Below are 477,500 nucleotides of genomic sequence, written 5' to 3'. Positions count from 1 at the left end.
TATTACACAGCAATTTGTCTATAAGTGTGTTAATCGTAATGAAATCACGTTGTTTTAGAAAGTATAAGATTGTACTTCAGGGCACTCCTTTTTTCCTATACAGGTGTTTAAGTAATAATGTATACATGATTAAGGATCTATTTGATTGACAACTTATATATATATCGAAAAGAAATCCGACTATACAATATTTTCTGATTCTTTGGAGGTATCAGTTTTAGGGAGAGTAGCCGATAAATACACAATACGAGTGTTTATGAATATCTTAACCGACGATCTAACGAATTTATTTACCTTTAGGCCTACTCCCATTCAAGGACAGAATACATTTGTTTATACAGGCTGAGTCAAGATTCGTGAATCAATTAAGTGCTGATTGTCAAAAGAGCACCAAGTCTTACACTCTTAGAATAATAGGTCCAACTTTAAACTGATGTTGTTACAATGGGAGCACATTAATGAATGCAACTTTGCATCCTTTCCATTCATTTCATTTCATTTTTTTTTCATTCTCATTTTTCTTCCAACAAAACATAACACAAAGTAAATCAAAAATTCAATCATAAGCACATTATATACATTACAAAGTATGACAATCAAAGTCCATGAATATCTTAAAAGACAATCTAACGAATTTATTTACCTTTAGGCCTACTCCTATTCGAGGACAGAATACATTGGGAGCACATTAATGAATGCAACTTTGCATCCTTTCCATTCATTTCATTTCACTTAACACAAAGTAAATCAAAAATTCAATCATAAGCAGTGGCGGATCCAGAGGGGGGCGCAACCGGCGCACGCCCCCCTTTATTTTTCGTAAAAAACAAAAGAAATAAAAAGAAAAACAATGAAATGAAACCCGGAAGTGCCACCAGAAATATTAGTCACGCCCCCCCCCCCCCCCCTTTACAGAATTCCTGGATCCGCCCCTGATAAGCATACATACATTACAAAGTATGACAATCAACGTTAATCAACAAACTAATAAAGACATGCACACATACTGGAATTACAAAGTTATGTTTGGAGGGTAAAAATGAGAACTGAGAGGTCCACTAAAAAGCATTGCTTGTAGATTGTGGAACACTCAATCCTTCTTTCCGATCCTTCCGTTCTAAAAGGTTCAAAGTTGCAACCGTAAAACTAGGTGCTCTAGTATAACATTAGTATAAGGGCGCAAAGTTGAACCTATTTTACCTCGAGTGTTGGGTCCCTTGAAGCGATGACTCCCTCATCCTTAACGTCGAGCGACTTCAGTCCAGGAAATAACGTTCTATATTTGAACGTACCAAATCAAATACTCTTCCCGAACCTTATTTACCATGCGCATTTATAATCCACACCGCATAACGCACACACCATCTCAATGAGAGATATTATTCATCTAAATGATGTCAAAGTTTATTGAGACTTTAATATATATATATATATTTCAAGCCATCACTTGTCTCTAAAGTTTAATGACATGGAGTATCATCTGAACCCCCGATTCTGATTTGAAAAAAAAAGAAAGAAAGAAAATTAATTCTTAAAGGAATGGAGGAGGCCTTCTTTTGGTCTAGCTTGGACACTAATTTTTGTTTTTGTTTTTCCTTTTTTCCCCGAATTGGAATCTATAATGCTGAGTTAAAGATGTTGTAATGCATGCATATGCCTAATGAACTATGAGGCAATTCCGTTCGATTTTCAGAGGCTACCTGTACTAAAAAAAACCGTCATTCGTTTCTCCAGCGCTAGCTGGCAGTGCAACTAAAAAAAAAGTACGTTTGATCTCCTTTCAAAATTGTGCTTTAGATTAAGCGGTAGTATTTTTTGTAAAATAGAAAATAAAGCAGTGTAGTTCTTGTTTTACTTTGTGCCTGAGAGTTGAATTGTGAGTGGAGTAGCAGAGAGTCTATCAAGCTATACCTTGACTTTGTTGTGAATCTTGTAAATCTTTAAGAAAGAGGGTCAACGCGTGCGAGTGTGTTACACTGAACAATAAGAAAAGGCAGAGCTCAAAAAATGTTCTTGTCACTTTTCATATTTCCACTCCGGGATTCGTCCTCTGCAGCCGACACAACTGAAACAACCTTCGTATTTACACTGGAGCCCCGCGATACTCCGGATGCTCTGATTCCGCTCTCCTTCCTAAAACATCGTAGCAACTGCTGTCGGAATTCCTTGAGGCGAAACCAATAGATGAGTGGGTTCACCACAGAGTTGAGGGACAGCAGGATAAGACTGGCATCAAGCAGTGGCCGGAAGTATTTCGAAACGAGGTGAGGAGCAAAGAACACAATTAGAAGGACGCAGGGAGTGAGGGACCATGCTGCAAATGTTGTCCCGATCACGAGACCAAACGTGAGAAGGATTCTTTTGTTCTGTTCAGCGCGCCTCGCCTGCGCCTCGGAGGACAGCCCAACCTGCTTCGAAACTGTGGCCACCTGTTGGTATATCACCACGTAGGATAACGTCGTGATAAGCAGGAAAACAAAGGTGACCGTGGATACCGGAAGTATTCCGGAGAAAACCAAGCCAACATTGTTTTCTAATAGCTCTGGCAGTGCGATATAGCCGAAGAGGACGACGAACCAGGCAATCATGCACACCGCCACGGACCTCGAAGCCGTGACGAGATGGCGATTGCCGAACGGGTCGAGACGGATGACGACGAGCCGATGGAAGGCGATAGCGAGAGTGCTGAATATGGACATGATCATTGCTGGGGCCTGCAGCGCTCCAACAATTGGTGTGCGCTGAAATGACAAACAGATGAAAACACGTTAAGAACCTCGTCTGCTTTCGTTTGTATCTAAACCAGTATTCGCATCTTCCATTTGCTGCAGGCCACCACGAGACCATAGTGTTACAGGGCATGGTGAGTAAAGCAGCTCTCTCTTAGAAACAGTTTTAGAAATGGCTCTACCTTCAGAGCTACCATGTCTCACGCATTCTGAGTGAGACTCAAGCATTTAGGGGTCGTCTCACGATCTCACGCATGGCACCCATTTTTCTCACGCATCGGGCAAAGTCAGCAATTTGGGCAACTAATAATGAGCATAGCTCAAATTGAAGGTATATTTTCCTTTTGTCTTTCAAAATAAGTAAAATATAGTCACTTAAGTATGCACCTGACCGCACCATTAAGAGCTGAAAATCGAAAAATCTCCCTACCGTGGGAGGCCACGGGGGGGGGGGGGGGGGGGGGGGGCGGGGGGCGGGTGTTGGACCCCTCCTACACCCTCGCTTACGTGCACATTCGCTCGTTGAGATTCCGAGTAATGAAAATCTCACTCATAAAGTTGTTTTGAACTTGGCATCCCTGCTACCTTTACAGATGATTCTAACTGTGATTCTACACAGAAAGCCATGGCTAACCGAGTTTGAGGACCTACGCTGTGCAAATACATGTTGACCTGTGTTGATTCAAATGATACCCTAGATATCACTCTTGTGGCGACAGGAATATTCTAATATCTTCAATATATTCGATGATAATTTTCTATTTGTTTTTCTTCACATGACTTAGATACGTCCACAGAAAACAACCTCTAAACCAAGATGCTCGTGATATCATCTGTCAACCATTGCGAAAGTACTGGTATGATATAATAGGCAAAATACATTGGAAGCACCTTCCATTACACCTGACCACAACTTGCAGGTTTCCCTGTAATGTCACTTGTTAATCACATTATAGAAACACGGAAGCATTTATGTAAGTTACGTTCAGTCGAGTGGAAGGTGCATTCCTACTTTTTACAGCATATTAGAACTTAAGCAATAATTGACAGCAGATGTCAGAATCCTGGTTTGGAAGGTATTTCTGAGCGTATCTAAGTAATCTGAAGAAAAATAGAAAAAATACTCGAATTATAATTATTATTATCATTATATTTACGATTATCATAAGTAATGGAATAGGAAATAAAAAACCAGACATGCCTGTAAAAGAGACATTGGTCGGGAATTTCTTGGACCTTCTTGGATAATGGCATTGATGACTTTGTGTTAATTGAAAGAGTTTTTGAAACCAAAGAAAGAACCCAAGCACCTGTATCGGTCTTTTCAAACTTATCATAATGAAAATTTCAAGAAACAATCACGAGATTAAACAGTTCATATCTGAAATTATGACAATCCACAGCGAATGTATTATGACAATTTATTAAAATGAATGTATATTACATCCACTCTTAAAGGCTGTGGTTTTAACATTACATTATACGTGTTTCTTAGAAATGTAATTTATCATAATCATACGCTCTTAAAATCCTCAGGTAGTCCGTTTCAATGGAAATTAAAAGCAAACTGAAAAAAAATTCTGCTACTTTACTTGAACGTGATAATGACACATTTCTCTCACATGTGGCTTGTTCTTTTTTTTTATGCGACACTCAGCTCCCTGATTTGTTTAAAGATATGGATATTTCAAATTATAGTATTCATTCATATCCTACCCGTCATGCAACAGATTATCATTTGGAAAACCCTAAACTCATTGTATAGCTCAAAATTCTATATGACATCATGGTTCAGATGTCACTGGATGTATGGAACTCATTGAATGATTACCTTAAACGCGGTTCTTCTTTACAATGTTTAAAATCATCTTATAAAAATATTCTTCTCGCAATTTACCACTCCAATGAGAAATTACGCTTTTGTCTTATAGTTCCCAACTCCTGAAAACTGTATCTCCTCGTTTTTCATCTCTTCTCTCTATCCTCTACTCTTCCTACTCGGGTACCTTATTCTCGGGCTTTGTGTTATTTTGTTTTGTTTTGTCCTTCGTTCGTCTTTATACATTCCACCTTGTGTTGTCCTATTTCGTTAAATGACATTTAAAATACTTTAAACATTTACTCTATTTGTTCTACGTGTGTATAATTGTTCCGTTCCTTCCTTTAGTTAAATAAAAACATTGTTATAAGGCATGTTATGTTCAGAGGCCGTTGTTCAAGTCAAGCGTTTTGCTTATTGATAACGGTCTCCTCCATCTGTACACTTAAAGATCTGAAATGATATCTATGCATAATTTTACAGGATTATATATTTGTAATGCGACATTTTGTTTATATTTTCATGACTTGTGAATAATATGTTCGATGTTGTCATACTTATCTTCTGTCACGTACAAGTGGAAAAATAAAGCTTACTGAAACTGAAACTGAAACAATGTAGCGTGCATCGCTTTAATAACAATACGCAGTGATGGCGGATGTGTTGATTGGCTTTTATGTTTTCCTGACTACGCAATGCTGAGGAACTTTCTTTGAGTTGGTGGATGCTCTACACAGCCTTCTATAAGCAGAAAATGTCTGATGTAAACTTATTAGCATTGGCGTATTTTGTCTAAATTGTAAATTAGTAAAGCATCATCAGTCTCTAGTAAATACACTGCTGTTATATTACTCGTTTTATTTAGAAGAAAATATATGAGAAAAGAAATGATGTTTCGGATTTTTTTTTTTTTTTTTTTGCTCGTGAATCGCGATCATGACAAAGTGTGTCCCATCCAACACGCATTAAAAGAATAGAGGCACACGTCACTTTTACTATTTTGTCCTGTTATTTTTTCCTATCAAAATAGTCTCCCTTGCGTTTAGAGTTTTGGAAACAGATTCCTCTAGCACTTTGCAAATATTCTCAAAGTGAAATGAGCGCTAAAACAATGACAGATCAATTGTCAATATGTGGCATTAATCTCACAGATGAAGTTATGATCATTTCCTTCGACATAGATGGCAATTTTCGGTAAGATTCTAGACTGGTATTGTTCTTCGTTTGTTGATGTCGAAAACAGTCATGTCGAAGACACTAATTTCCCAAATATCTGATGCAATTGTTGTTATTGGATGCACTATAAACATGATAAAGATGAGTGTAAACATGACTAATTTTACTCTATGAATTCAAATCCTTTAATGACTCCTGCAGGTTGCTGTGGGTGAGTGTTTATCTTCTTTCTTTTCTTTTTTTTTTTGTTCTTCAATATACCTAGGTATCGAAAATAGTAGGCGAAACTTATTCCCATCATGGACCTGTTTCTTAACATCACAAGAACCCATTTGTGTTGCTCCTTTGCCCATGAGAACACTATGGGGATTTCCGTTTTCAAGGTGAAGTATGATATTACTTAAAGGGGTAATCAAGTCCAAATATAAGTTAGTCTGATAAGAAGGAGTAAAATATTACGAGTTCAACGGTAAAATTTTGGTCGCAATCGGATGAAAAATGAGGAAGTTATGACATTTATAAGTTTCACTTATTTTTGAGGGAACAGTTCTTGAAAGGTCAATATTAATATGCCAATGGCAAAGTGACATGTCATCCCTTACAACTTGCCATATAGTTTTTACATCAAATCTTGAAATTTCCAGTTTTCCATTCAAGCGCAATTATGCCCGATGCTCAAATCGTGATATTTGGATCTGATCACTATTCTGAAGTTATTTAACCAGGAATAACATCATATTGCAGACTTCAACAATAGAAACATTGAATTTGGTTAATTTTGCACACGATCAATGGAAAATTGTGAGGGTATGACATGGTCAGCTCACTCATTAGCATATTCATATCGACTGTACAAGAATTGTTTTGCAGAAGTTAGCAAAACTTCAAAATTACATAACTTCCTTATTTTTCATCTGATTTCAGTCAAATTTATACAGTTGAACTCGTAAGATATTACTCTCTTTTATCAAACTAACTTATCTTTGGACTGACTTTCCTCTATCACGCTGAAGTGTAACTGATAAACACAGAATATTCGTCACATGCGGTACTCACAGTTCCGTTCTGCACGTCTCCTACTTGGCCTATGAGAGACACGGCTTGGGCCAGGTCAGAGAGTGCCAGATTGAAAGTAAAGATGTTCTGCTCCCGTCGCAAGGCGGGGATTCCAAGGATGGCAAAGAGGGTGAAGAGGTTGCATAGCGCAGCAGTGGAGCAGATCGTTAGGAGCACGGAATCAAAGTAGATGTTCCCAGTAGGTGCTGTGCTACTGTCATTCATGGTTCTGCAGCGACGTTGTAATAAAGAGAAAGACTTTAACGACGATATCGGTTAGGTTCACAATGTCCGGTTAAATGACGCAGAGGATTGAGAACGACGAGGCTGTTTTGGATTTTGTAATTTGTGAGACGTGGCTCTTGAAAATCCGAAAAACAGTGCTGAATTGACAGTGGATGTCTCTGTCCAGGAGTTTTTATACACCAACACGCACTGACACAAACACACACACATACAAGCAAACACATCTGTTGTGAAGAGTAACTTAGTATACTTGGTACCACGAGTTTCCACAGGACAATCGTACATGAAACTCCGGCGCAATGCTTCGGAATCATTCTAATCGAGATTCGGACAATACTGTTAAGTCATGCCATTTACCATTAAACGTTGAATGAAAAAAAAAGCACGCATGCGCGCAACAATTACGAGCGAGGTAAAAATCGCACTCAAAAGTATTCAAATATTGATTCATGCAGCGAAATTAGGCGTGCTATTTTTCTCATATTTGGACACTCCTTGATCTCGTTGCAAATTACGCTACAAGCTTTTTCCCTTTTGTCCCCTTACTCTGATAATAGAAGGCCGGAAAATCTCGCGTATGCCGAAGACGAGATGAAGTTTGCCATAAAGGTCTTTTCGGTTTTATTTGAAGAAGAGCAGCGGCATTGGCAATCAAGTCGTTGGAAATTGCTATTTCGGCGTGAGGAGAAAGCGTAAGTCTTCAGATTATTCCGCACCGATTTAAAAAGCGGGAGGGAAAATGCATATTTGCTATTATTACCGATCAGATCGGAAGGTCTTACCTCGCTTACAATCAGTAATCCTCGAAAAATGAGACAGAGATCACTTAACTGGTGACTCTGAACGAAATTGGAAAAAGAAAGGTATACGCTGTCATGTCGTAAATTTTCTTTGATACTTTCTGCAAAGATCTAAAAATGTTAGTGAGATTTCTCTGTTTTGAAGAGCTTTACAGTATTTGCTTGAATGTGAATAACTGGTTGCTGTTGTTTTTTCAAAAAATAAAAACCCTGCTACCCACGATGGTATTTCATTTCATTTTTCATTTCATTTTATTTCATTCTCCTTTTTCCAACAGAACACAACACAGTATAAATTAGGAATCATATCACAATCGTATACATACAACTTGCAAATGATATCAAATGATAAAATAATAAAGTTACATATAGATGCATGTATACGCAAAATAATACAAGGCTATGTTTCGTGCAAAATCTTGAAATTTATGCAAGTCGGTGATTTAAACTATTTTCTACACAAGTCTATAAGTTTATCTGCAGGCATACAACCCTAAACGTAATTTTGACGCCGATTAGACATCATTGAAATGAGTGTGTGTACATTATACGCATATATAGTATTGACAAAGTAATAGAATTTGAACTATTATTTTTAATGTCATCTGATATGAGAAGTATGGAATAAATTAAAATTGAATTGAAACTGAAAATAGACCTCTTTCTTGATGTGACACCTATTTTAAACAAACGGCTAACACAAACACACACACACACACACACACACACACACACACACACACACACACGCATACACGTTTACACTTAGACCTATCAAATCTTCTAAACCAGAGGACCTCGATGGGTATTTCTGAGTCTTCTCGTTAATTTCCGCAGTCTGAGAAGCCCTGCACTGGTGCATCACGAGCCAAACTTACCGTCCACATTCTAAGGTCATCAACACATCGTTGAATCAATTAATAATCAATTAATCAATTAGAGAGGACCCCATCTTTGAGCAAACAGAAACAAAAACAAGGGGTTAGCATAGAATTCATCAGATATGAAATGTCCTCTCATTCTATCTATCTTGTTTTGTCACTTTTTCCGAAGTTTAGCTCCACTACTTTTGGTATCAGGTTTGCAGATACTACAAGGAATTTGATATTAATACTGACTACAAAGGACGCAAGCAAATTCGTGTAGAATAGTGATTGTTCTGTGTACATGATTGAAAGGAAATTCAGTATAGCTTATGAAATGTTTTCCGCTGTCATAATGACGGTAAAGATATTATGATTGATTGATTGATTGATTGATTGATTGATTGATTGATTGATTGATTGATTGATTGATTGATTGATTGATTGATATAATTTCTGCATTTATTTCTCATACATGAATTTCATGCAGATTCATTTAATTAAACTAATGTGCATATACAATACTATTTTAATCTAATAGTTGAAACAGGTAAGTGAATCAAGTACACGACATTATTCCATAATCATGCGAAATGATAGCGAACAGGTGTTATTTTATGCATATAATGCAAGCTTGAGAATCACGTTTACCAGCCGTTCAAAGGGATACTAAAGCAACTCTGACTATGACCAAAATGCAAGATACCATCGTTTCGTGTTATTTGAATGTAAAACAAACCACATGAAATATCTGAAGGATTTCTTTTTGATTTTTCTTTTATTTTGTTAAAGGTATATTCGTGGGCGTTTATTTACATGTGCAATATATGTCAAGTGCGTGGGCTACATGCAAATATGAGAGCAATAGAAATCTGAGCAGGATGCTTGGGGTAAAGAGATAATGGCAAATAGTGTCAAAATGAGCCCACATTATCAAGATTGCCTCTTAATCCTTGTTAAATGCAATGCTTTCATAAGACCATTAATCGTTTGTTTGTCAGGGAAGTGTTTCCCATTTCGGGTTTTTTTTTTCATCACGTTGTATGCAAATTTCCAAATGTTTTGAAATGAAAGTGTCAGTATCTATCACACAGTCAGACCTAATTAAGATACCTTCAAATGATGCACCGTGTGGTATGAAATTCTTCTTGTGGTGATTGTCATGATGAGAATAAAATAGTTTATTTCATGTCTATTCCACATTCTCGCCTCGTTTGCTTTGTGCATCAACAATGATTCCTCTTTTTTTAAAGCCAAATATGTGGATCTATTGTGTGTGTTTTTAACCTTCGGGAATATTACATTATGCTATATAGCAAACATAATATACTGGTAGCTGATTAAGGAGCTTGAAAATAAATGGAAAAAATCGTACGACTTCTTTTTCTGCTCCGGTGTAAAACGGATGCATTATTGAAATCTGCCCGAGTAAAGTATAATGACGAACTAAACCCAAATTTTAGTATTCATGGAACTGATTACGATTACACACAAACGCATGCGCACACATACACACAGGCGCGAGGGCGCACGCATGTACACGCATACCCACACATGTATGATTACTGATTTCGAGGTTGTTTATCCGAAAATGAGAAAAGGCGATGTTTTGAAGGTTAGGTAGTACCCATCTTCTTTTCACATTCGGATTAACGAACCTTTAAAAAAATTGATAAACCTTGGAATAATGAATACTATTTATATCTACATTTATAATAATGAAGAAGCGAACTGGTTATGCATTTTTGGCCAATAAAGCATGAGTTTATTCGACTCAAATTTTCAAACAGCCATTTGCGTAAATAAGGATACTTTCAACATCAAAGATGACTCATAGAGATTGTAATACATTTACGATCTGAAAAAAAAATCAATCGTGTGTGGGAATACTATGAACCTATGTAATCTAACGCCGGAACTCTAATTTTTCACATGTTTTTGTTTGTTTGTTTGTTTGTTTGTTTGTTTGTTTGTTTCAGCAACATTGCATGACAGTACAATTATTGTTATATGAAAAAATAGACATTGCATGCTAATGCCATTCCTGTTCGTTAATGTGTTGGTAAATAAAAAAATAAGAATATTCATAGATTGTGTATGAAGGTTGTCGAGACTGTTTAAATTCGTTGCAGTTTGCCCTTTACATTACTGTCGCTTTGAGTGCTGTTATTCGTGGTCGTTACTTGATCCCTACGGGAATCTCCGTATGCGACTATTCAAAGTACACTTATTAAGAGAATGTATAATAGAGTTGCATGAAGGGAACACTTTTCCCACAATACAAAATCACCAGGGGTCCGTTTCATGAAAGTCTTATGAGAGACCGTTTCCCTTTTAACACACACTCATGAGAGACTTCACAAAATGAATTTAAAAGTCTCATGTATGAGCGACTTTGACCATTCTGAGATTTACGTAAAGACTTTGATGTGATGACCTCATGAAACTGATCCCGTATTTTACTAGAATGTGTTGTAAGAACTATGAACATGGCAATATGTGTCACTCTAATTACAACGGAACAGAAAGAGAATAATGAGGATATTGTTTTCGCTTTACTTGCATATTTTTGTCCGACTTCAATTATATCATCCACTCTTCTTATTTTGTGATCTCTTAATTAGCGCCAAAATAATGATGAGATGAAGTTTCACTTTACTAAATCTACTGCAAGGTTTCACTAAGACTGTCTTGTGCGATGAATGGCGCCACGACGACAATACGTTGACTTATGATACATGTGCACGCAGTGAAAAGGAGTGTTCTGTGTATGCTCTTCCCAAAGACTGCAACAAGCATATTCTGTGCACGGTACAACCAATGACAACCAATTAGTCTATAGAACAATGCTACGAATTACTCAAACCTGAGAATCACGTTCTTATACTTCTACTTCTACTTTTGGAGTTTTATAGAGAAACTATCAACATATTGTCTTTACGAGGACTACAAAAAATAATGGTGTGGAACAATTGAAAAGGAGATATAATTATTCTTGGCATGAGGTTTCTCGTGGGTGCGAAAGATATGAGGTTGTCAAAATTCCTTGACATTTCCTAATGAACTTGCATGGATTCCGTGGCAATGTCTGCAACTGAAAGTGAATAATAGATTCGATGGGATCCTGACGTTTGTTGGGTTATAGAGACTGCCTAGATCAGATACATCTTTAAAAAAAGCATTTTGATATTTGGGAGTAAGTATTAAAGCATGGGATAGTGAAATAAGAGGTCGAAATATTGAGTTTCTGTCAAATGAGCGCAAATTGGAGAAAGTGTTCAGCGGAAGAGTGATATTTTATCAGAAATAACGAATTTGATTAAGTTATCAGTTGTCTGGCATTACGTATAGGTTAAGAACACAAGCTTAATATTCAGACAAAACACACACATATTCCTCGAGACATTTGTTACGATTCTGAACTGAATCAGATCGTCGCATGCTGTGTAAAATGGTATTTAAACGTATGTGCAGTATTATTTCTCACGGACGTTCGCTGCTCTAGACATGGCAAACTTCCGCGGCGAATAAAAATTTATATATGATATAGATGATACCGAACAGAATGCCTTTGAAATATTTTCCGCAGACCGATCAAATAGATAGAAAAAAGGGTGGGCCCGCCAACAGAGCCTTGAGGTACACCACAGCCTAATGGCTTTGAAGACGATGTGACACCATTCAAAAGAACAGACTGTGAATGGTGTGATAGGTATGATTTAAACCATTCGAGAGCTTGTCCCTGGATACCCAAACTTCTAAGTGTATTGACAAGAATTCTGTGATCTACAGTGTCGAAGGCCGAAGACAGATCCAACAAAACCATTGCTGTGACGGATCCGGAATCCATTTCCCTTAAAATATAACTAGAAACATTTATCAAAAGGGTCTCCACACTATGGTGAGGGCGACAAGTTTTTGTATCTTTTCCACCACATCAAATCCAAGCATCTCATGCACTGCGCTGTCTAGAAAATTGCATCATTGATATTGATGCTTGGATGAGGTCTAACTCATTGTTTCTAAACCACAGCAAGTGTGAATTTATCCTTTTTGGTTCTAAATCTCACTTGAATAAGTTGGATATTAATTGTATTTCGATTGTAGGTAATGATATTCCTCTGTCAAAGTTATGTCGCAATCTGGGTGTTATGTTTGACTCTCACATGGCTATGTCCGATCAAATCACCAACATTTCTAAATCAGTCCGTTATCAATTGCGCAATATTGGTTTTATTCGCAAGTATTTGACTCGCTCTGCCACGGAAAAACTTGTTCATGCACTTATTTCTTCACGCCTTGATTTCGGTAATGGTTTGTTTTTCAATCTACCAAACTCGCAAATTGCCCAATTACAAAAGCTACAAAATGCCGCTGCACGTATTGTTTCTTTGTCAAGTAAACGCAGTCATATCACACCTATCCTGAAGAGTCTTCATTGGTTGCCTGTACAGGAGCGTATTCGGTTTAAGATACTTCTTTTGGTTTATCATGTTATTGAGGGAACAGCTCCTGATTACAATGTTTGTTTGTTTCGTCAATACCAACCTTCACGAACTCTTCGATCCTCAACTTCAGGTCTCTTACATATTCCGTTTTCTAGGAAATCTTGGGGGGAACGAGCTTTCGCTCACGCTGGACCAACACTGTGGAATTCACTTCCTCGTGAGCTGAAAGACTCGAGCTCTATAACATCTTTCAGGAGTAATTTAAAATCCTATCTGTTTAGCAGTGCATTTTGAAGACCAGTGTCTTTTGAAGACAGACTTTCATGTCTTTTTTTTCTGCTTCTTCATCCTTCTTCTATTACTGTGATTTACTTGTATTTTCAATCTGTTTGCTTTGATGTACAATTGTAAAGCGCCTTGAGCATTTAATCAAAGTGGAGAACGGCGCTATAGAAATTGTATGTATTATTATTATTATTATTATTATATAATTGTTCCTCTGGGAAGATCCTAGTATAATCGGGTTCATATCAAAGGTTGAATTATACTCGTTCGGGTATGATAATGATTTTGAGTAATTCCTATTTTTAGATTTGGTGTTGTTTTGGCTCAATTGTACATCGTTCAAAATTCTGACCCATATATATATATATGTATATATATATATATATATATATATATATATATATATATATATATATTATGTATGAGATTCTGCATTGAATCTGAGAGATCGCATTGAAACGGTCAAGCAATTGTATACACATTGTGGTTGCTATGACAGCAAATAAGGTGAGCAGTCTAGCAAACTAACACAACATACAGCAAATCTTCATTGCTTTCACTCCATCAAATCTGGACAACGAGCTCTGGAAATTGACTCTATGTTACTATACCGTGTGAGAATTAAACCTCTTCCGTAAACACTATACATATCATGCATAATGCTTCTATCTGCCTTTATATATCACATCAACGTTTTATAAGGAGAGGTGGCATTCAGAGCACCTCACGTCATGTCATCTAATAATGGCGATCAGTGATCCAAATTCTACGGTCACTGAACAATTTTAAAGAAGAGATGATAGGATTCTCCCTTTCACAAGCAAGTATTAGTCCATCTCGTAAGATAATTTGCCTTCAAATCAGGAAAGTTTGCGAAATGAGCCAGTATACTCACAGAAATGGACTCGCACAAAAGGGCACACAATATCAAAGAGAAGACTTTTAGATATACAGCCCCTGGATAAACTGAAAATGACGTTTTTAATATACAGGGAAAAGTTAGAATTTCGTTATGTAACGCGAGAACAGCAATCTTCTCAGGTTTTTTTTTTCTTTTAAATCTAGTAGCATTGCATGATAATGCATGAATGTCATGATGATTACAATTTTATATTGTGATTATATTCCTCCTATCGGCGTTTTGATTCCACGATCCATAGTCTCCATTTCATTTCATTTCATTCATTTATTTAAGCACGGCAACATACTTCAGTCCGAAGACTGATCTTCCGCAGGTCCGTGCGGATGAAATACAACATAAATGTACAGAAATGAAAACAAAACTCATACATAAAAAACAACAAAACATAGAAAACAGAAAAACATGGAGATGAATTGCCCATCGAATTTGTCTCCCCCCCCCCTCTTGATTTCGTGAAATATCTATCTGAATTTCACATTTATTTCACTTCTCTCTTCTGTTTATGGTTTTTTAACCTGCAACTTTTCCCTTCCCTCCCTTCCTTTCTGCTTCATATTTTTTTCCTCTCAACGATTTCCGAACCCTTCATCTGATTTTCACTTTATTCTCTCTTACGACATCTCTCTGTCACCTATTCTCGCTTCTCTGCTATAGTTCAACTTCAACTTCCAGCTCACTCACTCTTTGCTTTCCTTATGTTCTCCCTATGTCTCTTCTCTCCTCTTCTCTCCTCTCTTCTTCAGTCAAGTAACAGCCTATGCAAGGACTGTGCACACGCACAGTGTCAACGAAAATCTGTCTGCCTCCTTCCACAATTACCTGGGGCCACAATTTACCTGGGGCCATCTTCCTCGTCAAGCTTAGCTTATGATGATGGTCCCCTGCATTTCATTTTTATCATTTCCTATTGCTTCCTTTCATATATGATATTCGTTCTTGAAAAAAAAAAGAAAATGTATGTAAGATCCAAACGTTACGAATATTAGCTGTGTAGATGACTATGTAAGTATTTTGTTGATTTGTTGATTTGTATTGATTTTGAAATGCAGAAATAGAAACTGAACTGAACTGAACTGAACAATTATAATATTGCTACACAACATCGACTTTGCATGTGAATGTCATTGAATGTCATTAATTTGTTCTAAAATTGGCATTAAAAGTACCAATGAATCACGACGGAGGAAAGACATTGTAACTAAATCATTCTTATGGATGAGACTACCAAAATTCATCACAGTCTGACACACACACACACAAACAACCTGTCAATTTCTGATTTTTGAAATCATTTTTGTCAATATTAGTTAGACTGCAATATGTCATACACGTTGTGAACATGAATACAGAATTATGTGTAACCATCATGACAACGGAAAAGAAAGTTAAAATGAGGATGCCGTTACTCCTTTACTCTCTAATTTGGGTCCGATTTTAAAGGTATTTCCACATTTCTTGGCATGTGATCTATTTGTTAAAGCCAACATCACTGTTAGATGAATTTTCATTTTATTCATTGCATTTTTCGGATAGTTTCAATGACTACCGTGCAGTGAATGGCGCCATCGCAGCCATGCGTTGACTTATATACAATGTACGTCTGCACGCAGTGAAAAGCATGGTCTTATTACAGTACTTTCTTCTCAAAGACTTCAATAATTGCATATGTTTACAGGAAAGAGACAAGAAATGAGTGTGTAACCTTGATAATGACGCTAATGATCGCTTCAAAACGGGAATCGCGTTCCATTCCTGGAGTTTAGAATAAGTGATAATCTCGTGAAAAGGAATTATTGGCGCGTTTTCACGATGACTGTAACTGTTGGAATGGCAGAACTTGCTTTCACGAACTTTCTCGTTGGTAAAAGGAATGTGACGGGCAAATTTCTTGACTTTTATGTTTTGCTTAGGTAAACTTTCGTGTCTACTTTGACAATGGCTGCAAAGAAACGTGAATGCTGGATACGATAAGATTTTTGGATTGGTCAAAGACAGGAGCACAGGAATGGAGCTGGTACATTTAAGAATACTTTTACTAATATAGAGGGATTTTTCGGTCAGCTTGCCTGAGGAATACACTTAATTTCTCAGAAACTCTAATAAAAGGACTGTTTCTAACAGAGGAAACAACAACCACTGATCTGAATCGTTGTATAGCTAGTAAATATTTGATGTTAAACATTTGTCCTTTGATTTTTAACGTCACCTAGAATTAAACGACGTAAAATTCGTACAATCCTTGCTTGTCCAGATAAGTTTACATGTGCCCTTCACGTTTAGCTGTACATAGTGCGTCCATAATCTTGGTAAGTTCAACAAATTTTGTTTTACTATGATGAAGTAAAAGCGAATTGCAATCGCAATCAGTCATATTGCGCTGACTTCCTTGTACATCTTACAAACTTTTCGAGTGTACGACAAAGCTATATGTTGTTTGCGATATCCGAACTTCTTCCTACAACTGTTGTCTCTGTAACAGAGGCGGCCTTGTTATTCTCCGTCTCTTCCTTGGATGTCTTGGGCGTTGCCGATCCACTTCTTTTCCCTCTTTTTCTGAAACACCTTATCAGCTGCTGTCGAAACTCGACGAGTCGAAACCAGTAGATAGTAGGGTTACCAACCAGGTTAAGGGCGAGCAAGATGAGACTAGCGTCAACCAGCGGTCGGAAATACTTCGAAATAAGATGTGGAGCAAAGAACACAATCAGAAGGACGCAAGGGAACATTGCCCATGCGACGAATGTCGTCCCCACGACGAGACCAAACGTGAGGAGGATTCTCCGGTTCTGATCAGCGCGCCTTGCCTTCACGTCGGAGGGCAGTCCAACTTGGAGGGACACTGTTGCCACCTGTTTGTAAATCACTACGTAGCATAATGTCGTAATGAGCAAAAATATGAACGTGACGGAAGCTACTGGAGCAATTCCTGTGGACACCAAGTCTCCACTGGTCTCTATCAGTTCTGGCATTACGATATAGCCGAAGAGGACGATGATCCACACAATCACACATGCCGCCACGGACCTTGGAGCAGTGACAAGATTACGATTACCGAACGGGTCAAGACGGATGACAACGAACCGCTGGAAGGCGATGGCGAGAGTGCTGAATATCGACATGATCATTGCCGGGGCCTGTAAGTCTCCAATGATAGGCGTGAACTGTAACGGGGTATAAAATGTAATGTAAACTCTTATTGCAATTCCTGATCGATTTCTTACTGAATTGTCTTGGAGCACGAAGGAAGAAATGCGATTAGTCACTACATTATGACAACATCCAAACATGTAATTTTGACATAACAGGAGCCCCTCTTTCAGTTTAAGTTATGAAGCACTGATGTTCATGAGAGTGAAATGTATGTATTTGAAATTATACTTAGGGACCTTTTTCTTTTCAAAATCTGAAAATGTCATCACGATTTTTCATTACTCGGCAGCACTGTCTTCGTATTCAAAATCTGCAGATCTCAACGATGATATTAGCGTGTGTAGGAGAGCTTCGATCACAGGTTAACAACTTATAAAAGTACATACGGCGGGTAGGAATCTGACTAATAGTTTATTACCGATGTAAAACTAGTATTAACTTTCCTACTAGGTCTTCCAATGACCAAAACTACTTACATCAATAATGTTATTAATCATTTAAGCTTCTGGGTTTTTTTTTTTCATATTTCATATACGGGACCTGTTCAATGGAACGACTTGCCAAATGTGATAAAGCTGTCTAATAGACTTTCAATATTTAAAAGAAGATACAAATCATTCCTTGTTCATAAAGATATATTATAAATTTGAAGTTTTATGCAGTGTACAAGCACCACACTTTGATTACTCTTGCCTTCTTATATGTATTGTGCACTTTTTGTAGTATAGTTTTTCTACTGTGTATTGCATCAATGTAACTATTCTTTGCTGTAACATTTGGGATCAGCCATAGAAAGACCAACGGTCTATGTTGATCCCCCCACAAACTGAAATAGCTGCTTTTATGTTGTGTTTGTCTGTTGTAAAATCCTTGTAAGTTGGACCTGTTTTTCTTGTATTGTTGCAATGTCCTACTGTGTATGTATCGTTCCTGTATTTTTTTTGTAAATGCTTTTTACCAGGATGTGGAAAATAAATGAAATGAAATGAAATATTTTGGTTTTACTTTTCGTATCGGCCAGCGTCTGTTATTGTTTCGTCCATGGTTTTTTTTTCTTTTTTTTTTGTTTTGTTTGGATGGTTATAATTGTAGTGCCCGATCCCAATCAAGATCATTGCCTAAGAATGTAATGACCATGTTGTATAAAACACTCTCCACCCCATGTCAACTATTGCTTAACTTAGGGAATTTAGTCATGATCCGATTTCCGATCCATGTCCGATTTGTCCTTGAAATTGATTTTCAATCTATATCCATGTCAATCAAATTTAAGATATTGTCGTTCATATAGGTTTTCAATTTTCATACTTTTGTAATACCTATTCATGAATGTGCATTCAAATTCACACAGCGCAAGCACGCGAAAATATTTGGGCATTCAAATTCAGAATCGATTTCATTTATGTGAGCTCTAAATCGTTCACGCATGTGCCTTCAATTTCCAATTAAGAGCATTGAATATCCGATTCGTGCATTCAAATTCACGCGATAGTCTCAATGAGCTTGTTTCTGGCCCCCAATTTCAGTTTCAGGTGATCAATATCCTACTTCTTGCACTCTGTTTGATAAAGTAGATAAGAATGGAGAGAGTCAGCTTTACGAAGAAGGGGTAATTGGGTGAGGATTGGGGACCGAGGAAATTCTGTCACCGGCATGAAATTAATTTGAATGCTCACTGCTGAAATGCCTGCTCCTATCTTAGATGTGAATGACGCAAATGAACAATTGATTGCTTCGATAGTGACCGACCAGATTTTAGATTTGATTGCTGATTCAGTGCTGCGAGTCGCATAGAGTGTGTAAAATTGATGCTCGGACTATGAACTTGAATGATTACTAAATTGACCGGGAACGCCTATAGTAGAATACGTCGGCAAAGTTTGAGGAAAATCGAACACTCCGTTCAATAGTCCTGAGGTTTGTTTGTTTGTTTGTTTGTTTGTTTGTTTTTTCTAAGTTTTGGTGCCGCCTTTGCTGGCTGAGAAGAGCCGAACATTTCGTGATGTCACTCATGGACAACGGTTACAGTTATTTATTCCGAAGTTTCATTAATCTGAAAATGAAATAAGGGTCTGTAGCAAGTAACTTCTGTTTATTTCCGGACTAACGAACCTTGAGGAATTTGTGTTCCAAAATAACGAACCATAGGAATGACGAACCTAATCCCATATTAAGAAGAAAGACAAATAGGAATACAGAACATCACCCTGGACAACGATATTAAGAAAATATAAAGAGAATCCAACATATTTTCATTTCATAGCATAATGACGAAAAATAACATAAAAAACATCTCTATCTTTTAACGTGACTGTTTCCTCCTCCTCAAAGCATAATTTGCACCAGTATTTAAATCTTAACATAAACTCAAACAGATCCGGGCCTTGTTAAAGATTCTTTGATTTTTATATGCCTTAATCGCTGGAGTGATTTTCGTTACGCCGAAGATCTGTTAATCTGAAAATGTACTAAGGTTCCATATTCCGAAACATACAAATTCCGTATACCTTAATGTGCGGTAGTCCGAAAATGAAATAGGGTTTGTTAATTGCAGCATTGTGGCATTATTCCAAAAGTTCGTTAGTCCGAAGGTTCGTTGTTCCGAAAATGAAATAAGGTTCGCCATTAGAGAACGTTCATCAGTACGAAAATGAAATAAGGTTAGTTCTTGCTAAGATTCGACAGACCGAAGATGAATGTAGGCTAGCTAATCCCAAGCTTAAAAGAACTAATATAACAAAATACAAGCCTTCTAATGAACTATCCCGTTTTCACATAAAACAGACCTTCACATGAACAACGCATTTTTTTTTTTTTTCATTTGCGAAATAACGAAACTTCCGATTGATGAATTGTAACCAACCACTGTGACGGGATCAAGGAACAGATTTTTCTAACGCTAGTAATGGACACCAAGTGAAATTAATCATTTGGCTCTACTTGTAGACGGCACTTTGGAACTCACCGTTCCGTTCTGCACGTCGCCGACTTGGCATGTCAGGGCAACGGCTTGGGTCAGGTCCGAGAGCGCCAGATTGAAGGTAAAGATGTTCTGCTCTCGTCTCAAGGCGGCGATTCCAAGGATGGCGAAGAGAGTGAGAAGATTACACAGCATTGCTGTCACACAAATTGCAAGAAGAGTCGATTCGAAATAGATGTTCCCTGAGGGTGCGGTACCATTCCTATCCATGCTGCCACAAAGCTATGAAACGGCAGCAACAATAACTGTCAGAATAACGGCTACAGCATGCGTTAAGATATTGTAATGTCAGGGTTGGCAGCCGACGCTGATAGGGCTGTTGGAATATTGAGAACTTTTTCAGACAGAGAAAACCTAATAAATCCAGAAGTGCCCTTACCTGCCGATGCTTTTATCAAACTGGAGGAAACTTGCATTCGCCTCCAATTTCTTTCTTGGAAGACCATTTGTTGGAGTCGCTTACACTGCTGAGAAATCACTCTTTTCGGTAAATTGAATTATAACAATGAAATCAGTTTGGCAACTATCAGTGGCGTTTGGTATCGGAAGTGCGCATGCGGCTTACACAACAATGCAAACCGCTCTGTATGATTAAAGGGATGATGTCGTATTGGCGGAGATGTGGATTGAGCTTTTAACTTTTTGCGATCGGGAGCCTAAGAAACCACATATAAAATTTTACAGAGCATACCATTTATGATGAATTCAATGATTATTTGATATAAATCGAATTGGCTTAGACGTTGATAAAAAAAACAAAGTAAAACAAAGTGCTCCTAATAAAAGGTAGGTCTCACCTTTTATTAGGATCACTTTGTTTTGGATATCTCAGCCATTTCACAACCAATCTTTATTAACTAAACGTTCATTTCCCCTTGTGGTTTCATGCTCTTTCATATTACGTAAAAGGTTTCTCACTCTCTCATCAAAAAGGTTAGACATCTGAAGCCCCATTTCAACCAAAACTTTACCATCCCTTTAAAAGTGTGATATAGAGAGCACACGGATACATAGATCTAAAAGAATATGAAGAACTACCGGAGTGAGGGGCCAAGGTTCTATCGATTTTGTTTGCATTGGATGCAATTGATCGCAGTACCATCGCTGGCAAAATTGAACACAGGTGAACATGGAAGCTGCCCCTCCCCCCCCCCCCCCCCCTCCTCCCTCCCTGAACAAATAAAGAAGAGACAGGTTTTAGAAATATTATGTTAAAGAATTCGAAGATGTGTTGAAGTGAGGGGTCAGGACTCTATCGATTTGATTGCAAAAGAAATAATTGGCAAAATTGACCACAGTATAAAAACAAACACACACACACACACACACACACACACGTCGTGACAGTTAGATGAAATCACATACACTACGATTTGTTTATACTGAAAAATGAAAAATCAACTTTAACTCTCTTTCAAGGTAAGTTTGTTGACTCGTGGTGGTTTTTTTTTTCTTTTTCGAGGATATTCACTACTCTCTATCATGATGAAAGCTGAGTGAGGAGCTAGAGATATGATTGTATTAAAGGTCCTATTTTCGTCTGATGTGCTACGAGACATCAACAGAATATACTATATGCCGTATACAAAAATGCTGGCATGAGTTTGAGTTTGAATTTCAGCTTATTTATAACAACAACATTATAAGAAAGATTGAATGAGTGTGTATACATCAACATTAATACAAAGCACACATGAAATTTACTGTCTAAACGAGCTAAAAACATATCGAATATATAATGGATAAATAACTGAATAATCCAAAACTATTCATCCAAAAAACAGCTACAATATGGCAATAATGTACTCAATGAGGTTGCTTAAAAAACTAAGAGGTAGCACAGGTGCTAGCAGGTGTTGGTCCTTAAACATGTGTCACATAATGAAGAAATGAAATACGTATACTGTTATGACGTTATTAGCCAAAACAGGTGCACTAAGTCTAACTGAGGGAATGATTAGCTAAATCTGACTTTCAGTAGTCTTGGCCCATCACGCAACGCGCAGTACACGCACACACACATACACATACACATACACAAACGTGTACTTAGGGATATACAATATGCACATATTGATGTGTATGTGTGTGAATGTGTGTGTTAATACATATTTGTATCATTATGTACGTAGACCTATGTATATCACCTTTGTAAAGAGGGACGATTGAATTGTCACCTTAAAATTATGTTTCTTGTAACATATTCATACATATAAGATATCGTATAAATCTGTGCATCAGAGTTGGTGGAGATATGGAAAATGGCGAGTAGTCGATGTTTTATTACCTTCACTGTCTTGGAATGATAGGCCAACTAAAATAACTAAGTTTACAGTTGGGGTAGGATTGATTTTTCAACTTTGTTGTCTGTGGATGACAAATACAGTTTCTTTGAAGCAGAAGAGTGTAACAACGTTGAACTCTATATACATAAAAGAAAATTCAAGTCCCCGTAGGGTAGAATGTGGCAGTGATTACGTTGCTAAGTTTGTGTCCCTATATTAAATGCTGTTGGTCTGGAGCATGGTGAGTGAAAGTATCAAGTATCTTCTCAGGCAAAAGTAGACTCTGCCAGTTCATTTTCCGTTTTTACCTTTCACCTTGCCTACGAAAGGGAGGTCCTACTTCCCCTGTAAATTGTTGCCAGCAGTTGGTGAATCACTACGAATAATATTCTTGTGACTTTGTGATAAGGAAGAAGACGAATGTGACGGAACTACAGGTATTCCATGGGAAACCCAATGCTGCTTTTCTTTTCCTTTTTTTTTTTCACCTCTGGATATGTGATATATATGCATGAGCTGTGATGTTACGTTAATTCCTAGCATATTTTAGGATAATGAACGAGACAGCATCAAACTGCAGGAATATTTAAAAGTGATCTAAAGTACATTTTGTATTTGCTTTCTCGGTGTTTGTGGAAGCCAAAGTTTGTCATATTTATGAAATTCTTCCGTCGAGATGCTTTCATTGCAACTGATTGACAAATTGCCCTATATCGACGTAAACAAGCACTGATCAATTCAGTCCTTATTTACGTCCATGTATGGCAATTTGTCAATAATTCAGTGCTTATTTTCGTCGACGCCGGGCAATTTGTCAATCAGTTGCAAAGAAAAAGTTTTGTTGTAAGAAATGCGAGCACTGTACGATTTCAGCGCACTGATCCCAATTATGCCAACAATAGAACAATGGCGAATAGTCGTATCCTTGTCCTTCATGTAAAATCATGAGTCCAAATTTTATTCCGAGTCAGAGTCCACATCTATCCATAAGTACGTCTCCACACCCATGATATAAACTCACAAATAGGAGTGGTGTTAATGAAAATATACCTTTCTTCATATAAATGAATAAGCATAGTTGACCTTCCGAGTAGGAGCGGTACCAATATCAACCATGAGATTGCAATGATTTTTTTTTTTTTTTTTTTTTTGGGGGGGGGGGTAAAAATTTAGACTACGACGACGATGGCTATGCAGACAAAACAATGAGGTTTGTAAGAAATGGTGCTTTTGATATGAATATCTGAATTATACCCAGAATATTGTCCTTTATAATCACTTCACAATATTAATAAGAAAATTGCATTTTTTTTTCTTTTTTTATCCCTTTTTTCCGGTTGAATATCGCTGTACCGAAGACTATATTCTTTGACTTACCTTTCGGAGAAGTTTGTTGCTTATTGATTATCGAACGGTGAAGCTGTCTCATTGACAAGGAAATGTTATAATTTCCTATTTCTCTCACTATTTTCATCGAGTGAAATTATCATCAATTGCCGAAATAAACATGTGAAATATCGTAGACAATTATTTCGTGAAGTTACAAATACCCCATTATATTATAATATGTACACAAATTCTAAAAAGTGGTTTTAGTCACTAATTAACCAGCCGCACCTATTTAGTTTTTAAGTTGCCGTTGAAACATAACATAGATGTTTTCCTTGTTTTTTAATTTGTAATACAAATTACATCGAAGATATGTGTGTACATTACTAATTTCATAAGCTAATACCAATTGTCTACATCGATCTAATTACTGCCATATACGTAAAAGCTTACAATTAGCTTTCCTCCCTTGCTGTATACACTTTATATAACCTAATGACTTTTGATTTCACTCTATTCATTTAATACAAATGAAAATGTTCATGTTTATGTTACAGAAAGTGTGAAAGTACAAGCCAGCCACTGCACACACACACACACACACACACACACACACACACACGCACACATGCAAATGCTTCAAATGATAAACGGCTCAGTAAAATGAAGAACATCTCAAATTAACATAAGGATTGTTAAACGCACACTCGTCAGTCACTGTGTCATATTAGAGTGATATCAGTTTTATAATCTGCTCAGCTTCCCTATGTTACTTTTTTCTGCCTATTTTAGCTCTTCAAGTAATCCAAACATTGAATGAGCTTAACCAAATGCAAAATGTCAGAATTTCTACAGCGGTATAATATATAAACGAGCATTTGTGTTTATTCTTTCAGTCTTCATGAACAACAACAACAACAACAACAATTGAGAAAAGACAAACTTTCAAATTATTACATTTACTGGCCAGTGTCAATGAGCCCTGTACAATGACTGGCGTCACCGCGGTTGACTTTTCTAGACAAGGGTGCAATGCAAAGACTTGTGAAGATGACTGTAACTGTTGGAATAGCAGAAAAGAGTCGATATAGCTACTTGTTACAGGGTTACAGCTCGTTATTCCGAAGGTTCGTTATTCCAAAGGCTCTTTAATCCGAAGATTCGTTATTCCGAAGGTTCATTTTTCCGAATTTCATTTTTCGGATTAAGGAATCTTCGGAATAACGAACCTTCGGAATAACGCCACAAATGTTCGGATTAACGAACCCTTTTTCATTTTCGGATTAACGAACCTCTAGGTATAGGGAATTTGTGTGTTTCGGATTAACGACCCTTCGGAATAACGAACCTTCGGAATAACGAACCTTCGGAATAGCGAACCTTCGGAATAACGAACAGCACCCTGCAAAAGGAACGTGACGGGCAAATTTCTTGACTTTTATGTTTTGATTAGGCAAACTTAAATGCCCACTTTGACAATGGCTGCAAAGAAACGTGAGTGCTGGATACAGTGAGATGTTTGGATTGGTCAAAGACAGGAGCACAGGTATGGTGCTGGTACATTTAGGAATAGGCCTACTTTTACTAATCTAGGGGGATTTTTTCGGTCAACTGGTCTGGGGAATACACTTAATTTCTCTCATACTTTAAAGGAACTATTTTCTAAGATAAAACAACAACCACTGATTTATATCATTGTCTAGCTAGTAGGCCTAAATATTTGAGGAATGTACGGGGGCTGCACGCAAATAGAGCCACCCTTATGCTGTAGCCCCACTGTATTATTCATTGTTGTATGTTTGTTGCACGTTTTGCTGTACATTGGGCAAAGGCAATGAAGAAAAAATATTCTGTGAACAACTTATATTTAGGTTTGAGTTTCTTCAGTTTGTCTCCCTCTACAAATGAAAATTTGTTAAGATCGCAACTGCTGATCTGTAAATTAACAAACATGTCGGAAAAAAGGAACCAGTGGGACTCGAACCTGTCATCTACTGCTTTCCGGGCAGTGACACTACCTGAGCCTCTCCAGATAAGTTAACATGTTGGTAAGATTTTAGTATTCTTTTGATGCAAAACTTAAACAAATTTAGTTTTACTATGATGAATTAAAAGCGTATTATATTGCGTTAACTTTCTTGTACATCTTGCCAAATTTTCGAGTGTACGACCAAGTTATATGTTGTTGGCGAAATTCGAACTCCTTCCTATAGCTGTTGTCTCCGTAACTGAGGCGGCCTTGTTATTCCCCGTTTCTTCCTTTGATGTCTTGTGCATTGCCGATCCACTTCTTTTCTCTTTTTTTCTGAAACACCTCAGTAACTGCTGTCGAAACTCGACGAGGCGAAACCAGTAGATAGTAGGGTTACCAACCAGGTTCAGGGCGAGCAAGATGAGACTAGCGTCAACCATCGGTCGGAAATACTTCGAAATAAGATGTGGAGCAAAGAACACGATCAGAAGGACACAAGGGGTCATTGCCCATGCGACGAATGTCGTCCCCACGACGAGACCAAACGTGAGCAGAATTCTCCGGTTCTGATCAGCGCGCCTTGCCTTCACGTCGGAGGGCAGTCCAACTTGGAGGGACACTGTTGCCACCTGTTTGTAAATCACTACGTAGCATAATGTCGTGATGAGCAAAAATATGAAAGTGACTGAAGCTACTGGAGCAATTCCGGTAGAAACAAAGTCTCCACTGGTCTCTATCAGTTCTGGTATGACGATGTAGCCGAAGAGGACAATGAACCAGACAATCACACACGCCGCCACGGACCTTGGAGCAGTGACAAGATTACGACTGCCGAACGGGTCGAGACGGATGACAACGAACCGCTGGAAGGCGATGGCGAGAGTGCTGAAAATGGACATGATCATTGCCGGGGCCTGTAAGTCTCCAATGATAGGCGTGAACTGTAAGAGAGTATAAAATGTAACGTAAAATCTTATTGCAATTCCTGATAGATCGATCCTGAATTGTCTTCAAGCATGAAGGAGTATTATTATAAATAAATGCCCGTAGTCACTATATTATAAGAACATCAAAACATATACTTTTTGACATAACAGGAACTACCACTTTCGGTTTAAGTTATGAAGCACTGATGTTCATGTGAGTAAAATGTATGTATTTGAAATTACCTAGGGGACCTTTTTCTTTTCAAAAACTGACTATGTCATCACGATTTTTCATTACTCGACAGCACTATCGTCGTATTCGATACCTGCAGATCTCTACTTTTAGCGTGTGCAGGAGAGCTTATATCACAGGCTGACAACTAATAGAAGTAGATATATGTCGGCTAGGAATCTGACTAATACTTCATTACCAATGTAAAACTAGTATTAACTTTCCTACTAGATGTCTTCTAATGACCAAATTTATTTACATTACTAATGTGAATAATCAGTTCAGTTTTTCGGGTTTTTTTTCATATTCTGTTTTTACTTTTCATATAGGCCAGCGTCTGTTAATGTTTCGCACATATTTGTTGATGGTTATAATTGGAGTGCCTGGGCCCAATCAAGATCATTGCCCAGAAATGCAAGAACCATGTTGCATAAAGCATTCTACACCCCATATCATCTGTTGCTTAACTTCATTGATCAGTAGTGCTGAACGAAATATGAATGGATTGTGGAAATTAGATATCACAAAGCGTGTTATATTTAATTGCGGCATATGCTCGTACTAGGCCAATATTCGGTTTTTGTTTGTTTTTTTAACATTTATGATGTACATACCTTCCACATTTTGTGTCATAGAGAACCTCTTCCTTATTTCTCTACCTAAACATTTCAATTTAAATAGGTCCATTCATATTTAACAAGAAACTCTACATTATTTTCTCTCTCACTATGTACTTCTGTTCTACAGGTTTCTGTGGTCTACTTCGTAAGTTCGTCAGTCAAATTGGTATTGCGATCATCTAATTTCGGGGGTTTTAGTCACGCGCAGTTGATTTTTTGTTCAAATTAATTTTCAGTCAGTCTTATCTGTATTCAAGTTAATCAAATTTAAAATGTTGTCGTTCATGTAGGTTTTCCCGGTCAATTTCATACTTTTGTAATTCCAATTCATGAATGTGCATTGAAATTCACACAGCGTACCCAAGCAAAACTATTCGGGCATTCAAATTCAGAATCCGATCGATTTCATTTATGTGAGCTCTTATTCATTTCTGTCTAATCAAATTCACGCATGTGCTTTCAAATTCCAAATGCAAGCATTGAATTGCCGACTCGTGCAATCAAATTCATGCGATAGTCCCGATGAGCTAGTTTCGGGCGTTCAATTTCAGTTTCAGGTAATCAATTTCCTACTTCTTGCAATCAATTTGATAAAGCAGACGGAGTAGATTTTTAAAGAAGATGTAATGGGATGAGGATGAGGGAAGTAATGTGCGAACGTCCCCCCCCCAAAAAAAAAAAAATACAACGAGACCCTCCGCAATGATAACTGTGATAATAATGAATCAATCCAAATACAATTTCAGGTATGAAACTATAATTATTATCTATAACCCACATCTTCCAGAAAACCCCATCCGATTTCCTTCTGTGGTCAAAGAGAAATGAGGTGTTTTGTAGAACATGTCAAGAATCCCTTCCCTCTAAGTTCTGTCCATTGTGTTCACACATTAATATTCTGTTCCAAGAGCATTCAAGTGCTAAAATTGGAAGAAACAGACCCATGACATGCTTTACGTCGATTCACATTTCTCTGTGACCATTTAACAAAATTGAATGGGGTTTTCTGCAAAATATAGCTAAGATGTTATATCTAAAGACACTGAAGTAGCATATAAACAGTTTAATCATATTGACAGTTATCAATGCCGATTGCATTTTGTGTTTTGTTTTGTTGTTGTTGCTTTGTTGTTGTTGTTTTGGGGTTTTTTGTTGTTGTTGTTGTTGTTGTTGTTGGTTTGTTTTTTTTTTTGGGGGGGGGGGCATACTGTACATGCTCATTATATAGTCCACGATGTGCTTGAACACTGAAAATAGCGTCCGCGTTAGCCGGCATTTTAACCTCATGAGGTTACAATTTGAAAATGAACAGGTAAAACTATACCGCAAAATAGTTAATCTTCATCAAGTCCAGTCTATTCAAAACCAAGTTAAAAAAAAGGAAAAAAAAAGACGCATATACTTGGCCCCAAGATAACTAAATACAAACTTCTTTTATACTGAATGAATGTATACTTGGAACGGTGTTGCCTTTTCAGGGAATTGAATGACAGAGGAAATTCCGTCACCGGTTTGAAATTGATTTGAATGTTCACTGCTGAAATGCATGCTTCTATCAGTCTATCTTCAAATTCAGCAATAAATTGATTGAGTCGACAGTGAATTTGCATGACCGAATTTTACATTTCATTGCTGATTCAGTGCTGTGAGCCGCATGTAATGCGTGAAATTGAATGTTCGAACTATGAATTTGAATGTCAGAATTATGAACTTGACCCGAAAAACCAATGATAGAACACGTCATTAAAGTTTGACGAAAATCGAACAATCCGTTCAAAAGTTCTGAGGTGTGTGTGTGTGTGTGTGTGTGTGTGTGTGTGTGTGTGTTTAGGTTTCGGTGACTCCTTCGTTGGACACAGGGGACATTTTGTTATTTCAAAGTTTGATTAATCCGAAAACGAAATAGGCATTATAAGGGTCTTAGGTATAGGCCTTCTGTTCGTTTCCGGATTAACGACCCTTCGAATTAACGAACTCATATGGAATTTGTGTGCTTCAAAATAACGAACCATCGGAATAACAAACTTCATTCTATATTGGAAACAAAGAACATTGGTAACACCGAATATCACCCTGGACAACGATATCGAGAAAATATAAAGAGAATCCAACATATTTTCATTTTACAGCATAATCAAGAAAAAATGGCATCAAAAAGAAACACTGTTTTACTCATCTCTATCGTTTAAGGTAACTCTGCTTCGTCATCCTCAAAACATGGATTTGCATCAGTATTTATATCTTGACATAAACTTTTAGAAAAATCGTGGCCTTGTTAGAGATTCTTAAGATTTTAATGTGCCTTAATCGCTAGAAGGATTTCCGTTACGCCGAAGATCCGTTAATCTGACAATGAAATAAGGTTCGATATTCCGAAACATACAAATTCCGTATACCTTGATGTGCGGTAGCCCGAAAATGAAATAGGGTTTGTTAATATTGCAGCATTGTGGTGTGATTCCAAACGTTTGTTAGTCCGAAGGTTCGTTGTTCCGAAAATGAAATAAGGTTCGCCATTAGAGAACGTTCATCAGTACGAAAATAGAATAAGGTAAGTTATTGCTACAGATTCGACAGACCGTAAATGAATGTAGGCTAGTTAATCCTAAACTTAAAAGAACTGATACAACAAAATGTAAACCTTCTAACGAACTATTCCGTTTTCCCATAAAACAGACCTTCTGTATAACGCACCTCTTTATTTTTCATTTGCGGAATAACGAAACTTCCGATTTACGAACTGTAACCAACCACTGTGCCGGGATCAAGGAGCAGATTTTCTAAACACTAGTAATGAACAGCAAGTTAAATCAATTGTTCCGCCGTGACAGACGGTACTTTGGAACTCACCGTCCCGTTCTGCACGTCGCCGACTTGGCATGTCAGGGCAACGGCTTGGGTCAGGTCCGAGAGCGCCAGATTGAAGGTAAAGATGTTCTGCTCTCGTCTCAAGGCGGGAATTCCAAGGATGGCGAAGAGAGTGAGAAGATTACACAGCATTGCTGTCACACAGATTGCTAGAAGAGTCGAGTCAAAGTAGATGTTCCCTGAGGGTGCGGTACCGTTCCTATCCATCCTGCCACACAACTACGAAGTGGCAGCAACAATAACTGTCAGAATGACGGCTACACCAAGCGTTGAGATATTGTAATTACAGGGTTGGCAGCCGACGCTGTTAGGGCTATTGGAATATTGATAACTTTTTCAGACAGAGAAAACCCTGCTTAATAATTCCAGAATTGGCCTTACCTGCCGATGCCTTTTATCAAACTGGAGGAATTTTGCATTCGCCTCCAATTTTCTTTCTTGGAAGTCCATTTGTTGGAGTCTCTTACACTGCTGAGGAATCACTCTTTTCGGTAAATTGAATTATAACAATGAAATCAGTTTGGCAACTATCATTGGCGTTTGGTATCCGATGTGCGCATGCGGCTTACACAACAATGCAACCGCTCTGTATGATTAAAGGGATGGGGTCGTATTAGCGGAGATGTGTATTGAGCTTTTAAGCTTTTGCGATCGGGAACCTAAGAAACCACATATGACATGTTGCAGAGCATACCATTTATGAGGAATTCAAAGATTATCTGATAAAAAACGAAACGGCTTAGACGTCCAAAAACAAAGTAAAACAATGTGCTCCCAATAAAAGGTAGGTCTCACCTTTTATTAGGATCGCTTTGTTTTGGATATCTCAGCCATTTATCAACCAATCTTTCATCAAATAAACGTTGATTTCCCCATGGAGTTACATGCTCTTGCATATTTCGTAAGAAGTTATTCACTATCTCATCAAAAAGGTTAGAAACCTGAAGTTCCATCTTAACCAAAACTTTACCATCCCTTTAAAAGTATGATATAGAGAGCACACGGATACATAGATCTAAAAGAATATGAAGAACTGCCGGAGTGAGGGGCCAAGGTTCTATCGATTTTGTTTGCATCGGATGCAATTGATAGCAGTACCATCGCTGGCAAAATTGAACACAGGTGAACATGGAAGCTGCCCCTCCCCCCCCCCCCCCCCCCCTCCCTCCCTGAACAAATAAAGAAGAGACAGGCTTTAGAAATATTATGTTAAAGAATTCGAAGATGTGTTGAAGTGAGGGGTCAGGACTCTATCGATTTGATTGCAAAAGAAATAATTAGTACAAACCCCATCCCTGGCAAAATTGACCACAGTATAAAAACAAACACACACACACACCGTGACAGTTAGATGAAATCACATACACTACGATTTGTTTATACTGAAATGATTGATGAAGAATTCCAATGTTGTTTTTTTTTTGGGGGGGGGGGGAGAGGAGGTACTTTTGCATTTTCTTTTTGAATGAAAAATTAACTTTAACTCTCTTTCAAGGCAAGTTTGTTGACTCGTGTTTTGTTTTCTTCTGCGAGGATATTCACTACTCTCTATCATGATGAAAGCTGAGTGAGGAGCTTGAGATATGATTGTAGGAAAGGTCCTATTTTCGTCTGATGTGCTACGAGACATCAACAGAATATACTATGCCGTAAATAAAAATGCTGGCAGTTTGAGTTTGAATTTGAGTTTATTTGTAACAACAACATATGTCCAAGAAAGTTTGAATACATGAGTGTGTATACATCAATATTAATACAAAGCACATATGAAATTTACTGTCTAAACGATCTAAAAACATATCGAATACATAATGGATAAATAACTAAATAATCCAAAACTATTCATCCAAAAAACAGCTACAATATGGCAATAATGTACTCAATGAGGTTGCTTAAAAAACAAAAAGGTAGCACAGATGCTAGTAGGTGTTGGTCCTTAAACATGTGTTACATAATGAAGAAATGAAATATGTATAAAATACTGTTATAAACGTTATTAGCCAAAACAGGTGCACTAAGTCTACCTGAGGGAATGACGAGCTAAATCTGACTTTCAGTAGTCTTGGCCCATCACGCAACGCACACGCACACGCACACACACATACACATACACAAACGTGTACTTAGGGGTATACAATATGCACATATTAATGTGAATGTGTGTATGAATACATATTTGTATTATTATGTACATAGATCTATGTATATCACCTTTGTAAAGAGGGACACCTATGTATATCACCTTTGTAAAGAGGGACGATTGAATTGTCACCTTAAAATTATGAAACCGCGTCGATATCGACTTCTTAATTCGTACACGTCATATTTCTTGTAACATATTCATACATATAAGATATCGTATAAATCTGTGCATCAGAGTTGGTGGAGATATGGAAAATGGCCAGTAGTCGATGTTTCATTGCCTTCACTGTCTTGAAATGATAGGCCAACTTAAAATAACTAAGTTTACATTTGGGGTAGGATTGATTTTTCAACTTTGTTGTCTGTGGATGACAAATACATTTTCTTTGAAGCAGAAGAGTGTAACAACGTTGAACTCTATATACAGAAAAGAAAAATCAAGTCCCCGTCGGGTAGAATGTGGCAGTTATTGCGTTGCTAAGTTTGTGTCCCTATATTAAATGCTGTTGGTCTGGAGCATGGTGAGTGAAAGTATCAAGTATCTTCTCAGGCAAAATTAGACTTTGCCAGTTCATTTTCTGTTTTTACCTTTCACCTTGCCGAAGAAAGGGAGGTCCTACTTCCCTTGTAAATTGTGGCCAGCAGTTGGTAAATCACTACGAATAATATTCTTGTGACTTTGTGATAAGGAAGAAGACGAATGTTACGGAACTACAGGTATTCCGTGGGAAACTCAATGCTGCTTTTCTTTTCCTTTTTTTTTCACCTCTGGATATGTAATATATATGCATGAGCTGTGATGTTACGTTAATTACTAGCATATTATAGGACAATGAACGAGACAGCATCAAAGTGCAGGAATATTTGACAGTGATCTAAAATACATTTTGTTCTTGCTTTCTCGGTGTTTGTGGAAGCCAAAGTCTGTCATATTTATGAAATTCTTCCGTCGAGATGCTTTCATTGCAACTGATTGACAATTTGCCCGACATCGACGTAAATAAGCACTGATCAATTCAGTCCTTATTTACGTCCATGTATGGCAATTTGTCAATAATTCAGTGCTTATTTTCGTCGATGCCGGGCAATTTCTCAATCAGTTGCAAAGAAAAAGTTTTGTTGTAAGAAATGCGAGCACTGTGCGATTTCAGCGCACTGATCCCAATTATGCCAGTTATAGAACAATGTCGAATAGTCGTATCCTTGTCCTTCATGTAAAATTTTATTCCGAGTCAGAGTCCACATTATCCATAAGTACGTCTCCACACCCATGATATAAACTCACAAATAGGAGTGGTGTTAATGAAAATATACCTGTCTTCATATAAATGAATAAGCACAGTTGACCTTCCGAGTAGGAGCGGTACCAATGTCAACCATGAGACCGCAATGATTTTTTTTTTTTTTTTTTTGGGGGGGGGGGGTAAAAATTTAGACTACGACGACGATGGCTATGCAGACAAAACAATGAGGTTTGTAAGAAATGGTGCTTTTGATATGAATACCTAAATTATACCCAGAATATTGTCCTTTATAATCACTTCACAATATCAATAAGAAAATTGCACTTTTTTTTTTCTTTTTTTATCCTTTTTTTCCTGTTGAATATCGCTGTACCGAAGACTATACTCTTTGACTAACCTTTCGGAGAAGTTTGTTGCTTATTGATTATCAAACGGTGAAGCTGTCTCATTATTTTCATCGAGTAAAATGATCATTATTGGCAGAAATAAACATGTGAAATATCGTAGACAATTATTTCGTGAAGTTACAAATACCCCATTATACTATAATATGTACACAAATTCTAAGAAGTGGTTTTAGTCACTAATTAACCAGCCGCACCTATTTAGTTTGTAAGTTTCCGTTGCAACATAACATAGATGTTTTCCTTGTCTTAATTTGACGTTGTAATACAAATTACATGGAAGATATGTGTGTACATTACTAATTTCATAAACTAATATCAATTGTCTACGTCGATCTAATTACTGCCATATACGTAAAAGCTTACAATTAGCTTTCCTCCCTTGCTGTATACACTTTATATAATCTAATGACTTTTGATTTCACTCTGTTCATTTGATACAAATGAAAATGTTCACTCTTTATGTTACAGAAAGTGTAAAAGTACAAGCCAGCCACTGCACAAACACACACACACACACACACACACACACACACACGCACACATGCAAATGCTTCAAATGATAAACGGCTCAGTAAAATGAAGAACATCTCAAATTAACATAAGGATTGTTAAACGCCCACTCGTTAGTGACTGTGTCATATTACAATGATATCAGTGTTACTTTCTGCTCAGCTTTCCCTATGCAACTTTTTTCTGCCTATTTTAGCTCCCCAAGTAATCCAAACATTGAATGAGCTTAACCGAATGTACAATGTCAGAATTATTTCTACAGCGAAATAACCTATAAACGAGCATTTGTGTTTATTCTTTCAGTCTTCATGAACAACAACAACAATTGAGAAAAGACAAACTTTCAAATTATTACATTTACTGGCCAGATTCAATGAGCCCTGTACAATGACTGGCGTCACCCCGGTTGACTTCTCTAGATAAGGGTGCAATGCAAAGACTTGTGAATTTTTCCCTAAAGACTTAAACAAACATCCGCTCTCAGGAGGTGACAAGAATTGAGAAAATGATTTTCTTTATTTTTTTTATGGCAATCACGTTCTTCCAGTTCTAGAGTTGAAAAAAAGTGGTAAACTTTTCAAATTGAATTAGTGACGTGTGTTCGCAATAATCATGTTCCTCCAATTATGTTCATATAGGGAACAAATCAAAATGATAACTGAACTTTCTTTTCGCATATAATTATTGAAACTTCTATACTATACTGATAACAGGAAACGCGACAATCAAAGTTCAGCAGACTTCACTATCACTTTTTACTAAATCGCCTGGAAACAGGCCAATTGACTGTTGAGGAGATTGTGTAATGGATACGATGAGCTATTAGGATTGATCAGGGGCAATGACTGTTATAGTTGCAGCGCTGGTGCATTTAGGATATGTTCTAGGGTGTATTTCTTTGGTAGTATTCGTCATTTCAAATGTTTGATCATCCGAATAAGAAATAAGGTTTGTTATTTCGAGGGTTCATTCTTCTAAAACACAAAAACTCTTATACCTAGATGTACGGAAATCCAGAAATTTAACAGGTCTTTTTTTTTTGTTAATCCCAACAATTGTGGATTTAATCCAAAGATTCGTTATTTCGAAGGTTTGTTAATCCGAATGTGTTCGTTAATCCGAAAAATTACATACGCTTCGTTATTCCGAAGGTTAAACATTCAGAAACATACAAATGATTATAGCCAGATATAACGTTAATCTGAAGATGAAATTTGGTTAGTTAATCATAATGTGTCCAAAGGTTCGGTTGTCGGAAAAAGAAATACGGTTTGTTATTCCGAAGGTTTCAATTTCGAAAATCAAAATAAGATTCGTCAATCCAAAGGTTTGTCATTCCCCAGGTTCGTTTTCCAAAGGCGCCCTAAGCCGAAAGCGTCATTCCGAAGGTTCGTTAATCCGAAAATAAATAGGGTTCCTTAATCCGAAATGTACAGATAATCTGTGGTGACGTCGAAAGGGAAAGGGAAGAGAATCATCTTCTCTGTCGAGTAGTTATGAAAGCAGGAAGGGGTTGATTTATCATGGTCAGGGGCTTAGATATGAAGGATTTTTTTTTCAAAGGTGATGATCTGTACACGTATAGGTATTATTTTTCTTGTTTTCTTTTCTTCCCTATTGAGTCGTCCCTTATAATAATTACGTCATGCATGGCTCTTCCTGATGATGATGTAAACGAGGGGAGCATACGAAAGAGGGGAAGAACATACCGGTACTTCTTTTTAATCAATAATACAATTATAAGTTACGTCGACGTCGATACAATACAATTATAAGTTACAATTGTATGCTATTTATATTATACTTCTCCAATAAGTGTATGTTTCATGTGTGTTTGTCAGTGTTTTTTTTTATACGTAACTGTGGTGTGTTTTTGTGCGTTGGCGGGTGTGTGCGTATATGTATAGGTGTGTGTGAGAGAGTTTTCACTAACTTAAAAAAAAACCACACCGAATCTTTCCACCTAATGCCCCAGTCACATAGACATCCCGGATCACCCCGGACCACCCCGGATCTGATCCGGGGAGAGATCCGTGTTGACGCCGGGAGGCCAACACGGCAACTTTTGTAGGTCAAAAACATCCGGCGTCATCCGGGGATTGCCGTGTTGGCAGAGCAATCCGGGGTGGTCCGTGTGGCTGCCGTGTAGCTGCCGTGTTGATCCGTGTAGATGCCGTGTTTGTCCGTGTAGACGCCGCGCTCTTCCGGCTTTATCCGTGTAGCTGCCCAGGATCACCGTGTAGATCCTTGAGCATCCGTGCTTTTATATGTGACTGGGGCATTAAGAAGTTTATCTTACGATTAAACGTATGGACCTTATTTCCTTTTTCAAATTAACAAAACTTACAAACAACAAACCTTGTTCTATTTTCGGATAGAGAAACCTTTGGAATAACAAACCTTATTTCCTTTCGGAATTGCAAACCTTCGGAATAACTATATAACCTTCGAAATAAATTATTTTAACCGTATTTCTTTCCGGTTTTCATGGCCTAAGCATCAGCAATCCGTTTGGTGAAACACTTTATGTCGTGCAAACATACGCCAACAAAAAAGGGACTCTTAAAAAAATCTACCCGCTGGTCATTGTTATGGTGATTTTTATCATTGTGCCGCTAGTAATAATTTGATCATAGAAACATTTATAGAATTTTCATGTCGATTTTAATTCATAGCAACAAACTTTCGAAAAAAATAACTTTCTTGCCCAAATAAGTGTGTATGTGTCCTTTACGTTCAGCTGTACCTATTGTCTTCATAATGTTCGCAAGTATAGTATGACCTACGTAAGAGGCATACAATTATAAGATCTTGGTATTCTTCCGATGAAGAACTTTTACTATGATGAAATAAAAGCAATAAACAAATCGCAATCAGGCGCAATATTTCGTTGACGTCGCTTAAAAATTTTCTACCTAATTGTCTACGCACAATTAAATGATGATTTGTGTTCCGTATAAGATGAAGTCATGTTGTTGGCGATATCCAAACTTCTACCTACAGCTGTTGTCTCGGTAACAGAGTTAGCCTTACTCTTCCGGGTATCTTCCTTTGATATCTTATGCAACACTGAATCACTTCGTTCTCTTCTTTTTCTGAAACACCTCATTAGTTGCTGTCGAAACTCGACAAGGCGAAACCAGTAGATTGTAGGGTTCCCAACCAGGTTAAGGGCGAGCACGATGAGACTAGCGTCAAGCAGCGGTCGATAATACTTGGAAGCAAGATGCGGCGCAAAGAACACAATCAGAATAACGCAAGGGAGCATTGCCCATGCGACGAATGTCGTCCCGACCACGAGACCGAACGTGAGAAGAATTTTCCGGTTCTGATCAGCGCGCCTTGCCTTCACGTCGGAGGGTAGTCCAACTTTCAGGGAAACTTTCGCCACCTGTTTGTAAATCACTACGTAGCACAACGCTGTGATGAGCAAAAATATTAAAGTGACGGAAGCGATCGGAACCATATTAGTGGACACAAAGTTGTCATTGGTCTTCATCAGTTTCGGCATTGCAATATAGCCGAAGAGGACGATGAACCAGAAGATCACGCACACTGCTATGGATCTTGGAGCAGTGACAAGATTACGACTGCCGAACGGGTCGAGACGGATGACAACGAACCGCTGGAAGGCAATGGCGAGAGTGCTGAAAATGGACATGATCATTGCCGGGGACTGTAACTCTTCAATGATAGGCGTGACCTGTGAGAGAGTATAAAGTCGCAACATATTACATTAGCATGGTATTTGTATTTATTGCAAGTCCCGATGATGAATTTTAGCCATAATCTATTGTCTTTTTTACTAACCTGACGGAATATTGTGCTAGAGGTGTAATATGTCACTACATTATCATATCCATTTGAGTTCTTAGTGTGATACAGGCCCCTCCCCCTCTCCATGTTTTGTTTGTTGGTGTTGTTCTTTTTTCATAATACTCCGGAAATGGCACCAGGAATATATTATCAAAAATGTCTCTCCGCTCTATCCTCTGTATGAAGCGACCTTCTCCCATAAACGTTGCCTCTCACTTTTAAAAATGTACGGCCGGCCCCATGATGTGATAAGGGTACCTCTAGCGGTATAACGCTGTTAAGCATTACCGTTGTAATCGTGTGAAGTCATCGTCGGTGTTTTGTTTCGGGAAAATTCGATTTGCCAGTATGACTTTTCATTTCTCAGTCACAGCACTAGTTTTGCGTTCAAAACCCCTACATCTCATCGATGATATTGGCGAGTGCATGAAATGTTATCTCACAACCTGACGACCCCTTAGAATTGTATAGTGACACAAAGAATGATACTGTCATTTCATTAACAAAGTTTACAAGATTCACGTTAACTCTCCTACTACAGTCCTTCATGACCAACATTCTATAATCACCAGTGTCATTCGTCACGGCTTTGATTTTTTCTCGGTTTCATATCCTTTTATCTTTCTTTATGTATGTGTCATTTTACTTTCATATCTTTCTGTTGGTTATAATTGGAGACCCGGTCTCAGTTTAGACCACTACCTAGATATGTAATAATCATGTCGTATGATATACGCTGAACCCTATACACCAATTTTTGTGTAATTTTAGAGCCAGTAATATTTAATACTGCTCAACGATAATTGACATTATTGTTATAATGATACATGTTGCAACACGTGCTATATTCAAACATGGTGTACTTACGCTGTAACAAATGTTTACTTTTAAAAACTTTTGAATATCTATGGACATACTTTCAGAATTGCTGTTTGTACGTTCTAGTGTTTGAATAACTTCCACCCAACATATTAATAAAAACATTTTCACTTTAAATGGTCCACTCACAAGAATTTAACGATAACTTTGTTTTTCCGTCATTGCATCTCCTTATTATCTCCTTCTATTCTACAAAGTACTAATGCTCATTTTCTTTAGAGGTCCTTTGATATGAAATGAAATGCTACGAGAGTAAACGCTCTACCATCACTTAATATTTCAAAGAAGAGATACAAGTCTTACGTATTAGCCATACATGATACCATGTATAACCTTGTTACTTGCCAAGCATGGTGTGTAAAGTTAAATACACTCAACAAAAAAAGGAAGTAAATACTTTTTAAAGTTTATATTTCTCATAGAATATTTGGCTAAAAGTTAATGTACTATATGCCATATTAAAGGTTATTTTATTGGCTATCAAATGGTAGGTCATTAAGGAGGGGAACTTTACACATGAGGGAACACCTCTGTTTTTCTCTTCCAAGACACAAAAGTAAAAATTACAAAAATGAACAACTTGTCATTCGTGCGTAAGTGCTCTTCCAAATAACAATAAGAACAAAGGACATATTTAACACAATTAGATACATAGATTAAGTTGAAAAAATAAACCTTTGATTTCTATAACATCTTTGAAGCGCAACATATCAATAAAGGCCAGAAATAAGGGAGAAAAATGAAGAATTTTGGGTCAAATCCAAATTCAAATGAAGTAAGAGAAGAAGCTATGTTAACAAAAATGGTAGGAACTTCAATTTGTTTTCGTATAATAAAATTGTATAGATAATATTTGTTTTTTGAATTCATCTCATGAATCCTTAGATTACTAAATAAAAAGAGTGAAACAAAAAAAAGATACTTATTTGATCATCTTTATGCTATTACTACCTATGTCGTTTGAAGTTTAAGCTGACCGGAAATTCTCGTTTTCCCCCTTTAGTTTCCCACTTTGTTTTTGCTTGAGGTTACAAAGAGATAGAAAGAATAAAAACTTGTTTTTGCTATTTCATTCATGTCTCTCATTGTGTTAAAATGTGTGTTTTTTGGCATTGTTATCTTGAAGGGGATTGCCAAATTAAAGTCAACTTGTCAAATTTTGCAATTTTTACTTTTGTGCCTTGGAGGGCAAAACTGAAAGTGTTCACTCAAGCGTAATGTTTCCCATTGTATTAACCTACTAGTTTGATAGCCAATTGAATTATCTTTAATATGGTACATAATACATTGACTTTCATCAAAATCTTCTATGAAAAATATGAACTCGAAAAAGTGTTTACTTTCTTGTTTTGCTGAGTGTAGTAATGTGTGAGGGACTGTGTGTATGTGTATGTGTATGTGTAGGATGTATATAAATATGTGAATCTGACTGACTTGAAAATAGGTGAAAGCTTTACATCAGGCAATCAACCTTCCTGTTCGAGCAATAAACTGGTTATGATTCTCTCTCCCTGTTGTCTTGGCTCACCTGAGCTCACCTGAGCCAAAAGACTATTGCGATCATTCATTGCTCGGCGTCCGGAGAGTCTAAATCACAACAGGATCACAATTTGTTAAAATTGGCGCTCTCCAATTGCTTTCAGCCTCTATATCCTTCATTTGCCCAAAATGCAGCATGATGTTCGTTTACAGTCGAGAACTGTAGGGCAAAATGGAAGCCACTGAGGCTGAAAGTAGTTTAAGTGTGTCAATATAATCATCATATTCTTTGTGCATCTTGGTTTAAAATAGCAATAAGGAGTAGGAGCCTACTATTCATGCGATCAGAGCGTGTAGAATTCATCTCTAACTGTATAATACAGCTGCTTCTTCCTCCTGTGATGTAAATTTGTATCAATAACCGTAGTATAAACTTAAAGCAAATCTTCGTCTCATTGAAAATGCTTCTTTAGCTATAGCGCCTCAACGGATCTGTTAAAGATGCACGTTTCAATATTACTTATGGACACTTATTGCAATATAATCCTTCCGGCCTGCCACACAGTTTCTGGAACTCACCGTTCCCCTCTGCACGTTTGCAACTTGGCCTATCATCGACACGGCTTGGACCAGGTCCGAGAGCGCCAGATTGAAGGTAAAGATGTTCTGCTCTCGTCTCAAGGCGGGGATTCCAAGGATGGCGAAGAGAGTGAGAAGATTGCACAGCATTGCTGTCACACAGATTGCCAGCAGAGTCGATTCGAAATAGATGTTCCCCGAGGGTGCGGTAGCATTCCTATCCATTCTGCCACAAAACTAAAAAGTAGCAGCAACAATGACTTTCCGAATTATTGCAGCGTCTGAAATATTATGTCAGTGGTGGTAGAAGACCCTGCTCGTGATGGCGGGGTCTAGAAGAATATGGAGCAAAAAGCTGAACTTTGTCGGCGAGTGAAACCCTGTTTGACAATCCCAGAAGTTCCCTCATCTGCCGATGCGTTTTATCAAACTGGAGGAAACTTGCATTCGCCTCCAATTTTCTTTCTTGGGCGACCATTTGTTGGAGTCGCGTACACTGCTTAGGAATCACTCTTGTCGATTCATTACATTATAACAAAAAAATCAGTTTGACAACTATCATTGGCTTTTGGTATCGGAGGTGCGCATGCGGCTTACACAACACTGCAAACCGCTCTGTATGATTAAAGGGATAGAGTCGTATTGGCGGAGATGGGGATTGAGCTTTAAACCTTTTGCGAGAACCCAAGAAACCTCGTGTGAAATGTTACAGAACATAACATTTATGAGGAATTCAAAGATTATCTGAAAAATATCGAAATGACTGACCTGTCCAAAGACGAAGTAAAATAAGGTGATCCTAATAAAAGTTAGGTCTTACCTTTTATGAGGATCGCTTTGTTTTTGATATCTCAGCCATTTCACAACCAATTTTCCAATAACCAATAAACATCGATTTTCTCTTGGAGTTACAGGCTCTTTAATATTTTACAAGAAGTTCCTCAATATGTAATCGAAAAGTTCAGAAACCTGAAACCCCATTTCAACCAAAACTTTACGATGCCTTTAAAAGCATGATAGTATAGAGAGTGCAGGTTTTACTGATTTGTATAGATGTTAAAGAATATGAATGAAGAACTGCTTGAGTAAGGAGTTAAGGTTCTATCGATTTTACTTGCAACGAAAACAACTGGTAGCACCACCAGCGCTCGCAAAAAAAAAGGATCACGGGTATACGTGGAAGCTGCCTCTTAACTCCCCTCCCCCTCCCTCTGAAAATTAAGAATAGATGAGTTTTAGAGATATTATATTACAGAATACGAAGATGTGTTGAATTGAGGGGTCAGGGCTCTATCGATTTGATTACAAAAGAAACAATGAGTACAAGCCCCATCCCTGGCAAAATCGACCACAGTAAACACACACACACACACACACACACACACACATACACGCCGTGACAGCTAGATGAAATCACATACACTACTATCAAATGATTGATAAAGAATTCCACTGTGTTGTTCTTTTTTTTTAGGGGGTTGCTTTTTGCACTTTCTTTTTAAATGAAAAATCAACTTTAACTCTCTTTCAACGTAAGTTTGTTGACTCCTCTGTTATTTTGTCTCTTCGAGGATGTTCATTACTCTCTAACTGATGAAAACTGATGGAGGAACTTGAGGAATAAAAGGCCCTATTTTCATCTGCTGTAGTACGAGTTTTGAATTGATGCATTTGAATATCAGAAGTTTGAATAGTAATTTTGATAATTTACAAATATTATTAGATAATTCTACCCAGTCTTCATTTTCTGTTATCGGGCTTACTGAGACATGGCTTGCTCAAAGTTCCTCAAATTCTTTTGCGCTTCCTGGTTATGATTTTATCACAAATAATAGAATCAATAAGGTAGGAGGAGGGGTCGCTTTTAATATCAAACACGGCCTGGATTATTTTGTTCATACTGAACTCAACTCTATGAATGATATTATTGAATCTCTTATCATTGAAATAAACATTCCAGATTCCAGGAATATTTTGATCGCGATTATGTACAGACCTCCTAATTCCAACAGTAATTTGATTTTTAGAGTATTTGCAGGATTTAACTCATAATCCAACTTTCATTAATAAAGATTGTTTATAATTGGGGACCTTAACAAAGACATCTCTAAATGTAATACGTTAAACGCCCCACAGGAATTTCTTGATATTATGCTCTCTGCCTCTTTCTTGCCACTTATAACTAAACCAACCCGGGTTACAAATAATACAGCTTCTTTGATTGGTAATATATTTTGTAATATTATGCCTACTCCTAAATCAAATACTATTTTGTCTGATATACCAGATCATTTCCCAATTGTTACTGTTGTCCCGAATATCCCTGAACCCATTATTAGTTCCACTAAAAAAAAAAAAACATTTAGGAAAACAACACCTGAAAATTTACAAAGTGTGAAGAATAGTTTACAAGAAGAAAATTGGACTGAAGTGTATGATTCTCAAGATACTGATTTATCGTTTGATGTATTCATGGCAATTTTGAAATCTCATTTAGATAAGCATGTTCCATTGGTGAAATTTAAACGGTCTGGTTATAAAAAAAAAAAATCCCAGACTTCCATGGATAACAAAATCTCTTTTACGATCCATAAATCGAAAAAAAATAATTTATATTACGCGGACAGAATTAAACGCACTGAACAATCTCATCGTAAATACACTCTGTATAAAAATATTCTCACAAGATTATTGCGTAATGAAAAAAAAGAGTATTATATGGATCAGATATCTTTTTTTCAAACATGATGTGAATAAAACCTGGAAATTAATTAACAGCGCCATTTATAAAAAATAATGATAAACCCAGAGTAACAAGAAATGAATTGGATGATGTTGAAATAAGAGACCCTGTGTTGATAGCAGATACATTTAATCATTATTTTTCCCAGGTTGGATATGACCTCGCTAAAAATATACCCACATCTCAAACGAATTTCCATGAATTTCTTGCATACCCAATTTCAACTCACTTTTTTTTTATCCTGTCACTAGTTTAGAAATAAAAGACTTTATTATGAATTTGGAAAATAAAAAAAGCCCTGGACCGGATGGTATTGATAATATTATCTTAAAGAATATTAGTGAGAGTGTTGTCGAACCATTAACTCATATTTTTAATTTATCATTAAGTAATGGTGTTGTTCCATTGAAAATGAAAATCGCTAAAGTAATTCCAATTTATAACAGAGGTAATAAAGAAGATATTTGTAATTACAGACCAATTTCTCTGTTGTCTTCGATTTCTAAATTGTTAGAAAACATTGTACATTTTAGACTCCTTAAATTTTTTGATTTGCATAATATTATATCTAATTTTCAATTTGGATTTCGTAAAGAGCACAACACATCTCATGCTATTCTCTCCTTTGTTGAAAAAGTTGCTAAAGCCGTAGACCAACATCACCATACAGTGAGGGTTTTCCTGGACTTCTCCAAGGCCTTCGATACCATCGATCACGAAATACTTCTTTATAAATTATGTCACTATGGTGTCCGTGGGAAGGCCTTGGAGTGGTTCAGGAGCTACCTTACTGATCGCAAACAATTCGTATCTCTATCCGGTCACAGTTTCACAAAGAAATCTGTTACTTGCGGTGTTCTTCAAGGAAGTTTATTGGGACCTCTTTTGTTTATGACGTATATAAACGATATAATAAATGTTTCTCGTTCTGCTGTTCGCAGACGATTCAAATGTATTTTTTTCACATCCGGATCCCCACATTTTGGTGGATACCTTAAATTCAGAACTTAAAAAGTTGCTTTATTAGATAAGATCCAACAAATTGTCTTTGAACCTTCTTAAAACCAAATGTATGTTGTTTAGTAATTCTTTGGATAGTCTTCCCAATAATATTGTATTAGATGATACTGTTATAGGTGTAGTTTCATCGATTAAATTTCTAGGATTGATAATTGATAATAAACTTTCGTGGAAGACACATACTAATAATATTTGTCACATAATATCTTGTAATATTGGTGTTATAAACAAAGTAAAGTTTTATTTTCCCATTCCCACCCTCCTAATGTTATATTCAACTTTGATTTTGCCTTATCTTAATTACGGTATTATGGCTTAGGGAAATACTAATTCAGTGCATCTTGAAAGAGTGCTACGTCTCCAGAAAAAAAGCCCTTCGTATAATTTGCAATATATCTTGGAGATCCCATACTGACGTTTTATTTTTTGTGATTAAGTGATCTTTATAATCATCTTGGTCAATTTATGTATAAATTTAGTAATAATTCATTACCTCTCACTTTTACGGGGACGTTTGTGAAGAACAATTCTTTCCACAGATACCCAACTCGTCATTCTAACGAATTTCATTTGCCTTTAACCAGGACCATTATTCACTCAATCCACATTTACTTTTGTTGGACCAAAATTTTGGAATAACCTTAGTGATAATATGAAAACGGCCCTAAGTTTCAATTGTTTTAAAGTTAAGTTCAAGAATTTCCTTTTAGACAATTATAAGAATTCATTTGAACGTCATCATTGAAAATATATTGATTTTCACTTTATGCATATGACTTTAAATAGCGGCTCCGTTCACCCATCACTTTTCGTCTTCTCAATCGACATTGTCTTTTCTTCCTATTTTCCAACCATATTATCAGTTCTTCTTCATCTTTCTGTCTTACTTTTCCTGTTCTAGTTTCTGCGTTTCTGCATGACAGCGACTTAGTGGATTTGTCTTGGTGTTTGTCTAGGGGTAGTTGGGTCTTTATCTGTAGTTTGTGTAATTCTTTTTGTAAATTTAGTCTCATGTGTTAAGTAGAAAATCAATGATATAAGATGTTATTATATGTTTGGGGGGAATGCACCCTACAAGCTTTGCTTCTTCAGCATTCCTCCCCATCTCCTGCATTTCGTAATTTCAGAATGGTTTGTGTGTGTGTGTGCTTTTTTTTTCACCTTGTCATTTGTATATCTATAAATTCCACTTATCACATTTTGTAATATTCACATATATATGTATTTGTATTTCATGTGGAAGGAAAAATGAATTTACAAGTTCTGTTGGAGATGGAAAAAATAAATGAAAATGAAAAAAATTAAAAATGAGACATCATCAGATACACTATACCGTTAATAAAGATTCTAGCATGATATAAAGCCATAACAGGTGCACAAAGTCTGCCTGATGGAATGATGAGCTAACTTTCTGTAGTGTAGTCTTAGAATATCACCCAACGCGCCCGCACACACGCACACCCACACACACACACACAAATACTCACGCGTATACGTGTACATACGTGTGTATTCGTATTATGCTTATATGCACTGAAGATTTTAGATAGATAGAAAGATAGATGACAGGAATACCAGGTGTATTATTGTATAAATAAGCCAACAAATATCATGATTTCAAAGAGAAACGATTGTAACCTTGAAGTTATGAAAGATTCTACGTCGATATTGACTTCTTTAATAATTTTTTTCGTGTCATTTTCCGTGAACCAATGCATAATTACTGTATGAACCTGCTGTAGTGGAGATATCAAAAGAGTATGTTTTTGCTTTCACTTTGAATAAGAGGTCATCTTGAAATAGCTAACCTTAAGAGGGTAGGACTGACTTTTCAGTTTTGATATCTGTGGTGACACATATAGTGGGGCAGATATGTAGCAAAATTGATCGAGATGCTCACATCCGGCGAAAAGTATGAAATTTTGAATATAGGGATATTTTGGGGCTCTGATTTCAAGAATTGCCGGAATGTTTGAAAGTGATCTAAAATAAATCTGGTTCTTGCTTTCTCGGTGTTTGTAGAAGCCAAAGTTTGTCAAATTTATGAAATTCTTTCGTCGAGATGCTTTCATTGGAACTGCATTTTACAATAGGTTAATCTCATTCAATGTTGGATTACTTCAGGAGCTAAAATAGGCCGAAATGTGACATAGGGATGCTGAGCAGATTATAAAACTGGCATCACTCTAATATGACACAGTCACTGACGACTGTGCGTTTTACAATTCGTAACTTAATTTGAGCTGTTCTTCATTTTACTGAGCAGTTTATCGTTTGAGATTGTGTGTGTGTGTGTGTGTGTGTGTGTGTGTGTAGTGGCTGGTTTGTCCTTTTCAAACTTTCTGTAACATAAAGAGTAAACATTTTCATTTGTATCAAATGAAAAGAGTGAAATCAAAAGGTTATAATGCGATAAAGTGTATACAGGTAGGGAGGAAAGCTAATCGTGAGCTTTTACGTACATTATGGCAGTAGTTTGATGGATGAATACAATTGATATTAGTTTTTGAAATTAGTAATCTACACATACATCTTCCCTGTAATTGGTATTGTAACGTCAAACAAAAACAAGGAAAACATCTATGTTGTGTTGCAGTGGAAACTTAACAAGGAAAGAGGTGCGGCTCTTAATTAGTGACCGAAAGCAGTTTTTAGGATTTGTGTACATATCTTGTTCTTGCAATGTGTACATAATGGAATGGCCGTCGAATCTTCAAGCTATATGCTTTTTTGTCGACAGTCTTCTGCATTTACACTCTCAATACAGGTGCCATGATTCAGTCTGATTATTTGATTCACTTTATCCGAGTGGTTCCTAATTGACGTGTTCTCTTACTCTTTTCTTGAATGTGTACACGTAAATATCTCAGCTTTATATACGGGTGTACACATTGTATGTTCTATTGTCTTGTAGACAAATAAAAAAAAATGTCTGTATTTAATTTGTAATGTATATTTGATGTAGAAAATTCCTAATAAATTCATTTGAATTTGAAAATTCTAATTTGAATTGAGTATTTGTAACTTCACGAAATAATTGCCTACGCTATTTCACATGTTTATTTCTGCCAATAATGATAATTTTACTCGATGAAAATAATGAGGGAAATAGAAAATTATGATATTTCCTTGAGAATGAGACAGCTTCATCGTTCCAAAAAAAAAAATAATAAACTTCTCCGAAAAGTTGGTCAAAGAATAGCATCCGGTACAGTAAAATTTGAACTCTGATTTACATGAAGGACAAAGATACTACTATTAGCCATTGTTCTATTATTGGCGTGGTCAGTTGCTGAAATCGCACAGTGCTTGCATTTCTTACAATAAAACTTTGGCTTTGCAACTGATTGACAAATTGCCCTACATCGACGTAAATAAGCACTGAATTATCGACAAATTGCCCTGCATCGACGTAAATAAGCACTGAATTATTGGCGAATTGCCCTACATCGACGAAAATAAGGATTAAATTGATCAGTGCTTATTTACGTCGATATAGGGCAATTGGTCAATCAGTTGCAATGAAAGCATCTCGACGGAAGAATTTCATAAGTTTGACAAACTTTGGCTTCCACAAACACCGAGAAAGCAAGAACAAAATGTATTTTAGGTCACTTTCAAAATATATTCCTGCAGTGTGATGCTGTTTTGTTCATTGTCTTTTCACCTATAATCTGTTAATACTAGTAATTACCGTATTATCACAGCTCCTGCATATACATCACATATCCAGAGATGAAAAAAAGAGAAAAGCAGCGCTTGGATTTCCATGGAATACCGTTGACTTATCTATAGACATGAGTGCAGTGCAAAGTCTTCTGTATTTTCCCCCAAAGACTTGAACAAACATCCGCCCTCAGGATAGGTGATAAGATGTGAGAAAAAATATGTTTTTTTAATTTTTGCATATAGAAGTTATTAAAGTTGTGGAGGATTTATCAAAATGAATTAATGACGTGTGTTCGCGATAATCATGTTCCTCCAATTTTGTTCCTCTACGGAACAAACGAAATGAAAGCTGAACTTTCTTTTCGCATATAGTGACTTTTTTCTCTATCCACTGATAGCAGGAAACACGACAGTCAAATTTCCACAGACTATTTTTTTTTATTAAATCGCCTTGATGCAGGCCAATTGGCTGCTATGGAGATTGAGTAATAGATGCGATGAGATATTAGGATTGTTCAGGGGCAATGACTGTTAGTTGCAGCGCTGGTGCATTTAGGAGCTGGTCTAGGGGTGTTTCTTTGGTAATATTCGTTCTTCCGAATGTTTGTTCATCCGAATGTGAAATAAGGTTCGCTATTCCAAGAGCTCATTCTTCCGAAATACAAAAGCTCCCATATCTAGATGTACGGAAATCTAGAAATTAAACAGTTTTTTGTTATTCCAAACAATTGTGACTTCATTCCAAATGTGCATTATTTCGAAGGTTTATTAATACATTCCGTTATTCCGAAGGTTAAACATTCGAAAACATACAAATGCTTATACCAAGATGTAACGTTAATCTGAAGATGAAATTTGGTTTGTTAATTAGAACGTGTCTAAAGGCTATTAATCCGAAAAAGAAATACGATTTGTTATCCCGAAGGTTGGAATTTTCGAAAATCAAAAAGAGTTTCGTCATTCAAAAGGTTTGTCATTCCGAAGGTTCGGGGCTTTTTTTTTCCGAAGGCGCGCTATAAGCCTAAAGCGAAATGAAATTAGTCATTCCGAAGGTTTGTTAAGCCGAAAAATTAATAGGGTTCCTTAATCCGAAAACTATTACAGATAATCTGTGGTGAGGACGGAAAGGAAACTGAGGGAAGAGGATCGTTGCTTCTGTCAAGTAATGATAGTTGGAAGGGTTTGACCAATCATGACCAGGAGTTAAAATATGACGGGGTTTTTCAAAGGGGATAATCTGTACACGGATGTGGAATTTTTTTTTTTTTTTTTGAGTAGCCCCTGATAATAATTGTCCCTACGTCATGCGTGGCTCATCCTGAAGATAAGGTAAACGAGGGGAGCATACGAAAGAGGGGAAGAACATACCGGTACTTCTTTTTAATCAATAATACAATTATAAGTTACGATTGTGTTCTACTTCTCCAATAAGTGTATGTTCATGTGTGTTTGTCAGTCTTTATATATATATATATATATATATATATATATATATGTATATACGTGAGTGTGGGCTCCCGTCTGTATTTGTCTGTGTGGGTTGGTGGGTTCGTGCGCGTATGAGTGTGAGAGAAACAGTTTTCATTAAATTTCAAAAATATACAAAAATCACTGTATCTTCACACTAAAAGAAGTTTATTTCATTTTACGATTAACATTATGGACCTTATTTCCTTTTTCGAATTTACAAATCTCACAAACAACGAACCTTTTTCTAATTTTGGATAGAAAAACCTTTGGAATAACAAATCCTATTTCATTTCGGAATTGCAAATCTTCGGAATAACTAACCTTCAAAATAACGCATTGTAACCATATTTCTTTCCCGTCTTCATGATCTAAGCATCAGCAATCCGTTTGGTGAAACACTTCATGTCGTGCAAACGTACGAAAAAAGGGAAGTCTTAAAAAATGGAAATCTATCCTCTGATCATTATCATGATCATTTTTATCATTGTGCAACTAGTAATAGTTTGATAATAGAAACATTTGTAGGATTTTCATGTCGACTTGAATTCATAGCAACAAACTTTCGCAAAAAAAAAAAAAAAAAAAACTTTCTTGCCCAAATAAGTGTGTATGTGTCCTTTACGTTCAGCTGTACCTGTTGCGTTCATAATGCTCGCAAGTATAGTTTGACCTACGTAGTATGCATACGATTCTAAGATCTTGGTATTCTTCCGATGCAGAACTTTAACAAATTTTCTTTTTACTATAATAATTAAAAGCGATAAACAAATTGCAATCAGGCGCAATTTTGCGTTGACTTCGCTGTAGATCTTGCTACCTAATTGTCTACGCACAATTAAATGATGATTTGTGCTCCGTATAAGATGAAATCATATGTTGTTGGCAATATCCGAACTTCTCCCTACAGCTGTTGTCTCGGTAACAGAGGCAGCCTTACTCTTCCGGGTATCTTTCTTTGGTGTATTATGCGACACTAATCCACTTCGTTCTCTTCTTTTTTTGAAACACCTCATTAGCTGCCGTCGAAATTCGACAAGGCGAAACCAGTAGATTGTAGGGTTCACAACCAGGTTAAGGGCGAGTAAGATGAGACTAACGTTAACCAGCGGTCGGAAATACTTCGAAGTAAGATGTGGAGCAATGAACACCATCAGAAGGACGCAAGGGAGTATTGCCCATGCGACGAATGTCGTCCCGACCACGAGACCAAACGTTAGCAGGATTTTCTGGTTCTGATCAGCGCGCCTTGCTTTTGCGTCGGAGGGCAGTCCAGCTTGCAGGGACACTCGTGTCACCTGTTGGTAAATCACTACGTAGCACAACGATGTGATAAGCAAAAATATGAAAGTGACTGAAGCTACCGGAACTATTTCCGAGGACACCAAGTCACCATTTGTCTCTATCAGTTCCGGTAATGCAATATAGCCAAACAGGACGATGAGCCAAATGATCACGCACGCTGTTATGGATCTTGGAGCAGTGACAAGGTTGCGATTCCCGAATGGGTCGAGACGGATGACGACAAAACGCTGGAAGGCGATTGCAAGAGTGCTGAATATCGACATGAGCATTGCTGGGGACTGTAAATCTCCAATGATAGGCGTGACCTGTTAAGAGAGCACAGATATGATAAAAATAGCGTAATTTTTTATTGGTATCTTTGTTAAATAATTGCAATTACGTTAAAAGGAATTTCAGCCATAATTTATCGCCTTTTCTACAAGCCTGAAGGAATATCGCATTCAGAGGTGTAAAATTTAACTACAATAGTACATCCATTTGAATACTTTGTGATGTGATTTGATGTATAATGGTGCATTTTGCGGTATAACGTTATAAAGCATTGCTATTAGTACGAGTAAATGTATTCGTGTAAAGTCATCGTCGATGTTATGTTTGGGAGAATTTGAATTGTTATCACGACTTTTCATTGCTCAGGAGCACTAGCTTCGGATTCAAAATCTGTATACCCCATTCGTAACACTGGCGAATGTAGGAGAGGTTAGTTCTCAGGCTCACGACCCGTTTGGAGCGGTTAGTGATACAATGAATTACACTGTCATTTCATAACACATGCAGAACTGGTATTGACTTTCCTACTAAGCGTCTTCTATACTGTCCAACATTCTGTAAACAACCAATATCAAAGTTTATTTTTATTTTGAATGTCTTTGGACATACTTTCCAAATTGTTGTTGTTGTTTTTTACCTTTTCGAGTTTGAATAACTTCCACCCAGCATTTTTTTTTTCAAAAACACCTTTTCTTTAAATTGGTCCATTCACAAACATTTGACGAGAACACTTTTATCATGATCATCTTACTATCTATTTTTTTAGCTGGTCATTTGATATGGAATATAATGCCACAAAAGAGTAAATGCTCTCCAATCACTTATAATATTTTCAAGAAGAGATACAAGTCTTACCTGTAATGACTATCATCTTTACGTAATACCATACTGCAGTGTACCTTGTTTGTTATACTTGCCAAGCACTGCTTCACATATGTATGTGAATGAGTGTGTATAATGTTTATGTGTGTATGTGTATACGAAACTGATTGATTTTTAGTAACTATAGGAGCCAGTTTTACAAAAGGCAATGTGCCTTCATGTTTTAATAGGGCAATAACCGAGCTATAATTCTCTCTCCTTTTATTTTAGCTCACCTGAACCAAAGGAGTATTGTGATCATTCATTATCCGGCGTCCGGCGTGCCTATAAAAAAACTTGGATCTCAATGTGTTCAAGTGAGTACTATCAGCCTCTCTATTCTAATTCATTATCCCAACAAGATGCGTGTTCGTTTAAGGTCCCCCTCCCCAGGCCTCGAGTCGAGAATTGTAGCGCAAAATGAAAGACAGATGCGCTGAGAGCAGTTTAGAGTATCAATATTGTGACATTATTCTTTGCTCATCTTGGTTTAAAATAACAAAAATATCATCTTGGTTTAAAATCGTGGTTTAAAATGACAATATAAGCAGAAAGAGTGTCAATATTGTGACATTATTCTTTGCTCATCTTGGTTTGAAATAGCCGGATTAATAGAAACGAAGAGTGCTATTGTGCGATCAAAAAGCATGATAGTGGAAAATAAAACCGCTTTACACTCATCTCTTTCTTGATAAAATATGACTGCTTCGTCCCCCTGGGACGTAATTTGTATCAGTTACCTTGGTGTAAACTCTAAAAACAATTCTTAGCCCTATCAAATGCTGCTGTAGCTATCAATGCGCCTTAACATCTGTTAAGGGGGCACGTATGCATTTCACTTTAGGATACTTATTGCAATAATCTTTCCGGCCTGCCAGACAATTTTGGAACTCACCGTTCCGCTCTGCACGTCTGCAACCTGGCCTATCAGTGACACGGCCTGGACCAGATCCGAGAGCGCCAGGTTGAAGGTAAAAATGTTCTGCTCTCGTCGCAAGGCGGGGATTCCAAGGATGGCGAAGAGAGTGAGCAGATTACACAGCATTGCTGTCATGCAGATTGCTAGAAGAGTCGAGTCAAAGTAGATGTTTTTTGAGGGTGCGGTACCGTTCCTATCCATTCTGCAAAGTGACAGGAGCAATAACTATCAGAATAATGGGTACAGCGTCTGAGATATCTATTATGTGAGTGTTATATCACTAGCCTTGATAGACGATGCAATTAGGGATGTTGGAATGAAGAAGAGTATGGTGCAAAAAGCTAAACTTTGTCGGTGACCGAAAACCCAGTTTAACCATCCCATAAGTTTACTCGTCCATCGATGCGTGTTATCAAAGTGAAGGAAACTTGCATTCGTCTCCAACTTACTTTCTTCGACGACCATTTGTGGGAGTCTCATACACTGCTGAGGTATTATTCTTGCTGCTAATATATAACATTGCAACAAAGAAGTCAATCTGGCCAATCTGTCATTGGCGTTTGGTATCGCAAGTACGCATGCGCGCAAATTGCACTGTCTGATCAAAGGTAAGAGCTATAAAGTGCAGGATTTACAAAGATATAAAATGGTATGAAGACGTGCCGAAGTGGGGGACAAGGCACCATCGATTCGTTTGTAAACAATCCTTTAGTAGCGATACAATCGCTTGCAAAATCAATCGTAGTTGAACGATGAATGTGCCCCTCCCCCCACCCCCCCCCCCTTCACCGAACAACTATACAGGCAGATGTATGATATGACAAATGATAGCTTCAAATCAGAGAAACAGAGCAACACAGCAATGGCGAATCAGCAAAATTTAACTGATAACCGCTAAAGTCTGTGGTCTGTCTGAAGCTGTGTTCTGTGATGAGGCCCTTTAGATCATTATGGCACAGTTTTCCACACCTCTTGGTGGCATGTGTATCACCCCTAAATGTAATATCAACATGTAATATCGACCCTAAATGTAATACAACTTAACCTTTAATATAATAACAACCCTAATGTTATACATTTTAACGCCAAATGTAATAATCGAGTCGACCCTATATAATACATTTTTACCCTAAATGTAATAACCGGAGACAACCCTAAATGTAATACATGTCAACCCTAAATGTAATAACAACCCTAAATGTAATACATGTCATCCTTAAATGTAATACTTTTTTAAACCCTAAATGTAATATCGACCCTAAATGTAATACATCTTAACCCTAAATGTAATAGAGCATGTCAACCTTAAATGTAATAACAACTCTAAATGTAATACATTTTAACCCTTAATGTAATAACGACGCTAAATGTAATATACCTTAACCCTAAGTGTAATACATTTCAACGCTAAATTTGATAACCTGAAACAACCCTAAATGTAATAACCGGAGACATCCCTAAATGTAAATCATGTTAACCCTAAATGTAATAACAACCCCAAATGTAATACATTGTACACCTTAACGATAAATGTAATAACAAGTAAATGTAATATCGACCCTAGATTTAATACTTTTTAACCCTAAATGTAATATCGACCCTTAGATGTAATACATTTTAACGCTAAATATAATAACTACCCTAAATATAACACATTTTAAAGCGAAATGTAATAACGACCCTAAATGTAATTCATGCCAACCCTATTAAATTTAATACATTTCAACGGTAAATGTAATTACGACGCTATATTTAATACACCTTAACCCATTTAAAATGTAATAACACCCCCTAAATGAATACATTTTAACGATAAGTGTAATAATCGAGTGAACCCAAACTGTAATAACCGGAGATAACCTTATGAAAATGTAAAGCATGTCAACCCTAAATGTAATACTTATTGACCCCTCAATTTGGTAGATTGTTGCAGCATGATAAGACTGACAACCACTAAAGCTCCTTTAATATAAATCATTCAAAATCCTAGAGTGTCATGTATCCACCCCTTTTCTGTATGACACTCTAGGATTTTGAATGATTTATATTTAAGGAGCTTTAGTGGTCGTCAGTCTTATCATGCTGCAATAGGCAATGGCACGAGCATTTTGAATTTATTCTTGGTTTTCTCGTACAGCTTTTTCGGCCTTCTAAATTGCAGCATAACATGTATCCATTGCTTTACGTTGTGCAATTGATATCATTATCTAGTCAACAGTTCAGACTTCGCTCAAAGTCATTTTGCCTTACTCATACATTCATATATCATAGGAAAGTCGATGATACAAATGGTGACTCAAAGATGGTAAAAAAGACATCAATTTCCTTTTGCTTTACGGGCAACTTTTAATTTATTTCGTGTACCCTCCCCACGACCAATTGCCCCAGTTTCGTGTCACTTAGTATAGTGATTGCCAGGAGTAGTGAACAATGTCATGAGGCTAATATTTCGGACAGTGATTTGCTGCCCTGTCAATGTGTGACAGATATTTCGTTATTGAAACACTATATAGATAATGATTGTTCGTAAATTTTGCGAAATCTTTCTAAATCTTTCTAATTTCTACATATTGTCTAAATCTACTCGCTCTATCATCCCGTTTCATCAGTAGGCATATGTGTATTTCTTGATTCTGAATATCAGTAGAAAATGTCATGCCTTTCTTATTATCTGTAATCAATCTTCAACATCATATCTATGGAATGATGCGTGTAGCGCAGATGTCATTTTAAATATAGAGCATTATATTTTGGATCAAAAATTTGTCTTTCATTGATTGGTTAGAAGAGCTTCACGTGATTATAAGTATTTTAAGCTATTTTAGAATGTTGGTGTGTTTACTATTTGCAAAATGACGTCACTTTTATGACGACATTTTGCAAATAGTATACTATTTGCAAAATGATGTCACAATCACCCTTCTTTACAATCAAGTGTACCCGTCCGGTTCCGAATTCTAGCGTTCAGGTTTGCAGCGGCCATACGATCGCTTGGATACATGCGACGGCCAACTCTAGCGGTGTCACGGCTATACATTTTTCAATTTCCGATCTCTCGCACTGTTGCGTATTGAAGGCGCTGCGCTGCCGCCTCAATGTGGCTAAGCCTAGTATAATTTTCACTTTTTATTCAAATTTTTGATCCAAAATATAAAACAAATATACTTTGCCTAGTTTCGAGTTTCTTGTTAAAACTATGTGCCTCGGTGACTCCAAAATAGTACTATTCACTTAGGGGCTGCGCCCCCCTCAGTAAATAGTACTATTTTGGAGTCACCTCTGCCCATAGTTTTAACAAGAAACTCTCAAGGCCAAGTATATTTGTATACTATTATGTCATGTATTTGGAATCAGTTAATCTTTATCTTTGTGAATGAAATAATGGTATCCTGAAAGTTCAAATTTTACTAAACGTAAAAGTTCCTGTACAAGGAAAGCGCTATGCTTAAAGGACATTTGAGAAAATACAGTAGAATTTAAGAGGAGCAACAAAATTAGTTTTTTTGTCTCTCTCTTTCTCTCGCTGTTCTTTGGCATGTTTGGTAACAACCATTTGTTAATGTTGTTTTGCAAGATGTGCGAACAACTGGTGTGATATAAAAATAAAAAATAAATGGAAAAAAAATAAAATCCAGTCCAAATATAAGTTAGTCTGATAAAAAGAGAAACAAGAATCTCACGAGTTCATAGGTAAAAATTTGGCTGAAATCGGATAAAATAAATTTTGCTAATTTCTGCAAAACAGTTCTTGTACGGTGGATATGAATATGCAAATGAGTGAGCTAACCATGTCATACCCTCACAATTTTCCATTGATCGTGTTAAAAAAAAAAATGACGAAAATTCATTGTTCCTCTCATTGACGTCTGAAACATGATGCTATTCCTGGTTCAGGGCCGGCGCACTGTTTTCAAAAGTGTGGGGGCCCGCTTCCGGGTTTCATGAGCTAACAAGCAAAAAAAAAAAAAAAAAAAAAAAAAGGTCCTCAGCTCATCTCTCACCGTCCACTTCCGGGTTTCTTCAGCTGACAAGCCAAAAACAAAAAACAAACAAAAAAAAAAGGTCCTCAGCACATTCTCTCCCCTCCCATTTTAGTGCCACTTACGTACTTCCGGGTTGAAAAAAGTGTGGGGGCCCAAAGTGATGACACGTTATGTATTCCTTTCCATGGTGCACAAAAAGTGTGGGGGCCCGAGTCCCCACGGCCCCCACGGCTGCGCCGCCCCTGTGGTTGAATAACTTCAGAATAGTGATCCGTTAGATATACCAGAATTTGAGCCGGGTATAATTGCGTTTGAATGAAATACTGGATATTTCAAAATTTTATGTACAAACTATATTGTGAGGGAATGACATGCTCACTTTTTCCATTTGCATATTCATTTTTACTGTTCAAGAACCTATATTGTTCCCCCAAAAATAGCGAAACTTTAAAATGTCATGTAACTTTCCTATTTTTCATCAAATTTCGATCAAATTTATACCGTTGAATTCGTAATATTTTACTTTTTCTTATCAGACAACGTCAGACGAACATATGTTTGGACTGAATCAAATCTAATTGTCACTATTTGTCTTCTTTACACTCTCCCTGTGTCGCTTAATTCCTCCTTCATGTCATTGAAGTCATAAATTTGTTTAAAATTGGCATTAAAAGTATCAATGAGGATAAGTAATATGTAGGGATAAAGACCGTACAAATGAGTCACCGTTATAGATGACACTATTAAAATTCTTCAGTCTGCCCCCCCCCCCCCCCACACACACACACACACTCACACACTGTTAATTTCTGATTTTTGTAATCATTTATCATGTTGTGAACATGAATACAGAATTATGTGTAAATATTATAACAAAGAAATAGAAATGAGAAAATTCCTTTACTTTCTGATGTAGCTCCGATTCTAAAGACGTTTCCACAGTTCTAGTTGTGTGATCTTTTTGTTAACACCGACATCACTATTACGAGAATAAACATGTTATTGTATCTACAGGACATCAGTTTCAATGAGTGCTTTGCAGTGAATGGAGCCACAGCGACCATGAGTTGACTTATAATACGTGCACAAAGTGGAAAGCGATGTCTTAAAGGGGCATTCCAGACGATTTGTATAATTTCATATCATGCAGTATACAAATCAACAGCTCCACGTATAGATTTGTGAAATTTTGTTGTGGTTCTTGAGCAGAGAAACAATACTTTCAAAACCTTAAACAAATTACACTGAACAAGGATGATGACATAGGAGGCTCACATATTTCAGAAATGTAGCGGTGTAATTCCATTACAATACCGCTTGCTTGCAAGTTCACCTGTGTATCATCTAATTATGCATGCTTTCTTCTTTTGTTCTGCTTTCTTGATTGCATTCTTATGGTGACCCTGCCAGGTCATCATCCTTGTTCATTGCAATTTGTTATAAATTTCGAAAATATTCTTATTCTTCATCCCAATAATATAATAAATTCCGAAATTGTGTCCTCAGTATAACTAATTTATAGTTGTTAAAATGTAAAAATCTGAGAATCTTTCGGAAGTCTCCTTTAAGTACTTTCCTGGTCAAAGACATTAGTACAGTGTGGCGCTGGTGTATATATTCAGGAATGGTCTTTCTAATTGAGGGTTGTTTTTTTCGAAGAAAGTAATGAAAGTAACTGGTCTTGGGAATGCACTTAATATCTCTAGTATGTTGATAAAGGAAAAGTTTTCCTTTTTTAAGAGCGACAGCCAGTTAGTATTTTTATTTTGTCATTAACTGCTGGTGAAAATTTGATTTTAAAAACATTTGTAGATTGATTTTTAAGGTACCTGTCAAGTCACAAACGACTCGTAAGATCCTGAGTTGACCAAATAAGTTTACATGTGTCCTTTTACGTTTAGCTCTAGGCCTAGTTAGTGCGTTTATGATCTTCGCAAAATCTTGGTTTACTTTTGATGCAGAACATTTTTTTTTTACTATGATGAAGTAAAAGTGACAAACGGAATCAGAAAAAAAAATTGCGCTGACTCTTTTGTACATCGTGCTAAACTTTCGAGTAAACGACAAAGTTATATGTTGTGGCCAATATCCGCACATCTCCCTTCAGCCGTTGCCTCGGTATGAACGGAGTCAGCTTTGTACTTCCGGGTATCTTCCCTTGATGCCGTGTGCATTGCCGATCCACTTCTTTTCCCTCTTTTTTCTGAAACACCTCATTAGCTGCTGTCGAAAGTCGACGAGGCGAAACCAGTAGATAGTAAAGTTCCCAACCAGGTTCAGGGCGAGCAGGATGAGACTGGCATCAACCAGCGGTCGATGATACTTCGAAGTAATTGAGATGTGGAGCAAAGGACACAATCAGAAGGACACAAGGGAACATTGCCCATGCGACGAATGTCGTCCCGACCACGAGACCAAACGTGAGAAGTATTTTTCGGTTCTGATCAGCGCACCTTGCCTGCACGTCGGAGGGTAGTCCAACTTGCAGGGACACTCGTGTCACCTGTTGGTAAATCACTACGTAGCACAACGATGTGACAAGTAAAAATATGAAAGTGACGGAAGCTACCGGAACTATTTCCGAGGACACCAAGTCGCCATTTGTCTCTATCAGTTCCGGTAATGCAATACTGTATAGCCAAACAGGACGATGAACCAAATGATCACGCACACTGCCATGGATCTTGGAGCAGTGACAAGGTTACGGTTCCCGAATGGGTCGAGACGGATGACAACGAACCGCTGGAAGGCGATGGCGAGAGTGCTGAATATCGACATGATCATTGCTGGGGACTGCAAATCTCCAATGATAGGCGTGACCTGTAAAAGAGTAATACATTATTATGGCATCTTTATTTATTGCAATTTCCGACCATGAATTTTAACCATAAGTCATCGTCTTTTCTATACTATCTTGACGGAATATTGTACTCAGAGGTGCAACACCAATGTCAATACATTAGTTTATCCCTTTGAGTCTCTAGTGCGATACAGCCCCCCCCCCCCCCATTTTTTGTTTTGATGATATTCCGGAAGTGGCACCAGGAATATGTTTCTACAAAATGTCCTTCCCCCTCCATCATCAATGAATCGACGACCCTGTTTCAATAAACTGGGCCCCTCACTTCTAAAAATGAAGTGCCGGTTCTGTGATGTGATAAGGGTAGGTTTCCTACCTTTTGCGGTATAACGTTGTTAAGCATTGTCAGTAATATTTAACACTGCTCAACGAAATTTGACATTAATGTTAGAATAATACATATTGCAATACGTGCTATATTCAAACATGGTGTACATACGCTGTAACAAATATTTACTTTGGGCGGTGAGTTGGCTCAGTCGGTAGCGCGTCTGCCTCACGATCACGCGGCCCGGGTTCGAACCCGAGTCTGGACTGAGCAATGTTGTGTGTAAACATACCGTCCCCTCTAGCAAGAGGCAAAACACTCTGTCCCTCGGATAGGACATAAAATGGAGGTCCCGTGTATGAGAGAGTCACAGCTCATGCACGTAAAAGATCCCGCTTCATTCATTCATCGCAAAGAGCAGGGTGTCTAACCCGGTGAAGTGGTCCTACCCCACATCCAACTGGACCCCATGGAAGACCAGCTTAGTGTAGCTGAATATGGGCTATCCAGCCATCTTCACAGATGGAAAATGAACAACAACAACAACAACTTTAAAACACGTTTGAATATCTGTGGACATACTTTCAGAATTGCTGTTCATATGTTCTTGTGTTTGGATAACTTCCATCCAACATATTAATCAACATATTTTCACTCTAAATTGGTCCATTCAGAAAAATTTGACGATAACTATGTTTGTTTGGGTTTTTTTTTTTTTCGTCATTGTATCTCCTTGTTATCCTCTTCTATTCTACAAAGTACTAGCAATGAATGTTCAATTTCTTTAGAGGTCCTTTGATATGGGATGAAATACCAAAATTGAGTAAACGCTCTACCATCACGTGATATTTTAGAGAAGAGATACAAGTCTTACTTATTTTTAATAGCCGTACATGATACCATTATAACCATGTTACTTGCCAAGCATGGAGTTAAAGTTAAACAGTAATAAGTGAGTGAATGTATGTATGAGTATGTGAATCTGACTGACTTGAAAGTAGGGCCAAGCTTTACATGAGGAAATCAGCCTTCCTGTTCGAGCAATAAACTAGCTATGATTCTCTCACCTGAGCTCATCTGTCCAAAGCAATGCTTGTGGAGAAAAAAAAAGAACAACAACAAATGCATATCACGTCTTAATGATAGCTGTAAACCAAGAGTAACACTTTACTGAATTCCAGTATACATCGTCTCCCGTGGAGTCCTTTAAATATCTATTACAGTGTTCCATACTTTAGGTCCTGTCGCACAGAAGTATGGTAACTTTGTGTTAAAGAATAACTCTGTAATTTAAAAAAAATAGTGTTGCTAGTGCATTTATCATCGAGTGCAGAATGACTGGTACTTGTAAAGTTTTCATATAATAGTATGCAACGGGACCTGTTGTTGGTATAAAATGTGGTTTCATGTTGCCTCAAAGAAAAGCTGCATGATCCTGACAAGAAACAGTTCTTTAGAAACAAAGAAAATAACTTTGTCTATGTTTGTAAAGACAATTAAATGAACAAATAAATTAGATGCATTTATCTATCTATGTATTTATATGCTACTTGCTGGTTTAATGCAATAGATATTACCCCCTCCCCCTATTGTAGGTAACCATGTATGCCATGGTTTGCCAAGTTCTTCAAATTTTGGTTGTGTCCGGTAAAGAATAATAAGACTCAAATCCCATTCTATAGCATACGTGAAGGGACCTTCTACAACCTGGCTTTTGTTTTTACCCCAGTAAAAACTTTCGGTGTGACATACTGATGAATGTACAGCAAGATATATCAAATGTTGTCAAATTTGTTGTTGTTTTTTTGTTATTGTCTTATATGTAACGTTCATTCAAGTTCTTGGTATTTCCATTTTTACTTCTTCGGTATTTAAGTTATGCACATATATTATTCGCATGTGTATCCAAATCAAGTCTTAGAATGCACCATTATGATGGTTCAATTAAGTGTGTTGATATCTCCAACGGTATGGGCTCCCTGAACAGACAGTACTGTATTTGGATGTTTCATGTTGTTTGATTTTGATTTGATTTGATTTATCTATTCACCGTAAGGCGTCATTTACATTTTTTATCAACATAATCAAACATAATATACGCAAGTACGATACTCATTATAGCTAGTTTCTGCAATTTCAACCATTTTGATTACACATACATCTCTGATATAATTACAGTATATATTGTGTTATGAATTTCTATGGTCTGGAAATGAAGGAGTTAACCCATTCCGTACGGGAGCCTGGTGGTCTGCAGTATTAAGTCTATGGGCATCTCAGAATTCAGTGTGGAACGGGTTAAAAGGACAACCCAGGTAATAGTCTACGTCTATACTTAATTTGATAAGCATAACAATATAATGCGGCACATTTTTTCTTTGTGTGGCCGAGGGACCAAAAAATCAGTTCTTAATGTCACGCAGCTGAAAAGGGATTTCTCAATAAAAATATTAAAAAAGGAACGTTCACGTCAACAATTTAAGAATTAAAAAATCGTGTGCATGACTCTACCTTTGTAAAGGAAAGCAGAATATAACCGGATCTATTTTCTCATTTTGAAAAGAAGACTAATAAAATGCATGAGATGTAGTTTCTATCGCTTGCCTTTGGCTGGTTTAAAGTCCTTTTTTTCCTATCTAAAAAAAAGAAGAAATGACGTTCACATCATCAGTATTATTGTTTACCTTGGTTAATGAAGGGAACGTGCTGGAAATCAGTCTAAAAACGTCTGCAAGGAAAGTTTTATCAAAAGATATAAAATTCGATTGTCTGCATGCACGTGAACAAATGTTTTCTGTATTTACTATATTCGCAGACGCAGTTTTGTACTAGCTCTTTAACAGTACTAGCTTTATTTAGTGAGAGATGAAATACAAATTAGACTTTGTCTTTCACTCTCTCTCTCTCTCTCTCTCTCTCTCCCTCTCTTTCCTCTCTCTCTTTCTCTCTCTCTCTCTCTCTCTTATCTCCCTTTCTTTACTTATCTTTCATTCACTCACTCTTTCTAAGTATTGGGGAAAATTTTTGTTGTTCTTGTTGACATAAAAGAAAAAAAACGAAATTGGCTGTCAGGTATGTTCCTCCATTGTGATGTACTTTTCCAATAACCTTTCAATCACTCTTTAAGGATACCGTTTCCATGAGAACGAATCTTGCGGTTGCTCTTTCCACCGGTAGAAGAGAGAGAGGGGGAAAAATCCACGTTGTTTGCCGCCAACAAAATATCTATCATAAAGCTGATTTCATATTTGTAGAAATCCTGCTCTCTACTGGCAATCTTACGGATGAATCAATTCTAAAAGCAAGAAATGTAATTGGACAGAAGACATTATATCTATTCAGAGGTCGGTAAATCATTCCACATGGCGGCACTTCGGAGTAAGTCGTCTTTGTCAAGTTGTAGACACTCACTATCACTAATGGTTTCTTTTGCTGCGTTCACAAATGTGAATGGCACTGTTGATATGTCATACAAAAAGCCATCAAGAAAATGATATCAAGATATAACAAGTTTGCTGTGCATGTGTGTGTGCGATTTCTTCTTCTTCATTGAGAGTGCAACGCCGCCCCGTGATTCAGATTGACTTTTATAAGCAGAGTAATAGCATTTAAATAAAACAAAAATCTTTCGCTAAGTTCTCATATAACATCAGAGAAAACTGCATTTTTTTATTTGACAAGTTTTCATGAAACAGGAGATTAGTTGTAACCACATGAGCGAATTGACTGAAGTGATCGTCTCCCTTGTCTTTCTTTTGATATAAGTAATATTTTCCCTAATTCTTATGATTGAATAATATGTTCCCTAATTCTTATATTTGAATTAATTCGAAAGTAGTAACTTCAATCATTCGCTTCTTCATGATTTGCGCCTAGCAATAAAGACCTAATAAGTATGCATTGAAAGAGGTTTTAGAATTTGCAATCCCGACCGACAAATCATGATTTACTTGATAAACCAAGTATAAAGTTATAAAGCTATGACGTCATTGCTTATTTACAAAAGTTCTCTATATCATTGCGCCTGAAAGTTTTGGGTTTTTTGTGGGGTTTTTTTAATGAATACACGGGACATTTTCAAATTCCACAATTTCGCTATCTATATCAATTTGTAATGAAACTTTCACTAATCTGTCAATTGTTTTTTATTCTAGGTGATGATGTTCATGAGGTAGCAATGCGATTCCCATAGGAGACATCATTGAATTTTAACATTAGTGTCTAATAATCTTGATAACGGTCTAAAGACGTTCTTAATTTGCTTCGTCAGTTCCTTTTGTTTTCTGCTGCCAGAACGCCAGTGTCCTGTTACGATATCTTCATAAAGGCATTATAATATGGACGTATCACGCAGTTGATTCGATGACTTCTCGGGCCAACAAAACTTTTTTGTAGTGTTATTTAACAAGTGTCGAAACATATTCAAGAGAGACGTAAGAAAAATCATCTGCTTGTTACATCCAAAAAACAAGCATATTGTTATTGCCTCTGACGTAATTTCAGTATTACATATCATATTGTATACAACCACACCGACTGCATAATTTTGTCTCTCCGTGTATTAAACTGCTTAATCTTCAAGAAGGATGTAATTCGTAGCCTTTTTTTGTCTCTCGTTTTCAGTCATTACCTGTCTCTTCACCTGCACCCGTCTTCGTGATAGAGCGGTTATACAGTATGTTATTAGTATAAGCTGTAAGCATCATGTATGTATGCATGCCTTCATTCAATATATTTACTGGTCGGGATTTTCAGCACAAAATTTTGAGCGCAGCTTTGATCGGTGTTTGTTTATATTCTGAGTAGGTACATAACATATATCTACAATATTATTATTCAAACGTAAGTGGTATGCTTCGCATGAATATACAGTATTATAATCAAAAATAAAACTGAAACCAAGTTCATGCTGTATATAGTCACCAACACGTGGACAACTTTAATATCATGTACTCATGTAAGCGTTGTATGTTTATTACTTTGTATTACTTTATATGGAAATAAGATCATGTTGAATTTTTGAATTGAACTTACTCAATATATATATATATATATATATATATATATATATATATACATTAATAGTAATAGTAATGTCATGACAGAGGAATGCATTAAATGCCAATTGGTTTTTATTCAAAATCCAAATCTTCGAAGATTCGTATTTTGAATAAAAACTAATTGACATTTAATGCATTCCTCTATCGTTACATTGCTTTATTATTAGTAGTACTGCCAATACGCGGATCAAATAAAATGTTTAAAACAAGATCAAATATTTATCTATACATAATAAATGATACATATTATGTACATGTCTCCTTAATTTCTTGTATCAGGTGTTTACTTTCAGTCTCACTGTGACAAATGTCTCTGACCGCAACGTCTGACCAAATTGTTGGTTCTTGCTGTGTTTTTATTTCACTCTCATTTCTTCAAGATATAGGCCTACAATGTACGTACATAATTATACAGTATGGTCATATTAATACATCGTGTGTATGTGTGTATGTGTGTGTGTGTGTGTGTTATAATGTGCATCAATAAATAAACATGTACAACCATGTACGTGTTTGTTTGTAAATACAGTGTACATGTAATCATTATGCGACACAAATTCTTACACGAATGGAAGGACACAAAAATACATCAAATTACAAAATCCGATAAGAGAAGAAAGTATGGACCTGTACTGGCGTATGACAATGTAAAAGAAAAAAGAAACAGACATATTCAGAGATACTTAAACATTGTTACCTACGGAGCAGTTTATACACTCACACTTAACGACAAACATAAATAAAAATCTGTTACGAAAGCCTTCGGATACAAACGTGTTTATTTGTCGAGAAGACAGCCACAGAACAGAAACAATGCACACAGTATGTACATACTGATGTTGTGAGTTTACACACATCACACATTTTGAAACAGAATTATACATAAACTGATGCACGGTTATGTACAAATGCCTTGAAAGATGCGATCGATGATTGCATAAGTGTGATTCTCGTACTGACAGGGAGGATGGATGTACCCAGCCTTTATAATGCTCTATTGCAATTAAGATGCATGAGGAGGCCAGCGAAACTACTACAGTGTAGTATGCGGATAGATCTTTAGCCTCAAATACTAGTAATCGTCGGACACGATACTTTGTCTTAAATGGATATATTATAGTACTGAACATCGTTTACGTTCAGCCAATTTTGAAAAATAACAAAATATGTAGCATAAAGTTTGTAATCAAAACTTATCTTTGATAAAATATGATATCATCATAAGAACACAGTATATTAGAACAGCCAACAATGCACCCGTCAAACGGAAATAAGCGACTCTTGAACTACAACGTTTACACGAATTTCTATTAAAGCATGCTATTCATACATCAGCCGAGTACAATGTTATGTACGTATGTCATTTACATATACCAATAGTCATCAAAATGGCATTTCATGATTTTACTACACGTATTACAAAGTACAAATGTATGTATCTAAAGTCTAATCGATTTTAAAAAGCAAGAGTAAACTTTACCTGCATGTAATTATCAGATGCATCAAATGTGATCCCATAAAAGTTGAAGACTTTTTAGAAAGTGTATTCTGCAGTGAAGACATAATTATTTAACATTACGTAAATGCGTTTAACACAATCGAAACAATGCTCGTAACTTTGACTTGCAAGGAACAATCCCCACAGTTCTGATCGATGACGGCGTAGATATTCATTGGGTATTGTAACTGGCAAGGTAACGCGAAGACTATATAGCAGGACTGGAATGGGATAAAATCAACAGGTTCATACGTGAGGCGGCTCAAGTTGCTTTTAAACGCACTATCTCTGCTGCTAATCACAATTCATATTTTCCCCTCAAATATGATCACTGCAAAATACGAAAAATATAGCTCAACTTATCGCGCATTGCATAATGAAGTTTCAATTTGATTTCAAAAATCAACACAGATAAAAAATGTTTGTAGATAAAAACAACACATGATTGAAAGAAATGTAGATCACTAAAAACAAACAATGCTGTACAAATTCATTCGATATGAGATTTAAGGAAATCCTCCAACGTATTTTTTGAAACATAAAATCATTGTACAACGATTCTAGACTCATGTAACAGAAAATGTCTTTACCCTGTATCTCAACTTGAACATTGTCGTCATCATCATAAACTAAAAATAAATGTTTCACACATTCATGATGAATAATAATTGACGAATATCAATATGCTTTGTTGAGTCGCAATTTTCATTCCATGATCAATAAGTACGAAAATACTTTAGAAATTGAATATTCAATTCATCATCACCAATTGACAAGACACTTGTGTAGGGAATGAAAGAACTATCAAAGTTAACGAGCACAGGATGTCTACAACTAAGCTGAAAAAGTAAGAGTCTCAATAATTTTACACGTTAAACAGAGAAACCATACTTTGCATCATAGAAACACATCACTAAAATTTGACCGCAATTGTTAAAAAACTTTCCAAAAATCAATAACATCTGATTAGTGATTCCTTCTGTGTTACTGATATCTCATCAAATAGTCTACATGATTACTCTGCAGTGCATGTGTATAGAAAACGCCACATATTTCCTTCTTGGGGGGGGGGGGTAGGGTTGAATACAAATACTCAAGTTACAGAAAAAACTCTGAAACAGAGTCAAATGGGAAATAGCACCATAAAATGCACTTCTTCATTCTGTCATCAGTAAAATAATGGCAGGCAGGACGTGAACACCTTTCTAATTGTGTATGATAGAACATCGAGACAGGGACAATAAAATGGACACATTACATTATTTACAATAAAATGGTTGCATCACTATGGGTGAAGAAAAACTAAAAGCTGAAGTTGAACTCAATTGTGTTTGTATTTGAATCACATTTATAAAACATATTCTTTTCTTTTTTACTTTGCAGGTCTAACACATGCACGTACTGTATCATCTTCAGCACAGAAGAAGAAGGAGAAGAAGAAGAAAACAAATAAGTTGAAGTTTTAACGTTTTACTACGCACTGCATATCAGGCTCTTGTGTCAAAATGTTCCAGAAACTCAATGAACACTCTAATTACAACAACATACTTACTACTTCATAAAACAAGTACCATCGGCAGTGTTGATTAAACATGACTCCCTAATCACAATCCTTTGTGTTTCGCATACATACTATGCACCAAAGAGGAAAAAAAAAACATCTGATGCTCCCTTACATATGTGAAAAAATGTATTATTTCTTACTCGTCGTTGATATTCAAGACTCATAAACCTCAACTCTTTGTAGAAAATATATTTTCTTGTTCTAGATATGCACTTTTTAAACACATTACATATTTGTCTGAACGTGGCAGACATCCGACAGAGAACCCTTCTGTACATTATTTTTTTCTAAATATCTACTTGTGTGACCATTCACTTTATGCTAAACTGACTGGATTTCACAAAATTCATCCTGTCGAATTTTGTAAATTATTGCGTACGGTGATTGAGCACCATTACTGCAATTACACGCGATTTTGGAATCCCCACCCCCACATGCCATATGAAATAAGGAAAACAAGGAAAGAAAGAAACAAAGATGTGTCAATTTACTAATATGCCACACAAGTACAATTCTACCTCTATATCCTCTCAAATTGTATTAAAAATAATCACAATGACCCATGATTCTAGTACGCATTTCAAACATAAATCAAAACTAATTTGAAATATTGCTATACATAATGCACAAATTCATGGCACAATTGACTATGGCTACTTATAAAAGCTTTGATCCAAAAAGCACAAACCACCGGACCTTTGTAGGTGATGGATTCAATAGAATAAAGAGAAAAGAAAATCACGCTGACATATACAATTGTATTACCCATCACAAGATACTCAATGCACAATAGAAGTTCAGTTCTGTTGTCATACAATAAAAAAAATACATCTCATGAAGGAGAAAGAAACATCCGGGAAGAATTCCTTCATACTACTTCACTCTCAGAAAATCACAAGACATATAAAAAAAAAGGAAGAAAAGAGATAGAAAAATGACACAATATTTCAAAGGCCCTGGATACAGGCTGTTCCCTGCAGTAATTCCTGAAAGATCTTCTCATCATCCACAAGGGTCTGCCACGATGTAGTTCCATCCAACAAAGTTCTCGACTCGCTCTATGACTGTGTGGGAAGGGAGCAAGGGAGGTAAAGATGAAGTATAAAATGAGTCGGGCACGGGACAGAGAAAAGGACAGTGGGAGAGGGAGATATGAGAATGAAATTTCACAAAAGACATGGACAGATGTATCAATAAGTGCAGGCTGCACCTATCAACAGTTTGTGACCACACCTTCCAGGTCTACATCTTTCAAACTGTCCTCTGAACTACTGATAGAGAGCACAACTCATGCACTGTATGTTGTTCATAGAGTTTGCAAAGTTTTGATTCAACATTGTACCACCATGTAGAAATGATGTACTCACAACATAAACACTGCATCTTAATTACTCCAATGAAACTTTTGTTCACGACCTTAGGAGAAAAATAAGTAGACAATTATTTAGAATAAGCATTTCAGTCATATCATTACAAAAGAACTCTGGTGGATATAATTGCTGGTAGAATATGGGGTAAAATTAGAAATGGAAATATTCCCAATAGGGTTGCTTTTTAAAGAAGACCATTTGATGGTAATGACATATTAATCAATAATAAATATGTTCACAAAAATTATCATTTAATGTACAGAACGAAGTACAAATGCATATTGTATCTGCATTTGGTATGGCACGCTGATTCTATCTGTAAGTTAAGAGTAATGTAGACACTAGGGAACTAACACATTATTTTAATTTTGCATTCAAAGAAGTGTGATCAATTGCTACTTTGAGCATATCTTACAAGCAAATTACAGATCTATCTATGTGCATGTTAGTGGGAAAAGCTCGATTTTTCCTTCATTGAAACTATCATGAATGAAGCTCTTTTCTATGGTGCTAGGGTTTGCGCTAGCCAGAAATCACACATTAGTGTAATACACTTCTAACTCAATCTATAAGACGATGCACTGTGACTAAAACCTGTCCAAATACACAGCATACAGTAACTAAGCAAACTACATAGAAAAAAAAAAAGGTTCAACTGTAATGCATATATATGAGAATCCTAAGGATCTCAAAAAAAATTAAATCAACAAACTTAAATGAAAGGAAATGTCAACTTTGATGTTAATACAGTATTTACAAGAGAAATAATGTTTGAGTTAATGAAAAAAGAAATGTAACAGATCTTTGTTAAATGGAGGAACAACGTGACCATTCCCAAAGGTTGTACAATGACAGAGTAATGGTCCTACGGGAGAGTATGGTTACCTCACATCTCCCATCTCGGTGATTCAATTATGATACCTGAGAATTATGCCTCCGCATCTGCACAGCAAACAAAATACTCCCCGTCAAAATTAATACCAAAAGAAGCAATTATTTCTTTAATAATCATACTGGAGATGAAACATAAGTTTTGTTCCAGCATATATTTAGTTGCCATCCTCCGTAGTACTTTCATATCTATGCTTTCTTTAATAGGCCCAAATGAAAAAGAGAAGAGGTATTCTGTTGTTATTTCAATCAAAGAAGTAAATTTCATAACACCCAACTTTATATGACAACCCCCAAACAGATGCACTTCTGCAAAAGTTATTGATGTTCAAAGACTGATAACTTTTCTAGAGAGAAATTTCAACTATATTAAACTTTGCATTTGTCTCATTTTAAACATCCTTGTCAAGTTGACATTTCCCTTCAAAAACATTCACTTCATACACACTCACTTTCATTCAGTGTTAGTATCTCCATTGTTGGCCTCTGTGGATGGTGAAGGGGGTGTTGGTTCAGCCGGTTCGGGCTAAAAGGTCAAGGGGTCACCGGTGAGTGGTGGGAGGAGTGAACGGAGGAATGAAATGGTGACATGGTTACAGTGTTGTGATGAAAAGATCACATCTAGTGATTTCGTGACAACAGTGATAATGAAAAGAAATCATATTCTGTCCCATATGCTTTACAGAGAACCACATCAACATCATGGAATATAGAAACAACTATTTTTCAAAATCACGACTATTCTTCTTTCCTAGAATATTCAGAACAAAATGGTCACTTTTGTGTAACAGTTCACAAGCAAACAAATGTTATAGCAACAACTTTTTGCAGAGCTGACTGAGTTGTAGCAAAATTATTTTAAAAGAAAAGACTGAAACTAGATAGATTGGAAAAAAATGGACATCTAATAGTCTGTTTCAAACTTCAGTACATATCCATGTGCACTATTGAAGGTGGTTTTTGTTTGTCTGTTTATTTCCGTATGATAAAAATCAACATATTCCATGCATTGAATCATGAAGAAAATTATATGTGTACTTTTAAAAGGTGGTTATGAGTTGGCAAAGGACAAACATTGTCATCTACAATGTAATTTTTGATAAGCAAAACTGTAAGGTGAATGACATTTCATGTTCACCAAATGTTATAACTGAAGACCACAATGAAATCTATCTCTGCTTGATATCACCCACAAATGTTTTTTAAGTTTGAGAACTTCTTTTTGCTCCTTTCTATGCAGCTTATGGAATAAATATATATATAGAAAACTTTCAGAGTTTGGCATATCTTTAGTTAAAGTGTTTTAATCATCTTTCAAACAATATAAGACAGACATTTTAAAAGAGTGCACATTCCAGCTAGGTCTTTTATTTGTTTGTTGATTTTACATTTTGGGCAGGGGGTTGTCTCTTTTGCTTGCAAAATCACTTTGAAATAAAAGTGCAAAGCAAAAAGAAATCCAATAAATATGGGGGGAAAATGTGTATTGCCAAGTTACTTTTATTTTTACACTAGTAAAATATTGCCATACTCTCTCTCTCTCTCATTATGCCATTCCTATGCGTATTTTTTCTCAGCAAACCATCCAATGCAACTCTTGAAGAATCTCAATTACATTCACTAAAATAAATGCTATGAAAGCAAAATGTTAATCAACTTTGCTATGTCTGAAGAAGAGCACAACTGTGCATGAAACCATCTGGACTAAAGCGCAATAATACCAAGTAAATGTCAAGACATCAGTGCTTTGTTCTCTTTCTTTTTGATACGGATAAATTCATGAAACTTTGTAAACCAGTTAGAATTACACAAGATTTTGTAAATAAACTTTTGAAAACAATAAAAACGTATTTAGACAATTGTGGGTTCCCCCCCCCCCCCCCCCCAGTTGCATGCATGACTTCCCTTTTCTCTAACTTTTACAAAGTTCCCTGAATTCTGAGAAGTGAGTGGTCCAATTAGCTGCTGCACACAACTCACTTCAGGTTGGCACACATCGTCGGAGGATGGGGGAGGGGCTTGTGCAACAGGCTCTGATTCAGCTGCTACGGGCTACCATGGTGAGATTAAATGTGTGGCAGAAACAAAAGCATGATGGTTTCATTGGACGGAGAACACAAAAACAACAGAGTGGTGTGTGCAAAGTTAAACACAATAAAGAAACGATTAAATATGTGATATGTAGGTAGTAGATTTCTTGCTGGGTATACTTAGGGGATGAGATGAGAGTTGAAGACAAAACTTAAAATATCAAAACTATTATCCAACTACACTCAAGGAAAATCAATCTGGATTGCTTTGCATATTTGATATACATGTATCAAAGGCAAGAAAAAAAAGTTTGATATTCATACTGCAGTTTTACTTTCCCATCATTTATTTTATTCATATAATGTCATTAACATTAAAGAAAATTGTCATGATATAATATCATCCAAACAGAATGATAATGATATCTTTACTTTTACTACCCAGATATCTAACAGACTATTAAACTTTCTGCATGAAAAGGCTTGACTGGCGAAAGCAAACTGTGCCTCAGTGTCGCAGGGATGAGATCCTAGGCAACACAATCGCATTCTTCTCAGTTAGAGGAGATGAGCAAAGGGAGAAGGAAGGTGGAAAATAATTGAACATTCTATGGCGGACGGACAGCGAAATATCAAATCTGTCTGACGTTGGTAGATTCACTTCAGTTGTGTTTCGTTTTTATTCAGATAACCTATAAATATACTTTGTCTTTATCTACATGTAAATACTCCTATCAAGAATTAGTTGCACCCACAATACAGCAAGTTTGATATATAAAACAACATTGTGTTCGTGATCATAATCGTCATGATAGGCAAGTGACAAAGGACATAATGCCAGTGATACCCATTATTTGTTGTCATTATTACTGTTAATTATGATTATAGTCGAAATCATTACTTTAAAATTGTTACTGTCATTATAATCACTATTCCAAAAATTATGTTGCTTGGAAAATACCATGCCTAAAATATTTTTAAAAATTCAATTACATTGTACATCTCTAACAGCAGTTTTCCTGTAAAGTCAATTAATATCACTGTATTTCTACCAGTCATTTGTATATCACACATTGATAATACATCCCCCCACAAGTTTCCCTTAAATTTTAAAAGGTTCCCTTCTTGGGCACCATGCTGAACTCACTTCAGACTTCACCTCCTCAGCAGCGGATGGGGGAGGGGCTTGTGTGAGGGGCACAGACTCAGGGGCTACGGGCTACCATTCGGGGGAGAACAAATACGCCATGATGAATATAGCGGTAACGGGATAACATGATACAGTGTAAAACAATTTGGTGATGGGTGAAAAGGTGTATAAGCAGACAAATTTTGACTGCATGACATTTGCTTTGCATTTTTCTTTGATGTCGCAGCAAGGATTTCTCATGTGTGCAAGTGCAATCAACACAATTTCTTATTGCAGGAGAGGGAAATATCCCACCAACCATCATTTAAATCTATTTGCAAAAAAAAAAGAGAGAAACAAAACAGACATAAAAAAAAGAAGAAAGGAAATGATAAACAATATGTAAAATGATGATTAAGAATCATCGATGCAAAACAGTACACAAATTGGTAATTATACAGTGAGTGCAGTGGGTATGCTAAAGGGAGATTTTGAAGCAATTTTAGGGAGGTTTATAGGAGTATTCTCACGTAAAAGGGAAAACGTTACACTAACATTGAGCAAATGTCAATGCAAAAATTGCCACATACATCCACACATTATTTCTGCCAGGCCCAATGTAACCGACAAAAATCTTCTTATTTGAGAATGATGGATGTTTAATGAAGGTTATCTAGACTTTACTAATGAGATGTCAGACCATGAAACTATATATATAAATCCACCTAAATGAGAGAAACACAATTTGTGTATGTGCATATATGCAATGACATAATGCAGATTTCACAAAAGGATGTCAAACATGGCAGAGACAGTTACAAAATGAACAACATGAAGCTCAGATAAACAATGAAAAAAAAATCAGGACATTTTTTGTACTTCTATCTATGGAACACCCTGCACACACAGAGTACACATACACATACTAAAGTCAGTTTCTAACATCAAAATGGGAACTAGAAACTAATGAGCACTTAAAATGCAATACAATGTGTAATCACACCTCACAATTGAAAATGAAATATTAAGTACAATGTACAAAGTGTTTCTGGAGCCAAGACTAGACTTACAGCAGGTTTGGCAGAGTCAGGCTGGTCCTCTGCATCGGAAGGAACAGACTTCATGGAAGCATGGCAGGTGGGATAGAATAAGAATGCATTTAAAGCCACTGCATGAAACCAATGTCTAATGATATGAAAATAATTTTTTGTTGTTGTGGTTGTTTTTTTCTGGTATAATTAAAGCATATTTGCATGAGTAGGGCAGCTCTAGCTCTGTTAGACTATCTACCAATAATTCATTGTTTTCTTTTTTCTTTCTTTCAATCGGCACACCAGTTAAAGAACCGGTCGCATGGGGAGACAATAGATTCCCTGCCAAACAGGACACAAATAATGCATGTTAGTGAATATGTGCATCAGAGCAAGAGCATATGCTTTTTTGTAGTAGTTGACTCCAGTAAAGATTGTTCAGCTGTTTGTGAACTTACATAGAGATCAGTGAGAATGCATTACACAATGTGTTACAGAGATTCTCAAATATATCTGAGCCAGGCCAGCCTTACCACTCCATGGTACAATCCCATGCTACCGGGTTTCAACATACAATTGTATTTGTCTCTCAGCTCCAAACTTTATATCACACAGACATATACTCACACACACATATACATGAAAACAGGCCGTATTGTCCTAATTCCAGCAGATTGAAATAGAAATACAGCATTTGGAGCAAAAGCAATCAGTGACAAGAACATATCATCGCTGGGGCAACAAGACCTCGTATCTACAAAATGTCAAATGTTCAGGAGAGCAAAAAAACATGGCGGCCAAAGCACTGTGGTGAATGGGATTGCCTTTCCTTTGACATGCCGTGGTGGCTTCATTTTTGGAGTATTAAGACAGTTGGGATTTGGACAGGACATCACTTAACCCATTATTTGACCATTAATCCAAAAACATTATTTTCACCAAAATTACAGATACAAGGTCTTGTCACCCCAACGACGATATGTAGCATGATCAGCTAAAATTCTTTAGTAGCCTCCTGAAAATGGAAAAATTTATTTTATCATCACAGGTTATTTTTCCCCCTATCTATTTCCACTAAAAATCTTATTGCTGCTTTCTTGTATTTCCCTGTGGAGCATTCTGAATACAAGCATTATGATACCTCAATTGCACCAGCACCAGCTATATATGCATAGATTGTTTGATAGACAGTTATGTTGGAAAGCCACTTATTGCAAACATTAACTATGTGTGCACACTCACAATCAAATAGTGATAAAAAAATGACTCTTGCTAATTTTGTACAGCTTATATAGTCTACATCATATAAAAGAAACTTTATTTGTGCATGCTTGCTTTTGAACAAAGAAGAGTATACTGCAATATCATAAAAAAAAGAAGTACAGTCATATTCACTAACAATGTCAACTTTATATGGCAATGAATGCTTATAGCCAATACAAATGTTTTTGATGCATACTGAAAAAGAAAGAGGAAGTGTATGCATACATAAAAATATACAATCAGAACAAAAACATGAAAAGGTTACTGCACCATGATAACTTTTAAATGTGAGATGAATACATATATGTAATGTAAGCATGCAAGCACATTCATTTACAGATAGTGTCCAAACAATGTTCAGTTCTGGTTAGGTGTTTGTGCATCTTCACATTTTTGATAAAACAATGCCTAAAGGGGTTGAATATCCAGTCAACAAAAATGCTCATCAGCAAACATATTTGAAGAATTATAAAACAATTTGCTATGAAGGATACATGCTTTGATATATGCATATAGACATATGAATCATTTCAAGGTTAAAAAAGGACATCAATAAGTTGTTTTCTGATGGTTACGTTGAACCTTTACTTTCAAATCTGAATTTACCTAATAAAATTAATGTTTGTAGTTATAAAAGGATTTTTTAAACTGATATTCAAACATGAAACATTTGTACAAGTTTGTAAAAGTTTTGGGGGCAATTTCAAATGACTCTGGAAGGGTCTTAAAGGGATATATCAGGCACTCACAGGAGGGGGCTTCGCATGAGTCTCTGGCTGCTCCTCTGTCGGAACCCTGACGTGTTTCTTCTTCTTCTTCTCCATGCCATCGATGGCATCACTACTGTTGTTCACAAATTCCTGAGATGCGGGGAAAAGTGATTTAATCATGATCCCAGACTCAAAAAATGAATAAAGTTTATTGCTTCTACAATAGGTACATTCAGCAAAATTGCATTCTAGTCTCTAAGGGGGTCATATGCCCCAACACACACTCACAAGACTACATGTACCTAACATTTCACAGCCAACTTTAATAGTATAAACCCAAAACCTTCAGCCAACTGGATCTACAACAAGTGCTTGACATCTAAAAGAATAAAACATGTTTTATTTAAGGTGCGAGTTTCTTCACTTTGTCTCCCTCTACAAATTAAATTTGTAGACAAAGTGAAGAAACTCGCACCTGAACCTTAACCCCTCTGAATAATATCTTTCTTTCGTGTTTTATTTCACTACACAAACATTCACCAACACACATAAAGCACATACAAACAAAATAGTTTATGGAGTTCTGGTGTTCAGGCAATCGAAGTTGTCATCTGTTTGAACAAGCTGTATTTTTGTCATTATTTGCAACATTCTGGGCAAGTTTTTGTGAGTACTCAACAGTTTATTAAGTGACCAATTATACACAAAATCAATCTCAAGATAAATGTATAATTTGCACGGTAACAACCTAAGACTAAATAACTTTAACAAATGAAATGCTACAAAAAATTACAATATCAAATTGATTATACTGTAAAAGCGGATATTTTCGCATGACTAATTTTTCGCGCTTGTCCCGGTCAGAAGAGTTTTGCGCGCTTTTAATTTCGCGGAATCGAGACATCACGCACAGGAACATATGGCAAGCAAAAATATCAGCGTGCTTTTATTTTCACACTAGTTTCTGGTTGTGCGAAATGCGCAAAAATTTCAACACCCCGAAAATTTCCACTTTTACAGTATTTCATTCAGTCATACCAGTAGATCACTGTCCATAAAGTACGGTTTCTCTGCGGAGCCATCGTTGATACGTGAATCTTCACAAAAGCACAAGAGAAGTGTGTCTACTGCCATCTAGAGTTGAGATTTGCGCAATGTAGATTAGCTTTCTTCTCTTTTTGTTGGAACAGGGGGTTTTGTCAGTGCAAGTAGTTAAAATTTGTCACATATTAAATTGACATTCAATCACGCATCATCACTACAAAATCAAATATTCCTGAAATATGGTAAATCATTTCTACTGGTTTCAATTTGCAATCATGGTAAGGATTTCATGCAAATAATTAATACCAGTTTATCACATGATCTAAAGTCAAATATCAACACTGTTTAGACAAGTGGAGAAGTCCAGAAGATATTGAGGACAGAAAATGAATCAAATCAAATCAAACATTTAGTCAGCTAAAGTGTCAGAACGAAAACAGTTTGTCTACAATAATAAGTCAACAACATTTCCTTTCCTATGAAATGACAAATGTGTTTGGTCTGAATTGGTTTCATCTAAATCAAACTCTTTCCATGAAAATCTCTGAACAAGATGTTAACATAATCGTAAAATCACATCTCCAGAACAAAAAAATAGTGCAAACTTGAACATACAAAAGGCACAACTCAGAACAAATTGATTCATATCTTGTTTGAAGACGTTACCAGACAATACAATTTAAATATATTTTTCAAATTGAATATGTTATACAACTGACCATTAAATGAATATTACTCATTGACAAAGGGGCATTTCAGGATTAAATCAAGTGGGATGTTCATCCAAGTACATTTCACATGTTGCCATTATAGCATATTCAATACTCACCTCGTACACTAACAGAAAACAGCTGGCAATTAAGTACGAAAAAATGCAGACGATTAACGCCGCTATGGCGTAGAACAGCAGGCTCTGGTTGGTCTACGGTGGAAATGGAACGGGTGGAGGGGGGACAAATCGGGAATCAAAGATACGTCATGAATATTCATTAGGTCCTGCATTTAAACGTTGTGTTTAAAACTTGGCATGGACCAGACCAGGATTGACCTCGTGACACTGATGGGTGGGGGGAACTAATTCTACCAGGCAGGGAACACAATGCTGGGTGCAGTGTTGGCTGGGTGTGTGGGTCTGTGCACTGGGAAGGAGAGAGGGCCTTCTCCATATGCGCGAAAGCCTAATTGCAAACTTTTTATGTTCAATGTGCTCAAAATGAGTGATCAATGTGAACATGGTTTGTGGACTACTGAGCAAAGTGCATTTTATAGAGGCAGAAACAGAATTTGAAAAGAATAATTTTTTTTTTTTTAAATTTAGGGCCCACATAATATTCCTAAAGTGGGGAAATACAAGATAGAGAGCAGCATATGCTTGAAAAATGACTTGCTTTCTTGCATTCTTGTGCCTGTGTTTGCTTTAGGTGTTCACAGTGCAGGGATGAGGGCAAGTTTCTAATACACAGGTGAAGAGTGGAAGTGAAATGACACAAATGCGATTCCTCCTGCCCCACATAGAAAAGCTCCATTTTGTAGGAATTCCCTAGAAAATTAAACTGGTACATCTAAGCAGGCAAATTTTATACCAGATCTTTTATTTATTCATGCATCTACTAATTTTTTGCCATTCAAGGGTTGACTCTCTCGGCTACTAAAGGATTTTGATATTGTTTGCAAGCGCACATCCTCCGCCATTCTAAGCAGCACATCACCACACACCTCAGTCTCTAAGGCATAGTGCCACTTCATTGCCTGGCATGCCTGCATTTCAGTCTCATTTCCCTCGAGTTTTTGGGGGAGGGAGTTTATATCTTCTGCTTTCTTCTTCCTTTACCTCGTAAATACTCATCATGGTACCAGACACGATGTAGGAAAAGATGCAGGCCACAACGACAGGAACGGCATAGAAGCTTAGCTGAGGCATGGTCTGAGTCACATGATGACCACGATGCAAACAAAGTGCAGGTTTCGTTTGTGTGCGTGTATTTGTGTGTGTGTGTGCGTGTGTGCATGTTTTTGTTTTTGTTTTTGAGGAGAAGAGTTTGATTTTTGTTAGCAAAGGACGGGAACAGGAGAGAAACAGAGAAATACATTGAAGAGAAGTAGTAAGAGATCGAAAGACATGGAGACTTCTTCCACTTCCACAAAACAGTGGTCTGCACATGGCATATACTTACTCTTCATTTTCATTTTTTTCTTAATGGCTTTGCTTCTGCATTTGGAAGTGGATGATGACTTAGTTTTGCTTTTGAAAGCTGTGCACAGAACACTTATTCAACCCAGAATTATTTGGTGAAAATGATGTTTGGCAGATCTTTGGGAGATTGGTTTTTGACACCAATGAACCTTGCACCGACTCTGTCTTCAATTTCTCACAGCAAAAGCATCAAAACCAAGATGAAATCAGAATGGAATTCTTTCCTCGATGTACGCAGACATGATGAAACTGTGAATGTTTATGCAATCAGAATTTACAGACTCCAAAAGCTGAACATGACTGACTTGCAGCACAGCACTGATAAATTGATATGACTGAGTTGAAGCAATGAAAGACTGTGTCTTTTCAAACTAGTCTAAAAACAGACCAGATATCATTCACATAACTATCAGTAAACTCTGACACAGAATTAACTTTGTAACTACGACTATTTCCAAAATTGGAACTTTTTCATTTGCAGTAAAAATTCTCAATCAATTTGCTTTGATTTCACTATGAGAGTTTTCCAAATGCAGTACAGTCAGGAAGTGGCATAGACCAATGTTTTTGGTAAGATTTCACAAAGTTCACAAACAGTAACAACTATATCAACATATTACGTGGATGAAGTAGAGACAAACAGAGAAAAAAAATAATATCATGACAAGATGAAAATCACTGACAAAATTATATGACCAAACAATGAACACAGGCTAAGCTTTCTTGAATGAACAATGCAGTATGTGCTGCCTATTACAAACAATCATACAACATGTATGTTGCCTATCTTGCTTTGCATTTTGATAACTGAGACCTAGGCTAATAATTATCCTCCAAGACCATATTAGTGCATTGATGTCAATTTTAATTACAGTGGTGAAATTCATGTCATTACACTTTAGTAAGTTAAATGTTGCCTAAAAAGAAGTTGATGAAGAAGAAATTGCTGACTTCAAGTAATATCTGCACATCCCAGTTCATATACGTAATATACTTTTATACATGTATACATCCCCCCCCCAAAAAAAAAGGTATTTAAAAAAAAAAGTGCTACATGCACATCAAATAAATTATTATATTCATTACAGTTGTTATCAGCCAGCCAAAATGCAAAGTCTGTATGCACAATTGACTCCTAGCCCTTACTCCCATACATAACCATGGGAAAAGTTATGCTTAAAAAAATACACAATGAAATAGATTCAAAACATGGTGAAGATTGCACGTAGTGAGCAAATGAGGACAGCAAACAGATGATACAAGAGCAAAGGTGTTAAATTTTGTGAATGGGAAAAGGGCAAGCGTGCAATCGCATGCAAACATTGCACTAAAAACTTGTTTTATGCAATTGTCCACTTGCACATTATTGGCTTGGGGGGGGGGGGGGTCACTGTGCACTTAATACACATGCAATGCTACTAATCTACACAATGCAAGCTTTCATGCAGTACATCGTCAAAAGGTCAAGTCCAGGTTAGATCATCATCTTATAAGTATCATCCATTACAATGAACTCAGGAATGCAGATAAAAATTCATTGGTGTCAGGGAAATTATAATCATATTTGATAAGGGAAAATAAGACAACCATATCATCTCTTGATTTTGTATCCATGTTGGCATTTGAAATCTGATGAAATCAACTGCCTGTAATGAACTCACAGAAAAATATCAATATTCTATTAAATGACAAATCGACACAAATATAATATTCATTTGGGCACTCAAGCTGACCTGGAAATGTTGGGAGCATGATTGTGAAATTGAAATCATATCATTATTCATGTGGTCAGATTTTCCTTAACAGAAACAGAAATATCCACATAAGCAGTGGATGCTCAAGTCTGGATATTTGAAGTACACGGTCAAAGTGAACATGGCTGTTTTATATTATTTCAAAGAAAATTTACAAACGTTGGGGGAAGATTTTTACTACTGTTGGTCTATTTTACAGAAAGATAGGCAATAATCATCATTATAATGAGAAACATACAGATTAATGCCAAAAATGTCTACAGCTGTATTAAAACATCAATACACTCCATCAAAATCATCAAAAACATTGTAATGCATTATCATAAAGCCTGATATTGTCTTAGCTTTTAAATATTCAGCTCTTGGCTGCTTGTCTGCCTAACTATTACACACAATTTCCTTTTTACATCACTGTATTATTTCTTACACAATTTATCATCTTCTTTACATTTAGTTCAGGTTTATGAATTACTGAGCATGTCATAGATATAAAAGCCATTTCACTGCAAATACATTGCAACCTTATTACAACATGCACAGGGTATATATTTTGCATCATTAATCAAGCAACAGTCTTTATCAATCAAGCAAAATATAAATAAAAGAAAATACTTGGCTTGCTAAAGTTAGATACTACGGTAAACTCATCTTACATAGTCCACAGTTAGGCGTAAAGCATCAGTTCATTGAAATTCAAAATTCTACCTTTTATTACACCAAATATGTCATATAAGTTGTGAGAAATGGTACTTGTTTTATTTCTTTTTGCAAATTGATATATGTATATATATATATATATTTATGAATATGAACATATTATTATAGATGTGGCCGAAATTTGGGTAGAAGTGAGGAAAGCATGGCGACTTACCCCCATTATGGCCACCCCAATGACCGCGGTCAGTGCCACTACCATCAGCTTGCCCAGGAAGAGGACAAAGTCGCCCACGCAGTTGATGGCTGCGACACGCAGGGCGTTGGAGAGGAGTACTGTGAATGCCTGGCATGTCCAACCAATGAGAGAAGGGAGGAGGAAGAAGAGACATTTAATGGTTTGATAAAATTTTATTGAAGACAGCAAACATACACAGCTTCAATTTCAAAAGAAAAAAATTCTTCCACACACAACTGCCATTCTTTCACTGCCATTGAAACTAACAGTATATCTGTCATTTTAATACTGATCGGACAGCAATCTAGACCCCTGCTACACATGGGAAAAGGCAGACATGAGGCAGAAGTTGACACATTCATATGTCACCTTTTAGCAGTTAATAGTTCACATTAAAACCATTGGGGGTGTGAGAGTGCTTGCAGAAAAAACTTCAAAAAAAAAAAAATCTGAAACTCATCAAAAAAAAGAAGAAGTCTGAAGCTCATCAAACTGTGAACAGTTCAGTGTATTTGAATTGCCAAAAAGTCCAAGTGGGTTTGGGGTAGAGTAAAAGAGTCTGAAATCAGATTAACTCTGAACTCTCACATCCCTGTATCACCTCTCCAGCAAACACAGATGCTGACAGTACAATAATACCATAGGCAAAGATAGAAGATGAAAACAGTCATAAAAGCAACATCGATAGAAACTGCTATCACGGTCATAATAATAACATCAATAGTAACTGCTATCAAAGTCATAATCGTGATAAACATGTCTATATTGGTGATAAAACATTCAGTGTGTATCTTGCATGAATTGTAAATTACCTTTCCTGCTGAACTGCAGAAGCCATCGCCTTCAATAGCTGCAAACACAACAGTAAAGACAAAGCTGCCAGTAACATTAAGAAAATATCTTCAAGTATTCTGAGATTGTGCAGAAGATTCCTATTTCATTACTCTGATGAAAGACCTAAATTACCGACTTCTCCAACATATCAGCCTGTGAAAGGAATCTAACTTTCAGGATTACAAAAGGAACACATAAACTTTAAAGATGTCAAGATGTTGAAATGTCTTGGACTAAAGACTTTGTAAAGAATGGCATCAGAGCACAGAACTTCAGGCTTTCAGCAAAGCAACTTCTGTTGTTTGGCAATCAGTCTCATTGAACGCTAACTTTCTCACTATTACACACACACACACACACACACACACAAATATATATATATATCAGACAGTGAAGAAGGGGGGCATTTCATGAAGCGCTTTGTGAGATATTTCGTCTAACAAACTGTTAAAAGCTACAAAAATCCTTGCATCTGATTGGCTGCAAGCAAATCTGTCTGACAAAATTGTTGGACAAAATGCTTCATGAGATGCCCCCCACCCCCCCCCCCCCCTCCCCCATCATGTTTTGCAGGAATAAGATGAGGAGATGGATAGATCAACAGAGTACCAAAGTGTGACATCATAGTCATTCATTGTCATAGCAATTCATCCCCATGGACACTTGCTCTAAACAACCTCACATAGTCCATATATGTCTGTAATCACACAATGGTTGCTAAACATGCTTGTACTGGGATCCAACCCACTGTCCAGAGCCTTTTGCAAGGATATCTAGTTTGGAACCAGCAATATACAAAAGATTGCAACATTATCACTTCCTGATAGAAAGAAGAATGAGGGAGAGAAAGAGTGAAATATGGACCAGTGGATGAAATGATAAAAGAAATACAGAAAATGAGAGAAAATGAAGAGGAATGTGGGAGGAACAGTACTGCATCCTTACCAATGACGATGTAGGCATGCTCGTTGAGGAATTTGAGGAATTTTTCCAGACACCAGAGGCAACAGATGAGGCATTTTAGGATGAACTGTGCCACCGGGTTCTGGCTATCCTTGAGTCTGCCGATGAGATGGGGGAAAAGGATTGTACACAAGTCTTTATTTCAAACCTGTTCATCTTTCCTTACTCTTATTTCTACCAGATGTGTCATTTCTAGATGAGCTAAGCCAACAAGGCCCTGTTACATAAAAGTTGAGATCAAGCACAAGTCAGAATATCAAACATAAGTCACTGAATACTCAATTCTGATTGGCTGATAGCCGACTTGTGTTTGATTTTATGACTTATGTCTGATTGCATCTTTTTATGCAACAGGACCCTGGTTTATATCCTTCTTGTTCCTGCCAACAGAATGGAAAGTACAAATTCTGTATGGTTATTCTGGTTTGGGATACCGTTTTTCCTTTAAAAGTCTTTCATTTTTAAAAAAATGAACCAACCATTCACATCATATAATACAATGAAACCCGTTTCTAAAGAACATCCCAAATAAGACAACAAAACAGTCTTAGCAGGCAAGCGGTCTTTCTAGACCGGTTTGCTTATATGTAAGATGCTCTGGAGGTACAGGCAACTCCCATTATAACACAGCCCTTGGCAGTTTTCTTTTGCTATATTGAAAGTTTGCTATAGCCAAACAAATAAAGTATCAAAAGAGATACACACGATAATTTGGGGACCTGAATTTTTACTAGGTTGTAACAAAATTTCATCATAACCACATCCATCTTAAAGGGAGTGCATTGTCCACACATTTTGTGGCCTTAGTGGACAAGTGGCCACTAAACACAGGTTTGACTGCAATGTGAATCTCTATGGCTATGCTCACAACCCTCTGCACAGGGATGCAAGACTTTGAACTCACTTGTACTGGATGTACATGAGGATGGCTCTGGGCAGCTTCACCAGCAGAATGATGAAGGAACCAAAGACCATGGAGCCAATGTGGTAGCGTAGGAGGCGGCCGACGGAGCGGAGAATCGGGGAACTGAAGTTCTTCTTGTCTCTGAGCATGAACGAACAAACGAAATAGGCGCGGTAGTTGATGTGATATCAATACATTCACTTTGTTCAAGATATGTTAGGGGTGGTATACATCCATGACCGTTACATTGTGTGCCAAGTATAAAAGCATACCAGGTATGGTGCAATTGTTACATTCATATGGTTGAATTCAGCTGGCGATAATAGTGTTGACGCTACCGAGACTACAAATGAGACAGAACTGGGGGAAGGTCCACTACATGTTCACAGCTCAATGTACTGCATTCAAAACTTACTCAAAGTTAGCAAGAATTATTTTGAGCATTTTAAAAACAATGCATACAGGAGATATGCCCAAAAGTATAACACTCACCTCAACTACTGTACAGTGGTAAGAAAAAACAGTTCGTGAAACAGCTTATGAAACAGAATACACTGTATGGAAAATTTAATGTGGAGAATATGAGCAGTGAATGTGGATCACTACACTGACTATCTTGGGAGCTGGTGATCCTTTTCTCACCTAGTAAAGTACCAGTCCACTACACAGGCAGCGATGACAAACTGGTGACAGGCAAGGATGAACTCCCCGGTCCAGATGAAGCCGATGACATGGTACCACCACATGTACCTCACTGGTTGGGGAGGGTTGTAGGTGACATAGCCATTTGGCTCAGTCACCAAGGGGTAGCCTGCAGAATATCATACACAATGTAAGTGTGCACTTGTTTGGAATAATCCAATATACTTTAATATACACATAATGTTTTTAGCAGCCTTCTGAAGACGACAACATCAATAAATCGGTAGTAATTTTCTAGATTATTTTTAATGTTTAGAATTTATGATAGGAAGCAACAAAGTAATATTCATCTATTGCCATAATGCCTATACATTTTTAGTTTGATACAAATAAACTGATTGAGATGGTCACCAACATAACTGCTGTTATCAACATCTTTATCCTACACATACCACTGTCAGTCCACCAAATTTTATGTTTTCTTTGAGATTGTCTTTGGAGAAGTGATTGATTAATAAATGCTACAACAATGACTTCCCACTTAGTAGAATTTCAAAATGCTCAAGCCATTCCGTGTAGACAATTTGATGTTTTACAGGTACAGGTTAGAACCAACAATGAGATGAAGTGATAGGAGTAATGGGAGGTTCATCCACTTTCAGAACAAGTAAGCCACTGAGTTGGGGGGGGGGGGAGGGGGGGGTGTGGTTCTTTGCTCAGAATGATGATGTAGCAACAAAGCACGTATGGACTGCACAATACACAATGCCAGGTGAAACACTGGACAGCCACACCCCCTTTGTTTCCCCCCTCGCAGGCTCTCATCCCCGGCCTCCTCTACCTCTATGCCCTCACCTGTGGCCGAGATGGCGATGAAGACGATGGTGATGTAGACAAAGAAGACGAGGAGGATGAGGAACGTCCAGAAGGGCTGGAGCAGGAGGAGGGGCATGGCGCGGATGGCCTTGCCCGCCTGGGCAAAGAGCTCCACGGTGAAGGCCACCCGCTTCCGCATCACGAGGATGACGAGGAAGAGGATTACCTGGTGATGGATGCGGGGGATGGGGATGAGATGGGGTGTGTGACATGTGTGGATGGATGGATGGAGAGATGGTACATGATGCACTCCTTGTTCAGGAGGTGACGTTGCCATGGCAATCACAATGTTCAGATATCACCACAATACACCTTCTGACAGATTTCTAATAGCAAATTTCACCTGTTGCCTTTATAGAGGGAGTCAGCATTTTGCTTGGAATACAAGATCACACCTCCAAACCCTTCAAACTGAAAAACAGGGATTTGGCTCAGAGCTAGGAAAGAAAGAGCAGTTCCCATAGAAATGTGTAGTAAAATTATCAAGAAAAATTAACTTCCATTGAAATAAGAGCCAGGAATGGTCAAAATTCGGATTCTTTTCTTCAAAATTCAGAATGGTGGGGAGGTCTGCAAGGTATTCTACAAAAGCTTTGTGTGTTTTCGGGGCTTATCTTGAGCACTGCAAAAATGAAAGGATAGTCCAAACACCCTGGAATGGAACTACAACATGCAAACAAATTCAGTGTCCCCACTGCAGGCAAATACCATTAAGAGACTAATAAAAGAGATGACAGTTATTTTCACTAATACCAGTGCCATAATTATTTAAAAAAAAATTAATATGCTCCAGCAAACCCTCCAAAATTCAAGCACAGGCAACATGCACCACTGTTTATCTTTAAAAAAAGGGGGGGAAATCCTTACATTATTTCTGTATTACACAGAGGATTCTTCAACAAGTTCATAACCTAGTCTATCAAATGATACCAAGAATAAATGTTGCTAAACACTACACATTACTCAGATTACATTACATGACTTCCTAAATGCACGAGATGGAAAAACCATGGTCCCTGAAAGCAAACATATATCACCACACAAATGATACAGATATGCATGTGTGTATGCAACAACATGGGGACGAGTACTGGAGGTAAATCACACACACAGGAGGACATAGTGTCATTTTTAGACAGAATGGGAATGTGTCTCAAAGACCCCCTCTTTGACTCTTTACAAGGAATATAGAATACCAGTACTAGAAATCTAAACACTCATATTACCCCAAAAAGACACACAAAAAGTATTGAAGGAGACTCTAAGCCACAGAATAATTTACAGTTCATATTCTATAAACTGCTAAGCTATAAACTGAACAATAACTCAGACTGTTGGATTATTGGAATGTCAAGTAAAGTCATCTTACATCACTGTGCTTGATGAGGAGTGTGAAGAAATTATTGAAATTGTATGCTCAAAATATACAGTACAAGCTCAGAACTGAAGTCTGGCCATCCGTTTTGTGCATAAAATGACAAAAATGTATACGTAATACTTTTTGTGCATACATGTGTAATTCCACTGCAGGGTCCTGTTTTATGAAGAGTTAAAACTGATTATAAAGTTGATTTCTAGCATACAAGAGATAAGTCTATGGCAGCCTGTGTGTTAAAGAAATGTAAAATTGATTATATCTTTTGATAAAACAGGGCTCAGGGCCCTGTTTTATGAAGAGTTATAATTGATCATATACATAGTAGTTGATTTCTATGGTAAGTCTATGGCAGCCTGTGTGGTAAGGAAATTTATAATCAATTATATATTTTGATAAAATGAGGCCCTTATGTAGTCTTGATCAAAAGAAAATACACTAAGTTGACTCCTATATAAGAACTGGATAACATCATAAAATGGTATGGGGCTTTTTACATGCAGAATCCTCCAGTCACATGATCATAATAGATATTTTGAGGTCATATTTTGACCTAATGATAGACGATCTGTCCTCACTGGAAGGTAAATACACTTTCTCACTTTCTCATAACTCACATGTTACACGTTGTAAAGCTATGTAACACTGCTTGAGTTTTGCGTATCACATGAGATTTTAGATCACGTTTTATCAAGGAATGCCATCTGCCAAAGACCCGACCTGGCTGTCTATCCCCAGGACTCTTATTCTGACAGGATACTAATCCTTCCCGGCTGATGCCCCACACATATGAAATCAGCTCCCCCAGAGTATCCGCGAATCACTATCTCTGGCAATTTTCCAAAAATCCTCTCAAGACTTTCGTTTTCAATAATTGAAAGATTAATTACGTTTATTCTGTCATTCTCATTATGCATATTTTGTCAATTTCCCCATCTCCTTTCTAATATAACTTTGATATTTTTTTTTGTGAAGTGCTGTGATACATGTTCACTGGTTGTAAAGAACGCTACATGAGCATCTATATTGTACTGCATTGTATTTTATCTGGAGAGGGTCAGCCACCTAACTCACCGTGAAGACGGTGGCAGCAATGGAGAAACCAAGGAAGGCAGTCACATTCCTCTGGTCTGCATCGAGGCGCAAATCCATGGGTGTGGCATCCAGAGCCTTCTTCTTACTGGCGTACGTCCACCACAGGACTGCAGTACCAGCTACAATTCAAATAATAGCATCAAGCATATCAAAATACAAGTATATCCAAGTGCACTTGGGCATGACAACAGATGAGACTGATTTCATAAAGACTGATGAGCAATGCAATTTTTACAAGTGACAATGAGTGCAATCATCTGCTTCCATATTCTCATCTACTTTGCTACCCTTTGCAAGGATATAGAAGTGAATATTCCATCACAAATTCTATTTAATTCCATTTACTTCTACTTAAAGGGGAATTTGTATATGCAAACCGAGTGAAGGCAGCAATAGTTTACATATTGATGGCGATTCTTAACTTCAAGTTAAGCTAACTTCACGGGGGGGTCCCTACTCAGTGTTAAGCATCATGCGGACACGAAAATCAACCAACTTGAAGGTAAGCATGACCTCTCCACAAACGTTCACTCCCTTTCGCTTCCAGGTTGACCTCCCAAATATAAATACAGTGCTCCTTGTACTGGCCATCGCAAAACTTCTGGTCCTGTGGCTTTATCTTCGAGTGCGATTCGCTCGAGTTACGGGGGCAGGAGCTTATCATCAATGATAAGATCCCTTTGATGATAAGCTTTGTTAAAGGACAAGTTCACCTTCATAAACATAAGGATTGAGAGAATGCAACAATATTAGTAGAACACATCAGTGAAAGTTTGAGGAAAATTGGACAATTGTTGCAAAAGTTATGAATTTTTAAAATTTTTGTGTTGGAACCGCTGGATGAGGAGACTACTACAGCTTGTGAGTCATATGCGTACAACAGTATAAAGAAAATGTAACAAAAATTCAACATATTTTCACTTTTTTCGCATAATAAAAGAGCTCGTGACTTGCCTCTTTCTAAAGGCAGGGGGAATAATATTACCAATAACATTTGTCGGTAACGAGTCTGGGGGAATGTGTACTTTTTTCAAAAGATGGCATTTTGTGAAATTCTCTTTATATTTTCCTTATATTGTTGTACGCATGTGACATCTAAGTTATTCATACACTGGAGTAGTCTTCTCATCCAGCGGTTACTGCACAAAAACTTCGAAAATTCATAACTTTTGAACGGATTGTCTGATTTTCCTCAAACTTTCAATGATGTGTTCTACTAATATTGCTACATTCTCTCAATCCTTATGTATATGAAGGTGAACTTGTCCTTTAAGGGGACAAGAGCTTAATATTCTCAAAGTTAGCTTAACTTATATTAAGGATCACTGTCATAATGTAACTAACATTAGTAGAGCACAGCAGTGAAGTTTGCACAACATCAGACACTCTGTTCGAAAGTTCTGGTGCCACCATTGCTAAATAAGAAGATTACAAGAATTTAAATTCTTACCGATGGATCCAACAACAGAGACGATGTAGATGATCCAGACAATGACCTGGGCTATCAGGTGAATCAGTACTACCATGATGAAGGACAGCACTGCACGTGGGAAGTCATAAAAAGAATACAACACATCAACTTTCACATGGCACTGTACACTGCACTGGCACATTAAACAGTAGTTCCACTTTGTTTGTATGGATTGGTAATATACAGTAGGACCAACAATTTCTCTGTTACCTCACAACAAAGAGTGACTCTCTGTCCAGAATTCAGATTGGTCGTTGGATTCAATCCTTGGGTTATACAAATTTTGTATGCGAAAATGGACATGACAGCTCATGTACAATGTACAAGTACATGTATGCCAACAGACATCCACTGAAGAATGCACAGTCGTGTGTGAAAGGTTTACCTACTATGTACATGCATTTTTTCACTTATCACAATTCATGGACTCAATTTAAAGTATGGATTTGCTTCATACAGGTCTACTTTTGTGGGTTCTAGCCACTTTGTAACATTGTAGGTGGGATGTGTGAAAATACAGCATTCTGAAGATAAAGGTCTGTCAAATAAAATTTGTATATTAATCCACTAAAGATTATGTTTGCTTATGGGATATGCCTATCATAGCAAAATCAGCTCATTCTCAATGGGTTAAACTTCATGGAGGTACAACGTCACTTGAGTAATACTCTCGCTAGGGCTGAAGAGCAGCAAATTTTGTCATTGGCTTCACATACAAGCAGTGACTTTCTAATAAAGTAACAATTAATTTGAAAAAGACAAATAATATGATTATAAAAAGTAGAAAATGGGAAGTTACTGTAAAAGGAACAATGAAACTATCAGATAATGTCATTAGTAGAGTGAATGAGGCATCTTTTGTTGGAATATGCATTGATAGTCATTTGACTTGGAAAAGTCACATACAAGCTGTCTTATATAGGAGTGAAACTGTGGAATGCTTTGCCAAAAAAGTTAAGGAGTATTAATACCAGGAAAAATTTCCGAAGTATTTTAGCAAAACACATTAAATCTGTATAGACAATGGTACTACAAACCAATAATGTTATAACAGTAGTTTTAAATGTATCTCAATAGTTCATTATGTAATACGTGTTTAAAAGGACCAACACCTACTAGCACCTGTGCTACCTCTTGGTTCTTTTAGCAACCTCATTGTGTACAACATTGCCATATTGTAGCTCTTTTTTAGATTAATAGTTTTAGATTACATAATCATTTATCAATTATATATTATAGAGTATATTCAATATGTTTTGTTTAGATCATTTAGACAATTACATGTGCTATGTATTAATATTGATGTACAAACATGTATTCAAACTTTACTGTACATATGTTGTTGTTAAATAAACTCAAAACTCAAACTCAAACTCTATGTCTTGGAGGCTGCATACAAATGCAATATCCTTCATGAATGGTGAGTTGAGTTACCATGGGAATGTCTCTCTTAAAGAAAATAAGTGACATGAATGAAATTTCACTACATGTATGTGGTAAGGGAGAACTAATTTGCAAATGGCATCATGGTCATGTGACCTGGGTCATGTGACCCAGAGATAACAAAAAGGTGAGGAGGCCTACGAAAAGTCATGTACAGTTGAACCTCTCGTATCCGGACAAGTCAGGACCGGGGCTCATCCGGAAAAGGGATTTGGCCGGATACGAGAGACTCAATGCTTTATACATGTACATACATATACATGTACTGATGTAGCCCATTGTAGTACCACATGTAGTAATGTGTATACCGCAACCTTTTCATTGTTACATTTGGGGATGTTTGGGGATGTTAAAATGTCTGAGGGTAAGCAATTTGGAAGGAAATTTGATGTAATGTATGTTAATCATGTTGGAAGTAATATGTAATTCATGTGTGTTTGTGTAGGAGTTCTCAAGGAGTTGGGCAAAATCACGGCGAGATTGCGTCCGTATAATAGAGAGATCCGGATAAAGGGAGGCCGGATAATAGAGGTTCAACTGTATTCAGTTAGGTCACAGCTATTTCAACTTGGTCAGCACTACAATTTGTCTGCATTCCGTAAAACTTTCATTCAAAAAAACATTCTCACCCCTATTGCATTAAAAAGGTGCAAACAAAAAAGTCAGGAAAGCAAACTCAAGTCAGTTATCAGCCAATCAGAACTGAGTATTGAGAGGCTTTCTTGACTTCATTTTGGGTGTCAACTTTTATGCAACCGGGCCCAATTGTTTTCTTCCTATTCTCCAGGCAATTATCTTTTCTCTGAAATCTACCCTTGTGAGAGTGGGATTTTTAACAACCCGTGGAGTTCTCTGTGTCTGCTCACCCAATGAAATGGCACAGAGGCCCAGGATGATGAAGCGGGCCATGTAGAGATCCACCAGAGCCTTGGAGAGCAGCTCGGAGGCGTTGAGGAAGGAGATGATGTTCTCCAGGTAGGCCTGGGCGATGGTGAAGAGATTCTGAGGCACGCAGCGGTGGATGATGGGCTCACTGCAGACAAACAGCAGTAAAATTTTCATCAATTAGAACAACTCATGTACTTAACTGCTATAAATGGAATCCTTACAATATGACGACCATCTGCATCAGCATACTGTAAAACATGATATCGGTATTTTAGCGGCATGAAATTTTAACAAATTTGAGCCGATGGCCTTTTTCACTGAATGAAATTTTCTCGAAGTGCCTCTGGCATTCAATGCATATAGCGCAGACAAGAGCCTTCGCATGCTTTTTAATTTTGCAAATCTTGGCTCTTGTGAAATTCGCGAAATTAAAATGCATGCGAACATTCCTCGTTTTACAGTATAAAATAAGATGTAGGATTTTGCATGTGCATAATGTCGCTTGCAGAAAAAAAAATAAAGCATTTTTTAGTGATCCTGGCTTCTTTAATAGTTTGGATGTTGTAAGGAAGCAGCAATGACATCTGTGACATCATATTCTACAGGGTAGGTTAACCCTTGGTGAGGCTTTGAGTGACAATTGGCAGAGAAAACCTCATAGTGTCATAACACATACTGTCCAAAGTCCCTGATAGCATTCAAAGGCTTAATATCCCACCTGGCAAAGACAATCTCAGGACACGGTCCATGGAGCCCCCTTGCAGCTGTGTCATAATCTGCCACCTCTGTGTTGTAGGAGCAGAGCTTAGACATGGATTCCTCCGCAAAGGCCTGGATGTCGGCCGAGGAGTTCAGCATCCGGTCGGGGCACTGGCTGACGCAGACCTCCAGCGAGTCTGTAGGCCGGCGGACATCCATGAAGAACACGTACCTGAATGGACAACAAGGTTACATGAAAAATTGGGCCTGTCGCACTTCTCAAACAGTGGGCCACACAGCTCTAAGGTGGGCTGCGATATCAGCCAAAAATAGAATAAAAATATTCTATTTCATTTTATAAGCTACACCTAACTGGGCCTAAAAAAAGAAAAAATGTGGGAGCCAAAATGGGCCTTGAGTTGAAAAATGTTGAGAAGCATGGCTTCAAGGCATTAAAAGGCACAAACCAGCGTGAATGGAGATGTTACGTAGTGATGCACATATCGAGCTTGAAATATAGATAATAAAGACTGATGATTACAAACCATAGGAGTAATACTGATATCAATATATACTGTACAATATAATACTAAAACAAAGGTACTGTATTCACTGTACAATCTGTCCCCAAAAAAAATTACAATCAGATTTTCGCATTGATAACACCCAAACTGATTAAACTGTCTATTAAAATGCTACTTCAAGGTCTTAAAATATAACATCTTAGCTCTATTTTGTGGATACAGAAAACCCCATTCAATTTGGTTAAGCGGTCACAGAGAAAAGTGGATTGTTGTAAAGCATGTCATGAGCCTGATTCTTCCAAGTTTAGCACTTCGATGCTCTTGTGTGTGAATACAGTAGACAAAACTTGGAGAAGAGATTCCTGACATCCTCTACAAAATTTCTCTTTGACCACTGAAGCAAATCGAATGGGGTTTTCTGTAAGATGTGGGCAATGAGTTATAGAACTTCATACCCTGAATTTGTATTTAGATTGATTCACTATTTTTAAAGATATGATCATTGCGGAGCTCCTGTTGTAATTTTTTTTGGGACATACAGTAGAATTACAGTTATGAATGGATGCAGCAAAATTCATGTAATGCTTGCCTGACTGACATTGCAATTACCTCCATCCTATCATACTGTCACAATAATGTGCATTTTTTGTTTCTCACACTATTTACGCTGACTCTGATAACAGCATTCTGGGGAAATATCAAAATAGAAACTGCACATCATTTGGTCATCTCATGAATCTTAAAGCATACTTGGACGTAAATGTAAACAGACATAAAATCACTCTGCACATCAACACTTTAAGCATTGATTGTTTGCAATATAAACATGTACAAGTTGTCATACACTTTGAGGCTTTCTGAAATGGTGCTACATGTACCCTACATGTGAATCTCAATCAATTCAAACAGAGTTCATTTCATCCTCTTACGGTCTGCCTGTCATGTCCATTCCGGAAAGGGACACATTCTCGATGGGACTGTTTTTCTGACCACAGATGTTTCCATAGCTGTCATAGCCGAAGACAAGGCGTAGCACATTTCCGAATACTATGGAATATCCAGCAATCAGAAACTGGAGATAAAAGTCGAAGAGACAAAATCTGCATCTATGAGTACAAGCACCTACAAAATCCACAGGACTTACTGAATATAAGTACAGTGTACTGCATGTATTATGAATATTTGTGAAGCCTAACAAACCAATCATTTCTATCCCCAAACATTCCATATCAAGGACTCATCAGTTGCTTTGACAAGACTAGCTCAGCAACACACTTGGTTCATATCTGCATTTTAGTACACAGCACCCTAATGGGATATAAACACATTGCAACCACTCTACACAAATCAGTTTGTACTCTGCATTCCTAATAAAATTTCCAAACAATTGTTATTACCAAACAAAAGTATGAACTGAATTGAACTGAATTGAACTGAACTGACCATGATGTAGTTTCTATCTGATAACCATATGAACACACCTACAGAAAGAAGCCTCCCCTACAAGAAGAAAAAACAAAAATCGCATGACCATGGGGTACCGGTACATAATTGTATACTCGTATCTACAGAGTGAATACTATTGGTATGTGGACATTTGAGACTGCACTGTTTACTATGCATTGTAGTCTTTATAAATTCTACATCTTTATTGAGCTTCATCCATACGATCTTCTCTTGGCCTTCACCTTTTCACAGCATTGTGAAATCACGCATCACATGATGTGTAGTATCATCACTGGAGAGTCAGAAGGATGTTAATTCCACACAAAGTCTCATGCATTTATGCTCTTCTGCTTCCCAATCTTTATTGCTAACCACATGAATCCTTACACATGACAACCGTGTGTTTCCTTTTTGGGTAGGTCTGATTTCTTTTTTAGCTGAGAACCACTGTCCTTATTTGTGGCATAAAGTCATTCATGCTTTTATCGAGAATGTCCCGAATCACTTCCTCTTTTGCTTTCATTGGTAAAGCTCATTTATCAAATATTTTGCAACTTTGTAAAATCGCCCAAAATATAGTATGACAATGAAATACAGTGTATCAAATACTAAATTTTACAAAAATCAATCAGCAAATGTGACGGGAAGAGCAGGTCTCAGAAGTTGCCTTTAAAGGATCAGGACTGTTGCAGTATGGAATAAGAGCTACAAACAGAAAGAAACAATGCAAAGCACTGTGGAACAGTGCGAACAGTGCGACACAATCTAAGTTCTTAGGATGACTTGCACATACTCTGAGCTATTTACTTTTGCGCCATACATTCAGGGCTGCCAACTCCTGTAGATCAAAAGGCATTAACTGATGCACAGTAAAAACATATTTTGATGGCATAAATCATACTTTGGTTTAAAATGGAAAAACTGCACACACTATAAATAACTCAGATGTCTGTGAAACATATTATTCATCATAAAAACAAAAAGCATATATTTCTGTGTAAATTTGGTATAAAACACACACTTAAAGGGATGGTTCAGTTTCCATTGAAATGGGGTTTGGTGTTTCAAATTTTTTAGGATGATTTTTGAGATAGTGAGAAACCTATTATGAAAAAAGAAAGAGCATATAATTCTAAGAAGAATTCAAAGTTTATTTGACGATGAAAATTGGTTTTGAAATAGCCAAGATATCTAAAACACAACAATCTTTAATAAACTGTGGAACCCATCTTTTATTAGGATCTCTTGGTTTTACTTTGTTTTCGGATATCTTAGCCATTTCAAAACCAATCTTTATCAAATAAACTTTGAATTCCTCTTGGAATTGTATACTTCTTAACATTTCATAAAGTGGTTTCGAAATATCTCGAAAAACGTTAAAAACTGAATTCTCACCTCAACTAATGCTTAATATCATCCATTTTTGATAATCATTCTAGCTGGCAGCTCTGTATATTTTACATCCTTGGTGAAAGTGAATGCACCTTGATACATATTCTTGAGGTGTTGTCCTGTATCATACGAGTCAAACCTAATCTCCTGTTTATCATGATGAATTCTTATCAAGACATGGCCCACATCAAACTGGATCATACAACTGAATAGGAAGCAGCCAGACTACACACGGTACTCTGTCCGCACCATGCCAAGATGGGCATGTTTGCGCCATCCTCGGAGGTCAATAGGAGATTGCCTGAACAACAGGAATCTCCTTGCAATTTACGGAAGATAAAGAGAAAGTCAGAACGCAGCCCTCTGCAAGGGGGATTACAGTAAATGTTCGTATCATGGTCACAGCAATTACAGACATGTTTTTACTCTAAGGCAGACAATGCCAATGAGACAAGGGATGGTCCAAGACATTTCTGAGGCTCTTATAATGAAAGAAAAAGAGACAACAGACGAAATAACACACTGTATAATGCATGCCAGAATTCATCCAGATTACCCACTCAACTCCCAGCCATAGCGTTATGCAGAATTACTACAGTGCTGAAGATAATTTTACACAATGAGAAGTCACAATGTAACTTTAAACTTACCTGTAAAGTCAGATGTTGGCTGGAGGAGATATGTAGTTCGTTGTTAAAGTAATGTTAGTCATCATTTTCTCTCTTACAAATGTAAAAGTAGGGATACTGGTAGACTACCTACACATATATGAATATTATAAAATGTTTGTGGATTAGTTTTGCACCCTTTGAAACATGCAATCCCACTGCCACTGAACTCACCATGCCAATCCAGAAGGCGATGAAGATGATGGTACACAAGATGTCTGTGCAGTGCCTCTTTTTATCCGGCCTCAGACTGCCCGAATCGGGCTCCTGCCATTAAAGGAAAGAAACATTTTAAAGAGGAAAACATAAAAAACAGAACATCACTTTAAATCTGAGTGAATAGCGGTATTACAATATCCATACACTGTATATCTGCAGGTTCTGCCTGTAGTGACTGCACAAGGTCAAAACTATTAAAGGTAATTATTCCATTTATACAATGTACTGTAACAAAGGGAGTCACAAGGTGAATTGACCATAGAATAGAAGTCATTTGATACACTCTAATACAGGGTTGACAGATTGCAAGGCGGGGAGCACCAAGTGAACGAGTACGGCCGGTGTATCAAATTTCAACTAAAAACTATTAATACAAATGTATTAAAGTCCATTCTGCATTGTATGTGTGTTGTATAATTTGTAAAATAATGATCCACTCAAGTGTATAAAGTGCATGGTATCATTATACATAGGAACTGTATACGCCACATATTTTACAAGCATTTGATAACTCTTTGCAGATTAGGACTTGCTCAACACATTCATGAGTGGCTGAATACACAATTAAGAACAATGAGAAGGAAGTGTTTAGAGAACTTTTAGATTTTCCTCCTTGGAGGCTATTATACAATGCATTTGCGTTTACAGTTCTGAGGCAATATTTTAACAAGTTGTTAGTCTCACACCTTTCGGTCAACTCATGAAATTCAGAACATAAGACACCATGAAATATTCTGCATTCATGTCCATCACTCACAAATACACACACACAGACAGACACACACACACACACACACACACACTCATATACATCTAAACCACAGACACTTCGATCTCTTACAAGAGCACCTACAAGTTTGTACATATAAGCTCCACAACTCCTACACAATGTGTTTAAATACAAAATTGTACTCCACTGGGGGATGAAAAGATGCAGAAAAGCATTGCACAGACTACAACCTGGCAAGTGGCAGTCAAATGTTCACATCCCTTCACTCTAGGAAATACATCCTACATGTACAATACATGAGCACTGGGTTTGCTGTCAAGCATCAATTGGCAGTGTTGAATCTGTGACTGAATCTCTACAAAATATACGAGTATGAAAGACACCGCACTGTGAAATAAACCCATAAATACGATGCATTATATTTACAACAGAAAAACAAACAAACAATTGGTGCATCAAGATGCAATTAAAACTTTTATTAAAAAATGAAAATTAACAATAAGGAACATGCTAACACTTACATTTGAGCAACAATTCCAAGCCATGCTGAAAGCTCTTTAGCTACCACTCCCTCCGAGCCAGTACTTGAAACTAACTGTCATTTGCTAGATCACCTTATGTACAGTGTACAAGCCTTCAGCACAGTTAAATACACAGCTACAATGTAGTCTGGGTTTCATTTTTATTTGCTGTATGCATGAATATCAAGCTCAAAATTCACCCACTGAGGAGAGAAGAAATTCTTCTATGCAGTGAAGGACATATCAAGTGAACCATATGATTTTTGTTTTTTGTTAGCCTGAACCATTTCGCTTTGTAATCTGACAACAACAACAAAAAAAAACTACCTACATTTGTCTATAAAAGAGATTTAGAGCAGCAACCTGTGTGTGGTCTTTTAAACTTGTCAAACAAGTGCAAGGAATCTATTAAACAGAAACAAAATAACACTAACAAAAAGACATTATATAGCATTTGAGAAGAAAATCAGGCTTTGCGGTCATAAACATGGCTTGAGTTTGAAATGTAAAACAACCACAAGAACATCTTTTTCTCTGTGTTCTCATTCTTGTTTTCTGCTGTTAACAAAGTCGCTGAAAGAAAGAATGAAACAACAACACCCTCAACACCCACATAAACTGGAAAGTAAATCAAATCCATTTTATACAAAGTTTAACAAGCTCAATAAAGGACACCCCCTCAAACGTGGGCTAAGAGTAAACAGAGCCGACACTCAAACCTACAGTAGTATGTCATTTCCAGACGGGGAAAATGTAACAACGGGTACATAGCATGGTATGAGAAAAAAGAGAACAGCACCTGAATATTGACAAAGGCTTGGATTGTGTATGAATGGAAGAGCAGCATAGGCCAAAAGAATCATGAATACGTTAGCACAGCTCACACTGAATATCCTATAGAAAGCATAATTTTGATCATATCATTTTGATACCGCCATTAACCACTGGTCTACTCTTGTCAACACAATACTGTAGGCCTACTGTACTATGTAAGAGTGCACTTCACTGCAGCTTTTTTTGATACAGCACACAATGTACAAGGTGATGACTACATGTACCTGGATATGAATGCTACGTAGTATGTATGCTCAATGTATTTTGGTGGAAACATCTTTAATGAGAGAGCATAGGTGTACGTATTCTGGATTAACATGGACATAGCATGTTCATTGTCCATACACCTGTAATATACAGTTAGGTATGAGGTACATATTAGATGAATCTTGAATGAGACATCTTTATTCATAGAACCACTCATGGTAGGCTTAACAGTATCAAATATCACTTCTTTCATTTTAATAGCCTTTGCATGATTTTTATCCCACTTGCTCTTTCCAGGTTTGTGGATGTACACTTATACAAAAGGTCCTTAATGTAAATACATTATTTCCATTTTTCCCCATTCACTCTCTGTCATTTTGTGTATTAGGTAGAGATCATTAGTGGGCAAATGCATGCATTATACTAAGAATTGGGAAATAAATGCAACACTACACTGTGCACAGAGATTCAAAGATAAAGGCAGGAGGGGTGCTGCACATACAGTATCTGGCACACACACACACACACACACACACACACACACACACCCACACACACACATGAACATAATATGTATAACAGCAAGCATACAAATGCGGAAATTGGTCACACTGAAATTGTGACGTGCATGTAACCAAGGAGTTACATACATATTAATACACTATTTAAACTCCATGATGTACGTATGTACACTGTAACTTACATCTGTTGGGGAACCAAGACATGCACATCCCATGGTGCAATTGTGCTTCCTGTCAAGGACAACAGCTGATGAGGGCACTGAAGTAGCTCAGGAAAAATCAGGTCTGAAAGAAAAAATAGACACAAAAAAAGAGAGAGAGAAAGTTTACTTTTTAACAATTCTCCATTATATTTTCATTTGATGTGTCTTTGCCAAATGTGCCATCATTGACAATGTCACACTATGAATGATCTTCAGTGCCAACGGAGCCTAACCAACATGTTCTTTCTTTGGTCACTCTCAGCTGATCTTATCGCCAAAACTGACATTTCAACAGTCAATGCTTCAACGAGTTTGGTACCAGCTTACACATGAGAGACCACACTAATATCCCATTTCCATGGTAGCCAATATTTGGAGCCTCGTCGAACCGTTTCGTAAACCCTTTTGGAAAATTGATCTCTTGTCCATTTATGCTACTCGGGCCACCCACCCAAAGCAGGCCCTGACTGGCTCCATGTCCATGGTAACCGAGTCCCCCTCCGATAAATGGCATGCACTTTTGAACACAACAATAAGTGTCACGTTATATAACCGCAAATAACTGCAAACCTGTAAAGGTTAAATACTGCAGCTGAGGCTCTTCGAGGCTGCTAGAAGATTAATAGCTGAAACCACCCCCTGTTGTAGGTGGTTTCAGAACCAGATCAGATCAGATCGCCTCTGCCATCTTCTGTCCGATTAAAATACAAGGCTAAAAGGCTCCTTGAGGCTGCTTGAGGAGGATTCAGAACCCAATTTTTGCTTCATGGAATATAATATTCTTTTAATCCTGCTCCCGGCTCAAGTACAAACTGGTTAAGAGCATTACATCTTTGACTCTGACTTGTAATGATTTCAATAATTACTTAGATTTCATAACTTGGTTTTACAGACTGCTGAAAAGGTGGAGGCAAAAAAGAGAAATGGAAAGTGAATAATGATGAATGCATTCTGAGTTCAATTTCTACAATGTTCACAGAATTTTAAAATACCTAACTGTAGCCTACCAGGCTTCTAGACAAATTTTACCACTGATCTCTACACTACATGTCTGCATTTATGTGCTTACTTAGATATTGCCTCTTTGTACATACCATATCAATGAGAACCACTGGAATTCTTAAGTTAGGTTTACATGTATCACAGGTTTCTGGCATTTGACTATTTCCTACCGTACAAACATATCAAATGCACTACTTGGGTCAACAGACTAATTTTTATTTTTGAAGAAGAAAAGAAAAATGAAATAAATGAATTTGATCAAACAGCTACCAGCAATTATCAGAAGCAGAGCTCTGCCTATTTTCTCTACACAAAAATCTACCAAGTGCTGTGTACTGGTATACATAACTCTGCAGTGCAACAGCTGAAGCAAAAAAAAAATGAATGAATAAATAGAACACAATAAAACAATGCTGTGCAAGTCCGCTTTTGTTTAATAGTGTTACTGTACGTAAGTCAACCAATTAGTAAACTACAAATACCAGGGTTTTGAGTTCACACAGACAAGTTACCATTATTTATACAGCTACTGTACATCAGGACTTCACTACCTCATACAGCATCTCAAGTGTGTCATTCCCTTGTCACTGTTTGGATGTGTTCTGATTTTAAAATTATCTGAAACACTACAGCAGGATACCCTGTATAAACTTCATACTCACTGCCAGGTGTGTACATGTATGTCATATTTCTTCACACTAGAAATGGGTGTGTGTAACCATTTGTGGTAATATCGGTATTACGATGTAGTACAACAAGCCACAAGGTGATATTACATTGTATCTTGTACTGACAAACTACATACACTTGTACTGTACCTACGTGTACTGTACACTAATCACTCAGGTCAAAATGCATTTTTACAGGAAAATGTGAAGTTTATGAGATGTTTTACACTCCATGACTAGAGTGCAACAAAGGCAACAAATCCAATGATAGTTTGAGCATAATGAGCAGATTTCACGTTTGAACAATAGTGATGATGGCTATTTGAATGTTGAGACCCAAACAAGAAGCTGTGATTTTCATTTTACAGTACTTGTAAAATTCTCACTGTTGCTGCTAGACCCATAAAGTGTCCTTCTACATTTTCATAGGACATGCATGTACATTGTAGCTGTGTATTGATAATGATTCTTTCACACATCTGCTCGAGATGCATCAAGGACATTATAGTCTATTACATCCTACCTGATACGGAAATTGATCTGATTCACAGATATGAGAACTGGGTCACGTTTTAGGTACCGGTAATCTTTAGAACAAAATCTGAATTATTTCTATGTACATGAATTCACAGCTATAATAATGACCAAGACAGCAATTTTGGGTTCTTTTAAGCAGGGCTGCACATTAACCCATTTTTTTCTTATGGTCTGACCTGTCTGTCAGACCACTAAGTTACAGTGTGTGTACCGGTACCCATTTTTTTTTTTTTTCATTTTTTACTGGTCCATTCTACAAAAAGTTACTGGTCCGACAGTGATTTTTACTGGTCCTGGACCATCAGACCAGTGCCAGTGTGCAGCCTTGCTTTATTAAGACACAACACACAATGCATGATGTACACAAATTCAGATCATTTCACTTTTAAACCTTTCCTTTCACTTCCAGCTCTTCTGAACTTTTGTTTTTTTTCTAAACTAAGGCATTATTTTCTTCCTTTTAACCACACGAATAACATCTACAGCAAATACAAATCTGAAATTTCCTGCTTGACTTCTATGAAGTGTTACTCAAGATAATTCTGTATCAAACACATTTTTTTTTTTCAAAAAAATAATGCAGTACTGAAAATTCAATACAAGGCCTCATTTGTGTTTGTGCACTGTGACTGAGAGCACAAACTTTCAGAATAGTTCATCAATAGTTCATCTTACATTGACAAAGACTTTATTGCGCTATCAGGAAGTTTAATGAAGATGGCCTTTCAGGGTTTAGTACAGTGTACGTCATCCATAGGCCCAACTCTCAGTGTCATACACGGAGCAGTAGGCCTATGTATTCAAACAAGTCAATTGAAGGCATCACAATTCTGCAAGAAATATTACTAGTGTTTTTTTTTTTGTGTGTGTGTTTTTTTCTTTGAAGGCAACAAGCAAATTAAATACTGTACGGGCAGCATTAAATTTTGTTCACTGATTGGCACGAAGGCTGGAGTGTTTTCTTTGCCAATTGGCACTGATGTCTGGAATTGAATTGTTGCTGAATGTATGTACCTATTTCCCTTTAACATAATACTTATTGTGTCAATATAGCCTTCCATGTTGGACTACAGCACATTGTTACACCTATTAAGTAGGCTTGTTCATGTATGAAACCAAGTCAGATTTGGATGAATTACTGAAAGTTGATGAAAAAGCCTGGCAATCTAAGCTATTAGTGCCTGGCTGCATAAAGGGTTTTGAAAAACAAAGATACTGTGGTAAGTTTTTTATGTTCAACTTCATTAGCCCTTAGAAAGTACAGAGTGAAATACAAGTGTATGACACAAATCATATTGTGGTTTACGGAAGTCCAGTTGCATAGGTGTACATAGGAATGGGGTAGGGGGGAACAAACAAAAAAGGTTTACAAAATATTTCTTTCAAATTCAAGCAAACCTTGAGTGAAGAAACAATTATTTTGACTTTATGTATTTTGAGTGATGTGTGGAACTACATAATGTACATACATGTAGTTCTTACAGCATCACCAAGTCTGTTGATGTCAAGTTGCTTTCAGGTCTCAATCATGCGTTGAACGTCCATAAATCACTTGCACTGTCATTTTCAGTCATTTCAAAACTTATTTCAAAACTTCATGCCACTTCACATCCACCTTGGAATTCTCTGCCGAATGTAAGGATGGGCTCCTTCCTTTACGAGTTGGTGCCAACAAGCAATGTACATGGTATGTATGTCAAAGAGTTTCCTTCCCCAAACTGGTTCCCCTTTTATTTTTCTTTGTGTGTGTGTGTGTGTGTGTGTGCATGTGTGCTGTTTTATCATTTTTTTCCTCCCAAGGAGTGTGTCAGTCATCGCATTGGCCTTAACAAATACAGTGTCACTGTGCAATTGCTCAATATCCTCTTGCCTTCGTTGCCGAAACATGTATCATGGGCACTGCGGGATGGACAGGAAATGGGCAATCAACCACGAACATCACTACCTGGTACACTTTGTACTTCACACAAGTCAGAACATGTCCTCTGACAAGACTTGCAATGAACGTATTACCTGCCTCAGATCACGGACAACTTTAAACTGTACACCTATCGAGGGCATTGTCTCATACAAGCTGTACATAGAATCCAAACCAGAAATGTTCTCACCATACCTACAGCATATTCTGCACTCCTTTTAAGCTGAACATACACTGTAACAACACCTTGCCTTTAATTCCCATCACAACATTACATGTCCTTCAAAAGTTCTTGTACTGCATGGACTTGTATGTATGTGACCCTGTATCACAAAACCAACAAAAAGTCGCCAGACATGGATTTTTAGTTGAGAGCAGATTCTGAGAGCAGACTTTTAAAAATTGTGGATAACTCAATTCAAATGGACTCTCCTAACCTGTCTAAATATTCGAAAGAAAGCACACACTCTGGAGTGTGTAATGAGAAAAGAGGATCTAAAGTTTATAGGGCCTATTCAAGTGCCTAATCTGACTGTGAGCTGAGCTGTGTGCAATGAATGTGATGAAAAACAGCATGTCAACTTCAGAGCAACAACAATGAAGGGATTATCAGATTAAGTTGAAATTGATCATGCTCTATCAACACATTCTATCCATGACTAATACCAACATTCAAAGCAGTAGCATCATCCTTTCAAAAGTTATCAGAGTTGAAAGTAAAGAGTGTGTAAAAGGTTTTCAAGACATAAAAAGGGAACTCACATCTAATCACACTATTCTCAAAAAAAGTGTTATTTGTACAAAACTGCTAAAAACACTCCCATTTGTTTTATGATTCCAAACTTTAGCATAATGCAGAAGAAGACTTGCTCTTTCAGAAAACATGAAAAACTAAATTGATCTGTTTCACCTACAGTGTATTTTGAGTCCTCATGTAAAATCAGTGTGTGCGACTTTTAATTGGTTTTGTGATGCACGGTCACATATCATCAAATTATTGTTACCGAGTAATCATACAGGGCACCACAAAAGAATTAGCCATCTGATGAGGCCAGGGTATCACACTGATGACATTGAGAATATTAAACAGACATGATCTGATTTCATCATTGCAGTGGTTACCGGTACCCAGAAATTTAGGAATCTACAATTTTCAAAGGCAACAAACAAACAAATTCAGAGCCAGGCATTACAGACTTTAATCAATAAATGTAGAGCTAGAGGAAAACTGTTGATCTATCATTAAATGCATTTGATAGAATTATTTTCAAATTTGTCATATCAGAGATCCGTATTGAAATTGGCATTGCTGTAAATGAATTTTTCCTGCAATGATGCAAGTAATTTGCAAGACTTATCAAATCAAATCTGGAAAGCAGCCAAGCTCTCCTATATATACAATGTATGATTTTCAATTTGTAATCATGCATTTCCTTTAAAAAACCAACTTCATCTTGAAATGTATGTTTGATAGGTCTAGAAGAAAGGTCAGGTCTAGGTCAGAAAGTTGAATTTAGAATCTTAGATGTACTCTTAGAAGATTAAATACTTGAAAAAAGAAAAGACATCCTGACTCAAGAAATCACCTGCAGATGGATTTGTAGAAATGGTAATTAAGTTGTTCTTGGTTAAGAAAAACCAATTTCAGTAAGTTTGGCTTGAATTGTCTTCAAGGTACATTTGAAACACCATACACATATGCCATCTGTAGTCCATTTTTTTCTTTTCTTTTTACAAGTATTCTTCTTTTCTGGCTGGCAGATAAACCTTTGGGAAATTTCTCATCAAGGTGATTTCCAACATTTGCTATGAAATTCTACCTTTTTCTTCCATATGAATTTATAGTGTGTATCCTTGAGGCTCACCTGTGATTTCGGTAGTAAATAAAACAAAACTATACTATATAGTAAAAACCAAAGTTTTAAGATCAATCACATCTGACACGACAGATGTCAAGACTGCTTCTAAACTTGTGTGTAGCAAACATCTTAGGTTCAGCATCAACAATAACAACCTGTGAATTAGTGTCGTTACCAAAACAACTGACAACTTTTTGAATAGCACACACTTCTATCCTAGGCTATCCTCTATGAAAATGAGCCTACAGTACAGAAATATCGGTACAATTAATGTTGCCTAACTTTTGATATCAGGTTAAATTCAAGACTATACAGCTGTTGTACCGTATACAATCATAATGCAAACTATTGCCACGATTAATTGCATTGCCTTGCATCGGCCATGACCTTGGTTGGTTGGTGCTAAACTTAGAAAGTTAGAATGTTCTAATGTTATAGGCAATGCTGCACATTTGCACTGGTCCGATGCCGATGGTCCCTGTCCCTGACCTGTAAAAATTAACTAAAATTTGAATAACTTAGGCCTACTGTCAACGACTGTCGGACCAGTATGCAGTAACTTTTTCAGGAATGGACCAGTAGAAGATGGAAAAACTGTGCAGTTGCACTTACTGATACTGGTCTGACAGACAGGTTGGACCAGGCAGTGGCAGTACCTATAGGCCTACCTTGAAAATTTTCATGACAATCTCTCATTCTGCTTGCCATTTAATTGAAGAAGTATAATTTTAGGTGACATTCTAGTCCAACTAGTCTAGACTAGTATCAATAATAAGTTGTCCCTATCCTATGTGCTATGACGAATATCTATGGTATGTGCACAAGCATGACAAGTGCAAATCCAGGCCTAAGTTAGAGTGATTACCATTGCGACAGGTGGATGATGAGTGCTACTGGCAACTACTGCTATAGTGACTGACTGGTGCTGGATTGATTTGGTGAGTAAAATGTATCATCACTCGTACAAATTTAGCAATAGATGGGACTGAGAAAACCAGCCTCGCACAGCGAGATGTTCTTTGTAACTCTTGTTTCACGCAGACTTACCGACATACCAGGGTAGTTGGAATGTAAAACAACCTAGGATCATAAAACACAAGCTGGCCCCGATCATTCTCACCTTTCGAAGAAACGACACGATCCCTAGCCTTCCCGCCTGAGCTTTTTGGATCCTACGCAGCTAGTGTGGACGGAGAATCACAACATCTACGTCTCAGGCAGCTGCCGACTGACTGTGAGCAGCTGCGCTTGTCGCGGACGCGCCCATTTGCTCTATGGTATGGCAGCAATAATCCGCCCCAAGTGTAGAAAGCGAGGATATGAACGCGCCAGCGAAAAACGAGTGATAATATCTGCCCTTTGCCCCCGCACAATAACGACACTTCATTTATTTTTCTTTCATATTATTGGGCCCTGGATAGAGTGTACTTTTGTATGAAATGAGCAACCCATGCGAACATTTCGTCATGTTCTGATCTTTCACTATGAGATACTAGTAGTGTATAATATTTCTTGGATTTCTTCATCGATCGCCCTCGGCTAATTCTATGGTCGAGAATTCTCTGCATAAAACCCAAATAAAATTTTCAATTAACCTGTCTTTATCTCTCCAAATTTCATTTGCACCATCTTTCAGGAAAGTCTGCTTCAGATTCTGGCAGAGGATCAATGTGTTATTATTTATGATATATGTGTTTATAATTTTGTGAAGTTCTCTTTTTTATTGTTATATTGTATTGTAGGACCCTATTACCGGTAATCATTATTGTTATATACCATCATAATAGGTATCATCATCATCATCATCATCATTGCTGCTACTGATGTGATTTTTTTTTTTTTTTTATTGCATGCGATGATACCTCCCCTTTTTCATTGTTTTTCTTAATGTCATTTTCTAGCAATAAGACAAAGATTTGTAAAGAAAACACTTTTTTTTTTTGGACAAGACCAAACAATAAAGTGACAGGATCGATTGGTTTCAGCAGATATGTCTTATAATTTTGCTGGAAAACACTATCCAGAAATTCAGATTTATTTGGAGCAGATCAACTTGACTCTTTGCAATCTCAAGGGCATCGCATGACATTGATACTTCACTAAAAGCTTGATTTCCCCGAGACAGATATGTTACATAGAAATTTTTTGTACCAGCAACATTTGCAGGTGGAAGCAATGTACAATGTACCGTAGTAATTATGCTTACAACAGGCTGGCAGTATACATGAGCTCTATTTGTTGAGAATTGCCATATGATCCGCTTTCTGTTCCTGTGGATTTACATTACCGGTAAGTGAGTATAGCCACTCTCAATTACACCACACACTCAATGAGCATCCGTTCATTCATGAGTGCAACTAGGGAGTGCTATTTCATTTGCCTTTGCTTTATTCATTTGAGGGGAATGAAGCCTGTCAAATATAGGCCTACATGTGGATAGAGGGATTATGCTGCAATATTTGTATAAGACATCAGGAAAGTTTGAGGAAAATTGGGGAGTCAATCAAAAAATGCTGGAATTGTAAAGTTTTGTTGCAGCCATCCCTGGATGAAAAGTCTGCAACACTTTGTGATGTCATGCATGGAAAATAATAGGTCTATAGAGAATTTCACAAATTTACATCTTTCTATGAAAAGTACACATTCCTTTGACTTGTTACAGACATATGTTATGGGTAATATCACTCCCCCTGCTTTCTGAAACAAGAGACCCGCGGGTCTAGCGCTCACCTGAGTAGGTAGTACCTATCGCAAGTTCACCTTTCACGCAGTCACTAATCTAAATTATTCACAGCTCTACCAAAATTTGACCAGGCATTCTGAAGTAGAAGATGAAAATGTACAATAAGGGCCCAAATTTTTAAAGATTCCTTAATTTGGGGAATTGGGGGCCCCCTGGGGCCCTCTGGGTGGGGCATGGTGCCCATTTTGATAAATTGAGATCCTGACCCCCTAAGGATGCTACCTGCCAAGTTTGACGAAAATCTATCATGAGGTTTTCAGGAAGAAGATGACAATGTACGATTCAGGCCCCCATTTGGACCTTCCTAACCAACCCCCCACCCCTGCCCCCAAGAGGGGCACCCCTGGATCTCCTATGAACAAACTCGAAACTACAGTCATTAATGTACTCACTCATAGTATTATCTTAGCTGTATAACTTCTGATTCTAGAGAAAATTTTTAACGATTCCTTCATTTGGGGGGTTTGGGCCCCCCTGGGGGCCCCCTGGGTGGGACATGGTGCCCATTTTAACAAATTGAGATCCTAACCCCTTAGGGATGCTACCTGCCAAGTTTGGTGAACATGGGTCATGGGGTTCTAAAAAAGAAGATAAAAATGTACAATTTAGGCCCCATTAGGACCCCTCCTCACCTCCCTCCCCTGAGTCCCAAGGGGGGCACCCCTGATTCTGCCATGAACAAACTTGAAACTGCAGTCATCAATGTACTAACTCATAGTATTAACTTAGCTCCATCACTTCTGGTTCTAGAGAAGAAGATTTTTAAAGATTCCTTAATTTTGGGGGATTTGGGCCCCCTGGGGGTCCCCTGGGGGCCCCCTGGGTGGGGCATGGTGCCCATTTTAACAAATTGAGTTCCTAACCCCCTAGGGATGCTACCTGCCAAGTTTGGTGAAAATGGGTCATGGGGTTCTAAAAAAGAAGATGAAAATATACAATTTAGGCCCCATTAGAACCCCTCCCCACCCCCCTCCCCTGGGTCCCAAGGGGGGCATCCCTGATTCTGCCATGAACAAACTTGAAACTACAGTCATCAATGAACTAACTCATAGTATTAACTTAGCTCTATCACTTCTGGTTCTAGAGAAGAAGATTTTTAAAGATTCCTTAATTTTGGGGGGTTTGGGCCCCCCTGGGGGCCCCCTGGGTGGGTCATGGTGCCCATTTTAACAAATTGAGTTCCTAACCCCCTAGGGATGCTACCTGCCAAGTTTGATGAAAATCGGTCTTGGGGTTTTCAAGAAGAAGATGAAAATGTAAAAAGTTTACGCACGACGCACGACGGACGACGGACGACGGACGACGCACGACGCACGACGCACGACGGACGCCGGACGAAGGGCGATCGCAATAGCTCACTTGAGCCTTTGGCTCAGGTGAGCTAAAAAAAGGTAAATCAAGTGCTCTTTCACTATGCCAGAAAAGAGAAAAATCAAAATATGTGAAATTTTCTTTAATAAATATCAATTTCCATGTGACATCACAGTGCTGGAGTCTTCTTATCCAGCGATGGCTAAAGTTTTTAATGGATTGTCTGATTTTCCTGAAACTTTGCTGACATGTTCTTCTAATATTGCTGCATTCCCTCAATTCACAAAATATATTTGGGTTTCATTCTCCTTCAAGAAAGAGTTTCCTTTCATTAGGAATTACACACATTTTTTGGTATAATCTTTCAATTGATGTTGCCCTTTTTGGAACATCACTTGGCCTATACCTATCAGATAGGCTCAGCATAAGTTTGTCTTGGTGTTCACATGACAGAGGATACAACTAACTGGCCATGGAGCAATGGGGGGTAGCTGGAAAAAAAATGGGGGGAAACGAAGAAAAATGAAGAAAGCCCATTGCTTTGGAGGGTCCCAAGAACTGTAAGGAACTGGAATTCCTTGTCGTCAGAAATTGTTTCAGCGCCATCTGTGGGATCATTTCGAAACCGTCTAACGGTTGATCACAGTGGCTAGTTATTTTCGTCAAATTTTCTATGTGCTTGTAAATATCTGTAAATAAATTGTATTATCATGTAAATAGCACCAGTCTGCAAGAATCTTCAGTCTATTGAAGGAGGCAGACTTAATCAGAAGAAGAAGAAGAGATTTGCATTGAAAGGGGGGGGGGAGGAGCATTGACCCTTGAACCAACCAACCATGAACACCTATCCCCCTCCCCCCCCCCACCCCTGCAAATGTATGACATGAGAATGAAATTCTTAAAGACTGAAATAAATTGTGCTGAGTAAAAGATATTAATTCTGATAGATGTACATTGTACTGTAATCACTGACAGATAACTTTTTTGTATGTTTCATTATTGACAAAATGAAAAATAACATAAAGAAAAAGGTCTAATCAAGTTTTCTTTCAACCAACCACCACCCCTCTGCTACACATATCTAAATTATATAATTGTTCTTGCAATGGCAATTCAACATGTTGAAACAATGTTGGTGTAAATGCCAGAGAATATTAAGTAGAGGGGTGAAGGTTGAGGTGTGAGTTTTCTTCAATTTGTCTCCTTCTAATAAATGAAATTTGTAAGATCGCAACTGCTGATCTGTAACGATCTGTCTGTTACAGATCAGCAGTCGCAATCTTACAAATTTCATTTGTTAGAGGGAGACAAATTGAAGAAAATTCACACCTCAATGTTGGTGTAATTTATCATTATCATTATTATTACTGCTATAAATAGTATCCATTGCATTACTACTATCATTATTATCATAACACTGGGTAATTGTGAACATTTTCAATCAGCTGCTGCAAATTTATCTTAACAACTTTGTCCTTGAGATAAATTCCCCTTCGGTACACAACCAACTGCTCTGACACTTGAAAAGAAAACAGGCAATCGACAAGGAGTATTTGCTGTGAATGAGTGAAATTCTTCACTTCTTATTTTCGTTTATTTTGTACGCAGTAGCGACGTGTACTGACACACGACTTCATAGTTGGTCTCCGGTGCCATGTACAAATGAAAACAAGCAATGCTGACATACCCTTGATTCAGCATCGCCTCTGGCCAACATGACAAAGAGTTTCTGCTCTGCACATCCGCTTCACATTTCACATTCATAATTAGAATAATGGTAGCAAAAAGTTCATAGGGGTAGGTTTTCCGGTACAATGTACTTTTTATGTATTCGCATTGCAATCATCAAACAGGATTGCTAACATTCATGCATCAAAAATCAAGGAAGTTCTGAAAGTGCAATCAGGGAGAAGAGATTTTTTGCATGTTGCATGCATCTCATTAGGCAAGCACATGTAGTCATTCCCTACATCAGGAAGGTCTCGATGTATACTATTCTCTTGTCAAGACTCAAAAGGATTATCAGATTTTTCAAGGGGTCTCCTGTATAATCAAAGAGAGACTTGGCAGTTGTCCATTGAACAGCCAGACATGGACTGAAGAAGTTTCTGCAATGTTATTGTTGCTTCATATCTTTAAAGGTCCTATAAGAATATCACAAATCATCAACATTTTGCCATCAAGTGTGTGTATAAAAAACAAAGCACATTATTAGGTTTGACTTCTTGGTATGAAATAACTTTTGCTGTGTTGGGGGGGGGGGACAGAAAACATTATAGATTATATCCTGTATTGCTTATACATGAGAAGTTACAGGATTTCAACAAAATCTGCAGAACCTATTGATATCTTACAACACGCAAAAAGGGTGATAAAACAACCTTTTTGTCATCACCAGAACCTCAGCAAGATGGATACCAGGGATCTTGCAGATTTTACTTACAGACATCCACATTCAAAAAGAAATGATGTCCTACATTCTTTCCAAAAATAGCATACTAAACTTTTTTTAAAAATGACACAGGTCTATGGCATTGAATGGAAAGGAACATAAGTTTTTCTTGTTGATGACACAAATACCTACAACTTTAACACAGCCACTAAAGACTCCTGTGAGATGCTTACCTAAACAAGAGGGTTGATACCATATGAAATATGAAATAAATAAGCACAAAAAAGCCTTCTTGTTTGCAATACCCTGACTGACTCATACATTCCTGCGTATACAGGCACCCACATCATAATCATTGAGTAAAACCATGAATACAAACACAATCTACTGGAATGAATACAGGTGTGAATGAAATGGGTAAAAAATAATCCATCGTGAAAAGTACCAGAATGTCTTATTTCTAGAATTAGAATACACTTAAGAATGCATCTTTCAAGTCTGAAGAATTTTCCCTTTTACAGGTATGCTGAAACTGATTATAAACAGTGTTCTCAGAATCATCTATTTTAGCACCATACAAAGAGAGAGCAATTACTGAGAATGTTGATTCTGAAATAATGGAGAATGAACGTTTCAAAGGAAGGACAATTCTTTTTCAAAGAAAAAACTCTTTTAACTGACAAATATTACAGGTCCGTCATATTCTTGTCTGATGTATGGAATGCATTTGCTGCTAATTTGAATCAAGTTTACAACTGTATGATGATGTTGTTCTGGTTCGAAACTTCATGCAAATTTGACTTATACTGAAAGAACCTTTTCTCTCTCTTTTTTTTTTGGGGGGGGGGGTGTAGACTGGATGTAAGGAATCCATGTTTTTCATCCAAACAATACTGTGGAAAGAGCTTCTAGTTCAGGTTAATCATGTCATAAAAATGGAATAACAAGGTGGATTTTGACTGGCAGTCATTGCTTCTGTTAGTTTGCTGTTGTTTCACGCAATAATAATCAAAACTGAACAAAAAGAAATTTGCACTGCTGTATAAAATTACATGCCAGTAGTTGAAGCTAACATCTGCTTATGTGTCTACAATTTCCTCATCACCAGGAAAATACAAATAATCTAAGAGTAATCTGAAGTCATTCTCACAGTACTGGCACAAACAATTTTATGAGGTACTGTACAAAAAAAAAAGCAATACAGTAGTAAATATTACAATACAATCTTCTTTTCAAAAGAAGTGAATTTGCGTACGACATGTGAATTCATTCCATTTGCGTCATCATAATCACACAAACTCATAATCAGCTCGTTCTCGTAGTCACTTATCTTCAAGTTCATATGGGTGAACGCAAACTTGGTAAACATTACGCAAGAAACAGGAGACAATGTATTAAGACTGAAATACCCTGGGAGGAGGAGGGGGTTACTCTGCCATTCAATAGTACTGGTAGAAACTCTTTACATCATACTTATCCCTACATGGCAGAACACTACATCAATTAATGGAAACGGGACAGTTTCTCCAAAGGATGTACTCTTTTCTACGTTTCTTTTTTTTTCTATTTTTTCTTAAACAAGCATTGATCCAAATAGAAAAGAGACACCTACATGTAGGTACAAGTATCTGTAGATGGATGGTGTACTTGTATACCATACAACATCATCTCATAAATCAATCATTACACCCTCCCTTTCTGCCCTCCACTCTTCATTGGAGATGAGGAAACTGTTTGCCCCTCTGTCAAAGTCTCAGTGTACAGCATACAGGATAAGAAAATCAAGTAACAAACAGACATAAATTTGGCAAATCAGCATATAAACAAAGGATTGGCCTATACTGCAAGAAATCATGGCACATTATATTTTTTTGTCACTTATGTATTTAAACAAGGAGGGGAAATAACATCACCACCCTTTCCTTTGGACGATGTATCTCAAATGAATTTCAGTCAGAAAACTATTATTGTGACTTCAAACAGAAATGATAGTAGGTTTGCATGAAAAGCAAAACAGACACCTGGAAAAAAAAATAACAGTACCACAGAATGCATAGCAAATTTGGAAGCATTGAGGTGTGCAGAACTTATGAACATACCACAGCAACGATAACAATTAAGGGAAGCAATACTTTTTCTTTGTGATGGAACTGCTCTTTTCAGATTGAATACAAAATAATAAATACAGTTTGATAGACAGAAAAATAAAACAAAAAATATCGCTTAGTTTGGCAATGAATTGAATTCTTACAAGAGAAATCGAGAAGTTAGAGCAGTTTTCTAGCAAGATTTCACAAGAACAACTTTCAAAATAAAACTTCCATCAAAAATAAGTTACGGAGAATTAGTTTTACAATGTCATAAATGTGAAGGCAATTCATCATGGCAGAATTTTGATCCAAATATGTGTCATAAAATAGCGTTAAAAGTTTTCTGCATGATAATGCAAGAAGTCGTATTTATCTCGGTCATTATTTTTTTTTTCTCCCCATTCATGCCTGATCCCTTGACAAAATTCTGCAAGACCTATGCAATTTTGAGCAAAATCACTGAAGAACCTTGCATACACACATGCTAATATACACCCACACAGACACACTGTTTGTCTTTCTTATAGCAAATGAGCAACAAAACACTGCTATCTAATTTCCACCTATGATCAGACCAGGTAAATCACACTACAGTGTGATGGCAATGATAAAGAAAGATCACGTAAACATTCAGTACAACAAAAAAAAAGACAATCATAACAAATGGGTTAAAAAAAACATACATTTCATGATTATTCGAAAATTTAGACATAAAAAAGATAACAAAATTGTTGCAATAAATAGCATATTGCTCTGACAAGGAAAAATGCAGACTGTTGTTGTGTACAGGTCTGTCTATGTATTTGTTTGTAAGCACTGCAGTACTGAGCTGTTGGATATAAAATTCCACTTTGCCACAAAACAAAAACCCAAAATTGATGTTATACATGTACTTTCAAAAAAGGACAACTCTGGACATTCATTCATTGAGCATGGAGTGAAGTCATTGTGCGGCGATACGACCTCTTTGACTGCAAGTAGACGATATAGGGAAAATTTCAATATATTAAATATAAATAAAGAAAAGTTATGGTTTATGTGAAAGAACATATCTTTCATATGTGTGCATGTAAGGTCAAGACATGTTGTACCACACACTGCATATCATTTGCAGTTGATGGGGGGGGGGGGGGGATTTTAAAAAAAGACATGGAGTCTTACATACTGATGTCCATGTCAATAGTTTCAAAATACAAAGTTTTCAGCAAACTTGTACAATCATTTTCAATTTTTCCAGGTCCACATGATCAACATTGTTTCACTTACTCAAATATCTTATCAAAATTTCTTCAGGTTCTCTTTGAATACCATCTCTTCACAAATGTTACAATTCTTATGTTAGTGAATTTGCTAGGCTAGAAGATTTCTTTGCAAATGCGTTCATATTCATACCACTTAAAGATTGGCAATCTACTCACATGAAACATAGAGTCATTCCACACTGCATCAATAAGTTGATACATAAAACTCTGGGGGATACAACTTACATTTCATATTTACAAACACGGAACTCCTGTTCGGCTAAAAATACTTAATTTTCAGTACAGCTTTACCACACAAGGTTCTCTAGCAAGTACTTTAATAAGCAGTACCTATGAATACAGTCTATGGCCAGAGTCTAGCGTATCTAGTGATCCAGATTTCACACAATGTCATTACCATCATCCTCACAAAAAAAAAAACCTTCTTGCAAAATGAGAAAAAATTTGCGACTTCTGATCCTCCTCACCAACACGGAAGTTCGGGTGGAAATTCCAGAACGAAGAAAGAGTTTCCAGGTGGGATTACGATGAGGTAACCGGATGACTCTCCAAAGACTCTCCACGCACAGACAGCAAACTCTACAAGCTCTAAATTCGCGGCGGGATTACATAGTGGACTCATATCATCTAAAGGTGTTCTTTCTTGAATACCTCTGTGCATCATAATGAACTACTTTAAAGGTAATCTCCTTCATCTGGCACAACAGCTCTCTCTGCTCATCTAACTTTGATCCTCTGAATATCAGTACAAAATAATACTTTGGCAGTTGTATGCTCCACTGGTAGGTGGGTTTTGCTATGTACAAACGTCTGAGATAAATATACAATAATACCTATACTCTCCAATAATTACAAGTCTAGGTTGTCGTTGTTTTGCTTGTGCGGCACACTTCAGCAAAAAAGCTGAGAAGGTCTGCATGAGAATGTCTTCGTTAGCATGTCGTGTCGACAGAATGCACCTGCGCCCTCGTCCGCATGTGGTGCGACCGTCGGGGCAGCACGGTCTGCGGCGGGGGGTCGATTTTTGGCACGATTGAGGGCGCCAGAGGGTTGTCACAAGAGGGCGGGCTACTGCCTCTTGTTATGAGTGCAGTCCTACATGTTACTGTCGGCAATTCCATCGGTCCATCTACGTGGAGCATTCCCGGGGGCGGATCGACGATGTTACGCTCAGGCGACGCAACAACCGGTTCCGGTTCCACATATTGGTACTCGCTATCCTCGTGAGGCGTCATCGTGCTGTAGCCGTGATCGCTCTCGCTGGGCGCTTGCCCGTGGCGGCGCCAGATGCGAATGCCATGCCGGATTCTCTGATGGTAGGGGCTCGGATGGTGAAGAGCTGCCAAGATGACATTTCCTTGACCATCTACAAGAAAAGAAGGAAGAGATAAAAAGATGTTTGAATAGTGCATCAGAAGAAAATTGACAGAATACTAACACGTGGATGGCAAGGGAGATCATCACCATGGATATTTATTTCTACAACGTAGTCTAATCTTGACAAATACGAAACAGTTAACCTATTCCTTTGGATGGATATTGAAGTGTCCTAACGAAATATGGTCTTGCAAAGAAAGAATTTTAAATGCCTGCCTCACCATTACAAACTATTTTCATTTCATAAACTACAATTTTATTGCCATTAATCAGAACTTCACTACCTACAGGTATCCTATAAATCATTTTGTCTATTATCAATCTATCCACAGATGCAACATCATCCATCATCCATCCATCCATCTATCCATCCATCCACCCACCCATCCATTTATCCATCCATCCATCCATCCATCCATCCATCCATCCATCCATCCATCCATCCATCCATCTATCCATCCATCCATCCATCCATCTATCTATCCATCCATCCATCCATCCATCCATCCATCCATCTATCCATCCATCCACCCACCCATCCATTTATCCATCCATCCATCCATCCATCTATCCATCCATCCACCCATCTATTTATCCATCCATCATCCATCCATCCATCTATCTATCCATCCATCCATCCATCCATCCATCCATCCATCCATCCATCTATCCATCCATCCACCCACCCATCCATTTATCCATCCATCCATCCATCCATCCATCCATCCATCCATCCATCCATCCATCCATCTATCCATCCATCCATCTATCTATCCATCCATCCATCCATCCATCCATCCATCCATCCATCTATCTATTTATCCATCCATCATCCATCCATCCATCTATCCATCCATCCTCCCTTCCTCCTTCCTTCCTTCCTTCCTTCCCTCCACATGTTGCACTTTTAATATGTACACTCTCAAAATCTCAACTCAAAACATCTGATGGTCAGACTTACATGCACCAGGAGGAGGCTGGTTATCGGGGGAGTTGCTCCCGGCTCCACCAGGGTCCGTGGCGTCGGCTGCATCTGCATCTCCCTGGGTCATCCGGACAGAGGTGTCGGAGCCGTTCTGGGCCATCTCCCGCCGCCGCCGCTCCTGGTTGTGGACGTGGTGTCGGTAGATGTAGATGACCAGTGCGAGCGAGAGGATCACACCCAAGAGGGCGCCGGCCACGGGCCCAACGTGGGCATTGGCATCGGTCTCAAAGATGAATGACCGATGTGCCACTACTAGAGAAAAAATATAAATGCATATGTATACAAGGGAGTACTATCATTTACCATAATCTTGAATGTTCTACGATGGAGTATATTCCTTTATGCAGTGTACTCTTTGGTACCAGATGTATGTGTAATACATTAAATATACAGATAGATACATGATATACAGATAGAATGATATTTTACTATTTTTGTACTAGTATTTTGGCATAATCATCCTTCCATATAGCATGCTTCTGTGTACAAAATCTTGTCTCTCCTAAAGAGAAGATTAAAGAAGGCACAAGAAAGAAATCTACATGTAAATGTTATCTTATGATGTTATCCGTTACACCACATTCATTTTTCAGACAGGCACTTCAACTGTTGCATTTTCGGCATTACCAGTAAAACTCACTACCCTAAACTTTAAGCATCCCTTTCGCCATCATGGAGATAAAACTTCCAAGTGTTCCTCACTTCATTAGTCGCATGTTGGAATAATGACCAATATTCACCCAACTGATATTTATATAGGCCACTCGATACATTCTCATAACTTACCAATTTGGTCCTGGTATGGAGTGGGAGCACCCAGCACTCCTCCAAAGCATTCTCGCTGAGTGGCGCAGTATGGATCTTTGAGCAATGTGCTGCCATCTTGGTTGTACTCGCACCACTCACAGTCCAGTACTCCACGGCATGTCCTGTAAGTCAATGGGGGGGGGGGGGGGGGGGGGGAGAGCAGATGAATCTCTAGTAACAATAAACCAAGGTAAATTGATAAAGCCTTATACTACCAGTGTTTGTTACATTTATTCAAAATATCACATGAGACATGTGTTTTGACATACAGATTGCTCATCTGAAGCAGAGTTAATTTGCACAAAGAAAGAAAACCATGTGGAATGTAACCAAAAGACAAGAAAAACTTTCAGACACTGGCCACAGTTATTAATTGTTAAAGTATCTCTGGCTGGTAGTAAGCTGTCAAAAATGTGACATAACATGCCTTTGCCCCTCTCCACAAAGTTCGTGAAATTTTATTTTACTAATATGTATCTCACATTTTTATTTAACACTCCGGGATAGCTAAACTTGACAAAGAAATATTTCTTCCTGTTTTGCTGACCAGTTGCAATATTATAAACTGAACTTTTCAGTTGAGGTCTTTCATATGGTCTCCTTTCAGCAGTTAGATAATGATATATTTCTTTGGCACAATATACTCAACATCACACGTTAACTCTTTTAGTCTCGGCAACAAGTTATACACAATGTCAAAGGCATTTTGAGGATTTGATCGTACAGAGGGTTTAAATTATAATCACACAAGCACCAGTGCACCTGTCCCACTGAGGCAAAATGAAAGAGGTTCAAAAGATTTAAAGTAGAAGCCAAACTGACCCCATGGTTGCTCTCTGATCACACTGGAAGTCGTAACACTGCGGTAGGTCAGCCACGATGGACTCGTCCACGGCCGGGAGGCTGGTGTCCTCTTCCATCCCTGGGCAGCTCGGATTCCTGAGAAAATGGCAGACGGTGATACGAAGAAATATGATTCGTAAGTGTTCTGTCTATTCATCTTGAGGGGTTTTGCAATAGAAACACAACAGACACAAGTCATCTGGAAGAGAAGATTTGTGAGCTACGGTTTAGGAGGCGAGAATGTTAATGAGGATTATGGGGACAAATAAAATTTAAAGATACAGCAGGGCTGGTGCAAAGGGGTTTAGCAGATGAGACCGGTGAGACCCTCATCTTAATGAAGACCAAGTGAGGAGAGAATCATCTGAACATGAAGAAGAAAGACTGAGAGTAAAGAGAAATTAAAAAAGATTAAGAAGGTATTGTGGGGATGTAGGCATAAGTGACATTACTGGGATGGAAGAATGTTACAGAAGGAAAATGGAATTGTTGGAAAAGGGTTGAAAAAAGGAACTCAAAATAGCACATTTCAAAAAGGGCATTTCATATGGTAGAGAAGGCTCCATGACATTTGCTCCTGCCACAATTGCTCCCATGAAATATCTTGTGCGCCATTAAGCGAAACATAAATTCTACCCACAAACACAACCCTAACCCTAATCCTAATCTTCACATCACACTAAACCTAAAACCCTATCACAACCCTAACCCTAACCATTAAGTCCTTGGAGAAAATAAGACCAGAGCAATTCTGGCAGGAGCAAATGTCGTGTCATCGGTAGAGAGAGAGAGAGAGAGAGAGAGACAGGCACACAGACAGACAGATACAGACAGAGTGAGAGAGGGGGAGAGAAGAGAGAGATAACTTACCCATCATCATCGAGGTTCATAATGTCCCCGGTGCAAGGGTCAAGCTCAAGACCGCACTCGCATGGACACTCACACTCCTCCTGCTCCATCCGGTGACAATTCAGACACAGCCGGTCAGTCTGGAGAAAAAAAAAAGTATCACCAAAACATGATCAAAGAACCAGAACACAGGAAAATCATTTCCTCATAGATCAAAAAAATCAAATGTCTTCTATTACTACTGTTTAAAAACAAATACAAGAATGACCACTTATAAGATTTAAATCCAAAGCAGTCTATCCTGTTGTCAAGGAAGACTATATAAGATGGCAGCTATCATCACAGTTTCCAATGGCACCCTTTTGATCCCAGCTCCATGTACATTTGAAAACCCCCAAACTGCCCACTGCCAGCTGTGAGAAAGCAAAGTCACTGGAGGGAAGGCTCCCACCACTCACCATGCTGCATGGACAGAAGGCGGTGATGAACTCGCAGGTTTCGTTGACCACACCCACAAAGGTGTTGCTGAAGGGGATGGGCATCATCTTGTACTGGATGCAGTGCTCGCTGTGGAACTTGTTGGCGACCACGCCCTGGTAGCTGGTGTTGAAGGAGTAGTAGCGCTGCACCGTCCGGTTGCCGAAGCGGTTGCAGCGCAGCTTCTGCACAAACTCGTCGTGGTAGAGCACATCATTGGAGATGAGTATTTCCTGAAAGAGAAGAAATGAAGAAAAAAAAACAACTTTGTACAGAAGTCTACTTATAATGTCCAGCTGGTAAAAAACAAGCTGTAAGTAGACCTAAGAAACCAAAAAAAGTATCAGCCCATCAAAAATTTCAAGATATGTGTGCAATGCCTGGGAAATTTTACTTGTTTTTCTAACATCATACAATGGACATTCTGTGGTCACATTACAATGTATTTATTGCCTGGTGTTGAAAAGAGTACCAAGGTGATGATGTCTCAGTCTTTTGGTATAGCTTGGGTTGGAACCAGGTGCTTGCATAAACACTCGGGCCAGGTGATGAGGTTGTTTAGAACCAATTTCTGTGGTAGTGAATGGCTATGACATAACACTTTGGTACTCTATATGAGTTAATGCATATCAGGCTTTCATCCACACCACTGCATTCACAGGTATGCATATGTGGGTTTATTCTGAGCGTGTTCAAATTTGTAATGTTCACCATAGGTGGAGTTAACATAATTAAATGAAATTCAAGAGACTCAAACTAACCTGATGGGTGATGTGCTGCTTCTCCATTGGTCCTCTGCCCAGAGGTTCCACAAAGTATGGATGGGCAACCAGGTATCCCCTCTCATCCATTACAAAGCATCTGAGGAATACAGAGGCAAGAAAATCATGGAGGATGTGATGTAAAAACACTGGTCTATCAATTTGACTAGCTCTTTTGACAAAAGGGAAATGTATCTTGTTGTAGTTGTGCAACTCTGCTGTTTCAGGTTTGAAATGTAATAACTAGATGATTGGCATCACATCAACATATGGGTGGCATGTACATACAGTCAAGCCTGTCTATAGAGGTCATCCACAGGAGACAATTTAAAAATAGTGGATGTTATAGACAGGTGGCCGCTATAGACAGATTGTTTAACATGCTTTTTCTCTCTGAGGGAATTAATTTTAGTGGTCGCAAACGCCAGGTGTCCGCTAAAGACAGGTGGTCACTAAGACAGGTTTGCTGTATTAGCGTAAACTTGCACCTCAGCTCTTACCTATATATCCGGGTTCAAACTTTTTTTAAATCTGGCGTCAAATGAGACATTCTGACATCTTTGGTTATTGGTAGCAGAGGGTTGTTACTAATAAAGAAAGAAGCAATCAAATTCAGGGCCCTAGCAAGTTTGAAAGCTGGCTTGATGAGTTCGCCTTCTTCGCAACATGATAGATTTCAGTGAGTATTGCTGCAGTTCCTTAGTGATTTTACACACCATAAAATGTGTGGTATGTAAGCATTGTGAGATCCATAATGAACCACACAAACTCCCAAGGTACACGCTCTCAAACAAAACACCTTGAGAGGCAAGTTTCCCATAGACTAGACAATTGAAGGATGACAAAGATCTTGCATATTGTGTCAAGTATTATGAAAGGTCATCAGCAAATACTTGTACCTGAATTTTTGATGTTATACGGGAAATCTTTAGAAAACTTTTTCAACCATTCATTCAATAATTTTTTTTGTTTTGCCAGAGTTGAAAGCTTTCACATCACAGTGGATTATAATGCAAAGGGTGAGATTTCAAGTATTTCTATCGCTGGTATCACATACCTGATGTGCTTTTCTGTACAGACCGGCAGGGTGTCGGTCAAGAGCTGGTAGAAGTACGGCAGGGTGATGTCAATCCCCATGACAGCCACAACGTGGTCAGTTTCCGTGTGGTAGCCATTCGATCTGGAGGACAACCAAGAACATGAAAAACATACAATCAGGGGTTAATGCCAATTATAAAATGGTAATATGAACCCTTTTCAAATGATTGACTGAAAGCTTACATGCAACCAATACAATGTATTTGTCTAAATTCCCAAATTCACTTTTCACCGGGTGTTGGTATGCTATTAAATGACAGCACTACTAACAACTGCCAGTCTGCACTCAGTTGCACTGTCCATGTATTTTGCATCCATTGCACTTGTTCGTGTGTGTGGTTCAGTTAGCTTGGAGCTGGAGCTGGCCTTGGAATCTTGCAAAAGTGGCTACAACAGAATTTAATTCATGACCACTATCTCAGAAAACAAGTAATGCATGTTACTTGGTCAGGCATAAGTAAACATCTCCTTCTTCTGCTTTTGAACAGTCCAAAACGCACTCTGCCTTGACTCATGTATTTCAGATACATGGCAAAATGAAAAGTAGACGTTATTTTTGCAAAACAGCGACTGATCTAATAACAAACACTCCAAATTTTACTTGCAAGTATCAAATTAATCTTTACGGATTTTGTTTCAAGTAAAAGGACTGGCAACATCAATAATTCAGTTCCTTCACTGAAATCGGATCTTTAAAACAGATCACATCATTTGCTGTGAATGCAAATAGCTGTGCAGCACAACATACATTTGTTACTTGTTGTGATGATCCTAAACTGCAACTCCTTTGAAGCTCTATAAAAACACACAAAAGTTACTAGACAAATTTCAGTATCCACAACCCATCATACCCCATGCATGGCATCTCTTTATTGTGTTTCATCTTGTTTTGAACACTCACCTTCCCTCAAATATGACACGGCTGAGCGTTACAATGTAACCAGCGCCACCAGCGTCCAGGTAGGGAGAGGAGAGAGTGATCTTGCCCGGGTTGTCCAGTGCCCTCTTGTACCTGGGGGTTGGGAAAGCGTTTTTAACCATCACTGACTGTTGTCCAGACTTTGTGCCAATATTTGAAGCTTTAGCAGTGTCATGCATAGACTTGATGTGTGCATACACTCTTCACATCGAGAACAAGGATTCCTGTACCTAACTTACAACTACAAAATAAGACATAGATAGCAAAGCATGATATACATGACTGTGATAAATTTGTGCGTGTATCATCACTATCTACAAAACAGCTAGCCTGTGAATCAATACCAAAACATTGAATACACACAAAAATATGTACATGAATCGAATAGAATTTCTCACCCATGTACATGTGCATTGTATATTGTAACTTCTATTTGATATGCTATGAATATGCAAGGGGCACAACCACATCTTAAGATTTTTTTTTCACCATGAAATATGTAGCAGACATGAATCCATTCAATTTTCCCTTTAACATGGTAAAGTGTACATACCAAGGTCGCCTGGCAGGGTCAAAGGTCTTTGACATCAGCGTCCCTGGATACATCCAGACAGCTCCACTGGTGGTTGCAACATACCTGCCATTCAAAATTGAACAATGGAAGATGCATATATTATGTTCATCAAGAAAAGTGATCATAATGGGTGTTCTTGACACACTGATGCATAATAAGTTTTAGCAGACTTGAGGTTTTAAGAAACAACAAATGGCAAATGGACATCTACGGTACATAGACTTGGTTAGAAAAATGCTAGGCTCTGCATTCAAGCTGAAAGTTGAGATAAGTAAATCTGTTCATGAGATCGAAGCAAAACTTTGAATGAAAGAACTTTGTCCTTCAACGACTGCTGCATTTGGGTGTTTTTAATGCGTTCCTAAACAATATCTGCCAAGGTAACATTTTCTCTATTTTAAAAACAATTCAAATTCACTCATACAGTACATTACAGTTGAGCAGACACTTGTAGCAGGCAGGATTCGGCAGGCAATATACAGCTGTAAGTACAAGCAGCTGTTCGATACATTCCTAGCAATTACCATGTACTACACAGAACTGCAACTGACCATGTAAAGTTAGCAATGACCATGTACTAATACAGAACTGCGATGTACTGTAAGGCGCTTTTAATCCACCTTTAGGCAGCGCTGTTGATTGATAGGGAGACTATGACAGCATGCAAACTTTGTGAGGCAGTGCCCAACTTTTATCCCATCATTAATCATTTGATACAAAGAATCCTCCAGTTTTCCTCACCTCCGGACGATGTATTCGGTGTTGTCGCTGTTCAGAATCTGCTTCATCCACGTCTTCTCGATTTGTCGCGTGACTGCAACATCATTTTTTATGGTTGACTGAAGGGAGAGAGAAGACAGACGAAACTTTCATATTGACATCATGTGAATTCAATAGGAATGAATTAAAAATGTAGCAACAACGACGATGGCAATGAGATAAATAGCAACATATGTGTAATTACAGTGGCAAAAAAATATGCAAAATATGTTATTATTGTACATTTGTGAGATACAAATTAAATACTCTGCTAGCTTCATGGACTACGAGCACTATCACTACCACTTCTACCCCTACCATCACCACCAACTTCTACCACTACCACTATCATCACCAACTTCTATTACCACCATAACCACCACCTCCACCATCACCATTACCTCCTACCACTACCACCTTCTACAAATACTATCATCATCACCTCCTACCACTACCAACATCACTACCACCTTCTACCACTACCATCTTCTACCACTACCACCAACACCATCACTACCACCACCATCACCACCACCACCACCACTAGAAGGACGATGATGGTGACACATTGTACCTTGAGGCCTGGGTTGGCGATGAGTCGCGTGTTGTCGCTGAGGTAAGCCATGTAGGCCTGGACCACCAATTTGGTCTCCTCCTGGCTAAGGTGCTCGTACGGCGAGGCGAAGCTACTGGCCGAGAGCAGCAGACTGCTCCCATCTGCACATACAAGAATGAATGAATCGAAATGTTGATTTGTTACTAACCCTTTCTGTGCCAGGGACTTCGGACAGTGCATACAATTCAATGGAGTTTTCTGGGCTAACCGGCACTCAAAGCTCACAAAGGGTTAAAGTAGGATTGAGAGTGTGAGATGTGCTGCTGAAACATAAAACACAAGCACTCATGAAGTATGTGCACACAATTTTCTACCCCATTCTGCAGCGCTACCTAGATCACTCTGTTTGAATTTTAGCCACATTTCCACAATTCTCTCAATGGTATTCCTCTGAAAGATACACAGCAAATTCAAAATCATTTGATGTGGATCTTTGGAAGATGACAGAAAACAAGCCAATGAATCAAAAGTGTGAGATGAATGATGGAACCAAAAAAGAAATGCCTTGTTTATCTACTGCAAATACGGATGTGTACATTCCTTCAGACTTTTAATCATCTGTTACTTTTATGGCATTGGCTTTCATTATAACTATATGTCACTTTAGATTGTTAAGAGACTGATTGCTCAAATGCCCAACCAAGGCAGGTGCAAAAAGAAAGTTTGAAGTGATTGTTGTTTCGGTTACTTATGTTTGCAAGGAACACCCTCGTGGAGCAGGTATCCAAAAGAATGGTAGCACTGTCATATAAACAATAAGTTTTCATCTGTGGAAAATACATGTACTTGTTTTAAATACAAATAAAACACATTTCATCCTTACAGAATCAGCGCAAATGCCTAAACCATAATTCTGATGACTTAACCCAATATCATAACAATGTACAATTGTAATATAACAAATCTTGCCATTTGTATCACATTTGAATTGACCTCTTTACACCATCAGGTGAGAATGAGAAGGGCGATAAGTTGCCAATAAAGCCATAGTGGTCGAGGCACCTTAACACCCTTCTCATTCTCACCCCACAACATGGAGTTAGCGAAATATAAACAAAACAAGGGGAGACTGAGATCTCATTCACTGGGGTGGCACACCCTGCCCTCTGGCCTCCCTACTTTCCCTCTCACCTAGAGTGGCTAGCTGCTTGAGGTGCATACACATGACGCTGGAAGGCAGGAGGTCCAGGCGGTGGTACATCAGGCTCTCACCGGATGAGACTGCAGGGGAAGAAATATCACATGTTTCAATTCCAAACTCATCAAGCTTCGTCATGTCTTTCACATGCACAACAAAGACATCCCTATCACGACGTCTTTCCCCATCTCCCCTGCCACACCCCCCCCCCCCCCCCCCATCGCGACCTCTATTCCTAATATCCTGTCCCCTCCTCACACTATCATACAGATATTGGCTTTTTTTTTAAAATGCAATATGACACTTGACACCCTCACAGGAGTTATATTTTCCGCAAGGGATTTCAATATATTGCCTCAAGGGGAGAATATAAGCAAAAAGGGACTGTCAAGTATATATTACAATGGCAGACAAGGCAATATTTGTTATATCATATGGTCTACATATGACTAGTCATTTCAATCCAGCCCCATCAGCAGCAAAATTCTTAAAGGGTATCATTTGACGTGACGTCACTGCTTGCAATAAAGTGATTTCAACCTCGCTGCAATAGTCACATGACTGCATTATGACCAATCATTGACCAGTATTTTTGTAGATTATCAAATATTACCAGTGTGATAACATACCTCACAAGAAAGAGCGTTGATATGCTGAGCAGTATGTGTAAACATTTTCAGTGTAGCTGATTGCTTTGAAAATATGACAAAGTAAACACTATCAACTCAACTTACAGAATCAGATTTCCAGAAACTAAAATTATATTCATCCTAGAATATACATGTACTATGCCCAAAAATTGTTCATGTCACTTCCCTGTCCAATCAAATACTTATTGAAGACTACTGGCTACTGAGGTGTACCATATGCCTGTATAAGGTATACGAAGATATATATTACTGTATCATTTAAACTCAGTTTTCACGTTCCCATATGTTCAGGTATACCCTGATTTGTTGCTGTTGTTGCTGTTACACATTGTATTGTTAAACCAAGAAATAAGCAATGAAAACAAAAATACTTTATGAAGCTGACTGACATCTATGCAGGGCCAGCTTTAATTGATCTCGTGCATATATTGTTTGTTCATTAATACAATTTAAGAATAAAATGATATTGCTTTGTACTCTTCTACAGGTGGATATTTTGGAATATAACCCAAATGGACTTACCTTTTGTGTGTCTTAGATTTAAAATGTCCTTTATTTCTGTCAGTACAACTGCAACCACTGTGAATGGAGTTCCATCAACCTGTGAATAACAACATTTGCAGCAGGTCAAATCAAAATGACAATTTTCTAATAATGTCTACGGTCAAACTCATACAAACATGCACATGAAAGATCAGAGGAATTTGACACACATAGTTTTAGAATTGGCAATAATGCAATCTCCAATAAAAACACACAAACACAGACACACAGAAAAATATCATCACCCCATCATAAAACTGAATTCGCTCCTTTTTGTAGTCAACATTAGTAAGCAGCAGAAGATACACGTATGGTGTGACTAAAGCTTCTAATACCTCCTTTACATCACATTCATATGCACCTGATTCGCATATGTATTGGCTCATTCCATTCTTCCCCTATGCTGTTAAAACAATCGGGAGACCATTCTCAATGCATTTGTAGCAAATTCTAAATTTTACGGAGAATGTTTCATTCTCTACAGGCCTTTACCTGCAGAGTTAAGTGCATGTATTACTTTCTTTACCAGCTTTACCGAGGTCAAAGTTCAACACTACATTTCAATGCTACCCTTGTACTATTCAGAAGAGTTTGTTTAAATTTCCTGTACAGAATGTAAGGAGGTCACAAACCTGACACACATGCACTACAAAAAAAAAAAATATATATATATATATATATTTATATATGAAGAGTTTGTTCGCAAAAACCGATAAGTCCATATTTGCCAAATGGAGATATTTGCGATTAAAGGTCGAAAAAAATAAAGAGAATAATAAGAACATTTTTGCTTCTTTTGACCATAACTTCAAAAATGTACCTTTATATGTAGTGACCAATATATCACTTAAAAGGTATTATTTTGTACTTTATGACAGAGATCGTACTTCAAAATCTTCAAAAATGGACTTATCGGTTTTTGCAAACAAACTCTTCATATATATATATTTTATATACAGAATATCTTCTCGTAGACCCTAAGCTGTGTCTCATGCAAAAATCATATCTATGACATCTAGTATTACAGGAAACAATAAGATTGATATTCATATACTGCCCTATTTGCAACATGCCACGAAAACAAAGCTGGAGCTGGAAAAAAAAAATGACCTCATCTACTTACATGTTTCCAGGAGTACCTGGCTTCTATTGTCTCATTCATAGAGACTCGCAGAACATCACTCCCAGACTTTTCCCTGCACGATAATTGAAACATGAAATTTGTATGGTAATACATCAAAACAAGTCAACCTTGCCTTGGGCATCATCATGTTATCAAAATATCATAAAAACAAAAGATTGTTTTTTGTTCTTGTTTTGTTTTGTTTTTTGTTTTTTGTTTTTGTTGCGAATATCACAGCAAATTATACACACCATAATGTCTGAACTTGTTTATTCTTTCCTATTTTAAGAATATCAAGTCTGTAATATATACTGGTAGACCATAAACATCATATGTAATATGTTCTGATCAAGTTTGCATTACTCACGACAAAGTACGTTAAACTACACATATGACAAAATAAATTGCCATGGTTCATATCATTTACATGTGATTATTGCAATACTGTGTGAATGCACTATTAAAGGGTGATCGACCCATTCTTTCTTTCTTTTTCTTTTTCTTTTCTTTTTTACCTGAGAACAATCTCTTGAAGCTTGTCAAAGCCCACAGACTGCTCAAAGTGTCTGATGCTGGTGAAGATGGGTTGCTCGACAACCAGAGACGGCTTGGGCAGGGAAGGATGCATGATGGTCAGACCTGAAGAGCAGAGCAATATAAAAACACTTGGCGGAGTCACAAGGAGAGATAAATACACAATTCACATTCTCCCTACCATCTGTGTCAATTTCTGAAATACCAGTGTGTATCCCAAAAGAATTTCTGAGATATAATATATCATGGTTTGTCGTAAAGTATACCAGTGAGATGTACACTATACACACACTCTCTATAATCTATGTCAATTTTTCTAAAATATTTCCACAATGTATTTCTGAGATATAGCATGACATAAAGTAAGAAATACATTACAAGTGAAATAAGCAATTTTGCTACTCTTATATTTCTTTGCAGCTTTTGTCAATCTACACAAATATCGGTAAATCATGATAACTGTGACTGCTAAACTGTAAAAGTGGAAATATTCATGTATTTCGCACAACCAGAAACCAGAGTGAAAATAAAAACATGCAAATTTCTTTGCACGTTATATGTTCCACTAATAACTAACTTGATTCCGCGGAATTAAAAACATGCGAAATTCATCTTAACCAGCCGAGCACGTAAAAAACTACTTGTGTGAAAATAACCACTTTTACAGTACATGAAACTGTGTCTACCTGTACATGCATTGAATTGCCCCTTATCACCCTCACAAACAATATGGATCAAATACTTTCCGATCGATATCTAACTATTATATGTCTCATCTTTTACACTGCAAATTCACGACAATGGCGACGTCTATTTCTATTCCCCTCTGGTCTTACCCTGGTCGTCAATCATGAATGCATAGGACTGGTCGCCTTCCTCAAAATAGGTCACATCCTCCAAAATATCCGCCATGTTGATGTCCAGTCCCACGATGCCGAACACTTGGTCGTTGGCGTAGCACGGCCGCGTCAGACTCATGATCAAACCTGTGTCACGACAGATTAGGATATGCAACAGCATTCACGATTACTTCATCATTTCCTTTCCCACAATACTTCCATATGGACAATAAACTCTATACACATCACATAATGGTAGTTTCTAATAATTGATGTATGCTCATTGTATTGGTGTTTCCTGTAAGGTAAACGCAGTGGTTTTCTTGCTTGGGTAAACAAAGTTTGTCATGCAGAGCTTTAACATTATTTAGAAAGCTTTCAAGAGCAATTTTTTGATGTTATAAGGTGAGAATTCATTGAAATCAGGGAAAGGGAAACATACATGTGTCCATAATTTTACACAAGACAGAGTTAAGAAACAGAACAAGCTTACTACATACAATGTCCTGATGGAAATGTAGCAGTGGAAACAATATGTCAATTTCATAATGTACTTAATAATGCAGGTCATCTTTTCTTTTAAACACAAAGTCTTTCCAGTGTCTCAGTGCAGTATTTATGGAGCAGACATACAAATGTAATACAAATATAAAACTAAGCTATCACGATGCACTACTCCAAATATTGAGATGGGAGAAAAACTGTTCATCTTTCATATGGTCGCAGAACATCGGACACAAGAGATGTGCTGTGCCACTGATATGAGGTCAGAAACAGCTCATTCTATATGTACATTTGTACATCACAAGCAAATATTCCTTGAGACTTATGCGCAATGCCTCGGAGATACCATCCATGAAGATTTCATGGACATTCGCTGTTGTGCATAAATGAATGAAGGAGAGCACAGGCAGTGTTTGCAGGCGTTTACCTGTCCCCGTGGAATCCATGTACGGCAGGGAGAAGGAGACAGGTGCCTGGCTTGGTTGCCGTGGCAACACGGTGTAGAAGGTGCCCATGGTTGACGGGATGTGGCTGATTGGGTTCAGCACTGTCATGACTCCCATCTGTAGAATCATAGAAAAAAAGGGGAATGTGCAGGGATGAGCTACATAAAGCATGTGAGAACATATTTCTCCTGATTATTCTATTAAGTCATAACAAACAAAATGTCCCCATAAATTTCAATATAATGATAACCAGGTATTCACTGCTACCAAAAGGAGAGATAATAAATGCTACAAATGACCATGTTAGCAGATTTTTTTTTTCCTATGAAATTTTCCTCATTATGTATAATTAATGCTAGTAATGCATTTGTCACAGCACTTGCCAAAAATTTCTTTCCAACTCATGATTGTGTCTGCAATCCTGTTGATATCAGTTACTTCCTATACTGTTACTGATCACAACTTGTGTGAGATTTCTTTTCCAACCCATACTGTGCGTCATTGCTCCTAGCATTTCACTGCTACACAATGACCAAAGCACTGTAAAAAAAAAAATTTCCTACCGGAACTGGTGCCTGCTGAGGACCTGCCGCTGCAGCCCTGTATGTTCCATTGTCCTGCTCCGCCAGGTCTCGTAGGAAAGACAGCTCTTCCAATTCAGTCCTTCCTTCTGTAGGGGATTAGATGGGGAGTGAAAAATAACATCTTTATATTGCGTGACATGTGACTGGTTGGCTGAGCGCTATGAGACATCCATTGTTCTTCTCAACAGCTCACTGTCATTGTCATGCACATTCTCCAAATGTCAACAGCAACATTACTAAACTAAATCTGGATAGGAAGTTTTGCTTTCATAATGTTTCGCTATTACTAGTACCGTAATAGTACACTGCATTTACTCTTTTCATTTCACAACATATCCTTGCATATTTTCTTTTTATATACAAAACCTGCATGTATGTCATTATATTTTGTCAAAACATAAAAATAAATATTCAAATTATTTGAAAATTATGACAAGTTTTCAGACGAGATGACAAATCCAGAAGAAAGAATGATAGTTGGAATGGTTTTAAAACAGCATCACAAACTCACGTTCCACCAGGGGGTAGGTCATGATGACCACACGGTTGTTGAGTCGCCTGTTCTCCGAGATGGCAAGGTTGATGACTGACCGGACCTCTTGCTGATTGCTGGCGTGGCCGGTGCTGATGTAGAGGATTACGGAGTCTGTCGCAAGAAAGGATAACGCACAAGTCGAGATTAACAACATAAGCTAACATGTGTGGGACTAAGCAATTGTACATTAACTCTGGGATGATTTCTGTTGCAAGAGTGGATTACACATAAGACGAGATTAATAACATGAGCAGCACATGTGTGAGACTAAGCAATTGTACATTAACTCAGGGATAATTTCTTTTGCAAGAGTAGATAACACGCAACACGAGATTAATAACATGGAATGTACATGTGTGGGACTGAGCAATTGTGCATTAACTCCGCGATGATTTTACTGCACGTCACAAAGCACAGGGCATCTGTCTGCACATTGTATACATACAATGTGGACCCTACCTGGTGTGGAGCCATTGGACTGCTGTGGGGAGGTGGACCTCTGTATAAGCTCAAAGGCTATTCCCAATGCTGCTGTATGATTGGATGGACCTGCAAAGGAGAATTAAATAACAATGCAGTAGTAGTGGTGGTAGTAGTAAAGTAGTAGTAGCAGTAGGAGCAGAAAAAAAAGATGATTATAATCATCATCATCATCATCATCATAATCCTCATCATCATAATCAATCATAACGATGAAGGAATAAATAATATAACCACTACCTCAAACTACACAATCATATTCTCAAATACGAGTCCACAAAAGCTTTGGAACAAGTAAATCCAGCATCCATTCATTTTCAGATCCATACCACTGAAGAAAACAGAAAACAAAACTCTGGTCACACTAGATGAGGTTATTACAAACTGTGTTTAATCAAATGATTTCACAAACAGGGCCTACAATGTAATCATAACAGTACTAACATAACTTCAGATTGCTAAAGCACTAACCAGCAATAAAAACACAAGTGTAGCCTGTTCATACCCCCACGAACACATGCACAACACAACCACACGCAAAGTCAACAATGCATCAGCTTCCCAGGAGAACGCAGCATAACAAGTTGTGGTAAACCAAACGACAAACAACGGCGCAGTCAGAAAAGACCGCACACAAGCAAGTCCAATGAAGTCCTAGCCTCTTCCTTCTACATATTGTACAGCTCCTTACAGACATTACATATTGAGCAGGAGATGGGTTAGAAGCAAATTTAAAAAAAAAAAAGAATGCAGGAACAGAATCCATCAACTTACCGTCAATCGCCTTGATGCCGTTAATAAACGTGATCAGATGCTCTTTGACTTTCGCCGATGCTGGTGCCAGGCTGTTGTCATAGCAACTGCCGGGCTGACTGACGTGCACATCGGATCCCATGCTCAGGACAGCGACCTTTGGTTTTGTTTTTTGGGAGGGGAGAGTTATTTTCATCAGTAAAAATATAACTTTTCAAATGCAAAAAGATCACAGCGCAATGATATTTGAAGAAGAGCAAGAAATATGAAGCCTAGATACTTCATACACATTGAACCATTGACAAAGCACAAGAAATATCCGTAGATTGCTGTGATGAAAATACACCCCTACAAAAATTTAGAATTGCAAAATGAAAAAATACTCAACATTTCATCATCTACATTGAATGCTCTCTGATCAAATGTCTTTAAAGGGATGGTATAGTTTTGGTTGAGATTGGGCTTCGGGTTTCCAACTTTTTTTGTGAAATAATTAGAAACCACTTAGGAAACATTTCAGAGCATATAATTTTATGAGGTATTCAAAGTTTATATGATGAAAATTGATTTTGAAATGGCTGAGATAGACCAAAAAAAGTAGTCCTAATACAAGGTGGGACCCACCTTTTATTAGGACCACTTTGTTTTTCTTTATTTTTGGATGTCTCAGCCATTTCAAAACCAATTTTGATCACATAAACTTTGAATACCTCATAGAATTATAAGCTCTGAATTACCTCATATAAAAGTGGTTTCTGATTATCTTCCAAAAAAAAATTAAAATGCGAATCCCCAATCTCAACCAAAATTATATCATCCCTTTAAACAACCTCCCCCCCCCCCCCCCAAAAAAAAAAAAAAAAAAAAATTCTCTTATCCGGGCATGAAAGAGATATATTGAAATTTTCATGAAGCCCTCTGCAGCATCAAGGACACTTGCCAGCTCCAAATACAATTCTGTATGCACAATGTAGAAAGAAGGTTTTTTGTCAATGAAAAATAAAATGAAGTCGCCGGAAGCTACTTCTGTTTATTTCCCTGGTCATTTTCCACAATGTAAAATCCTAAATGCAGGCAGACATACTGCTCTAAATACAATTCTGTATGCACAATGTAGAAAGAAGGTTTGGTAATGAAAATTCAAATGAAGTTGTCGGAAGTTACTTCCGTATATTTCCCCGGTCAGTTTCTAAAATGTACAATCCTAAATGCAGGCAGACGTATGGCAATGATACAGATATCAACCTTTCTGTTTCACTAGCTAGACATAAAAAATGAGGGGGCAAATTTCGCATGAAATAAACTCCACCTAGCTCATCACCAATTCCCTAACCCGTAGAAGACGAGATGATTTTGCTATGTCACACATTTCCCATTCACATCTGCTGGGACTGGTCTTCAGTGGGTTAATTAATCTACAGGTTTTAAAATGCCCTATGAAGGGGAGCGACTCCCTGGAAATCTTCACCACTAATTAGCTATCCAAGCACTTCGGGTTGGTTAATGATTAACTAGCGTATAGGGAACAAACGATACCTTGTCCTTCCGCGAGAGGGCGCCGAGTGCAATCTTGGCAGCCTTCTGGGCAATCTCCAGGGAAACGGGGCTGATGGAGGATCCCCTGTCGATGATGATCACCACGTTGGTGGCTGTCGGCCTCACCGTGGAGGCATACAGACTCCTGATGAAGGTAAAACAAAAACAAAACAAAACAACTAAATAGGGGGAGTTGTGGTATGAGTGTCAAACATTTACTGATTGTATCATCACAGTACAGACCGAGGAGTGATTCCTGGCATGAAATGACTCTTTTTGTGGTAAGTGTGGTCAGAGTGGTGGAACGGGTATCTTGATCTCTGACTAGAATGCCCCCTTTGGGTTACTTAATACAGTACATGGCATGTTAGATTTAAAATGCTGCGATTACTCTAGGTGATGCCACCAGTTTCTTTGTCTGCTGGAATGTTTGTTAACTGGCTTGTGTGTCTGTGCATCTGTCTGTCTGTCTGTGCCTGTGTATGTCTGTGTGTGTGAGAAAGCGAGTTTGCTTTGTTGAAAATGTCACAGGTTGTGTGTGTGTATGTATTTGTTATGTGATACAGCAGCAGAAGTGAGAAGAATACAGCAGCTTATTTCTGTTGAATTTCATTGTGAAAATGAGCCTGATATTTAATAAAATTCAAATAAACAATATCACAACAACAGTGTATACATTATGCATAATTTGTATGTACCGGTATGCCAATATACAGTGTACGTGTCAACAGATCTTCATCACACATTCATTAAACTTCATACTTATCCCTATCAAAAAGAAATGTTATTTCAGCTTATATTTCAGATAAGTCATCATACAACTGCAGATCTTCTTTTGAAATCATAAGAGAATTTGATGCTAGAACGTACAAAAGTCATTATAAGATCATCTTCTCACTAATGTGCAGTTGGTTGCTTTTCTTCTTGTAGACTGACTAGAAAATATACCCGGAGACACACAACAATATCACTGCAGCAAAAACGAGGATATTTTCCACACTCTAAAGAAAGTGCAATTGAAGGTGGCTGTCACTCCAGCTCAAAGATATTCAGTATTGAGGGATGATGCACAGCGATTCTAATATCAAATGTCACTAAATCATTGAAGGTCCCCCTGGGAGAATAACCATATAACTTTATTGACAGCTACAAACATAATGCATGTAAAGGGCAAGGGTACTTTTTTTTTTTTAGGTACGGCATATGTACAATTTCATCACAACAAGATGTTGTTGTTGTTCTTTTTTTCAAAATCTGTATTTGATGGATGATTTTGTTGTCATCAACACCCTTGCATAATGCATTTCCCTTAATACAGCAGTAAAAAAAATACATATACAACATCAAACATTGAGCATCTTGAAGAAGAAGATCTACATTGTACGAGGTATCTGACAAACCAAGCATTATTGGCATACATGATACATGACTATACTAAGGCATTCTTTAAATGCTCTGTAACTGAGATTATAATTGGTCAACACTATCAAAATCAATCTTCTTCTATAATTGCACACATTTTATGTATAATGAATTAATTTGGTACAATAATTTCATACAGTTGGTGCAAAATGGGATCAATCAATGCTTTGAAAAAATAATCAATCAAAATCGGTTGGTGAATAATGAATAAATGTCAATGGAAATAATATTGCTCTCACTTGTTCTTAATTATTCAGAATACAATAATTAATCATTCAGACCCAGAAAGGTTTGATGACTGATGGAAAACCGGAAAGAGAGGCCAGATAAATGGCTCAAAATGATTTCACACATACAGTCCTACATGATATGAATCTTATCAAATAACTACCAATCAAACTTTACAAACAAGAACATCTTCCTGAACCATGTACAATTGTAGGATGCAAGTATCAGGGATCTCGCCAGCGTATATCACCCTTGTCGGCCCCGACAAGCGTGCGGTTTGAAGAAGCAATTGCCGACAAGGGTAAAACTTGCCGACAAGGGTAACACCACGCGTGAACTTGCCGACAAGGGTAACTTGCTTGACGAGCTAAGTTCGGACCAATTTCTCGCCTTTTTCAGTCTTTATTATCTGGCTAGAAAAGAAGCTAGATGTTGAAAGCAGCTGCAGTTTACATACTTATACAAGCGCAAAAATTTACCCATGCAGTCACCGCACCGATCACAACAACGCGGCTCAACAGAGCGACGTACTAGCTGATACCAGGGAGGTCTCACCTCCCTGCTGATACACAACACATCACACACTTGCTCACTCACATGCGCTCTGATTTGGGATCCACACACACATGCACAAGCACCCAGCCGGCCGGCCACTTATCCAGCCGCCTGCGTGTACAACGCTAATGTGTATTGTGAGAGGGAGAGAGAGGACGGGAAGAGAGGGTCGGAGGCCGAGCGAGGCTGAGGAAAGCTGACACGTGCTCGCTTGTTGTCACGCTCGTTGTCGGGTTACGCAAAAACAAACGATATGAAATGCATGCCCCCTCCGCCAAAGGTTGTATTTTTTTTTTTTGGCTGCTTTGGTTTGTTTGTTAGTTTGTCTGCCTGTCTGTCTCTCTATTTGCAAAATAAGTCAAAATTTGGGAACAGATTAGGATGAAATTTTCAGGAACAGTTGGTTGGTAAAATGGCGCAAGGAACAGATGATTAAATTTTGATAGTGAGCAGGATTTATAATACCACCGAAATTCACCGCCAGGATCCAGGATCTTTAGACTGTTTCGTATATTTGAAAGGATTCGTATCAATTCTTTAGGAAGCTGGCCATCGGCAATGACGCAAAATTAGATGCGTTCAAAGCATTGCCGCAGACAGAAAATTAACTCCATTTTTCGTTAAAAAAAAGAAAAGAAAAAAAGAATGTGCGATGGAGTAAGCAAATGCAAATTGTTATTTAGGTTTTGGTAGTTTCAGTGGGTTATTTTTTTTAATCTAAAAAGCCATGCGTTCCATTTTAGCCTTTTCAATTTCTATGGATTTGTCAACGTCATTCGTGAATATTCCATTTTCCTTCTCCGGGCCGAAATTTATAGTAATTCTGTCATGATGGTCTTTCAAGTTCAACGTATACGTAATGCTCCACGTGCTTCTGGCTTGGTTTGTTAAAAGGTGGGTTAGGGGGCCTTCATGGGCAGAAAATAAATGATGATCATTCATCAATGTTCCCAGTTGGTTTACATGCTATGTACACGCTGTTTACGACCACTGAAGCAAGGTGGCAGTACGCGCGACATTCTTTATCTGACACCTGGCTTTCGTGGAAATATCATGGAAATTTCCACAAGCCATGATATCAAGTTTCCCCACTGCTTGAGGTCGTGCTTTTTTTTTTTTATTCTTCATTACGAACATCAATTTGTTCAACTTGAAAAGTGTAGATAATTTGCTTTGAGGGAGTGTTTCTTTCTTTTTCTTTTTTTTCATTGCAGCATCGGTAACATTTTGTTTTGTTCATCGTCCGTGCATGGCAGGGGTTCATGGGAGGAGAACGATAGGAATGACTGGGGAGAAAATAAACTGCAAAGAAGGAAGCATCTTTTGAGCGAGCTGTCTTTGTTTTTCTCTACACCAGCATCAGTTATCGCCACCAGGATTCATTTTTTTCGTTACTCCGCCAGATTAATGATAAAATGATGCTAGATTCTTTATTCTGAAGGTTCGCTAATCCAAGAATGATTAAGAAAAAATGTCCGTTCATTTCACGACGAAATCAGTTTTGTCATTTCGAACGTTCTGCCAGTGAAATTTCGGAATAAAACGACGGCACAAAACAGCTGTTTTCGTATTCTAAGGGTCTGTTATTCCGACAGAAGTAGTAATGATGAAATAATAAATTGTAGATTCTTTATTCTGAAAGTTCATTAACCGAAAATTGAATAAAGAAAAAAGTCCGTAAATTTCAAAACGAAATCAGTGCGTCATTTCAAACGTTTTGCCAGTGAAATTTTGGAATAAAACGACTGCCCCAAAACAGTTGCAGTTTTCTTACTCTGAGGGTTCGTTACTCCGACAGATTAATGATAAAATAATGCTAGATTCCCTATTCTGAAGGTTCGTTAATCCAAAAAAATGATTAGAAAAAATGTCCGTTCATTTCACAACGAAATCAGTTTTGTTATTTCGAACGGTTCTGTCAGTGAAATTTCGGAATCAAACGACGGCACAAAACAGCGTGTTTTCGTACTCTATAAGGGTCTGTTATTCCGACAGAAGTAGTAATGATGAAATAATAATAGATTCTTTATTCTGAAGGTTCGTTAACCGAAAATTGAATAAAGAAAAATGTCCGTAAATTTCAAAACGAAATCAGTGCGTCATTTCGAACGTTTTGCCAGTGAAATTTGGAATAAAACTGCAAAAAAAAAACAGTTGCACTTTTCTTACTCTTAGGGTTCGTTACTCCGACAGATTAATGAAAAAATAATACTATATTCCTTATTCTGAAGGTTCGTTAATCCAAAAATGATTTTAAAAAATGTCCGTTCATTTCACAATGAAATCAGTTTTGTTATTTCGAACGTTTCCGTCATTGAAATTTCAGAATAAAACGACGGCCCCAAAACGGTTACAGTTTTCTTTTACTCTGAAGGTTCGTTACTGCGAAAGAATAACGATATAATACTTTAGATTCTTAATTCTGAACGATCGTTAATCGGAAAACGATAAAGAAGAAATGAAAACGGTTACAGTTTTCTTACCCTCAGGGTTCGCTACTCCGAAAGAATAATGGCAAAATAATACTCTACATTCTTAATTCTGAATGATCGTTAATAGAAAAATTATAAAGGAGAAAATATTCGTTTATATCCAAACGAAATCAGTTTTGTTATTTCGAATGTTCTGCCAGTATAATTTCGGAATACAACAACGGCCCCAAAAGGGTGTTTTCTTATTCTGAAGGTTTGTTATTCTGAAACAATAACGATGATAGATGATAGATTCCTTTCTGAAGGTTCGTTGATCGGAAAATAATAAAGAAAAAATGCTTGTTAATCTTCGAACGAAATCAGTTTTATTTTGAACATTCATCTGTAGTACCGACCTTTGGTGTTGTTGTTGTTTTCGATTACAAACCTTCGAAGTACTCAGTAATGAATCGTTTCATTTTATGATTAAACAAACCTTCGGAATAATGACCATCATTACATTTTTGTATGATATCTCTTTGATGTCACGGCCAAACTACCGCAGTATACCCAGAAATGAAAGTGCAACGATGTCCCGAAAGTTCTCGATCGCTTCTCGCGCATCTGCATGCAATAGGCCTACCACGTGGTCGAGCAGACGGCGAGAAAGCAACACGGCGCGCGTTGTTGCGATGCAGAGGCGGCTAATTATTATAACAGTGAAACAGGAAAGGCCTAAAAGAAATCGGAACCTCCACCATCGGCACCTACTTCTCTTTCATTTATTATTTAGGAACTGCCGCTAACAAAAGGTATGGAGTTTCTGCATTGTTTCTGTGAGAATATGCCCCTCACAACGTTCATTACATCTCCGTGAAAATGTCGCATTTAGTGGCATTTTAGCGGCGATTTATCTGTGTTGTATTGAGCATTAGCGAAGGCTTCCGCGCTTCGCGCGGGAGGGGGAACCCCCCTCCCGTACCCACCCCCAGAACAGCGCGCATAAATGCCGACAAGCGTGAAGAAATTCCTGGTGAGAACCCTGAAGTATGTAACATTTTGGAGGAGATCCTAAAAACCAATACTGTAAAAGTGAATATTTTCGCTTGAATAATTTTTCGCACTCAGCCCGGTAAGAAGAGTTTCACGTGTTTTTAATTAGTGGAATCAAGGCAGTAAGTACGGGAACATATGGCAAGCAAAAATATTCAAGTGCTTTTATTTTCGCGCTAGCTTCTGGTTGCGCGAAATGCACGAAAATTTCCACTTTACAGTAGCCAACAAGCTTCTGCCTAAGACTTTTGCAATGTGATACACAATACATTACTCCTGATTTTATCCCCCCCCCCCCCAAAAAAAAATGAACATTACACAGTCCCTTTTTTGTTTTATTTGGAAATCTGTTATTCCTAATGTGAAAGCCCCCTCTCTTCTACCCCCCCCCCCCTTACAATACAAAAAAAAATCAAATAGTGGAACAAACATCATGCTATTAGATTGAGCTTCATATATGACTAGAAATGTCGCTATGGCGACTGGTATGCCTCCGCCATAATGCATGGTTCTCCAAATAGGTCTACAGCACAATGTCTTGACAATGTGTGATGACAGCTTCACATAACTGGCAAAATATTAAAATGGCAGGTTTGTCACAAATGGATTGAGTGTTCACTATCCTTGAACTAGGTTTATTTGGATGAATGGCTATACTGTCTAAGAGTGAAGGTATTTGGGGATTTGAGGATTTGTACCCAACTTTTGACCCTTCTATAAGTTTAAAGAAGAAGTAAAATTTAGCACTTTCACTTGACCTTTGACCTTTTGACCTTTGACCTTTAGGCAAGAAACTTCCAAGAGAATCTGTATTGGGTAATATATGCATACACTAAGTTTCAAGAAAAAATCCTGTGGGAATTACATCTAGATAAGAGAGAAATAATAGACATTTTGATGAGTTGACCTTGACCTTTCAACCCCGACCTTTGACCCATGACCCCTAAATTCCCTACATGATCACTGCCAGTCAGTACATGCATATATACAAAGTTCCATGAAGATACCTTGAAATATTTGTGAGATAATGGAGAAAAAAAGTGAAATTTTAACATTTTCACTTGACTTTTGACCCTTGACCTTTGACCTTATGACCCAAAGCTCTCTCTGGGGAATCTTTATTTGGTATTCATGTATACACCAAGTTTCAATAAAATACCTTCAGGCATTGCATAGATATAGGGGAAATAGTGAAATTTTGAGCATTACACCTTGACCTTTGACCTTGAGCATGTGCACTCAAAAGTTGATAGGCACAATTTCGCCCACTCATACATATACAGTTTTTTAGATACGCTGTCCACAAAACTGATTACGGATGGAAGGACGGAAGGACGGACGGACAGACGGACGGACAGACGGACGGACAACCCGAAAACATAATGCCTCCTGCGACACTTCGTGGCGGAGGCATAAAAACAAAATTACTCGTTCAGAACAAACATTTTCATGTGCTTCAATCTGACCTATTTTAAGATTCCTGTTTGGACATGAGACAATATCTTGAAAATGAATACCCAGTATGATATTCTGTGGGGATCATCACTTCGATAATTTGACCAAACTCGCGCAAAGGTAAGAAAAACATTTCCCATCTCTTCCCAAATATCAATACTGGCATGAGGCGGGAAATACTAATTGATACGCAAATACAAGATACATTACATCAGAATCAGTTTACACAAATATATTGAGAACATCTCCTACACTAGGAACCGACTTACAGATGCATAAACATGCACTCAGTAGCAACTGTTATTTTAGGCACACATTTATATTATGCTTCCCTTAAAATGAACTCTCTAGAGACGGTTTTTTTTCCCTCCCATCACCATGGAAACATCTTTTTTCATTTTTTTGGAGGCACTCTAACACTAATAAGCATTGCTCCAGTTTCTTGTTTCTCTGTGGAGCATTCTGTTTTCTCCCCCCCCCCCCCTCTCTCTGCAGTTCTCCTGTTTTTCGGCAATATTACTCGGCACACGCTTTTTCATCATTGCGTGCGAGGGCGCAATGAGTTACGCAGCCGCGGCACACGCCAGATTGCCTCGCTGTTTCGCCACGCTGCCAGATTGAAAACCCACGCGGCCGATGATGCGCAAATTAGCCGAGAATGTCAGCGGACGGGGAAGCCTGCAAAGCTCATCAGAACCATGACAGCAAGAAACGCAGTAGATGAAAATTAACCCCCCTCCCCCACCCCCCCCCCCCCCACCGCCAACGTAACATGCATTTTCCAAGCCGCTGTACAAGGAAGACAGGTGATAATTAGATGTGCTGTCGATAAAACCCGATGCGCAGCAGATTGATACTTTATCACGTACCGTGCACCTGAAAATTGGGAGAGCATTGCCTGTAATAACTTACAAGTAGTTTACGCTGCACTACAAATAATCCAAGCAGGGATACATCCTCCTGCCATATAAACTGCCTACCATGTATTCCCATCAAGCTTACCCCTTCCTACAGTACCTATATGGGTCTTCGTACACCACTCTGTGCTACACAAAAACCCTTCTTGACTCTTGTTGAGAGCTAGTGTTTTGTTCAATTGTCAGAGAACCAATATTGCAAAATTGTCCCCCCCCCCCCCAATCAATAATTATACTGACAAATAAGGCTTGATAGACATGAAAATCAATGTTTTCCCACATACGCTTTGTTGGTATTGACATAACCACAGGTGAAGAATACTAGTCAACTATTAATTTTCCACATGTGCATGGTTTTTATATATTTGTCATTCTTTTCCTATTTTGAGTTACAGGTACACATACAAGTGTACATGCTATCAAGAAAAAAAAACCAGGAATTGAACAAACAAGTATTTTTCACAAAATCCTAATTGTTTCTTTTGAAACTATTGAAGTATGAATATAGTGAGTCTGTTTCATGATCTTGTTGGGATTAAGTAATTGCTGCTGCTGTTTGCAATGTGTATGTATGAAAAAATGTTGTCAGCATATACACATACACAAACACAAACACAAACAAACAAACAATAGGCAAAAGTATGTACTACAACAACAGGGATGTATCTGCTGCTCTTACTACACAGTTAAAATGAGATTTTAGTATGTTACCATCTAACAGAGATCTTATGGTATTCTCTCCCATTACAAAGAAAAGGCTTCAAGTAAGAAAGAATCCCACATGTACCTATTGCATATATACAGGCCATGCATTGCCAATGAAGAAAGATGCTGATAAGTGATATGCAAACATACAAAATACATTTATAGATAAATTCATACAATCATATACACGATATATGATAAAGTTGTGTTGCTTTCATCACAGTATTTGGATGTCTACACACAAAAAATTTCCTCTCAACCGGCAGAAAGATGCTGATAAGTGATATGCAAACATACAAAATACATTTATAGATAAATTCATACAATCATATACACGATATATGATAAAGTTGTGTTGCTTTCATCACAGTATTTGGATGTCTACACACAAAAAATTTCCTCTCAACCGGCAGCCTCTCACATATGGTGCTATATACACCATATATATTTCAAAAGGTTTTCATTTTCACGAATTTCACGAGTCGCGTGTTTTTCGCAAATTCAAGAACACATGAAAATATCAACTCTGAACCCAACATGACTGCAATGTGCACGCATACACTTCTCCGTTAAAGGACAAGTCCACCTTCATATACATAAGGATTGAGAGAATGCAGCAATATTAGTAGAACACATCAGTGAAAGTTTGAAGAAAATTGGACAATCCGTTTAAAAGTGACGAATATTTTAAGTATCTGCGCAGTCACTGCTGGAAGAGAAGACTACTACAGTGTATGATGTCACATGCGTACAACTATATAAGGAAAATAAAAAGAGAATTTCACAAAACTTTACGTTTTGAATAAAGTGCACAGTTCTTCGACTAGCTACTGACATATGTGTTAAGGGTAATACTATTCCCCCTGCCTTCTGAAAGAGAGAAGTCAAGTGTTCTTTTGTTATGGGAGAAAAATGGAAATATGTTGAATTTTCTTTATTCTTTCTTTATGCCGTTGTACTCATGTGACATCACAAGCTATAGTAGTCTTTTCATCTAGCCGTGACTGAGCAGAAACTTCAAAAATTCATAACTTTTTAACGAATTGTCCAATTTTGCTCAAATTCTCACTGATGTGTTCTACTAATATTGCTGCATTCACTCAACTCACATGTCTATGAAGGTAAACTTGCCCTTTAAGTACTGTGCTCCCTGATCGCGAATTTGACCACTTGCAACATTTTCTAGAAGTCCAGATTCGATGAAAAATTAGCTCGCCTAGTACCTCCTTGGTTTATATGGCGTATAACAGTTATTCCCCATACAGCCAATGTACACACTGTACGGCACACTTACATGTAGTTCATGCGAGCAAAGGCTAAGCTGGCCATTTCATGAGTTCTAGGATTTCATTACAAAGATTTTGTAATATTTTCATGGGCAGTAACTACATGTATGCTGTTATAACAATTTCCTTCTGCTGCTAAGTGACAGAAGGGCGGACTTACTTGGTGCGGATGTCGACGGTGCAGGCGTCGGCAAACTTGTGCTGGGCCACGAACGGGGTGGCAGGGTAGATGGCGTGGACCCCATCCTCCGAGCTAAAGTACTGCCACTTGAGGGTGGGGTTGCTAAGCAACTGTCGCTTGAAAGCTGGGCGAAGATTGGAAGAGGAGAAGAGGGAGGGGGAACAGGAACACAATCAGAAGAAATCGATACAACATGTAATGTGTGTCATTCACAAGGCACAGTACCTACTGTAGTACACTGGTCTATTGAATGTGAGAGAAAATTCAAATCACACATTGTACAGTCGTATGTATTGAAAGCAGAAACAATTTACTGAATAGATAATTATCATTGAGTACCAAAGTGATGATGTCACAGTCTTTTGAGCAGGGTTAGCAACCGTTGTGTTCACAGATCTATATTCAGGCTACGTGAGGTTTGTTTAGAGCCAGTTTCCATGGCAATGAATGGCTATGACATCACACTTTGGTACTCTATTTACACACAATTGACACACCTCTTTTAAAACTCACATGTGAGTCCTACAAGACTATTTAAAAGCAAAAACAAAAACAAATAGGTTTTGTAGTCATAAGGTTGGCACACTGTTATCAGTATTCTATTTGACCACACATGAAGCAAACCCACTTTTGTGAGGGATCAACAGAGGCACAATTTAAAGCCACTTCTCAACACAGAAGATAATTCCATACACTGTACAAAAGAACACTTGCTAACAGATCCTGGCAACCCACATAATCAGGGTCAATCCATTCATCTCAGATTTGATAAAGAAAAAGTCATAATTGTGGTCATTATGCACACACTCAAAACAATGAAGAGTGGTGCAAATGTCTCATCACAGATGGCTGATTTCAAGTACAGTTGAACATCTCGTATCCGGACAAGTCGGACTGAGGCTCATCCGGATAAGAGATTTGGCCGGATACGGGAGACTCAATGCCTTTATACATGTACACATTTGTACATATACATACACATGTACAATGTACTGATGTAGCCCATTGTAGTACCACATGTAGTAATGTGTATACTGCAACCTTTTCATTGTTACACTCAGTAACAGACCCAAAAATAGAGGTTCGTGTTTGCAAGAATTTGGAAGGAAATTTGATGTAATGTAAGTTAATCATGTTGGAAGTAATACGTAATTCATGTGTGTTTGTGTAGGAGTTCTCAAGGAGTTGGGAATCCCCCTTTCCTCCCATAATTATAAAAAAAAAAAATCATGGCGATATTGCGTCCGTATAATGGAGAGATCCGGATAAAGGGAGGCCGGATAAGAGAGGTTCAACTGTATTCAAAAGAAGAAAAAAACCCACACTGTTGGAATGAAAGGTTTGTGACAGGTGAAAGAATGGAATCCCTAGAATTGGTTTGGGAATAAAAAAGAATAGAGAATTGAAATCATCAATATAATGATTGTATTTTGCAGAATGTCATCATACAGTGGATGTGCTATCCAATCAAATTCAATGTATGGGACAAGAGATTAAATAAAATGTGTTGAGATTCATTCATGAGTGGTCTCTCACAGTTCAGGCAAAACATTTTCTTAAATTGTGTGATGCAACATCTAAAAGCAAAGAGAAAATCAAGCACTGAATGAGCATTTAAAAGACTGCCAATTCAACAGACATTATATAACTACACAAAGCCTTGTTTCTCATTTAAAGGTTACCCTTTATGCACCGTTATTTTTTTTCTTTGTCTAAACCCCATTAAAGTTCCTCCAATTCTTGCACCTCCTGAGCCTGCGTTTATTTCCTTTCACTCGCAAGCCACACTCTCTGCCATAAATCCTGCAGCATAAGTGTGAAAATATTGGTTTGTTTGAAAGTCCGCGCAGATTTATGCCCGCTTCGGAGGCGACCGTGTTCGTTGCCAGCCATACCAATGCCCATGGCTTTCGCACAATAAACAAACGTCCAACACTATACTTCATCCATCATTCACGCCCAGAGGTGACGCACGTTCAAATTGTGTATCTGGCTCAGCTAAAACATGCACAGTGTCAAGTGCAGCCTAAAAGAAGCCTAACAGAAGAGATGTCATTTTTTTATATTAAAAAACCTACAGACAGTTATCCATGTTTACACATACATATGTTGATCCAATATTAGGCATCAGACTGTGTTCTCTTTTCTACTATCCTCCTCTCTACATGCCTGACAATGAGCACACACAAAAAAAGAAAACAAACAAGCAGTGATTCATTTTATGGTCTACTAGACTACTCAGAGTAGTTGGTAGGAAGATGGGGGGGGGGGGGGGGGGGTAAAACTTTTAGTTTGATGCAGTGCATGATGGGTACAGTATAAAGCCATTCAGTCAATTCCAGTTAACCATTTCGCTGTGATATTATTGGTCGTTGTAAAATTACTGCAAGGTCAGTAAAGCTTTAAAAAACTCTGGGATGGCACCAGCGATCTGTCTGACATTGATTGAGCTTCCAGGAACCTCACTGGGACAGAGGGGTTTCATGCGGTGAATGACCTCCCCCAAGTTAAAATTCCTTCTCCCATATTATGAGCCCCCCCCCCCCCCCATAAAATGGATCTCAGCCAGTCCATGCCTTTTCATACCAAGGTCGATATTATCCATCTTCAATTTGACATCATGGTAACAAAAGAAATAAGCTACATGTATTAGGGAAACACAACACACACACACACACATGCAAAGGACACTACTTTCCTCACAATTTGGGTTACCCACAATACTCCTTTGGCTGTACAATGACAGTCTTTTACAAATCTGTGGCATGTTGACATATGTGATTTATCTGTAGCGTGCTGCCGTATAAATTCAATTCCAGTCTTTTAATTCTCAAGTTCAGAAAGCAGTTCAGACGAGGAGTAGTCAAAACTGTCACATTCATGCCATCTATAGGGCTTTTTACACTTGTGTTTCTTAACCCCGGACTTTCTCTGACCCAGGACTATCGTTAGTCCCGTACCAATTTTTTCAGCTTTTTACACTGGCCAATTAGTCCCGTACTATCTCTTGTCCGGGGCTAAGGAGAAAACTGACCTTTTTACACTCGTATTTCTTAGCCCCGGACTTTCCAAACCACATGAATATTCATAATTACGCTGTGTACTGTACACGTACACGCACGCACCGGCAGCACTTGATTGCCTCGTTTCTGATTGGTCAGTGAGGGTCGGACTTCGTCTCCGTCGCTTAGCCCAGGATTATCTTTTCGTTCTGTTTACACTCACTTGCTTGGCACCGCAATTGCGGTGCTAGCACCGCAATTGCGGTGCTAACCCCTGCTATTTTGCAGGGCCAGATAGTACCGTACTATCGGTGGGGCTAGCCCACTTTGGCAAAAACGAGTGTAAACAGAAAGTGGGCTAAGGATAGTCCCGTACCAACGGTGGGGCTAAGGCCCCCCCTTAGCCCCACCGATAGTCCGGGGCTAAGCAAAAATTTACAAGTGTAAAAAGCCCTTTCGCTATTTTGGCCCACAGGGAAGATACCTGGTGGAAAATAAAGTGTAGTTCTAATGACTTGTACTGTCTGTTTGGAATTGCAATCCTTTGAATAACTTGATATTTATTTGTTGGCATGCACTATACTTAAGAAAGAATGGATAGGGTACTCTTGAAAACAAAAAATAATAATTATTATTATATGTAGAGTGTGTACACAAAAGTGCAATGCATCCATCTGTAAATAATACCAGCTGGGTCATTTATCACATGTAAGTCAAATCATATTACATGACAAATTCATCAATTCTGACACTTGTTCTTTTTCTTTTTCTCCCTAGAAGGTTTCATGATGTACATAGAATGTATAAGACTAGAGTGCACATCTAAAATTGTAATGAGTATGGCAACTGATACACCTTCTACCTCATATCCAAAGGATAGCATGCATTGAACATAAAACAACAACAACCAAAAAACACAGACAGAAAGGCCATCCAGCTTCAAACACACTCTATTTCCAGGGGCCTGTTACAAATTTAAAAGTTATGTTTGATTATATGTGCAAACATGAAGCCAAACATAGTTCTTGAAAATACTTTGTTCCAACTGGCTGAAAATGAGTTCCACTCTATTTTCATGTTTGATATCAGATGTACTTTTCTTATGCAACATACCCAGGTTCCAACAGAGAATTCTGTGTCATTTCTTGCACTTGCCTAAATGAGCATTTACGTACATGTGACGGTCATACACTGTATAATGTACTTTCCTCAGCAACTGCTCATTCACGCTTTCAGAGCTACCAAGTCTCACGCATTCTGAGTAAGACTCAAGCATTTAGGGGCCATCTCACGATCTCATGCATGGCACCCATTTTTCTCATGCATCAGGCAAAGTCTGCAACTTGGGCCTATAATAATCAGCATAGCTCAAAAGATTAAAGTGATAGTTGCAATTGAAGGTATATTTCCCTTTTGTTTTTCAAAATAGGTAAAAAGTAGTCACTTAAGTATGCACCTGATTGCACCATTAAGAGCTAAAAATTGAAAAAGCTCCCTACCGTGGGAGGCCACAGGGGGAAAAAAAACCTCTCACACTGGGTACACCCTCGCTCGCGCGCACATTCGCGCTCCGAGATGTTGAGTCATGAAAATCTCACTCATAAAATTTTTTTGAACTTGGCATCCCTGCGCTTTTCATTTTTGCCCGACAGTACGTGTAAGTTTTAGTTGCCCCAAGCAAAGCAGGGAAGTGTGAAGGGAGAGTCCAGTTTGAAAATAGTTTGTTTGTTTCATTTCCATCTGAGAAGATGGCTGGATAGTCCATATTCAGCTGCAATAGCTGGTCTTCCATGCAGTCCAGTTGGATGTAAGGCGGGACCACTTCACCGGGTTAAAACCCTGCTCTTCGTGATGAATAAATGAAGCGGGATCTTTCACGTGCATGAGTTGTGACTCTCTCCCGCACGAGACCTCTCTGTCCTATCCATAGGACAGAGTGTTTTGCCTCTTACTAGAGGGAACAGCATGATTGCACACAACATTGCTTATGGGACTCGGGGATTGAACCAGGGTCCTTTGGATCGTGAGGCAGACACGCTACCGACTGAACTAACTCACTGCAACCGTATACAACTCCACGAAAAGCTGAAGTCATCAAAACAAATGTCACTTTCTTTCTACTCTTGCCAAATAACAACTTTAATGGCAATTAGATTGCTGAGTGAATATTACCTGTCCCTCACTCAGCATTTGTAAAACACAATAAAGCAGAACAGAAACTGTGCTGACAATTAGCATAGCTTGAAGCTTCAAGTTTGACACATTCATCTGCCTTAGCTGGGGCAAAGAGGCATCACACAGTCTAGTCAACCCATCATGCTTTTGCAAATGTGTCTTAAAGTTTGCAAGGAACTGTCGGTATACAAATTTGCACATTTGTTTGGCTTCATTTCCCCTCCCTTTTATTCGTAGCATGCTGGCACATGCAAATCAATACTCCAGCAATAAACATCACTGCAGGTCCCTCATGACCTACACACTGTACGTTGAAAGTTAAAATGCCCCTCCTATCCCCCTGACAAAAATAGACTCTCAGCACCGTCCCAGAAAATATATGGATCTTCTTGCATGCATCCAATCAATTTGAATGAGGGTATTGAGATCATTCCCGCACATTCGGAGGGGGAAGTTTGTCCAAATAAATTCCCTCATATTATGTCAGTCTGCACTTGACTGTGAGTGGCAGAAGTGAAGTGTATTTTCTCACACATACCTCAGGGTTAAAGACATGCTCTTCCAAGGATCTTGGAATGTTTCCCTCACAGGTAAAGACAAACCAAGACCTCAGCAAAGTACTTGACTCTAGCACCACCCCACAGTGGCTCAGTTTTCCCTAAACATGCAAAACGGGAGCCTCGGCTTCCTAACAGCCAATCGCACGCCTCGATGTGATCGAAGGCGGCTTGAATGTCATGGAAATGCTCACAATGCATGAAGCGTTCTGACTAAACATGGATATGATGTGATGACATGACGATGTCACTCTCTTTTATATGTACTCACACAGACAAAGATGTATACACATGTACTCATACACAACTAAATCTATCTTTTGGAAAATACCTAGATATATCTTGTACCAGTACTCAGCTTGTACTGTATGTATGGCTTGCTCCCATTCATAGACATGTTAACATATAAACAGACATATAGAATGCATACAGTGGCATATCAGGTATTTTGCATGCTGTTTTTTTTTTTTTTTCATTTTGTTTTGTGGGGTTGGTACCTAAAGCACACACATGCAAGCACACACACACACAAGGCCTTTTTTATCTACCAGTCAATACAATTAGAGAACACACACCAACACATTCATATTTTATGGACACTCTTGGAGATAATAAAGTATGACATTGTAGACACTCAAGTTTAATAACTAATGTCATACTATAACCTATACATATATATTAGCCAAATTCCAAATGATGACATCAAATAGCTATTAGATTCTGAAGATATTGATACTATAGTGGCATATGATGTAATACTGAACAAAAAGGAAGTGATTCATCATCTGCATGTTTAAATTGTCACACTGGATGACTATAGAATTATCGTCCATACATTTCCTACATCACAACATCATAAGAGCAAGCTGGCTCTTATTGGAATGGAATGTAGTATGAGAGAGAGAGAGAAGAGAGACAGGAAGACACAGGGAGAAAGACAGAAAGACAGACCGACAGAGATTAAAACAAAACCAAAAACAAACAAAACACAACAGCGACCTAACCCACCAAGGCCTCTGATGAATTAATCATTAGGGCTGAGGGAGATGTCAAGTTTATCTCGTCGTCTGCAGGAAACTGCAGGCGGGGGCAAGCCTCCTTTAGAGAGATACGACAGCAGCCGGAAGATGGCGATGTAAAGCTGACAGGGGATGGCTACGGGCTGATGCCTGCCCGGAACCAGACACCCCAAAAGTCCTCCCCGCATCCAACCTGCACTGTTCATCCTCACTCATCCCTACTCTCTGCAGTGTTTGGTCAGTTGATCGCCAGGAGGACATCAAACTGTCATGGTTCGTGTTCTGGACGTTGCACCAAGGGTGAGATCCTCTGCTACCTTGAAATCTTAACCAATCATCCCGTTATAAGGCGCAAGAAACAAACACTGGTTCTGTGCTAAGTTTCCATCACTGCTTCACAGCTTTACGAGCATTACAAACCCTTTGGGACAACGAAGTATGTTTTCAAGAGAAATTCAACACCAAGACTTGTTGCAAACGACTGACTATGCTGTAAGATCAAGCTCCCATGATTTCTATGATATGATAAGACAAGCCGGGAGAAAAAAACTTCTATAACACAAGAACACACTCACAATCATGAACCCTACCAAAAAAAAAATACAAACAAACAAACACAAAAATAAGCAGGTGGAACATACATGACCTTGAAAGGTTGATTTCATTTGTGAAAAAAAAAACAAACAAAAACATATATTATAGGCCTAGTTGTTTCAGTACCAAGATTTGGCCTGGAGCAGCTTCTGGTGAAACCTTATCTCTACAGACCTGCACATGTTTACACCGTATATGATGTCTACGAAGAACAAATGAAAAAATGAAGAAACTACTCAGCAGTTTCGAGGTGGTCTCTTTCAAAATAGCAAGGTGTTGAACCCATGCACATCCCCCGACATTCTTTTTTTAGCGATGCAGTGGCTAATGTTCAAAACACAAAAATAAATTCCCTTTCCCTGCAGGGGAAAACCTTGGATCCAACTCTCAATTTTGCAAATTGATGATACCACTGGAATTGTTTTATAGCCTCCTTTATATCGCAATAAAAAAACCCTCTTCACTTTATTTCTCATTTTTCTTTGCCAGTCCAATAACCTCCCCTAAAAATTAATCCCTTCAATCAATTTTCCAATTCACCACAGAGACCAGACAAGAAAACCATTTCCCATGATAGCACTGAAATATTCCTTGCACTTTGAAGTATTTATATTCCAATCAGTGGAGGTTACAACCCCATATTCATTCGTTTTTTGGCGGATGAAATGAAGAAGTGAGTACATGTATGATGTGACTCCATCATATTTTACACAGACAAAAACAGTCTTTGTTCGACCGGACACTTGATATGTTCAAACTTTTGACCCATACAATTACGTGGATCAATTCTCTGTTTGAAATATCTTCACAACACACAGAATGCACCAAGATCTACATATAAAAATGAATATAGACGTCACTCAATCAGTTTTGACAGCATCGCAGAATTCTTATTTGGATGACGCGGAGCAAAATCTTACCTTGTGTGATATTTTTTGTTGGTATGAAGGCACTGGGGGGAGTTGACAAGGAAGAGATCTCACATGACGTATCTCGCGAGATATTTGTGCCGAATAATGAGTCGTATCTGGATATAAAAGATATAAAACACAATCGCGCAGGGGACTTTATGAACCTGTAAGATGCAAAGACCTCAAACAACTTCATTATAGCATCAATGGCTGTGGCAAATCGATATAGTTATCAATTTGATGGAGAATTTATTTGATACTATGTTGCTCTTCCATTTCCGTAGTCCCTAGCAAACGCAGAGCTTCCAGAACAACAGAATATAGTTTCATATTTTGGATTCCTACTTGACAAAGTGAAGTATATATGAACCATGTCCACTGTACCCGGTAATCTAAAATTTTGCAATACTGTAAACGTACCTTACTTCGGATTTTCAATTCAATTGCATCTAAAAATGGGAATACTGTCATAATGTGGTGTACCCTCGTGAAAAAAAAAGTAGATATTGAAATATGTTTCAAATATTGTCTCATTTAGGAAGTTTTCTGTCCTCCATTTATCCTCTTCTTAATTTCTCAGACATCTCATAATTGCCACAAAAAGTTATATGTCTACTAACAATATCTTTTCACATAATGATCATACATTAGAGTAGAATGTCACATTTGCTCAGATGTGTAATACTCACATTTCGTAAGCATGTTTCCATTGCAGGTGTTGCTTTTGGTTGTGTTTGGTTTTGTAGGGCCAAATGTGCCTAGTTGGTGGTGGTTCATTATCATGATTTTGTATTTAACATTTAAGAGGGTAGGGATGATATCGGCCTGAAACTCACCTGTGCTTGGTTCTGGCCAGCGTACAGCAGTCCACACTGTTTGAGATGGGAGTGGAGCGGTGCTGGCGGTACAATGATTCCACTGTTCGTCGGTTCGTGTTGAGGACGTTCTGGAATTTCCTCAGCTTGGCCCGGACTTTGGATGCTATCTGGAACAGTCAGAAGAAAAAAGAGGGACAAAAAGAGTCAGAAAAAAAATGAGATGATACTGTAAAATATGGGTTGTGAATTAGACCTAGACAGGTTAGAACGAGGAGAAAAGGGACAGTTTTCTTTGGCTTATCAAATATAGGCAAAACTGCATGTCAACCTCTAAGATGTATTAATGATAGATGTCAACAAAGGACAAACAAACAGATCAAAGCATTATGAAGTTATATTCTGTCATAAGTCACCTTCATGCATGTTCATTTCACTTATATCAATTATATTTCTCACATAGGCTGTATGAAGCTCTTTCAATCTCTGTAGAAATAATTTAGATTTACATTCTTGCAATGCATCACATTAATTTTGGCAGAACAATTACTTTGGTAAGGAAACAAATTTCAGATCCACCATAAAATTCCTGGTGAGAACCTCACAATACTTTCTTTCCAAATAGGCAGCAGGGTGAAACTTGTAAATTTTCAAATTGTCAGGTTTCCATATGGTTTGGTAAAAATATGTAGCAAATTTTTTTTTTTTGTTCTTCTGCTTCTTTCTTTTTCTTCTTTCTTTTTCTTTTTTCTTCTTCCTCTTTTCTTCTTCTTCCTGATCTTTTTCTTTTTCTTCTCCTTTTTCTTTTCCTTCTTCTTCTCCTTCATCTTCCTGTTCTTCTTCCTCTTCTGTCTCTTTCCCCTCTCTTGTTATTACAGGATCATTTTGGTCCTCTTCCCGCTCAATGTTTCAATCTCTTCCTCAAACTTTCTAGTTTTAAGTTAACCTCCATCTCACCCTCTATCTCTCCATTTCCTACTTCTGAGATAGCTATTTAATAAGATCTTACTCTTCCTCCTAAAATTATCCCCCTCTCTTCCCTTGCCCCTCCTCCTTCTTTCACCCCTCCCAGTTCTCAAAGATTTTGTCGCTCCTTTCTGTGAAATTCTGTCTCTCCCTCTCCCTCTCTCTCTCCTCCCCAAATGTAACTTGGCACTGACATACACACACAACTCAATGTCAGCCACTGACATGTGCTAATGCAAATGGATGCAAGTGATAACAGAGAAGTGGGATCGCATCCCAGGGGCTGAATGTGGAAGTGAAGTGGGGCGCATCTGATTGCATAGCTGCCTGAGCAGGAGCGGGGTTAGGGTGCGGGAGGAAGAACTCACCAAAAGTGGAAGGGGGAATCAGAAGGGGTGTAAAAATCTGCCCCTCACCCTTTACCCAAGCACTAACCTACTCCTGCCCATCCAACCTTACCCCCCTCACACTTCCTCTCAACATCCCACCCGACCATTTCCTCTCATCAGCTAATGATGAGATCATCAAAGAAATTCTTCCTTGATTCATGATACTCTGTGACTAGAATCCAAACTGAGGGATTTATGGGATCATCAGCCAATGGATGGAATGGCACAGGGACACTAGGGAAGCATGCCTGCCTGTCTGACCAACCGGCCAAGTTTTATGGGGCACCTCAGGGATCCCGCAAATGTACCTCTTTCCATGGGTATGAGGCTCAATGAACACAACTGTCTTTGGACAGTTGCTACCATGATTGACAATGGAAGAGCCATGGCAGCATCCCGGCTTAGGGATGTTATTTTCAACTACCCTTTATAGGAGCAGCAGCTGAGACAGAGTAATATGTCCAGCCCCAGGGTATGAGTGCAAATGTACTGAGGAAGGACTTAGACTTTACTCAAGACCAATGTGAATGCTTACTGGATTTAAATGAACATTGTATCAGGTATAAGAGAGCTAAAATACAGGGGTTTTTTTTAAATATATCAACAACAACAAAAAAGACAGAGACAACTTAAAGAGCAAGATTTTACCCTCTAAAAGAAGAGAAATATAGTAGAATGAGTATTTTCTACCACTACTGGTATTAATGATCCTAGATTACTCAGTACCTGTTTCCAATGGTCAGTACATCCACATTATCAGGACTGTGTGGGAATTTGCATGTGATACATTCAAGCACTCTTACACAATAAACATACCCTATTCCTCTGAAAAAATTTTTTTTTGCTTTATAACCAAGTATACAAAGGTGCTTTTGCCCAGGACTGAGTTTAAAGATGCTCCACATATATAGACATTCACCGTGAGAAGCAGTCCAGTCACAGCCTGGAAGCAAGACTAGTGGAGGAAATCATCTGGGATGCCATCCCTACTCCTGTGTAGGCAGCAGCATCACTCCATCCCCCTCATCCTGCCCTTCTCCTTCCACCACACCACATAGGGCACTTCCTTCCGACCTACATTGTACATGCCCGTTTCTTTTTTCCAGTCAATGATCCTTGGAAGCCCAGTTCCATTTCTCTTTCCTACCCCACCCCCCCCCCCCTCTTCCCCAAAGAAGTTAATGTTCAAAATTTCCTTCGCCAAATTACTTTCTACTTCGGCTGACATTTATAGTCAGAAGTCCACACAGTTGAAAGCAGTGACAGATGGCTTCAATGATCTTTAATCCGCCGTTAATGTACGCTCTCCTTCATCCATTACGGCCACAGACATTGAGATAATGAGCTGCATAATTGAGAGTGCAAAGGAAATCCACAAGGCTCCAATTCTCATTTTTAATCTCAGGGAAATGTTTTGCATTTCCGCAGCACGAGAGGGCTACGAAACGCTGAAGTGCATTTGATAATCTTTGAGGGTTTGCACAATGGAGAGCATGAAAGAAGTCAGATCCTGTGCGTTTCTCGCATACAGCAGTCTTCAAATTAAACATGAGGATATTCTCTACATCTATACACTTTCGTAATAGCATGAATAGATACATAATCAAAAGCACACTAAAATGGAGATAGAACAAGAGACCCGCGGGTCACGCGCTCACCTGAGTATCGCAATTTCACCTTCCATGCATTCTTGCACACTCTTACAGTCTGTACCTGAGAACATTGGAAACTTACATAGGTCTGCATATGGATCCCCCCCCCCCCCTCCCCTCAACTCCAGGGAGTGGGGGGCAGGCAGCCCTGGATCTGCAATGAACAAACTTGGAACTACAGTCATCAATGTACAAACTCATGTTATTAACTTTGCTTTATCATTCCTTGTTCTAGAGTAGAAGATTTTAAATATTCCTATAATGTGGGGGGGGGGGCCTCTAGGGGCCCCCCAAGAGGGACATGGTGCCCATTTGAAGTAATCGAGATTCTATCCCCCTAGAGATGCTACCTGCTAAGTTTGGTCAAAATTCATCATGAGGTTTTCAAGAAGAAGATGAACATGTACAATTCAGACCCCATTAGGACCCATCCCACTCCCCTCTCCTGGGTCCCAAGGGGGGGGGGGGGTACCCCTGATCCTTGAAAAGACAGTCATCAATGTACTAACTCATAGTATTATCTAAGCCCTATCACTTCTGGTTCTAGAGAAGATTTTTAAATATTCCTTAATTTTAGGGGGTTTGGGGCCCCCCTGGGGTCCCCCCAGGTGGGCCATGGTGCCCATTTGAAGTAATTGAGATCCTATCCCCCTAGGGATGCTACCTACCAAGTTTGGTGAAAATCAGACATGGGGATCTCAAAGTGAAGATGAAAATGTACAATTTAGGCCCCATTAGGACCCTTCTAAAGCCCCCTCCCCTGGGTCCCAAGGGGGGCACCCCTGATTCCCCCATGAACAAACTTGAAACTACAGTCATCCATGTACTAACTCATAGTATTAACTAAGCCCTATCACTTCTGGTTCTAGAGAAGAAGATTTTTAAAGATTCCTTAATTTTAGGGGGTTTGGGCCCCCCTGGGGCCCCCCAGGTGGGCCATGGTGCCCATTTGAACAAATTGAGATCCTATCCCCCTAGGGATGCTACCTGCCAAGTTTGGTGAAAATCGGTCATGGGGTTCTCAAGAAGAAGATGAAAATGTAAAAAGTTTACGCACGACGCACGACGGACGACGGACGCCGGACGACGCACGACGGACGCCGGACGACGCACGACGGACGCCGGACGAAGAGCGATCGCAATAGCTCACTTGAGCCTTCGGCTCAGGTGAGCTAAAAATTAATAAATGAACAAATGTGAATAAATGCCTGAACAAATGAATAGGTATTAAAATATAACCATAATCATATGAATTAATGAAAATAAATATAAAGGAATGAACTTAAATAGATAAATACTTTATAAATGAAAGGAAGTAGATGGCATTGGCGGTCTTGACACAGTTTCATGAGTGGGAAAGCATGTTTTGCATTGACCATAGCTACTTAATGTTCCCCAGCCAATTACATGTCCTGTATGACGTAGGTAATGATAGCGTACAAGGCACAATGAGGAGCAGACAGGTGCAAGGAAAAGGGAAATGGGGTAGAATGGAAGGAGCGGTTGGGGAGATGCTCTACGAGACGTAAAGTGAACCCTTCGGTGCATCCCAACTTCCTCTCTCACAGTCCAGAATTTCACTCTTGCTCGCCCCTCCACCTCAATTATGAGAGTAGCCCCATTTGTGCCCTCTTTAATGCATTTTGCGCGGTCGGAAGAAAGAGGGAGAGGGGGACGGCGAGGGAGAGATAGAGAGAAGGAGTTATGACAGAACCAAAAGATGGAGTGAAGAGGATGAAGAGTTTAAAAGGCACATTCCATTTTACTTCAAAGGTTCCTCTCTCGCTGCCCATCAACTACTCTTCCAGCCAAACCCCAGCAACACCTTCATCCACTCGGCTATGATATGGATGCGGCTATGATATGGATGCGGTATCATTTTCACCTGAATGGCCCCATCTTCTCACATTTTTCTGCCCCCCTTGGGAGGCCTTCCCTCATTCTTAACGATCATCAACAGGATCTCCTGCTCTCCTGTAATGTTCAGTTGACTGCCAGACCTGATGCCACCTCTCCATCCACTATCCCCACCCCCGATAAATATTTCGATCAGATTTCACCTCTGGCTCATAAACTCATTACAATATCTCATTCTCACCTGTTCTGCTTAGTCAAGTGCCTGCACCCATCTGGACCCCTCCTCTTTCAACCCCCCCCCCCCCCAATATTTCAATTAGATTTCACGTTTGGTCCATTAGATCTTCACAGTATCTCAGTTTCACCTGTCACATTCATTTAACTTTCAGGACCATCCTTGTCTCCCTATCTCTCCCCCCCCCCCCCCCCTACTTTCATATTGATCAAATGTCACTTTTTGCTTTAGTATAGTAACTTCTTCCAATGTGTTATCTTCCGTTGACTTCCAGCACCTCTAGCTTAATACTCCTGTCCTCCTTTCCACACCCTACAAGCCTCCTGTGTGTATGTTGATCAGATTTCACTCTACACTCATCCCAGCACCTCATTCACCCCTGTCATGTTCAATGAACTTCTAGTACCAAACTTGTCCTCCTCATCCCCCTCTCCCTCCCACATCACTTCCTTCCCCTCCACCAACCATCATAAGACATCCAACCAGGGAGATGATTCTTCTCACCTCCCTGATCCAACCAAGTTTTGGCTTTTCAATCAGATTGCACTCTTCGGATACAGAGATTACTCCAACCATCATATTTCTCATCCGGTATGTTCACTTGGTTCACAATAGCAAGTGAGCTGCCATCCCCCCCCCCCCCCCCCCATTCCCTAAACCTTTGCGCCGATATTTCAATCACATTTCGCTTTGCATGCTCACAAGATCATCAGCCTGTCATGTTCTTTCCAGGTATGTTCAGCTCACATCCAGGTCTGGCACCAACCACCTAGTGTCCCTCCCCCCCCCCCCCCCCACGCAAAAATCAATCAGATTTCACATTCTTCATAAGAATATGAGAGTATCTTCTGTTCACCTGTTGCATTCGTTGGCCTCCTGGAGAGACCGACCCTCCCTCCCCCCTCCCCCCACACTCTCCATCTCTTGATCAGATTTCGTTTGGTATGATTTCATTTAGAGAATTGCTGAATCCAATGGTTCCCATGCAAGTACATGGTATACTCCAATATCCAACACAGTGGAAGAAAGACCTTGTACAGCCACAGAGGTCAAATCCCATTTCAGACTGACTGTGACAACTGCGATCACCATGGCAACTGCCAATCAGCATTGAGTACCGGTATATGAATTTCTGACATCGCCACAGTAGACAGCATTAGGCTACAATTACAAGCGACAATTGCTGTTATAAATTACGCCCCTGGTAAAACTGCTAGAAGTCTGCATGGCAGCCATCAATCGTACAGACATGGTCAAATTTTGTTAACAAAAAAATGATTACACATGAATGAGAAATGATTCTTAGAAAACTCAACACTATCAACAGAACAATTAGGCCTACATGGTGATCTACAAGGTTATAATGAAGAGACTCCAACTCTCCTGCTTTCAACGGGAGATGTCCCGCCGAAAGCCCATTTTTACAAAATCTCCCGTTCTCCCGCTTGAGATTTAATTTCTCCCACCCTGGCTCTGTTTCTCCCACTTGAAATGATTTCTTACTTAGTGTCATCGTATGTTGAAAAATAGGCCTTAGATAGCACGAGAGAGCATCGAGAACCCTAGAGCTTCCAGGGCCCTTGAGCGAGCCCTGGGCCCCGGCCGCAAGGAACTTCGCACTCGCGCACATCAAGTTGGAGTCTCCCGTTTGCTAGGGGTTTCAGGCGGGAGGTGCTTGGGGTTGGACTCTCTGTATCATGCACTAATGTATACACAAAATGGATTTTATAAACACAACATGCATGTTGTACACGTTGTTTACATATCATGGATCCACCTTTGCCACAATTTCGAAGCCTGTGACTAATATGTAGTCCAACATATGCATATTCCTGTGAGTGCATTGCATTCTGTTTTCTTCCAGTCTAGTGGGAGCTTCCATCACACTGAAAACATTGTGAAAGTCATGTATCTTTGTAGCACTTACTCTCTGCACCTGGTACTCATCGCTGGATGTCTGATCTGCGCGCTGGTAGTTCTGGGCATCATAGATTTTCTGAAAAGAGCAAATTAAGAATTACAACTGATAAATCATTTGATGAACCGTAATGATAGAAACGTTATAAATGATCACATTGAAATACACACTGTGAAATTGTCAATTCTCATTGGTACACCAAAGATCCATCATTGAGATGCACATAATGAGAGTAAACATCCATTTTTTTCCCCTTAATGGCCAATGGTACAATATTTCTGATGAGGAAATTGATGTTGCTGAAGATATGAAGTCAAAATGAAAACACATGCAAAATTAGTGCATTACTTCGAAGCTCAGGGCTCAACATTAGTGGTGGCCTAGTGGCCCGGGGGCCCCTGAAATTGATTTTGGGCCAACAAATTTCTTTAAAAAAACCAACTTTTGGTGGCCCAATTGGGCATTTAAGATTCAAAATTGATTGTTATGTTCCAGTTTAATACAGGCCACTACATTTCTTTTTCAGGCCACCAAAATTTCAGAATTACAGATTTTAGAGGCCCGACTGGGCTCCCAGATATTCGAGCCTTGGAAACTGTTCATTAAAACACACACACACACACACACACACACACACACACACACACACACACACACACAATGCAGCAGCCAATACTGGGATCATCACAACTAATTTCATTAGTGGTCCTGATGATGTCGGCAGGAAAAGGAAGTGCATGCTACATCTGATCATCTGCTAGCGAAAAGAGAGAAAAAAAAGAAGAAGAAGAAAGGTGGATACGGATCTATCTTTTCACCAGGTTCCAATTTCTCCTCCCAGGGTCTCAAGTCTGCTCCGATACACATCTCCTGGCAATATCTCAGGGTACTTGCTATACGCACTCAGATCTTCTCTTGTATGAGAGATGAAGATAAAGTGAATCCATCTCATTCCTCACTACACGTTGTATCTGTCCTTTCTTTCCCATCCACCATTCTCAACCATACATCATTCTATCCCTCCCCCCCCCAAAAAAAAAAAAAAAAAAAAATAAAATCTTTCTTCCCTCTCTTCCTTTCAGTCCTCCTCAACCCATCTCTCTCTCTCTCTCTCTCTGTTTCCTTTTCTTTGTCTTCTTCTTTTCTTCTTCTTCTTCTTTCTTTTCTTTGATCATGTTTAACCCTTTGCATACTTTGAGTGGCAGTTTGCACAGAAAACTCTGTAACATGGTACACACCGTCTAACATCCACGGCACAGAAAGGGTTAAAGGTCCTGTTTACCTTGGAAGCAGTGATTCCTGTTTACCTTTGGAAGCAGTGATTCCTGTTTACCTTTGGAAGCAGTGATTCCTGTTTACCTTTGGAAGCAGTGATTTCAAAAATGTTCAAGATATCACATTTGATGCATATGTGTAGGTCTGTTGTATCACAAAACATCCTACCATTTATAGGGCTTTTTACACTTGTAAAATTTTGCTTAGCCCCGGACCAACGGTGGGGCTAAGGGGGGGGCCTTAGCCCCACCGTTGGTACGGGACTATCCTTAGCCCACTTTCTGTTAACACTCGTTTTTGCCAAAGTGGGCTAGCCCCACCGATAGTACGGTACTATCTGGCCCTGCAAAATAGCAGGGGTTAGCACCGCAATTGCGGTGCCAAGCAAGTAAGTGTAAACAGAACGAAAAAATAATCCTGGGCTAAGCGACGGAGACGAAGTCCGACCCTCACTGACCAATCAGAAACGAGGTAATCAAGTGCTGCCGGTGCGTGCGTGTACGTGTACAGTACACAGCGTAATTATGAATATTCATGTGGTTTGGAAAGTCCGGGGCTAAGAAATACGAGTGTAAAAAGGTCAGTTTTCTCCTTAGCCCCGGACAAGAGATAGTACGGGACTAACTGGCGAGTGTAAAAAACTGAAAAAAATGGTACGGGACTAACGATAGTCCTGGGTCAGAGAAAGTCCGGGGTTAAGAAACACAAGTGTAAAAAGCCCTTAAGATTGTTGCAATAAAGCCTAAAATATAAGGAGATATCAGTGTTTTTCTCAATATACTGTAACTGTAGATGCTTTAGTCTGTAAACACTTTTATTATAACTATTGTTCACATTTTGTGTATTTAACAACACGTTCACTGTAACATCGATTATTCAGATTGAAATTTTTACAGAGGTTGTTTCTATCCCTGACTCACATTTTAGAACTATTTTAAAGCAGCAATGCTGGGTTTTTGTTTCATCTGCAAATGGTAAATTATGTCTTTAACATGGCATTGCAAAGCACACTATTTTTCCCACCTGCCAGAAGGGATATCCAGGGCAAGGGCACCATACTATGACAGAGGCACATGCCAACTTATGTCACTTGTCCCATGGCAACAGTATTAAAGTCATTGGGCCCATTCATACTTATGGTGTAACACCACAGAAAGAAAAAAAAAAATCATAATGTGAGCACAAATACACTGTGAAAAACTGTGGGTAATTAGGGTGATTTACATCAAACTTGGTTACAAATCCATTGTAGGCATGAGAGCTTTGAGTGTGAATGTGTCATCAAATACTACCCACTGCACTGCGATGTATCCCTCAAGTGACCTGGCATACTTACTATCTTCTCCTTATACGAGATATGCACATGCATAGTGCTTACCTTGGAGAGGTGTAATTTGGAGCCAGAAATACCACAGTATTTCATGCATGAGAGGGATACCAATTGAAATATCTTGGTACACTTGTATCTAATGCCATGGTATTTCACTTCAACGAGAATGGCAACAAAAATTACAGTGGTAATTAATACCGAAGTAATTCTCATGTAAATGTACCTATAGTTGCCCCAGCAAGCGAGCAGTAGATCTGTAGCATCTTGCTGTATCTTTTTCTCTGCCACACACAATCTCCCCACATTCTGTAGTAGTAACACATACACAACACACATAATGTATTAAGTCATATTGTGATACACTTGCACAGAAAACACCTGTTCATCTTGATGTTTATTCTGCAAAAACACACACAAAACAGGTTTATTTTAACTTCTTGACTCTAGTCATAATTATTTGATATGTCAACTCTTGTCTCTGGTCATCGACATGTTTAAACATCTTGACTCTTGGTCGTCATTTCAATCTTTTTGTTGTTGGTTGTTTTTTTTTCACTGCATGCGATTTTTTCTTTTATAGCTCCACATTCTCATTACTTTACAGATTATACACTCTTGTTGAGATATATTGCTTTCTCATTTCTGCTTTCTTCTCATTCTTCGGCCCTCTGTACTAACAAAACACATAATATGATCATACAAATCCTTTTCCTATTTCCTTTTTTCCCAGGGTTTCATTCCAAACCTCTGCTCAATCATGTACTTCAATCTGCAAACCCCTCCCCAGGCTAACTTTCTCAAATTCCATCTGAGCTCCTCTTTCCAGCTTTTTCTCTGCCTTCATCCCTCCTTCCCCTCTCACCCACCCCCCCCCCCCTTCTTTCTTTCATCCTACATGTCATATGCACATTCTTTGCCCATCCCCCTTCAGGATACGTGACTCATTCGGTCAGACAGGAACCATCAGGGGAGATAAATGCAATAAAAAACTCCCCAAACATGTACCCAAATCACATCTCTATGATTTCTCCCCCTGCATTCGTTCGTTCATCCCGCCGACAGAGGCAGACTCTTGGCCGACCACTGTGCCAACCAGCTCGCCGACATGAAACGCCAAAGAGAGGAACGGGAGTCCCTACCCTTTCCTCCAAATGCGCACATAAACAATGCGGCATGCATAATCGCGGGCGAGAAGTCAATCGCATGTATACATGAAGGCAACAGTCATCGAAGACCAGATATTCATGATTTTCATGTACTCCACTCCAAAGTAGAGCCGGGTAGGTGAAGTTTATGATAGCGTGTGAAAAGCTTTATCTATATTCAAGAGAGGTAGAAGATTAGCCACATATTTTTAATGCCAAAAGCTACGCTTCTGTGGTTTGGTGCAGTGTGCCTTTTCTCCCACAGGCAATTTCTTCTATGTATTGTTAGTGTTCCTGAAGTTTCCATGTTAGCATTCCATGAATATTTAAAATCAAGAAATTTTCATTCACTTGAGCCCTTTGTCATAATTACACAACAGTTTCAGTTTCAGTTGCAGGCTTTTCAAAAGTTTCTTTATTGCTAAATCCAATATCTCTGTTTTAAATTGGCAACACATTTGAGAAAAAAATCATGTTTCTTTCTCAATGGGCAAATATCCAAAAATTTCTTCCTAATTCCACGCAAGATGACTGAATTATGCTTTCCCCATCAACTTCATCACTGATGGCAAAACTGGCATTTAGGTCCATGTTTTGTACTAGAAAAGAAGTGACACACAAAATTAAACAACATTTATCAGATTATGTATCCAAGGGGATGATATTTAATAAGCAAATGTATTGTGTCAATGCCAAATGGAAGCACATCACCAGCCTTGTTTGTTGAAACAAATCCAACACCACAAGGTTCAAATACCTGACACTGTTAAGCACTGCATAAAGAGGCTGTACCAGGAGACTACGGGTGCATACAGTGTGCGTCCAGATAGCTGTGAAAATGACAGAAGGTTCCGGCATACCGGGTGTTCCGATTGACACCGCCGCCTCACCGAGGTGCGAGAATAAGCTCCGCACCGGCCAGTCGCGGGGTGATAATCTGCCAGATTCTATTCTCTTGCCCAGGACGCGAGGTACGACATTCGCCACACCATCCAAGCATCGGCCCATTGCGGCAAATCTTCACAGAAAAAGGGTGACTTGTCAAGAGACCATTTCAATGCTCCCCAATGCTCCTCCGTTGGGAACAATTTTCATTATACATGATTTTTCCCCTCTTTTTTTTACGTAATCTCAGTGACCTCCGACACAATTTTCCCCACTCTGTGATCATTAAACTGACAAATGGTGTACTCGCAGCTAAAGACACCCTCTTGTTAAATAACACACACTGTTGAGGTTTCAACAATAATGGCCCGCATATTACTCCCCGATACCTTGTTAATGTTCAATTGACGAGATGTGCTGTTAGTTGTTGTTGTTTTCTCACTTGCCTAATGATTGACAGTAATTGGCAAAGCAGACGCTGCAATCCTTTGGGCCTTGTTCTTTGTGAAAGGGAAGGAGAAATCATGCCAAAACTGCAAAGAGAGTGGTGGTAACCACATTCTGTCTTTAATCATGATTACGCACACAGATCACACTTTACGTGTCACGACACAAAATGGTACTCCCGCACCCCATCTGAATACACAATGGTGAAACAAGGTCACCAGAACCCCCTAAGGGAATCCTATTTCTATGATCCAAACATCAATCAGTGCAATGCTGATGATCACCCCGAATGAACAACCGACCAATAGGGAGGCAGCTTTTGGTTCAATCATGTATCTCTGTAATTGCTCATTGATTCCTGAATTCATCAAAATGGGGCACCTCTCTACATACAATGTCGTATGTGGGCCTACACAAGACAGGGAAATATGTAATTAATTTGATCTCCCTTAAATGTTCTGGATTCATCATATTTGTCTGACTTAAAGCTGTGAACAGCTACAAGGGAAAATCTAACATGCAAATTGACTGTATTCACCCAAAGTTTAAAGATTACACCGTGTTATATACAGACAGAATTCAGATGCTGACAAAATGAGAGGCTGTAGATAAACATTATTATAAAATGGGTTCAAGAATGTAGCCAATTGGAAGCGCTGAAATGAGTCACGTGTGCGTGCATTAATTTCTCACTAACATGTACGGCCTGACGTCACAATGTTTACACTAGCAGTGCGCACTCAATCAGTTGTTACAAGTGCGTCGCGCGCTACTATATGCGCTGTCAATCCTGTAAACAACTTCTAGTTTGGGCTGCCAGCCGGCCTTTCTTGTGCATAACATGTGGCGTACGTATACGTACAGTACTTATATGTGCTGGATTTCCGAGTGCGACGTGCGTAAATGTTTGGGACGAACATCTTCGGACATCTTGACTTTTTGACTTGAGCGAGTGCTACATGTAGCTGACTGGTATTGACCTACACAGGTACGTGCAAAATGCTGTTAGTTTTCGACCCATTTTATAAAACATATGATGCACAGGATTATTTCGTGGAGTTAGTGGAGATGCAGCGCACTTGAGGGTATTTACAATTGTGAAACATGCACGAGGCGAATTTGTATACTAACAGCTCCTTTTATGACACTTACATTAAGTCTTCCAATCTTCTGTTCTACCATACCATATAATACACAAAGCTTATGGAACGTCCCCTTGTATGACCAGGCAATCACATGTGGTCATGAACAACTTTCCTCCTACTTGCCTGTTATGTTTTTTGTTCTTTTTGGTCATTGTTGCATTCTATTTTGATTCATCTTTCAGTGAACATCATGTACATGTTCACTATTGTCTATGAAGATACAGTTCAACTGGACTTCTCTGTGGTATGAAACTGCAATTATAAACTAGAAATGTTGCTATGGCGACTGGTATGCCTCCGCCATAATGCATGATTCTCCTAATAGGTCTATAGTACATGTGGACAATGTGTGATTACATTTTCACAAAATTGGCAAAATATTAAAATGATATGTTTGTCACAAATATATCGAATGTTCACCTTCCTTGACCTAAGTTTAATTGGATGAATAGGAGAGCATGTATTTGGGGATTTAAGAACTTTAACTTCGACTTTGACCCTTTCATAAGTTTACGCACTTGAGTAATTTTCAAGGTATGGAAAAAAAGTGCAATTTCTGTATTGAACAGTAAATTGTTATCATTTTCATCTGGCCTTTGATTTGTAAGAGAATCACTGTCAGGCAGGTATACATAAATATATACTAAGTTTAAAGATAACTTGAGCCACTACCGAGATATGGAGAAAGAAGTAAGTTCAGCGCTTTCACTTGATCTTTGACATTTTGACCTTTGACCTTCTTGGCAAAAAAAAAATCCCAGAGAATCTCTAGTGGGTTATACATGCATACATCAAGTTTTAAAAAAATAATCCTGCTGGCACTGCATAAATATAAGGAAAATAGTAAAATTTTGAAGTATTGCCCTTGACCTTTGACCCCTGACCTTTGAGCCCATGAACCCCAAATTCCCTAGATAACCACTGCCAGTCAGTACATGTATATATATATTGTTCCATAAAGATACCTCGAACAATTTCCAAGATAAAGAGAAAAAGTGAAATTTTAACATTTTACTTGACCTTTTGACCTTTGACCTTTTGACCTCATGACCCCAAACTTTCACCAGAGAATCTTAATTGGGTAATACATGTATACACTAAGTTTTAAGAAAATATCTTTGAGCATTGCATAGATATGGGGGAAATAGTGAAATTTTAAGCATTTGACCTTGAACTTTTGACCTTTGACCTTGAGCATGTGCACCCAAAAGTTGATAGGCACAACTTCACCCCCTAATACACATACATGCCAAGTTTCATTAGGATACCTCAGAAGGTTTTGATAGTTACCTGTCCACAAAATTCATTACAGACGGACGGACGGACGGACGGACGGACGGACGGAAGGACGGACGGACGGACAACCCGAAAACATTATGCCTCCAGCACCACTTCATGGCGGAGGCATAAAAAGCAAATCAGCATCCAATAATACTTTAACTAGAATGTATTGGATGGTAATCGTAAAGGACAAGTCCACCTTCATATATACATAAGGATTGAGAGAATGCAGTAATATTAGTAGAACACATCAGAGAAAGTTTGAGGAAAATTGGACAATCCGTTCAAAAGTTATGAATACTTTAAGTATCTGCGCAGTCACTGCTGGAAGAGAAGACTACTACAGTGTATGATGTCACATGCGTACAACTATATAAAGAAAATAAAAAGAGAATTTCACAAAACTTTACTTTTTTGATAAAGTGCACATTTCTTTGACTTGCTACTGACGTATGTTAAGGGTAATATTATTCCCCCTGCCTTCTGAAAGAGAGAAGTCGAGTGTTCTTTTGTTATGCGAGAAAAATGGAAATATGTTGAATTTTCTTTATTCTTTCTTTATATCGTTGTACTCATGTGACATCACAAGCTATAGTAGTCTTTTCATCCAGCCGTGACTGAGCAGAAACTTCAAAAAATCATAACTTTTTAACGGATTGTCCGATTTTGCTCAAACTCTCACTGATGTGTTCTACTAATGTTGCTGCATTCACTCAACCCACATGTCTATGAAGGTGAACTTGTCCTTTAAGAAGGAATCTCTCACTTTCTTCTGTTGTGGTCCAAATCAGAGGCTCCGCAGGAAAACACTACTGTATATGCTGTTATTTTCGCGTAGGCCTACAGATAATTTCATAACCGAGGAGGTCACTGACATTTTCGTGAGATGATGTTTTCGAGAATTGACACAGAGGCCTTCATAAGCGCACTGTTACCTATAGAGTACATGGTGACCTTTTTGATGTGTTTTTAAATTCCCAGTCCAACTGTGATTTGTGAAATTCGTGAAAATTATTAAAACCCTTGTGAAAATAACAGCTTATACAGTATATATATAAAGTGATTCAAAGATTCTGAAATGTCTGTTCCTGCGCTCTGCTCAATTTCTGTTTTCATGATCGTTTTTAGTGGTACAAAACATCTCATCTCGACACTGCAGTCATAATGGCCAAAATTCTGCAACAACAGAACCATTATACATTAATTTCTCTTAAAGTTTTGGTCCTTCACTGAAAAGAAAAAATGGCTTCACTAAAGAAAGCAAAATAAATGAATAAATAAATATACATGTAACTAGACCATGAAACTCTGGATGATCATTGTGTATAAATTGTGAGATATGTTCCTTTGTCTATCCTGTTTACATGATATTACTGCAGCAGTTACCTCAGGGAACAGTCCAGGTTCTGTCTTAAAGCCAATGGGAATAATAGAATTTTCTGGAGTCACCGGGTCAGCACTTGTTTTCAAGCAAGTCAACATTCCTCACTCCATATCCATGCTCAAATGTTCTTTTCCTTCTAGCTTTCTTCCATATCTCATTTCTTTGAAAAAAAAAATGATGCACAGCATATGAATCAGGAACACATGAAAGTAGTATAACTAAGAAGTGGCGTATTATGATTAAAAAACAAAATGTTTGCATATCCTCTGCAACATGATTTACTTTTTTGTATCCATCTATACTAAATGAAAAGTTATTTTTAAAGGAAACCAAAACCCAAAGAAAAATGTGGATTGAGTGAAAGCAGCAACATTAGTAGAACACACCAGTGAAAGTTTGAGGAAAATCAGACAATCGATGCAAAAGTTATGAGTTTTTAAAGTTTTGGTGTTGCAACTGCTGGATAAGGAGACTACTAGAGGTTTATGATGTCACGTGTGGACAACAATATAAAGGAACAAAGTTTTTTGAGGCCCAGTTACATGAGTAGATCAAACTACAAATGTACAAACTTGTTTTATTTTTTGTTTTGGGAAGACTTTGTGGCCATCCTGCGAGAACTTCGCAGCCCACTGGTTGAGAGACACTGCGCTATAATACTCTCACTTCACCTCGTTCTATTAACCCTTTCAAAACCTCCAGACCAAAATCACATTGACTTTGCACACAAACATGTTGCTGATGAAATTGAAAAGCTAATAAAAGTAGATTAGATATGTACACAAAGCACTCCCACTAGGGAACTACAAAGCAATATTGAAGAAAACACTTTGCAGACATGTCACAAATCACTCCCTCACTCTTTCAACCCCCCCCCCCCTTTCTTATCAATGTACCTTGCCTAATTGAAAAAGAATGTGTGCATATGCTGGATGAAAATGTCAAGTAGGATCAGTAATGGCTTTGTAATGACACCGTTATCAAAATGCCATGATATTATCTGATTAGCGTGTGTCACGAGCGTACACTGCCATACAGCATATCCACTCTCAACTCCCATGCGACGTGAGGTTAGATACATGCATATGAGGCGGGGGCTGCAGGCACATAATAAACCATCGCCCAGTGCGTTATTGCGATATTTTTTGATCCTGTCAGACAAAAAGACCTCATATCAATCTACAGCAGTTAAAATCCCTTCTTTCTATGGGAAAGGATAAGGGCCAAGAATGCTTGAGAGCGTCATTTCTCACCGGTCCAGGAGATATTACACAAAATGGGGCCCTCTACGTATATCTACAGCCAGCTACCCCCCCCCCCCCCCTCCCCATCCTCCAGCCAAATACCTCCCTATATTTTCCTTTGCAACTACCCTGATAACTATAAGAAAAAGCAATGATAATGATAATCAGTAAATAATAAAATACACATTAGCAAGTTTAAAACCTTTAGATCAAACTAAATTATGAATAGATAACCAGATAAACAAGAAAACACCCCAGATTTATTGTAAAAGCCTAGATTTCTTAACAATCTAAAGTACATTCTACCAGACAGTTGCATGTACAGTACATGTGACGGAAGGGTGCAATCCCCTAGTATCATTTCATTTTTCTTTTCATTTCAATTCATTTATTTCAATAACATCATATCTTACGTACAAGATTTCTTCTTTGGGGTAACGATAAGCTTGTGGAGACTGTGAGAAGGGATGACCCATCCTCACTGACTAAACTGCCAGATGGCATTCGAGGCCGTATGGTTCATTAAACTCCGCCCTCGTCGGCACATGAACTTTCCACTCGCGAGCCATCAATGACAAGGAGAAGGTGCACCAAATTATTCATCTGGCAGGTGTGCAACATCTACTCGAGACTAAACAGGGTGTTCAGACGCAAAATGTTTATACTGGAACGGTATAGCTATACAATGAATTTATATGTCTGAACGCTGACTAATGAAACGACGTATAGCGAAAGGACGCATAGCCAAACGACAGTCAGAGCATCGTTTCGAACTAGAACTCGTTATAAAATGGGTTCAAGAATGTAGCCAATTGGAAGCGCTGAAATGAGTCACGTGTGCGTGCATTAATTTCTTCAGGTATGCACTAAGAAGAGTCTCTCTTCCACCTCCCTGGCCTGACGTACGTCACAATGTTTACACTAGCAGTGCGCACTCAATCAGTTGTTACAAGTGCGTCACGCGCTACTATACGCGCTGTCAATCCTGTAAACAACTTCTACGTGTGTAGTTCGGGCCGCGGGCTGCCACAACAGCCGGCGGCCTTTCTTGTGCATAACAGTACGTGGCGTACGTATACTCTTATACGTACGTACAGTACTTATGTGCGGGATTTCCGAGTGCGACGTGCGTAAATGTTTGGGACGAACATCTTCGGACATCTTTACTTTTGAGCGAGTGCTACATGTAGCTGACTGGTATTGACCCACAAAGGTACGTGAATAATGCTGTTAGTTTTCGACCCATTTTATAAAACAAATGATGCACAGGATTATTTCGTGGCGTTAGTGAAGGTGCGGCTCACTCTCGAGTATTGACAACGGTTGCAAACATGCACTCGGCTGCGCCTCGTGCATGTCGCACCATTGTCAATACTCTCGAGCGCGCCGCACCTTCACTAACACACTCTATCCTGTGCATCATTTGTATAATAACGAATCAGCATTCCATCGTGTCCATTGTTCGTCTGAACGTATGGCGACCATAGAACGGTATAACTGGGAGGGGCTTAATGGGAGCGAGCACGAAAGGTGACTTTGTACTTGTCACTCATGACCACAACAACATGCGCAGTGAGAAACTGCACATCTATACGACCTTTTTCCAGAATGGTCGAAATTAGCGTCTGAACGGTCTGTCGGCTATATGATGATTCTTTATACGTCGTTTCTTTATCGAGTTTTCAGTTTTGGTATAAACTGGCTTGCGTCTGAACAGGGGGGAAAAGTGAGCAGGGGAGGAGTGAGGGGCAAAGCAACCATCTGATAACCAAACACATGGCCACACCTGTCTGCTCTGGACATGGCAAAGACACTTTTAAGCCCAATTATAAATACGGAATATAAAGTACAAGTATTAACACGTTTCACATACTATGTTACAAATAAAAACAGGAAATATAGTGCAACAGGAGAGTGTTTTGTTTGCTATCAAAGTTTGTACCAATGGAACTTATGCTGTCACTATTTTCAAAATATTAAAAGCCTAAAATAAATCTTAATCGATCTTGTATGAAAAATTACGGGAAAATCTAAATTTTCACTGCAATATGGGTACACGTATATCACTAGTGAATGTTAAATCATCTTATAAACATATACTATTAAATGTATCATTTTGTATCATGGTGAATGCCATGTGCATGTAAATCTCAATAGTTAAAGGGGCATTCCAGACAATTCAAATATAATTTCCATCATGTAGTATATAAATAGATAGTGCCATTTAGTTTTGTGGAACTCATTGTAGTCCTTGAGCAGATAAACCAATTTTTGGAAAAAGAAACAAAACATAATACACTGAAAAAAAAGGATGGTGACATCGGAGGCTCACATACCAGTAATTGTAATGCCATTATAATATCATTTGCTTAAATTCACCTGTACAGAATTTTGCATGATTCCTTCTTTTGTTCCGCTTCCTTAAGCACCTAATCATGCATTCTTACACAAAGCTGCTGTATCATCATCCTTGTTCATTTTGATTTATTATGAATCTGGAAACATTCTTACTCCTCATCCCAATAACTAAACATTTTGAAACTCTGAATACCGTATAACCAATCTGTAGATGTTCAAATGCAAAAGTCTGAAATTGTTTTGATGCCTCCTTTAAAGTGTTGAGGCTGGCATGAAGGGCTGCTACTCACATACAGAAATCACACTTCAAATGACATTATGAGCAGATATAAATGCAATGCATTTGAAGCATAAATACATTTTATGAATTCATATTGCAAGTCATGAAGTGATATCAATGGTGACTGTCACTATACAGTACAAGTGTAATATTGGAAATTGGGCAAGGACTATTACGATATCGGAAAGATGTTATTGTAGTCTGTGTGATAAAGAGCACTGTCCAGAAGATCACTAGGAGGCAACCATGATCTTCTGCTTGAGCTTTCATCATGTGGAGATAGTGCACATTCAGCAGCACATCTGACCAGACTGGCAAACCTCACCTTCCCTTAAAGGTCCAATTTACCTTTGGGAGCAGTGATTTAAAAAATTCAAGATATCACTTTTGATGCATACAAATGTGTATGTGTAGGTCAGTTATATCACAAAACATCCCATCATATGAATTTTTTGCAATAAAGCCTAAAATATAAGGAGATATCACTATTTTTTCTCATTAAACCAGAACTGTAGACGGTTTAGTCTGGAAACATTTTCAGGGGTCGCACTTAACTTTTTTTTAAACTAGCCAGGCGGACTAGCTACTTAGAATCAATTTTGACACTGAAGCAATATTTTGGCTAGCCAGACGGACTAGTAACTTCAGAATTTTATGATTTTTAGCAAGTCCGACATGATTTTGGGTGGCCAATGGCCAGCGGACCATCGCCAATTTCGAACCCTGATTTTTATTATAACTATTGATCACATTTTGTATATTTAACAATACTTAACATTGATTATACTAGTTCAAATTTTTACACTGGTTGTTTCTATCCCTAACTCACATTTTAAAACTATTTTGAAGCACTAATGCTGGGTTTTTGTTTCATAATTTGCAAATGGTAAATTATGCCTTTAATCCAACAAAGCGTGCAGACAGGGCATTTTATTTTTGGGTTTGTTTGTTTGTGTATTTTTTCTCAACCCTAACTGCCGCCAAATCAATGCACCCTAGCTAATTGAAATTTATCTGCAGCATGCATGTGCGAGAGGGGAAATGGAGGTGGGGGGGGGGGAATGTCGGTGTGATCAATAATGGGAGTTTAATGACAAACACATACACACACACACAAACGCACATACACACACACACATACACGCCAAAGTGTCGCAGCCGTATTCCGACGTTTTTGCCAGGTTTTCTATCTACCTGACTGTAGGCCCATCAAAAAGGGGATTCCAGCGCCTGCATTCATCAATGCCAATTTGATTTCCATGTCTGCCCAGCATTGCGGATAAATTATTGATGCAGCGCTGCCAGTCCTTGGAATGATTTTACATTCAATACTCATATTCAATAGTGGTGCAGCCAAGCACATACAAATATGTATGAAAGCAACGCTGAAACAGACAGGCTACTGAAGTAGAAATCTCTATCATTCATCCTTCACTCGTCTTCACATTTTTTTTTTTTTACTAGTTCTGGGGGAAAAAAATATCTGGCATAGCAAAAGCACATCTAATTTTGATAACAACAACTCTGAGTTGCACAACTGAAACATATTGCATGAATGGCAATAATGAAAAGGCAGATATCTTACATACAATATAAAAGCAAATTTATCAACTTCTCACTATACCCACTTTTACTACTACTATTACTACTACTACTACTGCCACTACCACAGTTGCAACTTTAATTTTTCCCTCTTCTACATGTTATTCATCTTCTTATAGTACGATTTATGTATGGTTTCATAGAGGTGTTTCTCTCTTTCCTGAATGTAATAAATTACCATCATTAGTGTCTTGCTAGGAAAATAATAAAATACAAAACTTATCTCAAACCTTATTCAGTGTGCCTACAAGTTTGAAACCTCTAGATAGTAGTACTGGAGTAATCCATCTGGGTCATCAGGTAATTTTTTTCCTGCAGAAATTATTCTATCTCTAATTCTATCTCATAATCATTAAATTGGCAACTCTGCATTTCACCTCATATTTTCGACATTTGAAAAAGATTTCATCTATGGAATTGGATCCATCAACTAATCTGCACCATATCAGAAAAAAAAATACACAAAAAATAGAATTTGCAACAGAGACATTAACTTTTCTCTTCATACAATGTCTTGCCAATTGAAGGATCAATTAAGATTATAGTGATTTAGAAGCTACGTTGGCAACCAAAATTAACAAAGGTATGTGACCAAAATACAGCTCAAATGAAAGAGAAGCTTTTATTCTATCTTTGATATTAGATACTCAAAATGAATGATAAAAAAATATCATAAAAATACAGCAAAAAAATGGCAGTACTCGGACTTCTTGGACATGATGAATTAATAAAAGAAAAATATTCCACACACACCCAAAAAAAAATTGCTCACAGATTGTGTTCTGTGTGGCAGCATTGCTTGATTTAATCCATGTTCACGGGACACAGCGGTGACCAGACACCGCAACAACTTTGCTGGAGACTACCAAGTGTCAATAACTGCTTACCCATGCTAGCCTCGTTACAAGCACCATCGTCTGCTTCTTTACAATCCCATGTCTTCATGGGCCATTCAAAACTTGGTGCAGATGCAATCTTCTGTTAATACCTGTCAGAACCTTATGTACAGTACATATCAATACTCAGCTATGAATACCTTCTTTCAACTGATTATTCAAAAGGAAAAAAAAAAACACTGCTGTATTGCTGAACTCTGCTGATTGTATTTCACAAGAAATTTGTTCATTTTTTAACTTTACTTATAAATGCTTTAATGTGAGAATATACGGCAATCAAAATTTGAACGATGTCAGCAGGTGCATTTTAGAAGGCACTGATTTGCTTGAATTGAGAGCAGAAAGAGGAGAGGGAAAAAGGGGTGGAAAAACCTCCACACAACTACATGCATTCCAAGTCTGCCAACTAGTGCATTCCAAATCTGCCAACTACTGGTTATTTTCAGAGAACAAATTTCTTTTGTTTTGATCACACCCACAGAAACCAGTTTGCTCCTGAGAGAGAAAGTGGGAGAGGAAAGTCTTCCGACAAAATTGATGACACCTTGTGCAGATGCTGTCATAACTCCAGCAGCAAAAATATGATGCGTATTAAAGCTCTCGCCGCACTCTGGAATTGCACCCTCTGTGTATGGTAGGGTACTTGACTAGTCTGCATCCACGACCAAACTTCGTCTAATATCCCACCTTCTGTTTCTAATATATACACATGATGTCATTCTACGAGCAATTGCAAACAAACACACACACACACACACACACACTCACACACACACAAAGTTAATCACCACCATTTGTGTCCATACATTTGAAGAGCATTGATTAACATACTTAACACACAGACCTTCATCTCAGTGACAATCAATTACACAGAAAGCAGATTTACTCTTTCTACAATGCATACTATACATTACAAATGGATATCAGTCAAAATTGCACCGGACAATTGAAATCGCAAACATGAGAATGCTCAGAAACTCTGCATAATTAGGTGATCCGAGTATCCTCTCGGATCACCTTCTGTATCTGTACGGATTCTTTCTTCTTCTTCTTCTTCTTCTTTCTTTATTTCTCCCCAAAAGTTGTGCAGAGGTTAGCTCAGAAAGTGCTATGCCTATCAAGTTCAAACTTACACCATGTATGTATCGTGTCCCAAAGACGGCAATCGAACTAAAATCAAAGTGATCAGTTGACCGTGACGTCACTATGACGTCATTATATGAAAACACATTCTCAATCATATCTCATTAATGGAATGGAGTTTTTCAATGAAATTTACGTCACATAAAGTTCAAATCAAACGCATTCTGCTCATATTCTCAAAATTCATCTATACCTTAAAACGTGCGCGTACGCGCGCGTTGAAATATTTGTATGCTCAAATCGAGCTCAAAATTTTTTTTGCACACGTTTCAGACCATTTGGAGCATTTTTTGAAAAATTGAAAAAATCGGACAGACGCGTACGCGCGCGCGCATATGCGCACGCACAGCTCATATGCAATAGAAATTTCCAATTTTTTTCACACGGATCGGATGTCTGAAATGTCAAGGTGTATTTCTACCAAGTTTCAAGTCAATCCGACTCAATATGACGTCATACGGGCCCGTCAAAGTTGAAATTCCGCGCGCGCGTCAATGGCGATATGCAGTGCAACTATGCCAAAAAACCGATGATTTTAAATCCGATTTTACTCGTCAGGATGAACGGTGACCCCCCATTTTCTTTACATATTTTGAAAGCTGATGAGTTGTACATGTCATTTCATGGGCTGGCTATGCTGACAAAATGATTAAAAGATATCAAATTTCTTCATAAAGTAAAAAAAGTAAATTGTCTAAATGACGTCATCAAATTTCAAATTCACTCGAGTGTATCTCACTTTAATTTCGCCAATTTTCACCCAGATTTCAGCGTGTTGTAGCTTATGAAATGTTCTTTCATTAATGTAAAAACAACATTTTGATTGGATAACGTCATCACCTCGTAAAAATGGATTGAAAGTATCCTTGTAAAATTTGACCAGTTTACGTGTTATCTCCACGGGAGAGCAGTTTTTCTGGCAGTGAAAATTGACATGACTATCTTTTTCGAGCACTAGCTCACTTATGCTTCGGTGAATTCTTCCCAGATTTTAGTATGTTGTAGCTGAGACTTTGGGCTATCGGAAGTGTGCCCTCCATTTTCCCATACGACGTCGGCATCACGTCGAAAAACTTGGTTGAAAAATGGCACGTGGCTTCGATGTAACGTCATTTTGCTTAATACACAGGGCCTATGGAGCATGAAATAGGTCATTGCATAGCGCATCCGACTCGTAATCCTAAGGTCCCTGGTTCGATGCTCACCCCTGCCAATATTTTTTTTTAATTTTTAAACACTTTTTTTTCTTCTTTTTCTTTAGTTAGTCTTAATCTCCTTTCCTAACTTTATCTTTTTCTGATTTTTTCATGCTTCTCCTTCAAATTTCTATAACAATAACATAATTTTTTCTTTATTTTTCTTTTTTTCTACTACTTTCTGTGCAATAGACGAACAACAACAATGACTATTAATCCCATATTTTGCACATGTTTTGTTCATGTCACGTACATTATTTCATAAGATAACAATTACTTGATCGGACACCATCTTGGGTATGTTAATTGGGGTCAAAGGTCATAATTGTTTCATCCTGTATCTTGGTGAATACACGTCCTATCTCTCCCATATTTTGCACACGCAAAGACCATGTTATAAGAATCATTTCACAAAATAATCACTTTTTGCTCAGATGCCATCTTGTCTGTGCAAATTGGGGTCAAAGGTCATATGTACTTCTTTCTTCATCTTCGTTATGACGTGTTATCTCTATGGGAGGGAATTTTTTTAAATGTGACAATTCACATGATTGTCTTTATCGAGCACTAGCTCACTTACCCTTCAGTGAATTTCTCCCAGATTTTAATATGTTGTAGCTGAGACTTTACGCTATCGAGAATGAGCCTTCGATTTTTCATACAATGTCGGGATCATGTTAAAAACTTGGTTGAAATTAAAGCTTATCTTCGATGTATTGAGATATTTCTTTCTTTGTGCAACTTTCTTTGCAATAACTCAAGAAAAACAGCCCCTACCACCTCCATGTTTTGCACCTGTTTAGTTCATGTCACGTACATTATTTCATAAAATTACAACTACTTGGTCGGACACCATCATGGGTATGTAAAATAGGGTCAAAGGTCACAAATGTTTCATCTTGTATCTTGGTGAATACATGTCCTATCTTTCCCATATTTTGCACACGCAAAGACCATATTGTGAGAATCATTTCACAAATTAACCACTTTTTCCTCAGATGTCATCTTGGGAGTGTAAAGGTGGGTCAAAGGTCATATGTATTTGTTGCTGTATCTTCGTTATCTAGTGTATACAGAATTAGTACCAAAGATGGCAGACATGACTCCCTTTTCTAAATGAGAATCCAAACATGACACGGCCAATGTCTCTAAACACAGATGAAACCTGTATGGTCATGCCTATTGCGATCATGATTCGAATCATTGATTTAAAAAAAATCGGATCACCTTAATTTGTCAGTAATGACAAATTACAATCTCTAGTTAGTACTTCAGGATTGTATGACAGAGTTGTGGGGTTGTGGGTGGCGGGAGGGGTACAATTTCTCTGAACTATCTCAAACCACATTCATATTACTGCAGATTATATCCCATACATAATATTTTGTGCAAGTACAGTTGTATGCCCTGACTGAGTTAATGAAACATGCAAAAATGAAGAAAGCACACAATACACAAGAGTAAATCAATAATTACACAATTCTAAAAGGCATGTCTCACTGCATACTGTTGAAGACTGTATCACTGAGACTAGAGTCTTGCACTGGGAGAATACTGCCATCCCAAGGCACAAATCCAGCCAGAAATCAGCTCCATATTTTTGCTGGGCTCCCGTTTCACCCCATGAGATATGCCGGCTGCACGAGGACCATTTTTCAATCAAATCTACCATCCAGACTGAATTAATTTCAATTCTGGTGTCTTTATTCTGCTTCTCTGGGCTGTCAGGCTGGGGGAAATGGGGCTACATCATTACCAGGGCTAATGTAACAGGGACTGTATCCTTGTCTACATTCCAGCAATAACTAGGGTCTAATCTCACAGTCAGCAAACTTTTATACAGACAATATCCTGCAACAATAACAACAACAAATGATAATAATAATAAACCTTAAAAAAAAAAAACTTCGACAGGGGCAATGCCACCAGAGAGATCTGTTACACTGTAAAATGTAATGTATACTTCCTGTTGAAATCTTCCCAGCATAGACACTACATCACCCTCTCAGCTAATCCTGGCAATAAATAACTGATGTACATGTAAATACAGGTCCTACATGCAAAGATGAACACTACCAACTGATTCAGAATGAATAGAGGACTATGTGCCACGTTATACAGAATCTACAATAACTGAAAATGTGTGTAACAAATCGAGAATGCTGCTTGCATTATTAGCAGAAATCCTCCACAATTAAATGAACCCTGTGAGTTATTATGATGACCTAATATCAACTTTGGAACCCTTCATGGTCAGTCATAAAGTAAAGTAATTTACACTATTAAAACACAATGATTTTTATGGAAAATTAAATGCTTGCTGGGCTAGTGTGTGAAATGCACATTCTATTGTTCTCCACACTAATTGTATCTACAAATGTTTTGTGTGTAGACAATTAATTCCAGTGTTACGTTTTATCTATAAAAGCTGGGGGGATGTTATTCAATTGTCATGCTGAGCACATTTTACCAAAGTTAGCACTGCTGTTTTCAAGAAGTTATTGTAATTTGACACAGGGATAAATATTGCCATCAATGTCCACGAAAGGTCAATCATATGATGCTATTTTTGGGGGGTTTCATTTACCTCATAATTATACTGTTGATTCCCATTCATATTACAACATTCTCAGTACCACTTATGATTAGTCTCCAGTCAAGACTGATCATTTTTAGCAATTTGGTGGCAAAACAAATTGACAAAAGAACATGGTTGGGGGAAATAAATGGTACAATAGAGTTCTGGTCAGGCTGAAATTAAAGAGTTTATGGCTTGTGTTGTGTGCATTTCTGTGGACGTGAGTGTGTGTGTGAGAGAAAGAAACCCTTGTGTATGCATGACTCCATGAGTGTGTGTGTGTGTGTGTGGGGGGGGGGGGGGTATTGTTCACCATCACCACTACCCCACGGGAATTTTGTTCATTAAAGTTCTGTCTAGCCATCCATTTACAGAGCCATCCACGCAGTAATGATTTATCAAATCACTGCTCACATTTTCTCTCTCCCATCTCTACCTCCCTACCGATCTTCGGGGTGGGGCATTAAGAGCCAAAAAGGATTAGTGCCGCAAAGGTAGAGGAAGAGATAAACACAAGCGGGGGAAATATGAAAACCATGAAAAATTGGAGCCACACGGAGGTCAGCCAAATTGGAATGTACTTTGGGGAATTCCTGTAAATTGACTTTTTACGACAAGCACGGAGGGGCTCATTCATAACATAAGTGACTCTATGATATATTTCAATATTGAAGTATTGCCAGTACACATTATATTTGTCATGCAGCAACCGTAACTTCCTTTGTAGTGCATGCGCATCTTTGTTGACGAGAGTGAGATGTCGCCGATGAGATCACATGGGTAAACGGCGAAATGCAACTGTACGGATCAAACCCTTATAGCCACACTCGAGATTCACCAGAGTCGACTGGAGAGTTGTTTCTATGCCTATCATATGCTATCATTATGTATCGGCTATACAAGGCAGCCTATCATCAAGTTACATACTATTATATTTCCCATACCAACAAAGCTCATTTATCATACGTTAAAAAAGAACATGCCCATTAAAGGCGACCCAAGCCTATATCTCAAACTTCATACGTAAAGAAGGCCTTAATAAATAAAATTTAAAAAAAAAAAATAACTCAATCATGAATAAAATGCTGCCAAATGATACAAAGTTACATTATTCCAACATTCTTAAACGCTATCCATATCTTATGAAGATGCAACTATCAAAAGGGTCATACATGTACTTGTCACTATGGAAGTTTCAAATCCTTTATTTTTTACTAAACCTCATTTCCTCCGTGTGAAATCGGTGTTTGATATCATAATGATTTTTATATGCAAAATTAAACCCACACAAGCGAACATAATTGTGTGTAAGTCAGGATTGAAAATGCCATTTGTTGTTCTTTCTCCCATTTCCTTTGAATGCTTAAAGCTTTCTTCAAGTTGTCATCATAATCCAAAAGCCAGGGTCTGTTTTAGTATGGATTCACAACATTTGTATTAATCGATGTACACAGTGCCATCACAAATTCAGTGACCCTGTGAGGTACCTTGCCCTTAAAGAGTCATTCTGTAATGGCCTTACAATATGTCTTGAGATATGGCGTATGTAAGGGCAAATGCATACTACGTAAATGTCTCAAGGTAGTTACGACAGGGATATGATTAGCACCTTTAAAATTTGACACACAAACATACATACATACCTTACTATGAAAGGGAAGAGGTACAGTGGATTGGGGCTGCCACTGTGTACATACATACATGCACGTAATGTACAACAGAGGGGTGAATTTCTATTTTTCATTCTTAGGGGCTTGGCAGGAGAAGATTTGAGTAAACAGAGGGAGAGATCTACCTCTCCAGCGGCACCTCAATCAGCGGACTTTTCTCCCCGCTCCATCCCCAGGTATTAGCTGGAGACATGAAACCAATCGGCAGCGGGCCGCGGGAAGAGCTACACGTGCCTGCCTGCTGATGCTCACCTTAATCCCTGCAAGGCATCTTACCAGAGTGAGAGAGGGGAGAGATGGAAGAAAGAAGGGCAAACTCTAGAAATGAAGGATAAGGAGGGAGAGGAAAATTAGGGGGCAGAATTTGGAGAGGGAGGAGAGGGGAGCAGAAAGTGGAAGTACTAAGAGGAAACATTTAAAGGGAAAGTTTATCCAAATATATAGTATGTGGATTGAGTGAATAATACAGTGCTCAATATCAATAGAACACGAGTACAGTCAAAGTTTGAGGAAATCGGAATATCCGTTCAAAAGTTATGACATTTTAAAGTTTTAGTGCATTACAGCTGGATGAGAAGGCTTCAACATTTTGTTACATCACACCAGAAAAACGATATAAAGAAGACATAAAGCAAACTTCACAAAATTTCATTATTCTACCATAATGAAAGAGCAATTGACTTTAATACCTCTTTTAGAAAGCAGGGGGAATAATATTACCCTTAATAAATGTCAACAATAAGTAAAAGAAATGTGTACTTTTCATTAAAAAATCAAATCATGTGAAATTCTCTTTAAATCTTCTTTGTATCGTTGTTCCAGTGTAATGTCACAAACTGTTGTAGCCTTCTCATCCAGAAGTAGCTGCGCTAAAACTTCAAAATGTCATAACTTTTGAATAAATTATCCTATTTTCCTCAAACTTTCACTGATGTGTTCTACTATAAATACTGCTGCACATTCACTCAATCCATACTTACATGTATATAAGGGTAAAACTTCCCCTTTACAAGCTGTAAGTACTTAATGGAGGAAAAGGAAAGTTCTAATCCAAAGAAGGAGGAAGAGGGAATAGAATTAAAGACCCAGTCGTGTGGAGAGACATGGGTGGCTAAAATGAATTGATCTTCATTCGCTGCTCACCAGGGTACATCAAAAAACTACAAACAGCGCCCATCAGCAAAATAGGCCTATGTGCAATAATGTATATGCCCATTGGTATCACCGTATTAACAGTCGACTGCAGTCATCACGATTCTTTGGCTGTGTATGTAATGACATAGAGATCAGTGATAGGGCTGTACACAATTTGTTATAAAATGAGGATTCTCAAATATATCCAAACAGGGCCAGCCTCCCCACGCTATGGTATCCTCAAGCTACCAAGTCTTTTGAAAAGAGGGGTAGGAGAAGAATGACAGGATAAAGACATGGGAAAGAAGGAGAGGTGAAGAGGAGAAGGAAGGAAAATAGAAGGAAGATTAAAGGAGGTGGAAAAAAAGAATAATGTGAGGACATGGGAAGAGGGAGATGGTGTAGAGAAAGATAGAAACAACAAGGAATGATGGAGAAAGAGAACATTAGGGAAGGGCAAAGACAGAGGAAGAGACAGAGGAAGAGGAAGAGGATGAAGAGGAAGTTAAGGATGACGAAGATGAAAACATGGAAGGGACCAGAAAGGACGAGGGAAGATGAACACAAGAGGGACATGCAAGATGCTTGTCAAGATTTCTGTCTCCAGTGTTTCATATCCTGAGATGGATGCCTTGAATACACTTCAGTGCTTCATTAAAGTGAAGCCAACCAGACCGCTGCAAGAGCTCATACCACTGCCAGGGAACAGAATGATCTCCTACCATGTAGGTAATGTCAAAATTGCCGCTACCTCACAACAGCTAGGATATCCTTTTTACAAATTGTGCATCCAGACGGTGACCCTGTTCACCATCGAAATCTTTGACCAGGTCCTTGATTCATTTCAGACTTCTCATAGAAATGCAGATATGTCATGGCAAGCACTTCATGACTTTCTGCACTGTGTCACTGATAGATAAACAAATACTATCTGCAAGGGGGAAAACACAATTTGCCCAGCAGAAAAAAAAAAATTGTTTCATTTGGTCACAAAAGAAATAACTGAAACAAAAAGATAGAGATCCTTATATCATATGAGTGAGTGGAACCTCCCTTCACATTATTCCTATCTATACAGCTCAGTTCGTTCAGAGCAATTCCAAAATGCCAACACAAAAGCAATGAGTCATGCAATATGCAAGAATGTTGTTCAGATGAACAGCTACCAGAATACAGAATACAGTGCCTTCTTAAAGCATTCGCCATCTAATCCTGCATGAGGAAAATTGATTCGAGTTTTCCCAGGATGAGAAACTGCTCAGGCACATGCACAATGTCTTAAAGTTCATATTAAGTATTAATCTGCAACTGCCTTTGAAAGTTAGGCACAGAAATTCCTAGACCACCTGAGAAATGGTCTAATTCTCAACGTGAAAGGATCTATGCCACACAAAAACAGCTTCAGCAAAGTCTATGAAAAAGGGTTTGAGATGCAAGCAGAGGCATGATATTACTAAGCTAGTCAAAAGTTAATCCCACTTCCCCCTCCTCCCCCCCCCCATGCTATTAGTGAGTTCAATGGTGGTTCACACTGAAAACTTCATCCGATGGATATGTGTAATATCAGTGAAATCGCTCACGCTGCCACATGGCAAGGCACATGCCACCATACTGCCGATACTGTTGAAGAGACGCTCCCATACAACTGGCTTTTTCCATAGTTTATTTTCATCTTCTTTCATCTCCCATTTTTCCTACAAGGTAAATCCACCACTGCTACACATCAGAAGTCTTCCACGAAATTATTCAAAGATTCCAATGGAACCAACGGGTCTACATGAAGTTGGTCTGCAGTAGATGTGAAGGGTATAACCATGCAGGGAGGTGGAAAGAGAACAAAGTATGGGCTATTTGACTTCAAACAAACTGGGTCTGTCTTTTCTCTCCTGAGAATGTTTCTCCTCTGAGTATCTTCCCACTGGGGGTAGGAGTGTGGTCAGGACTCCCTGTCATCCTCAAGACCCACATGACAGGACCGGTAGGCAAGCCACGTCTAGGAACAGTGGGAGGTCGCGGGCTGTCCAATTTAACAACCAGCAGTTGCCCTCCACATACTCTCTGGCTTCATCTACTTATCATATTAGATACCCTTGGCCATCTCCCCCTCCCATCTCCCTGCCCCCCCCCCCCCCTCCCTCTTCCCTCTCCCATCACCACCAATTGAAGAAAATGCTATCATCTCTAGATCTACACATTTTCCTTTCTCTGTCATCTGGAAATTGAATAACAACTAAAATGTTCATGCACTACAAGTCTAAGATGCAGTGAGCAGTACATGCACATCATCAGATTCAGGAGAAATCTTGTGGTTTGTAGTACAATGTAAGCATCCATGTGTGTACATGTATGCATGCATGTGTTGATAATTGCTGTTAGACAGAGTCAGTGAATTTCTCATTATTGCACATACATTTGAATGCAAATCAGTCTACAAATGCACCAGTTATAATCCTGTATTCAATTATGCTGGACTTTGCTGAAAATGGAAAGGCAGCAATGGTTGTGATTATGATGATGATGATGGTAATGATGATGGTGATAATAATTGTGATAACAATGATAATAGCAATAGCAGTAAAAGTAGTAAAAAAGTAAAATGATTTTACGATAATAGTCACAATCAATAAAACAATATTCTTAAATATTTCATACAATGCAATATATCTATTTGTGGAAATGATAACCATGTAAACGCAGATAATGAAATATAAGATAACAGTATCTTCTGCATTAACCATCATGAAACAAAAGGAACGGCCTATTAAATCTATGTTTTGTTGATGATTTCTCAAAACTACACCCTGTTTTAATAGCAGGGGGAAAAAGAAATAAATCTCCTCGATAAAGGATCAGGTCTGGGTATAGCATGTATTGTTCCACTCATCACCAACCAAAGCCTTTCATCCAGCGAGTGCTGTAATCTGCCTTTTGGGATGCAGCCATGCAACGGGAAACCAGGTGTTTTCATAAGATGGGACTCTCATTTTCTGCCTCTTTCCTAAATCCTGCAAGTTCAAGTTGCGGGTCAGTCATGCTGTTTTGACAGAATGCAGGGCGAGAAAACTGCAGACCCTTTTTTTTTTCTTTCCATCCCGTTCTCTCTTCATCTCTCTCTCTCCTCTATGTTTCTTTTCTTTCTATCTTTCTCTCTCTCCTGGTATATTCCTGGACTTGTTCATATCTAGCTTTCTGTTTCTCTCACCCTCCCCATGCCTGTGATCTACTTATCTCTCTCTTTCCACAATTGAATTTTGTAATCCTTTTTTCCCTTTCTCTACTATAATTGTTAAATTTACATATCTTTCATTCTTCATATAACATTTCTATATATATTCCTCAATATAGCCATGCCCAGTTTGTATTTCTCAACCTGTCATGTCCAATCTCAATCATAGATCTTCTGTCTCATTCTGTCCATCCATCTCTTTAAAAAAAAAAAAAAAAAAAAAATGCTTTCTCACTAGTCCTTTGTTAACACCAAATGCTGACTCTGCAGTATTAAAGAAGGAATGACTTGGAGACAGAAATTCAAATTTGTCATACTGCCTATTTTCCTCCCTTGTCTGATTTCTTTCACTCTTTTTTTTTCACGAGCTATAAAGCCCATGCTGATATGGAGCAGTAAATTTTGTGTTATATGTACATCTCCCTACTCAAATTCATTACAGCACACACACACACAAATACACACACACAAATTTGATGTAAGTATCAAATATGTACTGCATGTATACTTACAGTATAGTTTGTTTACATTGTATGCATAAAAAATACGGAGAATATGGCATTATCTTCTCCAATTTGAACTGGAATGAGGGTGGTTTTTTTCTTCTCCTCCTTTTCATTTGATAAATTTACCATCTACCATCACAGTTCACCCCAAAAAGGAGGGGAATCCAGCCAGCTAATACCATTTTCTCTTTCCCAGTAGCCCTGACATGCCCTTTCACGTGATAATTATTTCTTACCCGTAAGAAGGTCATTCATTACAGCCAGGACCCCCATCACAATACAAAGGATCCTTTCCTATTCCCCCCCCCCCCCCCCCCCCCCGCCATCAAAAGGAGAAAATCCACACATTCACTCACACACACACACACACACACACACACACACACACACACACACAATGTATGAGGGCACAATTGGACCATGTTAGTAAAAGAGATCAAAGACTAAGCAATTGAACCTTTTGTTGGGGCCAGGACCCCTTCTCTTCCTCCGCTCTGCCTCACCCTTATTTTCCTATCACCGCTTCATCTTCTTCCTTTATTCATTCATTCTCTTTCTTTCAATCATTCCTTCTTTTTGGACTATTATCAATCTTGTACTAGTATCTTTATTTTTCATGCAAGAAATTTCCCTTACATTTGCATCTCTAACCTTTTGCAGAATATCTTTACCACATGCTTGTTGTTTTTGTTTTTTCATTTCAAGTAGGCCTACATTACATACAGTACCTTGTATAACATACAAGTCATATGATTCAGCTATGTGTACCGTAAAGTTTAATATCTATCGCATTTAAATACACATGTATTTATGCAATGTACTGAATCACTCTCTTTCTTCCTAATAATCTAAACATCAAAATGGCAGCATATCTATCAGCTGTACTTTTCTTTATCATTCTATCCTACTTATCTTTTCTTCCACTGCATTTCTTCTTCCTTCCCCCACTCTCTTCCACTCCATCTCTCCCTCTCCTTCTCCTTCTCCTCTTCTAAATCCCTTTTTTCTGCTTCTTCCTACACCCCCCCCCCCCACCCCCACCCCCCTCCATCCTCTACTTTCTCATAATATTATAGCCTCATGTATGCTTGGTGCTGGTTGTAGGAAGAACAATTACTCGGGGAGATTGAACGCTTTGTGTGGAATGGCACTGCCTCCCGGTGTATTGGCCTAGTCTCATGCCCAGTGCCTTTACGCATTTAACACTCCTCACAATACATAGGGTTAACCATTTAATTGCTTTGGCTACACTGGGGAAAGGAGACTGGGTGTTTTGTCCGCTCAATTCCCCAAGCTGTTGGGCATCACATCAAAATTTGTTGCTGTTGTTGGTATTGTTACTGTTTCAATTCAATTCTCTCTTTAATTATCTTGCATGATACAGTGTAGTAATACTAAATGTATAATATTGATTGCTGTATGCCTTTTTATTTCATCGGGGGTCATCCGAAGTGTCGTAATATGCAATTTTAGCATAAGAATGATATTTCGAGATAATCAAGTTTGAAGTTTACCCATTTTTCAATCACGATTGCTACAGTTTTAGGTCTGGCATTTCCAATTATTTTTGTAATATGTCAGTCATTAATTCTTACTCTAACGTGTGATGTTTTCGGCGAATTATATTGTTAGGAATTATGCGGAAAATTGAAAGAGAGCTACATGCATGTCTTTTTTTTGGGGGGAAAGACCGTTTTCCTTTACCATGTGTAAGACAGTTTTGTTGACCACGTGCACAGTCCTTGTGGTCTCTGAACCATCGTATATCACTATCAACATTACGTGCAAAGTCAATGCGCCCGATATACAACGGTTTGATTGACCGTGCGGACTGTGTTTGCAGTCATCCAAACGGTGTTATATGAGAGAGGATGGCATATTGCTGTTTTTAACACGCGCACCTTTGGGGAAACGACAAGACTCTATGTAAAAGTGATTACTAAAAGTTATATCAAATTAGAAACTGAGAATTTCACAATATAATGAAATGTCCACTATGAAATGACTGAAAATCTCGAAATCAAAAATATGAGCGAAAATTGGGATATACAACGGTTTGGATGACCACGGATGTTACAATGTATATAAATTTAAGGATTCCTAGAATACACCTGCATCATACAAAGTCATAAGAATTGATCAACCAGCAGCCTTCAGAGAAAAATAGGTAAAAGAAAAACAAACACATCTCTTCAAATTATTATAAATCTAGAATAATGACCAAGATACAGTGGATGAAAGGGTCAACAACCTACATGTACATGTATGCTGCAGGGATGTCGTCCAATTTTACTGGCAATGTACAGTGTGCACACAACTCACACTATTAAAAACAACATGCACTGAAATCTACGTACAATGTAGGCCTACAGTTGTAGGCCCTATAAGCTCACTTTTCACTTGTAAAATTATAATACCCATTGGAAGAAAGGGCATGGGCTACTAACACTTCACATTGAACTATTTTGTAATATTTTCACACAAAGATTTCTGGTATCTGCATTCATATATTTTCAATATGAGTGGGAAAATATGGAGAAGTCTTTCCCCGGCCAAAATGATGGTTCATAACATGATCTGATAACCTCATAAAAAGGCACTAGGGGCACACAAAGCCAATATCATGGGGCCGTAGATCAAGCATAGTAATGTAATTATTTCAATGTACTGAATGGGAAGAACAGTAGACTCCCTGCCAACATGGATATTAGGGTCCATGAAAGTGCACAGTGGCATCAAACAAAGGGGTCTCCCCATTGGCACTATATTGCACCTGCAACAGCTCCAAACACAATTCCCAGTAGGTGGGACTGATATGCAGACTACAAGTGTACAGGCCATCTATGCTAATCACAGCCAATGTAACCTGGCTAAAGGCTAGTAAAGGTATCCACTGGCCTTTGCCGCACACTGAATGCTGTAAATTACCTGAACAGAAACCGACGGGGGAAAGCATCCCCGCAAAATTGATGGAGCGTGCGCGGCCAATAGATGGCCCACGAAAGCACCTTAACTGCTTTACCTTGTCAAAGCAGGCAAAAGGGGAAAAGGGGGGCAGCTTCGGAAGCAGAGATGCTGAAGAAAGCAGACATTTACATTGTACAATGTACCTCACTCTGCAATGCACAGGGAGTTATAGCCCAAAACCAGGGACATCCTGTGGTAACGGGAAAGTCATGTAAATATGACATAGGCCTACTTTATATAAAAGCGCTAGAGCCCAATTCCTTGTTTGTCCGTATGTGAACAGTTATAGTTTCATTTTTTTTTAAAGGACAGTGTATACTCCGCCAAGAAATGAGTATTCCATGCACATTGTAAAATACATGCAATACTTGTGAAAATGCAAAAATTTAAAAAATAAGCAGAAAACCAGAATGCTCATAAATCATTCATGACATGTCTATATCAATGTAGTTATCTCAAATATATTTGTCCATGACATGTTTTGAGTGTGAAATTAACCAATTTTCAAATTAAACCGGGATGCAAAGTCCCAAGGGATAACTCCTGGAAACATACTGTACAAGGATGTGGTCATTTAAGAACCCCCTGCTTCACAACATAAACACTTGATTCCTTTGTTCAATTGACTGAAAAAATGCACTATCAATCACACTCAGCAAATAGCACACTTTGAATGGGTGATGTCACTGACACATACAGTTCCAAACAGGACTATCATTGTATGTGCATATTGGTCCCACTGGCAGCCATGTTACAATAACTTTTGAAAAGATGTTAATAACTTGTTGAGCTTGAGGATGGACTGAATTTTGCTACAACATGCATTTCCCATAAACACTTGCCCGAGTATACTCGGGACTCGTCCTCAACGGGGTAAGAATAATGTCACTTTATATTGTACTTGACATTGGATTTGATCATTTCACTAGATTCATTTGAAATTACATTTCTAGCCATGACATACATTCGCTTTTAATAAAACATGAGCATACTACATACCATTCATAACATAATGCAGCATACATATATGTACAGATCAAACATTACACTGTATACAACAATGGAAGTACAAATCTGTTGACATAGCCAATTTTGTTTATTAAATGCATGTGATATGTATATCTAACATGAAGATATTGCATCAGACATACACGTCAATCCTTACGGAAAATAAACAACTCAACTTGTATTCCCATGGTTTCAATGAAGAAGAAAAATTCTCCTCCCTCTGTATTTTGTTTTATACTCTTTGTTTTGGTACACAATATATTTTGCAATCTTTGTAAGTTATCCCTATCCCTGAGTCATCCCCAATTCCATCTCTGCATTTCTTTTTTCCTCTCAGCCAATCTAGAGTTTTCTAAACAAAATAAATGGAAAAATCAACTTGAGTATTATTTCACAATCCTGAGATAACTTTCATGTGAGGGCAGCTCTTCTTTCGATCACAGGAAAACAAATATCTTTGAATCTTAACTTCTTTTCTTTGCTGTTTTTCTGCACTTTTGGCATATAGTACATACTTGCAACAATATGTGGCACTGCCACTTTGATCAACCTAAAAACATATCCACAAAGCGCGTGCTTAAAGTTTGAGTGCAAGTTACCTCTGCAATGTGCACAGACATGTTCCGTGCATTTCCTGTACACGCAATGCAGTTGCTTTCCTGCCGGCTGTGCTCCCAAGCAAACACAAAATTGCATTAATTCAGATATATATCGAGATGGCGGCAGTATTTTTCTTCTTTGATTGAAATAAAATCAATGACCTTTCTGACTCTGGTCTTGTGTCGCTTTTAGCCCGAACATGTCATAAATTCGAGGCAATTTTCTGTCAGCTTTTATTGTGGTTTTTACTGCTGAAAGCCCATCGCCATTAAACCAAGTTGTCCAGTTCCATTTATTTTTGCAAGCGCATGAAAATATGCAAGGTGCAGGAAAAGAGGGGAGGTTTTTTTTTCTTTCTTTCTTCTTCCTTTTCGGAGGAGCTTGTTTCAAAATCTAACATTTGGGGAGGCTTGAGACACTGAATAGCTAGAAGCCATAAGAATTTACACTTGCTACATCATACACTCCTGTTCATTTCATTCTTTTCCTTGGAAGAAGTAGCAAAAAAGCTAACAACAAAAACAAATCCATCCACCTCCAGTATTCATCCGAAAATGTCAAACTTGGTTGCAGACATGCAAACCATGCATTTCAAGAGTCCTTGTAATAAATAACCACCACTAAAACAACAGAGTTATTTTCCTGTGTTACTCCTTGAGGCATCATTCAACTGGTACACATCTGCAGTGTTTATTCCTTGCAAAAGATATGACTACCGTGATGTTACAAATCTCAGTTTATGAAAATCTCTGATCAAAAAAAAAAAAAGAAGTTCTATCTACTCCGCATTTAATTGCTTTTTTGCTGTTCAATCTCTGCTACTCAGATATGAGAAAAGTTGGAAAATGGCGATCATGTTTACATTTTGCTCAAATTACTCTAATTTTTGGGAATTAAAACCACTTCATGACAGCAGGAAGATAAGCGAATTTAAAACAAGGTTTTGAAAGCATGGAGCTTCATGGTAATAAATAGAAAAGACAATCTCTGTAATTTGTAATAAAATAGCAGTTTCAGGAATGTTCTCCCTATGAGAGTCCAGTATGAAATAGGACATGCCAACAAGGAAGTTGAAAAAAAAATATCAAAATTACAAGAAAGAGGGGTTTAATTTGAAATACTGCTTGCAGGCATTATTTGTAGCATTACTCCCCAAGCAAAAAGAATAAATGTCATCACCCTAAAAGGCCTAAACCTTTCAGAGTCCAGATTTTTTACTCAGCACTCTCTCTTGGGATAATATGGAAAATTAAGCAAAAGAGGCAGCATCAAATTCTGACTCCCGATTGAATATAAATGAAGTGGTCCATGTAGATGGAGGGATGGGTCAACTTTAAGCCTTTCAATGTAATGAAAATAATGCAGCATGTATTCTATACCTCCCTAAGTTTTTGGCAATAGAAAACTCTCTACACAGCATGGCTTCCATGCACATCATGCCTGTATGCCAGTGTACAATAGGAAAACATTTTGAATACTCACATCCACTATTGTACACAGCCATATAAATTGTTTAGGTGCATGTGAAATATCAAACCACACAGACCTTGGAAAACACCTTTAGATATCATCGAAGATCAAGTGTGCGGAAGAAAAGGGGATCAAACAATGGCTCACGATAAAACGCAAGGCATGATTCAAGAATTGGGATGAAGGGAACAATTTCTTATTCACACATATTTCTAGCATTCCCTTTTCCATCTCTCTCCCTCTCTCACCCCCTCCATCTCTCTTTCCTTCTATCTCTCTCTCTCTTTCTTTCCGAAGGGAGGAAAGAAGTTGTGGCTTATAGCGGGTAAGGAGTTTGCAGCCTATCTGGGTCTATAATCACTACGGCAAACAGGTTTATCTTGATTTTATATTTACCGTTTATGTAGATGAATGGTGGTGGTGCTCGGGTATGTGTGAAAGGGGGGGGGGGTAAAGAACGGAGGGCATTTCTATGCATTAACTGAGACTGAATCATATCAAATGATACAATCCACATGAAAGATGGATAGATCCAAACAGTTTTGTTTTCAATGCTCCTTGGGCAGTGTAAACGACAGAGAATGGAACTATACCTCAGAAATACAAAGCTCTATCTCCAACCATCTGTTCAGGAAACATATAAAGGAATCATATTACAAAAGAAGACATTCTTACTTGAACAGTGGTGACAAAGGAATTTTTCTAAGGTTACATGCGAACGTTTTTTGATGTACACAAAAGTGTCCAGATAAAATGGGTAAACTTTGTTCTGAAAGCTTTTCTTGCAGTATCCTAAAATATATCCTTTCAATCACTGATCCTTTAGGCCTATATGTTTCATCTTATGACTCAGAATTCTAATTTAATGAAAAGATGTGAATGAAATATGTGCGTTACTGAACGGTAATGTTTTATCATGGTAAAGCCCATCAACCCGGTTTGGGAGGCTGAAAATACTGTGCTCAACTACCTACATTTTATTTTAAAATATGCTCAAAATTCTGCAAGCAAAACACAGTTTATGCAAGCTCACATACAACACACACACATGTACAGATAGTACCAAAAACTGTGGCCACATCTCCTTTTTGCGGTGTACACCGCATCCAGCGTGCACACAACAATAGTCCCACCACACAGTAAACAGAGGGATGTTTATGGGGCCCTGGCACCACAAAAGCAGTTAGGAGCCGGCAAATATGGACTCAGGAAAGTCAAAGTCGCGCAACATCAGATCAAACACTCGCCTGCATAATAAGTCTAAGAGGCGACTCGTCCTTGCATGACTAAAAAGGCAGCTCCTCCTGCCTTGTGTGGTAGTCTAGTCGTCTTTCCATGCTCTCTTCACCAGCATCTATACAATATATTGGTATTTTTGAGAGGGCTGCAGCATGATAATGGACTACAGGTGTATATGAAGTGACAGATAACAGGCTACATACATGTACAATACACATGAGGATACAATGTAGCTTCAACCACACAATAATGGCATTATTAAGCACTATACAATGCATAGAATGCAATGCAGTTTAAACAACGGTATCACTTTCTTCATAATTACCAAAATAACATTCACAGCATCGATAAAATCTGTGTGATATCATGTCTTCCTTGAACATTCTTGTGTTTTCTGTGATGGAAATGTTTTTTTCTGTCACACAGAGATATGTTAAAATGTTGCTGTAGTTTAACTAATTCATTAAACAAATGGCAATCTACTGCAGACATGGATATTTCACTGCATGAAGTTCTTTGTGCATGTCACATCAAAATTTAAAAAAAAATGCCCTTTAAAATGAAGGTATATTAGCAGCAATATTCTCTACAATATCTGGTCTGCATAAATTTGTACTGTTTTAATACAATGTACTTGTAGAAATGTAGGGCCTATGCCCAGTCAAAGAAACTGTCAACACATGTATAGCCGCAGGCCTAATTCATTTCACTTGACTACAATGTAGGACCATGCTTTATAATTATATGAAAATTGTCACTTTTACAGCACACCCAAAAACAATTCTGCAAGTAAAAAAGTTTCAACAACAGCAGTTATTAATGAACTATGCCTATTTTACAATAGGTACTGAGTAGGCCCTATAGAGTTTCAGAATTTATATTGATTGGGATTTTATGAGGAATAAGAATGTTTTCAGTTATAACAAATTGCAATTTGAACAAGGGTAATGACATGGCAGCCTCACCATAAGAATGCATGAGTTGGGGCTCGCGGAAGCAAAACAAAAGAAGGAGGCATGCATAGATTATACACAGGTGAACTAGAAGCAAGTGGTCTAAGGTTCTATTGTAATGCAATTACACTGCTACCTTGTACATTTTTTAGTCTCCTATGTCATCAACATTGTTCAGTGTAATTTGTGGAAAAGTTTTTTAAGAGTATTGGTTTCTCAGAGGACTATAAAGTCTATCTATCCACAAGTCTATACATGAATCTGTCAGTTTATGTACTACATTATGTGAAATTATGAAAATTGTCCAGAATGCCCCTTTAAAATAAAATCATATTAGAAATTATATAAGTAAGTTGTTTCCCTCATTCAAACATGATCCTTCCCTGGGGATATGTTATTCCATCAGTAGAATTGACCGCATAATAACTGTGTGCAACTGCTCAATACATAAGAAGGGTTGGAAAGAGAGGGGGGCATTCCATTGATGCAGCTGAGATGTACACCTGATAACTTAACAAAAAAACCTTGAGAAAAAAAAAATCTTTATTCCTTCAAAGGTATTCCTCCACCAAACTATCAAAAACAGGTCCTGCTCGCATATATTTTTCCTGCCTATTTCTCCCTTTTTTCTATTTTCATTCTTCTTCTTTTTCTTCCTTTTTATTTTTTCTGCCATAAACCCCTGTTTGCCAAGTCTCTAATGGCTCTGCCCGGAGTGATAAAACCGAGCTTTAACGAGGTCACTGCGAGGAGAAGGCCAGTGCTGTTGAGGAGAGTTGCTCTTTTTGTGCAAACAGCCCATTGCATTGTCCAAGACTAGTCATAATTTTGTGGGCACGCTGGCTGCTCGGACTCACTCACGTTAAGTTAAGTGGCCGGGGAACAAGAGAAATATCCCTCTCTGAGTGGTTGTAAGGACACCTCCTGACAAGAATTCTTCTTGACTCATCAAGAGGGATGAAGACTTGTAAACTCTGATGTTTGAGTGGCCTACGAAGCATTCCTGAGCTTGTCTTTTCTCTTCTATACATGTAGGCCCATATTCGTATGTGTGTGTTGTTGTTGTTGTTGTGAGTGTGTTGTATGAGATTGCCCCCCCCCCCCCACTTAAAAGTACTAATTTCAATTCAGTGTGAATGTGGAAACAATTCAGTTTAAGATGTTTAAAGTCTGAATGTGTTCGTGCTGAAACATTCTTATCTTCGATTGACTTGCATAGGATAGATTTGATAAATGCAAAGATCATGCACTATATACTACTGTCCAAACAGTCAAACATTGATGCCTGTATCTGAGCATAGCCTGTGCACAGCATGTCCATAGCTGACCCTACCAACCTTTAAAATCTAAAATTGGTATGAAGACTTCATCAACGCAGCAAAGCGTTACCAACATTCATACTGCACGATTGAGAGTCATCATTCATTTTGTACACATTAACTTCCATTGCTACAAATGTATGTACATACAGGCTACTGTAAAACAAGGAATGTTCGCATGCATTTTAATTTCGCAAATTTTGCGAGAGCCAAGATTTGCAAAAGTAAAATGCATGTGAAAGTTCTTGACTATACTACACGCATTGAATGTTAGAGATAACTCGCGAAAATTTCATGCCGTGAAAAATGCTGTCGGCTCCAATTTGCCATCATTTCATGCTGCGAAACTATTATGTTTTACAGTATTCGTTCAAAAGCAGGGCATACAGTCTGAACGCACTTTGAACAATTGTTGTGACACAGCAGTGAGTCTGAATGCTCTAACATTTTTTTTTAATCATCACACATCTGAATGCCATGACTTCACAGATACTCAATATGATGTCAATAGAAAGATAGAGCACCTCGACATCCATAGAAATAAATGTTTTACAAAGGCATTAGCAAAGGGTAGGCACCTACCTACATCCCAACCCCAATCAATACAATGCTGTCAATCTCAAAAGAGCAAAGTTTACAGCATATTTTTTTCCCCCGACACATATCAACAAAAGTATCCATAGTGTTGCGCCGGTTCACCTGTACTTCTTTCTGAAGGGGTAGCTTTGACTTATTAAAAGTGCAGTGCAAACGTGGGCCAACTCCTCCTATCACAATCAATAAGACAGGAAAAACACATTTTCTTTCTAAAAATATGCATTATAATCCCTGACAATCGGAGTTGCCCCACATGAGTTTTATGAATCATGTTATGAAACATTTAACACTCTTCACTGAGATTTAACTTCTTAAAAAGAACTTGTGTAAGACAGACATTGCAAATGTACATGTAAGAATTTTGGATATACATTGTATGGGCCTTGAAAGAAAAACAGTCTTTTGAATAAATGAAGGGTGAAAAAAAGAATAAAGTACTGCAAGAAGGATATCATTATTTGTCTGACACCAGTGACTCATTGATTAGAAAACATGACCAAAAACGGACCTTTTTTGGTCATGTTGATCATTGTGATATCACTTCATGCATAGGCCTACAGGTTGTACATTTCATACATCAATTTAATGTACATGTAATTGAATACCTTCACGGCATTAGAACTTTACATTACCATACTGGTGATAGATAACTTACTTGTAGGGTATCAGAATCTTACCCAAATGTACGCGTCATAACTGGTAAATGTTTTGGAGGTAAAATACTTTTTTTTTGTATAATAAAGCTTGTATAAAAGACTCAAATGTGAGACATGTCATAATGAATCCCATGGCTGCTTTGAGTAGGCCCCAATACCTGTTTAGGCATAAAGTACACGAATTATAAAAAACAAATATATATTCCAAACAAAAATATATAATCCCCCCCCCCCTTCACACACATTCACACACACATACACACACACACACACACACACACAATCAAAAATGGGGAATGGAAAATAAAAGAAAAGAGAAACTGCTTTATAATTTTCTATATCAGAAGAAAGGAAAGGACACTTACACTAGCCTACCAAATGATGCAGAAAATGGGATGAGTTTTGTTCTGCTACACCGAGCAGAACATAATCCCCGCCCTGCATCAATTTGAGGGGAAAATGGATATTTTACACCATGTGAGCAAATATGTCACAACACATTTAATATGTCACTGAGCAAACTTGAAAGAGTACTAATACGCTGACAAATGAAATTTTGCAAACATACAGTGTAAATCTACACAGGTTTATCACAGCCCACAAGAAAAAGATAAATAAATACACCCTTTAAAGTCACAATAATTGAGCCGATTACGAGAAACAACAAAATAAGTGTTCCAATAAAAAGTGATAAATTGGGCATAAAGGGATAATTCATCTTCCAGCACCTGTGCACCTGTGTTATGTTTGAGATTACACTGTACTCAACAATATGCAATTATTTGTATTGAGGAAATACATGGTGTACCCCAATTTCATTGTAGATCATATGTTTTATACAGTCTTATAAAAGGGCTTCTAATTTTACCTCACTGCCTATCACATAACAACTTTATGTATCTTTAGTTCAGCATCATTTCAGTGGCATAAACAAACACTTTTTCTCAACAAATTAGAGTTAATGAGCAAGAAGATACCATCTTCATCTCCCGCATTAACCCAGTATTGGACAATACACCTGTACATTGCAAAACAGGTGAGGTCACACCAAGAACCCATCATCAGACCTTTAATGGGCTTCTTTCTGGGTGGCACTGGCATAGGTACAAGTCATATTCCCTGTCCGTATGCACATGCCTCCCCTCCACCTCTTTAATCCCGAAACTTAATGGCTTGTGGCAGGCGATCACGGCCCAATGAATGGTGTTTAATACACCCAGAAAAGGGGGGAAGCCAAGGTGCTTTGTTGTTCCCTAGCTCCAAAAGGAGTCCCATTCACCGGTATCTCGCAAAGACTGCCATTGTTCACGCAGATTGCATTTTACACTCTATGCGCTAGTCTCTCTTGCCCAGACTTCAGAGTAAAGCGGATCCAGAATTTGAAGGATATTGAGTGTTTGCATCATACATCATGCATTTTAATACTGATCACAAAGAAAAAAAGAAATTGTCCTGACTATCACTTGGTTCCAGACACCCCTGACATCATTCTGTGAGTTGTAGTTCCAGGACATGGTGGCAGCTCACAATTTCCCCACAAGCAGTGAAGTACATACACTGTACATACATTGTACAATGTACAGTTGGGCCACCTGCATCAGGTGTATCATCCCCTGGACTTGGCAACATTCTCTCTTTGAAGAAACACTGAAGAAAACTCACATCTCAACATTCTCTCTTTTCAAAACATTCATACCTGGCCTGTACACTCAACCCAGGAGTAAATATTCCCAGCTGCTATGGCAGCCTGGTCTACTTTCAGATCGCTAATATCATATCAAAGCATGTCTCATAACATTACTCTCTTGCTAGCTGACTAAAAGTAGAGTTGCACCAATCTTCTACCAAGCACATTGTCCATTCCAGTTGTTCTTGGGTCACGTTGGGTGCATTGTACTGTATCAACTCACTTCTGTTGGAGAGTTAAGGTTTCCAAACAACACTTGCATGGAGTTTTGGGCAGTTGATAAACACAATGCTGTTTTGATTATAGGCCTATGGGGTTAGAAACAAGCCTCTAAAATGGCAACAAAAGTGTGATCACAAATGAGTTTGAGCCAGAAACATGTTTGTGTAGAGTTGATAAATGCAAAGCTGTTTTGAAACACATTTACAGCTCAGATTAGATCACTCTTAGATTAGATTAGATTAGATTAGATTAGATTAGATTTTATTAGATTAGATCACAAATTGAAATACAGTCAACCTTACTCAAGTCGACCTCGCATACAATGTAAGTCGAATAATCGTCTAAAGTTAAAGGTCTTTTCAAGTCCTCTTCTCTTTATATCCTACTGATTTTAATCCTTCATTACTAAGTCAAATTTTCTCTTAAAGGTCCTGTCTACCTTTGGGAGCAGTGATTTTAAAAATGTTCAAGATACATGTATCACATTTGATGCACTTGTATTGGTCAATTGTATCACAAAACATCCTACCATCTAAGAATTTTGCAATAGAACCTAAAATATAAGGAAATATCACTATTTTATAAACAAACCATAACTGTAGATGGATTAGTCTGGAAAAATTTTCATTATTCACATTTTGTGTATTTAACATACAAAAATGATTCAAATTTCTACATTACACTTGTAGTTGTTTCTATCCCTAACTCACATTTTGGAAGTATTTTGAAGCATTAATGCTGGGTTTTTATTTCATCTGCAGATGGTAAATTATGCCTTTACAAGGTTAAGTCGAAGCTACATGTATTTCTCGTAGTCCAAACAGATTCAACTTTTCATAGGCAAGGTTGACTGTACATATGTGAGTAAAGTCAACTTTCCTACATTTTTGACAATACATTGTTTTGCCATCTCAAGGCCAACTTGAGATCAGCTGATTCAGATAGAAATATGTAGACCTGATGAGATTTGTTTGCTATCTTAATAGTGTCTTTTCAATAGGTCATCCTACTTTCACTCACGACAGCAGACACTAGAAAATGTCATTGTGAAAGACCTGCGTCGCAAACCTGCTTCTTTTCTTAATTCTAAACTTATTGCTGTCAAATTATGAACCTGAATAAGAAATTCAGATATGAAAAATACATTCCCTCACACACAATGTCTAATTCTCATCTCTCAAAGCATCATACTATAAGCCCTAAATAGAGAAGCGTGATTATGAAGTTCTGATGGAACATACACACACACACACACACACACACACACACACACACACACACACACAAATTATTCCAAAAGAAAAAATTAGGATATGCACACACAGTTGCTCCCGTCTAATAACAATCTGCTTCAACTGCTCAGGCACAAACATGTCGCTGTAATCCCGACCAGGTTGAGGGGAGGACTGCAGCCAAAAATTCAATCCAGTTCTCTAATCCCATTACAGTACCAATATGACCTGCAACAGGGATTTAAAATCTCTCCCCCTACTGCCAGATCTACTCTCCCTGTCAAAAGCTTGCTTTACCCCTCCAGAGGTGACCCCATTACAAGGCCAAGGCTGGACTCAGTTACCCCTAGACCAAGATGCCTGGCATGAAATCCTTCTTTCTTTCTCCCTCTTCTCTATTCCACTCAGAAAGATTTGCATTTTGTGGGTCTCTCTTGCATGCAACTTACATGACAGACACTCACACAGTAAAGAGTGAGGAAAACAAGTTTTATTTCTGCTGACCATACTCATATCTGTTTGGTTGCTCCTCAATATACCAGAACAATGACAAACATACTCTTTATTTTTTTACTCCATGGTTTATTGACTTCTTTATCTAAAACCTGTGTTTTTGCATTAAAATCCCCTCTTGACGTAAAGTAGAAAGTCACAAACTATGGATCAATGTTTTCTTCTCGAAGCTAGACCGTTTGTTTCCTCCACCACCAATGAAAGTAAGCGTTTAAAGATCATTACATGTACGTTCAGTTCAGTTCTGTCTTTATGCATTATCTTGCATAATCATTAAAAACTTGGTGGGAAATAAGGCAAATTACATAAGAATGGATTGTAGATGACAGATTATTCTTCATCCTTTTGTTTCAATAATTCCATCAAATTTCACTTTCTGTTCAGATCTCACTCTTCCATTTGAGCTGCTATGATCAAAATAAGATCATTTGAGCCTATGATAGATACAATTTGTACCTGGTTGGGTTTGCCTTTGGCTATCCTTTTCAAAAGCTCACTGATAATTTCAGATTGAGGTTTAGTACGCTTTTCATTATTTTTTTTGTTCTCTTCATTTTTCTATAGCACAACTCGATGGTAAACACTAACTTGTTTTTGTTTTGTTTTTTTCCTCTGATGGCCTATTTGGACCATTATGGCACTAAAATCTTCAAATCTGACAATTTGGTGGCCCAAAAAAGAAATGTAATGGCCCCAAATAAATGCAAACATGATAATCCATTTTGAATCCAAAGTGCCTGATTGGGTCACCAAAAGATTTTTACTACTTGTCTGAGCCATTGGACCACCGGACCATCGCTAATGTCAAGCCCTGCTATACAATTGTCAATATGTTACCATGGTTACATGGCATGATACTGCAGTGGACAAACACTAAATACTAAAATAGATTTGAGTGTTAATATTCAAAGGCAGCAAAGCATATAAATTCATGATCTACTGATGGCCACACTACAGTAAATTGAGATGTTCAAGTTCTGTATTTCTGCACATGAGGAAGTATCAGTATCATCAAAATTTCAAAAACAACAACTCCACAACAACACAGTCAACAGATTCAACAACTCCACAACTACTGTCAACACAACAGATTCGGTTTGTGAAATTTATCCTTTTTCTTCACATCGGCATCAATTGAATTGTACAATACACAAACATTCCAAATCCAAGCACAAGACGTCCAGTCATGGAATGTAGAGGCTAGTAGTATTATTAGGGACCTGGTTAGTGGTAGTGGTAGGAGTAGTAGTCGGGTGGTTGGCCTGGCTATATCGATGTGAATGACTCAGTTAGATCATGGTTTATTCAGTTTTATCGCCGACATTTTTATACACTTAGAAACTCTAGAAAATCACGAAAAAAAAAATTACCTGCATAGAAGTGTATCCCAGTTCCTCTTCAACAATTTGAGAAAATTTCTTGGCCAAAGTTTGTGCTTCGCTTATGAGACTCGTCGTTACTCCAGACCTAAACTCGGCTTCAACAACGGCATAGCTTTGCCGCTTGTTAGCGGCCGGTGGGCGAGCGTTGCCCGTCAATCCTTTCAACAAATCTGGGTTATTGAACTTGATGACTCCGTTTGGAAATTCTGGTAGCTTTTTCTTAGAGTTTGCAGTATCTTCTTTTTCGGGACCTTCTGGGCCAGTTTGCTGTGGTTCTGTAGACTGGTTCGTCTTCTCAGCTTCGATACGAGAGAAAATAAGTAATAGCCACAGCGCTGAAGCCGCAAACACGACGAGCTTACGGCCTGTTGTTCCCGACGCCATGTTCTCCCCCTTCAACTGTCTTCGCTCGCCGCTGGGTTATAGCTGCAGCTACACGTCCGACGTAAGCGTCAATGCGATGCCCAAACGATAAAGTATGTCCGGGAAATTATCCATGGACAGTTCTGTCGTGTGTTCTCTTAACTTTCAAGAGGAAAAATAACGTTCAGTTTCTTTTCCATAATGTTAGCACTGAATAAAACTGCGAATAACGACTGCAGCAAATTTCCCGACCTCCCGATGCCGTACCTTCGAGCGGCTGAACGCCGTAGTCGCAGCATGCATACGTATACGGGTACTAGCATAGAACGTCTTCGTACACTTACACACTGCTGCTATGCTATCCTCGTCCGTGCCGTTGTCCGATCCTGATAGCACGCACGATGCGTGGATAGTGCGCAGTGCTAGTGCAGTGTGTGTACTAGTATTGTTTTGTTTCGGGATGCAAGAAGGACTAGTGTGCATAGACTCCCCCGATCGCACATACACAGGCTATGCACGCTATATGCTATGTAAGCATTGCTCTGTGGATGTTGTGCTTGCATGCCGAAGCCAACACGACTGCAATCGAAATCGAGGGTTTTGCATGCAACCGTCAGAGAAGACACGTGAGGGCGTATATTATTTTGGCGAGAGTGGATTGACGAAAATAAATGCAACGGTGTACTAACATCTAAAACACAAAACCACTAACAAATACTCAGTACACTGTACCAAATGAAGTTATTATTCACAAGTTGATAAAACATGCATGTCATTAAAAACCAAAACAAACAAGAAGATTGAAATAAAAATACCAGTAGAGTGTGACATCATCTTACGGTGCTTCCTTGTTTCTTCTTCTTCTTCTTCTTCTTCTTCTTCTTCTTCTTCTTCTTATTATTATTATTATTATTATTATTATTATTATTATTATTATTATTATTATTATTATTATTATTATTATTATTATTATTATTATTATTATTATTATTATTATTATTATTATTATTATTATTATTATTTTGCCTGTATAAAGAGTTTATTCATTATTGTGAGTTGTTGGTTTGAGTCCGCTTAAAAGGTTTTCGTGAGCGCAGGTGTGCCGGCCTCATATTTGGATATAGTGACAAATATTCAATTTTATTCATTTTTTAATAACTCTAAATAGTGTGCAAAATAGGCCTATATCTATCGACATGTACTCCTCCTCTTCTTCTTCTTGTTTTCTTCGTGTAGGCCTATAACTGGGCAAGAAATGGGCATGCCAAACTAATATCAACTTCCTGGCTAAGGCTATCATAATATAGTGTTCGTCATGTTCGTGTTTGCTGTGAGATTCAACATAAAGCAACAAACAAACACGCAAACATGTCATGGAATTTGGAGAGAATTTGAAATCAAAGCTCTTTCGAGCAAAGGACGATCACAACCACCAAAATAAAACGAACAATATGAAAACGGAAAGAGAAATAAAATGGAAACAGACATGCCGTACGAAAAGATATAGCACAAAAAAAAAACCCAGCAAGGACGACAACCGTATGAAATGAAAATAAAAATTTTGCCGTTCTACTTGATAGGATGATACTCGATGAGTTAATCCCTCTTGCCATAGCTCCCAGAAGCTATTAAGTATGAACAGTTACTATGCACGTGTCGTGAGGAGGTGCCGCGGTAATGATATCTTATAGGATATCTACTTATCAATTTTTATACAATAAAAGAACGTGCGCTGTGCTTGCAAAATCTGAATACATCTTGAAGAATAAGAGATCCAGCAGATGGCTGCAAAATAATGTATAGAGGGTATAGAGCATGCCTCTCTGCACATTGTCAGGGTGGTGGCATGCTCAGCATCACAGACCTGAAAAAACCAAACAATCAAACATAACTTAGGCAATTGAGCAGGGGACCAGCAAAGAAACAAACCGGGAAAGAAATAGGTCCTGTCTTCATTGTCCAACTCCTATGAGTTAAGATGAACCCATAAGCTGATGAAAAACAAAGCCCCTCTCCCATTCCCCCTCCACCCCCCCCAAAAGAAAATACATATTCGACAATATATAAAGATCGTGACCATTATTTTGACATCACCTCTGAGCTTTCTATACATTCTCTCATTTTCATTTGTTGAAAGAGGCGAAGAGGAACTTCATGTTTTCTGTTATGAATTTCCAATACACTGTACATGGAATCGACTATTATATTTGCTTGGCTGATCAGTACCTTTGCGTGACACTTTAGTCTTGAAGGAGTTCGAGAGCAGCGTCAGGCAAGCCAGAAGCGGATCTAGAGGGGGGGGGGGGGGGGGGGGGGGTTGCAACCCCCCCCCCCCCCTCAAAAAAAAAAAAATTACATATATATATATATATAAAATCCGGGGACCATTTTTTAAAAAATCTTATCTTTTTTTTTAACTTGTAATTTTTAATTTGGCAATGACCTCTATACCAAAAATAGTGGTGTTTTAGATGCAAGAAAACGCCATTTTCACACACAGATTTTCAAAAATTCTCCCTACTGTGGGAGGGGGGGACACCCTCTGACTTGTAAAGATCTTTCCCAGAACTTTGTTGTCCCAAACAATAGGCCTACACAAACAATCACTGATCTCTACATCCGCATATCCGTAGAACCGTTTCCACAGCACTTGAGCCTTCAAGCTCTGCGTTTCCAAGAGCTCTAGCGCCATCTGTCGGTTTGTAAACTACATCAGCTGACTCGGTAGATGACAAAGATTCTGAATCAGATTATTTTATAGATATGAAACCATTCATCTGTATCATCTAAAAAAAGAAAGAAAAATACCATTAAAATTTAGAAACCTGTTCCCATCCCCCCCCCCCCAACGCCCAGAAAAAAAGAATTTCCTGAATAGAAGTATGCCTATAAATACGACTGAATAAAGACTAATTAGTGGAAACAACATGGCGACACCCATGAGGCAAGTTTTGCTGAGTTTTCGTAACAATATCTTTTCGTCAATTCTACGAGGAACACTCACTCGACCGAAACGAAATGGCTCGAATTTCCATTTAACATCAAGGAAATGCGACCAAACTCAGAGGGTGAGGCATATACATACTTCTGTCGGTAAGTATTAATGTCCAAGCGAGCCTCTACTACTAGTCTAGACAACGACATTGCGTGTGAACTATATAATAGTCCCAGCTATAGTGAAAAGTGTTAGTTACAATGTATCTTTGATTCACAATGACTGCACTGTGCTTTTTAATTTTAGTTAAAATTTTGGTAAAAATTTTCCTCCACCAGGCCCAACCAAGGAGGGGGTACGGTCACGCTTTTGTCGGGGTTGTTTTTGTTTGTTTGTTTGTTGTTGTTTTTGTTAATTTGTTTGTCTTTATATGCAGAGCTGCCAACTCTCATTCATCAGTGTTCATTGACTGATTGAGAGTGAGACTCACTCATTTTGGTCCTTTCTCTATAAAACATTTCATTTGCTTGCATTTCTATTGATCTCACTCATTTTGACCCCTAAATTATAGCATTGGCCTATGGGAGTCTCTCTCTCAACTAGTTTCCATAGTGTTGGCAGCCCTGTATATGTCTGTTTTCAAAGTACAGGCATGAGATTTCTCCGCGGATCCGCGGATTTCCGCGGATTTTGAAATTCTGGTTAGAAAATACACAGTCGGGAAAATTTCCGTGATTTTCCTCTTTTTCTTTTTTTTTTTTTTTGCAGCCACCATATCTCGCCGTGTGTGAATGGTGATGAGTGCATTTTGTCAGCGGGCAGCTGTGCGATGTTGCATGTTTCATGCGTGAAATGGATGTGAAACGTGCGTGTCGATCAACTTGTTGTAGCTACTATACTAGTGTAGCTTGCAGTGTGGTGTGATATGATGCACGGGCACACGTGAGGCTGTAACTGCGTATTACGTGTATCATTACTATCAAGGAGCTTCGGCATGCATGCTGCCGCAGCATTCAGCGCGATGCATTGACCGAAAGATGGGTCTGTATCTGTCCGTCGGGCGGGGAATGTTCCGCGGAGACTGCGTCTGGCTTCACGGATCTCCGTATACGGAGGACAGCGTTATGGCAAAATATGAAAGAGTCCTCCGGACAGACGGATCTTTCTGTCTACGCGATGCGTAGACCTCCGTAGGGATCCGTGAAGCCAGACGCAGTCTCCGCGGAACATTCCCCGACGGACAGATACAGACCGATCTTTCGGTCAACGCGATGCGCTGCTTTTGTATCCCGCTGATTACGTTGGCGTGACCTAACGTTACATTTGTCATCGTGATTTTGTGGACCGGTGAGAATATTTCTTTCTTCAATGAGAAAATGTTTATGGACTTAACCGGGTCTACAAATTTTTGTACCTCCTGTAAGGTATAATAGGCAGTCTAAGTTAGCTGTTGCATGGACGTAGAGACGGTCAACAGTGCTGAGCTGCATGTATGATTCATTTTCAGCTCTCTTACATACCATGGTACATGATTCTCTACTAGAATACATGGACCAAGTACAAGATCAGCAATACTTTGCCTGGTCTGCGCACTGTAAACTGTTAATGGACTGAGGTAAAGACAGCCAACAATGGCAATGCTAAGCTGTGATTTTTTTTTTTGTACCTGTATGAACTGAATCCAGCAAGACGTCACCTGGGTGTACATTACTGTGATTTATTATGGCCTCACATTTGAGTAGGTCCTAGGTATTCAACAGTTAAGCATACTATTCCTTCCTTTAGATTTTGCAAGTGTCATTTATGAGTTCAATTATCACAATGTTTCTCTGTAAAATGTACCTCATAACAATAGTAAATTTCAGTTGTAAAATGCATTAAAATGAGTTTTTTCGTACCTTGAATTTCAAAAAGTCCTCACCGCGGGAGGGGGGACACCCCCCTCCCACACCCTCCCCCCGCTCGGTCGCTACGCTCCCTCGCAAACTCTTCTCCTCTTTTTTCAACTTTTCTCTGTCTCATGCCTGAAAGTAACACGAAAAGTTGTGGACGGATTTCAATGAAACTAGAAACTTAATCTGTTGATATATGAGCATTCCTACAAGAATCCTAGTTTTAAAGGACAAGTTCACCTTCAGACATGTGAATTGAATTAATGCAGCAGTATTAATAATAGAACCCATCAGCAAGAGTTTGAGGAAAATTGGACAATCCGTGTAAGAGTTATTAATTTCTGAAATTTCTGCTTAGTCACTGCTTGATGAGACTACCACTAGAGTAACTGCGTCAGTAAGCGGCCGTGCAGCCGTTCGCGGCAGGTACAACATACACGGTACTATACCGCTAAACACTGCATTGCACTGTTACATGCACACTACACATATACTAACACACTAGCAATCAACAAAAACCAACCGATAAAATGGGCACGATCTCTGATGAAAGTGAAATTTTCTCACCTAAATGACAACATATCGCATCCAAAATGGAATTTTCGTTACTTCTTAACATAATAGTTAAGAAACAATGGTCCAAGAAACTTGATTTTTTGTCGTTTTCTCGATGTTGTGGATTTTGAAAACATAAACACGTAAAATAGAACTTTCGCGAGCGGATGTGGGCCGCCATTTTTTTCGGAAAGTGGATGTTACCATCGAAAAAAATGAGAAAAACACGAGAAAGACATCAACAACACCGCCAGAATTGCGATCTTGTTTGCGGCCAATGCATGTGCGCCCGCTATTTTCACGTGCTTTCGCAATGGGAATTGGTGCTTACGCAATGTTCGCGAGACATGTGAAGGCGTTCAGCTAAAGATCGCAGAGCACACGCGTATTGTATAGGTATTGTACATCGTGCCGCAAGCAGAAATACTACGTCGCATATCGCCCTTATCGGCGAAAATTGTGCCGGGTTTTGCCCTGGTAAATCATGAAAACTGCGTTGGTCAATGGTAAATTTCTTTTATGAAAACAATTGCGTTAATGAATAATCTTGTCTATGATATATGAAATGGTTGAAAATAATTTGCCTGATTTGTTTACAAGTTGGAAAAACTCTTAACAATGCTTAAACTGCTGCAAACGGGATATTTTACTCTAGTACTACTAGTCTACTAGACAGCTTGTGATATCACATACAAACAGTATGTACAATGATATAAAGAAAATATAAAGAAAATTCAACATATTTTCACTTTTCTGGCATAATAAAAGAACACTGGACTTCCCTCTTTCAGAAGTCAATTCAAGGGGGAATCATTTTACCCTTAACATACGTCAGTGATGAGTTGAGGAAATGTACACTTTTTTTTTCACAAAGTAACATTTTATTAGTGGAAAAGTGAGCAAAGAAAATGGGATTCCATCGGGATCCATCCCGATGGAATCCCATTTTCTTTGCTCACTTTTCCACTAATAATTTATATTCTTTCTGGTCAGTTTATTCTGTCTTTATTTGTTACAAAGTAACATTTTGTGAAATTCTCTTTACAATTTCCTTACAGCGTTGTATGCATGTGACATCTGAACACATAGTCCGATTTCCCCCAAACTTTCAATGATGTGTTCTACTATTATTGCTGCATTCACTCAATCCACATGTATATGAAGATGGACTTGTCCTTTAAGTAAGTGTGAGGATCGAGGATGTGGCCATGTTCAATAACAACAATTGTCTGGAGTATTCAAGCTTTTTTTTCTTTCTTTTAATAGCCTGCAGATAGGGGTCAACTTGTAAAATGCAATGTTGTTAGATTATCATTGATGTGTTGATGGACATGCACATTCTACAATGTATTCCACAGGTGGTGGTCTCAGGCATGGAGACTATGAATGGCAAGATCCAAAATCTCCAGATGAAGTGTGAGTATCACGATATCGGCACCTGCACCAAGGTTCGACTGTGCATAAAAGCGGGCGACAAGACCTCGTATCTACAAAATATCAAATGTTCAGGAGAGCCAAAAAACATGGCGGCCAAAGCACTGTGGCGAATGGGCTAACCTTTCCTTTGACATGCTGTGGTGGCTTCATTGTTGGAGTAAGCCAGTTGGGATTTGGACAGGACATCATTTAACCCATTATTTGACCATTAATCCAAAAAAGTCATTTTCACCAAAATTGCAGATACAAGGTCTTGTCACCCCGGCGACGTATAGTCTACATGTAGCTGGCGATTGAATTTTGGATGGTGTTATGGTTGAATTATGGGCTGCTTGCATTTAAGAAACTTAGGACACATTTTCAATTTCCAAAAGGAATATTCTGTTTAAAAGAAAGGTCTGTAAATTGTATCTTGGGATTTGTTTCAATTAGGTTAGGCTGGTATGCAATGGTAAATGTTATAAGTGGACCAGTTCAGTGTAGAGGATCCCCAGTGTAGAATGTTGACCTATGATATGTAAAATATGGCACAACTGACCTGCTGTGCATTAGTCATTGCAGTCATGATTGTTCATGTTTTTGTAAATTTTCTTTTTATTTTCCTTTGTCTATTATTGAAAGAACTTCCTTTTTATTTTAAAAGTCCAGTTTTGCTTACAGTTTCATGATGTATTTCAGTAACACTCTGTGCTGTGGGATGTGGTTGTTCAACTCTTTGAGAGATATGTCGTGTACGTATGGTTTGATGTAAATATTCCTGCCTAGCTGCCCAATGGGATGCACGTGCCAAACAGATTGATTAATAAACTATGGTCAGATTAGTTATGAGGGCAATGCACTATGCAAATCATGTTGCATGCACTGATGCAGTTTCTACGCAAAGTGAGAATACTTTGAAGAGTCTTGTGGGCAAACTTACTCTCCCCACCCAGGTGTTATGCTTGCAGATGATTATGACGCTTAACAGATAACTAGAGCTCCTATGAAACTGTGAAGAATACCTTACATTGATCATAACACATTTTAATGTTCTTTTGGAATATTCCATGCATGGTTAATATACCTTCTCTTGGGTTATTGTAGTACAAAATATAAATAAAGTGGATTGCCTGTAGCCTTGAATAAGTCAATCCTCTTTATTGATTAAAGTAGTCAGTAAATCCATAAATCAACAATAACTGTATAGCTATTAATTCATCAAGCCACTAGTGGTAGAGGCAATCATTAAATCAGAGCCAAATGTTTCTGTTGTTGTTTTTCCTCACAGTGTCAACATAACATACGTAACCAAGGACGATGAGAGGATAGAGGTGGCAGGAAAGGTTGGTGATAATGTGATGTACTTGGCACATCGATATGGCATTGAAATTGAAGGTGAGTGCTGTGTAACTTTTGATTCTTTCATGGCCACTTGTTTGTCCATGAAGTTATGAAAGGGGTTTTGATATTGCAGCTTTTTTTCTTTTTTTTCTTTTTTCATGACTGACTCAGGAGGCACTCTCATGAGTATGGAGTTAGTCTGCATGGAAAGGAAATCTTTAGCAAAGTTGATGTGAATGAAGAATGGGGAGAAGGTTTTTGTTTTTTTGTTTTTGTTTTTGTTTTACGTAGTTTTCATTATGAATGTACACAGGAATTTCTTTTGATTGTGAAAATCTTGGATGAATCCAGAAATGATAGTAGATGAAATCGGCAAACTGATTATCTGGGATGAGTGGATTTTGTAGACTGTGCTAATAGAGCAGATATTGACAATGTATTGTACTAACAGAGCAGATATTGAAAATGTATTGTACTAACAGAGCAGATATTGAAAATGTATTTCCATTTGGTTGCTTTATATGGTATATCCAATGAGATGGCAAATCTTGTCTTACAAGTAAACTAAGTCATAATCAATCTCTATTACCCCCCCCCCCCCCAGTTTGCTTACATCAAATTTATACCTATGTTGTTTGAAATTTGGATTGAAAGTAAACATGCATTCTGACAACACTGTGTTCATCAAGCTTAGAGTGACTTATTTCGTTTTGAATTTCTTTTGTTTCTTACTTGAAGGTGCTTGCGAAGCGTCATTAGCATGCTGTACTTGTCACGTCATCTTGCCAGACTCTTACTTTGACCTTCTGCCAGAGGCCACAGAGGAGTAAGTAACGATTTCTGGCCTTTCTGCAAATAATCCTTTAGTCAGGAGTGGGTGGAAATACCGGTATGTGTGTAAAAATTGCTTGTATCATTTCTCACAGCTCTGCTGAGAATCTCATCCAGATATGTGTCTTTTGCATCTTGTGCCATTCCAATATCATTGCACTGCAAGTTTACCCTGGCATTACTGTCTACTGTGGAAAGGTCAAATCTGTTTGGACAAGGAGAGATTTTCATTCTCATAGACTTAAAGCATGAGAGGAGTCAGTTGTTTGGACCTTGCCAGGCATGTGATGTTTAAGAGAGAGGCCAGTGTTTTGTCTTCTGTAGTGTTTCCATCCGTGACATTAATGATATCCACACATATAGTTATGTTCAAGACCTGGACTATTTCTTTTTATTTTTGAAATATTTTGATTACAAGTAAGCACATCTTCGTTTTGTTTGTCGTACAAAAGAGACCTGTATTCAGTATTATTGTATATTTGTATATGCACATTATGTTTCATTCTGACATGAAATGCAGTAATTCAGGCATTACAATCCTACTTATTTCAATCTTATTCCAGCATATTATCCAAATCAACAATCATATTAGGCATTGAAAAAAAAGATAACAATTCATTGATCTATACAGAGAATGTTATGATTAAGCAGGTTTGTATTTGAGTGCGATTCTGAGCCAATTAAGATGAAGAATGAAATCATTGTTGCTCAGTCATGATAGTACACCATGTACGAAGACTGAAGAGAAGACATCAGTTGTCAAACTGACATTGAGGTAGCTTTGTATGTATGACTGTTGTAAAGGAAAGAGATTGTAACAAAGAAACACAAGCAGTAATATTTTTTTTAAATGTCTTCTTTTCTTTCTTTCTTTCTTTCTTTTTTTTTTTGCCTTACAGGGAAGAAGATATGCTGGACCTTGCACCATTTCTCACAGCAACGTCGAGGCTAAGTAAGTAAAAGATATTATTCATCATCAGCCCAACAAATATTTTGCAGTTACTTTATGAATTTTGAAAGTTATAGAAATATATACATTAGTAGAACAACTTTATAGAAAGTGATTAGATGAATGTATTCATTTTGTATAGCCAAATTCAGAAGTGGATCAAAATATGACGCATTATGCTTTGATGTGCTTTTTTTTCAGATTATTGAGAGTGCTACTTTTGAATTTAAGATTTCCTCATGGCATTTAGAAAGAAAAAGATGTAGATGTGGAAGTCTGAAGTCATCTCAGAGTTAGGCTTATGTGTTCCTTCGCTTAACTACACCCTCCTTTCATAGGCTGCCAAATCATTCTTAGTAAGGAGCTGGATGGGATGGAGATAAACCTGCCGAAGGCAACGCGCAACTTCTACGTCGATGGCCACATACCGCAGCCACACTGACACAGCGCAAGTGAAAACTCCCTTTCGTGAAGCGGGCTTCCAGCACTGATGTGAATACCAGACCATTTTGCCATGTCAAATGGATGAGGGTGCTGGGCACCCCAATGCATGGTGGGTTGGGATGTATTGATACATGCAGTCCCATTGGTGATCTAGGTACTGTGCTGTGGGGTGAAGGAAGATCGCAAGGTTTTGTGTGCTTGGTTTTGTTTATTTGTGCTGTTGGTGCCATTTCGACTGCTTAACCAACATGCCACCTTTTCTCAGTTGGCATTGGAAGCTGGGTCTGTGTCCATTTCTTTCCCTGACAGATTAGCGAGGTGGATTGGCAGGCAATGAAACATTTAGGAAGGTTGGCACAAGGGAGATTTAACTGGAATAATCATGGTATCTGGTGATAAAAGTAATAGAATGGTGAGTCAGAAGGCTTTTCACTTGGCCATGGGATCTTGCGTGTAACTCCGTTTTTGCGTGGCGTTTTGTAATCATGTTAACAGATATCGTCTGTTCTCACAGGCCGCAAACTATGGCGAGCCAGTGAGTAATACAGCTCTTCAAACACATATGTAAAAATAGTGTGCAAAAAAAAAATGTATACTGTAAGAAGTATATGCTTTGTTGAAATCGTCTGAATCTTCTGAACTGTTTGTTGGAGGTGAAGCTGTTAAGGTGGTAAATGCCTGCATTGATAGTGGAAAACTGGATGTGAAAAAAAATCTCTGGGCCATAATTTGCTAAGTCTAGTCTAAAGAACATGATTACAAAAACTAATTCTTATAGTTCTCAGACACACAAGAAAACCCTGTTTTACAACATCATGGTTTCTAAAGGTGTTTAGAAACTTTATCTATTTGCTAAGTGAAAAGCCTTCAGGATCCTTATTAGTAAAACATTCATCAACTTTTATGTTGTTTTGAACTCACACCAGATAATGTGTGGAACAGCCTGTATGCAAAACAGCATTGGGTATGAAGAGATGTTTGAAACAGAAAATATTGATGTAGCAGCTGGTTTTAACAAGCCACAAGTATGGTACCCAGTGGTATGATACTTTGGCGAGCCTTAGATCTGCTACGCGAACATTAAGATGATGCAATTAGGCAAAAAATGGTGCTCTGCACATGCGGGAAACAGCTATTTCCATTGTCCAACCCTTGGAGAGGCATCGTCTTAGCATTCACATCACAGATCTAAAGCTCGTTGTTGGTATTAGTGATAACTCAACAATATGCAAGTACATGTTCGAGATGAAATAGATTGAGTGTATGTTTGTTGTATGATTGTAAGAATTAGTGGGTTGTACATGTAGATCAACGAGTCTTCGACGTGGAAGGGAATCTGTTTGTGATAATATACTTTAGTCAAATCCATGGCTACAGTTCGCCATGAAATGATGTCGTAATGCTTTCATTTTCATTCATTCATTTATTTTTCATTTCCAACAAAAACATATAAATATATTACAAAAATTGAATACAGTGCATAAATTTCATCATACAAAGTAAAGGATAAATTTACAGAAAACTTGTAGGTATAGGAAAATGTTGGAAATGGGGAGGAATGCTAAAAAGCTCTCGGCTTGCATTATCTCACATTCTTTTGTATCATTCAAGCTTTATGATTTACCCATGACATACTTTGCCAGAAATATTGTTGTTTTTTTCCTGGGTTTGTCACCTTATGTATAAAGAACAACATTATGATATGCAATAAACTTTCTTGTATAAAGAACAACATTATGATATGCAATAAACTTAAGTATGTGTGACAACTTTTGCAACGCAACATGATCTTAAAAAGCACCTTGTGGTTCCTCTGAAGGATGTTGCTGTTGTGAACGTCACTCAAAGTCAAATTTTAGACACCAAAGAAAGGCCTTGGGCTGTCCTGTTATTCAACTATTTATTATGTGGAGCATAAGTCCAATATTAACACAGAACATGGTCTTGGACAATCAGTTTCACCGAGTATTCACCATAATTAAAGTTGATGGGGGTAAAGCTGATTCCATCTTAATCTATCCATACTTTGAAGAAATCCACCTCAAACTGATGTTGATGTGTGGAATGCTTTGACTTGAATAGTCCCTGCACAGAATTATTATTTCTTTTTATGCCTCCGCCACGAAGTGGTGCCGGAGGCATTATGTTTTTGGGTTGTCCGTCCGTCCGTCCGTCCGTCCGTCCGTCCGTCCGTCCGTCCGTCCGTCCGTCCGTCCGTCCGTCCTTCCGTCCTTCCGTCCGTCCATAACGAATTTTGTGGACAAGGTAACTATCAAAACCTTTTGGGGTATCCTAATGAAACTTGGCATGTATGTGTATTAGGGAGCGAAGTTGTGCCTATCAACTTTTGGGTGCACATGCTCAAGGTCAAAGGTCAAAAGGTCAAGGTCAAATACATAAAATGTTACTATTTCCACCATATCTATGCAATGCCTGAAGATATTTTCTTGAAACTTAGTGCATACATGTATTACCCGATTAAGATTCTCGGGTGAAAGTTTGGGTTATGAGGTCAAAGGTCAAAGGTCAAAAGGTCAAGTAAAAATATTAAAACTTCACCTTTTTTCTCTGAACCTTGAAAATTGTTCAAGGTATCTTCATAGAACATACACTGTAATATATATGCATGTACTGACTGGCAGTGATTATCTAGAGAATTTAGGGTTCATGGGGTCAAAGGTCAGGGGTCAAAGGTCAAGGGCAACACTTCAAAATATCACTATTTCCCTCATGTTTATGCAATGCCAGCATGATTTTTTTTTTACACTTGGTGTATGCATGTATAACCTATTAGAGATTCTCTGGAAAGTTTTTTTTTTCTTTTGTTTTTGCCTCAAAGGTCAAAAAGTCAAAGATCAAGTGAAAGTGCTGAACTAATTTTTTCCTCCATATCTCGGAAGTGGCTCAAGTTATCTTTAAATGTACTACATATTTATGCTTTTTCTGCCTGACAGTGATTATCTTATGAATTTTGCGGTCAAAGTCCAGATGAAAATGGTAATAATTTACTATTCAATACAGAAATTGCACTTTTTCTCCATACCTTGAAAATTGCTCCATGCATAAACGTATGAATGGGTCAAAGTCGAGTTAAAGTCCTTAAATCCCAAATACATGCTCTCCTATTCATCCAATTAAACCTAGGTCATGGAAGGTGAACATTCAACACATTTGTGACAAACTTGTCATTTTAATATTTTGCCAATTTTGTGAAAAGTAATCACACATTGTCCACATGTACTATCTAGACCTGTTAGGAGAATCATGCATTATGGCGGAGGCATACCAGTTGCCATAGCGACATTTCTAGTTTCTTCATAGGAAGGTCTTTCAGCCTCCAGCATACGTTTGCCTTGCCCTCCCCTGTTGGCTATATGAGAAGGTATTGGCAGTATATTTTGCAGTGTTTTTATTTTCCCAAATTTTGCAAAATGACATATATTTGCAAAATTAACAACTTATTCCTACCTGTAAAAATATTCCTACCTGTAATACATATGCACCATATAGCAGTTCCAAGGTGGGAAATCCATATCTTTTCTCCTAAAAAAAAACCCAAGTATTCCTTATTTCTCACTGTTTCTGTGGTTGTTAATAGCAAATATAAACCCATGTGAAATTGTCCTAAAAGTCTCAATTCTTAATGTCCTGTTTTTTCTTCAATAAAAACATTTCTAAAAAGTATACACTTGTACTTGCAAAATTCGAGGCATGCACACTTACAACTTACAAGATTCATTTTGTTGTTATCAATGATTGACCAGTCGTAGTAGTTTGTGGTACCAGGGGATTGTTTTAATGACAACTATGTTTCTTCTTAACTTGTGTGTATTTTTAAAGCTCAACATTTGACAACTTTGTGCAATATGGTATGGATATGGCTGTATGCTGTATTTACTCAAAGTTTTATCTTTAAAACATAAAAAAGAATCCTCTATTTGAAGCAGAGTGGTTCTGGTGGATTTTGTGGATGCCACTTAGATATCAAAGTCATGTAACATTGATGTGATCGTTCTCTTAGATATTTCTGTTGCAGCATGATACTACAGTTAACAAAGCATTTGCATCAGATTTATTTTTTTGTAATAAAAAAAAGGATTACAGTGTATCTTGTTATTTCTCTGTTATTTGCACATTATGTGTTGTCTAGAAAGAGTTGTGAAAATACCTCAGTAGTTCCTGATTTATAGGAAAAGATATTGATCTTTGGGACTAAGCCATGCTGTTTTTAAATGTTGTGTATTTGTATTCCATTATCATTTCTGAACTGTTATCAAATTCACCTTTTTTTCACTTTGACTTTAGTGTTCATTCAAAATAAAAAAAAAGGAACATATGTGATGACAAATAAGATAGAGTAGATATAGATATTAGGAATTATAATTTAACCAAATGTATTTCAAGGCTTATTACCAGCTCCTTTTGACGAGTGTCTGTATGAACTACAAAATATATTAATCATGCTGTATTCTCTTCAAGCATGTGCCCTTGCATCACAAAACCAACAGAAAGTAGCCAGACATGGATTTTTAGTTACACTACCAAGAGCAGATTCTGAAAGAGCAGACTTTAAGCTTTCAAATGATATGTAACTTAATTCAATTTGACTTCCCTAACCTATCCCAATATTGGAAAGAAAACACACACTCTGGAAAGTGTGAACTGAGATAGGAGGCTCTGAAGTACAGGGTCTATTCAAACAAGCCGTGCTAGCTGTGCGGTAAATGGAAAAAAAAGAAAAAAAAGGGATGTTAACCGCTAGAGCAACAACAAAGAAGGGATTTATCAGATTAAGCTGAAATTGAGCATGCTTTATTAACACATTCTGTAGATAATGTCAACTTTCAATGCAGTAGCATCATTCTTTTCAAAGTTATTGGAGTTGAAAGTCAACAGTATAGACGGCATTTTAAAGAAATGAAAAGAGGACTCTATGAGAAACTCCTACCCACAATATTCCACCAAAAAGTGTTTAATAAAAACTGCTAAGAACACAAGTTCCTATTCATTTTATGATCCCAAACTTTAGTATAATGTAGACGACTTGCTCTTTCAGAAAATATGAAAAACTCAAAATTGGCTGGGTTGACCCATTTCACCTTTTTTCAGTCCTAACACAAAATAAGTGTGTGCGACTTTTTATTGGTTTTGTGATGCACAGTCACATATAAGATATCAATATGTAAATAACCTGCCCTACTTTGGCACAAGGAAGTAAGTTTTAAGAACAAACAATGCGAAATCTGTGTTTTGTTGTTTGTATTAATATCAGTGTAATTCTGATATCTTGACTTATTAGTACATTGAGTGTGTGCTCAAAGCTTGGTATGCAGATAGAGCGTACTAAGTCCGATTTTGAAACATATGATGTAAATGTAGATGTGTAACATCATAACTTACATTTCAGATTCAAACTAATTTCATTTTTCCGTAGAAGATAGAGCAGAGATAACAGGTGGTACAAGGTATGTAGAATGATCATGTATCTCAGGGTGTCTTGAAGTCTGCATATAAAGTTGGAGTAATGATATGTTTTCCTGCTGAATGTATTCCTGTGAGTACCTACCAGACAATAGCACATTCACAACAGTGAGAAAGCAGGAATCTACAATTGTTTATTCCCTTGGCTAAAATTAGGCTATACAGTATATTTAACCCTTTCCATGCCAGGGATGTTAGACAGTGTGCACCTTGCTATGGGTTTTCTGTGCCAATTGGCACTCAAAGCACACCAGGGATTTGATTTCAAGTTTAAAGGGTGTGTACAGTTCTGGTTGAGGTGAGGATTTAGCTTTTAATGTTTTGCAAGATATTCACAAACCACTCTATGAGATGTCAAAGAGCATGAAATTCCATGGGGTATCAAAAGTTTATTTGATGAAAATCGGTTTTGAAATGGTTGAGATATCCAAAAACAAGGTGAAACAAAGAGCTCCTAATAAAGTTGTGGCATGTCGCCTTTTATTGTTATCACTTTTTTGGATATCTCAGCCATTTGAAAACCAATTTTCATCAAATAAACGTTGAACCCTTCTTAAAATTACAGGCTCTTTCATATTTCATGAGATGTTTCTCATTATCTCACTTAGGAATGTTCAAAACATGAATCCCCACCTCAACCAGTACTGTACAGTCCCTTTAAAGCCTAATGATACCAGTATAATTTTTTTTTTACATCTGCTGCACACATGCAAATAAATAAATGAATAAATAGATAGATTGGAAAGAGAGAATGAAGGAATAATGCTAGGACATGGCCTACATAATTAAATCATACAAAACCATGATAGATAGATAAGTCATCTTGTCAAAACATAATATCAAACCGAGCGTCAAGTCTTACTTGTCCAGAAATTGATTTTTTTTTTTAAATTCTTGAAATGTATGATGTTGCTGTTCTTTTTTTTAATTTTTGAATGTTTGGGTAAACAAGTCTCTCTCACACTGAGGGGAGTATCATGGGAAATTTTTAGTCATCAGCTTTCTGTGAAAGAGTGTTTAAAGACAATGCAGATTTTGTGCAATTTATTGTAATTAGTATGAAATTGTTCAAACCCTTGACAATGTATGCGCACAAAATGTATCAAATTGCCAGTAAAAGTGATATATTATATTTTTTATCTCTGCATAATTTCTCAAGTCAAATATATGTAAATATCTTTTATGTGTTAATGAATCAACTGATTTTTATGTAGACAGAAATAATAACATAATTCTTGTGTATCATGATGATATTAGTGCTGCACAGTTTTTGAGAATTAAGAAAAATAGGGCCTCGACAATATGGTATCAACATTTCTAATGTCAACCAGCCTTCTGATACATGAATGACTGTTCAAAACACCTCAGTTTGTGTGTGTGTGCATATGACATGCAAACTTCTTTGACAAACTTTACTAGTACAATGTATGATAAGCTCTGCTCATGACATGACCAGGATTGCATCATCCTGCATGCTGTGTACCAGAAAAAAGAGAAGACAAATATTTTGTTGGGAAGAGTTGAATAAAGTAATTCCATGCATTAGCATTTTAATAGGTGTTTGAAATGATTGAGATTTTCTGTGCAAGCAATGTAATATGATAATCCCAGAACCAAGCTGATTATTGCAAGTTTTAGTAAGATTACATGCTGGCTGCTGGATGTCTTAGTGGCAATCATAGTGTTAGTTTGATGTCATCCTTGCTGTCATAACATTTATAATAGTCTTGGGATTTTCCTTCAAACTGTGCCTGCTATGCGTCTTGTGTTTCACCAACTCCATTATGTACGCTGGCAACTTGTCTCATTAGGTCGATTTTTCCTGTTCACTATGCAGGGAAAAATGCTTCCATAAGGCCTCACTATCTGAGTATCAGTGAGTCACGTAGAATGACTTGTACACTATGGAGATGCGTGTTCCACAGCTGTTCTCCTTGGCTTCATACTGAGTAGCTCCACTTCCGGGATGAAAATAGATACTGTATACACTATATATTTCGCGGGGGTTTTATTTTCGCGAATTTCGCGAGTCGGGAACTATTCGCGAAATTAACAACACGCGAAAATATTACCTTCCAAAATGAATCCCTTGCCTTGATTATACGTACATTTCAGTACTAGTATACCATGTCGTGGCTTACCGAACAGACCATACAGTGTACTGGCTATGCTTGTTTACGTACATATAGCACGCACACGTCCACGTCTACTTACGAATACTGTACTAGAGAGCCAATCCATTATCGCAAGGGGACCACTCGTCAGAAGTCTAATGCAATGGACTTAACCACTTCAAAAATTTTGAATTCTAACTTACTAGTTCGCAGAGTTTGGTAAGTTTTTTTTCATCCAGTGTATAACTAGTATCATTCTTATTTGCTAGTAAGTTGAAAATTCACACTTTCTTTGCCACTTCATATTTTCTCTGGTCCCCCAATCGCGAATTTAACCACTCGCGAAAATGTGTGACAGCGACAATTCGCGAAAATTTATGTACGCGAAAATTATAGCGTATACAGTAGGTTGGTAGAAGAATGGATGGATGGATGGATGAATGAATGAAGGAATATGCAGTCAGCCTCACCGAAGTGGAATCTATATGGACTGAAGAAATAACTTTGACTTATAAAATAGAGAAAATTTGACTTATATGGGATTAAAATCAATAGAATTTAAAGAGAAGAGGACTTGAAAAGACCTTTGACTTAGACGATTATTCGACTTACGCGAGGTCAACTTAATTAAGTAGATAGATGAATGGGACTTCATGTAGATGAGTGAATAGGTTAACAGATAATCATTTGTCTTCTGCTCTGTGAATGTCATGCAGATTTGATTGGTGCACAAACACTACTAGTAGTTGCCGGAATGAGCAGTGTGAATTGAATTGTACATGTTTTAGGGTTTGTGGCCTATTATTTTGTGTGGTGGTTACACTATACATCCAGATGATTGAACTATGATATTTTAAGTTTATGCTGTATGTTTATAAATGATGACATGACATTTTCAAATGTTTCTGTCTTGTATTTCAGTAAAGAAAAATAAAATCCATGATGTAATTCCCTCTCTCTTTTATTGCATTTACTGGTACTAAAAATGTGTGCATGTACAACAGTATATAGATATTATATAGGTGATGGTTTTATGGAGAGAGAGAGAGAGATACATATACATAGAAAGAGATATATTATGTTTCAAATATATTATACAGATGTAGAGATAGAGCATTATATTACATACACAGAGAAAAGATATAAAGGCAGAGAAGATAGAGAGATATACAGATGGGAAAGAGAGAGAGAGGGAGAGGAGGGAGAGAGATGGTGTGTATGTGCATTTGCATTTTTACAATTTAAAGTTTACATTGGAACTTTTGACTTTCATCTTTGTATAAATAAAATAAAAACCTCATTTCCTGCTTTGGGCCTATATAGGACTACAACTTGTATATATTTTGTAACCAGATCCTTTCATAATTTGAGCAAGTGGCAAATTGAAGGATGTCATGAATTGCTTTTATAGAATTACAGATTGCCTGTACAGAAATGTTTTGTAAGAAAGACCTGTCTCTTAATTCCACCCTACCATCTACATGCATGTGGCTGTTGCGTCAGAAAAATGAATTCATTTTAATATGGAGTGTACTGCCATCCATTCTTCATCCTTGCGATATGTACCCACTTTCTCCCAACACACAAAAGCATTCATGCTATGAATACCCCTAGATTACTGTGGTATTTATTAGCATAACGTACATGAATATCATTAAATTTATACTTAATCACACATTTTTGTTGACGTTAAGCGATTTCTATTCTGACTGTTTCGTTTTGCTTTGATTTTACCCCAGTTATCATTTGTAACCGGGATTACATCATCCTGTTTCGACCTGTTTGGGTGGCTTCGCGTCGGGCATCAGCTGATTGTAAAATTATCAGCATCGATTACATCGACACGTAGGCTGCTGCAACGCGGAGGGGAGGGGTCCCGGTGTAGCGTTGCGTCCCGCCGTGTCGGTGGTGCACGAACCCCACATGTGCACGAAAACTAGCAGCCGGCTACAGTAGTAGCATGACACACACACGTACACACATCGTCAACCACATACACACAGTCAGTGCAGTCACCGGGCATGGTGTCAGACCTTCACATTTTCAGGTCAACGTGTATGCTATGCGCTTGGAAATACCGTTTGAGTAGTGACCAATCTTTTACAATCTCCCTCACAGTCAAAAGACAACTCTCGGCAACCAAAAGAGTTTGCAACACAACTGAAAGACAGTTGTAAAACTAAATAATCAGCGATGGTTCGAGTGATCTTTTTGCATCCAGACTTGGGCATAGGTGGAGCCGAGCGACTCGTAGTCGACGCCGCACTAGCCCTGCAGACTCGGCGACATTCAGTGAAGCTGTACACTGCTCATCACGACCCTTCGCATTGTTTCAAAGAGACAAGCGATGGCACTTTGGAGGTATAGATACAGCTCCTAAGTTTTTTAATGAGAACTTATCAAGCTACGATAAACCAACTCGTATGTCCGTCACAGAGTCATTTAGCTTATGTGTAGTCCCACACGTTAATAATGTTGTGGGAAGTTTGAATTTCTGTGCACCCATCCATCCCATCCACTGATTGATCCAGTTACACGTACGAAACCAGACCATACAGATTCCAAGAGCACAGCTCCATTCTATATGCCAATGGCTTATAGCACGCTTAGTTTAATAGTACATTACATCAGAACAGAGTGCAAAATGTCAAGAATAATGAAACTGATAACTGTTGTGTCGGGAGAGCAGCGCCAGTGAAACATCTGTATCTGTATGGTTTAGTCAGCAAAATGTCCAGGAAGACACATCCACGCTAACTTGTAGAGAAGCACTACGTGTGGATAGAGCGCGACTATTGAAATTGCATCAAATTTTGCTTGAACAGGGACAATGATGGGCATTGAACCACTGCGTTGGGGAGTTGGTTCCAGTCTTTAACAGTCGTTATGAAGAAGGAATCCCGGAAAACTGTAGCTCTGTGTCGTTGTTGAATAAATTTTTGATTATTGCCTCTGGTGTCACGTGCGTTGGGTTGAACATAATTATATAGGGGGACGTTGACTAAACCGTTCTTCATTTTGTACAACATACAAAGCCTCTGATGCTTTCTCCTTGTCTGGAGCGATTCCCAGCCCAACTCGGATAATGCCCTTGTAACAGATCCCTCTTCCCTGGTATAGGTGTTCGTGCAGAATCTGGCAGCCTGCCGTTGGATTCGCTCGAGAGAATTAATGGAGTGTTTAGTGGTAGGGTCCCAGACGGAGGATGCGTATTCGAGTATGGGTCTCACAAGGGCCAGATATGTAGCAGATTTCACTTTCGTATCACAGTTCCATAGGTTTCTGCGGATGACATTCTGCACATTTTGGGCTTTCTTAAGAACTTGCTGAACATGGGGGTTCCAGTTTAAGGTGTTGGATAAGGTGATGCCCAGATAGGGGTGGGACGAAACACTCTTCAATTCGGAATTACAAAATTGGTATATGTTGTGGGGTGGATTTCTCTTGCCAAAAGTAATAGTACAACATTTAGATGGGTTGAAGTTCATAAGCCAGGTGTCCTGCCAGTTTTCCAGTGATTTTAGGTCATCCTGAAGAATACCGACATCTTGGGAAGGTGAGATGGATGAGTAAAGCAGACAATCGTCAGCAAATAGTCTGGCTTTAGAAGAAACAGCATTTGGTAAGTCGTTTATATATAACAGGAACCATAGAGGACCAGTGACTGTGCCTTGAGGTGCACCTGAGGTGACGCTCGCAGATGAAGAGGAATGACCGTTCAGGACAACTCATTGGGTGCGATTGGTGAGAAAATTCCGGACCCACGTGGATATCTCACCGTCAAGTCCATAATATTTCAATTTAGAGATGAGTCGGCGGTGTGGAACCTTATCAAAGGCTTTGGTGAAGTCTAACAGTGCCGCATCAACCAAGTTGTTTTTATTCAATTCATGGCTGATATCATGTATGGTTAAGATGAGTTGGGTTTCAGTTGATCTCTTGGCCCTGAAGCCATGTTGGTCGTCCGAGAGGATATTATGGGATTCAAGGTGTTTCATCACGTGACTATGGATAATGTGTTCCATAACTTTGCACACTACCGATGTAAGTGAGATGGGACGGTAATTAGCAGGACATCTTCTGTTGCCCTTTTTAAAGACAGCAGCGATATTGGCCTCCTTCCATCCCTGTGGGACAATGCCGGAGTTGATCGATGACTGGAAGAGGTCTTGTAGTGGCATAGCTAACTGTTGGCGCCAATTTTCAGGAACCATGAAGGTATGCCGTCTGGGCCAGGAGATTTGTTAGAGTTCAGACCTTTGAGTAATTTAAGTACTCCATCTTCAGTAATAGTAAGATGATCAATCTGTTTGTGTGGACTGTCGCCAAGCAAGGGGACGTTACCGTCAGGTTCAACCGTGAAAACACTTTGAAATTGATCACTAAGTATATTGGCTTTTAGGTGATCTTCGCTGACTATCTTTCCCTCAAAATCAAGATCAGCGACCCCAAAGCTTTCTTGATTAAGGCGTTTGATAAAAGACCAAAAACGTTTGGGTTCTTCAAGCAGGGCAGACCCTAAGGTGTTCCTGATGTAGGAAGACCGCGATTTCCTAATGAGTTTGTGGGTGGATTTCCTAAAAGATCTGAAAATTTCCCAATCGGCTGGTTTTTCCGATTTTCTAGCTTTATTATACAAACGTTGTTTTTTCTTGACCATACGACGCAGGGTTCTGTCGAACCAAGGTAGGTTGAAGCGGGATGAAGACAATTTATGTGGCACATGGCGTTCCATTATTGAGAGAATGTTTGATTTAATCTCTTCCCATTTTCTGTTCACATCATAATCAAGACAGTTGTTACGATAATATTCAGCAAATTCATGGAGTGATTGCTTGATACCCTCTACATCAGCCTTGTTTCGTAGAAATATTTTCCTTTTGGTTGGACGTTTTCTGAAGGGAGTGATTCTGACATCGATTACAACAGCATCGTGGTCGGAAATTCCTTCCCTACATATGACCTTCTGTACAATTTCAGGATTGTTTGTGAAGACCAAATCAAGTATACTCTCAGTTTTTCCATATCTTCTCGTGGCAGAACTAACATGTTGATACAATCCAAATTCCTCAGCTAGGGAGATCAGTTTACCGGCAACTCCAGTGTTACTGCCACTCTCAACACTGTGATCAGACCATGAGATATTTGGCAAGTTGAAGTCCCCAGTGAGTATAACATTATGTGAGTTAATTTTGTGCCCTATTCTGGTGAGTGATTCCACAAGGTGCTCAATTGCTTCACCTTTATCGTTGGGTGGACGGTAAAAAACTCCAACGAGCAGTGGCCTACAGCCTTTAATTTTGGTTTCAGTCCAGAGAATCTCACAATCTGAGTTATATTCACTGCAATGAGAAGTAGCCAGGTCCAGTTTGACAGCCTGGAAAACCCCCCCTCCAATTTTCGGTGGGGTCCTGTCTTTCCTGTGTACATCGAAATGATCAGGAAAAATCTCACTACTGTTGATGCTGGGGTTTAACCATGACTCGGTTCCACACAGGATATCAGGTTTGACAGAGTCTACGAGCACCTCAATGTCTCCGGCTTTAGATCTGACACTTTGACAATTTGTAAGAAGTATCTTGAAGTCGTCCTTCTTATTCATTGGGCGCTTCGTCTTAATAGAATTAGTGAAATTTCGATTTGGCATTTTAGGTGAGACATCTTTTGGCGAAGTCGGCTGAGAAGTGTCTATGGAGTTCAAAACATCAAAGGGATTTTCAGACGAGATGTTTAGATCTACGCTGAAGAATGAGCCAGAAAAGGACAGATTTTCACATTGAGGACAAATCCAGTTGCAAGAGCTATTCATAAGTGAAAAATACGTATCGGAGTCAATGTTACAGCATGCTGTGTGTAGCCACTTATCACAGCTGTCGCATTGAACTGCATGATGATCTCTCAAGACGTCACCATCACACACACTGCAAGGTGCACAGCAACTAGAACAATACCATGGTGTAGAATTTGCAGCTAAGGTTTGGACCTGTTTGAGGGTTTTTCCGGCACAGCTGAGGTGAAAAGATCCTTGACAATCTTCACATTTGAGTTTATTTTTGCTGAATACTAATTTGCTACAAAGGGGACATGGTTCAGTGCGCCTGGGTTTGTGGACAGGGCCAGGATTCATTTGAACATCACCTGAACACATGATCAGGCCCATTACAACGGTTCGATTTGGTTGGAGGTGATGTAGGATATGTCCTTTCTCTCTTGCGGGTGAATGATATAGTGTTACAATGTTGTCCAGGAATTTGTTTCTGTTAGACAACCTCGAATTCCAGATTGGGTCATACATGTACCTTGCAAACAAAGAGCTTGTATCGACTCTGGGTACATACAGGGCATAATTTACGAAAACAGAGTCGGTACCGGTAAATTGATCAGTAGGATCGCAGTATGCTCCAATAGCAACAGAGCCATTCAGGCACGATGATTTGTCTCTCAAAAAGGAAGTATGAGGAATGGATGTACTTACAGTTTGCAATCCCTCATTCCCAGGATGGGTATTCAACAGTCCCCCTAGTACTCTGGCAAGTACAAAAAGTGTGACAGCTGCGTTGAAATTGGTGCGCTGTTGGAACTCAGACTTGTGCATGTTTCCCATGTTAGATATAAGGGAATCAGTGGCCAAAACACATCAGAGGTGGGTTCAAGGTGATAACCCGAAGTGTCGATATGAGCTTGAGGAGTACCGCAATGGAAAACAGGAGGTAGAGTGACCCCACCGTTGACAAAATGGTGGTCAAAGATGGCGGAAATACACGCTAACAAAATGGCGATCCAAAATGGCGGAGCACAAATCAAAACGATCCAAAATGGTGATAATGATGGGCCAGAACATTAAAATACATCAAAAGTAGAACGCAAAAGACACAGGTATCTGGTGAATAAGCTAAAAATGCACACAAAGTGGCGTGGAGTGAAGGCAAGAACTATAATTCACGCTGAGAAGATCTTCTGGCTTCGTGGGCGAAGTATGTACAGAGTATGTACAGAGCATCAATCTGGGCTAACTTTGATGGGCAAGTATCGGCGACTCGGCGGTGGCGCAACACGATGCTCCGTATGGGATTTGTGTTACTGACCAGGCGGGCCAGAGCAAAAATTGAGGATAAAAAGTCAGCCAGATCACACGTTGAACAACGAAAATAAATACGCAGTAATGCTAAAAAAGCTTTAAAAAGCAGAAATCACTTAATGGAAATCTGCGATGACAATTCTAAAAACTAAATTTTAACATATTTGAAAGTTAAAATCCTGCGACAAGGCAGTAGAAGTCCATCCACACGAAGCGCCCTCTATGAGTGGGTCGTGGATGCTAATTTCTAGTAAAATTAATTTAAATCTTTTCCTGCTAAGTATTTTTTTTTTTTTTTTTTGGGGGGGGGGGAGGGGGGAGGGGGGGTTCATAGGCATTGTCATTGAATTGGTGACTATAAACTTTGAATCTTGTAATGAGTTGTAAACTGGCCAGTACAGTAGAAAGTGAAGCTGCCCCCCCCCCCCCCCAAAAAAGAAGAATACGGGTACTTAATTGCATTATAAGCAGTAACATTACTACCAAGGTAAAAATAAATAAAAAAATAATGATAGGCCACACACACACACACACAGTCGCAAGTGATTTCGAGTTCTGGTGACCTTAATGGCACCATGAAATGAGTGCTTCATCATGTTTTAGGACCAACTAAAATTAAAATTACGGAGACTTTCAGATGGATTATACAGGGCTTGACACCAGGCTACTGCTAAATATCAAGCCCTGGGCCCTGGTTTATATGTCACCATGCTGGATGTTTCACGTCGTGTACTTTACCTTGCTATTGTTTTGCTGCAAACATGCCTTGATTTGCAGTCACTATGTGAGTACACTAATTGATATGAATGGAGGTGTGTTAAAGAGTCTTTTGTGCTGCCCTCCTTGTTCTTTGTTTAATTATGGTAGGGATTAATAAATCCATGCTTCACCTGTTGACCTCATGCAGGTCATCACAGCCGGAGACTGGTTGCCAAGGAGCGTATTTGGCTACTGCTATGCCCTCTGTGCATACTTGCGCATGGTGTATGTCACCCTCTACCTGATTCTGTTCAGTCGAGAACAGTATGATGTCATCGTCTGTGACCAGATCTCCGCCTGCATTCCATTCCTCAAGATTCGTCGATCCAAGGTAATATCTCATAAGTTTTTGACAAATGTTTGGTATCTATAATTCTCTTTAACTATAAATGCATTTATCTTTCAAAAATATTGCACATTGTTATATACCTGCAAACTATTCCTATTTTTTAGACCAAATCAAGCCATAATCAAAAATTGGTATGAGAAAGCTGCAAGTAAGTATTTATCAGGCTTTTTAATGAATGAATCCTCATTTTTGTTTTCCAAGTATATATTGCTTGCCTTGTCAATAGCAAAGTGATTTAGGCAAGAGGTCAATTCCTGCAAAAAACCACTAAAGAGCAATTTTGATAGTGGGAAGCTAAACTATTTAAGGATATCACTTTGTGAGTTTCTTCATGTGCTTCAATATGTAAAGCTCCAAGTCTGCAGTCATTTCCAATATTGACAATTGCCCTCCTCATTTCAGATACTCTTCTACTGCCACTTTCCTGACCTGCTGCTTACAAAACGACAAAGCTTCTTGAAAAAGCTCTATCGTGCGCCCATTGACTGGCTGGAGGAGAAGACTACAGGAATGGCAGACTGTATAGTGGTCAACAGTAATTTCACAGGCAAGCATTGTCTTACATAAAAACTACTCTAGGGTAATTTCTGTTCTTCAATTTTCTTAATCTTTGCAAAGTCTATACAAAGATATTTGCAAGTGGTAGCAACTTAGCATCATCCTCACTCTCCAGAGAAAAAGAAGAATGAAAAAATGAGTGAAGACTGTGTGGAATAAAAACAAAAAGAAGCCTGCAGGATTGTCACAGGTCCGGTAAAAACATATCAAACATAAAAAATGTCAAATTGTTGTCGACTTGATATGTAAATGTTGTGATGCACTTCATAGTGTTTTGGTTATACTGTGGTTTCATCTGTTCATTACAAGAAGGACACTGAGTAGATGACATGGCCTATCACATTTGGAATCTGTTCTTAGCAGCAAATGTAATGGCAATTAATAAGACCTATGTGTATTCTGAGTTAATAACATTTTCAGTATGAAGACTTAAAGGACAAGTTCACCTTCATAAACATAAGGATTGAGAGAATGTAGCAATATTAGTAGAACACATCATTGAAAGTTTGAGGAAAATCAGACAATCTGTTCAAAAGTTATGAATTTTTGAAGTTTTTGTGCAGTAACCGCTGGATGAGAAGACTACTGCAGTGTATGAATAACTTAGATGTCACATGCGTACAACAATATAAGGAAAATATAAAGAGAATTTCACAAAATTCCATCTTTTGAAAAAAGTACACATTCCCCTGACTCGTTACCGACAAATGTTATTGGTAATATTATTCCCCCTGCCTTTAGAAAGAGGCAAGTCAAGGGCTCTTTTATTATGCGAAAAAAGTGAAAATATGTTGAATTTTCTTTTACATTTTCTTTATACTGTTGTACGCATATGACTCACAAGCTGTAGTAGTCTTCTCATCCAGCGGTTCCAACACAAAAATTTTAAAAATTCATAACTTTTGCATCGATTGTCCAATTTTCCTCAAACTTTCACTGATGTGTTCTACTAATATTGTTGCATTCTCTCAATCCTTATGTTTATGAAGGTGAACTTGTCCTTTAAACAGTATGTGACATCTCGTGCTTGCCTGGAACATAAAGTTGTTTTCACTTGAAGCTGCATTTATAGAACAATACATAGTTGATGTAATGAATGCACAAAATGTGAAAACTACAAAGAATTGAAGACCTTCAAAGTCTTTATTAGTTATTTCTCCTTACTCTCTTCTTGTTTCTGCAGCTGAGACTTTCAAGCAGACATTCTCAACCCTTAGCGATGTCCAGCCGGAGGTGCTGTATCCTTCCCTCAACTTCTCAGCCTTCAATGCGACCATCGAGCCGGCTGGTGACCTCATACCATCTGGTGTCAAGACCCTTTTCTTGTCCATCAATCGCTATGAGAGGAAGAAGAATCTCAGCCTAGCAATAGAAGCCATGGGTGAGTATCATCTCCTTGTAGTAGAGATGCGGAATGAAAAATGGCCATATTGTTTTGAACATGTTACTTATGATTTGACACGTAAAATTGGACTTTGTTTGTATGTAAATTTGTATAATTGTTTTTTTGAGTAATGTATTTCTCGTTGTCTATATGTTACTCGTGAAAATCAATTTTGTGTCTCCATGAATGGACAATAAATGCTCACATATATCAAATCAAAAAGGAAGCAACACTTTCACATTTTCAACTGTCACTGTGAAATTTAGATGAGTTTTGTTTTGATACTCATTGTGTGAGCCCACATTTCTTCCACATTGTTTTCCTCCATCCCTACTCATTAGGTGAACTCAAAACAAAGCTCTCCGATGATGAATGGCTGAATGTTCACTTAGTGATGGCTGGTGGCTACGACGACCGCGTTGTTGAAAATCGCGAGCACTATGAAGAGCTTGTCGCCCTCGCAGAGCAGCATGGTCTTGTAGATCATGTGACATTCCTGCGTTCGTTTAGCGATGCCCAGAAGCTGACCCTGTTGGATAACTGCACGTGCCTCCTGTACACGCCGTCCAACGAACACTTTGGCATCGTGCCAATAGAGGCCATGTACATGAACCGGCCAGTCATCGCAGTCAACAGTGGGGGTCCTCTCGAAACGATAGCGCACAAGCAAACAGGATTCCTGTGCGAGCCAACAGCAGCAAGCTTTGCCAGTGCCATGGAGCGGTTTGCGCGCGAACCTGACCTGAGGGATCGACTAGGAAAAGCGGGGCGAGACAGAGTAATCAACAATTTCTCCTTTAGGGCATTTGGAAACAAGTTAGAGAAACTAGTTAAGAGGGTAAATAGATTGTAATAGAAATGAAGTTCCTGTAGTATTGTGTCTGATCTACACATAAGTAGCTTCTGTGTTTTCTGTGGAACATGTCAGTAAATGTGTGGTGAAAAGCAGCCAAATATTGCATAGTTTATAATATGCTTCTATATGATATAGAAGTGCATTGTGCTTGTGTGAATGGTCAATTGAAGGCAAGTGAGCTGCTGTGATATTTTCAGGTGAATGCATAAACTCTCTGTGGATGATTTTTGTTTTAAGGAAAATAGTATTGAAAAGAAGTGAAAAGTATGAAAGAGAGGTGAAAGTTTTTATGGCTATCAAAACAGTTTGAGGTGAAATATAATTGTATAAATTGATACCAGAGAGATATTGCGATAAATCTGAAATATACATTTGATTATTTATGTTAAAATTATTTTTGATAAAGAAATTATATGCTTCTTTAGTCTTGTTTGTATCAGAAAAAAAAACCCACAAACATTTTTGTTCATGTGTGGTGTAAAATCAAGTGTGAATGGATGTGAGTAGGCTGTAAGAAATTAAAGAAAACACAAACTCTGCATAAGGTTTCATCTTTTCATTATAAGGTTTTCATAAGGTTTCATCGTTAGGAAGGTGTTTGTTAAAGTATTTGTCAGTATTTCAAATAATTTCTGTTTTGATTGTCTTTATCTTTTGTCTATGTGACATTATGTGCAATGAGGGACCTTTAAATGGTGTCAAGTTACTAGGAGTTGGACCAGGGTAGACACATACACCATGTTCACATCACAAGGAATCTAATCAAGAGTGCAAAGACACCATATGCAGTGGGTTGCAGGGATGTTGACCAGTAAATCATTTGTTACAACAGACAATAGGTAATCCAGTGTGAAAGCCAGCCGTAGGGATGTGAGCCATTAGGGCCAGTGCACAAGTTTGTCTGTTTAATGGAACACTAGAACGTTATTGCAGATGTGGTCATACAATTTAGCATGTGGATAGTTGTTGAAGACATAATAATTTGATAAAGGGACTCACTGTTGGTTTATCACTCACTAACTACAATACAATGCTTATCTATTCCATTTATCACTCACTAACTGCAATACAATGCTTATCTATTCCAGAATCATACCATCTTTTGAGCATCAGCGTGCGTGATCTATCAAAGCATGAACGTAAATGAAGGCCCATATATGGTCACATAGTTTAAACCGTGGTCATCCACTGGTGAGTTTGATTACAGTGGGTGCCATACTCTTAAAAAGCCTTGAAATTAATTGTACTAACTCCCTATTTATCATGTTCAGGATCCCCAATGTTCCTCATCTGTCAGAGAGAGTTGTGTGTAGATGTGGGAGAGTATTAATTGCTCAAGATGCCTTTAAGTTTTAAACCTTACTCAGCATGCACAAGTAAAACATACGTTACAAGCTCCGTAACACAAATGTTCAAGGAAAGCACAACCATGAATCACATACATTGTAGTTACACTCAAACACACACACACACACACACACACACACACACACACACACACACACACACACACACTCTCTCTCTTTCACACACTCACTCTTTCAACAAGGTGCTGATAAATACCTCAGTATGATCCAACCTTGCCATTTTGTGTATAAGTACTTGCAAACAACAAAAGCTTATATTTGAAACGTCTTCTGTTAGTTTATAAACATGTATCAAAATTGCAGGTATGTACACTATACATATGTTCATTCATCACAATATATGAAGGTGATATGGGGCAATTTCAACAGGAAGTCAAATTAAATTTCCCCTGTGAGCAGACATTACATTTAGCTGTCATATGTAAGACTTTCCCTGTAGGGCAGCAATCAATCAGACTTTATGGCCTGAATTCACAAAGGTGGATTAAATTTAGACCATGATTTATGCACATTTCTTCTGCGTAGATAAGATTGATAGATTGCATACGCCAACAAACGTCCAGTAACAGATGCGCATTGATGCGCGCATGTCAAAGGTACGCCTATTTCACGCTTATTTTAGACCATGGTTTAGAATTACACCATGGTCTAAATTTAAACTGAACCACCCTCATGAATTTGGGCCAATATGTGATATATTTTGCAGACATAAATCAGTTGTGAATCAATATTTGTACAACAAATTCGTGAGTGGTTGATGGAGAACCACCAACAATAGACATTTGTTGCTGACTTGTCTTCGTGTGTCATGAAGACAATACTAATATACGTGACATTCATCTGTTGCGGGTAATTCTTTGGCGTATTTGGCAAATTTGTATCGGCTGATGTTCAAAATTAGCAAGAGTAAGACCACAACAAATATTGGCCAAATACCCGTATAGTTTTCCATGATTATTCCCTCGTAGGATGCTACAGTATGCATTTTAGAAGTGCAGTCGACTCTGCATTAGTAGATGTTGCATTAGGTGTAATCTCACCCACGTTGAAGTGAATTTTACAAAAACAGGATGGTAAAGGATGTTTATAATGTGATCCTGAAGTGAATTATGGACATGGTTCTGTAATTAGGAAAGCTAGTTATACCCACTTAGACTACATCCAGTCTGCTCATTTTTTTAATTAACATTTTTTTTTTAATACCAAAAAGTTGTAGTATCGTAAATGTTCACAGTGCAGCCAAGTCATGTCTGTCATCAGTGTTGTCAATAAATCCTTAACCACAACTAAAGCAGCAAGAATATTACTGTTTTGTCTTCTTGATCTTTTTGTTGTATCACTATGCCAAATATATGAATTCATTGTAATGACTTATCATATTTTTAGATAAAGAAGTTACACTGACAGGCCAGAACTGTAAAAAAAAAAAACAGCATGATTTTGTGGAGAATGCTGGCACATTATAAGTGGCATACAGTATATTTGAGAAGTACTACAAGCACACGAAGAGACGGACTGAAATTAAAACATACTGAAAGACACTCTCTGAAGTGTAAAATGCGATAAGCTTTTAAAGGACAAGTCCACCTTCACAGACATGTGGGTTGAGTGAATGTAGCAATATTAGTAGAACACATCAGTGAAAGTTTAAGGAAAATTTAACAATCTGTTCAAAAATTATGAATTTTTAAAGTATCTGCGCAATCAATGCTGGATGAAAAAACTACTACAGTGTCTGATGTCACATGCGTACAACGATATAAGGAAACTAAAAAGAGAATATCACAAAACTTTACTTTTTTTAAAAAGTGCACATTTCTCCAAACTGTTGCTGATGTATGTTAAGGGCAATATTATTTCCCAGGCCTTCTGAAAGAGAGAAGTCAAGTGTTCTTTTGTTATGCGAGAAAAGTGAAAATATGTTGAATTTTCTTTATACTTTCTTTAGATCGTTGTACACATGTGACATCACAAGCTATTGTAGTCTTCAAGCCGTGACTGAGCAGAAACTTCAAAAATTCATAACTTTTGAACGGATTGTCAGATTTTCCGCAAACTTTCACTGATGTGTTCTACTAATATTGCTGCATTCACTCAACCCACATGTCTATGAAGGTGAACTTGTCCTTTAAGTGAATCTATGATTTATAAATTATCATACATTGCATTACAGCCTATAAAACATGGATTTTTATGTCTTTGCTGTTATTCAGTATAATACTTCCATGTACAATGTATTTCAAACCTAGAGATGGACAGGGAAAGGTGGCTCCAAGTATTCTTGAAAAAATAACTTAGCCTCACTGTGAGGAAAGTGAGCGACAAAATAATCATCAAAATCAAAGTAATTGATGTATTTACATTGCACCTTGCATATTCCACCTAGATGCTAAATGTTGCCAGCAAAGGCACTGTTTTGATTGAGAGACAGCCTAGCCATGTCACTGTAAGTAGCGGATATCACGCTAACATTTGTACAAAGAGGTACTTTCATCACATGCTTCCTTCCTTCCTTGAATGAAGGGCAGCAGAAGCTCCCTGACAGGTGACTGGAATCAGACCTTGCAATCACAATGATGTCAATCTGAATCACAGATACATTATGCTCATCTACGAGAAAAAATTAGTATTTCAGTCACTTGCTCCCTTTTGCATCTGAAGGGCAGCACAGCTCTGTGATAGATTAGAAGGTTTACATGTGACTGATAGCATGCACGATGAGAAGCTGGAGGGGAGTGAGCTCAAGCACTTATGAGTGAAGAAAAAGCCTCTCTGGTTCTCAGTTTATGATCCCAGCTCTCCATGTGCTCAGATGGAAAGAATAAGAAGAAAAAGCAAGCCATTCTTCTCTGATTCACGCAGCTCTTGATGTTGCTTACTGCATCTGCTCACATTTGTTCCTTTTCCTCCTCTGCCGTCCTATTTTCCCCCACATGCTGGTTTGGTAGGAGAATGATGTTCTCAAACTCTTTGGGTCAATAATCACCCTTGCCTCAAGGAAAAATAGCCAACTTGGTGTTGCTCCATTCTTGATATCTCACTCCCGCAGAGCCGAGGCGGAACATGTCACATCTCACTTGCGAGAGACGACCAAATAGCTAAAGAAACAGTAGATGGTACAGTACATTTTTCAAAGTGTCATTTGCTGGAATCCACCTTGGCCCTCTTGGCCCAACTGGGCCCTTCCTCTTCCTCCTCCTCCTCGTCCGATTCATGGAAGATTGGTGTCGGTTGAGTGCTGGACAAAGACAACAAGAAACATGGATAGAAACACATCAACACTTCACACAATCAACATTTACCCCAAACTAGTTTTCATGAGACAAGAACATGACAACTGTGCAGCATGCCTCAGAAGTTGAGTGTACAAAAAAGAATAATCTATATTTTGTGAACTTCTTTCAAATATTAGACTTTTGTACTATCCGAGATGGAGTAACGACATATTTTCATATGATGAAGAAAATGTGTCCCTCCCGGAAAGGTGATACAATATTTTATCTATTAAGAGATATGACAAGTACTGCTCAAGTCACATCATATTCATATCTTTTCATTAGACTCTTTCGCAGCATCCATTCCTACACCATGTCAGAAGACATGTCCATATACTGTATGAATGGCCGCAAATAAACTGACACAAAGTGTTTCTAGGATTTTAAAAGGTTTGCTGCATTTTGAGTACTGATATTTTTTAAGGGGAGACAATAATCAAACTATTGCGAAGTATACAAAAGCTTAACCAATATTTTGCGCTCTTGTGTATGCGACAACAGAAGTAACCTCAAAATTGTGATAGATGAACTCTGATGCTCATAACCAAAAAAAAAGGTGACATACAAACGTAAGAGGCCATAAACTCACTGTTTGTAGGCTGGGGCGACCCAAAGGGGGTTCTCTTCAGCATCTTTGGCGTGTCTCAGAATGGCCTGCCTGGCGTCAATGTTTGGATCGACCTTCTTGGTCAGCGCAATGGTCTTGGCTACGTAACGAGAAAGTGTGCTACCGCCAGCTGCAATACGACCTCCCTGACCTGTGTATGGGTCAATAAAATGGTTGAAGTAAAGGATAAGTTCCATTTTTTTCTTTTCTTTTTTTATTAGTAGAAAATTAAAAATTATGAGTGAGAAATATTACAGCAGTGTTCATGTCATTACTACTATCATATAAATAAGATTGTGATATTCTGATGTATGCATCACATTTACAGTCATCATCGTCTCTATTCATATCATCATTATCACCGAGATCAACATCAACATTATCACTATCTATGGTATTAAAATTCAATCCATTACCACTAATCATGATCAGCAAGAATTCTTAACGTCATTGTCAGGATTTCTGATACCATTAAAGTCATCATCTTCCTTCCATGTCATACAATGTAGCTCCTATGATGAGGACTGCTTGAGACTCAAGGCAAAACTTGTCTGCCCATCTCTGCTTGCCCCATTAAACTTATTACTACCTGAAATTGTTGTTGTTGGTGTTGCTGTTGCTGTTGTCATAGTTTTTTTTTTGTTTTTGTTTTTGCCATCAGAAATAAGCCTCTAACCCTTTGGTTACAATCTATGCCAGCTCTTTGGAAACCAATCTGTATTGACGCACAACACATAAAAAAACAAACACTTCAGCAATGACCACTTGAGAGAGTTGTCAACAAATCAAGCCAGAACCTTAGTATCAGGTATCCTGTGATTTTGTTTGTTTGTTTGTTTGTTTGTTTTTGTACCTTGCTTGATCGGTGGTTCTGGTTTTCTCGACTTGACAGGGTCTTGCCGGTCTTTCTGCTGCTGTTTGTAGGCCATCATCTGCTTCGGCTCATCCTTGCGAAATCTTGACCTCCTTGACATGACAGCTGCGGGAAAATAAAAAACAAAACAAACAAGCAAACATTAAATGGTCATTCATTATCATTGCACAAAATACTATTAGTGTACACTTGTAATAACATACAGTAGTCAGGGCTCCACACTAACTTTTTTATTTGGTGGCCCGATGGGTCCACCAAAATCATCAATTTCAAATTTTTGGTGGCCCGAGAGAAAAATTTGGTGGCCCCCCAAAAACAATAAAAAACATTAGAATTCCTGGTGTTTTTTTTTTTTTGATAAGTCAAATATTTAAGTTTTATCATAGTAAGAATTGGAAGCTGGACATGTCTACTCATAAATAAACCTCAACAAACTCGCAACACTCACTCTCAGGCACTCATTCAGTCCTTTTCATCCATCCTTTAAACGAATTTGACTTCTGAATGGTGAAGACTAAGTATGAATATTCATTGACAGGCACATGGGTTGCAACATCTTTACATAAATAAATGACACTTTTCAAAAAATTTTGGTGGCCTGAGGCGGACCATCAGATTTGCCCTTTTTTGAAATTTGGTGGCTCGACTTTCATTTTTGGTGGCCCCGGGCCACCGGGCCACCGTTAGTGTCGAGCCCTGCAGTAGTGTATGGTAAAATTACAGTGTTGCTTCAATCACTGCCACCTGGGAAACAAACCCTGCCCAAATAATGATAAAAACAAACAAACACACAATAGAATTTACACTGTGTAACTTCTTATCAACGAACAAGCACTAAGTCTAAATCCATGCTTGATTTTTGCCTCTCAAAATCAGGACAATGACCTGAACACACTGTAATACTGCTGCATGCTGAAGGTGCACTGAGACATAAAACACTGTTTTTACCCACTTTTATTCTCTCTTCACATATCATGCCCTGTTGCCTTACTCTGAGCACATACTTGTACATTTCTTTGCGTGAGCTCTCTTTCCATCACCCCCTCTATGTTCCTATTTGATTTTTGTGAATGAACAATTGTATGAATATTAATTCAATCACAATTCTTGTTCCTGAAATATCATTTCTTCCAACACACTCTACTTACGTGCAATGATGTGTTCATTCTTGACAATGTCTGGCTCTACCTTCTTCCTCCGCTTCTTGACGACACACAGCTTGGCACCTCTGAGAAAGTAACAAGAAAGAGACATCACTGCAAACTTTTCAGGTCTATATCATTCCCTTTCACACAAATTCAAAAGTTCACACACATTCACACTGTCATCTGCCATCATGATGATAAATGCCTCTGTTCACATTGATTTGTTTGAAAGCTGTACTGAACACCATACAACTACCTCAGGCCTACAACATTATTGTTCATAATGAATTTCATGAACCTGGACATCCCTCCCCCCTCCCACACACACCACTAAAAAAAAAAGAAAAAAAAAAGAAGAAAATAAAAGGAAGAAAAATACATCCACCAAGTACACCTGACATAGCAGCAATTAATACATGCAAGTTGGATTCTAAGTAGTGAAATAAATGTAACGGGGTCACATGAATTGAATAGCTTGTTTATATGTTTATAAGGTCCTTAGCATTAAAAAAAAAAAAAAAAATTGTAAATTTGGATGTATTAGTAACATGGGCTACTAAGTACCGGTAATCAGTCAGATCAGGATACAATAACAATCTACACTCTAACAGAGTGACTTTAAAGCCAACATGAAAAACAGAAAAAAAAAATATATCACTTTGATTCTCCCTGGATGAAGCCAAGCTAGGAAAAGAGAAAGACTTGAAGGTGCTGTACCTGTGACTCTTGTTAGGGTCGTAGAACACCTTGGCCTGTCCATTGCCACAACCGATGATGATCTGGTTGAGTTTCGGGTGCCACAGACATCTTACAACACTCTGTCAACAGTGCATAAACATACAGATGTTTTTGCGATTTTTACGCAGTCCTTACACACTGCAAAATAATATACACTACGACAAAAAGGACTGTAGAAGGAATAAAGATCACTGCAATACCTTTAGAACATAATGGCATTTGTGGATCTTCTATAGACATACAACTGAAGATACAATGATGACAGGATGGCAAAATGCTTACTGAGACTATAACTCAATGTAAGGAGGTCCAAAATATACCAACATAAAGCTAAAGTAAGATAATTTCTATTTACAACCAATGTATCTGGCATACATTTTATTTACATATTATGAGTACAAATATAAACTGATTAAGTCCACACACCTACAAAACACTGAAACTCATATTCAACCAAAATCTGAAACACATTTCAAGCCCCACACAACGCACTCACCGATTCTCCACATTCCAGCTCGGTGACTCTCCTAAAGGTTTCCCTCTCAAAGAAGACGAGTCTTCCCTGCTGTTCCTTCCTGACCGACAGACCGGCCACCACCAGCTTGTCATCGGGACTGAAGCAGCAGTCAGAGCTGTGGAAATTGAATTCACAAAGAAGCGCTCTTACAATCATGTATGATGGGTAAGAAGATGACATTGACAACCTCATACATTGTAGTTAAGCAGACAAGAAACACTGTACTGAGAGAATTAGTCCTCTTTATACTAGCAGCCTTTCAAATGTCGCATACCGCAAAAGATGTGATATTTTTGCATAACTGGTGCCAAAATCAAAGTGTCCAAGTCAAATGCTCGTTATTTGTAATATTCAACATCTTTGATTTTTTAAAATTAAAAACGTGCAAAATTCATCTTATCAGAACAAGCTTGAAAAATTACTCCAGCGAAAATTTTTGCTTTTACAGTAGTCTAGGCTGTAAATTTTGGACAAAGAACTTCTGCGGGCCTTCAGGAAAGACCACAAGGCCTTGGGAATGTTTAAACAATCCTGCAAAGGAATCACTATATACAATGTAAGTGCTGAAAAGTATGCACAGTAATACAATAACAAACAAAAGCAAACAAAATCCTCACAATAATATATTGTCAACGTCGCAAGGATGTTTACCTCTAAACACATAGAGGAAGTGACTCATGATACACAAAATGGTATAAGTACTAATCTTTCGGACAAGTAAATTCAAATTTATCAGCGCATACTATACAGCTACACAAACTGATGCTACAGTGTACATATTGAGAGCTATTGTACCACAGAACAAATCTCCTTCAGATACTTACACAGGATAGAAGTTGTCCAGTCCTGTGGCAACGTTGACCGGCCTCTTGAAGTTCCGAATGTCCCATGACTTCAGCGTGTCATCTCCTGTTCAATGGCACATTACCGAGATGCACAGGGAGGAGGAATTAATGGGTGGAGGTTTTCAATTGTCATTAATTTGTGTGCAAGTTTGTATCAGGGCTTAGCAATATCAAGCCAAGGCAATGTAGCTATATAGCATTAGTGAAATCTTCTCTTTGTGAGCATGAGTAACTTTCATCTCAGTTACCTCAATCTCATTTGGGGGTATATTCCATAAAGAGTATGAGGTTGAGTCCTTCATTTGTTTCTTTATGGACCATGACATCTTGATTTGACACAGCACAAAATAATAAACACTGATAAAAGGCCCAGTTCACAGCCATAGAGACCACATCATAACTATTTCTTCTTGTGGATCAACTAGTTAAAATCATATGTCACACTTGTTCTTTTCTTTCAAATTTAGTCTCCAAATGACACTAATTCCATACTTTGTATTACAATGGAAAGTAAGCAAGCCCCTCATGTTTTTTGTGTTTTTTTTTTTCTGGTTGACCTGTGTGTGTGAAAGAGAGGGGAAGAAAGATGGATAGTAAGTATAATGCTACAGACCAGAAAACAATGAAAGAATATTGAGACAGCAAGATGAATGAATGAATAGATAAATACACATTATAGATGAATAGAGAGTGAGAATGAGAGAGGGAGGAAGCATGTCACAAAACCTGATTAACCTTACCCCCTCTTGTGACAAAGATCTGGTTGTCATACGAGAAAGAGATGCAGGAGGTATCCGTGCCGACGCCATGAGCTGTCTTCTGATGGTATGTTGGTCTCACCTGACGAGGAGATAGAGACTCAGTTAGACAAAAAGTAAAACTAGGAAATCACCCATAGAGAGCGGACCTCCACCAAGCAGCTCATTTCCACCCATTATAGATGCATGCTGAAATCACCCATAATTTCACAATAGAGAACCCTTTTATTTACATCATAACAACAGTCAACATGCTCCAAGCCAAGTGCAGGTCATTTTCATAGGGTTTTGTGAGGCAAGAATAAGCAAATCATCACAAAAATTACATCAAGTTTATTGACAAAATATGAAATTGACAAATGGAGAGAGACAGAAGACAGGGAAACAGAGAGAGGGAGATAGAAATAACACACTATAGCAATAAAAATGCAACAAGAAGAGAAGAAAATGAGGATGTAGAAGTGTTTTTAATAAGATACAAGTGCCCATAATACCTCTTGAGCTATCATGTGCTTATACCTCTTGAGTTATCATGTGCTGTTTAATGAAAAAATGGTACAAAGTGTTTGTTCACAAGCAAAATTATGCACCCAACTTTAAATATGCATTATTTTCAGGAATATACTACTTCCAGTTTTAGAAAGTCAAAAGAAAGAGGGAAGAGCTTGAATGTGCCGTCATCTGGCTAGACATGGAAGAAGAGTGAACAGAAGCAGAGAAGGAAGAAGCAAAAGAGAAGAGATTGCCCACCAGTGGTCTCTTCACATCCCACAGCTGCAGACTCCCGTCTTGACAGGCTGCTGCTATAAGCTTGGCATCTCGGCTGAACGCACAGCACATTGGGTTGGTCCTCTTGCCGCCTTGACCTTTGAACTTGATGACCTGCAACTGCTTCCAGGGCTTGTTCAGGTTCCATACTCGTACAGTGCTGCCCCAACACATGTGTAAAACAGAGAGAGTGATGATAAGTAAAGCCATGAGTATATGGTATATACGATAATCCTTGCGTACGGGAATGGCAGATTGCCTGAGGTAAAGTTTGATAGCAAGTTCGTAATTTTCTGTTGAATGGGCAGTGAGGATCACATAGTGTAGCATCAATGCAATCATCAGTGACTTCATTTATATACATGTTGTATATGCAGCACTGCCTTACACTACTCTGACTTCAGTTCAGTTCTGTTTATTTCCTCATTCCTTATAATTATCCTGAATAAAACATACAAAGGTAAAGGAGCATATTCAAAACAAATCACATGTAAAAACAGACATAATCATCAGATCATGAACAAATTTACAGAGAAGCTGATATATAACAAATATATGTACTTGAAAATAAGTGTGCATTTTTCCTACAAAATTTGAATTGAATACTAGTAGCCCTGTTTGCAAGCCACAAAGGTCACTAGCTTCCTGAAACACAGTGGGGCTTGGATTGGTTATTTCTTGGTGTGTTTCCTGCTGTGACTTTACTAACTTTACTTTACTTTACTAAACTGACTATGAAGTTACTTCAAACACATACCATACATTTTTCTCACAACTGATGGGTCATGGGGACTGAATAAATCAATGTAAAATAAATCCTACTGCTTACCTGTCACCGGCACATGTGATGAATTCCTCCTTAACTTTGGGATTCCAGCAAGCTCCATTTACCATGGATACATGACCCTGCAAAAACAAACAGCAACAAAGAAAATTAAAGATAAATTTGCTTCATACACTGCAATTATTTGTTCCCAAATGGAAACAGCTTTTAATTTCTCTCTGTGGGGAGACAAATGCTTGAAAAGTAATGACTGGCAAAATCAGTTTGCAATTTGTCTCTTGCAATTCTATGATCTGTCAAAGTTTTAGAGGTTTTATCTCAGTCATATTGCCAGGTAAGTCATATAATGTGTTCATTAGTATGTATACATCTCACATGTTCCAAACATTCAGGGACATTTGTGATGTACCTGTAATATTGGTTTACCCAATAGTAGTCAGTCTCCCAGTCCAAGTTATTACAACACAAATCTTTGCCATAAACATAACATTCAAAATTGCCACTATAAGCATTTGTATTACCACCACCAACATCACTATCACCATCATCATCACAATCACCATCATCATCAATATTACCATCATCATCATAATCATCAGCAATATTATCATCATCATCACCACAATCATCATCAACATTTCCATCATCATCATCAATATTATCATCATCATCACCACAATCACCATCATCACCATTGTCATCAGTTTCATAATCACCATCATCATCATTGAATTTTCCTCCTTTTCCTTCCTCTCACCTTAGTATTGCTCATGTCTACAATGTACTGGTCACCCCTCACGGTCTCCATGACCTCAAAGCCGTCCCGGTCAACGACCTTGACTTGCGGCTTGGCTGCAGCCATGAGGATGCTGTCACCAGTGATGCTGTACTGCAGACTTCTGATCTGATGGCTGTTCAGAGTGGGATTTGATGAGTACATGCAGGTGAGAGTCAATGAAAGGATAGAAGGGAGACAAGAAGTAAGATACATGTAGGTATACTGTGACCATATGACATGATAAATGTTTTAGTTATAGAGTGAATGATAATGATAATTAATTCTATATGCAAAATCTTTTTTTCAGGTGAATTCACGATACTATGAGTGACCATTTACCAACACTTTCATTCCAATGGTCCTTTTGATGACTTCTTTGTGATTTTTTTCTCACAATTTTCACTCATCTGATGCTGCTTGTTTAGTGTGATGATGCGATATACATTCTTCAATAGGATATGTTTCATTCTGAATGTGGACATAAGTCAACAAAGCTATCTCTACTGCATGCAGCCACAGGGAAGTAATCACTCAAACCAGCTACATGTACATGTGTTGACAAATGTGAACACTGCCTTGCACCACAGTACCTTTCGAATGGTTGGAATGACCTGAAGGAGTTGAGGGATGCATCCATGGCAGCAAAGTCCCAAAAGCGGACGTCAAAGTCGTATCCTCCAGTCACCAGCCTCGAACCAGATGGATCCAGAGCTACAGCAGACACCTATTGAGCACAAAGAGGCCAGAATGAAAAGGTAGCAAGTTATATGTCCTTTAGAAAATAGAAAGATTCCAGACTGACCAAAAAAAATCTCTTGGAAGAATCTTTCTGAAACACAATAATATTCTTAATGTGTCCAGAGTGTTGGCGTGGTCAAACACTCAAAGAGGTCTTCTCACTGAAAAATAGCTCCAAATGACATTTTAAATCCCAGTTGATGTCTCAAATGCTATGGCCTGTCAATCACACATCACATGGATCCATTCAATATGCTTTATAGATGTTGGAGTATTTAACGCACGCAAAAACCATGGCAAAAGGGATTACAAAAGTCAAGTAAAGCTGTGCCTCTTTGTGTTTCAGAGGTTAAAACATTCAAACTACAAAATAATGCACATCAGAACCAAGCAAAATTCAATAGAGAGAATAGCTCTCAACCAAGACTGGCAGATCATCATTTGAGAAACATGTATTGCAGAAAAGTATTTCAAAGTTGCGTTCATGTTTTAAAGCTCATTACAAACAAGTTCTCTGAAGTTTGACACCCATTGGCTCACATGCATATGTCAAACTTTAACATTGGTTCTGACAAGGCCATTACAGACAATTTGAGATTCACATACTGCAAAACTGGTACCAATGTACAATTTTAAAGATTTTTTTTGGAGAAAAGATACTGGGGGTAATGAGCAAAGTTCCTTGGCAATGTATTTTATAAAGTGCATCTAAAAATGAGATACCATGTTCATTAGACTCCACTTCTAGAAGTGTGATGACTGGAGCACAGTTTTATCCATGGCAGAGCAGAATTCATAATATGAATGGTAGAATGGTGGGGAGGGTGGAACATATGTGATGAATGTCTTAGAGCAGAATCATGTAAGCACTGGAAAATGAGCAAACATATTTTAAACATTTTTAACGTACAAGTGGTATTTGGGGTTTTTACTCCAGACCTGTGACAACAAATGCCCTCCGTCCTTTGACCTCATACACAAACAGTGTGATGCATAATAATTCATCCCTTTTTACGCATCCACTATGAAAATTTTCTAATCAATCAAAACAAACAAAAAAGTCATTCTCAAATCATCATGATCACAAGATGCAGTTTATGTATTATATTAAGGAAGGGTGGACAAGCAGTCTGCAAAATATATAAAAGACAAATAAGCAAATAAGCAAATAGCACAATAAAGCTTCTTGCTCTGAATTACGTCGAGTATTGCATTGAGTCATTTGACTACAATGCACAGTGAAGTAATATAATTATGGTTACAGAGCTGAGAATACTTACAGACTTATGGCCATGATTCAAAACTATTTCATGTGTTGCTGGGATCTTCTTTTCTGGAGGCTGCAATATAGACAAAAGAAGAAAGAGATTGATTGGCATTTAAAAAAAAAATGACAACATACTTTTTTCAAATCCACACATATTAGACAGGACTCGACATTAATGGTGGCCTGGTGGCCCGGGGCCCCTAAGAATTGGTGTCTGGCCATCAAATCTAACTTTTGGTGGACCAGTCAGGCAACTAAGATTCAAAATGGATTGTTGTTTTTGCTTTTATTTTGGGTCAATTAATATCTTTTTTGGGGGGACACCTAAACTTCGGATTTAAAGAATAAAGTGGCCCGAACCAGGCCTCCGGACAAAAGAGAGAGTGTCGAGCCCTGTTAGATATGAACTTGTTTCAAGAAATAGTATTTCAATATCCACACAGCAATAGTAGATTTCCTCCATCATTATCTAGTTGTTTGGCAAAGACAAATTAGAAACCTCTTCATATACCTGTGAACATCTTTGGCTTGTTTCTGACGTTTTAAATTTATAGAGAATACAAACACACAGTTACAGCCAGGAAACAACCCACTAATGGCAATGACTGCAGTAATTGCAGCAGTAAGTGCAATAATTTTAACTGACAATGGTCACAAAATCATTGATGAAATGGGTCCAGGAGTGTTTTCAAATTACATCTACGCTCAAGTGTTTCATATTGCCTGACATGTATAACAAGAAATACCCTTTTATTCAAAGAAAACGCACTGCAAAAGACATAAATGTACACTAATGCTATACCAGAAATTGTTCCAATAAATTAGTAACACCTGATATGTATACTGGATACATTCTTACCAGGTCATCCTCATCTTCTTCATCATCATCTTCATCGTCATCATCATCCTCACTATCAACATTAGCGGAGGATTTCTTAGAGGTAGAAGGCTTGCCAAAGCCAGGTGGAAGTGGAGGACCTGTAAAGGTACACATAATAACAAAAGAAAGTTGTACATATCTGTGATATTCCAAGATGGGAGAATAAACTTCACAATATCATATCAAGTTCAATATATAAATGATATATACTACATAGACAACAGATACTCTGTATTGAGCTTCAATTGATTACTTCAACATAAGCCAAATGATCACATTATTGGGGATCATACTGGAGATACTGTTGTACATACACAGTATCTCATTTTCATGAGGATTTAAACATCTGCATATTAACTTGATTCTGCCTTTAATTGTCAAAAAATAAAATAACACACCTACAGTGTATGTGCATATCTTACCAATCATGTCATCATCATCGTCGTCATCATCTGATGTGTTCTTGTTGGACTTCTTCATTGATGACGAGGGTTGCTGTCGGTGGATCTGATCATCGTCCTCATCGTTATCGCTGTCTCTTGATGATTTCTTCTTTGACATCTCCTGGGCAGTTCTCCTCGTCTGTTCAAACATCTTGTTAAAGTCAAAAGTCTTGGCTGCTTTCTTGCCTACATAGCATCCATCAAAAGCAACACAAACACACAAATTCTCCTAAAGACAGGAAAAGCACATGTTTAGATTTCTCATTTTTATTAGTATGTCTTGAATAATTTTTATGCCATAGTATCTAAAGCTGAGAAACCTCTGGAACTTGGATTATGACAATTTTCTGCTCTCATAAACTGGTTTATGTTTTATTTCACTTTGTGTCCTGCAATAGTATAGCTGCTGTTCTATGATGCTATGTTTATATGTGGAAATTACACATGGAAAAGAAAAAGTAGAGAAATGAAAAGAGAATGACAGCGGGAGACAGAAAGAGACAGAGAGGATGGAACAGTTTTATCATCAATTTTAGTGTATGCACGTGTAGTTTAATAGTTACATTCAGTTAACTGTGAAGAGAATGGAAAAATCCAACATCAAATATTAACAAAAGAGGTACCATACTAAAAAGTGGCATATCATCATTACACAACCCAGAAAATGTTTACTAATTATCATATATCATGTCAATATGCTTGCATTTTTTAAAAACAATTACATTTAATCAAAATTTTATTCACTTTTTATAAAATTTGTAAGACAAGTGTTACTTTGCTCAAAAGACGACAACATCACAACACATCATGACATAACTCATTGAGCACTATTTCAGTTTTAAGTAGAGTCATGTTTTTTTCTTACCAAAGCCAGAAAATCCCATCACTTGTGCCATGTCCATTTCAGGAGGGTCTTCTTGTGGTTTGGAGTATGATGTGGAACTGACGTTCTGCTTGCTGCCAGACTGGCTCACTGATGCCTTCTTTTCTCGTTCAAGACGTGCAGCTGCATACATGCGATAATAAAGAATTCCCTGTTAATATGGTCATGGTACATACACGTACTTACACTTAGCTATTTTTTTTTTCTACACAAGCTACTCTCTAGTATTTAAATGGGAAAAGAAATAATTCTGTAACATGTAATTATTAAGATGTACCTGTATTAATAACAGCATGCAAAAAACTGAAATGACTGATACTATACCTCATTTAAAGGATAGGAGAAGAAGAAGAAGAAGAAGAAGAAAAAAGAGAAGAAGAAGAAGAAGAAGAAGAAGAAAACAAAAACAAAGACAAATTATATACAGTAACAATGCAATGTTAGAGCCAGACTACTTCATGACTTTCTGGAGCACAGTGCATCACCCACTTGATGCCACTTCCATACAAGAATAGTTGCCATACTGTTGCTGCATTCTGGTATACAATGTACATGTAGTGGTAAATGGTACGGTGGGCAAAGGGACATGATGTCGATACACGTACAAGTATTGTATGTCTGTGCTATGTCTCCCTCCCAGCTCTTTATCATGTTGATATACTCAATGATAATATACGAAGTATTGTAAAATTACTCATAGCCAATCCTTCTGTTGAGACCTCCAGTCGCTCCTTTGAATGATACTTGATCCTTCTTAAACTTAAAAGCTAAAACAACTGATGCAAAGAAAAGTTCAACAAAACACAATTGTAAATACATAAACCTAGTTTTGTGTTTTGTTTGTTTTACTTTTACTTGATCTCAGTACAAGATACCATGAATACCAGTCAGCATGTAAAAATATAATATAAAATGAGCCTATTGCATTAAGGCCCTTTTGGTTTTGGCCATCTCGCCACTGTTCTAGCCCCATTGTCTTTCTTCTTCTTCTCCTCCTTCTTCTGCTTGGAAAGTACAGTCTATCATCCGGTGTACAGTCATACTATTAGTCAGGTCTGGTGTGGTATATACAGTAACTTTCCAAAACATTTCTAAATTCTACATCATACTATGTGCGGCTAGAAACAATGCTCCTCTGCAGGGTGTTCCAAACCTGATATACTGTAGTGAGAGATAACAATGTGTAGTGAGATATAACAATGTATCCCCACGTGCGGGCGCGCGTACGTGCCCGTATATCAGCAGATGATCCACGGATGAATGACCCCGCCGAGGTGTCAAGGGACGCCCGGACAGTTTTCCCAGGCAGACCGACGGACGAGCCTAAGACAGAGAGACAACCCCAATTGCAGCTGAACTACTGACCGCCAACTCGCCACCAGGCTGATACCTGACAAGCCCATACCATAGGTGAGTAGGCAATATCGGCCATTTCACAACAGTGGCGCTGCGAGCAAAAAGAAACTGCGTTTTTGTGGGTCTTTTCGGTAAAAGATACCGGCAAGAGTTTCTTTTCGGTCTCTCTCTCTCTATATATTCGTGGTAAAGTTTACGCGTTTTTGTAAGTACCGCTTATGACTAGTGTGAATATTTTAGGATTTCTTAGGTCCCCGGGCACTTGATATTATTCTTGAGGAAGATTTTTCCGTAGAAATATAGCAGATTTAAACAATTAAGGGGATATCTGGGTATTTGAGTGGGACATTAAGGCATAGAATCGGTTCCCGCGCAGGCTATTTATAAGCAAAGTAGGAGTTTTTGTCCGTTTACCATTTCATTGTCTCACGGCGTGCCGAGAATTCCAGGGTTGCGTTTTGGCGGGAGTTTAGGACTCCTGCCACCTACCCTTTTCTAGTACGGAGTTTCCGAGTCGATTTTCGATTACTGTGATAATAGATTTGGATTCAATAGCGATTTAATAGATATTTATATATAGATTTTTTCTTCTTTTCTGCGTATAAATGTGGTATGTAACCGGATTTTTTTGAAGATACTACGTGGATACGGGAATTAGTTTAATATTGTTCCGTTAGAGTATTAGGTTAGGATTAGTTCGTTTCCTTATTTTGTAAGTTATTTAAGTGTCCCGAATTTCGGGAACCTTATATAACAACGGCATTTTCCGAGGAGGATCCTGTGAACCTTTCCGCCGAGAACCTTAACCGGATTCGAGAGGAACGGGAGCTCGGTAAGTGCACGTTTCAATCGACCAAACCCACGGGCGATAACTCGGAAGGGAAACGCCTGGGTGGCCCCCCAGCCCAAAATAACCTCAGCAACGGAAGCAATGCACAGGTAAGGCCGGACCAATCTCCCCAGCGATCCTTACAGGGTAAGAAATTAAGCTCTCCCCCTGTAAATGACCGCCCCCCTTCCCGACATGCTGGGTACGACCAGTGCTATAACACAGGTTCACCACGCAGGACGGAAGGAGGAGGGCGGTACAGGTATTACCAGCGCCAGGTGAGAGAACGATATCCGGACTCCCCCTCGCGTGGGTCGCGGCGGCGCGAACGAAGTTCATCTCGGACGGCGCGTAGCCACGATTATGAGGCATGGGGACCCCAATACGAGGTAAGACGGCAGAGGGAGGACAGACTTTACGAGTCACCGCCTCGGTCGAGGCGAGAGAGACGATATGAAACTCCCCCTCGACGCTACCAGGAGAGTGAATGGGAGCCGTCCTCTCCACCACGACCGAGAGACCCCTACTACGAGTCCCCCCCTCGTCACGAAAATGTGGAATACCGGCGTCGCGGGTCTCCACCTCCGCGGTTAGACAATGGATATCAGAGGCGCGAGGCAAGAGCCCCTTCACCGGGGCGTCACGGGGGTTACAGGTGGGGCTGTGCGTCATATGCACGAGACGGCCGTGAGTTTTCACGATCAGTCGCGTTTGCATCGCCCCCACCAGTAAGGAGAACCTCGCCGCCAATAAGGCATGCCGCGGCCTCCGAGGTGGAAGCCCCCCGGTACTCGGTAGACTATAGGGCCAGGCCTACAGCACCCCCCTCCTATTCATCAACACGGAGTGGAGGGTCAAACTACAGGCCAGTCACCCTTCCCAGGACGATTACATTCGATGGTACTGGGAGTTGGAAGGCCTTCTTTGCCAAATTCCAATTATTCGCTGATGAAAGTCAGTGGGACTCAACACAGAGAAAGAACCAGTTATGCTGGACGTTGGAGGGTGAGGCCAGCAACTACATTGCGACAATCTTAGAGCGAGAACCAGACATATATTATCGTGTTCTGGTCAAGAAGCTCGAGAACCGTTTCACACGGCGGGAGCTACCAGAAGTGTCGCAAATGCACTTCACATATGCACGGCAAGCCCCCGAGGAAACTACCACGCAGTGGGCGGATCGCCTCCTGACCTTGGCCTCGCAGGCTTTCCCCGGATTGCCGGAGGGCTACGTGCAGAGGCAGATTGTTATGCGTTTCTGTCAGGGTTCTTCAGACAAAGAGGCGGGGCAACATGCCCTCAACTCCCGCCCACGAAATCTTGATGAAGCAGTTGATGTCCTCAAATGGTATCAACACACGCATCGGGCCATCTTTGGGAAGCTCCGGAAAGAGGTGAGGCAGGTCGCCTTCTCTGAGGAGGACACCCGAGAGCCCACTGTTCAGATGGTAAGTGCGCCCCCGCCCAAACAGGGAAAGGAGCAAGGGCCACTTGAAAAAAGGGTGTCAGCCCTCGAGGGCAAGATGAATCTAGTCCTCGATCAACTTGACTCTCTAAGAGCCACAGTTCAAGGGCTGACAGCAACTTGCGCCAAGATGGAGTCCCTACAAACCAACATGCAGGGATTAAAGGGATCCATCCAGGGCCTGAGTGAGATGATGGCAAAGACTCGAGCCTCACCAGCCAGACCAAGGGGCTCTCCGGCAAGACCAAGGCCCTCTCCCGGTAGGAGCAATTTGTGTTACCGGTGTGGGAAGCCTGGCCATTTTGCTAGGGAATGCCCCGAAGCGAATAGTGACAAGTCCGTGTCCTTCATGGGTGAAGAAGAGGGAAACGACTGGGGATCGGGAAGGGAGGAGGGCCCAACCCGATCCGAGTAGACCAGCGCCCTCAAACATCAGCCTCTCCGGGGAGGAAGGAACTCTCCAAGGGAGGCGGCCAGGGCAACGCTGACAGGGACACCTCATCAAGAGGAGCAAGAAAGGATGCCCCCAGGGAGCAAGAGGAAGTGCAAACTTCCCACGCTACTAGTGCTGGGCATCCTCCTATTCCACCGAGTCCCTGGGTAACACCCCCATGGCCCCCACCTTGTAATAGTATTGTGAACACCCTGAAAGACACGGATGAAATAGTGGTGTGCCGAGTCAAATCGTCATCACTTTTCAGAATTGATATCACCGTTGGACAGAGGCCTGTTCGTGCGGTGGTAGATACAGCAGCCGAAGTGACCATCCTTTCGGATAAGACATACCAGATGCTTCAACCCACCCCTCCCCTCATCAGAGAAGTAACTTTGAATGCAGCTGGGAGGGACATGAAAATGAAAGGCATGGTAGTGGGACCGGTGCAAATGACATTGGGGACACATGTTCTGAATGAGCATATATATGTGGCTCCAATCGAAGATGACATGCTTTTGGGAGCAGATCTGCTCCGTAAACATCACGCATGCATTGATATACCAGGTTCCATACTTTGCTTTCAGGGAGAAGCTTTACCTATGACCTTTGGCGAAGGAGGTGCAGTAGCACAAGTGTTCATTTCCGACCCAGTCACAATCCCCCCTCGATCTGTGAAAAGGGTGAAATGCAAGATTAAAACTTGCGTACCCTGGAAACAGTTTGTGGTGGAACCGGAGCGGAGCTTAGTCGGTTTAATCCCTAGGACGCTGCATGAGGAAAGAGATCACATAGAGATATATTCTCTGAATCCAACAGACAATCACATACGTTGGCGAAGGGACCAGGTAATTGGGCAAGCCCAGGAAGCCTCAGTTATCCAGCCCCCCAATAGTGATATGTCAGACAATATGCAGGTCCATCAAGTTAACGTTACCGAGGACAAAATCCCCCCTCATTTGCAAGGTTTGTGGGAAAGATCCTCGGTACAACTTGAACCTGAAGAACAAAAGGTACTTAGGGATTTACTTATTGAATTTGAATGCGTCTTCGCCAAAGACGAATTTGACCTAGGGAACTTCACTGAGGTTACCCACTCCATTGATACGGGTAGTGCAACCCCCATCAAGCAGAAGATGAGGCGCACACCCATGAATTTCATTCAAGAGGAACGAGCACTTCTAAACAAGATGTTGTCGGCCGGAGTGATCAAGCCCTCAGTGTCCGAATGGGCATCCCCCCCAGTGCTGATAAGGAAGCGAGATGGTGGCGTCCGATGGTGTATCGACTACCGTAGACTAAACAAAGTCACAAAAAAGGACGTATACCCCCTTCCTTGCATTGATGAGTGTTTGGACACTCTGGCTGAAAACTCTTGGTTCTCCAAACTCGACGCCAACTCTGCGTATTGGCAGGTAAACGTCCGAAAACAAGACCGGGAGAAAACAGCCTTTCTCACAAAGCATGGGCTGTACGAGTTTGTGCGCATGGGCTTTGGCCTATGCAATGCTCCCGCGACCTTCTCCAGGGCAATGAACCTCGTCCTCAGAGGGCTGAATTGGGACATTGCTTTGGCATTTCTGGACGACGTAGTGGTGCTCGGTAACTCTTTTGAGAACCATGTCAACAATCTCAGATTGGTCCTGGAACGATTCAGGGACTTTAAGCTCAAACTAAAGCCCAAGAAGTGTTCCTTTTTCCAACGTCGTGTGGAGTTTCTTGGCAGGGAGGTGGACGCTGACGGCCTGTACCTAAAAGACGAGCATATCAAGGCCGTCTTGGACTGGCCAACACCTAAATGCAGTAAAGAGGTGGAACAGTTCCTCGGTTTGGTCAACTATCACCGCGTCTTCCTGAAAAACTATGCCGAGGTAGTAGGGCCGCTGTATGGCCTCACCGGCAAACGGGAGTTTCGCTGGGAAGCTGACCACCAGGCCGCCTTTGATCAGGTAAAAGAATTACTGACCACTGCCCCTGTCCTTGCACTGCCCAACTCTGTAGACCCCTTCATCCTGGATACCGATGCATCTGGTACAGCTATAGGTGCTGAACTCATTCAGGTCCAGGAGGGACAAGAGAGAGTGATTGCTTATGGCAGTTGCTCCCTGTCCCCGGAGCAGCGACGGTACTGCGTCACTAGGCGTGAACTGCTCGCGGTCGTGAGGTTTACACGTCAGTACAGACACTACTTGTTGGGTAAACACTTCACAATCCGCACTGACCATGGGAGCTTGACATGGTTGATGAACTTCAAGGAGCCACAAGGTCAATTGGCCCGTTGGCTTGAAGAACTTAGCCAATATGACATGAAGGTTGAACATCGACCCGGTACGAAGCATCAGAATGCAGACGCATTATCGCGCATGCCCCAGGGTGATTTTCTCTGTGAGAATTATCGCCTAGGCATGGAGCCCGATGATCTACCCTGTGGTGGATGTTCATATTGCAGAAAGGCACATAACAACTGGTCCCTTTTTGCTGATGTCATAGATGACGCTGTTCCACTAGCACAAAGAAATAACATCTCGGAGATCACAGTGGATCAGAGTGTAGAAGGGAACCTCTTAATCACCCATTTAGACATAGATTGTCAGGAAGGTTCCCCCTCTCTGTCCATTAATGGAGTGGCAGCTGACGAAACCGCCCCCAGTCGCCCAGTCGACTTAGACTTAACAGACTCCCTACAAAAAGAGCAGGAGGCAGACGCCCAACTGTCCCTTCTACGTAGGTGGTTAGTCAGTAAGGAAGAGCCGGACGAGGGCACAATTCTCTTGTTGGAGCCCGCCAGCAAATTCCTTTGGATCAACCGAGACATGTTTTTCTTAAAGGACGGCATCATTCAAAAACAGGACGATGACGAGTCTGTGCTAGTGGTGCCAAAATCATTGCAGCAGGAGGTGATGAAAGTAAATCACGACCTGCCCTCCGCAGCACATGCAGGTGTGACTAGAACAAAAAGCAAACTAAAGTCCAAATACTTCTGGTATGGCATGTCACGTGACATTCAGGAGTATATCAAGAGGTGTACCACCTGTAACCGGAACAAGAAAACGGTCAGGTATGGGAGGCACCCCTTGATAAACTATCATGCGGGAGCCCCCATGGAGCGAGTACACCTGGACTTTATTGGCCCACTGCCCAAAACCACACAGGGCAATGAGTACATTCTCATGATGGTGGACCAGTTCACCAAATGGGTAGAATGCGTCCCCCTGCCCTCGCAGACAGCTGAAGTCACAGCCCAGGCCGCAGTCAATGAATTTTTCTGTCGGTTTGGGTACCCCTTCCAGATCTTCACTGACCAGGGCAGAAACTTTGAGAGCAAGCTGTTCACCAATATGTGCAAGCTGTTACACATCCACAAGGCAAGGACAACTCCCTACAGGCCATCAGCCAACGGGCAGGTTGAAAGATTCAACCGAACCTTGATGGATGCAGTACGCTGCTATATTGATAAGTCCCAACGCCAGTGGGACCAGTATCTTGCTCAAATAGCAGGGGCCATTCGTTCCACTGTGAATCGCAGCACCGGATTCACACCAAACCAGCTGATGCTAGGTCGGGAAACCAACCAGCCCGCAGAACTAGTCTTCCCCCTTCCCCCATCCGTCCCAGTCGGATCACTGGACGAATATTCATCTACACTGGCGGAGAATATTCGTCGGGCACATGACACTGCCCGAACTACACTCCAGTCGACACAGAGACGGATGAAGAGGGACTATGATGTAAAAACACATCTACGCCAGTTTCGGGAGGGAGACAGGGTCTACTTGTTGGATTCAGGTACCCCCAAGGGAAAGTGCAAGAAGTTACTATCCCCATGGAAGGGTCCTGCCGTAATCCACAAAAGGTACACTCCCTATTTATATCGAGTCATATACAGGAACAAGGTGTTTACTGTGAACCACGATAGACTCAAGGGGTGTACAGATCTCAGTGAGATCCCCAAAAGTAACTTTGGGAAAGACCTGTACTGCTTCTGCAGGAAGCCGGATGATGGTTCCCTTATGATCCAGTGTGACGGCTGCGATGAATGGTTCCATGGTGCCTGCGTCCGTATCACGGAGGCAGACAGCATGAACATAGACAAGTATTTTTGCCCCTTCTGTAAGCAGAAGAAGTAGCGCTTTTATATGAATGTGGGCTATGCTTATGTACCATTTTCATCTTGCAGGTCATCACCATGGACGATCTACTTGAGGTCATGGAGGACCTACGTGTGTTTGACGCGGAAGAGCCGGGAGGGGAGCCGAAGGACACAGGGGGACTCGTAGAGGCAGGACCTCCTCCACCTCCTCCACCTCCTCCACCTCCTCCACCCCCTCCACCCCTTCCTCCTTCACCTCCACCCCTGGCGGTACCTCCCACGGGGGCGAGGAGGCGAACACACAGGAGGAGAGCACGACGCCTCAAGGCGAGGTCCAGTGGGCCCCAAGCCCCGGCCCCCCAGCCCTCCCAAGCTGTGGCTCGGGCATGGGCGGGGATGGCCCGGGGTAGAGGCTCCGCCCAAGGGCTGGAAGCAGTCATCAGGATGACGCCAGCTCCAGCCATGGGTCGGGGCCGGGGCCTGCTGAGGCTTGTCCCCGCTCCTGAGCCCCTGCCGGGTTTCGACTCTCATTTCCATCCAGATAGGTTATGCAACCACATGTGGAGTCAACCGAACCCCGGCAGGGACCCCGTCCACCCGGTGCACTTGGTCGGGGGGGTACTCAATTACTGCGACCCCGAGACTTACCTCGACCCCGACTTCGTGGACCGGGTGGTGGCGGCTCAGGACGGGGGCAATGCATGGAAGCTCGCCTTGGGGATCCACCCCAAAAAGGCCTCCACGTTCACCGACCAACATTGGCGGGCACTCCTGCACCATCTAAGTCACCCCCAGGTAATCGGGCTTAGTGAAGTCGGGCTAGACTTCACCGTGCCCCCCCGGCAGTGGCCAGAGCAGGAGAACCTGCTTAGGGCCCTCCTTGATCTAGGGACGAGGGGCAGGATTCTGATCCTCCACCTCCGGGGTGTGGGTGACCAGACGGGCGTCCATGCCATCAGCCGGCGCCTTATCCAGCGGAGCTGCCCTGGGGATCAACGGATCCACCTCCACTCTTTTAGTGGAGATAGCCTCCAGGTCAGGGCCTGGACGGCCCGATTTCCCCACTGCTATTTTGGGGTGTCGGCGCTCGTCCGGTCCCTGGCAGATCCCCAGCGGGCGGCAGTGAGGGAGATCCCCCTAGACCGTCTCCTTCTGGAAACTGATGCGCCCCACCTCGCCCCTCACCCAGGTATGCGTTACAATATGCCACGCTTCCTGGGTGATGTGGGCAGGCTGGTGGCCGACATCCGGGGTCTCCCTCTGGCCCGGCTGATGGCAGTGACAACTGCCAATGCCCAGCGTTTGTATGGGTACTAGTAGTATTAGTTTAATGATCTGTAATGTATTTTAAGGGAAAGTCACCCGTGAAAATTGTAAAATGAGATTATAATGTTATAAGAAAAAGGGAAAGTTACCCTTTTTGTATGCTAAGGTTAAGAAAGGGAAGGGTTAGTTTTAGAAACAATGATAATCATCTGCTGTGTTGTTGCAGCGAAGGGATAATAATAAGTAAATTATAGATTTTTGTTGGGAGTGGGATGCATATTTTCACGGGCACCCGTCATGGTCGGTTGGAGGCGTAGGCTGACACCATATATCATTTTCGGAACATACCTCCCAAGGGTCTCTGGGTTGTGGGCTTCGTGTGGGCTTAGCCGGAAGCCCTTTCATGTATTTGAGGGGACTAGGTCTGTTTTCAGGCTGAGAAGTCTGCTCGACGTACTGAGCCGGATTGTCCAGAGAATACATTCCAAAGTGGAAGGTCACTTCACGGTCGGTCCTGCGGACGCCCCCCTAGAAGACTAAGGGCAGATATGGAAATTGTCAGCCTTTACGGTTGGGATATTGAATTATAAATTTGGTTACAGTATTAGTGAAAGTCACTAGTGACAGTTTTGGATGTTGCCATAACTGTTGATAAGCTATTGGCTACGGATGAACGCCGCGGGGAAATATATATCATATAACCCCGGCAATTTGAATTTAAGAATGATACTGCATGTAAATGCAGGTTAGGTTGGGGTATAGTTAAATACACCAATGGGGAAATTGAAATTTGTAATGAGTGTTATGGAACTCAGGTGGATATATGTTTATATGGGTTCCTGTATAAAGAAATCGGGCGATAACGTAGTTATATTGAAAGGCTTTTTTTTAGTAAATGATATTGTTGAGATATTGGAGGTTAAGAATGGAAGGATCTCTCTGAAAATTTGGGAGATTATAATAAATACATTGGAGGATTTTTCTTTAAAAGAAAATAGCAGCTGGATTTCAGAGCTGGAAAAAGTGGGTCTTAGCTTTGTTGGCCGGGGGTTGTGTAGTGAGAGATAACAATGTGTAGTGAGATATAACAATGTATCCCCACGTGCGGGCGCGCGTACGTGCCCGTATATCAGCAGACGATCCACGGATGAATGACCCCGCCGAGGTGTCAAGGGACGCCCGGACAGTTTTCCCAGGCAGACCGACGGACGAGCCTAAGACAGAGAGACAACCCCAATTGCAGCTGAACTACTGACCGCCAACTCGCCACCAGGCTGATACCTGACAAGCCCATACCATAGGTGAGTAGGCAATAACGGCCATTTCACAACAATACTATTACTAAATGACAGCCTCTGGAAAGAAGAATCTCTGAGTCTGATATAGTAGAGAAGAGTCTGTGCAAAAGCCAAACAAAGGTATATCATAGAATTGCCGCAGGTGATTTTGCTACCGGGATCAGGAATGTCTGAGGAATGTTGATACTTTGTCTTTCTGGTTGATGACAATTGATAATGCATTGTCACTCGTCATCGATCAGCATCTTGCACTGTCTTAGACAGAAAAATCTGTCTGTCCGAAGGAGCTTTTTTTGAAATCATTTTTTGACATTTACAGCTCTCCTCCGTGAAGCCAGACGTAGTCTCCGCGTAACATATCCCTGACAACCAGATAGAGACCGATCTTTCCGTCAAGCACTGTCTGTGCCCCGCGTTCCTGTGCCGTAGAACTTGTGCTTTGTTGTGGCCATTGGAGTTTGCTCGGCATTAATTTATTGCTGTCACACTGCTTATAACAATGTACACTGCTTGTTACACTGCTTAATGGAATCATGAAATAAACTGCGAATAAAACCTGAAAGAAAAAAGAAGTGTTAACAGGTTAGGCCTAAAAGGTTGCTGCTTCAAAACAATGACATATTTGACATTAAATTACCATTATTCCAACAACAATAGGGTCTATCATGAAGTGATCACGACGACGCGACGACTGCGCCAAAGTAAAAATAAAGTCAAAGACTACCAATGTGCCATAAAATAACATTACCTCTAAGAGCTCGCATTTCTTCAAGATCGTCGTCCATCTTGGAGACAGATTCTAGCTTTCTACAGCTCAGCTCAACGCAGCACAGCACAGGACTCTACTCTGCTTTTGTACTTGACAAAACTTGCAACATAACACGCATCTCAGAACGCTAGTACCAGGTAGAGTAAAAACGCCAATGCGTACGACTCGGACTACACGGATTGTTCACTAACCGTGCATGCGATCGATGACGCGGTGCGGTATGGGTATGCGATGCGGTGGCGGTGCGGTGGCGGTGCGATGCAATGAGTGCGATGCGTCCGATGTGTATAAAGCACGTGTTGGTGTGGGGAAAGCCGAAGACGTCAAAACTCCAAGACCAAGGTTACGAGAATTTTGGTGTCCTGCTGAACGATACACGGTATATCTTTAACAACGTTTTAGAAATCATGTTTCTTAATAATTACCGTAATAGTGTGGATCATCTACTTCTTTATAAAACCAATTTGTTATAAAACAGGTTTGGATCTTGAAGGCGATGTTGTTTGGCGTAGTCCCACGTGTAGAAGTTCTTGTAGGTTTTAGTTTGCAATCTCTATAACACTAACAGACAATAGACCTATGTAGGGACGCCGAACGTCAAGGACATAGCCTTCAGAAATTGGACACCCGCTTAATTACGTGTTAATCAATCCGCACCATCTCGTAACCCCGCGTACGTCAAAATGAATGAGGGGTCAAATTGCATCCGCCGCCATTAAAAATGAAATGAATCCTCATAAACTTACCACAAATTCTACACGTTCATCTCACTTTCCTACCCCGATATGCAGTTATGACAAACTTTGTACATTGTAAATCATTATTACGGAAAGACTTGCCTAAACATGATGTGGAAGACGCAGAATATTCCAAAATATATCCGAGTACATGCTGACGGTTGACCTTCAATCGATGACCATGCTGAGTAAAGTGATTGCGCAATGCCTGGCCCCGCCCTCCCCAGGGGCCCCGTGTAATCCTAGTAGCGGGCGCCCCACACCTTTTCACTTCTTTGGCTGGGGCCCTGTCGACGGTACATCAAAAAAATCCAATTTGTAGTCGAAATGACAGACATTTGTCCCCTTTATTTATCTTTTCAGAAACTTATTAGATTGTTTGCTTTGATAAGGAGCTATACATAAAAAAAAATGTAGCACTTTTACTGTTGATAGGACGCGTTGGGAACATGTATCCACATTTGCAAAATATTTTTTATGATTTTTTCCATTCGGTTTGGGCCCCAAGGGCCCTAGCGCATTTTTGCGCAAAGGAAAAAACCCTTTATTCATGAGATGATGTCATGCAGGTTCTGTTAATAGGCGGAGCTAACGCCGACTGAACTCCGGTGTTTAGTCTTTGGCCAAGGCAATTACGATAATTATACAAATAATACACAGGTGAGAGTACGTCAATGAAGTTGTAGCGCACTCAAGGGTATTTACAATTGTGAAACATGCACGATCGAGGCGAAGCCGAGTGCATGTTGCACTACATTGTAAATGCCCGAGAGTGAGCTGCATCTCCACTAATTATTTGATTTATGAAATGGGTCGGAAACTAACAGAATTTTTCATGTACCTTTGTGGGTCAATACCAGTCAGCTACATGTAGCACTCGCTCAAAAGTCAAGATGTCCGAAGATGTTCGTCCCAAACATTTACGCACGTCGCACTCGGAAATCCCGCACATATACGTAGGCCATCGCCACACATGTTATGCACAAGGAAAGGCCGGCTGGCATGGCACGGCAGCCAGAACTAGAAATGAATTAAGAGAAAGGTCAATGACAATTTGACAGTTGACAATTGACAATGACAATGACAATTTAATTTATCTCATGTCACCCAATCAGGGTATTGGAGATAACCATGTGAATTATACATTTGAGATTACATATCGAAAAAAAAAAGAGAAAAGAAAAACGATACGAAAAAGTACAATGAAGGTACATAAATTTACTGGGGAAAAATGTGTAATCTTATGCAATGAACCAAATAACCAAATAACGAAAAGTTGTTTAACTAGAAGTTGTTTACAGGATTGACAGCGCGTACTAAGTAGCGCGCGACGCACTTGTAACATCTGCGCATGCATGTATAAGAAAAATCATGAGCGCACACGTGACTCATTTCAGCGCTTCCAATTGGCTACATTCTTGAATCCATTATATAATGCCATATATTTTCCCCATATGCGCACGCGTACGCGTACGCACGCTATACGTTACACACGTTTACCATAACGCTACGGGACAGCATGCAAGGCTCCCACCGTAAACTCTGTATTCCAATTTAAATGATCTCTCCTTTAAGAATTCTAACCAAAATTGATCTAATTGTCAAATATCTAACAAACTATTTTCATCTGCCTTGCTTATAAAGAACGCAGTACCTGTTGTATGCAGGTACTCGTATTTGATCGCGTGTTATCCCCACGCACCACGTCGGGTTTGGTTTATGCTGTAAAACGAGGAATTTTCGCGTGCACTTTAATTTCGCGAATTTCGCGAGCGCCAAGATTCGCGAAATTAAAATGCACGCGAAAGTCCTTGTTTACACTATATGCATTGAACGCCAGTGGCACTTCGCGAAAATTTCATACCACGAAAAAGGCTGTCGATCCAATTCGCGAAAAATTCATGCCGCGAATATATCATGTTTTACAGTATACTAAGTACGTACGCGTACGTGTACTCTATGAACAGGGGGCATGTTCAGTGCTGTAAAGCGATCGCGCTGTGTGCGTGACTGCTTGGACGTGGCCTATATAGTATGACATGTATGTTATTGAATTAAACTGATATGTGCCTACCTTTGCTTACTTATGCAATAAACATAGACTCAACATCACATAAGCCAATAATAAACTAGAAAGAATTGAGGTTGTAAAGCTATACTCTCATTACGATGTTCCAATCGTAGGCATATATTCCTGTGACATATTGCCGAATTTGCATACCACGATTACCAGTATAATACGGTACCAACTTCATTCATATTCGAGTTTGAACTTCATCAGGATTTCACAGTTAATTGAAACTTCATGATATTATAAGTACAAAGAACATTATATGATACGAATAAATGATACTTCCAATGGAATATAGCTGTGCTGAGTTTCCCGTTGACATCAAGAAACCACGCCGTGCAACACATTCGTTCTCTCTCGATCCCGCACTCACGATACACCTCTGCCTCTCTTCTACTGGCAGAGCAGAATTAATCCGTACCAACTTCATTCATATTCGAGTTTGAACTTCATCAGGATTTCACAGTTAATTGAAACTTCATGATATTATAAGTACAAAGAACATTATATGATACGAATAAATGATACTTCCAATGGAATATAGCTGTGCTGAGTTTCCCGTTGACATCAAGAAACCACGCCGTGCAACACATTCGTTCTCTCTCGATCCCGCACTCACGATACACCTCTGCCTCTCTTCTACTGGCAGAGCAGAATTAATCCGTACCAACTTCATTCATATTCGAGTTTGAACTTCATCAGGATTTCACAGTTAATTGAAACTTCATGATATTATAAGTACAAAGAACATTATATGATACGAATAAATGATACTTCCAATGGAATATAGCTGTGCTGAGTTTCCCGTTGACATCAAGAAACCACGCCGTGCAACACATTCGTTCTCTCTCGATCCCGCACTCACGATACACCTCTGCCTCTCTTCTACTGGCAGAGCAGAATTAATCCGTAGCTGCAAACCTTTCTGTTAGAAGTGTTAATCAGCATAACTTACTGCTAGAAGACCTGCCATAAATATGAATATAGATACAACATAAACAGACTAAAAAATTGAATGGTCTTCTTACCAACTGTCATGGCGACATGGACCTTTTTCTGCGGAAGAGAGGAAGAGATTTAGCGTGTCACAGTACTCTATGAATAGAGCGTGCCTTCTGTTTCACAATGCGATACTACGTGGCGTGGCGTGGCGAGGGACATTAAACAGAGAATGGCCTTGTTTTGATCACGAGGAGGAGAAAGGCCTCCTGGGTAATATAAACAAAACCGAGAGAGAGGTGAGAGAGAGAGAGAGAGAGGGGGAGAGAGATGGGGTGGGGGTGGGGGTGGGGGGTAGATTGTGTGTTGTGCAGCAGTGAAAGAGTGAGCTCTATAGTAAGAGGAAGATTGAATTGAAGAAGAAAGCAAAAGGAGAAATTGTACTGCAGAGATAACAATCCATGCTTTCCTTCAAACAACATATCTTTTAGTGTTCATGGTTATCTATATAATCATTTCGTTTTATTTCAGGTTATAGGGCTATCATACTTGTTATCTTAATTTTCATACAAAATGATTCATTGTGTCATATGATTCTGTTATGTTTCTGTCACTATTATTTTTGGAACGAAAATAAAAGATTACTCATACTACAACGGTATAAAAGGTGAAGACATACTTTATGTCATTTCTCGCGTTATTTCAGTGTTGTGTCTCGTGTATGATGTTCGGAAATATTTGATTGTGCATTGTGTATTGTGATATAACTCATGCATCTATGTTGACAATTATTTTGTACATTGGCGGGTGTAGGCCTACATGTATCTTTTATATACACCTGAAGCACTTCAACTCAATATTGATACGCAGCTTACAGCTGCGCTACCCCTTGAGCCCATAGTGTTCGTATTTTCTATGGCTTTCCAGCCTCTATTGCGATAAGAAGTTAAGACGCTTAAGCTCAATCTTAATTGGTCATAAACTTGACCTCCCAAGCACACAACAAAGGCCTCTTTCAAATTTTGTAATCCCCTGTTGTTTGAACCCGACTGCTGGTAGCCTTGGCGTGGGAACTATGTTGTCTTTTGCGATAACCTGGGCTTGAAAAGTTAGCCGGAATGCCATATGCTATAGTCAGTATACTAGTACTTCTCGAACGCCAGCGTGATAGGATCACCAAATCTCTAACCTCGTACATATCAAAAGTCGTTATATGCAGTATCAAACTTTTCAAAGCCTCCAACATTGGTAAGCTATACGTGTTTCTTCTATTTTGCATTAACTTGTTGGGTGTGAAATAAGTAAAATGATGATGTTGTATCCGCTTTCAGTTACACGATGCTTTTATTATATTTGAGGAGTTTCACATGAAGTTCGAAATTTCCTGCTTCTTGCTGGGATTTCTTCGTCATCAGAATTAACATTCAATACATTATTCTAACGTCTTGATATATTACAACTACGGTGTATTTCAATTACCCTTTATAACATCTTGAAGATGAACTATGCAATTTGTCTTGTGTGAAAGTGACATTTCCGGCGTATATAAACACAAATAACTTTTGCGGTAACTTTACAGTATGTCGGTCAAGGTTGATTATTCTGTATGATTGTGTGTGCTTTTGTCATGTCGGTATAATTTGGTAGTAGATGGATACATTTTATATTGAAATGAGAAACAGTGAGTTAGCAAGCATAGAAGCAGCGTAGTCTCATTGTAGTGGTCAATCCTTGTTAGCGTATACACATCCCTGATGATTATATTGTTTTGAACTTGCAAAATAGTATTTTAGAATTGGTCTTTATTGCTAGATTCGTATATATCTTCGTTTTCAAACTTGATATCGTGTGCTTTTTATCTGTTTGTTTCATTCCAGAATTTTATTTATTGTCCTTATGTTCACCTGCTGTTCTTCGACTTTTTTTCCGGCTTTTGTTGAACCACTTCGGAGTGATGAATTCGTTTCGCGAACTCTAGATAAGTTAAACGGTTGATTCATCAGGTTCTTTTGTTGGATGTTTTGTCGTACATGACCAATACTCCTCTTTACGCGCTTAGCAAATTTTAATCGCGTATAAAGCGAAGCAGCCGAAATAATCATCGTTGACTCATATTCAAACACTTCGAATTCGGTCTTTGCGAGAAAATGAGAATGGTAAAACGGTCACTAATAAGTCTTGTAGTTTGTTTGTTTTTTCGCTGAATTCCCGTTTCGAAGCATATTATTGTTCGGGGTTTTTTTCAGAATAATTTAATGTTATTTCGGCGAATATGTTTGCGATAAAGCAGTTCAAAAATGCGGAGGTATGACGCTGAATTGTTGCTGTGGCCAAGAATTGGCTGATACGCAGGTATAGAACCGTGCATCAATTTTGTTTTTCATGAAGCATAAATTGTGACTAATTCCGGTTTTTATTGTTGTTGTTTGTTTGTTTGTTTGTTGTTTTGTTTTTGTTTTTGTTTTGTTTTGTTTTGTTTTGTGTTTGTTGTTGTTGTTGTTGTAGTTTTGTTTTGTTTTTGTTTTTGTTTTTTTTTAGGGGGGGTTATACACCAACAAACAACATCAATCTTGGTTGAGCGCACTTGGGAACTGCCCCCAAGGCCCTGCCCAAGCCCTCTTTTCATCCCGTAGGATCAGGCGAGGAGTTAGTTCCTGCATGGTTCCTGTATTTATTGTCGTATGCTTGCAGGTTCATGTGGGCAGAGAGGTGACTGTTGCAGGCTCTTTTCTTCACATTACTAACATCTTCCTTCTGCCAATCAGAGTCTGTGACTTTAGCTTGTTGCTCTTGGCTCTTCGGTACCAGTGGCGTGTATTCCTCTGCAAGTCAGCTTCAAGGAGCTTCGTAGGCCGTGCGATGTATTAGCTTCTGTTGGGAGATAAGAAAAAAGGCGGGAACAATGATGCGGTCATACACTAACATGCATGACAAACAAACACACACACACACACACACACACACACACACACACACACACCCTCACACACACACACACACACACACACACACACACACACAGGAGAGAGAGGGAGAGGGGGGAGAGAGAGAGGGGGGGGGGGAGCACACTCCTGCACACACTCGCTCGTCATCAATCTCTCTTCACACATCAGTCTGTTATCTTCTCTTCCTCTCTCTCTCTCTCTTCCCCCTCCCCCCCCCCCCCCTTTCTCTCTCCCTCTTCCTCTCCAGCGGCATTGTTTATAAACCTCCCTGGTTTATATTACCCATCAGGCCTCTCTCCCGCTAGTGATAAAGGCAAGGACTCTCCCAAACATACGCCATTTTGTATCTCCCATGCGCTTGCCACGAATATTAGAGAACTGACCTGAAGCGATCCAAGCAGCTTTCATCAGAAGGGATTCAGATGTTCTGGGCGGCATATGCAATTGGTAAGAAGACATTTCAGTTTTCTATTCCTTTGATGTTCATACAGTCATGTGATGTGTATTATGTCAGTATAGTAAGTTATATCAGGCAGTTTTCTGATCATAGAATAGCTTGACCGAAGATCGGTTCCTATCTTGTTCGTTGTTGCCGGGAATTATGTTCCGGCCCGGGCGGGGAGGCATCACGAAATCCCTTCCTTCCTATCTGAAGGAGAACCGTAAAAGTAAAAACAGACAAGGAAAACAATTTACAAAATCCCCCCAGACAGACGGATTTTTCCGCGTACATAGATTCAAGACAAAAAAAAAAATCCGTCCTTGCGGAGTTTTTAGTATTTTTTTTCCATTCACGGCTCTCCTCCGCCTCCTTTACTAGAGTAGAGGGGATTGTATGAATGAAGCGAGACGCAGCATTCTCCGCGGACGGACGGAACATTATCCCGACGACCAGGTACAAAAACGATCTTCCGGTCAACAGAGATCAACACTTTAATACGCGTACGGGCAATCCATCTAATTCCAAACGTAAGATGTTTGGTATGTAATAGCCATTTATAATCATGGATTAAGGGCTGGAATATTAAACACTGACAAATAGAAGTGATGCATATGAATCATAGTACACAATGAAGTAGAGGTTACTAGTATCCTTTCTGAGGGGAAATCTGCGTGAGTTCACGTATTATTGTTTGTTGGTACATTGTATCACCAATGTCCCATGCAATGCTCACTCGAGATTATTGGAACCATGGCTTGCTCCTGTTATTAGGCTTCAATGTGCTGGTCATGATAATTATACAAAATAAGCAAAGAAATCTTCAACCAAAACAACCATTGTTAAAGACGGAACTTGACTTCAGTGCATATTCAATGCAGCCAAAACCTAGTTTGCAAGCACAAACCCTTGTTGGTCGTATTAGGAGTCTGCATGTGCCAAGACTAATACACGCACCATTGCACTGCAGCCTCTCCCAAACACAGGGCCTATGGGACAGTGCCGAAGTGGTGCATATAGTAGTCTTGGCGCAGACTCCTTTACGACTAACAAGGGTTTGTGCCTGCAAACTAGCCAAAACCGGGATGCTTTTGTCCCCTGCCTGAGCTATCCCATGCTAAATGTATCGGAAACGCTGCTCCGCGCACGGCACCTGTTGTATTAACGGTGTCAGAATGATCAGCTCCACCCTTCCAACTTTGATTTTAAAAACGTTTAAGATATCCCATAATGATTCATATGTGTTGTCTGTTGTACACTAATCATCCTAACATTTTTTGCAAAAACCTAAAATATAAAGAGATATCAGTATTTTTCCTCATTAAACTAACTGTTGGCGGTTTTATAGTCTGGAAACTTTTTCTGTTGTTCACATTTTGTATGTTTGACCAAACTTACATAACATCGATTATACCGGAGTTTAAATTTTACAATAGTTATTCTATCCATGCATAGTTCACATCTAAGAAGTATTTTGAAACACTAATACCGCGGGGTTTTTGTTTCATCTGCAAGTAGCAAGGCCACGATTTACGACCATTAGATCAATACAATGAATGAACACCAAACATTTTGTCCTTCCCCCATTCATTGTTTGGAATTGATGTTGAGTCTAATCCCCCTTAATGGATGTATACCTTCTCCATGCCAAAACTAATCCCTGTTCAACTTCAAGACCCCGCCCCATTGTCATCTTCATTGTATGTTGATCATTTTTTGTGTGTTTGAATAGGGGCTGTATCGAGTGAGTCGTACTTTTCAAGTGTATATGGGATTTGACGCTCGAAGTTATACATGATATATATTATTAGAACTAGAAGAGATTTGATTAAATACTTAAATAGCGAATGTGTGTATCAGAAGTCATTCTGCAGCGTAGTATAGGAACCTGATTCCAATACACAACAATAGTATTCGAGATTAACTCATTATACGCGATAAAAGGAATTTTTTTCCATATTGACATTCTTTTGCTTTGATAAGCATATTGTGTGAAAAACAAATGAAGTTTCGTTCCAAAAATGGAGGAAATAGCTGTACACTCGCATTAGTATAACTAGTATTCCCCGATCCTTTGCGAAATCAGTTTCCATTATATATATATATATATATATATATATATATATTTATTTATTTATTTATTTATTTATTTATTTATTTTTTGGATAAACTGTAGATATCTCAGCACATTAGCGTTTCCACGACGATCTGCCATTGGAAGCACAGACGCACCAGAATTCATCGCCTGGCGGGAGGATGGACTGCCCTCCGTAGCCTCATCACTCCTGCTGCCGTCAGGCCCTGGCTGAAAGTCACACCCTTCAAGGCGAGATGACAGGTCACAAGCGAGCCGGAAGGACGTGTATTAGTTTGCATCTATAGGCAGAGTTATAACACATTTCAATTAGGGTGCATTCAAACGGTATTACATGCATATACAAACATATTCTTGTCTTCCTAATAGATGTTCTTTGTGAAGAGTGAAACTAGATGTACAAGTATATAGGCCTAGTCATCGGCGATGCTGATTTTAATGATAACCAAATGCTGACACACGGACAATTTAATCAAAACATAGCTGTGTATTTTGGTTGTTATCCATGGAGGTTACTATGAAACGTTGAATTGTCACACAAGTCCTACTCAGAAATTATGATTTTTCAGACTGATACTTAACTAGTAATAGAAGGCCTTTTTACATGACTATATAAGTGCAGATTTCAATATAATCGTTCTTCATTATACCTCCCTACAACGAGGGTAAATATTGAGGCTGTTCATATCGCCATTATCGTTTCATATTTCTATCTTGTGAAGAAAGATAAATGGAGTATAGTGCTAATTTGTCACGTGACAAGATTTAAAAAAAATCGAAGTTCATCTAGCTGTAATCAATGTTAATGTTGCCATCATATCACCAGTTTCATCTGTCGTTTCTTGTGAATAATATAAAGGGGTACGGGGCTTGTGTAACAGCACTGAGCAACTCGTACTAGCTTGGGGCAACCACAACTCTAAATATAGACTCGATACTGTCAAAACCATGTTTGTACTAAGGGAAGCAGAGGAATAGGTCAGGAGGAAGTAGAAGGTGAGGAGAGAGGAAAAATTGGACGACGGAACGTCTTGCTTGTTGACTAAAAATGAAACTTTCGTTACACACACAGCTAGCTGGCCAGTCAGTCCGGAAGAATGACGCACGCACGCAACACAAGCACGCCGATGCGATGGACGGAGGTACAGTGAGCAACGGACCCGATTCACCCGCACACAACTGACTTCGGCCAGCCTGACAGCGGAGTAATATGGTGCTTCGTACGTGGTAGCTTTGCCCGTGAAATTCAACTTGAAAATTTGATTTAATTTTCAGTTTGAGCTCGTACAGATATAGTTCAACTGTAAACAACTCATGACGTGTTACATTTGGTTCTTCATATGGTTCTTTCTGACCATATTGATGATTTTTTCTTGATTCGGTCATCGTAAACCCGTCCGTAGTTAATACTGCTGATGCACATAAACCAATGCGCTTACACTTGCGCACAAGTCCCCAATCCTTCATTCCGAGCATCAGTTGTCACACTCTGGAAGGGTTCACGATTAACCAAATCAAGAAAAATCTTGATCTAGACAGAAAGAGATCTTTTTATGAACCAAATTTTGCAAGTCATAATACGGCAACGACTAAACAACATCTGCACTTATTCAAATTGAAATTGCTTTTCATTTTTAAGTTGAAATTTAGGGGCAAAGCCACCACTTACGAATCACCAAGTCCTATCGCTCAACAGTGTACAACACACATCTGCAGCCGGAACATGCTTCACGTTTGACTCGCAGTTGGGTTACTACTACGAAATGAAGATTAATTTTCACATCCACCGGTATGGGCTATAAGTTTACGAGAAAGGTCGGTATAAAAGAAGAAAATTGCCGATCTGGAATACTTGGTTACAATGAGGAGTGAACTGTAGGTACCGAACTATGTCAACTAATCTTAATTAGTATTGCAGAAAAGTAAACAAACGACTTCGATCAAGATCATTACCTGACATAGCTCCGCCCAAAAGTCACGTGAATTGGCCAAATCTGAACACCGATCTCGAGCACGTAGCACGCGCGAAATCTAATTAATATTCCAATCATTTTGAACCAAACTGGTGTCAGTTTAACTCGGAAATTTACGCTTTTGGGGAAATTTTACCGTGAAAAAGACGAATTTCGGCAGTTGGAACGCTGTTGTGTACACAGGTAAGGTATCATTTCTGTAAAAAGATTGTGTTTTGAAAAGTGTCCGGCAACCCTACCTATGGACCTAGATTTATTAGAAGGCGCCTTATTAGAAAGTTATAACAAGTTAGAAATAACACTCAACAGTTTAGAGCCCTAACTGTTAGTGTTAGATCTAAAGAGATCTATACCCAATACGGCAAATAGGCCTAACATCCGCTATCATGTAGCAACAAAAGTTAGAAGTCTGTGTTACACCAATCGACATAATTAACATGTAACAATTAGAAATTCTACTTCTATAAATTTACTTTCACTTGTCCGAAAGCTTCACCTTGCTTCTTGCGGGGATGTTGCTCGCTCTGCTGGCTCCATGCCCATGCCATGCTATGGCCATGTAGAATTGTAGGGCCTACCAATATGCAATATTGTGTACAGTGTAGACCTAACCCCTCATCAATTAATGTTTAATGCATGCCACCCATAATTCGACCACAACGCTGTCCAAAATTTGACCGCCTGCTGCATGTCAGCAATACCAGTGCAAACATGCAAACGGGTACATGTACAGTTCCTCATGGAAAAATATTCAAAACCCCAGCATGAAGTATCAGCAGAGTTACTGTTCAAAACAAGTGAACTCTTTTCTTCATGATGTTAAAGGAAATGTGTTCAGTCATCTGCTGAAGCAACGATCTGAGATATGCTTGTCATCCCAAGGTGCGCATGGTAAAGATTATGCTCTGCTGTACCTTAGCCTTCTTGTACTGGCTCTTTCTTCAGATGTAGAACTCAATCCTGGCCCCAAGGCAAAATATCCATGTCAGATATGTGAACGAGCCGTCACTTGGAAACAACGAGGGGTTGCCTGTGATTGTTGCCAGCAGTGGTACCATGTAGACTGTATGCACATGGCTACTCCCATTTACGAAGCCCTTGCTAACTCCAGTGTTTCCTGGCAATGTGTAGCATGTGGTATGCCCCAGTTTTCAACAAGCCTCTTTGACTCACACATTACAAATACGTGGAACAGTTTTGAAAGTTTACGCAGCATCTCTGAAGACAACTTAAATGAACCTGGCAGCCCTGGCCCTCCTAGAGCCAGTTCTTCACCTCTTCCACAAAGGCGTGCTGTGAAGAAGACTAATCTCTCAACCAGTGTAAAAATAGTTACAGTGAATTTCCAAAGTGTCAAAAATAAGAAAGAGGAAATTGCAAATTTGATAGATTCAACAGCACCAGGAATCATCATCGGAACAGAAACATGGCTCAACGACAGCATTCATACCTCCGAAATATTTCCCAGTACATATGACGTCTTCCGCAAGGATCGTGCTGATGGTTACGGAGGTGTACTTATAGCCATTAACAAGAGATACACTTGTGAGCACATACCAAGCAGATCGGAGTGTGAAGCTTTATTCACTGAGCTACCTCTCAGAGGAAACAAGACCCTCATAGTTGGAGCACTGTATCGACCTCCATCAAGCTCTCTTCAGTACACTGACGATCTCTGCAATGAAATTGAAAACCTTTGCAACAAGCATAAGAATGCTGTTTTTTGGCTCGGAGGTGACTTGAATCTCCCTGACATCAAATGGGACACCCAAGCAGTAGAGGGAAACCAATATACTCATGCTATCAGCAATCGCTTCCTTGAAATGATTGGCAACTGCGGTCTTCAGCAGATGGTCACTTTCCCAACCAGACACAAGACGACTCTTGATCTGTTCCTCTCAAACAGACCATCACTTGTGAATAGATGTACTGCCCACCCAGGAATCAGTGATCATGACATTGTTGTTGTAGACTCTGATGTCTCTCCAAAGAGAAGGAAACCTGTCAAGAGAAAATTACACCTCTGGAAAAATGCTGATCTCCGCAACATGAAAAATGACTGCGTCGTCTTTCAGAAGAACTTCATTGAGAATTTTTCTGTAACCAGTCCTGTTCCAGAGATGTGGTCCGAGATTAAACAGTTCCTTCTACAGCTTCTTGACAAACATGTCCCATCCAAGATGACATCCACCAGATTTAACCAACCCTGGATCACCACTTCTGTGAAGCGGCTCACCAGAAGGAAGAAACGCAGCTTCGTACGTGCAAGAAAATCCCAAAAGCAGAAGGACTTTCTGGAATACCTGAACTTAAAGAAACAAACCAGGATTGCCTGTAAGGAAGCATACAACAACTACCTTACTGACATTGTAAGTCCAGAATCCAAAAGTAATCCAAAGCGATTCTGGAGCTTCATCAATAGCAAACGTTGCGAACGTACTGGAGTAGCTCCTTTAAAATCTCCTGAAGGGATAACATACACAGATGGACATACCAAAGCTGAGATCCTGAATGACCAGTTCATTTCAGTGTTCAATAAGAATGAAAACCTACACAACATCAAGGACAAAGGCATCAGCCCTCATACTGCCATGGAAAATATCACTATCTCAGCAGCTGGTGTCCTTAAGCTCCTCTCTGGTCTACAGACTCACAAAGCCACAGGACCAGATGGACTACCAGCTAGACTGCTGAAAGAGCTTGCTTTGGAGCTGACTCCCATCTTCACAATCTTCTTCCAAGCATCACTGAACCAAGGTGAAATCCCAGAGGACTGGAGGAAAGCAAATGTAGCTCCTGTCTTTAAAAAAGGAGAAAGGAACAAGGCTGAGAACTATCGGCCGATCTCTCTGACCTCCATCTCATGCAAAGTGTTGGAACACATTGTCAGCAGTAGCATAATGAATCACCTTGAAGAGAAAAACATCTTATCAAACGCACAACATGGCTTCCGAAAAAAACGCTCCTGTGAGTCACAACTCATCTTGGCTACTCAAGATCTTGCTAAAGGGATTGATGACAAACAGCAACATGATGTATTACTGCTGGATTTCTCCAAGGCGTTTGATGTGGTCCCACACTCAAGACTTCTGTACAAACTGCACTTCTATGGCATTCAGGATAAAACCCATGACTGGATCTCTGCCTTCCTCCGCAATCGCACCCAACAAGTCACCCTGGAAGGAGTTTCATCAACCACAGGCCATGTAACTTCAGGCGTTCCACAAGGTAGTGTCCTTGGTCCCTTGCTATTTCTTCTATATGTCAATGACCTACCAGAATGCATATCTCCAGATACCACTGTACGCTTATTTGCAGATGACTGCATGTTGTACCGTAACATCAAGTCTGAGGCAGACACAGTCAAGTTACAACAGGATCTTGACTCATTACAGCAATGGGAGGAAGACTGGCTCATGCAATTCAACCCCAAGAAATGCCAAACTCTTCATGTAACCAAAAAGAGACGTCCGATAATCAAGTCCTATAACATCCATGGTCAGATCCTCGATCAAGCTGATACTGCAAAGTATCTTGGTGTCCATCTCACTCATAACTTGAACTGGAACCATCACATCAATGTCATAACAAAGAAAGCAAACTCAACCAGCGCCTTCTTACAACGCAATATCAGGTCATGTCCAAGAAACACAAAGGAGTTGTGCTACAAAGCACTGGTACGCCCCATAATGGAATATGCATGCACCGTTTGGGACCCGTTCACTCAAGACAATATACACAAGCTCGAGATGGTGCAACGTCGCTATGCTCGCTTCATCTGCAATGACTACAGACGAACAAGCAGTGTTGCAGCCATGCTCCACCAGTTACATTGGCCTACACTTCAAGAGCGCAGGGCTCAATTCAAGGTAGTAATGCTGTACCGCATCAAGTACTCACTCATTGACATACCCCCAGATATCATACACCCTTCTTCATCAACTTCACTCCGCGGACACTCTCACAAGCTCTTTATTCCATATGCACGAACTGTTAGCTACCAAAGGACATTCTTCCCAGACACAACCAGACTATGGAATGCTCTGCCCCAGGATACCTTCAACTGCACCACTTTAGCTCAGTTTAAGCAAGTGGTGCAGGATATTCAACTCCGCTAGAAGGGAATGGGATGTTTTTAGCTGCACTCTAGAAAATGTAGTCATTTTAACCTGCACTGTACATAAACACCTCCACACCATGCCTGCCAACAGTACGACAATACACCAAAGGTGGACTGTACTGAACAGGAAGAAGAAGAAGAAGATGTAGCTATGTAGAAACTTGGATCCTTTGTGTTGGGCATGGTCGAACCTTGGCATGGGAGGTTGAACCAACCTTTGTGTGGGTGCCGATAATTAAAATGAAATTTAGTCTTTTAAGACTTCTTCGTTGATTAGTAGTGTATCAGACCCAGCTCTCTTTCTCCCCCCCCCCCCCCCCCCCCCCCCCCCCCCCCCCCTTCCCCCATTATTCTTCACTTTGTACATTTCCATTTTCAGGTCCCAATTAGTGCAAGCACACAAAGGAAACCGGCATTCATCATGTCATCTTTGGCAGAACAGCTCCAGCGGTTGGCTGTCCCAGAAGCAAGGGCTTCAGACTTTTCTCACAGGAAGCAGAGGGTTTCATTACTGTTTGATCCAGCGGAGGCAGCAGGAATTGACAAGGAGACTTTCTATGCCATAGGTGAATGATCACATTGAAACTGTTATCATGTCAATGCCCACAAAATCTTCCATACATTGTAAATGTTTTTTTTTTCTTAGTGAAAATTTACATCATCAAAACAAAACAAACAATGGAACTATGTCTAATATATAATTTTTCTAAAGCAACTCATAGTTAGAGTAATCATCCCTCTTTGGGACAGTGAATTTATTTGTGGCAGGGGCCGTTTCATTCATTTCTTTGATTAAAGTACCAGCTCTCAACTGGTGCCCTATACCGCAAGTTCCTGTATCGTACTACATCCAAATCCAGATCCAGATTGATGAAAAGGTTCAATCAGGTGCAAGAGTACTCTCACTTCCCATAACACCCGCGAGTAACTCCCACTCTTGTTCTAAAGTGGAACAAAGAACACTTGATGGTCTTGAGCTGTTTTATTGATGAATGAAACTGCGTCTGTCACAAATAGGCATCCTGTCGCAAACAGGGATAATTACTCCATAGGCTTCTGACATTTTCAGGCGAATACATACAGTTTGTGTTAGTAATTTTTTAGGATTAATAACATGGCATAAATGCATGAATCGTCTGCTGATTGTTGGTGTACGTGTATCTTCTCCTTGCACTTTGCAGGTGTGAATGGACTGCAGGAATTGCAGAGCATTGATCCAAGGTTCCATGACTTTGAGGGGCTCCTGTTTGACGAGGCCTCCAAGTCGCTGGAGCGCTCCGTCCAGACCAAAGACATCAACAGCAAATTAGACAAGAAGATCAAGCGGTTCCTGCTGGTCGCTTCCCCCTACTTCCTGCTGAAGCCAGCCCAGAAGGCCATTGAATGGCTGGTATTCAGGTGAGCAGCGCTCTTGTGAAGATTAGGAGGACAGTTTCCCCTCCCCCAAGTCCTCAGCTTGAATGAAAGTTAGCAAAGAGGAGATGTTCAGAACTTCTTATGATTGACCTCAGGTATAGAAATCCTAGAATTACATTGTACACTGTTTGCTATTGTGAGAATTTTATTTTTCAAGTTTTGTGCTGCTTTGCATGAATGTAAAGTGTGCTTTGGTTTGTTTTTCTCTTGCACATTACCCCCAAAAGATGATTTACATGAAGGGCATTACATTTCTTCACAACTTCATTCTAAATAAGATTTCGTGCTAAATATAAGTAACATTCGAGTAACATGACTTAGCCGCGGTAATTTATAATGGTATTGAATTGGTGAATGCACTTGAATATTCATGTGAGTAATATGTATATTTGGTATCACGATCCATGACAGGTTCCGCATCCATGAGTACAATGCAGACGAGCTGATGATGTGTGTGCTGCCGTACCACGAGACCAAGGTGTTCGTCCGAGCCGTCCAGCTCCTCAACCTCCGCAGCAGCCAGCACAAATGGCACTGGATGCAACCAATCCAGGTAGGAGAGGATTTACGTCTGGTTTACTTGCCTCTTCTTTTTTCAGAATTACTTGCCTTCATTTACGTGACAGTTCAGCAAGTTGTTTTCAAAATTCTCCATGTCACAGCCATCCATGTAATATGTCTTTTGTATTTTTTTATTTATTTTTTTTTTATAATGCTCATGTTGTAAAAATGTACCTTAATTGTCGATAGATATGGATCATATGAGAATATGTTCTTTGAATATGAAGTTATGTGAGACTGCTTGAATAATGAGAGTAGTATCTGCAGGTTTGTGTGTCATTTATTGTATTATACCAGTGGCAGATCCAGGGGGGGGGGGGGGGGGGCAGCTGGTGCACGCCCTCCTTTATTTTTCGTTAAAAAAAAGATATAAAAAGATAGAAATGGAATGAAACTCGGAAGTGGCACCAGAAATATTAGTTGCACCCCCCCCCCCCCCCCCCCCCCCCCCCCCCCTTTACAGAATTCCTGGATCCGCCCATGTTATACAGTGTCCTGGCATCGTGGACACACAGTTACAATACCATGTGTGCTTTCCTGCCAAAACCATAGGGCTTCACTTGTGCCAGTTGTTTTCTTCTAAACATTGATCAGATATGACATCAGTACCAGTAAATTGTCACGGATAGTAATTAGTATTATTGGGTATTTTGTTGTTTGTTTTTGAAACTTATTTTAGAGAAGTAATACTTACATTACGAAGCAATAGTCCAACAAAGAATTAGCATTCTCTTTTGCTTATTGCAAGCCTGTAGAATACATTTTTGTAGAAATATAAAACAAAGAAGTCTGCCTGTGTTTGTCCTTTTGAAACACAACAGGCCAGATCTCATTTTGAATAACATATTTGATGTGATGCAAAGTGATGTGTGTTAAAGTGAGCAAGAAACACCAGTAGAAAAAAACAAACAAACAAAAACTACTAGCTAATCATGTATGAATGTAAAGGATAGTCAGTTCCCATTCACATGTTATTATACTTGAGGAAACTGTCACAATATTCTTGCATCATAATGATGATGATGATAATAATAATAATAATCATAATAATCATAACAATATCATAATAATCATAATAATAATCATAATAATCATAATAATAATCATGATAATAATCATAATAATCATCATAATAATAATAATAATAATAATAATGATAATAACAATAATGATAATGATAATAATAATAATAATAATGATAATATGAATTTACACTGTATATTGCGCTAAATTCACTCTGTAGAGTGCTCAAAGTGCATACATACACTTGTACTATTATTACCCCGGTGTCTGGATACATTATTTCCCCCCAGCACTGACAGTGTATAATATGCTTTATAGAAGGACCTAGTGTTCACTGAGTTATGATGTTATGATTAGTAATCCAACAGCTAGAAATAGTATGATAATTAAAACAATTCTGATGTATGATGATGTATGGTTTAAAAGGATGGGGAAAAATTGTTCCATTATGACTTCAGCTGAATGCTATGGACCTACAAATTAGTTTTATGAAACCTCATGGTAGCATTACTCTGTTACTTCCCTAGAAACCTGGAGTCAGTTTGTCTAGACAAACACTGGTCACTCACTGTCTCTCTGACCATAGCTTCCTACATTTCGTCTGTGAGCTCCCCATCCTGGCTATCAAAGTGAGTATTGATTGTAGTTTGGGTTTCATATTGAACTATGATTTTCTGAACTATGAAAATTTAATTGTGTGGGAATTGAAGTCCATTGACCTTTAGGAGATGTCTGAAGATTACTGAGATTATTCAAGTGTGAAACATGCATTGTCAAGAATTACAGTAGTCCCTGTGCTTTTCATGACTTTATAGAGTGTTTGATAGATGCTGCAGACTAGATAGATAAAATGTATGTACCAACCTTAATGAGGTCCTGATTTAAAAATGACTTTGAATGGCATCATATTCCTAGAGAAATTTTTACTGATTGAATCATAGAAATCACAGCCCACTGATCATTATCAATAGTATTTGGAGAAGTAAACTAATTGTCCAGTTGTTCCTACTTGTTGTTGCTACCATTCATGGTCTTATACCATGATTAATGTGTATACTGACGAGGCTCCACACTAACAAGTGCGATCTTTTCGGCATCAGTATATATACATATTGCATAATGAAGTACAGGTGGTGCCAAATTTGTTTCTCATATTTTTTCTAACAAATCTTCAAATGAGCATTACCAAATTCTCAAACACATTGAACCAGGCCCACAAGAAGACATCGGCAGCCATGGAAACGGAAGCCCCGCCCTCGGATGCCCCCCTCCACACTGTCTTCTCCTTTTATGCCACCACCGTCGTCTCGGCTATTGCCACCCCAACCAGGGTGGGGGAGTCCTTCCTCGCCACCCTCGTCCCGTTCCTGTTCCGTGGCCTGAAGCAGAGCTACCCTGACTATAACGGGGCGACCTACATGATCATCTGCCAGCTGGGAGTGTCCGCTGCTCTCAAGAACTCACTGCTAGAGCCACTCATGGAAGCCATGGTTCAGGTACAGCTATGTAGTTTTTAGTGACGGTTAGTGATATTTCTTTATACTCCAATGCTGTGCAAGAATTTTGAAGTTATTCTCCTGTTCAGTATTAGCCATTGGTGTGATCATTCTGAATGAAAGTCTAAAGTTTCATTGTGAGAGGATGCTGTCTCTTGCTTGTCTATAGATTTTCATTCAGTCCAAGGTTTCATTTGATGTTGAAGCACTGCGTAGAATGAAGTGTGCATAAAAGTGCTTGACTCTGACCCCACAATTTCTAACACACAGTACTGTAGGTGAACCCTTTCTGTGACCTGAAAATATCACATGGTCATGTGAAGTAATTGGTTTTCCTATCCTTGTATCAAGAATTTCTCTGCTATCCATTGCTTATCAATCATTGCTTTTCAGTGCATGAAAAACAAACTCATGATATGCAGGGCTGCTATGCATGTCCTTATTAGGCCATCTTCCCTTTGTGTTGTTTGCACCAGCTGGACCAAGAGAATATCTGAAATGAGTGATTTTCCCTCAAATACTTTTATCATGATATAACCAATTTCTGTTTCTCTTTCACCATGTAGCAAGTAAAATCTGGGATGATACAAGAGATGCTGGGTTGCCTAACAGTGCTGTGTCAGACTCAAAACCTCAAGCAGCTGCCAGGAAAGTAAGTCATACTTGGGAAAGCCTATTAACATCTTTGGGAAAACCTTAGTTGGAATAATATTAACAGCATGTTTTATGTGCATTCTAAAAGTGTTTGTTTGTTTGTTTTTATACCATGGACCACATAAGGCAAAATTAAAGCAATGCCAATCTACAGTTGGATGTAACTGTGTAAGAGATGCTAGGTTTCAGAAGTGCCGATCTGTGATCTTCATCAATTGCCAGAAAAGTAAACAATAATAGAGGATCATTACAATTCTCGCTATCACCAATGATGTAAAAAGTACCCGGATGTTGATTTAAGCGTCATTTACGGTGCATAATAGGGATAGTCCGGTAGCAAAGTCACTTCCATTCGTACGCGCGTGATACGTGAGTAATGCTATTTACACACACAACCAACTGTATTCTTCGTGTACATCCTGTTTTCTCGACTTGAATTACAGCTTTAATATGATATGAAATTTCTCCATTCTTAAGAAATTGGTGTTAATACGACTATTGGTTGTTGCTGCGAAGCTGCCATGTGTTGTTCGCACGACAATAAATGAAAAAAATCTGCAGAAATAGGACCCTTACTGGCATGGGAGATGTGACGTGGCCGCGTGGGTGAAGTTTGCGGGTGACTCCACAGCGCAGTACGTGCACGCGCGACTTACTAGTAGTGGTAGAAGGCCTAGTGCCTACGTACTTACTTGGAAGAAGTTGCTTCGGAGGCAGGATAAGTTCAAGGTCACGGCTCATTCCCGATTGTGTTCGCGACATTTCGACAGAGAACAAATAAAAAAAAAAGATGGGCAATATATTCCATGACGATATCCAGGTGGGTGAATATTTTCCAGCATATTTTCAGCGTATGCAGAGATGACAGATCTGTGATGTGCACATCGATCGCATGATCAAGCAGTACGCTGTACCGGTATGTGTTAGCTTATGCGGTGCAGTGGTGCATGCTATGCAAGGCCGGCCGCCGGCCTAGGGCAATGCATGCGGGGACTACAGTGTACAAGTATGACAGGCCTGGCCACTCGCTTGCTCTGGCAGTACAGTCGCCTATATACTGTACTAGTATCCATGGTTGGCGCGGCGCTATAGGTAAGGTACACGTACGCGCACGCTAGTGCTGTGCAAATTATGCCCCGTGCCGGAAGTGCCCTTGCTACGAAATGCACTAAATCTTGACGAAAAACCACATCTGGGTACTTTTTACATCATTGGCGATAGCGAGAAAATTGAACGCAGAAATGTGACTGTTCAGATTGCTAAGGGCAGGGATGGTATTTTGAACTGGTGTCATCACAGGTTGTTTTGAATGCCATGGAATTCTCATTTTCTTTTATTTAAAGATTAAGGAATTCCTATTGCTTTCTTAGAAGGGCACATTTAAGATTTGTCTTTCTGTCAGACAAAGAAGTAATTTGTTCAGAATTAATGTATCGGTAATATGAATTTAGTGCCAAACAGAATGGCACTACCTCCCCCCCCCAAAAAAAGAAAAAAAGTACAGACACAAAATAAAGAAGTAATTTAAAAATAGTGCAGTGTGACATTTGCTTGTAACATTTGAAATAATGCAACTCCTGCGTTATAAGAACATTTAGAACCTGAATTTTGTCTACCTTATAAGAAAAAATCCATCTTTTTATACCACTTTCAGGGGCGGATCCAGGAATTCCGTAAAGAGGGGGCGTGTTTACAAAATTAAAGGGGGGCGCACGCACCCCTCCCCCCATTTTTTTCTTTTTATTTCTTTTGTTTCAACAAAAAATAAAGGGGGGGCGTGCGCCGGTTGCGGTCCTCCCTGGATCCGCCCCTGACTTTTAATAGTAACAGGTAGATCTCTAATTTACCTAAACATGTTTTTTGCCCCTCTGCAGGGTCTTGTTTCAGCTTTGTGCACTGCCACAGTTCCTGAAATCCCTAACGCAGCTGTCACAGTCTCACAACACCCTCCCCCTGCTGGCTGCCCTGCTGCCCCAGCTGACTGGCATGGCACTGCAGGCAGAGATCACCAGGAGGGAGGATTTTCCGGAGGGGTGCAAGGAAGTGGATTTACTTGGCATGCTTTCTGGAATCCTCAAAGACATTCGTGTGGAGAGTGAAATCGTAGTGAAAGTTGCCAGGTGAATGTTTTTATTGAAATCAATTTTCTAAAATGATGATAATAGTAATTTATCATCTTGTGTATTTGTGTGGGGTATTTTTCCCTTCCCAACCCCATATGAAACAAAGCAAAACAATGTATATCATATGTTCAGTTTAAATAAGTTGTACCCAATGTTTTTAGTTACAAACGTTCTTTAGGGTAAGAATTTGGATGCATCATTGATAACAGTATGATCATTAGAACTCAACAATTGCTGCAACTGTGCGTCCTCGGGAGAAATTAATTTTCAATCCTTAACATTATTAGAATTCTCATTCATTTCCTAAGTTTCACCATTGTGTCTGTACACTTTGTCATTCATTTGTAGTTTGCAGGGCCACTTCCCAGTTGGATTCTAGATATCAGTGTAAACTGCATGCTCATCAGAAATTGATGCAGTGACTCTTAATTCTGTTTGGAGATTACAGTATTGTTTACCCAGAATTGTTTATCCAGGGCCCTGTTTTATCAGAAGATATAATTGATTTTAAATATACTTGACACACAGGCTGCCGTAGACTTATGATAGAAATCAACTTTATAGTCAATTTTCACTCTTCGTAAAAACAGGGCCCAGAATTATCAATATTGTCAGTGGAAAGAATGAAGAAACTCACTTTTTGATGAACTGTACCTGTATCTTCTATTTCACTGTACAGGAGCATTCTGTGTGACTATGTCGCTGCATGTGCTGGTGGTATGCCTGCAGAGGTCAAAGGTCAACTTCAGCAAAAGTTATCCCCTATAGTCCAAACCATTGAGAGGAGGTAAGTCAAGTAATCATCAAGATGGCACTCTCTGCATGACAAGATTCTTATGTAGAGAGTGGATATGTCTTACAATGGAAAAAAAAAGAATTAAATTTGAAAAAAGTTCGAACTTTGCTGCAGTTTTGAAACGGAGTTGAATAGATGTGAATGTTTGAGGAACTTGCTCTTCAGGTTTTCTTGAGTATTGGGTACTGTATACGCTATAATTTTCGCGTAGATAAATATTCGCGAATTGCCGCTGTCACACATTTCCGCGAGTGGTTAAATTCGCGATTGGGGGACCAGAGAAAATATGAAGTGGCAAAGAAAGTGTGAATTTTCAACTTACTAGCAAATAAGAATGATACTAGTTATACACTGCATGAAAAAAACTTACCAAACTCTGCGAACTAGTAAGTTAGAATTCAACATTTTTGAAGTGGTTAATTCCATCGCGCTAGATTTCTGAAGAGTGGTCCCCTTGCGATAATGGATTGGCTCTCTCAGTATTCGTAAGTATAGACGTGGACGTGCTGTATGTACGTAAACAAGCTTAGCCAGTATGGTCTGTTCAGTAAGCCGCGACATGGTATACTAATACAAACGTACTGAAATGTTTGTATCATCAAGGCAAGGGATTCATTTTGGAAGGTAATATTTTCGCGTGTTGTTAATTTCGCGAATAGCTCCCGACTCGCGAAAATAAAACCCCCGCGAAATATATAGCGTATACAGTATGTGTATATTTTTGTATGATACAGTGTATCTGAAATAAGTACGAGTAGTCCTTGCATGTGTGTATTAGAAGTCCTACAGGTTAGATGGGACTTTTTTTTACACTTTCACTCTTTTAGGAAGAAAGAATACATATAATATGGTCAAAGCTTAAACAGCTTTCTCTGCTAAAGTAACACCCTCATTTTGGACATCCAAAGTGTTGCATACATACTTGCAGAAAGAAGCCATTTTTACGATGTACAATGTTTGTTTGTGTCGACATAATGAACTATCAACTAACTTTGAATCTTGTTTACATTCCTAGATTCCCAGAGGCCATGGACCTTGTTCTAGAGACCTATCTCTCTGAGGAAGAGAAGCCAGACAGACAAGAGGCAGTCCAGGACTTTGTCTCCATGTACTCAGGGAGCACAAAGTACCAGGTCAGTGGTTGCTAAGTTACAGACAATTTGAAGCATTTTTTTTTCCCCATATAATTCATGGTATGTAATTCAAGTAGATTTAGAAATGTGTGGCTGTGCAGCTTGGTGGCAGCATACATTTTCATGCATCTTATATACCTGCCCTTCTCTTTCTTGCCTGATTGTTATGTGTCGGATTGGGTAGGCCCTTTTCAGGGCCACACACTTACCCTAGAAAGAATACATGGTGCACCATGAAACCTTCCACCACCCAATGTTCTACCACCATGGAAGCCTTCAAAGATTTCATGTGTCACGTTACCAATGTTTACGGATGTCATGTTATTCCATAGGTCCTTCCACAAAGCAACACCAGTCTGGTACTGAGTTTGAATCACGCCAGTCCCGACGTCAGGAGAATGGCAGTCAACCATGTGAGGGCACTCATCAAAAAGGTCAGTCCAGTCTAGTGACAATTTGTTCTTTCAGCGTATGATCAATACAAATTGTGTATTGAAAACAGTTCATTCTTTCCTCTTTTGATCAAGACAAACTGTATACCAGGATCAGCCTGTTACTTGCTGTTACAGTTTGTGAGAGCTGGTTCTCACATGAAAAATCATTGTCTAAATGTTAACCAGGATTAAAAGAAAAACATAAAAAAAGAACAAAATTAAGAAATTGTCAAAGGAAATTAAAATATTAGACATGCATTCAGCTGTATGTACAATGTATGTTTATATTTATGTATTTCTCTCTCTCTCTCTCTCTGGCTATCTAACTGCTTGTAGGACATGAAATAATGATATTATAAGGGCAATGAAATCCTTAAAGACCTTTAATAGACTTTGTATTTACTGCAGAAAAGGTAAACGAATGAGCAATAACAAAAGAGCTCTCGTACAGATAACCACCTTGGAAATTGAGTTGCATTTGGCTTTGTTGCAATTAATCATGTACTTTCCAAATTTATGACATGAAGTCTTTTATTCATTTTGTTTTTTTTCTATCATGTATGCTTCTAGTTGGACGAAGATGATGTGGATTCCTTTCTGCGTGAAAGTTTGCTCCAGAGATTGCAGGATGACTCAGTGGGCGTGGTCAATGCTGTCATGGAGATTGATGAGGTAACTGCACGAGGGGTGTGGTTTACAAAACTTCTCAGGAAAGTCATGCTGTTTTGCACATACCTTCCAAATTACTACAGTTCCATAATCTGAATTTTCTTGTGTACACTGTATAGATAGTATGGTGTACCCACACAGCTCCTGCTTTGCTAATTACAACTGCCTTACAAATTGACTGTTATTGACATAAATAAGCATGGATTATTTAGTGTTTTAGAGCAATAGCCATGATTAAAAACAAAATCATGGGCACACATACATGTACTTGGGTGGAAATCGAACCCACAACTTCCTGATTACTTGACAGGCGTCATATTCCCTAGACTTGCAATAGATTACAGAGCTTCCCCCCGATAGCCATTGATGATTGTTATCTCTTTAGCAGTGGGCACTGCATATCTAGTCATACCTATTCATTTTTTATATAATTTCCATCCTCAAAAGATAAAATTATGTTTCATGCATTTTTTTTTTCTGTTTCAGTATCTGTGTTATATCCTCCCAGTTGAACCTGTCTTTGAGGCTATGAAGAAACTCATCCGAAAGTTTAGGAGAAAATCAGGACACGAGTGGTGAGCACATAATTTTCAATCTTATGTCTACAGACACTATTTCACAAGCTGCATGGCCTAAATGTCAATTTTTTTTTCTGTTTAAATTTTGCTTCAAAGACTGATTGTAAGTCTGATATATCCAGAAAGAACAGTAGTTCCTGTCAGTAGAAAATAAAAGTGTTAAACAAAAGCAGAGAAGACAAGGATAGAAATTGTGAAGGTGTCAGAGATGAAGAAGAGGAGGAAGAATGCTGCAAACAGGCAGATTGAGAACTGAAAGAGGAAGATAGAGATAGATACAGTGTTGATAGACAGACAGACAGAGAGGAAAATAGGCAGATATTGTAGAAAAGGAGATATGTACTTATATGTAGATAGATTGACAGAGAGTAGATAGAGATAGAGAGAGATTAGGTGAATAGATAAACAGGCACATAGGTAGGTAGGTACAGTAGATAGATAGGTTGATAGAGTAGACAAATAGACAGATAGATAAATAGATTGATTGAGAGATTGATGATAAATTGGTAGATAGAGAGAAAATGGGTGGATTGATAGAGATTAGATTATTACAGTGTAAGTACATTGTAGATAGAGATGTAAATAGGAAGGTAGATCGATTGGTACATAGATAGGCAGATAGACCGGTTGAAGGGGAGAGATAGAAGGAGAGAGAGAAGAAAGGAAAGCGTGAGAAAGGAGCTCAACCTAAACTTATGTCCTTCTGTTTTGCAAGTACAACTATATCACCTCACAAACTCCATCCCTGTGCCACCAGGAATGTAGCCATCTCGGGAGCTCTCAACATCATCACCAGCTGCACGTTCAGCTCCAGGACACGGCAGTTGGTGGAGGAGGCGATCGCCATGACGATCCCGTTCTTCTTCACCAGCCTCCCGGAGAATGCAGTGGCAGAGCACCTGATGATCAGCAGACTAGCCGAATCCTACCTGGTGACCGTACACCCCGCCCTGAAGGGTCTCAAAGCAGGTAGGGTACATGTTGCCAACATAGGAATTTTATGTATGTAGATAGTCTGAATAAAGTCAAACCTGACTTAGCGGCCACCTGTCTACAGGGGCCACCTGCCGTAGGCCTACATGGCCACTAAAAACTATCCCCCTCTGCCCCCCTCCCTTTAAACAGAGTTAATGACCTTATCTATAGCAGTGGCCTGTCTGTAACAGCCGCATTTTGTTCTCCTCTGGATGGCCGCTGAAGTTGACTCTTAAAGGCTTGAATGTTCTGTCAGTACATTTTGTCTACATGTGCGGGACATGGTTAGTGAAGTTTGGGATATGAACTTTACAATATCACCTGTTGGTGCTTGTGAAATGAGAATCTCTTGCATGTTGTTAAGTTCCATCGATTTTGTAAAATGATTTCTGATTTGTGTCATTGCAGTCTTGACTCCAAGAAGTGAGGCAGATGAAAGCAAGAAAACAGCAAAGGTGATTGACCTTCTGGGTGAAAACATTGCCAACTTGAAGCAGGAGGACAGAGAAAAGCTGGTAAGACTTTGGTAAAAATAAGGACAGAATGAAAATGGGACTTAGTTTACATTTATACTTACATGATAAGTACAGTGTAGGTCTGAAGAGAAGTATGCACATGATAATAGGCAGTATTTATGTTAATTTCACTCTTTTTTATTGTACTTTAAATACTCTGTCATGACTGCTTGCTCAGATCAAATGATTTATGTGTCCAATGATATGCATCATTGATCTGACTTGGAAAGCTAAAGTATCAGATACTGTGAGATATTCATGCAGCAGTTGTATAGAATTATTACCTCCGCCAAGGGAGGACTCCGAGGTTAAGTTTTCGTTAACGTTGATTTGTTTGTTTGTTCGTCCCTGTGCAAAATAACTCAAAAAGTAGTTAACGGATTGGAATGAAACTTGCAGGAAAGATTGAGAATGACACAAGTAACAAACGATTAACTTTTGGTAGTGATCCGAGAATTTTGGGGGAATTGATGAGGATTTTTGATATTTTGGCAGGTAGGGTCAATGAAGTTGGGAGTTCAGGCTGCATGTATTTGAGGTTTGCCTGCGCGCACTAAAGTGCATGCTCTAGTTTCTGCTAGGGCGAGGTGTGCCGTGCAGCTGAGGGTTTATGACGTAACAAAGGCTTCTATATTGGGAAATCTGGCGACTTTCAGCACACAATGCTATGTAAGTACTTCTGGGTGGAAATCATTGATACTTCTATGGAAGAACAAGATCAGTGATGGAAATGAGCTGCATGCTTGGCGGAGGTCTGTGCTCTCAGAGTGCTTCTCTAGCTAGTAATATGATTGTCAACACTTTGATCTGAGAAAGCAATTGTATTAAGAATTTTCATTCACTTATGCAATGAGGCACACTATGCATGTATTGCTTTTGGTAATATACTGCCATATTCTCTGTCCCTTTGGACCAGATCACGGCACTCCTGTCCAATATGGCGAGTTTCTCGCGACCCGAGGCCTACTGTCTCCTGGTGGAGACGGTCCTATTGAGGGCGCTACAGCACACTGGGGAGGCAGGAGCCAAGTTGGATCTGGGCACCAAGCTGCTTGGATTGCTGGCGGCTGACGTGAAGAAGGCGTGTCAGAAACAGTTGGCCCTTTTGGGTCTACTTCAGGTACGGAATTATCATCTATTTCTCTTCACCTTCCCACCCAACTTTTAATAGGCCCAGGCTCATGACTGTAACATGGCAATCTGTGATATCGACATTTTCGATCATTATAAAATCACTCACTATCAACCAATTGCTCCCCAAAAGCAAGCAAAAACAAAACGAAAAACTATCAGCCACAACAGCAAACAAACCAACCCCCTCCCCCAAACTGTGACATTTGTCAGAGAAATGCAGTCATACGAAATACTGGTAGTGTTACAATCCCACACATAGGACACTGTGCTGCAGTGTAGAGTAGGAGGTTATGTCATCCCTCCTTGCCAGTACTTAATTTTCAGAAAATCTGTGCTTCCAAATATTAGGGAGAGGAACCACGCAGACACTTGTGCCAAGCAGTGAAGAAAAGCACAGCTGGGGCTGATTCTTCTTTCACAACTAGTAGTATCTTCCATCTGTAACTACCTGCATTCATACATACCTTCCCAATTTATTTATGATATATATAAATGGTGGTAGATGTGCCAAATCTACTACTATAATACTCGAAGTTGTTGTTGTTGTCGCGGCCTTATGTATTTCCTGTTTTATTTCGGCGTTGCTGGTTTGTCTATCTCCTCCCGGGCAGCTGCGACCGGTGCCGTCGGCCGCAGGAGAGTATCCTACATCGAATGGCGCGGGTTTCGTCCCCTCTCCACCTCCGTGTCGACGTCGAGGACGAAAAAGAAAAATTAATTAGCAACATGCATAATGCATTTTTGTGCGTGACGAAAGAGCCGAGCGTTTCAATATTCACGGAACATGCGCTGGCCTCCTGCTTTCTCGATCTTCCATCTTTTAGCTTGCAGAGACACTGGGGGATACTAAAGATGATGGTGCAGCGAAATCTCTGACATCTTCCGGCGGACGCGCACGCACACACACAATGTACCTCGCAGAAGTCTACACACTCTACACTGTGTGTATAGTTCTGTGATGTACCTTTGCCTCCGCCTGTTACGTGTACTGAATGTATTGACGATGGTTACACGAATCTGTGTGTGCGTGATATGGACTACAAGGGCATTTACGTACAGTTCGCCATTATTGGCGTCCCCATGCAAATGAAAACAACGAACGTTGTTATGTAATTGTATTTTGCACAACTGCAGAATACTATATGCAGCTCAGGTACGTCATTTAGTTTGCTCGCCGTTTGCTCTCAAGTCCGATGTCATTGTACGCAGACTGTTTAGGACGCGGCTAAATAGTACCCTTCCATATCAGATTACACGCGCAGCTGTGTCCATTCGTTTACTGCAGAGCTGCTGTAATCATACATATTCATAAGATGAGCGGACGTAGAGGAAAACCTCGCTTTGCCGACCGCCTATTTTTAAAATTGCAAGTGGAAATAGAATGTGTGGTTCTATGGTCTATCAAACCAAGTTTTGGTGACCAAAAAAAAAAAAGAGGGAGCAAATGAAGACGAATGCAGTGATGTATATGTTCTTCTTTCTTCCATAACATGGGAAAAATATTAAAGAAAAAAAATACGAGGTCGTGAGACCCTATTCCCATGGGTGCCTATTAAACCTGATGACTATGACCTCCCCCTCCCCAAATAATAACAATGATAATAATAATAATAATAATAATAATAATAATAATAATAATAATAATAATAAGGATAATGATAATAATAATATAATAATAACTATAATAGGAGCAATAATTGTAGGCCTAATATTGATTATGATAATGTACAGTCTGAAGCAGATGTAGTTCTATATGATATATCAAGCCAAGTTTTGGTGATTAAAAACAAAAAGGAGGGAGCAAAATTATGAAGACGAAAATATCTTATTTTTCTCTCATAATGTGGGGAAAAGAAACATGAAAAAAAAAACCACAAAACAAACCGAGGCCTTGAAACCAGCCGTGGATTCCCGCGGGTGCCCGCGTGGATGCAAGAGCAGGGGGTAATCAAAGTCATAGTGTTAATATCTTCCCGTTTTGACAGGAACAACCTGTGGGCAGAACTTTCGGGGAATCTCATTTGCGTTTTTGGTAATTTTTCCCTGAATGTTTTTGTTTTTTGCCCTGCGGAGGTGGAAATGTGTGTGTGCGTGAGGGGGGGGGGGGGAGGGGTGAGGGGCAACAAGACAACTGTTGGACTTCAACGGGAGCAAATAACCCCTCGAAACTCAAGTTCTATAATAAAAGCAAGTAGTGGCGGGAATGATCCCTACCAATGGACCGGATCGCCGGGCATATACTACAAAAATGTATTATAAAATTTCTGGGAAGGGTGGTCATTTAGAAGACAGCACAATTAACGAAAGAATGAGAAGACTTTTCTTTTTATTTCTTCAATAAAAATGTGCAAAATCGTATTATGAGAAAAAAAAATAAAACCCCTCAGACCCGTGGATTTCCACGGGTGCTGCTAGTTCACATAATAATACTGCTAGGGACAGATTGTCTGTCAATTTTCTTTTTCTTGAACTTGATGTTGTGAACTGATGAAAATGGGAAAATTGTTGAGTTATTTGGATTTTTGATGGAAAAGATAGGGAACGACATTGCTTGCTGATACTAATTTTCTTAGAATCAGAAAATATGCTACATATTCTGTTGCTTTGTGAAGACAAGTAGGCATAATATACACAATACTTCACAAATATTCACAAAAGTTAAGGATATAACATACAGTGAATTCTGATGAATTAACAGGAGTGCAGCTAAATTAATTTGTTTAATACAGGGAATTGAAGAATTACCAACTCAAATCCTTTACTATCACAACTTCATCACTATAGGAGGAAAATGTGGAAGAAGAGGAGACCATCCTCCAGCCAGTTTCCACGGCGACAGACCCCCTCCCTGGAGACTACCACCAGCAGCTGGTGAAGCTGCTAACCCTGAGGAAGAAGCACCGAGTGGCTGGTACCGTGTACCTCCATGTAGCTCAGGTGCACACCATTGGCTGGCTGCTGGAAAGCCTGGTACTCTCAATGGCGTCGCTGTCCCAGCAGCTTACTCCAGGTGAGATGCACTTTTTTTGTGGTACCATCTCTTTGTGTTGTTCATTTTTAGGAGGAAAGTTGGTGAAAAAGTGAATACAAAATCAAGGGAGAGCAACTTATTGTGGTCTGAATGGTTTAGCTTTGAAGAAAACACAGACAGTAGTGGAGATTTAGATATACTAGAATTTTTACCTCTTATGTCCTGCAAATTTGTGGAAGGAACACTTCAATGTTGAGAGCATGCCCAAAGCTCAAAACTTTGTGAATTATGATACAATAACAACTATGCATTTTATGATTGTTAATATCAAAAGATACAATACAGTTAGATAAGGATGATGAATAGAAGATAACTCATATAATGTGTGGTTATGGTGATGATATTTGCAAACATATTTTGATGGAAAACAGGAACCAGTATGATTATGCTGATACCACTACCTACATGTATGTCTATACCTAGTGCCCTGTACTTGGACCAATACCTCATTTTTTATATCTGTACTACTGCGTATTCATACATCACATACCTTAGGCCTTTTACCTATTCCTCATTCAAATGTGTACCTCCTATCTTATTCCAGACACGAATACATATACCTTACACCCTATGCCGTTTAAATTCTACCTTATGTCTCTGGTGCTTCATACCAAACTCACCTGGTATTTCATGCCTAATGCCTGATACCAATTAAAAGTCCTACATCAAAATATTTATTCATGTTGTCATTCCAGGCACTAAGTGGTGGGTCCCTGGTGCAGGGACCAGTGACCTCCAAGGTCAGTATGTGACTTTCCTGCTTCAACTCCTGGACATCCTTCTGGAAGGGTCAATGGACTGCAGGATAAAGAGTGGACCCAGCCCACGATTTAGAGAAGCTGTTCAGGGTATCATGAAGGTACAATAGCTTGGTGATTTTATGACATACAGCTGTAATGCCATGCCATCATCAGTGTAAGTCAGGGGGGGTGTTTCATCAACGTTTGTCAGCGCTGACAATTTCAGCAAAATCCTTGGTTTTGATTGGATGAGATGCTCTGGTCACTGACTGTTACTATGGTGATTGTCTGTGATGACAACTTTTTTGTGCTGACAAACGTTGATGAAACACCCCCCAGAGCTCCACTCAATGTAAAGGTGGTTCCTTATCTTGCTCCAGAATCACTGGAAACTTTTGTTTTGTTTTGTTATTTCCTGAATTTGCCTGTTTATGCGTTTGTTTGTTTTTCTTGTCTTATTGTAGGAAAGTGCCAGGGTAGGTGGAAAGATATACATTTCATGAGTTACAAGGACCCAGTAGGTCCATCACAGGAGCTCTTGGCCTGTAACAAAACTTCATAATTTTAATCATAAAGTAATGAACATAAAATGATGTATAAGTATCAAATGTCAACTGAAGGAAAAAATAGCCTTTGTATTCTTTGTGATGTCATGATAGTTCACTTGTACAATTCTGACAAAATGGCTAACAAAGATACATCAGGTGTCATGAATAGCCTCACCTTGAACTGAAAGCCAGTACTATAGTTATACAATAGTTATACAATGTGTGTAAAGGGAGCTTCCTAAACCACATTAGTCATTTGTCCATCTTAGGTAAAATGTTATGATGTGCAAAATATATGGGATTACATTGTAGCACTGTGATGATGATCTCTTTAAAAGGGCATTGTACCGGTTTTTTATTTTTTTATATGTTGTTCTTTTAATTCTAAAAGACCCAGCGGTGCAAACAGAATCAAAATTTCATAATGATTTAGTCCGTAATTTCATGTTGAAAATGGAAATTTTTGGGCGAGAATTATGCTAATGAGCTGACGAGCCCGGATGTCGTGATGTCACAGGTGCCAAATGTTTCACTGATTACAAGCCCTCGCATACGCGTGCGTTAAATCGTGCCGAGTAGCAGACGACGCTTAGGCCCAATTTAGCTAGCAGGCGGCACTTGTGTACTGCCCTATCCATGCAGCTGTCTCAAATTTCGCTGAACCAAATCGCACAAAAATTACAGGATATACTTCTAAGCATATTTCAAAATACCGTATTATATTTGAATGAAATCGGTAATCGAAAAGTATCAATATTGACGCCGAATTTCAAGTTGTCACTAAAAAAAACCTCACTCTTCGCGAGAGATCTTGGTAAACGCGATATGCACAATGTAGAACTGAAGTTAGCCGACTAGTGCTGTGCGAACGGGGAATTTACGCGGGAACTAAATTTAAAAATGTCATGATTTTAGCGATTTGTGTGATTTACGAACTTTATTTTTCATTCAACTTAGCTCAAATAATTTATAAATTGATTTTTTGCTCCCGATTACTTGAAAGATTTGTCTCATGATATTAGATGGCTAACTTCAGTCTGTGCGTGCGCAGGCAAGTAGGGCTACTACGCCGCGATCACTCTTGTTTAGTCGTACAGAGCAGATTGTTTTTAGCGACGACAGGAAAGTCGACAACTTCACTTACGCTTCTCAACTTGCGATTTGGTTCCAATTAGCGTGAGCAAGTGGACATGAGTCATAAAATACTTCTTGTGATTTTGGTGCAATTTGGTTGGGTGAATTTTGAGATATCTACATGGATACGGAAGTACTCTAGCACTATGCCTACACCAGCGCTTGGATCGCGAAGCGGTGGCACTAGTATCTACGTGGTCGGGCCACTCTTCCGAGGTATGGGTCCTACTAAAACTAGATCTAAGTTAGTCCTTGGTGTTAATACGACCACCATGAGATTTATCTCGACCACAAACACATTGAAAATCCATAAAGCAGATACCTTACCTGCAAAATTCAGCACAGAAACAACAGGGCCTGCAGCACAAGGGCCTCTAGCGGCAACGCTAGACCTTGGAGTCTGGACTTTCGTCTGGACTTTCTTCAAGTTCTGGCAGCAGGGGTATGTATTGCATACTAAACGTTTACGCTGTGCTATTAGTATTAGCGCTGTGCACGTACAGCTGTCGACGGAGCGGCGAGTAGAATCTTCTCGGTCCTTGACTGCTCACTAGTCCTAGTCCTAGTTCTAGTCTAGAGTCTATATGTACTGAGTGCCGTTTTCTTCTAACTAGGCGTAAAACTTGATTGCCGTTGACTATTTTTTGGATTTAGATTTTAAGAATCACTCAGTCCTCATCTTCGTTAGATAGTTTGAACTGTGATGTCGAACCATTATCGCTCATCATCAATGCATAGTTAGTGCAACGTTACTTACACACAGTTTTCTATGGGCAGCACGTTCGGACAATGATGCCAATTTCATTTTGCATATCTGGAATATTCCCCACAAATTTGATCTAAATAAAAAGCTTTTGAAGAGATTCCTTTTAAAAATTAATAAATATTGTTTAGCATGTTTATTTCAGCTCCATATTGCAATTTTACTAAATAACAGTTTTTGCAATACTTCGTGTGAGATTTCATCAGTAAATTGACATGTGTAGAACCTTTCTAGTTCGTTTTGCTAAAGTCGGAGGTTGGCACCTGTGACGTATGCCAAATTGTGTGGATCGTTCCTTGGCTTGCTCGTTTCCATTTTTTTCAAAAAATCACTACAGGCTTATCCTGGGTTTTAGAATCCTCTCTTTCCAGTTGTAGGCATCAAAAAATGTAGATTAGAATTATCAGACAAGTAGAAAATGTCAGTACAGGTTTCTTTTAACATCCCTTTGGCAAGATACTGCATAAATTCTGTAGAAATAATAGTCCTACATTGTGAAGAAGTTTGCAGATGTGAAGAGCATCCCCAAAAGGGAGTCGTGTAATATGTAAACCATACTTTGTCTGAAGCTAAGTGTGTGTGTGTTACTATGAAAACAAATAAAACCAAATTAACAAAAACACCAAATAAATTATTATTGTGTTTTTAATAATGATTTCAACAGCACCACTTCCCCGATCTGCCACACTTCGTGAAGCTGCTGCAAGTAGGCTGGATGGGTCACGTGACCTCCCCCAGAGCTGTGGGATTTGTTCCAACCCCCATGTTCCAGGTCAGGTGCCTCAACATGGGGGCAGTGCTCCACCAGTCGCTACCACAAGATGTTGTGCTTAAGCTGCTGGAGAAGGAGAGCATTAGTAAGTCTACGGTTTTGAATGTTTGCCAGCTATTTATGGTTTTTACTGTTTTTAGACAGAGCACATATCTGTAGTGGCATAAGAAAAAATAAAAAAGCAGAGATGATTCGTCAAAATTTCACACCATTTCCTCCTTTCTTTTTCCCCCTTCGCTTTCATCTTTTCATACAAAGACTGACAAAAAGAACACTTATATGATGACAGAATAATTGTGTAGTGAAACTGAAATGGAGAAGTTTTTTTTTCTCTCTCCTTTTTTTGTTGTTGTAAAGCCATAAAGGATAATGCTGTTGTGTACCTCCAATGATAGTCTTTGTTGCAGAGGGGGAAAAAAAGAAGATATGTGAGGTGTTAGTTTCATTTCAGTTTGAGTTTAACTTATTTGCAGATTTTGAATTTGTATTCAGAATATACCAATGAACTGGAAGACTATTTAGCTAAGAAGGGCTAGATTTTGTCAATTAATCTATTTCCTTGAATATAATATTTACTGGTAAAAGCATACTTTTCTATGCTACCAAACTGCCTTGCCCACAGCAATTTGAACTAGTACAGTGTTTGGTACTTGTTGGAGTATTGTAATCATGATGATTCACTTAAGAGTGAACTTATGATTTCATTATCTTGAGAAACATTTTATTTCTGTGAGTACATCTAAATTACAATTTTGTGTGAAAGATCTTGAAACAGACAGATGAATTGTAATAGCATCGTCAGAGTAAGATGAGAAGTTGAGAAGGAATATTGTCTACCCTGTAGCTAATTCTGTGAAAGGGGAATTAACTCTTAGCAGTTGGTTTATTCTCCACGGATACTGTGAAACAGAGACCTGATCCTTGTCGAAATTTGATCAAATTTGATCAAATTTGCAGCCATGCTGAGCCATAAATATGAGAACACATCTACCCATGACCTCCAGCTTGTGATGTGATTGATGATTTTGCATCTCTCCCCCCTATTTAGCTGTGCCTACCTTGTTGATTGCACTGTCAAGTCCACTGGAACCAGTGAGGGTGGTGGCCCTGAAGTGCCTGGCAGCGCTCGGAGACAGTTACGAGGGCAACGGCCCCACCCCATACTCCTGGCTGGTTCACCGTCTTCTCAAGAAGAAGGAGGAGCTGTCCATGGATGCAGACTATGTCAAACAGGTACTTGATTTGGTAACCTTGTCACAAGAAAATACAGCATTGTGTTTGGCTCGTTGTGTGTGGGAATTTCCCAAGATCAAACTGAAGTCCAGGCTAGATGTCAAGACGAAATTCATGAGTGAAAGTCTTGGATTTAGTTGTCAGAAATTTAGCAAAAAAGAGAGAAAAGAAAATGAGTCTGATGATGGGATTAAACAAAATGTTACAGCTGCTTAAGCTTGTGAAGTACATCCTTTCAGTACCTGTTTCCATTACAGATAACATCAAGGTATAATATACCTATAGTTCAAAGTATCTCTAAGATGGTCCTCAAGTACAGCTGATATCATTTAGCAGGTTTCAGTCTTTGCTCTTATCTGATTTTCTTGATTTGACGTAATTCCTGAATATTAATTTTCTACAGGCCCTGGGGAATCTCCTCATGAAAGCAAATAGAGTGCCAGTGGTCAAGACACCGTCAAAGAAGAAGAGGGGAGCAGCAGCTGCAACCAGCATGGATGTGAAAGTAGACAGCGCCACGCAGGCCAAACTCTGCCTCGAGTGGCTGCTGGACTGTGTGAAAGAGAAAGGGGAGATTCCACACCATGCTCAAACTTCTCTACTTGGACTACTTCAACAAGTGGATAGCAAGGTAAGTCTTCACCCTATAACTTTCTCTTGTGAATGTGTTTGTGTGGACCTGTGTGATATTTGAGTCATTGTGAAATAATCCTTGTCTGTGTGTGATATTTTGAGTCAACGTGAAATAATCCTTGCTTGAAGCCAGTGATTGTTGTTTTTGCTGAAAAGTCCTGAAAGTTGTTCGAAATGTCATTATCAATGAACCTTTGGCGCCCAGGGCTTGATGAACACATTCCCTCACACCAGAAAAAGGAGCAGAAGAAAGTATAAATACAGTACCCAGGTAGTTGATGTACATTGCTTTTATAGTTTTAACTACTCTCTATAGTGAATTGATACAATAACATTCACATGAGCAGATCAGATTATCCTTGATGTGTTCCTATTGTTTGGATTGGTATAATGTATGACTCAAATTTTCAAATCTCATTGCCTCATTTCTGTAGCTCCTTCTGTCGTCGCTGCTGGCCATGCTCAAGGATCTCTTGACCGAGTCGACAGACCGAGGCTCCCTCGACGAGGCGCAAACTCGATCCCTCCACCACATTCTTGGTCATGTGACCCCACTGACGGCAGACGAGATGGCCAACAGTGACTCTCTGGACCTATTCCTAGGAGTTCTTTCTAAGGAGGACCCAACGACACAAGGAATGGACTCTCCTCAGACTGTGGCCCTGCTGCAGGTAAGACCTATTCCTCTCTCAAAAGTTCAGTCTTTCCTTATTCCATCGGTTTGCGATGGTTCTTCATTGAATCTCATCAGCTTGAGGAAAGTAGTCAAAGATTTCTTGCTTTAGATGCCAGCCATGACTTTTTCTTCTCTTTTGACATTGACATAAGCTATTCATTCCATTTCTTTTGAAAAGATGACTAGCCTTTTTAGGACGACTAATTCTCAATGGGGTCCATGTAACCTTACATAAAAACAAATACAACAACAATACAAACTTCAAAGTCACAACAAAATGTAATTGTTGAAATCATGAACATTGAATTTAAAAAAAGGCAGGTTTGCGTGCAAATTACAAATATTGTATCTGCATGGTATAAAAACAAATGGAGATGAGAATGATGAAAGGAGAAGATGGAGATTATGAAGCGGGATATGCAGAATGTGTTTCTCGTCGCTTGCCCCGCAGAAGGGCCCTTGCAAATTTATATCGTGCAAGCCTCAGGACCCTTCTGCCAGGCAAGCAACGATGTTTTAGTTTGTGTGTCTGTGTGTGTTTGTGAATCTATGTGTGTCCACATTCATATATGTGTGTGTGTGAGAGAGAGTGTGATGATCTACAGCCTTTAAATTTCACTGGAGGACTTTGCTTATTTTCTGTAACTGCAAGCTGGATCCTGGAAGAGAAGTAATCATGTAGTTTTATAGTGAGAGTGCATGTGAGAGTTGTATTATTGGATTGCAACCTATTACAAAATGTTTGTGTGTGTTGTGTGTCCATTCATCTCTACAGCTGTCTCCAGCATTCTACCTGGCTCTGCCGTCAGCTGATGTCCAGCAGAAAGTCCTGAGCAAACTGATTGACCTCCAGGTGGACACCGAGAGGTCAGCTACGGCTGGTCGTATAGCTAAGGTCATCAAAAAGGTGAGCTTGTGTATGAATTGTGTATGCCCAGTTTGAGCTTGTGTATGAATTGTATATAATGCACATTTTTGAGGTGTTGTTTTTAAGAGTATACTGTAGCTGTATCCAGTATGTCTTGTTTTATATGTGGTATTCAGGGATTACATCTATTATACATTATTGTTTGTGTATATGTTGTGCCAGTGTGTTTTATAGCTTAGGATTAGAGATAGGGAATGTATGTAGGACAAAGTCCTTGACTTTCATAACTGAATGAATTTTGAAATGTGTGGTAAAGTCATTTAGGAAATGCAGATATGGTATGTTATTTATTGTCCCCGCCGAACGAGTTCGAGCAGGGGACTATGAAACGGGCTCCGTACGTGTGTGTGTCCGTGTGTCCGTCCGTCCGTGTGTCCGTCCGTCCGTCCGTCCGTGTGTCCGTGTGTCCGTGTGTGCGTCCGTGTGTGATCAAAATCTTCAATTTGCTACTTCTCTGTCATTTATGAGCCAATTTTGATTCTGTTTGCTTTATATGATAGCACTACATGGGAGCTTTGAAACTTCTACACAGAATTTCAGTCGTGACCTTTGACCTTGACCTTTGACCTATATTGTACATTTTGCTACAAAATGCTACTCCTTCGCCATTTCTAACCCGATTTCGATTCCGTTTGCTTTATGTAATGGCACTAGGTGAGGGCTTCAAAACTTCTACACAGAATTTTGACCTTTGACTTCTTTGACCTTTGACCTTGATTTTTTGACCTATATTGTACATTTTGCTACAAAATGCTACTCCTTCGCCATTTCTAACCCGATTTCGATTCCGTTTGCTTTATGTGATGGCACTAGGTGAGGGCTTCAAAACTTCTACACAGAATTTTGACCTTTGACTTCTTTGACCTTTGACCTTGATTTTTGACCTATATTGTACATTTTGCTACGAAATGCTACTCCTTCGCCATTTTTAACCCGATTTCGATTCCGTTTGCTTTATATGATGGCACTAGTTGAGGGCTTCAAAACTTCTACACAGAATTTTGACCTTTGACTTCTTTGACCTTTGACCTTGATTTTTGACCTATATTGTGCATTTTGCTACAGAATGCTTCTCCTGCGCCATTTCTAACCCGATTTCAATTCCGTTTGCTTTATGTGATAGCACTAGGTGAGGGCTTCAAAACTTCTACACAGAATTTTGACCTTTGTCTTCTTTGACCTTTGACCTTGATTTTTGACCTATATTGTACATTGGCTACAAAATGCTACTCCTTCGCCATTTCTAACCCAATTTCGATTCCATTTGCTTTATGTGATGGCACTAGGTGAGGGCTTCAAAACTTCTACACAGAATTTTGACCTTTGACTTCTTTGACCTTTGACCTTGATTTTTTACCTATATTGCACATTTTGTTACAAAATGCTACTTCCGGCGGGGACATATGTTACGCACCGCGTAATTTCTACTTTTCCTTGTTTAGATTATGCATATCATGCATATGGTGCATATAATGCATACAATGACAATATAGGTGAGGTAATTAAGTGTCAGTTTTGATGAGTAAAAGTTTGTTAATCCTCCCAGGGGTTTAAAAGATATCAATTTTTGACCTTTGACCGTTTGACCTCCCCAGTTGCCCTTCACTGCTGCTCAAATTGTGACTGAACTGAGCAAGATCTGTGGTGGTCAGAAACCAAAAAGTTTGAAGGAAGTCAAGAAAGCGAGGTAAGCATTTCATTTTTTGCATTTTATTGACATTCGTGAAATTATGCATTACTTCTTTCCAGGCATTTGTGTTACCACAGATTTTTAGACATCACAGGTCTCAAGATGTGTCATAAATTTAGATTGTGGGAATAGGTCATTTATTCATCTACATTGTATGTAAAAAAAAGTACAGACTAACTTCACATTATTGAAGACTTCATAGTAAATAGACTTTAGATAACATTTTAGTCAATGTGAAGCTCCAGTGAAAATATTCATGAAGTCAAAACAGCAAAGAATATGGCAGGGGTTCTCTTTTGGTCAGAATTTTACGTAAAGTACTGCATACATGCTTGACTTATCTGTTTCAGTGGACTCCCGTCATAACGAAGTCCTCGGGACCGGCAATTTTCTTTCGTTATATCAAAATTTCATTATAACCAAGCAAATAAACAACGAAGAACAAAGATCGGATAATTTTGTGGCCTGAATTTTTACTTTGTTGTAATCGTGTTCATTGTAACGGGAGTGCACTGTATAGCACATTTAGAAAATACCATCGGTCTTAAGCTGTGATGTATGAAACAGAGGGCAGCCATACTCATAATGTATGTATGTTCAGTCTCTGATTGTTGACAGCATAGAAGTGCTACTGGAAACGTCACTGATTATTTTTTAATACCTGCTTGGAGAATAATCTTGGTGTGACAATTCCAGCCTTGTTTTACATGGTCTCTGCTCTTACAGACAGAAACAGAGGCAGGCAAGTGAAGAGGAGGCCGCCCAGGTGGTAAACATCGAGGGTCGCCCCTGGCAACGGGTGACGGCCATCTTGGAGATGCTGCAGCAGAAGAAGCTGGGAAAGATTGCAGACTTGGAGACTCTCGTTCCCACGGTGTTCACCATCCTGAGTCTGTGAGTCCAATCAGAGAGATCCTGATGTGCTTTATGATATGACCATAAAATTACATCTGCCAGAAATTAAAGTTTGGTGTTGTGCCATATTCAAAGCTTTCATTGCCTGAATTCTTTACTGAAGTGTTATTCACCATGTTTCATCAAAGCAATCTCTCATGTGATTTTATGATGATTATGGAATGTAAAATGTGTTTCTGTGCTTCAAATTCATTTCAGACTCTGTCTACTCTCACCTAGAAAGTCCCTAGAATATCTGTTCAGATCTCACCTTAATTAACTCTGTTGCAAATTTAGAAAGTTTTCTATGCATACGAGGTAAATTCTGCAGAATACAGCAGTGTGTTTTCTGCGCTCATACATGCTGTTTATTTTGTTTCTGTGCTAGATCATCTACATACATGTACCTGAGATAACTGTCACTCAGAAAGTTGATGTTCTGCAAAAAAGTCTGTAACCAAGCAGCTTTGAAAAAAACCACCATCAACAACACATTTATATAATGTCTTGATGTGATTATACAGAACTGAAATGAAATGAGTTTAATTTGTTCCATCTTATGGAAAAAAAAGCAACAAGATATGAGTTGATACAGTGGGTTGTAGGATTTGTCACATAATGGCTGTGACAGTAAGGGACATGTTGCTCTAGTTTAACTCTGACCTGCCTGTTCATCTTGATTCTCTCTGAACAAGGTGTCTGGACCTGCCGGCAGCGGGCCAAGGATCCAGTGAATACATCAAGCAGCTCCTTCTCACCACTCTCTCCAACATCTGTAATCATCTAGAGGCAGAAGGAGCTGAACAATTAGGTAATTTTTGCTGATGTCATTGTGTTACTATCACTGTTTGGTAGATTTACAGCTCATGAATATGCCTTCCTGAGCAAGAAGGGGGAGGAGCCTTCCCTAGCCAGCAGGGGGTGGAGCCTTCACAAGCCAGCAGGGGGTAGAGCCTTCCTAAGCAAGCATGGGGTGAAGGAAGTGATTTTCTGTCGCATATTATCAGGGCTGCTGAGACTATTCGGAAAGTGAGGAGATTTGGGGTCAGTGTTGATTTTGAGCCTGGAATTCAGGAAGGATCAGTCTTGGGAAATTTAAGGCATGCGAAGAATCACAGCTCAGTCCAGCTTTTGTCTAGTAAATAATGCAGAGGTTGGGACATGTAAATAGAAGGGATCTTGAATATTTTAGGGAATACGCAGTTTCGTTTTTGCTTTACAGGTGACATACAACATGGGGCTAATGGTTGTCATCTTTTGCACTGTTACTATAAAATTTGTCATTATAAAAATCATAGCAATATGTCAGATATCAAATCACGTTTGCCCATCCCATCCCCTCACGTTGTCTCACGTTCATCCCATTTTGTTCATGTTGACCTGAAACATGACTTCCGTGGCTGCTGGGAACATGGTGTAAACGTAGCATGAATTACAAGGTCGCAGGTGGTATGGAACATTATTTGCATTTGTCAGCATGATAAAGTACACCATACAGATAACATACTGGAATCTGTTCTAAGTGACCTCGTAATTAAGCTTGCATTTTTCCTCATTTTGTTTCAGGGAAACTGAAGGAAGAGCAGTTTAATGTGGAGCTGGTCGTGCAGTGCATCAGAACCTCTGACAGTCCCCAGACACACAATCATGCCTTGATCCTCCTGGCAACAGCAGCCAAGATCTTTCCAGTGAGTTAAGCAACAAATTAAAATAAAGGTTCAAGGTTTGATATTCAACTGCAACAGGAGTGTTAAGTCATAATGATGTGTTTAAAACACATATGCTACAACTTTGAAAGCTTTTTTTTTTTTTTTTTTTTGAAGATTTGTATGTTGGTCACACATCAAATGATTAGTCGTGAGTATTTTCAAGTGCAAATTATGGAAGGAGATGCCTCTGTGCCCTCATCATGAGGGTTACCTGTCTGTTTCTGAGAGAGACCTAGAGCTGTTGTTGTGAAGCTCTCTAAGGAGAGAAGAAGAGGGCAGCGTATCCTGAAACTTGTCAGTCACTGACAACTGTTATAAGCTACTGAAATCCTTGCATCTGATTGGCTCAGCGCATATTTGCCAGTGAGAATCACAGGCACAAGACTTGATAAAATGGCCTCAAGGAGATGACCAATTTCAGTGCCTTGCTAATGTGCATGTGTTTTCATTGATCAACAGGAACATGTGTTACATAACATCATGGCCATCTTCACCTTCATGGGGGCGAGTCTGCTGCGCCTGGACGACAGCCACAGCTTCCAGGTCATTCACAAGACCGTCCAGACAGTCATCCCGGCCCTGGTCAAGGTGAGTGGACCCAGTGGAACCCTGATGAGCATTGGTTCCAAAATAACCCACCAAGTAAATGGGAAAGTATGACCATGTTGGTCTTAAAATCTTTCCTTGATAATGTCAAGTTCAAAGTTCATTCTTCGTCACATCTTTAGTGATCGTACTATATTTTTCCTGTAGTAGTTAATCATTGAAGTCAAAATCTGGCAAATGATGCTGTGATGGTGTAATTGTATCTTCTTGTGTTGAGCAACTATGTGGTAGTAACGTAATAGAGGGTTATGTGAATATTTAAAAACCAAATCCTCTACACATATACTTTGAAGCTTAAGGTGTGCATATACACATCAGTGTGATTTTACTGTAAGCTTCTCATTTTGGTACATTACAATGTTTCTTTAATTACTCATCTGCCTTTCAAATACTGGTTCCTCACCATACCATGGTGTATTGTCTTTTGTACTTAGATTCAGATGAGATGACTGCTGAAAAATGGATTTCCCTAGAATTCAGAAAAAAGGTGTCTAATCTTTACTTCCAGTGCAGTTTGCAAGCCAACTTTTGTCCCACAATGCATTTCCTGAAGTGCAAACCTGTATCATTTCTCCTTCTCCTTGCAGGCCAGTAAGGACCAGTCACTCCCATCATCCTTGGCTGACAACCTGGAGGATGTGGTTACCATGGTGATGCAGACCTTTGTGGACGCCTTCCCCCACATCCCTGAGCACCGGCGGCTGCCCCTCTTCACCCATATGGTGGAGTCAGTGGGCGGGCCGGAGTACCTCTGGAGGGTGGTGCTGCTTCTCATCACTGGTTACGTGACCAAGGGCGGGGCTGCCATGCTGCCTGAGGAAACGGAGACCAAGGTAGGAAAATGAGGTTCAGTTGGTCCATGAGCACTATCCCTTGGTGTTTTTTAGCATCAGAGACTCAAGAACTTGTGCAAAACAGTCAGTAGATGGAAGGCATCTTTTTAACCCATCCCCGTCAGCTCCCACAAAAAACGTGGTTTTTATTATTTATGACCAAAAGAGGGCGTCCTAGGACCTCAGGCTTGGCCAGGAGCTGTAGAATAATTTTAGCCAATCACAGAGATCCTTACTGGGACTGAGAAAAATAATTTATGCAAAGAAACATATTTTAGAATGTCTCTTATTGGCCAAAACACCTGCCAGGGGTTCGAGCCTGCTGAGAAACTAATCAATATTCATGTTTACAGCGCGCATGTATCTTTGTTGCCCCAGCAACTGCAGTGATTTCTTACGCGCGGTATCGTGATATCGATCTCCTCATAGAGTGCTTGACGATATCTCCTTGTGTGTGTACGTGTACTGCTATGCTGGGGCACGCGGGGGTGTGTGTGTTGAATTCCATTTACGTTAGTGAGTGTGGGTAACTTCTCTAGGTTTCCCGTCCATTTCTCTCTCTCTTTTCTCTCTTTTTCTTTCGTATCATTCTATATCTTTCATTCTCAGAGTACAATCGTACTTCTGAGAGTGTTTTGTTCATTTTTTCTAAGTGATTATCTCGTTTGCAACAATTTAGAGGTGAGTTTTTGTCCTAGTGTTTGTTGAGTTTTTTGATTGAACACGATGTAGCTTATCCACGTATGTGAGAAAACATCGTAGTTTGTGTGGCACCCACTCGTTTGTTTTCCGTGTACGGTAAGCATTTTTGCCGTAGTGTCTTCATCGTTCGTCTTCCAAGCATCGTGTTTTCACCCTAGTTTTTCTCATCGTAGTTTTTTACCTCGATTTTTTTTTTGGGTGCAAGATGTTCTGTGTATTTTTTTCTACGGTAATATGCCATCGTTGATGATCTTCGTGTATTCATTACTAGTTTTTCACCTCCGTTTCATTTTTGTGTACAACTAATGTCTAACGTGGCGTAGTTACAACTATGTTTAGAGGGACCCCGTTTAGAGCTAGTTAGCTAGGTCTGCGATGTCTGTATCGTTTGCTGATATGTCTTGTGAGCTGAGAGTGACTATGATGGGAGTGATATTCATGGTTTTGCTGTGGTTGAGGTGATGGCAAGATGTAATTTATTTTGTGTAACCATGTATGACATTGATGATGCCGAGTAAAACTACGACACGAGTAGCCTAGCCTAGGCCAATGACGAGAGTGACACTGAAGAAACGGGGGCTGATGCTCGCTCGTGCACGGGAGTGGTCTAGAGACCTGCATTACAGTTGTGTAGTTATATTTTTTTCCCTTTTTCTTATTCACTCGGGTATTGTGCTACCAAAATTCGTGTCTCTGAAGAAACTCAACCAAAAGCTTGACAACAAGTTTGCATCAGGTCTATTCTGTAGTACTAGCACTAGGTTCTAGATCTAAATCATAATGGCGATGCTAATTTAGTTTTCATTTAGAACTCGATGAAATCCATTTTCTTTGCTCATTTTTCAACTGATAAATTATTTAGAACTGTACTTAAATTCTGATGTACTGTATTCACCATTGTAATAAAAAAGAGCCTGCTGATCAGGTGTTTCATTGTATCCTTTTCATTTCCTCCCTATCCTTTTGGTTTCCTTCCTGTCACTTTCTTCTTTGACCCTGGATGGAAAAAAAAATCCCATCTTGCCATGTAAAGACAGAATACATAACCATCATGAAATATCATGACATTGAAATAATACTAAGAAATATTTAAGTGACCAAAATACTTGTTTGTGAAAATAAATAACAAATGAAAGGTGATTTCTTTATGGAGCAGTTCTTTCAAATGTCAAACAGCTTCGATAATGAAGCAAGTGAAATCTGAAAACTATCCTGGCAACAAGTTGAAATTGATAGGGAATTCTGACAAAAACTGTCACACCATTTGATGTTTGAATTTGTCTTTTTATTGGATGAGGTTATACAACTAAGTGCCGCCGATAAAATAACAATCCTCTCAATTTGAACAAGAGCAGTAGGGTGGTACACTAGTACGACTCAGTAAACAGCTGATTATTTATGCATCGTATCCATGGGCAACTGCGGGGTAACTGCAAGAAGGCGCAGGAAATTAGACTTGAGTCAAGAACGACTATTTATTATTATTTTTTTATTCAAACTATTTTTTTTCTTGGACTGAAAAAAACCCCCAAAATATTTCATATTACGCTTCTAAAATATAAAATGAATATATGAAGTCTTTTTATCGTGATTTTATGAAGAATTAGAATTATTGAAAAAAAATATAGATACTAGACGGGCTGAAGAAGGAAGTCTAATTTCACCCCAAGAATTTGCAACACACCGCATCTCGGGTGCATTCCTAGCGTTCTTGCCGCACTCTCACGATCACCTAGCTAGGCCATGTGCACAAGCCAGTCACATGTTCACAGTACACACGTTGTTAGCCAGTTCACCGATCTCATTCCTGATCTCGTGCGTGTAGAAAATTCTCTCAAAACTAAGCCAGACATGATTTTGGAACATACATTACAATGTCAAGACCTTTTCAGTGGACTTTGAATTCGCTATTTGTCTGTTTTAGCTCTTGAATGTACGACTTCGAACGTCCGATTTGTTTTCTACTACACCACGTGGAGTTCGTATTTTTTCAGCCCCATGCTTCTCCACACACGTCACACTAGCACTGTGTACCTGTACACACACAAGCCATCGCGATCGAAGTTTGAGCGATAGCGATAACATGTGCGGAGCAGACATGCGGATTTCAGCACAGGGTAAATGAGTAGTTGAACGTATCACGATTGTAAAACAAATCTTTTTCTATGTCTCTGCAAATTTGAATTAGGCTATCTCAGCATAGATAGATTATGATACATTACAAAATAGATTAGCCATAGCAAGAACTTGCTTACATGAGAGTTATTAGATAACGTTGCAAAATAAAAACCCCGTCATTGAATGGAATGTTCCAGAGCTATCTCGGGGGGGGGGGGGGGGGGGGGGGGGGGCTCGAGGACATTATGGACACGTCGATTCGCAAGTGGGTAAGATGTGATTACAGATGGCTTGAAATGAAGAGGATTTATCGATGAAATACACAGAAACAATATTTTTTTCATAATTCCTGCACAATTTATTATTTCTTTTCATAAAATTCACATAAACTAGTGCTGTATTGAGTCAACTAAGTGCATATTAGCACGAGTGTACACGCATCATCCCTCCTGCCTAGTGGGAATGACACAGGCAGTTTTTTCGATGACGTATGAATGCTCTTCGCGTGTAGATCGCGCCGTAGGGAAGATCGCGCCCAAGTTCATGGCCAACTTACTAGGCAGGCACGATATTACAGATTACACAGAGGCCCGTACGTGGATGGGTTAAGGACGCAAAAGGAAAGGAGCTGCTGTAGCAGAGAAATATTTGTACACAATATGTGCGGTGTGTCAAATCAATCAGAATTACCATTGTAGCTTTTCAGAAAGTGCACACCCCATTTATTTCTTGAGAGCCATATCAGATTGTGGAGAAGATGAATGATGAATGGAAAATCATTTCTCCTAGCTCTTGCTGGAGAGATGCACTCAGATTCAGTCTTCAGCTATGCATAAATCAAGATCAGTACTCTTTGCACTCTTTTCATACTTATACTTTAAAAAAAAAAAGCTGGCCATGTTTCTTATAAAGGAAACACCTTCATTTTGAATTGTAATGTCTGTTTTCACCTGCAGGGTCCAGGGAGAAATCTGGATTTCTGGCTTGCGCTGTGTCATCATTTTGACCCCAAGACACAGGTCACCAGTTTGGTGAATATCCTGGTGTATTTGGCAACTCTCAAGGAGCAGAAAGCAGAAGGTACAGACAGTGCATCCAGAATGGGAAGATTTCACAAAGCCTATTTTCTTCCACCTGTCGGTTTTGCTTGTAAAAGCAATAGATGGAATCCCCACCTTTAAGACCCATTTGATACCCTGAATGCCTTTGGATAATCATTAGCATGTTTTTATGTTGTGGATGAATATTATTGTTCGTATATGTTTCTCACTAATTTGCACATGCATCTTTTCTCTGCAAGCTCATTATCTTTGATACATTAACTCCCTAACTTGTCTTGATGAGACTGCAGAATTGTTTGTGTGTTTGCGTTCGTCCAAGCATGTCTATGCACTGAACATTTTGAAGGTCCCTTCAGGGTGTGACACATTTTGAGCAATGTTAGATTATTGAGATTTGCAGTCCATTTTCTCATTGTAGTGTGGGTTAAATTCATCAACATACTTTGAGCAAATCTTACAAAGCCAGTGAGGCCGGAAGTAACTTATCTTCTGTGGGTGAAATGTTACATCATTAAGACACACTGACTAAAAAAGATCTCTCCAACTTTTCCATCTTTGATGCAGTCACAGCCCCCAAGACACCGTCAAGGACTACCAGGTCGACAAGGTCAACAGGAGCAGCTCAAAGGTCAGAGGTCACGCCACAGGACCTCATATTTGACGTAAAGCACCACACACCCCGTCAGCTCAGACACTTCCAGTTTACGTCCGTTGGATACCTGTCGCAGCTACTCACTTCGGACACATTCATTGGCCAGGTACAAATCCGCTGGCAGATGTGTTTGCGACAAGTTTGTGTGCTCACACTTAATTTTGTATTCTTTATTTTCATTTTTCTGGCATAATAAAAGAGCAACTTGACTTACCTCTTTCAGATGGCAGGGAGAGTAACATTACCTTCCACATAATGTCCTGTTAGCAGCAAGTCAACGGAATGTGTACTTGTCATAAAAAAGTAAAATTTTGTGAAATTCTCTTTGTATTTTCTTGATATCATTGCCCTACTATAACATCACATCATTGTACAGCATGTAGTCTTTTTATCCAGATATGACTGCTTATGGATTTAACCAAAATGTTACAAACTTGTAACTTTTAGAATTGATTTGTCCTCTTTTCCTTAAACTTCACTATGTATTCTACATTCACTGAATCCACACATTATGTATGATGTGAATTGCTCTTGTTAAGTGCCACATTTAACGCTATGAATAGTAAGTGTGGCCTATTGTAGTTTTTAGAATCACATAAGCAGGAGTGTTTGATATTGGGTTATTGTAAGTTGTATGCACTGCTCTCTAAAAATCATTTTATTTCAACATTTTCCCCAAACAGCTTGTGGATCTGACAGAGCCAGAGTCAGCAGAGATGCAATCCTTGTATCAGAAGTAAGTCTCAACACTTTTTCTAGTTTTCTGTTTTTCATCATGCAAGGTTCAATGTATATGTTTTTAAGCCACTGTTTACCATAGGGAGCAGTGATTAAAAAATATATTTTGGTTATCACATATGATGCATATATTTATAGTTCAGTTGTATTACAAAACACCCTATTGTTACAAACATTTTGCAATAAAGCCGCCAATATAAGGATACATTGTATATCACTCATTTTCTCAATAAACCATAACTGTAGACAGTTTATTCTAGAAATTACTTTGATAAAACTATTGTTCTACTTTTTCTTCATCTAACAATACTTAACACTGATTATACTGATTAACATGTTTACATTGGTTGTTGCTTTCCCTAACTCACATTTTAGAATTACTTTGAAGCACTAAAGCTGTTTGGTTTTTTTTTTTCATATGCAAGTGCTTAAATAGTGACTAAAATGGAATTGTATTTCTCTACATATGATAATCCTGTAGATAGTATGTTCTGTATGCTTGTCAAGTAGCTTGTATTAAAGGGTTGTATTTTTGCCAAACTTTCACCCCCTTTTTCGAAATGGTATTGCAAATTTCAGGTTACTGGAGCAAACACTGTGCTACATCACGTACGTGGCCCAGTGCATCCACGACAACACAGATCCAAACACGGCCAAGTTCTGGAGGGCTCTTCTTCATAAGGCCTATGAAGTGCTTGACAAGGTAAATTTAACAAAAATATACTCAAAATGAGATTTTCTTTCCTACCAGATGAGATATCATGAGCCAGAATATCTGTAGCCCTACAGAGCACCTGATATTATTTTCTACATAAGAATAGTGCTCACTAATGTCATTTGGAAACTAATGAAATATGAATTGAAATAAGTAAATACAAAGTAAAATACAAAGTCACAGACTGATTTCTTTAAAAGAAAATATTCTCCTGTGTCTTGTGTGGTTTTGTTCTGTATACTTTACAGATTTGACTTTATGCCATATGAAGATCACACCAAATTCATGTAGTTTACAGTGTCATGAAGATATACAATAAAACTGCAAAGTGTGTGACAATTTTCTAGAAATTCCAAGTAAAATAATGAGTAGCATGGAAATTCTAGTTATTGTAGTTACACTATTGCATTCGACGAGAGATAATCAAATTCTGTTTCGTGTGGTCAGATCAACTTTACAGACATCCATAGCGCATCTAGTTAACCTCTGAAGAGTAGGTATTTTCATAATCTCTCAGTGTATACTTGTGCCTTGATTGGAGGAGATTTTAAAAAAAAAAAAATCATTGAAGAGATGTATTGGGAGAATTGAAATAATAATCATTATTTATTGATATCTTCCAGCCATACTTCCCACTTAACGCTTTATTTCCTCTCTGTGTCACCCCAGGTCAACTCACTGCTGCCAGCCAGGGTCTTCATCCAGGTGGTGTCTGGTCTCCTAGGCAACCGTCTCCCAACCATCCGCAGGAAGGCCATGGAGCTCCTCAACAACAAACTCGTCCAGCACAAGGAGGGCTTCCAGGACGAGGAGGTTGGTTTTCCGTAATAATAATATTAAGAAAAAAAAAATCATCTCTGGTTCTATCAAAGGTTTATTTCTTTCATCGGCCATATTCTGAATTATATGACTTCTCTGTGTGTGTGTGGTCACTTGATGGTATTTTTAGGGGTTGCATATATGATCTTCTTTGTATGTTTCATATAGTTGAGGGAAATGGAAAAGTTTGGTACAAGAAATTCAGGGAAAACAGAGGTGGAAGTCATATTTACGAACATCATTAGTCAGTTAGGGTAATTTATTTTAAGTATCTGCTTTCATTCATGAAAATCTTCCTTTTTTATGTTTTGTTCTCATATTAATCATAATAATTATTGTGTTGAAATGTAGTAAAGTATGCTGAACTAGATAAAAATGGACTTTGGGCCGTGATAAAGCAGACCCGGAGACACCTGCTGAGCAAAGCAAATTATCGTTATTCTTGTTTCGGATGTATCCACTAAGTTGTCAGCCATCTGGTAGTCACATGTTGGTGAATCAAAGCATACTGTCAATCATAGAATTTCCTAATTTTGTACTCTTTCTCCCAACGAACCAGATTAAGATGCTGCTGGGAATGGTGGACACTTTGGTGTCCATCGTATCATCGCGGGAGAGCACAGACTCTGCAGACGAGCTGGACATCAATCGCCAGACCGCCCTCTTCAGTCTCAAGCTGCTGTGCAAGCTCTTCGGCAGCGACCACCGCAGAGAGTTCACCAGCGTCTTGGAGGTCGCCCTCTCCGTGGTTTCTGAGACCGACAACAAGAGTCAAGTATGTAATACACTTCCTTAAGTTTTTGTTCAGTGAAATCGGCAGTAAAAGTTATTTGTGATAAAAAAATGTGTATTCATCCTTCGTTCTTGATGGAAAATATGTATTCATCTTTCATTCTCCTATGTGTACTAGTTCTTGCCTTCTCTCTTTCTCTCCATATATTTCTTCGGCTGCAGTCATACTGACAGCCCATTGAATTAGGTATGACCCGACTTTAACTTTGTCCAAGAGTGAAACCAAAGATGATTTTCTACTGAGTTTGCTTAATCAACAGTTTGTTTTCATGATCAAGGGGGTAGGATATAATGAAATGTTGTATTCAATTTCAAGCTACATTCTCTTTCTGCACCATTCAGAACAGGCAAAAGTCATACAGTGAGAAATTACAATATGCACTATGGTCTTCCATCACAATCCTGTTTTAATGTATGAAGATGAATTATTGAAAAGTATTACACCATAATACAAGGGCGCACAACCTATAAAATCTTAATATAATGATTTTGACAGTACTATTATAATGTAACATTTGGATACTGTCACATCACCGGCTACTCTGTATGTTTGTTGCTTGCATTTGTTAGTATTACAGTGTTATTTGTCTATGAACATTGTTTTCAAGACAATAGATATAATTACTGTGCTGTGAATTGCTACATGTAAATGGCAGCATTGAAATTGATGTTTTTAGGATTTTTCTTTTTTTTTGAAGATCCATGAAATCCAATGTACACAACATACAGATGTGTACGTACAACAGGCATAGATCGGATTGAAATCCTTATGTTACGTTGTAGTATTTAGGATGTCTTTGTCTACAAATCTTCTGAGTTTCAACATTCTTTTCAATCTTTGACATCAGGTGTTGGCCAGCGGCCTGCTGTGTGTGGCAGAAACTGTCAGTACCCTTGCCGCTCATGCCATTCCCTACCTCAGCCGCTTCATGCCTCTTCTCCTGGAATCACTCTCCAGCAAGACTCAGGTCGTCAGGTAGGACTCAGTTTTTGTAAGGGGGTACGGGGTCACCTAGTCATTTCCATGCCAACTGCCATGATGGAGCTAGAGCAATACAGGCACCAGCACTCTTCTTATAGTGTTTCTGGTGTCAAGTAATTCTGTGCATGCTTCTCAAATGCCTTGGGCCAATGTATTTACAAAGAGACAAGGAACCACAGCTGCTATTACAAGCCGCTATGATTACGCAGAAGGCATCCAGAAAACCTCAACACCTCTTCTTATCTGGATAACGGGATGTGTGAGTCTCTTGCTTTTGGAAATTATTTCTACCCATTGGGATGCATGTTACATGCAAGTATATTGCTCATCGAAATTTTCCTGATTTTGATTTAATGAATGTTGGCAGCCCTGATGAAAAATAACAACTGGAATTTATTTGTAATTTGTCTGTTCACCACCTCAGCAATCCTTCAATTGGCAAGGAGTACTCCAGTTGCTTCACTGTATAGCAGTGATTGCATATTACTGAAACTTGCAGTATTTGCAGATCTCTGTTTAGCCTCCAAGATATATGATGCAGTGCACCATGTTTTAGATGGAGTATTGTGAACACTGTGCACACATACAAATGTACCAAACATAATCTACCAATAAGCACCATTACATATGCCCAAGCGTTAATGAAGCAGTTTGTTCAACGTGTCTGCTAAAGGGAGAACTGATGGGAATTTTTCTCTGCCTTTCCCCGACAGCTCTGACCTCCACCTGCTGAGTACAGTGACAGCGGTCCAGAAGACCCTGGAGACTCTGCCTCACTTCCTCAGTCCTTACCTTGGACAGCTCCTGGAACAGGTGAGCCGGAACTCTCTCAAACTCCCCCACAATAATTAGTTGTATCAGTGTTCTGTAAAAGCTGTTATTTTCATGTACAGATACCCTTGCAGTCACGACTAGACTGAGAGAAAACATACAGGGTAATGTACGCCCTTATTCACAGTGCACTAATCCACTTGGCTCTGCACACCAGTGTATGTACCATGCATATGTATCCGGCCAGGTATATATGTGGAACCTCCATTAGAATTTGATATGTACATGTTGGTAGCCATGTTATGTACAAGTCTTGATTTGATGTTTTCCGTAACTCTGTCTGCTGTGTGTATAACATGAGACTAAATTATATTTCCACACACCAACATGCCCTTACCAACATACCAACCAGTAAACACCATCCTATTTAGACCCGGGCGATGACAGACCTTCTAGATTTTTGAGTCTAGAGACTCTTCATGACAACCATGTGCATTTTCTCTGCTTGCTAGGTGTGTCGGCTGTCAGCTGCCAGACAGGAGGAGGAGAAGGCTCAGCTGACTCTCCGCCTCAAGGCATGTCGCCACCAGCTGGCCACCGCCCTGCCCTCCAGGGTCCTCATCCCAGCTGTGGTGGGGTGCTACAAGACAGTGGTGGACACCAACAAGGTAAGAGCCAGGGACCTTCCCTTAAAAAAAAAAAATAGTAATAATTAAAAAAAATGAATGAATAAATGAATGAATGGAATGAATCAATCATTTGTTCATTCGTTCGTCGTTCATTCATTTGTTCGTTCATTCATTCATTCATTCATCTATCCATCCATCCATCCATCCATCCATCCATCCATCCATCCATCCATCAATCCAAGGAAGATTCTATTACAGTTTGGACTTAATAGTGCTTAAACTTTCCAAAGTGTTACTTGTGTAAAAGTGTTGTTGGCAGAACGCAATGTGGTATCGGAGATTAGACTTGTGACTTTCAAATAGAGGTCCAGGGATCACATCCTGTCATGTGCTCACGTCCTTGAACGAGATGTTTCTGCCCACAAAGCTCCTCTCTACCCAGGTGTATAAAGGGGCACGTGGCAATGTCCAGGTAATGATAATGATTGCAAGGTTGTCAGGAAGAACTGTGCTAAAACTGAAAGGTTGCCCTGGGTAAATTAGGCCGTATTGTAATATAATAAACATAAAGTAATTTGAATTTTTAATCCAGTTGAGTGTCACATCACGGACTTCCCCACTATGAGTGTGCAGCATAGTTTGTATGTCAAATCAAAGTTTGTCTTCCACTGTCTCTACTGTGTGTACACCACGTAGAAAGGCATATTCTCCCTCCTTCTGTCATTACATGTATGTATTCCTGAAGTTACAACCCCGGACATTTTCCAAAGCAGGGAAGGAAGGTGGCACATGAATAAGACCTCTGAGCTTTTTTTATGCTTCCGCCAACGAAGTGGCCGGAGGCATTATGTTTTCGGGTCGTCCGTCCGTCCTGTTTTGTTTTTGTCGATATCTCAAGAACTGTGAGGTGGTTTCGCATCAAACTTGGTATGAGGGTATATCCTAGGGGGATGATACTTTGTTTGGATTTTAGGGTCGCGGGGTCAAAGGTCAAAGGTCACAGGTTATTTTGTTAAAAAAAGGTTGAAATTTCATGTTTTTCTCCATATCTCGCAAATGGTTCAAGGTATCTTCATGGAACTTAGAATATATGCATGTACTGATGGGCAGTGATTATCTAGGGAAGTTGGGGGTCATGGGTCAGGGGGTCAAAGGTCAAGGTCAACTCCTCAAAATATCACTACTTATATTTATGCAATGCCTGAAGGATTTTTTTTTTCTTGATGTATGCATGTATAACCCAATATATATTCTGTTGGAAGTTTCTTGCCAAAAGGTCAAAGGTCAAAAGGTCAAAGGTCAAGTGAAAGTGCTGAATTGCACTTCTTCCTCCATATCTCAAAAGTAACTCAAGGTATTATCATAAAACTTACATATTTATGCATGTTCTACCGAACAGTGATTCTCTTTGGAACTGTGAGGTCAAAGGTCAAAGGCCAGGTTTAGATAATACTATTTTACCATTTGATTCTGAAATTATACTTTTTCTCAATACCTTGAAAATTACTCAATGCATAAACTTATAAAAGGGTCAAAAGTCAAGTAAAAATCATCAGTTCCCCCAAATACCTGCACTCTGACGTTTTAATTATTCATCCAGTTGAACCTAGTTCTAGGAAAGTGAACATTCAGCACATTTGTGGCAAACCTGTCATTTTAATATTTTGCCAATTGTGTGAAACTGTAATCACACATTGTCAAGACATTGTACTATAGACCCATTTGGAGAACCATGCATTATGGCGGAGGCATACACCAGTCGCTGTAGCGACATTTCTAGTTTTTTTTTTTTTAATTGCTTTTGAGCATTTTCGTATGTGCTTAATAGTAGAGTAAAAGATGCCATCAGAATTAAATTGTCTCATTCTTTACAACTGCAATGTAAAAGGTCATGCACAGATGATGCAAAATATATGACCTATTGTCATGGTAAGAGATTTCTAGTTGAAGCAAGAGAAAAATCAATAGTCTGTTTGTTTGTTTGTTTGTTTTTTGGAAGTCAAAAGGTAATGTTTGTAATTATTCATATTTCTTCTTGTCCCTCTAGGCCAGCATCGGCCCTCTGATGTCCATCCTGGGAGAACATCTCGGTCACCTGTCCAAAGAGGACCTCCTGGCTCATCACCACGCCACAGTCAACCTCTTCCTGACCGCACTGGACTACCGGTCCAACCACCCAGAGGTGAGCTTCATGAGAGATGTGACCCTTTGTTTGCAGAGCTGATCATTTTACATATGAATAGAAAAATCAGACTTTGATGAGGACTCTGCATAAACAGGCTCTCTAAATTCTCCACCAAGTTTGTTCCAATGGAGAATACACAAACATAATTGCTTACCAAGAAAATATGCAAATGCTTTCTTTCCCTCCAAAAATTATGTTATTGAAGAGGTTCACATTGAATTTGTTATAAAAAAGTTTGCTTGTTTTTTGTTGTTATTGTTCTGTGCATTAACTGAATAAGCATCATTGTGTGAAAAGTGTTTATGTCCACTGAGCTTGAGTGTTTTTTGCAGGAGCTCTAAGGATGCCATGTTAAATGTTCTCCCGGCATTTTAGTGGCTGTATCTGTCTTTCAGAGAGTTTTCTGAGATTGCCAAAGCCTCAATCAACTTTTCATGCAGAATTACTTTCTGTCTTTAAGTGAGTATTTTCACCTTTGAGATTCTTGTCAGTAAAAAAAAAAAAAAAAATGACCACTCTCTCTGACATTGAGTCTATCATTGTTGATTTCTTGCTTCCGTCCCAGGATTCCTTGGACGAGGTGGCGGATATCGAGGGTCACGTGATCGCAGCCCTGCTGGACATGGTCCTCAGACTCTCCGAGGCGACGTTCAGACCGATGTACCTCAAAGTAAGGTTTAGTAGTGTGCCTAGAGATGGGAAAGTTTGTGGGATCACAGTCTCTTGTCTCTCTCCATGTAGACTTTACTACAAGAAGAGAAAAGAAGGTGAAGAGCAATCGCATTTGAAAGGAGGAGGAGAAGAATATTCTTATTTTGCATTTGTGCTGTGTGATGAAAATCTTGATAGAATTAGTAACCGTTCTCAAATTAAATGTACAGACCAGTATTCTTCATGAGTAAAGTTTCTTGAAGTGCCAACAGTCTCAAAGTTTGTGGGATGATGCTGTCTCCTCTTTCTCTCCCCACACAGACTAGCCTCGGTAAGAGAAAAGACAAAGATTATTAATCCATCAAAGAAGAAGATAAAGAAAGTGTACATGTGTTTGTGATACCAGTGGCGGATCCAGAGGGGGGTGCAACCGGCGCATGCCCCCCGTTTATTTTTCGTAAAAAACAAAAGAAATAAAAAGAAAAACAATGAAATGAAACCCGGAAATGGCACCAGAAATATCAGTCACGCCCCCCCCCCCCCCCCCCCCCCCCCCCCCCTTTACAGAATTCCTGGATCCGCCCCTGGATACTATGTGAAACTTTTAGTTTTCATAATCATTCCAAGATGAAATATTTGCAGAATAAAAGGTGCTTATTTCTTTGTGAAATTTCCGTGCACTTCATCTCTTTTCTTTTCTTTCTTTGTTTCAATCAGAGTATATGCATATAGTTGCTGGAAGGCATGTACAATTTCATTTCTGAGGTCACAAAATAATGCAAACTTGGTAGCAACTTACCCGCAGAAAGTTCACTTGTTTGTATAAGTAACTGATTCTGTTATTGATGGACAGCAGGAGATTACACTGTGGGTCACATAAGACAGGGATGCAGAAAATCAAAGATCAGACTTCACGGCTTTCCCCAGTTAACCCACTGGAGATGAGTACCAAGAATGCTCGGGCAGGACTGTGTCTGTGGAAAATGCATGTTACAGTAAAAGCACCTTGTTCTCAATGAATTAATCTATTGTGTCATTCGTGCCCCTCACCACACCACTGGTTCTCGTCTCCGCAGCTCTACGAGTGGGCCAGCCGCAGTCACACCCCACACCGCCTGCTGACCTTCTACCGCCTGTCGGACAGCATCGCTGACCGCCTCAAGAGTCTCTTCTCGCTCTTCGCCGGTCATGTGATCTCAAACATGGCTCAATTGTTGGACGCCAACAACGTGGCAAAGGAGGGTAGGTCCAGCCTAGTTACAATGCATGCAAGCACTGCACCCGTTCAGAGTATAGAGAAAGTTTTGTTTTGCTTTGTTTTTTAATTTTAATCATTACAAGGGGATATGCAGTAACTAAGCAACATGTTCATGGAATTTGAATTCTTTCATGTAATCCTTTAGAAATTCACCAAGTTTCTTGATGTATACTGAATGATGTGAACACGTATCATGGACCATGTGTCAAGTATTAATCTGTAGCCCTTTTGTGATTTTACGTATTTGTATGTCATTATTTTGACAACAGAAGGTATCTATTCATCAACTTGACGAAGCATATGAGAGGACATGAATATGAATGTCATTTGAAGAAATTTTATTTTCAGGTATCTCTTTAAAAGCAATGTTTCACTGGTGTTTCCAGAGAATAAATCCATAAAACTAATGGAAATTTGCTTTCACCATTTTCTTCATCCTATTCAAGGCCAAGTTCACACAACTAGGAAAATCTCTTTTGTAATCTTTCTGTGAAGAAGACCTCAGTATTGACTCTTAGATTTGATTTAATTTGCTTTGATTTACAGTGATGATCCATGGCACATCATTAAAAGTTCAGTTATGGGAGAAGTGTGGAGCATCTCAACTAGTTTATTACCTCTTTCAATTTGTTGACGGGATGTTAATTCTGCTATAATACAAATGTTCTGTGAGCTGAAGCATCAAACCCCTCTGTGCATTTGTGAATCCTTACCTCTGTCAGACAAACCATCCTTCGAGGAATCTGAAGCCAGTGCTACCGGGAAGGCATCCCTGTTGCTAGGATACATCCTGGACTGTCTCCACAAGTGTTTCCTCTATGACAAGGGAGACTTTGTGACCAAGGAGAGATCTGAGAGGCTGATGCAGCCCTTGGTAGACCAGGTATTTCTTTTTCATTCATCAAGCCTAGAAGTGACGAACTAGCCATTTCCTAAGAAGAAAAAGCATTATGATTTTTGAAGAAATTAAGCAACAATATTTTGCAGCTTTCTTTCCAGGTTAGGATCAACCTTGATGTCCTTCCATTATGTAAGAAATTACTGTAAAGCAAGATATTTTCGCGGCAGGAAATTTTCGCGAATGGGGGCCAACGGTCTTTTTCTTGGCATGAAATTTTCGCCAATTGCCACCGGCGTTTAATGCATGTGTAGTGTAGATAAAAACTTTAGCATACATTTCGATTTTGTGAATCCTGGCTCTCATGAAATTTGTGGAATGAATGCACACCAATATGTGTGGTTTTACCATCTCTGTGTATTTTACTCACACAAAAATTATAATTGATCAGTGTACTTTGTCTCTTTTGACTAGCAAGTGAATTTTTATTTGTAGATGTATTGTGATGATACATTTATCATAGAATGAGATACAAATTTTGCTCTGTGGGATAAAGATGTGTACTATGAATTAAGTGGACCATTGCCATTGTCATTGGGTTCACCAAAAGGCCATGCTTTTCATTCATACATTGATATATGTACATAATATGTGTATAGGTGTGTTTGTAGTAAATTTTAGCGATATATTTGTGTGTGCATATGAAATTAAATGCTTCACTGCATTGTCTTGTTTGATTTTTTTAATCCATTCTTTCATCCATTTGTTCATCTGTGCTGTCAGTTGTTAACTTCAATCTGCCCATCTGTGTCTACTTTCCCATTTAGATTGATAACACACTAGGAGGTGATGACTCCTACCAGGACCGCATCACTGGGCACCTGACCCCCTGCCTGGTGCACTTCATGGTTGCCGCTAGAGACCCCTCCACCTGGCAGCCACTCAACTACCAGGTCCTACTCAAGACGAGGAGCTCTTCTCCCAAGGTGAGTCTGGAAGAGGAGGAATTTTTTGTGTAGGGTGGTCATTGCCAAGTTATTAACCCTCTATGAGAAACTTATGCAGCTGTTAACTTGCTTTTTGTGCCTTGCTCATGCCAGGAAGTTGTAAGAGTCCTGTTTACTCTCAACAATCTACAGTCAAACTTGCTCAAGTCGACCTCGCATTAGTTGAATAATCGCCCAAGTCAGAGGTCTTTTCAAGTTCACTTCTCTTTATATCCTATTGATATTAATCCCTCATAAGCTGAATTTTCTCCAAGTCGAAGCAATTTCTTCAGTCCAAATAGATTCGACTTAGGGGACGTTGACTGTACTAATCTTCCCCTCTTCAAAGGACTTTCTTACATTTTATTTTTCCTTTTCAGCTGAAAAAAAGGATGGAAATATAGGTTCAGTAAAATTAAGTTTTTTGCATGTTTTTCATACAGCCTTATCTGATACAATTGCCTGGAGATCCGGTGATACTACAGATCAAAAAAGGCATTTCCAGTTTGTTGTTTATTTATCATTATTATTGTTTTGTTTTGTTTTTCATTTTTTGTTTGTTTTTGTGTGTGTTTTTTTTTTTTTTTTGGGGGGGGGGAGGTTGACAGGTTAAATTGTGAATATACTAGTAAACCAACTTGTTGCAGATTTGTGTGTACGTACACTGTACATTGTAAATCTGTATGCAGAGGGAAAGATCGAAGGAGGCTCAGTGAAATGTTACCTAAAAAATTGAAGTGGCATATCCATGAGCAGAAAAGTTGCTAGTGCCGAATGCATCACAAAAGGATCGATTCTTTCTCTGTGTCCTCTCTGTGCACAGGTGCGCTATGCAGCCCTGACAGTCCTCCAGTCCCTCCACCGGCAGCTGGGAGAGGACTACCTCTCGTTGCTTCCGGAAACCATCCCGTTCCTTGCTGAACTCATGGAAGGTAAACTGAGAGATATACCTCTTTAGTTTTATTGGGGTATGAAACCCAAGTCATCATCGTCATCATCATTGATATCATTGTTGTCATCCATACTATCATCAATGTTATATTCCAAATGTTTTGTGATAGCCACCTGTTCACCAATGGTTTTTACTGTTTCCTTTGTGTGCATTATCTGTGACCAAGTACAGTGTATGATTGCAAGAGTTATTTTCTGAAGTGAAATAGCGTTCATTTAAAAATTAATGGGAGATGTGACAAACTTTGTGGTATGAAATATTGGTTGAAGACTCCCTAGGAAGAAGGGGATTCCTGCTCATCAAAATCCTAGCCTCTCCATAAGCCCCTCATTCCTTAATGAAGGTCATGTGTTTCTGTATTTTCTCGCTCTTCAGATGAATCGGAGGAGGTGGAGCGTCACTGCCAGGACGTTGTGGCAGAGCTGGAAAAGACGCTGGGAGAGCCGCTTCAGAAGTACTTCTAAGATGGAGGATGATTCTCCCCATTGGTACCAGTCAACCAATCAACTCACTGCATCCTCTTTGCATACATCTTTTTCTTTCTTTCTTTCTTTTTGACTAGTTGCCCTGTATTTATTTATTTATTTCATTCATTTCTGTTTTAGAAAGCATCAAAATATCAAATTTGGAGAACCAGGGCAATGTTTATGCAAGATGTGTTTGCTCTAGAAACCTGAAAAGCAGTTCAAAAGGCTTTCTTAAAAAAATAATTCAGCTAAAAGGATGCTTTGTGTGGTGATGCTAGAACTGGAAGGGTGATGGCTGATCAGGAGATTTAGGGAGTTGTGTTGTGTTGAAGTGTCTTATCGTCGCTGGGGCGACAAGACCTCGTATCTACAAAATGTCAAATGTTCAGGAGAGCAAGAAAACATGGCGGCCAAAGCACTACAGCGAATGGGATAAACTTTCCTTTGACATGCCGTGGTGACTTCATTCTTGGAGTAAGACAGTTGGGATTTGGACAGGACATCACAAAACCCATTATTTGACCATTAATCCAAAAAAGTCATTTTCAGCAATATTGCAGATACAAGGTCTTGTCAACCCAGCGACGTTATGGAGATCATTTTGTTGTTGTTGTTTGTTTCAGTGTCATGATGCTGACTTGAATTATTGTCAGTTTTCCACCTAGAGCCTTAATAAAAAAAAAATACAAATGCGAGGGTGTTTCTTCTACCACTTTCCTCAGTGAAATGAGGTTGACAACAGAGCTTTTGACATACAATCCAGTCAACCTCAGCAAGAGAAGGAACAAGTAGTTTCATACAAGATTTTACTCTTTCTACTACACCTTTTGCACATACCTTTCTACTGTGGTGATATTTGTACTTCTGTATTTACCAGTCTCATGCAAGCTATCTGCTGGCAAGAATTTTAGTCACACTTTCGAATCAATAAAGTTCTGTTTTTAATATATTCTTATTTTATACAGTAACTGATCATGGTAATTTCCAAAAGTAATAGCAGTAATTTAGAAGTGTTTAGAGTATCAGCAGCACTTTGTGCATTCCAAATTTGATACTTGTACTTATTACACAAATCTCAGTTTTCAGTGTGCCATAAATTCATCGATAGCAGGTTTTTGGTGGAACTTAAAACTTTGAATGAAATTCCAGAGGCAGGTATCATGATTAGATTAATTGAATAAATCTACTTCGCATATGAAAGACTGTTCAACATTGACCTCCAATTGATTCTGCAAGAGTAAATGTGTGATGATGAGTGTGGGAAGATGACTGAGTTAGTAACAGTTTTGATAGTGTCTTGATAAGTGAAATGACCAATTTGTGATTGAGACAAACACCATTATCCAAACGTGTGACAGAAATCTCCCATAGAAAATTGGACAGTAAAATACTTGTATACATATTCCAACTGATGAAAACTTTCATCGGTTGGGGAAGATCATAGATGGGACGGTGAGGCTTCTACAAACCTTTAGTAATTTTGTTGCTGAGCTTTCCTCCACTGCTGTGGCCTCCATCAGGCCAAGTCTCACACTGTTTCTCTTGGACTTTCTGCTTGTTTGGTGATAAAGTGTATCCAGAATCCCAATTGAGTGTGGACTTGATTCTCTTAATCCAGTGCGCTCTTGCTTTTCTTGGCTAAAAATTCCTTTCAAAGGCTAGTATTGTGGCATTATTCCACCCAATATTGTGGCCTGTGTTGGAGGTGTGTTCAGCTAAAGCTGAGTGGGATGGGTTTTTTTAATCAAAGGGCTCTTTTTTGTTTTTTCAGTAGGTCACGTAGGTTTCTGCCACTTTCCCAATATAACAATTAAAACAATCTGAGCAAGTCATCTTGAAGATTGATCTCTTGGTTCTTTGTCTTTGGGCTGAACCAACCTACTCTTTATATTGTTGGGTCTCCCGAAGGCAACACTAATCCCCTTGTCTAGGAATGCCCGTTCCAGACGAGAGGCTCCACTGTTGGCAAAAGAAAGAAAAACTCGGATGTTTGGTCCTTGTGTATCCTTTTGGGAGATCTTGGTTCTCAGTGCATCCTTTTCTGTTTGTCTTATCCATGGTGGGTGTCTACATGATGTTAGCACCTGGTCAATGTTTGAAATTCGCTTTGCAGTGCAACACTGTGTGAAATGATATTTAGGAGCTCTCAAATCCGAAGAGGTAGCAACTCCCACTTTTGTGTTGAGGGGGTGATCAGGGGGGGGAGGGGGGGGGGGGTATTTCATCAACAAGTTCGTCGGAGGTTTTCACCGACAAATTTGCTATCAGCCAATCAGACGCAAGGATTTCAGTAGCTTTTAATAGTTGTCAGTGTAAATCACCGACAAAAAGTTTCATCGGTCCCCAGGGGGGGCATTTCATGAAGCATTTTGTGCGACAAGGTTGTCTGACAAATTTGCTCTCAGCCAATCAGATGCAAGGATTTCAGCAGCTTGTAACAGTTTGTCAGAAAAATATCCGATCAAACTGCTTCATGAAATGCCCCCTGATTTAAAGTTTAAGTAAGAATTGATGTGTGTTAGTTTTCTGTACACAGCAATGGACATTGAAAGGTCATCTTCACATGGACCTTGGTATCTGGAAAGTTCAATGACCTTTTCACCTCTTCCTCGACAGTGAACTGTATGTGCTGGTCTATGCTATTGATGCACTGTAAATTCATCAATGTGTTCTCAATCTGTGATGACAAAGGTGTCGTCAGCATACTTCCACCGTATCATGGGGGGATTGGGAGCATGTGTGAAAATCTCTTTTTCAAGGTGCTCTAAATATAAGTTGTCACCTCTCTGTATTAGAAAGTTCATAATGTTACTTCAGACATTGATGCATTAGAGAATGAATTTCAGTACATTGACTAAGTGCTTGCATCATATGGATACCCACCATGGATAAGACAAAGAGCAAAGAACAAAATAAGGAGCAAGATCCCAAAAAAGGATACAGCCCCGGTGATATGGTGCAATTAACTCACTGATAAGAGGCCAAAGCTTTCGCCTTGTTCTGGACATATCCGTGCGCCAAATGATACAGAAAAAATATTTTGAACACAGCATGGATATACTACCATAAGTGTCATATACCAAAGTTTCATTTTAGAGCGATGAAGGAAAATGTGTTTTGAGATCAAATTTTCTGTTTTGGAAGCCAATTTTCAACATTATTTTCACAGGTTTATCCTCGATAAAACCCAAAATAAATAACATTGCGAGTTAGAGAATAGTTTCCTCATAAATTTGCTGTATAGATTTATTCATTGATGGCTTCTGAGGTGAGATAGGTTGGTAGAAGGTTGGTAGAAGCCTTAGCCCCCATCATATTCTACATACCTCATTTGCCCCCATTCCCATGACTCTTTCTCTTAATGGAAAGTATAATTTCAAACCAGATTTTAGTCAGCTCCAATGAATAGAATATAATAAAGACACATGGCAAAGTGGTGTGAGGTTCATTAAAAAAACCCTGAAGAAACATTTTAATATTTTCCCTTTTTTGTTGTTTTGAGAAACAATGATATAAAATGTAAGCTCATATGGAAATTGAAGAAAATTGTCATGTCATGACATCATGAGTCTCCCAATGACCTGTACATAAATATTCACAAAGTGTGCTCTTTGGGGATTTTTTTTTTTCTGAAAACAAACCATTGGGAGATTTGTGAAGTGATGACATCATCATACCTCCGAATTTGCATTAATAACTTTTTTTTTCTTCTCCAATTTTCATGACACTTCTACCATTCTCAGTTTGCTCTATTGATGAAAAGCCAACTTTGAAATAGTCAGGTATCACACTTACGCTTGGTTGCCGATAATTTGACACAGAAAATGAGATGAAACACAAGATACATGCCATTTTTTGATAAACTCTACAAAAAATTTATTTACAACTCATGCATATATATATATTCTTTAGTGAGACTCCATTTTAATGGATTGACAGAGACTAAATTAGCAGACATCTTGATTCGAAATATAATTTTTTTTTGTTAAATGATAAACATGGTAGAACATTTACACAAAAGTGTATACAGCAATTAAAAATATATATACCTGGTTTGTCATTCAACTTGAATGTATAGATTTGTAATCTCATTCATCAGATAAATTATGGAATATGTAATTAATCTAGCAATCTTACATGCACAAGTTACAAGAGCGTTCAAATGTCTTTTCATTTGAAAGTAGGATAGATCGAGAGAAACAATGGTGCTGTATAACAACAGTAACAACAACAAACATGGCATAAGAAGGCACAGCGAACGGGTTTGACCAAAACATGGGAAGAACTGCGATGATGAAAAAAGAATAAAGAACTCTAGGAAAGACATACTAATAACAGGGTGAAACAGAGAAATAGAGATAGACAGGTATACACACAAATTCACATTCATCGCTGCATTTTATCTATTTTAATCGAAAGGGTGCAGATTTTTGTAGCGGAAAACAGATACCCTTGCCCATTGAAGAAATGTTAACTCTGAATAACACAAATTACTTGTAACAAATTCTGATAAAGCCTAAACAATTCAGTGTTTTAAAGTGATTGAGTATATTTTCATTGAAGGGAGATCAGTGGACGTAATCTTTTAGAGATGCGTCCTGCATACACAAACATTGACACGGCGGGATGACACCAAGCACACAAAATTGTCTTTGCACATTATGACTTGACGTGTAGAAATGACCCGTTTGACCAACCAGAAAATAACAGTTTAGGCGCATCGATACATTTTGCCGAGTTGACTGCAACGACGCAACATGCAACACCTTATTTTAACATTACTGTAGAGTGTATGTAGACAACGGTGGTAGAAAACAGTGGTAACCTCATCCAGCATAAGAAATATCGACTAGTGCACCTTCATGCGTAACTTCGAATCTACATCGTCATAATTTTTGTAGTGTGTAATTCTATTCTATCGAGTAACACTAAACTCAATGCCACATATGCATGTACAGAGTATACTCATCCCCATCAATGATGTGTATGAACACAATAACTGAAAGACATGAAGTAGATGTAAAAAAAAAACAACAACCAGCCAACCAAACAAAAAAAAAAAAAAAAAAAAAAAATGGGGCTCGACATTAGCGGTGGTCCGGGGCCACAGAAAGTTGATGTCGAGGCACCGAATTTCTATAAAGGGCTATCTTTTTGTGGCGCCATCGGGCAGCTAAAAGTACACATTGTTGTGTCACTGTGCAAGGCGTATTTTTGATTTCAGAGAGGTCGTACTTTAACTCTTCTTCAATAATTGACTGAATAAATATAGATAAGATAAATAAAAACAGACGAATTAGAATCAAATGATTGTTGGAATGTGGAAGACACTATTGCTGATTGTATGTCAACCATGACATTTACTTTTAAACGGAACGCACCAGAGATAGCGAAGCTGTAACAGAACGTCACCTATCTACAGGTGCGTTGTCAGTCCGCATGGTCAGCTCATCTTCCAGTGCAGTCAGTGCAGGCAAAGATGTTGTAATATCTGAATTTGGCGCGAAAGCATGGACCGTCACAACATAAGGCAGCAAGTGATGACGATATGCGTCGCATATAAGTCGATATATTTCTATGTGTCGCGTTCACGAAAAAAATAACTTGCGTTGCCATGAGATATTGCAGGATATTCTATATACCATCAAGCTGATCCTCAGGGACCTTTGTTACGGCTACTGTCTGCGTAATAATTAATCATGTAGCGGATGTTCCTAGCACCAGTGCTAATGAAAGCTACAAAACGTGTAGTTTGGAAGACTTCAACGAAGTGTAGGCCTATGTCTATGTCGGTCATGGGGCAGTGAACAGGACAAACTTTCTGTCCCAAGGTACTGTAGTATGGCGCCGTGTGTAGGGCGTGGTCAATTCTTCGACTTTGACGTGGCTGCAGCTATATCCACCTGAACTTTTTTGGCGCATTCTCAAATAGCGATTGGATCTTCTATGTAGGAAGCCCAGGGTAGGAAGAATGTCGTGTAACAACGGATTTAATGGAATTCCTCACCATGTTTTGAATGTACATTGTGGATATCGCGTGTAGAATTGGCATTGCAACTGCACATTTCGGAATCCTATGTTTCGAAATGTGGAATTGCGTTTACATCGTCAGACAACTATGCGCATTTTCGTCAAAACGTGTGTAGGAACTCTGGCGCCGGGAATGACATTCAAAGGCATTCCTGCCGTTTACTCCAAGGGAAGTTCGCGATCACAAAGCACGCGGATCCATTCGGTTTTGCGCAGTTTGTGAGGGAGCTTCAGCTGCTGGCTGTGGGCCGTGGAGCGTTCCAGGATGTACTTCCGCAGGTCGTTGACTCCTTCCGGTTGAAGGAAGATCACCTTCACAGGATCGATCGCATTGTTCGCCCGATAGTAGTTGTATCGATGGGCAGACACCCGGAGGTTAGCCTCAAGATCAGCAGCAAACTGCAAAGGGCGGATACAGAATTCATTTCTTTTGTTAAAATGACTAGTCGGCCGCAGCCGTGTCTATAGCAAGCGCTGAGAAGTCGATAGCCCCAATGTGTATTATCATCACCATCATTATTGTAACCTTTGTAGCATCAGATGTTAATTCATTGTTTTCATGTTTGAGAACATTTACATTTTACTCATTTTTTATAACAAACGGGAAGCTGTTCCCCAACCATACATACAGAACGTATCTCACGTTTTGTGGAGACTTCCTTGAGTATAGCAACAACTACCTTTAAATGTGTATTTCTTTCCCTAGGAGTGAAATGAGCGAAAAGTGAAAAGACATTTAAATCAGTGTTCAGGAGACAATGGCTACTGAGGTATCAGTTACCAAAGTTACTTTTATGAGAGAGGTTGTGGATTAAAAGTCTTACAGATGACAGATAAATACCTGTTCTCGTTTCTTCATGCCTTTTCCAAACTTAACGAAAGGGTCTTCCACTTCAATGAAGATTACGTAGTACCCAAAGGAGCTCCACTTCGTAATATCTATAACGAAGACAAAGATAGACATCATTTTATGATCGAAAACCTTAGGTCAACATCTAGGGAGGCCATCTTAAACGTAAGGTATGAAACGAGGAGCATGCATCAACTTATTTCTGAACATGTGAAGCGACAAAGTAGAGGGTCCTATCACGTGCATAGGTGCTAGCATTGCCATATTAATATTTTCCCTTTGGTAGAAATTGAGGTCTGTGGAAAATGTTTTGCAACGGTTTTAATCGATTCATCTTCCTTCTCAGCGTATATCACAGCAAAGACTGAAAAGCACCAACCAATTATATGATAGTTGATAACCCAGTCCGAGCATATGTTTTGTTTTAAACAGACTAAAACAAACAAACAAGCAAACAAGCAAACAAACAAACAAACAAACAAACAAAAACAGTTTTCCAAATGCAGGGGGGGGGGGGGGGGGCGGGGTTGAGATCACTTAATTATTACCGAGGGCCTCCTCGTAGATGGGACTTTCAGCAGCCGAGAAGTCAACGAGACTGAGGTCACCCCATGCCTGGATCGTCGCGTGGATTGCACTCGCTATTGATGCTTCCGGCGTCTTCTCGCACCGGACGTTGAGCACCTCACCAGTTCTGAAATTAAGGGGTTTATCGCATTATTTAAAGCAAACGTGAATTCAAAGTTTCATGTACGATTACTATCCGGATGTCATCTCCTGCCTCCTCGAAAGCTTTCCGATCCAGTTTACCGTCTTAACGTCGTCCTACCATGAATTACGTCAGTTAAAAAATAAAATACCTTGGTATATGAATGAAGGTATATGAATGAATGAAAAGAAGGTCTCCTTGCACTTCTGCAATAGATGACAATGTACCTGTACTGGAATTCGAAGATTGGCGTTTTGTTGTGGAATTTGGTGATCCTGATGACGTCACCATTTCTGTACCGATAGAGGGCATCCACTGTAGTCATGACGAGTTCGTAGCATTGTCCCACCTCGACCTCTTCGGCAAGCAGTGTTTCGGGCTGGTCTTCGTGGCTGTTCGGAAGAAAAACCGAGTCGAGTGTTACAAATGAGTGGATATCCACCAGCCATATTATTATGCTGCCTTTACGTCATTCTGAACTCAATCCTCGCTTACGTCGACAGTGCACAGATGGGATCAAGGGAATAATATGTCTCCTCTTTAAATAGTACATACATCGACAGTACTTGCTTATACATTGTGTGATGTTTGTGTTAAATTATATTTGATAGGGTTTTCTCTGGTATCAATAGTCGGAACTCTATAGCCAGAATTCACGAGGGTGGTACAATCTTTGTCCATGGCTTAAGCTATGGACAAAAACCGTAGTTTTGTACATGGACCTACTACACATAATGGACTATGAACGGAGGTCTTTCTTTGATCCCATCATCACCACCGCTACCTGATTATGTGCATCTTAATGAGTACATTCAGACGTTGGGCCAATGACGATTGTGTAATTGTGCATCACCGCTGACAAAAGAACCGTACCTTTTCAGACCCAACTGCCTTTGAATAAACACCAATGATTGGGAGCAGCAAACCTCGAACAAGGACAAATTTTTGTGTCATAAAATTGGTAATTACTGAAGCGGACACGTGCGGCCACGCATGTAACGTCCCTGAATAGTGAGACAAGTATGTCGTCTGTTGTGACTGTCCATGTTTACTCTGAAACAATGTGCGATAGATTGTGAAAACTAGATTACAAAGCACAGTCAACCTACCGAATTATCTTTTTTTTTTCTTGTAAAGTACTTGTATTTCGCAAATCTAATTGCTTTACAGCGATGATTTCGCAATATACACAGTCTACAAGTACACACGCATTTTCTTGATTTAAGAGAGTTATTATCTTCTGCGCATGTAGTTTTTAGATTTCTGAAAGCGCCGTCTTGGTTTTTATCCAGGCTGGTTGTCGGTGGACAAGACTGGATCTAAGCAGGAAAACATGTTCAAAACGTTTTTGTGACGCTTTTGACAGAAACAGGTGCACGAATTAATTAACGAGCGATGAATGTCCATATGTGTAGTAGGTCCATGTTTTGTATTGGACGCCAAGTGTGGCATGGCCTAATTCGTAACGAAATGTTAACATTTCGTCGACGAAATGACTGATTTCGTAGCGAAATAGGCCATGCGACATTATAGTCTTGGCGCCCCATACAAAACTAAGGTCTTTGACACGGGCGGATCCAGGGAGGACCGCAACCGCCGCACGCCCCCCCCCCCCTTTATTTTTTGTTGAAACAAAAGAAATAAAAAGAAAAAAATAGGGGAGGGGTGCGTGCGCCCCCCCCCCCCCCTTTAATTTTGTAAACGCGCCCCCTTTTTACGGAATTCCTGGATCCGCCCCTTTTTAACCATGGACAAAGATTGTACTACCTTCGTGAATTCGGGCCTATAATGCATTGTAGATATTGTATGTAGCTGGTTCGAATTTTGAATCTCATCTTTAATATTGTTTGCAAAATGGTACATGCAGCCAAATTTCATAAAGTGAGGAAAGGACAAGGAGCGATGAGAGATAGAAGTGGGGATGGTATATAAGGAAGATGACAGTGTGAAGGGGAAAGAGTGGAAGAGGACGACATATTGCCCCACCTGTGCTCGACTGGAATAAATTCGCAGAAGATGTCTGACGGCAGCATCATGTAGGTAGAGTGGAGTCCTTGGGCCTGGTAGAGAACGGCCACGGTTGCCTCCGTCGAACTGTACGCACTTGATATGATTTGAATGCCTGTCAAATGGGAAATAGGAATCCCAAGAACCTGTGACTTCTGTGTGTTATTGGTCCTCAATTTGCCTTGCAGTAATGGATTTGATGTTACAAGCGTCAGACCCTCAAGCACATCAAAGGTATTTGGCCGTCGACGTGATAAGTATTGTCAACTTTAACAGTTGCCCAACTAAAGGAGAGGCAGTCTTGAGGTTGCTATGATAGTAATGTGAGAAAAAATACGGTGATAAACAGCTTAATTAAAAGACTCCCTGATGATTATTTTAGGAGACCTACTGGGATTACAATGAAGATAAACCTTGTGAGGGTGTTGATGACTAATTAGATCTACCTTTGGTATATTTTGCCTCCAGTCGCCGAGCGTACACAACCATGGCGCCCGTGGCGACGGCCCAGACAGCGTGCAGGTGAGGCCAGATGCGACGAGCGATTCCCTCGAACCCCTTCCTGAATTCCCTCTCCAATTCGTCAGCCCTCTCCGGCTCAGGATCCAACTCCGATTCCAGTTGGGCTTGCACGTCGTCATCGAGGCCGATGTGCGAGGCTATGCGTCCGTGTCTGAGGTCATTGACCAGGCTGCACCAGTCCGCTTCAAGGCTCTGGAAGAAGGTGAACATCGTGGAGCAGAAGATGCCACCAAGGTTGCCTATGCAACGGTCTCGAAGCGCGAAAAGGGCGTGGATGTACAGCGCCTGGCGCTCGTTGGTAAGCCGCATCCCTGCAGGTGGCGTACTGAATTGTATCCTGTGGAGAATGTCTGGAAGCACGAGCATCGTGGTAGGTCCTATGGGGATACCTCCTTCTGACTTGGGAGCGTCGTGGTGAACGTAGAGCAGACACTTCTTTTGGACTGGACTCAAGAGGGGCGTGAGCTCGCGGTAGACCATCCGAAATATTGAAGGCATAATCTTAAACAAGAAGGCGACGTTCCGCTCCTTCGAGATGGCTATCAACTTCGGCTTCCCTGTCGTGCCGGAAGTGATTCCCAGTCTCGAAGGAACTCCCGGAATCACTACGTTCGGCTCTCCGGCAGCTGCGCGTGCCATGTACTTCTCGTAGTGTGCGAAGCCCGTCAGCGGATGTCGCGATCTGAAGTCCGCTACGGATTTGACGGAGTTGAAGTGGTGGTCTCTTCCGTACTCGCACTGGCCGCGCAACTTCATCTGCCGCAGGAGGAATCGTTCTTGGCTCCCCGCGCAATCCCTGCTGTCTTGCTCCATCCTCATGCGGTAGTAGAGCCCCATCATGTTATTGATTTGGTAGAAGATGTACTGGATCACCATGATGTGGGCTGGGGTGCAGTGTGGCGCCACTGATATGGAGATGTGGAGTGAAATAACCACGCCCAGCAGCGATACCATTACACCGACCGCTAGGAGAGTAATAAAGAAACATCGGGAGAATTAGTCAATGACACATATGTATTCCTCTAAGACTGAGCTTATAGCATGCAGTGTACCAGTCATTTGTCGGGATTTTGATGTTGATTAGTTTTTACGCATCTGTGCGGATGGGTGTACGCTAAACCGCCAATGATACATTCTTTCATCTCTTTTTAAGGTATCATGTACCTATACGTAAAGGACAGGATAATTAAATGACAGGATAAGTCCGTAGATGATGGGACCGAAACAGAACTCTTACTTGTAGAACCGGCATATTTCACAGACCTGTCATTGAAACACATGTCTTGTGCTATATACATAATTAATGAATTAATGAAGTATAATGTTATAACTAGTTAAATGAAAGAAAGATATAATTTGTTGCTGGGTTTTTGTTTTTGTTTTTGATTTTGTTTTGTTTTGTTTTGTTTCTAGAATGGGAGAAAGAGAGACGGGGGGGGGGGGTAATAAGAGGCAGATGCACAGAAATACTTTCGGCCTTTCAACAGTGTTGAAAAAAAAAAAGATGCTGAATTTAATACCTCGACTGAAAAGGAGTAAGTACGTCGTCGTTTCGCCGAAGAACAGCTGTCCATTAAAGTAGGCCAGAACTCCAGCAAAAAACAGACCCAGAAGTTGAATTTTGTTTTTCTCTGATAGGCGCCATCGCTTCAGATCTAAAAGGAGAAGAAAAAGAAATAGGAAACTCCATTATTATCATTCGATTAGCGAAGATGTACGTCTTCTTCGGAAAAAAAAAAATCACACCAATAATTCCTCTTTGATTAGAATCGTCAAATCTTAATCATTGCAACATTCAACATGCTTATCACGTTCATCACTACTACACAAACACTATTGCAGATTGTAAGATTTAACAGGTTTCCTGCGAGATTCTACATTGTCGATAGTACACTTCTTTACACATGGTTCCAAGCTCTCACTGTAGGCAATTTTAATCATGTTTACTTGTAAAGCTGGACCCTACACAGATGCTCAAATCAAATGAATCGAAACCTCAGTGTAGAGTAATTATTATCACCATAGAAAAAGGAAACAAAGTGAGCTGCAACATCAGCTCATTACTGAAACATCAACGTCTGAAACTTCATTTAAAATGTTGTAGGATATTGTTTATTATCAGGGGCCGGATGGAGGTCCTCATATGCTTTAAACAATTTTGTATGGTATCATTATGTTACATGTGTCAGCAACAATTAAGTTGGCTGTTAAAGAGATAGTGTAGTATTGATGGAGATGAGGATTGGGCTTTTCTCTTTTTGTGAGATACCAAAAAACCACTTATGAAATAGTGTATAGAACATACCATTGTAAGAGGACTTCAACGTTTAAATGATGGAAATCGGTTTTGGAAGGGCTGAAACATCCCAAAACAATGTAAAACAAAGCGATCGTAATAAAAGGTGGGTCCCACCTTTTAGTACGATCGCTCTTTTTGGTTATCTCAGCCATTTCCATCAAATAAAATATTGTTGAATTCCACTTGAAATTACATGTCCTTTCATATTTTATAAGAGATTTCCAATCATCTCACCCCAAAATGACTAGAACCTGAAGTTAGGTCTCAACCAAAACTACACGATCCCTTTAAGTATGTATCGCTCGTTGATGTCGGGGACCAAAGTGATTTGTGCCGCGTTTGTGTGCTTGTGTGCGAATTTAGGTTTGTGCGTATGTGTGTACAGGGGGTTTTTGAGGAGCGCAAAAGGTTTCGAGGGCGATAGGGCTTCCCTTTTCAGTCAACATTTTGTCTGTTCCTATATGTGAAGGACAAAAAGGGGTATTAGCGAAAGTGGAAAGAATAGCACGTTCACTCTTCGTCCTACGAAGTGGATCATGTTAAAGATTCTTCTCTACACTTGTCTTGTCTTTCGTATATGGAGGAAGAAAAGTTCAGTGCATTAAGGAGTGATCCTTTTCCCACGGTGATTTTTGTTCGTCCACGCAGGGACGTTATTGAACCTATGATACCTGCAGTGAGTCCATTACGTTGACAAACAGACGACCGCACAATAAGTACTATTTTTTTTTCTTTGGGTCTGTCTCCATAACTTTGAATTCTCCCCTACCCTCCTCCTCTCTCTTTTATTTTCTGGGCTTTTTTTTTTTCATTCTTTTATGAGGTGGTATCAGATAAAAGCTATGTGCACTGTACTGGAAAATGTGGCAGCGTGAATAGTGACAGAATAAAATATATTTTGACATCGAAGTTCGCTCTCGCAATAGAATTGGGGGCCCTGACTTTGTAAACACCCCTGTATCAGACAGTTTTACATGAAATTTCCTGAAAATATCACATAGTGTAATGAGAGCATGAGTCGCGTATTTTTTTTTCGCATGTCCTCGCTAATTTCAAGGGTATAGAGTTAAATACATAGGCTCCTGGTTTTGTTTGTTTCATTTATAAGCATTATTGTTTCATTCAATTTGTAACGTCATTCGGTTGCGTGTTGCTAAATAACATCTAAAACGGTTTCTTTAAGAGATCCAAATTGATGATAAACGTTATCTTTTATTGAGTTACGTTTGCATCTACATTTATTATTTAATTCTTCGTACCCAACAATCCGGTCTGTGTATATGTACTGTTATACAATGCTGCTTATAGGCCCATACCTTGAAGGGGAATTCACTGTTAGGTCATGTAATCGTGGAGCTGCAGCTCCATAGTTCCATGCTGTAACACACGAAGGACACGTGTCCTCCTATAGTATAACTGATTGTATGACTGGGAGACAAGTGTGCTGAACTTAAAAAAGGGTAAAGCAAACTGCAAAGGTGATTGTTTGTCTTCAGGATATACCGCATTCCTAAGCTCTGAGGAGGATAGATCCTGTACAGATACCACAGGCCAGCAGAAGATGAGTTTCAAAGAGGGGAAAATAGGAAAATATGGGGATATTGATGAATCCAATCCTACTGGTGGTAACGTAATTTCCATGTTCCCACGCCCCTCTCTCTCTCATTCTAAAACAAAAACCACAAACAAACAATCGAAAATATTGGGACAAAAATTATTAGCGCATAAAAGGTCATGCCCATGGTATTTGCAATACTTTTCATTCTTGGAGATATAAAACTAGGCCGTGACTAGCAAATAGAGAACAAACTAGTTAATACATAGATAAATCAATAGCCTGATTAATAGGAGGATGGCAATGATAAAAAAAAAAATACTGTTAATTTCAGCCCATGCGTGCGACGAAGAATTCGGGTTTTTTTCAACACGCTAATAACATGTTTTCTAAGTCACCACTAACGTGACATCATACTTTGGAAAATATTGCAGTTCAGATTTGATGAAGTTAAGAATTTTGATATACCTGGACCCTGTTTCATCAAGCTGTTCGCGCGGTTACACACGACTTTACGAACGACTTAAATATGCCAAGCCAAGTGGGCTTTCTATAGTCATTGTTAATTTCAATTTCTGAAGTTGAAATTTGCAGATGATAATGATAATTCTTCCATGTTAGCATACGTTTTTAGCTGAAAATATGTTTGCCCCAATGTAAATTAGATATTGACATATACAGTCGTACTAAAGAAAACAAATGGACACGCATATTGGTACTTCATATTCCAGTCTTTCGTAAAGTCATGCTAAACTGTCTTTACGAACAGCTGTATGAAACAGGGCCCTGAACAGTAAGTTAAAAAGCAGTCGAACATAATATTCAAATATGTGTGTGTGTGTTCTCTATGATACTGATGTAAAAACGTTACAATAAAGCAACACGCCCAACATTACATCAATCCCTCCCCCCTATCCCGCGTTCGTCTGTGACGTCACACTTAAATGATTACAATCGCACGGTTTTGGTTCTAATGTGTCTCTCAATACAACGTATGAAAAAAAACGCCCTTACACAATCTTTATGCACAGTAATATACAGCAGACAAACGATGTTACTCTTGTATAGATACGCGACATTTTTCTTCTTATCGGCAAGTGTATAAGAAAACTATATCACACAGCCGTTTGCACTAAAACGAAAAGTAGTCTGGGGTTTGCTCTTCAGCCGTTATTATCATTTAGCTAATTAGCTCGTGGTGATCACATGTCCACACTGACCTTTTGTCGTTAACTCACATATAGTTCCCTCCCTTTCTTTAGACGTCATAGAGTTACTCCAAAGAGGTATAACTCCATCATGAGCTATAACCTTAAAATATAGTTTATGCATGAAGAAAGAATGTTGTTCAATGCGATCGTCACCGTTGAAGAGAATTAGACGAAGCAACTATCAAAGCAGACAATGAATCGGATTTCTGAAGCAATGTCGCGCCATCGCAGCATAAATAATCCCCCATCATCTATCTTTCACTTATCGTGCTCGGAAGCGATGTCGTTCACGTTATCGCTGTGCTTCATACGTAATGGGCAGGAAGAGACAGTTACGCTAGTATTAATATGCCACCATGATAACTTTTTTTTATCCATCACCAAATCAGGGTCAAACTTATGTGGAGGTATAAAGTGGGACCAAGAAGTAAACAGAGAAAGATAATTCAATGATCAGATATCTCAGACACAACTTTGCAGTCGCACCTGACGATGACTGTAACGTGGGTAAATTTGCCATTGAAAATCCCCTTCAGGTTGGTTTCTTGTGCAAAGGTAAGGAATGTTGCCCTTGCTTGTGAGCGTTGCGTAACTCCCCCGCCTTGCTCTGAGTAACCCGGCGTGTACGCCGTAAGGTGCGCCACGACCTTGTCGCATCCGCCTTCCGCAAACCTCTTTTACGTAATATTTTACGCGAAAAATGCTTCAAGTTCGACCATGAGAGGGGCACGAGATGTTTATCGAGTTCAATGTTTGCCCAACTACGTTCTCAATCAGAGCTCTAGTACAACTGCCCAGAAAATCAATAAGGACCAACAGTCACTCCATTCACTTAATCGAGTTTGCATTAAGTGTGCTAAGTGTGTAACCCGTGTAAAATGACTTCCGGCCAAAGAAGTTGTCTCATTTTGTTTTGTTTGTTTTCCCGTTATACGTCATTTATTCTTTTGCAAAGAAGTTAAGGTGGCGTGGCATAATACCAACAACCAAGTATCACACCTCCTTAGTCGAACACAATGTCAATAAATTTTCAATCGTCGCATATATATATATTTGCAATGTGCAGAGCGCCATTACAATTATTAATCGTATAGCTCTACAAGTCACGAACGCGTAGAAAGAAATTTTTATTTTTCTGAATTTATCCGGAACATTAGAGGAGAACAATGAAAATTTGTTTCGGGAATACAGATTCCCTAGGTGAACTACCTAAAAAAAAGAAAAGAAAAGAAAAGTGTCATAAACGTCTCGCCAGAGATATCGAACCACAGAATTAACGGTGTTAGAAAAGTATAGTGACACGACATTTGCTCCTGCGACAATTGCTCCGGTCTTATTTTCTCCAAGGACCTAGGGTAATTGTGATATAATACCCCTCTTACTCAAGTTCTTACCACACGTAGAGTGATTAAAATATGTTTTTATAAATTTGAAGATACCAATAGATAATCAATGCATTTTTTGTGCCATTCCTTCTATTTATCTAAGAATTCGAGCTCCATCTATCTATCTATCTATCTATCTATCTATCTATCTATCTATCTATCATTCTATCTATCTATCTATCTATCTATCTATCTATCTATCTATCTATCATTCTATCTATCTATGATCTGATCTATATACCTATCTGTCTATCTATCTATCTACCTATCTATCTATCTATCTATCTATCTATCTATCGATTTTATCTGCCTATCTTGCCTGTTTATCTAAGCCTATTATGTAGTATAGTCTCTCTTCAGTATTAGCTACAAACGGCTGCAAAGAAGAAACAAAATAGTATAACCTTCTATTTGAGGGCAAAGTAGGTTATTGTGTGATTCCAAGGTTTTGTTTCCCTGTGGAACGCGGAAAGAAATCAATATACTACATGGAATAATGTTTCCCACTGTGATTTCACGCTTTGCTAGTAAAGTATCATTCGAAACTGTAACAAAAAGCGAAAAGAACCTTTCTTAAAAGCACTGGTATCATAAGATTTTCATGTATCAAATAAGTGGATTATTGCGTCCTCTCGCTATTTTGTCGAGACCGCGACAATTACAACATCGCATTTAGTTTAGCAGGTACAACCCGATCTATTCATCCCTGCAGCTAATGGGGACCCTCCGAAATGATTTCCGTATGTTGTAACAGAAATTAGTTTCAATTTTTCACAGAATCTATGAGTGAGCATGTCAGTTTTAGTCATACCACCTAAGAAATACTAGTAAAAAGTATGATGGTAGCTTCCACGTAGCTCGCATTCTGTTCATTAATCTTAAACCTTGTGCATACCTTGACAAAAGCTTTAGGTCACAACGTAGGTCAATCTATTTGAGTTTTGCTCATTTTTTGCCACACTGCTATGAAAACTGCAAGTCATGTAGTTACATCACTGTTTCATTCTCTCTCTCCCTCTCTCCTTCTCCCCCCCCCCCCTGAGTCTATTTCTATCATACTAAAGGAAAGTGTTTCCGTTAAGTAAATTCCAATTATGTCAACCTAAACACAGAAATTAGCATTTGAATGTCCCCTTTTGCTTATTTTGAGGGCTTTCTTTATTTTGTGGGTTTGTGAGCAAGCCTCGCTGGGACCTTCTCTTTAAGAAGGCGGGCACATAGCAACAAGGCAAATAATGTACCTTGTCCTTCGTTGCCTCTTCCGCATCTATGGAATTCGTGTAGACACCAGCCAGGAACGCAGACGAAGGTATGTGACGTCATTTCTTGATTTCCTGTCTCGGTTGGAATATTCCATTATTCATTTGGAATGTTTCAAGAGATGTCTGTAATCACATATATAGATCGAAAAATAATGTACTGTCGCGCTCTTTCCCTGCTTTTAGACTACGTCCCTAATAGGGATTCGGAGATCGAAGAACAAGAGGAAAGCGACTAAGTTCTGACTTTCCACCCTTGGGCTACAGAAACGCGAAGTAAACGGCGCGATGCCGTCTCTAAAGGACACCTTTTTCCGATTGGACAATGGACGCGTGACGTCATTCTAGCCCTGTGTTGTAATCTCTTGAACAAACTAGGAGGGGGGGGGGGGGTGATATGGGCCATGAGATTGACGTATCAGAAAGCTTTTCTGCTGGAATCACGTGTAACACACGCGGTTTCATGAGGTATGCTATAGATGTCCAGTCGTCATGCATGTTTTAGCACTGATGATTTAGGCGTGACAGTATCATGTTCGTAGACAGACAATGTGTCAATCTTGCCACTTAGTAACGGGCAAGTCGGCAACTACAAACCTTCTCCTTTGTAGTACGATAATCAGATGAAACTACAGTATTGAAGACTATAATTATGTTGCAACTGATTGACAAATTGCCCTACATCGACGTCGATGTAGGGCAATTTGTCAATCAGTTGCAATGAAAACATCTCGACGGAAGAAATTCATGAATTTGTATAATTATGTTGTTATTCTTTTATTCAGTTTAGCGGAATATTGATTAAGAATTGAAACTCAAAGTTGTGATGTTGGTGATCATCCCAAGAAGAGACAATTTCGAGGTGGGGGCACGTTTCCGAGTACATTCCTTTAACTTTTGTTTATCAAACCGAAGAGTATAAGCAATAGCATGTGTGGAAACGTCAGATTTTGGTACAGTCAGCTACTTATCTATCGTCATCGGCATCATCATCATCATCATCACCATTAGTAGCAGTTTCTTCTTCCTCATCACATTTCCCCTCTTTCTTCTTCTTCTTGTTTTCCTTTTCCTTCCTTCATTTTTCATTCATCGTGTTCTCGTACTATACTTTTTAGTCGCCTATTTTGCTTGTCATCATTGATGGCCGTGACTAGGTCGTCATTGCTATCTTTGTCGGTACATCATGGATTATCAAATTTTAGTTTCGTCAACCTTATTGTCTCGTATTCATCCATTTCTGAGTGAAGTATTTCTGTTTCTGATCAAATCTTAGTCGTCCTACTACCAATAGGAATTGTAGAAAAAGATTATTAGAACTGTTTGTTTTTAAAGGGGATGGCTAGTAACTGATCAGTGAGAATCAGTGGGAATGCTGGGGGATGATTGTTCCAATCCTTGTGGGATTCATTTAAGAGTACATTATATATATATTGTTGTGTGAAAATTATTTGCTTCAGAATGGTCTCATATTCAAGTAATGTGCAGTTCAATGTTTCCATGCCTGTACAGTGTCGCGGCGGTCATTAACGGGCCGTTAACGAACGCCATGACACTGTACAGGCATGCTAACCTGGACACATTGAAATTAATAATTTATTGAAAAAGAAAGTCATCGAAACCTCTTGAGACAGCAATAAATGGAGGTGACAGGAAATGCATCTAGGTCTTAAAGGCATATGTTACCATTTGCAGATGAAACAAAAACCCAGCTTCAGTGCTTCAAAATAGTTCTCAAATGTGAGTTAGGGATAGAAACAACCACTGTAAAAATTTGAATCCGTATAACCGATGTTAAGTATTTTTAAATGCACAAAATGGGAGCAATAGTTGTAATAAAAATGTTCCCAGACTAAACTGTCTACAGTTATGGTTTATTGAGAAAAAAACCACCCTGATATTTCTTTGTATTCTAGGTTTTATTGCGAATTTTTTTTTTCGGTAGGATGTTTTATGGTACAACAGACCGGCACATATGCATCAAATGTGATATCTTGAACATTTTTTTAAATCACTGCTCCCAAAGGTTAACAGGACCTTTAAAGAGTTATTTCAACGCTTACTCAGCATGCTCAGTGAGTTTGGTTATGGTGGTGGTGGTGGTGGTGGTTAGTGGGAACACAGGGCACGCGGGATGAATAGGGCAGCATTTGTATAGCGAAATAGAGCATGAATACGTTCTAAAGAGCTCGTTCCGGATTGCATGCGACAACAGAACACGAAATTGGATTGGTGCATCAGTGCGTTATTCTGATTATTCTAAAAGTATTTTCCATTTGAAGGACATTTTTACAGCTACTAGGTGATACACCTCATCAGTCATTGACTCTGTGCAATTGCCTTCGATTTTCGTCCTCCACCTTATCTCGTGACGATGACTATGACAATGATAATGATGATGTTAACGATGATATTGTTAATGATTATGATAATCATATAATCATAAATACGGTAGGTAAATACTGATTGTCAATACAATCAACCGTCAACAATATGTTCAGCGTGGAGTTTACTATGATAACGTCATCATTCTATTCCTAGAACAAGAATGCATTCTCAGCGTATAAAGATGTAATTGCATAGTCGAAACAAAACTCGGGACAAAGAATTTTCTCGTCTCCTCCTCCTCCTCCTCCTCCTCCTTCTTTTTCTTTTTCTTCTTCTTCTTCTTCTTCTTCTTCTTCTTCTTCTTCTTCTTCTTCTATCATATGCACTCTAAAGTAGATATCAATATGCATTAAGCTGCATCGCGGGCAACGTGAAAATGTACTTGTGATGGTGTAAATTATAGTTTTCTATGGTTTAGGATCTATGGAAATAAATGCATTGATATTTGTACAAGATTAACCACTGCATAATGAGTGTTATCTTTCACTGCAAGACGAGTAGATGTCTTGCAGCAAGGGTAAGCTGGACAAAATTCGCAGAACTTATGTTTCCTTCTCTCGTCATGCAGCGCAATATTTAGAGGCTTACCCGTTTATAATTATACACCAACTTTAAAACATGTTATTCGGATATTCACTGCCTTCCAAAAAAAAAAAAAAAAATATATATATATATACAGTCTATATATATATATATATATATATATATATATATATAATGAAAATGAATCCTAGTGGACACTGGTGTATGTACTGCTGAAATAAGCTTCTATTTACACTCAACCCCGGTACGCCTGAGGGCAAGAATACCACTAAAGGTTTCAGTAGCAGCCGAATTCAGATACTACTATGTCGCTGAAAGGTTTCACCGCAGTTTCGGGCTCGCATTTGCAGGTGTTAACAGGACCGGTTGTGCAAAAGCAATGGGGTGATGGAACATTTTGCTGATAGAGAGACGAATTTGAATTCTGTTCATAAAGACAACATACTTTCAACTGTTTTTCAGTGATACCGCTCACCAAAGTTTTTTTTTTTTAAGTTGCAGTCATGTCTAAGGAAGTGGCCTAGTTACAAGACCAACTTCAAATTGGCTTTGACAAATGATAACAATCAATCAGAACTTAAAGGGTTATATCATGTTTCTCAATTATCGGCTCAAAACTGAAAACATGAAATGTCATCAAAACATTAATGTGTTATTTTAATAGAATACGAGTATTATGTTCCTTTTATTTCACTTTCCCTAATGTTTTAAGTCAACGTCACCATGTTGTGGAATAGCGCGTTAATGGTAAAGACTTACCTCGGCGAGAGAGTCTAGACGGTGTGACAGACGATTTGGAGGTGTGAGCCTGCCCCCCATTGAGGATATAGGAGACTTCGATGGTAGATATACTGTCTGATGACATATTGTACTTGAGGTTTATAGAGACAGTTGTCCCTCGTTGGAAAAGATGAAGTAATGAGCCAAGAAATGGAATGAATGAAGGAGTCTGAGTAAGATTACTCCAAGATGGGCACCTCTGACGACGACAGCTCCGACTGCCCTGCCTCCGGTTACTCCGACGAACCACGGACGAAGTGATGCCCTAACCTCATTCTTTTAACCCTAACTTCAGTCCATTCATTCTGTTGAGGTCTATGCTCGCGGTTCTCAATAGTTTGTCTGCGCAGTCTCATTAGCATGGGGTGGGGGTGGGGGGGGGGGGGGTTGGGGAGTCATAATACCGACGCCCGGCTGTGGGCGGGGCACTTGTGTGATACCACGCCGTTCTGGTCAAGGCCCTGAGCCAATACGGTCCCCGATCACTCAGTGATGTCGTGACCACGGTTTGTCGCGAGCAAACACGCCGAATATTTGCTCGTCTTTGATTCAGCGTGTGAGATTGTATTCGTCCCCCCGTGTTGTAGCTCCATAACCTCACTCGTGCGTGAGGAGGGTGATGAGTCTATTAGCAATTCTGATTACCGATCGTCCTGATCTCACTCCAGTTTTGTTGTTTTCGGTGTGAATCTCTTTGATAGCATTTTTTTTTTCACAATAACTGTGAAGACGAATGGCATGGAAAGAGGGAGACGGATATTTCCAGAAAGAGTTACAACGCCATTTTTTTCCGTAATTTTGTTAATAACTACACTGCGTTTATTAGTCACACTACATTTTTGACTGTTAGATAAGGCGGAGAATTTGTGAACTATGGTCTTGTTTCAGGTAATTGGTAGCATGTTTTGAAGAGCAGCAGTTGGACGAATGGATACGAATATAGGTTTTCCCATCCATTTTCGCACTTTTGTCATTCAATTTCGAAGATTTATTATTCATTTTCGTCCCGAGAAGCAGGTGGAACGCAAATTCTAACTTCAATTTTGTCAATTGTCATTGTAATTCGTTTTTCGTCAAACATTTTCGAAGACATAGCATTCAAAATCGTCAGTTGTCACTGATTCAAATTCGTCCCTCCCGCTGACGGATCGCAGAATGTGAAGATCAAATTCGTCTTTGTTCACACAATTTCATGAATTTTTCATTCAAATTAGTCAGATGTTGTCGATTTTTTATTTTGATGGTGAACCAACTTTAAGCCGACATATTTTTATTTTCTCTCGTACACTGTATCGTTACACATTATTCCCTAATTTTGCTTTAACAATACACAAAAAAACAAGACAACCAACGAAAATGATTGAAGGATAAACGACAGTCAAACGTCATAACCGAGGACAGTTACCATGTCAGTGTCACATTTTGAACTTTAACTCGTAATGTTCAGGTTTTTGCATCATAGGCCTAATGCATGAAGCAAAGTTTAAACTTTATACCCTGGAAAGCAGCAAACATAATTATGTTATCCATTCTTTGACATTAAACAGGCGACAATTCTACACTTAAATTTTGTCTTTAATCATGTTTGTCTAGAAATTGTTTGTCAGTGTTTTCGTTTACGAGACGGTATACGTACACATGGTACATGTATGTTTGTTTCAGTGTGTACTCGGATTGCTTGTGCTGTTGTGTGTGTCTGTATCTGTAGTTCTGTGTGTGTGTGTGGGGGGGGGGGCACTTAGGTGTAACTCCTGAATGTAAAATGTGAACGGTTACAGGAAAAAAAATCCATGAATGACTGGAAAATCACGCTGGGTAGAGATATGAGACGAATATGAATGAAAAATTAACGAAAATGATTGACAAAAGACGAAATCGATCCTGCTGTTTTGAGTGCTGCGAGTGAGACTGACGAATTTGAACTGTAAATGACGCAAATGTATGCCAAATGACTAAATTGAATGGACTTTATTTGAAAATGAACGACGAAAGACGAATTTGAAAGTAAGATTGGCCTACTCTCGACATTCCGCGACGAAATTGAAGTAAAAATTTGTGAAATTCAATGAAAAAAAGTTTGAAAATGAATGGGAAAACCTATATTATAACCGCAGCATAAGTTCATATCATTTCAAGAAGCTCAACTATATTTTGAGAATGAATCATGCCAATTACATGAGTAAAAATTAAATTGCAAAATTGTGTTAGAATCCATGCTTTCATGGCAGATTATCGTCAGATCTCCAACTCTCTCGCTTCCTTTCATTTATGTTATGTATTAGTTATTTTCATTTGAATTTAAGTATTTATCTATATAGCGTACTCATGTATGTTTTGATATATGTTTGTATGTATATGTTTTCTTAGCATATTTACACGTCTCAATGAAGTGTCTATTCCGTAACATTGTTGTTATTTTCAGTTTACATTTTCTTGGACTTTAAAAAAGAACTGTCTAGGATTTTTTTTTTAAATCATTAGCATCAAATAATATATCAATTATCAAGCGCCTTAACCGTACTTTCTTAGATTATTTTGTATGTTATTGGGATATTTTGTGAAGTATAATCGAATTGATTTGAATTGAAATACATATCCTATAAATACGGGGTATATATCATTAGATAGATAGATAGATAGATAGATACATAGATAGATAGATAGATAGATAGATAGATAGATAATGCTATGTTAAAAGATAAACTTATGCTAATTTTGGAATCAAACACAAAAGCGATATTGAAACGTACTTTCTACACAATATTAAACAACTTCTTTTCTTCTTATTAATTTCTGTAATGTTTAATTGAAAACTCAAGCGGTCACTTATATATCTGCCTAGATTTTGTGCCCTGTTGTCTATAACTTACGTGTATTGTTTGCAGTTAGAAGAGCTAAGATTTTGCGTATGATGATTTAGTAAGATGGTCACAAAGAAAATTATATTTCTCCCGGAAAACGCCATTCATGAAACTTACATTGACAGTTGTAGTTACTAAAGTTCTCACTGAACAGTGAAAAGACTCACTCCATTATCCTGTCAGTCCCCATTAACCTTTAAAGACGTAAGGACATCAAACATTTTATGATATGAGAAATGGCATAATGATGACGTACAAGGAAGAAGCATTATTCGCGATGCGCAGTCGATCATGACGGAATCGATCATGTCTTTATCTCTCTCTCTCTCTCTCTCTCTCTCTCTCTCTTAAAGAATAAACTTCAATCAATGGATATTGATACTTAAGGTTGGTTTGAATAAATGTTGAAAAGAATGTATATTTGAGTTAGTGATTTAGATAATAAATTAGTAATGTAATGAAGGAATAAAATTAAAAAGAGAATGAGGGGTTAGTAGTGTAAAAATAGTAAAAAGAGATATGTATATTGATTGTGAAATAAAATGTATTTACAGAGTGTATCAAAATGTATCAAATTGATGTGAAGTTTCGGTTTGAATTTTGTTTCCTTGGATGAAAATGATTATGAAGTTGATGTAAAGTGTTGTGTATAAATTTGTTTGTACATTGAGTTTCCCATTGATGAAGAATAAGATATTCTTTAAAACAACAAAAAATGTCTCAATTTCTGATCTAGTTTGTTAAACCTTCTCGAAACATCTCATAACTCCACCCCTCAACCCGAAAACAGTTATGTTCACTCAAAGTCGCTATAAGCCACCAGACAAACAAGCATTTTTTTCCATAGGTTTTCAACAATGGACCCTACAGATCGCTGTTACATGCATAAGATTTCCTGTTCATTATTCTGTTTCGTCTCACCGCCCTGTTGGGACATAGACATGTGCGAAGAGGCCGTCCGCTGCTTATATCTGTGATGTCACTCATATACTGATGCCATCGCTATTTCAGGGAGCCCTTTGACTGTGGTAGAAAAGCGAAAATTAAAGGGGACGGGAGGGAGTGAATTGTCGCGATAGCTCGAGAGATGTTTCACTTTGAGATTCCATACGTCCACAGAATGTGGAGGAAACATAAAAGCGACGTGCAGAGAGGGAGAAGGGAATGGAATTAGAGAAATGAGAGATGGTAAAAAGAGAGAACAGAGTTCAGAGATTAGAAGAGAGGAGAGAGAAGGGGTGAGGAACGGAGTGGTACCATTTTGGAGAGGGAAGGAGGTGGGGAAAGCAGGGCAAACAGGGGGAATGCATACGTCGGCCTCAATAACATCTCAACCTTTCAAAGGTTTACAAATCTCCAAATATGACCTGTTTGAATTCAATTTTATAATCCCGTATTAGTGACGCAGCGGTACATTATCATTGTTTGTAAAACGCTCTGAAATTCTTTTCAAGTCTGAAATGCGTTGTATGTGAATTTGCTGTTATTATTATCGCAGGAAGAAGACCACTACATAACCACGATTACAAACTAATCCGATCCCTAACCCCACCATCAGTGGAGTCTAACCTTAACACCACTTCAACGCTGCAGGTGGCTCTTTCGGAAAAACACGAGGAGAGTGACACCTCCGGTTCCTAAGCCTACGTTTCTATGGTTGCAAAGAAGAAAACAGTCTGCCTATGAAAGAGCTGCTGGGCTCTTATGTAATTTGTCTTTATCAACTTAGTTATTCATTATAATTCCATATATATATATACATATATATACATATCGAGATCGAGAGCTACGTCCGCCTCAGTCCAATTTCTTCCAGTATATATATATATATATATATATATATATATGTATACATATATATATATATATATATACACATATATATACATTATATCTATATCTATATCTATATCTATATATATATATATATATATATATAGATATATATATATATATATATATATATATATATATATATATATATATCAGGGCTACACACTAACTTTTATTTGAGGTGCCCGATCGGGCCACCAGAATCATAGATTTTTATTTTTTGATGGCCCGAAAGTAAAATCTGGTGGACAAAAAAAAAAAAAGAAATCAAGAAAAGCATAAGAAAAACTAAGTCTGTCGTACTAAACATAGAAAATTAAATATTAAGCATTATTGAAGTAATGCAGGTACCCATGTCTGAAATAAATGAACAGAAAATTCAACCATCTTACCGTTATACTGAGTCCTAAGATTGAGCAAATATGCTTATAGATTATCATAAAAGTTAATGCTTATTTAGATGGTCAAAACTTACGTTTGAAATGAGAAATTGGGAGCATTTGCAGACATTTGTAAACATCCGACATTTGTTTTTAGCATTGTAAAGAGCCGAAAGTTACCGTTATTCATTTCTGATTGTAAAAGCAATCATCCTACATTTACTAGTATTTTAGCACCTTACGGTGCCGAATGTTACCGTTAATCATTTTCAAATTCAAAAGCAAACAGCCGACATTCATTTTAGCATCTTACGGAGATGAATGTTATCCTTATTCATTTTCAAACGTGAAAGCAAACATCCGCTATTTATTTTAGTATCTAACTGAGCCAATTGATACCATTAATCATTTCCAAATGTAAAAGCAACAATCTGTTATTCATTTTAGCATCGTACGGAGCAGAATATTACCGTACTTCATTTCCAAATTTAAAAGTAAACATCAGACATTTGTTTTATTATCGTACGTAGCCGAATGTTACTGCTTTTCATATTTGAACGTCAAGGCAGACATCAGATATTCATTTTACCTTCAAACGCAGCAAAATGTTACTGTTATTCATTTCGAAATGTATAATAGCAAATATCCGACATTTATTTTAGCATCGTACGGAGTTGAATATAATTGTTATTCATTTCCGGACGTCAAAGCAAATATCAACCATTAATTTTACCATCGAACGCAGCTGAATGTTCTGTTATTCATTTCGAAATTTAAAAGCAAACCTCCGACAGTTATTTCAATATCGTACATGGAGCAGATTGTTACTGTTATTCACTTCCGAACGTAAAAGTAATCATCTGACATTTATTCTAGCATCTTCCGGAGCCGAATGTTGTTGCTATTTACTTTCGAAAGTAATAGCAAACATCGACATTTGTTTAATCATCGTAAGGAGCTAAATGTTATTGTTATTCATTTCCGAACGTCAAAGGGATCATTCGACATTTACTTTAGCATCTTCCGGAGCTGAATGTTATTGCTATTTACTTTCGAACGTAAAAGCAAACATCCGGCATCTATTTTATCATCGTACGGAGTGGAATATTAGGCCTATTATTATTCATTTCCGAACGTCAAAGCAAACATTCGTCATTTATTTCAGCATCTTCCAGAGCCGAATGTAATCCTTATTCATTTCCAAACGCAAAATCAAATATCTGTCTTTAATTTTAGCACCGTACGGAGCTGAATCTTACCGTTATTCATTTCCAAAAGTATAAGCAAGCATCCGACATTTATTTTAGTATCATACGGAGTCGAATATTACTGTTATTCATTTCAAAAATTAAAAGCAAACAGTGACATCTGACATTTATTTTAGCATTTTATGGAGCCGATTGTTACCGCTGTTCCATTTCCAAAAGAACAAAGGCAAACATCCGACTTTTTGGTGGCCCGATCGGGCCACTAAATCTTCAGTTCTGAAATTTTGGTGGCTCGACGTGCGTTTTTGGTGGCCCCGGGCCACCAGGCCGCCGTTAATGTCGAGCCCTGGATCACTTATTTATCTATTTATTCATTCGCTCATTAATCTATTCATTTATTAATCTATTTACTGAGCAATTAACTTCTTTGCAGAAGATTTGGTACGTCAAGTACACAAGCAGAAATAATGTCTGTAAAGTTTGATTGTTGTTGTCGCTGTCTTCCTGTGTTTCTGTGTGTGTGTGTGTGTGTGTGTGTTGTGTGTATGCGCGCGCGCTCATTTTTGCGTATTATTGAAAGTTAAATTAAGGCATTAAGGGGCTTATCAGGAATGGATATGGCATCGGCGTGGATGTGGGTGCGCGCGCGCGCGCGCGCGCGTGTGTGTGTGTGTGTATTGGTGAATATGTGCTTTTGGCTTTGTGTAAATCGGAGTGGGTTGGTGGGACTGGAATTATTTTGATTTGAAGTGGAGGATACTTTTACTTTGTAAGATTTATTTGGTATAAGGAATCATTAGAATAATGAGAGATTATTTATTTTGGTTGGGAGGGGGAGGGTTGATTGGGCTTATACATGTATGGACGATTTCATTCTTAATTTGTATAATGCATTCTTTATATGTTACGTCTCTTAAAGAAGGACTATGATTTAGACCATGCGATCCAATATTTCAAAGGGCAATATGTAATCATGCCAATATTTTTTCGTTAGTTTTGACCAGTGGGATTGATTTAGAATTGCTTTACTTTATTTTCGACGTGGAAGAGATATATTTTTGCTGCATATATTCAAAATTCTTTTTTTTTTTTTTGGATGTATTTGTATTGTCTTTTTTCCTGTTATACCCTGAATGGGTTAATCCATGGATGATGCGAATGAAAAAAAAAAAGTGTGCGTGCGTGCGTTTGATTGTGAACGTAGGACTGGTCTTGAAAAGTCGAGAGAAAATATTTGTTGTGTGGCTTGAATTGTTCGATCGTTTGTCCTTAAAAGCGCTGCAGAAGGTAATAAAGTTTATTATGACGGAGAAAAATCCAGGCCGGATAAGCTCTCGGCTTCTCAACGCGTGCAAGCCGCAATTAAGATAATCACGAGACAAAAAGTAGCAATGATTGTGTCTTATTTTCTGAACGTGAAATGATTTATTTTTACTCCACTCTGTCACGAAAACAGCTGACAGACATGGATTGTAAATCCAACCTACAATAATCGATGAAAATAACTGTTGATTAACGCATGCATTTTCTTCTACGGCGATTTTCATAGTTTTCATCTTCAGGTTGACTTGAAAAAAAAAAAGACACAGAGTGGAATAAGCGACAGTATCGTAGAACTTTTAACAAATTCAGACAAAAAATAATGAAGCGGCAGGTTAGCAGCTTTGCGTGTTTCAGCAGTATGCTTTGTATAGTTATAATTGGTCGTAGCGACCGAGTTAAGCTAATTACAAGAGATGTCATCATCTCATGCTTTTTATGTTGTTTTGTACACATAAACATCATTTAATGTTTAGTTTTTCGTCAATGATCTAGCTAATTCATATTCATTCGAGAGTTCAACATTAATCTACATGTCATTGGCCGTGTTTTCTTTTTCTTTTCAAACGCTCAATAAGAGTAGAGCCTATTCAGTTGCATGAGTTATTATGTGTCTCCATTAGAGAAATATGAATATAAATGAATAAATGAAATTAGATCAAAGGAAATTAAACATCAACTACTAGTATAAACCTCAACAATATTTGAAGTGAAGTGCATGTACAAACATTTCGTGTTGATTTCATGTAAATAAACAAACGAATTTAGATAAGAATTATATATGACAATGGTAGAAGATCATTTAACATCATCTGAAATTGTTTCTTCGGGAAGGGAAGGCTTTCAAAACATACACCACAGGTAAGAATAGTTAAAAGACATAATGCAATCTTTTACACAAACAAATATGAAAACATACATGCTTCGCATTGTAAAGGAACGTGAATAATGTCATAGCATATAAAAGTATAAGTATAAACATAATAGTATATTCCTGCATAATTGTAACATCATACATCAATGACTTTTGTAAGGCACATACACTTCATAATCTGAAAAAAACCACCGTAGTTATTTATGGGCCTATTATTGCAAAGGCAAAAGGGGAAATGCTTGAGACAAATGCCTTGAGCTTTCTCTTTATTCCCGCTGAAGGCCCCAAATGCAACATCTACTAAATGCCCGAGCAAGATCTCAGTTAGCAGATGTGATGCGACGGTTCTAATACATTGAATACAACCAGGTTTTTGGTTTTCTCTCTGAACTACCTGACAAACAGATTAGATCTGCTACCATATCATAATCCGTCAGAACCCATCATCTATTTCCTTCAATACAAAAAAAAACTTGTCTTAAGTCGTCAAGCAAACACAGACGAATGGTACTTGTCAAAGGCTAGACAGTTCAGTGAGAGGAAGAACGTCGCTATAAGAGTTCCACTCATCTGTTACTTCATGCAGCGGCTGGGATTTCCACAAGGATGTAGGCCCATTTTGTCTCCCATATCATACGATGTAATCTTTTCCCGCGAATAACTCAATATGCGTCTGGCTATTATAATACTTGCGATTGATATGCATTACTTAAATATCTACTCTATATACATAAAACACTTACAATCTATCAGTTCCAAAACTCCATAATACGCAGTGACGATTACGTGCTATTGTCTGAACACAGGAAAAGACTCCAAAAGGAAAGGGAAGATACTGTATACTGAGAAATAGAGAGGGGGGGGGAGGAGATATGGGAGATGTCGATAGGAGTATAATATGTAGTTCATAGATGGATAAATAGATAGATAGATAGATAGATAGATAGATAGATAGATAGGCAGATATATAGGGCCGAGATAGACACCAACAGGTAATCAGATGATGATATATAACCCGATTTTCGGCCAACTTTTTGCTAAGATCACATGCAGTAGAAGACTATATTCCCAAAGTTGCATACGCAAGGTTTATAAGTTTTGTTAACTACACTACACGAACAAACGCACTCCCTTGTCACATATATAGTACAGAAGTGGGATTCATAGTTGGATACAAAATCATACAATTATACAAAATTACTGTTTTTACCCTGAATGATAAAATAATTATACGCATGAGAGAAACTTGTGATAATTCAAGTACATGTACGGAAATCCAGCGTTGTTTGCTTGTTTTCTCAAGCAAGAAATGAAACAGGCTAATCAGAAGAAAAAAAAAACACATTGTCAGAGAGGTTCTTCAGAAGATTTGAAGAAGTCTTCACTGCACCTCCCTGTCCGCAAGAAGCCGAATCCATTCGCCTTTGAGAAGTTTCTTCGGGATTTTGACCTGCTGTGCGGTCGCCGAGGAATTCGCAAGCACGTATGCGCGCAGGGCCTCGAAAGAACCCGGCTGCAAGCAGATCAGCTTGAGTGGAGGGATTGCGTTCCGGCTGCGCTGAAACTCGTAACCAGATGCTATAGCGCGTAGGGTTTCATCCAGTTTCGACGCCACCTGTATCGAAAAAAACAAACAAACAAATAGTGACCATGATGGTGTAGTCATACTATGCATAATGTATCTGCCGAAGAATTCACTAGCGGGGGCACAACTGAATATGGCACGAAAATTAACAAGAATGGTTATTGCGGAAACTGAAAACACAACGTATATGACCGGAAAAGGTTTGAAACTTAAAAAGAAAAGAGAAATAAGTGCTGCCGAGGTTGAGGTGAACTCTCAGATATCAAAGATAGATTGATAGTTAAAGCTATAGCTAGCGAGGTAGATAGATAGATAAAATCATGTGCAGAAATATCGTCTTCGTGGTTGGTAGGTTTAACCGACATCGAAAGGGAGTCCAACTTCTAAACTCCAACGAAAAATGTGGGCCTAAACAATATTATATCGGAAGGAAATATCAAGTGATGTGCCAGTAACAGTCAAGCCGTGAGGTTGTTTTGTCTGTTGTTAAACAGTGAATATGCTGCCTTATTTCCATCTCTGTACATGTAAATTCGACCTACCCGGTGAGATTTTTCGTAGAAACAAAAATTGCAACAGCATTTTCGCTCTTTATCCGCGTTAATCGCAGTGTTATCGTTCGTGAAAGTATGCGGCGTTTTGATAATAAATATTGGCCGATTCGGTGACGTTTGGATTCTCATTTCATCTCCTATATACCCCACTTGTAAATCGATGTCCTGTTGATATTACGAGAAGTCCCGTTCACGTTCGCTTTGATATAAATCAAGTAATAGTTTCACGTCAGTATGGGACGCAAAATCCGAGAGTTATGACAGTTTAAAGCACCTCTAATGTTTAGCAGTAACTGTCATTTTCATCATCAGCACACCAACGCAAATTTGATGACTGCTGCTACACGCATTTCCCCACTAACCTGCACATAGATTCTTATTTTCCATCAAGTTAATGTACATAACGTACGGTTATCATTAAGTAGCACTGGAGACTTTTAGGGGACAGAGTTGTAGTTGGTAGGGACAACTACATTTAAGTGACCCAAAAATATCATAATAAAATCAGACATATTTCATAAACATTTTTTCACGAGGTTTTTTTTTGTTTTGTTAGCGGATCAGTGGGAGGATCGTGAGAACGTGACGTCGTTGCCTCTTATAATTCACCAATATTACTCTGTTGTGAATCACGCAAAACTTTTTCATTCCTTAACTTTTCCTATGCAATTTGAAGTAATCGCAACCGCCATTAGTTTCGTTTCATTTCGAGATCGTTTATGAAAGTCAGAGCTAATATGGGGGTGACATTTTCCCATTGCGGTAAGCATTCAAATTCTTATATTCTGTTCCGTCGTTATACATCAATGATAATGTATCATTGTCGTAAATTGCATTTTACACCCTCCACATCATAGTATCGACACATTACACGCAATGATCGAGGCCTGTAATCTGCAGTAGTCGTCATGGATTCACTAGAAAAAAAAAAAACAGTGGGAAAAACACAAACATTAAAACTATTAAGCAAGACAAACGACACACCCACACATTTTCAAGGGAAGATCTAAGGAAAGGACACTTATCATAATAATACATGTTTCTACAGGTGAGGCTGATACCTGCAGCCTCCTCCAATCAAAAACAAGGACCACATAACAAAAGAGACCCCCGACAAAACACGCCGTGAAAAAGGCAAAGCATGTTCTAAAAATAGACATGACGAGATGAACACAATCAAGCAGTCAACTGAGGAATGAGCCTCTTTTGTAACTCCTTTTCAGAAACAAACAAGACACTGCTTTTGAAAAGGGATGAATACAGATTTTTATTTGTGAGTGTGTGTGTGCGTGTGTGCGGAAAATGAACTATTTTCCACATGAAATTCCTGAGGCTGAATGATAGGGAACTGTTTTGATAAGTTACGGAACATTTAGCACTGTCGGTTGTTTCTTTCCCAAGGCTTCGTCACGTGCTTAAAGGGATCGTATAGTTTTGGTTGAGACCTAATTTCAGGTTTCTAACATTCTTTGGTGAGATAATGAGAAACTTCTTATGAAATATGAAAGAGCATTTCTTTCTATGAGGTATTCCACGTTTATTTGATGAAAATCGGTTTTGAAATGGCTGAGATATCCAAAAAAAGAGCGATTGTGTGGGCCCCACGCTTTATTACAATCGCTTTGTTTTACTTTGTTTTTGGATGTTTCAGTCATTCCAAACCCGATTTTCATCAAACAAACTTTGAATTCCTCTTAAAATGGTATGCTCTGTACTATATCATAAGTGTTTTCTTGGTATCTCGCAAAAAGTTAAAAGCCCAATTCTCATCTCCACCAATACTGTACCATCCTTTTTTAACATCAATCATGGATCCGTTGCTTTTCTCAGATTTGGTTCGTAGTGTAGTTTGTCTTGATAGAGTATTTTTTTTGTGCGTGTGTGATTACGCCAACAATGAATTTCCCGATAATTTCATATACTTGCCAAATAATGATATATTCGAAAATATATCACTGATATAGACGGATCCTACCCTTCATTAAATGGCGCGTCTTACCAACTTAACATGCCTTTACATTTTGGAAGCGAAATATCAAATTTCTTTAAACGAAGTGTTAAGAAAGAGTGACATATTGGCCTACATCATCGTCATAATCATACAAAATACTGACTGCAAGTAATTGTTACGATATGTCTTGCCATGATATCACATGATGATTGCACCTACATGACATGCCATCAGAAGCGTTTGGGAAACCTGCGATTCAGTGATGTGAACAAGTTTCGGAGTTGAAAAAATTCCTCGTTTAAAAAAAAAAAATATCACTCGTGCGAAATCAGAAGAAAATAAGAGGAGGTCGACAAGGATTAAAAAGAAGAAGAAGAAGAAGAAGAATATGAATATGAATAAGAAATAGACGAGCAACAGCCACAATAAGAAACTGCATAAATAATCTATTTGCACTTTTCATACGATGACTTCGACACACATGCCGGGGGCATAAGATCCTCCATGTAACATTTTGCTCCTGTTCTGAAATCCGAATGACCTTTCCCATCGATATGCACGCAAATTACTCAATTGACGATCTTACCTCCTCTTTGTTCTTCCCTTTACAGGTGTCAACAATTCGATCCAGCTCAACAAAAATTACGTAGCAGGCATCTCGATCTGTTGCTGATAATCCTATCACAAACAAAATTATAAACATGCATATAACACTATTGTCTGCTAGAGTGGACATTATAATTCTATAAAGTATGGTTATAGCTCTTGTGGATTTGAATTCATTTGCTTCAGATTTTCTCGATTTTTATCTTTAAGGGTGCTAAGTGGAGCTGAAATCAAGCGACTGCTTGGAAAAATTTTTTCTCACATAGAATCAAAGTAAAGATTTAAACACACGTGCGTAATGCAGAGCATTAAGTGTTCTGCGAATTGTCTGATTTTCAGCAAACTCTTCAGCAAGGAGTAAAATCCTTCTCAATTCAGATTCAGAACCTTCAAATTCATGAAAAAAAAAACATCGCAAGTCATTCTGTGCATTTAGACTTTTTTTCTCCGCGACAGCACTTTCACTGCGATGTGTTTACTTCTTGGACCCAGTATAGTGATAGAAAACATCGAAGAGACGCAACGACGTAACATTACTGTCAATACATCGAGGGGGTCATTAGTTCAATAGCTCATGGTACCGCCAGTTTAATCAGACATCAGACTAGTCTTTCGTGTAAACGTCTGGGAGTTGGCTAAACACACAAGATGTGGCGGAAGAAATAATACAAAAAGACCAGATAACTTTTTAAGACTCAATCTCAGCCCAGCTTGAGCGAGCTACGATTGCAATATTTCAATTTCTGAAACAATGATTATGTCTTCATTTCCACATTAGCTTCAAGTTGCAAAACGGACCGTACAAAATATTATTATCTGCCACGGCAACAATGATAGTAATGATAATATTGAAGATGGTGACGATAGCAGCGGTAGGAGTAGCCGTGTAGTAGTAAATAATAGTGGTGATGATGATGATGATAACAACAATAATAATCATAATAATGATGATGATAACAACAATAATAATCATAATAATGATGATGATGAAAATAATAATAATAAAATGATAATAATAATACTTCTTCACAAACAAAATAAATCAGAACGTATCCCACCCCCCCCCCCCCCCCCCCATACACAAATACACACGGGAACAGAGCAATGGCTGTGGTCGATGTCTATGATTTCCTTCACAAACTGCTCGGTATTATAAATCAAACATGGTACCCGTATTAAACAGGAAACATATTTCTTTCGCAATAGGGTCACAAAAATCATGAAGTTTGTGAACGGCCGCTGAAACCGCAGTCTACGCATAGACCTCTTGGTGGAGTTTAAAGGACAAGTTCACCTTCATAGACATGTGGGTTGAGTGAACGCAGCAATATTAGAAGAACACATCAGTGAGAGTTTGAGGAAAATCGGACAATCCGTTAAAAATTTATGAATTTTTGAAGTTTCTGTTCAGTCACGGCTGGATGAAAAGACTACTATAGCTTGTGATGTCACATGAGTACAACGATATAAAGAAAGAATAAAGAAAATTCAACATATTTCCATTTTTCTAGCATAACAAAAGAACACTCGACTTCTCTCTTTCAGAAGGCAGGGGGAATAATAATACCCTTAACATACGTTAGTAGCAAGTCAAAGAACTGTGCACTTTATTCAAAAAGTAAAGTTTTGTGAAATTCTCTTTTTATTTTTCTTATGTAGTTGTACGCATGTGACATCATACACTGTATTAGTCTTCTCTTCCAGCAGTGACTGCGCAGATACTTAAAATATTCGTAACTTTTGAACGGATTGTCCAATTTTCCTCAAACTTTCACTGATGTGTTCTACTAATATTGCTGCATTCTCTCAATCCTTATGTATATGAAGGTGGACGTGTCCTTTAAAAAGAAATCCCAGTTGGAAGAATGTGAAAAATGTAGTGAAAGAAAACACTTTGCTTGGAGAGAAAACAGGAAACATATTACACTTTCTCCTATTTTAGATACATTGTACTTTGGAATAAGAAATATATCTCTTGAGCCCTGTTGAGGACACAGACTGTAAGATGACTTGGTCTGGAGCGAATCGAAATTCTTACCCATTGTTTCGTCGTAGAGGACGCTCTCAACACACGCGTAGTCCACCAGCGAGGCGTCATTGCCCAAAGCCGAGGCGAAGGTTTGAATGACGGCCATTCGAATGTTGATATCCGTGGTTTTCTCCCCTCTCAGATTGAGCAGTTCGCCAGATCTACATGGGTTATAGGTTGAAATAAATTGAAGCTATACCAAAAACCAAACGGACAAACAGACAAACCAACAGAAAGACAAATACACGCACATAGAACGACGCCCACAATATCACACACAATAACAGCTGCAACATTATCAGCTGATCATAGTGTTCAGCAGCATACTACGAAATTATGTTAACTTTTTTTTTAGCTATAGAAATTATCAGTATGCATCAAAACTCTATTAATGCTTAAAAACAAAACAAAACAAAACAAAACACAATTACCTCCAAAATGGCCGCTAAATCTGGGTGAAAGGTTTATAATTATGTATTGTTATCTAAAGTGATTTGGGGAATTATGCCCAACGAGGCGACCAGAGCTTCTTTTTTTTCGCACTTCTTTCAAGCAAAATACATATCAAATTACATCAAACCAGCCAAAATGGTTATCTTGACAAAATATATCTGTAAATATCTATATACATAACAAATATTTATTTTTTTCACGGGCACTGTAAAGTTTGAGATTCATATTCTTTTTAAGCAATGAAAATGTGTCACTTACGAACAGAAAGATATGGCAAATAATTCAAATTTGAGGTAGACGTGACAAACATGGTTTTAAAATGGCCGCTAAGACGACTGCCAAAATCTGAAATTTGGCGACTATGAATTGTATGGGATGTATAATTCATGTGAATGATATTGTTCTGTAGAGGTTGATAACTAGCCACTGACAACGGGACAACTTGTTCGTTTTTTTTTTCACCTGTCTAGTGAGAAGATGGCTGGATAGCCAAAATTCTGCTGCAATTGGTGTGAAGCGGGACCACTTCTTCGGGTTATGTATCCTGCTCTTTGCGATGAATGAATGAAGAGGGATCTTTTACGTGCACGAGTTGTGACTTTCTAATAAACAGGACCTCCATTTTATGTCCTATCCAAGGGACAGACGGTTTCGCCTCTTAAGACGTGAGGGGACGACAGGATTACGCACAACACTGCTCAGTTGGACTAGGGGAATCGAACCCGCGTCCTTTGGTTCTGGAGGCAGACGCGCTGCCGACTGAGCTAAATCACCACCGAATCAGATTTTCTAGCAGTAAAGCAAGGTACACTTTCTGGTGCCCATCAAACTCTTAACTTTCATTCCCATATGCCTTCTCTATATTAGTCGTAGCCTTTTGTCAAGGGCCTCTCGCTGTATGACGGCTATAACGTGCGAGCGAAGCGAATCCAGCCGAGCGCGACGCAGTCCAACTCAGCTGAGCTTCATTCGACCCATCCGCTCACCAGCATACAGCGAGAGGTCCTTGGAAAACGGCTATATCAGTCGGGGTGTCTCAGTCGCCACTGTCTATCTGGTTTTCCGCCATATTCTAGGCAATGTTAGTCTGTCACCGTGCCGAGTTCACCTTTTACCTGTACTGGAAATCAACGATTGGACATTTCTTGTGGAAGCCAGCGATCTTCACGATGTCTCCCATCCGGTACCGAAAGAGGGCGTCCATATTCGTCACCACCAGTTCGTAGGACTCGCCTACCTGCACCTCTTCAGCCAGTAGGGTGTCGGGTTTGTCCTCCTCCCTGATTGGATTGAGTAACAAAGGGGGAATAGAAAAGAAAAACATTAATAAAAAAATTTAAAGTTTCCCCTTTTCTCGGAAATGGATGGCATGGAGAAGTGAACTCTAATGTTGAAGAATATTGACTTTAGTTCAACATCATCACACAAGCAAACAGTAAAAGTAAGGGGTTATAAAAGTATAATATGGAAAGAAATTTTAGAAGAATCAAGTGAGGACTAAACTGTTTTCAGATGTGAAAACAATATTAAAGATAAAAATATTAGTCAAGGTGTTAGTACACTCGAACCTGTCAATAGCGGCCACTCAATCAAAGCTGAAAGGGTGGCCTTTAAAGATAGGTGGCCTCTATTATACAGACAGATTGGAGGCCATTTTAATTTTGCTGCACGACTTGGAAATGCACGGGTACATGCATGTTGTCAACATTAATTGCTGTTAACAGATGTTTAATTTTCATGGAAATACAAACGGGTGATTATGAAATTCAGCAGTTCCTCTTGTTGTTGATATGTTAGGGGCTGATTTTTTTTTTTTTCATCGGATTGGCCCCTGGAAAAGGCGTTGGTGGCCGCCATAAGCAGTTAAAAGCTGAAATGTGGGGCTACTGTTTCTGCTATCCGACATGTCGCCACCATACATAGCTAGGGTATTTGACACGTTATATCTCGGGGGGGGGGGGGGGGGGTTGGGGGTTGGTGACCGCATCATGCAGGTGGTCACTAAGACAGGTTTGAATGTATTTGCTGTTGAATACCGCTTGTCGACTGGGATGAACTCGTAGAAGATATCAGCGACATCGATGAGGTAGTGGTATTCGTCTCCATAATATGTGCCGATGACACCCTCAGTGGCATTGTACACCTGAGAGACAATCGGTAAACCTGTCGAAACATAAGATAAATTAGCAAATGATCCCTATATTGTATAGTGGGTATGGGATTACTGTTTCATTTTCTCCCAAACCATTATTGATGAGAGCAAGTTTATTTTGATCTGTCTTGTAGTTTTAAACTTTTATGATTTAGCATTGTGTACATGCCCTCTTCAAGGAACATGTCGTCTGCAAAGGTGCTCTGTGAGCTTTAAACTATGCTATACGCGGAGTAGAATGTTGATTTTATTGATTTCTAGGGTTAACAAAACATAGCTCAACACGGTAATCCAATGCAAAAGCAAACTGAATACTTTGCCGAACAAGAGATAATCAAAATGTGTGTCATATACCAACCTTTAGCGTAAGTCTTCTCCGTCCTCCTAGCATACGGCACCTGTGGTCCGGAGGAAATTGCGAGGATGTACAGCATGTGGGGCCAGATGCGCTTGGCGATGCCATCGAAGCCTTTCTGAAACTCCCTCTCCAACTCCGCAGCCCGCTCCGGCTCCGGCTCTAGCTCAGCTTCCAGTGCCGCTTTGATCTCCGCGTCGAGACCGACGTCGTCGCTGATGCGACCTCGGCGCAGATCCTCCACCAATTTAGGCCAGTTCTCTTCCAGGTAGTTGAAGAAGGAGAGGAGGGCGCTGGCGAAGATGACCGCGAGGGACTTAATGGTGCGATCACGGAGACCAAAAAGAGAGTGGACATAGATGGCTTGGTGCTCATTGGTCAGTCGCATTCCTGCCGGAGGAGTTACGAACACCAGACGGAAGAGGAGATCGGGAAGGGCTAACGTTGTTATAGGTCCCATCTTGATTCCACCTTCCGATAGCTTGGAGTCGGTGTGGACGTACAGATACAAGAACGTCTGCAGAGGCGATACATCCCGTGCGTGGCGCTGTTCGATGAGATGCGTTACCATGGCACCCATTTTGAAGAGGGAGATCAGCTGCCTCTCCATAGTGACGGCGATGAGCTTGGCCTTCCCCGTCGTCCCCGACGTTCTGCCGATTCGGGTTGTCTTACTGGCTGTCACCACGTTCCTCTCTCCGCGCGCGACGCGCTCCATGTACTCCGCGTAGTGCGCATATTTGGTCAGAGGATGCCGCTGGCGGAATTCGGCGACCGACTTGATGTCAGCGAAGCCGTGATCCTTTCCATAGGCCGTCTTAGCCCGCCTGGAGAGGAGATTCAGGAGGAATTTTTCCTGCGTCTCCTGGCAATGTGCCGACTCGTATTCGCGGCATTTGGCGAAGTAGGCCCCGATGCGGTCGTTTATCACAACATACAGGTATCGCAGTAGAAGAACTTTCGCGTCAGCATACCGTGGCGCAAATAGCAGCGAGACTCGAATGAAGATAAAGGCCGATATCGCCAAAAAGGAGACGAGAAGACCTGCATTAAAAAACAGGATAAACCTTTAATTTAAACCATGAAGTCAAGCGAAACCAACAAGACTCTTATTCCCAACGTACTTCAAAGTTTTACCCGTCTTTTTCGTAACAAAAAAAAAAAAAAAAATCGGATCTGTAAGTTCTGCCTCAATTTATAACTTCCTGATATGCCTCCAAAGCGGAAACCAAATTTGTATGTAATTATTCACCACATAATCTTTGATATACAAATGTTCATTTTAATGTTTATACATTTGATACGCGAATGTGCATGAGTAGGCAATCTATTTTATTTAGAGAATTCAACGTCATGTGTACGAAGTTGTGTATTATAGATGCTGTGATGCAACCATCACAAGCTCCTAACCCATCTCTTTATCTCTCGTCAGTTTATTCACAGGTTGTGTATGCCTTATACTGTTCAGCAAGTTCTACGCCTAGCCGGATGTCTATTATCTTTACTTATTGTTTTCCACTTATTTGGAATGGAAACTGACATCAGGACATATAAAACGTCAAATTTGACAGTCAATTGTCTTCCCTACTTACTAGCATGATTTCATCCCAAAGAGCCACGTTTTCTGCTTCTCCCTATAATAATTCAACTCGTTCTCCCCGGCGGATCAACCACGACTCTATTTCAAATATGATTCTGGTATAAGTGGAAACGTTTCCCTTGTGCCTTGAAGCGAGCATGGTGAATTATATATCAGCCAAAGTGTCGTCTGAATGGTATTCATACTTTGAATCAATATTTGGCCAGACAACCTTTGCGATGATCAGGGGATAACACGCTGCTGCTTTGGATGGCTCGCAGCAAAATCTTCGTAAGTTTTTTTTTTTTCATGGTCAAGGACCGGGCACGGCTTCTTTACTGTAAACTTTGCGCGTCCTTGTATAACATAACAGAAGGCACATTCAAGCTTAGAATATGCATCTCACACACCATTATGTTTATTTATAGTTGATTTCCGCTGCATGGGCGTACTGTACTTTGTGCTATATGCACACATATGCATTGTCACGAATGTGATATTGACTCAAAAGACTTGCATTTATCGGCACATAATGTCTGAGTCTGCTAATTTCTATAAGATGTAGCCCCCTCTTCCTATCTTACTGGTTTTCCCTTGCTTCCTTTCAATATAGAAGGTCTGACGGCAGCTTTCGCTGGGGCAGGTGGAAAGCTGAGTACAATGTGGATTGAATTAAAGGAGACCTCCAGATGATTTTCAGATTTTTACATTTGAACAACTATAAATTAGTTATACTGAGGACAGAGTTTCAAAATCTATGATAATTGGGATGAAGAATAAGAATATTTTCAGAATTTAAAACAAATTGCAATGAACAAGGATGATGACATGGCAGAGTCACCATAAGAATGCATGAAATGGGGCTCAAGGAAGCAGAACAAAAGAAGAAGGTATGCATAGATCATACACAGGTGAACTCGCAAGCAAGTGGTATTGTAATGAAATTACACTGCTACATTTTTGAAATATGTGAGCCTCCTTTGTCATCATCCTTGTTCAGTGTAATTTGTTTGAGGTTTTTCAAAGCATTGTTTCTCTGCTCAAGAACCACAAGAAATTTAAGCGGGGTTCCCACTATCACGATTGGCGCCACAATTGAAATCGTGGTCTTAAGCGTGCAGCAAGCGTGATGGTCTTATCAGATTGTATCAGATCTTAAGGTCAATCGTGGCAATCGCGTTAATCGTAGGAAAATTTTGGACGGTTCAAAAATTTTCTACGATTAACACGATAATTTTTTGATAGTGATCATCGCATCAGATCGTCTAGGATCGTATCCAAACGCAGCAAATCTCTTCTAATCGTGCTTCTTAATCGTGTTAATCGGGATCGACTTTTTCACTTCACTTCCGCTTATTATTATTATTATCTTTTGCCCATTTGCCCTTATTTTACTCATGAATTATATTTACTTTGTATTCTGATAGGTGGAAGCCTGCATCTTTAGATTATTATTTCCAAACGGTAAATTGTATGACGGTGTGGGGATTAATTGTAATTTTTAAGGTACATTATCAAAATCATTTTTTTTTAATGATTTCAAAAAATAACAGTTGTTTTATAGATTGTTAGATGTTTTCATACATTATGTTAATGTTTTCATTTGATTAATGTGTTGTTATTACCATTATACAGACACACAAAACAGGATATGGGATAAATTTTGTTACGAAAACAAAAAATGAGCAAAAATAAAATGGCAATTGTATGTCTGCACTTATTGACTAACCTCAATACAAAGATGATAATAATTTAATGAATCGTGCTTGAATGGGTACATATCAAAGGCAAATGGTTAATTTTTAAAAGTATATTACAGAGTATTTTTTTGGGGTGCAGTATCCTGCTGTTTGTGTATTGTACATAGTAATTAAGAGTTGTTGTTTCATCAGCCATCTTTTGACCCCTTTACATCTATTTTGACACTTTTCAATGTCTTTTTTTTGTATGTTTGGTAGAGCGTAATTTTAGAGGAAAATGGTTATTTTCAACTCTCGTTATTACTGCAAATGTAAAAGTGACCATTGTCGTGGATGTGAGATCACCCCTTTGATTATGACAATGAAGATCACTCTTATTATTTTTCACAGTTAGCTATTCAATAAATGTAGCAATATACCCCTCCGAAATTATTTTGCGTAAAACCTCCTTTTTTGTTAAAAAGTGACATCATGTTTATTAGGGAGTCACTTTTCTGTTATGTGTGTGTATCAGTTATGTTAAACATTGTTAAGTAAAACACTAATTAAGCCGAATAAACCAAACTTTTAATAATCCATGAGATAACGACATTTTGAAATAAAAAAGGCATATGATACATACACTTTACGAATATGAAATTGAACACATAAGCAATACTATCCATTCGGCCAACTTTCATACATCGAGCGTATATAACACATGATACATAACATTCAAAATGATCCGATCCTCTTTCTTAGCTTCCATTTCATCGTATAATTGTTTTCTTCATGTATTGGAGAGAAAGGTCATTTTGTCTTGCTGGGTTTTTTTTTTCTGGAGAAGATAAGCAATCATCTGATCTTATGTATTTGGGTTCGATATTTCATTTTTTTTTTTTTTTTGTGAGAGGGGAGGGTGAGCATGTCGATTTAATAATCTATTAATTCCTTTACGTTTAATATTAGACGAGGGAATATCTGCTGAGGTTATGGCTGGCCTGGGTGCTGCTTTCTCTCTGATAACATAATCGTCATTAGCAATACTGCAAAGGATACGTTGTCATCATCGTCAACCTGTCAAGCCTTGCCATCATCAATGGTTGTGGATGAAATTAATAGGCCTAATCACTCTGCATAATTTAAGGGAAACAATGAAATCCATCGTCAGCCGGACTATAATATTCCCATTCGGGTCCAATCGCGCCTTAAATGGGGGTCGCTTTTGATTCCGATCGTGAAAGATATCGTATCTTATCTCACCAGCCCGTCTTGGTTCGCGGTATTCGTATTGGAAAGTTGCTGCACGTACCAGATCGGGGATCCTGATCGTAATGGTCATGTTAGATCGGTACCAATCGTGAACTCAATCGGGACAATCCTGTCGGATCGTATTTGAACGGCAGACCAGATCGTGACAGATCGTATCGCTTGAAATAGACCAATCGTGACCATATCGCATCCAAGCGTGCCGACACGTATTGACTCGCATAACCTCGTATCCAAACGTGAAATTTCAGACGAGTTCAAGAAATTTTCCACGATCAGTTACGAATGTCCAATCGTGGCGTTAGCAATGGATCGCACGATAGTGGGAACCCCGCTTTAACAAATCTATGCATGAAGTTGTCGATTTATGTACTACATGATGTGAAATTATGAAATTCGTCTGGAATGCCCCTTTAAGATCCCGATGAAACCTAGAATTGTGTTGGTATCCTTAGACAAAATGTATTACGCAAACTATAGGTCTGTCTTGATTGACAGATATAAATTGGTACCTAGATGGTCATTCTTGGTAATTGTGAGAGACTGAGCCCTATATGAGAATAGTGTTAGCAACGAAGATGTCGTTATATCTCCCTCCCTCCCTCCATCTCCCCTCCCCCTCTCTGTTATAATATAATATAATATAATATAATATAATATAATATAATATAATATAATATAATATAATATGATAAAATATATTATATGATAAAATAAAATATAATATAATATAATATGATATAATACAATATAATATAATACATTTCATATATATATATATATAAAAGGAACAGTTGGTTTTTTTCAGTGAAGTTTGAGACCGTGTGTAAGATTATTTACTTAGTGGGTATGTAATTTGACATTTTTTATTGAGTTGTTTTAACCCGTTGAGGACGAGTCCAGAGTATACTCGGGTGTCTACGGGAAATGTATGTTGTAGTAAAGTAAGCCCGTCCTCAGGTGTACACCTAACAAACAGTGAAACAAAAGAACTTAAGGCTTTAGTCAAAATAGATCAACACATAAGAAATATTATGTTGATTCTATCAAGTGGAATATACTATTTTTTTTTTCAATTTATTTCATCAAGTTCCTATCATACATAAAATCTGGTGTAATCTCATCCAAAATAATTTTGCGGTTGTTTAGTGCATGCATGCAACGTCTAAAATGGACGCAGATTGTTATATTCTCAGCACAAGAAATGGAAACATTGAAACCATGGGCAAGCTTTATGTTGGCAAGCTGCATAAAAGTATAATTGGAAGAGAGTAACAGCGAGACGGACAAAGACAGGGAGAAAGGGGGGGGGGATCTTAAAGGGATCGTATAATTTTGGTTGAGATATAACTGCAGATTTTAAAAATTTTTTGGTGATATAATGAAAAACCTCTTATGAAATATGAAAGAGCATGTACTTCCAATAGGGATTCAACGTTTATTTCATGAAAATTGGTTTTGAAATAGCTGAGATATCCGAAATAGATAATATAGTGAAGTATATATAAAAATAATGAGACCCACCTTTTATGAGGATTTTTCGCCTTGTTTTACTCTGTTTTTGGAAGTCTTAGCCATTCAAAACCGATTTTCATGTAATAAACTTTGAGTTTCTCTAAAAATGATATGATCTGTATTATTTCATAAATGGTTTCTTGGTATCTTTGTTTTGTTATCTTAAAAGCCTTATTCTCATCTCCACCAGTACTATACCATCCCTTTAATTGTACAGTCAACGAAATGAGACAAACAACATTACAGATTTCGTTCTTACCCCGTAAGACTGTCGAGGTGAGAGACAAGTCCTGGACTTGTGTCCAGCGATGGATAATGGCCAGTGCCAGGCCAAGACTCACCAGGCCAGCAAAGCGTAATTTCACCTGAGCTCTCGTCATGGTCATGGTCATGGTTATAATACCCCGACACAAGGTTCTGCTTACAGTGTACACGTCTGAACACTTGTCTCTCCGTCTCCAGATCCAGACGAGGCTTAACTCCTTGGAGTTCTTTTCTTCTGTACGGAGGATTATAGAGCGTACGACTGATATATATAACGGACCCCCGAAATTGGAGTTTGCAACAGCGTTCAAGAGACCCTGGAGTTCATTCTTTGCAGAGCGCTTGACACATGAGTGTACGGAACCAAGATCAAAGTCGAGTGACGGCCTGCCATGGCCTATTGACCTTGCATTATACCGGGACGGGTTCAACATGAAGGTTGTTTTTGAAGGTTGTCAAACTATAACAACCAAAGTTCATTTTCTTTCATATTTATGTGTGTTGTATGTTACGTATAACACAGTAAATTAGAGACCATAATAGTCAAGCCACTGTGGCGCTGGGACGTAAAAAAAGAGAAGGGGTATAGAGTACAAGTAATAACAAGGGATTATTTTAGCAGCAACAATAGAAGAGTTCACGGAACATATGACCCGGGGTTTGAGCTTCAGATCTCGAGATGAATTCGAGTGCGTGACGAGGGCCTTAGAAAAAGGCTAAGCCTTTTGAAAAAGGTTTGAGCTGGGACAATGTGGGCGGGGTTGGGGTGGGAAGGCGGAGTGGCAGGTGGAGAGGAAGGGGAAGCCGAGAGGAGGGAATGGAGAGGGGAGGCTACAGACGAAGAAATGATGTATCTGCACACTTTTACATTCTATGTACTTCACAGGGGACAGTTCCTGCACAGACGATATTTTCTTCCCCCTCTCGCTGGGTCTACACTCTCGTTGGTGTCTAGTGTCGCGTTACTATGACAACCGTCTGCTCGCTCCTCCTGGAATTCCTACATTGGGATCGAGGGCCGTTGACCATGTAGCGGGTTGAAAAGAGATCCCCGGCCTTCCATCTCTCTGCCTTGACAAAGGCTTACCTAGCATGGCTTGTCAGCCACCCCGTTCAGATCACTCCACCAAATCTTCTGAAGAATGTAGCTCTCTTTGTGCCTGGATCATGAGTAAGCACAAAAGGGTAATGATATTGTACTAGGATATCAGCGTGTTTTATTTTATTTTATTTATTCATTTATTATTATTATCATTATTATGATTATTTATTTATTTATTTTTTTTTTGGGGGGGGGGGTAGGGAGGTCACTGTTTCCCAAAATGAAGTCACGTTCACGTTTAAAAAGGTTGCGAATGGAGGCGTCGCGTTGCTACGATGACCGTCTGCTCGCTCCTGCTGCAATTACTGCAGTGGGATCGAGGGCCGTTGACCATGTTTGTTTGTTTGTTTGTTTGCTTTTTGTTTGTTTTTTTTTTTGGGGGGGGGGGAATGGGTGATTGAAAAGAGACTTTTCTTCCATCTCCCTGCTTTGACAATTGGCTTATGCCTCGTTTATGTATTTGTGTATACATTTGTGTGTGTGTGTGTGTGTGTGTGTGTGTGAGAGAGAGTGCGTGTGTGTGTGTGTGTGTGTGTGTGTGTGTGTGTGTGTGTGTGTGTGTGTGTGTGTGTTCTAGCATAGTTATAATGTTATGGCGGTTGTGAACCTTGGTTTGGCCTTAGTACACTTTTGCTCTCTCCGAGTGTGACTGGTTTTATATTTTGTCCTTGTTATCCTGTAATCATGTTTATACTCTATGGCCATATAGTATCTATCCTATACAGTATAATAAGGTCAAATGAAATTGCGTGCACGCGGGGGGGGGGGGGGGATGCAATTATCTGCGTGCCAACAGTTACTAGTATTCTATCACCTTCCTGATATCGCTTACAACATTGTGGTGTTGACACTTGACAGATTTGCAGAACTTTGAGGCATACGGTAGGATTACTTTAATTAAAAAAAAAATGTTTTACATGTGAGAGATATTGTCAGCTTGTGAAAGGTAAAATTTCATAAAACAAAGACAAAAACAGAAACATTTTGAGTGGGATGGTTGGGAAAGTTCATGCTCAAATGCATATACACCCCGAGCCAATTTTCTCCTATTGAACAATCAAAGCACAGAAATACTTATCCGTTTTTACATCTACATTTGTAGGGCCTACATCACTCCGAATAAAGTACACAGAAAGCATGGGAACGGATAACAGTCTGTGATTGAAATGCATGTACTTCTCCATTTCCGCTCAAAGCGTCAAAGTGTCAACTGCATCAGGCTAGTGTGAGCAAAGTCCGTTTTTTACTCATTCACATGTGCGGAAAAAAAGTTGCAGAGTCAGTGTTATGACCACCACTAAATCGCTTGTGAGCAAATAGAGTGAGTGTATTTACTTTTTTTTTGGTATGTTTTCCTTCTACAAGCAATTAAGTTGTGCAGGGTTCATACGCTATGAAATTCACATTGACTGAAATCACCGCGCAAAATTGATCGTGGGCCAAAATTTCTCTGGAAGTTATATGCTTACGAAAACGTTTAAACATAAACGTCATGCTGCATTCCTCCCTCGAAGACAGGCATGTAAAGAATTAAATGAAAAGAGAATAATAACCATGGAGATATGCACATTGAAAACGCCACTTGTCTCTGTGTGTGTGTGTGTGTGTCAGTGTTCTGTGTTTATATTGAAAGAAGTACAATTCTCTTTTATTTTTTGTTTTAAAAAAAGAAATTAAAAGAAAAATGAAAGGGGGCGCATGCGCCCCTTTCCTATTTTTTTTTTATTTTGCGCCCCCCCCCCTTTCGGAATTCCTGGATTCGCCCCTGAGTATCTCTAGACAGACAAAAATAAGACATATTTTTAATGATTCGTCAGCACTTTGACTCTCAAGTACATTGGCAGACGATTTCCGATATAGTCTGGGTGCCAAAGGCTGAACCTTGTTTTGCCGTCCACCCATTGTTTTTTGATGGTTTTACACTATTTTGGGGGTGCTGAATCCGAATCTGCATGATGCAACTCTTGCATCCTTGAGGGTTTTGAGATATTCAAGATGGCTGCCAAAATGGCCGCCCAAACCGGAAATTCCCATGTATTCCTTCTAAATGGTGAGAAATTGAAAACAATTCACGGTTTTACCCTATTTCGAGGGTGCTGAATCCAAATAATAATAATAATAATAATGTATACTTTTATAGCGCAACAGTCCATCAAAAGATGCTCATGGCGCTTTTAGTCTTAAGGTTAGGAGAAGAAAGAAGAAAGAAAAGAGAGAAGAAGAAGAAGAAGAAGACGAAGAAGAAAAAAAAAATGAATTATGTGACATCTTCACTTTTTTGTTTTGTTTCCTACAACATATTAAACAGATATGTTTTTAGGGATGTTTTAAATGATTCCACAGAGGATGACTGGCGAACAGTGACAGGGATATCTTTCCAAACTTCTAATCTTTCCAAAATCTAGATGATGCAACTCTTGCATCCTTGAGGATTTTGAGATATTCAAGATGGCCGCCAAAATGGCCGCCAAAATCGGAAATTCCTATGTATTTCCTTCTAAATGGTGAGAAATTGAAAACAATTGATGGTTCTAAGCTATTTCGAGGGTGCTGAACCCGAATCTGGCTGATGTGACTCTTGCATCCTTGAGGATATTGAGACATTCAAGATGGCCGCCAAAATGGCAGCCAAATTACCCGGAAATTCCTATGTATTTCTTTCTAAATGGTGAGAAGTTCAAAACAATTTATGGTTCTAAGCTATTTCGAGGACGCTGAATCCGAATCTTGCTGATGCGACTCTTGCATCATTGAGGATTTTGAGATATTCAAGATGGCCGCCAAAATGGCTGCCAAAATGGCCGCCCAAACCGGAAATTCCTAAGTACTTCCTTCTTAGTGGTGAGTAATTGAAAACAATTGATAGTTCGAAGCTATTTCGACGGTGCTGAATCCGAATCAGTGAGGATGATGCGACTCTTGCATCCTTGAGGATATTGAGAAATTCAAGATGGCCGCCAAAATGGCAGCCAAATTACCCGGAAATTCCTATGTATTTCCTTCTAAATGGTGAGAAGTTCAAAACAATTTATGGTTCTAAGCTATTTCGAGGATGCTGAATCCGAATCTTGCTGATGCGACTCTTGCATCATTGAGGATTTTGAGATCTTCAAGATGGCCGCCAAAATGGCTGCCAAAATGGTCGCCAAAACCGGAAATTCCCCTGTATTTCCTTCTGAATGGTGAGAAATTGAAAAACTATTGATGGTTTTACCCTAGTTCGAGGGTGCTGAATCAGAATCTTGATAAAACTCTTGCATCCTTAAGGGTTTTGAGATAATAAAGATGGCCACCAAAATGACCGCCAAAAATGGAAACTCACATGTAGAGTAGAGACCCCCTGTTTCCTTCTAAATGGTGTAAAATTGAAAACGAACGGATGGTTTTACCCTATTTTGAGTTTGCTGAATTTCAAGCTGCAGGATCCAGCTCTTGCATCCTTAATGGTTTTGAGATGATAAAGATGGCCGCCAAAATGGCCCCAAATGGCCGTCGGTCAAAAACGGAAATTCCCATTTAGGCCCCCTAATTCGGTCTAAATGGTGTAAAATTGAAAACAATTGGTGGTTTTACCCTATTTAGAAGGTGTTGAATCCGAACCTGGTTGATGCAACTCTTGTGTTTTGGGGTTTTTTGAGAATTCCAAGATGACCGCCAAAATAATTGTCACTAATGAAATCTTTGAGACCCTATTCAGCACCCTCGACATTTTGTTGTTGTCATTTTTGCGTTCCTTAGGGTTTTGAGATGTCCAAGATGACCGCCAAGTTAATTGGCAGAAATTGAAATTCCAATGTTAATATTTTTTTCTAAATGGTAAAAATTTGAAAATAAATTGATGGTCTCACCCCATTTCGAGGGTGCTGAAGGTTTTGTGATATTTACAAATGTCCTGTATAAACGGAAATTCCTTGATATTTTCGTATAAATTGTGAAATATTGTGCTATAAAGTGAAGCGAGTGATTAAAAGCAATAATCCATATTCTTAAATTCAACTCGGTTGAGCAAATTTGTCAAATCAGCCAACAATTAATGGCATCCAAAATGAATGTCACAATGGTATTGTAATATACTGAGATATTCCGCTATGTCTCAAACGGAACTTTAACACGTAATGGAAAGAAAATGATATTGACATCATACTGAAACGTACAAACACAAAGATAAGACTGAAAATTTCTTTATGCACAATAAATGTTATAGAGTAATGCCTGTGGTAGCCAATAAGGGCTCCGCAGACTGATGTGAAGTTAATCCTTTTTTATTATAAGAGTAATATTAAATTATGGCCTGCTGGTATTTGGTGTTCAAATGTGTCTTGTATTCTTATGAGTCTCGCCGCGTACTCTTATGAAACTTGTGGCATATTCTGATTACGTCACTAGAAATGGTTGCATCCATGACCACTATAGTAGATATCAATATAAAGGTAGTTTCAAAAGCACTCTGCGTGATTATGATATTCGTAAGTACTGGACTATCAACTATTACCTTACATGTTGTTGTTTGTTTGTTTGTTTGTTTGTTTGTTTTACTGCGCGTCACCTGTGATTTTTCCATCCCCTCGTGTGTATGATATCGTCGCTTGGGCGACAAGACCCTGTGTATCTGAAATTTTAGTGAAAATGACATTTTTGAATAAACAGATAATCAGTTAATGATGTCCTGTCCAAACCTTTGCTGTCTTCACCCAAAAAATGAAGCTACCATGGCATGTCAAAGGAAAGGTTCTCTCATTTGTTATAGAGCTTTGGCTGCCATGTTTGTTTGCTTTTTGTTTTTGTTTTTGTTTTTCTCTCCTGAACAAGTGACATTTTGTAAATGCGAGGCTTGTCGCCCCATATATATATATATATATATATATATATATATATATATATATATAATTATATATATAGATATATAATTGTATATATATATATATATATATATATATATATATATATACATCATATTGAAGAAAAATTTGAAGCAGAACTATAAAAATGTCCAACTCTTGTCTTGGACAATGTCATCAAGACCACCAATATAAACCAATTGACCAATGTGAGTGTTCATGGATGAAACGATTAAAACTGTTCATGGATTAAAACAGGTAATATTGGGAATCTCAGTAAACTTCTCTACATCACTACCACAATATGATCGAGATGGGTACGTCTTGTCCGCTGATTGTTAGTGTTCAAAACATATCCATGATATGTATATGAAACAGTGTAATCTTTCAAATATTCAACCGCATCTATAGTCTTGCAGGATTCATTCCTGGCACAGGTGTATCTTACAAACTCCAAGATATCCGGTAAAGCTGGTTTCACTGTACAGCAAGTTCAAACTGGGATGTAAAATATGCATTCGTTTATCAGCAGAGTATGGTTGGGTTTAGATTTTGCCATTGACGAAAACCTGAAATAGGGTAAAACCATCAAATGTTATCAATTTCTCACCATTCTAGCGAGCATTTTGGCGACTATCTTGAATATCTCCAAACTCTCAATGATGCAAGGGTGGTTTCGTCCAGATTCCCATTCAGCACAGTGATCAAAATAGGGAGGAATCATCAATAAAATTGTTCTCAATTGCGAAATATTAAAATTGAAATACGTGGAAATTTCCGGTTTTGGCGGCCATTTTAAAATCGGAATAGAATAGAACCATCAATTGTTCTCAATTTTGAACCATTGAGAATGAAATACGTGAGAATTTCCGGTTTTGGCGGCCATTTTGGCGGCCATCTTGAATATCTCAAAATCCTCAAGGATGCAAGAGTTGTATCATCCAGATTCGGATTCAGCACCCTCCAAACAGAGTAAAACCATCAATTGTTTTCAATTTCTCACCATTTAAAAGGAAATACGTGAGAATTTCCGGTTTTGGCGACCATTTTGGCGGCCATCTTGAATATCTCAATATCCTCGAGGATGCAGGAGTTGCATCATCCAGATTCGGATTCAGCACCATCCAAACAGGGTAAAACCATGGATCATTTTCAATTTCTCACCATTTAGAAGGAAATACATCGGGATTTCTGGTTTTAATTGGCGGTTATTTCGGCGGCCACTTTGGCGACCATCTTGAATATCTCAAAATCCTCAAGGATGCAAGAGTTGCATCATCCAGATTCGGATTCAGCACCATCGAAATAGGGTAAAACCATCAAGTGTTTTCAATTTTTCACCATTGAGAATGAAATACGTGAGAATTTCCGGTTTGGGCGGCCATTTTGGCGGCCATCTTGAATATCTCAAAACCCTCAAGGATGCAAGAGTTGCATCATCCAGATTCGGATTCAGCACCCTCGAAATAGGGTAAAACCATCAAAAAACATTGGGTGGACGGTAAAGCAAGGTTAGGCCCAAAAAGTGGCTTTGGCACCCAATTGCACCACAACTCTACAGGTTCTGATCATACCATGTCTGACACTATCAATGAATAAACTTCGACAGTCGCGTCATGTTTGTATTTCATTTCTGACGCTCTTATCTAGTCTCAAAGTACCTGTACCTCAAAACAACCAGTGTCGAGACTGTCCACCAGGTTGTCAATGTGATCTTCAAAGTTTAATTCAGGAAATGACAGACGACTGGTATATAGTAATGACCGTCATGTTATCTCTTTCTCACTGAAAGTGCGATAGGAATCAACTTTGGCGTTTGTACTATAAAACAAACACGCACTATTTTGTACGATAAACTTTGTTTGCCAATGCCTAATATTGGTAGTTTGCCCTAGGAGTCACGCGTCTCTATGTAAACCATGTGCAATTACAGATTTGTATACTTACTCGAGATTATATCCATGATTCAATTTTACCAGTGTATAAAGTCGACTATAACAGGGGTATTTCTGTGATCGGGCGATATAACGTGACTCAACTCTTTTGACTTAACATCTTCATCTCTCAGAAGGATGAAAAAGTACGTGAAATTCACTTTCACGCCGTCATTGACTTATGAAGGTCATTTCCATTTCAACATGTTTATAACACTGACATACAAGATACGTAATAAATAACACCAACATTAAGATTATAACTGATCAATAACAATGGCAATTTCATTGATGATTCAATGTCAATTTATTTCCATATTTCACAACGAAAAAAAACAACCCACCTAGATATAACAAAATAGAATGATGCATGACATCAAGCTTGGATGCACAACAAAATAATACTAACATAATGTAGAATCTAGCAGTCATGATTAAAATAAGCTAAAGATAATAACCCGATTACTCGACAACGGTATATGATGACAGAAAGTATTAGGACAATGATAATTTGTAGACCATTATATAACACACCAACTCAGTAGCATTCTGTACTTATAGAGTGATGAGCCCCAGGTGGGCTTACGCTCCACGTCGAGCAATTCAACGTTAGCGCGACCTCTCCTGCAATGTAGCTGGCGCCCTTTGAGAGTATGTTATCAATTAACGTGTGAACACCTCATTAGGGGTCATATGCAAGCACGATTTTTCATTTTACATTTGGGGGTCCAGTGTTTATACATTAAGTACACTTGAAATACATATATATACGACAATAATATATAGTCCCGAAGCACAGAGAAGAATAATTATGATGACTTGAATCTGCCACGGTTTGGTCCTTATTAACCCGTCACGTCGAAGGATAATTTTCCTGCAGAAATTATTAGCTTGTACCCATCAGATTGGCAACTTGGAATAAATTACAACGAAAATGGGGCCTATAAGGTAAGAGATTTTATTGTACCTTAAAGAAATTGGTAGATACCAGCGATCATGAATGGTAAAACTCTTGATAAAAAGATACATCTCCAGACCTCGAAATATCGTCTCCTGTGATGGGTTAATTGCTCGTGGTACCCCATGTGAACCACACCCTACCTTTTGACTACCCCTGCATAACCTATTCCAGAGAATGACTCCTTTAAACTTTGATCAAGCTTTCTGAAATGAAATAACGCAAATCAGGTAAAGTAAAGAAAAAAAACACGAACCATCAAAAGGAATCGCAATAACACGATCTTAGACTGGCCTAGTCGTGTTAGTAGATAATTGAATTCGAAGTTTAGCAGAGGGTAGCGTTAGTAAGAGCAGTAAAGTAGTGGTGGTGGTGGTGGTTAAAGTTGCAAAAGAACAAAAGAGAGCTGAATAATGCAACCAAAATGCCCCTATCATGACTGATGTATGCTTGTGCCTTTATCGCACCTCTCTGCTCAGTCATCTCCTTCATTTAGACGAAGCTTTTAAGAATTTTATATTAAACGTCGACGTGTTCTTTGTTGAGCAAATTGAAAGTAATCCAACCTAATATTTGATATCTTAATTGCTATTAAAGTGCATCTCCGTTAGATCTCGGCCCTCTTCACTTCTCTATCAGCGAGAAAAAGAATCCACTGAGTACGGTCTATTTTCTTCGGGGATTTCACTTGGACCGCGCATGCTTCAGAATGCGCCAGGATGTAAGAGCGCAGGGCGGAGAAAGAGCCCGGATGCACGAAGACCAGCCTCAGCTGCGCTATTCCGTTGCGCTTCCGCTGATAGTCGTAGCCCGCCGCAACTTGACGTAACTTGGCGTCGACACTGGCTGTTATCTGTATTAAGACACATCGGACAAATAAGCACAAAGAATTTTTTATTGTCTCAAACAAAATGATACTGTATTTGAATTTAAAGGTCATTCATTTACAGGAATTAAGGCGTGATTTCGGTATCGATCGTTATTCAATCAAACAGAGATAATTGTTGATAAGATTGCAATTGGGTTCTATAGCGCGTTCCAAACAAATGTTCCCTAAGCGCTTTACAATTATCCATTCAAAACGTACATTACGAATATATATTATGTGACCTCTCTTCCGGGAGAGTTAGGAAAAAACAACAACACATTTCTCAAAGCTAAAAACGCGTACATTCCAATTACTCTCTTACCTCCTCCAAATCGTCGATGACACTGAAGTTGTCCATTGTGTCCACTTCAATGAAGATGACGTAATAAGCATCTTGCCCTAGTTTGGTCGGATCTGTACACAGTTATGTTTCACATGAGTAAAAACAGTCATACAACTGTAAAATGAGTGAGTTGTGCAATACGTGAATGCATGCACACTATACCATCGATGTCTGGCTGGCAAATCAATGGGATCGAAGCATACTGCAGTTTCTGTAAATGTACCATTAGATCATTCACCAACCAGTCCAGAACGCTTCGAATATATATCTTGCATGTTTATCATTTTGCCTCTGACGAAGATTCTGCTAGGATGGAAAGTTCACACCAGGCTCGTTTGACTCTATAATCATCTTCATCACAAGTTAATGATATCACTCCCCGTTGCACGGTAAACAAAAATATGTATGTCCTTCTACCGTTTCTACGACGTGCGATTAATACGCTTATCAACATAATTCACTGACTTAAAATAAAAGTTTGCACCAACATTAAATTCTAATCACATCACATGAAATATTGTATGTACTTTTACTTCATAAACGTGTTTTGCAGTAAAACTAAGTGCTATTCGAAAAAGTAGACACGTATCTACGTAAAATACTTATAAAAAGGAAAAGAATACCATGCAAGCAGCGAATATAATCTGAGCAACGCATTCACCTGTGGCTTCTTCGAAAAGGACGCTTTCTACGCATGCGTAGTCGACGAGTGTAGCACTCTGAAAGTCATCACAGAACGTTTCCATGACAACTGTGCGTACGCTGACTTCCGGAGTCTTCTCTCCTTTCAAGTTGAGAAACTCTCCGGATCTGAGTTATCAAAAGTAACGATAATCAAAAGTTGACAAGACAACGACAAGGATTAAGATAAATCAACGCCATCGCAGCCATCGAAGAAAGGGACATCAAAACTCTCGATTTAGAACAAAATTAATATAATCCCTTGATAAATATTGCACAGAGGAAGGGATTCGTGTGTAATCATGTTACCTTTGTATTGACCTTCATGTTATCCTTGACTTCAGTCTGTCAAACAACAGTTTTTGTAGCTGGGAGACTGGGTCTAGTTGTTACAATTTTCACATTTTTAGGTCTGCACAAAAAACGAATAGAGGAATCGGCTTCATTTTTGCTTTGAGGATACCTTATTTCCTCCTTTAATTAAAAACAGTACAAACTTTGAAAGTCCAGATAATATAAACAAGATATTACGTAATCAATAAACACAAAATTTTGTAACAACTTTCCCCGATGTTGGGGTAAGTTGTTACAGCACATGGGGTACTTTGTTACACGGTAGAAAGTCAACTCAAATCGGGTAATGCAGATCTGACGTGTTAGGTAATTTTTAATATTAACCTGTCTGGGTGTGCATGTTAGCCTATGCTGGGGTGTATGAGTGTGTTGGGTGTGTGTGTGTGTGTGTGTGTGTGTTTGTGTGTGTGTGTGTGTGTGTGTGTGTGTGTGTGTGTGTGTATAACCATAAATTCAATTGAAAGTGCATTGGGGTAAGTTGTTACACCACTCGATTCTCCAGACGGGTCAAGTTGTTGTAACAACTTGACCCAGTGCGTTTTCAAAAACTTTTCACACGTGTGGCCAATAAACAATCAAACATCACGTGTTGCTACTTTCACCAAAAGACAGCCAAAACACGCTTCTTTCAACCACATACTCATCACTTACTGGAGAAGAATGGATTTGGTGTAATAAAGAAAAATCGAATTTTTCAAAATTTTACTCGGAGAGGTAAAAAAGTGTTTTTTGGACCTGCCTTCTACATGTGACGTCCAGGCAACGCCAGATTTCGCATGCAGAGATCGTTGGCTATATGTTTTGATTAGTGATATTACTTGTAACGCCCTCTTTTGATCAAAATAGAGAAAATGACAGTGTAACAACTTGCCCGTGTAACAACTAGACCCAGTCTCCCCTACTTCATTTTCAACCTGCACATCACCAAAGCAAAGGCCATTTCGTCTCATGTTCTATCGCATGCAGGGGCGGATCCAAGAATTCCGTAAAGGGGAGGCGCCTTTACAAAATCAAAGGGCGCGCACGCCCCCCCCCTTTTTTTTTATTTCTCTCGTTTTAACAAAAATAAAAAATAAAAAGGGGGCGCTCGCCCGGTGCGCCCCCTCTGGATCCGCCACTGGCATGGTATATCATTATGATGTCATAGGATAATAGTAACATACTGTTATGATTTATCCCGTGTCATCGCAGTCTTTGCTGCTATTGATGAGCATGAACAAAGTGACTTCCAACGCACTACTCGCTCAGAATCCAGCACGTTGCAGCGTATAAAACATTAATTCATCTCAGATGCTTACAGTGTATTCTACCCATACTCATCATAAAACAGCATATAAGTCACTGATTAAGGTGGAAATGTTGATGATTCTGATTTGTCAGACTGTCTGCAGAGTATTCTAGTACATTAGAAGAAATTAGTTTCATGGATTGTCTACCACTCTAATACCTGTATTGGAAGTCGACGATGGGGCATGTTCCGTAGAACCCTGTCACCTTCACGACGTCGCCGATACGGTACCGATAGAGGGCGTCCATAGTCGTGATGACGACTTCGTAGGTTTCCCCGACTTCCACTTCCTCCGCCAGCAAGGTGTCCGGCTGATCCTCGTCACTGGGGTCAAGAATTTACACCGTTCAGGGCAATAAAATACAACAACAGCAACAACAAAAGGTACATGGGTACTCATGGATGTTTTTGTCCCTCGGTTTCACACCATGATTTATGCGAAAGTGATTGTCGAACAATATTGCAAAGGCGATTGTTCAAATTAATCAAAATGCTTGCATCGAGTTGTTTTTATCGCAACTGATTGACAAATTGCCCTCCATCAATATAAGGCAATTTGTCACTCAGTTGCAATAAAAAAGTACTCGACGCAAGAATTTCCCCAATTTGAATAAATTTGCATTAACCTCTGCACACTATAAGGACAAAACCAGCACAGTGGCTGTCGGGCGTAAGCCCGGTGGTTTGGTGGATAAGACGGCTGTCCGGTTATCAGGAGGTGGTTGGTTCGGATTCGGCCCTAGGTTGCATGTCCATGATTTTATTGTCACAATAACTATTAATAAACACTGTTTGACTCGGCACTTAATTACGTCGATGCAGGGTAATTTATCAATTACCTGGTTTTCATGACGCATTTTGGGTTACGGTCAAAAAGGGTTCATTGAGTGATGCATAAAATCACCGATGTCGGTAATCTCAGCGTTTATCACCGCAAAACAAGCGGAGGTAATTATATTATTGTTCTTGCAATGGCAATTTAAAATGGGAAGGAGAGGAGGCAGATGATGTTCAGACCGAGTGTAAGCTACAACACATTGTGCAGAGCTTCAGTCGCAAATTCAATCAGACCACCATCTCGAAATGCCTTCGATATTTTACGTATAATGAGGTTGCTAATAGCAATAACAGAGTTGATGACAATGATGCCACTTCTATCAGAATTTATCTGCCACTTCTGCCACTTCTGCCTATATATGACAATAACAACTACACTGTATGAAAATTAATTATGATAGTGATGAGACAATAATGAGAGTTAGGTGTTAGTAATGATGACGGCAATGATAGAATAACTACAACATTATCAATAGTATGAAATGGTCTTAATCACGAAGGCAAGCCTCTTCCATGTTGGCGCCCTGCTCCTTTTCGTGTCCTACATGCTAACCTGACTACACATCAGGATTGTCAATGGGGACAGGATTGCCAATTCCCCATTTATACACCAAAGTATAAAAAATGGGATAAAGCATTTCATTTAGTTATGATCACAACAAGAATGATTTGAGGTCAGGATCGCCTGAGTAAGTTACATGTATTACATCATTAATCAAGCAAGACTTGCCTCAGAATTCTGATGGTATACAAGGTATACGTATACTATAATCGCTAGGACCGCGTCCTCATAGCGATAATTATTCTAATGCAAACTTCCAATGCAAACAGGAAAGTGGTTTAAAGTTATGAAATAATATTATAATAGTCAACTTTGACAATCGGAGAATCAAAAACAGATTATCTCGCGAATCTATAGCTGATTGTTTATACTTATAATCATGCGTACCAACGGTCAATTGGAATGAACTCGTAGAACATGTTGCCTGCGTCGAGCACGTATTGATGGTCATCGCCGTAGAGGGTGCCAAGCACGCCTTCCGTTGACGTATACATCGTGGAAACAATAGGTATACCTGAGAGAGAGAAAGAATTAGGGTCGAAAGGGGGGAAAACAATTCAAGTGACTGACATATAGAAATTATTCACTTTAAGCTATATATGAGCGTGGATTCCATAAAATTCAACGGGTTCAAAAGCTGGAATGCTTTCATGCAACACTCGTTTCGAGAGCAACTGTGCGTGCTTACTATTGACACTCAAGTACTTTAAAATATCTCAAACACTTCAGTACACATTGATCAGTCACATGGTATAAGGGTAGGTTCAACATCAGATCAAAGAGACAGGCTTATATATTTCTACCCTCCACGTCTTCCCCTTTCAAAATGGAGTAAACTTCGTCGTGGATGAAAAATAGCAATAACGATCTAAAACAAAAATAACAAAGGGGCGGTTGATGCCAAAAGATCTCTCAATTTTTTCCCTTACGAGCACCTCTCTAAAACAAAATAAGCACATAGTCCCCTTTCTAAATGGTAAATTCATGTCCGAATCACACAACAGAATAAAAAACCCAGACAAATAAGAGCTTGGGGATGCATTTAGGCGTGACTGACTGTAATCACATTCGCGTTATCTTGTCTCAGATTATGTGAAATAAAAGTGCTGCTTAGGTTCGACAGTTGGTAGGAATCATGTTCTACCTTGTGTATACGTCTTCTCTAGCCGCCTGGCGTACACAGATGCCGCACCAGAAGATATGCCGTACATGCAAAACATGTGAGGCCAGATGCGCTTCGCAATCCCCACGAAACCTTTCCGAAATTCCTCCTCCAGCTCTTCGGCTCTCTTCGGCTCTGGTCGCAGCTCAGCCTCCAACGCGGACTTGATGTCGTCGGGAAGTCGTCCAGCGTGATCACTGATCCGACCATTGCGGAGATCTTCGACGTACGTCGGCCAGTGCTCTTCGAGCAGGGAAAAGAAGCGGTAGATGTTGGCGGAGAAAAAGCCGGAGATACATTTGATTGTCGGGTCGCGGAGGGCAAACAAGAGATGGACGTACATCGCTTGACGCTCGTCTTTGAGTTTCATCCCAGCCGGAGGAGTACTGAATAGCAGACGACACACGTTATCCGATATCGTCATCATTGAAATTGGGCCCATTGTTATACCGCCTTTGGAAGTCTTCGGCTCGGAATGCACGTAAAGGAGGCAGATCGTCTGCAAACTTTTTCTCTCGCGAGCGAATCGCTTGCTCACGAGATGCGTCACAAGGGCGCCGATTTTGAAGAGAAACACCAGCTGTCTCTCTTTTGAGACGGGGATGAGTTTCTGGTTCCCGGTGGTTCCTGACGTAAGGCTTATCCTACTCAGCTTTCCCACAACCAGCACATTCTCTTCTCCGCGCGCCACGCGCTCCACGTAATTCGCGTAATGCGCGTATTTCGTGAGTGGATGCTGCAGACGAAAATCTGCCACTGATTTTATAGCGCTAAAACGATGATCTTCTCCGTAGCTCGTCTTTGCTGTTTTCGACAAGAGCTTAATGAGGAATGTCTCTTGCGCTTTCTGAAAATTCTCAGAATCATGTTTCCTTCGGCGGGCGAAGTAGGCTCCCACGACTTCATAGAGGCTGTTGGACAGGTATAGTTTGACGAGAAGCTTTGTATTTGCGTAGGGAGTGGCGGTAAGATGAGAAATATCCAGGAAGATTACCGCCAGCACAGCTAACCAGACGACCAATATTCCTACATACAACATAGGGGGAAAACATAGTGAGCATTACTGCCAGTGTCTCTTAACCATTACTATATATATATATATATATATATATATATATATATATATATATACACATACATATCTATAAGTAACAAAACTGCAACAAAGTTCATGCTGTATTCACCAACGGTTTATTTCTTCACACAAATTTTCGAGTGTCTCGCCGCCCTTTCTCAAGTGTTGATACAGCAAAGACGAGCTACGGAGAAGATCATCGCAAAAGAAAGGGCGGCGAGACGCTCGAAAATTTGTGTGAAGAAATAAACCGTTGGTGAATACAGCATGAACTTTGTTGCAGTTTTGTTACTTATCTTTTTATCTTGCCAACACGTGACTACCTTATCAACATCATATATATATATATATATATATATATATATATATATATATCCTTACACACTCGCAAACTTGTATATATATATATATATATATATATATATAGATAGATATCCTTACACACACTCGCAAACTTGTTTTAAAAATTACAATTTGCCATCTATCGACTCTTTTCCAGTGCCCGTGATGATAAAATCCCAGTATGAACACCATAAGATTCCCCTTTCTAACCCGCAACACACGCACACGTTCAGACAGAAATGTTATACACACAGATACAGACACACAGACACACGCACGCACACATACATAACAAAAAGAGAGAAAGATGGGGAAATATACTTTGCAGAGAATATAACGATTTGACCACTGCTTGCGTTCGTCGCCTTTGATCGTTGACTGCGATCGCCAACAGGAATCTTTAGTTTCGTTGGTTCGTTTCTTGGAGATGCAAATGAAATAAAAACCAGAAAGCTAAAGTCTTATTCCTATCCATACCAGAAAGAGGAAGAGTGAGTTCAGACGTATGATTTTCAAATGAAAAGATTATCAAAGTGACACTTTTTTCTTCCAAATATTTCATCGATCCTGAAGTGAGTTTACAGACAGCTCACACTGACATGGAGCAGGTGAGAATCATGGACTATGCAGGAAGTTACAGTGTGTACATCGCTCCTTTTTGTGCGATATTATGCCGCAGCTCCGATTTGCCTTGTACATTTATCCTTTCCATCCATACATTCCTCACGGAAACTCTCCCCTCAAATACTATCTGCTGAATAGATTCCATGTTGGGCCTAACCCCTCCCCCCCCCCCCCCCCCGCCCCTATTATAGGAACTTTACTTTTATCACATTCCAAAAGACTCTGAAACGCGAATCCTTCATAATAATGGTAAAAACGGACTGTATCAGTTATCGATTTTATTTAGCGCAAGCAAATACAAGCCAATACCAATATGAGACTTAGATATCATAGCAGCCTGCACACAGTAACGCAATCTGTGTAGATTAATTAACATTCACAAACAATTAAGGCATTCATCACTTTACAGATGTAAAGGGGAGATATTGATGAATGATAGTAGGCTCTAAGAATTGTACATGCTTGCTTGTTCAAGCGTCCTATACCGTATGTATAAACTTTGTATTTGCCACATGTTCGACTATATCGCGTTTTCGTCTTTTTGACCGGTGCAATGTGCAAATATATCACAGAAAATAAACATTGCGTCGTACGCATATTATGTCATGATTTGATTTGTATCATTATCATTAATAATACATTAATTATCGGCATATACTGTATAGGCATACATTGCAAGGGTCGCATAATACATGTACTCATGTCCCTTTGAGGAAAGAATATGCATGCGACCTAAATTCTCACATGCATAGTATAGTAGTCTCTTCATTTTATGATTGCGAGATATTTTTAAAAATATTACTCACCCCAACATAGCACTGGAAAAAGGGGCAGCTCCCCTGTCGATATCGCACGGTGTAATATCATCACCAACAACAATACGCATGACACTCCTATAACTCGTAGCTTGCTTTGAGGCCTCATCGTGCGTGTGTGTGTGTATGTCACTATACTATAATGCGGGACAGTGTGTTCGTACTTACGAGCATAACTTAATGTCCAAATTATTATCGAGAGGCTGAGATGTGTTTAGTTGTGAATATTCGAAGCGCAAATACTGTATAATACTGATTGAATTTCCGGTAGTGCTTTAGACATTGTTAGAGTGCGGCAAACGCTGACGTCCGAGGAGCCGAGATTGAGGAGCGACACTTTCCAAAGTGATGAGCTTAATGAAGGTCAAAGTTGACTCACGACAAGAAGCGAACACTGTTCCCATATGCGCACAAGTCTGACTTCCTGACACTCGGCAACATCAAAATGTGGATATGGACTCAATACAGATGATTTCATACTTGTACCATCGCCGAATTACGCTAGCTGCCAGTTGATTTTTGCGATCCTTATTCCCTTTCCGACTATCACAAGCTGTGACATCCTATGCCTTTGACAAAAAGTAGGCCGCGTGATGCACCAAACATGTCCTGAGATCCCCCTGTATAGCTAAGAGTAAATAAATGTCGCAGTAGAGTCTTTCATATCAGCATTGATGATACGACATGTATGATATTGTGGGCAGGTGGTGCTGGACAGCGCGCGTCCGGCTAAAAACATTACGGAGACAGACCTTCACTGCACAGGGATCGAATCAGCGGTCGAGTATACAGAAGTATACAACTATGTATATAGGCTATAACATGCCTTTGTGAAAATGATGTTCACGATCGTCTGTCGAAGCGAGTATATCTACCGAGTTCGTAGCCTCAGTGACTTTGCCTATACATGTATTTAACTGAACCCGACTAATAACCCAGTTCGCCGGGAGGACACAAAGAGGCTACCTTTTGACCTCCGTAAACAACGTCAAAAATGCTTCGCCTCCGCATTCGGAAACACCAACCATGAAGCTACAACGCACCAACTCTGCTACATCAATATAACCATTGCCACGAACACAGACAATAATCTTAGCGCCTGGTGCATTATGACGAAAATATGGAAATAATTTGGCAGCGATGAGGCAGAAAGCCCCGGCGAATCTGCAGTATTAGCCATAAAGGGAAAACACATGCACAGTGATATCATGGAACACAAGAAATCACTGACATGCTTTTGAAAGGAAATGTAAACAAATACCCTCGGAATAGAGCTGACATACCTCGTCTGCTCTTTAAAAATATCCAGTCGAAGCGTTATAATGCGGATTGTGTTATCCCATAGTATTCACGCAGATGTTTGGTATCATCATGATATTGATGATATGTCACTATTCTATAAACTCAGGGATGCCAAGTTCAAAAAATTTGTATGAGTGAGATTTTCATGACTCGGCATCTCGGCGAGCGAATGTGCGCGCAAGCGAGGGTGTGGGAGGGATTTCCCCCCTGTTGCCAGGTATACGGTAGGGCACTTTTTCAATTTTTAGCTCTTAATGGTGCGATCAGGTGCATACTTAAGTGACTATTTTTTACTTATTTTGAAAGACAAAAGGAAAATATACCTTCAATTGCAACTACTACTTTAATCTTTTGAGCTATGCTCCTTATTATAGGCCCAAGTTGCAGACTTTGCCCGATGCGTGAGAAAAATGGGTGCCATGCGTGAGATCGTGAGACAGACCCTAAATGCTTGAGTCTCACTCAGAATGCGTGAGACTTGGTAGCTCTGTAAACTAAAATTGAGCACGAGAGACACATGAGAAAGGGGAGGAGTGGTACAAAATAAGGAAATTGAGATCGTATTAAGTTGTGATCATTATAGAATCCCTTTTTAGGACTGTTTTTCTTTTTTCATTTTCCCTGTGGTATATACAGGTATTACAGGTACCATTTTTTTCTTTTTTTAAAGAATGATGTCTCTTTTTCCTAAAAGTGCTGTGGCCTTCATATCCACGACCTTACCGGACTATTCTATACGACAGGTAAGGGAACGTGAAATACATGTATACGCAGGAAAGCCACTAGTGCGTCCTAGCAGTAATCGAGTCCTAGCAAATCGGGCGTGAAGAAAGGGGGGGGGGGGGGGGGAGGAGGTGAGGAAGAGCGTATGCTATATATACATACAATTTTAATCATGTTTTGCGGGATATTTCTCATTCATAATGTATTCTTCCTGACCTGGCATGCCGATCCCTTTACAACCCAACCCCCACCCCCTAAAAAAAGTATTAAAAAAACAACAAACAAACAAAACAAAAGCGCGAACAAACAAAGAAAACAAAGCAAGAGACTATGCCTCCGGCGCCACTTTGTGGCGGAGGCATTATAGAAACATATACATGTACATAAGTATAAGAGGCATAATAACATGCATGTCATTATCGCCCTCATAACACAAATACATGAAGTGCTCATATAGAAATGGACGGAGAGACATAATCATTCCATATTCTGAGACAGGACTATAGTTGACGGACACCACCTTCTGGATGTAATTAATTAAAAAGATTTCACTCACACAGACAGGTGATAGAAGTCTGTGCGACTGACCACACTGATATAATTCAATCTCATACTCCGCAAAATATTGACATAAACGAATAACACGCCATATTAAGCACAAATGTAAGAAAATATGTTAGGAAAATATGCAAAAGTATATTTGATTCATAAAAGGTTAACTTAACATTGTACCAGGAACATTTTTTTTGGTCAACCTTCATACAAAACAGAAGTACTGTATATGTTGACACGACATGGTAGGTTACATTGTCCATGTGAAAGTCCTACTGATAATCTCATCAGCCCTTTTACATCAAATTTATGTTTATGTGCAAGGCATCCATTAAAATGAGTTTACACTGCACAGGAAGCACGAGGGCAGTAACCCCTCAGCCCTTCATTACGTCAGGGGCACGAGTGTAATAACGCGTAACATAGAGGGAGAGGGTGACTCACACCAAGTGGAGACCGCTACCAGAAGCGAGGGTCATAAACCTGCCAAATGTCCACCAGTGGGAGGACAGCCCAAAAGAGGCATAGGTTAAGAAATTGATAGGCACACCCAGCTGTAGAGGTCAGCTCACGTCAGAGGAATATCCTCCTTCTTTGGAAATCATGTTCAAAAATCATTCTTTGAAATTAGGAAAAGTCACTCATAGGGGTGTGTCCATTCTGACCAACTAGTAGAAAGTTTTCTGAACCATCTCACCCCTCCTCCAATAAGATAACTTGTTTAATAAACCAATATACAGTGATTGGTCCTACATAGACAAGTGTAGTTAAGAAGGAAATTTTGAAGAACAAAACCGGGATGCAAAACCCAAAATTCTTCAGACCAGAGCACAAAATTGTTTGTGAAATCACTACGTGTGTATCCAGTTCGTCGGGAGGGTTCGGTGAACATCAGTGTCGCCGACATACTGGTCTGCCCTTTGGTAGATAAATTTGGAACAAGGAGAAAGAGGTTGTGGTGGCAAAAGGCTACATTCAGTGTACGTTTGAAAGTCTGAGCAGAGGAAATCTCTCATCAACCCGAAGGAGGTTGCGGCAGGGGCCAGGGAGAAAGTAACTTGCACAGAAAGGGGAGAAACGCCAACGAAAGTTGGCGGTTAATGTCGGAGCAAGGATCCGAGTTTAATGTTGGAGCAAGGAGTTTTAGGCTGGAGTAAACTCCAACTGTATTGGACTGAAGAGTCTACTAGAGAGGGATCGAGGGGACTCCGTCTAAGGGGGTACTCAAGTTTGATGAAACTAGGACCCATGGGCGAGGACAGATGATCTCATCCCGAGAACAAGAACCAACTGGCTTTAGCGATAACATTAACTAAATGTATCTCTTAATTGGCAACAGTTTTTGTCAATGATTGTTAATCGCCATTTTTATTTCAATGTTGTAAATACGTTTCAAAATTCAGTACAATAAACCACGCAATTATTGAACTGAAGAAGCATTTGTTTCGCCTACTTTGTAGACTCTCAGAAGAGAAAGCCTTTGATCCAGTTACGGGGCGGTGCGGCGGTAGCGCCCTTTGACATATTTTGGTGGAGAACCCGGGCATGTGAAATTTCCTGCCCATAAGTAAAGAGGGAAATTTTAAGGCTTGAATCTGATAGGAAACAAATGTGTTTTTTGTAATTGTAATAGCTATACGTGTTAAACTGGTAAAGCTATCCTACTGGCTGCAGCTCGTGTTTATAACGCTTTGGTATTTTCGGCCCGATATTTTCAAAATGGATTTGAAACCATATCTGGAAATGGGTAACGAAGTAGGCCTTTCGGGAGAGAATTTGTTGGCATTCGCTCGGGAGGAGCGGCAAAAGGTAGTTGACACAAAAGATAGAGAAAGAGATGAGCGACAAAAAGAAAGAGAGCACCAACAGACTCTCAAAGAGATCGAATTGAAGATCGCTACCGAAGGCAAAACACGAGCAGAGAGACCAAGCGCAGTAGGAATGCAAAGGTTACCCATGTTTAATGACAAGCATGACAACATGGATTCATTTTGTGTCGGTTTGAGCGCTATGCCCAGAGCTCGGGGTGGGATAGAGAAGAGTGGTCACTTCCACTTAGTACTCTCCTGACAGGGAAAGCTCTGGAAGTGTACACACGTTTGCCAAGCGAGGATGCCCATGACTATGATAAACTTAAAAGTGCACTGCTCCATAGATATGAACTCACAGAAGAGGGGTTTAGGGAGAAATTTCGTGGTTCTCAGCCTGAAGAGGGCGAGACCTGCAGCCAGTTTTCGGAACGACTGAGGAGGTATTTGTTAAGATGGGTGGAGTTCGCTGGAGTTGAACAGAGCTTTGAGGGACTTTGTGAATTGTTCATCATTGAGCAGATGTATAAGGTCTGCCCGAAGGAAATGAAACTCTTCATCTAAGAGAGAAAGCCAAATGGACTGGAGGGTCTTATCACACTGGCCCAACAGTACCACGAGGCTCATCCCAAAATGAAACACGACTCAAAGCGAAGCTCACCAATGCCCAACTCCCAGCAAAGACAAAACACTCAGACCCAAAACAAAAATGGGGTCAGTGTAGTAGCATCCCCAAGATGTTACAATTGTGGAAAGCTAGGGCATATCTCAAAAGACTGCCGAGCAAAAGGCAATACAGGCAAATTCAACCGAGCAGCTGGGCTACAGCAAAAGCAAACCGACACAAAGGCAGAGGTAGATAACACTAAGAGTGCTGAGTCGGGGGCTGCATGCCTACATGCATCCCTCGTCAAATATGATGTACCACGTAACCCTGGCACATAATAAGTTAGCATCAGGGGGTGAGCTGCCAGTAGTGAATGCAGCTCACTCAAGTGCCAGTGGGAACATGCCTGCAGTTAAGGGAGTGGTTTCGGGGCGTGAAGCCTCAGTGTTACGTGATAGTGGCTGTAGCACAGTGGTGGTCAAAGAAAGTTTGACATCACCAGGACAACTGCTGGGCAAGATACAGAGGTGTGTGTTGCTCGACGGGACAGTGCGCGAGGTGCCGGTCGCACGCGTAGCGATATAGATACCCCTTATTACAAAGGGGAGGTGGATGCGCTAGTTATGCGTAAGCCGCTATAAGACCTCACTCTGGGAAAAATAGCGCGGGTCAGAGCACCCGGAGACCCCGATCCAAATTGGGATTTTCCTAAGGAGGGAGGGGACGAGTCCGTTATGGACAGTGAGAGGGGTGTGGCAGTAGAAACCCGAGGGCAGAAAGCCAGGAGGGAAAAACCTCTGAAGCCCCTCACAGTATCTGAAGCGATGCTCCTGGCATCCAACAAGGAGGAGTTTAGCGATGCCCAAAGGGGGGATGAAACACTTGCTAAATTGTGGGAGGATGCAAGGCAGGGGCGGAGTAAGACAACGAGTAAGGTGAGTGAGACCCACTACACTGCAGTGCAAGGGTTGCTATACAGAGAGTATGAATCTCCCAAAGTTGATCATGGGCAAGCTGTTAGGCAGTTGGTGGTACCCAAGAAGTATCGAAATGGGCTGATGGCCCTAGCTCATGATGGGGGTAATGGCAGGGCACCTCAAACTCAAAAGACCCTAGACAGATTACAAGCCAAGTTTCATTGGCCAGGGATGATGGGTGAGGTCAGGCGTTACTGCATCTCTTGCGACATTTGCCAGCGCACGGTAAAGAAGGGCAGCATGCCGAGGGTACCGCTGGGGGAGATGCCTCTCATCGACACCCCCTTCAAGCGAGTGGCGATCGACTTGATAGGGCCCATAGATCCAACTACGGAGCGCGGTAACAGATACATTCTCACCCTGGTAGACTATGCGACGCGCTATCCCGAGGCGGTCGCGCTGCGAAGCATAGAAACAGAGCGCATTGCGGAGGCCCTGCTAGAGATATTTAGCAGACTCGGGTTGCCGGAGAAATCCTCAGCGATAGGGGAGCACAATTCACGTCGGAATTAATGAAGGAAATTGCGCGGTTGCTTTCCGTAAAACAACGCATGACGACCCCTTATCACCTCATGTGCAACGGCATGGTGGAGAGATTCAACGGCACGATCAAAGCAGTGCTGCGGAGAATGTGTAGCGAGCGTCCGAAGGACTGGGATAGATACCCCGCGGCAGTCCTTTTCGTGTATAGAGAGGTGCCGCAAGCTAGCCTCGGATTCAGCTCCTTTGAGCTGCTGTATGGGAGGACGGTGCGTGGGCCCTCTCTCTCGTACAGACAATGTGGGAAGGGACTGATGTAAACGAGGAAGTAAAGACCACCTATGAGTATGTACAGGCATGTAGTTGATCTTCGAGAACGGTTCGAACAGACATGCGAACTCGCGCAAAATGAACTGCTGCGAAACCAGAAGCGCTACAAGAAGTACTATGACACGAAGGCGCGCGATAGGCATTTCAGTGTCGGAGAGAAGGTACTTCTACTTAGGCCAAGCAGCAGCAGCAAGCTACTCATGCAGTGGCAAGGGCCATACGAGATCAAACAAAAGGTGGGGAAATGCGATTTTCGCATTGATGTTGAAGGGAAGTTGAAAACCTACCACGCAAACCTACTAAAAGGTTACGTGGAGCGCGAAGCCACTGGCTCAAGCAAGCGCCGCGACTGTCTTCGAAGACAGAAATGAGGAGCCCGACATAGTAAAGGCGCGAATAGATATGCCGACGCTCTCTCAGACAGAGAATATCGAAGATGTCTGCCTCGACACAAATTTGAGCGACGCACAACGCGAGCAAGCACTCGAGGTGCTGAAACGCTATGAGCAACAGCTAAGCGACATCCCTGGGAGGACAAACATGGCGGAATACGGTCTGAAACTGACAACTACTAGTCCCATTGTCAGCAAACCGTATCCCATGCCACAGGCTGTGCGCGAGACCATTCGAAAAGAAGTGGACGACATGCTGAAAATGGGAGTAATAGAGAACTCAGTTTCAGAATATGCATCTCCCATTGTGCGTCTGTGTAAGAAGGATGGCACAAATCGGTTCTGTGTCAATTACAGAAAGATTAATGTCATCACAGTGTTCGATCCGGAGCCCATCCCAAATGCTGATGATCTCTTGTCATCACTCTCCAAGGGGAGATATTTCTCTAAATTTGATCTGAGCAAGGGATATTGGCAGATCCCTATGCGTGAAGAAGATAAAGGGAAAACTGCATTTGTGACGAACGATGGACTGTACTAATTCACGGTGTGGCCTTTTGGGATGGTAAACGCCCCAGCCGTCTTCTCGAGGCTCATGCGCACCGTGCTAGAGGGACTGACAACTGTTGTCAATTATATTGATGACATTCTCGTGTACTCCGAGACATGAGAGGAGCACCTCCATGCTTTGGAAAGCGTGATGCGGCGGCTCGCGGAAGCAGGCTTGACCTTGCAGGCATGACTTTGCTGTCAACTTTGAGTGAAGGTTTATCCAGCTTTGTGGACATAAAGTAAAGCTGTATGCAGACTCTGATGGGATCCTGGTCGAACAATTCATTGAAGGGATAGAGGACCCAGTCCTTTGAATTGCTTGTAGGGACAGATACGAGCAGGAGGAATGGTGCACACGGGATCATGAGGGTGCAAGTCAGGCTGACGTGCGCGCTCGACAGGATGAACATCCAGCTCAATTGTCAGATCTTCTAACGACTATTCAGGAGATGGGCGATAAGATTGTCCAAGCTGTCCGAGATGTGATGCCCGTGGCTCCCTCAGCACCACCAGCTGCTCAAACAGGGAACCCTCATGGTTGAGGTAGCAGAGGAGTGCCTGCCTTTCATGTGGGAATTTAAAGCATTTTGCTAGAGACTGCCCAAGTAAGGATTATTGTGGGACACAGTTTCGGCCTGCTGACCAGAGTTGGCAGCACAGGACTGGTTTCCACAGCATGGTGCACCTCAGTACGAGATGCATACGAACAGGAACTATTCACCACATCCACATTGGACTAATGGCAGAGACAGTAGACGGCAGGATTTTCACCCACGAACAGGAATGAGCTACCTCCAGGGAGGACCAGACAGGTACCGGGGTCATCCTGATTTTGCAGAGCAGATTGGAAGTCCAGAAAGGCAAGACATGCCCAGAGGACAACCTGATTCCAGTGGACAGGAAGCTCCTAAGGCATCCGATACCCCAAGTACCCAGAGGAATGTGAGTCCATCAGATCATGCAGGTGGTGGATCCATATCAGATGAGGGGATCCCTCTGCAAGGCCGGATGACTTTGGAGCTCCAATTGGACATGTGTCAGAGATGGAGGTCGTCCCCAGTTACCAGAGTGGAGCACGGGTTCATGTCCAGGGCCACTGGAGAGTATTCTGCAGACGTCAAGTTTGGAGGTGTCACCGTGCCCTGTCTCCTGGACCCCAGCTCTCAAGGAACCACCATACAAGAGACATACTTCAATGACGAGTTAGAACTGGCATGGCGGGCATTCGGATGAAGGATGTACCAGTGTCCTTTTCCTTGGTCTCAGCAAGTGGGGATATCCCATATGTGGGATGTTTTGAGGTTGATGTCAATGTCTTGGGATATCGAATCTCTGCCAGGATTGTCTTGGTTTTGAAAGATGACATGGCCATGAGGCGTGGCCAGAATTCCATTTAAAGGACACTGGGGATGAACATACTGCAGGAGGTTTGGGGTCAGTTAGTAGGTGTTGAGCAGGAACACGTGAATAAGATACTTTGGCCCACCCTGGGTCCAGTATGGCAAAAGGCACTTCCGGCTATTCATACCCATCAGAGAAGAGATGCAGTGGGGAAGGCGTATCTGAGACGGGATCCCCCCCCCCCCCATGTACTATGGCCAAGCAGATGGCAGTTGTAGAATTTCAGAGTCGTGGAGTCAGCGGATCCTATGAGGCAGTCCTTGAGCCTGAGCACTGCGGTAATGTTTTCCCTGGAATGTCTGTTGCTCTGTGCTTGGTAGATGCACAGAATGGGACTTTCTCCATAGCCCTGTGTAACAAAGCAACTGTTTACTGGCCGGCCAGTGTGTGCTGTCCACAATTACCTTCAAAGGGAGAGGGTCCTACATCATAAGAAGATCAAACACCATCACTGGCCTCCAGAGAGGACCCAGGACACTCTAAGCAATACTAGAGGAAAGCATGTCTTTATTTGGAAGACATAATAGCACTGTAGGAGATCTAGAAAGGCAGACTATCAATAAATCCATGTGCTCTGAGAAATTCGGAGTTACAGGGTCTGAATTCTGTGAGAAACACACATGGAGACAAGCAAAATCAGAGGGGTATTGGTAACAATCTGTTGGCAGTGCGTTCTCACTGCTCACCACAAACGGAGATATTTTCTACCTACTGTAACGGTTCTTGGTAAGGCTGACTCGTAAATGAAGAAGGTGCACGTAGGACAGATGACCTTCCCATTCTATGTGGTCGAGCAATATGTAACAGGTTTACAATTTGTGATACAAAATTATGTTTTGAATTTCAGGACACAGAGAAAATTATTCAGTTGATGTTATTTTGGCTCATGAAAACGATTCACAGACATAAGCAGTCAAATCTTATTACCTTGTACACTAAGATGCTATGAGATTGTAAGGCAGGTGGTTAAATCCCATTTTATTGAGTAGGAAAGTGTAAGCGTCCATGACGACTTGTTTATGTTTAGGTTATAGCACCATATGGTTTCGTTGGTGGTGGTATTTGTGCAAGTAGAAGAAAAATTGGTTTTTGTACTGACAAGGTTATGTATTGTGTTTGTTGCTGCACTAGGTCTCTACGATTTGGGGAGAATTTAAGGGTTTTACAGAAGGAATATTTATGTGGTGCACATGGCATAGTTTCCGATTATAAATTGGTGTAATAAACTGTATTGTTTCTACACCATTTCTTTTTAGGTTTTTGATGCCTGGCCTGATCTGTTGAAATGCCACTAGTCTGTACTATAATTCAACCTCACGACCCATGGCATCCACCTACCATGCTACCCCAATAACACAACTTGCTCTCTCCCACCAACCAATACCCCTATCTCCATCCACACCCCTTTAAAAAATAGTCAAACTGCTGAGGTATTTGGCACATTTTCATCAAAGTTTCAAACATTACAAAATCTTAATACAGGAAAATGGTAAAAAGTGCACATGATACATTCAATACATTACACTTGTGCGGTCTACCATTGACATCAATCACAAATTATTACATGTACAATGGAAACTTTATTTACAGAGATCTGATGCAATAAAACCTCCCAACACAACCATGAAAAAAACTCTTTTCTATGGTCTTCATACAGTCAACCTCCCCTAAGTCAAATTGAAAGGGACCACAGAAAATCTTACAACTTACAGGAATATCGACTTACATAGCACCATTAACACATGTTTACATCTACCTGGTTAAAAATTTTCATCCACTCGGCCAATGCGATGGCAACTCAAGTGAAGTTAACTGCAGAATGATTTTTTTTGTTTGTCTATGTGCTACTGATCTAATAAAATGCCTGATGTAATGACCAAATTACCTTGCCTGAAGGACCTCCTTATCCAAAGTTTCCACATATTTACTCATACTGTTTGTTTTCTCAATTACTTAGCAGCTTCGTCTTTCAGGACAGTGCAAATACGAGATGACCATGAAGCCACCCAAAAGCTGTGTACCTAACATAACATGAATACACATACTGTACTACTATAGATCTTTTAACAGAGGTAGACAGACAAAGACTCTACAATGTTATACTATGTTAGATGGAAGACATACTAGAACAAACAATCATACAATGGTTATGGGTACATTGTTTTTTTTTTCTTTTCGAAATATTCCACACAGACGAGCCAATTTCCATCACTATGACAACTTAACCAATGCTGCACACTGACACTGGTCTGACAGTCCCTGACCAGTAAAAATCACTGTCAGACCAGTAACTTTTTCAGGATGGACCAGCAAAAAATGGCAAAACTAGGTACGGCTGTACCTACAGGGAGGTGTTTCAGAAAGCTGTTCGTAAAGTTAAGAACAACTTACGAGTGACCGGTGATCAGTTCTTGTGCTGAATTATGGAAATTCTTATAAGTATAGCACATCAGAACTAATATCAGTCTCTCTTAAGTTGTTCGTAACTTTACAAACTGCTTAAAGACAAGTTGGACCAGTAGAAAAAAATGGGTTAGTGTGCAGCCCTGACTTAACATAGACAAATTTGACAGTCCACAACCATATGAGGGAAAATGCATAAAGCAGAACCATCTGAGTACTTCTACCAATTCGAGCCCTGAGATTTGACACTGGAATATAAAATCTAACAATATGCATTTTCATCATTTACCAACCACCAACAACACTTTTTAAGTGCAGTCCCACTACAACTGAACCTAGTGGTGATTCACAGTTTAGGTGGTTGAGGATATTGGCTGAGGTCATTGTGCTTTGTGACGATCATTGCAAATATTGACACCAATTCAATATTCATTTCTTGGAGAAGAATGACTCCAGTTTTCTCTGTTTTGACACCTTTCCTCCTTCTTTCCCAACTGGCCTGCACCTCTTGCTCTGATTCTGGAATGACAAGAAAACAGAGATAAAGAAAGATAAATTGAAGAAATTGTGCACAAGTATACATTTGGAAATAAATGCAGCACATAAGCATGCTGTAAAACCTAATCTCTCAAGAGCAATATCAAACAAACATAACGTATATTTAAATTTAGCCTATTGGCTAATCTGAAAAGTACCCTAAGAGATATACAAGTGTAGTTGGACTTACATTAACACAACAGTAGATTTTATTCTCTAGTCAATGCCTGGATAGAATTGGACATATTTTCTTGTTATGAATTGTCAAAAATATGCACATGTTTTCTAGGTCACCTTGCTTTTGGTGTCGAACGCGTTGAACACTTTTTTCATAGCTGTAGATACAGCCATGTCTTTCATGGTGGCCTTGGATACCCACTGGTAGTTTGGCACATCATGTGACTTGTCACATGGTTCCCTGATGTCACATGACTTGGCTTGGAAGCTCTCAACCTCATAGGTTTGATGTATGTGAGAGAATATGTGGATGACCTGCCAACAAAAAGAGGATGAAAATGATGATGTAAAATACGAAATTTGGAATCTTTGATGTCCTCCCACTTCCTAGGGTGCAAGAGCATCCTACTCATACAGACTCCAACTCTCCCGCTTTCGACGGGAGATCTCCCGCCGAAAGCCCATTTTTGTAAAACCTCCTGTTCTCCCGAGATTGAGATTGAGATTTAATTTCTCCTGCCCTGGCTCTGTGTCTCCTGCTTGAAATGATTCCTTACTAAGTGTCATTGTATGTTGAAAACTAAGCCTGAGATAGCACGAGAGAGAGCATCTAGAACCCTAGATCTTCCAGGGCCCTGAACCCCGGCCGCAAGGATCTTCGCGCTTCACGCTCGTGATGTGCACTTTGCGCACATCAAGTTGGAGTCTCCTGTTTGCTGGGGGTTTCAGGCGGGAGAATCTCCAGATCAGAAGGTGCTTGGGGTTGGAGTCTCTGCTCATAGTTCTTTATAGGAGTCGACCCAGAATGGACGATGTATAATCCTTCCTAGGACTGACATACACAGTGTACCCGAAAAAAAAAGTCCATGTCTATCTGTGTGTTGGGAGCGACGACTACACCTAACCTAACCTATCATCCATTTCTGCACACCAGCAGCCTTGCGCTGACATCCCATGCATGAACATGTAGAAACATGCTATCATGTGCACATGACTGGTGTGCAATTCAATATCACGAAGTGTCAGTGGAGTTCATGATGATGATGAAGACAATAGTATCAATGACAATCATAATGGGATAACAAGATGATTTCATTAATAATAATGGTTATAATAATAATAACAATAATAATTATAATAACGATAATCATCATCATCATCACCATCGTCGTCATCATCATCACCATCAGCATCATCATATTTATGATAGTAATAAAAAAATAAAAATAGAGAAATAGTATTAATTTGACCAGTGAGTTACCTGATCCACATGCCTCCTAGCAGTGATGCTTTCAAAAGTCACATGGAGGTTATCGGTGAAGTAGGCATCCATCTTGTTTCTCCTCTTTTGGATTGGAGTGTCATCTGTGACAGCCACACTGGGGAATTCCCACATGCCAGCCAGCAGTCCTATGGTGGGGGACAACCACAAATCAAATATCTGAGAGTCCAGACTTTCTTGCAAGGTTATAATATTTCTGGTCACTGAAAGATGTTGTTCACAGGTTTTCTGGTGAGATGAGTATTGCTACTTATTCATTTGCATGTTCTTAAAAGAGACACGAACCCCAAATATATATGTGGACTAAATGAACGCTGAAATATTCATCAAACACGTTAGTGAAGATTGAGGTAAATTGGATAATTCTTTCAGAAGTTATGACCTTCTAAAGTTTTGCTATTGCCATCATTGGATAAGAAGACTACAGCAAACTCTAAAGGTTTTTAAACGTCACTAATGTGTTCTATCAATAATTCTGTATTTCCTCTACATATATTTGGGGTTCATTACTCTTTAGACTTGATGCTATAAAGGGTTACTATTTTACAGATCATGTTTATTCATAGATTTATAGATCGTTTATTCATTTTTCATTCATTGATTGATATGACTATTTATATATTTATTGATCTATGAATCATAATGATCTATTCTCTTATCGTGGAGGAATCAAATGAATAATGGCTAACCTGTTTCTGGACGTTGAACCATGAGGAATTCCGTTCCCTTGCCGCCTAGTCTCTCCACAATGCACACGGCATGCTGTACCAAGAAAACCACAACAGAAAAAAAATATTTCGGACAGAGAGTTACATCTCACAATCAAAGCTGTCGATCATTGATAAATAGAAATGTCACTACGGCGACTGGTATGCCTCCGCCATAATGCATGGTTCTCCTAATAGGGTCTATAATACATCTTGACAATGTGCGCTGACAGTTTACCATAATTGGTAAAATATAAAAATGACAGGTTTGTCTCAAATGTGTTGAATTTTCACTTTCCTTTCATTGGATGAATGGCTATATTATCTATGAGTGCAGGTATTAGGGAATTTGAGAATTTTTACTTGACTTTTGACCCTTTCATAAGTTTATGCATTGAGTAATTTTCAAGGTATGGAGAAAAAAAAATAATGTCAGTATTAAATATCTTACAACTTGTTGCTTGGGTGGCTTCTTCTTTGGTTTCCTTGGGTAGTTCATTACTCCAGCAGTGTCATCCCATGGATCCACCAAACAAAGAGAACATTTCTCAGCAACTGTGTAGATGCAGAAATACAACCACAGAAAAATTTGAAATTCTAAATAAAAAAATCAAACAGCAACAACAACAACAACAAAAAAATACTGAGGACATGGGCATAACCCAGTAGAACATGTACTAGGTAAATCAGAGGAATGTGACTATTCCATGGAGATTTGCATACTCTTACATCCCTTGACTTTCTTCACTTCATTGCTTATGATTCTTTGACATGTTTTTTTTTTTTGTGTAAATTCATTAGTAACATCTTCTGCTAATTGTGGCTATGAGATGCCTGACTCCAACATTAATTGCTTTGAAAGTAAAATTAAGACTTACTGAATGATTCTAAGAGGTATAGGTAAGCAAAATTAAGACCTGAATGTTATATTTTGGGCTGACAACCTCTAAAAAAGCAGATTGAACCCCCCCCAAACAAGACAAACAAACACTCCAAAAAAACTTGCTGGTGCACAATACGAAATAAAACACAGTGAATGTATTTTTTTGTGTGTGTCATTTTGTCATACTTCCAAAAAAAGCACTCTGCTGCTTGGAAAAGCAGCAAAGACATCACAAAGTAGCTAGGGTAAAGTTTGAACAGTCAGATGCACGGTCCATGCCAGGGTCACTTACGACACTCAATGTCCCTGATCTCATCTTCTCTTGACCCGTTCTGACATTTGACCTTTGAACCACCGAGCCTGGATTGGCACTCTCTCTTTCTCTGTTCGACCTGTTGTAAGGCCCTGCAGTGGGTCCTGATGGGACAGGAAGCACACTGGGGGTTCTTTGGGAGGCACACGGTGGCTCCCAGCTCCATCAGCGACTGGTTGAAATCCCCGGGGCGGTCTGGGTCCACGAGGGCATTGGCCAGCTCCCTGTCATAAATGTTGGAATAGCAGGCAGCATGCAGATTTATCAGCTTTAGCCACAATCCATTCCTGAAATTCTTGCAAAGAAGGTGCAAGATGGTTCGTTTGTGGGAACATGTCACAGTCAAGACCAAGAGCACAGGTGACAAAGTCCAAGGATAAATTATAAATCCCAAAGTGGCTGTGTGCTACAATTAGTGGACAGGGAGAGGGTTCACATGTCAATATTAAAGCAGAGACTCCCCCCCCCCCCCCCTTTACACACACAACACACACAACACACACACACACACACACACACACACACACACACACATCAAGGCTTGCCACGAGTTGCTTCACCCAGGTATTTACTACTTTGAATGTATTAAGTTAAAAATGGAAATTTGAGGTGACTAAGCCTTTAATATGTATGGGGCAAAGTGTATGGAAAATGACAAATTTCTTTGAAACAAAGTTGTTAGCTATCTGCTCCACAAAGAAATAATATTATTCATCATAAAAGATTCCATATCCATGAGAATGATATACCATACTTGACACACATTTTGTGAATGTGATATTTCATGAACTGGATCTTGTAAGACAATTCTGGGAGCGCTTAAATTCACAATCAAGAACTACCCTGAGAGAATGGAAAATAAGCAGTATTCCTTTTCAGGAAAAAAGCTAGAGATTTCCCTCCTTGGAGATAATTTACAACACATTTGCGAGTTGCTAATTTCATGAATATTGGTTGACTTGCGAGCTGCATGAAAATCAAAATCAGCAAACTATAGTGCACATAAAATATAGAATAATCAACTGGTTCACATAAGAAACTAGAGATATCTAATGATACGGTCACTATAAGGCTACGATTGGGCACAGTGCTCCCATGTGGGATTTTGGTGGACATGGACAGATGTTTAACTCCACATGAGAAAGTAAAGTGTTTTCATCCTTAAAGGGAAGAACACAATATGAACATTCTTTCTATACCCTCACACTACAAAAGTTGTTAATAAATAGGTGACATGGGATGTAGTCCACTGACCATATAGCTGCCATGACAACCTGACTGGTTGAGTCTGCACCGATCCTCCTCAGCCTAGACAAAACTCTGATCACATTCCCATCCACAACTCCTGTAGGCTGAAAGTATTAAATAGGACCATTTCCACAAACAGATAAATTTAACAAAAAGCTGTATGTTCCCAAGAAGTATGGCATACATACTAATGAAATAAATTTCAATCTATAGTAGAATCACTGTATGCTGGAAATATAGAAAAGGCCACATATGGGTGCATTTAGCAAAAACTGCATTTTTGATTTAACAAAACGCCATGCTCACTAATGAAACATGAGTCTGTCTAATTAAGTAAGAAGGGAAGTGATGTTTAACTCCTAGACATTACTATGCAATATACAATGTTTGCTGGGTATTAGACATTATAACTCACAGGGCATCAGATTCCTCCTCCTAGAAAGCATTACTTTCCACGTACACAATGTGTTATGCTCTTCAGAATCTTACATAAGCAAATGGTCACTACTTTGCATGACTGTGACCATGCAATACTGTAACACAGTAATAACTTTTTTTTTTAAACTGATTGACAAACTGCACTTCATTAACATTTTAATAAGCACCAACTATTCAGTGTTTCAGTAGTAGCATGATAACCATAGATATATATATATATAGCCATGATACATACTCGGTTTGGATTTATTTACATTAATGAAGGGGAATTTGTTGATCAGTTGCAATAAAGTCAACTCAATGCAAGAAATAATTAATTTGAATAATTAGTTTTTGTTGGCAACACATTAGCCTCTGTCTTCCTGGAGCATTGTAATTTGATAAGTTTTGTTTTTTGATTCCAAGTATTACAAAATGTCTTTACCTCAAATCATCTTCCAGATGACACATGATTCACCTACATTATGAAACTTGTTACAAGTATATTCCCTGAAATGCCTTTCAGACACAAGTTTCAGATGCCAATTCTATTTTGTGGCTATTCCACTATCCTCCATCAAACACCATAATCATAGCAGAATAGACCTACAACGAATTCAAAATAGGCATCTACCTCATCAAAGGCAATGGAAGCTATGGCGCCTGCTGTGTAGCGACCAACACCTGGAAGCTTCTTTTGCAGCTGTTCAGCATTCTCTGGTATCCTCCCTCCGAGTTCATTCTGGACCTTGAAGGCGCCCTCCAACAGACGTTGACCTCTGGAGTAGTATCCAAGCCCCGACCACATTTCTCTCACCTCCTGAACCAGGGAGTTCGGGGGAAAAGGGAGAATAAAGAGAATGAGTACAAGCCAGGAGTTGCTGATAGGTAGATACTTCCATCAAGAATTTCGTTTTTGACCCGTTGAGGATGAGTCCCGAGTATACTTGGGCAAGGGTCTATGGGAAATGTGTGCTTTAGCAAAATCAGCTCAACCTCAATGGGTGAACTCTTTATGTGCCACAGTATAAACCCTGTGTGTGCCACATTATTCTGAGACTGCAATACTGGCATGCTTTGGGAAAACATTTTGTGTTTAATCTCCATCTAACTTTTAAGAGATTTTTGTTATGCTGGACATGCAATGAGCAAATTTGTAGAGAAATTTCCAAGCGAGGCTTTGATGTGAGTGTTATGACAAGTCTATGTTTATTTTCCTTTCAAATGACCAGTAAGTACAATACATGTATTGTCCAGGCATGACTTTTGCTCATAAAACAGTGACAGAAACTTAGGATTCACTCGAAAATCCAACAGGGAATACTGCTTGATATTCAATCACAACACATGCAATATACATGTGAGAGGAATGGGATCACAAGTGAAGCTTTCATTGTATTGTGGCATTTGGCGCTTCTCCGATCGGTTTGGACTGGTCTGTGCGTTTGAGCAAATATGCGAAGTTGGCACGCCGTTGACTGAGCTGGGCGTGCGAACGTGGCACATGAAAGTACCTCTAAAGAGTAAACTTAATGTTTTGACATGAAGCAGATCATTGACCATTTGAGAATACATTGCTTTTTAACCAGTCCTGTGACAACCAGCTCTTTAATATATCAATCTATCTTCTCTTTTGTTGGTAGTGTTTGTGTGCCAAATATGCACAACATGTCAGGTGTGAAACATAAAATTTGAGTTTTGTAAGTTATGAAATTTGAAGCTTGAGTTCTTCATTGAAAAGAATCCCTCAAAGACTGTCAAATATAAGCACACTGCATCAAATTGTATGTTATCACAAAATGTTTGCATAGGCATACTGACCTCTAGTGTAGCCTTGGACAGCGATGGAAGTGTGGGCCATTTCTGTCCAGTTAAAATGAAAAAATAAGACCAAGCATAAACCAGCTGAAACAGAACAAGCTAGAAAATGAATATTGAGTCTTATTTCCCCTTCATTGTGATGGAAAAGAATCATTTACTAGTCAGAGTTGACGGGGGCATATCAAAACACATTTTATAGTAAAATTTGCAGTTCAGCAGTTGCCACTACCCAGTGTAAACACATGGTTTATTTTTACCAAACACAGAAAAATGTCCCTTCTTTGATTGCTTGGACTGGGTGGGATGTTTTCCTGTACAAACTGAGTTTTTTCCTGCTTGTGTCTTTGATATTTCATCCACTTTCCATTAAATACACCCACATTTTATTATTCCATTTCAATAAATGTACCATTAAGGTTGTTTTTTTAACATTGATTTTTTTTTCTCCAATTTTTCCATTTTTGATAATCATCCCTCTATTTCTTCTCCCTTAGCATGGTATATAATCATGTATATTTGCAAACATGCAGATACTGATCGATTCATTACTATTCAACCTACATGAAAATAAAGATTTGGCTTACTAGACACCAGAAGAGGAAACAACTGTCATGGAAAAATAAACTCTTGGTTGGTTAGTGTTATGTTGTTCTTTATGGCGGCTTCACATTGATACTTCAACTATCTGCTCTACTGATAAACTGTAAATATTTTGGGCAAAACTGAGGCACGATATTTTGACAAATTATTTTTTGATAGAGTGATTGATTAATGAATGAATTTATGCTTTAATCAAGAATATGTTAAAGTACAGGAATATTAAGAAGGGTGCACTCTAAATAATACATTGTAATGCAGTGCAGTGTTGCATTGCCTAATGGTCTTTTCAAAGATAGTCTTGTCGGAGACTAAGTCCCTTATCAACAAAGTTGAGACTACTGAACTTGTAGACTCTTACAGAGGTGGTGGGAAAATAATATATGTACAGATAGTATGTGTTACGAAAAAAAGAAAGAAAAGAAAAGGAGAAGAGCTGGATAAATGCAGGAAGGAAGGCATGACTGCATCTTTTTTTGAAAAAGAGAGAGAAAAAGAGGATTTTGTGTTTTTAAAAAATGCACAAGAGGCATACCTTCATCCATCTGTTATAGTAATCTATCACCGTGGCAACCTGTGTCTGCTGGAGCATGATTTCTGAGACCCAGACAGCATAGGCATGTTGGTTGGAATCATCCTTTTTCATCTATTTACGAGGATTCAAATGGTAAATGTGTCAAAACAAATTACGATATATAAAGTCACTACAACATGACATTTAAAAAGAGTAAATTATTCAATCATTCTACTTGCAATAATGTGTGCATGCACATCTAGATAGTCAATTCTTCATGACTTTCATACCAAATCTAAGACCACATTTGTTCAGATTAATTAGAGTGATTTGATAACTTGCTCTACCTTTTCATTTTCTGTTGTTTCTGTGATCCTAAATGTGTATACACTATTGCACTTCTCTGATATCATTTGTTTCTTGTAATTCTACACTGCACTATATACTAGTAGAACTGCATATTGAGCATCCTGTAAAAAATTGATACAGCATCTTATAAACATCTATTATGATTTCTGATATAGGCCTACATAAGACAAATTAAGAAAATCAATGCATTTGCTTTGTGTAGAACATATACCCAGTATTTGAAATAAAACAATATTTAACGTACCAGTACCTTTATATTTAGTGGATGTTTCAATAGAAGAGATTGAGTTATAAGAATGAAGATTATACAGTTGTAGCCGAATCTTCTACCTAGGGGATTATGTATGCCATGTATAAACACCACGAAAGAAAATAGGCCATAAATCTTATCAAAAACACAAATTTCTTGTCAACATCTTGGCAATAATTATTTGCACTCTGGGGTACCTTACAAAGACAATTAAATTATACAAAGAGTGCACATTGAGAGTGTATGAAAAGCTAACTTAGAATGTAAACTCAATATTACAACAGGATCACTGTTGGAGCAACTGTTTTGTCAATGATGGGTGAGACTTTACTCTACTTACATTTCTCCATGGCAGATCCCTTTTGTTTTCATCATACCATTCCAACATAGCCTTCCTCAGGTGATGGATTTCATCATTGTCAAGACTGTGGATGCTTCCCTCTTCATTCACTGTGAAAAACAACAACAAAAATACATACAGTACACAAGATTCATGGATGGGTCCCACAACTGAAATATTTAAAAAAAAAAAGTGTACAGTGTGCTATGTAAGTAATTCAAAACCTTGACACCTTCCTCACTTTGAAGATCACTAAGAAAAGAGGTGTGGGGATTGCTTATTACATCTGCAAGCGATTCTACTTGATGACACTTTGTAAATATTCAAATACAGGATTTCTCTCTTTTTTTTTGGGGGGGGGGGGGGGGAGGGGGGAGGGGAGGGGTGGGGGAAGGGAGGGTAGTGGGAGAGACAAAGATTACTTACCACTATATCCAGACAATCAGGTACAGTCTATCAGATGTTCATTCAAAATGTACAATTTTATAAGATACACTTTTACTTGATGAAGAAGAATATTCAATAAAAAAAAAAAAAATCAAATGACCGGGTCTGTGTGTTTGACAGTGTGTCCAGTAGCTGCTTAGGAGTAACTCCTGCACAATGCATTGTGTAGCTGCAAGCAGATCTACTGTAAAAGTGATTTCTATCGCATACAGTTACTTTCATGGTTTCCATCAGTGCCAACTTTTTCACGGTCGGCAAAATCTGTGAATTCACAGTCAGCAAACACTGCTTTATTTTGCACATGAAAACCCAAACTATAATCCAATTATTCTTTTATCTATCAAATAGAAATCAAAATTAAATGCAGGCTTACCTGAAATTCCGTCTCTCAAGTACTTTATAACATGCTTATAAAGATGTAATATCCATAATGCACGGAATCTTTGTGTGCGCATGTGCGCAATAGTGTTGTAACAAGCGGCGAGTTCAAAACATTTCCTTGCTTAGTTAATTTTGTGCGACTTTTCAAAACATTTTTGCGTGATGTTAAATTCGTGGATTGACCTCAAAGCGCAAAAATAAAACCACTGCGAAAGAGACCACTTTTACAGTGTACTTAAAAGCATATGGATCCATCATATCAATGGCCCCATCACTTCTCCCAAACCTGATTACCCAGAGGAATCATACTCATTAAAAGCTGTACAGTGTATTAACTCTTTATGTGCCATGGTGGAAACCCCCTGTGTGTCATGTTATTCTGAGACACAAATGTAGTCATGCGTTGGGAAAGAATTCTGTTTTTTCCAATTCGTATAACTTCTACAAATTTCTGTTAAGCAGGACATAATAGCGAGCAAAGTTAAAGAAGAATGCCAGATTTTGCTTCCATATACAATATATAACAATTCTATTTTCAATTTTTCTTTTGAATTACCAGTTGCTACATTTCTCTAAAGGCATGACTTGGCAAGACTTCCATATGTACCCCCCGCTATGTGTCATGTACATGATGTAAGTAACATGAATAAGTTTAGGTGGCGTAGGGATTAGGATTAGAGTTTACTCAGTTTTAGGACTACATTAGGGTTAGGGTTAGGGTTAGAGATAGGGTAACATTGATCTCGGTGTCCTAGGGAAATGCGGACTTCAGAGGAAGCTCATACAACAATGTACAATGTAGGTGTATAATAGTGGGGTACATATGGAAGTCTTTAAGAGTTAAAATACAAAAAACAAAAACAAAACAAAAACAAAAACAAAAACAAAAACAAAACAAAAACTGGCAGAGTAATACCGAGTAATGCACCCAAGGTATAGAGTGTTGTGAACATTTATAACCATGCAGGAAGCTTATTCTTGGGGTTTTATATCAAGGTCTAAGGAGGAATACCTCCTGCCAGCCTAGCTCCTTGACTATACAAGCCACTTTCCTCTGATTTCAAATCACAACTTGCAAGCCTCCTAGTCCTCTGATCTCACAGCACATGATCTGTTCTGTTGCTGAGCTTCTTTATTACCAACTGAGCTTCTTTACCATTACCAACTGAGCTTCTTTACCATTACCAACTGAGCTATCCGGCTTGTCGTTCTGAAGTACATGTAGACATGTAGAGCCTATTATACGTTAGTTGTTGACTGGATAGTAGTAGGGTCTCCAGATCTTGCAGTCGATAGACCTACGTCTTTCATGATGAGTATTCTCGCGATTGATACAGTCACAGGATTTATACACTTACTTTACAGCTGAATAGTATCACAATTGACTCACCTGACCTAATGCTGAAGGTCTGCTTTTTGTTCTTCTTCATTGTACAAGCGAAATTACGCTGCAATACCACAAGGCGCCTCGAAAATACGAAAACCATTTATTTAATCCAAGCTGAAATCACAATTATCCACCGGCGCCATTCTCTCGGATACACATCCATGCCATGGGACTGGTTGTGTTGGTGTACATGTACTCACCTCCCTGGCCTGGTGCACGGTGTAGCTAGCGAGGCAGGGAGCACGCTCGCATGGGTTGTGTTATGCAATTTTAGACGAGCGCGCGCTTTCTTCGAGGGAAAATCCCGGTATATACCAATATTATTTTGGGTAATGTGAGGGACTCAATTATCTTTGTGGATATTATTAACACGTACAAAGGGATGATGGGACCATTAATCAAATAACCTGTATCAAACCAATACTATCCATAATAAATGTAATCCTATCATATATAAAAAGTTGGAAATTAGATGGACAAATATTTTTATAAACCTACTGCTATCCCTCATTGTTACTGACTTTCCCGTGTGGTGATACTATCTGGGTACCAACGTTGATAATACGACGTACGACAGCGCAGCGCAGGTAGGATTCGTCCGGTTACTTTGTCATGATGTGGGTTCTTCAGTTCGCCTCACTGAACGTGCGGAAGCGCTAAAAAGCAAAGCAAAATGACGTTAAATGTACCAATTATTGACATTCATCGAGACAACTTCACTGATTTTTGGCCTGCGATCAATTTAGCTATCCAGACAGCCTCATTCATCGCCATTGATGCAGAACTGAGTGGCTTAGGATGTCGTCGAAATCTGATGGCCAAGTAAGCTGTTCAATCACCAGTGATCACTCAGTCCGAGGTGTTGATATTGATGTCTGAGATGGATGAGGACAGTGCAATGAGGATGAGATGGATGCCGTTGCTTTTGTTTTCTTTTGTATGTACCTAGATTAACATGGTCATGGAGTATGGTAGAAATGTTATGTTTGTGTGATAAGAAAAAGTGATTTCATGAGGTTAGACATGAGAAAATTTGACTGGGCCTACAACCCGAGATTGATTGGTATTTGAATGTGGAGACTTGTGAGTGTTTATTCGGCTAAGCAAGTGGCTTATTTTCCGTTTTTCGATCGCCCGAATTGCATGTAAACCACAGCCTCACAGGAGCAACCAGAGATTATCAGATTAAGCTGTAATTGAGCCTGCTCTATTTTCACATTCTGTCCATGATTAATGCCAACTTTCAAAACAGTAGCAATCATTATCCTTTCAAAATATGATTAGAGTTAAAAGTGAAGAATGTGCCATTTTCAAGAAATGAGAAGGGACCTGTGTCCTGATCTCACTAAATTTTCGTTACGAAAAAAGAGAAATGTAGAAAAACTGCTTAAAACACACTTTCCCATTCATTCCATGATCCCAAACTTAGGAATGATGTAGATGATTTTAGAAGATAGGCTCTTTCAGATGATATGAAAAACTCAAGTTTAACTTGGTTGTTTTACCAGCAGTTGAAATGTCACATATTTACTCTCTTTTGTTAACTATTCTAGGTCTATAGAGGACAGATACAGATTCATTTCTGAGGTGGCCAAAACCAGGTCAATTTTGTCCATCGGGATTTCATGCTTCAGGCTGCTAGAAGATCAAGGGAATGAGAATACAACAGTCAATCCACCAAATCAGCTGAAGTTTGTGGCCCAGACCTTCAACATCTTGACCTTGTGTAATGAGGATTACATGGTAGAGCCCGGCGCCTTGCAGTTCCTGGTTGGTCATGGCTTTGACTTTAACAAGCAGTACTCCAGTGGTGTGTTGTACTACAGGGGTCCTGACAAGGTGAGTATTTGTGTGTTTGAAAATATCTACATGGTAATCATGGTGTCTCTTCCATGCTTGTGAGCAAGTAACTACGACCAGCAGCCCCATACGCATAGCGTAATGGGGCTACGCATTGTAGCATTCACGATCATGACAGATTAGTATAGCGGACAAATATCAACTTAAAATCGAAAAATTTCTTCAATTTAAAGACTTACCAGTAAATTTGAAGTATTGACAACAGGGTTCGTGCAACATTTAGTTCTGCCAATAGTCCCTTTCTGTTCAAATTGATGACTTAATGTGACTCGATCCAGAGGAACCTGGGAGAACTACACTGAATTGACGGCCAGCGCATGCGCACACAGACATCTTATCCAGTCAATGGATTTGGGTTTGTGCGCATGTGATGTGTGCGCATGCGCTGGCAGTCAATTCAGTGTAGCTCTCTCAGGTTCCTCTGGACCGAGTCATATTAAGTCATCAATTCGAACAGAAAGGGACTATCGGCAGAACTAAACGTTGCACGAACCCTGTTGTCAATACTTCGTATTCAAATTTCAATGGTAAGTCTTCAAATTGAAGAAATTTTTCGATTTTAAGTTGATATTTGTCCGCTATACTAATCTGTCATGATCGTGAATGCTACAATGCGTAGCCCCATTACGCTATGCGTATGGGGCTGCTGGTCGTAGTTAGTGAGCAAGCTACTTACCACAGGACTGGCAGTTTGAAGTCCTGTCGAATGAGAATCAAGTGCTATGGCAAAGTCCAAGGGGACTTGAACAAGAGACCTTATGATTAAGAGATTATGGCCTTTTCCACTGGGCCACATAATGGCTCCTAAGTCTGTTCATCTAGTACGTGGGGTTTCAACAAGCCTGCCAACCTTAGCAAGTGGCCTTGGTCTTATTTTTAGGCTAAAATCACTGATGTACAGTCTGAATTTCGGCTCATTTATGTTCAGATGGCAAATGGTTGCAAATCTTTCCAAAAATTGTATATGATGTGACTTTTGCATGAAGACAACCAAATTAATGAATGGCTTGTCTTACAATAGATTTCTGAGAAATGTAATGTTCATGCCTGTTTGCTTTTGTTGTTTTTTTCGTCAAACTATACCTTCCAATTCTGTTGTAATTTGCCTAAGTAGGCCTCACTAATGGCTCCACAAGTTCACTTGCTTCTATGTTTGTTTGTGTTTGTGTTTTGTTTTGTTTTATTTTTGCTTACAGTTTGCTGGTCTTGGCAAACAAATAATTGATAGGAATATGTGACTTCATAGCAAAACACATTTTCTTTTAAAAGTTATAATTTCAATCAGCTTTGCTTAAGATATAATGCCCATTGCTTCCTCTATTTGTGTACGATTACTGTGATGAATATTGTCTCTGAATGTAACCTTCATAATTGTAATTTCCATAAAACACAGAAACCATGACGGTATGCTTGCCCACAATGTACAACATCACTTTCACTTCTTTTACATGTTTCCATTACTTTCAGCCAGAGGATAAATCTTGGCCATCTGTCAGGCTTGTTTTCAATCAAGTTTTGGCTTCGAAGAAGCCACTGGCTCTCCACAATGGGCTCGTCGACCTGGTCTTTCTCTACCAGAACCTTTATACCAACCTGCCTCCGACCAGCGCCCAGTTTGTAGCGGACCTCAGTGAGATGTATGCAGGGGGCATTTTTGACACAAAGTATGTGGCTGAATATGAGGCTAGAATGACAGCATCCTACCTGGAATTTGTCTTCCGAAAAAGGTAACTTCTATTGACTTTGCTGATGTATAATGGAAGGAGGTTACATGTGATAATCTTTCCTGAATCTTTTTGATTGAAAGAAGATAAATAGAGACATTTCTATTTAATGATGGGCATTGATATTTATTAAAGAATTGCTTTTGCAAGCTTCACTTGACTTCACAGCTTTTGTCACATAATTGTAATGATTGATATGTCATGCCCAAATAATTTTACTCATGCTCTTCTTCCAATTGTCAATTGGTATAGATCTGACTATGGATTTCTGAAATTAGAAGAGGGAAATTAGAGAATTAAACAGAATCAGTATTTTTTTTCCTCCATACTTGTATCCATTATGCCAGCAAATGATATACCTGATTGAATTTTCTTCATCAAGTTCCATTGTTTTGTTAAATTTCTATTGTCATGCACAACTAAAGATAGCCATCAAAGATTGTTTGTGTTTGTGTGTTTTGACTTGGGTAACTTCTATGGAACCATAGGTTATAGGCCTATGGAGATCATAACAGAAGTCTGGAATATGTTGTCAAATCCACCAATCAATGAAAAACAACAACAGCGACCAAGATTTAAAGTCATTCCAAACATAAAATAATGTAATGCAGCATACTGAGGAAGGTACATGTAAAAGGAATTGGTGGAGTTTCCACACTTTTAGTGTTTGTAAGTGTGTATGAATGTACATGTATGTTTGTATAATCTTTTATATGTACATGTATGAAATTGTATGTATGAACAATGCATACAATATAATCCAATGATGTTTATATTCTGTTGATGTGTGCATATACATGTGTATCATGAATGTATGAAAACATTAATGTTCAGTACTGCTGGTCTTCTCTATCTCCAAATAGTCAACGAGAGAATGCACTGAGAGGGCAGGATGGGTCCTGCCACACCCACATAGACTTCCCCCAGTATTCTGATGGCATTTCTGCTGTGTGCTACCAGAGTTATGTACTGCCTGCAGACTTCCTGGCCAGACACAGAGAGGGAAAGCCTGGATCCAAGTCTACACTGGTCTGCGAAGTTTATGCCGTAAGTTGTCTCCATTCACAAGTTCATTGTGAAAATTAGGTCCAGGATATCATTGAACATTACACTGTTGAGTGTAGATAACATTGATTAGCAAGTTGTTTGATGGAAAATCATTTGTACTTCATCATTATGAGGGAAATTATCAGTAATTAATGTTTTGAACATAAAATAAGAAGTGAATTTTGTGAGCAAGTTTTAATAAGAAGTATAAAGTGTTTTGTCAGAATATCGCTGTTGTTTATTCATTATGGAGGATTGAACATCTGCCCTGACTGAACAGTCAATTGGCACTTGATCCTCAACAGAGTGGGCACAAATATGAAATCATTTCTCTTTCGGTTTCTATGTCCTTCTACTTTCTATATATGTCCTTCTAACCTAAAGTAACTTGGTGTTAGAGGCAAAAGCCTCTGATTATGAAAATCTCTGTTTCAGACCTTAAGTAAGAAAATCAGGGAAAGAACAGCAAGGCATGATATTGAGGCCATGTCATTTGCAAATTAATATGTTTCCTTTATGCAATACTTTGGTAACAAAATAAAGGAAAATATGATTTTACTCATTAAACTCAGCATTTCACATCTGTCATGATTGCCTTGAAAACTTTTTGTTCCGGACAATATATGATCTAGCTTCTTTGATGACTTTTGTGTGCTGTGCTTGCAACCATTCAGATGTATGGATGAATAAACCACAGAATTTTTGTATGTGGCTTTGTGAAATGAAGCTAGTTAATATTTCTTATCTTTAACATGTCAGTAATATGTGAACAGATACAAACTTCATGCATATTTAAATCCAAAGGGGAATTTCATATTTTCTGTAGTTTAAACTAAATATTACATTTGGCAACTTTTGTCTTTGTATTATCTATCTTTGGAATGTCTACAAAACATGTAATCTTCTATAAAGTGATGATCTTTTCAGTTATAAATCATTTTGCTGATTTCTTACTACACCAGGCCCACGGCTATTGTAATAAAGGAATGAAGTGTCCCAAGTCACATGATCCGGATGCCATCCTTGATGCAGAGGAAGTCATTGCAGAGGAGAAGAAGAAGCGTAAGAGGAGGAGGAGGAACAAGAGAAATCGCAACAGGGAGGTGGAGGTGTTTGACGGAGAGCAGGATGAGAAGAAGACCAAAGAGGGTGGTGAGGAAGAGCAGAAGGAGGAGGAGGAGATGGAGGGAAGTAGGGATGTAGCCATGGAAACCGCATCAACCAGCAATGCTTGTATAGGAGACAAAGATCAAATGGAAGAGACTGGTGATAGTAACCACACAGTGTTGGCAGTGGATGGAAGTGAAGCTGGAAGCACACAGAATGGCATGGATGAAGGGAGAAAGAAAGAGACAATGAAGGTGGATCCTCTGGTCCCCAAGCAGAGTGGCAGCCATCGAGCCGGATTTGACGCATTCATGACTGGCTTCGCCACTGCTGCTTTCCTGGCGAGGTTCGGGAAGAAGGAAAGCAAGCCTGCTAGAGACCAGGACTCCTCTTCAAATGCAGGCATTGGTGATGCAGCCACGCGAGGAAGCCAGGGCCAGAAGACCGTGTCGATAATGGAACATTTTGGAGTTGGTCGTATGATCAACAAGCTGTACCTCAGCGGAAAGGAATACCCACTGGCGATAGCCAAAAGTTCCTTCACAAAGACATCTGCAAACCATAGAGAAAAGATGATTGCCATTGAGAAACTTGTGAGGTGATTAATAACTGCCAGTAGAACTGCAGAATATACAGCAGCATTTTGGCTGTTGGATGAAAGTGCCTTTGGAAGTGACTGGTGATCCATGGTACATTCCTCTGTTTTCAAGGAATGTGGAAGTTATGCCCATGGTAGAGACTGGGTTTGGTATGTAGGTATCACAGAAACCTACCTCTCACCACTCTTTTTCATGCTTTAACCCTTTACACTCTGAACTATCCAGGGCTGCCCCACCTGATAATTAAATTGATATACTGAAATGGTAATGGCTGCCCTTGCACACTTGTATGTGTGCATGTGGGATGCAATGTGTTAAGATGTGTGGTATGTGTCTCTGTCCTATTCATGTCATCTCTGTGTCATTGTAATTTACCATTTTGAAGGGATGGTATAACTTTGGTTGAGATGGGGCTTCAAGTTTCCACTTTTTTATGAGATAATGAGAAACCTCTCATGAAATGTGAAAGAGCAAACAATTCTAGGAGGAATCAAAGTTAATTTGATGAAAATTGTATTTGAAATGGCTGAGATATCCTAAAAACAAAGCAGTCCAAATGAAAGGTGGGGTCCACCTTTTATTGTATCACCTTGTTTTATCGTACTTTGTTTTTGGATTTCTCAGCCACTTCAAAACCGATTTTCATCAAATAACCCTTGAATTCCTCTTAGAATTGTATGCTTTTTAATATTCTATATGTGGTGTCTAATCATATTGCACAAACTTAAATCTGAATCCCCTATCTAAACCAAAACTGTACCATCTATTTCATTCCATAGATACACGATCAGTGTGTTTCAACCCATATGAATGTATGTGACATTTAATGCCTTATTCAGGGAGGTGTTGATATTTCAATAATCCTGTAGCTGCTGAAGGGTTATTCATGTAGTTGCACAAATGTAGCTGAAATGTATGACGCCCTAGTCTATTATACCCTCATTGCTGTGAATGTGGGGAGGTCAGATGAAACCACACGTATTTGCAGATCCTGCAGAATGTTTTATCTACTGTCAAATTGAGTGATTGTTAAGTCTGCTTGGACTCATCTGAACAGCCACCTGCTTGCGATCACAGCGAGACCTCCAGAGATAAGTTATGTTAAAAGGAACGCTGCCTTGAACTGCTGGGTAGATTTACCAATGCAGAAATATTGGTGAAGCGCTCAGGGAAAGCTTTGGAAAATTTAACTTTCCATTAAAAGTTATTTGTTGATGCTTTGTTGAATTCTGTGTGCTGCTGTCACTAGATTAAAAAAAAAGAAAATCTCCCAGATTTTGATAGGAAAATGACAGAGATAATATAAAAGAATTTTTATTTTGTGACACAAATTTAGAGCACAATGTCATTTTTCGCATCAATTTAATCTAATCTAGAAGTGCCAAATTTCTTGAACAAGCACAATTAACAAGCAGAAATTCATTTCAAGCACATATGTAGCTAAAATTTGAGAAAGTGCAAGTTCTTGACTGTATGAACTACCCAACTATGATTGAAATTGTGAACTAAACTCTCTAGATAGCATATTATGCCACGAAGAACAGAGATATTATTACATGTATCAGGGAGGTGATAGAGAAGGCTTTGCTGTTCCATGCTTCAAGCTGCTCTTCCGTCGATTTTTGACATGGAGGCCAAAGAAAAGGTTCTTGATTTTAACATATTAAGCTGTACTGTATTTCAGAGGAATTGTTGAAACATTGTACACAGCTTTCTGGCAAAGTGTATGTCATGGAATAAAATCCTTTCAGTTTGTCCTCAAATCCCCCTATTATCTATACCCCTGGACTAAGAAAAAAAGAATACACTTGAATTAGTATGTTATTAAAAAAGAATAATCATTTAACCATCTTGCGCACATTTGTGCATTATTTTGTTACATTAAGCACCTGATGATAGTAAAATCTTTCTGATTATGTGATTAGCTAATGCGTGTTAATGCATATTTTATAGAATTTTATAGCTAAAGAACTACAATATTTTAAATGATTTTTGTTCCCGTGTCCCGTTCTCTACATACTAAACAATTGCTGCCAAAAATGTTGAAACAGCACAATGCTTCTCGCTTGGTTTGTTGTGATGCATACTTATAACGAAAAATGCTGTCTTTTGATTGTAAATTTAACACCTGCGATAGAGAGCATAACTTCTCAGCGGCCCACAGTATAGGTACAAAGGAGAGACTTTCTTCTCCTCAACACCTCTGTGCATGTACAGAGCACTCCCATCATAATGAACAAGGTTATAACAAAATTTCATTTCAAGGAAGCAAATATCTTGAGTCCCAGAATAATTATCTACATACATGTACATGTATCTTGATGTACTTAAATTGATCAGCTGTAATAAAACTTTGATGTAATGGAAAACAAAAATAGAACTGTAGGCCTCTAGGACTTTGTTATAAATGTAGTGGGAGTGGCCTTGTTTTTGTTATTGTGTATGTTCCACTATGGACCAGTCTGAGTTATTATTTCCTGCATGTGGTGATACTTTGTGGTGATACTGTACAAGCTGTTATTTTCGCATACAGATATTTTCGCAAGTGAGGTCGCAGACTTGTTCGCGAGATGTTGTTTTTGTGAATGCACATCAAGGCCATCTAAAGTGCACCATTACCCTATCGCAGTGACATTTTCGTGTGTTGTTAAATTTGCAGTCCAACAGCGATTTGCAAAAATAACAGCTCATACAGTATACACATATACCACCTCTGGCATAAATTTACATTTTAATTTCAATGTCAAAATGAGTCACTATGTGGTTCACTTACCCTTGTTTTTGTTTTTTTGTTTTTTGTCGAAACTACTTGCACATGTCATATTGTTTTTTTACCGTGGAATAAAAATTGATCTTACTGTATGTTTTCAGTGTTTGCCAAATGAAGTTCCTTATTCTGTGGCGTTTTAGATCATGTTTTCAAACTTCAGATTTGTACTTGTTTATGTGAATACCAATCAGAGCAATGAGTGAGATTATTTCTAGTCACTAAATGTTTCATAAGAGCCTTTTAAATTGGTCTCACTCTAGGCAAATCCCTAAGTCTGCTCACCTTTTATATCAAAATTCATTTTCCCGAGAACCCAAGTACAGTGCACTCCCATTATAACGAACACAGTTGTAACAATCTTCAGGTTAAAACAAATTAAAAATTCATGTCACAACATAATCCGCTTTATGTCATTTATTGTTATTTTGTTCAGATATAAGGAAATTTTGATATAATGAAAGAAAACTGCTGGTCCCAAGGACTTTGTTTTAATGGAGTCCACTGTAGCATGGCATCAAGCTTCGACATCATTTCACTGAAATACAGAGCAGTTGATTATTTCTACTGTAGCTGGATGAAATTACAGCAACAAATGTATTTTTAAACCAAAGTTTATTAACTCTCAACCTTTGGCCTTGAGGATCGTATTTTTTTCCTTGAAAAATAGAAAAACAAAACAAAACAAAACAAAACCGTACAGTAGTATACCTGGACAGTCCCCCCCCCCCAAAAAAATGAAGCCATTGAGTAGTGCTTTGTCTATCACAAACACACACACACACACACACACACACACACACACACACACACACATTGGATGGACGGCTAGACCAAGGAGGTTTAAGAGATTCAACTGGTGTTAATTATTCAATAAGCTGTCAGTTTTCTTTGGATGTACAAAAGAATTTCACAGGTGCATTTGTGCCTTTGATGATCACTGCTTGATGATGCCATCTTGCGGAGCAATCTCAAGATTCATTTTTAAAGTTGACATAATGTTGGCTTTCTTTTGCTTGTTTATTCATTGAATGAAATGAAATCTCACGTAATGTTAAAGCATACAAAACAAGTTGTCCTGTTCAGACCAGTACGTATCATGTGAAAGTGTTCAAAACTGTACCATCCTGCAAAGTTGATTTTGTCCATTTCCACTTACTTCCCACAAATGAAACTGATATGACATAATCTTCAAGCATAATTCTTTGATACAGATACAGTTGAACCTCTCGTATCCGGACAAGTCGGGACCGGGGTTCATCCAGATAAGGGATTTGGCCGGATACGGGAGACTCAATGCTTTAAACATGTACATATACATACACATGTACTGATGTAGCCCATGTAGTACCACAATGTGGTACTACAAAGGGCTGCATCAGTACATGTGTATACTGCAACCTTTTCATTGTTACACTCAGTAACAGACCCCAAAATAGAGGTTCGTGTTTGCAAGAATGAAATCATTTTCTTTTATAAATTCTTGGGATGATTTACCTAAATAATTATTGTCCCCGCCGAACGAGTTCGAGCAGGGGACTATGAAACGGGCTCCGTACGTGTGTGTGTCCGTGTGTCCGTCCGTGTGTCCGTCCGTCCGTCCGTCCGTGTGTCCGTGTGTGCGTCCGTGTGTGATCAAAATCTTCAATTTGCTACTTCTCTGTCATTTATGAGCCAATTTTGATTCTGTTTGCTTTATATGATAGCACTACATGGGAGCTTTGAAACTTCTACACAGAATTTCAGTCGTGACCTTTGACCTTGACCTTTGACCTATATTGTACATTTTGCTACAAAATGCTACTCCTTCGCCATTTCTAACCCGATTTCGATTCCGTCTGCTTTATATGATGGCACTAGGTGAGGGCTTCAAAACTTCTACACAGAATTTTGACCTTTGACTTCTTTGACCTTTGACCTTGATTTTTGACCTATATTGTACATTTTGCTACAAAATGCTACTCCTTCGCCATTTCTAACCCGATTTCGATTCCGTTTGCTTTATGTGATGGCACTAGGTGAGGGCTTCAAAACTTCTACACAGAATGTTGACCTTTGCCTTCTTTGACCTTTGACCTTGATTTTTTACCTATATTGTACATTTTGCTACAAAATGCTACTCCTTCGCCATTTCTAACCCGATTTCGATTCCGTTTGCTTTATGTGATGGCACTAGGTGAGGGCTTCAAAACTTCTACACAGAATTTTGACCTTTGCCTTCTTTGACCTTTGACCTTGATTTTTTACCTATATTGTACATTTTGCTACAAAATGCTACTCCTTCGCCATTTCTAACCCGATTTCGATTCCGTTTGCTTTATGTGATGGCACTAGGTGAGGGCTTCAAAACTTCTACACAGAATGTTGACCTTTGCCTTCTTTGACCTTTGACCTTGATTTTTTACCTATATTGTACATTTTGCTACAAAATGCTACTCCTTCGCCATTTCTAACCCGATTTCGATTCCGTTTGCTTTATGTGATGGCACTAGGTGAGGGCTTCAAAACTTCTACACAGAATTTTGACCTTTGCCTTCTTTGACCTTTGACCTTGATTTTTTACCTATATTGTACATTTTGCTACAAAATGCTACTCCTTCGCCATTTCTAACCCGATTTCGATTCCGTTTGCTTTATGTGATGGCACTAGGTGAGGGCTTCAAAACTTCTACACAGAATTTTGACCTTTGCCTTCTTTGACCTTTGACCTTGATTTTTGACCTATATTGTACATTTTGCTACAAAATGCTACTCCTTCACCATTTCTAACCCGATTTCGATTCCGTTTGCTTTATGTGATGGCACTAGGTGAGGGCTTCAAAACTTTTACACAGAATTTTGACCTTTGCCTTCTTTGACCTTTGACCTTGATTTTTGACCTGTATTGTACATTGGCTACAAAATGCTATTCCTTCACCATTTCTAACCCGATTTCGATTCCGTTTGCTTTATGTGATGGCACTAGGTGAGGGCTTCAAAACTTTTACACAGAATTTTGACCTTTGACTTCTTTGACCTTTGACCTTGATTTTTGACCTATATTGCACATTTTGCTACAAAATGCTACTTCCGGCGGGGACATATATTACGCACCGCGTAATTTCTACTTTTCCTTGTTAAGAAATGTATCAAGTAGATCTTGAAAATAAACAGTACGAGTCGACAATACTACGCTTCAAAATTCGATCATCACGGCTCGGCAAAGTCGACTGTAGGTCGCCATTGTTAGATTGAGTTGGGAATCCCCCTCTCCTCCCGTAATTATTAAAATAAAAGAGAAAAATCACGGCGAGATTGCGTCCGTATAATAGAGAGATCCGGATAAAGGGAGGCCGGATAAGAGAGGTTCAACTGTATGTTGTACACTGTTTATCAGATTCATGCCCAGTCAAGTAGCTTTCATTTTATTTCATCAGTTTTTACTCAATTTCGATTCTAGGATCCCTGTGCCTTTACTGTTATACACATGTATATCACATATCTTTTAGAAGTAGGCATGGCGAAAGGTAATGTACCATCACTAAGACATGTATCTTCCCTAGAAAGTGGCTGGTGATTACGCAATGAGACACCAGTCAATTGTCTTCCTATCTGAGCGGCAGATCCAATTTGGCACATGCTTCAAATATATGTATTTTCGAGTGGTGGCATCAGACACCAAGCAAAGGAAATGAGAGAAAGCAGTGACTCCATTCTCTTAAACCTCCTTATATAGACGTCAAGACAACCAAAAAAAATCATAAAGGCTCCATCGCATATAGTGCGTCCATCACCCTTCATGTCAGATCTGTTTCATTGTTTTCTTTTGATGTGTTCTACACTTTGCACACAATCATTTTCTTAAGACTATACACTGTACAAGAAGACCCGAACGATAACTTGTTCATTCATTATCTTTACAGTTTGTATTTAATGTACAAAGAAACTACTTGACAAAAACGTGACAAAGAATATGATTTGTACACAAAGGGCAATAGATATTTTTTTCCCATTCGTATGAAGCAAATATCACTTTGAGTCAACACAATACATTTATGAGCAATACATTACTCTCATCGGTGGAAATGAAATTTGCATAATCTTGCCTTGGGCATATTAAATGACACTCTTTTTTTCACTTTCAAGACAATATCCATTTTATTTTGCAGAATCCAAGCTATTCATTGCAATGGCAAGGAAAGTAAAACAAATCACATTCTAAAATCTGGACTATTCTGTTAAGAACAGAAAAAACGAGAATCTCTTGAAAAGGTAAAGCATCACTTTATCAAACACAATATTACTGCAAATCTTTATGGTGCAGTCAGTGGAAAGCTATGCATATGTACTATAACTGACCCCTCCCCCTAAAAAAAAAAACAACTAACAAACAAACAAAAACAGAAACAAACATACATTTTCCCCTAGAAGCTTTTCAAGTAGCCTTGACTATTTTTCATGACAAAGTATGAATGATTCCTTTTGAAACAAACTGAAAAAAGTTTTGCAAAAAGTTGAATTACATGATGCTATTAAACTAGAATGTACAAAGTAATTTACAAGTGACATCTTACTATACATTCCTCTCTCCCAAAGAGAATGCACTGTTCCATAAGTGGACAATGCCTCTACAAAATAAAAAACTCAGTATGAAATGGCTTGCAATCTTCTTTTTTTTTTTCCTCCTTCTGCGTGCTTGTGCAGTATTTGCATGAAATTCTCATTTATATCAAAGAAACACGAGTGACATTCCTCTGATGGGAGCACAAACGGAACAAGAATTGGGATACTTCACAAAATCTTATTTCATGACTGCAATGCTCAGGAATTTATAGAATATCACAAATTGAGGTCACTTCTGGCCTCTCTTTCCATTACAAAAATGTCAAGGTGAACTTATTTCAACCCCAAAGTGCACTGCTGAAGACAAAGATATCCATATTCAAGCCTTATAAAGTTTGGGGGAATGTGTCAGTTTTCTCTTCTACAGAATATGTGTTCAACTACCTGTCTCTGAATTACGGAACACCAACAAACCCCTATGGGCAACTCGTCGAATCAACACTTTTTGTGTGTGTACATAAAGCACTGTTGCATCATTTGCATAAGCGGCATTCATTTGCACACTGTTCCTCCAGTGCAAAGTTTCATGGTCCAAAAGCGTGATTTGGAAGTTCACCTATGATAAAAGATGGCAATATATCCTGCACGGATCATTTGCTGGTTTATGATTTTTCTATCTTATCCCAAAGGTTCAAATACTGATGGTGAAATGAAAGTTGCTAGCAAATGCTTAAAGCGTCAGCCATTTTCTGGAGTCACACTGCCCATGCAGCACACTCCATCGCTGTTGAGTTCCAAATTCAAGACAGAGAACAAAAACTTAGGAATGTTAATGCATCTTGGGAACTCTCCAAAAGACCGAGATGACAGAATGGGGCTCTCCTAGGCCGTTTCCATGGCAGCAGCGGAGTCCTCGGTAGGAAGCTTTTTTGTTTTGATCTCCTGTATGGCAACAATGTAACAAAAGACAAAATTGACACAAAAATTAATGAATACTTACGGTCTACAACATCGTACACAAATAACATGCCAATGTTGAAATGGGTGGACAATAACTGTGCGCATCAACAGTTACATAACATCTTTTCAAATCTTATACAAGTTAACTTTTACTATGACAAACTTGAGAAAATATTTCCAGCCATGTGATAAAATGTGACTGCCTAGCTCAACTTGTTGATTAGGACTCTCTGTAATGGACCAAAATATCTCATTTGGGTTGACCGACTCACATTTTTAAAAGTTTGTCATACCTGGGAGCGTATTCTTTCCTCAACTACTGTCAAAATTTAGTGGCTTGAAACAAGCTGAGATATAATTGTAACAGTTTTTCTGGACCATTTTTTTTTTCTTTGGGTGGGGGAGGGGTGGGTGGTCCAGAGAGGTGCTGTTTACACTGGAAAATAGGACACACTTTTCCTTAACTCTCTTATTTCAGTCATCGTTTGAATTGGGTAGGATGCACTCCTCAACCTTTTTTTTAACGCAAGGCCCACTTTGGATACTGCAATTTTTTTTTGAAGCCCATACTTAGATCAAATATGAATCTTTATTAATTTTATATCTGACGAAAATCATGACCTACCATCGACCAGGGAGAGCTTCGCAGCCCAATAGTTGAGAAGGGGGGGGGGGGGGAAGGTGGGGGTTAGATGGTTCAATTTTAACAAGTTGCACATCATTTTAATGCTTAGAGCTTACTCTTAACTATGTAGAAAAGTGGAAATTCAGTTTGGCCTTCTTTTTGTGGGTTTTGAGCTGGGCAGTCAAACATGTCTGCTGTGAACAAGATATTGCTATGACCAGCTTTCAAAACCACAGTCTTGAGAAAAACAATGTAAGATACCCTCGCTCATTTTTGATGGCATTTTTTAGATTTTTTCCCTATTTCAGCACATGTTCAACAAGCACTTGAGAAAGCAGATATGTAAAGTCTCTGTTTTGATGGATTCTGCCAAAACACACTGCAAAAAGAAAAAGAAAAAATCTCTAAGTGGCATAAGATATGAGTTTGAAGTTTTGTATGGCAGCAGAGAGAAATGACAAGAAGTTGGCTCAAAATCTAGAAATTACAGAGGGAAAGCGAGAAAAATATGTCATAGGATAGCCAGAGATGATTAAGTACGTATTTCATTTATACACAGCCACTGGCAGACTGGTGTGAATATGATTGGACCAAAGCACCGACACTGATGAAAGTGAATGGAAAATGCGGATAGGTACACCATGTCATAAGATGCAAGATCCCCAATCTGAATCAACTCAGGAATAAGACATAACACATATATGAATATGAATATGATTTTCAAAGCACACCATGTCTGTGCATAAAAAACATTCACTTGACATGTCATGTAATGGACCAGATAAATGCGAAATCTCTTGATTCAGATCCTACAACAACCCTTTTTTTAAGGTACCAGTACACAAGAAGAGTCAAAAGTAACTGTACATTTGGTGCTCTGATCCTATGCTAAGAAATGCTTCAAGGGTAATCAGAAATCAAGTTCAAATGCACAGGGTAACAGATAACTAGAGATAGATCTTAAAAAGATTTATGCAATGACATTTGCGAATGCGAAGGAAAAGTCCTAGGGTGACGCTATGAGCCCCCTCACCGATGGTTTTTCCGGCGAGAGTTTCCCATCGCCATTGGTCAGGGTTTCGCCGTTGGTGTCGCCGTTCGTTTGACCGTTGCCGTTGGCGATGGCTGCATCTCCTGCGCCATTGACAGCCGCCTTCTCCTTCTCCCCGCTGCTGTCGGCCTTCGTATCCTTGGTAACGTTTTCCTCCTCCTCCTCCTGACGGCTTCTCTTCGTCTCCGCCGACGTTCCTGGCTCCGCATCACCCTCCTCCGGCTTTCTCTGTGATGGTGGTGGTGGTTTGGAACAATTCTGTCATAGGTTGTTTGTTTTTTGTTTAACCCAGGCAGTTTTTAATAAGCGTGGAGACAAATGACAAGAGACTGAATGATAAAAAATAAATGGTGATGAAGGCAAAAAAAAAAAAGAGAAAATAAAATAAAAAACAAAGCAATGACATGTCTGTTATGCAGATATGAAAGGTTATGGAAAAACAATGGAATGCATGCAACCATGTTAAAATCCTTCATACAATGATTCAGATGTTAGAAGGGGATGGGGAAGTAAAAATGACTCATATGAAGCAAAATAATAAAAAAAAAAACCACATCAACAAATCAACATGCTGAGGAAGTCATAATATGCATTAAAAAAAAAAATCAGAAATGCATAAACATAAACAAACACAGACAAAAGAAAATTACATGCAAGCACAAACAACCAATGAACTACCTGCAATCAGGTCATGTGCTATCAAGGAAATACAACTGTATCAGGTCGGATATTTCTCATCCATAGCAAAAAGAAAGGAAGAAGAAAAAAAGGGCCACACATAATATCAAAAGTAGAACACAACAACTTTTTCTAACCTTGCATTCTACACTTGCCAGAACAAAGATCTAGATTTTGGCACCACTTTCCATAGCCTTTTGACAAGGCCTTCTTGGCTGAGGAATGAGACTAACTTGCCATACCAAGCTTTGCGAGTAATGGGTGAACACAAATTCTAGTGGCACAGCCACATGGCCTCATATAACTCAGTTTTGTTTTGTTTTCCGCCACTTTGTGACATAAGCGATAATGAATTATTCATGTACTCATGAGCCAATCAGCAGTTGGTATGCTACGCTGTGTAAGAATAATTTCGCATGTTCTAATTTTGTGGGTGATCATGATGACTCAGCACTTTTACAGTTTACTGCTACTGCTACATGTCAAAAATTTCCACACCATGAAAAATTCCACTTTACAGTGACCCTTTCACAACCACCATTTCAACATACCACTGATGTTGTCCACAGAAAATTTGTCAATGGGAATGAAAGAGTTTACCTACCTTCCTTTTAACGAGATGTGAAGCATCCTGCACCTTTTCTCCGCCAGCCCTTCTCACCGCAATCTGTAGGTGACAAGGAGGTTGAATTAACAAAACAAAAACACTATTTATTAAAAATTAAATGTACATGTATTTAAAAATACATTTTTTTAATTGATCAGTCACTCAAGTGTCATGTTTTTGTAATCAAAAAAATTACGGAGATCTATTAGCGAAAGTGAAGTGTGAATTTGCGTGTGTGAGTCATGCATTTGACTGAAGTTACGTACAGTTTAACCTCTATTAACCAGCCACATCAGGACCAGCGTGCATCCAAAACCCACACACTGTACACAGAAAAGTCATTTAAAATTGCCATTTGCCGTGACACTGGTCACAGAAATCTGCTATACCTCGGCAAGTGTACCCCCAATTTTTTTTTATACAATCTCAAAATGTGTGCAAGATGTAAAAGAAAAGGGTTAAATTTCAGTGAAAAAAATTGTCGAGTTTAAAAAGATTATCACAAATAACGTTGGGGTGGGTGGTGGGAACTAGTGGCTGGAATGTAATACAGTTGCTCATCTCGAATGCACTGCCATGTATTCACGTAATTACGCACCTGTTGAATAGGCGCAGATGATGATGATGATGGAGCAAAACCCGATGAGGATGAAGTGCTGGGGCCAGCTCCATCTGAGCTCTCTCCTCCCACTGGTCCTTGAAGCTTCATCTCTTTGGCATCCTCCAACTGTGGATGAAGAATTATCAAGAAAAACAAACAAACATAGTTTATGGGTACATCGGAGCAACCCTGTTAAAAAGCAAAACATTGTACAATACAGACAAACACAGTTTTCAGGTCAATGAATGTAGCTTTGGGTGAATGATATACTTAAAAACAAAACATATTTCTGCTTTTCTCAAATGTACAGATCGTCAAACATATATAAGCAGTGAAACTTTCACAGTAATTTAATGTGCATTACATGTCATACCTTGATCTCCTTTGTCATCATATAACATATTTCATGAGTGACAGACACTTCAATCTATACATAATTACCTCCGCCAAGGAAGGATGTTATGTTTTCATCAGCATTTGTTTATCTGCGTGCAAAATAACTCAAAAAGTCATAAAGATTTGGATGAAACTTACAGGAAAGGTTGAGAATGACACGAGGAACAGATGATTAAGTTTTGGTAGTGATTCACAAATTTTTATGGATATCATGAAGGATTGTTTATATTTTGGCAGGTAGGGTCAATGAACTCGGGAGTTCAAGCTGCACATTTCAAGGTTTGCATACACGCACTGAAGTGCGTGCTTCGCTCCGGCGAGGTGCCACGCAGCTAGAAGCTGATGACGTAACAAAAGACTGCTATATTGGGAAATCTGGTGATTATCAGCATGCATACATACAGGAAATCACTGATCTCATGTGGAGAACACGATCAGTGGAGGAGATGAACTGCTTGGCGGAGGTCTGTGCTCTCAGAGTGCTTCTCCAGTTATTAAAGTAATGACTCATGCTCTTGCAGAAACACTAAATATACCCTTCTTTCTCCTAGATAAACACATGCATAGATGAAGCTACAATTGGACATCCACTATCCCTGGTTTCAAAATATGTACTGACATACTTCAAAAGAAAGAATTGGGTAAAGGCACTTGGAAAAGACAACAAACTCTCTTTATAAGTCAGAAAAGAGACACAGTACATCTGCTGAGAGAATTTTCTCTTTGTTTTTGTGCCACTTGTGCTATTGTTCCTTTTTTGAGTCAAGTCTGTAAACCAAGCCCTTGTGGTCTCTGTCACCGAGGTCTTATTTTCCTCTCACCTTGCTCACGATGTCTGGAAGAAGTTCCTTGAGTTCATCAACCTCCTTCTGGTCTTTGAAGAGGGGATCATCTTCATTGGCCTTTTCTGTGGTGGGTAAGCATGATTAACAGGCCACTTTACCGACGGATTCAAATGTACGAAATTTTCCCCTTTGAGGGCTTAATTACAAGCTACACAATTAACAAAATGCTTCTTGGATATGCCTGAGGACCTGGAATCTAGTGTGCACATATTCACTGGTACTATTTTGGACAAATCCAGGGCAAGCCCCACATGATAGCAATGGAATATGTTAATTCATACTGTGGTTTGTTTTGTTTCGTTTTGTTTTTGTTTTGTTGTTGTTGATGTTTTTTTTTTGGGGGGGGGGGGGGGGGGAGGGGGGACATTATTGCTTCCAAACATATACACTGCACTTTTACGCAAACTACTTTGCTTGTGAGTAAGGTATCAATAATTATTAGCACCATCAACATTACAATACCAGTATGTAAATAGGCACTATTGAAGATTTTTCCTCAGTTTTCACTGATTCAATTACATTCTTATCACTGCTGTATGAGATCCTCCTGTACAATCATTAATTAGATCACTTGCCATATCTTTGCATACTACAATGTTTGGGAAATTTGAGAAACATGCTACAGAATAAAAACTTTGTTGCCGTTAAGATTTATAGCTCTTATAAAAAATATTCCAATGGAAAAAAAAATAGTTAAAACAATACTGAATATGCCAAATATTTCGAGAATTTTATGAGTCGGGTGCTATTCACAAATTTAAAAACACAAGAAAATGCTCTGATCCCCTGACGTGAATGTGATGTGCACGCATGCATTTCTCCATTCATACTCCATGATCATGAAAGTAAGCGCTTATGAAATTATTCGATAAGTCCCGATTGGCGAAAAATCAGACTCACAATATGGCATACACAATAATGAGAAGTATCTACATCTGGGGTCCCGTTTACAGTGCAGGGCTGGGCCAAGCCCGGCCTCAATTGCGGTACTCTGCCCTGCAATTATATGCATTTACAGTGGGGGGCGCGGCCAAGCTTTTAATTCCAACCTACCAATATTCTGTCATAGTGGCGCTCTGCTCGTAAACAAATGATTACTAGTATTTGGGAGCGTGCCCGGGTCCCAGGTCAGAGGCACTGGTGGGGGGTGGGGGTGCTATTTGCAATGAACAAAGGGCTACTGTTTTTATACAGGGCGAACTTTAGAATATGTGACCCGCTACAACAAAATGATCCTAAAGTCGGGCGAGGTCGATTATTTGAAAATTGCATGACGCAATTTCCTAATCTTTCTGCTTTAAATTGATATATAACACGTCTTATAAAAATAATCGGCTGCGGAGATATCGATGTTTAAAAGAGAGCATGTCAAGACATCTGGGAAATCACTGTTTCGAGAAAAGCGCCCTAAAAGTTCTCCTTGCGACGCAATCACAATCAAGAGACACGCAAGTCAGTATTCACCTCCGGACAATAGAAGTTAAGCCCTAGCAACCCCCGAAATGCTCATTCAAACACAGCGTCGGCGGTCTCCTCACCGACCAATCAGTGACCAGGATGTCAGGAGAAGCGGCTAGGCATAGCGCAACCCGCCCGCATGCACCAGTCGACTGGGCAGCGTGCGAGCTTCATGCTTCGGTTAGCGGCAAGCAGCAAACTGACCAATGAGATCACTCTGGTCATTGTTAGGGGCGGAGCCTATGTGTGGCGCTCAATCCAAATGTTCGAACCAGTTTCTGCTTCGTTGAAGCGCCAAAAAAAATGGTCCAGAAAAACGCTATTTTTTGGTCTTTCCTTTCATCATTTTGCTTCAAAATTTCGACAGATGATAGAAGACATGTCAGACTCTAATAATATGTCAAATTCAGAAAATCGTAAGTTTTGAACAATTTTGATGCTCTAACTTCAAACTCGATTTTCACGGCTTCGACCGTGCGCGACTTTAGGACCATTTTGTTGTAGCGGGTCACATATTACTCTCAAAGCTGCTCTATCCGACTGGTTATTTGTTTTCTATGCACAAGAACACAAGAATATGAACGAGGACGAACGAAATGATGTAGCACAGTTATGATGATTCGATAATTTAAATTTAAACACAAGTTTGTAACTACTACCTCTCCTCGAACCGAGTTGCTAATGATGATTCCATAGCGTACATCGAAGAAATTTTGCTAAATGCGGAATGGCGATGTCATATCCTACGATGTCACGATCATTGCACTTCTCGGGTCGCAATTTGGTACTGCATTTGGCCCAGCTTGCATTTACAGTTAGAAAAGGCCAGGCCGAGCCCAGGCTGAAACCCGGGCCGAGACTAACTCCAGAGCTTGGCCAAGTATGCAGCCGTTTTCGGTACCGCATTTGGCATTGTGTCCATGTACAGTGAAAGGAAGGCCGGGCTGAGCCCAGCCTTTTCACTCACTGTAAAACCGGGTCTGGGTGCAGAACATGACATATATATCACAAAGCTTCTGGACTATTACCTTTTCCCTTTCCCTCAGCCTCCGACACCCTCTTCTCCAGGGTGGCCAGCCGTGCCTCAATCAGTTGCTTGGAGAGATTGTAGTGCTGCAGATTAAAATGAAAAATGTGATGAAAAAGTGAAACAAGTCCCAGGAGGATGGGGGTTGGGAAGGATACATTTTGTTTTTAATTTTTGTTAAAGATGCACAGGCTTATCCAGTACTGGCTTTTTCTTATCCCCCCAAAAAACAACAACAAAAAAAAAACAAACAACCAAATGAACAAACAAAACAACAACAAACAAACAAAAAACCAAAACAAACATCAACTAAAAAAAAACAGAAAGAAAGGCAAAATCTGATTCTTGCTTAATCAAAACACATGCATGTGTTGGTTTTTTTTTAAATTTATATGACAGTTTCATAGTCTCTTTTGCTGGGGGCAGCATTGGAACAACTCGACTCGATTTCAATCCACTGACTTCAAATGGGTAGCTGGTCATTTTCAGGTGAGGGGGAAAATGCTGTATGATGACAAAATCTATCTTTTTATGTTGACATCAAATACAGTCATAAACACAAACAGCAAAATAATGGGAAGATCAAATGTCATGGATTAAAGATTAGCATGAAATGACAAATTTTTCATTGCAAAAAAAACAAAAACAAAACACCTATTTTTTCTTTCCAGGCTGATGAAAATGAGGCAAGTAAGCATTTTAGCCAATGGTTTAGATATTGGAATCTATAGGGTAACAGGTGAAAAAAATGATTTGAAAGGTCAAGACTATGATCTTACCTCAATGGACCTGTCATACTTCTGAGCAAATGTGTATGCCAGGCCAAGATTATAATGTCTGCATCATATCATTAAGGATCATCTATACCGGGTACTTCATTGTGAATTCAACATATGAAGGGAAAGAGATACAGGTTTACACTTATTAAAAGTCTGTATAAAGTTTTGAAAAAGAGATGCAATGAATATAATTTGAACTGAATTTGAACAGGTGAAACTTCCAATTCTATACCTCTGTTATACTAAAAATGGAAATCCAAACTCTTCCCTTTGTCTGTTTATAGTCTATTCAATAAAATCAATATGAATGTGTTGTGGAAGCATAACTTTATATCAAATTTTCACTGCTCTATTAAACTATTTTCTCTCTCTAATCCTTCCAAAATTCATGTACAAAATTTCCAAATCACTACCAAAATTTAATCATCTGTTCTTTGTGCCTTTATCAACTTTTCCTGCAAGTTTCATCCAAATCCATTCACAACTTTTTGAGTTATTTTGCTAAGAGACAGACAGACAAACAAACCAACGTTGGCAAAAACATAACCTCCTTGGCGGGGGAAATTATAATGAAAAAGGCACTCCAACAAACACATACATCAAAATTATAATATAGAGGCACAGGACCAAACCACTGAGATGTTGTTGCATTAAAGACTTGATGGTTATAAAGGATACGTTCCAGCCAGCAGCCTACTCTCCGGATCCAGGTACTTCTTCTGGATCTCCAGGCAGCTGGTGAAGTCGACGATGCTCTGCACGTACTGCTCCGTCTCCAGGCCCAGCTCGCCCAGCTTGAGGTGGATCTGGGAAACCTTGAGTTGAAACTCCTCTGATTCGTTCCTTGTTGATGCAGCAGGAAAATGAATAAGAAAATACAGTGGACCCCCGTTATAACAAAGTCCTCGGAACCAGTAGTTCTTTGTCGTTATATCAAAATTTCATTATATCCGAACAAATAAACAATAAAAATACATAAAGTGGAAAATGTTGTGGCCTGAATTTTTACTTTGTTGTAACTGGAATTTCGTTATAACCGTGTTCATCATAACGGGAGTACACTGCAGTAATGATGATGATGATCACAGTCACTTTCAGAAGACAACTTCCAAATAAGCCAGTTTGGGGTTCCACTTTGGGCATAAACAGAAAAAGGTCATTATTCCTATTTTGTACCAACAGGGCATATTGGTTTTTTCAATTCAATGAGATCAGCATCTGTGATGTAATGATTATTCAAGTAATCCTTCTAAATGGTGTTTGCCAGCATATCCACCCGACAGAAAAAGTGATACATGCGTATTTGGCGATATCAATTAGAAAAGATTTATGCATTCCCTGCAAAATTATGAAATGGATGCTTTCGCAAGTGCTAATAATTTGACCATTCTGGTCACTTGACCATTTTGGTCACTTGGACTATGCAAGTTCATCCTTCATTTGAACACGACTGATGAATTCTATAAATTGTTTCAGTATGTATGTCAGGCAAGCTTATGCATTTTGCTGCTTTGAGGAAAAAAGTAAGGCCATTTGCACCAATGTGCACATGAACTAAGTCTGAACTGGCTTCCTGTCACAGTATGTCTGCTCTGGCCATGTGTAGCAACAGCTGATCAGGACAACCTACCTGCTCAAGATTACTCTGGCTAGTTCCAACATCTCCCAAGCCAGCTGAAAGTTTGGAATGTCGTCAGCATCTTCTTTCTGATAAATAAAATTACAAAGAAGACCATCAATGATGCATCAACAATCACGTCACAGAAAGTAAAAACTGAAAACAAAAATCACCAATGTGTAACAACAGCATAATGTATTATGAAAATTTAGATCATTTCATAATATACAAATTACAGCCTCAAAACATTTTAAACCAAGACCATCAAAGTTCAACATTTCTGTGAAAATTGAATGAAAAATTGACAAAGCATACATCATAGTACTAGTATTATAACCAGAAGTTGGAAGCTGATGAAAAAAGAAGGAAAAACAAGTCATCGGCAAACACGTGAACTACAATAAAGATACATTTGTACTTTGCTTGGCATACAGTTACCAGTTGCCTACATTTAAGTTTCTAATAGCAAGATACATTTTGTGTACAACTGTAACTTCCTCATTTGAGGTGAATAGGCATACAGCTAACCCAGTCTTTTCATTCATCAATGTCTCATACAGTTTAGTGCATGATACATCCCTTCGTTAAAAGCAATAAATCTCGAGTGTGAAACCAACTGAAATTCTGGGAGTTTTGGATTCCACACCAGCATCTCACCTGATCAGACTTTTCTCCTCCTTCTGTTGTATCAGGCTCAGCATCCTCATCATCATCTGAAATGAAAGATCAGGTCCGATTATTTTACACAGGTGGCCCATGGAGGACTAGAATCTTAGGTTTAATTCCTTGCCTGGCAAGAAGGGGAATATTCTCATGCAATCTATTGCTGAAGCCATGGGGATCATAGCATAATCAGTCTCTAAAACAGAGTATGCACATGAAGTCTTTACAGCCGAAGATCCAAGTATCCCCCTCCCGATATACACCTCGTGTTAACACTAAATGTTTTGTATCAAAAGTACTGTACAAAGGTGAGCTTTCTCAAAAATCTTGCAGTAATTAGTCATGGTTTAACATTTCTTCATCATCAAAGTCCAATGCATGAAGATTGAACTTCATCTTTGCAGTTTATATTGCTTTGGAACAAATCTATACAAACACACCATTCCCCCCCCCCCCCCCCAGGATATTGCAATTACTTTTCAGGATATATTGTTATTACCACAGTAGTTGCAAGAGTTGCAACATTCTCTTCCAGCTGGTACTCTGAATTAGAGAGCAAAATTACTGGGAGTTGCATGTAGCTAAGTTATGTAACATCTATGCATTTGCATTTAAAATAAAATCGACACCGACACATGCAACAGAAAGCAGCATTTTCCATACAGAGACAAGTGATTAGTAAACAACTCAAACTGAAAGCAAAAATCCATCATGTCAAGACTTTGCTTTCTTCTCATGAGAGATTAGTGAATATAATAACAACTTGAAGACATATAAATTGCATGTTTGAGTTGCACCCTCCTTATCTGCATATTGCCAGCTATGTATTGATCTGGAGGTCAATGAAAAAGAAAGGCTGTTTAGGGTTCCCCTGGCTAAATGGCAGTCAATCTGCAGTCATTTGGTGGAACAGTAAAGGAAATAGTTTTTGCATTGCAAAATAGTGAGATCATAAATAAGCACCTCTCATTTTCTCATACTTTAATTAATCGATCTATCACAAGAGTGTTCATGAAAAAAAAAAAAAAAAAACGTGGAAAACAACTAGCTGTTGTTTCCTTTGAGAAAATTCATGTAAAAAGAAATCAGCATTTGAATGAGCACAAAATATAGGTTAGATGGATTCACAATTTCACAATATCAAAAATGGCATGCATCTGCGTGAAGCTTTAAAAGGGTTAGTGTACATTTAATATCAAATTAATGATCGTATGATGGCATAATCAATTATTGTAAACACGAACACATCCACAGCCACAGGAAAAAAAAAAATCAAAACATTGCTCAAACAGGAAATTAAGACTTGAATTGCTTGGATGTTACTGACATTTTCACAAAACAGCTGATGAAATGCAAGACAAAAATACACCTTGAGTGCTCCATTAACATCGATATGGGGATTGAAGAGTGTATACCTTTCTTTTCTTTTTTGGCATCATCTGCTTTCTCATCAGTCTTTGCTGCACTGGTTTCAGCATCACCCTTTTTACCCTTTGCCTCCCCCTCTTCAGCCTTTGCCTCCCCTTTCTCTTCCCCCTTCTTATCTTTACCATCAACTTCCTTTTTCATATCACCCTCTACAGCAGGTGCTTTCTCACTGTCATTTGGAATATCTTTTTTCTTCTTCTCATCACTTTTTGCTGCATCTTTCTCCTCTTTTCCTTTTGCTTCATCTTCCTTCTCTTCGCTCTTGTCTCCATTTTCTGTTTCTTCTCCAGTCTTCTCCTTATTTTCAGTCCCCTGTTTTAAATCTTCCTTTTTCAAATCTTCCTTTTCCGATTCATCCTTATCATCCCCACCTTCATCTGTCTCCATCTTCTCTTCGTTCTCCCCATCCCCCTCCCCCTTTTCCTTTTCCTTTTCCTCCTCCTCCTCCCCTCCCTTCTCTTTCTCGGATTCTTCCTTTTCGCAGGTTGCCTCAAGTGCTTCTTGCACCTGTTGGATTACTTCTTCTCTTTCTTTGGCTAAGACAAAAAGGGCGACAATGAATGGAAAGAAATGCGCATATAAATGTTTCCATAATACATATAGATAAATTTTGCTTTTGTTTTGATGGCTGACGGTCACTGGCCCTGAAACAAACTTTTGTAGAGGTTGCATTTTTAAAAGACATGAAAAGGGTTGCCTAAATTTTTCTACCATGGCAATATAAAGATGACCCTTCCCCCACCCCCAGCACAATCATCACCACCACTTGCCCCTGTAGCAGTAGAAAACTGTCCAATACATCTACATTAATTGGTAGGTGACCTTTACGGCTCACTTCCCAACTGGTTAGTTTTGGTTGAACAGATTCCAGAATAAGTAATGTAAGAGTTGCTATTTTTGAGGGTTGTGGATTGATCCCCTTGTAATGTTCATCGTTTAACACAGGATGAATGTTTTATCACATAATGGACACTTCGTTTAGTTGCCCTATTTAATTCTAAGTACACAATACTTTACCTTCTAGACCGTCTGCACTCTCTATGTTGCTTGTGCTGGGTTTCTCCTTCCCAGTGTTCTCATCATCATCGGAGTCAGAGTCTGCAGATTCGTTCGGGACCCCCTGCAGAGCATTACCAAGGACGCCATTCTCCATACTGGCCAGCTCCAAGAGGGCACAGCCATATCGGAAGTACGCCTCCCCACACTCATCCGCCATTTCGCCATACTTGGCAGCTCTGTGTCATGTGGGCAGAAAGAACAAGGGACATGTTGTTTACTTCTGGCAGAATGATAAGTCCCCTTCCCCGAGTAGGTCATACACTATATACATCAAAGTTTAGCAGATATTGCAATGTCATTGTGAAATCCCAGGTAATATGCAACTGCTCTGACTTCTGTATCTAAATATCATATTTCACTGTACAGAAATAACATCAGATCATATCAAATCAAACTATGTAATGTCAAGTAAAAATATCTTCTAAACAAGTGCATAATTTACTCTTTTCTTCTTTTACACAATGTCCTGGAAAGCCAATGATACAATTTCAGTGAATGATAACATCATTGAAATTAAACCTTCATCTGTGCGACAGCAGGGGAAGTTTTATCAAACTTTTTCATATTCATGTGTATTTTTTTTGAAGGTAGAGTATACATTCGCTTGACATATAATTGCCATATATGTGAAGGTAAATAATATAATTCAAGCCATCTGGAGGAGCTAGTATCATATTACTGAAGTTCCTTTCACATTTTCTTGGTGTAGCTCTGCCACTGTGACATTACATGACAATAGAGTTTTGACCTACAAAGGTTAGAAAGTGCAAGTTCAACACAGATCAAGCCACCCACAACGTGACCATGATGCTGTCCAACATTCGACCTCCTGCTACATGAAGAAATGTATGGTTTCGCGTGGGGCCAAATTTTGGCACAGAAGGTTGAACATTGGTGCAGGTTTTTTACTGATATTTCAAAAACTCCTACATGTAACTTGAGAGTTGGCAGTCAGGGGAAGTTTTATCAAACTTTTTCATATTCATGTGTATTTTTTTTGAAGGTAGAGTATACATTCGCTTGACATATAATTGCCATATATGTGAAGGTAAATAATATAATTCAAGCCATCTGGAGGAGCTAGTATCATATTACTGAAGTTCCTTTCACATTTTCTTGGTGTAGCTCTGCCACTGTGACATTACATGACAATAGAGTTTTGACCTACAAAGGTTAGAAAGTGCAAGTTCAACACAGATCAAGCCACCCACAACGTGACCATGATGCTGTCCAACATTCGACCTCCTGCTACATGAAGAAATGTATGGTTTCGCGTGGGGCCAAATTTTGGCACAGAAGGTTGAACATTGGTGCAGGTTTTTTACTGATATTTCAAAAACTCCTACATGTAACTTGAGAGTTGGCAGTCAGATTTTCATCAAACTTTTACTAAAATGTTTTGCCGTTTGCCAAAATCCACACATGCCTATGCAAGAAACTTCCCTTTAAATTCTTGCATTGGCTTCAAACTCACAACAACTCGCAAGCTTCCTGCAAGCACTGGACGGCAGCTGGTGGATCCCCAACAACAAGATTCCTTTTTCCTTGGCCTAAAAGATCCAGGGCCTCAGCATCAATGTCTTGGGCTCTGCAAAAAGAAAAAGAAAAAAGGAAGATACATTGTATGATTATGATTAATGAGTTTAAATGCTGACAGAAAAACATTTCTGAACATCTCAGAGAATGATTTATGAAAGAGATAGTAATTTTAATTCTAATAATAATAGGGACAGGGTTACTGTGCATAAAATTGAAATGACACTAATTCAAATTAATGCATAAATACAAAACTATGTTTGATGTGTGAGTGACATGAAATCTATAAAACAAACAAACAACCAAAACAAAAACAAACAATGCTCTACAAATGATATGCAATTTAAAAATTGATATTGGACACCTCACTTAAAGGGATGTTATAGTTGTTGTGAAGGGGCTTTAGGTTTCCAACTTTTTTTTGTGAGATAATGAGAAACCTCTTACGAAATATGAAAGAGCAATGTAATTCTGAGTGATTCAAAGTTTATTTGATGTAATTTGGTTTTGAAATGGTGGAGATATCCAATAAGCAAGGGGATCCTCATAAATGTGGGACCAACCTTTCATCAGTATCGCCTTGTCTCTTAATTTAAATTGTTTTTGGATATCTCAAATAAACTTTGAATTCCTCTTGGAATTGTATGCTTTGCAACATTTCATAAGTGGTGTTGGAGTATCTCACAAAAAGTTAAAAGCTTAATCCTTATCTCAGTCAATTGATACTACAAGTGTATACCATCTCTTTAAGAACTGCAAGTCTACACCAATTTTAATTTGGCTGTAATGAATATATATTCGTTGTGTTGCAATAGCCTAGCAAAGATACCCCCCTCCCCATTAAAATAAGTCTATTCTTTTTTTTAACCAAATTAATGAGAAAACTTAGGAGTTTATGACATCACTCGGCTCATTTCCATGTGGCAGCACTAGTATTGGAGTCAAGGTCTAGAAATTATGTTGTACTAAATTGTAGTGAATGCACTCTTATTCGGAGGAGGCATATGAGATTCATGGATTGAGAAACTGTCAGATTCCATCATTCTCCTGTCTTTTATTTTCATGCAGTAAGTGTTACATGATATGAAACTTTGCTATTCTGTAATTATGCAACAAACTACACGTAGGTCTGATTTTACAGGACTTTTTCATTGTGAGTCAACTCTAATGTACACTGTAGTGGAAAATTGCACTTTGACCCCTGAACTGCTTTTCAGTTTTCTGGCTCTCTGAACGACACTTTGTGTCTTTTTGTTAATGTTTTGAAGTGAAAACCCATGTTATTTCACTCAAACACATTTAACTTGATCAATAAAGGAATGCAGAAAAATATGTTTCATCATAAAACTAAAATTTTACAGCTACTTTAGCACTTAGTACAAATCAAATGATGTCAAAATATGAACTTTTGCACAAGTACAGGTATCAAAGAAAAATCAACATATGGGACTACAGACATTGTAGACATGATTCCTAACTAGTCTAGTCTATGGCATATGCAAATATCTCAGCAGTGAAAAGAGATAAATACTATACAAATTCTTTATTGGTGTACTCCAAAGATACTAATCTACAAAATTAATATCAGCACTGTTACTAACCCTGGCGCGGGGCGCTGCGTGCTGTGATACATGTTGGGGTCGCTGGTGCGGTTACACAGTTACTAACTACAATGTACAGTGTTGGTTTTAGTGTTAAATTAGTTTAAAATTTACATAGAAAATTTACAGAATCCAAACCATGGATCAAGTAAAATTTGAAAATTTTATAAATTCTGCATATTTTTTCAAACAAAATTTATGCCAAACACAAATTTTCAATGTGAAAATTTGTGTTTGTCTATTGAATTGTATTGGCATTTTAAGCCTCGAGCTAGTGTATTTTACATGTACCGGTATAAAAATGTCAGAACCCCCATTGAATTTATTGAAGCCGCCTTTTATCAAAAGGAAATTCAGTCACAATTCAGTCTATCCTCTCAAATTCAAAAAAGTTGTGTCCAGACTCTAGACCAACATGACATAAAGGATTAAAAAGACTTCAAGTAGAAATCATTATTCTTTATGGAGTCTAGACTGGAGTCTACAATTTCTACAAGAAAACAAAAAAGCGAGGCCCCAAAACTTAACGTTAAACGTTAAAGAAACACTCTGAAAAAAAATATATATATATATATCCTCCTCAGGCTCAGCAGATAGAGTACGTATATAATGTAGCAGCTCACAAAATTTATCATATTTATTAACTTAGATAAAAATAAATTTTAACTGTTACTTACACAGTGTTAGTTAGGAAAGTGTAACATTAGAACTCGAGAACAATCAACAAATCTGACAATGACAAATAGCAACATATAACTTTCTCTGGTACCTGTAACCTACATGTACATCTTCACAAGCCATGTCATGAGATGTGGTGGTGTGGTGAAATGAAATGCGGACTTCTTAGAAATCTTACCCATTCTCCTCAGGCTCGGCTGTCGCAGAGCTGGAACCAGCTTGTTGCTCTTTTTCCTCGGTAAGCATCTTCCAAAACTTGATGGTTCGAATCAATCAAACATCCAGGTTAGTTGTAATAGTGAAGATCTGAATTTCTACGGTAAATCTCAAATCAAAGAACACCTCTAGGCTCTAGTGACACATGTCCCGACTTTCCCGGTCCAGTCAGTGCCAAAGCAGAAACTCTAACTTACTGACACTCGTGTTAGAAGCTCCAGTTATTATTTCTGTTTGCACTGTGCATGTGTGTCGGCACTGATGGTAGCGAGAGGAACAGCGTGTATGTGATGTGACGATGCCCCTAAAGAAGAATAGGTTGCAAATCGAAAGAAATTGTAACCAAAATTGAACGTAATTTAAGCCAAACTTAAACCGTTCAGCTCTGCTGCAACACGTTCCACAACTTAATGCAACAGCTAATGCATGTATGAAGTGCATTCAATGCAATAGCTCACACATGCACAGTATAGTAGACGGCGACAAAAGATCCAGCAGTGCACAAAACCAATTTGAATGTTATGCATGCTATTCCGACGTTCATTCATTCGTGCAGTGTGTATTGCAATGTACAACATCTCACGTACACCATTTCGCGCGCTATCCTCCGAATAGCGCGCCGGCTGTTCCATGTAAGATTTATACAGCGAAAAATGCACAATGAGACCATAATTGCATTATCACATCAGTGATAGATAAGAACATTCCCTTTTGGTTGTGGCTATAGGAATTTTTGTAAAGAAATTTGCTATTCTACTTCTTCTTAAAATATTCTATCGCTCTCTATATGACAAAGAGGGGCTCAATTCGAACAACAATCTAAGAAAATTCAGTAAACGTAATTGCCATTTTCATATAAATATTCATGCAAAAAATGCATATTCATTGGGTGCGCTACATTGGTGTATTGAAAAACATTACGTGTCTTAGTTATATCTGAGGAGATTTAAAAATCAATGAATATAGTAAATAATGGTAAATGTATTATTTAATTGCTTATTTGATCCGACTGATAAAAAAATGAATTTTCTTGCGTAGACATTTCAGCACTCTACACTCATATGTGACGTCACTCATCCGCCATATTGAATTCATGTGAATGCAGCCTCGTGGTTTAGATTGCTCGTACGACACAGTTCGCACCTGAGAGAAATGAATTAAAGGTAAGTGAGAACATCATTTTCTTAGCTAGGTGTTTAACGATGCTACTCTTATGAACCGTTAAGTTCAAAATTTTGTCTTACTAAAGTGAAAGATCGTTTTGAAATGTCATATTATGACTACTAGTTTGACTGAGTCAATTCGCAAGTTCGTTCCTCCGCCCTGTATAGCGTTGTTACCCTGGCATCTTCCCCGCAATCTCTGGCGTGGTTAGTGTGCGTACTGCCGGTCGCAGGTCGCGCCCGCTCGTACGCCATACGTTGTACACGTGTAGCTGGTGCGTGTGACTGTGTGTGTGTTTGTCTTTGTGATCAATAATAACGGCGAGAGGTAAAATTAAGATAATTCTAAGTTGAAAGTGAAAATAGCGCTTGTTGTATTCTGACTTGTATAAATTCAGTTACTAATCTCTTTTCTTGCCTTTTGATCATGCTAAAATTTCATGCCCAGCCAGTGTAAGTGAGATGGTCGGATTGGATTTTTCTTTTTGTTTCTTTGCATAGAAAAAGAATTTAGCACCTTGTCCTTGGGCTGTGCAGTGTTGCTGGGCCTTAACTTTTACTTTTTGTGACTGTAGTTCGAATAAAAACACCAGTTTTCAGCCACCCTCCAGAATCTGGACACTTATCACTATCACTTATCAGGACACAAGACAGCAAATAAATTGTATTGTCACAAGTTACAACACACACATTAATTTATCACATCTGCACATCATTTCACATACGTACTGGCACTGTCGTCTGGTTGTTCACAACAGGGAAGTCACTTACTTGGTCACCTCTGAAAATCCTTATAAATCCCAAATTTCACCATCAAAAAATGCAAAATCGGAGTAACTTTTCCAAAGCATGCGTGAATTATTAAAGTCCCGTGTTAAAATGTAAAAAATCAGGGTTGCTGAAAAAGCACCCAAAAAAAATTGAGAAATATGCTGTTCTTGTGCAAGATTTTTTGCTATACACTGTAAGTATAGCAATATATGCAGCGTGTGCGAACGGTACTTTGTTTTTCACTGACAGCCATTTTGAATAATTGGGAGTTCACGCGATTGCAGCTGTACTAGTGCAGCTCTGAAAGTGTGAAATCCCGATGTACCGTTCGCACATGCTGCATATGTAATCTTCGTTCTTTGTAAGTTCTAAATTGTGTACAATATGTCAATATCGATAACATATCAGTGAAAGCTGGAAGAAAATTGGACAACCCGATCAAAAGTTACGCACCAAAATACATGATGATTGAGTGAATGCAGTTCAATATCGACAGTGAAAGTTGGAGGAAAATAGGACAATCCGTTCAGAAGTTTTGAATTTTTGAAGTTTTGGTGATGAGACCGCTGCTTGAGGGGGGCATTTCATGAAGCATTTTGTCAGACCAAGTCGGACAAATTTACTTTCGGCCAATCAGATGCAGAGATTTCAGTAGCTTGTAACAGTTTGTCAGGAAAATATCCTACAACCCCAAAACGCTTCTAAATGCCCCCAGAAGACTAGTATGGATCATAACATCACATACTGTACAACTGTGTATGCTCTTCAATATAAAGAAAATAATCTGAGGAAAATTCAGCATTGGCCTGATATTTTCTTTTTTCTAGTAGAATGAAAGAGCACTAGACCTACCTCTTTCAGAAAACGGGATGAATTATACCCTTTACATACACTGTATTTCAGTAATACACTTGTAAGTCCATGGAGTGTGTTCTTTCCATAAGATATGAAATCATAATTTCTGGAATTATCTTTATTTTCTCTATATTGTAGTGCATGTTATGTCATGACCTGTAAGTCCTCTGATCCAGCGGTCTTGTCGCAAAAAAGAAAAAGAAAAAAAAAAAGAAGATAAAATCACAACTCGAGAACAGATTGTCAGATTTTCCTCAAAATTTCACTGATGTGTTCTACTAATATTTCTGCATTTACTCAATCCACATGTATATGTGGGATGAATTCCTTTTTATCTGTAGTCTTATTCCAGATGCTAAATTCCACATTTGTATAAAACTACAATAATTGTGTGAACAAGAAATTTGCACAGTATTATTTTGGAGAAGACTATTGCACCTTGGTATTGATAAGGCGTATGAATGATTTGTGAAAGAGGTCATCATGCATTTTACTGCTTTTGTCACAGTATCAAAACTTTACTTATGTCATGGATCAAAGAATGGTTGTAATCTGTTAAAATTGTCCCTTTTTTTATCATTTGCAGGTGTCACATACATGCTGAGGTCAGACAGTGTGGATTTCTCCAGCATTTATATTTCATGAACTGTTGAATTCAACAATATCAAAAATGAATCCCGAAAAGTTATCCAAGCTTCAGCAGCAAGTCAGAATAGGTGGCAAGGGTACCCAGAGGAGAAAAAAGAAAGTTGTCCACAAGACGGCCACAACAGACGACAAGAAATTGCAGAGCTCATTAAAGAAATTAGCTGTAAATAATATTCCTGGTATTGAAGAGGTAAGTTCAGGGAGGTGACCTTTTTTTCAGGAAAGAGTGATGGTAGCAATTGCACACAGTGGACTCCCGTTATAACAAAGTCCTTGGGACTGGCAGCTTTGTTTCGTTATATCGAAATTTCGTTGTAACAGAATAAATAAACAATAAGAATGTCATGTCATAATGTATATTTCACTACACAAAAGTTAATGGCAAATCCTAATGTTTCTTCATGTGCTTAATCCTAGTCTAAAGATTGATTTTCAGGGTGGGGTTGAGGGTTGGGGGGGGGGGTTATAGTATGGTACAGTTTGATATTGCATACATTTCCTAATACTGTAAACTAGAAACAATTGCAGCATGAAATTTGCTACTGCCTTTGGTCAGAAAAAAAGAAATGAATAATAGTGTGCATTTTTGCAATTCATGGCACCTCAAAGTTCCATGTGGGCATGGATGTGAACATTTCTGGTTTTTCAGCAAACAAAAATTTTAGCCTTGTAAACAGCAGGTTATCAGCAGCATGCAGTGTTCACATTATATCAATTTCTCTACATCCTCGAAAGATCAAGCGTTATGTCTCTTGCCCTTGACCAGGTAAATATGATCAAGGATGATGGTACTGTGATTCACTTCAACAACCCCAAAGTTCAAGCATCGTTAGCGGCCAACACATTTGCCATCAGTGGACATGCAGAAAACAAACAGCTGTCAGACATGTTACCCGGCATTATGAACCAGTTGGTAAGTTGTTTAGGGCCATTCAGCAGGAGTTGGCTCTACACCTCCACCCTGGAGGTGGCCTTATGTCTTTGGATTGTCTGTCCATTTGTCTGTCCCACCTGATTCTTATCATGATTGAAGAAAGACTGTTCTGTGGATTTTTTGTTGGTACTTGACCCAAGTATGTTACATGAGGTGTAGAAGCTTGGGTTAGTGTTGGGCAAAATCCCTCAAGGTCAAGGAATGCAAGTCCTTGACCTTTGGCTATGATGACTAACTCTTTCCTGATGTGGAAATAGGGGTGTAAGGGAGAGAAATGCTATATTGCTTCTTGAATTGCTTATCACCGATCAATCCAAAGCTACTGTAATGTGAAATTACATTTCCATTGTATATTTGTTATGTAAATTGTAAATTATTATTTAACAAATTATAAAGTTCATCTCCCAGGTAAAGAAACTTTGAATTTCCATACCCATACGCTAAGATAAGTTGGAACCTGGCGATTTATGGTTAGTACCTCATTAAAAGCAAATTTCCATTGTATCTGATCTTACAATAATGGGACTCCCCTGTATTAACTACCTAGGCACTTCAAGATTCTGTAGCACCTTTGGTGTTCCGAGGTACTCCCATGCGGCAAACGATACAGGTTTTATAAATTTGCCCAAGGTATTTATTTGTTCCCCCAATATTCTCTCTGATGCTGTCGATGTGTGCAGGGTATGGACAATGCAACTCTCCGTAGCAAGCTCCCACAAGACATGCCCATCCAGGAGGCCGGCGGCAAGACGATTGCAGTCAAGCCGGACACCATCGACGAGGAAGACGAGGATGTACCAGGTACGTTTGGTCGAAACAAATCGCCGGGTGTGAACTCACGGCAACATCGTCATAACCACGAGAAAGATACGTTGGGAACAAGATTGTCCCTTTTTGACTATTCTGGTGTTGCAAAATCACCTTTGCTAAATTCCTTTTTGGCAGCTGAAAAGGAATTTTATAGTAAGTACAAATGAAATGTCAAACTGTGTAAATTTTTCAAAAGATAAACTCTTACCCCTGAGTATATAACATTCACCTTCCACTATATTAAAGGAACTGTACAGCACTGGTTGAGGCGGGGATTCATGTTTTGAACATTCTTAAAGATAATATAAAGTTTTGGTACCTCAAAAGTTTCCCTGAATTTCCTTGTCTTAGTTGGTGTTTCAGGTTAAAGTACCTTTCATATAACTAACACTGTGAGACTTACTCGCCCCAAAGTGCTCTCATGTCTTAGTAATCACGCAATTAACTGCGACCAGAAGCCCCATATGCATAGCGACCAGCAGCCCCATACGCATAGCGTAATGGGGCTTCGCATTGTAGCATTCAGGATCATGACAGATTTAGTATCGCGGGTAAATATCAACTTAAAATCCAAAAATTTCTTCAATTTGAAGACTTACCAATTAAGTTGAAGTATTGAAAACAGGCTTCGGGCAACGTTTGGTTCTGCCAATAGTCCCTTTCTGTTCGAATTGATGACTGAATGTGACTCGGTCGAGAGGACCTTGAGAGAGCTACATACACTGAATACTACAGCCAGCGCATGCGCACACATCACAATACGCAAAAATTTCAAATCAATGAACGGATAAGATGTTTGCGTGCGCATGCGCTGGCCGTAGTATTCAGTGTACGTAGCTCTCCCAAGGTCCTCACGACCGAGTCACATTCAGTCATCAATTCGAACAGAAAGGGACTATTGGCAGAACCAGACGTTGCCCGACACCTGTTTTCAACACTTCAACTTAATTGGTAAATCTTCAACTTGAAGAAATTTTTGGATTTTACGTTGATATTTACCCGCAATACTAAATCTGTCATGATCCTAAATGCTACAATGCGAAGCCCCATTACGCTATGCGTATGGGGCTGCTGGTCGCAGTTAGCTATGCGTATGGGGCTGCCATACGCTGCTGGTCGCAGTTATCATGCATCGTACAATACGTGTACTACCTCGCCGTCGTACAGCGGCGGCTCTGGTACGAAACCATTATTGCATGATTACTAAGACATGAGAGCACTTTGGGGCGAGTAAGTCTCACAGTGTTAGTTATATGAAAGGTACTTTAACCTGAAACACAAACTAAGACAAGGAAATTCAGGGAAACTTTTGAGGTACCAAAACTTTATATTATCTTTAACCCTAAAAGGGCCGGGGGGGGGGGGGGGGGCAGAATCCGCCCCCCTCGACGTTTTGTGCTATTATTCTGTAAACGCGAGAAGACCTCGTCGCGAGACTTCTCGACTTTCTTTGTTCAAGTCTCGCGCAACTTTTGAGACCAAATTTGCAATGTCTGCGCATAATGTACCTCTGCGGAGCCACTCCATTTTCGTAACGGAATGTCGCCCCAAAATGGGCACAATTTATGTGATTTTGTGTACATTTCCTATGGAAAACAGTGCTTTGTCATGAAAGTCATAAAAACCTGATTATTTTTACAATTAATCACTTTAATTGATTAATTTTATGCTAATTATGGTAGAAAAGTGGTCAGTGACAATTTCCACTAAAAAAACAAAGAAAAAAATAAAAGTTGAAAAACAAAGAAATACACAAGAAATTCTGAAAACAATGAAATACATAAGAATTGAAATGAGTTTTGGAAGTTTTTTTGATGTACAATTGTTGAATATGCTAAAACAGGTTTACAGATCAAAAATTAGACTGTCAATGCTTTTAATTAGCCTAAAATATGATCTTGAGCTTAATTTGCATAACAAATTAATTAAAATTAGAAATTGATTGTTTCCAAAATCTTGGACACAATCTTGTAGATTGTGACGTGGGTCTCGCGCATGCAAAATTTCATCGGGGGGGGGGGGGGGGGGAACCCCTTCCCCCTCCTTCCCCAGCCTTTTTAGGGTTAAATCCCCAAATACATGCTCTCCTATTCATCCAATTAAACCTAGGTAAAGGAAGGTGAACATTCAACACTACTGTGACAAATTTGTCATTTTAATATTTTGCCAGTTTTGTGAAAATGTAATCACACATTGTCCACATGTACTATAGACCTATTAGGAGAATCATGCATTATGACGGAGGCATACCAGTCGCGGTTAACGACATTTCTAGTTTGCAATGACACCGCAACTCAACGAGCATGGCCGGGTTCGTTTCATGCAGAATGTCATTGTTGGTTTGATTTTAATCTTAATAACATTCTTTGGAGTGCTAGGAACACTTCAAAGGTGAATGTATTGATAAACCAGTGGCCATGAAGAGGAAAATGGTTTCCACTGTCTATTTAAGTCAACTATTTTCAGTTCAGCAAACAAAGCACCAACAATCTCTTGTTCTAGTAGCACAACGGGCTCGGCGTTAGAAAGAGTTTATCGTGTGGAATGGGTCGAAGCACCCTCAAACTGCTATGTTTGTCATTTTATTTCATCACGACTATGGATATATAGTGGAAGATGAATGTTTTATACTATAGGGTAAGAGTTTATCTTTCCAAAAAAATTCAAACAGTTTGAAATTTTATTGGTACCTCCGATCCCCCCTTAAAATCAAACGTGTGTTACTGCAGATAAACCATGAGTAGTGCCACCTCTTTTTCTGATTTAGAAACACATACTATTCGGTATTCGGCTTTTTATCCAATTAAACCCAGTTCAAGGAAAGTGAACATTCAGCACTACTGTGACAAATCTGTCATTTTAATATTTTTGCCAATTATGTGAAATTGTCATCACACATTGTCAAGACATTGTACTATAGACCTATTAGGAGAACCATGCACTATGGCGGAGGCATACCGGTCGCCATAGCGACATTTCTAGTTTTTTCCTGGAGCCTGGGGTAACAAGCTTTGCTTTAATGGTTCCTCAATATTTCACATGTTATTGAAAATTTGTCTTTTATAGATTGTTATGCTGACACACTTTTGTAGTCATGATCCATTTTATGTCATATTTTGTATCTTGCTTTGCATTTTATTGTTATCTTTTTTATTTATTTATTTATTTATTTATTATTTTTTTTCCTTAGTATATGTATAACATAAGAATAAACGTGCTGGAACTGTTCACTTTGTCTCAAGTGTACAGACCGGTGAAGTTTCAGTAATTCAATTCAATTCAATTTAATTCAATTTTTCTCATCAAAAGATACGTAAAGGGGGTACTGTAGAACAGGATATTTTTTGTGGCATGAAATTTTCACAAATTGGAGCCAACTGCCTTCCTAGTGTTGTTGCTGATAGTTTTGTCAATTGTCACTGGCATTCATTGCATATAGTATGGATAAGAACTTTCACTTGCATTTAATTTTGTGAATCGTGGCTCTTGCTAAATTAAGTAAGATGCACACATTCTTGTTTTACAGTATCTAACTGAATGACTAATACAGTATTCATCGCATAATCGGGCATCTGATAATCGGGATCCTCGCTTAAATGATATACGCTTCCCAGAAACATTTCCACCGCACGTTATTTTCACTGGATAATCGGGCGGGGACCTCTGATAAACGGGACAATTTTTCTTCAAGCGATCTTTGATTTTGTTAATATTTTACACAAAAAATCTACCAAAATACCACAACAATATTTCAAAGATTCCGTATCAGTTGTCGTTTACAACAAACTTACAAAGCAAGCTTCGGATTGGTGTGTTTTGACCTCCGTCCATCCAGTACATGTACATGCATAGCCACGAAAGCGCCGTGTATAAGTATCCATGCCATTGCAAAGCACATGCCTTCGCGAACATTCTTCTCCCCTACATAAGCAAAGCCATGTGCTCGCTTGCAATTCCTACTCGACTCAAATCCAATAAAAAACATGCCTCGCTCATACAGCCCAGGCTGTGTGCGTTGTTTAATCTCAGTCATACACTCTGAGGGCAAAGTCCATTGTTATCGCGCGCCTTCGTATCTTGTTATCTACTGTCTTTGGTTTCAACTTTCAATACAGCTGTACACTGTGATCTGTGTGTACGTCACAATCTTCCTCAGTTGTGACTGGGCAAAAGTTACGTGATTGAAATCATGAGGGCTATGAACAGTTACGTATTCAGTGAAATGGGGGAGAGAGTGGGAGGGAGAGCGTGAAAGATGAGAAGGGTTCAATGTATGTGCGAATACGTAACGTTTTATGAATCTAGACTATGAGCTGACATTGATTACGTGTACACGCGTGTTTGACAGAAGAATCGAACCCAGTTGCGATTACTCTACATCATTGCGAGAATGCAAGGAGAGCTGGAGGGTCGCGCCGAGGGGTAGCGTGTTGTGTATTCATGTACATGTACAGTACGTCAGTATGCATGTGTGTGTGTGTGTGTGTGTGTGCACTACATGTACATGTCGTATGCCGTTAGTGTATGGTGAGTACTCATCGCGAAATCGGGCACCTCGCTTAAAGGGGCCGTGTTTGCTACTCCCAACCTGTCCCGATTATGCGATGAATACTGTATTTGCAAACATAGCAAATTTTAGGTTTTGTCATTATTTAACACTTGTAATCAAAGTCGCAAGCAGTTTTTATGGCTGCAAACAACTTTTCTTGTCTGTGTTGTTGCGATGAAAATTCAAACATATTCAAAAATTTCTCTTTTTTCTTCTTTTTTTTTTTAGACTCAAAATTTATCTCGCAGTAAAATTAACTTTAATTTCCCATTGGTTAACATGCAAAGTTTAATAGTTGGAACCAGATGATTTATCTCGTTATGTACAATGTAAGCAGATTCTTGCAGCCAATATCACCATATCAAGATTCCCCCGTATTGTTTGAGGGGGGGGGGGGGGGGGTACCCCCCCCCCCCCCCCCCCCCCCCCCCCCTTCAGATCTCAGCTGCCGATCGCGCGATCACCGCAAAATTTGGCCTGAAGATAGACCCGGATGTCAACTACAAGATTACATGGTCATACAATAGAAAAATATTGGCTTTCTATTTTTGATAAATTGAAATGCAAATTTACGCATGAAATCATATTTTCACCCATAACTCCATTAAAATGACTGAAGGATCCCTAAATTTGTTTCAGAGTTCCTCAAGACACATCAAACAATTTTCTCTAAAGAAATAGCGAAATCAAAATCAATTTCTTTTGTTATTTATTGTTTTGTTAATTTTTAATGTATTTTATTGTTTTTTCGACCTTTTGTTTTCCATTGTTTTTTGGCCAAAATTTGTTGCGGGCACTTTTTCAAACTTATCTACATTAGAATTGATTAATTTCTATGGTTAAAAGTTGAAATAATCTAATTTGTATCAATTTAACCAAAAAAAAAAAACACAATTTGCATTGGATTTGCACACGATATGAATTTGAGCCATTTTTGGGTTGACATGCATACGGAAAACGTTACGTAACTTCAGAACAGTGTACCCGGACGTCGCAAATTTGGTCTCAAAAATATGCTGGAGACTTCAATGAAAAAAGTCCTGAAAGGACGCGGCAAAATCATAGCGCGTTGTGGAATCGTAGCACGAAACGTAGAGGGGGGGGGAGGGTCAATTTGACCCCCCCCCCAGTTAAAATAGGGTTAAAGTACCAAACCCACAATAGCATTGGGTTATCTGTCTTATACTAGGTGTTTCAAAAAACATTTCCCACTTTTGATTCTTAATAATTCAAAAACTATATATCAGATAACACTGTCATTGATATTAGTGATAGCTGAATAGTGTACAATTTGGTTGAAGGTGGTTTAAATATGAAAGCATAAATAAGTTTCATGAAATCCATGATTAATTTTACAGTTAGGTTCCAGACTTTGCTCTATTTTCAACCCTCTGTACAAAATTTCACTTTGCACAGGGGGCAATGGGTGTGTATGGGAGTGTGTGGTTAACACCCTGACAATGGTCCTGAACAATGGCCAGGGTTTGAATACTTCATTATTCATTCATGAGAAATTCCACTATCACAGCTAGTCTTTATTCAGCCTCTGGCAGTATCTGTGTATCTGTCGTTGAGTCGCGTCAGTGCTCTCCCTACTTCTGAAAAACAAAATTACAATGAATACCTTCTCTTCTATCGTAAACGAGGTGACAGGAAGTAAAGAAAATCAATTAGAGTATATATTATACACTTGTGTATATGGAGCCTTAAATAAATCTACTCAGAAACAAATCGCCCCAATGATAAATGCTGCTGAACTCTTTACCAGAAATGATCTCTTTTTATCGAAAAAGCGAAAAATTTGTCAGACTATCTAATTAGTAGACAGTTGTATTAAAATGAGGAACTTTAGATCATTTATGCTTATTTATATCCCAAATTTAGTGATATGAGAAGCAAAATTTGAAAATGATTGCCAGCTGGAATGAAATGTGGTGTTTGCAAGCACTTTACCGTGCATGAATTCAGACTAGCAGTGCCCAGGGCAATCCACATGCATTATTGATTAAGCATTCATGTGCCAGGGAGCGCCAGACTGACGCCTAGTCAACAGGTGGTTCAGGCATGTCCATTGTTCACGGCCATTGTCAACACACACTCACATACACATCATTGGTTCCTGTGCCAAGTTCAATTTTTGTACAGAGGGTTAAAATTTGACCAAAATCTGAAACCTTACTTCAAAATCAATCTTAGATTTAATGAAACTGATTTATGCTTTCACGTGCAAATTACCACCAACCAAATTGTACACTATCCAGCTATTACTCATATCAATGACAGTTTTATCGAATGAATAGTTTTTGAAATATTTATGATCAAAAGTGGGAAATGTTTTTTGAAACACCTAGTATTTGTTCTAGTTTGCTGCAGGAGTACAATACATACATGTAGTTAACATCAGTTAACATTTGCTTGTTTGAGAGTAGAACATGGAAGGTTTTTAATGTAAAGCCGAGAGTATTGAAAGTGGTTTCAGGTGGTGAATTTCATTTCATTTGAAACAGACTGTTGTTTACCACGGTTAAATGCAAAAGAATGTGGTAATTTTCACTAGCAAGCCTTTTCAAAACTAAGGGGCTGGAATGTTTCTGCAGATATATCAAGAATAGTGCCACCTTTTGTTCTGATTTTGATAGAAATACATATTAGTGTACTGTAGTAGTGAAGAAGGCAGACACACCAGAGAGCTGCTGAGAGAAACATGCATGCTGTAGAAACCCACAGGAGTCATACAATTTTTTCAAATTATTTCTACTCTTACTAGGGGATGTATATTTTGTCAGATTGTACTCCTAATTACAGCTATGTACAAAGTAATTTCTCCCTCTGTTTGATGAGATTCATGAAAAAGTTACGCCGTGTCATTTGCTGATGGAATTGATTTAAATAGTTGAAGACATGTTCGGTGTCAGTCACTGTTAGAATCAATAAAAGAAAGTTCATTAATCCAAATGAAGCGTATTAGTTTGCTACAAGTTTCTGAATTAGTGAGAATGACTGATTGAATGGAAGTGGAATCGGAAGACAAGAGTTCTTGCAGTGGAGAAACATGATCAGAAAATAGCCTAGTAAAGCCTGGGTATCCTGGGGTGTGTTTCATAAAGCTGTTTGTAAAGTGATGAACGACTTACGAGCAACTGGTGATCAGTTCTTGTGCTGAATTAGGGAAATTCTGATAAGTATAGCATATCAGGACTGATCACCAATCGCTCGTAAGTTGTTCGTAACTTTTCGAACAGCTTTATGAAACAGGGCCCTGGTACTCTTGCAGCATACAATAGGCCAAACCAGCAGTGCATACAGTGTGCAAGGAGTTCTAAATGGGGCAGTTTACTGAATTTGGGTGTAAATAGGCTGAATACAAGGGCAGATGGTGAAGTTACACATATGTTGTGTGGTAATTGAATAATGATAATAAATTGGATTTTACAGGTGGATAGGTAACTCCAGGGCCCTTCACAGATTAGACCATTTAGATTTTAGGGATCATATTTTAAAGTTTCACCACCTACTCGGTGATGCATGCAGAAATAACATTATTTCATGGAATGTAAATATCTCAGCATGATGTTACAAGACAATCAAGAAGGGTATGAATAAAAGATATGTGCATTCATAATCAAAGGCTTAATTATACTGAAAATCACAACTATGATACAATTCAAACAGAAGTTGACATTGATGTATCAAACCTCATGCTAAATATGTAGTATAGAGGTAATCCAGTCAGCAATTTTATACTCTTGACTACAAATATTGTAGGTTATTGATAAACATTTTTTCTCTCGTTTTGCAGCTCTTAAAGATGCTCTTTTAACAACTCTGACAGATCTGTACATGAACATCCATTTGTACTGCCTAGTCAGCTGCAAGGTTTATCCTCTGACTGCACTGCTTGAATTTGCTCCTTTACAAAGTGATGACTTTCCCTCTCTCTTGACTTATGTTCACATCTGCTAGATCTTGTCGGAGACTTTGATGCCCCATCGAAGCAGGAGAACTAGGGAGATGCCCGGAAGCAACACGGGCAAACTTTGGCACACAACTTTCTTCACCAGTCAGCCGAGATGTGAAGCCGTCAGCCAGACCAGTTGGCCCCCATTTTGAGGCAAAGGCAGTTGAATTTGCAGAAAACTAAAACATTATCTCTCTTTTTGCTGGCATATGATTTTGCTGGCATATGATTTTGCAGAGAATGATGGACGGTCCACCTCAGCTGCAGAATTGGTGAGGTAATAAAATCAGACCCCAGTTAGAACGTTTGGAAGGAGGGGATTACATCTGGAAAGTACATTTAAAGTCTATTCAAATGAAGATCAATTTATACAAGTCCACAACTTCATTGATATTGCCGTGAAGTGCACACCAAAAATGCCCAAGACGCACAACGTGCATAACTGATTTTCACTGTGGGACACTAAAACAACAGTGTATCATAATCTGTCCATTGTGATATATAGTTTTATTTACAGAAATATACCTCAAAAGTAAAAGTTTCACTTTATTCATGTGGGTAAGATGGTTCATTTCTCTTTATAAATATCATCTGCATCTTGGTAAAATTCAGTAGGATCTAAGGGAGTCTCTTCGATCTCTTTTAAACTTCTAAAGCCAGTGTTTATTGTGCTTTATCACATTGAGTGTGAAAGTACTTCAATAATGGACGCAAAAGTGTCATTAAGATTGCTTTTTGGTAGTTGATCACATGAGGGGCTTTGTAAACATGTGATACATGCATCACGTTTTGGACTTCTTTCGTAGCCGTCCCATCGATCTTTGTCAATTTAATGACAATAAATTGACAGTTCCAGAAGCACAATGTCAGATATACTTGTATTATGTATTCTGTGTGCACAGGTATCATCATTTTTATGACAATTAGCAAAATTTAGAAAGCATCAAATGCCAACAATTCTCCTTTAGTTGTGCCCGTGAAAGGAGCATGAAAATCCATTCCGTTGTCTTGTCAGTGGCCTGGACATTCTTCCTTTTCGATAGTCTTTTTACTGGTAAGTTAAAAGTGTCAGATGTCTCGTCATATTTGGGGTACCGCCAGTATGCAAATGTCTCCTGGCCAGTCCTGTTCCAGATGCGCAATGTGGGTCTGGTCTTGGCTGCATCTTGCCCACCAGAGCAACGTGCAAACAGCATTTGCTGTTGGCCAAAAAAGATTTGTATTCGATCAACTAGGCCTCAAAAAAAAATGTATAGGAGCCAAAGTGGGCCTTGGACAGAATTAGTTTGAGAAGTGCAGTATTATGTGAGCATACAAACCAACCAAACCAGGTTATGCCCTTCATTCAGGGGGATTTTTGAAGATTCCTTTGCTTATCTTGTGACCAGCGCATTGCAGCATCGCAGTGACAACCCGTGACTTGAATGGCTGCAAATCAGTATGATTGAAAACCTGTAAACTCCTTTTACGCAAAGTTCAAAGCAAAGAAACGAATAGTAATGAACGAACCGCATGCATTGATTGCATTGCCACCGTATGTGAAAGAATATACGTAACTACACAAACAGAAGTGGCAATGCTACTGAGCTAGCTATCCCACAGTGCATCTGTGTCAGGGCTCTGCAATGATGCTTTGCATATTGGCGGTACCCCGAATTGACCCTGATAAACTAGCTGTGGCTTGTTCTAATGTGAACAAAGTTTGTTAGTGCCAAGTCACCTTCAGTTTAGATTTCTTCATATTTCAGAACAAATTTAATCCAAAACTTTGAAAATACCACATGAAGCTCTAAAAACTTGTAGATATGAGAAATTTTTCACTAGAAATAAGTACTGTTTGCATATGTCGAGTGTATGAAGAAAGGTTAGGTGCTGGAAAAGTGCAAATCTGTGTTTTTGTCTTTTTTTTTTTTTTTTCTTTGATATTAAAAAGAAATGTCCCACAAAACAACCTAGTTTATCTATACACATGTATTTTGTATTTAAGAGTAGTATGTAGTTGATTTGCATGATATGTTATGCTCATCCTTTTGTATTTGATTTTCAGAATCTTTTAATAAGTTTTATCTGCTTGAGTTTGTGTTTTCCTGGATGATAAGTTTTAAAAGTTGAAATGGTTACCTGCCAAGCATTAGTATGTGTATAAAGTAACAAAAGAATTCATTGTAGAGGACTTCATCTGAGAAACACAGAGGCAAAAATTGTGGCACACTCAATTTTACAATACAGTGTTATGTAATTTGTGAAGTACTTCAATAACATGTGTCACATGTATGCATCAGCCATCTGTTTTCACGTGTTTATCACAGATGGCATTCATTAAGTCTCACTGGTAAATAGGTTTGGGCTTTTGTTTGACACCTAAGGTTTGATACTTATCTGTTCTATAACAACAAAAATACACCTGTAGAAATCTTTAACAGAATTTTGTAACAACTTTTGATGAGAAAGTACAAATTACAATGGAGATTTTTTTTTTTGTGATTTGTATGAACTGTTGTAAACGTAGGTTTCCCATCTTGTAATTTTTTTTTTCTTTGGTAACTGAATAATAAATGTACAATGCAAATTATTGTACAATGTACATTGTAAATGAACTTCTTTGATTTTGTTTGTGTTTTATCAAGAGTAACTGAGCAATGAATAGCAGTACGTGAAACCCTGATCAGGTGTGGAGAGGACAATGATATAGTTTGGTGTATAATCACAGAGATTGTAAATGAATTTCTCCAATTTATGCTGTATTCATATTTTATCAAGCATAACTCTGAGCAGTAATTAGCACAAGGTGAAATCCAGATAAGTATAGAGAAGTCAAAAATACGTCATGGGGTGTAACCATAGAGATCTATCCTGGTTCATCAGTATATATCTTTATGGGTGTAACAGAAGAGTGTTCTTAGAGGTATTTCTTTCTCAACACATACTGGGTGATGTCAAGTTAGATGCTGGCACTGGTGTTTGGTGGTACACTATCTCAACGCTAGCACCAGTGACAGACCAAACTATGTAATCCAATCACATCACATTCAGACTCTAAATCTATCAACACAGAAAATAGTCATGCTGACAGTGAACACTGTAAGTTGTTGTAGAATGAGTAGATTCATTCGACTCGGATTCATTGTTATTGATCTATAATGGGACATAGAAATGTCATTTCCTTTGACATTTGTACAACAATCATGACAATACAAACACATCTCACATCACAGTTGTTTCAATGACATTTGCAATGAACGTTATATGCATAATATATATTTGAAATAAAAAAATCAACTAAATATGTCTGTACGATTAATGTACCTCCGCTGTGTCACATAATTTTTCCAGAAGTTCACAGTACATTCTAACAACAGCAACGTCAATAACAGCAAAGACGACAACAACAACAACAACAACAAAATGATACTGGAATGTAAAGAGGAAACTCAAAATGTCGGCTGTTTTTGCTGGAAATCTTGAATTTTAAAACAAATCAAATGTGTATACGTGTATAATAATAACTTTCCAAAACTCTTTGGCCCGAATTCACGAAGGTGGTACAAATGAAACCATGGACAAAAACCAGTTACCATGGACAAAAATCATGGAGCGCCAAGTGTCGCATGGAATATTTCGTTATGAAATTGGTCATTTCGTCAACAAAATGACCGTTTCATTGACGAAATTATCATTTTGTAGATGAAATGTTCATTTAGTTACAAAATGTCATTTCGTTACAAAATAATCATTTCATCAACAAAAAGACTGATTTCGTAACGAAATATTCCGTGCGACACTTGGCCCTTCATGGTTTTTGTCCATGGTTTAAACCATGGTTTCATTTGTACCACCTTCCTGAATTCGGGCCCAAAAGTGCCACGTTCGGACGCCCAACTCAGTGGCCGGCATGCCAAACTTGCATACATGTACACGCTTCAGCTTACATGCAAAAACCCACCCACATCAGTCAGTAAGTCGCCCAAATACCACAGTACAATAAATAATTCAAGGTTTAATTTTTGACTGCATTCCTCAAACAGCTTGCGTAGTGATGACACTGACACAAGTCAATCTGCCTACCGGTATTTGAAAACATGAAACTGCAGTTTGTCCTGACACACACACACACACACACATACACAAAGCACACGCAACTGCACTGTAATCAAGCATTTGTTGAAAATAGCCCTATAAGCTAGTTCGGAGTTAGCTCATGGGCGCATTGGTACGAATGACCCTTCTCTTTTCTCAGTCGGTTAGGGGCACTTAACTCGTTTTAGAGCGACATAATGCATAAGCTTTACATAACAATTTATGGGATTCACAATCCTGTTCAAACAAAGAATAGAGTTGCGTAGACCAGATGAGCAGAACGATCCGTCAATTTACACTTGGGAAAGCATCCATTTCATTATTTTGCATTGAATGTATTGACAATCTCTTTCTATTGATATTGCCAAATACCACTTTTGCTGTCCGGTGGATGTGCTGGCAAGCAGCATTTATAAGTATCTCATGAATAATCATTACATTACAGATGCTTATCCCAGTGAATTTAAAAACCATTATGCCTGTTGGTCCGAATGACCTTGTTTCTGCTCATGCGCAAAGTGGAACTACGAACTGGCTTATTGGAACATTACAATATGTAGGTATGATGTACAACAATAAAATTTGCATTGCATGACACCTAGTTTGCCACAAGATTTGACTTGGCCGACACGAGCAGTACCATACATACACTGACACATCTATGCATGTAGAATTGTGGCTTACATGTGACATTTATAAGTCAAATTTTCTCAAAGTTGAAGTGATTTCTTCAGTCTGAATAGATTTGACTTGGGTGAGGTTGACTGTATTACCCTTAACATATATCAGTCGCGAGTTGTTGGAATGTGCACCCTTCATTAAAAAAAGAAAATAAATAAATTAAAAAAATGATTTATTAAAAAACACAATGGACAGAACTCCGAAGGAAGAGGTTCGTGACATGTTCTACAAAGATCCACATTTCTCTGTTACCACTGAAGCAAATTGGATGGGGTTTTCTGTAAGATGTGGGTAATAAGTTATACAAGCGTAATTTCATACCTTGATATTGTATTTGGATTGATTCACAATTTTCAAAGTGTTCATTGCAGAGGGTCCCATTCTGTTTTTGTTTTGTTTTTTGAGGGGGGGGGCATTTGGTATGACCACAAATGAATCCACTCTTCAACACCTCTGAATGGAGAGGAGAGAATTATTGGTCCACACTTTCAATGCCAAAGTTGATACCATACACACCTTTCTACAGTGTATCTGGGGTAAAATCTCACAAATTCCACGTGCTCTCTTCTGTAAACCTTTGTTCGGTAGGAACGGGGCAATCCATGATCACAGATGATGAGACTTATCACACAGACTATTAAAGGCAATGGTCTGAGCCAATCTATAACAGCTATGCTTTACTGTCCTCCTACCATGAGGGAGACATTTTAACCTGTTGAGGGTGGTTTGATTTTGCTACAACATGCATTTCCCATAGACACCTGCCGGAGTATACTCCGAACTCGTCCTCATCGGGTTAATACCCTGGAACTGTCCTCACTTGTTGAACTCTTCAATTGTGTAATCGTCGTGCCTCTAGTATTCAGAGTAGACTTTTGCTTTAGTAGCATGCTACTCTCTTGAGAACAAGTTTGGGCATTTTGAGGCAGCATTGTGCCACAGGAATATGACAGGTTTGATTTGTCCATCATAATCCCTCTCCTTCATATCTCAAGTCCTCCAGAGCATCCGTGATTTGCTCCATCATTCCTGTCAACCTGTTGGAGCAAAAATATGGGTAGGGTGAGGGGGGGGGGGGGAATAAAGACTGCAGTTATACACTGTACATGTACTTACAGTTAATAGCACAGGCTGCAATGCTGCTAATCACACATAATCATTGAAAAAAAAAAGATGATCTTTTTTTGTGAGCATTGTTGATGCCATTTGAAACTCATGAAGGAGCTTGAACATTTCACATTCTTTGTATTACAACAGTTTAATAGATTAAAAACAAAAACAAAATTTGTCATTACTGACAAATTAAGGTGATCCGATTTTTTTTTTAAATCAATGATTTGAGTCCCGATCGCACTAGGCATGACCATACAGGTTTCATCTGTGTTTAGAGACATTGGTCGTGTGATGTTTGGATTCTCATTTAGAAAAGGAAGTCATATCTGCCATCTTTGGTACCAAATTCTGTATACACTAGATAACGAAGATACAGCAACCAATACTTATGGCCTTTGACCCACCTTTACACTCCCAAGATGGCATGTGAGGAAAAAGTGGTTATTTTGTAAAATGATTCTTGCGACATCGTCAATACGTGTGCACAATATGGGAAAGAAATGACATATATTCACCAAGATACAGGATGAAACATTTATGACCTTTGACCCTAATTTACATACCCAAGATGGCGTCTGATCAAGTAGTCGTTATTTTATGAAATAATGTACGTGACATGAACTAAACATGTGCAAAATTTGAGGGTGATAGGGTATGTTTTTCTTGAGTTATTGCAAAGAAAGCTGCAGAAAGAAAGAAATATCTCAATGCATCGAAGATAAGCTTTCATTTCAACCAAAATTTTTGATGTGATCCCGACATCGTATGGAAAAACGAAGGGCTTCTTACGATAGCGTAAAGTCTCAGCTACAACATATTAAAATCTGGGAGAAATTCACCGAAGCATAAGTGAGCTTGTGCTCGATAAAGATAGTCATGTCAATTTTCATTTCCAGAAAAACTGCACTCCCATACAGATAACACGTAAACTGGTCAAATTTGACAAGGTTACTTTCAATCCATTTTTACGAGGTGATGCCATCATCCAATTTTAGTACATTAATGAAAGAACATTCAATAAGCTACAACATACTGAAATTTGGGTGAAAATTGCAAAGGATAAGTGAGATACGCTCGAGTGAACTTGAAATTTGATGACGTCATTTTGAAAGTTTACTGTTTTTACTTTATTAAGAAATTTCATATCTTTCAATCATTTTGCCAGCATCGCCAACCCATGAAATGACATGTACAACTCATCAGCTTTCAAAATATGTAAAGAAAATGGGGGGGGGGGGGGGGGGGGGGGGTTCACCGTCCATCCTGACGAGTAAAATTGGATTTAAAATTGGCAGTTTTTTGGCATAGTTGCACTGTATATCGCCGTTGACGCAAGAGCGGAATTTCAACTTTGACGGGCCCGTATGACGTCATAATGAGTCGGATTGACTTGAAACTTGGTAGAAATATTCCTTGACATTTCAGACATCCGATCAAAGTGAAAAAATGGGAAATTTCTATTGCATGTGAGCTGTGCGTGCGTATATGCGCGCGCGCGCGCGTACGTGTCCGTCCAATTTTTTCAATTTTTCAAAAAATGCTTCAAATGGTCTGAAACATGTGCAAAAAAAGTTTGAGCTCGATCGGAGCACACAGATATTTGAACGCGCGCGTACGCGCACGTTTTAAGGGTAAAGATGAATTTTGAGAATATGAGTATAATGCACTTGACTTGAAATATATGTGACGTAAATATGACTGAAAAATTCCATTCTATTAATGAGATATGAATGAAAATGTGTTTTCATATAATGACGTCATAGTGACATCACGGTCAACTGATCACAATGATTTCACTAGATCTGTCGTCTTTGGGACACCATACATACATGATAAAAGTTTGACATTGAGAGGTAATGCACTTTCTGAGCTAACCTCTGCACAACTTTTGAGGAGAAATAAAGAAAGAAACAAAGAAAGAAGAAAGAATCCGTACAGATACAGAAGGTGATCCGAGAGGATACTCGGATCACCTAACAAAAAACTTCAGTAAGAAGCTTCCATTTATACTTGCAACCACCTAGTGAATCTGAAATACCAGTACTGATTGTCTGGGAACACCGATGAGCATATCCTTCACAAGTAAAGACTGAAATGTAAACGTAAAAGCAATTAAATCATCTGACTGCGATGTATATACACCCAAATGAAATTAAACATTGCATTACACATGTGTTGCTGATGAAAGATATTTGGCATTAAAGCATATGGTCTTTTACTCAACTACAATCTGATGCAGACTTACGTGGCAAAAAGAAGCCCAAAAAGATTTACTCACTTAGCCTTGAGCTCAGAAATTTCTCTGGAATGCTCCTCATTCCCTGGTTCATCTTGAAGTCGCTGTTTGGCCAACTGCAACACAGCTGTCTGTGGGAAGAAGTGATGATGAAAGAATGGGTTTACAAATCTAGGGCTTTCTCATTACGACTTCTCCTTTGCTTTTGTTATTTTATTATTGTTTTGTTCTTTAAATTTTCTCTTATTTTTGTGTTTGTGCATATAAAGAAGAAGTATCATACCAGCCCAAGTGATAGAGGTAATTTGCAATTACAGTGCACTCCCGTTATAACGAAATGCTCGGGACCGGCAGTTTTATTTCGTTATAACGAAATTTCGTTATAACCGAACAAATACAATATATAACGAAAACAAGGAAACCACATATATACACTGTATATATCATATTCTGTTTGCTGAATACTCATCTACACTGGAAAGCTATGTGAAATGTGATGGGATAACTGTATCACAATAAGAAACGCAAGTTCCCCTCAGAAACTGTGGAACGAACACACAGTGGTGTGAAGCGTTCACCCATGTAGAGACGCTATAAATGCTTGTTCCGCTACGTATTTTCGAAAGCAATTCGCATTTCATTATAATGGAGCATATTTCTTTTGTTTTTCTTTGTCTGTGGCGCTCGGAAAAGACTTCGTTATAACGGAAATTTCGCTATAACCGTGTTCGTTATAAGCGAATTTTTTACCATAGACTTTAATGGTGATAATTTTGGGACCAGAAGATTTACTTCGTTATAACGAAATTTCGTTATAACGAAATTTTGTTATAACCGTGTTCGTTATAACGGGAGTGCACTGTACTGTATAATATGTTTGTCACTCGTGACAGATGAAACAGACTGGTATCTCATCTTTTCCCTTCACAGATTGGTATAGGCTTACCAGAAATGAATGATACAAAATAACACAGCTGGAAGAGAATTGTCTCTTCAGTGACATGACAGCACAAGAAAACATTTCATCTTGCCAAAAAGATTGTGCTTTATTTGTTTGTGCACACACACACACACACACACACACACACACACATATACACAAGTTGTCATACCAGTGTCACAACAGCCCAATCTGAGCCCCACTACTTGCAACTCAACACTGAATGATTACATAGAATACTACTGTAATGAATCATATTTATTCTACGAATTGCAAGTCTTGAACAAAAAAACAAAAAAACAAAACAAAACAACAACAACAACAAACAACTTATCTATGGCTACATGATAACTTAATTTACAGAGAGAAACACCTTGTTCTTCTGTTAAAGGTCCTGTTTACCTTTGGGAGCAGTGATTTAAGAAATGTTCAAGTTATCATTTTTGATGCATATGTGTAGGTCAGTTTATCACAAAACATCCTACCAGATAAATTTTTTTGCAATAAAGCCTTAAAGGGAACCCAAACCCAAAGAGCAATGTGGATCGAGTGAAAACAGCAACATTAGTAGAACACATCAGTGGAAGTTTGAGGAAAATCCGACTATCGATGCAAAAGTTATGAATTTTTAAAAGTTTTGGTGTTGGAACCGCTGGATGAGGAGACTACTAAAGGTTATGACATATGTGTGGACAACAATGTAAAGAAAATATAAAGGAAAATTCCAAAAAAATTTACTTTTCTAGGATAATGAAAGAGCACATGACTAACAGCTTTCAGAAAGCAGGGGGAATAATTGCTACCCTTAACATACCAGTATGTCAGTATCAAGTTGATGAAATATGTAATTTTCATGAAAAATGAATTTTTGTGGAATTCCCTCTATATTTTCTTTATATTGTTGTCCACTCATACGTCATAACCTCTAGTAGTCTCCTCATTCAGCGGTTCCTACACCAAAACTTTAAAAATTCATAACTTTTGCATCGATTGTCCGATTTTCCTCAAACTTCCATTGATGTGTTCTACTATTAAATGTTGCTGCTTTCACTCAATCCACATTGCTCTTTGGGTTTGGGTTCCCTTTAAATATAAGGACATATCACTATTTTTCTCATTAAACCATAACTGTACATGGTTTAGTCTGGATAAATTTTTATTATAACTATTATTCACATTTTGTATATTTGACAATACTCAACATCAATTACACTGGTTCAAATTTTTACACTGGTTGTTTCTATCCCTAACTCACATTTTAGAACTATTTTGAAGCACCAATGATAGGTTTTTGTTTCATCTGCAAATGGTAAATTATGCCTTTAAAATTAACTATATATCTCTTCCAGTTAATCTCTGTCTTATCTATATATCTCTCGCACATTTGGCTCTCGAGAAACATTTCTGAAATTATATTTTTTGGCTTCATACCTTTTCCAATTTATCTCTCTCTGCTTCCTGTACTTTCTTCAAGCAGTCAGCGATATCCCCCTTCTGATACTTCTCTCTGAAGAGATCCTCAATCTCGATGATTCGTTTGGAGATGCGGTTGAATTCTTCAGTGCAGTTGTGAACCACCTGACGGTACGCTTGAAAGTCATAGTCTGGGGATGTCTGGAGATAGGTCTTGTGTCCTCTGCCAGGAAAACATAATTGCCCAGCTTCAATACAAAAAAAAATACCTTTGTTTCCCCAATGGTTACCAGTACACATTAAAGACATCACATAATACACAACTGAAGCCATTAACGGCAAGTTCCCACATGCTGCACTTTCTTGGTAGTAATTGATAAAGAGCTGAGTTTTGCTTTTCAGTTGAAACCATCATACAATATTCCAACCTCCAGCTACGAGATGAAACTTAAAAGATAAAATGAGTTCTTTTTTTCCCCAGTAGTTTATAACTTGAAATCTGCAATTAAGATAAGCTTGGCTGATAAGCAGTGATACTCACAATATTTTTCTTGTTGTGACACAGAGATAAGTGACCTGTGACAAATGACCTGTTGGTTTTGATTAATGGTGAGCATGGTCAAAATCCAATTTGAATGGCTGGTCAAATGATATTCCCGAATACTTTTGTTTGGCCAGTCTCATATTCACAGAAGTTAACATACACAACGTGAAGTGACTATTCATTTAGATAGCTTGAATATACTTCTAGATGTTTCACATCCCCTCACCCCCCCCCCCCCAAAAAAAAAATGAATAGGAAGAAAGAATGAATATACACTATACTTACTCATCCAAACTTCTGTACACTTTTATTCTCTCTTCCTGAAGGACGTAAAACTCATGAAGTAACATTTTGGGATCTTCATCCTTCTGGAAAAAAAAAGAGAGTAAATGATGTGTAGGCCTGTGAACTGCAAATTTGATAATGCACATCATATCATCAGTTGGTGCTCCAGCATTGAAAAAAACAACAACAACTTGAATAGAAGCAGTTTTCACACACAACCTTCCCAAACTTTGCTCAAAATAACTGATTACACAGTGATTGTGAGTCAGATAAAACTGTATGGTGCCCCGCCCTTACGAAAAAGTCCTGTGGTACTCCTGTGGTAATTACCACAGGACGGTACCACAGGACAGTACCACAGGACAGTACCACAGGAAAGTACCACAGAACAGTACCACAGGAATTGTCCTGTGGTATTTTGGGACATACCACAGGACGGTACCACAGGAATTCCTGTGGTATTTTGGGACGTACCACAGGGCAGTACCACAGGAAAGTACCACAGGACCGGTACCACAGAACAGTACCACAGGAATTCCTGTGGTATTTTGGGACGTACCACAGGGCAGTACCACAGGAATTTCTGTGGTATTTTGTGACGTACCACAGGGCAGTACCACAGGACTAGTACCACAGAACAGTACCACAGGAACTGTCCTGTGGTATTTTGGGACAGTACCACAGGTCGATCATTACCACACAGCATTACCACAGGGCAGTACCACACAGCATTTCCATGGTACCACAGGAGAGTACCACACAGGATAGATCGAAAAAAAAATCTTGGAGAATTTTAGCCACATATCAAGGAATATTCCTGATAGGTGAGTGATGGATTTCAGGACAAACATGGCCCTACTTAATAACCTGTCCTACTCCTAACATATAACCTCAAACGAGAGTCTAATGGCCAAGTGCCAATCTAGTCCTATAATAGATCTATAATAGTCATATTCTATTCCTAGGTAGCCATCGACCGTATCAGTACATATATATATGGCCGTCTATCCGTAAAGCATTAAGGCATGGTTACTAACTCGATTATACTTGATTATCAAGATATGAAATTGCACTTTCATAACAATATCTATGATATTGGGAATAACATAACATAATTAGACAATCTTTCATAAAGTTCAAAGTAAGTTCCATCATCAATATTTTGACTTTTTAAGTCATATATGTATTTTCTAAAATCTAGAGTGGTTTTTATGAATATTCATGAGCTATGTAAAAATTTGTACCACAGGAGTACCACAGGAGTACCACAGGAGTACCACAGAAGTCCTCATGCTTTACATCAGCACTAAATAGGTAATACTGTAGGAGTATAGGACAGGATAAGTAATGGCAAATCAATTGCTATAATTCACAGCATAACTCATCTATCAATTAATTGAGGAATATTAATATGTGCTTTTTTGTTTGTATTTTTGTTATAAATTTCAGTTGATTCTGCCTTACAATTTTCCTGTGTGGTACTCCTGTGTGGTACTGCTGTTTGATATTCTCCTGATGTGATAGTCCTCTGGTATAAAAAGTTAAGAAAAAAAAAAGAATATCCTGTAGCATTTTTCTGTGGTACCGTACTTACAAATTTAATTTGCTGTGTGGTACTTCTGTGTGGAATAGCACCATATTATGATTTTCCTGTGGGATTTTGGACAGTTCCTATGGTACTCTCCTGTGGTATACATCGAAAATTACCACAGGAATTCCTGTCGTACTGTCCTGTGGTACGTCCCAAAATTCCACAGGACAATTCGTGTGGTACTGTCCTGTGGTATGTACCAAAATACCACAGGACAAGTCATGTGGTACTGTCCTGTGGTACTATCCTGTGGTACTTTCCTGTGGTACTTTCCTGTGGTACTGCCCTGTATGTGCTGTCCTGTGGTACATCCCAAAATACCACAAGACAAGTCTTGTGGTACTATCCTGTGGTACTGCCCTGTGGTACGTCCCAAAATACCACAGGACAAGTCGTGTGGTACTGTCCTGTGGTACTATCCTGTGGTACTTTCCTGTGGTACTGTCCTGTGGTACTGCCCTGTGGTATTGTCCTGTGGTACTGCCCTGTGGTACTGTCCTGTGGTACGTCCCAAAATACCACAGGACAAGTCGTGAGGTAGTGTCCTGTGGTAATATCCTGTGGTACTGTCCTGTGGTACTGTCCTGTGGTACGTCCCAAAATACCACAGGACAATTCCTGTGGTACTGTCCTGTGGTATGTCCCAAAATACCACAGGACAAGTCGTGTGGTACTGTCCTGTGGTACGTCCCAAAATACCACAGGACAAGTCGTGTGGTACTTTCCTGTGGTACTATCCTGTGGTACTTTCCTGTGGTACTGCCCTGTGGTACGTCCCAAAATGCCACAGGACAAGTCGTGTGGTACTGTCCTGTGGTACTATCCTGTGGTACTTTCATGTGGTACTGCCCTGTGGTACGTCACAAAATACCACAGGACAAGTCGTGTGGTACTGCCCTGTGGTACGTCCCAAAATACCACAGGACAAGTCGTGTGGTACTATCCTATGGGCAATTCCGCAGTTAGGTGGACATGACATGGATAAAAGAAATGTGCCTCTTTATCTTACTCTTTAATCTAGGTATCAACTAATGCCATGGATGTTCACCAATCATTAAGGTCTTTCAAATTCAGTAGATTTTATCTTTCGTATTGATTGATTTCGCGAGATCTAAAACCATCATTTAAAATGTACATGTGGGACTGGGGATGCTGAAATTCACTTAAATGCAAATTACAGTGGGTTCCTTTGAAATTTTTTCCTCAAAGTTTTGCTAAAGGGTAAAAGATACGTCACAAAATACCACAGGACAAGTCGTGTGGTACTGCCCTGTGGTACGTCCCAAAATACCACAGGACAAGTCGTGTGGTACTATCCTATGGGCAATTCCGCAGTTAGGTGGACATGACATGGATAAAAGAAATGTGCCTCTTTATCTTACTCTTTAATCTAGGTATCAACTAATGCCATGGATGTTCACCAATCATTAAGGTCTTTCAAATTCAGTAGATTTTATCTTTCGTATTGATTGATTTCGCGAGATCTAAAACCATCATTTAAAATGTACATGTGGGACTGGGGATGCTGAAATTCACTTAAATGCAAATTACAGTGGGTTCCTTTGAAATTTTTTCCTCAAAGTTTTGCTAAAGGGTAAAAGATACATACATTTAAATACTCCAGAAGTCATGTGACATTTTGTCAATTACAAAAGGGTGAAATGACCTGCGGAATCACTCCGGACAAATGTAACGTTACTAACCGTAACGTTACTAACCATGCTTTTGGGGGTCTAGCTAAGAAATTATTGGTCGAACTGCTAAAAAACATTGTGTGAACATTTGTCATGATGCAATAATTGAAATTAATGCAACACTTTGTTTGAAGTAACTTGAATTTTTGCACACTTTTTGTTACAAGACATTGATTTTTTTGTCATGTCCTTTTTTCGTAACGTTACTAACCAGCCCTTTAAGTTGCCATAGCAATACTATTATTTCTTGGATTTTATTCATTCTTTTCTGTATCATAAACCTGGGAATGATGAACATGTTTTTGACATAATTTTGGCTTGAAATGAATAAATGGTAATTTAGTAGTAAAAACAAATATCTTAATTTGTTCAAATGTAACGTTACTAACCGCGGAATTGCCCCTATGGTACTTTCCTGTGGTACTGTCCTGTGGTACTGCTCTGTGGTACTGTCCTGTGGTACTGCCCTGTGGTACTGTCCTGTGGTACGTCCCAAAATACCACAGGACAAGTCGTGAGGTACTGTCATGTGGTACTATCCTGTGGTACTGTCCTGTTGTACTGTCCTGTGGTACGTCCCAAAATACCACAGGAAAATTCCTGTGGTACTGTCATGTGGTACTATCCTGTGGTACTTTCCTGTGGTACTGTCCTGTGGAACTGCCCTGTGGTACTGTCCTGTGGTACGTCCTAAAATACCACAGAACAAGTCGTGTGGTACTGTCCTGTGGTACTATCCTGTGGTACTTTCCTGTTGTACTCTCCTGTGGTACGTCCCAAAATACCACAGGACAATTTGTGTGTATACTGTCTTGTGGTACTGTCCTGTGGTCCTTTCCTGTGGCAATGTCCTGTGGTACTGCCCTGTGGTACATCCCCGAGTACCACACGAGCCTGTGACACAGTACCACACAGTTCCTGTGTTAACATATATTTGTGTGGTACATTGTGTGGTACCAACAAGTACCACAGGGGAGCCTGTAAAACAGTACCACACAGTTCCTGTGGTAACATTTATTTATGTGGTACATTGTGTGGTACTGACAAGTACTACAGGGAGTACCCTACAAGCCTGTGGTACAGTACCACACAGTTCCTGTGGTAACATTACAAGTGTGTGGTACATTGTGTGGTACCGACAAGTACCACAGGGAGTACCACAGGACTTTTTTGTTAGGGTGATCATATCACACCAATGCCACAACCATCCTGCAAATACAATTTGTAAGATATTATAAGAATCTGTCCTATTCATCGGAAATTTTTAATGTATAGTATTCATTTATGTAGTATTCAATCTTAATTACGCTGATTAACTTTTGTTTTTTTTGTTTTTGTTTTGTTCACATGATTGAACCTGGGGTCAAATACTGCTATGCACTGGATTGTATGCCCAGCTATGAAGGGTAGAGCTCCAATAATAGGCTCTTGTCAAGAAAAACGGTGAAAAAGGCTGGCATATGCATGAACCATTACAAGTCACACACTCATATCTTTTATTTTAATAACAAATGCAAATAAGACTAAGCACTACACTTGATACAGTTGTTATCTGCCAACGGTCAGACATGCATGGTTCTAAGCTATAGGTAAGTGGTATGATGAAATTTCTTCTGGTAAGTCTATTAGCTTTGAAAAAAGAAGAAGACATTTTTAGATCAATCATTTGTATTCTTCCTCTAGCAAAGCCTAATAAAAGAGCACCTTCACTAGGCACTTAACATCCATAACATCAATATAGGTCTACTGATACAGTTTTAGACCTTGATCTATCAGTAAACTGTTGTCATTCACACTTCTGCATTACTAGTTGTGACAAGTAGAGACCTGTACATCAGATGTAATTGTTTTCAAAATCCTATATAACCCTGGCTATTTTTAAATTGAAGGGGGGGGGGGGGGGGAGGGGTTACTTGGCTCCCCTAAGATCTTAGCTGTGGATTGTGCGATCGTGGTGAAAATCGGCACGCACATTGCCCATCGCGTCATCTCCAACTTCAATAGTGCATAAATAACTTTTCCCAAAAATGGCCATTTTTTCTATATTAATTTCATAGGACCTATGCTAATTTAATATGCTATCAAATTTATGCACAGCCCTCCCCCTCCCAAATATTTTTGTGCATAAGATTTTAATCTCTATGTTCTAAGTCCTGAAATAAAGCTTGAATGAAATGCGCTAAATTCTGTCTAAACCTGAATTCTTTTTTGTAGTGTATGAACGAATTTACATGAAAAAAAATTGCATCATCAAAATGAATTTATGATCTATTGTTTTATATTTCTTATGCAGACACGCTTATTCATTTTTACACGTAAGAGTCACTGAAAACTTGTTTTTTTAAAGACATTGGTCACGAAAATGTGCTAACACTAGTTAGTTCAAAGCAAGAGCAACATTTGATTTAGTACCATAGCAGGCTCTCTCCTCAAGCTAACCCTGGGGCACTCCTTCACACAGTTATACATTACTCTCCGCATAATCGGGTAGGCTCGGGCAGAGGGTTTCTTACCCGATTTCTAAAAGCGGAGTACCCGATGAACAGAAGAACACTTCTCATTCACAATTGACACACACAATGTGTATGTACATGAATTGTACACTGCACCAAACACCTACACTGTATGCTTAACATGCGTGCTTGCACGGCATACTATACATACCTTACACTTGCTCAGTAAAGAACAATAATTTACATTCTTTTTATGGACAAATATGTCTTCAGAAAACTTTGTCGTTTGACTATAGACTCCTCGGTAACATGCAGGCGTTTTCCGAAATAAACACATCTCTTTGCGTGCCTAGCAACGTAGAATGTCGGGTATTACTTTTCGAGAAGTGACTAGGGAAAAGTAAGATTATGGAGCTGGTGCATGGCCTGATTTTCGTTGCAATCTTCTCGTATTGTGAATGTTGTTGCGGAGCAAGGGAGGAGTGCAAGTGTGTTCAACTCCTGTCTGTCTATGCAATTGCGAGTGCCACCTACATGTGTAATGTTCGTTTACATGTGGCAAGTCGGTAGTGGTACATGTGTTTTCATGTTTAATCACTCCCCAATTGATCGGTTTTCTTTGCAAATTAAGCAGAGAATGCGATTAGCCAATAAAAATTTGACATCCATGATTTCTTGAAGGGTTATATCTGCGATAAAATGTGGGAAGAAATTAGATAAGAAGAAAATTATTTACCCATTTATGCGGAGAGGCAACCCGATTATCAGGTAATTTTAATGTGCATTGGAACCAATTATGACATTACTACCCAATTAAACGAGTAAATTTTACCCGTTTAAGCGATACCCGGTTACGCGGAGAGTACTGTAGTAGTACTTATACTGTGTTTGGGCTGATCGCAGTTATCCTCAAGCACACCCCCCCCCCCCCGATTTTTGCAAATAGCAATAATATACATGTAGATATTAAAAGGGTGTACATCTCAAGTTAAATCAATGCCAAAATGTGCACAAGATCATGAGATGAGAATTTCAGCCCCCAAACATTTGTTTTAGAATCATCAGACATCACAAAAATTCGGGGGGGGGGGGGGGTATGTAGCCCCTCCACTCCCCGCCCTCATCCCCGCGCACTCCCTGGCTACATTGAACACGTTTATTCAGTATCAGTCCAGGAGCACTAGCTACTAAGTTGCTGGTCTTTTTTTACAATTACCAACCAAGAACTGCTGCAACTAATCACTATACACTAGTCACTACACATATTTGAACGTATGGGATTACGGAAATTTAGACAAATGGCAGCAACTAACTAACGTTCATTACATATCATTACAATGTGACGCTCACCATTTTTTTCAAAATAATTCAGCTTACAGCCTTGTCCACTGGTACAGTTTCTGGAGCTTTTCCAGAAATATTTCTTCTTCATGAGCAAAAACAAGCTCACGCCCGCGGTCCTAAGCAGTGCAGTGGTGACTGGTGATGGTGGGAGCACGAGAACATTGCGCAATACGTAGAACTCAACATCAACATCTCCCCCGCGCCGGGGGTTAGCATCACGCATAAAAGCATGCATCGCTCGTTGTATTTATTGATCGGGCACGGGAAGCATGGCCACTGCACTGAGGCACAGGCGGAGTGCTAGGGAATGAAGGTAACTGGGTTGTAGTACATCGCAAGCTCAGAGCTAACTCATGAACTAGCCTAGCGGCAACGGCGTGGCGGGTAGGTAAGCTTCTCTTCGGTCTCGAGTCCTATTCCCACGCAGACTTCTCATTTAATTACTTGCAACGAATTGTACCTCCATGATCAGACTTTGCCTTTGCAGTTTTCAGCTACCAGTGCTATGCTGCGGCCCGATTTCTTCCACCTTTCGACGCAAGCCTTCGACGTCTAGCTAGTTGGCTGCTACTATAGTACGGTAACTTTTATTTTATACTGGCATTGGCTAGTGTCGATTGCCGCCATCGCATAAGGCAAGAAAATTTACTTAACTACAGTTATTACCAGCTGATTACAGTGTAACTGTTCGACTCTTGTTTACTCTCCTTGATCTAGCTGGTTAAAACGGTCTATGATGCCAAACACTGGAGGAAGTGTGCTGTGTGGGGTCGTGTG

General features: G+C 39.0%; 16 protein-coding genes and 2 long non-coding RNA genes across 18 annotated transcripts in view; 5 read left to right on the top strand and 13 right to left on the bottom strand.

The window, feature by feature from the left end:
* LOC139723666 (uncharacterized) overlaps positions 1 to 7,005 on the bottom strand; it is a 39,841-nt gene extending 32,836 nt beyond the window's left edge. The window contains exons 1-2 of the mRNA XM_071634891.1: positions 6,781 to 7,005; positions 2,021 to 2,741 (exon numbers count right to left, since the gene is read on the bottom strand). Of these exons, the coding sequence (XP_071490992.1) occupies positions 2,021 to 2,741; positions 6,781 to 7,005 (946 nt within the window). The remainder of the gene's footprint in view (positions 1 to 2,020; positions 2,742 to 6,780) is intronic.
* Positions 7,006 to 60,301: 53,296 nt separating this feature from the next.
* LOC139723665 (uncharacterized) lies at positions 60,302 to 60,777 on the bottom strand. Its single transcript, XM_071634890.1, has 2 exons — positions 60,631 to 60,777; positions 60,302 to 60,502 (listed from the first exon to the last, which is right to left on the bottom strand). The coding sequence occupies exons 1-2, from the start codon at positions 60,775 to 60,777 to the stop codon at positions 60,302 to 60,304; spliced, it is 348 nt and encodes a 115-aa protein (XP_071490991.1).
* A 9,263-nt stretch (positions 60,778 to 70,040) lies between these two features.
* On the bottom strand, positions 70,041 to 74,873 carry LOC139723645 (uncharacterized). The gene is made up of 4 exons (XR_011710377.1): positions 74,688 to 74,873; positions 73,491 to 73,562; positions 71,963 to 72,036; positions 70,041 to 70,313 (listed from the first exon to the last, which is right to left on the bottom strand). It is a non-coding gene; the product is annotated as an uncharacterized lncRNA (long non-coding RNA).
* Positions 74,874 to 77,700: 2,827 nt separating this feature from the next.
* LOC139723664 (choline transporter-like protein 1) lies at positions 77,701 to 109,206 on the bottom strand. The gene is made up of 17 exons (XM_071634889.1): positions 109,117 to 109,206; positions 101,992 to 102,094; positions 98,952 to 99,044; positions 96,201 to 96,343; positions 94,767 to 94,979; positions 94,027 to 94,193; positions 91,697 to 91,786; positions 90,226 to 90,365; positions 87,756 to 87,942; positions 86,901 to 87,069; positions 86,259 to 86,399; positions 85,337 to 85,452; positions 84,370 to 84,407; positions 83,537 to 83,665; positions 80,549 to 80,641; positions 78,712 to 78,807; positions 77,701 to 77,823 (listed from the first exon to the last, which is right to left on the bottom strand). Exons 2-17 carry the CDS (start codon positions 102,022 to 102,024, stop codon positions 77,701 to 77,703), a joined length of 1,971 nt encoding a protein of 656 aa, XP_071490990.1. The 5' UTR covers positions 102,025 to 102,094; positions 109,117 to 109,206.
* Positions 109,207 to 118,307: 9,101 nt separating this feature from the next.
* On the bottom strand, positions 118,308 to 206,968 carry LOC139723709 (VWFA and cache domain-containing protein 1-like). Its single transcript, XM_071634931.1, has 28 exons — positions 206,386 to 206,968; positions 163,837 to 163,905; positions 156,832 to 156,980; positions 156,005 to 156,111; positions 147,717 to 147,861; positions 137,525 to 137,669; positions 136,010 to 136,145; positions 135,215 to 135,304; positions 134,732 to 134,866; positions 134,200 to 134,306; positions 133,618 to 133,753; positions 132,684 to 132,833; positions 131,829 to 131,952; positions 131,314 to 131,386; positions 130,170 to 130,248; positions 128,991 to 129,080; positions 127,818 to 127,960; positions 127,226 to 127,323; positions 126,464 to 126,547; positions 125,893 to 126,003; positions 124,951 to 125,073; positions 123,894 to 123,993; positions 123,114 to 123,365; positions 122,677 to 122,795; positions 121,786 to 121,902; positions 120,943 to 121,085; positions 120,133 to 120,408; positions 118,308 to 119,160 (listed from the first exon to the last, which is right to left on the bottom strand). The coding sequence occupies exons 1-28, from the start codon at positions 206,779 to 206,781 to the stop codon at positions 118,727 to 118,729; spliced, it is 4,131 nt and encodes a 1,376-aa protein (XP_071491032.1). The 5' UTR covers positions 206,782 to 206,968; the 3' UTR covers positions 118,308 to 118,726.
* Positions 206,969 to 213,487: 6,519 nt separating this feature from the next.
* On the top strand, positions 213,488 to 217,485 carry LOC139723662 (adrenodoxin-like protein 1, mitochondrial). Its single transcript, XM_071634888.1, has 5 exons — positions 213,488 to 213,558; positions 214,847 to 214,953; positions 215,638 to 215,725; positions 216,630 to 216,682; positions 217,018 to 217,485. Exons 1-5 carry the CDS (start codon positions 213,488 to 213,490, stop codon positions 217,119 to 217,121), a joined length of 423 nt encoding a protein of 140 aa, XP_071490989.1. The 3' UTR covers positions 217,122 to 217,485.
* A 9,358-nt stretch (positions 217,486 to 226,843) lies between these two features.
* Positions 226,844 to 235,755, top strand: LOC139723644 (alpha-1,3/1,6-mannosyltransferase ALG2-like). Its single transcript, XM_071634870.1, has 5 exons — positions 226,844 to 227,079; positions 232,704 to 232,886; positions 233,307 to 233,451; positions 234,646 to 234,843; positions 235,188 to 235,755. Exons 1-5 carry the CDS (start codon positions 226,912 to 226,914, stop codon positions 235,697 to 235,699), a joined length of 1,206 nt encoding a protein of 401 aa, XP_071490971.1. The 5' UTR covers positions 226,844 to 226,911; the 3' UTR covers positions 235,700 to 235,755.
* Positions 235,756 to 239,843: 4,088 nt separating this feature from the next.
* On the bottom strand, positions 239,844 to 263,981 carry LOC139723643 (WD repeat-containing protein 70-like). Its single transcript, XM_071634869.1, has 17 exons — positions 263,855 to 263,981; positions 252,352 to 252,492; positions 251,466 to 251,672; positions 251,023 to 251,141; positions 250,177 to 250,236; positions 248,749 to 248,882; positions 248,138 to 248,291; positions 247,426 to 247,502; positions 246,579 to 246,756; positions 245,811 to 245,910; positions 245,050 to 245,134; positions 244,205 to 244,340; positions 243,688 to 243,788; positions 242,974 to 243,053; positions 241,805 to 241,930; positions 240,934 to 241,102; positions 239,844 to 240,307 (listed from the first exon to the last, which is right to left on the bottom strand). Exons 1-17 carry the CDS (start codon positions 263,889 to 263,891, stop codon positions 240,208 to 240,210), a joined length of 2,004 nt encoding a protein of 667 aa, XP_071490970.1. The 5' UTR covers positions 263,892 to 263,981; the 3' UTR covers positions 239,844 to 240,207.
* A 206-nt stretch (positions 263,982 to 264,187) lies between these two features.
* On the top strand, positions 264,188 to 326,204 carry LOC139723708 (HEAT repeat-containing protein 1-like). Its single transcript, XM_071634930.1, has 45 exons — positions 264,188 to 264,254; positions 279,574 to 279,760; positions 280,376 to 280,592; positions 281,022 to 281,163; positions 282,722 to 282,823; positions 283,406 to 283,690; positions 284,257 to 284,342; positions 286,219 to 286,464; positions 287,147 to 287,254; positions 288,279 to 288,396; positions 288,729 to 288,834; positions 289,411 to 289,502; positions 289,986 to 290,074; positions 290,835 to 291,046; positions 291,461 to 291,567; positions 292,484 to 292,687; positions 295,486 to 295,711; positions 296,428 to 296,591; positions 299,582 to 299,774; positions 300,738 to 300,922; positions 301,326 to 301,553; positions 301,990 to 302,226; positions 303,007 to 303,138; positions 304,755 to 304,846; positions 305,576 to 305,743; positions 306,439 to 306,554; positions 307,310 to 307,431; positions 307,912 to 308,040; positions 308,646 to 308,891; positions 312,668 to 312,791; positions 313,343 to 313,530; positions 314,108 to 314,160; positions 314,742 to 314,865; positions 315,547 to 315,690; positions 316,256 to 316,471; positions 317,337 to 317,464; positions 318,184 to 318,283; positions 318,754 to 318,909; positions 320,918 to 321,052; positions 321,621 to 321,725; positions 322,783 to 322,948; positions 323,687 to 323,847; positions 324,630 to 324,788; positions 325,612 to 325,720; positions 326,116 to 326,204. The coding sequence occupies exons 2-45, from the start codon at positions 279,616 to 279,618 to the stop codon at positions 326,202 to 326,204; spliced, it is 6,654 nt and encodes a 2,217-aa protein (XP_071491031.1). The 5' UTR covers positions 264,188 to 264,254; positions 279,574 to 279,615.
* On the bottom strand, positions 264,490 to 267,790 carry LOC139723642 (uncharacterized). The gene is made up of 3 exons (XR_011710376.1): positions 267,712 to 267,790; positions 265,454 to 265,632; positions 264,490 to 264,899 (listed from the first exon to the last, which is right to left on the bottom strand). It is a non-coding gene; the product is annotated as an uncharacterized lncRNA (long non-coding RNA).
* Positions 326,205 to 332,396: 6,192 nt separating the features above from the next.
* On the bottom strand, positions 332,397 to 347,830 carry LOC139723661 (uncharacterized). Its single transcript, XM_071634887.1, has 8 exons — positions 347,725 to 347,830; positions 337,846 to 337,980; positions 336,250 to 337,290; positions 335,783 to 335,918; positions 334,024 to 334,188; positions 333,636 to 333,781; positions 333,079 to 333,176; positions 332,397 to 332,636 (listed from the first exon to the last, which is right to left on the bottom strand). Exons 1-8 carry the CDS (start codon positions 347,828 to 347,830, stop codon positions 332,397 to 332,399), a joined length of 2,067 nt encoding a protein of 688 aa, XP_071490988.1.
* Positions 347,831 to 355,467: 7,637 nt separating this feature from the next.
* LOC139723660 (uncharacterized) lies at positions 355,468 to 372,528 on the bottom strand. Its single transcript, XM_071634886.1, has 7 exons — positions 372,208 to 372,528; positions 365,910 to 366,950; positions 365,436 to 365,562; positions 364,515 to 364,679; positions 362,956 to 363,107; positions 360,898 to 360,989; positions 355,468 to 357,836 (listed from the first exon to the last, which is right to left on the bottom strand). Exons 1-7 carry the CDS (start codon positions 372,338 to 372,340, stop codon positions 357,603 to 357,605), a joined length of 1,944 nt encoding a protein of 647 aa, XP_071490987.1. The 5' UTR covers positions 372,341 to 372,528; the 3' UTR covers positions 355,468 to 357,602.
* A 9,123-nt stretch (positions 372,529 to 381,651) lies between these two features.
* On the bottom strand, positions 381,652 to 392,243 carry LOC139723659 (uncharacterized). Its single transcript, XM_071634885.1, has 7 exons — positions 392,237 to 392,243; positions 387,122 to 388,165; positions 386,365 to 386,491; positions 384,738 to 384,902; positions 382,917 to 383,065; positions 382,235 to 382,326; positions 381,652 to 381,897 (listed from the first exon to the last, which is right to left on the bottom strand). The coding sequence occupies exons 1-7, from the start codon at positions 392,241 to 392,243 to the stop codon at positions 381,652 to 381,654; spliced, it is 1,830 nt and encodes a 609-aa protein (XP_071490986.1).
* Positions 392,244 to 401,951: 9,708 nt separating this feature from the next.
* LOC139723636 (adenine DNA glycosylase-like) lies at positions 401,952 to 413,235 on the bottom strand. Its single transcript, XM_071634864.1, has 12 exons — positions 413,196 to 413,235; positions 410,978 to 411,087; positions 410,040 to 410,150; positions 408,908 to 408,949; positions 407,721 to 407,906; positions 406,676 to 406,773; positions 405,401 to 405,645; positions 404,677 to 404,780; positions 404,208 to 404,280; positions 403,498 to 403,646; positions 402,354 to 402,551; positions 401,952 to 402,041 (listed from the first exon to the last, which is right to left on the bottom strand). The coding sequence occupies exons 1-12, from the start codon at positions 413,233 to 413,235 to the stop codon at positions 401,952 to 401,954; spliced, it is 1,446 nt and encodes a 481-aa protein (XP_071490965.1).
* Positions 413,236 to 413,865: 630 nt separating this feature from the next.
* LOC139723640 (target of EGR1 protein 1-like) lies at positions 413,866 to 419,643 on the top strand. The gene is made up of 5 exons (XM_071634868.1): positions 413,866 to 414,014; positions 414,746 to 415,031; positions 416,520 to 416,779; positions 417,640 to 417,823; positions 418,786 to 419,643. The coding sequence occupies exons 1-5, from the start codon at positions 413,866 to 413,868 to the stop codon at positions 419,530 to 419,532; spliced, it is 1,626 nt and encodes a 541-aa protein (XP_071490969.1). The 3' UTR covers positions 419,533 to 419,643.
* Positions 419,644 to 426,199: 6,556 nt separating this feature from the next.
* LOC139723639 (protein HGV2-like) lies at positions 426,200 to 444,790 on the bottom strand. Its single transcript, XM_071634867.1, has 13 exons — positions 444,627 to 444,790; positions 442,108 to 442,221; positions 440,592 to 440,809; positions 438,141 to 438,196; positions 437,496 to 437,572; positions 436,544 to 436,708; positions 435,866 to 435,923; positions 435,088 to 435,172; positions 432,578 to 432,663; positions 431,358 to 431,486; positions 430,757 to 430,819; positions 429,457 to 429,732; positions 426,200 to 427,780 (listed from the first exon to the last, which is right to left on the bottom strand). The coding sequence occupies exons 1-13, from the start codon at positions 444,692 to 444,694 to the stop codon at positions 427,721 to 427,723; spliced, it is 1,455 nt and encodes a 484-aa protein (XP_071490968.1). The 5' UTR covers positions 444,695 to 444,790; the 3' UTR covers positions 426,200 to 427,720.
* A 3,244-nt stretch (positions 444,791 to 448,034) lies between these two features.
* On the top strand, positions 448,035 to 458,980 carry LOC139723638 (transcription factor BTF3 homolog 4-like). The gene is made up of 4 exons (XM_071634866.1): positions 448,035 to 448,291; positions 448,868 to 449,014; positions 449,716 to 449,836; positions 458,358 to 458,980. The coding sequence occupies exons 1-4, from the start codon at positions 448,124 to 448,126 to the stop codon at positions 458,399 to 458,401; spliced, it is 480 nt and encodes a 159-aa protein (XP_071490967.1). The 5' UTR covers positions 448,035 to 448,123; the 3' UTR covers positions 458,402 to 458,980.
* A 4,542-nt stretch (positions 458,981 to 463,522) lies between these two features.
* On the bottom strand, positions 463,523 to 476,782 carry LOC139723637 (required for excision 1-B domain-containing protein-like). Its single transcript, XM_071634865.1, has 5 exons — positions 476,730 to 476,782; positions 469,642 to 469,724; positions 468,831 to 469,035; positions 466,502 to 466,590; positions 463,523 to 464,147 (listed from the first exon to the last, which is right to left on the bottom strand). The coding sequence occupies exons 1-5, from the start codon at positions 476,730 to 476,732 to the stop codon at positions 464,078 to 464,080; spliced, it is 450 nt and encodes a 149-aa protein (XP_071490966.1). The 5' UTR covers positions 476,733 to 476,782; the 3' UTR covers positions 463,523 to 464,077.
* Between the last annotated feature and the right edge of the window lie 718 nt (positions 476,783 to 477,500).

The sequence above is a fragment of the Diadema antillarum genome, unplaced genomic scaffold (genome assembly GCF_040938485.1).
Source record: "Diadema antillarum isolate AM-2024a unplaced genomic scaffold, OU_Dant_1.0 scf00000197, whole genome shotgun sequence".
NCBI lineage: Eukaryota > Metazoa > Echinodermata > Echinoidea > Diadematoida > Diadematidae > Diadema > Diadema antillarum.
This window is presented reverse-complemented; position numbering and strand designations above follow the sequence as displayed.

What these genes read in the sequence shown, in the direction of transcription:
- LOC139723665 (XM_071634890.1), bottom strand. Translation starts at nt 60,777, where the DNA reads ATGTCGATATTCAGCACTCTCGCCATCGCCTTCCAGCGGTTCGTTGTC. An exon ending in TCGTCCTGTTTGGCTATACA is followed by an intron (nt 60,503 to 60,630) that starts GTATTGCATTAC and finishes ATTTACCAACAG; the next exon opens with GTGACACGAGTGTCCCTGCA.
- LOC139723664 (XM_071634889.1), bottom strand. Translation starts at nt 102,024, where the DNA reads ATGGGATGTGCATGTCTTGGTTCCCCAACAGAT. An exon ending in CATCGCCATCTCGGCCACAG is followed by an intron (nt 87,070 to 87,755) that starts GTGAGGGCATAG and finishes GATATTCTGCAG; the next exon opens with GCTACCCCTTGGTGACTGAG. An exon ending in CCATGATGAGTATTTACGAG is followed by an intron (nt 78,808 to 80,548) that starts GTAAAGGAAGAA and finishes TCTCAACTCTAG; the next exon opens with ATGGCAGTAGACACACTTCT.
- LOC139723709 (XM_071634931.1), bottom strand. Translation starts at nt 206,781, where the DNA reads ATGGCGTCGGGAACAACAGGCCGTAAGCTCGTCGTGTTTGCGGCTTCA. An exon ending in CAAGCAGCTAGCCACTCTAG is followed by an intron (nt 127,961 to 128,990) that starts GTGAGAGGGAAA and finishes TTGTATGTGCAG; the next exon opens with ATGGGAGCAGTCTGCTGCTC. An exon ending in CGTGTCATATTTGAGGGAAG is followed by an intron (nt 125,074 to 125,892) that starts GTGAGTGTTCAA and finishes GTTGTCCTCCAG; the next exon opens with ATCGAATGGCTACCACACGG.
- LOC139723662 (XM_071634888.1), top strand. Translation starts at nt 213,488, where the DNA reads ATGTATTCCACAGGTGGTGGTCTCAGGCATGGAGACTATGAATGGCAA. An exon ending in CTGCCAGAGGCCACAGAGGA is followed by an intron (nt 215,726 to 216,629) that starts GTAAGTAACGAT and finishes TTTGCCTTACAG; the next exon opens with GGAAGAAGATATGCTGGACC. An exon ending in CACAGCAACGTCGAGGCTAA is followed by an intron (nt 216,683 to 217,017) that starts GTAAGTAAAAGA and finishes CTCCTTTCATAG; the next exon opens with GCTGCCAAATCATTCTTAGT.
- LOC139723644 (XM_071634870.1), top strand. Translation starts at nt 226,912, where the DNA reads ATGGTTCGAGTGATCTTTTTGCATCCAGACTTGGGCATAGGTGGAGCC. An exon ending in CAAGCGATGGCACTTTGGAG is followed by an intron (nt 227,080 to 232,703) that starts GTATAGATACAG and finishes GACCTCATGCAG; the next exon opens with GTCATCACAGCCGGAGACTG. An exon ending in GGTCAACAGTAATTTCACAG is followed by an intron (nt 233,452 to 234,645) that starts GCAAGCATTGTC and finishes TTGTTTCTGCAG; the next exon opens with CTGAGACTTTCAAGCAGACA.
- LOC139723643 (XM_071634869.1), bottom strand. Translation starts at nt 263,891, where the DNA reads ATGGACGACGATCTTGAAGAAATGCGAGCTCTTAGAG. An exon ending in TGAATCATGGCCATAAGTCT is followed by an intron (nt 248,883 to 250,176) that starts GTAAGTATTCTC and finishes TGTGCTCAATAG; the next exon opens with GTGTCTGCTGTAGCTCTGGA. An exon ending in TAGACATGAGCAATACTAAG is followed by an intron (nt 247,503 to 248,137) that starts GTGAGAGGAAGG and finishes TTGTTTTTGCAG; the next exon opens with GGTCATGTATCCATGGTAAA.
- LOC139723708 (XM_071634930.1), top strand. Translation starts at nt 279,616, where the DNA reads ATGTCATCTTTGGCAGAACAGCTCCAGCGGTTGGCTGTCCCAGAAGCA. An exon ending in AAGGAAGTCAAGAAAGCGAG is followed by an intron (nt 304,847 to 305,575) that starts GTAAGCATTTCA and finishes CTGCTCTTACAG; the next exon opens with ACAGAAACAGAGGCAGGCAA. An exon ending in CAAGGAGCAGAAAGCAGAAG is followed by an intron (nt 312,792 to 313,342) that starts GTACAGACAGTG and finishes ATGCAGTCACAG; the next exon opens with CCCCCAAGACACCGTCAAGG.
- LOC139723661 (XM_071634887.1), bottom strand. Translation starts at nt 347,830, where the DNA reads ATGTCATCAGACAGTATATCTACCATCGAAGTCTCCTATATCCTCAAT. An exon ending in CTTACTCCTTTTCAGTCGAG is followed by an intron (nt 337,291 to 337,845) that starts GTATTAAATTCA and finishes TTACTCTCCTAG; the next exon opens with CGGTCGGTGTAATGGTATCG. An exon ending in TTTATTCCAGTCGAGCACAG is followed by an intron (nt 334,189 to 335,782) that starts GTGGGGCAATAT and finishes TCTTCCGAACAG; the next exon opens with CCACGAAGACCAGCCCGAAA.
- LOC139723660 (XM_071634886.1), bottom strand. Translation starts at nt 372,340, where the DNA reads ATGACCATGACCATGACGAGAGCTCAGGTGAAATTACGCTTTGCTGGC. An exon ending in TTCATCCCAGTCGACAAGCG is followed by an intron (nt 364,680 to 365,435) that starts GTATTCAACAGC and finishes CAATCCAATCAG; the next exon opens with GGAGGAGGACAAACCCGACA. An exon ending in CCTCTACGACGAAACAATGG is followed by an intron (nt 360,990 to 362,955) that starts GTAAGAATTTCG and finishes TGTTTGTGATAG; the next exon opens with GATTATCAGCAACAGATCGA.
- LOC139723659 (XM_071634885.1), bottom strand. An exon ending in AGAGAAGACGTATACACAAG is followed by an intron (nt 386,492 to 387,121) that starts GTAGAACATGAT and finishes TCTCTCTCTCAG; the next exon opens with GTATACCTATTGTTTCCACG. An exon ending in ATCGTCGACTTCCAATACAG is followed by an intron (nt 383,066 to 384,737) that starts GTATTAGAGTGG and finishes TTGATAACTCAG; the next exon opens with ATCCGGAGAGTTTCTCAACT.
- LOC139723636 (XM_071634864.1), bottom strand. Translation starts at nt 413,235, where the DNA reads ATGAAGAAGAACAAAAAGCAGACCTTCAGCATTAGGTCAG. An exon ending in ACTATAACAGATGGATGAAG is followed by an intron (nt 408,950 to 410,039) that starts GTATGCCTCTTG and finishes TTAACTGGACAG; the next exon opens with AAATGGCCCACACTTCCATC. An exon ending in CTTCCATTGCCTTTGATGAG is followed by an intron (nt 406,774 to 407,720) that starts GTAGATGCCTAT and finishes TAATACTTTCAG; the next exon opens with CCTACAGGAGTTGTGGATGG.
- LOC139723640 (XM_071634868.1), top strand. Translation starts at nt 413,866, where the DNA reads ATGACGTTAAATGTACCAATTATTGACATTCATCGAGACAACTTCACT. An exon ending in GAATTTGTCTTCCGAAAAAG is followed by an intron (nt 416,780 to 417,639) that starts GTAACTTCTATT and finishes ATCTCCAAATAG; the next exon opens with TCAACGAGAGAATGCACTGA. An exon ending in TGGTCTGCGAAGTTTATGCC is followed by an intron (nt 417,824 to 418,785) that starts GTAAGTTGTCTC and finishes TTACTACACCAG; the next exon opens with GCCCACGGCTATTGTAATAA.
- LOC139723639 (XM_071634867.1), bottom strand. Translation starts at nt 444,694, where the DNA reads ATGCTTACCGAGGAAAAAGAGCAACAAGCTGGTTCCAGCTCTGCGACA. An exon ending in GAGGAGAAAAGTCTGATCAG is followed by an intron (nt 437,573 to 438,140) that starts GTGAGATGCTGG and finishes TTTATTTATCAG; the next exon opens with AAAGAAGATGCTGACGACAT. An exon ending in TTCCAGACATCGTGAGCAAG is followed by an intron (nt 431,487 to 432,577) that starts GTGAGAGGAAAA and finishes CTTCATCCACAG; the next exon opens with TTGGAGGATGCCAAAGAGAT.
- LOC139723638 (XM_071634866.1), top strand. Translation starts at nt 448,124, where the DNA reads ATGAATCCCGAAAAGTTATCCAAGCTTCAGCAGCAAGTCAGAATAGGT. An exon ending in ATATTCCTGGTATTGAAGAG is followed by an intron (nt 448,292 to 448,867) that starts GTAAGTTCAGGG and finishes GCCCTTGACCAG; the next exon opens with GTAAATATGATCAAGGATGA. An exon ending in CCGGCATTATGAACCAGTTG is followed by an intron (nt 449,015 to 449,715) that starts GTAAGTTGTTTA and finishes CGATGTGTGCAG; the next exon opens with GGTATGGACAATGCAACTCT.
- LOC139723637 (XM_071634865.1), bottom strand. An exon ending in AGAGAGATAAATTGGAAAAG is followed by an intron (nt 466,591 to 468,830) that starts GTATGAAGCCAA and finishes TTCTTCCCACAG; the next exon opens with ACAGCTGTGTTGCAGTTGGC. An exon ending in ATTTCTGAGCTCAAGGCTAA is followed by an intron (nt 464,148 to 466,501) that starts GTGAGTAAATCT and finishes TTGCTCCAACAG; the next exon opens with GTTGACAGGAATGATGGAGC.